The 546,789-nt window shown below is 42.0% G+C and overlaps 8 protein-coding genes, 5 long non-coding RNA genes, 1 pseudogene and 6 gene segments (V, D, J or C); 12 read left to right on the forward strand and 8 right to left on the reverse strand.

Moving 5' to 3' along the window:
* The window catches only part of LOC106606789 (nucleus accumbens-associated protein 1), a 14,929-nt gene extending 14,563 nt beyond the window's left edge, over nt 1-366 (reverse strand). The window contains exon 1 of the mRNA XM_014203146.2: nt 174-366. The gene's annotated coding sequence lies outside the window, so the exon portion shown is untranslated. The remainder of the gene's footprint in view (nt 1-173) is intronic.
* A 16,124-nt stretch (nt 367-16,490) lies between these two features.
* Nucleotides 16,491-440,049, reverse strand: LOC106606764 (uncharacterized). Of its 6 annotated transcripts, XM_045720035.1 has the most exons (25): nt 439,879-440,049; nt 372,329-372,331; nt 41,331-41,385; nt 40,587-40,883; nt 33,546-33,884; nt 33,132-33,431; nt 32,649-32,963; nt 32,199-32,492; nt 31,763-32,062; nt 31,280-31,594; nt 30,830-31,123; nt 30,394-30,693; nt 29,911-30,225; nt 29,461-29,754; nt 29,026-29,325; nt 28,543-28,857; nt 28,093-28,386; nt 27,657-27,956; nt 27,174-27,488; nt 26,688-27,017; nt 26,223-26,549; nt 25,706-26,026; nt 17,559-17,846; nt 17,240-17,391; nt 16,491-16,867 (listed from the first exon to the last, which is right to left on the reverse strand). In XM_045720035.1, exons 1-25 carry the CDS (start codon nt 440,032-440,034, stop codon nt 16,859-16,861), a joined length of 6,528 nt encoding a protein of 2,175 aa, XP_045575991.1. In that variant the 5' UTR covers nt 440,035-440,049; the 3' UTR covers nt 16,491-16,858. The 6 variants fall into 6 exon arrangements, with proteins under 6 accessions (XP_045575991.1, XP_045575995.1, XP_045575994.1 ...); XM_045720039.1 differs by lacking the exons at nt 41,331-41,385; nt 372,329-372,331; nt 439,879-440,049 and adding an exon at nt 77,258-77,502; XM_045720038.1 differs by lacking the exons at nt 41,331-41,385; nt 372,329-372,331; nt 439,879-440,049 and adding an exon at nt 42,453-42,714.
* LOC106606763 (ER lumen protein-retaining receptor 2-like) lies at nt 59,358-67,206 on the forward strand (annotated as a pseudogene).
* LOC106606790 (Ig mu chain C region membrane-bound form-like) lies at nt 144,181-150,574 on the forward strand. The segment is given in 8 exon segments: nt 144,181-144,776; nt 144,898-144,990; nt 146,282-146,581; nt 146,767-147,051; nt 147,180-147,497; nt 147,836-148,153; nt 149,015-149,169; nt 149,500-150,574. Coding segments are annotated over 6 exon segments (1,356 nt in total).
* LOC123743406 (Ig heavy chain V region 914-like) lies at nt 170,757-171,411 on the forward strand. The segment is given in 2 exon segments: nt 170,757-170,844; nt 170,940-171,411. Coding segments are annotated over 2 exon segments (369 nt in total).
* LOC123743409 (Ig heavy chain V region-like) lies at nt 194,147-194,916 on the forward strand. The segment is given in 2 exon segments: nt 194,147-194,246; nt 194,346-194,916. Coding segments are annotated over 2 exon segments (357 nt in total).
* LOC123743408 (Ig heavy chain V region-like) lies at nt 240,179-240,739 on the forward strand. The segment is given in 2 exon segments: nt 240,179-240,326; nt 240,426-240,739. Coding segments are annotated over 2 exon segments (357 nt in total).
* LOC123743411 (uncharacterized) lies at nt 263,305-264,239 on the forward strand. Its single transcript, XR_006770180.1, has 2 exons — nt 263,305-263,720; nt 263,948-264,239. It is a non-coding gene; the product is annotated as an uncharacterized lncRNA (long non-coding RNA).
* On the forward strand, nt 267,599-268,146 carry LOC106592160 (Ig heavy chain V region-like). The segment is given in 2 exon segments: nt 267,599-267,712; nt 267,812-268,146. Coding segments are annotated over 2 exon segments (363 nt in total).
* LOC123743412 (uncharacterized) lies at nt 348,324-349,055 on the reverse strand. The gene is made up of 2 exons (XR_006770181.1): nt 348,918-349,055; nt 348,324-348,807 (listed from the first exon to the last, which is right to left on the reverse strand). It is a non-coding gene; the product is annotated as an uncharacterized lncRNA (long non-coding RNA).
* On the forward strand, nt 359,480-360,079 carry LOC123743407 (Ig heavy chain V region-like). The segment is given in 2 exon segments: nt 359,480-359,599; nt 359,699-360,079. Coding segments are annotated over 2 exon segments (363 nt in total).
* On the reverse strand, nt 400,957-402,467 carry LOC123743413 (uncharacterized). The gene is made up of 3 exons (XR_006770182.1): nt 402,371-402,467; nt 401,639-401,755; nt 400,957-401,526 (listed from the first exon to the last, which is right to left on the reverse strand). It is a non-coding gene; the product is annotated as an uncharacterized lncRNA (long non-coding RNA).
* Nucleotides 402,511-406,273, reverse strand: LOC106606797 (uncharacterized). Its single transcript, XR_001329125.2, has 3 exons — nt 405,639-406,273; nt 403,521-403,597; nt 402,511-403,189 (listed from the first exon to the last, which is right to left on the reverse strand). It is a non-coding gene; the product is annotated as an uncharacterized lncRNA (long non-coding RNA).
* LOC123743410 (uncharacterized) lies at nt 418,254-419,045 on the reverse strand. The gene is made up of 2 exons (XR_006770179.1): nt 418,801-419,045; nt 418,254-418,550 (listed from the first exon to the last, which is right to left on the reverse strand). It is a non-coding gene; the product is annotated as an uncharacterized lncRNA (long non-coding RNA).
* Nucleotides 440,050-460,856: 20,807 nt separating the features above from the next.
* On the forward strand, nt 460,857-468,800 carry LOC106596374 (aldehyde dehydrogenase family 3 member B1). Of its 2 annotated transcripts, none has more exons than XM_045720041.1 (10): nt 460,857-461,202; nt 462,119-462,282; nt 462,816-462,929; nt 463,082-463,202; nt 463,396-463,481; nt 463,644-463,725; nt 463,912-464,304; nt 464,526-464,692; nt 464,883-464,982; nt 465,086-468,800. In XM_045720041.1, exons 2-10 carry the CDS (start codon nt 462,121-462,123, stop codon nt 465,283-465,285), a joined length of 1,425 nt encoding a protein of 474 aa, XP_045575997.1. In that variant the 5' UTR covers nt 460,857-461,202; nt 462,119-462,120; the 3' UTR covers nt 465,286-468,800. The 2 variants fall into 2 exon arrangements, with proteins under 2 accessions (XP_045575997.1, XP_045575998.1); XM_045720042.1 differs by lacking the exon at nt 460,857-461,202 and adding an exon at nt 461,641-461,779.
* Nucleotides 468,801-470,716: 1,916 nt separating this feature from the next.
* On the reverse strand, nt 470,717-475,872 carry LOC106606781 (ATP-dependent Clp protease proteolytic subunit, mitochondrial). Its single transcript, XM_014203140.2, has 7 exons — nt 475,747-475,872; nt 475,110-475,211; nt 474,835-474,906; nt 474,027-474,123; nt 473,260-473,447; nt 472,891-472,996; nt 470,717-471,601 (listed from the first exon to the last, which is right to left on the reverse strand). Exons 1-7 carry the CDS (start codon nt 475,828-475,830, stop codon nt 471,384-471,386), a joined length of 867 nt encoding a protein of 288 aa, XP_014058615.1. The 5' UTR covers nt 475,831-475,872; the 3' UTR covers nt 470,717-471,383.
* A 614-nt stretch (nt 475,873-476,486) lies between these two features.
* On the forward strand, nt 476,487-480,315 carry LOC106606784 (guanine nucleotide-binding protein G(I)/G(S)/G(O) subunit gamma-5). The gene is made up of 3 exons (XM_014203141.2): nt 476,487-476,739; nt 478,072-478,198; nt 478,522-480,315. The coding sequence occupies exons 1-2, from the start codon at nt 476,647-476,649 to the stop codon at nt 478,195-478,197; spliced, it is 219 nt and encodes a 72-aa protein (XP_014058616.1). The 5' UTR covers nt 476,487-476,646; the 3' UTR covers nt 478,198; nt 478,522-480,315.
* A 665-nt stretch (nt 480,316-480,980) lies between these two features.
* On the forward strand, nt 480,981-494,254 carry LOC106592975 (histone-arginine methyltransferase CARM1). Of its 2 annotated transcripts, none has more exons than XM_045720043.1 (16): nt 480,981-481,213; nt 483,658-483,783; nt 484,143-484,249; nt 484,407-484,511; nt 484,678-484,788; nt 486,451-486,628; nt 486,840-486,930; nt 487,133-487,214; nt 488,032-488,117; nt 488,775-488,864; nt 489,239-489,376; nt 491,050-491,139; nt 491,254-491,366; nt 491,811-491,888; nt 492,014-492,082; nt 492,464-494,254. In XM_045720043.1, the coding sequence occupies exons 1-16, from the start codon at nt 481,072-481,074 to the stop codon at nt 492,619-492,621; spliced, it is 1,764 nt and encodes a 587-aa protein (XP_045575999.1). In that variant the 5' UTR covers nt 480,981-481,071; the 3' UTR covers nt 492,622-494,254. The 2 variants fall into 2 exon arrangements, with proteins under 2 accessions (XP_045575999.1, XP_045576000.1); XM_045720044.1 differs by having other exon boundaries at nt 481,026-481,213; nt 483,661-483,783.
* Nucleotides 494,255-494,949: 695 nt separating this feature from the next.
* Nucleotides 494,950-499,167, reverse strand: LOC106601712 (protein YIPF1). The gene is made up of 9 exons (XM_014194058.2): nt 498,876-499,167; nt 498,477-498,542; nt 498,159-498,307; nt 497,947-498,027; nt 497,704-497,791; nt 497,387-497,503; nt 497,036-497,202; nt 496,595-496,777; nt 494,950-496,259 (listed from the first exon to the last, which is right to left on the reverse strand). The coding sequence occupies exons 2-9, from the start codon at nt 498,505-498,507 to the stop codon at nt 496,194-496,196; spliced, it is 882 nt and encodes a 293-aa protein (XP_014049533.2). The 5' UTR covers nt 498,508-498,542; nt 498,876-499,167; the 3' UTR covers nt 494,950-496,193.
* On the forward strand, nt 499,005-501,880 carry timm29 (translocase of inner mitochondrial membrane 29). Of its 2 annotated transcripts, none has more exons than XM_014203137.2 (3): nt 499,005-499,231; nt 499,472-499,655; nt 500,158-501,880. In XM_014203137.2, the coding sequence occupies exons 2-3, from the start codon at nt 499,547-499,549 to the stop codon at nt 500,979-500,981; spliced, it is 933 nt and encodes a 310-aa protein (XP_014058612.1). In that variant the 5' UTR covers nt 499,005-499,231; nt 499,472-499,546; the 3' UTR covers nt 500,982-501,880. The 2 variants fall into 2 exon arrangements, with proteins under 2 accessions (XP_014058612.1, XP_014058613.1); XM_014203138.2 differs by having other exon boundaries at nt 499,214-499,231; nt 499,475-499,655.
* Nucleotides 501,881-546,789: the final 44,909 nt, after the last annotated feature.

Below are 546,789 nucleotides of genomic sequence, written 5' to 3' on the forward strand. Positions count from 1 at the left end.
CACCTTTCTCAAAACAATAGTTTACCCCCACGAAACATTCCGAACCCATCTGATATCTGCCCCAAACCGCGGTGCCAACTAGGGACACCGGTCTAGCCCCGGCGTCATCGCCCACCGCCCCTGCATCCTCGTACGACCCCAACAGACATCCTCATTCTCCAGCAGATACTCACCCCCTAGCTGGGAAACTGATGCAAAGCGTTTCAATGGAGGATTCGATAGCCCTCTCCCCGCACTCTCTTGCTACAGGCAGCCATTCGTTGTGAGCAATGGCGAGACGCCGATAGCAGAGCTATCGAGGGCGGAACAGTGTCCCAGGGGATTGCGGAGCGCCGAGTCACCGATCGCGCAGACCAGAAAGACAAGCATGACGCGCTCATCATTCAATCGCATGATCGTCTCAAGCACAGCCTCAATTTGGGGAGACCTATCCCACGGCGTGATGTGTTTGCGCATTGGCACAGCAGCGTGCAGGAAACCGCCTCTCTCCCTTCTCCCTGTGCTGTGTGTGAGATAGAAATGGGAAAGTAAGCTGTGCGCGTGTGTCTAGACTACATTCATTTAGGTGAACCCAGTGCGTGCAAAGAATAAATAATCATGCCTGCAAATAACGGGGAATCAAATACAAACATATTTTGCTTAGAGAGAGATGGAGCCCTGTGTTCTACCATTGCATGGCTGAGTTGGACCTGCTTTATAGCCTATGTAGGCTATGTCATGGGGAATATATATATTTTTTGGGTGGTTCATCCCCGATAGTTGTATTGGCAGTCAGCCATATTCAGGCTACCTACACTTTAAATAGTCACTGGCTAACTCATTCCTGAAAATGAGTAGTGACTACTCAAACATCTCCAACCGTCAGTAGAACTCAAATCATAAAAGTGGTACTAAATCATATGTCAATAAGATTTCATATAATTTCATGTTTTTGAGTACTGTTAACAAATATTAAGTTACTGAGTAAATAACTGTATTTGTGTTCGGCTAATGTAAAGTTAATGATTATTTAATATTTTAAAGTCAATCAAACATTTATGAAATAAGTTAATCTTACTTGATTGTATTATGTTTTACATCTTTACCTAAATGATAAGAGGTCGTCTGCCCTCTTTTAAGGTCCTAACTACTGAATAGTGTCTATTCCAGATGCGTAGGAGTCAAAATAAGAATACTGTCAAAAAAAATGTCTTGATATTTTAGTAAAAAACACTTGATTTATCTGTGTTGTGCTGATATAGAATTATTACGTTTTTGCAAGTTATGTTTTTTGTTGTTGAATTTAGGATACTTTTACACAATGTTGTATGCATGTTTGAAGAAAGAAAAGTATAGTAATGAAGGTAAATAATTAAGTAGAAGGGACCGTACATGTTTATGTTCAGTACAACAAATAATGTTCAAGTAACTTCAATCGTTATATTTCAGAATACATAATAGAATTTAGTGTTAAAAAGTTAATAGAACACAAAACAGTTAAGTATTTAGAACTTAAAAAGATAACAATATGGTTGGTGATGTCACTTTATTACTTTAAGTCTTGAACACTGTAATACTTTTGGTTACTCGAATGGTTCTAGGCAATGGGTTTCCTCAAAAAAATCCAGCATTTCCCAAACTCGGTCTTCAGGGCCCCAAGGGGTGCACGTTTTGGTTTTTGCTCTAACACTACACAGCTGATGCAACTGAACAAAGCTTGATGATTTGTTGATTATTGGAATCAGTTGTGTAGTGCTAGGGCAAAAACCAAAACATGCACCCCTTGTGGTCCCGAGGACCAAGTTTGGGAAACCCTGGCCTATACTGTTACCTGCCATATCCCCCAACACGATCAATAGAGCACTACAGACCTTATACAATGTAAATGCTTTTACTAATATGGAAGCAATCAGTATGAAGGGTATAATGTAAAAAATTATTCACAGCACCAGATATATCTCAGAGTGAGTTTGCCTCCATTTTCGCATGTAGGCCTATATATTTTCAGGTCTGTATTAACATACAGCTCCAAAACGCATTTATATATGCATTCATACATGTTTGTATGTCTGCATATATAAATGCGTTTTGAGCTGTATATATATATATATATATATATATATATATATATATATAAATCAGTGGGGGAAAAAAGTATTTGATCCCCTGCTGATTTTGTACGTTTGCCCACTTACGAAGAAATTATCAGTCTATCATTTTAATGGTAGGTTTATTTGAACAGTGAGAGACAGAATAACAATGAAAGAAATCCAGAAAAACGCATGTCAAAAATGTTATAAAATGATTTGCATTTTAATGAGGGAAATAAGTATTTGACCCCTCTGCAAAACATGGCTTAGTACTTGGTGGCAAAACCCTTGTTGGCAATCACAGAGGTCAGACGTTTCTTGTAGTTGGCCACCAGGTTTGCACACATCTCAGGAGGGATTTTGTCCCACTCCTCTTTGCAGATCTTCTCCAAGTCATTAAGGTTTCGAGGCTGACGTTTGACAACTCGAACCTTCAGCTCCCTCCACAGATTTTCTATGGGATTAAGGTCTGGAGACTGGCTAGGCCACTCCAGGACCTTAATGTGCTTCTTCTTGAGCCACTCCTTTGTTGCCATGGCCATGTGTTTTGGGTCATTGTCATGCTGGAATACCAATCCATGATCCATTTCAATGCCCTGGCTAAGGGAAGGAGGTTCTCACCCAAGATTTGACAGTACATGGCCCCGTCAAATGATGCTGTGAAGTTGTCCTGTCCCCTTAGCAGAAAAACACCCCCAAAACATAATGTTTCCACCTCCATGTTTGACGGTGGAGATGGTGATCTTGGGGTCATAGGCAGCATTCCTCCTCCTCCAAACACGACGAGGTGAGTTGATGCCAAAGAGCTCCATTTTGGTCTCATCTTACCACAACACTTTCACCAGTTGTTCTCTGAATCATTCAGATGTTCATTGGCAAACTGCAGATGGGCATGTATATGTATTCTTGAGCAGGGGGACCTTGTGGGCGCTGCAGGATTTCAGTCCTTCACGGCGTAGTGTGTTACCAATTGTTTTCTTGGTGACTATGGTCCCAGCTGCCTTGAGATCATTGACAAGATCCTCCCGTGTAGTTCTGGGCTGATTCCTCACCGTTCTCATGATCATTGCAACCCCACGAGGTGAGATCTTGCATGGAGCCCCAGGCCGAGGGATATTGACAGTTCTTTTGTGTTTCTTCCATTTGCGAATAATTGCACCAAATGTTGTCACCTTCTCACCAAGCTGCTTGGCGATGGTCTTGTAGCCCATTCCAGCCTTATGTAGGTCTACAATCTTGTCCCTGACATCCTTGGAGAGCTCTTTGGTCGTGACAATGGTGGAGAGTTTGGAATCTGATTGATTGATTGCTTCTGTGGACAGGTGTCTTTTTTACAGGTAACAAGCTGCGGTTAGGAGCACTCCCTTTAAGAGCGTGCTCCTAATCTCAGCTCGTTACCTGTATAAAAGACACCTGGGAGCCAGAAATCTTTCTGATTGAGAGGGGGTCAAATACTCATTTCCCTCATTAAAATGCAAATCAATTTATAACATTTTTGACATGCGTTTTTCTGGATCTTTTTGTTGTTATTCTGTCTCTCACTGTTCAAATAAACCTACCATTAAAATTATAGACTGATCCTTTCTTTATCAGTGGGCAAACATACAAAATCAGCAGGGGATCAAATACTTTTTCCCCCCACTGTATATATATATATATATATATATATATATATATATATATATTTTATCATTATGTTCATGCATACATATTTTCATACACATATATGAGCATGGAAGCACACCCTGCAGATAAGCCTACAGTCATCATACATAAACTCAGCAAAAAAAGAAACATCCTCTCACTGTCAACTGTGTTTATTTTCAGCAAACTTAACATGTGTAAATATTTGTATGAACATAACAATATTCAACAACTGAGACAAACTGAACAAGTTCCACAGACATGTGACTAACAGAAATGGAATAATGTGTCCCTGAACAAAGGAGGGGGGTCAAAATCCAAAGTAACAGTCAGTATCTGGTGTGGCCACCAGCTGCATTAAGTATTGCAGTGCATCTCCTCCTCATGGACTGCACCAGATTTGCCAGTTCTTGCTGTGAGATGTTACTCCACTATTCCACCAAGGCACCTGCAAGTTCCCAAACATTTCTGGGGTGGAATGGCCCTAGCCTTCACCCTCCGATCCAACAGGTCCCAGATGTGCTCAATGGGATTGAGATCCGGGCTCTTCGCTGGCCATGGCAGAACACTGACATTCCTGTCTTGCAGGAAATCATGCACAGAACGAGCAGTATGGCTGGTGGCATTGTCATGCTGGAGGGTCATGTCAGGATGAGCCTGCAGGAAGGGTACCACATGAGAGAGGAGGATGTCTTCCCTGTAATGCACAGCGTTGAGATTGCCTGCAATGACAACAAGCTCAGTCCGATGATGCTGTGACACACCGCCCCAGACCATGATGGACCCTCCACCTCCAAATCGATCCCGCTCCAGAGTACAGGCCTCGGTGTAATGCTCATTCCTTTGACGATAAATGCGAATCCGACCAACACCCCTGGTGAAACAAAACTGCGATTCATCAGTGAAGAGCACTTTCTGCCAGTCTTGTATGGTCCAGCGACGGTGGGTTTGTGCCCATAGGCGACGATATTGCCGGTGATGTCTGGTGAGAACCTGCCTTACAACAGGCCTACAAGCCCTCAGTCCAGCCTCTCTCAGTCTATTGTGGACAGTCTGAGCACTGATGGAGGGATTGTGTGTTCCTGGTGTAACTTGGTCAGTTGTTGTTGCCATTCTGTACCTGTCCCGCAGGTGTGATGTTCGGATGTACCGATCCTGTGCAGGTGTTGTTACACATGGACTGGCACTGCGAGGACGATCAGCTGTCTCTCCTGTCTCCCTGTAGCGCTGTCTTAGTACGGACAATGCAATTTATTGCCCTGGCCACATCTGCAGTCCTCATGCCTCCTTGCAGCATGCTTAAGGCACGTTCACGCAGATGAGCAGGGACCCTGGGCATCTTTCTTTTGGTGTTTTTCAGAGTCAGTAGAAAGGCCTCTTTAGTGTCCTAAGTTTTCATAACTGTGACCTTAATTGCCTAACATCTGTAAGCTGTTAGTGTCTTAACGACCGTTCCACAAGTGCATGTTCATTAATTGTTTATGGTTCATTGAACCAGCATGGGAAAGTGTTTAACCCTTTACAATGAAGATCTGTGAAGTTATTTGGATTTTTACGAATTATCTTTGAAAGACAGGGTCCTGAAAAAGGGACGTTTCTTTTTTTGCTGAGTTTATTTCATGTGTGAATACACATACAATACACAACACATGAATAACATGGAAGTCTGCATTTAATGCATTTATTAATACATTTCTGAAATGAGTGACTCCATGCAGGAATTTAACCTGTTATGGCTAGGGGGCAGTATTTTCACGGCCGGATAAAAAACGTACCCAATTTAATCTGATTATTACTCCTGCCCAGAAACTAGAATATGCATATAATTATTAGCTTTGGATAGAAAACACTCCAAAGTTTCTAAAACTGTTTGAATGGTGTCTGTGAGTATAACAGAACTCATTTGGCAGGCCAAAACCTGAGAAGATTCTGTACAGGAAGTACCCTGTCTGACCATTTCTTGGCCTTCTTGATTATCTCTATCCAATACAGGGGATCTCTGCTGTTACGTGACACTTCCTACGGCTCCCATGGGCTCTCAGAAGGCGGCAAAAAGCTGAATGATATCGAGGCAGCCCCTGCCTGAAAAACATTAGCGTGTTTGGATAGTGGCCAGTCACAGTACTATGAGACTCAGGCTCGTGCACGAGGGGATCCCATGCTTTTATTTTCTCTCTCTTTTGTACGTAAACACGCTTTCCCGGTCAAAATATTATCGCTTTTTTACGAGAAAAATTGCATAAAAATTGATTTTAAACAGCGGTTGACATGCTTCGAAGTACGGTAATGGAATATTTAGAATTTTTTTGGCACGAAATGCGTCGTGCTCGTGACCCTTATTTACACTTCGGATAGTGTCTTGAACGCACGAACAAAACGCCGCTATTTGGATATAACAATGGATTATTTGGAACCAAAACAACATTTGTTATTGAAGTAGCAGTCCTGGGAGTGCATTCTGACGAAGAACACCAAAGGTAATCAAACTTTTCTAATAGTAAATCGGAGTTTGGTCAGGGCTAAACTTGGTGGGTGTCTAAATAGCTAGCCGTGATGGCTGGGCTATCTACTCAGAATATTGCAAAATGTGCTTTCACCGAAAAGCTATTTTAAAATCGGACACCTCGATTGCACAAAGGAGTTCTGTATCTATAATTCTTAAAATAATTGTTATGTTTTTTTGTGAACGTTTATCGTGAGTAATTTAGTAAATTCACCGGAGGTTTGCGGGGGGTATGCTAGTTCTGAACGTCACATGCTAATGTAAAAAGCTGGTTTTTGATATAAATATGAACTTGATTGAACAAAACATGCATGTATTGTTTAACATAATGTCCTAGGTGTGTCATCTGATGAAGATCATCAAAGGTTAGTGCTGCATTTAGCTGTCGTTTAGTTTTTTGTGACATTATATGCTAGCTTGAAAAATGGGTGTCTGATTATTTCTGGCTGGGTACTCTGCTGACATAATCTAATGTTTTGCTTTCGCTGTAAAGCCTTTTTGAAATCGGACAGTGTGGTTAGATAAAGGAGAGTCTTGTCTTTAAAATGCTGTAAAATAGTCATATGTTTGAAAAATGGAAGTTTTTGTATTTTTGAGGAATTTGTAATTCGCGCCACGCCTATCATTGGATATTACAGCAGGTGTTCCGCTAACGGAATGTCTAGATGTAAGAGGTTAACCTCTTGACGGTCGCCTAGGATAGGGGGCGCCACAGCGCATTTTGAAAAAAATTCGTGCCCATTTTAAACGGCCTACTACTCAAACTCAGAAGCTAGGATATGCATATAATTAATACTTGTGGATAGAAAACACCCTAAAGTTTCTAAAACTGTTTGAATGGTGTCTGTGAGTATAACAGAACTCATATGGCAGTCAAAACCCCGAGACAGATCGAAACAGGAAGTGGAATTCTGAATTGCGAACTCAACTTCATCACGTTGCCTATTAATCACACCGTGAGCTATGGTTCATTGAGCACTTCCTATTGCTTCCACTAGATGTCCCCAGTCTTTACAAAGTGATTTGAGTCTCCTACTGTGAAAACTGACAGAATGACACGCTATGGAACGTGGTCACACGGAGAGGGCCATCACCATTATGACGCCGGCGCCCCTGGTTACCCTCCCCTTTTGAAACGTTTTGAAACACAATGCAATCGTCCTCCTCGAATCTTATTGGAGCTCTGGTTGAAAAAGTCCCTAAAGATTTATGTTATACAACGTTTGACATGTTTGAACGAACCTAAATAAGAAAAAAATGCATTTTGTTGAAAGAGTAGCCCCGCGCATGTCGGACCTTTTGGTGCAGCCTTCAGAACGCGCTAACAACAACAAGCTAATGGAACAAAAAGGATTAACTTTTTCAAACGAAAATACATTTGTTGTGGACCTGGGATTCCTGGAAGTGCCTAAGGATGAAGATAATGCGGGACGGAGGCCGCACAGGGGTTAACGTTTGCTTCAATTATGTGACCGACATATACTGGGTCATGCATGTGACAGACCAATACCTCACAAAGCTTCTTCTCTCTAAGCTGAGACCTTGAAACTGAGATATATTAGGTTCTCAAAACAAGGGCGTACTGACAAATTGCAGATACTGAGAGTGAGGATTTGTTAAATCAATCACTTGCATGAACAAAGAAATTGGTTATTAGAAAAGCACAAACATAGAACACAGAAATTGGTTAATAGAAAAGCACAAACATACATTTTTTTAATCACATTCCCTTCTTGTATCACTCTGTGATAATTATCATTACATTTTAAGGTAAGCATTATATTATAGCTTCTATCAAAAGGTTTCATACTTCTATTAAAGTAAGGGAAATCAATACATAAAACCAGACACTTCATAATTTCAAACCCTTCATTCTGGGTTGTACAATCCTTTTTGTAAAACCATGGCTTATTAAGACCTTCGCTTCATACAGTTACACAAATTCTTCATTACACAATTTAATTTATGGATTCTGACAATAGCATTTCAGCTGGAGCTTTTGTCGCAAGTGGCTGTTAATCTCTATGGGATCAGTGTCCCCGTGTGGGACAGTTGAGCTAACGTAGGCTAATGTGATTAGCATGAAGTTGTAAGTAATAAAAAAAATCCCCTGGACATAGACATATCTGATATTGGCAGAAAGCTTAAAGTCTTGTTAATCTAACTGCACTGTCCAATTTACAGTACCTATTACAGTGACATAATATCATGCTATTGTTTGAGGACAGTGCACAATTTTGAACATGAAAATATATTAATAAACTATTTAGGCACATTTGGGCAGTCTTGATACAACATTTTGAACAGAAATGCAGTGGTTCATTGGATCAGTCTCAAACCTTGCACATACACTGATGCCATCTAGTGAACAAAATTTAAATTGCACCTGGGCTGGAATAATACATCATGGCCTTTCTCTTGCATTTCAAAGAGGATGGTACAAAAAATACAAAAGAACAGTTGGTTTTTTCTTTGTATTATCTTTTACCAGATCTATTGTATTATACTACATTCCTTTCACATTTCCATAAACTTCAAAGTGTTTCCTTTCAAATGGTACCAAGAATATGCATATCCTTGCTTCAGGGTCAGAGCTACAGGCAGTTAGATTTGGGTATGTCATTTTAGGCAGAAATTGAGGTTAAACAACAGGTCTACACCTAAGGTCTACACCTGTTGTTTTCGGCGCACGTGACAAATACTCTTTGATTTCATTTGATTAGGTTTCATATTTTGAATAGTTTATGTCCCAGGGACAGTTAGTACAGACCTGTATGTCAATGCAACAGGTCAAAAAGATTAAGATTACAGAGAGGGGCTCTGAGATTGTTTACTTTAGAAGGTGCCTATTCAGCTTTACGGGACACCTTATCATCTGATGTGTCTGGAGTATAATTCTGTATACACATGGGTTTATCAAGACTTCCTGCCCATAATTCAGTAATCTCGATTAAGATTATGCATTTTTAGGACTGATCTGCAAACTAAGAACATGTTTATTTTCTTTCTTCCAGGACTTTCAAGTTGTTTTTACATGTTTATTAATGATTCTGTATCTCTCCCTTTGAAATTCTTTCTGAGGCAGGTGCCTTGGGAGTTAGTATAATGGTTCCCGAAGTGAGCTGTTGAAGGAGCCCCAAATTAAGTAAGGCTTGGCCATTTTGTTTGTTTTTATCTGTTATGAATGTTTGTTAATGGTGTAAAATACTGATATATTGTTTGGGGTCTTTTTATTTTGGTTTGAGTGGGTTCTTCACAGGTTAGAAATTATGCACCTTATTAACGGGCACACAAATGAAATGTTCTGAAGTATCTATTGTTCGAGTTTTGGTTGCACACATGTAAATTCTCTTGATAAGAAATGTAATTTATAACCCAATGTAAACCTGTTCCCCAAAATGTTTGACATTTTTTAAATATCTTTAAATAATCTTTGAGGTACAGGGAAAGAAACAATCACATAATGGGGTTGAATGACCTCTGACCTCTGTTCTGACTTTCTGGTGAGGCCTGATCACCCCTCACTAAAAAGACTAGAGACATTGGTTGAGATTTAAATGGGCTATGTAAACACTAATAATTAAAAGAAGTTTATAATTTAGCAATAGTCTTATGTGTGATTTGAACCACGAGAAGGACAGAGAGAGAGTGCTGCCCCTGAATGAGGGACACCTGTCTCTAGTCTATTTGACTATTTATTGAATTACCTTATGGGATACAATTAAGTTAAGATGGAGTCATCAAGGGTTGTAATTCTAATTGTATTTGTTATTTTGATTTAACAGGCAGCGTTGTTTTTTTTGTGTGTTTTTTTCATCCACTTTGAACATGTGCCATTGGGAGGACGAACAGAAACACCAGAAGAATGAGTCCCCAGAGGTATCAGGTTGATTGTGGAGGTCTGCACACTGCAAAATGTATATCACTTTAGACTAGAAATGCATTGAAATACTGATCTGTCATTAATAACCTGAACAGATCTGAGCACACAAGATGTGTGGAAGCAATAGGTATTTCACATCTGTGCAGATGAAAGGAAGGAGAAAAGGAGAGGAAGCCACTTTAGTCTATTGGGATGCATTACATCTCCCTCTACTGATCCATACAGAGATAAAGATATCCAATACACAAATCACTAACCAGAGCAATGAAATAAACAATATACTGTGGAGATAGGCAGAGCAGTGCAGAATCTTGGAAGAGGATAGTTATGATGACAATGGTAGAGCTGACAACAAAGTTGATAATGATTTAGTTACTGTACACTTTGAAAAAATAGTTTCAAAAGGGTTCTTTGCAGAGGGATAGGGTTCTATCAAGATGTCACGACGTCCGCCGAAGTCGGTTTCTCTCCTTGTTCGGGCGGCGCTCGGCGGTCGGCGTCGCCGGTCTTCTAGACATCATCGATCCACTTTTCATGCGCAGGGAGACCAGAGGAGGTTCCAGCTCGTGCACCATCTGTGGCCGCAGAGGTCACACTGTCGGTCGGTGTCGGGTTGGTTCCTCTGGGGAAGGCAGCAGGCAGTGTGCTCTGGCATCACCCCAGATGAGCCAGCACCATTCTCACCCAGAGCCCTCTGTTGCATATATGTTTTTGTATGTTACTTTTTCTGAGTTTTCCCCGCATTCCCAGCATAAGGCACTCGTCGATTCAGGCGCGGCTGGGAATTTTATAGACAGATCGTTCGCCCTTAGCTTAAGGATCCCCATTGTTCCCGTGTCTGTGCCCTTCCCCGTTCATGCCTTAGACAGTCGACCATTAGGCTCAGGGTTGATTAGGGAGGCCACCGCTCCTCTGGGTATGGTGACGTAGGGGGGTCACAAGGAGAGAATTAGTCTCTTCCTCATTGACTCTCCTGCATTTCCCATGGTGCTAGGCCTACCCTGGTTAGCTTGTCATGACCCCACTGTTTCTTGGCAATGGAGGGCTCTCACGGGGTGGTCACGAGAGTGCTCGGGGATGTGTTTAGGGGTTTCCGTTGGTGCTACTACGGTGGAAAGTCCAGACCAGGTCTCCACCGTGCGCATTCCCCCAGAATATGCTGATTTGGCTCTCGCCTTCTCCAAAAAGAAGGCGACTCAATTACCACTCCATCGATGGGGCGATTGTGCGATAAATCTCCAGGTAGAGGCTGCACTTCCCAGGAGTCACGTGTATCCCCTCTCACAGGCGGAGACGGCGGCTATGGAAACATATGTCTCCGAATCCCTGCATCAGGGGTACATTAAGTCCTCCACTTCACCCGCCTCCTCGAGTTTCTTTTTTGTGAAGAAGAAAGAGGGAGGTCTGCGCCCGTGTATTGACTATCCAGGCCTGAACCAGATCACTGTGAGGTATAGTTACCCGCTACCGCTCATAGCCACAGCGATTGAGTCAATGCACGGGGCGTGCTTCATCACCAAACTAGATCTCAGGAGCGCTTACAACCTGGTGCGTATCCGGGAGGGAGACAAGTGGAAGACGGCTTTCAGTACCACCTCAGGGTACTATGAGTACCTCGTCATGCCGTACGGGTTGATGAATGCGCCATCAGTCTTCCATGCCGTACGGGTTGATGAATGCGCCATCAGTCTTCCAAGCCTTTGTAGACAAGATTTTCAGGGACCTGCACAGGCAGGGTGTAGTGGTGTATATTGATGACATTCTGATATACTCTGCTACACGCGCCGAGCATGTGTCCTTGGTGCGCAGGGTGCTTGGTTGCCTGTTGGAGCATGACCTGTACGTCAAGGCTGAGAAATGCCTGTTCTTCCAGCAGTCCGTCTCTTTCCTAGGGTACCGCATTTCCACCTCAGGGTTGGAGATGGAGAGTGAACGCATTTCAGCCGTGCGTAATTGGCTGACTCCCACCACGGTAAAGGAGGTGCAGTGGTTCTTAGGGTTTGCCAACTACTAGCGGAGGTTTATCCAGGGTTTTGGTCAGGTAGCGGCTCCCATTACCTCACTACTGAAGGGGGGCCCGGTACGTTTGCAGTGGTCGGCTGAGGCGGACAGGGCTTTTGGTCACCTGAGAGCTCTGTTTACCTCGGCTCCCGTGCTGGTCCATCTGGATCCCTCTTTGGCGTTCATAGGGGAGGTGGACGAAACTATGACGTGGGGGACCGGGAGCTGTTGGCTGTCATCAAGGCCTTGAAGGCATGGAGACATTGACTTGAGGGGGCTAAACACCCTTTTCTCATCTGGACTGACCACCGCAATCTGGAGTACATCCGGGCAGCGAGGAGACTGAACCCTCGTCAGGCAAGGTGGGCCATGTTTTTCACCCATTTTGTTTTCACCCTGTCCTACAGACCAGGCTCCCAGAACGTGAAGTCAGACGCACTGTCCCAGCTGTATGACACAGAGGAGCAGTCCATGGATCATACTCCCATACTTCCGGCCTCCTGCCTGGTAGCGCCGGTGGTGTGGGAGCTGGACGCGGACATTGAGCAGGCGTTATGTACAGAGCCCACTCCCATCCAGTGTCCCACTTGGCGCCTGTACGTCCCGTCTGCTGTCCGTGACCGGGTGATCTATTGGGCCCACACGTCACCCTCCTCTGGTCATCCTGGGATTGGTCGGACAGTGCGCTGTTTGAGAGGGATGTATTGGTGGCCTACCTTGGCTAAGGACGTAAGGGTTTATGTTTCCCCCTGCTCGGTGTGCGCCCAGTGTAAGTCTCCTAGGCACCTGCCCAGAGGGAAGCTACACCCCTTACCTGTTCCACAACGGCCGTGGTCGCACCTGTCAGTGGATTTCCTTACTGATCTCCCCCCTCACAGGGCAACACCGCGATCCTGGTCGTTGTGGATCGGTTCTCTAAGTCCTGCCGTCTCCTCCCTCTGCCCGGTCTCCCTACGGCCCTACAGAATGCGGAGGCCTTGTTTACGCACGTCTTCTGGCACTACGGGGTGCCTGAGGATATAGTGTCTGATCGAGGTCCCCAGTTCACATCGAGGTGTCACCCCGAGAGTAATGGGCAGGTGGCGAGAGTAAACCAGGATGTGGGCAGGTTTCTGTGGTCTTATTGCCAGGACCGGCCGGGGGAGTGGGTGGCGTTCGTGACCTGGGCCGAGATGGCACAGACTCGCTCTGCCACTCCTCCACTAACCTCTCCCCCTTCCAGTGCGCCCTGGGGTACCAGCCGGTTCTTGCGCCTTGGCATCAGGTGCTGGGTTCTGGTCGAGGACGTGTTGGACCCTTCAATGCTGCAGGAGTTCCCCCGTCTCCGTCCGGATCGCCCTGCGCCTCGCCCTACGGGTCGTCCCCGAGTCCGGTGTCGGCGCACTGCTGGAGCCACACGTCAAGGGGGGGTACTGTCACGACTTCCGCCGAAGTCGGTTCCTCTCCTTGTTCGGGCGGCGTTCGGTGGTCAGTGTTGCCGGTCTTCTAGCCATCATCGATCCACTTTTAATTTTTCATTTGTTTTGTCTTGTCTTCTCACACACCTGGTCTCAATTTCCCTCATTACATGTTGTGTATTTTAACCCTCTGTTCCCCCCCATGTCTTTGTGCGGAATTGTTTATTGTAAGTGCATGTGCACGTTTTCTCTGGTGTGCGACGGGTTTTGTACCCATTTGTTTGTGATTCTGGTTACCGGAAACTGCTCCGTTGATTACCAAGTTTTGCTCTCCTGCGCCTGACTTCCCTGCTGCCAGTTACGCACTCCCTTACACAAGAACCGTTTTGATCAGAAGAACTGTTTTTGGAAGACAATTGTTTGAAAAGCAAAGAGTTCTACCTAGAATCTTTAACATTCTAAGAACTGTTTGTGGAACAAAGGGTTCTTTGATGATTATTTGGAAGGCAAGAAGGATTATTTGGAGGACAAGAAGTGTTCTACATAGAAACATATAATATTTCCCAGCTTGCTCTATTGCAGGGAGATGTCAGAATGAGTTGTTTTGATGTGATATCTGTGTTTTTGCATGTACACTGAACAAAAATATAAAAGCAACATGCAACAATTTCAAAGATTTTACTGAGTTACAGTACATATAAGGACATCACTCAATTAAAATAAATGTATTATGCCTCAATCTATGGATTTCACATGACTAAATACAGATATGAATACAGATATGCATCTGTTTGTCACAAATACCTTTCAAAAAAGCTAGTGGATTGGATCAGAAAACCAGCCAGAATCTGGTGCAACCACCATTTAACTCATGCAGTGCGACACGTCTATCGCATAAAGTTGATCAGGCTGTTGATTGTTGCCTGTGGAATGTTGTCCCACTCCCCTTCAATGGCTGTGCGAAGTTGCTGGATATTGGCGGGAACTGGAACATACTGTAGTACACGTTGATCTAGAGCATCCAAAACATACTCAGTGGGTGACATGTCTGAGTGTCCAGGCCATGAAAGAAAGAGTACAGATCCTTGTGACATTTGACTGTGCACTATCATGCTGAAACATGAGATGATGGCACCAGATCAATGGCACGACAATGGGCCTCAGGATCTCATCACAGTATCTCTGTGCATTCAAATTGCCATTGATAAAATGCAATTGTGTTCGTCATCTGTAGCTTATGCCTGCCCGTACCATAACCCCACCGCCTCCATGAAGAACTCCGTTCACAAGGTTGACATCAGCAAACCACTCGCCCACAAGGCACCATACACACTGTCTGCCATCTGCCCGGTATAGTTGAAACCTGGATTCATCCATGAAGAGCATACTTCTCCAGCATGCCAGTGGCCATCGAAGGTGAGAATTTGCCCATTGAAGTCAGTTACGATGCCGAACTGCAGTCAGGTCAAGACCCTGGTGAGGACAACGAGCACGCAAATGAGCTTCCCTGAGATGGTTTGAGCCGAAATTCTTCTATTGTGCAGTTTCATCAGCTGTCCGAATGGCTGGTCACAGGCAATATCCCTGGTGAAGAAGCCGGATGTGTAGTGTCACACCAGCCTTCGCTTTGGCTCCCCCTCCTGTCCAGCTCAGGCTTTCGACGTCGCCGGCCTTCTAGCTGCTGCCAAACCTACTGCTGGCAAACGCCCTTCACTCATCAACCCCGGGCATGTCTCATCATCATTACACACAACTGGTTTCAATCCCCACTCTATCACTGTATATATACTCCCTCTGCCATTTGTCTTTGTCTGTCATTGTAAATGTTACTTGTTTTCCTGAGAGTAATCTCTCCTACTATTTCCTGAGTACTTTATATTTTTCACTTTGGGTTCGCCCTGTGCCTTTTTGTTTATGAAGATATTTTGAGCACAACAGTGTTTGGGTTTCGTCCCACTTTGATCTATGGTGCTTAAATAAATTCAGTAGTTCTAAACCTGCGACTGCTGGCAACAGCTCTGGTGGACATTCCTCCTGTCAGCAGGCCAACTGCATGCTCCCTCAAAACTTGAGACATCTGTGGCCTTGTATTGTGTGACAAAACTGCACGTTTTAGAGTGACCTTTTGTTTTCCACAGCACAAGGTGCACCTGTGTAATGATCATGCTGTTTAATCAGACAGGGAGATGCTGCTGGATGCGCAGCCTGCTGGGCATTGTGCCCTCCTCTCCCCTGTCGCCAGCCCCTTGGCACGTCAGTTGGCAACATGTTGTGACTCTGTCCCGGCAACAGTGTCACAGCTTTGGTCCTCAGCCACGAGCCACGGCGGTCTGAGCCAATCAGAGTACTTACGATGCCAGATTACACGAGAGCCAGCCAATTGGGAGGCTGGGTGAACTCAGTCTCTTCCCTCCCAGATGTGAATTCCTTCAAACCCTCCAGACATACACACACAGACTCTAACAGATATTCTTGCTGACATATGCAGACATTTTGAGAATAACTGTCTCTTCCTCTGTATTCATGGGGACCTTCCCTGAATGCAGCCAGCTAATATTTCCAGTTGATTTCCTACTGGTGAGCATCTGCATACAGACCAGTGACCATTGCCACACATGATTGGCCTTTCACATGGGAAATGTACCAGCCCCACAGTCAGATGCACCACAGTCTTGTGGCGTCCTCTAGTGGGCAACAATGTGGTTACAGTGATGAAACAAGGTGCATGACAGCAAAGGGGGAAATAAGATATTGTATTTAATTGACATAAGCTGTCTCCAATCTGGTTGTGCGTGTGTGTTTGGGGGGTCACCTAAACCAGGGGAGGCTGATCTACAAATAGTATTCCCTGCCAAATAATAGGCTTTGTGTGATTAAGATTCACAGAGATACGCCTCCCCTGGCTAAGATGAATCCCCCCACCAAATACACACGCACAACAAGACTGTGATCAATAAACTACAAATAACACTCAAGAGGGAGGACAAAGTAGGTTGTTTGAAATAATGTTTTATTATCAGCAGATAATTCAGCAATAACTGGTGTCTAAACACTTCATCATAAAGCGTAATGGTATGCTTTATTTAATAGCGGTTAAACATCCCTTTTTATCTCTGCTCAAAAATTCTATAATGCATTAACAAGAGATGAGAGCAAGTAAGCGCACCACCACATTGTCTGTCTTTGTGGGGAATAAAAACAAGAACAATTCCCTGTCATCAAACCTGCTACAGGAAACCGTAAGAAATTCAATCTATGCAATGTTGTAAAGAAACGTGTTGTGATTGTATAAGAAAAGGTTGAAATAAATGGTTTCCTTTCCAGTTGAAGGGTTCTGTCATATGGAAGTGTCCTGAAGTCATCATTTTGTCTGAAAAAAAGAAAAGAAAAATGTAAGTAAGTATAAGTTGTTGTGAAAACCTTGTAATGCTTGTTTTATATTCAAAATGTAACTGTGGCTTAACCAGCAATAAAATGCAAGTAAGTGTGATAATGAGGTTGCAGTGACATACAAAATACAAAAAACAAAAACAGATAGCCTCTAGGTAGACCAATTTGATTTATATTGAACATGAAGATAATCTGAATACCCTCTGTGTGGGATGACATTCGCAGTAAAGACACACTGGGATATAAGAATGCATTCTTATATTTATTGTTTTACGCTAATCGTACAAACATATATTTGCACTTCAAAGCCAGGCAGTGAAAACCTGTGAGGTGGTTATATCCTTCCTCTCACCTTGACCAGAGTGACTGTGATGCTGTAGAGGAGGGAGATGAGGAAGAGGACCAGGAAGATGCAGGCCATGTTCCAGTTCTCCTCTGCAGTGTCCGCCAGAATGGGGTCAGACCTGTTCTCGTCAAAGAAGACACCCTCCACCCCAAGGAGCACTACTCAAAAGGAAAAAAGGAGATTTTCATTGAGAAAGTGTTGCAGAAACAGGCTTGCCTGGAATCCAAACTGTAACGCTCTATTACAATGGTGAAAGAGGCTAGAAAGAGGCTAGCACCAGGAAAATGTTATTGTATCAGAATTGAGTGAACAGACAGACAGACACCTGGTTTGGATATGTTCAGGGCCAGAGTCTGGGTGGTGTGGGTCACCCTGCAGGTGTAAACAGCCCCCGGTGTCCAGTCCTGGTGTGCCAGGCTCAGGTGGCTCCTGATGCCGAACTTTCCTCCTGGTGCCCTGTAGGTGGTGCTAGTGTTGTTGTTCCACAGCTCTGTGACGTTGTCCAGCAGCCAGGTGATGTTGATGTCCGAAGAGCTGAAGCCAAGCACCAGGCAGACGAGCTCACTAGGACCCTGGAGCAGGGTTGCTGTTGGTGCAGAGGGGGTCACTGAGCCTGGAGAGAGAGATAGTGAGAGTCATGGAAGGAGAGACTGGAGTGGATGAGACTGGGGACAGAGGGGGACGTATGACTGATAGTCTGGAAGAGAAACTGGGAGGGGAGAGAGGGGGCTGTATAACTGACAGTCTGGGAGAGAAACTGAGTAGAGCATGGATGCTGGATCAGGACAGGAACTGGGGTAATGGTATTTGATCATGGGAAAACTTGATAGATTGGAGATTTCAATATGTTTTAATTTTTAACTTTTTGATTATGTGTGTATTATTATTGTATTGCCTGATATTCCTGCATTGTTGGAGCTAGAAACATAAACATTTCGCTGCACCTGCGATAACATCAACAAAACTGTGTAGGTGACCAATAAACTTTTATTTGATTTTTATGAGTGATGATGACTGAATGAAGGATGTACAGTTGAAGTCGGAAGTTTACATACACTTAGGTTGGAGTCATTCAAACTCGTTTTTCAACCACTCCACACATTTCTTGTTAATAAACTATAGTTTTGGCAAGTCGGTTCGGACATCTACTTTGTGCATGACACAAGTAATTTTTCCAACAATTGTTAACAGACAGATTATTTCACTTATAACTCACTGTATAACAATTCCAGTGGGTCAGAAGTTTACATACACTAAGTTGACTGTGCCGTTAAACAGCTTGGAAAATTCCAGAAAATGATGTCATGGCCAATCAGCCAAGACCTCAGAAAAACAATTGAAGACCGCCACAAGTCTGGTTCATCCTTGGGAGCAATTTCCAAAGGCCTGAAGGTACCATGTTCAGCTGTACAAACAATAGTACGCAAGTATAAACACCATGGGACCACGCAGCCGTCATACCGCTCAGGAATGAGACGTGTTCTGTCTCCTAGAGATAAACGTACTTTGGTGTCACGATTCCTACCGACGGTGGCGCCCCCTCCTGCTCGGGTGGCGCTCGGCGGTCGTCGTCACCGGCCTATTAGCTACCACCGATTCCCTTTTTGTTTTTCCCTTTTTTTATGTTTTCTCACCTGCCCTGAGTTAGGTAATTAAGAGGGCTATTTAGTTCAGCTGGCCCGCACCCTATTGTGCGGGATTGTTTTTCTGTATGTCAACTGCGTTTGTTGACTGTGCTTGTTCATTGTATTTTTTCCCTGTTGTTGGGAGACCTCTTATTTTGTACGGGTGGTTCTTAATTAAAATTACCACACAGTGTTCGCTGCTTCCTGCGCTTCTTTCCGCCACACCACAGACAAGACATTACAGAATCCCGCACCACCAGAAGGAGCATGGAATCAGCGGGAGCAGCGGGCACTCCACTACCCTCAATGGAGGAACGTGTCCAGCACAATACATCGGTCCTGCATCGCATCGGATCCGCCATGGACCAGATGATGGAGAGGATGGAACGATGGGAGAGGAGTGGTATCCTCTCTCCACCTACACCCCCCCCCGATACAACCATCTCCTCCTCCTACGACGTCTGGCTCTGGCGTCTGGCTCCCGAGGGAGTACGATGGGACGGCGGCTGGGTGCAAGGGGTTTCTTCTCCAGCTAGAGTTGTACCTGGCCACCGTCAGACCTGCTCCTACAGGAGAGGAGAGCGTAAGTGCCCTCGTTTCCTGCCTGACGGGCCGAGCTCTGGAGTGGGCTAATGCGGTCTGGAACGCTCCAGACTCGGCGAGGGACCACTACCCAGAGTTTACCCGCCGCTTTCGGGCTGTTTTCGACCACCCCCGAAGGTAAAGCGGCGGGTGAACGGCTGTTCCACCTCAGGCAGGAGACGAGGAGCGCTCAAGACTTCGCGCTGGAGTTTAGGACCTTGGCTGCTGGAGCGGGGTGGAATGACAGGGCCCTCATAGACCACTACCGGTGTAGTCTCCGGGCGGACGTCCGCAGGGAGCTGGCCTGTAGGGACACCAATCTATCCCTGGACGAACTCATTGACATGTCCATACGGTTGGACAATTTGCTGGCTGCCCGCGGGCGTTCGGAGAGGGTCCTGCCCGTTCCACCCCCGTGCACCCCCGCCCCTACCCCTATGGAGGTAGGGGGGCCGTGCCAAGGGGCACCGGAGGAGGTGGCTCCTCCTGCACCAGCTGTGGTCGGAGAGGACACACGGCCGACCGGTGCTGGAGGAGCCAGTCTGGGAGTCGAGAAGGCAGGCAGAACACTTCTCGGTCACCTCAGGTGAGTCAGCACCAGATTCGCCCAGAACCCCCTGTTGGTCATGTGTTTTTGCCTGTTTCATTTTCTAAATTTTTTCCCTCTTCCCAGCATAGGGCGCTAGTCGATTCAGGCGCAGCTGGGAACTTTATGGACCGTGGACTTGCCATTAAGCTGGGCATTCCACGGGTGCCGATAGATTCCCCCTTCCCCGTGCACTCCTTAGATAGCCGACCATTAGGGTCAGGGCTAGTCAGGGGAGTCTACGGTGCCGCTGGACATGGTAACGCTGGGGAATCATAGGGAAAGCATTAACTTTTTCCTTATTGATTCACCTGCGTTTCCAGTGGTGCTGGGGGTCCCCTGGCTGGCTGGTCACAATCCCCTCATTTCATGGAAACAGGGGTTCTCCAGGGGTGGTCGGAGGAGTGTTCAGGGAAATGTCTAGGAGTTTCCATAGGTGCCACGTCGGTGGAGAGTCCAGACCAGGTGTCCACCGTGCGCATTCCCCCTGAATACGCCGATTTGGCGATCGCTTTTTGTAAAAAGAGAGCGACTAAATTACCACCTCATCGACAGGGGGATTGTGCGATAGATCTCCAGGTTAACGCTGCGCTTCCCAGGAGTCACGTGTACCCCTTGTCACAAGAGGAGACGGCGGCTATGGAGACATACGTCACGGAATCCTTGGGACAGGGGTACATTCGGCCCTCCATCTCACCCGCTTCCTCGAGTTTCTTTTTGTGAAGAAAAAGGAGGGAGGTCTGCGTCCGTGCATTGATTATAGAGGTCTAAACGCGATCACGGTGGGGTTTAGTTACCCACTACCTCTTATCGCTACGGCGGTGGAATCATTTCACGGAGCACAGTTCTTCACAAAATTGGATCTCCGGAGCGCGTATAACCTGGTGCGTATCAAGAAGGGAGACGAGTGGAAAACCGCCTTTAGTACCACATCAGGCCATTATGAGTACCTCGTCATGCCGTATGGGTTGAAAAATGCTCCAGCCGTCTTTCAATCCTTTGTTGACGAGATTCTCAGGGACCTGCACGGGCAGGGCGTGATTGTCTATATCGATGACATTCTGATATATTCCGCCACCCGCTCCGCGCATGTGTCCCTGGTGCGCAGGGTGCTTGGTAGACTGCTGGAGCATGACCTATACGTTAAGGCTGAGAAGTGTGAGTTTTTCAAACGAGCCGTCTCCTTTCTGGGTTATCGCATTTCCACCACGGGGGTGGTGATGGAGTGTGACCGCGTTAAGGCCGTGCGTAATTGGCCGACTCCAACCACGGTGAAGGAGGTGCAGCGGTTCTTGGGCTTTGCCAACTACTACCGGAGGTTTATCCGGGGTTTGGCCAGGTAGCGGCTCCCATTACCTCACTGCTGAAGGGGGGCCGGCGCGTTTGAGATGGTCGACGGAGGCGGACGGAGCCTTCAAGAAGTTGAAGACCCTGTTCACCGACGCGCCCGTGTTGGCGCACCCGGACCCATCTTTAGCTTTCGTGGTAGAGGTGGACGCATCCGAGGCTGGGGTGGGTGCCGTGCTATCACAGCGCTCGGGTGCGCCACGAAACTCCGCCCCTGCGCTTTCTTCTCAAGGAAGCTCAGTTCGGCGGAGCGTAACTACGATGTGGGGGACAGGGAGTTGCTAGCGGTAGTCAAAGCCTTGAGGGTGTGGCGACACTGGCTTGAGGGGGCTAAGCACCCCTTTCTCATCTGGACCGACCACCGAAACCTGGAGTACATCCGGGCAGCGAGGAGACTGAATCCACGTCAGGCAAGGTGGGCCATGTTCTTCGCCCGGTTTAGGTTTACCATCTCATATAGACCGGGTTCCCTTAATACTAAAGCCGACGCGCTGTCCCGTCTGTATGACACGGATGACCGCCCCATCGATCCAACTCCCATCATTCCAGCGTCTAGGCTGGTGGCACCAGTGGTGTGGGAGGTGGACGCGGACATCGAGCGGGCACTGGTGTTGGATCCTGCGCCTGCGCAGGTGCCCGTGGGGCGCATGTATGTGCCGCTCGATGTTCGCGATCGGTTGATTCGGTGGGCGCACACGCTACCTGCGGCGGGTCATCCTGGTGTAGAGAGGACAGGGCGGAGTCTAAGGGGGAAGTATTGGTGGCCCACCTTGGCTAAGGACGTGAGGTCATATGTCTCTTCCTGTTCGGTCTGTGCCCAGAGTAAGGCTCCTAGGCATTTACCGAGAGGGAAGTTACAGCCCCTCCCCGTTCCGCAACGGCCATGGTCGCACCTGTCTATCGACTTCCTGACAGATCTTCCCCCCTCTCAGGGGAACACTGCGATTCTGGTGGTTGTGGATCGGTTTTCTAAGTCCTGCCGTCTCCTCCCCTTGCCCGGTCTCCCTACGGCCCTGCAGACTGCGGAGGCCCTATTTACCCACGTCTTCCGGCACTACGGGGTGCCGGAGGATATTGTCTCTGATCGGGGTTCCCAGTTCACATCCAGGGTCTGGAAGGCGTTTATGGAGCGGCTGGGGGTCTCGGTCAGTTTAACCTCCGGTTATCACCCCGAGAGCAATGGGCAGGCGGAGAGGGTGAACCAGGAGGTGGGCAGGTTCCTGAGGTCGTATTGCCGGGACCGGCCAGGGGAGTGGGCGAGGTATATTCCTTGGGCAGAGTTAGCCCAGAACTCACTTCGCCACTCCTCTACTAACATGTCACCCTTCCAGTGTGTGCTAGGGTACCAGCCGGTCCTGGCCCCATGGCACCAGAGCCAGACCGAGGCTCCTGCGGTGGAGGACTGGGTTCAGCACTCCAAGGAGACCTGGAAAGCAGTACAGGACTCACTGAAGGAGGCCAGTGCTAGGCAGAAAAGGAGTGCTGACCGCCACCGCAGTGAGGCGCCGGTGTTCGCACCGGGTGACAGGGTCTGGCTCTCGACCCGGAACCTGTCTCTCCGCGTGCCCTGCCGGAAGCTGGGGCCGCAGTGTGTGGGGCCCTTCAAAGTCCTGAGGAGGATAAACGAGGTGTGTTATCGGTTGCAACTCCCTTCCTATTACCGTATTAACCCCTCGTTTCATGTGTCTCTCCTCAGGCCGGTGGTGGCTGGTCCCCTACAAGAAGATGAGGTGCCGGAGGTCCCTCCACCCCCCCTGGACATCGGGGGGTCCCCGGCGTACAGCGTAAGGGCCATTCTGGACTCGAGACGCCGGGCGGGGGGCCTGCAGTACCTTGTGGACTGGGAGGGGTACGGTCCGGAGGAGAGGTGCTGGGTGCCGGCGGAGGACGTCTTGGACCCATCCATGTTGAAGGAGTTCCACCGCCTCCGTCCGGATCGCCCTGCGCCTCGTCCTCCGGGTCGGCCTCGAGGCCGGTGTCGGCGCGCTGCAGGGGCCGCGCGTCAGGAGGGGGGTACTGTCACGATTCCTACCGACGGTGGCGCCCCCTCCTGCTCGGGTGGCGCTCGGCGGTCGTCGTCACCGGCCTATTAGCTACCACCGATTCCCTTTTTGTTTTTCCCTTTTTTTAATGTTTTCTCACCTGCCCTGAGTTAGGTAATTAAGAGGGCTATTTAGTTCAGCTGGCCCGCACCCTATTGTGCGGGATTGTTTTTCTGTATGTCAACTGCGTTTGTTGACTGTGCTTGTTCATTGTATTTTTTCCCTGTTGTTGGGAGACCTCTTATTTTGTACGGGTGGTTCTTAATTAAAATTACCACACAGTGTTCGCTGCTTCCTGCGCTTCTTTCCGCCACACCACAGACAAGACATTACATTTGGTGTGAAAAGTGCAAATCAATCCCAGAGCAACAGCAAAGGACCTTGTGAAGATGCTGGAGGAAACAGGTACAAAAGTACCTATATCCACAATAAAACGAGTCCTATATTGACATAACCTGAAAGGCTGCTCAGCAAGAAAGAAGCCACTGCAACAAAACCGCCATAAAAAAGCCAGACTACAGTTTGCAACTGTACATAGGGACAAAGATCATACTTTTTGGAGAAATGTAGTCTGGTCTGGTGAAGCAAAAATAGAACTGTTTGGCCATAATGACCATCGTTATGTTTGGAGGAAAAAGGGGGAGGCTTGCAAGCAGAAGAACACCATCCCAACCGTGAGGCACGGGGGTGGCAGCATCATGTTGTGGGGGTGCTTTGCTGCAGGAGGGACTGGTGCACTTCACAAAAAAGATGGCATCATGAGGTAGGAAAATTAAGTGGATACATTGAAGCAACATCTCAAGACATCAGTCAGGAAGTTAAAGCTTGGTTGCAAATGGGTCTTCCAAATGGACAATGACCCCAAGCGTACTTCCAAAGTTGTGGCAAAATGGCTTAAGAACAACAAAGTCAAGGTATTGGAGTGGCCATCACAAAGCCCTGACCTCAATCCTATAGAAAATGTGTGGGCAGAACTGAAAAAGCATGTGCGAGCAAGGAGGCCTACAAACCTGACTCCGTAACTCCAGCTCTGTCAGGAGGAATGGGCCAAAATTCACCCAACTTATTGTGCAAAGCTTGTAGAAGGCTACCCGGAACATTAGACCCACATTAAACAATTTAAAGGCAATGCTACTGAATTCTAATTGAGTGTATCTAAACTTCTGACCCTCTGGGAATGTGATGAAAGAAATAAAAGCTGAAATAAATCATTCACTCTACTATTATCCTGACATTTCACATTCTTAAAATAAAGTGGCGATCCTAACTGACCTAAGACAGGACCATTTTTACTAGGATTAAATGTCAGGAATTGTGAAAAACTGAGTTTAAATGTATTTGGCTAAGGTGTATGTAAATGTCCAACTTCAGCTGTATTTTGTAGCTACAGTATATCTACTTTTTCGAAATCCTTGTCGTATGTGAATCTGGAATCCGCTCCTTTGCTGCAAGCAACATAGATTATTATTGGTGGTGGTGGTGTTGTATCATTGACACTAGGGTTTGCATTTGCAATGTTTCTGTCCTGTCTAGACTGTACGTTCTGTCCCGTGCGGCACTCGACCGCAAGTGAGTTCGGCCCCAAAACTTCGGAACCTTTGAGTTGAAAACTTGCTGAGAAGAAAGGATATATCGGTACGTCATTTTAACCACTCAAATCAAATAGATTCATTTTTACATGTTTACACTTATGAGTTATAATTAATATCTACTTGTATTGTTTTGCTTGTGAGAACAATTACCAAATTACAGTACTAGCTAGCATAACAATATAGCTTGGCTAGCTGGGTTAGCCAGCTCGATAAACTTAACCAGCGAGCCAATACGATTTTAGTTAGCAAATCCAACAGGATTGATCATTTGACTAATTTAGGAATACACTGAGTAAATGTTATTCTGAGGTGTTTATAAAAATATTAATATAGGAAATGGTCTGATGTCAATTCTAAATGCATCTCAAGAGTGCTCTGCTGACCTAGCCTTCATTTCTGTCATAATTACATTATTTTTGACAAAGTGTTTTGGGCATTGAATAGCCTATCTGTTGACCTACTGCAGGGCATGAAAGAGAGAACTCAAAATAGACATGGGATGCACAAAATGGGCATTGTGCACTACAATTAAAATATATTGGGAGACACACTAACCGCATATCTCTGGTATTGTTCTCATCTATACTCTCCAAGTCTTTAGACAACATTATCAACCATCAACCAACATTATTACTATTTATCAGTACATGTTATTACAATCTAATTCATGCCACTGTTCAAATCAACAGTCCACTCACCAAATACATTCTCTATTGTGCTGGTGATAGGTCTCTCGGACGACTCGTGTCTGACAGCACAGGAGTAATTGGAGTTGTGATCCCACTCGGACCTGGGCACGATGAGTCTACTGTTCATGGAGTAGGTGCTGCTCCCTGCATAAAGGACTGATGGGATACTGGAGTAGCGAGAAAAAGGTAGACGACTGCCAGCCTTCTCCCAATTCACTATTACATCAGAGGGGAAGAACCCAGACACCAAGCAAAGCAGTGTGGCATTATTTGACCCCCATAGATCAGAAACTGATGGTCTCACTATCTTTATAGAGGGTGGCTTGGGATCTGGAGGAACAAAACAAATGAAAAGGAAAGTGATAAGTTAGTTAATTTTAGGCCTATTCAACAAAATGTAACAGAAATATATTGTTTATTAATATGTCAGATAGGCACCGACATAATAGCATGCACAAAGATGTATGTATGTATCAAAATCAGCATTCTGGGTTATGTGTACCAATTGAGTATTCAATTAGCCTACCTCTGCATTTGGTGATATGCTCCACCTGGGCTTGGCTGGAGCAGCGGTGCTTCACCTCACAAGACACAAGTTTGTGTGCATGCCAATCCCTCGCAGACACATTAAACATGATCTGCTCAGTCTGTGTCCCATTGGAATGGTCCTTTGGGGCCCGTGTAACCCCACCTTGAGAAGCCACAAACCCATCCACCTTCCAGCTGACAGAAAAGTCCCCAAGGCTGGGACCCACCAGCAGGCAGGTGACAGGCACCTGTCCATCTGTCCTCAGCTCCTGAAGAGTGGGTCCCTGTAGGTACACCGCTACTTTCTGAGAGGATATTGGAGTCACTGAGAGGAAAGGGAATTGAGTGTGTTAAGCCACGTTCAGATATTGCTCTAAAGAATGCATACATTACTGAATGATGTTCAGGCTATAGGTGTATATCACTGCTCAAGGATAGAATATGTCATAATACCAAAAACTACCTGCACATATATTGATGCTCATTCTGACTTTCTGAAGGTCCTCTTTCTGAAGATACTTGTCGATGACCTCACAGGTGAAGTCCTTCCCCTGGTTCCACTCCTGCTGTGTAACTGTGATATGACTGGTTACTGCCACATGTCCGTCTTCCCTCATCCTTCTCTCATTGTCTGCTGCAGACCTCTGTTTAGACCTAATCTCATAGGCTGCTGCAGACACAGAGAGCCACTTGATCTGAGGGTTGAAGCCCCGCCCAGAACACATGAGTTTCTGGGTCCCTGAGCCTGACATCTCCTCATTAGGGACTAGAAGGAGTTCCATGGACAGTTCACCTGGAAACAACACAAACACTTTTCAATTTTAGACCTATGGAGTGCTAAATTAAGACTATACAACAAACAATGGAAACTTAATTTCATGTTGGTAGGCCTAATTACATAAAAGATTGAAATGGTATCATAAGGTAACGACGAGAGAAGTTGACCCACCAAAAAGTGTTCCTGTGGAGTTAGACACCCAGCTGTTGGAGTAGCCTTGGTTCACTTTACAGGTGAAAGTGTTTTCTTTCTTCCAGTGTGATGTGGGTATAGAGAACCGTCTGGTGAGTGAATGGGGGTCTTTGGAGGCAGGCAGATCTACATACTGTTTCTCAGGGAAATCAACCCCATTGGCCTGAAAGGTGACGTAGAGGTCACTGGAGGAGAGTTGTGTGATGGCACACTCCAGCACAGCACTGTCTCCATCCAGTAAGTCTGGGAGAGACCTCCTGATCAGAACTGTGGGAGTGCTGGTCACTGCAGGTCCTGGAGAACACACACACAGAGGAGAGGGATCAACAGGAGAAAGGAATATTCATCTGACTTAATGACAATATACTATACATTTCTTTTATGTGGTAGACTTGTTGAAAGACATGGCAGCTTTGCTGCTGCAGTATCTCTGAGTATATGAGAAAATAGATACATTCTAACCATTAACATTGCTGGTCCTCTGTGTGGGGTTGAAGCAGCGATGTTCAGCTCTGCATGTTATTGTGTTCAGGGTTTTCCATTGGCTTGAGGGAAGAGTCAGGTTACTGCTGATGCTCTGAGTTGTGCTGCTGGCCTGGTTCACTGGGGTCCTGCTGGTTGGGTCTTTTCCATCCAGAAGCCAGGACACTTTGGCGTCATACGCAGAGTGGACCACACATGTAGCTGTTACCTCAGTCTGTGTCATCACTGTCCTGAACCTGGGGGTCTCCAGGTGGAGCGATGGAGTAGACGAGGGAAAAGCTGAGAGCAAAACAGATGAGTGTGGAGATAAAATCAAATCATAGTTTTTTATACTCCAAGGTAATTAGGTTATGATTTATGACTTTTGAAGCAACACTTTAAACAGGTAAGGGGCTTCTGTAAGTTTACAAACTACCTGTGCATAAACTGGTGCTCTTCCTGACAGTTTTCTGAAGATCTTTGTCTATGACCTCACAGATGAAGTCCTTCCCCTCATTCCACTCCTGCTGTGTTACTGTGATATGACTGGTTACTGCCACATGTCCGTCTTCCCTCATCCTTCTCTCATTGTCTGCTGCAGACCTCTGTTTAGACCCAGACAGCCACTTGATCTGAGGGTTGAAGCCCCGCCCAGAACACATGAGTTTCTGGGTCCCTGAGCCTGACATCTCCTCATTAGGGACTAGAAGGAGTTCCATGGACAGTTCACCTGGAAACAACACAAACACTTTTAAATTTCAGACCTATGGAGTGCTAAATTAAGACTATACAACAAACAATGGAAACTTAATTTCATGTTGGTAGGCCTAATTACATAAAAGATTGAAATGTTATCATAAGGTAACGACGAGAGAAGTTGACCCACCAAAAAGTGTTCCTGTGGAGTTAGACACCCAGCTGTTGGAGTAGCCTTGGTTCACTTTACAGGTGAAAGTGTTTTCTTTCTTCCAGTGTGATGTGGGTATAGAGAACCGTCTGGTGAGTGAATGGGGGTCTTTGGAGGCAGGCAGATCTACATACTGTTTCTCAGGGAAATCAACCCCATTGGCCTGAAAGGTGACGTAGAGGTCACTGGAGGAGAGTTGTGTGATGGCACACTCCAGCACAGCACTGTCTCCATCCAGTAAGTCTGGGAGAGACCTCCTGATCAGAACTGTGGGAGTGCTGGTCACTGCAGGTCCTGGAGAACACACACACAGAGGAGAGAGATCAACAGGAGAAAGGAATATTCATCTGACTTAATGACAATATACTATACATTTCTTTTATGTGGTAGACTTGTTGAAAGACATGGCAGCTTTGCTGCTGCAGTATCTCTGAGTATATGAGAAAATAGATACATTCTAACCATTAACATTGCTGGTCCTCTGTGTGGGGTTGAAGCAGCGATGTTCAGCTCTGCATGTTATTGTGTTCAGGGTTTTCCATTGGCTTGAGGGAAGAGTCAGGTTACTGCTGATGCTCTGAGTTGTGCTGCTGGCCTGGTTCACTGGGGTCCTGCTGGTTGGGTCTTTTCCATCCAGAAGCCAGGACACTTTGGCGTCATACGCAGAGTGGACCACACATGTAGCTGTTACCTCAGTCTGTGTCATCACTGTCCTGAACCTGGGGGTCTCCAGGTGGAGCGATGGAGTAGACGAGGGAAAAGCTGAGAGCAAAACAGATGAGTGTGGAGATAAAATCAAATCATAGTTTTTATACTCCAAGGTAATTAGGTTATGATTTATGACTTTTGAAGCAACACTTTAAACAGGTAAGGGGCTTCTGTAAGTTTACAAACTACCTGTGCATAAACTGGTGCTCTTCCTGACAGTTTTCTGAAGATCTTTGTCTATGACCTCACAGATGAAGTCCTTCCCCTCATTCCACTCCTGCTGTGTTACTGTGATATGACTGGTTACTGCCACATGTCCGTCTTCCCTCATCCTTCTCTCATTGTCTGCTGCAGACCTCTGTTTAGACCCAGACAGCCACTTGATCTGAGGGTTGAAGCCCCGCCCAGAACACATGAGTTTCTGGGTCCCTGAGCCTGACATCTCCTCATTAGGGACTAGAAGGAGTTCCATGGACAGTTCACCTGGAAACAACACAAACACTTTTAAATTTCAGACCTATGGAGTGCTAAATTAAGACTATACAACAAACAATGGAAACTTAATTTCATGTTGGTAGGCCTAATTACATAAAAGATTGAAATGTTATCATAAGGTAACGACGAGAGAAGTTGACCCACCAAAAAGTGTTCCTGTGGAGTTAGACACCCAGCTGTTGGAGTAGCCTTGGTTCACTTTACAGGTGAAAGTGTTTTCTTTCTTCCAGTGTGATGTGGGTATAGAGAACCGTCTGGTGAGTGAATGGGGGTCTTTGGAGGCAGGCAGATCTACATACTGTTTCTCAGGGAAATCAACCCCATTGGCCTGAAAGGTGACGTAGAGGTCACTGGAGGAGAGTTGTGTGATGGCACACTCCAGCACAGCACTGTCTCCATCCAGTAAGTCTGGGAGAGACCTCCTGATCAGAACTGTGGGAGTGCTGGTCACTGCAGGTCCTGGAGAACACACACACAGAGGAGAGAGATCAACAGGAGAAAGGAATATTCATCTGACTTAATGACAATATACTATACATTTCTTTTATGTGGTAGACTTGTTGAAAGACATGGCAGCTTTGCTGCTGCAGTATCTCTGAGTATATGAGAAAATAGATACATTCTAACCATTAACATTGCTGGTCCTCTGTGTGGGGTTGAAGCAGCGATGTTCAGCTCTGCATGTTATTGTGTTCAGGGTTTTCCATTGGCTTGAGGGAAGAGTCAGGTTACTGCTGATGCTCTGAGTTGTGCTGCTGGCCTGGTTCACTGGGGTCCTGCTGGTTGGGTCTTTTCCATCCAGAAGCCAGGACACTTTGGCGTCATACGCAGAGTGGACCACACATGTAGCTGTTACCTCAGTCTGTGTCATCACTGTCCTGAACCTGGGGGTCTCCAGGTGGAGCGATGGAGTAGACGAGGGAAAAGCTGAGAGCAAAACAGATGAGTGTCGAGATAAAATCAAATCATAGTTTTTTATACTCCAAGGTAATTAGGTTATGATTTATGACTTTTGAAGCAACACTTTAAACAGGTAAGGGGCTTCTGTAAGTTTACAAACTACCTGTGCATAAACTGGTGCTCTTCCTGACAGTTTTCTGAAGATCTTTGTCTATGACCTCACAGATGAAGTCCTTCCCCTCATTCCACTCCTGCTGTGTTACTGTGATATGACTGGTTACTGCCACATGTCCGTCTTCCCTCATCCTTCTCTCATTGTCTGCTGCAGACCTCTGTTTAGACCCAGACAGCCACTTGATCTGAGGGTTGAAGCCCCGCCCAGAACACATGAGTTTCTGGGTCCCTGAGCCTGACATCTCCTCATTAGGGACTAGAAGGAGTTCCATGGACAGTTCACCTGGAAACAACACAAACACTTTTCAATTTTAGACCTATGGAGTGCTAAATTAAGACTATACAACAAACAATGGAAACTTAATTTCATGTTGGTAGGCCTAATTACATAAAAGATTGAAATGGTATCATAAGGTAACGACGAGAGAAGTTGACCCACCAAAAAGTGTTCCTGTGGAGTTAGACACCCAGCTGTTGGAGTAGCCTTGGTTCACTTTACAGGTGAAAGTGTTTTCTTTCTTCCAGTGTGATGTGGGTATAGAGAACCGTCTGGTGAGTGAATGGGGGTCTTTGGAGGCAGGCAGATCTACATACTGTTTCTCAGGGAAATCAACCCCATTGGCCTGAAAGGTGACGTAGAGGTCACTGGAGGAGAGTTGTGTGATGGCACACTCCAGCACAGCACTGTCTCCATCCAGTAAGTCTGGGAGAGACCTCCTGATCAGAACTGTGGGAGTGCTGGTCACTGCAGGTCCTGGAGAACACACACACAGAGGAGAGAGATCAACAGGAGAAAGGAATATTCATCTGACTTAATGACAATATACTATACATTTCTTTTATGTGGTAGACTTGTTGAAAGACATGGCAGCTTTGCTGCTGCAGTATCTCTGAGTATATGAGAAAATAGATACATTCTAACCATTAACATTGCTGGTCCTCTGTGTGGGGTTGAAGCAGCGATGTTCAGCTCTGCATGTTATTGTGTTCAGGGTTTTCCATTGGCTTGAGGGAAGAGTCAGGTTACTGCTGATGCTCTGAGTTGTGCTGCTGGCCTGGTTCACTGGGGTCCTGCTGGTTGGGTCTTTTCCATCCAGAAGCCAGGACACTTTGGCGTCATACGCAGAGTGGACCACACATGTAGCTGTTACCTCAGTCTGTGTCATCACTGTCCTGAACCTGGGGGTCTCCAGGTGGAGCGATGGAGTAGACGAGGGAAAAGCTGAGAGCAAAACAGATGAGTGTCGAGATAAAATCAAATCATAGTTTTTTATACTCCAAGGTAATTAGGTTATGATTTATGACTTTTGAAGCAACACTTTAAACAGGTAAGGGGCTTCTGTACGTTTACAAACTACCTGTGCATAAACTGGTGCTCTTCCTGACAGTTTTCTGAAGATCTTTGTCTATGACCTCACAGATGAAGTCCTTCCCCTCATTCCACTCCTGCTGTGTTACTGTGATATGACTGGTTACTGCCACATGTCCGTCTTCCCTCATCCTTCTCTCATTGTCTGCTGCAGACCTCTGTTTAGACCCAGACAGCCACTTGATCTGAGGGTTGAAGCCCCGCCCAGAACACATGAGTTTCTGGGTCCCTGAGCCTGACATCTCCTCATTAGGGACTAGAAGGAGTTCCATGGACAGTTCACCTGGAAACAACACAAACACTTTTAAATTTCAGACCTATGGAGTGCTAAATTAAGACTATACAACAAACAATGGAAACTTAATTTCATGTTGGTAGGCCTAATTACATAAAAGATTGAAATGTTATCATAAGGTAACGACGAGAGAAGTTGACCCACCAAAAAGTGTTCCTGTGGAGTTAGACACCCAGCTGTTGGAGTAGCCTTGGTTCACTTTACAGGTGAAAGTGTTTTCTTTCTTCCAGTGTGATGTGGGTATAGAGAACCGTCTGGTGAGTGAATGGTGGTCTTTGGAGGCAGGCAGATCTACATACTGTTTCTCAGGGAAATCAACCCCATTGGCCTGAAAGGTGACGTAGAGGTCACTGGAGGAGAGTTGTGTGATGGCACACTCCAGCACAGCACTGTCTCCATCCAGTAAGTCTGGGAGAGACCTCCTGATCAGAACTGTGGGAGTGCTGGTCACTGCAGTTCCTGGAGAACACACACACAGAGGAGAGGGATCAACAGGAGAAAGGAATATTCATCTGACTTAATGACAATATACTATACATTTCTTTTATGTGGTAGACTTGTTGAAAGACATGGCAGCTTTGCTGCTGCAGTATCTCTGAGTATATGAGAAAATAGATACATTCTAACCATTAACATTGCTGGTCCTCTGTGTGGGGTTGAAGCAGCGATGTTCAGCTCTGCATGTTATTGTGTTCAGGGTTTTCCATTGGCTTGAGGGAAGAGTCAGGTTACTGCTGATGCTCTGAGTTGTGCTGCTGGCCTGGTTCACTGGGGTCCTGCTGGTTGGGTCTTTTCCATCCAGATGCCAGGACACTTTGGCGTCATACGCAGAGTGGACCACACATGTAGCTGTTACCTCAGTCTGTGTCATCACTGTCCTGAACCTGGGGGTCTCCAGGTGGAGGGATGGAGTCGACGAGGGAAAAGCTGAGAGCAAAACAGATGGAGAAGTCAGATTTAGATTGTTACTATGTCTTTCAATTGTACAGTTTTCTATACCCATCCTCTGACCTAATACACAGTTCTGTCACTGAAACCCACCTGAGCAAATGCTAATTGTCCTGGAGACTGTTGTTCCTGGATGTGGTCCTTGTGCTGCATTGTGGATGGCCTTGCATGTGACCTCTGACCCTTGAGTCCATTGGCTCTGGTCCAGCTCCAGCTGGCTGTTCAGGCTGAAAGTTTTCTCCTCACCTTCTACACTCTGCAGCTTCCGCTGGACTGGATAGGTGGTCACAGTCTTGTCATCCAGCAGCCACTCCACACTGAGCTTGTCAGGGTAGAATTCACTCAGAATGCAGAGGAGTCCCACCTTCGATCCTCCCTCCAGTTCCTCCCAGAGAGGATACAGGGTGATATTTGGAGGAATGACCCGCTGCACTAATACAAAGTGGAAGGAGGAGGAAAATTCAGGGCCACTTTTGACTTTACAATTTTTCCCGATTTGGTGATTAACAAGATGTAAACCAAAGTCAGATTGTAAACTTTTAATCAAATTCTTCATACCTTTTTTTATGCAGTTTAATGTAACCCAGTCTATGAAAACCAGGCCTGAGCTGAGTGTAATGACTTTTAACATAGCCTAGATGGCGCTATGGACCTATTAGGGAGCTGGCTGGCTGGACCTTGAGAACTGGTAATGGTAGTGGTCAGATTTGGAGTTGGAGGGTTGTGAAACGCAGGTGTTAGAGCAGGACATGCCTCAGCGAACAGGGAATGCAGCAGGCAGAAGCGTGGGGTAACACCCTGGTCCCAAAAAAGCATCCCAAAAAACAGAAGTGAAACATGTTGCTGAGCAACCGTGTGTATCAGAAGCCAGGTGTGAGGTCTAGTTCTGCTTAAGGAAATCAGTTGTCTTTTGCATGTTTCCGAGCTATTTACATTAAGAGTTATTTTCTTTACTTCTGTTATGTAACTTCTTTCCACTTGGTGTTATATTTTCATTGTCTTGACAACCCATCAAGCTATTTCTGAATAGTTTGCATGCCAAGTGTAGCAAGGCCCACTGATTCCAGATGTGTTCATGCAGAACCCAGTATGCAAACAGCATCCAGCAAAAATAAGTTGTAGATTACTTACTGTAGATTCACCCACACATCACAACAGCCACACAGTTCTAAAATAACTTTTAAAACACTTCTACTAATGTAACCGCAAATAAGAAATGTGTTTCTTCAATGTTTATAATACATTATAATGCATCATTCTAGCTGCATTTTCTTTCTAATGAATGGAGAAATGCTAAGGGAAGAACAATACACTGCTGTTCACTTCAGTTACACTTTTATTATCTTAATAGTTTAAAAAGGCACAATGAAATATTTACAAATCTAACCTCTACAGTTGAACTATTCAAACAAAATCAACAATAAAGACAAGCAGGAGAACAGTTACATATATTGTATCCATTCATATATTGCAAGTATGAAAAGTTATATCTTCTTCAAGTACTTCAAACTCAGTTTCTTCATTTCACCTGAAATAAGAAGCAAACATTTGTTCACTTAAATTACTTACAATAATTGTGACATCTATTTAGATGCAATTATTATTTGTATTAGCTGACACTTCAAAGAAATGACTTGTGTAATTAACTATACTTATATATAATATAACTATTAGGCCTATATAATAATATAGTTATAATGTAAGTTATAGATAATATATTTAGCTTATTCCCTCTCACTAGTATGCCTCTTGCAGAGAATTGCAACACACAAAATAGGCCTATGTGTACATTCTTATCTTGCTAGAATCTGTTCATGTTGCTACTGAAAGTTCTACCACGTATACATGTTTGTTTGTTTGAATGTGGATCCATCCAGACTATGGAACTTTCAAAACCAAAATGTCTTCCTTTCACATTACTCTTCCCACACTACGGTCATGGCTATAAGGGATACAGCTTTTGTCAAGTTAACTTTATTTTTGCATTTTAGCTAACCCTAACCTCTTTCCTAACCTTAACCTAATTATCCTAACCTGCTACGTTAATTCTCCTAACCTGTTGCGGCAGGTAGACTAGTGATTAGAGCATTGGGTCAGTAACCGAAAGGTTGCTGGTTCGAGTCCCTGAGCTGACAAGGTACAAATCTGTTGTTCTGCCCCTGAGCAAGGCAGTTAACCCACATCTCCCTCAGCTCTGAAGATGTGTTGGTTATGGCAGCCCCCTGCACCTCTCTGATTCAGAGGGGTTGGGTTAAATGTGCAAAACAACTGACTAGGTTACCCTAACCTGCTACAAAAAGTCAAATCTGACAAAAGCTTATCCCATTTAGTAAAAACCCCAGATTCCCAACAAGGTATTACCTTGATGGCAGTTGCTCCAACGCCATACAGCAGAGTTATGAGGAAGAGTATGATGAAGGTGAAGGCTGTTTTCCCCATGCTGTCCCTGTCGGTTTCTATGGTGTTGCTGCATGGACAGTCAGTCAACACGAGACACTCTGCATATGGATATAAGAACAGTGTCAGTAGGCAGTCAAAACGGTTACTCATCACTCTGGTGCCCAGTCTGAAACCCAATCACAAACCCCAACTTCTGGACACTTCTTGATGGCTCCTAAGAAATCTGAAAGTATTTGTTATAGATCTTAGTGCTGCCATAGCTCCAGCCATATTGTTAACAAGAGGGAGTTTTCACCGTATTGCATGTATCCTACCCTTACTGTTCATTGCAGATCTAAAGGGGCTATCAATACGTGTCAAATGGTTGGAATGGGTATACTTTGAACTGTTTTATGGGAAACCATGCATAGTACAGCTGTCTCCGGTATTAGTCATAGATAATACTCTCTCCGGTATCAATCATATATAATACTGTCTCCGGTATTAGTCATAGATAATACTGTCTCCGGTATTAGTCATAGATAATACTCTCTCCGGTATCAATCATATATAATACTGTCTCCGGTATTAGTCATAGATAATACTGTCTCCAGTATTAGTCATAGATAATACTCTCTCCGGTATCAATCATATATAATACTGTCTCCGGTATTAGTCATAGATAATACTGTCTCCGGTATCAGTCATAGATAATACTGTCTCCGGTATCAGTCATAGATAATACTGTCTCCGGTATCAGTCATGCATTTACATTTACATTTTAGCCATTTAGCAGACGCTTTTATCCAGAGCGACTTACAGTAGTGAATGCATACAGTTCATACACTTTTTTTCTCCGTACTCCGTCATAGATAATACTGTCTCCGGTATCAGTCATAGATAATACTGTGATATTTGGTAGGACATGAGAAAAAAATGTAAAGCATGCTTTGTCTATTGGACTTGAGCATTTTTTTTCTGCCTCACCCCCTATGACCTTTCATCAATTACTGAGTTATTACTTAACGAATGCAACACATTGAAAATCTAAAACATGAGGATATCAAACCAGCAGTGAAGGTGACCCTGACTTGCTTTGGTCAAACGGCACACTTGCCGATCAATGGGGACTTCCAACTTCTACTTGGCTTGGCTTGCTTCTTGTGAACGAACCCTAGTCATATCTCATCCATTTCCAAACCCATGGTGGTAGACTTTGAATCAATAGAACAGACATATAGCATTTCTATAGGTGAAACCCAGTGGAGAGAACAGAAGCACACAAAGCCAAACAACAAGAAGACAGGAACACCTGATTAAGTTCAATGCACTACATCTGATTACACCAAAGACATGAGGAGAATATCTGAAAGAGCAGATAACTGGGTGGCTAATGCTAGAGCTACACTTCTGTAGTTCATTCCTGTCATCAGGGGAACATTTTAACAATGTGAGTGTACAACACTTCTCTATTGTGTACAAGACTATAGCTCAGTGTGCAAAATAATCTTTATACTAATACATCATTCAGTGTCCACCATTATTGTATTACAGATATATTGCATGATAATTGTGACCTGATTGCAAATGTAAAGCATCAATACTTTGTTTGACTTGTATTGTCACTTTATCATTAGTTCTAGTAGTGTGAGAGTTGACATTTTCCCCAAACAGAGATACTGAAGCTTTGCACAAAAGTGGGGAGACGGGACAGACATGAGTAGGAACTGCATGACATACAGTACATAAACAGGATTAATGATTTAAAGTTTTTATTTGGATTTTGATTCTGCACTTAAAAGACACACAACATGTTATGTCACAAACACAAACAGCAGAGGTAACACACAGCAACACACATCAACAAAACACAACACAACCTCTACTGGGCCTTGCAGCTCTGAGGCACATTCAAGCTGAGGTTAACTAGGTAGGGTTGGTTTGAGGTTCTGTCAATGGTTCTCATAAGAATTTTTGTGGACTTGATCATGCTTTCGTGGTAAACTACACAGCTATACACCACTTCTTTGTTCTTCCACAAGTCATTGCTAAATGTGAGCTGACTGTAGACAGAGTAGGTCCTTCCTGTTTGAATCTGGCTAGTGGTGTTGAATTGGTACAATGCTGAACTGCTCGTTCTCTCCACCGGCTCATCATCAATAAGCCAAGCCACTAAAACTTCCTTGGGGTAGAAGTCTTTGACGTAGCAAGTCAGGGTCACCGTATTATCACTAGTTTTTTCTGCTGGGGCCAGCAGAAAGACAGATGGACGCTGTGGATCTCCTCCTGGAAGCACGAGAGAACAGTCAGGGCTTCTCTCCATGCAAGTACTTGGCAAACAATTTACATTTTGCTAAATGCTGCCTATATTAATCCAACCAAACAATGTCTTCCCTCACAGGAGTTTCGTCTTGAGAGACCAAAGGGACCCATCATATACAAGCATTTTGTCATTTTGCAGTCAGTCATCATCTGATTTAATCAGATCAAATTGCTATCAGCTCCATTGGGTTCCTTGCAACTCTGACAATTAAAGTCATTTTTCACTAGTCTACACAATCTCCTATCATAATTTTTAATTCCCAGAAGATGGCCAATTGGATATCTGTTTGATAGGTTTTGAAACATCGTAAATATGAAATCCCAATGAAGTAAAAAGAAAAGTGAGAGGGAAACCAAAGCAGTTTGTCTTACCGGTCTCCCTCTTGTAGGGTTTCTTTACCAAGGACCCCAGGTTTTCCAAGTGATCTACAGCGCAGTAAAATACTGTCCCATTGCTCCAGTCCTCATAAGTGATGTCAAGTATGGCAATTCTGTCAGTGACACCCTTCCGGCTGGTTAAGGTCTTTCCATTGTCATTTTCCCATTTGACACTCATGAAGCCAGGAACTAGTTCCTCGACATCGCACACAAGCTCAGCTTTTTTGTTCATAAGCATATCCTCAAGAGACGGCGGGGTGATCTTAATGACTACTGAATGTGCATGGACTGGACCTGCTGAGAAAGGATGTAAGGAATGTTCACCAAGCTGTTTGTGACAACAGCAACTAAAATGTAAACAGTTTGTATGTTTTGGATCAATGTAGGCTATTCTGTTTTCCCTCCAGCTGGCTGGTCACAATCAATAATTTTTCATGCATGAGCTATTTTGATGGAATTTAAGATAAACCTTTAAGTGCTCATTAGAAAAATGTGCTAACTTTTCAATCTGGCCTGGAGCTCTGTCACAAAATCCCTGCTTCTTGAAGCTCTTTTAATAAGATACCAAGAGAAGATAATCTGACGTATTTTACTCACCATCTGATGAAGTGTAGCCCACAGTTCTCCTCACATTTCCAGCTTTGTTCTCAAACACGCAAGTGAATGCTACTTCTTCACTCTTCCACTCACTCTCATTGACCCTGAGATAGCTGGTTGTGCTGTACAGAGTTTTGTCACTCTTCTTCTCACTCTCACAAGAACTCTTGAAATCAGATACAACTTCTTTTTCTATTCCTTGTTCCATCCTCATCCATTTGATTGTGTGTGTACGGGGTGAAAAGTCATTGGCAAAGCAGGCGAAGGAAGCCGTCATATTTTCTGCCATCTCCTCTTTAGAGGGGGTCATTACGTAAAGAGACGGGTGCTGCAGATATTCCGCTAAAAAACAAACATACACACATATATATATATATGCAGAAGCAGAGAGAAAACAACATACATTTGCAGAAGCTGGCATAGGCTACAAATGCGCAGTAAAGATGAATAGAACAGCTAAACAGCTTATGGGAAATTTCACAGTAACAGAGTGATAGTGAGACTCCGATTTTTCACTTCTAAAATGTTTTTCAAACAAAAATCTGAGATTGCAAAGTTAATCAAACCATGCAACTCTATCCACAAGGAGTCATTTTTACAATTTCCACAGAAGATTTTACAAAAACACATTTACTTGGAGAACAGTGTAACAGAATGACGGTTTGTGCTGTTTGTGCTGTCATTCTGTTACCAAACTTTGAATCGGTAGTATTCAAGTAAATATCCTTTCATTTTTAAAAAGTGTATCAAAGTATATAAAGTCTTAGACTGTGGACATAGAATAATTATGCTGGCAGACGAAAGCAAAAAGCTCAACACTGTTTGTAGCATGCCTTCTTGGGGAGATGGCTTAAATAGTCAGCAACTAAAGGGGCAAGCTACAGCCACTCCAACCAACCCTCATCCTAGTGCCATAGCACATTCACCACAACTAGACTGACACCTATTAATGTTTATACAATTGGCCTAAATGGTTAATTCTACAGTGGGTGACAGTGACACAAATGTTGATTGTTACAGTGAACAGCAATTAGCAATGACTACGTTTTAATGCATTTATAGTTTAATTTGCCCCAAGGTGTCAGGGAATTTAGGTGTTATACTTACTGCATGAGCGTTGATAGCAATTGTAATATGTAGGCATCAAAATTATTGTAGCTTAGGCTGTATAGTCCATAATTGCAGCAGTGGAATTTTCCAGCAAAAATATGTGCAAATTGTATGTCTTATTCAGATTTAATAAGCTTATTATCTTCAATATTTAGATTTCTAAAAATGTATCTTTCAACAAAACTAAACATAAAATAACCCGCAAATTACGATTATCACAGAGGCTATGTTTTTTACAAAATTAGTAGATTAATAGGCTACATTGATATAAATACATTAAACTCAACAATATATTATTATTATTATTAGTGACATATGTTATTAAATGGATAAACAAATACATCTTACCTTGTTTCTTCACTGGTACAGTCTTTGAACCAGCTGAATGTTCCACGGCGCATTCAAAGATTTTACTGTCCCAGTCTGCTCTCTTTACACGGAGTTGACTGACTCCCATGTAGCTTCCACTGGTTTGGACGGCAGGGTACTGAACGAAATCAGTCAGGGAATTCCCGCCTTGTTCATTCCATTTGAAGGTGAGGGAGGCAGGCGTGAAGCCAGTGGCAATGCAACCCAGAGTCATCATATCTCCGGTCCCGGAGCCACATTGCGCAAGAGGAAACAAAGTCGGAGCAGTTGATGAGGCTGTAAGATAAATAATGTGTTACAAATACCCCATAAAGCCCAACAGTTTTATAGAATACACCATGAAAAAATAAATACATAAATCAACCAACACTGACCAAATAAAATAGTTAACAGTTCTAAGGACCTATTCTATTTTACATCGTCAGGTAATTTAACATTCATTTAGTAGGCTAGGTTTAATATATGATGATTTATTACCAGACTTAGGGTAGGATATTGTTCACTCCAAATACATGCACATAGGTTACACCGAGTTGAATGTGTTATCAAAAACGTAAAATACAATATCCACTGATAAAAGACAGGTAGTTAGGACTGTAGGCTATATACTTCTTTGATTGATTAAACATAAATATTTTCATTGATTATATATTTGTCCTTATATTTAAGCGATCATTTTCCACTATGAACTATGCCTTGCATCAACCAAAATGAGATTCTTACCTAATGAAACGGTTACTATTGTACCCTGACCCCAGTAGTCAAAAGCAGCGTAGCACTGTGTTCAATTACCTTAACAAGTGGTATAAAAAACATTCTCCCCAGGTTCTATACCCTCTTATTCCCATTCTTAACCAAAGAGCGCAAAAGGAACGCAAGTATTTTGTACCCTTTCTGATATTTACGTTTACTGTAATGTTAGGTTATGATGTGTAACTTTAAGTTTGTTTGGCACACTTTACTTCAAATAGGCTTCATTATAGACATGTATCTTAATTCCATTGCAGATTAAAAGTTACAAACCTTTAATTTAATAACCTAAAACAGAAAAATATAAACGGTTTCAAAATGTATTTGTAAGATTACGACATTTTCATTTCAAAGTCTCACCTGATGAAACTGTAACCATTGTCCCTTTCCCCCAGTAGTCAAAACCGTAGTCACAGTGCAAATAACCAATACAGGCTATGCACAAAAACCTGTGCCAATGTATTTCGATATTTAATATTGTCCATATCATACTTTTTAAAGGTTTGTTTTAAAATCACATCAATGAATTTCCGTTGTTTTTGTCCAGATTATGAATATGCCTTTGTTATAGAGTAGGCCTACTGTTACTGTTTTTGATCCTCAATTCAATTTAGCAAATTGACAAAATGAAGCCTAGAATTGAGTTGTAAAAAAACGACATGTATTTGACTTTTCGAATGATCACTGACACATTTGATGAAATGATAATACTTTTTCTTACCTGATGAAACGGTAACCATTGTGCCTTTCCCCCAGTGGTCAAAAGCATTGTCACAGTGCAATCTTTCAATACGTGCAACGCACAAAAACTACCGCAAGTGAAGACCAAAAATACATATTTCCAGCCTTTAGGAGAGAGGGACTTTTAACTCAAAGTCCAACCTCAATAATAATGCAAAAATAAACAGAATATGTTTTTGTTTTACCTGTGGACACGGTCACCATGGTCCCTTTCCCCCAGTAGTCAAAGTAGTTGTCACAGTGAATGGTCTGACCAATACTTCATACAAAATCAGTCAAAATAACCTTAATAGTCACTAGTTATGTGTCAATAATGAAATAACTTTTTTAGGTCTGAATGTTAAGGCTACTTACCAGAAGTTATCGTGACTTGGGTCCCTTTCCCCCAGTAGTCGAAATAGTAATCACAGTGATAATTGTTTATCTGCCCCTAAACTAAAAACCCAATTCATTTCAAACGTATTGCTTCATTAACTTTATTTTGTGGCATCTTGATGGTTGGCTCCTTCCCTGGGGAGATGCACTTCCCATCAAAACGGAAGTGTTGCATGAAGTTAACTTTGGCTGAAAGTGTGAGCACATTTTTCTTCCTGTCCTTTTTGAGAGTGAGCCCCTGCTTTCTCTATCCGTTGTGAATGTTGATATATGGGAAGCATCTTGAGCATCATCCTGATAGTTATTATTCCTGATAGGGCTATTTCATTCCAGATACTGTGGGTGTGATACCTTGGTGACACACAGGATTGACAATCATAGGTCAAAATCTCTGCTCCTTGTTTCCATACAGTTGTTGGTAGTTGGTCGTGAGTGGTGGCCATCAGTCCCGAATTTGATATGTATAATCTAGGTCAACGCTTAACACAGACATTTGGCCAAAAACATTCATGGCTGACCATCACTTAATTGGTCTTCTCTATAGAAACAATTAGAAGACCACAATCATTCCAGTGCCCAAGAAAACCAAGCTGACATGCCTAAATGACTCACCCCGTTGCACTCACCCCTGTCATCATAAAGTCCTTTGAAAGGCTGGCACACATCAAGGCCAGCATGCCAGACACACTAGACCCACTCCAATTTGCTTAACACTCCAACAGATCCACTCAAGATGCCATCTCCATTGCAATCCATACAGCTCTATCACACCTGGACAAGGGGAACACCTATTTGAGAATGCTGTTCATTAACTATAGTTCAGCATTCAATACCATTGTTCCCTCCAAGCTCGGGCCCTGGGTCTAGACTCCATCCTTTGCAACTGGATAGAGGCAGACCACAGGCTACAACAACTGAGGATTGGCAACAACTCCTCCACTACACTGACTCTCAAAAATACCTCCACTACACTGACTCTTAACACGGGGCCAGGCACGACACCAACTCCATCACCAAGTTTTCAGATGACACCACGGTTGTAGGCCTAATCAACAACAGTGATGAGACAAGGGAAGAGGTAAGAGACCTAGCAGTGCGGTGCCAGGACAACAACCTATCCTTCAATATCAGCAAAAAGAAAGAGGTGATTGTCAACTTCAGGAAGCAGGGAGAAGGATATGCCCAATCCACATCGATGGGACTGCTGTGGAGAGAGTCAGTGACTTCAAGTTCTTCTGCGTCCAAATCACAGAGAACCTGACATGGACACACAACACCATCACTCTGGTCAAGGCGGAGCAACAGCGCCTCTACTTCCAAAGGCTGATGCAGAAATTTGGCATGTCCCCCCGGATACTCTCCAACTTCTACTGCTGCACCATTGAGAGCGTCTTGACCGGCTGCATCACAACCTGGTATGGAAACTGCTCCACTCTCGACCACAAGGACCTTCAACAGGTGGTGAAGACGTCCCTGTCCATCACTGGTGCCGTGCTCCCACCCGTAAAGTACATTAACTTCAAGCGGTGCCTGAGGAAGGCACGTAACTTCATCAAGGACCCCACATACCCAGCCACAGACTGTTCACGCCTTTACTGTTTGGCAGATGGTATCAGAGCATTGAGTCTCGGTGCTCAGAGACAACTTCTACCCACACGCTATCAGACTGCTGAACACCTGAACCAGGACGACCACCTCTACACCAACAGTTTATTTGCATGGACTTTTCACACCTTTGCAGACATGCACTCGCTCACACATCCACTCACATGCACACACAGTCAGTTTTTTCTGCTACCGTACGGCAAGCGTACCAGAGTGCCAAGTCTGGGACCAAAAGGCTCCTGAACAGCTCTACCACAAAGCTACGAGACTGCTGAACAGTTCATTAAACAGCTACCCGCACTTTCTGCTTTTCACCACCTACCTACATGAAGATAATAATTCAATCAATCAATCACCTAACCAAACCTACATGTACGTATTACCCTTAATCAATCACCCCAACTATCTTGTACCCCAGTACACTGAATCGGTACCAGTTCTCATTGTATATAGCTTGTATATAGCCTGTTATTGTTATTTTATTGTGATATAATATTGTGTTAATATTTTCTTTTGATCTATTTGTTAATTTTCATACTTTTTAACTGCATTGCTGGGAAAGGGCTCGTAAGTAAGCATTTCACGGTAAAGTCTACACTTGTTGTATTCAGCACATGTGACAAATATAATTTTATTTTATTTGATATGCACAAACACACAAACCATGACTACTGCTTTTGGACTTATATAATTATTGCAGAAACTTACCTCATAATTCAACACTTTTCTCTCCATTCTCCCCCTCCCCAGCACATGTAAATATCCTACTGTAAATTGTTTGTGCCTTTCTTGAATTTATATTTCTGCTAAATGTGTTATATTTATATTCCATTGAGCTTTTATTTTTTACATATTTACTCCTATTCTTATTGCTGTCGCATTGTTGATAGGTGAACCTGCAAGTAAGCATTTCATTATACTGTGTACCAATTGTATCCTGTGCATATGACAAATAAACTAGGGTCTATTTTTCTGAATTTCTGCCTGACTGACGTGCCCAAAGTAAACTGTCTGTTACTCAGGCTCAGAAGCCAGGATATGCATATCATTGGTAGCATTGGATAGAAAACACTTTGAAGTTTGTAGAAATGTTAAACTAATGTATGAGACTATAACACAATTGATATGGTAGGAGAAAATCCAAAGAAAAAACAACCAGAATTTTTGTTTTTAGTACCCATGCTCTTATCATTTACATTACATTTGAGTCATTTAGCAGACGCTCTTATCCAGAGCGACTTACAGTAGTGAATGCATACATTTCATACATTTTTTTCCGTACTGGTTCCCCGTGGAAAGCTATGGGTCCTATGCAATTCCAGCTCCCAGATTGCAATTCCTATGGCTTCCACTAGATGTCAACAGTCTTTGATCAAGGTTTCAGGCTTGTTTCTTCCAAAACGAGGAAGAATTTAGAGTTTTGGTACAAAGAGTCACAGTGGAAAATCAGCCCGTGGGCGCGCACTTGCTAATTTTACTTTTCTATTGAACATACTTCTTTCCGTATTAAATATTATAGTTTATTTACATTTTAGGGTACCTGAGGATTAAATAGAAACGTAGTTTGATTTGTTTGAACAAAGTTTAGCGATAGATTTTTTTATTCCTTTGTCTGCATGTTGAACGAGTGGATTACTGAAATCGATGGCTCCAATTTAACAGACTTTTTGGGATATAAAGAAGGATTTTATCTAACAAAACGACCATTCATGTTGTAGCTGGGACCCTTGGGATTGCAAACAGAGGAAGATTTTCAAAAAGTAAGTGACTATTTAATCGCTATTTTTGATTTTATGAATCCTGTGCTGGTTGAAAAATATGTTGATGTGGGGCGCCGTCCTCAAACAATCACATGGTATGCTTTCGCTGTAAAGCCTATTGTAAATCGGACAATGCAGTTAGATTAACAAGAATTTAAGCTTTTAACTGATATAAGATACGTTCATAAATGTTTAATATTACGATTATTTATTTGAATTGCGCGCCCTCCAATTTCACCGGATGTTGTCGACAGGTGTCCGCGGGACACCTAGCCTTGGGAAGTAATTAAATCAGGGTTTGGCAACTCTAGTCCTGGAGAGTGCAGTGTGTCCAGACTTTTGTTCCAGCAAAGCTACATTTGATTATTTTGCCTTTATTTAACTAGGCAAGTCAGTTAAGAACAAATTCTTATTTACAAATATGGCCTATCCCGGCCAAACCCTAACCCAGACGACGCTGGGGCAATTGTGCTCTGCCCTATGGCACTCCAAATTACGTCCGGTTGTGATACAGCCTGGAATCAAACCAGGGTCTGTAAGTGACGCTTCAAGCACTGAGATGCAGTGCCTTAGACTGCTGCGCCACTCGGGAGCCCGAATTGAGGTGTGTTAGTGCAGGGCTGGTACAAAATGCAGTATTTAGCTGACAGCATAGAATGAGCTTGCATATAGTTGTGCAGTGACATTCCCCCCTCTGAGGTAATATAAGTCCAATAGCAGGTAGGCCTACTGTTATCTCTGTATGATATCAGATCAAGCTTTCAGAATTAGCCGTTATTCTCACTGAAGTACTAATTCACCCCTGCGCTTAAAGGCTGCAGAAGCTACTATTTATCCCAGGGAAGCATTGTAGTACTCCAGTCCAGTACTAATACTAGTCCAGTCCCGATTTTTATGCTCGTGACTAGATTCAAGACTCGACCAGTGATGACTCAGACTTGGACTCGAACTTGATCAATAATAATTATGATAATTTATTACATTTGAAAAGCACTTTTCATCATAAAATAATAATCTCAAAGTGCATAAAATAAAATAGAAAAATTTAAAAAAAATACATAGTAATATCTAACCATATAATGAAAGCAACAATTAAAGTCGAGGAGGAAGGGTAGGCTAGCTGATAGACATGAGTCTTAAGGCCTGCTTTAAAAGCTCCAACAGTCTGAACAACCCTGAGATTATCTGGAAGGGAGTTCCATAGGTATGGTGTGAGGGAGGAAAAAGCACGGTCACCCATTGTGAGGAGCCTGGTCCTGGGGGCATAAAGAAGTTTGGCATGGCTTGAACATAAGGTGCGTGGAGGTTCATAGGGGGAAAGTAGGTCTGACAGGTAGGCGGGTCCCCGATGCCATTTAGGGGTTTGTAGATGAGGTAGAGAATTTTATAATCAATTCTTTGAGGAACAGGTAACCAATGGAGATAATGGCGCCGGAGGGGATTGCTCACGTTTTACGGGCTCCTAACCAATTGTGCTATTGTGTGTTTTTTCACATTATTTGTAAATGATTTTGTGCGTAATGTTTCTGCCACCAAAAATAACTTCTGGATATCAAAACAGCGATTACTCACCTTGTACTGGACGAATATTTTTTCTTTAACGAGTCTGACGCAAAGGATTTACTTCAGACACCAGACAAGAACCAAATACCCATCATTCACATGAAGAAGAGACAGAGATATAGGTTGTGGTGCCTTATCAGAATCCGACGGCGAGCCAACGTGAAATCATTGGATAATAAACTGGATGAGTTTCGATCAAGACTATCCTACTAACTGGACATTAAAAACTGTAATATCTTATGATTCACCGTGTCATGGCTGAACAACGACATGGATAACATACAGCTGGAGGGGTTTTCCATGCATCGGCAAGATAGAACAGCTGTCTCTGCTAAGACAATGCGTGGCAGTCTGTGTCTATTTGTCAATAACAGCTGGTGCACGAAATCTACTATTACGGAAGTCTCAAGGTTTTGCTCACCTGAGGTAGAGTATCTCATGATAAGCTGTAGACCACACTATTTACCAAGAGCATTCATCTATATTTTTTTGTAGCTGTCTATTTACCACCACAAACCAATGATCGCACTCAATGAGCTGTGTAAGGCCATAAGCAAACAAAAAAAATGCTCATCCAGAGACGGCACTCCTAGTGGCCGGGGACTTTAATGCAGGCAAACTTCCATCCGTTTTACCTCATTTCTGCCAGCATGTTAACATGCCCAACCAGAGGGAAAAAAAACTGCAGACCACCTTTACTCCACACACAGAGATGCATACAAAGCTCTCCCTTGCCCTCCATTTGGCAAATCTGACCATAACTATATCCTCCTGATTCCTGCTTACAAGCAAAAACTAAGTAGTTTTTAGTGACTCACTCAATACAGAAGTGGTCAGATGACGCAGATGCTAAGCTACAGGACTGTTTTGCTAGCACAGACTGGAATATGTTCCGGGTTTCTGGGGCGGCAGGGTAGCCTACTGGTGAGAGCATTGGACTAGTAACCGAAAGGTTGCAAAATCGAATCCCTGAGCTGACAAGGTAAAATCTGTTGTTCTGCCCCTGAACAAGGCAGTTAACCCACTGTTCCTCAGCTGTCATTGAAAATAAGAATTTGTTCTTAACTGACTTGCCTAGTTAAATAAAGGTAAAAAAAAATATTCTGATGGCATTGAGGAGTACACCACATCAGTCACTGGCTTCATCAATAAGTACTTTGATGACATCGTCCCCACAGTGACTGTATGTACATACCCCAACCAGAAGCCATGGATTACAGGCTACATCTGCACTGGGCTAAAGGGTAGAGCTGCTGCTTTCATGGAGCGGCACTCTAACCCAGATGCTTATAAGAAATCCTGCTGCGGCAATACAGGACTGAGATTGAATCCAACTACACCAGCTCGTTGGACGTGGCAGGGCTTGCAAACTATTACAGACTGCAAAGGGAATCAGAGCCGTGAGTTGCCCAGTGACACGAGCCCACCAGACCAGCTAAATTACATCTATGCGCGCTTCGAGGCAAGCAACACTGAAGCATGCATAAGAGCACCAGCTACGCTCTCCGTAGCCAATGTGAGTAAGACCTTTAAACAGGTCAACATTCACAAGGCCGCAGGGCCAGACGGACATATACATTACCAGGACATATACTCCGAGCATGCGCTGGCCAACTGGCAAGTGTCCTCACTGACATTTTCACCTGTCCCTTACCGAGTCTGAAATACCAACATGTGCCTAGGAACATCAAGGTAACCTGCCTAAATGACTACCGACCCGGAGCACTCACGTCTGTAACCATGAAGTGCTTTGAAAGGCTGGTCATGGCTTACTTCAACATCATTATCCCAGAAACACTAGACCCACTCAATTTGCATACCACACCAACAGATCCACAGATGACGCAATCTCTACTGCACTCAACACTGCGCTTTCCCACCTGGACAAAATGTACTTTTAATTCACGCTTTGTTTTACCCACATAATTTTTACCACAAGGACAAGTTATAAGATAAATAACTGCCTTAGTGGTGCATGTGATAACACCTTTGATTGGGATTGATTTCCCTGTTTGAGGATGTTTGAAGGATCTACATTTATAAGTGCCATTGCATTGAGCCAAAAGGCTTCATAACAGCTTCTACCCCCAAGCCATAAGACTCCTGAACAGCTAATCAAATTGCTACCCAGACTATTTGCATTGACCCCCCCCCATTTTTACGCTGCTGCTGCTCTCTGTTTATTATCTATGCATAGTCATTTTACCTCTATGTACGTATCACCTCTATTACCTCAACTAATCTGTGCCCCCACACATTGACTCTGTACCGGTACCCTCTGTAAATTGCCTCGTTACTGTTATTTTATTGTTGCTCTTTAATTATTTCTTATTTTCTTATTTTTTAGTACTTTTCTTTTTTTGTATTGTTTTTATAACTTATTAACACTTATTTTTCTTAAAACTGCATTGTTGGTTATGCGCTTGTAAGTAAGCATTTTACTGTAAAGTCTACGCATGTTGTTTGTGACCACTATGTGACAAATACAATTTTATTTTATTTTGAGATCAGCAAGGATGGGAGTGATGTGTGCAGACTTTTTATCAGTATCCTTGAGGCACTGTTTTGGATGAGCTGTAGTTTATGAATTAAATTTGCAGGCAGGCCCCCCAGTAAATGCATGTATTAGCTTTTCTGCGTCAGTTGTGGTGAGAGAGGGTCTTAGTCGGGAGATGTTCTTCAGGTGAAAGAATTACGTTTTACAGAAGTGACTTATGTGGGAATTGAAGGAGAGAGCAGGGTAGAATTTCACACACAAATTTGTGATGACTGATGTGAGTGGGATGATGTGGCCATCTATGGCAGGGCGGATGCTGCAGGAGTTGGTGGTCTGCTGGGGTATGCTTATCAGCATTGCTTCTGTCTTGCTGCTGTTGAGTTGAAGTAAGTTGTTCTGCATCCAAGATTTGACCTCTTCCAGACAGTTGGACAATATTGACAAAGCAGATGATGTGTCAGGATTTGTTTTCATGTTCACCTGTGTGACATCTACGTAGCAGTGGAAATGGACACTGTGTTGTCTGAAGATCTGGCCAAGTGGGAGCACATAGAGCAGGAAGAGGATAGGTCCCAACACCTACCCTTCTGGGACACCGCAGGTTATGTTGGAGTCCTCTGATCTTGCCTCACAAAGTGTGACGTACTGCTTGCGGTTAGTGAGGTAGGAGGTGAACCAATGGTACCTTGTTGTCTGAAAGTCTCTCTCCTTTGCTTAATTCAACATAGTTACAATAGCTACTGAATTACTGTAGCAAGCTATCCCGACTAATGTGCAATACTCTAAGATAGTTAGCGTTCTGCTTTATGTAATGTAGGTTCTAGGATTGTTGGAATGCAGCTTTTAGCACTACCAAAGGACTCATGACTCAAGCTTGGACTCGAGGACTCTGACTCGATCACTAGTGACTTGACTTGGACTCAAGGTTTAGTGACTAGACTACATCGCTGCAGGGAAGAGAGCTGTTTTGCTTATATACCTAGAACTTCTAAATATTGGTCAAACATGAAATTCATGGAAAATATTGTGTATTGTGTTGACTAATTATGTGGGCTGAGGGAGGGGAAGACATGTTGCCACTTTGTGACAGATGTTTAGACAACATTGTGGTGCCATGTAACTCTTCTAGTTCCAGAGCTGTATGGCATGTAGTAAAAGGGTATCCAAGTCCTCAGGCTGCAGTATCTGCCGGTTGTCATCCTTGCCTTCAGGTACTGCGTTCATTGGTGGGCCATGAATTTACATTCTCTACCTACTGTTTAAGTCGGAAGTTTACATTCACCTTAGCCAAATACATTTAAACTCAGTTTTTCACAATTCTTGACATTTAATCCTCATAAAAATTCCCTGTCTTAGGTCAGTTAGGATCACCACTTTATTTTAAGAATGTGAAATGTCAGAATAATAGCAGAGAGAATGATTTCTTTCAGCTTTTATTTCTTTCATCACATTCCCAGAGGGTCAGAAGTTTACATACGCTCTATTCATATTTGGTAGCATTGCCTTTAAATTGTTTAACTTGGGTCAAATGTTTTGGGTAGCCTTCCACAAGCTTCCCACAATAAGTTGGGTGAATTTTGGCCCATTCCTCCTGACAGAGCTGGTGTAACTGAATCAGGTTTGTAGGCCTTCTTGCCCTCACGTACTTTTTCAGTTCTGCCCACATATTTTCTATAGGCTTGAGGTCAGGGCTTTGTGATGGCCACTCCAATACGTTCACTTTGTTGTCCTTAAGCCATTTTGCCACAACTTTGGAAGTACGTTTGGGTCATTGTCCATTTGGAAGACCCATTTGCGACCAAGCTTTAACTTCCTGACTGATGTCTTGAGATGTTGCTTTAATATATCCACATAATTTTCCTACCTCATGATGCCATCTATTTTGTGAAGTGCACCAGTCTTTCCTGCAGCAAAGCACCCCCACAAAATAATGCTGCCACCCCCGTGCTTCACGGTTGGGATGGTGTTCTTCCCCCCTTTTCTTCCAAACATAATGATGGTCATTATGGCCAAACAGTTCTATTTTTGTTTCATCATACCAGAGGACATTTCTCCAAAAAGTACGATCTTTGTCCCCATGTGCAGTTGCAAACCGTAGTCTGGCTTTTTTATGGAGGTTTTGGAGCAGTGGCTTCTTCCTTGCTGAGCTGCCTTTCAGGTTATGTTGATATAGGACTCATTTTAATATGCATATAGATACTTTTGTACCTGTTTCGTCCAGCATCCTCACATGGTCCTTTGCTGTTGTTCTGGGATTTATTTGCACTTTTTGCACCAAAGTACGTTCATCTCTAGGAGACAGAACGCATCTCTTTCCTGAGCGTTATGATGGCTGCGTGGTCCCATGGTGTTTATACTTGCGTACTATTGTTTGTACAGATGAACATGGTACCTTCAGTAATTTGGAAATTGCTCCCAAGGATGAACCAGACTTGTGGAGGTCTACATTTGTTTTTTTCTGAGGTCTTGGCTGATTTCTTTAGATTTTCTCATGACGTCAAGCAAAGAGGCACTGAGTTTGAAGGTAGGCCTTGAAATACATCAACAGGTACACCTCCGATTGACTCAAATGATGTCAATTACCCTATCAGAAGCTTCTAAAGCCATGACATAATTTTCTGGAATTTTTCAAGCTGTTTAAAGGCACAGTCAACTTAGTGTATGTAAACTTCTGACCCACTGGAATTGTGACACAGTGAATTATAAGTGAAATAATCTGTCTGTAAACAATTGTTGGAAAAATTACTTGTGCAATGCACAAAGTAGATGTCCTAACCGACTTGCCAAAACTATAGTTTGTTAACAAGAAATTTGTGGAGTGGTTGAAAAACGAGTTTTAATGACTCCAACCTAAGTGTATGTAAACTTCCGACTTCAACTGTAAATAATGAGTCAATTGATCAATTAACACAAAAGCAAGAATTTGGTTGGTATTTGTTCTAGGACGATTGTTGAAAAAAATATTTTTGATTCACTTTTACTGTACATTTTGAAAAACAGGCTAAAGACTGAATGCTTGTTGATTTAGAAAGTGACATTTTCACACACTGTTTCATAACATAGTGGTTGTTTCAGAGGGCTCTATCTCCCCTCAGTCCAGAGGAGGTTTCAGTCAGTGTGCCTATGCTATGAGGAAGCACTTGCTCCCTCAGTGTGGTGAATGACATGGCTGGTTTCCTGTCTGTTACCTCTCATTACATCAATAATATCAAATCAAATCAAATCAAATGTAATTATAAAGCCCTTCTTACATCAGCTGATATCTCAAAGCGCTGTACAGAAACCCAGTCTAAAACCCCAAACAGCAAGCAATGCAGGTGTAGAAGCACGGTGGCTAGGTAAAACTCCCTAGAAAGGCCAGAACCTAGGAAGAAACCTAGAGAGGAACCAGGCTATGAGGGGTGGCCAGTCCTCTTCTGGCTGTGCCGGGTGGAGATTATAACAGAACATGGCCAAGATGTCCAAATGTTCATAGATGACCAGCAGGGTCAAATAATAATAATCACAGTGGTTGTCGAGGGTGCAACAGGTCAGCACCTCAGGAGAAAATGTCAGTTGGCTTTTCATAGCTGATCATTCAGAGTATCTCTACCGCTCCTGCTGTCTCTAGAGTTGAAAACAGCAGGTCTGGGACAGGTAACACATCCGGTGAACAGGTCAGTCTTCCATAGCCGCAGGCAGAACAGTTGAAACTGGAGCAGCAGCACGGCCAGTGTGGATACGCTCTACCACAAGACCAAAATGTTCCCACTATGTCTGTTATTTTAGTTTAATCATCATTAATTTGTATATTTATCAACAGTATGTTTCTGTCCATCCATACATCAACTCATATCAACATCAGTTTTATGACGAGCGATATGACACTGTAAACGATAATGGCAAATTTAGGTACCAGTGTTCAACACAATTAAAGACCTAGACCTTTCATTGCTACCTCTTATCATCAAGATCGGCCCGTGTGGCTCAGTTGGTAGAGCAAGGTGTTTGCAATGCCAGGGTTGTGGGTTCGATTCCCACGGGGGACCAGTATGGGGGGGAAAAATTATGAAATGTAAGATAACTTAGCAAATTTTTGGGAAATATTTTCAGACTACATATGTATAGCTCAGCTAAGAAAAGTGCCAACCCTTCGTTATTTTGATACTATCTTTGTAGGTGTCTTGTCACATGATATAACTAAAGAAAACAAAACATTTCACATTAGGTCTAATTAGATTAGATATAAGGTATCAGTGAACTAAATCTGCACTAAATCTATTTGGATTGGGGCAGGTATTGTCATATAAGCAGTCACTTGGCAGAGAGTCTGCTGAGGTTTCAGTAAGTATGTGCTGTCATGACCAGCATGTAGGCTGAGGTTTTTGTATTGGTGTGTATCACTGTGGCTGCCCCCATACACAATGACACACACCATTACAAAAACCTGCGTCAAATACTCCCACAGTAAGGGTAATGTATTTATGTGAAAAATCTTTTCATTTGCAGCAAAATTTGACGTTTGTCGAAATGCCTAAATGTGACAAATAATTCAGCTTAAAAAATGTCAATGTGACCTTTTAAGTCCAGACAATTGAACGTTTGTTCCAATGATGAAAAAAATGATGAAAAAAAGAAAAAACAGGAGACCTGCTAGTTTAAGATTATGAACATAATATTTAAAAAAGAGGATATGAAAAAAGTATGTGATGGTTTCAGTGCTTATCAAAGCTTAAGCGCAAATAGAGTTTCTAAAACATAAAAAACTTTGACAAAAAACTATGATATTCAACATAGCCCATAGTCATTATATCCAGAATTCATATAAGGTGTATTCAGAACATTCCAGTATGATCCGTCACTTAATACAGAGTCAGGAGAGGTAACCACTTGTGCTGAGGTTTTTGTACTGGTGTATATCATTGTGGCTCCCAGTGTACACAGTGATACATGCCAGTACAAAAACTCATGCCACATAATGACACCCTCAATAAAACCATTTGCTATTTTATCTCCAACATTGACACCATAGTTTTCCCCTAATAAACTTACATTAACAATCAACTTAGGCATAAACTGGTTGTCACGCCCTGACCTGAGAGAGCCTTTTTTATGTCTCTATTTAGGTGTGGTCAGGGTGTGATTTGGGTGGGCATTCTATGTCCTTTTTTCTATGCTTTGTATTTCTTTGTTTTTGGCCTGGTATGGCTCTCAATCAGGGACAGCTGTACATCGTTGTCGCTGATTGGGAGTCATACTTAGGCAGCCTGTTTGCCTTTGGGGTTTGTGGGTAGTTAATTTCTGTTTAGTGTTTTGTTATACCTGACAGAACTGTTTGGCTGTCATTTTCTTGTTTTGTTCAAAGTGTCTCGATTAAAATTAAATATGAGCACTCAACACGCTGCGCCTTGGTCTACTTCTTCAGACAGCCGTTACACTGGTTTCCCACTTCATACCAACGTTATGTCCAATTTTCATAGATAAATGTTTCTCATTAATTAACAGATGATAAATATGTTGGTAAAACAGAAGAATTAAAAAAACAACCTATAAAATATCAAGCATGGTGAACCAAAGGTATGAGAAACAGACTACGCTCTTCACCTAGTTTCTCCCCTAATACACACTCTAAACCCAGCATCAGTGTTAGAGAGGGGGTAGGGTTTTGTCATGGGCTGTATCACTGTGGCCGTTATTCTGCACTGTTATACATCCCTGTACAAAACCCACATTCCTGTCTAGACGGGGGAGTTTACAATGTAGTGAGGGCAGTTGTGTGAAACATTAGACATTGATGCATTTTATCTCAATATCAAAAGGAAGCATCTGTTGTGTTCTGTAAAACATTGTTTCCCAACAATTGATTATGAACAGTATGGTGTCAACATCTTTATGGATCATTCATGTAGCCTATCAACTAACCTCAGATGGAGCATTTGACATTGCTTTATATTCCTAACCTACTACTAGCTAGCTATGTAGCTGCTAGCTACAGAACAAACAAGCATCGAATGGCATTTACGTGCTGATCAATATACACTGCTCTAAAAATTAAAGGGAACACTAAAATAACACATCCTAGATCTGAATGAATGAAATAATCTTATTAAATACTTTTTTCTTTACATAGTTGAATGTGCTGACAACAAAATCACACAAAAATAATCAATGGAAATCCAATTTATCAACCCATGGAGGTCTGGATTTGGAGTCACACTCAAAATGAAAGTGGAAAACCACACTACAGGCTGATCCAACTTTGATGTAATGTCCTTAAAACAAGTCAAAATGAGGCTCAGTAGTGTGTGTGTGGCCTCCACATGCCTGTATGACCTCCCTACAATGCCTGGGCATGCTCCTGATGAGGTGGCGGATGGTCTCCTGAGGGATCTCCTCCCAGACCTGGACTAAAGCATCTGCCAACTTCTGGACAGTCTGTGGTGCAACGTGGCGTTGGTGGATGGAGCGAGACATGATGTCCCAGATGTGCTCAATTGGATTCAGGTCTGGGGAACGGCGGGCCAGTCAATAGCATCAATGCATTCCTCTTGCAGGAACTGCTGACACACTCCAGCCACATGAGGTCTAGCATTGTCTTGCATTAGGATGAACCCAGGGCCAACCGCATCAGCATATGGTCTCACAAGGGGTCTGAGGATCTCATCTCGGTACCTAATGGCAGTCAGGCTACCTCTGGCGAGCACATGGAGGGCTGTGCGGCCCCCCAAAGAAATGCCACCCCACACCATGACTGACCCACCGCCAAACCGGTCATGCTGGAGGATGTTGCAGGCAGCAGAACGTTCTCCACGGCGTCTCCAGACTCTGTCACGTCTGTCACATGATCTCAGTGTGAACCTGCTTTCATCTGTGAAGAGCACAGGGCGCCAGTGGTGAATTTGCCAATCTTGGTGTTCTCTGGCAAATGTCAAATGTTCTGCACGGTGTTGGGCTGTAAGCACAACCCCCACCTGTGGACGTCGGGCCCTCATACCACCCTCATGGAGTCTGTTTCTGACCGTTTGAGCAGACACATGCACATTTGTGGCCTGCTGGAGGTCATTTTGCAGGGCTCTGGCAGTGCTCCTCCTGCTCCTCCTTGCACAAAGGCGGAGGTAGCGGTCCTGCTGCTGGGTTGTTTCCCTCCTCCACGTCTCCTGATGTACTGGCCTGTCTCCTGGTAGCGCCTCCATGCTCTGGACACTACGCTGACAAACACAGCAAACCTTCTTTCCACAGCTCGCATTGATGTGCCATCCTGGATGAGCTGCACTACCTGAGCCACTTGTGTGGGTTGTAGACTCCGTCTCATGCTACCACTAGAGTGAAAGCACGGCCAGCATTCAAAAGTGACCAAAACATCAGCCAGGAAGCATAGGAACTGAGAAGTGGTCTGTGCTCACCACCTGCAGAACCACTCCTTTATTGGGGGTGTCTTGCTAATTGCCTATAATTTCCACCTGTTGTCTATTCCATTTGCACAACAGCATGTGAAATTTATTGTCAATCAGTGTTGCTTCCTAAGTTGGCAGTTTGATTTCACAGAAGTGTGATTGACTTGGAGTCACATTGTGTTGTTTAAGTGTTCCCTTTATTTTTTGAGCAGTATATAATCAATCATGAAGCAAAAGTATATGCAGATCATGTTGTGTGCACTGAAGTGTTCGCAAGCTAGTTAGCTTTAATTGGTTGAACGTTAGCTACTTAACCACAGTAGCATGTCAACATGCTAGCTGTCTATTGGATTGCTGTGATTTAACGTTAACTAGCTAGCTAAACTGATTGTTTAATCAAAGCCTTCCTTGAATATCTATATTTTGCCACCTATGTAACTGTTAGCTAGCTAACTGGCTATGCAAAACAACATGTTAGTTATGGTATCTAACTATCTAGCTACTTGTAACATAGCCAAACTAGTTGATGATTAAAAAAGTGATGTAAGTTTGAACACTGTACCTTGTTGTCAGTTGAGGAATTTATAAATAACTATTGTTTAACTTCATTGGGATAGGGGGCAGTATTTTCATGTCCAGATGAAAAGCGTGCCCAAAGTAAACTGCCTGTTTCTCAGGCCAAGAAGCTAGGATATGCATATAATTGGTAGATATAGATAGAAAACACTCTAAAGTTTCTAAAACTGTTAGAATTATGTCTGTGAGCATAACATAACTTATTTGGCAGGCGAAACCCCGAGGACAAACCATCCTGGAAAAAAATTGAGGTCACTGTGTTTTCAATTAGGTTTCTATGGGAAACTATATTTATGAGGAACCTGGTTGCCGTTCCTATGGCTTCCACTAGATATCAACAGTCTTTAGAAATTGATTGATGTTTTTCTTTTGAGAAATGAAGAAGTAGGGCTGTTCATTGTGAGTGTCAAGCCAAGTCGACTCTTCTGTGTAGCGCGGGTGACCAGGAGCTTGCTCCCTGTTGTTTTTATCCGCTATCGAACACAGTATATTCCGTCTTACATTTTTATTGATTATTTACATTTTAGGATATCTAAGGTTGGATTAGGAACGTTGTTTGAAATGTTTGGACCAAGTTTACAGGTAACTTATTAGATACTTTGTAGTCATGTTGGGCAAGTTGGAACCGTTGTATTTCTGAATCAAATGAGCCATATAATGGACATTTTGGGGATATAAAGAAGGAATTTATCAAACAAAAGGACCATTTGTGATGTTTCTGGGACCTTTTGGAGTGCCAACAGAAGAAGATCTTCAAAGGTAAGGCATTTTTTATATCGCTATTTCTGACTTTTGTGTCGCACCTGCCTGGTTGAAATATGTTTTTTTATGTGGTGGTATGGGGGGCGCTGTCCTCAGATAATCGCATGGTTTGCTTTCGACTTAACCTGTTGGGGATAGGGGGCAGTATTTGCACGGCCGGATAAAAAAACGTACCCGATTTAATCTGGTTACTACTCCTGCCCAGTAACTAGAATATGCATATAATTGTTTGATTTGGATAGAAAACACCCTAAAGTTTCTCAAACTGTTTGAATGGTGTCTGTGAGTATAACAGGCCAAAACCTGTTATACTCACAGGCCAAAATCTGAGAAGATTCCAAACAGGAAGCGCCCTCTCTGACCATTTCTTGGCCTTCTATATGCTAGCTTGAAAAATGGGTGTCTGATTATTTCTGGCTGGGTACTCTGCTGACATAATCTAATGTTTTGCTTTCGTTGTAAAGCCTTTTTGAAATCGGACAGTGTGGTTAGATTCCACTGGCTGTTGAGTAGGTGGGACGATTTCGTCCCACATACCCTAGAGAGGTTAACTGTTATGAGTTGGGCCAGGCGGAATCTGTGGAATCCCTTACAGAGTTGACTGCATAAGCAATTGACAACGTCATCACCAAATCTCTCTGGGGCTTCAGAAAAGTTCTCTCTCTGTAGATTTCATCTGGCCCTAGTCCTTATGAGAGACGGTCTAGACTGTGCTACTATTTACTTCACAGCCCCATTAACATGGGATATGCTCATTTTCTCACACTCCTCTTTCCTGAAGGTGATCTACATTGGTTTTACCTGATCTACATGACGTTCAAGGGCACCTACGATAGGAACAACGACAGCTTCCGAATGGAGTTCCTGGTGGTTCCTGTAGGGGGCCTCGCCTGCCTGGTCAACCATGACTTCTCTGTCCTAGCGGTTAGAGACATTTACATTACATATGAAGGAGAAACCCCTAGTTGATGGCTACTTAACCTGTTTAGGATAGGGGGCAGTATTGACACGGCTGGATAAAAAACATACCCGATTTAATCTGGTTACCACTCCTACCCAGTAACTAGAATATGCATATACTTATTACATATGGATAGAAAACACCCTAAATTTTCTAAAACTGTTTGAATGGTGTCTGTGAGTATAACAGAACTCAAATGGCAGGTCAAAACCTGAGAGATTCCTTTACAGGAAGTGGCCTGTCTGACCATTTCTTGAACTTGTTTTCCATCTCTATCATTTACTAAGGATCTCTGCTCTAACGTGACACTTCCCACGTCGTCCATAGGCGCTCAGAGCCCGGGAAAAAACAGAATGTCGTCATTCCAGCCCCAGGCTGAAACACATTATCGCCTTTCTCAAGTGGCCGATCAAGGGACACTGGCTTATGCGCGTGACCCCGACCGCCCCCGCCTTTGGGATTTTTTTCCTCTGTTTGCCGAAAAGGAGATTCCCTGTCGGAATATTATCGCTTTTCTACGAGAAAAATGTCATAAAAATTGATTTTAAACAGCGGTTGACATGCTTCGAAGTACGGTAATGGAATACTTAGAATTTTATTGTCACGAATTGCGCCATGCGCGCGACACTTCTTTACTATTTCGGATAGTGTCTGGAACGCATCGAACAAAACGCCGCTATTCGGATATAACGATGGATTATTTTGGACCAAACCAACATTTGTTATTGAAGTAGCAGTCCTGGGTGTGTATTCTGACGAAGACAACAAAAGGTAATCAAACTTTTATAATAGTAAATATGATTATGGTGAGTGCTAAACTTGCCGGGTGTCTAAATAGCGAGCCCGTGATGCCTGGGCTATGTACTTAGAATATTGCAAAATGTGCTTTCACCAAAAAGCTATTTTAAAATCAGACATATCGAGTGCATAGAGGAGGTCTGTATCTATAATTCTTAAAATAATTGTTATGCTTTTTGTGAACGTTTATCGTGAGTAATTTAGTAAAATGTTAGCGAATTCCCCGGAAGTTTGCGGGGGGTATGCTAGTTCTGAACGTCACATGCTAATGTAAAAAGCTGGTTTTTGATATAAATATGAACTTGATTGAACAAAACATGCATGTATTGTATAACATAATGTCCTAGGGTTGTCATCTGATGAAGATCATCAAAGGTGAGTGCTGCATTTAGCTGTCTTCTGGGTTTTGGTGACATTATATGCTGGCTTGAAAAATGGGTGTCTGATTATTTCTGGCTTGGTACTCTGCTGACATAATCTAATGTTTTGCTTTCGTTGTAAAGCCTTTTTGAAATCGGACAGTGTGGTTAGATTAACGAGAGTCTTCTCTTTAAATGGCTGTAAAATAGTCATATGTTTGAGAAATTGAAGTAATAGGATTTTTAAGGTTTTGAAAATCGCGCCACAGGATAGCAGTGGCTGTTACGTAGGTGGGACGAATTCGTCCCGCCTAGCCTAGAGAGGTTAACCTATTCAGTATGTTCAGTTGTGAGAGAGCTGGCGGATGAAATTAATGGCTAATATACAGTGTTGCATGTTTGTCTTTCTATCAGATCCTGTGGACATTCCCCATCTACATTTACATTTACATTTACGTCATTTAGCAGACGCTCTTATCCAGAGCGACTTACAAATTGGTGGATTCACCTTATGATATCCAGTGGAACAACCACTTACAATAGTACATCTATATCTTTTTTGGGGGGTGGGGGTTAGAAGGATTACTTTATCCTATCCCAGGTATTCCTTAAAGAGGTGGGGTTTCAGGTGTCTACGGAAGGTGGTGATTGACTAAGCTGTCCTGGCATCGTGAGGGAGCTTGTTCCACCATTGGGGTGCCAGAGCAGCGAACAGTTTTGACTGGGCTGAGCGGGAACTGTGCTTCCGCAGAGGTAGGGGGGCCAGCAGGCCAGAGGTGGATGAACGCAGTGCCCTTGTTTGGGTGTAGGGCCTGATCGGAGCCTGAAGGTACGGAGGTGCCGTTCCCTCTCACAGCTCCGTAGGCAAGCACCATGGTCTTGTAGCAGATGCGAGCTTCAACTGGAAGCCAGTGGAGTGTGCGAAGGAGCGGGGTGACGTGAGAGAACTTGGGAAGGTTGAACACCAGACGGGCTGCGGCGTTCTGGATGAGTTGTAGGGGTTTAATGGCACAGGCAGGGAGCCCCGCCAACAGGGAGTTGCAGTAATCCAGACGGGAGATGACAAGTGCCTGGATTAGGACCTGCACCGCTTCCTGTGTAAGGCAGGGTCGTACTCTGCGAATGTTGTATAGCATGAACCTACAGGATCGGGTCACCGCCTTGATGTTAGCGGAGAACAACAGGGTGTTGTCCAGGGTCACGCCGAGGCTCTTAGCACTCTGGGAGGAGGACACAATGGAGTTGTCCACCGTGATGGTGAGATCATGGAAAGGGCAGTCCTACCCCGGGAGGAAGAGCAGCTCCGTCTTGCCGAGGCTCAGCTTGAGGTGGTGATCCGTCATCCACACTGATATGTCTGCCAGACATGCAGAGATGCGATTTGCCACCTGGTTATCAGAAGGGGGAAAGGAGAAGATGAATTGTGTGTCGTCTGCGTAGCAATGATAGGAGAGACCATGTGAGGATATGACAGAGCCAAGTGACTTGGTGTATAGCGAGAATAGGAGAGGGCCTAGAACTGAGCCCTGGGGGACACCAGTGGTGAGAGCACATGGTGCGGAGACGGATTCTCGCCACGCCACCTGGTAGGAGCGACCTGTCAGGTAGGACACAATCCAAGAGTGAGCCGCGCCGGAGATACCCAACTTGGAGAGGGTGGAGAGGAGGATCTGATGGTTCACAGTATCAAAGGCAGCAGATAGGTCTAGAAGGATGAGAGCAGAGGAGAGAGAGTTAGCTTTAGCAGTGCGGAGAGCCTCCGTGACACAGAGAAGAGCAGTCTCAGTTGAATGACCAGCCTTGAAACCTGACTGATTTGGATCAAGAAGGTCATTCTGAGAGAGATAGCAGGAGAGCTGGCCAAGGACGGCACGTTCAAGAGTTTTGGAGAGAAAAGAAAGAAGGGATACTGGTCTGTAGTTGTTGACATCGGAGGGATCGAGTGTAGGTTTTTTGAGAAGGGGTGCAACTCTCGCTCTCTTGAAGACGGAAGGGACGTAGCCAGCGGTCAAGGATGAGTTGATGAGCGAGGTGAGGTAAGGGAGAAGGTCTCCGGAAATGGTCTGGAGAAGAGAGGAGGGGATAGGGTCAAGCGGGCAGGTTGTTGGGCGGCCGGCCGTCACAAGACGCAAGATTTCATCTGGAGAGAGAGGGGAGAAAGAGGTCAAAGCATAGGGTAGGGCAATGTGAGCAGGACCAGCGGTGTCGTTTGACTTAACAAACGAGGATCGGATGTTGTCGACCTTCTTTTCAAAATGGTTGACGAAGTCATCCGCAGAGAGGGAGGAGGGGGGAGGGGGAGGAGGATTCAGGAGGGAGGAGAAGGTGGCAAAGAGCTTCCTAGGGTTAGAAGCAGATGCTTGGAGGTTAGAGTGGTAGAAAGTGGCTTTAGCAGCAGAAACAGAGGAGGAAAATGTAGAGAGGAGGGAGTGAAAAGATGCCAGGTCCGCAGGGAGGCTAGTTTTCCTCCATTTCCGCTCGGCTCCCCGGAGCCCTGTTCTGTGAGCTCGCAATGAGTCGTCAAGCTACGGAGCAGGAGGGGAGGACTGAGCCGGTTGGGAGGATAATGGACATAGAGAGTCAAAGGATGCAGAAAGGGAGGAGAGTAGGGTTGAGGAGGCAGAATCAGGAGATTGGTTGGAGAAGGATTGAGCAGAGGGAAGAGATGATAGGATGGAAGAGGAGAGAGTAGCAGGAGAGAGAGAGCAAAGGTTGCGACGGCGCAATACCATCTGAGTAGGGGCAGAGTGAGTAGTGTTGGAGGAGAGCGAGAGGGAAAAGGATACAAGGTAGTGATCGGAGACTTGGACGGGAGTTGCAGTGAGATTAGTAGAAGAACAGCATCTGGTGAAGATGATGTCAAGCGTATTGCCTGCCTTGTGAGTAGGGGGGGGACGGTGAGAGGGTGAGGTCAAAAGAGGAGAGGAGTGGAAAGAAGGAGGCAGAGAGAAATGAGTCAAAGGTAGACATAGGGAGGTTAAAGTCACCCAGAACTGTGAGGGGTGAGCCATCCTCAGGGAAGGAACTTATCAAGGCGTCAAGCTCATTATGAACTCTCCAAGGGAACCTGGAGGGCGATAAATGGTAAGGATGTTAACCTCTCTGGGCTAGGCGGGACGAATTCGTCCCACCTACGCAACAGCCAGTCTAATCCAGTGGCGCGATTTTCAAATACCTTAAAAATCCTATTACTTCAATTTCTCAAACATATGACTATTTTACAGCTATTTAAAGACAAGACTCTCGTTAATCTAACCACACTGTCCGATTTCAAAAAGGCTTTACAACGAAAGCAAAACATTAGATTATGTCAGCAGAGTACCAAGCCAGAAATAATCAGACACCCATTTTTCAAGCTAGCATATAATGTCACAAAAACCCAGAAGACAGCTAAATGCAGCACTCACCTTTGATGATCTTCATCAGATGACAACCCTAGGACATTATGTTATACAATACATGCATGTTTTGTTCAATCAAGTTCATATTTATATCAAAAACCAGCTTTTTACATTAGCATGTGACGTTCAGAACTAGCATACCCCCCGCAAACTTCCGGCGAATTCACTAACAATTTACTAAATTACTCACGATAAACGTTCACAAAAAGCATAACAATTATTTTAAGAATTATAGATACAGAACTCCTCTATGCACTCGATATGTCCAATTTTAAAATAGCTTTTTGGTGAAAGCACATTTTGCAATATTCTAAGTACATAGCCCAGCCATCACGGGCTAGCTATTTAGACACCCAGCAAGTTTAGCACTCACCAATATCAGATTTACTATTACAAAAGTTTGATTACCTTTTGTTGTCTTCGTCAGAATGCACTCCCAGGACTGCTACTTCAATAAAAAAATTTGGTTTGGTCCAAAATAATCCATCGTTATATCCGAATAGCGGCGTTTTGTTTGTGCGTTCCAGAAACTATCCGAAATGGTAAATCAGGGTCGTGCGCATGGCGCAATTCGTGACAAAAAAATGTAAATATTCCATTACCGTACTTCGAAGCATGTCAACCGCTGTTTAAATTCCATTTTTATGCCATTTTTCTCGTAAAAAAGCGATAATATTCCGACCGGGAATGTCCATTTAGCTAAACAGAGGAAAGAAAACAAAGCTTTCGGTCGACGCGGGCACGAGCCTGAGTCTCACAGTACTGTAACCAGCCACTACCCAAACGCGCTACTTTTTTTCAGCCAGAGCCTGCAAAGCCACGATTCAGCATTTTGCCGCCTTCTGAGAGCCTATGGCAGCCGTCGGAAGTGTCACGGTACAGCTAAGATCCTCACTCTTCAATAAACAGAGACAAGAAGAACGACACCTTGTCAGACAGGCCACTTCCTGCATGAAATCTTCTCAGGTTTTTGCCTGCCATATGAGTTCTGTTACACTCACAGACACCATTCAAACAGTTTTAGAAACTTTAGGGTGTTTTCTATCCAAAGCCAATAATTATATGCATATTCTAGTTACCGGGCAGGAGTAGTAACCAGATTAAATCAGGTATGTTTTTTATCCAGCCGTGTCAATACTGCCCCCTAGCCCTAACAGGTTAAACTTGAATGGGCTAGTGATTGTGACAGCATGGAATTCAAAGGAGGAGATAGACAGATGGGTCAGGGGAGAAAGAGAGAATGTCCACTTGGGAGAGATGAGGATTCCAGTGCCACCACCCCGCTGACCAGATCCTCTCGGGGTGTGCGAGAACACGTGGTCAGACGAGGAGAGAGCAGTAGGAGTAGCAGTGTTTTCTGTGGTAATCCATGTTTCCGTCAGCGCCAAGAAGTCGAGGGACTGGAGGGTAGCATAGGCTGAGATGAACTCTGCCTTGTTGGCCGCAGACCGGCAGTTCCAGAGGCTGCCGGAGACCTGGAACTCCACGTGGGTCGTGCATGCTGGGACCACCAGGTTAGAGTGGCAGCGGCCACGCGATGTGAAGCGTTTGTATGGACTGTGCAAAGAGGAGAGAACAGGGATAGACCGACACATAGTTGATAGGCTACAGGAGAGGCTACGCTAATGCAGGGGAGATTGGCATGAAAATTAACTAAACAACTGGGGAAGCGAGAGAGCAGGGCCTCCCTCACTAACAATTCACTGAAACGCTAAAATATAACTTTTCTAGCTACCACTAGAAATTAAAATTGATGTAAACTACAGTGGTTCAATGTTTCAGGAATAGGCTCAAACTTAGTTTATTCCGCTAGATAACTTGGTACAGTATTCTTCCGTGAAAACCCACCTAGTGCACCGTGTCCTATGACGCCGTAGCTAACTAGCTAACTAGCATGCGAGCATCCTATAACACACGGTTAGCACCAATACTTGGTAACAACAACAAGCTACCAATTCGTGTCCGTGTCTAGTTCATAACGCAGAAGTAATTAAACGTTGGCTAGCTAACACAAAGTCAGTCCTGCTAGCTACACAAGTGGACTACACATCTCGAATGTTCAGAAAGTTAAGCTTACGTTGCAAAAATATTATTGAGTAAAAATGATACAGCTAGCTGGTGGGGTTATCTAGCTAGCAGTGGGCACGTTGTTGACTATGTTAGAGAATGTAGCTGGCTAGCTAACCTCGATAGTTACTCTGTACTACGCCTTTATATTGATACAAAGACAACTATGTAGCTAGCTAACATTACACTAGTCAAATCGTTCCGTTGTAATGTATATAGTTTCTAGAGTACTGCTAATTGGTAAAGTTGGCTAGCTAGCTGTGGTGTTATGGTGTTGACGCCGTTTCGAAAACGGCGCGAACGAACGAATACAGCTGGCTAGCTAACCTTGTTAGTTCCTCAGAGCTACACCTTTATCCTTGATACAAAGACAGCAGAGACAACTATGTAGCTAGCTAACAATACACTAATCAAATCGTTCCAATGTAATGTAATATTACCCGCGGAGCGAGGTGTCGCACGACTACTCACTCCAGCATCCGGAAGTACTACCTGGAGTTGGTGGCCATCCTGCCCCAGCTCTTCATGATCAGTAAGACGGGAGAGGCGGAGACCATCACCACCCACTACCTGTTCTTCCTGGGTCTCTACCGGGCCCTGTACCTCTTCAACTGGATCTGGCGCTTTTATTTTGAGGGTTTCTTTGACATGATCGCCATTGTGGCCGGCGTGGTGCAGACCATCCTCTACTGCGATGTCTTCTACCTTTATGTCACCAAAGGTGAGTGTCCACCTCTATTTTCTGTTCTGCCATCTGTGTATTCGCTATTTGACCTTCTGGTATTTTATGTATGCGTAAGTAAGCATTGTTGGAGTAATTGATGGTTGAGTTTGTAGGACTACATCATATCCTAAATGAGTTATAATTGATCTAGATACAGTTTGAATGTTGTAGTGCACAGGAGTCAGCACATTGCAAGGGAAATACATTTAAAAAAAAATTGGGCCCTTTGACATGTATCTTTATAATTCTCAGTGCTGAAAGGAAAGAAGCTGAGCCTATCAGCATGAGAGGTTCAGATGGAGACCCCATGTTCTCCCAGCAGACTCAGGGTGCGTGGAGATGACATCACGGGAACCCCGCTGAGCAAGCACAAGATGCCTGAGAGACAGAGCCACTCAAGGGGAAAAACACTAGTCTTCTTCATGAGTTACTTTGAACTGGTAAACAACAAGCAGCTTCAGAACTGAATGAGAGGTCATCCCAGGTCTTCACGCAGTCTTCAGATATCTGTGTTTAGCATCTTGCCTTACCTTTTCTCATTGCTGTTCAAAATAGAAAGAAAACATGTTTTTTTTCAACATGTGAGGTGTGCTCTTAATGATGGCTCAACATGCCTTGTAGCGATTAGGGTTGACTCAATGCAAAGTACCATTCCAAACTTCTTAATGAAATGTAGTCTTTATGATTAAAATTGAAACGATGTGTCTAGGAGTGTTATGTAATGATGATTTTATGTCTTGCTATTTTTTCATACATTGTTTTTTACATGACTGTACCCCCTTGGCCAATTTGTTTATTCACAAATACATTTACATATGTTTTGTAGGTGCTCTTTCTTTTGGATATCTGTAAAGGAGTGCGTAACTGGCTGCAGGGAAGTCAGGTGCAGGAGAGCAGAAATGAGTAGCAAACAGAGCCCTTTATTGATGCGAACAAAACACGGCACTCAGAAAACTAAACACGGGTTACAATAACCCGGCGCAAACCAGCCTGGAGTACACATACATTTACACATAACAATTCCACACACAGACATGGGGGGAAACAGAGGGTTATATGCAAGATGAGTAATGAGGGAATGCAAACCAGGTGTGCGGGAAAGCATGACAAAATAAATGGAAAATTAAAGGTGGATTGGCAATGGCTAGAAGACCGGTGAAGTCAACTGCCGAACGCCGCCCGAACAAGGAGAGGGACTGACCTCGGCGGAAGTCGTGACACTATCCCAGTTTGCACTCTTCTCTTGAAAAATATATCCTGCAAAGCCCACTTCATGGTTCTTGTGTTCATAGATCAGTTTGCCCATTTTATTTCTCCATTTGCCCTTTTATCATTTTTGCTAAAATTTGCTTCTCAACGCAGTTTGACCTAACATTGCCAAAATGCTTTATTTTCTGAAAAGCATCTTGGTGTTCTCCATTATGTACATACTTGCCATTCTAAGATGAAGTTCCCATCTTAATATGCTAAATATCACCTTTCCCATCACATAAATGTCCTTCCCGATAGGGCTATTTGGTTTATCTTTTCAATGTAGTCATAGACTAAGTGTCACTGATATAGAGAGGAGTAGGCAGTTGCAGGTTTAGAACTACTGAATTTATTTAAGCACCATAGATCAAAGTGGGACGAAACCCAAATTCTGTTGTGCTCAAAATATATATTCATTAACAAAAAGTCACAGGGCGATCCCAAAGTGCAAAATATAAAGTACTCAGGAAATGGTAGGAGAGATTCCTCTCAGAAAACAAGTAACATTTACAATGACAGACAAAGACAAATGACAGAGGGAGTATATATACAGTGATAGAGTGGGGATTGGAACCAGGTGTGTAATGATGACAAGACAAGTCTGGGGTTGATGAGTGAAGGCAGTAGGTTCGGTAGCAGCTAGAATGCCGGCAACGCCGAACGCCTGAGCTGGACAGGAGAAGGCTACTCTGGACGGTTCTGACCTAGAATATGTGGACAACTACAAATACCTAGGTGTCTGGTTAGACTGTAAACTCTCCTTCCAGACACACATTAAGCATCTCCAATCCAAAATTAAATCTAGAATCAGCTTCCTATTTCGCAACAAAGACTCCTTCACTCATGCTGCCAAACATACCCTCGTAAAATTGACCATCCTACTGATCCTTGACTTCAGCGATGTCATTTACAAAATAGCCCCCAACACTCTACTCAGCAAACTGGATGTAGTCTATCACAGTGCCATCCGTTTTGTCACCAAAGCCCCATATACTACCCACCATTGCGACCTGTGTGCTCTCGTTGGCTGGCCCTCACTACATACTTGTCGCCAAACCCACTGGCTCCAGGTCATCTATAAGTCTTTGCTAGGTAAAGCCCCGCCTTATCTCAGCTCATTGGTCACCATAGCATCTCCCACCCGTAGCACTCGCTCCAGCAGGTATATTTCACTGGTAACCCCCAAAGCCAACACTTCCTTTGGCTGCCTTTCCTTCCAGTTCTCTGCTGCCAATGACTGGAACGAATTGCAAAAATCACTGAAGCTGGAGATTTATATCTCCCACTCTAACTTTAAGCATCAGCTGTCAGAGCAGCTTACCGATCACTGTACCTGTACACAGCCAATCTGTAAATAGCACACCCAACTACCTCATCCCCATATTATTACTTACCCTCTTGCTCATTTGCACCACAGTATCTCTACTTGCACATCATCATCTGCACATATATTCCTCCAGTATTAATGCTAAATTGTAATTATTTTGCCTCTATGGCCTATTTATTGCCTACCTCCCTACTCTTCTACATTTGCACACACTGTACATAGATTTTTCATTTTTTTTCTATTGTGTTATTTACTGTACGTTTGTCTATGTGTAATTCTGTGTTGTTGTTTTTGTCACACTGCTTTGCTTTATCTTGGCCAGGTTGCAGTTGTAAATGAGAACTTGTTCTCAACTGACCTACCTGGTTAAATTGTGACACTAAGGTTAATTTGGTATTGATTGAATACTGTATTCACCTTGCATGTTCAGTTTTCTGTTGTTTAGCTGTTTAAATAAAGATGCAGTCATTTGTCACAGAGGGAAAAGACCCATTGAAATATAAATGATATTCTAGAACAGTGTTCAGGAGGAATGCATTTGAGATATGGTGTTTGGTGTAGATGCATTTGAGTTAAATGTTGAGTTTTGACCCATTTTCCCAGCTATGTAAACCCCCATTGCCTTTTCATTTGAGTCATTCCTATAGCTTCCTTTTGTTTTACGTTGCATGATACCTGTGATACCACCTCACTTCAAATAAACTTTTTATGAAAAAACACAATTTTACCTTGTTACTGTGAAAAAACACCACCTATGTACAGATAGCTAGAAAAAGCTCAGCCAAAACACCGTAAGTACTTAAAATGACTTGTAATCTATTGGTATATTATTAGAATCCCCATTAGCTGTTGTGAAAGCAGCAGCTACTCTTCCAGGGGTCCACATTAAACATGACATAATACAAAACATTTAACAATAACAGCTCAAGGCGTGAACTACCAATCTGTGGTGAAGTGTCAATCGTTACAATCATTACTTTTGTAAATGTATTAAAATGTCTTACAATACTGAGACACTGGCTTTCAAGAACAAATCAATTTAGTGCAGTTGAAGTGATTTACTTCTAACATTCCACCAAAGTAACATCTCACCACTAATCTTCAGAGAAAAGGTACATTAAATTGAATACAAACATAAAAACACAGAATTTGAATTTTAGATTGATAACAATCATCAGTCACTATCATCTCTGTTAGTGCATACTTTACATTCTGTATATCTGGAGTGTTTTTGGTTCACACAAACGGACATGACCATAGTCACAGAAACTAGCTCCCACTGTTCAAATGGACCACAGATTTTAAACTTAATCAAAAGACTTCCCTGTTAATCAAAATACTTCCCTGAAAAGGCATGGTCCCCCACTGTGAGGAGCCTGGTCCTGCAGGCATGAAGGAGTATAAGCATGGCTTGAATGTAAGGTGCGTGGAGGTTCATAGGGGGAGAGTAGGTCTGACAGGTAGGCGGGTCCCCGATGCCATTTTGGGGTTTGTAGAGGAGCAGGAGAAACAGGTAGCCAATGGAGATCAACAAGGATGGGAGTGATGTGGGCAGATTTTTTAGTTTGTGTCAGTATCCTTGCGGCACTTTTTTGGATGAGCTGTAGTTTATGAATTGAATTTGCAGGCAGGCCCCCCAGTAAATGCATCTATTAGCTTTTCTGCGTCAGATGTGGTGAGAGAGGGTCTTAGTCGGGAAATGTTCTTCAGGTGAAAGAATTACGTTTTACAGTAGTGACTTATGTGGGAATTGAAAGGGAGAGAGCAGGGTAGAATTTCACACCCAAATTTGTGATGACTGATGTGAGTGGGATGATGTGGCCATCTATGGCAGGGCGGATGCTGCAGGAGTTGGTGGTCTGCTGGGGTATGCTTATCAGCATTGCTTCTGTCTTGCTGCTGTTGAGTTGGAGGAAGTTGTTCTGTATCCAAGATTTGACCTCTTCCAGACAGTTGGACAATATTGATAAAGCAGATGATGTGTCAGGATTTGTTTTCAAGTTCACCTGTGTGACGTCTGCATAGCAGTGGAATTGGACACTGTGTTGTCTGTAGATCTGATCAAGTGGCAGCATGTAGAGCAGGAAGAGGATAGGTTCTATCACCGACCCAAGTGGGACACCGCCGGTTAAGGTGGACTCCTCTGAACTTGCCTCACAAAGTGTGACGTACTAATTGCGGATAGTGAGGTAGGAGGTGAACCAATGGTATATTTGTTGTCAGAAATTCTCTCTCCTTTGCTTAATTCAACATAGTTACAGTACAGTAGCTACTGAATTAGCTCGCCATCCTGACTAACTTGCAATACCGATTTCCGAAACGTAGGTTCAAAGATTGTTGGAATGCAGCTTTTAGCACTACCAAGGGAGTTGTTACTCGACTTTGGACTCAAGGACTCTGACTCGAACTCAAGACACTCGACTTGGACTCAAGGATTCTGACTCGAACTCAAGAGACTCGACTTGGACTCAAGGACTCTGACTCGAACTCAAGAGACTCGACTTGGACTCAATGTTTAGTGACTTGACTACATCACTGCAGGGAAGAGACCTGTTTTGCTTATACCTAGCCCTTCTAAATGTCGGTCAAACATGAAATGGCAAATATTGTGTTGTGTGTTGGCTAATAATGTGGGTTGAGGGAGGGGAGGACATGTTAGCACTTTGTGACAGTTGTTTTGACAACACTGCAGTGCCACATAACTGTTCTAGTTCCAGAGCCGTATGGCATGTAGTAAAATGATATCCAACTCCTTAGGCTGCAGTATGTGCCGGTTGTCATCCTTCCTTTCAGGGACTGAGTTCAGTGGTGTGCCAGGCGTGTGGACTCTCTAGCTACATAATGGCATCAATTCTCTCAAAAACAAGAATTTGGTTGTTATTTGAATGGCAGGTGGCAGTTAAGATAATTGGATCAGTAAACAAAAGGTCACTGGTTCAAATCCACAAGAAGACTAAGTGAAAATCTGTCAATGTGCCCATGAGCAAGGCACTTAACAATAATTGCTTTGGATAACGGTGCCTACTAAAAACATTTTTATAGAAATATATTTAAGATGAACTGTGACAGTACAATTGAAGAACAACCCTGTGAGGCTAAAGTCTGAATGCTTGCTGACTTAGATAGTGACATTTGGACACGCTGTTTCATAACATAGTGGTTGTTTCAGAGGGCTCTATCTACCCTCCGTCCGGAAGAGGTTTCAGTCAGTGTGCCTATGTTATGAGGAAGCACCTGTTCCCTCAGTGTGGTGAATGGCATGGCTGGTTTCCTGTCTGTTACTGCTCATTACATAAATAATATCCGGTGTGGATACGTTCTACCACAAGGCCAAAATGTTCCCACTTTGTCTGTTATTTTAGTTTAATCATCATTCATTTGTATGTTAATCTATGCTTCTGTCCATCCATACATCAACATCAGTTTATGACAAATGATATGACAATGTAAACGATTATTGCAAATTTAGTTACTTGTTCAACAAATCATTAAAGACCTGCCACTCATCAGACCAGAGGACATTTCTCCAAAAAGTATGATCTTTGTCCCCATGTGCAGTTCCAAACCATAGTCAGCCTTTTTATGGAGGTTTTGGAGCAGTGGCTTCTTCCTTGCTGAGCGGCCTTTCAGGTTATGTCGATATAGGACTCATTTTACTGTGGATATAGATACTTTTGGACCTGTTTCCTCCAGCATCTTCAAAAGGTCCTTTGATGTTGTTCTGGGATTGATTTGCACTTTTCACACCAAAGTACGTTCATCTCTAGGAGACAGAAAGCGTCTCCTTCCTGAGCGGTATGACGGCTGATTGGTCCCATGGTGTTTATACTTGCGTACTATTGTTTGTACAGATTAACATGGTACCTTCAGGCGTTTGGAAATTGCTCCCAAGGATGAACCAGACTTGTGGAGTTCTTCAATTTCTTTTCTCAGGTCTTGGCTGATTTCTTTTGATTTTCCTATGTTGTCAAGCAAGGAGGCACTGAGTTTGAAGGTAGGCCTTGAAATACATCAACAGGTACAACTCCAATTGACTCAAATGATGTCAATTAGCCTATCAAGCTGTTTAAAGGCACAGTCAACTTAGTGTATGTAAACTTCTGACCCACTGGAATTGTGATACGGTGAGTTATAAGTGAAATAATCTGTCTGTAAACAATTGTTGGAAAAATGTATTGTGTCATGCACAAAGTAGATGTCCTAACCAACTTGCCAAAACTATACTTTGTTAACAAGAAATTTATTTATTGGTTGAAAAACGAGTTTTAATGACTCCAACCTAAGTGTATGTAAACTTCCAACTTCAACTGTAACTCAAGAAAACAACAAGTATTTTTTCAATGTATATCTTTGGTATAAGGTCTGTGTAATGCACAGTTGGATATCAGTATTTGATATTTGTAATCAGTGCACTAAATCTGCACTAAATATTTTTGCATTGGGCCAGGTTTTGTCTTGTAAGCAGTCCGATGAGCAGTCACCTGGCACAGAGTCTGCTGAGGTTTCAGTAAGTATGTGCTGCCATGACCAGCATGTAGGCTGAGGTTTTTGTATTGGTGTATATCACTGTGGCTGCCCCCATACACAGTGACACACACCATTACAAAAACCCACGTCAAATGCTCCCACAGTAAAGGTAATGTATTTATGTGAAACATGTTTTTCATTTGCAGTCAAAATTTGACGTTTGCCGAAACATCTATATGTGACAAATAATTCTACTTTAAAATGTCAATATGTTACTTTTTTTAATCCAGCCAATTCAATGTTTTTCCAAATATGATGAAAGAATCTAGTTCAAAGTTATGAACATAATTTTTAAAGAAAAGCGAGAATGTTTACGTGCAGACAGAATTCAATGGTTGTTCCAAATATGACATAAAAAGGAAAAGCATGAGACCAGCTAGTTTAAGATTATGGATTGTTTAATCTTAAGATTAAATATTCAACATAGCCCATAGTCATTATATCCAGAATTCATATAAGGTGTATTCAGAACATTCCAGTATGATCCGTCACTTAATACAGAGTCAGGAGAGGTAACCACTTGTACTGAGGTTTTTGTACTGGTGTATATCATTGTGGCCCCCAGTGTACACAGTGATACATGCCAGTACAACAACTCATGCCACATAATGTCACCCTCAATAAAACCATTTGTTATTTTATCTCCAACATTGACACCATAGTTTTCCCCAATAAACTTTCATTGACAATCAACTTTAAAAAATCTAGCATAATAGAATTGGAAATCATGTTTATGCATAAACTGGTTTTCCACTTCATACCAACTTTATGTCCAATTCTCATAGATAAATGTTTCTCCTTAATTAACAGATGATAAATATGTTGATGAAACAGTATAATTAAAGAACTACTATGAATATATCAAGCATGGTGAACCAAACGTATGAGAAACTCACACTACGCTCTTCACCTAGTTTCGCCCCTAATATACACTCTAAGCTCAGCATCAGTGTTAGAGAGGGGGAAGAGTTTTTGTCATGGGCTGTATCACTGTGGCCGTTATTCTGCACTGTGATACATCCCCGTACAAAACCCCCTCTCCTGTCTAGACTGGGAATTTACACTGTAGTGAGGGAAGCTGTGTGAAACATCAGACATCGTTGCCTTTTCTCTCAATATCAAAAGGAAGCATCTGTTGTGTTCTGTACAATATTGTTTCCCAACAATTCATTATGAACAATATGGTTTAACGTCTTTATGGAGGAAACATAAAAGTGTCTCATCAATCATTGATATAGCCTACCAACTAACCTCAGATGGATCACTTGACATTGCTATACCTGTATATCAGTAGTTGGCAATATAGAATGTTTCTAAATGAACTTACAGTAGAAGGAATACTCTTTGGACTAAGGCAGTGTTTGATATGACTATAATAGGAGACTTGGTATTTGATACCTCCTGTAAATAAAGCTATATGTCTGGACAACTTGATAACCATGATTGTTACATCTGAAATGTCAGGATAGACCACCTTTAAAGAGTGCTACTGTATATTTATATGGACAGGCATGTCAGAAAAACAAACATGATTGTCATACAACAATTTGGCTAAAAACAGCACAGTAGGAATCAGTATGAAATCAGAAACATAGGACACAATAGCAGAATAGCAACCAATACTGGAATGGAGAAAATGAAGATGAGAATATGACCATTCAAATTCATAGCAGTGAAATGCTCTCCCATATGGGTCCAGAGTGCAGTCAGTGTGCAGACAGTACAATTCTGTCAACCCTCATGTCCATGGAGGGGTTTTTGTATTGATGTTGATCACTGTGGCCATTCCCATACACAGTGACTCACACCATTACAAAAACCCATGTCACACACAGCCACAGAATCCTCCGTTAAACTCACTGAAACCTCCAATGTCTCCATGTGGACAATGATTTTTCCAATCCTACATCATTTACAACAACCATTTAAGCTCAATTCAAGCAAATGTTTTGATCACATGATTTACAGCGTACAGAAAATAGTTGTTCCCCAGTGTATACCTGTTTTAAAGTTTTTAATGTTGAGATTTCTTTGTCTGAAGTAGGCCTAAAGAGTATGGACATTTGTTTGAGTTGATAATGTGTATAAATGTACCAGCACGTTTAGGTTAGCTGCCTATAGACAATTAGAATATATATGTCTGTGTTCCTTAGCTGTCAGCACTCTCACACTCTGTGCTTGGTAGAGGTGGTAGGTTTTTGTCATGGACTGTATCATTGTGACCCGCTATATGGCACAGTGGTTTAACCCTGTACAAAAACCTCCCCACCACTCTGTGCAGGGCCAAAGATGGAATAAACATGTGTGTCACGGTTGTCGTAAGGAGAAGTGGACCAAAGTGCAGCGTGTGTGTCGTTCAACATTTTATTTTCACTGTGAAACTTTGCAATACATACACAAATAAACTGAACGAACAAAAACAACAAACCGTGATGCAGAGTAGAAACATACACTAACTCAGAAATAATCTCCCACAAACCCAGATGTAAAAAAAACCCTACTTAAGTATGATCTCCAATTTGAGACAACGAGGACCAGCAGCCTCTAATTGGAGATCATCCCAAACAAAACCCAACATAGAAATAGAAAACTAGAACCTGACAACATAGAAATAGAAAACATAGAATAGAACAAAGAACTACAAATCTTGAATGCCCACCCAAATCACACCCTGGCCTAACCAAAATAGAGAAACAAAATGTCTCTCTCAGGTCAGGGCGTGACAATGTGCAACTTTTCAAAACAACCATAAGATGATTTATTGATTTTAATCTGATGAACATTATGTCAAATGATGTTTTACTACTTATAACTATTTTATTAGTTTGGGCTTTCAGCTTTTGCTCTGTCAGGCATTTTGACCATAACAAGGAAGAACCTCGCTGGGACAGTTTTATAGACAGTGATTAAATTCATTTTTAGTTCTTATATAAAATGTAAAAATACTGCTCTTTTTTATTTAAAACAAATACATTCTGTTGTCAGAATCCAATAGTTGGAGTAGCTATTTAAATGTTTTATCTTGTAATTGCATATGATATAGTAGGTAGCCATTCCACTACAGTGGTTTTTGTTAAGGCGTGCAACACTGTGCCTCCGTAGTTATCACGATGACACACAGCCATACAAAAACCTCCCCGCACACCAGAGACCAATACATCTATCAGGTACCTGTCATATCTCCCTGGAGTCATCACAAATCTCTCTGATACAATAAATTATCTTATTTTTACCTTGGAAATTTGTCTTTAGCCAGTAGAGTTGATCTTGTCAGATTTTATAATCCAAATGTATATGAAGAAATGCCAATCCGTTCTCACCGTCCATTGTGGATAAAGGATAGAGTGCACAGATGAGCATATATAATTATAAAACTTAAAGAGTGAGTTGTGCATCATCTCTTTAGGTTGTAAAATAAATGTTCTTTGCACTACAGGAATATGAATGAGAATTTGTAAGAATGTGGAGTGTTACATGTTATTGTACAGTATTGAGACGTCATACTGTAGAACAGTGTTATTCTAAGAAGGGGCAGTGACCCCTAGGTGGGTGACAGAGGTATTGCGTGTGCATATGTGGCGTAGTTTTTACTGGGTGGTTTTGGAGTAGCTGCCCCAGCAATTTCAGTCACATTGACTCTCGAGCACAATAATAAACAGCAGAGTGTTCTGATCTCAGACTCTTGGCCTCTATGAACTGGGTACTTGTGGAGACGTCCTCAGTCAGGGTGAACTGGCCTTTCAGGGAGTCTGGTGCATCTGTTGAACCAGACTTATTTCTCCTAATCCACTCCAGAGCTTTGCCTGGTTTCTGCCTTATCCAGTTCATGTAGTAGCTTGTCATGTCAAACCCAAAGATTTTACTGGACAATTTAACAGTTTCACCTGAGAAGGTGACTGATCCATCTCATCACAGCAAATTCCTGCAAACATTACGGCGGTCATTCAAAAAATTATTAATTCAACAAATGTAACTTTCTTGGTGAAAATGTACTGGATTCATTCTCACCCAATATTCATACTAGTGTAAAAAATACCAAACCCACAGGTATTCATAATCTGGTTTCTGAAATGTCACATAACTCTAGTAACTATTGTATGAGTTGAATGATGAGTTGGCAACATGCTGCTTTATATACAGAGGGGGAAGGGAAGTAAGTTTGCATAGCTCGCCCTCTGGAGGTTGGCCACAGCTGGCACTGGGCTATTAACCTTATCTCCTGTAGGTTCTACACCTATCACTGAAATTGTTTTACCATTTATTACACAATGCATAGGATAGACTTTTTCCATCTTATCCATCATTTCATTCCATATTCAAAAAGTCTATTATTATGGTAAAAAATACTTCCTTCATGGTGTGACTTCAGATTACCACTAGATGATAGTGTTTAGCTGGTTTACAAGAGCTGCTGTCCTCAAGCTCCCTGTAGTTGTTAGCAGAAGAAGCCTCATGCGCTGAATACAAGTGTTGCTGTGAATAGCAGCTCTGATGCCTGGCAGCCTGTTAGTCTCCAGTAGCATTTACACACATAGTAAGTGACCTGTATTGAAGTCAGTGGTTCCCAACATTTTTTTAAACGTGGTACACCTTGATGGGATATATAATTCTGTGGCACACCTAAAACTTCCCTATTGATTTATTTAGTAGTAATAACCTCTCTCATCTGATCCATACTGCAAATCATTTATTTTCTGTGACAAATGTTTTCTATCGATGAAATAGGGTTTGTTTGAAATATTTTTCAGTTTCTTACTCATGATGGTGAATTTGTGTGTACCCCTTTAAAATCCTTAATCGATTGACCTGTGTGTCAATGTAATTAACATAATACATCAATCTAAATCTGTCAGTTTAAGATAGAGGGAAGAACTACACTGTTTGTATTCTGCCATATTCCCAGTCACCTTGCCATGGTTTAATGCAGTAGTTTGCACTTTCAGTTTTGTGTGAATGTTACCATCTATCCACGGTTGTAGAATAATAGTGAAGACATCAAAACTATGCAATAACACATGGAATCATGTAGTAACCAAAAATGTGTTAATCAAAATATATTTTAGATTCTTCAAAGTAGCCACCCTTTGCCTTGATGACAGCTTTGCACACTCTTGGCATTCAGTCAACCAGCTTCATGAGGAATGCTTTTCCAACAGTCTTGAAGGAGTTCCTACATATGCTGAGCACTTGTTGGCTGCATTTCCTTCACTCAGCGTTCATCCCAAACCATCTCAATTGGGTTGAGGTCAGGTGATTGTGGAGGCGAGGTCATCTGATGCAGCACTCCATCACTCTCCTCCTTGGTCAAATAGCCCTTACACATCCTGGAGGTGTGTTTTGGGTCATTGTCCTGTTGAAAAACAAATGATTGTCCCACTAAGTTTAAACCAGATGGGATGGCGTATCACTGCAGAATGCTGTGGTAGCCATGATAGTTAACCCTTGTGTGGTGTTCATATTTTTGTTATTCATCCAATGTTCGCAGGTCTGATGGACCCACAACATTATTCGGTTTTTAAAACAATATAGCCACAACAATTTACATACAAATACTTAATTCTTAATACTTAGATGTTGACTTATATCAATTACCAGCAATACAGACAGCATACATGGTTAATATTTGCCATTTACCTATGCTAGATAACATTTAGCAATAAAAGTGCTATTCGTTCTACATTTTTTACATACAATGTTTTATAGAAATTATAAATTAGCCCCATTGAACATAAATTAAAGCCGGTCTACACACCACATGAGGGACATATTTTGTGTGTGTTGCAAATGCATTTCTTGTATTTGATGCATGTGTACTGTGTCTTCCTGTCCTTCTTGGGTCCACACACATCACAGCGCTTCTTCTTGTTGCTACGAGCTGCAATCTAGAATGATGAAAACACTTAGTTCAGGAATTTTACCAACATTGCACTCATTCACTCACTCACTCACTCACTCACTCACTCACTCACTCACTCACTCACTCACTCACTCACTCACTCACTCACTCACTCACTCACTCACTCACTCACTCACTCACTCACTCACTCACTCACTCACTCACTCACTCACTCACTCACTCACTCACTCACTCACTCACATATATAGTTACAGCAGGCCAAGGTAAGAGAGTCAGACACACACATGCAACATCACTCACACTTACTTCCGGTATTGGAGTTGTTGGTTCTGTGGGTTGGGCAGATGGGGAACCAGCATCCCCCTCCTGAATCCTCCTCACGGGGGTCCTTGGGATATGTTGCCTCCTCTGGATTTGAGGTCTTACCAATGCCTTGCCCAGCTCTTCGAGAAAGAGCTGTCACTTCTGGAGCTTCCCTCTGTTCCAATCTGGGTTCAACACCATCCAAATGACAATTGCGTTGTACGCCGAGATGTCCAAGATGTTGAATATCTCAAGTGGCCAGTGTAGGGTTCTGCTTTTGCAGCTGCAGCCAGTCACCAGCTTGTCTAAATTGTCCACCCCTCCTTTTGTGGCATTGTAATCCATTATGATTTCTAGTTTTTGATGTTCCTGGCCACAGATTCTCCAATTACTATGCAGCGTACTCATAAGTACCACATTTTTGCCTTTCTTTGGCACGTAGAACACTAGGGGCGTGTCGGCCGTTAACACAAACTTAGAGGATTTGATAGGTCTGTTCCGTATATTCAACAGTTGAGGTAGTGTTCCTATCATTGTCAGCTTCCTCTTGAGGAGCTCCTGTCCCAGCTTGTGCGAAATAAAAAAGTTATCACGTGATGTTGTGGTCAGAGTCCCTGTGTCACATCCAGAACAACTCACATCCCTTGGTTCTTCTCAGGGGCTCCTGCATCTGACTTCCCCTTATACACTTGCAAGTTCCACACATATGATGAAGCAGCATCACAGGCAGCCCAGATATTGATTCCACATTTTGGGGTTTAAACAGTATGTAGGGGCAGCAGCCACTAAATGGCATAAGCTGCTCATTAACAGTACTGTTGGGCCCAGGGTTGTAAAACAGGGGACCTAATTGTTCCACTCTGACCTGATTGCAGCTAGCTTGTCTTTCTGCTGCCGAGCTGGTCTGGTGTCTCGGTTTTTGAAGTGGGTAATCCTGAAAATAATGTGGAAGTTTTCCAGAGACATTGTTACACGGAAAACTTCTCTGCCAGTGTATTCTGTGGATTCCCCATTGGATATGAAAACGCCAGCAGGGATAAGAACACCAAAGTATGCATTTAAAGGAGTCCAAAAACACATCTTCCCTGCAAATTAGTGCAGTCCAGAATAATTTTCTGGGTGGTGTCTGGGATGAACAGTTCAAAAATAATACCTTTTGTCCTGCACATGAGTAACCACCATCCGCGTCTGCCCTGGTTGCATCCTTATCAAATTGGCAGCCATGCGGGGTGGCTCATTCCTTGGGCAAGAAGACCATTCAATTTCACAATTTTTTGACATCCATATTTCTCCTCCTGCAGGCTGCTGATGAGCTGGTTGCTGACAGGCTGGTCCTGGGGCTGGCTGAGGGTCAATCTCATCCTCTTCTTCCAACTCACTATCAGACTCCGAATTGACAGAGACATGATCCTCATATTTGGAAAGTGGAAGATGCTCCTTCCACACTAGCTTCTCTCCACACTAGCTTCTCTCTCCTTTTTGCCATACTGATTGATTGTGGTAAGGAGCCACACATGCAAAGCTATTTATTTGTTGTTTCCCTCCCCCAATTTGCACCTGGCTGGGGTAGAGTGTGGGAAAATACTGAATTGTTTACAATGTATCGAAATAATGTATTGAAATAACATTGTGAAGGTTCCCGCAAGATATTGTGTAGTTTCACACACTACAAAGGGTAAAGAGTACAAGAAAAGCGGGGGACAGGCAGACAGGCAGGGAGACAGGCAGTTTCTTGGTGCTGTGTTGAAAAAGCAGGTCCAGGGAGGAGGAAGACAGAGTGAAGGCACACAGCAAATATTTTTGTTACATTTTTACTTGTTTTCACCTACACACACACACTTTTCCACGCTTTTATAAACCTCGGGTGCAGTGGACCCAAACACCACATATGTAATATACTGTAAATGTGTGTAGGGGGGTTGAACAGGGTGCATTAAATGAAAATGTGTTATTTTACATGCTCGCACATCTGAGCTATCTTTTTTGCAAGTGCATGGTAACAGTTGAATAAAATGAGAAAAAAGAAGAAACCCGCACACTGCTCTTGATAGTATCACTGCTCTTTAATAAGCTTTACGTATCGGCCTCACAGCCTTCGTCAGAGCTTTTGTGAGTTAAAAAAAAGCACCCTTATGTAGACCTAGCCCCACCCACATCCGGAACGGTACTGTATACAGCGGTGTTTGTCAGACGAGTAGACATCCCGAAAATCGCATAGCGTCCCAATGGATTGGCTACAAGATGAGACTCTCATAAACAGCATTAACACAATGGTGTTTTCCATTTGTTCTACGACGCCCACAAGTCTCACAAAGGTAACCTGGTACCGGTAAAAAAATTCATGGAATATGGAACTATTGTTGTGCCAACAAAAACAAAAGGGGTTAAATGTAAAAAAATATATACTGCTCAAAAAAATAAAGGGAACACTTAAACAACACATCCTAGATCTGAATGAAAGAAATAATCTTATTAAATATTTTTTTTCTTTACATAGTTGAATGTGCTGACAACAAAATCACACAAAAATAATCAATGGAAATCCAATTTATCAACCCATGGAGGTCTGGATTTGGAGTCACACTCAAAATTAAAGTGGAAAACCACACTACAGGCTGATCCAACTTTGATGTAATGTCCTTAAAACAAGTCAAAATGAGGCTCAGGAGTGTGTGTGGCCTCCACGTGCCTGTATGACCTCCCTACAACGCCTGGGCATGCTCCTGATGAGGTGGCGGATGGTCTCCTGAGGGATCTCCTCCCAGACCTGGACTAAAGCATCCGCCAACTCCTGGACAGTCTGTGGTGCAACGTGGCGTTGGTGGATGGAGCGAGACATGATGTCCCAGATGTGCTCAATTGGATTCAGGTCTGGGGAACGGGCAGGCCAGTCCATAGCATCAATGCCTTGCTCTTGCAGGAACTGCTGACACACTCCAGCCACATGAGGTCTAGCATTGTCTTGCATTAGGAGGAACCCAGGGCCAACCGCACCAGCATATGGTCTCACAAGGGGTCTGAGGATCTCATCTCGGTACCTAATGGCAGTCAGGCTACCTCTGGCGAGCACATGGAGGGCTGTGCGGCCCCCCAAAGAAATGCCACCCCACACCATGACTGACCCACCGCCAAACCGGTCATGCTGGAGGATGTTGCAGGCAGCAGAACGTTCTCCACGGCGTCTCCAGACTCTGTCACGTCTGTCACATGCTCAGTGTGAACCTGCTTTCATCTGTGAAGAGCACAGGGCGCCAGTGGCGAATTTGCCAATCTTGGTGTTCTCTGGCAAATGCCAAACGTCCTGCACAGTGTTGGGCTGTAAGCACAACCCCCACCTGTGGACGTCGGGCCCTCATACCACCCTCATGGAGTCTGTTTCTGACCGTTTGAGCAGACACATGCACATTTGTGCCCTGCTGGAGGTCATTTTGCAGGGCTCTGGCAGTGCTTCTCCTGCTCCTCCTTGCACAAAGGCAGAGGTAGCGGTCCTGCTGCTGGGTTGTTGCCCTCCTACGGCCTCCTCCACGTCTCCTGATTTACTGGCCTGTCTCCTGGTAGCGCCTCCATGCTCTGGACACTACGCTGACAGACACAGAAAACCTTCTTGCCATAGCTCGCATTGATGTGCCATCCTGGATGAGCTGCACTACCTGAGCCACTTGTGTGGGTTGTAGACTCCGTCTCATGCTACCACTAGAGTGAAAGCACCGCCAGCATTCAAAAGTGACCAAAACATCAGCCAGGAAGCATAGGAACTGAGAAGTGGTCTGTGGTCCCCGCCTGCAGAACCACTCCTTTATTGGGGGTGTCTTGCTAATTGCCTATAATTTCCACCTGTTGTCTATTCCATTTGCACAACAGCATGTGAAATTTATTGTCAATCAGTGTTGCTTCCTAAGTGGACAGTTTGATTTCACAGAAGTGTGATTGACTTGGAGTTACATTGTGTTGTTTAAGTGTTCCCTTTATTTTTTTGAGCAGTGTATATATCTAAAACATTATGAGCTTTCTTATACACTATATATACAAAAGTATATGGACACCCTTCAAATAAGTGGTTTTCGCTATTTCACCAACACCAGGTGTCACGACATGGCCCTCCCTCTCCTCACCATAAGTCTTATGACTTTACGACAGGTCATAAATACCTGGTAGAAACTGCCATGCAGTATTGAGGGAGAGAGTCTACCAGCACAAAGAGCTTCTCTTTGTTCAAAACTCCTAATTCCCAAAATGGGAGAACTAAACAATATTTATATTTTTGAGAATGTGGGAATGGTCTGTGGACACTTAAGGGACAGTCATGTCAAGTGTGTTTCATTTGGTGACATCGTGAAGGACAGGAAACACACATAACTATGTCTCTTAAAGTGTACATTTCCCAGCTGTCTGGTTAACATATAAATATTGTGAAACGTATGTGATTAAACATGAAACTATTTGTGAAAAGATGTATTGTGAAGTTAAATGAGAGTATGGATTATCTTATAAAGATGAACTAGTCATTGGCCACACCCCCGTGAGCCCAGACATCACATTAGGCGTTATAGAACCACCCCCTTTTTCCACAGAGTATAAAACCCATTTCCTACAAAATATACATTGAATCAGAGAACGCCGGGACAGAGTCCCCACGTTGGTTTGGCTACAATTCTATAGACCATTAGACCATTCAGCTGTAGTTTTGGCTACACGGCTGGAAATGGTTAAAGTTCGACAGCCATAGGCAATGACCCTAAGCTTCCCATCTTGCTTTTGATAAAGAACTGCTCCCAAGCCTTGGTGTGACGCATCAGTGTGTACAACAAATGGCTGAGTGAAATCAGGGAAACCTAAGACTGGTGTGTGAAGCAAACACTCAATCAGCTGTTCAAGTGCCTGTTGATGCTGGTCAGTCCACAGGATTGGCTTGTTTGAGGGCACCACATGACTTACTTTCTTTGTTTTTGTTTTCCGTGGGTGGTCAGGTAATTTCTCTGAATCTGCTTTTAGGAGGTCATACAGGCAGCTGGCCCTCCTAGAAAAGTCTTTGATGTACTGTCTGTAGTAAGTGAGTAAACCAAGCATTTTTCTGAGCTGGCCCACAGTCTCTGGTCTGATTTCTTTCAATGCTCTTACTGCTTCAAATTCGGCTGGGTCAACTCGGCTGCCCTCTGCAGACACTATTCTTCCCAAATAACGGACCTGGGGTTTAACCTGTTATGGCTAGGGGGCAGTATTTTCACGGCTGGATAAAAAACGTACCCGATTTAATCTGATTATTACTCCTGCCCAGAAACTAGAATATGCATATAATTATTAGCTTTGGATAGAAAACACTCCAAAGTTTCTAAAACTGTTTGAATGGTGTCTGTGAGTATAACAGAACTCATTTGGCAGGCCAAAACCTGAGAGATTCCTTTACAGGAAGTGGCCTGTCTGACCATTTATTGGCTTTCTTTGACATCTCTTTCCAAAACAAAGGATCTCTGCAGTAACGTGACACTTCCCACGGCTCCCATAGGCTCTCAGAGCCCGGGAAAAAGCTGAATGTCGTCATTCCAGCCCCAGGCTGAAACACATTATCGCCTTTGTCAAGTGGCCGATCAGGGGACAGTGGGCTTAGGCGCGTGCACTGGTCGCCCCCGTCTTTCTTTTTTTCCCTCTATTTACCGAAACGCAGATTCCCGGTCGGAATATTATCGCTTTTTTACGAGATAAATTGCATAAAAATTGATTTTAAACAGCGGTTGACATGCTTCGAAATTTTTTTGTCACGAAATGCACCATGCTCGTAACCCTGATATACCATTTCGGATAGTGTCTAGAACGCACGAACAAAACGCCGCTGTTTGGATATCTAATAAGCTCTATCCATATCTAATAATCCGCTCTATCCATATCTAATAAGTATATGCATATTCTAGTTACTGGGTAGGAGTAGTAACCAGATTAATAAATCGGGTACGTTTTTTATCCAGCGGTGTAAATACTGCCCCCTAGCCCTAAGAGGTGAAAGGAAATATCAGTCCTTAGATCAACATTGGACTCTCTCCTAACACAGGACGCTGAAAAGAAAATGAGATTTGTCAAGCAAAAGCTATATAAACATGGCGATAAGCCAGGAAAGTACTTGGCGTACCTAGCTAAAAAGAGAGCTGACTCACAGTCAATTGCGGCTATTACTGATTCTGATGGCAATCATTTATATGAAAATAAATTGATAAATGACTCATTTAAGAAATTATATGCAAATCTATATGCCTCAGAACTGGGTTAGGGGAAAACTCAGTTGGTAGAGCATGGTGTTTGCAACGCCAGGGTTGTGGGTTCGATTCCCACGGGGGGCCAAGTACAAAAAAATAAATAAATAAATAAATAAAATAAATAAATAAATTGTATGAAATGAAAATGAAATGTATGCATTCACTACTGTAAGTCGCTCTGGATAAGAGCGTCTGCTAAATGACTAAAATGTAAATGTAACTGCCAAATGACGCACCCAAGTTAATGGAGAACTTATTTTCTAAGATTGAGCTCCCTACTATCTCCGAAGAACAGAGTTCTCTCCTTAACCTGTTATGGCTAGGGGGCAGTATTTTCACGGCTGGATAAAAAACGTACCCGATTTAACCTCTATGGGCTAGGTTGGACGCAAGCGTCCCACCCGTGGTGCACTCCATCAACAGCAGGTGCATTTCAAGAGCGGCAAATTTGAATCCAAATAAATGTCAAAATTCAAATTTTTCAAACATACAACTATTTTACACCCTTTGAAAGATAAACATCTCCTTAATCTAACCACGTTTTCCGATTTCAAAAAGGTTTTACGGCGAAAGCATAAATTTAGAGTATGTTAGGACAGTACATTTACAAGAGTTGTGTGTAATGTTGTGCCAATTCAAAGACAGGCGTCACCAAAACCATAAAATCAGCTAAAATTATGCACTAACCTTTTACAATCTCCAACAGATGACACTCCTAGGACATTATGTTAGACAATGCATGCATTTTTAGTTCTATCAAGTTCATATTTATATCCAAAAACAGCGTTTTACTGTGGCGTTGATGTTCAGGAAATCGTTTCCCTCCAATAACCGGCATTCAAGTCAGCACCACAAATTAAATAATTAAAATTAGAAAACATTGGTAAAATATTATATTGTCATTTAAAGAATTATAGATTTACATCTCTTGAACGCAATCAACTTGCCAGATTTAAAAATAACCTTACTGGGAAATCACACATTGCAATAATCTGAGCACTGCGCCCAGAAAAATACGCGTTGCGATACAGACTAGCCGCCATGTTGGGGAGATCTAAAATCGAAAATACTATGTAAATAATCCATTACCTTTGATTCTCTTCATCAGATGTCACTTCCAGGTATCACAGGTCCATAACGAATGTAGTTTTGTTCAAAAAAGCTCATCATTTATGTCCAAAAATCTCCGTCTTGTTAGCACATGATCTAAGCCCGCCGGACTTCACTTCATGAACGAGGGGAAAAAATATATTTACGTTCGTTCAAACATGTCAAACGTTGTATAGCATAAATCATTAGGGCCTTTTTTAACCAGAACATGAATAATATTCAAGGTGGACAAATGCATTCTCTTTTATAACGTATTGGAACGAGGGTACCCAACATGAACTCGCGCGCCAGGTGTCCAATGGGCCATCATCGTTCCATGGCTCTTGTTCGGTCAGATCTCCCTCCAGAAGACTCAAAACACTTTGTAAAGGCTGGTGACATCTAGTGGAAGCAATAGGAAGTGCCAAAATATTCCTCAGCCCCTGTGTTTTTCAATGGCATAGGTTTAAAGGTAATACAACACATCAGGTATCCACTTCCTGTCAGAATCTGTCTCAGGGTTTTGCCTGCCAAATGAGTTCTGTTATACTCACAGACACCATTCAAACAGTTTTAGAAACTTTAGGGTGTTTTCTATCCATATATAATAAGTATATGCATATTCTAGTTACTGGGTAGGATTAGTAACCAGATTAAATCGGGTACATTTTTTTATCCAGCCGTGCAATACTGCCCCCTAGCCCTAACAGGTTAATCTGGTTACCACTCCTACCCAGTAACTAGAATATGCATATACTTATTACATATGGATAGAAAACACCCTAAAGTTTCTAAATCTGTTTGAATGGTGTCTGTGAGTATAACAGAACTCATATGGCAGGCCAAAATCTGAGAAGGTTTCATTCAGGAAGTGGCCTGTCTGACAAGGTGTCGTTCTTCTTGTCTCTGTTTATTGAAGAGTGAGGATCTTAGCTGTCCCGTGACACTTCCTACGGCTGCCATAGGGTCTCATAAGGCGGTAAAAAGCTGAATCGTGGCTTTGCAGGCTCTGGCTGAAAAAAAGTAGCGCGTTTGGGTAGTGGCTGGTTACAGTACTGTGAGACTCAGGCTCGTGCCCGCGTCGACCGAAAGCTTTGTTTACTTTCCTCTGTTTAGCTAAATGGACATTCCCGGTCGGAATATTATCGCTTTTTTTACGAGAAAAATGGCATAAAAATCGATTTTAAACAGCGGTTGACATGCTTCGAAGTACGGTAATGGAATATTTAGAAATCTTTTGTCACGAATTGCGCCATGCGCGCGACCCTTATTTACCCTTTCAGATAGTGTCTGGAACGCACGAACAAAACGCCGCAATTTGGATATAACGATGGATTATTTTGGACCAAACCAACATTTGTTATTGAAGTAGCAGTCCTGGGAGTGCATTCTGACGAAGACAACAAAAGGTAATCAAACTTTTCTAATAGTAAATCTGATTTTGGTGAAGGCTAAACCTGCCGGGTGTCTAAATAGCTAGGTCGTGATGCCTGGGCTATGTACTTAGAATATTGCAAAATGTGCTTTCACCAAAAAGCTATTTTAAAATCGGACATATCGAGTGCATAGAGGAGTTCTGTATCTATAATTCTTAAAATAATTGTTATGCTTTTTGTGAACGTTTATCGTGAGTAATTTAGTAAAATGTTAGCAAATTTCTCCGGAAGTTTGCGGGGGGTATGCTAGTTCTGAACGTCACATGCTAATGTAAAAAGCTGTTTTTTGATATAAATATGAACTTGATTGAACAAAACATGCATGTATTGTATAACATAATGTCCTAGGTGTGTCATCTGATGAAGATCATCAAAGGTTAGTGCTGCATTTAGCTGTCTTCTGGGTTTTTGTGACATTATATGCTAGCTTGAAAAATGGGTGTCTGATTATTTCTGGCTTGGTACTCTGCTGACATAATCTAATGTTTTGCTTTCGTTCTAAAGCCTTTTTTAAATCGGACAGTGTGGTTAGATAAAGGAGAGTCTTGTCTTTAAAATGCTGTGAAATAGTCATATGTTTGAAAAATTGAAGTTTTTGTATTTTTGCGGAATTTGTAATTCGCGCCACGCCTATCATTGGATATTGGAGCAGGTGTTCCGCTAGCGGAACGTCTAGATGTAAGAGGTTAATGCCCCTATTACTGAGAAAGAGATAATGTTCGCAATTAAGAATCTGCAAAATGGTAAGGCCCCAGGACCAGACGGGTTTTGTAGTGAGTTCTATAAGGAGTTCCATGGCCTGATCCTTGAGCCATTGCGTGATATGTTTAACCACTCATTTTCAAATGACCAGCTCCCCCAAACGCTGCGAGAAGCCAACATATCACTTATTCTCAAAAAGAGAAAATGTCCGGAGTCTTGTTCCTCGTACAGACCAATTTCCATTCTGAATGTGGATAGAAAATTGCTTTCTAAAATTCGAGCCACAAGATTAGAGGACTCACTGCCACTAATTGTGAAAGGAGACCAAACTGGCTTCATTAAGGGCCGTAGGTCATGTAACAATGTCAGACGGCTTCTTAATGTAATTCAAGTCTACCAACAAAGTGCTATGGATGGTCTTGTGCTCTCCCTAGATGCTGAGAAAGCATTTGATCGTGTGGAGTGGTCTTACCTATTCTTAGCTCTAAATAAATTTGGTCTGGGGGACAACTTTATAAAATGGGTGAACGTTTTATATGAAGATCCTCAGGCTGCTGTCCTTACTAATGGACTAAGGTCAAATAGCTTCTCTACACACAGAGGTACCAGACAGGGCTGTCCTTTGTCCCCCCTCCTATTTGCACTCGTTATGGAACCACTGGCCGAGGCCATCAGGGTAACGCCTGCTATACAGGGGCTGCTCATTGGTGATGTTCACCATAAAATAAGCTTGTATGCTGATGATGTCCTGATATTCATTTCTAATCCCGAGACTTCAATCACATCTCTTATTAATATTATTTAATTATTCAGTGAATTCTCAGGCTACAAGATTAACCTAACTAAATCAGAGGCTATGCCACTTGGTAACCTTCACTCTGTACCTAATACTTCTCCCCCCTTCCCTTTTAAATGGTCTCCCTCAGGTTTTACGTATCTGGGTATATTTGTAACTCCTAAATTCCAACAAATGTACAAAGCCAATTTTGTTCCCTTGTTCGACACAATAAGACAGGATCTGGAGCGCTGGAACTCTCTTCCGATTTCATGGTTGGGTAGAATATCCCTCTAGAATATGAACATTTTACCTAGGCTACTTTACCCAATCCAAATGATCCCAGTATTACTATCCAATAAGGTAATAAAGGATGTAAATGGATGGCTAAGTTCCTTTATATGGAGTAAACGCAAGCCAAGACTTAAGATGGCAATATTGCAGCTGCCAAGTTCTATGGGCGGCTTGGATCTGCCCAATATCAGGTTATATCAGTGGTGTGCCCACCTATGTTATATTTCTGACTGGATCACAAATGATGACTCCTCTATTTGGTTAGACATTGAGACTTCTCTTTCAAAATACCCCTTACAGGATCTTTTATTTTTCACAAGTTTCAAGTCTGTAAAAGATCACTGTAATAACCCCATTACACTTAACACACTCAAAGTATGGAGGTCAGTTCAACGTTTTCTGGGAAGGTCCAAACTAACCTCTGCTCTTACCCCAATTCTTAACAACCCAGATTTTGGCCCAGGATTGCTGGATGCTGGCTTTAACTCCTGGCTTAATAAGGGCATACGCAGACTAAATGACTTATTTGCGGATAAGATTTTATTGTCATTTGAGCAGATGGTCGAGAAATATCAACTCCCAAAGCAGGACTTTTTCCGTTTCCTACAAGTAAGACATTATATTCTGAAGAGCACCACCTTAATTGGCGACCCTGATATGTCTGTCATTGAAAGAATGCTTTTTTCCCCACAAAGGAAAATGTCTGTAAGTCTGTTCTATGATGCTTTAAGGCCCTTTTCTGCTGTCGACACACAGAGGGTGAAACAAGTTTGGGAGAAAGAACTGTCTGTTACTATTGGTGAAGAGATGTGGTAGGACATTTGGAAATATGCAAAAACAATATCTATATGTAATCGTACTAGAGCAATTCAATTAAGAATAATACACAGATTGCATATATCCCCAAATCGTAGATATGCATTTAGCCCCTCTTCCTCTTCTCCTCAATGTCTTAAATGTAAAACTGATACAGGCACCCTAACACATTGTTTATGGTCATGTACCAAAATACAAAGATATTGGTCTGGTGTTCTGCAAGAAATTGAAAAGATCCTAGGGGTTGATCTAGAATTGGACCCAGTTTCTCTACTGTTAGGTCTCCCTAGTAGGCATGTAACTTCTGTGGGTAAGAGGAGGCTTTACAACATCCTTACCTTCGCAGCGAGGAAAAACATACTTTTACAGTGGATTAGTGATAAGGTTCCCTCTATTAAAGATTGGCATAAGATACTATTTGAATGGGTGCCGCTGGAATATGACATGTACATTGCATTCTAAGACAGATCAGTTCTACAAAGTATGGGAACCTTACCTAAATTACCTAGAAACTGAGCTTTTTTTTATTTTTATTTATTTATTTATTTATTTTTTATTTCTGTTTATGTTTGTTTAAAATGTATGTATTGAGAGACGCAATGAGGGGGATGGGGTGAGAGAAGCGCTGAGCGGGGAGAGGAAAATGGTGTGTGTGTGTGTACGTGCGTGCATACATACGGATATGTGTAAGTGAGTGCTGTTTTTTTTGCCTTGTCTTTGTTGTTGTATCTCTTAATATGGGTGAAAATGGTGAAACTCCAATAAAAATACTGTTACAAAAAAGAGATCCCTCCAGCAACTCTGTGTCTTTAAAAAGGCAGAGTCTGCAACCTGAAGACACAGCTGTGTATTACTGTGTTCGCTACCCTCCACAGTGATACAAACCAGCACCAGACCTGAACAAATACCCAGATACCCATGTGAGAATGATGCAAGCACAACATAATATAAATGTATCTCCACACCAACATATCAACATATTTAAGATTAACACTCAGTCTCAAAAACAGTTAAATTATAACTTGATAAATAAACATTACATAAATCGTTAATACATACATCATTAAAAGCTTTAAATAAACGTAAACCCAAATAAAAATGCAGAACTTTTGTTCCCGATCGTCAACGCATCATACTAAAGCCATTATATCTAGTCAACACATCTCATGAGTAAAATCTGAACTACACAGAGCAGAATAAAGGACAGAGAGTAGAGCGAATCAAGGAATAGAGCAGATTTCTCCCACTCAGTCTGTATTTAAACCTCTAGAGGGCGGTCTATGCAAAGTCTCCCTCCCCTTCATCCCTTTATAATCACACACTCATCCCTGGCCTTCTCATTATAGGCAGCTTGGACTGACATTACAAGTCCTGTACTAACAAATACTGAACAATGGAGCTTCTGACTGTCTGGAGTTTAGTTGTCATGGTGATGTCCATACACAGTAAGTAAAGCATACCAGGACTGAAGAATGTATGAGTATCATGGTTAAACTCAACATGTATGTAAATACCAGATCATCAACTGAGTGTCAACATTTTTGTTTTGCAGGTGTTTGCTGTAATGAGATGGATCAGTCTCCTTCTCAGGTGAAAAGACCTGGAGACACGTTTAAATTGTCATGTAAAATCTCTGGGTTTGATATGACAAGCTACTACATTCACTGGATAAGGCAGAAACCAGGCAAAGCTCTGGAGTGGATTGGGAGAATGAACACTGGTTCAGGAACAGATGTTACCTATGCAGACTCCCTGAAAGGCCAGTTCATTCTGACTGAGGACGTGTCCACAAGCACCCAGTTCTTAGAGGCCAAGAGTCTGAGATCAGAGGACTCTGCTGTTTATTATTGTGCTCGAGAGACACACTGACTGAAGCTGGTGAAGCAGCTGTACAAAAACCTCCCTAACAACATGGCTAACTGGTGTACTACTTCCTCTCTTTGTGTCACACCATAATAATACTGAGTATCATTACTGTAAAGAATACAGCAATATCACAAAGCACTACACAATAAAAGACTCCAGCCTCTATCATTCAAACTATACAAAAATACGATCTCTTGCCCAGTGTTTCTTCAAGTTTGAAATGCGCTATTTTCATCAACAGGTGTTCAGGGTCAGACACTGACTGAGTCTGGACCAGTAGTTAAAAATACAGAAGAACCACACAAACTGACCTGTACAGACTCTGATTTAGACATGAATAGCTACTGGATGGCTTGGACCAGACAGGCTCCTGGGAAAGGACTGGAGTGGGTTGCAACTATTATCCATGACAGCAGAAGCACTTTCTACCCCCAGTCTGTTCAGGGTCGGTTCACCATATCCAGATGAACAGCTTGAAGAGTCTGCTGTTTATTATTGTGCCAGAGACACAGTGACACAGGAGACTGCAGCGCTGTACAAAAACTGATCAAGCACTTCTCTCACTGGCAGAGTCAAATGGGACGTGAGACAGACAATAAACTGAGGATCCAGCATAAATTCCAAGTTCATTTCAAAGCATATCATTCTTCATCAATGTTAAGGCAGCTTAATCCACTCCTCTGGCCATTTTGATCAGTAAACATCATCTTCATTACATTCACTTGTATATCATCCTAATCCAATTAAGAGTTTGAATTGCTGATAGGTATTAATTCACTTCCTCATTGAGTATAATGAAATATAAAAGAGGAATTTTGATAGCAGACTTTTACTGTTAACTAAAAGCAGTAATAGCCCATGTATATACTGTATCTTTGGGGACACCAATAGTTAGATTCTCACCATCTGTGGCTTTTGTGTAGTTCTCCAAATCATTATAATAATAATTATGATAACATACTGTAAACAATGAGCAGAACAGATTCATTCATAATAATTATGAATGGTTTAACCTTTAACCGAGAGAGCCATGAGACGCCGCACAATTGGCCCAGCGTCCTCCGTGTTAGGGGAGGGTTTGGCTGGCTGGAATGTCCTTGTCCCATCGCGCTCTTGCAACTTCTTCTGGCGGGCCGGGCTGTACAGTGTTTCCTCCGACACATTGGTGAGGCTGGCTTCCGGGTTAAGCGAGCAGTGTGCCAAAAAGCAGTGCTTCGTGGCAGGGTCGTGTTTCAGAGGACGCATGACTCTCGACCTTCGCCTCTCCCGAGGCCGTATGCGAGTTGCAGCGATGGGACAACACTGTAAATAACAACTATTAAAAGGTTAAACCATTCATAATGATGCTGACTAAATAACAACTATTAATAAAGGTTAAACAATTCACACTAATGCTGACCAAATTACAATTATTTTGAGTGAGTTGAAATGAAAAGGTTATAAACCTTACTATAAGAAAGGCTCATACTGTACATGTTTGTTACAATTATAAAGCATTGTACCTGCAAGATTTAGGTAACATTTTGTAATTCTAAAGAATAATTTAATGTTATGATATATACTACTTTACAAAACAGTTAACTGATGGTTAAAATATGTTTTAATATTTGAAGAAATACTAGATATTTATTTGATCACCTATCCACAACCATCTGAATGTGTTGCTATCCTCATAGAGCAGGTGTGTGGTACTGGTGGGAGGTTTTTGTTATGGTGTGTATCACTGTGACTATACGGGGGCCACAGTGATATTACATCGTACAAAACCCTTTGCTCCTGTATGGACACATCAACATTGAACAGGTCAAATTAACACCCTCCACAACAATGGTGGTAACATAATGAAACCTCACCATAAACATGATTTTGGCAATAGCCATGTTAGTAGATTTTATACTGCAACACTTAAATCCATACATTTGCAAACAACTGTTACAAACTGACAATGGCACAAACATGGAAGATGAATCCAACAACTCATAGATTAATATTATAACGTAAGAATCTGTTGTAATGCTATACTATAGTGTCTACCATGGTTTATGTTTCTTACACCTCACTGAGAACAGACAGAGTCATATTGTCACGTCCTGACCAGTAAAGGGGTTATTTGTTATTATAGTTTGGTCAGGACGTGGCAGGGGGTATTTGTTTTATATGGTTTTGAGTGTGTGTTTATGTAGAGGGGCGTTTTATTTATGTTTTCGGGGTTTTTGGTTTAGTTCTATGATGTACAGTTCTATGTCTGTTTCTAGGGTGTTTATTTCTATGTTTAGCATTTGGGATTGGGGCCTTCAATTGGAGGCAGCTGGTTATCGTTGCCTCTGATTGAAGGTCCTATAATTAGGAGTTTGTTTGTTTTGGGGGATTGTGGGAGATTGTTCTTTGTACTGCTGTGTGAGCCGACAAGGCTGTTTGTCGACCGGTCATTGTTTTCTTGTTTTGTTTCATGTTAAATAAAATGAGCATTCACATACCCGCTGCGCTTTGATCCATCCATTACGGCGATCGTGACACATATTGAATCCCTACAGAGATGTGAAGGAGGTGTTTTTGTACTGGGGTACATCTAACATTTTTACATTTGTATTTTTTCTTCAGAAATGATTACTTATGGGTTACCTTCATGTGTGTTCAAAATATTACTCTTCTCAGATTATTAAATTTTTTAATTTTATATGTGTATAAAAAAAAATTGGGCGGGGGCAAAACTGAATATATTCCTTGTATAGCTGGAATGACATTTTCATATCCTATATGTTTTACTGTGATATGTGACTGTCTCACCTAGCTATCTTAAGATGAATGCACTTACTGTAAGTCGCTCAAGATAAGAGCATCTGCTAAACGAGTAAGATATCAAATGCTTTACATACAGATCTCATATTACTGTATTGAATTATAAAAAAAGATATACATTTAAATATATTAGTGTCAGAAATGTATCATTTGTATAGTTCTTTATTAAAAATGTAGTTATGAATTACTTATTTCTCTGAGAGTGAGGCGGATATATTGCATTTTGCAAAAAACATGATTATTAGTCTACTTAATGAAACCATCAAGTGATAGACTTTAAACAAATACATGTACAGTATGTCATGATTAAATAGTGAAAAAACACAATCTCTTTCATAATTTCTTTAAACAAGAAATGCTAATTGACCAACATTTCTGAAAATGGAAATATAGCGTTTGGAATGAAACTCTTCAAATGTACTTTTAGATACCAGATGAAAGTCATTAAAGTAAACAAAAATCATTAAATGGACCAAGGATAGATCCTTGAAGAACATCCTAAACTAAACTAATGTTCTGTTTTTTTAATTTAACCTTTATGATTAAGACAAGGCAAGTCAGTTAAGAACAAATTCTTATTTACAATGACAGCCTACCGGGGAACAGTGCCTTGTTCAGGGACAGAAAGACAGATTTTATCCTTGTCAGCTTGGGGATTCAATCCAGCAACCTTTCGGTTACTGGTCCAACGCTCTAACCGCTAGGCTACCTGCCGCCCCTGTTCAGTGATGACTATAACAATGGAAGTGATAAACATTATAATAATAAACTAAACTGTAAAGAAATGTAAAACCAAAGTTGACAAAATGGTGTATTTAATTTTGACCGTTCATAACCCATTTTATAACACTGACATCCTTTTATACCAGCTCTATATGCAAAGGACCTAACACATCACCCCTCTCTGTATAAAAAGTGGTCTGTCTGTCTCAGAGTCAGTTGGAGTAGAGAAGAACAGCTCCCACCAGTTCAGCTTCAGCACAAACCATGTTCCCTGCATCTCTGCTGCTGCTCCTGCTGGCAGCTGCCTCCCATGAGTCTCTCAAGATTTGGGGAAAGGAATGGGTTGATGCTCGATAAAATATATTGAGAAAATATTATTTTAACAATAGCCTTTACAGTCACACTGAGCTATCCCATGTAGCATAATGAGTAATTATGTTTTTATCCCATAGATGAGTACTGTGGTGGTCTTGAACTCAGCCAGCCAAGTGTAATGGTTATAAAGCCTGGAGAGTCTCCAAGCATCACCTGTAAGGTCTCTGGGTATTCTGTTAGTGATAGCAGCATAAGCTTTGCCACAGGTTGGGTTCGAAAGCCTGCAGGGAAAGCAATGGAGTGGATTTCCCATATTTGGTATGATGGAGATATATTAAAAAATTATGCACTAAAAAACAAGTTCACCATTTCAAGAGATGCCTCCAGTAACTCTGTGTCTTTACAAGGGCAGAGTCTGCAACCTGAAGACACAGCTGTGTATTACTGTGTTCGCAACCCTCCACAGTGATACAAACCAGCACCAGACCTGAACAAATACCCAGATACCCATGTGAGAATGATGCAAGCACAACATAATATAAATGTATCTACACACCAATATATCAACATATTTAAGATTAATGCTGTCTCAAAAACGGTTAAATTATAATTTGGTAAATTAACCTTACAAAAAAAACATTAAAATGTAAATCTAAATAATAATGCTGAACTTTTGTTCCCGTGTTGCTGATGTTCAACATCATACATAAGCCATTACAGTCAACATGTCTCATAAGTAAAATCTGAACTACAGAGAGCAGAATAAAGGACAGAGAGGACAGAGAATCAAGGAATAGAGCAGAAGATTTCTCCCGCTCAGTCTATTTAAACCTCTAGAGGGCGGTCTATGCAAAGTCTCCCTCCCCTTCATCCTTTTATAATCCCACACTCAATTCTGGCCTTCTCATTATAGGCAGATTGGACTGACATTACAACATTACAAGTCCTGTACTAACTAATACTGAACAATGACTGTCTGTAGTCTAGTTCTCATGGTGATGTCCATACACATTAAGTAAAGCATTACATGACTGAAGAATGTATGAGTATCATGGTTAAACTCAAAATGTATGTAAATACCAGATCTGCAACTGAGTGTCAACATTTTTGTTTTTCAGGTGCTTGCTGTGATGAGATGGATCAGTCACCTTTTCAGGTGAAAAGATCTAGAGACACTTTTAAATTGTCATGTCAAATCTATGGGTTTGATATGACAGGCTACTACATAAACTGGATAAGGCAGAAACCAGGCAGAAGTCCGGAATGGATTGGGAGAATTAACTCTTGTTCAACAGATGCTCCTGACTACTCAGGCCAGTTCATTCTGACTGAGGACGTCTTCACAAGCACACAGTACATAGAGCTCAAGAATCTGAGATCAGAGGACTCTGCTGTTTATTATTGTGCTCGACAGACACACTGACTGAAGCTGGTGAAGCAGCTGTACAAAACCCCCCCAACAAAACAGTTGGCTGGTGTACTACTTGCTCTCTTTGTGTCACACTAGAATAATACTAAGTATCATTACTGTAAGTAATACAACAACAATATCACAAAGCACTACAAAATAAAATACTTTAGCCTCTAACAATCAAACTACACAAAAATATGATCTCTGTCCGTTCTGGTCAGTCTTACTTATTGTCACATGAACAAGTATTTAACAAAGTATTCAGAACATATGAATCTGTTCCCCATCTCTGAATTCTCTATTTAACCTCTAAGGTACTAAGCTAAAATATGGAATTGTTTTAAGATTGTCATACCTTGGTTCATTTAGCTATTTGATTTAGATTTTTAGTACCCCTTCAGGTTAAAAAATATATATATTTCCAAAACGATTTTGATAAAATATTTAAATGTGGCCTTTCCCACTATAGCCAGTGGAAATGCATTGAATAAGACCTTCGTGAATGTAAAATATATTGTTGTTTTTGGGCACATATTTAAAACCTTATTTTTGTTGGCACAAATCTACCTCCATACTTCCATTAATTTGTATGGATTACCTTCATACGAGTCCCGTGACACTTGTGTTCGAGCCTCTCCCTTTTCCACAGTGAGGTCAGGTCATACAGTGTTGGAAAAAAGTACTTGATCCCCTGCTGATTTTGTACGTTTGCCCACTGACAAAGAAATTATCAGTCTATAATTTTAATGGTAGGTTTATTTGAACAGTGAGAGACATCACAAAGTAGAAACAAATTCAACAGGATTGTTCTTTAAGTACCCAAGGACCATTCCAACTGTTTGGATTACAGAAATATTGTTTCATTACTCAACCTTTTGATGTCACAGTACTAGAAAATCTCTCCCTGTTGTAACGAAGAGATTTTTCACTTCCCTTTCATTGTGTGGGAGAGAGAGAGTTCCTGCCGGTATTTATGACCGTGATAAAACTGTGGTGGGAGAGAGAGAGAGGGGGTGGGGAATCTGGTGCCTATGATCCTCACCCAAAAGGGCAAGTCATGACAATACCATTTGAAAGTTTGTGGAAATGTGAAATTAATGTAGGAGAATATAACACACTAGACCTGGTTAAAGATAATACAAACAAAAAAACATGCATTCTTTTTTTTTGTTCCATCATCTTTGAAATCCAAGAGAAAAGCCATACATTCAGATAGGAGTCTAGGTGTAATTTAGATTTGGGCCACCACATGGCAGCCGTGTGTGTGGAAAGTTTCAGACTGATCCAGTAAAGAATTACATTACTACACAATATTTTTATCAAGTCTGCCAGTAGTTTGCCCAAATGTGCCAAATTGGTCAATTTATACATTTTCAAGTAGATAACTATAGAGAACATACAAAAACACTATGGTAAAAAAAAATGTACGTTTACACACTCCCAGGAATGTCATACAATGGATAATTAGCTTCCCTATAGAAAATACACTAACCTTCACACATCTAGATGGCCACGCGGGGTGGGTTTGGGGCCAGAGACAGCAGTGGTTCACACTGTAAAACCCATTTCCTACATTTGAATATAAAAATGGATTTTATCAAACAAACTATGCTACATTTTATCTCTGGGACCCTCAGGATGACAAATCAGAGCAAGATTTCTGAATGTAAGTACATTATTTACCTTCAGATGTGAATGTATCAAACCAGTTACTGTGATAAAACTGTTTTGTTGTTGTCCACTCTCCTCAGACAATAGCATGGTATTTTTTACAGTAATCGGACACTGCAGTTAGATTAACAAGAATTTAATATTTCTGCCCATATATGTCCCGGAAAATTGGTTGTTGTTAACAACGTCATTCTAGTCACTTTAGCGCATGTTAGCAACAACCGTCCCGGTATAGGGACACCGATCCCTTAGAGGTTTAAGGATTTAACCTGAAAAATCAACAAGGGAAATCAACAAGGGATCAAAGCTTTCACCTGGATTCACCTGGTCAGTCTATGTCATGGAAAGAGCAGTTGATTACATTTACATTTTAGTAATTTAGCAGACGCTCTTATCCAGAGCGACTTACAGTAGTGAATGCATAGATTTCATACATTTTTTTCCCGTACTGGCCCCCCGTGGGAATTGATTATAATGTTTTGTACACTCAGTGTATAATTTCATGATTGTGAGAAGAACATGAGGTGTTTACTATAAATCACTGTAAATCCACCGTGATCAGAATTCACATACTAAAAGAGCACTTGGGAAAAATCCCCAATTCTAAGAATACTTAAACCAGATGGCAAACATTTATCATCTACAAATTACAATACAGCCCCTTTTGAGTAGTGAAGTAATACATGACATTATTTAAAGTCTGTCATCTTCCCACCCAGTGAGGAGGAACTCTTCCATCACTACTTATCTCACTGCAAAGTGGATGAAATGCACACTGACTAGATTGAGGAAGAGACACATCATGCTAAGAGTTCATCATGACATTTACTGTTGTGTTTCTACTGATGACAATAGGCCTGACATGTGGAAACTTTAAGATTGTTAGAATAAAACCTTAATATTGTTATTATATGAAGTTTTGAGTTCAGCTATTACCTCTAATGTTACTTTCTTTCAACAGGTGTTCAGAGTCAGACATTGACTGAGTCGGGACCAGTGGTTTAAAATCCTGGAGAATCCCACCAACTGACATGTACAGCCTCTGGTTTAGACATAAATGGCTACTACATGGCTTGGATCAGACAGGCTCCTGGGAAAGGAATGGATGGCAGCACTTACTACCCCCAATCTGTCCAGGGTCGGTTCACCATCTCCAGAAAAAATAGCAAGCAGCAGGTGAATCTCCAGATGAACGGTCTGAAGACTGAAGATAGTGACATAGGATGCTGCAGGGCTGTACAAAAACTGGTCAACACTGATCTCTAAACTGTAAAATGAGTCTATTGTCCACTCAGTCACCATCAACTCCATGTCACGAACTTCAAAATGATCGGACCAAGGCGCAGCGTGCATTGAGTTCCACATCTTTTTAATAAACAGTGAAAATAGACACAAAACAACTAAACTTACAAAGACTGTGACGACGTAGTGCCCAAACACACTAACACAAACAATATCCCACAAAACACAAGTGGGAAAAAGGCTACCTAAATATGATCCCCAATTAGAGGCAACAATTACCAGCTGCCTCTAATTGGGAACCATACAACTCACCAACATAGACATAGAATGACTAGAACACCCCCATAGTTAAGCTCTGACCTCAACACCATAGAGAACCAAGGGCTCCCTATGGTCAGGGCGTGACACTCCATGACATCCACAACACACACACTGGTTGGCACATACACTACCGTTCAAATGTTTGGGGTCACTTAGAAATGTCCTTGTTTTTGAAAGAAAAACACATTATTTCCATTAAAATAACATCAAATTGATCAGAAATACAGTGTAGACATTGTTAATGTTGTAAATGATTATTGTAGCTCGAAACTGCTGATTTTTAATGGAATATCTACATAAGTGTACTGAGGCCCATTATAAGCAACCATCCCTCCTGTGTTCCAATAGCACGTAGTGTTAGCTAATCCAAGTTTATCATTTTAAAAGGCTAATTGATCATTAGAAAACCCTTTTGCAATTATGTTAGCACAGCTGAAAACTGTTGTGCTGATTATAGAAGCAATAAAATTGGCCTTCTTTAGACTAGTTGAGTATCTGGAACATTAGCATTTGTGGGTTCAATTACAGGCTCAAAATGGCCAGAAACAAAGAACTTTCTTCTAAAAACTCTTCAGTCTATTATTGTTCTGAGAAATTAAGGCTATTGCATTTGAGAAATTGCCCAGAAATTGAAGATCTGGTACAATGCTGTTTACTACTCCCTTCACAGAACAGCTCAAACTGGCTTTAACTAGAATAGAAAGAGGAGTGGGAGGCCCTGGTGGACAACTGAGCAAGAGGACAAGTACATTAGAGTGTCTCGTTTGAGAAACAGACACCTCACAAGTCCTCAAATGGCATCTTCATTAAATAGTACCTGCAAAACACCAGTCTCAAAACACCAGTCTCAAGAGTGAAGAGTTCTTCTGTCCTGTGTCTATTCTTTTGGCCATCTTAATCTTTTATTTTTATTGGCCAGTCTGAGATATGGCTTTTTCTTTGCAACTCTGCCTAGAAGGCCAGCACCCCGGAGTCGTCTCTTCACTGTTGATGTTGAGACTGCGTTTTGTGGGTACTATATAATAAAGCTACCAGTTGAGGACTTGTGAGGCATCTGTTTCTCAAACTAGACACTCTAATGTACTTATCCTCTTGTCCAGTGTAGGAGAGAGGAGAGGAGCTGTGATACCTAGCTGGAGGGGCACAGTCATCTAAACTCTCTGTCTGTTCTTCAGCTGTTTAGGGACAGTCACTCACCTCTTCTGAGCCAGTGGTGAAGAAACCTAGAGAGTCAGTAACATTGTCCTGTGCTGTCTCTGGCCTTTCTGTAAGCTATCTGCATTGGATCCATCAGAAACGATGAGTGGAGGTCGTTTGACCGCTGACCCATTACGGGTGCAGGCAATGAGGCAGTGATCGCTGAGATCTTGGTTGAAAACAGCAGAGGTGTATTTAGAGGGCACGTTGGTTAGGATGATATCTATGAGGGTGCCAGTGTTTGCGGCTTTGGGGTTGTACCTGGTGGGTTCATTAAGAATTGGTCGTCTGTGACGTCCAGAATAGAGAGAAAAAGGAGCAGGTTTCTGGGGGCGATAAAATAGCTTCAAGGTATAATGTACAGACAAAGGTATGGTGGGATGTGAGTACAGAGGAGGTAAACCTAGGCATTTAGTGATTATGAGATATCCGCATCCACCTCCCAGACCACCGGTGCCACCAGGCAGGAGGCTGGAAGTATGGGGGTGGGCTCGGCGGACGGTTCCTCAGGGTCATGGAGACGAGACAGTGCATCGGCCTTAGTGTTCCGGGAACCTGGGATGTACGAGATTGTGAACTGAAATCTCATAAAGAACATCGCCCACCTGGCTTGACGAGGGTTCAATCTCCTCGCCGCCCGGATGTACTCCAGGTTACGGTGGTCGGTCCAGATGAGAAAAGGGTGACGTACCCCCTCAAGCCAATGTCTCCACACTTTCAGGGCTTTTACCACAGCCAGCAACTCCCTGTCCCCCCACGTCATAGTTACACTCCGCTGGGCTTAACTTCTTAGAGAAGAAAGCGCAGGGGCGAAGCTTCGGTGGCGCGCCCGAGCGTTGTGATAGCACAGCTCCCACCCCAGCCTCGGACGCATCCACCTCTACTATGAATGGCAAAGAGGGATCCGGATGCGCCAACACCGGCGCATCGGTGAACAGAGCCTTCAGCCGACTAAAGGCCCTGTCCGCCTCCGCCGACCACCGCAGCCGCAGCGGGCCCCCCTTCATCAGTGAGGTAATGGGAGCCGCCACCTGCCCAAAACCCCGGATAAATCTCCGGTAGTAGTTGGCAAAACCCAAGAATCGCTGCACCTCCCTCACCGTGGTGGGAGTCGGCCAATTACGCACGGCCGAAATGCGGTCACATTCCATCTCCACCCCGGACGTGGAAATGCGATATCCCAGGAAAGAGATGGCTGGTTTGGAAAACTCACATTTCTCCACCTTGACGTATAGGTCATGCTCCACCAGTCGTCCAAGCACTTTACGAACCAGAGACACATGCTCGGCTCGTGTGGCGGAGTAAATCAGAATATCATCGATGTATACCACCACACCCTGACCGAGCAGGTCCCGGAGAACATCGTTCACAAAGGATTGAAAGACGGCGGAAGCATTCTTTAATCTCTTACATCTAGACATTCCGCTAGCGGAACACCTGCTCCAATATCCAATGATAGGCGTGGCGCGAATTACAAATTCCTCAAAAATACAAAAACTTCAATTTTTCAAACATATGACTATTTTACAGCATTTTAAAGACAAGACTCTCCTTTATCTAACCACACTGTCCGATTTGAAAAAGGCTTTACAGTGAAAGCAAAACATTAGATTATGTCAGCAGAGTACCCAGCCAGAAATAATCAGACACCAATTTTTCAAGCTAGCATATAATGTCACAAAAAACAAAACCACAGCTAAATGCAGCACTAACCTTTGATGATCTTCATCACATGACACGCCTAGGACATTATGTTATACAATACATGCATGTTTTGTTCAATCAAGTTCATATTTATATCAAAAAACAGCTTTTTACATTAGCATGTGACGTTCAGAACTAGCATTCACACCGAACACTTCCGGTGAATTTACTAAATTACTCACGATAAACGTTCACAAAAAACATAACAATTATTTTAAGAATTATAGATACAGAACTCCTATATGCACTCGCTATGTCCGATTTTAAAATAGCTTTTCGGTGAAAGCACATTTTGCAATATTCTAAGTAGATAGCCCGGCATCACAGGGCTAGCCATTTAGACACCCACCAAGTTTAGCCCTCACCAAAGTCAGATTTACTATAAGAAAAATGTTATTACCTTTGCTGTTCTTTGTCAGAATGCACTCCCAGGACTTCTACTTCAATAACAAATGTTGGTTTGGTTCAAAATAATCCATAGTTATATCCAAATAGCGGCGTTTTGTTCGTGCGTTCAAGACACTATCCAAGGGTGACGAAGGGTTACGCGCCCTACAAAAAATTTCTAAATATTCCATTACCGTACTTCGAAGCATCTCAACCGCTGTTTAAAATCAATTTTTATGCCATTTTTCTTGTAAAAAAACGATAATATTCCGACCGGGAAATCGTGTTTTAGTACAAAGAGAGAGAAAATAAAAACATGGTGTCCCCTCGTGCACGAGCCTCAGTCTCATAGTACTCTGACCGGCCACTATCCAAACGCGCTAATGTTTTTCAGCCAGGGCCTGCAAAGCAACCATTCAGCTTTTTGCCGCCTTCTGAGAGCCCATGGGAGCCGTAGGAAGTGTCACGTAACAGCAGAGATCCCCTGTTTTGGATACAGATGATCAAGGAGGCCAAGAAATGGTCAGACAGGGTACTTCCTGTTTGGAATCTTCTCAGGTTTTGGCCTGCCAAATGAGTTCTGTTATACTCACAGACACCATTCAAACAGTTTTAGAAACTTTGGAGTGTTTTCTATAATTATATGCATATTCTAGTTTCTGGGCAGGAGTAATAATCAGATTAAATCGGGTACGTTTTTTATCCGGCCGTGAAAATACTGCCCCCTATCTATAACAGGTTAACCCATACGGCATGACGAGGTACTCATAATGGCCAGATGTGGTACTAAATGCTGTTTTCCACTCGTCTCCCGCTCGGACACGCACCAGATTGTATGCACTCCTGAGATCTAACCTCGGGAAGAAGTGCGCCCCGTGAAATGACTCTATCGCAGAAGCAATGAGAGGTAGCGGGTAACTGAAACCCACCGTGATGGCATTTAGACCTCTATAGTCAATGCACGGGTGCAGACCCCCCTCCTTCTTCTTCAGAAAGAAGAAGCTCGAGGAGACGGGTGAGATAGATGGCTGGATGTATCCCTGCCTCAAGGACTCAGTGACGTATGTTTCCATAGCCACCGTCTCCTCCTGAGACAAGGGATACACGTGACTACGGGGAAGTGCAGCGCCTACCTGGAGATCTATCGCACAGTCTCCTCGTCGATGAGGTGGTAATTGGGTTGCCTTCGTTTTACTGAAGGCGATAGCCAAATCGGCATACTCTGAGGGAATGTGCACGGTAGAGACTTGGTCTGGACTCTCCACCGTAGTTGCACCGACGGAAACCCCTATGCATTTGCCCAAGCACTCCCTTGACCACCCCTTAACCTCTTGGGGCTAGGTGGGACGCTAGCGTGCCACCCGTGGTGCACTCCATCAACAGCAGGTGCATTTCAAGAGCGGCAAATTTGAATCCAAATAAATGTCAAAATTCAAATTTTTCAAAAATACAACTATGTTACACCATTTGAAAGATAAACATCTCCTTAATCTAACCACGTTTTACGATTTCAAAAAGGTTTTACGGCGAAAGCATAAATTTAGAGTATGTTAGGACAGTACATTTACAAGAGTTGTGTGTAATGTTTTGTCAAGTCAAAGACAGGGTCACCAAAACCATAAAACCAGCTAAAATGATACACTAACCTTTTACAATCTCCATCAGATGACACTCCTAGGACATTATGTTAGACAATGCATGCATTTTTAGTTCTATCAAGTTCATATTTATATACAAAAACAGCGTTTTACTATGGCATTGATGTTGAGGAAATCGTTTCCCTCCAATAACCGGCAGTCAAGTCAGCGTCACAAATTAAATAATTAAAATTAGAAAACATTGGTAAAATATTATATTGTCATTTAAAGAATTATAGATTTACATCTTTTGAACGCAATCAACTTGCCAGATTTAAAAATAACCTTACTGGGAAATCACACTTTGCAATAATCTGAGCACTGTGCCCAGAAAAATACGCGTTGCGATACAGACTAGACGTCATGTTGGGGAGATCTAAAATCGAAAATACTATGTAAATAATCCATTACCTTTGATTCTCTTCATCAGATGTCACTTCCAGGTATCACAGGTCCATAACGAATGTAGTTTTGTTCAAAAAAGCTCATCATTTATGTCCAAAAATCTCCGTCTCGTTAGCACATGATGTAAGCCAGCCGGACTTCTCGTCATGAACGAGGGGAAAAATATATTTCCGTTCGTTCAAACATGTCAAACGTTGTATAGCATAAATCATTAGGGCCTTTTTTAACCAGAACATGAATAATATTCAAGGTGGACGAATGCATAGCCTTTTATAACGTATTGGAACGAGGGTACCCAACATGAAGTAGCGCGCCAGGTGTCTAATGGGACATCACCGTTCCATGGCTCTTGTTCGGTCAGATCTCCCTCCAGAAGACTCAAAACACTTTGTAAAGGCTGGTGACATCTAGTGGAAGCAATAGGAAGTGCCAAAATATTCCTAAACCCCTGTGTTTTTCAATGGGATAGGTTTAAACTCAATACAACACATCAGGTATCCACTTCCTGTCAGAAAATGTCTCAGGGTTTTGCCTGCCAAATGAGTTCTGTTATACTCACAGACACCATTCAAACAGTTTTGGAAACTTTAGAGTGTTTTCTATCCATATATAATAAGTATATGCATATTCTAGTTACTGGGTAGGATTAGTAACCAGATTAAATCGGGTACATTTTTTTTATCCAGACGTGCAAATGCTGCCCCCTAGACCCAACAGGTTAAGAGCCCTCTGTCCCCATGAAATCTTAGGGCTGTGAGTGGCTAGCCAGGGGATCCCTAGTACCACCGGAAACACCGGGGAATCAATGAGGAAGAGACTGATACTCTCCTCATGACCCCCCTGCATTTTCATTACCAGCGGCACGGTCGCCTCCCTGACCAGACTGGACCCTAGCGGTCGACTATCTAGGGCGTGCACGGTGAAGGGTTGGCCCAACTGAACCAAGGGAATCCCTAACTTAGTTACGACCCCACGGTCCATAAAACTCCCGGCCGCGCCTGAATCGACTAGTGCCTTAAGCCGGGAGTGAGGGGAAAAAGCGGGAAAGGATACTAATACATACATGTGACTGACAGAGGGATCTGGGTGAGGCTGGTGCTGACTCACCTTAGGTGTCAAAGAAGTGCTCTGCCTGCCATCTAGACTCCAGGGTGAGTTCCTCCAGCACGGGTCCACAGTGTGTCCTCTGTGACCACAGGCGGTACAGGAGAGCCCCCCCCCCTCCGACCTTCCTAGCGGCAGCCCCCCCTATCTCCATAGGTGTAGGAGCAGGAGGGCTAGGAGGTGGAATGAGCAGGGCCGGTTCGGACGCCCGCGGGCCGCCAGCAGATTGTCCAAACGGATCGACAAGTCGATCAGCTGGTCCAGAGAGCCAGCAGTGTCCCTACATGCTAACTCCCGGCGGACGTCCTCCCTTAAACTACACCTGTAGTGATCTATAAGGGCCCTCTCATTCAACCCCGCCCCAGCAGCCAGGGTCCGAAACTCCAGAGCAAAGTCCTGCACGCTCCTCGTCTCCTGTCTCAGGTGGAATAGCCGCTCCCCCGCCGCTCTCCCCTCCGGGGGATGATCGAACACTGCCCAGAAGCGACGGGTGAACTCCGGGTAGCTGTCCCTGGCTGAGTCCGGACTGTCCCTGACGGCGTTGGCCCATACCAGGGCTCTACCCGTGAGACACGAGACAAGGACCCTGACACTCTCCTCCTCCGAGGGAGGAGGACGGACGGTCGCTAGGTACAACTCCAGCTGGAGTAAGAACCCCTTACATCCAGCGGCCATGCCATCATACTCCCTGGGAGGGGAGAGTTTAACCCCGCTGACACTGGCTACTGGAGATGCTGGTTGAGGTGTCGGCTGTTGGACCGGCTGGTTAGTGGGGCCGGAAGCGCTTCGGTCCCAACTCTCTAGGCGTGCCAGCACCTGGTCCATAGCAGTACCCAGACGGTGGAGGAGAGTGGAGTGTTGATCGATCCGCTCCTCTATGGACGGGGCTGGTGTTGACGTTCCTGCTGACTCCATGTGGTGCGGGATTCTGTCACAATGGGTGGCTTGTGGATTCCGAAGAGTCAGGCGCAGGAGACAGAAAGATTCCGTTAATGAATTTAATAAAAATATCCACACGGAAAATATGCAAGGTATGGAGTGCAAGGTGTGCAAAAGTAACGCACCACCCTTAAAAGAACGTAACCAGGGACGCAGCCCAAAAGGAATAACTCCAAAATATACAGAACCACATGAAACACACTCTGACAAACGACCAATCCCGCACAAACAACAAACCTAACTAACTAGCCTAAATACCCCTCCCCACTAACAACTAACACAAAACAGGTGCGCAACTAACCTAGGCCTAACTTACAGAACGTGAAACATAAATCGATGGCAGCTAGTAGGCCGGCGACGACGACCGCCGAGCGCCGCCCGGGCGAGGAGGGGCGCCACCTTCCGTAGGTGTCGTGACAGTTTGGAGCTTGCACTGTACTTGTACACGTGACATTAAAGCTTGAAACTTAATTCTGTTTGCTGAAAATCTACATTTGGTTTCATACAAATACACCAAATAAATGGTTTTAGCTGCTAGAGACTGATAATGAATTTGACTGAATGACTGCATAAATTATTCAAACTGTTTGCGGTTGCCATTGACAACTGACTTTGAAGGACAATAACATTTTCAGTTAGATTTTCATAAGGATATTTATACAGTTATTTTAACAGGTTCTCAGGTATATTTTAGGCTTATCAAGTAGTTTTGTATATCTGGGTTATAATTTAGAGTATAATGTGTCTACTCTCTCCTAGTGTTGATGGGGCCATGGGATTGATGTTAACAGAGACTGGAGCTCAGAATTGTCTCACTGACTCTCACAGTAAAAGAAGTGCTTGATCTGTTTTTTTTACAGCCCTGCAGCCTCCTGTGTCACTGTGTCTGTGGCACAATAATAAACAGCAAAGTCTTCAGTGTTCAGACATTTCATCTGGAGATAAACCTGCTGCTTGCTGTTGTCTCTGGAGATAGTGATCCAACCCTGGACTGACTGGGAGTAGTAGATGCTACTACCACTTGGACCATAAATGTAAGCTATCTATTCCAACCCTTTACCAGAAGTGTGTCTGATCCAGTTAAAGTTAACCTGTTTGGGATAGGGGGCAGTATTTTCACGGCCAGATAAAAAACGTACCCGATTTAATCTGGTTATTACTCCTGCCCAGAAACTAGAATATGCATATAATTAGTAGATTTGGATAGAAAACACTCTAAAGTTTCTAAAACTGTTTGAATGGTGTCTGTGAGTATAACAAAACTCATATGGCAGGCCAAAACCTGAGAAGATTCTATATGGGAAGTGCCCTGTCTGACCATTTCTTGTCCTTCTATAGCCTCTCTATCGAAAATACAGGATCTCTGCTGTAACGTGACATTTTCTAAGGCTTCCATTGGCTCTAGGAAGGCGCCAGAACGTGGAATGATAGCTCTGCAGTCTCTGGGCGAAAAACAGCAGGGGTTTTGATGAGTGGTCCTTCTGAGGACAATGACACTGAGGCGCTCGTGCACGTGACGACTCCATTTTTTTCTTTCAGTGTTTGAACGGATACAACGTCTCCCGGTTGGAATATTATTGCTATTTTACGAGAAAAATCGCATAAAAATTGATTTTAAACAGCGTTTGACATGCTTCGAAGTACGGTAATGGAATATTTTGAAATGTTTTGTCACGAAACGCACCGGCGCGTCACCCTTCGGATAGTGACTTGAACGCACGAACAAAACGGAGCTATTTGGATATAACTATGGATTATTTCGAACCAAAACAACATTGGTTGTTGAAGTAGAAGTTCTGGGAGTGCATTCTGACGAAGAACAGCAAAGGTAATCCAATTTTTCTTATAGTAAATCTGAGTTTGGTGAGTGCCAAACTTGGTGGGTGTCAAAATAGCTAGCCGTGATGGCCGGGCTATGTACTCAGAATATTGCAAAATGTGCTTTCACCGAAAAGCTATTTTAAAATCGGACACCGCGATTGCATAAAGGAGTTCTGTATCTATAATTCTTAAAATAATTGTTATGTTTTTTGTCAACGTTTATCGTGAGTAATTTAGTAAATTCACCGGAAGTTTTCGGTGGGTATGCTAGTTCTGAACGTCACATGCTAATGTAAAAAGCTGTTTTTTTATATAAAAATGAACTTGATTGAACAAAACATACATGTATTGTAAAACATAATGTGCTAGGAGTGTCATCTGATGAAGATCATCAAAGGTTAGTGCTGCATTTAGCTGTGGTTTTGGTTTTTGTGACATGTATGCTAGCTTGAAAAATGGGTGTGTGATTATTTCTGGCTGGGTACTCTCCTGACATAATCTAATGTTTTGCTTTCGCTGTAAAGCCTTTTTGAAATCGGACAATGTGGTTAGATAAAGGAGAGTCTTATCTTTCAAATGGTGTAAAATAGTCATATGTTTGAGAAATTGAAATTATAGCATTTTTAAGGTTTTTCGTATTTCGCGCCAGGCGCTACCATTGCATATTGGTGAGCGGAACGCCTGACCATAAGAGGTTTTAAAGCTAGTTGAGATTCTCAAATATGTACAGGTCAGTTTGTGGGATTCTCCAGGCATTTTAGCCACTGGTTCAGACTCAGTCAGTTTGGCCCTGAAAACCTGTGTAAATTCAAAATGACAAACAACATTTGACAAACTATCAAATAAAAAAATGACTTTGCAGTTCGAACACATCCAGCTGTATTAATCTGTAGGGCATAATTCTGTAGTTATTGAGTGTTAACTGTCACAATGAAATCTATTTTAAAAAGCCTATTGTCAAAGAGTGATTCACATATGCACTTTGAATGAACACCACCATAAGTATTAAACTACAGACAGTCCTCATCGTTCAGTATAGTTAGCGCCGGGCTCGCTGTAATGTCAGTCCAGGCTACCTATAATGAGAAGGCCAGAGCTGACTGTCTGATTATAAAGGGATGAAGGGGAGGAAGACATTGCATAGACTGTCCTCTAGACTACAGACTGAGAGGGAGATATCTTCTGCTCTATACCTTAGTACTTATTCTCGCCTCACTGTCCTTCAATCTTCTCTCGGTTATTTTCAGATTTTTCATATTGGATATTCAGACTAGATATGTTTTGTCTTTTATACAATGTTGAACTGCACAGAAACAAGAATATGTCCCTATGTGGGACAATACAATTAGTATTGAATTGGACATCTTTTTCTGCTTATCTCCTTTTGGGAATCTATTGTGGACTTCCCTAAGGATATTGGTCCATTACTGTATTTAGTTTGAGTGTATACTGTATGTGTTGCTGATAACATTAATACTGAAATAGATGCTCAAAATGTAATAGCTAATATGAACTCTGATTTGCAAACAGTTGACTTTGGGTTCATGTAAACAATGTGTTTTTCACTGTTATAATGTGAGTGGATTCTTTTATCAGGACAATATTGATATCAGTGTTTTTTCCCACTACTGTTAAGGAGTTCTGCTCTCTCATAAAGTGTTTGTGTGTTTAAAGAACATACACGCCTTTTTGCCTCTCACACTGAGATCACTGTTAATCAGTTTTTGTACAGTGCTGTGGGCCACCTGTGTCACTGTGTCTATGGCACAATAATAAACAGCAGCATCTTCAGTCTTCAGGTATTTCACCTCTAAGTACAGCTGGTGTTTGGAGCTGTATTTGGTGATGGTGAACTGGCCCTAGAGGGAGTGGGCAAATATGGTGCCAGTGCCCCCGTCAATGTGCCCAATACAGTCCAATCCTTTCCCTGGTTTGTGTCGGATCCAGTGTATCCAGTAGCTACCCATGGAGATTCCAGACAAAGTACAGGACAGTGTTACTGACTCTCCAGGTCTGTTCACCACTGGCTTAGAAGAGGTGAGTGACTGCCCCTGAACAGCTGAAACACAGACAGAGAGTTTAGATGACTGTGACCCACCAGCCAAGTAGAACAGCTCCTCTCCTCTCTCTTACAATGGACAGAAATAACTACACTTACTGTAACTCACCTGACTTTTGGAAGCAAAGAAGGAGACTGGGACTGGTTGTTGTGACGGAGGGAAAGGGTCTGCTGAATTCAGTTATTATAGCAGACTATGGTAATAGAAGGAGACCTTGGTTCTTGGTACACATAACATATTTGCGTCTCCATGGGGTTAAATGGCACTTCCCATAGAATTATTGGTTGTAATACAACATCTTTGTAGTCATGAAATGTCTTAGACTTGGTGAAGACTCATGGGGCCGGTTTCACAGACAGGGCTTAGATTAAGGCAGGAGTAGGCCTTAATGTGTACTCGTTAAACTAGGACATTTAAGTAGCTTTCATGAACGTGGCTTAAATTTGGCTTAGTTAGTTGGAGACTATGGAGTCCTGGAGTAAGGTAAGTAAGCCTAAATGAGGTTTAGGTTAAGTATGGGCACATGCTGTTGGTCTAATGGTGCTCATAAAAACTGAATAGATTGAATAGAAATTGAATAGAAAACACCATTACTGGTGTGAACCTTGAGACAAAACAATGGCAGTGGCAAAAACAATTTGTTCAAAAAACTTTAGTGAGTATGAAAAAACGCTACTAAAACAAATGTTGTCAAACCATCCAGTTATTGAAAGTAAAAACCATACTACTGCTACTGAGCAAAATAAAAATAGTTGGTTGGGCTGCAATTTGCAGTGAATTCAATGCAAATGAAAATGTAACCACAAGCAGAGTACAACAACTTTAGGTGAGATATCTTCATTATTATCAGTATTTCACATTTCTCACATTCATATTTTTGTGCCATCACTTATATTGATTGATATCTGCCTTTATAGACTATGTGGAAGAACCTTAAACTGGCTTTAAAAAGAGAGAATGCAGAGATCAGAAGAGAGCGATTTACTACTGGTGGTGGACCACCAAAAAAAGACAGACTGATGAATTCAGTGACTTGCTGTCTGGAATAATAGAGCACCAGCAACCTCTGGATGGTTTACCAGATGATGATCATTTGGACAGTTCAGATGAAGAACTGAGCACAAATGGTACATGTATCAAAGAAAGTAAATTGGTTACTTCCTTTGACACAGACAGTGGAATATATTTAGCAATCTTTATTCTTCTTTCATTCGAAGGACCATATGAGTTGATGTGTGATTCTAACGGTGTTCTTTTTCCAGAGGAAAGGAATCTGAACAGGTTGGAAGAGCCAATGCACAGTGAGTGTGTACCCTCCACATTTGCTATAGCATCCCTAAGAGAAGATGCTGCCCCCACCTTTCAGCAGAGAACAAAAAAGATGACCATGCATGAAAAGCTAGCCAGAGAATTTCATGAGCATAAAATGAAAGATCTGAAGGAAGAAAATGAGAATTCAACAGGTTGAATTGGATATGAAGTTGGAAGAGAGAGGTATGATCCAAAAAATATACAGTAATGAGACAATTGTGATTACCAGCCACGGTGAACAATATGACATGTAAAAAAAAAAATGTAATGACCGAGAGTATTTATTTTAATCACCACAAACTACATTTTATACCAGCCTTGGCTTAGTCACTCATTTAATTTTGCTGCATACCATTTGAATTTTGTAACATTATCAAAGCAAAAATAAGCCATAATGAATACATTCCATATTTAAATGCATCTCATCTTGTAACGAGGTGAGTGACTGGTTGCCGGGAAGTCAGGCGCAGGAGAGCAGAGATGGGTGATAACAGGAGAACTTTAATATACATTCTGGCCCAAAGGCACAGGCGAGGCAGCACAAGGCACAACCACGGTAACATGAACCTGTAACGGCTGTCTTTGGAAGAAGAGGACCAAGGCGCAGCGTGGTGAGTGCTCATCATTTCATATATATTCTGAGAACACAATATACAAAGAGAAAACGACAGCCAAACAGTTCTGTCAGGTCTACAAAACACTAAACAGAAATTAACCACCCACAAAACCCAAAGGAAAACAGGCTACCTAAGTATGGCTCCCAATCAGCGACAACTATGTACAGCCGTCCCTGATTGAGAGCCATACCATGCCAAAACAAAGTAATACAAACACATAGAAAAAAGGACATAGAATGCCCAAAACCCAAAACACACAGAAAAACACCCCTTGCCACACCCTGACCAAACTACAATAACAAATAACCCCTTTTACTGGTCAGGACATGACAGTACCCCTCCCCAAAGGTGCGGAACACGAATGCACCTTAAACAAAAACTCACAAAAGAATAACCCAAAACTAAAGGGAGGGAAGGGAGGGTGGCAACACCCCCCCCTTCCCAATCCTCCCCCATAGGGAGGTGGCTCAGGAGCGGGACGCAGACCCCACTCCACCACTGGCTCACCCCACTTAACCTGTTGGGGATAGGGGGCAGTATTTGCACGGCCGGATAAAAAACGTACCCGATTTAATCTGGTTACTACTCCTGCCCAGTAACTAGAATATGCATATAATTGTTTGATTTGGATAGAAAACACCCTAAAGTTTCTAAAACTGTTTGAATGGTGTCTGTGAGTATAACAGAACTCATATGGCAGGCCAAAACCTGAGAAGATTCCAAACAGGAAGCGCCCTCTCTGACCATTTCTTGGCCTTCTTTGTCATCTCTATCCAAAACAAAGGATCTCTGCTGTAATGTGACATTTTCTAAGGCTCCCATAGGCTCTCAGAAGGCGCCAGAACGTTGAATGATGACTCTGCAGTTACTGGCTGAAAAACAGTAGGGCTTTTGGTAAGTGGTCGATCTGAGAACAATGAGATGGGTGTGCGCGTGCACGAGAGGAGTCCATTTTACTTTCTCAGTCTTTGAACGAAAACAACGACTCCCGGTCGGAATATTATCGCTATTTTACGAGAAAAATCGTATAAAAATTGATTTTAAACAGCGTTTGACATGCTTCGAAGTACCGTAATGGAATATTTACAAAAAAATTGTCACGAAACGCGCCGGGCGCGTCACCCTTCGTTACCCTTCAGATAGGGTGTTGAATGCACGAACAAAACGCCGCTATTTGGATATAACTATGGATTATTTGGAACCTGTCACAACACCTACGGAAGGTGGCGCCCCTCCTCGCCCGGGGGGTGCTCGGCGGTCGTCGTCGCCGGCCTACTAGCTGCCATCGATTTATGTTTCACGTTCTGTTAGTTAGGCCTAGGTTAGTTGCGCACCTGTTTTGTGTTAGTTGTTAGTGGGGAGGGGTATTTAGGCTAGTTAGTTAGGTTTGTTGTTTGTGCGGGATTGTTCGTTTGTCAGGGTGTGTTTCATGTGGTTCTGTATATTTTGGAGTTACGCTATTCCTTTTGGGTTGCGTCCCTGGTTACGTTCTTTTAAGGGTGGTGCGTTACTTTTGCACACCTTGCACTCCATACCTTGCATATTTTCCGTGTGGATATTTTTATTAAATTCATTAACCTCTTAAATCTAGACGTTCCGCTAGCGGAACACCTGCTCCAATATCCAATGATGGGCGTGGCGCGAAATACAAATTCCTCTAAAATCCGAAAACTTTCATTTTTCAAACATATGACTATTTTACAGCATTTTAAAGACAAGACTCTCGTTAATCTAACCACACTGTCCGATTTCAAAAAGGCTTTACAGCGAAAGCAAAACATTAGATTATGTCAGCAGAGTACCCAGCCAGAAATAATCAGACACCCATTTTTCAAGCTAGCATATAATGTCACAAAAACCCAGAAGACAGCTAAATGCAGCACTAACCTTTGATGATCTTCATCAGATGACACACCTAGGACATTATGTTATACAATACATGCATGTTTTGTTCAATCAAGTTCATATTTATATCAAAAAACAGCTTTTTACATTAGCATGTGACGTTCAGAACTAGCATACCCCCCGCAAACTTCCGGGGAATTTACTAACAATTTACTAAATTACTCACGATAAACGTTCACAAAAAGCATAACAATTATTTTAAGAATTATAGATACAGAACTCCTCTATGCACTCGATATGTCCGATTTTAAAATAGCTTTTTGGTGAAAGCACATTTTGCAATATTCTAAGTACATAGCCCAGCCATCACGGGCTAGTTATTTAGACACCCGGCAAGTTTAGCCTTCACCAAAATCAGATTTACTATTACAAAAGTTTGATTACCTTTTGTTGTCTTCGTCAGAATGCACTCCCAGGACTGCTACTTCAATAACAAATGTTGGTTTGGTCCAAAATAATCCATCGTTATATCCGAATAGCGGCGTTTTGTTCGTGCGTTCAAGACACTATCCGAAATGGTAAATCAGGGTCGTGCGCATGACGCATTTCGTGACAAAAGATTTCTAAATATTCCATTACCGTACTTCGAAGCATGTCAACCGCTGTTTAAAATCAATTTTTATGCAATTTATCCCGTAAAAAAAGCGATAATATTCCGACCGGGAATCTCCTTTTCGGTAAACAAAGGAAAAATCACAAAGACGGGGGCGGCCAGCGCACGCGCCTAAGCCCACAGTCCCTTGATCGGCCACTTGAGAAAGGCGATAATGTGTTTCAGCCTGGGGCTGGAATGACGACATTCAGGTTTTTCCCGGGCTCTGAGAGCCTATGGAAGACGTAGGAAGTGTCACGTTAGAGCAGAGATCCTTTGTAATAGATAGAGATGGCAAAGAAGTTCAAGAAATGGTCAGACAGGGTACTTCCTGTACAGAATCTTCTCACGTTTTGGCCTGCCAAATGAGTTCTGTTATACTCACAGACACCATTCAAACAGTTATAGAAACTTTGGAGTGTTTTCTATCCAAAGCTAATAATTATATGCATATTCTAGTTTCTGGGCAGGACTAATAATCAGATTAAATCGGGTACGTTTTTTATCCGGCCGTGAAAATACTGCCCCCTAGCCATAACAGGTTAACGGAATCTTTCTGTCTCCTGCGCCTGACTCTTCGGAATCCACAAGCCACCCATTGTGACAGAATCCCGCACCACATGGAGTCAGCAGGAACATCAACACCAGCCCCGTCCATAGAGGAGCGGATCGATCAACACTCCACCCTCCTCCACCGTCTGGGTACTGCTATGGACCAGGTGCTGGCACGCCTAGAGAGTTGGGACCGAAGCGCTTCCGGCCCCACTAACCAGCCGGTCCAACAGCCGACACCTCAACCAGCATCTCCAGTAGCCAGTGTCAGCGGGGTTAAACTCTCCCCTCCCATTGAGTATGATGGCATGGCCGCTGGATGTAAGGGGTTCTTACTCCAGCTGGAGTTGTACCTAGCGACCGTCCGTCCTCCTCCCTCGGAGGAGGAGAGTGTCAGCGTCCTCGTCTCGTGTCTCACGGGTAGAGCCCTGGTATGGGCCAACGCCGTCTGGGACAGTCCGGACTCAGCCAGGGACAGCTACCCGGAGTTCACCCGTCGCTTCCGGGCAGTGTTCGATCATCCCCCGGAGGGGAGAGCGGCGGGGGAGCGGCTGTTCCACCTGAGACAGGAGACGAGGAGCCCGCAGGACTTTGCTCTGGAGTTTCACACCCTGGCTGCTGGGGCGGGGTGGAATGAGAGGGCCCTTATAGATCACTACAGGTGTAGTTTAACCTGTTATGGATAGGGGGCAGTATTTTCACGGCCGGATAAAAAACGTACCCGATTTAATCTGATTATTACTCCTGCCCAGAAACTAGAATATGCATATAATTATTAGCTTTGGATAGAAAACACTCCAAAGTTTCTATAACTGTTTGAATGGTGTCTGTGAGTATAACAGAACTCATTTGTCAGGCCAAAACATGAGAAGATTCTGTTCAGGAAGTACCCTGTCTGACCATTTCTTGCCCTTCTTGATTATCTCTATCCATTACAAAGGATCTCTGCTGTTACGTGACACTTCCTACGGCTCCCATGGGATCTCAGAGCCCGGGAAAAAGCTGAATGACGTAATTACGAGCCCTGGCTGAAACACAAGTGGTCTAAGTCGTCTGTCAGCGGACAAAGGGCTTCATGCCCGTGCACGAGACGACACCATGTTTTTATTCTATCGTCTCTGAACGGATTCAACGACTCCCGGTCAGAATATTATCGCTTTTTTACGAGAAAATTAGCATGATGATTTTAAACAGCGGTTGACATGCTTCGAAGTACGGTAATGAAATATTTAGAAATCTTTTGTCACGAAATGCGCCATGCGCGTGACCCTTATTTACCATTCGGATAGTGTCTTGAACGCACGAACAAAACGCCGCTGTTGGAACATAACTATGGATTATTTTGGACCAAACCAACATTTGTTATTGAAGTAGAAGTCCTGGGAGTGCATTCTGACGAAGAACATCAAAGGTAATCAAACTTTTCTAATAGTAAATCGGAGTTTGGTGAAGGCTAAACTTGCTGGGTGTCTAAATAGCTTTCCCTGTGATGCCGGGCTATCTACTGAGAATATTGTAAAATGTGCTTTCACCGAAAAGCTATTTTAAAATCGGACATATCGAGTGCATAGAGGAGTTCTGTATCTATAATTCTTAAAATAATTGTTATGCTTTTTGTGAACGTTTATCGTGAGTAATTTAGTAAATTCACCGGAGGTTTGCGGGGGGTATGCTAGTTCTGAACGTCACATGCTAATGTAAAAAAGCTGTTTTTTGATATAAATATGAACTTGATTGAACAAAACATGCATGCATTGTATAACATAATGTCCTAGGATTGTCATCTGATGAAGATCATCAAAGGTTAGTGCTGCATTTAGCTGTGGTTTTGTTTTTTGTGACATTATATGCTAGCTTGAAAAATGGGTGTCTGATTATTTCTGGCTGGGTACTCTGCTGACATAATCTAATGTTTTGCTTTCGCTGTAAAGCCTTTTTGAAATCGGACAGTGTGGTTAGATTAACGAGAGTCTTGTCTTTAAAATGCTGTAAAATAGTCATATGTTTGAAAAATGAAAGTTTTCGGATTTTAGAGGAATTTGTATTTCGCGCCACGCCCATCATTGGATATTGGAGCAGGTGTTCCGCTAGCGGAACATCTAGATGTAAGTTAACGAGAGTCTTGTCTTTAAAATGGTGTAAAATAGTCATATGTTTGAGAAATTGAAGTAATAGCATTTCTAAGGTATTTGAATAACGCGCTACGGGATTCAACTGGCTGTTGAGTAGGTGGGACGATTTCGTCCCGCCGACCCTAGAGAGGTTAACCTTTAACCGAGAGAGCCATGAGATGGCGCACAATTGGCCCAGCGACCTCCGTGTTAGGGGAGGGTTAAACCGGCTGGGATATCCTTGTCCCATCGCGCTCTAGCAACTTCTTGTGGCGGGCCGGGCTGTACAGTGTTTCCTCCAACACATTGGTGAGGCTGGCTTCTGGGTTAACCTGTTATGGCTAGGGGGGCAGTATTTTCACGGCCGGATAAAAAACGTACCCGATTTAATCTGATTATTACTCCTGCCCAGAAACTAGAATATGCATATAATTATTAGCTTTGTATCGAAAACACTCCAAAGTTTCTAAAACTGTTTGAATGGTGTCTGTGAGTATAACAGAACTCTTTTGTCAGGCCAAAACCTGAGAAGATTCTGTACAGGAAGTACCCTGTCTGACCATTTCTTGCCCTTCTTGATTATCTCTATCCATTACAGGGGATCTCTGCTGTTACCTGACACTTCCTACGGCTCCCATGGGCTCTCAGAAGGCGGCAACAAGCTGAATCGTGGCTTTGCAGGCTCTGGCTGAAAAAAAGTAGCGCGTTTGGATAGTGGCCAGTCACAGCACTATGAAACTCAGGCTCGTGCACGAGGGGATCCCATGCTTTTATTTTCTCTCTCTTTGTACGTATACACGCTTTCCCGGTCGGAATATTATCGCTTTTTTACGAGAAAAATTGCATAAAAATTGATTTTAAACAGCGGTTGACATGATTCGAAGTACGGTAATGGAATATTTAGAATTTTTTTGTCACGAAATGCGCCATGCTCGTGACCCTTATTTACACTTCGGATAGTGTCTTGAACGCACGAACAAAACACCGCTATTTGGATATAACAATGGATTATTTTGGACCAAACCAACATCTGTTATTGAAGTAGCAGTCCTGGGATTGCATTCTGACGAAGAACACCAAAGGTAATCAAACTTTTCTAATAGCAAATCGGAGTTTGGTCAGGGCTAAACTTGGTGGGTGTCTAAATAGCTAGCCGTGATGGCTGGGCTATCTACTCAGAATATTGCAAAATGTGCTTTCACCGAAAAGCTATTTTAAAATCGGACACCTCGATTGCACAAAGGAGTTCTGTATCTATAATTCTTAAAATAATTGTTATGTTTTTTGTGAACGTTTATCGTGAGTAATTTAGTAAATTCACCGGAGGTTTGTGGGGGTATGCTAGTTCTGAACGTCACATGCTAATGTAAAAAGCTGGTTTTCGATATAAATATGAACTTGATTGAACAAAACATGCATAATGTCCGCAAATAGTTGTTATTTACAGTGTTGACCCATCGCTGCAACTGGCGTACGGCCTCGGGAGAGGCGAAGGTCGAGAGCCATGCATCCTCTGAAACACGACCCCGCCAAGAAGCAGTGCTTTTTGACACACTGCTCGCTTAACCACTTACATCTAGACATTCCGCTAGCGGAACACCTGCTCCAATATCCAATGATAGGCGTGGCGCGAATTACAAATTCATCAAAAATACAAAAACTTCCATTTTTCAAACATATGACTATTTCACAGCATTTTAAAGACAAGACTCTCCTTTATCTAACCACACTGTCCGATTTGAAAAAGGCTTTACAGTGAAAGCAAAACATTAGATTATGTCAGCAGAGTACCCAGCCAGAAATAATCAGACACCCATTTTTCAAGCTAGCATATAATGTCACATAAACCCAAACCACAGCTAAATGCAGCACTAACCTTTGATGATCTTCATCAGATGACAATTCTAGGACATTATGTTATACAATACATGCATGTTTTGTTCAATCAAGTTCATATTTATATCAAAAACCAGCTTTTTACATTAGCATGTGACGTTCAGAACTAGCATACCCCCTGCAAACTTCCGGTGAATTTACTAAATTACTCACGATAAACGTTCACAAAAACCATAACAATTATTTTAAGAATTATAGATACAGAACTCCTATATGCAGTCGCTATGTCCGATTTTAAAATAGCTTTTCGGTGAAAGCACATTTTGCAATATTCTGAGTAGATAGCCCGGCATCACAGGGCTAGCTATTTAGACACCCAGCAAGTTTAGCACTCACCAAAGTCAGATTTACTATTAGAAAAATGTTATTACTTTTGCTGTTCTTCGTCAGAATGCACTCCCAGGACTTCTACTTCAATAACAAATGTTGGTTTGGTCCAAAATAATCCAACGTTATATCCAAATAGCGGCGTTTTGTTCATGCGTTCAAGACACTATCCGAAGTGTAAATAAGGGTCACGAGCATGGCGCAATTCGTGACAAAAAAATTCTAAATATTCCATTACCGTACTTCGAAGCATGTCAACCGCTGTTTAAAATCAATTTTTATGCCATTTTTCTCGTAAAAAAGCGATAATATTCCGACCGGGAATCTGCGTTTAGGTAAACAAAGGAAAGAAAACAAAGCATTCGGTCGACGTGGGCACGCGCCTGAGTCTCACAGTACTGTAACCAGCCACTACCCAAATGCGCTACTTTTTTCTGCCAGAGCCTGCAAAGCCACGATTCAGCTTTTTGCCACCTTCTGAGAGCCTATGGGAGCCGTAGGAAGTGTCACGTAACAGCAGAGATCCTTTGTTTTGGATAGAGATGACAAAGAAGGCCAAGAAATGGTCAGACAGGGTACTTCCTGTACAGAATCTTCTCAGGTTTTGACCTGCCATTTGAGTTCTGTTATACTCACAGACACCATACAAACAGTTTTAGAAACTTTGGAGTGTTTTCTATCCAAAGCCAATAATTATATGCATATTCTAGTTACTGGGCAGGAGTAGTAACCAGATTAAATCGGGTACGTTTTTTATCCAGCCGTGTCAATACTGCCCCCTAGCCCTAACAGGTTAATAAAGGTATCACTAGTCACTTTAATTACTGCCACTTTAATAATATTTACATATCCTACATTACTCATCTCATATGTATATACTGTATTTTATACCATCTATTGCATCTTGCCTATGCCGCACGGCCATCGCTCATCCATATATTTATATGTACATATTCTTGTTCCATCCCTTTACATTTGTGTGAATAAGGTAGTTGTTGTGAATTTGCTAGATTACTTGTTAGACAGTACTGCACTGTCGGAACTAGAAGTACAAGCATTTCGCTACACTCGCATTAACATCTGTTAACCATGTGTATGTGACCAATAAAATGTGATTTGATTTGATCCACATTTTCACAATAATGCCTTACAATCTGGAGGGAGGCCTTTTGTATCCCCCCAATGGTCCAAATGTGGAATCAGTACCCATGTCGATAGTGAAGAAGGTGGATTTTTGTTGCATTTATAGCCACAGTGATTAATTGTACAGCACAAGTGTCTAAGAAGCCCAAGAAGCTGGATATTATCATATCTGCAGCCGATAAGTTTTTGGGTCTCCAAGACTTCACGGCCGAAGCACTATAACGGCTATTGTTGCTAGGAAATGTCCCACCCTCCCAGGAGGCTTCTGAGCCTCCTGTTTGTATGATATCTTTTGTCTTTTTTACCCAAATGTTTTTCTTTTTGGGATCCTTATTATCCAACCGCTCAGTAGGTGGCGGAATGCACATCTAATTGTTGCGAACACCATTCGACCATGGAAGAAGAAGAAGATCTCTCTAAGGATTCACATGTGAGGCCATGTACTAAACAAATGAAGATTAAGACTGACGGCTGGTTTATACTACGTATATTGACAGTTGGACACTCTCTCGTTGGCCTAACGTTATATCCTAATTATACTTTGGTGCAGGTTATGTTCTTCACATTACCGTCGCTGGTGAACACATACTAGATCAAATACAATCTCAGTTTATTTGTTACATGCACAGGATACAGAAGGTTTAGGGAAATGGTTACTTGCGTAGTGGAGTCTTTTGTTTAGACATGTAGCTAGCTAGCTAGTTAGCTAAACACTCAACCATAATCCCAATTCATAACGTTACTACCCTGCATGAATCTGCAGGTAGCTGCCCAACCAGGTTCAATGTTAGCAAGCTAGCTAACATTAGGCTATAACTAGCAATGCAAATGGCTCTGAGATACAAATAATATTACTGCACAGATCATACACGTAACGTTAGCTAGCGAGCCAGGCAGCTAACCTAGCTAGCTAACTAACAGTACGCTTTAACTTGAAATGAAAACAACTTTCTGACAAAATAAGAAACGTATAATATCTGAAAATGTAGTTAGCTAGATCCATTTTACCCGTATACATGGATGGACGCTTCTCCCTGTCTGTCAAGGATGCCATGGTTGCCCTTAGTTGGAAGATGTAAGACAGGTGTTTTATACAACAGACTTCTGTGTGTTCTCTTTTTGACTCCCTATGCATATTTGCAGTCAAACGCCAGAATTTTCTCCATCTCCTTAGCTATCATACTCTAATTCCACCGGGAATTCCACTGATTTCAAAACTCGGTCCTCCACACACCTTTGCAGTTCTACTATGTGATATCTTTAAATAAAAAAGCTGCATTAGAAAGGGTTGCCAACACAGCTCATGTTACATGGCAGACCAAGCCGAACTCATCTCTCGGCATGTCTGGCCCATCCGTTATCTCAGCCAATCATGGCTAGCGGGAAAGTTCCTGCATTTTTCTGTGGCTAAACCAACTATGCTAGTAATTTAACAAATGTATTCATATTTACAGATGGCATATTTACAGATGGCATACAATTTTGTTATTAAGGCACATGAAAGTGTACATGTTCCAGAAGGTATTTCTGTCAAAAAAAATGTTCAAATGCCTCTCCTGTGAAGAAGTGACGCGATATACCCTAGCTTCCTGAAACAAGTTACATTTTATATTATAGTGATACGCTGAAAAACCAGTTCAGTGTCACCAGAGACAGATCCAGCAGTACAATAACTTTAACAGGACGGAGTCTGCAGACTGAAGACACAGCTGTGTGTTATTGTGCTCAACAACCACAGTGATACAAACCAGGACAGGAGGACCTGTACTAAAACTGAATATGCATGTCAATCAAGCACAAGTGCAAGATATGGCCATTCGTTATTCAAAATAATAATATCAATAATATCAATCAATGAACTGCTCTATAAAATAAAACGTCTTATTGATACTTTGGCACAATAACTGTCTACGTTACTATTACATGTACACCTTGAGTCTTCACCAAAACTTTTCTCAACAGTGCCAGGAGACATAGAATTTAGACCACTAATGCTAAGGGACCATGAAGAGATAAATGTGTGTCTGTTCACATAGACCCAAGGTCTCCTCCCATTTCATTGGAGTCTGACATAACTGTCCTCCATGGACCCTCTACCTCAGTCACGACAACCACTCCCAGTCTGTGCACCTGAGTTAACTGGAGTTATTTCTGTCCAGTGTAGGAGACAGGAGAGGAGCTATTGCTACTTGGCTGGAGGGTCACAGTCATCTAAACTCTCTTCAGGGGCAGTCACTCATGTCTTCTGAGCAAGTGGTGAACAGATCTGGAGAGTCAGTGACACTGTCCTGTCTCTGGACTTTCTCTAAACTATCTGCGTTTGATACGTTAGAAATGGACTAGAGTGGAATAGGCACATTAACAGTGGCACTGGGACCATATTTGCCCAGTCCATCCAGGGCCAGTTCACCATCACCAAAGACAATTCCAAAAACCAGCTGTACTTAGAGGTGAAAAGCCTGAAGACAGACGAATCTGCAGTGTATTATTGTACCAGAGACACAGTGACACAGGAGGCTGAGGCACCGTACAAAAACTGATCAACACTGATCACAGTATGAGAGGCAATGAGGCACTTCTGTTCTTTAAACAAACACACTGCTCAACAGTAGTGAAAACACACTGTCCACTGATATCAATGTTATCCACAGAAAACATCCACACACATTATAAACAGTGAAAAGCACACTATTTACATTAACACAGAAGTACATTTTATGCAATTCAAATTCCATATTAGCTATTATGTTTTGAGCATCTTTATTGGACAGAATTATATTAATGTGATCATCATACAGAAATACATTCCAACTAAATCCAGTAATGAACCAATTATAGATCCCTGGGGAACTCCACAATAGATTCCCAAGAGGGGATGAGCAGTAAGAGATACATATAATTCAATGCTAATTGTATTGTCCCACATAGGGAAAGATTCTTGTTTCTTAGCTCTTCAGCATTGTATAAAAAGACAAAACACACATCTAGTGTGAACATCGCGTTTGAAAAATCTGAAAAACAGAGAGAAGAATGAAAGATTGAGGGGTGGGAGGGAACCAAGGAGTAGAGCAGAAAATATCTCTATCCCAGTCTCCATTTATATCTCTAGAGGGCGGTCTATGCAACGTCTCTCCCCCCTTCATCTCTTTATAATCAGACACTCAGCTCTGGAATTTTCATTATAGCCAGCTTGACCTGACATTACAACAAGTCCTGCACTAACCTGACTATCACTGAAAAATTAGGACTGTCTGGAGTTTAGTAGTCATATACAGTAAGTTAAACATTACAATGAGCCCTGCACTAACTAATACTGAACAATGAGGACTGTCTGGAGTTTATTAGTCATGGTGATGTCCATATACAGTAAGTAAAACATTACAGTGAGCCCTGCACTAACTAATACTGAACAATGAGGACTGTCTGGAGTTTATTAGTCATGGTGATGTCCATATACAGTAAGTAAAACATTACAGTGAGCCCTGCACTAACTAATACTGAACAATGGAACTAATGAACCTCTGGAGTTTAGTTGTCATGGTGATGTCCATACACAGTAAGTAAAACACTACATGGTGACTGAAGAATGTCTGAGTATCATGGTTAAACTCAATATTAGTGTAAATGCCACATCTTCAACTGAAAATTAAAATGTTTTTGTTTTGCAGGTGTTTGTTGTTCAAATCTCAAGATTAGCACAGTAACCAAGTTTTGTTAATTGAAACATGTTCAATCCAATGCACCAAGGCTGATTTTGTGAATCTGCACTTTTTTCAGTTTCAGTTAAAGGTTAAATACAAATAAATAAAAACAAATGTTGTGATATCAGGTTGGATCAGTCTTCCCAGGTGAAAAGACCTGGAGACACTGTTAAATTATTATGTAAAGCATCTGATTTTACAATTACAGACTATTATATGCACTGGATGAGGCAGAAATCAGGAAAAAGACTGGAGTGGATTGGTATAATTAACTCTGGTTCAAACTCTGCTACCTACTCAGACTCCCTGAAAGGCTGGTTAATCCTGAGTGAGATCGTCTCCATAAACACACAGTTCTTAGAGGCTAAGATTCTGAAAGCAGAGGACTCTGATGTTTATTATTGTGCTGGACAGACACAGTGACTGGAGCTGGTGAAGCAGCTGTACAAAACCCTCATCTCCAGTCTCTGTTAGCATCAATCCCATGGCCCCACCAACACTATAGGATGGAGTAGACACATCATACTGTAAATTATAACCCAACTATTTTTATAAAATCACTTGAAAAGCATAAAATAAACCTGACAACCTGTCAAGATTACTGTATGAATATCCTCATGAAAACTTTATAGCCATTCATTGTCATTTGACAATGGCAAATAAGCCCAAAACAGTTTTAATAATATATGCAGTCAATCTGTCAAATTAATAATCAGGCAGCTAAAACCATTCATTTGTCTTTCAATTTGGGGAACTTATTTGCGTGAAACCAGATGTTGTCACGTCCTGACCAGCAGAGGGCGTAATTGTGTTAGTTTTGGTCAGGATGTGGCAGGGTTTTGTGTGTTAAGTGTTGTGTTGGTGATTGGACTCCCAATTGAAGGCAGGTGTGTTGAGTTGCCTTTGATTGGGAGTCCTATATAGGAGTGTGTGTTTTTCTTTGGGGTTGTGGGTAGTTGTTTTTGCACTGCGTGTTGTGTGCCTGCAAAACTGTTCCTGTCATCGTGAGTAGAGTTTATTATTTTTCCCTGTGGATGCTTTACTTGTGTTTATTAAAAAACTATGAGTATCCACATTCCCGCTGCGCCTTGGTCCATTCCTGAAGACAGTTGTTACAGAACTACCCACCACAAAAGGACCAAGCAGCGGAAGAGGAGGGAGCCACAGGAGAACAGCGTGGATGGATGGACTTGGCAGGAGGAGCGAAGATTCTGGGAGGACAAGTTAAGGGAGTTAAGGGAACCCGAGAGGCAGCCCCAATAATTTTTTTGGGGGGGGCACAAGGGCTGTTTGGCGGGGCGAGATTGGAGCCCCAGGCCAGCTCCCCGTACCCTTGTAGGGCAGAGACAGACTGGACAGGTCCCATGCTTTGGGGTTGGGGCTGTGGTGAGGCCTGGGATTTTCAGGCCGGTAGGCACAGTACCAGCGCCCCGCATGTGCCAGGGTGAAGTAAGCATCGAGCCTGAAGGGGTGATGCCAACCCTGCGCTTAAGACCGCCAGTGCGCCTCTACTGTCCGGTGTTTCCCGCTACACGCACTAGCATGGTGGTGCGTGTCTCCAGGCTGGCACGTCCAGTACCAGCCCCACGCATCAGGCGTCTAGTGCGTCAGCCCAGCCTCGCCAGTCAAGAGTCGCCAGAGCTGCCCGCCAGTCAAGAGTCGCCAGAGCTGCCCGCCAGTCAAGAGTCGCCAGAGCTGCCCGCCAGTCAAGAGTCGCCAGAGCTGCCCACCAGTCAAGAGCCGCCAGAGCTGCCCGCCAGTCAAGAGTCGCCAGAGCCGCCCGCCAGTCAAGAGTCGCCAGAGCCGCCCGCCAGTCAAGAGTCGCCAGAGCCGCCCGCCAGTCAAGAGTCGCCAGAGCCGCCCGCCAGTCAAGAGTCGCCAGAGCCGCCCGCCAGTCAAGAGTCGCCAGAGCCGCCCGCCAGTCATGAGTCGCCAGAGCCGCCCGCCAGTCATGAGTCGCCAGAGCCGCCCGCCAGTCATGAGTCGCCAGAGCCGCCCGCCAGTCATGAGTCGCCAGAGCCGCCCGCCAGTCATGAGTCGCCAGAGCCGCCCGACTGCCCGGAGCTGCCAGAGCCGCCCGACTGCCCGGAGCTGCCAGAGCGGCCCGACTGCCCGGAGCTGCCAGAGCGGCCCGCCTGCCCGGATCTGCCAGGGTGCCCACCTGTCCTCCGGGTCTGCCAGAGTGGCCCAACTGCCCGGGTCTGCCAGAGTGACCCGACTGCCCGGATCTGCCAGAGCGGCCCGACTGCCCGGAGCTGCCAGAGCGGCCCGCCTGCCCGGATCTGCCAGGGTGCCTACCTGTCCTCCGGGTCTGCCAGAGTGGCCCAACTGCCCGGGTCTGCCAGAGTGACCCGACTGCCCGGATCTGCCAGAGCCGCCCGCCAGTCAAGAGTCGCCAGAGCCGCCCGCCAGTCATGAGTCGCCAGAGCCGCCCGCCAGTCATGAGTCGCCAGAGCCGCCCGCCAGTCATGAGTCGCCAGAGCCGCCCGACTGCCCGGAGCTGCCAGAGCCGCCCGACTGCCCGGAGCTGCCAGAGCGGCCCGACTGCCCGGAGCTGCCAGAGCGGCCCGCCTGCCCGGATCTGCCAGGGTGCCCACCTGTCCTCCGGGTCTGCCAGAGTGGCCCAACTGCCCGGGTCTGCCAGAGTGACCCGACTGCCCGGATCTGCCAGAGTGGCCCGCCTGCCCGGATCTGCCAGGGTGCCCCGTCTGTCCTCCGGCCCAGCCCGAGTGGCCCGCCTGTCCTCCGGCCCAGCCCGAGTGGCCCGCCTGTCCTCCGGCCCAGCCCGAGTGGCCCACCTGTCCTCCGGGCCAGCCCGAGTGGCCCGCCTGTCCTCCGGCCCAACCCGAGTGGCCCGCCTGTCCTCCGGTCCAGCCAGAGTGGTCCGTCTGCCAGGGTCAGACCGAGTGGCCCGTCTGCCCAGCGCAGCTATCGACGCCACCGAAGTGGGCGACGCCGAAGGTGGAGCGAGGTCCACGTCCCGCACCTGAGCCACCTCCAGGATAGGTGGGTTGGGGAGGGAGGGTGTAGCACAGTGCCTTTCTTGCAAGCTCCAAACCCATCAAAGAAGTAATCATTTATCAATGTAGCACAAAACACAACATGGGTTAGAACAAAAACACACAAGAAATAAAAATAAGAAATATGAAGAACACGGGAAAGAAGAGAAGCTACCGTATATACAGTCAGTTCCAAGACCATATTTACAATGTGCAGGGATGCTCTAGCCATTCTGTTAGCTCCAGCTATTTAGCAATCTTATGGCTTGGGGATAGAAGCTGTTCAGGAGCCTGTTAGTGTCAGACTTGATGCATCGTTACTGCTTGCCAAGCGGAAGCAGAGAGAACAATATACGGCTTCGGTGGCTGGAGCTTTCAACAATTTATTTCCGGGCCTTATTTTCACAGAGGTTCTGGACGGCATGGGGTTCGGCCCCAGTGATGTACTGGGCTGTCCGCACCACCCCATGTAGCACCATGCGATCTAGGGTGGTGCTGTTGCCATACCAAGAAGTTATGCAGATCATTCATGTTAAAGAGTAATGGAACAAGTATGGAACAAGTTTATTGTATAAATCCCAATAGATTGTCATCCTGTGCTGGGTGGTGGTGGGATATCAGAAACAGCAAGCATAGCGAGTAACAGCTAGTTACAGCAGGACGGCAGCAAGAGATACCATCGCATGGGAGTGTTGACATCTGACATATAGGAAGCATGTGTATAATTGGTAAACTTAAATAGACCTCATGTAATTAGAGTGTGAATCCAATTGGTGCAATATCTGCTGAAGCAAAAAGCTGATGCCACCACACTCTGGTTTCCCTTCTGAAATGGTTCCGCTTTATTTCTTTTTCAAGACAACTTATGTACATTCGCCTGTATATGATCCTAATCCAATTCAGAGTTTTAATTACTGGTAGGTGTAAATGAATGTCCTCATTGAGTATACTGAAATATACAATGAAGAAAAATAAAAACCGCAACATGTAGAGTATTAGTCCAATGTTCATTGAGCTGAAATAAATGATCCCAGAAATTCTCCATATGCGCAAACGGCTTATTTATCTCAAATTTTGTGCCCAAATTTGTTTACATCCCTGTTAGTGAGCATTTCTCCTTTGCCAAGATAATCCATTTACCTGACAGGTTCGGCATATCAAGAAGCTGATTAAACAGTATGGTCATTACACAGGTGCACCTTGTGCTGGAGACAATGAAAGGCCACTCTAAAATGTGCAGTTTTGTCACACAACACAATGACACAGATGTCTCAAGTTTGAGGGAGTGTATAATTGGCATGCAGACTGCAGGAATGCCCATCAGAGCTGTTGCCAGATAATTTAATGTTAATTTCTCTACCATAAACCCGCATCCCATGTCAATTTAGAGAACTTGGCAGTACGTCCAACCGGCCTCACAACCGCAGACTACATGTATGGCGTCGTGTGGGTGAGCGGTTTGTTGATGTCAACGTTGTGAACAGAGTGCCCCATGGTGGCGGTGGGTTATGATATGGGCAGGCATAATCTACGGACAACGAACACAATTGCATTTTATCGATGAAAATGTTAATACACAGAGATACCGTGACGAGTTCATAAGGCCCATTGTCGTGCCATTCATCCGCCTCAAGTTTCAGCATGATAATGCACAGCCCCATGTCTCAAAGATCTGTACACAAGTCCTGGAAGCAGAAAATGTCCCATTTCTTCCATGGCCTGAATACTCGTCAGACATGTCACCCAATGAACATGTTTTGGATGTTCTGGATTGACATGTACGACTGTGTGTTCCAGTTCCAGCCTCCTCTAATTCATGTATTTAATTTGACTGATTTAATTATATGAAATATATCTCAGTAAAATATTTGAAATTGTTGCATGTTGTGTTAATATTTTTGTTCAGTAGATGAGACTGATAGCAGACTTTCGTTAGCTAAAAAGAGTAATGGGCCAAGTATATACTGTAATATACTGTAAACAACCAGTAGAACAGAACCATTCAAAATGCAGGTCAATGCATCCTATTACAGATAATTGTTTTATTATGATAAATGATTGTTCTACTCAACATGTCACTGTGAAACTAGTGATTTATTCACTGTACTTCCCCTTTAATCCTAAATCTTTGACTTCTATGCAAATACATTTCCCTCTCTGTATATAAAAAGGAGTCTGTCTCTCTTTCACTCAGTTGGAGTAAATAAGTATTGTTCCCATCATTTCAGCTTCCTCACAAACCTTGTTCCCTGCATCTCTGCTGCTGCTACTGGCAGCTGCCTCCTGTGAGTTCCTTCAAGGGATTAGGAGTTTGAAAACAAAACATAATATTCCATGTTTAGAAAATTATTACAATAACATAATCAAACTGTATATTTTGATTTGCCTCCCCAGGTGTGTGTGGCATTGTTGACCCGGAACTCACCCAGCCAAGCTCAATGGTTGTAAAACCTGGAGAATCTTTGAGCATCACCTGTAAGGTCTCTGGGTATTCTATCAGTGATGACAGCTATACCACAGACTGGATTGGACATCCTGTAGATAAAGCTATGGAATGATTCGTGACTCCGATAGAAACTGCAAGGATTCTTTAAAAAGCAGGTTCAGCATCTCCAAAGATGATTCCAACAAAATAGTCATTGTAGAAGAGCAGAGAAGTCTAACTGAAGACACAGCACTGTATTACTGTGTCAGATATAATGACACACAGTGGTGTGAAGCAAAGCATGACCTGTACAAAAACAACAAAGATGTCTGTCTCATGAAACCATCGTTCCCTAAGGATGACCCAGGTCATATTGTCACAGTCAAAATGGACACATTCTGGGAATTTGAGATAAACTGTCTGAAAAGCTTTATACATAATGAATATTATTAATAAATGTTTCTGCAATCATATTTTAAGCACGAATATTAGACATGTACATGTAAATTCACAGTTGTTTAATGCTCATAATAAGTTTAATAGCATATTTTTCAATTAAAAGATAAAAATGTTCTTTGTTATTTTAGTGATAGAAATTATGAGCATCCAAATGCACCAAAGGGCTGGAGCACCTAGTATTAAACAGAAAGGTTAAACCATTCATAATGATGCTGACTAAATAACAACTATTAAAGGTTAAACCATTCATAATGATGCTGACTAAATAACAACTATTAAAGGTTAAAGCATTCATAATGATGTTGACTAAATACCAACTATTAAAGGTTAAACCATTCATAATGATGTTGACTAAATAACAACTATTAAAGGTTAAACCATTCATAATGATGTTGACTAAATAACAACTATTAAAGGTTAAACCATTCATAATGATGTTGACTAAATAACAACTATTAAAGGTTAAACCATTCATAATGATGTTGACTAAATAACAACTATTAAAGGTTAAACCATTCATAATGATGTTGACTAAATAACAACTATTAAAGGTTAAACCATTCATAATGATGTTGACTAAATACCAACTATTAAAGGTTAAACCATTCATAATGATGTTGACTAAATAACAACTATTAAAGGTTAAACCATTCATAATGATGTTGACTAAATACCAACTATTAAAGGTTAAACCATTCATAATGATGTTGACTAAATAACAACTATTAAAGGTTAAACCATTAATAATGATGCTGACTAAATAACAACTATTAAAGGTTAAACCATTCATAATGATGTTGACTAAATAACAACTATTAAAGGTTAAACCATTCATAATAATGCTGACTAAATAACAACTATTAAAGGTTAAACCATTCATAATGATGTTGACTAAATAACAACTATTAAAGGTTAAACCATTCATAATGATGTTGACTAAATACCAACTATTAAAGGTTAAACCATTCATAATGATGTTGACTAAATAACAACTATTAAAGGTTAAACCATTCATAATGATGTTGACTAAATAACAACTATTAAAGGTTAAACCATTCATAATGATGCTGACTAAATAACAACTATTAATAAAGGTTAAACCATTCATACTAATGCTGAATAAATAACAATTATTTTGAGTGAGTTGAAATGAGAACATAAAACGTATTATAAGAAAGGTTCATACATGTTTGTAACATTTATAAAGCATTGTACCTGTAGGATTTTGGTAAAATGTTCTAATTCTAAAGAATAAATAAATGATGTAATAATGTATACTACTTTACAAAACAGTTAACTGATGGTAAAATGTGTATGATCACCTATCCACAACCATCTGAATGTGTTGCTATCCTCATAGAGCAGGTGTGTGGTACTGGTGGGAGGTTTTTGTTATGGTGTGTATCACTGTGACTATATGGGGGTCACAGTGATATTACGGCGTACAAAAACCCCGTTGCTCCTGTATGGACACATCAACACTGAACAGGTGAAATAATCACACAACAGGACAATGGTACCAATGTAAACCTAATGAAACCTCCTCATAAACATGATTTTGGCCATGTTATTGGGTTTTATACTGTGACATAAATCCATACATTTGCAAACAACTGTTACAAACTGACTATGCATACACCTTTTGTCACAGACAATAATCACAAACATTGAAGAGTAATCCACCAACTCAGAGAATATAATACTGTAAGAATCTGTAGTAATGCTACATTCCATAGTTTTAGCCATTGTTGTATGTTTTTTATAACTGAGAACAGACAGAGTCATATGGAATCCCTATTGTCGTGACGTTGTATTAGTTAATGTGACGACTGTTGCTCATCGAATGATTAACGGTGTATAATTGTGTGATTTAAATTAATCAAGCAATGAATCAAGCAATTATTAACTCATTAATCTGGGGCACCATGGGAAAATTCATTTTATTGAGTTTCTATTTCCCAAATTAACTCAAAGAATATCAGAATATCGATTTTACAACAGTCGCTTAATTAATCAATTTTCTCTTGTCTCATTTCTGAACGTCGCATAATCCGGGAATCTGCACGAACCCGGGCTTCACCAATGAGTTTACCACACCAATCTTAGTTGATTATTTATTTACTAGCAAGCTAAAATGATGATAAAAGATACACATAAACAAACCACAGTCTAGGCTATTGATTAGGACTTAGTATAACAGGCCAACACACTATGGCGCGTGTTACCCAAAATGGGGATTTAAAAGAGAGAGAAACAAAGAAAGTACACGAGAGAAATAAACATTTGGGTGCATTTGTCAGCTATGCTTATTTAAACCTAGCCTTGCCCCGAACTGCCGCTCTTATGGGTCAGAATATAATGATGTAATTACGTGTTGGAGGTCTCAGATGGGGCGTCCCGCGTGGCTCGTTTAGGTTTCTCAAGGATGCACTGCTCCGACGCAACTCTTTGGTTGTCCTCACGATGTCAGTGTCCCTTTTGGCTTAGTGGTCTGATTCCTCGTCCTTGCTTTGAAAGGGGGCTTCTGAGGACAGACAGCTCTGTAGCTCAGAGCTTACAGCGTAGGAATGTGACAGCGTAGATACCACGATTCGATGAAGAGTGGAGGCTAGGTGGTTCGGCTTGAATTCACCCGCTTAGACACAGCTACTCATCCGTAGCTTGGGTAGAAAAGTATTTCTTTGTCTTCAAACTTTGTGTTGCGTTTTGGGGTTCGTTGACCATTCAGACCTTGGCTGCAGCCTAGGGTCACTTTAGTCTACAGTTCATTCTTCAGTCACATGTTTTATACCCTCGGGTCAGAAGTGGGCGTAACCGCCTTTAGGGCTGTTCTCTGGGCTTACCAAGTTAAGGGACAAGACCTAGATTTTTCTCAAATCCAATTTTACACACTAACTTCACATCTCATCTTTACCAAAACATTCTCTTTGATTTGGATATTTTCCACACAACGTACAATGTATAAACATCAGGCATATACTGGGAAAACTCTTAAAGGTACAATGTTTTCATAATAACGTCATCTGTTAACCTTTAATAATAAAACAAAAATTACATACATTTTCATATTCCATCTCTCGTCATGACCACCATTGTGGCTGACGGAAACCATTGTTCCAAAGTCCCTTTATTGCATGTTTAATGTTCTGAGGCCAGTTCTCCATAGTGAGGACACAGGAATTTCTCTGTGTCCTAGGATTTATCATGGGTGTGAGGGGTCATAAAACCCCCACATCCTCATACCCCTAGATCTCTCCTCCTCTGTTGGGGGTTGAGAGAGACCCTGTAGGATTGTGGTCTCCTGTAACCTGACCTGATCAGGACAGTCATGACACTATGGATATGTGAAGGAGGCATTTTGTGCTGGGGTATTTCACTGTGATATGGGGTGGGGGCACAGTGAAATGAGGCTGTACAAAAACCTTGGAGAAAAAACCTGCATTATATCTGCCTGAAGATTGGGCCAATAGGGAGAAACCATCCAATATTCTTAAAATTATCATCTGATATTGATATCACCCCATTTTAAATAGTTTTACATTTTCAAAAAGTATGTTTGATGGTGATGTCATGACATGGACAAGAGCATCAGTTTTTAAAAGGTATAGAAAACTGAACTCACAACATCTGTCCTTAAGGAATCAGGTGTATGATAGCATTACGATATTGCATTATATTTTAATCTGTTGGATTCAGAATCATGACTTTAAAGCTGCCTATTGAAGTGCAGGGTTTTTGTACAGGCAGTGAATGGAGACAGCATTGCGATGCTTTGACTACTGGGGTAAAGGGACACAAGTCACTGTCTCAACAGGTAAGCAAACTTAAATGTGCAGAACTCACTACCCTCTGGAGAGCCTTAAGGTTGTGGGCAGAGCAGTTTCCGTACCAGGCGGTGATACAGCCCAACAGGATGCTCTCGATTGTGCATCTGTAAAAGTTTGTGAGTGTTTTTGGTGACAAGCCAAATTTCTTCAGCCTCCTGAGGTTGAAGAGGCGCTGTTGTGGAGTGGTCCATTTCAGTTTGTCCGTGATGTGTACGACGAGGAACTTAAACAAACGTTCCACCTTCTCCACTACTGTCCGGTCGATGTAGATAGGGGGTGCTCCCTCTGCTGTTTGCTGAAGTCCACGATCATCTCCTTTGGTTTGTTGACGTTGAGTGTGAGGTTATTTTCCTGACACCACACCTTGGCCCCAGTACATCACTGGGGCCAAGCTTCCTGTCATCCAGGACCTCTATACCAGGCAGTGTCAGAGGAAGACCCTAAAAATTGTCAAAGACTCCAGCCACCCCAGTCATAGACTGTTCTCTCTGCTACCGCACGGCAAGCAGTACAGGAGCGCCAAGTCTAGGTCCAAGAGGCTTCTCAACAACTTCTTCTCCCAAGCCATAAGTCTCCAAAACATCTAATCAAATTGCTTCCCAGAATATTTGCAATGCCCCCCTCTTTTATACCGCTGCTACTCTCTGTTATTATCATCTATGCATAGTCTCTTTAATAACTCTACCTACATGTACATATTACCTAAACTAACCGGTGACCCAGTACATTGACTCTGTACCGGTGCCCCCCTGTATAAAGTCTCGCTATTGTTATTTTACTGCATTTTTAACTGCATTGTTGGTTAGGGGCTCGTAAGTAAGCATTTCACTGTAATGTCTACGTATTCGGCACGTGTTACTATTAAAATTGGATTTGATTTTGATTTGATTTGAGTATTAGTTACATTATCATATCATAAATCAAAACTTCAGATGCAGAAAAAGAATGCTGGGTAATATGCAAAAAATAAATAATGAATTCGTTTTTGAAAGTATACTTGAAATATATTTTGTGTACATGTTAAGTGTACTTTCAAAAAAGTACATTTAAGTATATATTCTTGACTTATGAAAAAGTACACTCTCGGGAAGCATGTTCCATGGCTGTGCACGTTCCCTTATCATTGTCAACTTTCTCTACTCTCTTCTGAATAGGAATTCCAGAAGTACTTCCATACTTATTATTGGTACTGAAACTATACTTACTGTGTACTTGATCACTAACAAACAGAGTTTCAAGAAAAAAACTTAAACAATGCTTCAACAAAAAAGCAACTCCAAGTGTATTTGAATGAATATACTAAATTACAGTGAGTGTGTTTGACTAGTGATAGTGAATGAAAAAATGATGAATTTAAGTACACTTTTAATAAGTGTGTTAAAGTGTAATGATTGTATATTTATAGTATAATTAAGATATACAGTACCAGTCAAAAGTTTGGACACACCTACTCATTCAAGGGTTTTTCTTAATTTGTACTATTTTCCACATTGTAGAATAATAGTGAAGCCATTAAACTATAAAATAACACATACGGAATCAAGTAGCAGCCAAAAAAGTGCTAGACAAATCAAATTATATTTTATATTTTAGATTCTTCAAAGTAGCCACCCTTTGCCTTGATGACAGCTTTGGAATTCTCTCAATCAGCTTAACAAGGTAGTCACCTGGAATGCATTTCAATGAACAAGTCTTTCTCTCTTTGTTAATGCCTTTGAGTCAGTCAGTTGTGTTGTGACATGGTAGGGGTGGTATACAGAAGATAGCTCTATTTGGTAAAAGACCAAGTCCATATTATGGCAAGAACAGCTCAAATAAGCAAAGATAAATGACTGTCCATCATTATTTTAAGACATGAGGGTCAGTCAATACGGAAAATGTCAAGAACTTTGAAAGTTTCTTCAAGTACAGTCGCAAAAACCATCAAGCGGTATGATGAAACTGGGTCTCATGAGGATCGCCACAGGAAAAGAAGACACAGAGTTACCTCTGCTGCAGAGGATAAGTTCATTAGAGTTAACTGCACCTCAGATTTCAGCCCAAATAAATGCTTCACAGAAAAACAGACACATCAACATCAACTGTTCAGAGGACACTGCATGAATAATTTCTGAAAAGAAACCACTACTGAAGGACACCAATAAGAAACTTGCTTGGGCCAAGAAACATGAGCAAAGGACATTAGACCGGTGGAAATCTGTCCTTTGGTCTGATGACTCCAAATTTGCAATTTATGTTCCAACTGCTAGATGCAGAGTAGGTGAACAGATGATCTCCACATGTGTGGTTCCCATTGTGAAGCATGGAGGAGGAGGTGTGATGGTGTGGGGGTGCTTTGCGGGTGACCCTGTCAGTGATTTATTTAGAATTCAAGGCACCCTTAACAAGCATGGCTACCACAATATTACGCAGCGATACGCCATCTCATCTGGTTTGTGCTTAGTCAGACTATCATTTGTTTTTCAACAGGACAATGACCCAACACACCTCCAGGCTGTGTAAGGGCTATTTTACCAAGAAGGAGAGTGTTGGAGTGCTGCATCAGATGACCTGGCCTCCACAATCACCCGATCTCAACCCAATTGAGATGGTTTGTGATGAGTTGGACCGCAGAGTGAAGTAAAAGCAGCCAACAAGTGCTCAGCATATGTGGGAACTCCTTCAAGACTGTTGGAAAAGCATTCCAGGTGAAGCTGGTTAATACAATTCCAAGAGTGTGCATAGCTGTCATCAAGGCAAAGTTAGTTTTTTTGGTTACTACATTACTCCATATGCATTATTTCATAGTTGTTGATGTCTTCACTATTATTGTACAACATAGAAAATAGTACAAATAAAGAAAAACCCTTGAATGAGTAGGTGTGTCCCAACATTTTTACTGGTACTGTACAAGAATGTAGAATATCCAGTATATTTAAGTATACTTTAGTATACTTGTAATATAGTAAAATATTTAATAAATTCTCGCTTTGGTAGGTATAACGGAATACCGTCACTACTAAAATGTATTAAAATGTTATTCACAAATATATAGTGTGGGATTGATTCAGTGTTTTTTTCAGAACTTTGCCACTGGGCACAGATGTCAGTTCAATGTCTAGTTTTGATTTACATTTGGATGAGTTGTCAATTTATCATGAAATCAACAATAACTGTCATCATGTCATTGGTGAATTTATTGAACAGATAGAGAAAGAGGATAACAGTGATGAAAGGTTGTGTCAAAGGGCAGTAGGTCGGATTCAAAACTTTTCAGAAAAGATGAGGCAAACTACACCTCCTCCTGGGCCTCTGTAGTATGTACTCAATAATCTAGCAATATATTGGAACAAAGTATTTTACGTAAAGAGATAATTATAATATCCATTGAGTTAACATATTAGTGATCTATTGTCTTCATTCTCTTTTCTCTATTAGGGGTGTATAGTCAGAGTCTGGAGGACATTCCCTCCAGTCCAGTCCTGAAAAAGCCTGCAGAACCTCTCAGCCTCTCCTGTTAGGGATCTGGCTTTACCTTTAGTAGCTACAACATGGCCTGGATACATCAACCTGCAGGAAGAGCACTTGAATATATAGGCATTACATGGAGTGATGCTAGTGGAACTGCATATGCAAAAAGTGTTGAAGGACGGATAGAAGTCACCAGAGACAATTCTAACAGCATGGTGTATCTGAAGCTATCTGGTCTGAGAGCAGATGACTCTGCTGTGTATTACTGTGCAAGAGAGACACAGTGGTGTGAGTGAGTGGAGAAGCTGTACAAAATCCCCTCAGAGAATCGAACTGGCAGCAGAGTCAACAGAGGGCAGTGTAGCATCCGTACAGCAGAAAAACATCTACTGAAGCATAATATTCTCTTGAGAACCAAAACTACATAACTGCTTGTACATTAACAAAAGGTTCACATTTCCCTTAGGAGAGAGAAAGTAAATAGGAATCGGATACAGGCCTTCATAGCTGTGTTCATTCCTGTATAACAAGGTGACTGTCCTTGATAGATTAATCCCTTATCTGACATTTACAGTTAATTAACCCCAAAGGTGAAGAATTTCTATATATATTTAGAAAATCATTCTTGAAGATTTCCTGCCGTTTTACCAACCTCCGTGACATGAGCAGGAAAAACTCTAGGCCCTGGTTATGACATGAGGACAGAGTTTGTCCGTGTCACTTGACATTTCATGTTATCAACGAAAATCCCTGGCCCTACCAATGAGTCACAGTTTGACCCCTGAGCTCAGAGTTATTAGCCCCTTCCCATGAGATCATGATGTAAATTCAGATCCCTCAGAGTTCATATATACTTATATTCGCTGAGCTTGTGTGGCCTATCACTTTACAGCTGAGCCGTTGTTGCTCCTAGATGTTTACACTTAACAGTACTTACAATTGACCCGTGGGCAGCTCTAGCAGGGCAGAAATTTGAGGAACTGACTTGTTGGAAAGGAGGCATCCTAGGGCTGTCATGCCCTAGCTGACTCGAGAGGTTTCCTTGTCCCGGTTGGCTCGGCAGGTTCCCATCCCACGTCATGCTTCAGCCAGCTCGTCGGGCTCCTATGCCTCAGCTGGCCCATGAGTTTTCTTGTTTTGATGGTGACGTCGGACTTGGATTCCGCTTCCAGTTACAGCCTCCTCTAATTCATTTACTTCATTTGACTGATTTACTTATATGAAATGTATCTCAGTAATATCTTTGACATTTTTGCATGTTGTGTTAATATTTTTGTTCAGTAGATGAGACTGATAGCAGACTTTTGCTGTTAACTAAAAAGAGTAATGGGCCAAGTATATACTGTAATATACTGTAAACAACCAGCAGAACAGAACCATTCATAATGCAGGTCATTGCATCCTATTACAGATAATTGTTTTATTATGATAAATTATTGTTCTACTCAACATGTCACTGTGAAACTAGTGATTTATTCACTGTACTTCCCCTTTAATCCTAAATCTTTGACTTCTATGCAAATACATTTCCCTCTCTGTATATAAAAGATTCTGTCTCTCTTTCACTTAGTTGGAGGAAATAAGTTTTGTTCCCATCAGTTAAGCTTTCTCACAAACTATGTTCCCTGCATCTCTGCTGCTGCTGCTGCTGGCAGCTGCCTCCTGTGAGTTCCTTCAAGGGATTAGGAATTTGAATAAATATTACAATAACATAATCAAACTGTATATTTTTGATTTGCCTCCAGAGGTGTGTGTGGTATTGTTGACCCGGAACTCACCCAGCCAATCTCAATGGTTGTAAAACCTGGAGAATCTTTGAGCATCACCTGTAAGGTCTCTGGGTATTCTATCAGTGATGACAGCTATACCACAGACTGGATTGGACATCCTGTAGATAAAGCTATGGAATGGATCGGTGACTCAGATGGAAACTGCAAGGATTCTTTGAAAAGCAGGTTCAGCATCTCCAAAGATGATTCCTACAACACAGTGACTTTAGAAGGACAGAGAAGGCTAATTGAAGACACAGCAGTGTATGACTGTGTCAGATATAATGGCACACAGTGTGGTACTGTACAAAAACAACAAAGATTTCTGTCACATGAAACCATCGTTCCCTCAGGATGACCCAGGTCATATTGTCATAGTCAAAATGGACACCACCTGAGAATTTGAGTTAAACTGTCTGAAAAGCTTTTTACTGTACATAATTAATATAATTAATAAATGTTTCTGCAATCATATTTTAAGCATGAATATCAGACATGTACATGTAAATTCACAGTTCTTTAATGTTTATAATAAGTTTAAAAGCAGATTTTTAAATTAAGTTAAAGTTTTTCTTTGTTATTTTAGTGATAGAAATGATGAACGTCCAATTGCAACGAAGGTGCTGGAGCACCTGGTATTAAACAAAAAGGTTAAATCATTCATAATGCTACTGACTAAATAACAGCTATTAAAGGTTAAACCATTCGTAATGATGCTGACTAAATAACAACTACTAAAGGTTAAACCATTAATAATGATGCTGACTAAATAATAACTATTAAATGTTAAACCATTCATAATAATGCTGACTAAATAACAACTATTAAAGGTTAAACCATTAATAATGATGCTGACTAAATAATAACTATTAAAGGTTAAACCATTCATAATGATGCTGACTAAATAACAACTATTAAAGGTTAAACCATTCATAATGATGCTGACTAAATAACAGCTACTAAAGGTTAAACAATTCATGATGCTGACTAAATATAATTTATTAATAAAGGTCAAACCATTCATAATGATGCTGACTGAAAGCAGCTATTAAAGGTTAAACCATTCATAGTGATACTGACTAAAAAACAACTATTAAAGGTTAAACCATTCATAATGATGCTGACAAAATAAAAACTATTAAAGGTTAAACCATTCATAATGATGCTGACTAAATAACAACTATTAAAGGTTAAACCATTCATAATGATGTTGACTAAATACCAACTATTAAAGGTTAAACCATTCATAATGATGTTGACTAAATAACAACTATTAAAGGTTAAACCATTCATAATGATGTTGACTAAATAACAACTATTAAATGTTAAACCATTCATAATGATGTTGACTAAATACCAACTATTAAAGGTTAAACCATTCATAATGATGTTGACTAAATAACAACTATTAAAGGTTAAACCATTCATAATGATGCTGACTAAATAACAACTATTAAAGGTTAAACCATTCATAATGATTCTGACAAAATAACAATTATTAAAGATTAAACCATTCATTCTAATGCTGACTAAATAACACTTTTTTGAGTGAGTTGAAATGAAAACATGATAAACCTTATTAGAAAGGCTTATTATAAGAACGTCTCATACATGTTTAATATTTATAAAGCATTGTACCTGCAGGATGTAGGTAAAATATTCTAATTCTAAAGAATAAATAAATAAATGGTGTATTAATATATGCTACTTCACAAAACAGTTAACTGATAGTTAAAATATTTTTAAATATTTAAAGAGATAATAGATATGTGTATTACTACCTATCCACATACCATCTGAATGTGTTGCTATCCTGTGTGGTACTGGTGGGAGGTTTTTGTTATGGTGTGTATCACTGTGACTATACAGTTATATTTGGGGTTCTTTGAGAGCCACAGTGATATTACGCCATACAAAGACCCCTTTGCTCCTGTATGGTCACATCAACACTGAACAGGTCAAATAATCACCCCCCAGGACATTGGTACCAATATAAACCAAATGAAATATCACCATAAACATGATTTTGGCCATAGCCATGATATTTGGTTTTATACTGCAACATAAATCAAAAAATGTGGAAACAACTGTTACAAACTGACAATGGATAAACCTTTAGTCAGAAACAATAATACCAAACAATTAAGATTAATCCACCAAATCATAGATGAATATGATACTGTAAGAATCTTTAGTATTGTTATATTATATTGTATTATGCATGGTTTTATGTTTCTTATACCTCACTGAGAGCAGACAGAGTCAAATGGAATCCCTATGGAGATGTGAAGGAGGTGTTTTTGTGCTGGAGTATATCACTGTGATATGGGGTTTGGGGACACAGTGAAATGAGGCTGTACAAAAACCTCGGAGACAAAACCTGCATTATATTTGCCTGGGGATTGGGACAATATGGAGAAACCATACAGTATTCTTCAAATGACCGTCTGATGTTGATATAACCCCATTGTACTTTTTTTTACATTTTCAAAAAGTATGTTTTGATGGAGTGATGTCATGACATGGACCTGAGCATCAGATTTTAAAAGGTATAGAAAACTGAATTCACAACATATGTCCTCAAGAAATCAAGTGTTTGATCATATTGTGATATTGCACTTATTTTCATGTTTGTTGGATTCAGTATCAGGACTAAAGCAACCTATTTAGGTGCAGTGTTTTTGTACAGGCATTGGATGGAGACATAGCACTGTGATGCTTTTGACTACTGGGGTAAAGGGACACAAGTCACCGTCTCAACAGGTAAGCAAAGCAAAATGTATTATTTCCATCAAATGTTTAATTTTCCCATTCTATTTTGTGTGTAGGAATAACATTTTGTCAAATGCATTTTTCAGATGCAAAATGTCATTGAATAGACCTGTTCATAGTCCGCTAAAGAAATGTTTTGCCTCAATTTTCTTATTTCCTTGAAAGTCAAATAGTTCCTCAATTTCTAGGTTCTGCTGTTGTAGAATAAAGCAGACGTTTGTTTCCTAAAGTCTAAGAGAAAATGATCCATCTTGTTGACCAAGAGTGTAGTATGTCGTATAATGTAGTATCTATTTAGACCTTTTTCTTTACAAACCAAATTACTTTGGTTCAGTGATGAAGTTATTATGATGAGTTGAAACAGATTGTTGTGAAGAGGGTGGTTTTTGTATTGCTTGGCATATGCCTCTGTAACATTGTGTATGGATACTTTGACTATTGGGGGAAAGGGACACTGGTCACAGTATCATCAGGTAAGCCATTGTATGTATGTTTCTTTCATGCAATCGAGTTGTTGTAGTTTGTAGATAAATCATTGTTTTATGGAGAAAAGTAGACATTATTACTTGGATAATGTTGTTAGTGTAGCACACCTAGGTAAGGCAGTATATTGTTTGTTCATCTGTCCACATACATCTTTCACTTTTTGCGATTCATGTTTAATTAGTTGATTATGTAGGCTTTGCTTTAGGTCAGAAATTACCATGTGAAAATGAAAATGTAGGCTATTCATATGGGAGTCTAACACATAAACGGATTATAGGTATAATAATAAGAGTTAATCTAGCCTATAAATTGGCATCACCTTAATCCATATAAATCATTTATTTAAAAGGTTTGATTAGAGAAACAGTATGTTATATTTTACAGTTTTGTTTTTACTGGTAAATGTGTCTGCAATTTAATGTGTTAATGTGTATTTAATTGTGCCTTACTGGCATAATCCTTTTCTAAAGTGTTTATTCTATTCTACTGAGCCAGTTACTTTGTTCATATTCTTATATTGTATTATTTCTTATTGTTGTTGCATTGTTGAGAAGGAACCTGCAAGTAAGCATTTTGTTAGATGGTGTATAGCATTTGTATCCTGTACACTAATAAAACTAGAAACGTAGTGGTAGTTATACCTCAAAGAATACAAGACAACCAACGACATGGAACTAAATGGTGCCTTATAGTAGTTCTCAGGTTATAATTGTGTAATGACCATGGTAATTTCTAGTAGTTACCTGGTCATTTTTGTACATTCAAATAAAGTGTTACCTTTCTTTCTTTCTTGCAGCAACCACAGCCCCCTCTTCCCTATTCCCTCTTATGAACTGTGGAACCCCTTCTAACGACATCTACAGCATCGGTTGTGTCGCTACCGGCTTTTCGCCTTCCTCAATCACCTTCAAATGGACAGACGCCAGCGAGAGTCCGCTGACAGACTTTGTCCAGTACCCTTCGGTTCAGAGCGGGGGAGCCTACATCGGAGTCAGTCAGGTCCGCGTGTCTAAGAATGACTGGGAAAAGTCAAAGTCTTTCAGGTGTTCTGTGGAACATCCTGGAGGTGGAAAGACAGCAGTCATCAAAAAAACAGGTAAGATGTGGTCATTATACTGTTTTTTTCTTTAGATTGCATTTTAATGTTTGTGGTGTAAACTATTTCTGTTTAGAAAACCTGAATATAAGGTTTTTACCGTGGATGTCTTTGAAAATATCAGTATTATTTCAATAAGCGGTTAAACTAACGTGCATAATTTTTTTTTACCTCCCGCTACTCAGTCCCAAAGTCTCCAACAGTGTCTTTGCTGTCGGCGCCCATTGGCACCACCCAGTACCTGATGTGTATGATTGAAGATTTCACCTCCAACACAGTCACTGTCACCTGGAAGAAGAATGACATGGAGGTGGAGGGCCAGACCCCTACTCTAGTCAAACAGCCGTCAGGCCTCTACTCAGGCAGCAGTCTGCTGAAGGTCATCAACACTAACTGGAACAACAAGGTCAAGTACAGCTGTGTGGTGCAGCACCAGGAACAAACCATCAACAAGACGATCTCCAAAACAGGTCTATATATAGGAGTAGACTGTACTACAATTGATGTCATGCTCACATACAGGATCTCTATTATTTAGTGTAGTTCCTCATCAGTAACATGTCATACTTTCTTTCCCATTGCTTCTCTCCCTTTTCAGAACCACTGACGGTGACTCTGAACCCACCGCGTGTGAGAGAGGTGTTCTTGGACAACCAAGCAGTGCTGGAATGTGTCATCACTGGTACAGACCAGGACACAGTGTCTGGTACCACTATCACTTGGCAGGTCAATGGAGAGGACAAGATGGATGGCATCGATCTGAAAAATATTGAATCAAAGGGCAACCTGAACAGCAGGGTCAGTACTCTGACCATAGGCCAGACGGAGTGGACCAATGTGAACAAAGTCCAGTGTTCTGCCATGAAGAGTGGTGAAGACACACCGGTCATTCAGGACCTCAGCTTCACCAAAGGAAGTAGGTCACTGAAACGTCTCAATGTGGTTGTGATTAGTGGTCACATACTCCAGGTTCTGGAGAGGGAGGCACAGGATGTGCAGACTTTTGCTCCAGCCCAGCGCTAACACACCTGAGTCAGCAAATCAACTAATCATTAACTAATCATCTCCTTTGCTTAGTTGAATCAGGTGTGTTAGTGCTGGACTAGAACAGAAACCTGCACACCCCTGTGTTGCTCCAGAACCAGGGTTAAGGACCACTAGGTTCATTTTAAACTGATATTCACATACTGGTGTTCACATGTACCTCCATGTACATGAGTGTAACATTTCTCCTTAAAATCAATCCTCTTGCAGGTGTAGCCCCTTCAGTGTCTGTCCACCTTCTACCGGAGGAAGACACCAAGAAGGAGGGGGAAGTGACTCTGGTGTGCCTGGTGGTCTGCCCGTCTCTCTGTGATGTTTACATCATGTGGCAGGTGGACAGCGGTCAGTACCAGGAGGGGGTCACCAGCCCTCCTCAGAAAACCCAGAAAGCCAACTACTTCGTCACCAGCGTCTTCACCACCACCAAGGATAAGTGGGAGAGAAACTTGGTTTTCACATGCGCCGTCAAGCATGCCGGCTCGGACAACAACACCGCACTTAAGGAGAGGAGAGTGTCCAAGTCCATGGGTAACTCATGTGAAGACAAGTGATTTTAACCTGTGTGTGTTGTGTCGTTGTGTCTTCTTATTGACTCATCTGTGGGTGAGAATAGCCAATTACTAGGTTTTTGCTCTGCTGTCCTCAAATATGTAATTCATTGTTGTCCTTGTTGAGTTAAATTTAACATGTTAGTGTTGTCATTGTTTTGTTGACTGTAAACATATTGTCTAATGTGATATTGTCCAGTCTACTGTTTTGTAAAATGTCAGTCCTATTGCACAGTCTTGTGTTGCCATTGTTGTCCTTTGTCATTGTTCAATGTGTCTTCCTAATGTGGAGACTGGCTAATAAACAATACCGCATATGAGATCACATGGTTTGGTGTTCGTATATCAATTACTTCAAGTCTTAGAAAAATATACTGGTCTATTCTACATAAAAAACAGAATGAAGATCATTGTTTTGTCATGAAAAGACACAACAGTACTGAAGAGCCTACATAGTAGTACAATGCTTCCAGTAAGGTGGTCATGGATGTACTATTTTGTGTTTAGGTGTAGTTTTAAATAATGTGACTGGGTGTGCATTTTAATATTAGGCCAAGATATGAGTCTGCACAGATCAGTGTTATGTGTTCTCTGTGGGTTGATGTGTGTGTCTGTGTGTGTACATATCATTTGAACTCAAGTAGCTGTATTTGTTAGAAAATGATAAAGACCAACACAATACAGGTTTACAATACACAGGCAAACATGAACACACAGACACAAATGAACACACATAAACACACACACACACACACACAAACACACACACAAATACACACACACACATGCAGACACAAGTGTATGTCCCTTTCTCACCACCTGTCTCTCTCCCTGTTCTCAGCGAACATCCTACTGACTGAGCCTGAGGCGGGCTTCGCTCTGAGCTGCACAGACAACGATGAGGATGAGTTCAGCAGCCTGTGGTCCACCACCTCCTCCTTCATCATCCTCTTTCTTCTCTCTCTCACCTACAGCACAGTACTCAGCCTGGTCAAGGTACTGACACCACTTATTTCATGTGATTGTAGACTTCTGATGAAGGCCATTGGCAGCTGAAACGTCACGATTTTAAGTAAAACAAATGATGTATCAAGTGTTTAATTGAACACGAGCATTTCACTACACCCCCATTAACATCTGCTAAATATGTGTGACCAATAACATTTGATTTGATTTGATTGTGAGCGAGAGTTGTTCCTTTCCCTTCCAAATATGATTATATACACGGAGGAGAGGTGAGAAACTCTTTGTGGGCCAAAGGTAACCTACTTTGTTCCACTTTGCTGTTTATTGTAATAACCTGCATCTGTCTCTGCCTCTTTTCAGATGAAGCAGTGAAGAACACATGATGGACTGCAGAGATAGATGTGTCTAGATTAGAAAGATAATGGTCTGTGATGGTTATAGCATAGTGTTCTTCAGTAATAATGTTATGTATATATCCAATACATTATTGATTATGATTGATTAGTATTGTTGTTCTCAATATTATTCAAGCATTGTGGTGATATGTTATTTTTAATTCATTGATTTATATTGTACAGTATCTTAAAATATAAGTGTATACTGTGATGTCTGTGTGTCCTTTTTCACTTTAAGTTGTTGTCTTTTTACTGAGACATCCACTGGATGCTAACACTGGGCCAACGACACGTCCTATATACAAATACATTACTGATTGGAGTGTTTCTGCTTGGCAGAGTTATCTATGGAGCCAATTTACAGCTGTAGTTCCTCCCAGGACAGATTAAAACAACGTTAGGATATCTGTAATACTCAACTAAGACTTCAACATTCTGTTATCAGTTGATCTGTGGTGGTTTCTTGGTTCTCTAACTTGTCTAATAATAGTATAATGCAAAAGCAGCTTCCTCTCTCTCTATCCCCTTGATACCACACCTGTGGCAATGAAACTGTCCAGCAACTGCCAGGGCCACAAATACACTTCCTTGAAAAATGTACAACAGCAATGTACGCACGCTTGCACACAGAAATATACTGTATATATAGTGAGCTACAAAAGTATTGGAACAGAGACACGTTTGGTGGATTTGGCTCTGGACTCCAGCATTTTAGATTTGAAATGATTCAATGACAATGAGGTTAAAATGCAGACTATCAACTTTAATACGAGGGAATTTTCATCTATATCTGTTGACCCATTTAGAAATTACAGCACTTTCTGTACATTGTCCCCCAATTTTACAAATCTGCTTATTATACAGTACAGTATATTAAAGTAGTCAAATCTGCTTATTATAGTTTAGTATTTGGTCCCAAATTCCGAGCACATAATAATTACATTAAGCTTGTGACTCTACAAATTTGTTCAATGCATTTGCTGTTTGTTTTGGTTGTGTTTCAGATAGTTTTTGTGCCCAATAAAATAAATGGTAAATAATGTACTGTGTCATTTTGGAGTCACTTTTATTGAAAATAAGAACAGAATACATTTATAAACACGCCTACATTAATGTGGATGCTATCATGATTACGGACAGTCCTGAATGAATCGTGAAAAATTATGAATGAAAGTTGCAGACACACAAATACCGTACCCCCCAAATAATTAGAACCCCCCGTTATTGTAATGGTGAAAGGTTAGCATGTCGTAGCATGTCTTGGGGATATTTGGGCTACTACACACACAATGTATTTTTCCACAATTTCCAATAGGTTGGAATTATCTTCTATGTCATAAAAGTCATGAATTCAATTCAAACATCGGACTGTCAGATGGTGAAGCATGATTCATCACTCCAGAGAACACGTTTCCACTACTCCAGAGTCCAATGTCGGTGAGCTTTACAAGCCTATGGTTATCTTAGGCTTGTGTGTGGCTGCTCGGCCATGGAAACCCATTTCTTGAAGATCCTGATTAACAGTTTTTGTGCTAACATTGCTTCCAGAGGCAGTTTGGAACTCAGTAGTGAGTGTTGCAACCGAGGACAGATCCTTTTTTCACACGCTCTGCGCTTTTGCACTCGGCTGCCCGTTCTGTGAGCTTGTGTGGCCTACCACTTCGGGGCTGAGCCATTGTTACAAGATGTTTCCACTTCACAATAATAGCACTTACAGTTGACCGGGGCAGCTCTAGCTGGGCAGAAATGTTACTCTCCAGAAAGGTGGCATCCTATGACGGTGCACAGTGAAAGTCACTGAGCTCTTCACTAAGGCTATTCTGCTGCCAATGTTTGTCTATGGAGATTGCATAGACAAAGTTGACATCAAGGCAAGTTTTTATTTTTTCACCTTTATTTAACCAGGTAGGCAAGTTGAGAACAAGTTCTCATTTACAATTGCGACCTGGCCAAGATAAAGCAAAGCAGTGTGACACAGACAACAACACAGAGTTACACATGGAGTAAACAAACAAGCCAATAACACAATAAACAAGTCAATGATACAGTAGAAAAAAGAAAGTCTATATACAGTGTGCAAAAGGCATGAGGAGGTAGGCAATAAATAGGCCATAGGAGCAAATAATTACAATTTAGCAGATTAACACTGGAGTGATAAATGAGCATATGTAGATGTGCATGTAGAGATACTGGTGTGCAAAAATAGCAGAAAAGTAAATAAAATAAAAACAGTAAGGGGATGAGGTAGGTAGATAGGGTGGGCAATGTACAGATGGGCTATGTACAGCTGCAGCGATCGGTTAGCTGCTCAGATAGCTGATGTTTAAAGTTGGTGAGGGAAATAAAAGTCTCCAACTTCAGCGATTTTTGCAATTCGTTCCAGTCACTGGCAGCAGAGAACTGGAATGAAAGGCGGCCAAATGAGGTGTTGGCTTTGGGGATGATCAGTGAGATATACCTGCTGGAACGTGTGCTACGGGTGAGTGTTGTTATCGTGACCAGTGAACTGAGATAAGGTGGAGCTTTAGCAAGCATAGTCTTATAGATGACCTGGAGCCAGTAGGTCTGGCGACGAATATGTAGCGAGGGCCAGCCGACTAGAGCATACAGGTCGCAGAGGTGGGTGGTATAAGGTGATTTGGTAACAAAACGGATGGCACTGTGATAGACTGCATCCAGTTTGCTGAGTAAAGTATTGGAAGCTATTTTGTAGATGACATCGCCAAAGTCGAGGATCGGTAGGACAGTCAGTTTTACTAGGGTAAGTTCGGCGGCGTGAGTGAAGGAGGCTTTGTTGCGATATAGAAAGACTATTCTAGATTTGATTTTGGATTGGAGATGTTTAATATGAGTCTGGAAGGAGAGTTTACAGTCTAGCCAGACACCTAGGTATTTGTAGTGGTCCACATATTCTAGGTCGGAACCATCCAGGGTGCTGATGCTAGTCGGGCGGCCGGGTGCGGGCAGCGAACGGTTGAAAAGCATTCATTTGGTTTTACTAGTGTTTAAGAGCAGTTGGAGGCCACGGAAGGAGTGTTGTATGGCATTGAAGCTCGTTTGGAGGTTAGTTAGCACAGTGTCCAATGAAGGGCCAGAAGTATACAGAATGGTGTCGTCTGCGTAGAGGTGGATCAGGGAATCGCCCGCAGCAAGAGCGACATCATTGATATATACAGAGAAAAAAGTCGGCCCGAGAATTGAACCCTGTGGTACCCCCATAGAGACTGCCAGAGGTCCGGACAACATGCCCTCCGATTTGACACACTGAACTCTGTCTGCAAAGTAGTTGGTGAACCAGGTGAGGCAGTCGTTAGAAAAACCAAGGCTATTGAGTCTGCCGATAAGAATACGGTGATTGACAGAGTCGAAAGCCTTGGCCAGGTCGATGAAGACGGCTGCACAGTACTGTCTTTTATCGATGGTGGTTATGATATCATTTAGTACCTTGAGCGTGGCTGAGGTGCACCCGTGACCGGCTCAGAAACCGGATTGCACAGCGGAGAAGGTACGGTGGGATACGAAATGGTCAGTGATCTGTTTATTAACTTGGCTTTCGAAGACTTTGGATAGGCAGGGCAGGATGGAAGTAGGTCTGTAACAGTTTGGGTCTAGGGTGTCACCCCCTTTGAAGAGGGAGATGACCGCGGCAGCTTTCCAATCTTTAGGGATCTCGGACGGTACGAAAGAGAGGTTGAACAGACTGGTAATAGGGGTTGCAACAATGGCAGCGGATAGTTTTAGAAAGAGAGGGTCCAGATTGTCTAACCCAGCTGATTTGTACGGGTCCAGGTTTTGCAGCTCTTTCAGAACATCTGCTATCTGGATTTGGGTGAAGGAGAAGCTGGGAAGGCTTGGGCGAGTAGCTGCAGGGGGGGGGGCGGAGCTGTTGGCCGGGGTTGGAGTAGCCAGGAGGAAGGCTTATTGACATTTTCGATTATCATGGATTTACCATGTTACCTAGCCTCAGTGTAGTGGGCAGCTGGGAGGAGGTGCTCTTGTTCTCCATGGACTTTCCAGTCTCCCAAAACTTTTTGGAGTTGGAGTTACAGGATGCAAATTTCTGCTTGAAAAAGCTAGCCTTTGCTTTCCTGACTGACAGCGTGTATTGGTTCCTGACTTCCCTGAACAGTTGCATATCACGGGGACTATTCGATGCTATTGCAGTCCGCCACAGGATGTTTTTGTGCTGGTCAAGGGCAGTCAGGTCTGGAGTGAACCAAGGGCTATATCTGTTCTTAGTTCTGCATTTTTTGAACGGGGCATGCTTATCTAAGATGGTGAGGAAATAACTTTTAAAGAATGACCAGGCATCCCCGACTGACGGGATGAGGTCAATATCCTTCCAGGATACCCGGGCCAGGTCAATTAGAAAGGCCTGCTCGCAGAAGTGTTTTAGGGAGTGTTTGACAGTGAAGAGGGGTGGTCGTTTGACCGCGGACCCATAGCGGATACAGGCAATGAGGCAGTGATCGCTGGGATCCTGATTGAAAACAGCGGAGGTGTATTTGGAGGGCAAGTTGGTCAGAATAACGTCTATGCGGGTGCCCATGTTTACGGATTTGGGGTTGTGCCTGGTGGGTTCCTTGATAATTTGTGTGAGATTGAGGGCATCTAGCTTAAATTGTAGGACTGCCGGGGTGTTAAGCATATCCCAGTTTAGGTCACCTAACAGAACAAACTCTGAGGCTAGATGGATCAATTCACAAATGGTGTCCAGGGCACAGCTGGGAGTGGAGGGGGGTCGATAGCAGGCGGCAACAGTGAGAGACTTATTTCTGGAGAGATTCATTTTTAAAATTAGAAGTTCGAACTGTTTGGGTATAGACCTGGAAAGTATGACAGAACTTTGCAGGCTATCTCTGCAGTAGATTGCAACTCCTCCCCCGTTGGCAGTTCTATCTTGACGAAAAATGTTGTAGTTGGGTATGGAAATCTCAGAATTTTTGGTGGCCTTCCTAAGCCAGAATTCAGACACGGCAAGGACATCAGGGTTGGCGGAGTGTGCTAAAGCAGTGAGTAAAACAAACTTAGGGAGGAGGCTTCTGATGTTGAAACCAAGGCTTTTTCGATCACCGAAGTCAACAAATGAGGGTGTCTGGGGACATGCAGGGCCTGGGTTTACCTCCACATCACCTGAGGAACAGAGGAGGAGTAGGATGAGGGTACGGCTAAAGGCTATCAAAACTGGTCGCCTAGAGCGTTGGGGACAAATAATAAAAGGAGTGGATTTCTGGGCGTGGTAGAAAAGATTCAGGGCATAATGTGCAGACAGGTATGGTGGGGTGCGGGTACAGCGGAGGTAAGCCCAGGCACTGAGTGATGATAAGAGAGGTTGTATCTCTGGACATGCTGGTTATAATGGGTGAGGTCATCGCATGTGTGGGAGGTGGGACAAAGGAGGTAACAGAGTTATGATGAGTGGAACTAGGGGCTCCATTGTAAACTAAAACAATAACTAACCTAAGCAACAGTATACAAGGCATATTGACATTTGAGAGAGACATACAGCGAGGCATAAAGTAATCACAGGTGTTGATTGGGAGAGCTAGCTAGACAACAACGGGTGAGACAACAGCTGATCAGCTAAAACAACAACAACAGGTAAAATGGCGATGACTGGGCAGAGAGGGTCGGTTAACTACACACACAGCCTGAGTTCGTGGCTGGGGCTGACAGATAAACAAATAAAAAACAGAATGGAGTACCGTGATTAATGGACAGTTCAGCAGGCATCAGCTATGTAGCCAAGTGATCATAGGGTCCAGGGGGGCAGCGGTAGATGGAACATGGAGGCCGCGGAGTAGACACTACTACGCTAGCACGCGGGTGACACGGCGCTTAAAGTTAGTAGCCCGGGGCTAGTAGAAGCGTCTGCTCCAACGTTGGAGGCACAGTGGATGGAGTATTCGTCGGCAGACCAGTCGTGGTGGTGTGGCGGGGCGCCGTGTCGACAAAGGATCCAAGCCAGATGGCGAAAAAGGTATTGTAGATGTAGTAATTTAGTTTGCTAGCCGGGGGATGCGCTTGGCTCACGGCTACCTGGTGCTAGCTTCAGGGCATGGGGCGTTAGCCACTATAGCCACTCGGTAGCAGCGGTGATCCGGTGCCAAGGTCCAGAGCTTACGGCAAGGATCCGGTGGAGTAGTGGGTTCTAGCCGTGTTTGGGTGGGGTTGGGGTGAACAACTGAGTAGGCCGGGAGGTGGGCCTCAGGGATAGCTTCGGTACTGGGTAACTCGGTGGGTGCTAGCTAGCTGTGAAGATCAGGAGTAATGGTCCAGGGATTACGGCAGGAATCCGGCGTTGTAGTGGAGAGACAGTCCGATACTGGTAGGCTGGCGAGTATTATACAAGATAAAAAAAAGGGCTGGTATCTGTGCAGAAGGTAAAAGGCCGCTAGCAGTGGCTAACAATGACTAAATAGCTTGTAGCTAAATTAGCTGGTTAGCTTCTGATGGCTAGGTGGCTCTTGCTATAAGGTCTAAACATTTAAAATAATAGCTGTTCTGTATCACATTGTGTGATGCAGGTCACCGGAAGGTATAATTGAGTTAAAACGGAAAGAGATTGAAAATAAAAATAAAAATATATACAAAAAATCACGAAAAATACAAAAGTACACGAGAGGATGAACAAAACACGTCTGCACTGCTACGCCATCTTGGGAATGAAAAAAGGGTGGCTATTTGAAGTATCTCAAATATAAAGTATATTTTGATTTGTTTAATACTTTTTTGGTTAATACATTATTCCACATTTGTTATTTCATTGTTTTGATGTCTTCACTATTATTCTACAATTTTGAAAATATATATAGAATATCACTGAAAACAATTTCAGCGAGCTATGCAAACTTACTTCCCTTCCCCCACTGTATATAAAGCAGTATCTTGCCAACTCATCATTCAACTCATACAATAGTTACTAGAGTTATGTGACATTTCAGAAACCAGAATGATTTTGAACAGCTGTGGGATTGTTATTTTCACACTAGCATGCATATTGGGTGAGAATGAAGCCAGTACATTTTAATCAGAAAAGTTACATCTGTTGAATTAATAATATATACAATGGCCTCCATAATGTTTGCAGGAGTTTGGTGTGATGAGATGTATCAGTCACCTTCTCAGGTGAAAAGACCTGAAGACACTGTTTAATTGTCCAGTAAAATCTCTGGGTTTGATATTACAAGCTGTTAAATGAATTGGATGAGCCAGAAACCAGGCAAAGCTCTGGAGTGGATTGGGAGAGTTAACTCTGGTTCAACAGATGCTCCAGACTACTCAGAATCCCTGAAAGGCCAGTTCATCCTGACTGAGGACGTCTCTACAAGTACCCAGTTCATAGAGGCCAAGAGTCTGAGATCAGAACACTCTGCTGTTTATTATTGTGCTTGAGAGGCAATGTGACTGAAATTGCCTGGGGCAGTTGCACCAAAACCACCCAGTCAAAACTACGCCACATATGGACACGCGATACCTCTGTCACCCACCTAGGGGTCACTGCCCCTTCTTAGAGTACCACTGTTCTACAGCATGATGTCCCAATACTGTACCATAATATGTAACACACTCCACATTCTTACAAATTCTCATTCATATTCCTGTAGTGCAAAGAACATTTATTTTACAACCTAAAGAGATGCTGCATAACTCGCTCTAAGTTGTATTTTATTTGTATTATTAATCATGCTCATCTGTGCACACTATCCTTCAGACACAATGGACGGTGAGAACGAACTGGCATTTCTTCATATACATTTGGATTATAATATCTCACAAGATCAACTCTATTGGCTGAGGACAAACTAAGATAATTCATTGAATCAGAGAGATTTGTGATGACTACATGTAAATATGACAGGTACCTGATAGATGTATTGGTCTGGTGTGTGGATAGGTTTTTGTATGGGTGTGTGTCATCATGATAACTACAAGGGCACAGTGTTACACGTCATAACAAAAACCACTGTGGAGGAAAATGGCTACCTACTTCATATCATTTAAACAACTACTATAATTATTGGATTCTGACAACAGAAAGAATTTGTTTTAAACAAAAATATTTTTTACTTTAAATAAGAACAAAAAAGGAACTTAATTACTGTGTATAAAACTGTCCTCAGCAAGGTTCTTTAATCATTGTAATGGTCAAAATTCCTGACAGAGCAAAAGTTGAAATAATAAGTAGTAAAACATCATTGTACATACTGTTCATCAGATCAAAAGCAAAATATCATGTTATGGTTGTTGTGAAAAGTTGCACATGTTTATTCCATCTTTGGCCCTGCACAGAGTGGTGGGGAGGTTTTTGTACAGGGTTAAACCACTGTGCCATATAGCAGGTCACAATGATACAGTCCATGACAAAAACCTACCACCTCTACCAAGCACAGAGTGTGAGAGTGCTGACAGCTAAGGAACACAGACATACACATTCTGATTGTCTATAGGCGGCTAACATAAATGTGCTGGTACATTTGTTGGGGCTGTGCTTCTGGACCTAAGGAAGGCTTTTGATACTGTTAACCATGAGATTCTAATCCCAAAATTGGTGGATGAAATCATACCTTGAAGGCAGAACTCAGTGTGTCAGAGTGAGCAATGAGCTGTCGCCCACTCTTAGCTATGATGTGGGCGTGCCCCAAGGGTCAATACTGGGGCCCCTCCTGTTCAGCCTGTACATTAATGATCTGCCTTCTGTCTGTACTGGGTCTGAAGTTCCAATGTATGCAGATGATACAGTGATATATGTGCATGCAAAGAGCAAACAACAAGCTGCACAAGAACTCACTACTGTAATGGTCCAGGTTACAAAGTGGCTCAGTGACTCGTGTTTGCATCTCAATGTGAAAAAAACTGTCTGCATGTTATTCACAAAGAAGGCAACAGATGCTACTGAGCCAGAGGTCTATGTGTCAGGGGAGAAGCTCCAGGTGGTATCTGATTTTAAGTACCTTGGCATCATACTTGATTCCAACCTCTCTTTTAAAAAGCAGGTGAAAAAGGTAATTCAAATAACCAAATTCAACCTAGCTAATTTCCGATTTATTCGAAATTGTTTGACTACAGAGGTAGCAAAACTGTACTTCAAATCTATGATACTCCCCCACTTAACATACTGCTTGACTAGTTGGGCCCAAGCTTGCTGTACAACATTAAAACCCATTCAGTCTGTCTACAAACAGGCTCTCAAAGTGCTTGATAGGAAGCCCAATAGCCATCATTACTGTTACATCCTCAGAAAGCATGAGCTGCTGAGTTGGGAAAATCTTGTGCAATACACCGACGCATGTCTTGTATTCAAGATCCTAAATGGCCTGGCTCCCCCTCCACTCAGTATTTTTGTTAAACAGAAAACCTAACATATGGCAGCAGATCCACAAGGTCTGCCATGAGAGGTGACTGTATAATTCCCTTAAGGAAAAGCACCTTTAATAAATCCGCTTTCTCTGTGAGAGCTTCCCATGTCTGGAATACACTGCCATCAGACACACATAACTGCACCACCTATCACACATTCACAAAAACATGAAGACATGGCTAAAGGTCAATCAGATTTGTGAACATAATCTCTAGCTGTGTATTGCCGCTTTCCATGTTGTCTGTGTCTGTAGCTTGTGAGGTGTGGAAACACTTTGTTGCTTTTATGGATTTTGTCTTGTTGCTTTTTGTCCTATGTTACTCTGTCTGTATGCTACGTCTTGCTTGTCCTATGTTGCTCTGCGTGTGCTCACTGCTCATTGATTGTATGTATTGTAACTGTTTTTAATAACCTGCCCAGAGACTGCGGTTGAAAATTAGCCGGCTGGCTAAAACCGGCACTTTTACTGAAACGTTGATTAATGTGTACTGTCCCTGTAAAAATAAATAAACTGAAACTCAAATTTATACACATTATCAACTCAAACAAATGTCCATACTCTTCAGGCCTACTTCAGACAAAGAAATCTCAACTTTCAAAACTTTAATACTGACATACACTGGGGAACAACTATTTTCTGTACACTGTAAATCATGTGATCTAAAAATTTGCTTGAATTGAACTTCAATGCTTGTTGTAAATGACAGGATTGGAAAATACATTGTCCACATGGAGACATTGTAGGTTTCAGTGAGTTTTACTGAGAGGATTCTGTGGCTGTGTGTGACATGGGTTTTTGTAATGGTGTGAGTCTCTGTGTATGGGAATGGCCACAGTGATCAACATCAATACAAAAACCCCTCCATGGACATGAGGGTTGACAGAATTGTACTGTCTGCACACTGACTGCACTCTGGACCCATATGGGAGAGCATTTCACTGCTATGAATTTGAATGGTCATATTCTCATCTTCATTTCCTCTTCATTTTCTCTTCATTGGTTGCTATTCTGCTATTGTGTTCTATGTTTCTGTTAAGTAGAACCAATGAATGTTGAACGTGTCGAGACGTTAACTAAACTTAAGCCCCAGTGTATCCTGTCTCAGGACTTATTATGGACAGAGCACTCCATCTAAAGTGGACTGTTACTTTTCAAACAGTTTCAAACAGTTAAGACATGCAAAAATACAGAAAGGATGAAAATGCAGATGTTTTCAGCTCCAGTTGTGGTCTGTAGCATCACCAAGGACCATTCTCCGATGACGTAGACCCTCTGAGAAAATTGAACCAGGAGAACTTTATCTCATTAGAATTGGACTTTCTAGGCCTGATATATTGAAACTGTAACGTCATTTTTAAAGGTAAAATCTACAAGTAGCCAAATAGTGACAGATTCTGATCAAATTGACTGAACATATCAATATAAACTGATTATTTAATCGTACATACTTAGAGTATGGAATAAACATATTTGTAGTTACTTTTGTCATAATTTGTATGCTTTAAGTTGCACAGAAACACCATATTTTCCATGATTTTGGTCAAACTGATGAAAAGTAACTATTAATGCATCCATTCCATAATCTAAGGGTTTATGTTTGATAATCCACTCAGTTCCAAACCGGCCCTGCTCTCCTTTTCTCAGTTCTGTATGTTTCTCTCACACACCCCACCCCTCTCTCTTCCCCTCTGTGACCCTCACAGCTGTGTGGCACCACGCTTGGTGAACTCCAGTCTGTCACCTGGGTGTTTCAGGGTCCCAGTTTAGCATCTCTCATGATTCAGATAGACAGTTAAGTATCTCAGGGACTGCACTTTCATGATCTTACTCTCACTACCTTGTTTCAGCTGAGGAGAAACTGTATTTTGTAGAAGCCAGCTGATGGCTGGTAACCATGCAATGATTCAACCACATGAACACGATTTGCATTTGGTTTGAATAAATGGTGAGATGGATCAAAGAATCAAATATTTTAATCACGGTTTCATTTATATGATAGACCTTGTTAAGAGTTGTTTTAATTATATTATTTAATATTTTCAGTCATTCACTGCTACTCATCACACACAATGTTATTGACAGACCATATTCATGTTTGTGTTGGTAATAAATATAACAAACTTTTCAAGAATTGCATTGAACAATGAGTCCTTAACTAAAGTAATAAATTGCTCTATGAGGTTTCTCATGGCTGTTCTGGGGACCTACCGCGAAATACTTACTATGTCTTCATTATAATTCTGTATAGGGGAGAGAGTTTAAGAATGTGTTTTAAAAGGCATGTCTATCAAAATGAGTGTTGGGTATATTAGTTCAAAGCATGACTTCCACCCAGGATACACCTGCACTCTGATAAAGCCATTTTTCGGATATAATAATCTTGATTAATCCCCAAAAATACCAATGTACAGTATCATTGTAAAAGTGCAGTGACATATATTTTTTATTAAACACACAACAGTGATGTACTGCAGATGTTGGAGAAAATGACAAATTATGATTAGAAAAAGTAGTTGTGGCAAGGGTGTGTACGGGAGGCGAAGTCAGGTGCCGGAGAGCAGAGTGTAGTGAACAGGCGCACTTTAATTCCGTTCCACAAAATACAGCACATAAAAACAATAATGTGCCAAAAACACAGAACAAGGCAAAAGTAAAGCGCCCGACAATAATCCACATCACAAACAAACAATTACACAAAAAGACATGGAGGGGAAACAAAGGACTAAATACATGCAGTAATTATGGAATGAAAACCAGGTGTGTAATGGAACAAGACAAAACCAATGGAATATGAGAAATGGAGCGGCGATGGCTAGAAAGCCGGTGACGTCGATCGCCGAACGCCGCCCGAACAAGGAGAGGAGCTGACTTCAGGGGAAGTTGTGACAGTGCCACCCCTTGACGCGTGGCTCCAGCGGCACGCCGACACCGGCCTCGGGGACGACCCGGAGGGCGAGGCGCAGGGCGATCCGGCCGGCGACGGTGAAACTCCCGCAGCAGTTCGGGGTCCAATACATCCGCAACCGGAACTCAACACCTCTCCTCTCCTCCTCTCAACACCTCTCCTCTGACTCCCACTCCACGAGGTACTAAAGGCCTCCTGCCCGACACCTCGAATCCAGGATGGAACAAACAGAGTACGCCGGGGCCCCCTCGATGTCCAGAGGGGGCGGAGGGACCTCCCACACCTCAGATTCCTGGAGCGGACCAGCCACCACCGACCTGAGGAGAGACACATGGAACGAAGGGTTAATACGGTAATCAGAGGGAAGCTGTAATCTGTAACACACCTCGTTTACCCTCCTCAGGACTTTGAATAGCCCCACAAACCACGGACCCAGCTTCTGGCAGGGCAGGCGGAGGGGCAGGTTTCGGGTCGAGAGCCAGACCCGGTCCCCCGGTGCAAACACCGGGGTCTCACTGCGGTGACGGTCCGCGCTGTTCTTCTGGCGAAGCACAGCTCGCTGGAGGTGAACATGGGTGGCCTCCCATGTCTCCTCCGCGCACCTGAACCAGTCGTCAACCAAAGGAGCCTCGGTCTGACCCTGATGCCATTGCGCCAGAACCGGCTGGTACCCCAATACGCACTGAAAGAGGGAGAGGTTAGTGGAGGAGTGGCAAAGCGAGTTCTGTGCTATCTCGGCCCAGGGCACGAACGCCACCCACTCCCCCGGCCGGTCCTGGCAATAGGACCGCAGAAACCTGCCCACATCCTGGTTAACTCTCTCTATCTGCCCGTTACTCTCGGGGTGAAAACCCGAGTGCATCTGCCTTCGTATTCTGGGAACCTGGTCTGTAAGACAGGGTAAACACAAAACGGGTAAAGAACATGGCCCACCTTGCCTGATGAGGATTCAGTCTCCTCGCTGCCCGGATGTACTCCAGGTTGCGGTGGTCAGTCCAGATGAGAAAAGGGTGTTTAGCCCCCTTAAGCCAATGTCTCCACACCTTCAATGCTTTAACCACAGCCAACAGCTCCCGGTCCCCCACTTCATAGTTAGGCTCCGCTGGGCTGAGCTTCTTCGAGAAAGCACAGGGGCGGAGTTTTGGTGGCGTACCCGAGCACTGTGAGAGCACGGCTCCTATCCCAGCCTCGGACGTGTCCACCTCCACTATGAACGCCAAAGAGGGATCCGGATGGGCCAGCACGAGAGCCGAAGTAAACCGAGCTCTTAGCTGCCCAAAAGCCCTGTCCGCCTCAGCCGACCACTGCAACCGTACGGGACCCCCCTTCAGCAGTGAGGTAATGGGAGCAGTCACCTGGCCAAAACCCCAGATAAATCTCCGGTAGTAATTGGCAAAGCCTAAAAATTGCTGCACCTCCTTAACCGTGGTGGGAGTCGGCCAATTACGCACGGCTGCAATGCGGTCACTCTCCATCTCCACCCCTGATGTGGAAATGCGATACCCTAGGAAGGAGACAACCTGCTGAAAGAACTGGCATTTCTCGGCCTTGACGTACAGGTCATGCTCCAACAGTCGTCCAAGTACCTTGCGTACCAAGGGCACATGCTCGGCGCGTGTAGCGGAGTATATCAGAATGTCATCGATATACACCACTACACCCTGCCCGAGCAGGTCCCTGAAAATCTCGTCTACAAAGGATTGGAAAACTGATGGAGCATTCATCAACCCGTACGGCATGGCGAGGTACTCATAATGCCCTGAGGTGGTACTAAACGCTGTCATCCACTCGTCCCCTTCCCGGATACGCACCAGGTTATACGCACTCCTGAGATCCAGTTTCGTGAAGAAGCGCGCCCCATGCATTGATTCAATCGCCGTGGCAATAAGAGGTAGCGGGTAACTGTACCTCACTGTGATTTGATTTAGACCTCTATAATCAATGCACCGGCGTAGACCTCCATCCTTCTTCTTAACAAAAAAGAAACTCAAGGAGGCAGGTGAAGTGGATGACCGAATGTACCCCTGACGCAGGGATTCAGAGACATATGTCTCCATAGCCACTGTCTCTGCTTGCGACAGGGCATACACGTGACTCCTGGGAAGCGCAGCGTCTACCAGGAGATTTATCGCACAATCCCCCAGCCGATGAGGTGGTAATTGAGTCACCTTCTTTATACAGAAGGCGAGAGACAAATCAGCATATTCTAGGGGGATGCGCACGGTGGAGACCTGGTCTGGACTTTCCACCATAGTAGCACCAACAGACACCCCTAAACAGCTCCCCGAGCACTCCCGCGACCACCCCGTGAGAGCCCTCTGTGGCCAAGAAACAGTGGGGTCATGACAAACTAACCAGGGTAGGCCTAGCACCACAGGAAATGCAGGATAGTCAATAAGGAAGAGACTAATTCTCTTCTTGTGCCCCTCCTGCGTCACCATACCCAGAGGAGCGGTGGCCTCCCTAATCAACCCTGACCCTAATGGTTGAATATCTAGAGCGTGAACCGGGAAAGGTCTAACTACAGGAATAATAGGGATCCCTAAACTAAGGGCTAATGCTCTGTCGATAAAATTCCCAGCTGCGCCTGAATCGACGAGTGCCTTATGCTGAGAATGCGGGGAAAAATCATGGAAACAAACAGGTACAAACAGGTGGTCAACAGAGGACTCTGGATGAGTGTGGTGCAGACTCACCTGGGGTGACGCCAGAGTGCCCTGCCTGTTGCCTCTACTCCCAGAGGAACCGACACGGCACCGACCAGCAGTGTGCCCTCTGCGGCCACAGATGGTGCACGTGATGGCTGCTCCTCCAGTCTCCCTACACGCAGCCCTTCCCAACTCCATGGGCACCGGAGCGGGGGTGCTGGAAGATGGCACCGACAGAGCCCCCTCTGGACGTCTGCGGGTGACCAGCAGGTTATCCAACCCGGATGGACAAATCCACCAGTTGGTCGAAGGAGATGGTGGCATCCCTGCAGGCCAGCTCACGTCGGATGTCCTCGCGTAGGCTGCACCGATAGTGGTCGATGAGGGCCCTGTCGTTCCAGCCTGTTCCGGCAGCCAAGGTCCGGAATTCCAGGGCGAATTCCATGGCACTCCTCCTCCCCTGCCTCAAATGAAAGAGCCGTTCCCCCGCTACTCTACCTTCGGGTGGATGGTCGAAGACGGCCCGGAAGCGACGGTTGAACTCCCCGAAGTGGTCCAACGCCGCCTCTTCTTCTCCCCACACGGCGTTTGCCCACTCCAGAGCTCTCCCCAAGAGGCAAGAGACGAGGGCAGACACTTTCTCCCTTTCCGAGGGAGCTGGGTGCACAGTAGCCAGGTAGAGGTCCAGTTGTAGCAGGAATCCCTGGCACTGTGCTGCCGTCCCATCATCTTCCCTGGGAAGGGAGAGAAGCATCCCACTGGGACTGGGTCCGGACGGGACGGGCAGTCTGCAGCCCGGAGTCTCCAGCGATGCAGCGCAGCCCAGAGTCTTCTGAACGGGAGCTACGCCCAGAGCCAGAGCCACCTCCGTAGTGGGAGGATTGGGAAGGTGGGGTGTAGCACAGGGACCGTCGTTGACGGTGGCCACCCTCCCTTCCCTCCCTTGAAGTTTGGGGTTGTTTTTGTGGGGTTTTTGTTTTTGAGGTGCATTCGGGAACTGCACCTTTGGGGGGGTACTGTCACGTCCTGACCAGTAAAAGGGGTTATTTGTCATTGTAGTTTGGTCAGAGCTTGGCAGGGGGTGTTTGTTTTGTGTGTTTCGGTGTTTTTGTGTTTAGGTTCTATGTTATCTATTTCTATGTTTATATCTAGTTTTCTATTTCTATGTTGGGTTTTTGGCAATGACCTCCAATTAGAGGCAGCTGGTTGTTGTTGTCGCTAATTGGAGGCCATATTTAGTTGTGTTTGTTTCACTTGTGTTTTGTGGGTGGTTATTTCCTGTATAGTCTGTGCACCTTATGGGACTGTTTCGGTCGTTTGTTTCTTTTGTTAAAGTGTTATTTCTAATAAATTAAGAAGATGAGCACTTTACCCGCTGCGCCTTGGTCCAATCCTTACGACGCCTATGACAAGTGGGGTTAAAATAAGCCTAGTTGTCTGCCTATCAGACCTCAGAAGATTTGTTTCACTTTGAAATGAAAACTCCCCTGTAGAGAGAATGGTCATGTTCCCCTGCTCAGAAGTTGCATGCATCAAACAATTGTTGCGTGCCACGTCATTGACTGTGTCATCGACTGACAGATTTCCATAGAGATCCTATTAAATTACTAATTCCTCATTCAATGTAAACTGCTATAACATAGAATGTGGTTAGCTGATAGATAAAATACCTATCTAGACGCTGTAAGATTTGACAGGCTTCAGCAACGCTTGGGCTATCGCTTCAGGCCGAACAAAGTAAGTTACCTGTGACTGTATTCAGCACATAACACGGCCTCTTGTGCCTTATTGCTTAATTACATCATCTATACAAATGTATGCAGAAACAAAACAAAGTACAGGCTATGTGAGGTGTTGAATCTCATTAAGCTGTGTTCATTCATGATAGAAAGTATAAATGTAAAACAGACTCTTTTTTTACTGATTTTGCTAAACTGGGAACAGGTCCTATGAATATTACTGTACAGTTTTTTTCACCTATGCCTTTTACGTATGTACTTTTCAAAACATTTTCAATTCTCTCCTTGACGAATGGATGTCTACACAGTATATGCCATTTAAAATAATCCACAATGAAATTAGTTAATGAAGATGACAAATATTTAAATAATCATCATGTTCCCCACAGTTCCTCCTGTCCTTGAGTCAGTTATGTGTGTGGTGAGTAGGCCCTGGAGGTTTTTCTGACTAAGTAAAAAAATTAAATTATATTTTCACCAGGTCAGGTCAGGTGATGAAGGACAACTCCTGGCCCTACTGATGAGCCATAAATTGACTTCTGACCTCAGAGTCATCTGTCCCTCCCCAATAACATCATGATGTAAATCTAGATCCCTCCGAGTTCATATATACTTATGTTCTGCTGCTGACTTGGTTGTCTTGTGTGGAACAGCTGAGTTCATGTCTCCTACCTCAGTATGATGGGAAAACTCTACCTTCTGCTGCTCTCTCTCTGTCTGCACTATGAGTTCTGCAGCCACCTACTCCTTTATCAACTACTTTTACTATGAGGAATGACTGAAAATTGACAATATTTTGTTATAACTTCCATTACTTTAATATCTCTTTCCTTCCATCAGGTTTAAATGTCCAGAGTCTGGAGTCATTCCCTCCGGTCCAGTCCTGAGAAAGCCTTTCCAGTAAGGGATCTAGCTTTACATTTAGTAGCCATGGCATGCACTGGATAAGACAACCTGCAGGAAAAGCACTGGACTAGATGGGATTGATCTATTATGATGCCAGCAAAACAATCTATTCAAAAGATATTGAAGGACGGATAAAAGTCACCAGAGAGAATTCTAACAGCATGGTGTATCTGAAGCTGTCTGGTCTGATAGCAGAGGACTCTGCTGTCTATTACTGTGCAAGACAGACACAGCGGTGTGAGTGAGTGGAGGATCTGTACAAAAAACCCTCAGAAAGTCTAACTGACAGCAGAATCAACAGAGGGCAGTAGAGCATCAATACAACAGTGTAACATCTACTGTAGTAGTATACTCCCCTGAGAGCAAAAATAAGCAGTTTATAAACAGAACTACATGTACAGGTGCATATTTCCCCGAGGTGAGGAGTGTCAGAAAGTATAGCGGAATCACATACTGTAAATGGCATATTAGACATTCATCTATCGAGGACAGTGACTGTCTTTGATTGACGATTATCCTTGATATGTTAAACATAACATCTAAGACAAGGTATATCTATCAATATTTATGAAGAAATTCTCCAAGGTTTCCCAAAGTTCTTCCAGTTCTTTGGTCAATTTCTATGTCTTATGAGACGGATCAAGAATTGTTTCAGACTAAGTGTCATGTGATAGGTAAATCTCCTGCCCATTTTATGATGAATTATTGATTGACCCCTTACCTAAGTGTCATCAACCCCTCCCCCATGACATCATGATGTAAAATCCTGATCACTCAGAGTTCATATATAAACTCAGCAAAAAAAGAAACTTCCCTTTATCAGGACCCTGTCTTTCAAAGATAATTCATAAAAACCCAAATAACTTCACAGATCTTCATTGTAAAGGGTTTAAACACTGTTTCCCATGCTTGTTCAATGAACCATAAACAATTAATGAACATGCACCTGTGGAACGGTCGTTAAGACACAAACAGCTTACAGACAGTAGGCAATTAAGGTCACAGTTATGAAAACTTAGGACACTGAAGAGGCCTTTCTGCTGACTTTGAAAAACACCAAAACAAAGATGCCCAGGGTCCCTGCTCATCTGCGTGAACGTGCCTTAGACATGCTGAAAAGAGGCATGAGGACTACAGATCTGGACAGGGCAATAAATTGCAATGTCCGTACTATGTCTAATGTCTAAGACAGAGCTACAGGGAGACAGGACGGACAGCTGATCGTCCTCGCAGTGCCAGTCCATGTGTAACAACACCTGCCCAGGATCGGTACACCCGAACATCACACCTGCGGGACAGGTGTCAGGACGGCAACAACAACTGCCCAAGTTACACCAAGAACACACAATCCCTCCATCAGTGCTCAGACTGTCCTCAATTGGCTGGACTGAGGGCTTGTAGGCCTGTTGTAAGGCAGGTCCACACCAGACATAACCGGCAACAACATCGCCCTATGGGCACAAACCCATCGTCGCTGGACCAGACAGGACTGGCAAAAAGTGCTCTTCACTGACGAGTCGCAGTTTTGTCTCACCAGAGGTGATGGTCGGATTCGCGTTTATCGTCGAAGGAATGAGCGTTACACCGATGCCTATACTCTGGAGCGGGACCGATTTGGAGGTGGAGGATTCGTCATGGTCTGGGGCGGTGTGTCACAGCATCATCGGACTGAGCTTGTTGTCATTGAAGGCAATCTCAATGCTGTGAGTTACAGGGAAGACAACCTCCGCCCTCATGTGGTACCCTTCCTGCAGGCTCATCCTGACATGACCCTCCAGCATGACAATTCTACCAGCCATACTGCTCGTTCTGTGTGTGATTCCCTGCAAGACAGGAATGTCAATGTTCTGCCATGGCCAGCGAAGAGCCCGGATCTCAATCCCATTGAGCACGTCTGGGACCTGTTGGATCAGAGGGTGAGGGCTAGGGCCATTCCCCCAGAAATGTCTGGGAACTTGCAGGTGCCTTGGTGGAAGAGTGGGGTAACATCTCACAGCAAGAACTGGCAAATCTGGTGCAGTCCATGAGGAGGAGATGCACTGCAGTCCTTAATGCAGCTGGTGGCCACACCAAATACTGACTGTTACTTTTGATTTTGACCCCCCCCCTTTGTTCAGGGACACATTATTCCATTTCTGTTAGTCCCATGTCTGTGGAACTTGTTCAGTTTATGTCTCAGTTGTGGAATCGTGTTATGTTCATACAAATATTTACACATGTTAAGTTTGCTGAAAATAAACGCAGTTGACATTGAGAGGACGTTTCTTTTATGTTGAGTATAGATGTACTATAGTGTCAATCAATAGACATAACATAGGTCTACTGTAGGATAAGAACAGATATACTTTAGGTATAATGCAATACCCTCACTATTAAAAATGTATTACCATTTTAATTGGGATTGACTCAGTGGTTGTTTCAGAAGTATTCCCTTCATCATACTAAGGTTGATACTTTGCTATGTTTTCATTTACAATGCCCTTTTACAAAAAATCCCACTGTACCTAACATCATTACTTAACTTTAGACATAGGAGTTACCACAACTCGTCTCAGGGATGGCTAACTCTGGAAATTCCTTTGGTCTCTACTGAGTTAAGTAAATCAGCTTTTAGTTTCTTGCACCTTATTTGTGGAACAATCTTCAAAATGTTCTTCAATTTGATGTTGTGTTTCCTCTAGGGCAATTCAGAAAGCTGATTGAGGACCTTTTTAATGATGAATACATTTGTTTTTCTTTATGCTTGCATTTTGTATGTATATTTTGAATTGTGTATTTTCTGTAATTTATGTAATTCAGGGCTCATCTGCAAAATACACATTGGTCTCAGTATAACTCCCTGATAAAATAAAGGTTAAATTAAAACATTTTAAAACTGTCCTGGCAACTCTTTATCAGAGTTAGTGTTGCAAATGGAAGATGTTTCCTCAACCAATCTACCATTATAGGAAAACAAACAAATAAGACATCAATAAATAATGGTGTTGGTGAGTCATTGTAAATAATAATTTGTTCTTAACTGACTTGCTTAGGACCATGCCTCAGGACTACCTGGCATGATGACTCCTTGCTGTCCCCAGTCCACCTGGCCGTGCTGCTGCTCCAGCTTCAACTGTTCTGCCTGCGGCTATGGAACCCTGACCTGTTCACCGGACGTGCTTGTTGCACCCTCGACAACTACTATGATTATTATTATTTGACCATGCTGGTCATTTATGAACATTTTAACATCTTGACCATGTTCTGTTATAATATCCACCCGGCACAGCCAGAAGAGGACTGGCCACCCCTCATAGCCTGGTTCCTCTCTAGGTTTCTTCCTAGGTTTTTTGCCTTTCTAGGGAGTTTTTCCTAGGGAGTTTTTCCTAGCCGCCGTGCTTCTTTCACATGCATTGCTTGCTGTTTGGGGTTTTAGGCTGGGTTTCTGTACAGCACTTTGAGATATCAGCTGATGTACGAAGGGCTATATTAAAGAATTTGATTTAGATTTTTTCTTTTTTTTTAGTTAAATAAAAGTTAAATAGAACTTTAAAAAATCATAACAGAACATCTGAAGATGGCCTAAAGCCTCCTTTGATTGGTCCTCCCAGTGAGGAGGAGCTAATGCAAAACTCACTTGTCCTCCATCTTCATTAATGTCTCTGTTGAAGGTTGTTTCTGCTGAGGACTGTCTCAACTACCTTTAGAGAACTACACAGATCACCATGTTTCCTACCACAGGAGTTCTCTTACTGACAGTATATCTAACAGGTGAGGATATGCAACCTAATTATACGTTTATGAAAGAAATAAATTGACACCTTAGCTTTTAGCTTCAACAATATCTGTACTCTCTATTTCCACAGGTGTTCATGGTCAGACACTGACTGAGTCTGGACCAGTGGTTAAAAAGCCTGGAGAATCACACAAACTGACCTGTACAGCCTCTGGGTTCACTTTCAGAAGCTATGAGATGGCGTGGATCAGACAGGCTCCTGGGAAAGGACTGGAGTGGATTTCTTTTATTAGCACAGCTAGTAGATCAATCTTTTACGCCCAGTCAGTCCAGGGTAGATTCACCATCTCCAGAGATGACTCCAGCAGTAAGCTGTACCTACAGATGAACAGCCTGAAGAGTGAGGACACAGCAGTGTATTACTGTGCTAGAGAGTCACAGTGGTTAAATTAATGGGAGAATCCGTACAAAAACCATCTGGCCGTGATAAGGAAATGAGACCCAAATATTGTAGATGTTCACATACAGTATCATCACACAGAGACCCAGAGATAACACACCTGTTAGATATGTTGTTATAGTGTTGTTGATAAACCAAGAGATATCCCATTATCTTCATTTTACTGATGTCTCAATACTTCATTTAATTGATGGAGGATCTGCAATGTTTTGAAGTATCATGTAATGTTTCAGTTCATAAGAATCATTCTTCTAGACATTTTATTTTAGAATAAAAACATGAATGTAGCTGTTGCCTAATATGTTTTTTTTTTACAATTTGTCATTCATCCTTATCTACTTTTCTTGCCGGTGTATGCCAAATAGTTTTATGAACACGTGGATGAACTAAATTATTTAGTTTCACGTGGTAAAATCACAAACATAATCTAAAGATGGTCGGTGAGTTTTCACATCGTAAAGGTTGTGTCCAGTAATAGTGGTGGTGGTCCTGAAGTGTCTCTTATATACCCTCTTATATACTGTATCTCCCACCATCTCTCCATGTCAATGCAAACCCTCCCTCTGATTATTTCCCTACTTAAACAGTGTCTGTCTGTCCTTAGATGCCCTCTGTGTACTGGAGAGAAGAGAAAAGCAGCTCCCACTAGTTCAGCTTCAAAACAAGCCATGTTCCCTGCATCTCTGCTGCTGCTGGCAGCTGTATCCTGTGAGTTTCTCTGTTCATACAAATTGATATTTATTACAACTCTGAACTGATCATTTCTCATTTCTGATGAAAACTGACAATGCTGTGTATTGATGTGCTCCTCATTACAGGTGTCTACTGGGATATTGAACTCATCCATTCTGGTCCAGTGGTTATAAAACCAGGGGAGTCTTTCAGCATCTCCTGCATATTTTCTGGGATTTCTATATATTCTTACTGTCTTCACTGGATACGACAAGCTGAAGGCAAAGCTCTGGAGCATGTTGGTTATATATGTATTAGTAGTACTTCCACTGTAGACTCATTGAAGATAACTTCTAGTCATGACAGCTCTAGCAGTACAGTGTTTGATTGTATAATAAACGCCCCACACGGCATTTGCCCACTCCAGAGCGCTCCCCGAGAGGCCGTCCCATCATACTCCCTGGGAGGGAGAGACGCATCCCACTGGGACTGGATCCAGGAGGGACGGGTAGAGGTAACCCCGGTTGTGCTGGTCTAGGCGCTGGAGAGACTTCCTGTCTCTCCTAGCGGTCATTGGTCTGGACAACGCGATCCATCGTGGCACCGAGATGTTGCAGCATTGCCGAGTGTTCCCGGACGCGCTCCTCGACTCCTCGTCTGACCGGGGTACGTGCTCCTGTTGACTGCATTGTGGGTGTGGAATTCTGTCAGGTGTGTGCGTACTGGTAGCGAAGTCAGGTGCAGGAGAGCAGAGAGTTGTGAACAGGCGCACACTTTATTGAGGCAGGAGAAGCCAACAGACGGACACAACTGCGTCAAAACCTCCAGCCCATAGGCAAAAGTGCAAAATGCGCAAAACAGTCAGAATAATTTATGTTTAACAATAAACATCTTTGTGAACAACACGGTATAAGCAAACCAGTCTGGCGCGTCAAACAATTAACACGTAACACAAACAATTCCACACAAAGACATGAGGGGGAACAGAGGAATAAATACATGAGTGTGATTGGTGAATGAAAACCAGGTGTGCAGGGAACAAGACAAAACAAATGGATCAATGAAAAACGGAGTGGCGATGGCTAGAAAGCCGGTGACGTCGACCGCTGAACGCCGCCCGAACAAGGAGAAGAGCCGACCTCGGCGGAAGTCGTGACAAAATTAAACAGAACAGAGATGCTTCACCACATTAAATTTGTAAATGAATACAAGCCCATCACTTGTGGTGCTGGAAATGTATATCTGAGTTGTTTACCAATTATACTCCTGATACGAATTGATGATATTCTAATTGATGTCTTTCAAACATTCAATGAACTCAATCATGATCAATTACTTTAAATCATTCACATGATAAAGGTGGCCAGTACCGAACAAGAAGATCTAAGCTCTTTTGTATCAAAAAGAAACATAATTAAGTATTATGATATAAATACAGATATATGCAACAATATAAAGACTGGGGACTATTCACACTATTGGGTTGTGATACAAAAAATATTAGCAGAGTGTAAAGCTCATTGTATCACAGTCCTGCCTAACATTATCCTCCAGTATAAGTATTTTTACATGGAGAACACACTAGAGTATTGCACAGTTATTACATATTGTTTCCCTACTGATATTTCCATGAATTATATATATATATATCCTCTCCTTATGCAAATTTCACTTAGCCCCTCTTCCCTTGTTTCCTTCTCCTTCCTCCTTATATAAAAACCTCTGTATCTGAGAGTCCTAGTACGTCCTTCTGAGTCCTGGAGAGTAGAGAAGAGCAGCTCCCACCTGTTCAACTTCAATACAAACCATGTTCCCTGCATCTCTACTGCTGATGCTGGCAGCTGCCTCCTGTGAGTTCCTGACTGTAGTCTGATCAGTATAACTTGTGTTGCTGTGATACTGATGTGACTCCTTGATTGATCTGACCTGTCATTCCTCTTCCTCCTCAGGTGTCCACTGTCAGGTCGTACTCACACATGCTGAACAGTCAGTCCAGGGGACCCCTGGGGGGATCCCTCAAACTCACATGTGCCTGAGGTGGTGTCATGACTTCCGCCGAAGTTGGTGCCTCTCCTTGTTCGGGCGGCGTTCGGCGGTCGACGTCACCAGCTTTCTAGCTACCACCGATCTACGTTTCATTGTCCATTTGTTATGTCTTGATTGTACACACCTGGTTTCCATTACATTATTATTTATTCCCTATTTAACCCTCTGGTTCCCACATGGTTTTGTGCATATTTGTTCGTTGTTAAGTGTTCGCTATTTCTGTTAGCTGGAGTATTTTCCCTGTGTGGAATTATTTTGTGGTTGATTCGAGTAAAGTACGTTTTTTTTACTCAGTTCTGTGTCCTGCGCCTGACTCTGTCCTACCCGCTGCACATTGACACTTGACAGAAACACGCACCTGAAATATGGAGTCAGCAGGCACACCCAGTCCTCCATTACCGGCGGAGGAGCGAGTCCAGCAGCACGCGACAATGCTCCAAAATCTTGGCACAGCCATGGATCGCGTGCTGCACACCATGGTGCGATGGGAGAGAGAGGGTTTTCCCACACCCCCATTCACTTCACCCCAACCCACACCGCTGTCCACCCCTCCGTCACCTGGACCCAGTGGGATTCGGCTCTCATGGGCTGTCATAATTGTCGTCTGGAAAGGACCAAAACGCAGCGGGTTGTATACTCATCTTCTTTTAATAGGAGAAAGAAGGAAAACCAAACAAACACGTATACAAAAATCACAAAAATGATGAACGACTAAATACAGTCTTGTCAGGCATAGACAGCTAAACAAGCACAACCTCCCACAAATCACAAACACACCCTAATATATAGGACTCTCAATCAAAGGCAACTCTCAATCATCCACCTCTGGCCTGCTCGCCTCCCTACCTCTGAGGAAGCACAGTTCCCGCTCAGCCCAGTCAAAACTGTTCGCTGCTCTGGCACCCCAATGGTGGAACAAGCTCCCTCACGACGCCAGGACAGCGGAGTCAATCACCACCTTCCGGAGACACCTGAAACCCCACCTCTTTAAGGAATACCTAGGATAGGATAAAGTAATCCTTCTAACCCCCCCCCCTTAAAAGATTTAGATGCACTATTGTAAAGTGGTTGTTCCACTGGATATCATAAGGTGAATCCACCAATTTGTAAGTCGCTCTGGATAAGAGCGTCTGCTAAATTACTTAAATGTAAATGTAAATGTAGACAACCTCTGCCTCCAATTGAGAGTCCACACCCCAATTAACTAAACATAGAAACAGACTAACTAGAAAGAACATAGAAATAGACTAACATAGAGCAGTGACCCAAAAAAACGGAAATAATAAATCAAACACCCTACTTCATAAACCATCACCCCGAAACACATAAACAAAATACCCTCTGCCACGTCCTGACCAAACTACAATAGCAAATTATCTTATTACTGGTCAGGACGTGACATGGGCATATGATGGGACAGCTGCCGGGTGTCAGGGTTTCCTGCTCCAGTTGGAGCTCTACCTGGCGACCGTCCACCCGGCTCCCTCGGGACACGAGAGCGTGTCCGCTCTCATCTCCTGTTTGTCGGGGAGAGCACTTGAGTGGGCCAACGCTGTGTGGGGGAGAGAAGGCGCGGTGTTGGTCCACTATGAGGATTTCACCCGCCGCTTCCGGGCGCACTTCGATCATCCACCTTAGGGGAGAGCGGCAGGGGAACGTTTGTTCCATCTTAGACAGGGGATGAGCACAGGACATTGAACTGGACTTCAGGACCCTGGCAGCCAGCGCGAGATGGAATGAAAGGGCCCTGATTGACCATTACCGGTGCAGTCTACGTGAGGACATTTGTCGGGAGCTGGCATGCAGGGACACCACCCTTACCCTCGACCAGCTGGTGGATTTATCCATCCGGCTGGATAACCTGTTGGCCACCCGCGGACGTCCAGATCGGGGCCCGTCCATTCCATCCCCCAGCACCTCCGACCCTACACCTATGGAGCTCGGAGGTGCTGATCTGAGGGTGACCAGAGGGGGGGCCGTTTCCTGCACCACATGTGGCCGCAGAGGGCACACTGCTGGTCGGTGCTGGGGAGGTTCCCCAGGGAGTCGAGGCAGCAGGCAGGGCACTGGTGGATCATCCCAGGTGAATAGGCACCCGACTCACCCAGAGCTCCCTGTTGCGCACGTGTGTGTGTATAGAATTTCCTGAGTTTTCCCTGCATAAGGCGCTAGTAGATTCAGGTGCAGCTGGGAACTTTATTGACCGTTCATTTGCACTTAGATTAGGGATCCCTATTGTTCCTATTTATGTGCCCTTCCCTGTACATGCCTTAGATCGTCGTCCTTTAGGGTCAGGGCTGATTAGGGAGGCCACAGTTCCACTATGTATGATAACGGAGGAGGGTCATGAGGAGAGAATTACTCTCTTCCTGATTGATTCTCCTGCGTTTCCAGTGGTGTTGGGCCTTCCCTGGTTGGCCTATCATGACCCCACTATTTCGTGGCAACAGAGGGCTCTCAAGGGATGGTCACGTCAGTGCTCAAGGAGGTGTGTAGGTGTTTCCATAGGTGCAACTACGGTGGAGAGTCCAAGCCAGGTCTCCACCGTGCACATCCCCCCTGAATATGCCGATTTGGCTCTTGCGCCTGACTCAACTACCACCCCATCGACGGGGGGATTGTGCGATAAATCTCCTGGTAGACGCAGCACTTCCCAGGAGTCACGTGTATCCTTTGTCACAGGAGGAGACGGTGGCTATGGAATCATATGTCTCTGAATCTCTGGGGCAGGGATACATTGGGTCTTCCACTTCACCTGCCTCCTTGAGTTTATTTTTGTGAAGAAGAAGGATGGAGGTTTACACCCGTGTATTGACTATCGAGGTATAAATCAGATCACTGTGAAGAACAGTTACCCGCTTGTTAAAGGATTTTTATATCTTGATGATAATAATCAATTCGCCTTGACTAATGTCCACGGTTTGTAAGACAATGGGTTAAATAATTAGGCAAGGACTCAGCTTTCTGCAAAAGGTTTCTGTAGCTTTATTCATGAGAACGTTCTCCCGTCAGGATAACAAAACAGTCATTTTATAGTTCTTGCTTACTTACGCACATGCATTTACACACAAACTGTTGGTGACCTGCATCTCCCATTGACTTCACACACTGTTTATCACTATCTAGCTCAGCCTGTTCCTTTCCCTCAAGGTTAGGAACCCTTTGAAGTTTTACTCCCTTTACCATCTGTCCCCTGCTCTCTATACTAATTGCATACCCAATTTCTTTCCCTCTCCAGTGGTTCCTGGACTTTCTGGAACTAATCAGACCAATCGATCACTACATTGATCATTACATTGATTATTCATTAACCATGCTGTATGACTAATAATTCATCATGGTTTATTGATTCATTTACCTTTATTAGATCATTCTTTTATCACCGCTGCCTCTCATAACCAGTGTGACAGAGTCACTGCACGGGGCGCGCTTCTTCACAAAATTGGATCTCAGGAGCGCTTACAACCTGGTGCGTATCCCGGCGGGGGATGAGTGGAAGACGGCATTTAGTACCACCTCGGGGCACTATGAATACCTCGTCATGCCGTACGGGTTGATGAATGCGCCATCAGTCTTCCAATCCTTTGTAGACAAGATTTTCAGGGACCTGCACGGGCAGAGTGTAGTGGTGTATATCGACGACATACTGATATACTCCGCTACACACGCCGAGCATGTGTCCCTGGTGCGCAGGGTGATTGGTCGACTGTTGGAGCATGACCTGTAGGTCAAGGCTGAGAAATGTCTGTTCTTCCAACAGTGCGTCTCCTTCCTAGGGTATCGCCTTTCCACGCCGTGCGTAATTGGCCTACTCCAACCACGGTAAAGGAGGTGCAGCGGTTCTTAGGGTTTGCCAACTACTACGGGAGGTTTATCCAGGGATTTGGTCAGGTAGCGGCTCCCATTACCTCATTGCTGAAAGGGGGACCGGTTCCTCCTGCTCGGTGTGCGCCCAGTGCAAGGCACCTAGACACCTGCCCAAAGGGAAATTACAACCCCTACCCGTTCCACAACAGCCGTGGTCACACCTATTGGTGGATTTCGTGACGGATCTTCCTCCGTCACAGGGAAACACCACGATCCTGGTTGTTGTGGATCGGTTTTCTAAGTCCTGCCGTCTCCTTCCTTTGCCTGGTCTCCCTACGGCTCTACAGACTGCGGAGGCACTGTTCACCTACGTCTTCCGGCACTATGGGGTGCCTGAGGATATAGTTTCTGATCGGGGTCCCCAGTTCACGTCTAGGGTCTGGAGGGCATTTATGGAATGCCTGGGGGTCTCGGTCAGCCTCAGTACCTCGTGGAGTGGGAGGGGTACGGTCCGGAGGAGAGATGCTGGGTGCCGTTGGAGGACATCCTGGACCCTTCCTTACTGCAGGAATTTCACCATCACCACCCGGATCGTCCTGCGCCTCGTCCTCCGGGTCGACCCCGAAGCCGGTTTCGGGGTGCTGCTGGAGCCACACATCAAGGGGGGGGGTACTGTCACGACTTCTGCCGAAGTCTGTGCCTCTCCTTGTTCGGGCGGCGTTCGGCGGTCGACGTCACCAGCTTTCTAGCCGCCACCGATCTACGTTTCATTGTCCATTTGTTTTGTCTTGATTGTACACACCTGGTTTCCATTACATTATTATTTATTTCCTATTTAACCCTCTGTTTCCCACATGGTTTTGTGCGTGTTTGTTAGTTGTTAAGTGTTCGCTATTTCTGTTAGCTGGAGTATTTTCCCTGCGTGGAATTATTTTGTGGTTGATTCGAGTAAAGTACGTTTTTTTACTCAGTTCTGTGTCCTGCGCCTGACTCCGTCCTACCCATTGCACATTGACACTTGACAGGTGGATTCACTCTAAGCAGCACTAATATGTACTGGATCCGCCAGGCACCTGGAAATGTACTTGAATTGATAATTTACTATTATTCTGACAGTAGTAAGAGCAATGCCCAGGTAGTACAGAGCTGATTCACTGCATCAAAAGACAGCTCTAATTTCTATCTGCACATGAGCCAGTTGAAGACAGAGGACTCTGCAGTGTATTACTGTGCTAGAGGTTCACTATGGTTAACCTCTCTGGGGTATGCGGGACGCACCCGCGGGACACACTATTCAACAGCCAGTGAAATAGCAGGGAGGAAAATTCAAAACAACAAAAATCTCATTATTCAAATTTCTCAAACATACAACTATTATATCCCATTTTAAAGATACACTTCTCGTTAATGCAACCACATTGTCCAATTCCAAAAAGGCTTCACGGCGAAAGCATAACATTAGATTATGTTAGGACAGCGCCGAGACAAGAAAAACCACACAGCCATTTTCCAAGCAAGCAGAGGCACCACAAAAAACAGAAATACAGCTAAAATTAATCACTAACCTTTGATGAGCTTCATCAGATGGCTCTCATAGGACTTCATGTTACACAATACATGTATGTTTTGTTCGATAAAGTTCATATTTATAGCCAAAAACCCCATTTTACATTGGCGTGTAATGTTCAGAAATGTTTTGCCTCCCAAAACTTCCGGTGAATGAGCACATCAATTTACAGAAATACTCATCATAAACGTTGATAAAATATTCAACAGTTATTCAAAGAATTATAGATACACTTCTCCTTAATGCAACCGCTGTGTCAGATTTCAAAAAAGCTTTACGGCGAATGCAAATTTTGCAATAATCTGAGGACAGTGCTCAGACACCAACAACAAGCAATACAGATACCCGCCATTTTGGAGTCAACTAAAATCTGAAATAGCATTATAAATATGAACTTACCTTTGATGATCTTCATCAGAATGCACTCCCAGGAATCCCAGTTCCACAATAAATGTTTTTTTTGTTTGATAAAGTCCATAATTTATGTCCAAATACCTCCTTTTTGTTCGCGCGTTTAGTCCACTACTCCAAATGCAGGAAGCGCATGCAAAATGTCACGACGAAAAGTCAAAAAAAGTAATATTTACGTTCATAGAAACAGGTCAAACGATGTATAGCATCAATCTTTAGGATGTTTTTATCGTAAATCTTCAGTAATATTCCAACCAGACAATTCCATGGTCTTCAAAAAAAGAAAAGAAACACAGCTAACTCTCACGTGTGCGCACGCCTCTGAGCCCATGTCATTTTCTCAGTCGTCTACTTCCAGGAGCTCTTATTCTCTCCCCAGTCACAGTAGAAGCATGAAACAACGTTCTAAAGACTGTTGACATCTAGTGGAAGCCTTAGGAAGTGCAAAATGAACCCTAAGTCACTGTATACTGTATAGGCAATCACTTGAAAAACTACAAACCTCAGATTTCGACACTTCCTGGATGGATTTTTTTCAGGTTTTTGCAGCCATATGAGTTCTGTTATACTCACAGATATCATTCAAACAGTTTTAGAAACTTCAGAGTGTTTTCTATCCAAATCTACTAATAATATGCATATCCTACCTTCTGAGCCTGAGTAGCAGGCAGTATATTATGGGCCCGCCTTTCATCCGGACGTCAAAATACTGCCCCCTACCCTAGAGAAGTTAAACTAATGACAATAGCCATACAAAAACCATCTTGTAGAGAAAGGAAGGACTTGCACAAACACATGACAAGGGGATAAATGAGGAACAATTCTAATGATGTATCAAATAATAACACAATGACACACCTGTTAAATACATGGTTCTAGTGTTGTTGATGCACCAACAGGGGGCACTCTCTCTCCATATGATTAAAATAAAGACCAGTACTGATGAAGGCGCTAATAATACATTTTATTGCAAGAAAGAAGTATAATTTGGATGTTGATTCAAAATGCTTTAGTTTGTTAAAACGAAAGTAGTGTCTTAAATATGTTTCATCCACCACAAGTATTAACTAATGCTGTAAATCTAGTGTTTCATATTTACCCCCCCCATTCAAAAAGATAACCGAGAGGGCCTCTGAGTTTTCAGAGTGTAAAGGTTGTGTCCAGTAATAGTGGTGATGGTTCTGCAGTGTTTCTAACCCTATTATAGATCCCCTCCCCCTTTACATCAATGCAAACCTGGTTCTCTCCCTACTTAAACCATATCTGTCTGTCCTAGTACATCCCACTAAGTCCTGGAAAGTAGAGAAGAGCAGCTCCCACCAGTTCAGCTTCAACACAAACAATGTTCCCTGCATGTCTGCTGCTGCTGGCAGCTGCCTCCTGTGAGTCTCTAGGGATTTTTGGAGGAAAGACAAAACAAAGGAAATTGCCTGTAGTATAAAACTGTCTTCAACACAACTACTAGAATTTATATAGTGTAAGTGTAACATGTTGCTATTTTGTGTATTTGACGTTGATCATTATTTTATTTCCCCAGAGTTATTTTTAACTCACTCAGCCAGCCTCTATGACTGTCCAGCCAGGTCAACCACTGACCATCTCCTGTAAGGTCTCATATTCAGTTACCAGTGTTACTACAGTCTGGATTCGACATCCTGCTGGGAAAACATTGTAGTGTATTTGGTATATCAATAATGCTGGAGACACAGCTTATAAAGATTCACTGAAAAACAGCATCACATTGTTTTCAAAAGGAGTCTGCAGACTGAAGACACAGCTGTGTATTATTGTGCTCCCCTCCACAGGGATACAAATCAGCACCAGACCTGTACAAAAACCCACCTTCTGGGTAGATGATGTGAAGGGACTCATAAACACAGAGATGTAGTTTACTTCTCAGTTGCAGTTGAATATTCCAGAACTTATACATGGGAAATGTGTAAACAGATGTATGTTCTGTGTCCCTCCATTATGAGCAAAATGTTGACAAGCACGCACTGTATGAAACCCGTACTTATCACTGGTGACATACAATATCATCTATTAAGGACCATGCTGGAAATGAATATCTGACTTCTGATGTAATTAAATAACTGGAGACCACTATCACTTCTGTCTTGTGATGCAAAATTATTGGCAATAGGTTTTGATAGTATCAATATTCATCCCACTGGACACAAACTGTCTGAATCAACGTTGTTTCCACGTCACTTTGTTTAAAATAATATGATTTTTTCCATCTGTTGACATTAAAACAAGGTGGAAAACTGATTGGATTTGCAAGAAGCCATCAATGTAAAGGAATTTCTGGAATGTGTATTTCTTCCAACTTTTAACCAAAATCCAAAAACATCGTTTTTTTTGTGTGTTCGAATTCACGTTAGATGACAACTGAATCAAATGTAAATCAAAACGAGTCATTAAACTGTTGTCTGTGCCCAGTGGTTAACTAATACTCACTAGTAACAATCTAGCTTAGTACAATAGAAATTGAATATAAAAATCTGGCATAGTTATCAAAGAAAAGTTTTGATATAGTTATAAAAGAAAGGTTTACTGCTATTCCCATTCCTCCCACACCTGCCTCTTCTCCCTATGCAGATTGTACCACACTCCTCTCTTCCTCTCTTCCTCCCCACCTCTCCCTTATATAAACAGTCTCTGTGTGTGTCCCTCTGTGTCCTCGAGAGTAGAGAGGAGCAGCTCCCATCAGTTCAGCTTCAAAATTAACCATGTTCCCTGCATGTCTGCTGCTGCTGCATTATGTGAGTCTCTCTGGATTTGGGGGGAACTTGACACATATTTGGATTGGCAGAAATATAAACAATTCTAATGTATCTTTAAGGTTGTTTGTGAACAATGTTAATATATTTGTGTATTTTATCCATACAGGTATTTACTGTGATATCACACTAACACAGCCTGGTTCAATTGTTGTAAGGCCAGGATAATCCTTTTGTAAGGTTCTGTATTTATTTTCTTAGTCAACCTTGTGTTCTTGAACATAGCCCTGGTTTTTTGGTGTTCTTGAACGTAGCCCTGTTTCTTTGTGTTCTTGAACGTAGCCCTGTTTTTTGGTGTTCTTGAACGTAGCCCTGTTTCTTTGTGTTCTTGAACGTAGCCCTTTTTCTTTGTGTTCTTGAACGTAGCCCTGTTTCTTTGTGTTCTTGAACGTAGCCCTGTCTATCATTTTTGTTCATTGATTTCACCTGTGTTAGTTACTCACCTGGTCTCATCAGCTCATTATTTAGTTCAGTTCATTCTGTTTGTGCTTTTCTGAGGTATTGTTCGTTTTGACTCTACTAAGCCTTTTCCTAGCTCGTTTGTGAAAACCAGTTATAGCTTTCAGTCCTAGTTTTGATTTACTTGCCTGTTTGCCTTCCTTTGTATGACCATTGCCTGCCTGTGACCATGATTCCTGTCTTCTGCGAAGGTGAAATAAACACCTGCTGCGCTCTGTAATCTACACCTTTTTCTCCCTGAGTATTCATTACACCTGTATCATCTCCTGTAAGACCTCTGGTTATACTCTTGCTAGCTATAGTACTAGCTGGATTCAACAGCATGAGGGCAATGGCATGGAGTGGATTGGTTATGGGGTTTGCGGAACTGGCAGTGGACGACCAGCATAATAGACCCACTTAAGAGCAAAATCGGCTACACAGTTGACACTTCCAGTAGCACAGCGTTTCTACAAGGGAAGAACTTTCAGGCTGAAGACACAGCCGTGCATTACTGTGCTCGCAATTCCCACAATGATACAAACCATGGCCAGATCTGTACAAACCCATTATCTGGGGACACATGGAACATGAAGAGCAAAGATGTGACCTTTAGTTCCAATTTCACACTCTAGGAGGCACTTATGGATTTCCCCTATATTGAAAAGCTTTCCACAATGTTATTCAATAAAGATATTCTTCAAGGGTTGATTCAGAGAACATGGTTTCTCTCTGGTACATTTCAGCAACAGATGGTACAGAAACATTGATCCAACTTTCATAATTAACTAATCAACAAATTGACATTGCATCCCTTCCAGATATTGTTGTTGTAAGAGAGAGTGTTTCCAACTTACCCAGTAAAATAAAGATAAATATACATACAATATATCATCAAAGGTGAACTGTGGGTGTATAGCAAAGCCTCGTGTGATTGGTCCTCCCAGTAAGGAGGAGCTCATGCAAATACTCTAGTCCTCCATCTTTATTAATGTCTCTGTTGAAGGTTGTTTCTGCTGAGGACTGTCTCAACTACCTTTAGAGAACTACACATATCACCATGTTTCCTACCACAGGACTCCTCTTACTGACAGTATATCTAACAGGTGAGGATATGCAGCCTAATTATAAGCTTATCACGGAAATATATTGACACATTAGCTTTTAGCTTCAAAACCCTCTTCAACATTCTATGTATTTCAACAGGTGTTCATGGTCAGACACTGACTGAGTCTGGACCAGTGGTTAAAAAACCTGGAGAATCCCACAAACTGACCTGCACAGCCTCTGGGTTCACATTCAGTAGCTATGGAATGAACTGGATCAGACAGGCTCCTGGGAAAGGACTGGAGTGGATTGCTTATAGCCATAGTGGACTACTGTTTACTACTCCCAGTCAGTCCAGGGTAGATTCACCATCTCCAGAGATGACTCCAGCAGTAAGCTGTACCTACAGATGAACAGCCTGAAGAGTGAGGACACAGCAGTGTATTACTGTGGCCGGTACACACAGTGAGAGATAGTGGTGAGAGAGCTGTACAAAAACCACTTCCCCATTTAACACAGACAACCAAATGTATTTATGATGAATGGTTTAATAGCACAAGCTCAGCCATACTTTAAACACATACATACATACATACATACATACATACATACATACATACATACATACATACATACATACATACATACATACAGTGAGGGAAAAAAGTATTTGATCACCTGCTGATTTTGTACGTTTGCCCACTGACAAAGAAATGCCAGTCTATAATTTTTATGGTAGGTTTATTTGAACAGTGAGAGACAGAATAACAACAAACAAATCCAGAAAAACTTATGTCAAAAATTATATAAATTGATTTGCATTTCAATGAAGGAAATAAGTATTTGACCCCTCTGCAAAACATGACTTAGTACTTGGTGGCAAAACCCTTGTTGGCAATCACAGAGGTCATGCTGGTCATTGACCATGCTGGTCATTTATGAACATTTGAACATCTTGGCCATGTGCTGTTATAATCTCCACCCGGCACAGCCAGAAGAGGAATGGCCACCCCTCATAGCCTGGTTCCTCTTTAGGTTTCTTCCTAGGTTTTGGCCTTTCTAGGGAGTTTTTCCTAGCCACCGTGCTTCTACACCTGCATTGCTTGCTGTTTGGAGTTTTAGGCTGGGTTTCTGTACAGCACTTTGAGATATCAGCTGATGTATGAAGGGCGATATAAATACATTTGATTTGATGATTTGATCAAACTTTTCTTGTAGTTGCCCACCAGGTTTGCACACATCTCAGGAGGGATTTTGTCCCACTCTTCTTTGCAGATCTTCTCCAAGTCATTAAGGTTTCGAGGCTGACGTTTGGCAACTCGAACCTTCAGCTCCCCTCCACAGATTTTCTATGGGATTAAGGTCTGGAGACTGGCTAGGCCACTCCAGGACCTTAATGTGCTTCTTCTTGAGCCACTCCTTTGTTGCCTTGGCCGTTTGTTTTGGGTCATTGTCATGCTGGAATACCCATCCACGACCCATTTTCAATGCCCTGGCTGAGGGAAGGAGGGTCATAGGCAGCATTCCTCCTCCTCCAAACACGGCGAGTTGAGTTGATGCCGAAGAGCTCCATTTTGGTCTCATCTGACCACAACACTTTCACCCAGTTGTTCTCTGAATCATTCAGATGTTCATTGGCAAACTTCAGACGGGCATGTATATGTGTTTTTTTGAGCAGGGCGACCTTGCGGGCGCTGCAGGATTTCAGTCCTTCACGGCGTAGTGTGTTACCAATTGTTTTCTTGGTGACTATGGTCCCAGCTGCCTTGATCGTTGACAATATCCTCCCGTGTAGTTCTGGGCTGATTCCTCACCGTTCTCATGATCATTGCAACTCCACGAGGTGAGATCTTGCATGGAGCCCCAGGCCGAGGGAGATTGACAGTTCTTTTGTGTTTCTTCCATTTGCGAATAATCGCACCAACTGTTGTCACCTTCTCACCAAGCTGCTTGGCGATGGTCTTGTAGCCCATTCCAGCCTTGTGTAGGTCTACAATCTTGTCCCTGACATCCTTGGAGAGCTCTTTGGTCTTGGCCATGGTGGAGAGTTTAGAATCTGATTGATTGATTGCTTCTGTGGACAGGTGTCTTTTATACAGGTAACAAGCTGAGATTTGGAGCACTCCCTTTAAGAGTGTGCTCCTAATCTCAGCTCGTTACCTGTATAAAAGACACCTGGGAGCCAGAAATCTTTCTGATTGAGAGGGGGGTCAAATATTTATTTCCCTCATTAAAATGCAAATCAATTTAGAACATTTTTGACATGCGTTTTTCTGGATTATTCTATTCTAAACCCACCATTAAAATGATAGACTGATCATTTCTTTGTCAGTGGGCAAACGTCAGCAGGGGATCAAATACTTTTTTCCCTCACTGTACATACATACATCCATCCATACATACATCCATCCATCCATCCATCCATCCATCCATCCATCCATCCATCCATCCATCCATACATACATACATACATACATACATACATACATACATACATACATACATACATACATACATACATACATACATACATACAGTATATCATTTATAAATATAATGATTAGGTGGGCACTTATATTTGTCCTAATGTATTGGAAATGTGTTTTTTTGTTGATATTCCACTCCCGCTGAGACCCTCAGAGAGTGGGGACACGGACAGAATTACCAATAATAAGCACCCATGTCATTTGAGTCCCATAAAGAATGTTTAACCATTCTAAGGAGTTACTAGATATAATATCAGTTTCATCCCCTATAAGTCTAGTGTTAAAAACTGACATATTATCACATAATATCCCCCCATTTTGCATTGATATTCCCAGTCCTTTTATACCTGACTGTCTTCATTATGCAAATGTCATCTAACTCTCTCCCCTCCTTTCCGTCATATAAACAGGCTCTATATGTGTGTCATAATACGTCCCTATAAAACCTCTTTGTATCTGAGAGTCCTAGTGCGTCCCTCTGTGTCCTGGAGAGTAGAGTAGAGCAGCTCCCACCAGTTCAGCTTCAACACAAACCATGTTCCCTGCATCTCTGCTGCAGCTTTCTCCTGTGAGTCTCTCTGGATTTTGGGGAAAGATAGAACAATAAGCGATGGCTTTGGTTTTGTTAAAACTTGAATATGTTTTTATTTGTAGTGAGTTACATTTTAAATGCTTTGTCCACAGGTATTTACTATGAAGAACTCACTCAGCCAGCCTCTATGACTGTCCAGCCAGGTCAACCACTGACCATCTCCTGTAAGGTCTCACATATGGAATAAACATATAGTTATTTGTGTCATAATTATTATGCTTTAAGTCACACAGAAACAGCATATTTTCCAACATTTTGGTCAAACTGTATAAGAAGTAAGTATTAATGCATCCATTCTATAGTCTAAGGATTTATGTTTGATAATCCATTCTGTTCCACACAGGCCCTGCTCTCCTTTTCTCAGTAGTGTCTGTTTCTCTCACACACCATCCCTCTCTCTTCCCCTCTGTGACCCTCACAGCTGTGTGTCACCACGCTTTGTTGAGCTCCAGTCTGTCACCTGGGTGTTTCAGGGTCCCAGTTTAGCATCTCTGATGATTCAGATAGACAGTTAACGCAGTTAGGTAGCCCAGGGACTGTAGGGACGGTCCCTAAACACTTTCATGATCTAATTCTCACTACCTTGTTTCAGCTGAGGAGAAACTGACTTTTGCATAAGCAAGCTGAACAATGCGGTTTCTCACAGCTGCCCTGGGAAATTCCCCCTAAATACTTTAGTATGTCTTGGGGAGAATGTGTTTAAGAATGGGTTTTTATTTGTCGTGTCTATCAAAATGAGCATTGGGCACAGTAGTTCAAAGCTACCCAAGCATGACTGCCCCAGGATGCACCTGCACTCTGATAAAGGCGTTTCCTTAATAAAGCATCTTGATTAACCCTAAAAAGGACCAATATATCATTGTGAAAGTGCAGTAACATGTTTAAAAACAACACACAACAGTGATGTATTGCAGATGTGGGAGAAAATGAAAAATGATTAATTGAAAAAGTCATTGAGTGAAGTTTAGCCATCTAAGTGAAGTAGTTTGGTGAAAGTTGTTGACCATGTGACATTGAAACAATTGGAATACATTCTAGGGTACATTACTTGTTGTTCATTATTGTTTTTTGATGTTGTTTTATGTGTTGTTGTAATATGATTTGATATCAACTATTTCATGACTCTTCTTAATACATGAAACATAATGTTCGAATTTGAGACGTGAAGAAGACAAAAACATTTAATTTATTGTTTAAACAATACAGAAAATGTTTCCTGATTGACAGTGATCACTGATGTCTGGCTTTGTCTTAGAATGTATTTATTGCCGTGAAACCCCGCCACCCAACCATGATTGTCATGCAAATTCTGTCTCCCAAGTTTGTGTAATATGATTTTTCCTCCAATAGGTGAATTGTCTTCCATCCTGAAAAGATGACAGGCAAACTACACCTCCTCCTGGTCTTGCTGGGCCTCTGCAGTGTGTACTCAATAATCTAGCAATTTATTGGAACAAAGTATTTTACATATAGAGATAATTATAATATCCATTGAGTTATATCTCTCTGGTCACCCCCAAAGCCAATTCTTCCTTTGGCCGTCTCTCCTTCCAGTTCTCTGCTGCCAATGACTGGAACGAACTACAAAAATCACTGAAACTGGAAACACTTATCTCCCTCACTAGCTTTAAGCACCAGCTGTCAGAGCAGCTCACAGATCACTGCACCTGTACATAGCCCATCTATAATTTAGCCCAAACTACTACCTCTTCCCCTACTGTATTTATTTATTTATTTATTTATTTTGCTCCTTTGCACCCCATTATTTCTATTTCTACTTTGCACTTTCTTCCACTACAAATCTACCATTCCAGTGTTTTACTTGCTATATTGTATTTACTTTGACACCATGGCCTTTTTTGCCTTTACCTTATCTCACCTCATTTGCTCACATTGTATATATACTTATTTTTCTACTGTATTATTGATTTTATGTTTGTTTTACTCCATGTGTAACTCTGTGTTGTTGTATGTGTCGAACTGCTTTGCTTTATCTTGGCCAGGTCGCAATTGTAAATGGCAACTTGTTCTCAACTTGCCTACCTGGTTAAATAAAGGTGAAATAAAACAAATAAAAATAAAAATATATTTGTGATTTATTGTCTTCATTCTCTTTTCTCTATTAGGGGTGCATGGTCAGAGCATCAGTACAGCAGAGTCAACAGAGGGCAGTAGAGCATCAGTACAGCAGAGTCAACAGAGGGCAGTAGAGCATCAGTACAGCAGACTACAAACTGCACACATTCCACTGAGAACCAAATCAACCAGTAAACCATAAATTGAACTGCCATTAACATGAGCATTGTCCTATAGGCAAGAGTAGAGAGTTAGAAACATTGATGAAAGTGTCACTCCACAATACATACTGGTACATTAATTGACAATACAAAATGCAGAACCACATTGTGGACCACTCAGAGTTTTGAGTCATTGTAGGTAATCATATGTAAACAGTACAGTATGTAATTTGATATTCGCTATAATACATTATAAAACGGGTTGTTTGGATCTTGGATGCTGATTGGATAAGCAGCGTTCCAGGCCGTGCTGTATTGGCCGTTACAGACATACCAATGCCTGCTGACAGTTCCATCTGAAAATGATCACTGCACCTCCATAAGAATATCATGCTGTCTGAATCATCTCTTGTATTTATCTCAACTCGCACAATATTTCCCCTTGCCTCCAACCTAGCATTTAGTTTGGTATAGCAGGGGTTAAAATAAGCCTAGCTGTCTGCCTGTCAGACCTCAGAAGATTTGTTTCACTTTTAAAATGCAAATTCCCCTGTAGAGAGAATTTTCACGTTCCCCTGCTAAGATGTTGCATGCATCAACCAATGGTTGCGTGCCACGTCATCGACTGTGTCATCGACTGACAGATTTCCATAGAGATCCTATTAAATGACTAATTCCTAATTCTATATAGATTTCTATAACATACAATGTGGTTAGCGGATAGGTAAAATACCTATCCACGCATTGTAAGATTTGACAAGCATCAGCAACGCCTGGGCTATCGCTTTGGTTCGAACAACGCCAAATACCTGTCACTGTATTGAGCACATAGCACGCCCTCTTGTGCCTTATTGCTTAATTACATCATATATACACATGTATGCATAAACAAAAAAAAGTACAGGGTATGTGAGGTGTTGAATCTCATTAAGCAGTGTTCATTCATGACAGAAAGTATAAATGTAAAATGGCCTCTTTGTTTTATTATTGATTTTGCTTAACTGCCCCATTGGAAACAGGTCCTGTGAACAGTATTGTACTGTGTTTGTCACCCATGCCCTTTATATATTGGCTTTTCAATACATATTAATTATTTCCTTGACAAATGGATGTCTATACAGCATATGCCATACGAGTCCACAATTAAATTAAATCCTGACAAAATCATCATGTTCCCCACAGTTACTCCAGTCATTGAGTCAGTTATGTGTGTGATGAGTAGGGCCTGGAGGTTTTTCTGACTAAGTGAACTGACCAACTTTTTTCTGGTCAGGTCATGTGATAAAGGACAACCCATGGCCCTAATGATGAGCCATAAATTGACATCTGACCTCAGAGTCATCAGTCCCTCCCCCATGACATCATGATGTAAATACAGATCCCTCAGAGTTCATATATACTTATGTTCTGCTCCTGACTTGTTGTCTTGTGTGGAGCAGCTGAGTTCATATTTTCACCCTTTGTATGACGGGAAAACTCTACCTTCTGCTGCTCTCTCTCTGTCTGACCTGTGAGTTCTGCTTGGTTTTACTCCTTATCATCTGTTCTTAATGACTGAACTTTGACGTTAGTTTGTTATAACCTAAATTTCTTTACCCGCCTCTTCTACTGTATCTTTATCTTTCCATCAGCTTTAAATGGTCAGAGTATGGAGTCCATTCCCTCTAGTCCAGTCCTGAAAAAGCCTGGAGATACTCTCAGCCTCTCCTGTAAGGGATCTGGCTTTACATTTAGTAGCCATGGCATGCACTGGATAAGACAACCTGCAGGAAAAGCATTGGACTGGATGGGATTAATCTACTATGATGCCAGCAAAACGATCTATTCAAAAAATATTGAAGGAAGTATAGAAGTCACCAGAGATAATTCTAACAGCATGGTTTATCTGAAGCTATTTGGTCTGAGAGCAGAGGACTCTGCTGTGTATTACTGTGCAAGACAGGCACATTGGTGTGAGTGAGTGGAGGATCTGTACAAAAACCCCTCAGAGAATCTAACTGGCAGCAGAGTCAACAGAAGGCAGTAGAGTATCAGTACAACAGAGTAACATCTACTGAAGTATAATATTCCCCTGAGAGTTAAAACAACAGAACTACTTGTACATCAACACAAGGCACATACACTACATGACCAAAAGTATGTGGACACCTGCTCATCGAATATCTCATTCCGAAATCATGGGCATTAATGTGGAGTCGGTCCCCCCTTTGCTGCTATACTCTTCTGGGAAGTCTTTCCACTAGATGTTGGAACATTGCTGCAGAGACATGCTTCCATTCAGCTACAATAGCATTAGTGTTGTTGGGCCCTGATGTTGGGCGATTAGGCCTGGCTCGCAGTCGGCGTTCCAATTCATCCCAAAGGTGGGGCTGCGGTCAGGGCTATGTGCAGGCCAGTCAATTTCTTCCACACTGATCTCGAACAAACCATTTCTGTATTGACCTCGCTTTGTGCATGGGGGCATTGTCATGCTGAAACAGGAAAGGGCCTTCCCCAAACTTTTGCCACATAGTTGGCAGCACAGAATTGTCTAGAATGCCATTGTATGTTGTAGAGTTAAGATTTCCCTTCAATGGAACTAAGGGGCCTAGCCCGAAACATGAAAAACAGCCCCAGACCATTATTCTTCCTCCACCAAACTTTACAGTTGGCATTCTCCTGGCCTCCGCTAAGAGCAGAATCGTCCGTCGGACTGCCAGATGGTGAAGCGTGATTCATCAATCCAGAGAACATCTTTCCACTGCTCCAGAGTTCAATGGCGCTCCAGATGGCGCTTGGCATTGCACATGTTGATCTTAAGCTCCAGACGAACAGTTATTGCGCTGACATTGCTTCCAGAGGCAGTTTGTAACTAGGTAGTAACCAAGGAAAGACGATTTTTACGCGCTAAGTGTTTCAGCAATCGATGGTCCCATTCTCTGAGCTTGTGAGTCCTACCACTTTACGGCTGAGCCGTTGTAGCTCCTAGATGTTTCCACTTAACTGTACATTAACAGCCCTTACAGTTGACAGTAGGCAGCTCTATGATGGCAGAAAATTGAGGAACTGACTTGTTGGAAAGGAGGCATCCTATGACAGGACCACGTTGAAAGTCACTGAGCTCTTCAGTAAGGCCATTCTACTGCCATTGTTTGTCTATGGAGTCTGCTCCTCTGTGTTGTTCCCTATAGTAGCATTGTTTGTCGTGACGTGTTAATGTCCAGACGCTGTCCCTGTTCCGTTGCATGTCCGTCTATATTAAATAGATATATATAAATACAGTCCTTTTGGAAAGTATTCAGACCCCTTGACTTTTTCCACATTTTGTTACATTATAGCCTTACTCTAAAATTTACTAAATAGTTTTTTTTCTCAAACATACAATACCCCACAATGACAGAGCAAAAACAGGTTTATAGAAATTTTTACAAATGTATTACAATAAAATAAATGGAAATATCACATTTACATAAGTATTCAGACCCTTTACTCAATACTTTGTTGAAACACCTTTGGCTGTGATTCAGGCCAAAGAGTTCAATCTTGTTTCTCATGGTCTGAGAGTCTTTAGGCGCCTTTTGGCAAACTCCAAGCCGGCTGTCATGTGCCTTTTACTAAGAAGTGGCTTCCGTCTGGCCACCATAAATGCCTGATTGGTGGAGTGCTGTGGAGATGTTTGTGTTTCTGGAAGTTTCTCCCATCTCCACAGAGGAACTCTAGAGCTCTATCAGAGTGACCATCAAGTTCTTGATAACCTCCTGCCCAAGGCCTTTCTCCCCGATTGCTCAGTTTGGCCGGGCGGCCAGCTCAAGGAAGAGTCTTGGAGGTTCAAAACTTCCATTTAAGAATGATGGAGGCCACTGTGTTCTTGGGGACCTTCAATGCTGCAGAAATGTTTTGGTACCCTTCTCCAGATCTGTGCCTCGACACAATCCTGTCAGGGTGCACTACGGACAATTCCTTTGACCTCATGGCTTGGTTTTTGCTCTGACATGCGCTGTTTACTGTGGGACCTTATATAGACAGATGTTTGACTTTCCAAATCATATCCAATCAATTTAATTTCCCATAGGTGGACTCCAATAAAGTTGTAGAAACATCTCAAGGATGATCAATTTAAACAGGATACACCGGAGCTCAATTTTGAGTCTCATAGCAAAGGGTCTGAAATAAGGTATTTCTTTTTTTTTTTTTTTTTACATCTGTAAAAATGTCAAAAAACTGTTTTTGCTTTTTCATTATGTGTAGATTGCTGAGGAAATGTTTCTTCTTAATCCATTTTAGAATAAGGCTATAACGTAACAACATGTGGAAACAGTCAAGGGGTCTGAATACTTTCCGAAGGCACTGTATATACAACAACAAAAAACTGGAGACCATTAACATGGTTGTGACTAGATAGCATAGCATTGACTGGAAGTTACTTTTCGTAGCAGGTTAGGAGAGCACTTTAGCTAAACCTTAACCTTTTCCTAACCTAATTCTCCTAACATGCTGTGTAAATTATCCAAACCTGCATTGAAAAAGTCACTTCCGTTCTTAGTTGTATACCACCTAAACCTATTGACACTCCTGGAGTTATGATACAAACAATATTGTCAATGTAAAGCTAATTTTATCACAGTCATGTCTAACATTGTCTTCCAGTATAAGTATGTATTTTGACATGGACAACGGAGTATTTATAGCTTGCACAGTTGCAATATTCCCAGTATTTGAATCTACTGTATCTGCCCCTACCTATGCAAATTTCACCTATCCCCTCTTCCTTTCCCTCCCTCTTTTTCCTCCTTATATAAATTATCTGTATCTAAGAGTCCTGGAGAGTAGAGAAGAGTAGCTCCCACCAGTTCAGCTTCAACACAAACAATGTTCCCTGCGTCTCTGCTGCTGCTGCTAGCAGCTGTCTCCTGTGAGTTCCTGACTGTAGTCTGATCAGTATAACCTGTGTTGCTGTGATACTGATGTGAATCCTTGATTGATCTGACCGGTCTTTCCTCTCCCTCCTCAGGTGTCCACTGTCAGGTCGTACTCACACAGGCTGAACAGTCAGTCCAGGGGACCAGTGGAGGATCCCTTAAACTCACATGTGCCTGTAGTGGATTTACTCTAAGCAGCTACAGAATGCACTGGATCCGCCAGGCACCTGGACAGGGTTTACAATGGATTCTTCACTATTATTCTAGCAGTGACAATGGTTATACCCTGGTTCTGCAAGGACGATTTACAGCATCGAAGGATAGCACTAATTTCTATCTGCACATGACTCAGCTGAAGCCAGAGGACTCTGCAGTGTATTACTGTGCTAGAGACTCACAATGGTAAAAGTAATGGGAGTAGCCGTACAAAAACCATCTGGTTGAGAAAAGACGTGCACAAACACACGTATGGTATGACCAATAAACCATGACAAGGGGATGCATGAGGCACAATTCTAATGATGTTTTTAAAGTGGAACTGACAGTGTTTTAGAAACATTCAATCTTATTAAAATATGTTCATATACAACACCAGGAAGAATATGACACCTTTTTTTCTGACAAGCAAGCACTTAGATATGGTCATTTTCACGTTTTCATAAATTCATAGAATGTTTGGGAACATTTGGCATTTTGGTCAGGCATTTGTGAAAATTCTATATTAATATAGAGTGGGAATGCAACCTTACATTTGGACAATTAATAGACACTGCAGTAAATAAAACTGAATAAAAACATCTGTCCTGTCCAGGACCGGAGTGCTCCATAGCCAATCAAAGCTACAGTAGGCCTATATGCAAATTAGCAATTTGCCACATGGGCCTGCCATCATTCACTTTGAACTGGACTGTGTGTTTACAGGCTGTAGCAACAGCGTGACTTTAGATCATTAGAACACATTTGCCAAAAGCCACAAAATACACCTGAAAGGATTTCTGCATTTGGGAACTTCACAGTCCTATTGATCAAACAACCATGAAAAGGTAAGCTCTCTCTCCCTCAGATGCCTATGCACATCATCAACAACAAAATCAACAACTAATGTTAGCCAGAGCCAGATGAGCTAAAATCTAATGAGGGAACATTAGATAAACCCTCTCAAACCTTTTCAGCTTGTTGGCTGTCAAAATTGCACTGAAAAACGATGGGGAATAGTAGCCTGCTTGTCCTTCTGTAGCTTGCCTGCCAATGCATGCTTGTCCCAACCCACATTTTGACAACTGAATGGGGAACTTACCTGCCTACCTGCTCATTTGATCGATGCCAAATACATTTAATTGGCAACTAAGAGATATGCTAACTGTGGATAACAGTAGTTCAAGTTCAGCATAGCTAGCTAAGCTAGCAAAGTGAATAACATTTCTTTCCAGGTAACCAAATGACACCTGCAGCTCAAGCTGTAGCCACCGAAAAACAATATTCCCTGAGGAGAAATAGTTGTTAAATCATCCACTCCTTCAATGACATGACATCCTCCAGAAGCAAACTAGATAATGTTAGGCTCTATGTTTTAGCTTGCTAAATAAATAGCTAAATACGCTAGCCTAGAGGTGTCAAACTAAATCAGCGCACGGGACATATTGAAAAAAATTATAATTCGCAGGCCAGATATAGCCTATTTGTTTTTACAAAAACACGTGCAACTGCGACCCAAACTGGTCATTGTTTTAATTGAAAACAAATTGCTTTTTATACTGTACATATGATGATGTATGTAGCATTTTAACATTAAAACAAAAGAGATAAATAATATTTGTCCAGTCATTGCTGCTATGCTTGCAGATGTACATAATATTCTGTGACCCAAATCAAAAAGTATTTAATAACTCCAAATAACAAAAATGTAGCTATAGGTTGTTTAACACTTAAACATAAAACATGTTTAAAAAAATGTGCACTGCATGGATCCCCGGTGCAGTTTAATGCAGCATTGCTGTATGGTGCAGTCAAAATGTATTGTAGTTGAGTAGCATGCGTATTGTTCAAATGTTGCTGTAATAGGTCTACGTTTCTCCTTTGCATGGATTTTTTTGCAGGTTTAGTTTTTTCGTTATTCTTTGTCAAGCTTTTTAAAACTGACTGCAACATTTTAGTAGCCTAGCTAATACTTTGGCATGTGTCTGTATACTTTCCCTCTGAGTTACCTGGATACTCGAAAGCAGCGCAATTGAAGTAGAATTCACTGATGCAAGCGCATCAGGCTGTAATAGATGACTCAACTATTACCTCATTCATACTCGCTTGTGTATCCTATTTGGCCCGCAGGCCTTGTGTGACACATGCGCTGGCCTATTAGCCATGTTATGACTGACTTGCGATCCCTGCCTTGCTAGTTTGATTGTATTGACATTCCTTACTTACAGTCATCAGTTTTTTTTCAAAATATTGAGTCATTGAAACTGAAACAGTGTATCCCGAATGGGTGGAGGCAGCAAACAATGCACCAGGCCAGCTGTAATTTACAACATGACAGGTTAATAACATGAATCATGCATTGAACTGCATCCATCTATTCTGCCAACAATGTTTTATTGAACTTTATACATTTTTTATTCAAACATAACCTATTTTAAAACCTCTTAGAAAGTTGGTTTTGAACCATAAACTGTGAATTTTATATTTTTGACTGATTTTATGAATGTCTGTTTCATATCTGCAAAGTAGTTAAAACGCATGAGAACATGAGAACCCCTGTCACGTAAGTTGTTATTTCTATGGTAGAGTGGTCAGGGCATGACAGGGGGTGTTTATCTGTTTTTGTATGTCTATGTTCAGTTCTAGTTTTTGTATTTCTATGTTGGTTGTTGTTTGGCATGACCTCCAATTAGAGGCAGCTGGTTGTCGTTGTCTCTAATTGGAGGCCATATTTAAGTTGATGTTTGTCCCACCTGTCCTTGTGGGTGATTATATTTTGAGTAGTGTGTTTTTCCCTCTCTGCGTCACGGTTTGTTGTTTTCTGGTTAGTTTAAGTATTTTTGTATTGCATCACGTTTCACGAATATAATAAATATGTGGAACACAAACGCTGCATCTTGGTCCGCACCTTATTTTTATTTTTTTTGGGGGGGGCACACGTGGAGTGTTGCTAAGTCAGGTTGGAGACCTGAGCCAACTCCCCATGCTTACTGTGGGGAGCGAGTGATCAAGCAAGAACCATATTATGCTGAGATATGCACTGTGTTGCCAGTGCATATCTACAGCCCGGTGCGCTTGGTGCAAGCTCCTCACAGGTGCCGTGCTAGAGTTGGCATTCAGCCAAGATGGGTTGAACTAGCCATAAGCTCCAGACCTCCAGTGCGCCTGCCCAGCCCAGTACGTCCTGTTCCTGCTCCCCGCACTCGCCCTGAGGTGCGTGTTACTAGTCTGGCACCTCCAAAGCCAGCCCCACGCATCAGGCCTCCAGTGCGCCTGCCCAGCCCAGTACGTCCTGTTCCTGCTCCCCACACTCGCCCTGAGGTGCGTGTTACTAGTCTGGCGCTTCCAAAGCCAGCCTCACGCATCAGGCCTCCGGTGCACCTTCCAGTCCAGTACGTCCTGTTCCTGCTCCCCGCACTCGCCCTGAGGTGCGTGTTACTAGTCTGGCGCCTCCAAAGTCAGCCCCACGCATCAGGCCTCCGGTGCACCTTCCAGTCCAGTACGTCCTGTTCCTGCTCCCCGCACTCGCCCTGAGGTGCGTGTTACTAGTCTGGCGCCTCCAAAGTCAGCCCCACGCATCAGGCCTCCAGTGCGCCTTCCAGTCCAGGACGTCCTGTTCCTGCTCCCCGCACTCGCCTTCCAGTGCGCCTCCATAACCCAGTACAGCCAGTGCCTGCTGTGAGCACTCGGCCATTAGTGCGTCTTCCCAGTCTGGTGAGAGCAATTCCTGCTCCACGCACTCTCCCTCCAGTGCGCATCCATAACCCGGTACAGCCAGTGCCTGCTGTGAGCACTCGGCCCTCAGCGCTTGTCTGCAGCCCAGAGCCTTCAGCGGTGGTCTGCAACCCAGAGCCTTCAGCGGTGGTCTGCAACCCAGAGTCTTCAGCGGCGGCTTTTAGCCCAGAGTCTTCAGCGGCGGTTGGCGGTCCGATGATCCATGGTCTGGTTCCTCCGGACATACAGAAGCAGGGGAATCAGCGGGCGGTGGGGGTACTACGCCCGGAACCAGAGCCACCGCCATAAGACATTATTCACCCACCCTACCCTCCCTTTGTGTTTTTGATTTTAATTTTTTTTGGGGGGGTTTATTGTTGATGTTTGGTAGGTGCGGTCGGAGTCCGCAACTTTGGGGGGGTACTGTCACGTCCTGACCATAGTAAGTTGTTATTTTCTATGGTAGAGTGGTCAGTGCGTGACAGGGGGTGTTTATCTGTTTTTGTATGTCTATGTTCAGTTCTAGTTTTTGAATTTCTATGTTGGTCATTGTTTACCAACAACGCAAGAAAATATCTATGTCATTTGTGTCCCATAACTGAGGCCTTTTCTAACCATCTCCCAGAAGTGTAATTTCAAAACTGTCAAATTATCACATTATAATTTGGTAAAACTTCAGAAAAATGTGTTCCATTATTATAATTTAGTTGTTGTATTTTACCCTCTTTTTCTCCCAATTTCAGTCTTGTCTCATTGCTGCAACTCCCCAACGGGATCGGGAGAGGCGAAGGTCGAGTCATGCATCCTCTGAAGCATGACCAGGCAAACCTCACTCCTTAAGCGTGCAAAATAAAAAACACAAAGCAACAATCGCCACTACATTATTATAACCTCATAACCTGTCACAGTGGAGAACAGTTTAATAAAGGTGATCATCAGAATACACATTATTACTGCTGTTTCAGTGTCTCCCTGTCAGGTCTCCCTATACAGTACCAGGACCAGAACTGTACAAAAACCCATCCTCTTGCGAGAAACTTTATAGAATATAAAGAATGAAAGTCAATGGGAAAATAAATGTTTTATCCATAAAATACCCAAGGAGAGTGTCTAGCCATCTCCTTTGTTACTAAATTAGAGGACAGATAGTCAATATGTCAAATGCACGTAAAATAATAGGACAACTTATGCTAAATTGTGACACAAAATATTGACTAGTCTTGCCACTAGGTTCTGGAACAAAACATGCGGTAGCATACCACAATTACTGAAATGATAACATTATGACAAGCAAAAGGCATACCGTAGGCGTTCATCTCCCTGGCCAAAAGATGGTGCCATGCCAACACAGTTCATCCCCGCCACAACTGGAACTCATTATTTACACATACAACATGTATTATTTGTATATTTATTTATTTGGATCCGAATTAGCTTTTGCAGAGGCAGCAGCTATTCTTCCTGGGGTCCACAGAAAAACACTATACATAACAAGTAACAAAACACTGATAGACATGGACAGTCACACAAATGTAAAATACAATGATGTACAAACAAGAAAATAAATACATGTATGTACGGATGGATGTGCAAAATATCATGAACACATTATGCATATATAATGCTTCCAGTGATGCATCAGACACCTCTCCTTGTAGGACAGACAGTACGCAAATAAACCCCCTCCCTCTGCTATATCAATGACCTATTCTGACAGAACCTTCATCACTGCAACCACCCTGTCTGGTAGTACCCAGACAGACACTGTCTGCCATACAACAGAGAAACATCCTGGCCTTACTGCCATATAAGTGGGGAGATTTTATTCTTTATTTTACTTTAAGATACAGGACACCAAACATTTGAGAGATTGGGGAGAAACATCACATACCTCTGAATCCAGTCAATGCAGTTGTTTTGCTATTGTGACATGCTGTAGTTTTTGATGAATGCCCCTCATCGCTCTTTTTTCTACACTCCCATCTCTTTCAGATCTACACAGCATTAGTTTGACCTCCTCCCCTGTTCTACTCAAACCTCCTGGAGATTCAGTGAAACTATCTTGCCAAGTCTCTGGCTATGCCCTGACAGACTAAGGTACAGGTTGGATACGACAGCAGCCAGGGAAAACATTGGAGTGGATTGGGATAATCTGAGGTGGTGGATCCATCAACTCTGGAGCCTCTTTTAAGAGCAGATTCACCATCTCCAGAGACAGTAGTAATGTACTGTACAGTATTTACATTTTTTACATTTTTTTACATTTTTAGTCATTTAGCAGATGCTCTTATCCAGAGCTCTCTTATCCTTATCCAGAGCGACTTACAGTAAGTAGTGAGTGTATACACCATCTATCTATGTTGTGTATTTCCATTTACACAACATAGAACATAACCAAAACCCCGGAATACTCTAAACAAACACCCCTCTACATAAACACATATAACAACAAACCCTGAACCACATAAAACAAACACCCCCCTGCCACGTCCTGACCAAACTACAATAACAAATAACCCCTTTACTGGTCAGGACGTGACAGGTGCCTCTAGGGCAATTTTGAAAGCTGACTGAGCACCTTTTAACATTTATTTTTTTGTCATTTAGCAGACGCTCTTATCCAGAGCGACTTACAGTAGTGAAGGCATACATTTCATACATTTGTTTTTTTCCCGTACTGAAATTAAATGATGAATGTGTTTGTTTTTCTTTACGCTTGCATTTTGTATGTATATTTTGAATTGTGTAATTTAGGTAATTCTTGGCTCATCTGTAAAAGACAACTTGGTCTCAGTTTGACGCCCTGATAAAATAAAGCTTCATTTTTATGTTATTTAAAAAAAAAATGTCCTGACAACTCTTGATCAGAGTTATTACAGCAGTATCTGTATCTTGCAAATAAGACATGAGTAAATAATGGTGTGGGTGATTCATTGTAAAAAATAATTTGTTCTTAACTGACCTGCATAGTTCAATAAAGGTTAAATAAAAATACAAAAAAGAATACAAATCTTATCAAAACAGAACATCTCAAGATGGCCTACCAGTTGATCAGTGGGTATTTATCAAAGCTTCCTTTGATTGGTGTGGCGGATGAATCAGAATTAGTTGGGTTACATAGATAATTAAGATGTTTTATTAGCATAATATGCTTATGCGAGATACTTGTCATTAGGATGGCTTGCCTTTTGGACTCTGGTGTTGACAGTTGTACTTTTCCCTTAGCTAGGGCTCAGTCACTTGGGGCCCAGAGAGGGGAGAAGTCAGAATGAAACATTGTCTTCATATGTGAATGTGTCTTTACCTATTCTTAAACCATGTGAAGAGATGGCGTGATTAATGGGGAACCAATTACTTGTCTCCACAATGTCTGTGCGGAAGTCACTCCCTCCTTTTCTATGTTGTGAGGAGGTGTATGGCAGTGTCTGGGACCATTGTATGTCCTCTCTCTAGATCTTGTACTTATCCTGGGATTGTGTATGACCTAGAGGCTCACTCCCCTCAGTGAGCTTGTCCAGGAGTGGAGTACAGAGGGGGTTTACTTGAGATGTGAGTATCTAGAGTTGTCAATTGATTTATGCCATTGGATGAGCTAATGGTTCTGTTCTATACTGTACCAGGGAGAGACGGTTCCAGTTTGGGGTAGGAGGACCAGATACTGGTCTATACAATGAACACTGTTGATACAGCAGTTGCTGTCTACTATGTTTTATAGATATCTTTCATACAGAACTTAACCTTTGTGAACTGTTCCTAAGATCTGTTGTTCGTCATGTACGTTGAGAGGGGTGGGTCTTGGGTATAAAAGATCTTTGTACTTTTGTGTAATCACTTTTTCAATGGCATCATTGAAGGTCAAGTGCTTTTGCAAAAGCATCTTAATTATTAAAGATGTAGTTTTAAGTATAACTGATATGTGTGTGAAGTTTGTAACTCTCCTCATTTGGTAATGCAGAAATTAGCCACCACATTGGTCCTCCCAGTGAGGAGGAGCTCATGCAAAACTCTCCAGTCCTCCATCTTTATTAATGTCTCTGTTGAAGGCTTTTTCTGCTGAGGACTGTCTCAACTACCTTTAGAGAACTAAACAGATCACCATGTTTCCTACCACAGTAATACTCTTACTGACAGTCTATTTAACAGGTGTGGATGTGCATCCTCATTATACGTTTATGAAGGAAATAAATTGACACGTTAGCTTTTATATTCAACAATGTCTATGCTTTCTATTTCCACAGGTGTTCATGGTCAGACACTGACTGAGTCTGGACCAGTGGTTAAAAAGCCTGGAGAATCCCACAAACTAACCTGTACAGCATCTGGGTTCACATTCAGAAGCTATGAGATTGCTTGGATCAGACAGGCTCTGTCACGCCCTGACCATAGAGAGCCCTTGTTTCTCTATGGTGTAGTAGGTCAGGGCGTGACTAGGGGGTATTCTAGTTTATAATTTCTATGTTGTGTTCCAGTTTATATTTTCTATGTTGGTATTTTGTATGGTTCCCAATTAGAGGCAGCTGGTGATCATTGTCTCTAATTGGGGATCATATTTAAGTAGCTATTTTTCCCACCTGTGTTTGTGGGATATTGTGTTTTGTGTATTGTGCATGTAGCACCACATAGTCACGTTTTGTTGTTTGTTTATTGATTCATTGTTTTTGCCTAAGTTTCACTTTGAAATAAATATGTGGAACTTAACAACCGCTGCGCCTTGGTCCCGTTCTTACGACAGACTCCTGGAGTGGATTGTTTTTATTAGCACGTCTACAGTAGTAGTCCAATCTCTTCCTCCCAATCAGTCCAGGGTAGATTCACCAGATTCTCCAGAGATGACTCCAGCAGTAAGCTGTACCTACAGATGAACAACCTGAAGAGTGAGGACACGGCAGTGTATTACTGTGCTAGAGAGTCATAGTGGTTAAACTAATGTTGGAAGCCATACAAAAACCATCTGGAATAGAAAGGATGTACTTGCACAATTGTATGCACAAACATTAGCTGGCCGTGATAGATGTTCACATACAGTATCATCACACAGTGACACAGCGATAACACACCTGTTAGATGTGTTGTTGATACACCAAAAGATATTCCATTATCTTAATTTTACTGATGTCTCAATACTTTAGTTAATTGAGGAGGATCTGCAATGTTTTGAAGTATCATGTAATATTTCAGTTCATATGAATCATTCATCTAGAGGTGTTCTTTTAGAAAAAATATATTAATGTAGCTGCTCCTTAAATTTTTTGTTGAACATTTATCATTCATCATTACCTACTTTTTTGTTGCCTATGTATGTATGCCAAAGAGTTTTATGAACACGTGGATTAACCAAATTATTTAGTTTCACGTGGTAAAATCACAAACATAATCTAAAGAGGGTCTGTGAGTTTTCACATTGTAAAGGTTGTGTCCATTAATATACTGTCACGTCCTGACCAATATAAGTTGTTATTTCTATGGTAGAGTGGTCAGGGCGTGACAGGGGGTGTTTTTGTGTTTGTTCTATGTTTTCTATTTCTATGTTGGAATTCTAGTTTGTCTATTTCTAGGTTGGGGTTTATTGGGTTGACCTTCAATTGGAGGCAGCTGTTCCTCGTTGCCTCTAATTGGAGGTCATATTTAGTAGGGGTGTTTTTTTTTTCCTGTGGTTTGTGGGTAGTTGTTTTCTGTTTAGTGTATGTTCACCTGATGGAACTGTTGTCAGTCGTTTTGATTTAAGTGTTTCATTGCAGTAAAGATATGAGCACTTCACACGCCGCGCCTTGGTCCCCTTTGTACGACCCGCGTTACATATACCCTTTTATATACTGTATCTCCCACCATCTCTCCATGTCAATGCAAACTCTCCCTCTGATTATTTCCCTACTTAAACCTGTTAGGGCTAGGGGGCAGTATTGACACGGCTGGATAAAAAACATACCCGATTTAATCTGGTTACCACTCCTACCCAGTAACTAGAATATGCATATACTTATTACATATGGATAGAAAACACCCTAAATTTTCTAAAACTGTTTGAATGGTGTCTGTGAGTATAACAGAACTCAAATGGCAGGTCAAAACCTGAGAGATTCCTTTACAGGAAGTGGCCTGTCTGACCATTTCTTGAACTTCTTTTCCATCTCTATCATTTACTAAGGATCTCTGCTCTAACGTGACACTTCCCACGTCGTCCATAGGCGCTCAGAGCCCGGGAAAAAACAGAATGTCGTCATTCCAGCCCCAGGCTGAAACACATTATCGCCTTTCTCAAGTGGCCGATCAAGGGACACTGGCTTATGCGCGTGACCCCGACCGCCCCCGCCTTTGGGATTTTTTTCCTCTGTTTGCCGAAAAGGAGATTCCCTGTCGGAATATTATCGCTTTTCTACGAGAAAAATGTCGTAAAAATTGATTTTAAACAGCGGTTGACATGCTTCGAAGTACGGTAATGGAATACTTAGAATTTTATTGTCACGAATTGCGCCATGCGCGTGACACTTCTTTACTATTTCGGATAGTGTCTGGAACGCATCGAACAAAACGGCGCTATTCGGATATAACGATGGATTATTTTGGACCAAACCAACATTTGTTATTGAAGTAGCAGTCCTGGGTGTGTATTCTGACGAAGACAACAAAAGGTAATGAAACTTTTATAATAGTAAATATGATTATGGTGAGTGCTAAACTTGCCGGGTGTCTAAATAGCGAGCCCGTGATGCCTGGGCTATGTACTTAGAATATTGCAAAATGTGCTTTCACCAAAAGCTATTTTAAAATCGGACATATCGAGTGCATAGAGGAGGTCTGTATCTATAATTCTTAAAATAATTGTTATGCTTTTTGTGAACGTTTATCGTGAGTAATTTAGTAAAATGTTAGCGAATTCCCCGGAAGTTTGCTAGTTCTGAACGTCACATGCTAATGTAAAAGCTGGTTTTTGATATAAATATGAACTTGATTGAACAAAACATGCATGTATTGTATAACATAATGTCCTAGGGTTGTCATCTGATGAAGATCATCAAAGGTGAGTGCTGCATTTAGCTGTCTTCTGGGTTTTGGTGACATTATATGCTGGCTTGAAAAATGGGTGTCTGATTATTTCTGGCTTGGTACTCTGCTGACATAATCTAATGTTTTGCTTTCGTTGTAAAGCCTTTTTGAAATCGGACAGTGTGGTTAGATTAACGAGAGTCTTGTCTTTAAATGGCTGTAAAATAGTCATATGTTTGAGAAATTGAAGTAATAGGATTTTTAAGATTTTGAAAATCGCGCCACAGGATGGCAGTGGCTGTTACGTAGGTGGGACGAATTCGTCCCGCCTAGCCTAGAGAGGTTAAAGACAAGACTCTCGTTAACCTCTTGGGGCTATGTGGGACGCTAGCGTGCCACCCGTGGTGCACCCTATCAACAGCAGGTGCATTTCAAGAGCGGCAAATTTGAAACCAAATAAATGTCAAAATTCAAATTTTTCAAACTAATGTTTTGCTTTCGTTGTAAAGCCTTTTTGAAATCGGACAGTGTGGTTAGATTAACGAGAGTCTTGTCTTTAAATAGCTGTAAAATAGTCATATGTTTGAGAAATTGAAGTAATAGGATTTTTAAGGTTTTGAAAATCGCGCCACAGGCTTCAAGTGGCTGTTACGTAGGTGGGACGAATTCGTCCCGCCTAGCCCATAGAGGTTAATCTAAACACACTGTCCGATTTCAAAAAGGCTTTACAATGAAAGCAAAACATTAGATTATGTCAGCAGAGTACCCAGCCAGAAATAATCAGACACCCATTTTTCAAGCTAGCATATAATGTCACAAAAACCCAGAAGACAGCTAAATGCAGCACTAACCTTTGATGATCTTCATCAGATGACACACCTAGGACATTATGTTATACAATACATGCATGTTTTGTTCAATCAAGTTCATATTTATATCAAAAACCAGCTTTTTACATTAGCATGTGACGTTCAGAACTAGCATACCCCCCGCAAACCTCCGGTGAATTTACTAAATTACTCACGATAAACGTTCACAAAAAACATAACAATTATTTTAAGAATTATAAATACAGAACTCCTTTGTGCAATCGAAGTGTCCGATTTTAAAATAGCTTTTCGGTGAAAGCACATTTTGCAATATTCTGAGTACATAGCCCAGCCATCACGGCTAGCTATTTAGACACCCACCAAGTTTAGCCCTGACCAAACTCCGATTTACTATTACAAAAGTTTGATTACCTTTGATGTTCTTCGTCAGAATGCACTCCCAGGACTGCTACTTCAATAACAAATGTTGGTTTGGTCCAAAATAATCAATCGTTATATCCAAATAGCGATGTTTTGTTCGTGCGTTCAAGACACTATCCGAAGTGTAAATAAGTGTCACGAGCATGGCGCAATTCGTGACAAAAAAATTCTAAATATTCCATTACCGTACTTCGAAGCATGTCAACCGCTGTTTAAAATCCATTTTTATGCAATTTTTCTCGTAAAAAAGCGATAATATTCCGACCGAGAATCTGCGTTTAGGTAAACAGACGAAAGAAAACAAGGCATGGGGTTGACGCGGGCACGCGCCTGAGTCTCACAGTACTGTAACCAGCCACTACCCAAACGCGCTACTTTTTTTCAGCCAGAGCCAGCAAAGACACGATTCAGCTTTTTGCCGCCTTCTGAGAGCCCATAGGAGCCGTAGGAAGTGTCACGTAACAGCAGAGATCCTCTGTAATGGATAGAGATAATCAAGAAGGGCAAGAAATTGTCAGACAGGCCACTTCCTGCATGGAATCTTCTCAGGTTTTGGCCTGCCATATGAGTTCTGTTATACTCACAGACACCATTCAAACAGTTTTAGAAACTTTAGGGTGTTTTCTATCCAAAGCCAATAATTATATGCATATTCTAGTTACTGGGCAGGAGTAGTAACCAGATTAAATCGGGTACGTTTTTTATCCAGCCGTGTCAATACTGCCCCCTAGCCCTAACAGGTTAATCTAACCACACTGTCCGATTTCAAAAAGGCTTTACAACGAAAGCAAAACATTAGATTATGTCAGCAGAGTACCCAGCCAGAAATAATCAGACACCCATTTTTCAAGCTAGCATATAATGTCACAAAAACCCAGAAGACAGCTAAATGCAGCACTAACCTTTGATGATCTTCATCAGATGACACACCTAGGACATTATGTTATACAATACATGCATGTTTTGTTCAATCAAGTTCATATTTATATCAAAAAACAGCTTTTTACATTAGCATGTGACGTTCAGAACTAGCATACCCCCCGCAAACTTCTGGTGAATTTACAAAAAATGTACTAAATTACTCACGATAAACGTTCACAAAAAACATAACAATTATTTTAAGAATTATAGATACAGAACTCCTCTATGCACTCGATATGTCCGATTTTAAAATAGCTTTTCGGTGAAAGCACATTTTGCAATATTCTCAGTAGATAGCCCGGCATCACAGGGCTAGCTATTTAGACACCCAGCAAGTTTAGCACTCACCAAAGTCAGATTTACTATAAGAAAACTGTTATTACCTTTGGTGTTCTTCGTCAGAATGCACTCCCAGGACTTCTACTTCAATAACAAATGTTGGTTTGGTCCCAAATAATCCATAGTTATATCCAAACAGCAGCGTTTTGTTCGTGCGTTCAAGACACTATCCGAAAGGGTAAAGAGGGGTCACGAGCACGGCGCAATTCGTGACAAAAAATGTCTAAATATTCCATTACCGTACTTCGAAGCATGTCAACCGCTGTTTAAAATAAATTTTTATGCAATTTTTCTCGTAAAAAAGCGATAATATTCCGACCGGGAATCTGCGTTTAGGTAAAAAGACTAAAGAAAATAAAGCATGGGGTCGACTCGTGCACGCGCCTAAGCCCATTGTCCTCTGATCGGCCACTTGCCAAAAGCGCAAATGTGTTTCAGCCAGAGGCTGCCTCGATATCATTCAGCTTTTTCCCGCCTTCTGAGAGCCTATGGGAGCCGTAGGAAGTGTCACGTTACAGCAAAGATCCTCAGTCTTCAATAAAAAGAGCCAAGATGAACAATAACTTGTCAGACAGGCCACTTCCTGTTCAGAATCTTCTCAGGTTTTTGCCTGCCATATGAGTTCTGTTATACTCACAGACACCATTCAAACAGTTTTAGAAACTTTAGGGTGTTTTCTATCCAAAGCCAATAATTATATGCATATTCTCATTTCTGGGTAAGAGTAGTAACCAGTTTAAATCGGGTACGTTTTTTATCCGGCCGTGTAAATACTGCCCCCTACCCCCAACAGGTTAACAATCTAAGCCATATGTGTGATGCACTTCAAGAACTATCTGAATTGTCACCCGAGCTCCAAAAGAGAGACTGCACAATTATTACTGCACACAGGGCAGTCACCAGGGTGAGCGAGGGTGTTCAGTGCAATGGCAGAGGAGCCAGGTGACACACACAACTCAGCCAGAGGGATTCAGGATAACTCTTTCCAAGGCATCAAACTGTATGGTAGAAGACCCAGCGACAGAGTCCTTAATCAGAGGGAGTTTTTCGAGAGCTTGGCGAGGAACATGGAGACTAGAATGTTCTCTCAAGGAGGACGGGTAGTGGACAATACAGGATACAGCCAGTTCATCGAGGAGCTGAAGGTGCTTGACGGAGGACGCAGGAGCACTGTAGGGAGAAACAGATAGATATACTGTATATATATATATATTATATACAGTATATCTATCTATCTATCTATCTATCTATCTATCTATCTATCTATCTATCTATCTATCTTTGTTTATCCCAGCCCCCGTCCCGCTGGAGGCCTTTGCCTTTTGGTAGGCCGTCATTGTAAGTAAGAATTTGTTATTAATGGAATTGCCTAGTTAAATAAAGGTAAAATAAATAAAAAAATGAGTAAAAAAATGAGCTTCTGCTGCTCTCTCTCTGTCTGGTTTTACTCCTTATCAACTGTTCTGATGCTGAGCAAAGACTGAAGACAATTTTCCATTGTAACCTCTATCTCCATTGCTCCTTCATGTTTTTTCTCAATATTCCAACTCTCTCCTTTCTCCTCTCCCTCTGATTCCTCTCTCTTTCTCTCCATCAGGTTTAAATGGTCAGAGTATGGAGTCCATTCCCTCCAGTCCACTCCAGAAAAAGCCTCAACCTCTCCGGCAGAGGAACTGGGTATACCTTTATAAGCTATGATATGAACTGGATACAAGAAACCACTGGAATGGATGGGCTGGATCAATACCAATACCGGAGCAGCAGGCTATACCAAAACCCTAGAAGGGTGGATTGAACTGACCAATGACAGCTCAGTGAGCATGACACATCTGAATCTGTCTGGTCTGAAGGCAGAGGACTCTGCTGTGTAATACTGTGCACGCTGGGTACAGTGATGTGAATGTGTGGTGGAGCTGTACAAAAACCCCTCAGACATAGAGATAGGCTGTGAAACATGTACAAACTGTTGTACTCCCCTGACACACTTCACTAACCCTTCTCTTCAAACAACTGGGGTAAACAATGTATGCTTTAATATGAGATGTCCTTATATCAGAAACACTGTCTATGCTTCATGAATAGGGCCTTGAGTTTTTCTTGAAATGATTTTGAGATAGCCTAGAAAAATACGACAATAAACATGCACAGGTGTGTAGGAGTAATATTTTACAATGTCCAAGATGTTGCTAACGCACCTGATCTCACACACCTAAATTAAATAAGCTGACGATAAGGACAGAGACACCTTTTCCTATACGCAGACTATGTGGTTGTTAGGGGGCCCCCGACCATTTTTTATTTTTTTTTACATTTGGTATCTGGTTTAGGGCCCCCAAAAGGCTAGAGGCAACACTGCATAACGGCTTTGACTGTCAATGTCCGATGAGGTTTGTGCAAAAGCCTGTGCACCCAGAAAATTACATTACATATTGAACTTGATCACAACACTTAAAAAACAACCTCTAATTAATAACAAAGCAACATTTGACAATATACACAAAGTGGGTCATTCTCGCTTTGTTCTTTTAAGGCCAAAGGTAATCAAGGAGAGGTGTCGAGGAGAAGCAATGTGGACGAAAATGCATTTGTATGAAATGAGACTCCCTCCACTTGCACATCATCAGGCAAATTACCCCAAATATATGTGTAAAGTGATAAAACTAATTTAGCTAGTTGTGCAAGATATTTTGTAGATAAAGTAGATAAAGTAGCATATCGTTTTTTAAATGTTTGCATGCTTTTGTCCTTCTAGAAAGCAACAACTGCTTCAAAGGGGGTGTGGCAGATATCAAAGCTCTTCCGCGAAGATCAAAGGTTAGTGCTTCATTGAGCTGTGTTTTGGGTTTTATTGACATATATGCTTGCTTGGAAAATGGCTGTGGTTATTTTGGTCTATGTACTCTCCTAACATAATCTAATGTTTTTCTTTCACTGTAAAGCCTTTTTGAAATCGGACAATGTGGTTAGATTAACGAGAGTCTTATCTTTAAAATGGTGTAGAATAGTTGATTGTTTGAGAAAATTGAATTGTGGTATTTTAGTTGTTTTTGTATTTCGCGCCATGCGATTCCATTGGCTGTTGGCTGGGGGTTCCGCTGTCTGTCCACAACATGGGTAACTTTGACAGGGTAAAAACATTATTGGCTTAGACATAATGTTTGCTCCAACCTTCTACATAATATAATATATAATCACAAGTTCCAACCTCACACACTCCAAACTGTGGACCCGCTTATTAAGACTTATTAAGAGCTTCACTATGCCCACCAATACAGTATACCGCTCCCTCCCTTCACCTCTCTATGTCAATGCAAACCCAGTCCCTAGTTGTTTCCCAACTTAAACAGTGTCCGTCTGTCCTTAGAGGCCCCCTGAGTCCTGGAGAGTAGAGAAGAGCATCTCCCACCAGTTCAGCTTCAACACAAACCATGTTCCCTGCATCTCTGCTATTACTGCTGGTAGCTGCCTCCTGTGAATCTCTCTGTTAATACAAATGGAGATTTATTACAACTCTGGATTGATCATTTCTAATTTCAGATGAAAACTGACAATGCTGTGTATTGATGTGTTTCTCCTTCCAGGTGTCTACTGGGATATTGAACTCATCCAGCCTGATCCAGTGGTTATAAAACCAGGAGAGTCTTTCAGCATCTCCTGCAAATTATCTGGGTTTTCTATATATTCTAACTGTCCTCACTGATATGACAAGCTGAAGGCAAAGTTTTGGAGCATGTTCGTTATACATGCAGTAGTAGTTCTTCTAGTGTAGATTCACTAAAGAGCAAGATCACTTCTAGCTATGACAGCTCAAGCAGTACAGCGTTTCTACAAGGGAACAACTTCCAGACTGAAGACACAGCTGTGTATTATTGTCCTCGTTGAACACAGTGATACAAACCACCAACAGAGCAGTAAAAAAAAAAATTCTCCAGTGATTCATTTTATAATAGCATTCATTAAATCACATAGAACAGAGATGTTTCCTCAATATAAAATGTGTAAATGAATACAAGCCCTACTTATCACTGGCTCTACTGGAAATTAGTATTTGAATTGTTTACCAATTATACTCCTTCCAGAATGATGACTCCAGACCTTGATGGTATTCTAATTGATGTCTATTAAAACATTCAATGAACTAATTCATGATCCACTACATGTTTTAATCATTCATAAATGGTGGCCTCACCAATAGAGAACGAGAAGGTCTAAGCTCTGTATTGATAAGGGAATTTATATGTTTAAAGTAATGACTAAAGAATTCCACCCTGAAACAGATTATGACTCTGAAAAAGCTAACAGGAAAGAGGGCCCTTCCAAGGCCTCTCTAATCTAGGAACTGCGAGAAACTGCCAAGGCTGGTAGAAAAGTGATAAAACTGTCTGTGTATGTAGGTGGGGGTGGGAAGTATAAAATGACTATATTTGCATTTTTGACTTCAGAATGTTCTCTGAATAAAGCCTACGAACCTTTTGCAGAAGCCGAGTCTTTGCCTAATTATTATTAAACCCAGGGTCTTACAAACCTCGGGGGATTGGTCAAAGCTTAAATAATTGTTTAGATATAATCATTGGGATTGAAAATTCTCGAAACATGTTTTATCAAAAAGATTCAAATAACAAAAATATGTTATAAATTAAAATATATACAACTAAAAAACTGGAGACCAAAATGGTTGTGACTAGATAGAGTACAGCTATGACTGGAAGTCACTTTCGTAGCAGGTTAGGACAGCATTTTAGCTAACCCTAAACCTAAACCTTTTCCTAACCTTAACCTAATTCTCCAACCCTGCTGTGTTAATTCTAACCTGCTGTGTAAGTTCTCGTAACCTGCTTCGTATGTTCTCCTAACCTGCTGCGTAAGTTCTCCTATCCTGCTGCGTAAGTTCTCCTAACCTGCTGCGTAAGTTCTCCTAACCTGCTGCGTAAGTTCTCCTAACCTGCTGCGTAAATTCTCCTAACCTGTGATGTAAAAGTCACTTCCGGTCATAGCTGTGTACCATCTACTCAAAACTCATTGACACTTCTGGGTTATGGTACCAAAAACATTGGCAGAACGTAAAACTCATTGTATCACAGTCCTGCTCAACATTATCTGCCAGTATAAGTCTGTCTTTTTACATGGACAACAGAGTGTTTATAGCTTCCACAGTTATTAAATACATTCGTTTGTACTAATATCCCCATTAATGTTACATATCCATCCTCTCCTTATGCAAAATTCACCTAGCCCCCCTTCCTGTCTCTCCTTATATAAAACCTCTCTGTATCTGAGAGTCCTAGTGCGTCCCTCTGAGTCCTGGAGAATTGAGAAGAGCAGCTCCCACCAGTTCAGCTTCAACACAAACCATGTTCCCTGCATCTCTGCTGCTCCTGCTGCTGGCAGCTGCCTCCTGTGAGTTCCTGCCTATAGTCTGATCAGCATAACTTGTGTTGATGTGATACTGATGTGACTCCTTGACTGATCTGACATTCCTCTCCCTCCTCAGGTGTCCACTGTCAGGTCGTACTCACACAGGCTGAACAGTCAGTCCAGGGGACTCCAGCAGGGTCCCTCAAACTCACATGTGCCTGTAGTGGATTTACTCTAAGCAGTACTAGAATGCACTGGATCCGCCAAGCACCTGGAAAAGGACTTGAATGGATCATTTACTATTATTCTGACACTTACAAGAGCAATGCCCCGGTAGTACAGGGCCGATTCACTGCATCGAAGGACAGCACTAATTTCTATCTGCACATGAGCCAGTTGAAGCCAGAGGACTCTGCAGTGTATTACTGTGCTAGAGACTCACTATGGTTTAACTAATGAGAATAGCTGTACAAAAACCATCTGGTAGAGAAAGGAAGGACGTGCACAAACACAGAGATACACGTATGGTATGACCAGTAGACCATGACAAGGAGATACATGAGGAACAATTCTAATGATGTATCAAATAATAACACAATGATACACCTGTTAAATACATGGTGCTAGTGTTGTTGATGCACCAACAGGGGCACTCTCTCTCCATATGAATAAAATAAAGACCAGTACTGATGAAGGCTCTGATAATAAATATTACAAGAAAAATGTATGATATGGACGTTGATTAAAAATGCTTTAGTTTGTCAAAACAAAAGTAGCGTCTTAAATATGTTTAATTCACCACAAGTATTAACTAATGCTGTAAATGTATTGTTTCATATTTACCCCACCCACCCATTCAAAAAGATAACCGAAAGAGGGTCTCTGAGTTTTCAGATTGCAAAGGTTGTGTCCAGTAATAGTGGTGATGGTCCTGCAGTGTCTCTAACCCTCTTATACATCCCCTCCCCCTTTACGTCAACGCAAACCTGGTTCTCTCCCTACTTAAACCGTATCTGTCTGTCTGTCCTAGTAAATCCCTCTGTGTCCTGGAGAGTAGAGAAGAGCAGCTCCTACCAGTTCAGCTTCAACACAAACCATGTTCCCTGCATCTCTGCTGCTGCCGCTGGCAGCTGCCTCCTGTGTCTCTCCATCGATAGTATAAACTAAAAGGAAAATTAACTGCTTCAATATGCACTCAGTCATTTCCATGTTCACAGTGATACTAATTAATGGTTTTCTTGTTGTTTTCTCCAAATAGGTGTTCATTCTGATGTTCTAATTCAGCCAGGTTCTATGGTTGTTAAGCCAGGAGTGCCAATCACCCTCTCCTGTAGGATCTCCATAACAAGCGATTGTATTCACTGGATTCGACAGCCTGAAGGAAAAGCATTAGAATGGATGGGATACAAAAAGCGGTATTGGGGACACTGAAACCAAAGACTTACTAAAGAGAAAAAACAGTTTCTCAGTGGACGCCTCCAGTGTTTCTGAAGTGGAGCTAAATGAAAACAGGCAAGATTAGATAAAGGATTATTTTTCTGTAACTCAAATAGGGAGCGCCAACTAAAGCTGTTGACCCGCCACATCTCTCAAGGCAACAGGAGCACTGGGCAGCCACTCTTAAATAGCACCTGGGCCAGCACAGGTTAAACACCTTCCCACTAATGAGATGGAAACCAGCACAGGTATAACACATACTGACTAACGAGGTGACACCAATTGATGCACCCTAAGTGCAAACGTGCTAAAAGTAAACCTCAAAACATACAGTGGCAAGAAAAAATGTGAACCCTTAGGAATTACCTGTTTTTTTACATAAATTGGTCAATAAATTTGATAGGATCTTCATCTAAATCACCACAATAGACAAACACAGTATGCTTAAACTAATAACACACAAACAATTATACATTTTCCTGTCTTTATCGAACACACTGTGTAAACATTCAGTCTTTAGCTGACACTCTAGGATTCTTCTTAATCTCATTGAGCATTATGCGCTGTGCTCTTGCAGTCATCTTTGCAGGACCTCCATTCCTAGGGAGAGTAGCAACAGTGCTGAACTTTCTCCATTTATAGACAATTTGTATTACCGTGGACTGATGGACATCAAGGCATTTGGAGATACTTTTGTAACCCTTTCCAGCTTTTTGTAAGTCAACAAATCTTATAGCTTAGGTCTTCTGAGATCTCTTTTGATCGTGGTATGGTTCACATCAGGCAATGCTTCTAGTGAATAGCAAACACATTTTGTGAGTGTTTTTTATAGGACCGGGCAGCTCTAACCAACATCTCCAGTCTCTTCTCATTGATCGAACTCCAGGTTATCTGGATCCTGACTCCAATTAGCTTTTGGAGAAGTCATTAGCATAGGGGTTCACATACTTTTCCCAACCTACAATAATCTTACTGACAGTGTTTCTAACAGGTAGGATATTAACAATGTTTATCAAAGAAAAAGTCAATCAAGTTTTATTTACTTCAGCATGATCTCTGCTTTCTTTTTACACAGGTGTTCATGGTCAGACACTGACTGAGTCTGGACCAGTGGTTAAAAAGCCTGGAGAATCCAACAAACTGAGTTGTTCCACCTCTGGGTTCACATTCATTAGATACCATATGGCTTGGATGAATCTTGGACTTGAGTTTGTTGCCTTTATACACAGTGGTGGTTCGAGTCCATTGTATTGCCAGTCAGTCCATGGTAGATTCACCCAGAGATGACTCCAGCAGTAAGCTGTACCTACAGATGAACAGCCTGAAGAGTGAGGACACAGCAGTGTGTTACTGTTCCCGGTACACACAGTGAGAGAGAGTGGTGAGAGAGCTGTACAAAAAAACACTTCCCCATTCAACACAAGCAGCATCAATATCCTCAGATTAATGTTGTAGAATGACAATGTTCACAAGCACAACCATGGAAATACATTTTAACAATGATTATAATTGTAATACATTTTTTCAACATATTAGGATTACCAGCAATGCCATAAACTATCCATGTAATTTGTGTTCCATAATTTAGGCCTTTTCTAACCCCCACTATTTTCCAATAATATTGGCAGTTATTTATTCCTGTTTCAATATCTTATGGAAATTTCACTTGTCGCTAGACTCATCTCACTCTCTCCACCTTTCTATAAAGTCTCAAACTCTTTGTATAGCTATTGGACAGCTTCGATCTGACAACCTGCAGGGAAAGCACTGGAGTGGATTGGGCAAATATATACTGGAAACACAGTCTACAAGGATTCACTGAAGAACAAACTCTAGACTCCTCTAACAAGACAGTGACTATAAAAGGACAGAACCTGCAGACTGAAGACACAGCTGTGTATGTTTGTGCCAGAGACTCACAGTGATACAAACCAGGGCCAGACATGTACAAAAACTCACTCAACCCTTAACAGTTGGAGTTATATGTATCTATCAGAAGGGGACGATATCTTTATTTTTATTTCACCTTTATTTAACCAGGTAGGCTAGTTGAGAACAAGTTGTCATTTGCAACTGCGACCTGGCCAAGATAAAGCAAAGCAGTTCGACACATACAACAACACAGAGTTACACATGGAATAAACAAACATACAATCTATAATAAAGTACAAAAATCTACATACAGCATGTGCAAATGAGGTAGGATAAGAGAGGTAAGGCAATAAATAGGCCGTGGTGGCGAAGTAATTACAATATAGCAATTAAACACTGGACTGGTAGAATGTGCAGAAGATGAACGTGCAAGTAGAGATACTGGGGTGCAAAGGAGCAAGATAAAAAAATAAATACAGTATGGGGATGAGGTAGATTGGATGGGCTATTTACAGATGAGCTATGTACAGGTGCAGTGATCTGTGAGCTGCTCTGACAGCTGGTGCTTAACACAGTGTCCAAAGAAGGGCCAGAGGTATACAGAATGGTGTCGTCTGCGTAGAGGTGGATCAAAGAATCACCAGCAGCAAGAGCGACATCATTGATGTATACAGAGAAGAGAGTCGGCCCGATAATTTAACCCTGTGGCACCCCCATAGAGACTGCCCGAGGTCCGGACAACAGGCCCTCCGATTTGACATACTGAACTCTATCAGAGAAGTAGTTGGTGAACCAAGCGAAGCAATCATTTGAGAAACCAAATCTGCTGAGTCTGCCAATAAGAATGTTGTGATTGACAGAGTCGAAAGCCTTAGCCAGGTCGATGAATATGGCTGCACAGTAATGTCTCTTATCGATGGCGGTTATGATATCATTTAGGACCTTGAGCGTGGCTGAGGTGCACCCATGACCAGCTCTGAAACCAGATTGCATAGCGGAGAAGTTACGGTGGGATTCAAAATGGTCGGTAATCTGTTTATTAACTTGGCTTTCGAAGACCTTAGAAAGGCAGGGTAGAATAGATATAGGTCTGTAGCTGTTTGGGTCTAGAGTGTCTCCCCCTTTGAAGAGGGGGATGCCCGCAGCAGCTTTCCAATCTTTGGGAATCTCAGACGATACGAAAGAGAGGTTGAACAGGCTAGTAATAGGGGTTGCAACAATTTTGGCAGATAATTTTAGAAAGAGAGGGTCCAGATTGTCTAGCCCGGCTGATTTGTAGGGGTCCAGATTTTGCAGCTCTTTCAGAACATCAGCTATATGGATTTGGCTGAAGGAGAAGTGGGGGAGGTTTTGGCGAGTTGCTGTGGGTAGCGCAGGGCTGTTGACCGGGGTAGGGGTAGCCAGGTGGAGAGCATGGCCAGCCATAGAAAAATGCTAATTGAAATTCTCAATTATAGTGGATTTATCGGTGGTAACAGTGTTTCCTAGCCTCAGTGCTGTGGGCAGCTGGGAGGAGGTGCTCTTATTCTCCATAGACTTTACAGTGTCCCAGAACCTTTTTGAGTTTGTGCTACAGGATGCAAATTTCTGTTTGAAAAAGCTAGCCTTGGCTTTCCAAACTGCCTGTGTATATTTGTTCCTAACTTCCCTGAAAAGTTGCATATCACGGGGGCTGTTTGATGCTAATGCAGAACGCCACAGGATGTTTTTGTGCTGGTTAAGGGCAGTCAGGTCTGGAGAGAACCAAGGGCTATATCTGTTCTTGGTTCTACATTTTTTGAATGGGGCATGCTTATTTAAGATGGTGAGGAAGGCACTTTTAAAGAATAACCAGGCATCCTCTACTGACGGGATGAGGTCAATATCCTTCCAGGATACCCCGGCCAGGTCGTTTAGAAAAACCTGCTCGCTGAAGTGTTTTAGGGAGCGTTTGACAGTGATGAGGGGTGGTCGTTTGACCGCAGACCCATTATGGTTGCAGGCAATGAAGCAGTGATCGCTGAGATCTTGGTTGAAAACCGCAGAGGTGTATTTGGAGGGCAAGTTGGTTAGAATGATATCTATGAGGGTGCCTGTGTTTACAGATTTGGGGTTGTACCTGGTGGGTTCATTGATTATTTGTGAGTGATTGAGGGCATACATTTTAGATTGTAGGATGGCCAGAGTGTTAAGCATGTCACAGTTAGGTCACCTAGCAGCACGAGCTCTGAGGATAGATGGGGGTCAATTAATTCACATGTGGTGTCCAGCGCACAGCTTGGGGCAGAGGGTGGTCTATAGTAAGCAGCAACGTTCAGAGACTTGTTTCTGGAAAGATGGATTTTTAAAAGTAGAAGCTCGAATTGTTTGTACAGACCTGGAGAGTAAGCCAGAACTCTGCAGGCTATCTCTGCAGTAGATTGCAACACCGCCCCCTTTGGCAGTTCTATCTTGTCAGAAAATGTTATAGTTAGGAATGGAAATTTCAGGGTTTTTGGTGGTTTTCCTAAGCCAGGATTCAGACACGGTTAAGACATCCGGGTTGGCAGTGTCATAAGCAGTGAATAAAGCAAACTTAGGGAGTAGGCTTCTAATGTTAACATGCATGAAACCAAGGCTTTTACGGTTATAGAAGTCAACAAATGAGAGCACCTGGGGAGTAGGAGTGGAGCTAGGCACTGCAGGTCCTGGATTAACCTCTACACCACCAGAGGAACAGAGGACAAGTAGGATAAGGGTACGGCTAAAGGCTATAAGAACTGGCCGTCTAGTATGTTCGGAACAGAGTGAAAGGAGCAGGTTTTTGGGCACGATAGCATAGATTCAAGGCGTACTGTACAGACAAAGGTATGGTAGGAAGAGAGTGCAGTGCATTGGAGGGAAACCTAGGCATTGAGTAATGATGAGAGAGATATAGTCTCTAGAGACGTTTAAACCAAGTGATGTCATCGAATATGTGGGAGGTGGAACAACATGGTTGGTTAAGGCATATTGAGCAGGGCTAGAGGCACTACAGTGAAATAAGACAGTAATCACTAACCAGGACAGTAATGGACAAGGCATATTGATATTAGGGAGAGGCATGCGTAGCCAAGTGATCGTATGGGTGGTGAGTGGTTGGGCTGGCTGAGGACAGGGCGATTCAGACAATTAGCAGACCGGGGCTAGCAAGCTAGCAGTTAGCAGGCCGGGGCTAGCAAGCTAGCAGAAGGGCCTTGGAGGGACGTTGCGATGGAGGAAAGTCTGTTTTTGCCTCCCCGTGCGGTGACGTCGATAGACCAGTCGTGGATTAGTAGGGTGCCAAGTAGCAGAGGGGCCCCAAGTCCAATTGGCAAAATGGGTATTATTGGTCCAAGAAACTGGCCGATGGATCAGCTAACAGTCCAATGTGCTCTAGATAGATAGCAGGCCGCGGTTAGCAGAGTGGCCCTTCAGGGGACATCGCGCCTGAGGGGCCTGTTAGAATCCTTGGGCAGATTATGTCGGTATTCCAGTCGTGAAGGATTGGCGGGGTTTGGTGCCCCGTACCGGCAGTAGAAGGGGTCCGGATATTGTAGCCCAGGAGTGGGCTTCAGGAGTAGCCCAGGAGCCCTAACCGGGAGATGGGCCTAGCATGGGCTAGCTCCAGGCTAATTGGTGCTTGCTCCGGGACGGAAACGTTAGCCAGGAGTAGTCAACCCGGGTTGCGGTTAACTAGCTGCGATGGTCCAGATGAAAAGGTTCAGAGTTTGTGGTAGGAATCCGGGGATATGGAGAGAAAAATAGTCAGCTCTGGTTTGAAACGCATTGTACGAACTGGCGAGAGCTTTCTGAGCTAAAGGTTAGCTGATGACCGCTAGCACTGGTTAGCTGACTGATAGCTGGAAGCTAGTTAGCTGGCTAGCTTCAGTTGAGGGATTCCAATTCCAAGGTAAATAGAAATACTTAAGAAAAAAAACAGATCCACACCACATCGGGTGAGGCGGGTTGCAGGAGAGTATTTTGAAGTTGAGGTTTAGTAAAAATTATAAAAAAGAATGCGAAGAAAAAGATATGAAAAGATATATACATGGGACAATACAGGACAAAGACAAAGACGTCTGACTGCTACGCCATCTTGGATATCATATATTAACCTTCTTTCTGTGAGAAAATAAAGTCAAATACCCCATGGAATGTTATTTTAGTTTATACTACATGGGTATCTTTGACAGGATAAAAAAATTATTGGCTTAGACATAATAGATATGTTTGCTCATTATACAATGGGTGGTTCCTATCCTGAATGCTGATTGGTTAAAACCACATTCCAACTGGTGTCTATTCCACAAGCTACCACCGGCTAAACCTATGACGTTAAAATGCCTTTTTCCTCTATTCCATCTGACCTGTTTCAATATTCAAATTCGATCTCCAGCTCTCCCAGTCAAAATCATGAATCAGCTGGCACCATTTTAATGGATATATACAAAGAAATGTCAATTGAAAGTAAAACAAAATGAAGTGCAGCTAGTTTGCAGTCTTTTCAGCTTCAGTTTGTAACGTCTGCTTCCAACTCACACTCTCAAGCACGTACTCAAACTCGTAGATCCCCTGAACGCAGCTCACTTTCCAGCCCACTTTCCAGCTCACACTCTCAAACACATAGATCCCCTGAACGCAGCTCACTCTCCAGATCCCAATCACCTGAATTCTGATCACCTGTTCACACACCTGTATGTCATTATCACACACTATTTAGTTTATTTCTTTGCACCCCATCATTGTGAGGTATTGTTTGTTTTGTGACACACATTCAGTCAGAGTGCTGTTTTTCCCTGTAATTTAATCCTGTGTATGATCGTTTTTGCCTGCCTCACTAATGATGCCTTTTGCCTATTCCTTTTGGATTTCCCTTTATCAACCTATTGCTTGATCTCCCTGACGACGTTACCAGCCTTTTCCCTGCCTGTACTGTTGCCTTGTTGGAACCCCTGTGTATGACCTTCTGCTTGCCCCTGGACCCAGCTACCTGCCTCCTCCTGTGGTCCTTTTCAAATAAACATCTGTTGCGCCCTGAGCTTGAAACCAGCTCTCTGTCTTCCATCGTGTTCATTGCAAGTTTGAAGTGTTGTGTTAGATGTGTTGTTGGCTAGCTCCTCTGAACAACAGTGTCCTGACGAGAGAACACATTTTCTATGCCAGGTAAAATTGCTCATAATTTGCTCATTGTTGAGGATGTAGGCAAATGTCTCTAGAAACAGCTTAAATAAATGCAGCTACTGTTGTAATTCTGGCTGTGACTGTAAATTAGCCGTAGTTGGCTAGCTAGCAAGCAAGGGATAAGAACGTTGCCAACCAACATTTGAGCAAATGACTGGGTCATGTCCATCGATACAGAACAAAAAGATTGAACGACTGGGTTGCGTCTCTGGCAACCGAACCGATAGAATGAATGAACAGCCGGCTTGGGTAGCAACCTTAAATTTGCGTCGGGACTGTATCTTGTGGAAGGATGAAATAGTATGAATAAATTAATCAATAAAAAATGTTATGGAAATATGTCCATTATTTGAATATGTTGGTAACACGTTGTATGAAAGTGATTGTGCCCTCAAAGCCAATGTTTGAAGGATATATTGGCATGGTTTGCTGGCACTCAACTTCATCTCGGGCCTAAAAACACCCATGCCAATATATCCTCCAAACACTGTCTTCTCTGGCATTATCACTTAAATATATAGTTACAACCTCGCAAGTTCCAAACTGTGGACCCTCTAATTAAGACAATACTATAAGAGCTTCACTATGCCCACCTCTACAGTATAACCACTCCCTCACTCCATCTCTGTACATCAAAGCACGCTCTTGTTCTTTCACTACTTAAACAGTGTGTCTGTCCTCCTCCTATATAAAAACCTCTCTGTATCTGAGAGTCCTAGTACATCCCTCTGAGTCCTGGAGAGTAGAGAAGAGCAGCTCCTACCAGTTCAGCTTCAACACAAACCATGTTCCCTGAATCTCTGCTGCTGCTGCTGGCAGCTGCCTCCTGTGAGTTTCTCTGGACATTTATTACAACACTGAAATTACAATTTCTAAATTTGGACGAAAACTGACAATGATGTGTTTTGATGCGTGTTTCTCCTTACAGGTGACTACTGTGATATTGAACTCATCCAGTCTGGTCCAGTGTTTATAAAACCAGGAGAGTCTTTCAGCATCTCCTGCAAATTCTCTGGGTTTTCTATATATTCTTACTGTCCTCACTGGATACGACAAGCTGAAGGCAAACCTTTGAAGCATGTTGGTTATACATGCAGTATTAGTACTTCCACTGTAGATTCACTGAACAGCAAGATCAGTTCTAGTAATAACAGCTCCAGCAGTACAGTGCTTCTACAAGGGTAAAACTTCCAGACTGAAGACACAGCTGTGTATTATTGTCCTCGGTGAACACAGTGATACAAACCACCAACAGAGCTGTACAAAAACCCTTCCTCCAGTGGCCTCTCGAATGGCGCCGTGGTCTAAGGCACTGCATCACAGTGCTAGCTGTGCCACTAGAGATTCTGGGTTCGAGTCCAGGCTCGTCGCAGCTGGCCGCGACCGGGAGATGCATGGGGCGGTGCACAATTGGCCCAGCGTCGTACGGGTTAACCTGTTGGGTCTAGGGGGCAGCATTTGCACGTCTGGATAAAAAAAATGTACCCGATTTAATCTGGTTACTAATCCTACCCAGTAACTAGAATATGCATATACTTATTATATATGGATAGAAAACACTCTAAAGTTTCCAAAACTGTTTGAATGGTGTCTGTGAGTATAACAGAACTCATTTGGCAGGCAAAACCCTGAGACATTTTCTGACAGGAAGTGGATACCTGATGTGTTGTATTGACTTTAAACCTCTCCCATTGAAAAACACAGGGGTTTAGGAATATTTTGGCACTTCCTATTGCTTCCACTAGATGTCACCAGCCTTTACAAAGTGTTTTGAGTCTTCTGGAGGGAGATCTGACCGAACAAGAGCCATGGAACGGTGATGTCCCATTAGACACCTGGCGCGCTACTTCATGTTGGGTACCCTCGTTCCAATACGTTATAAAAGGCTATGCATTCGTCCACCTTGAATATTATTCATGTTCTGGTTAAAAAAGGCCCTAATGATTTATGCTATACAACGTTTGACATGTTTGAACGAACGGAAATATATTTTTTCCCCTCGTTCATGACGAGAAGTCCGGCTGGCTTACATCATGTGCTAACGAGACGGAGATTTTTGGACATAAATGATGAGCTTTTTTGAACAAAACTACATTCGTTATGGACCTGTGATACCTGGAAGTGACATCTGATGAAGAGAATCAAAGGTAATGGATTATTTACATAGTATTTTCGATTTTAGATCTCCCCAACATGACGTCTAGTCTGTATCGCAACGCGTATTTTTCTGGGCACAGTGCTCAGATTATTGCAAAGTGTGATTTCCCAGTAAGGTTATTTTTAAATCTGGCAAGTTGATTGCGTTCAAAAGATGTAAATCTATAATTCTTTAAATGACAATATAATATTTTACCAATGTTTTCTAATTTTAATTATTTAATTTGTGACGCTGACTTGACTGCCGGTTATTGGAGGGAAACGATTTCCTCAACATCAATGCCATAGTAAAACGCTGTTTTTGTATATAAATATGAACTTGATAGAACTAAAAATGCATGCATTGTCTAACATAATGTCCTAGGAGTGTCATCTGATGGAGATTGTAAAAGGTTAGTGTATCATTTTAGCTGGTTTTATGGTTTTGGTGACCCTGTCTTTGACTTGACAAAACATTACACACAACTCTTGTAAATGTACTGTCCTAACATACTCTAAATTTATGCTTTCGCCGTAAAACCTTTTTGAAATCGTAAAACGTGGTTAGATTAAGGAGATGTTTATCTTTCAAATGGTGTAACATAGTTGTATTTTTGAAAAATTTGAATTTTGACATTTATTTGGATTCAAATTTGCCGCTCTTGAAATGCACCTGCTGTTGATGGAGTGCACCACAGGTGGCACGCTAGCGTCCCACCTAGCCCCAAGAGGTTAAGGGAGGGTTTGGCTAGCAGGGATGTCCTTTTCCCATCAAGCACTAGCGACTCCTGTGGTGGGCCAGGCGCAGTGCATGCTGACACGGTTGCCAGGTGCATGGTGTTTCCTCTGACACATTGGTGTGGCTGGCTTCTGAGTTAAGTGGGCATTGTGTCAAGAAGCAGTGCGGCTTGGTTGGTTTGTGTTTCGGAGGACGTACGGCTCTCGACCTTTGCCTCTCCTGAGTCCATATGGGAGTTGCAGTGATGTGACAAGATTTTAATTACCAATTGGACACAACAAAATAGGGGGGTAAACAACAAAAAAAAATCTTCCTCCAGGGATTCATTCTAAAATAGGATTCATTAAATCACATAGAACAGAGATGTTTCCTCAATATAACATGTGTAAATGAATACAAGCCCTACTTATCACTGGCTCTGCTGGAAATTAGTATTTGAAGCTTGGCCCCAGTGATGTACTAGGCCATACGCTCTACCCTCTTCAGTGCCTTGCGGTCGGAGGCCAAGCCGTTGCCATACCAGGCAGTGATGCAACCAGTCAGGATGCTCTCGATGGTGCAGCTGTATAACTTTTTGAGGATCTGAGGACCCATGCCAAATCTTTTCAGTCTCCTGAGGGGGAAAAGGCTTTATCGTGCACTCTTCACGACTGTCTTGGTGTGTTTGGACTATGATAGTTTGTTGGTGATGTAGACACCAAGGAACTTGAAGCTCTCAACCTTCTCCACTACAGCCCTGTCCTCCTTTTCTTGTAGTCCACAGTCATCTCCTTTGACTTGATCACGTTGAGGTAGAGGTTGTTATCTTGGCACCACACAGTCAGGTCTCTGACCTCCCTATAGGCTGTCTCATCGTTGTCGGTGATCAGGCCTACCACTGTTGTGTCGTCAGCAAACTTAATGATGGTGTTGGAGTCGTGCCTGGCCAAGCATTCATGGTTGAACAGGGAGTACAGGAGGAGAATGAGCAAGCACCCTTGAGGGGCCCACTTGTTGAGGATCAGCGTGGCTGATGTGTAGTTACCTACCCTTACTACCTCAGGGTGGCCCGTCAGGAAGTCCAGGATCCAGTTACAGAGAGAGGTGTTTAGTCCCAGGGTCCTTAGCTTAGTGATGAGCTTTGAGTGCACTATGGTGTTGAACACTGAGCTATGGTCAATGAATAGCATTCTCAAGTAGGTGTTCAGATTTGTTGTACTTTTGTTTTAAAGTAGATTTATTTAAGACTACTAAGAAACACTCTGTTTGACCCTGATTCAACCCACTGCAGTAAGAATGTTTTAAAAGCAACATGTTCACAAGCAGGCACTTTAAGGAGCCCTTATCACTGGTGTCATACAACATCATCATAAACTGATAAAAAAAACACCTTATGGAGGAGCGGGGACTGTGAAGCAACACAAACATAGGCACAGACACATGCATACACACACACACACACACGATAACATACGCACTATACCACACGTACACATGGATTTTGTACTGTATATATGTGGTAGTGGTGGAGTAGGGGCCTGAGGGCACACAGTCCCGTGAATGTATTGTTTTTAAAATTGTATAAACTGCCTTTATTTTGCTGGACCCCAGGAAGAGTAGCTGCTGCCTTTGAATCCATAATAAATACAAAGAAAAAGAAAAAAACACAAATCTATTGAGAACCATTTTGGAAATGAATATCTGACCGGAGACCCGGTGTGTTGTATTGCTAAAAATGTTGGCAAAAGGTTTTGCTCACAGTATCAAAAGAGCCTTTCCTATTATGCACCAGTATCAGTCCAGCTCTTTACAAGGACAATATAGTGTAGTATTACAATCTGGAATAGTTATCAAAGAAAAGGTTTAGTGTTATTCCCATTCTTTCCATACTGTACCTGCCACTTTTCCCTATGCAAATTGTACCATGCTCTTTGTCTCTTTCTCTCCACCTCCATCTTATATTAACAGTTTCTGTGTGTGTCTCTAAGTCCTGGAGTGTAGAGAGGAGCAGCTCCCATCAGTTCAGCTTCAAAACCAACCATGTTCCCTGCATCTCTGCTGCTGCTGCATCCTGTGAGTCTCTGGATTTGGGGGTCAAATCCCCCCCGTAGAATGATGCATTCAGTTTTCACTAGATGTGTCACGTCCTGACCAGTATAAGGGGTTATTTGTTATTGTAGTTTGGTCAGGACGTGGCAGGGGTGTGTTTGTTTAGAGTGTTTCGGGGTTTGTTGGGTTATGTTCTTGTTAGTTTATTTCTATGTTAGTTTTAGTATGTCTATTTCTATGTGGTGTTTGTTGGGTTGACCTTCAATTGGAAGCAGCTGCTCCTAGTTGCTTCTAATTGAAGGTCCTATTTAAGAGGGGTGTTTATTATATGGGAATTTGTGTGTAGTTGTTTCTTGTTTAGCTGTGTGCCTCACAAGACTGTTATCGTCGTTGTTTTTGTATACGTGTGTTTTGTTTCGGTTTTTCCTTCTTTCTGCCAAATTAAAAGAAGATGAGTATACACATTCCCGCTGCATTTTGGTCTAATCCTTACGACGTCCGTGACAAGATGAGTATCTTTGACAGGATATCAAAGAATTTGCTTAGACATGATTAATTAATTAATAATTATACATAATTGCTCAGAGTTGGTGAGTAACTGATTACATATCAACTACAGTCAATAATGTAGCTCCAATCTTCTCCATCATATAACCACAAGTTACTGTGGACCCTCTCATTAAGACAATATGATGAGCTTCAGTACCCCTTGCCTCTTCATCTCTCTATGTCAATGCAAACCCTCCCTCTGGTTTTTTTCCCTACTTAACCTTTGGGATAGGGGACAGTATTTTCACGGCCGGATGAAAAAAACGTACCCAATTTAATCTGTTTACTACTCCTGCCCAGTAACTAGAATATGCATATAATTAGTAGATTTGGATAGAAAACACTCTAAAGTTTCTAAAACGGTTTGAATGGTGTCTGTGAGTATAACAGAACTCATATGGCAGTCAAAACCCTGAGACAAATCCTAACAGGAAGTGGAAATCTGAAGTGTGGAATCACTTTCAAGCCTTTGCCATTGAAACACACAGGGACTTATTAATCATTTAGCACTTCCTAAGGCTTCCACTAGATGTCAACAGTCTTTACAAAGTGGTTTGAGTCTTCTATGGTAGAAACTGACCGAAAGAGAGGCTTGGAAAGTTGGTCACAGGGGGAGGGCCATTACTACTATGACGCGGACGCCCATGGGTACTCTCTCATTCCGAAACGTTTAGTAAGACAATGCAATCGTCCGCCTTGAATATTATTCAAGCTCTGGTTGAAAAAGGCCCTTAACCTCTCTGGGCCAGCGTCCCACCTACTCAACAGCCAGTGTAATCCCGTGGCGCGATATTCAAATACCTTAGAAATGCTATTACTTCAATTTCTCAAACATATGACTATTTTACACCATTTTACACCATTTTAAAGACAAGACTCTCGTTAATCTAACCACACTGTCCGATTTCAAAAAGGCTTTACAACGAAAGCAAAACATTAGATTATGTCAGCAGAGTACCCAGCCAGAAATAATCAGACACCCATTTTTCAAGCTAGCATATAATGTCACATAAACCCAAACCACAGCTAAATGCAGCACTAACCTTTGATGATGTTCATCAGATGACAATGCTAGGACATTATGTTATACAATACATGCACACTTCCGGTGAATTTACTAAATTACTCACGATAAACGTTCACAAAAAAACATAATTATTTAAAGAATTATAGATACAGAACTCCTGCACTCGCACTCGCTATGTCCGATTTTAAAATAGCTTTTCGGTGAAAGCACATTTTGCAATATTCTAAGTAGATAGCCCGGCCATCACGGCTAGCTATTTTGACACCCACCAATTGTGGTACTCACCAAACTCCGATTTACTATTAGAAAAGTTTGATTACCTTTGCTGTTCTTCGTCAGAATGCACTCCTAGGACTTCTACTTCAATAACAAATGTTGGTTTGGTTCAAAATAATCCATAGTTATATCCAAATAGCGGCGTTTTGTTTGTGCGTTCAAGACACTATCCGAAGGGTAAACAAGGGTGACGCGCCCGACGCGTTTCATGACAAAAAAAATCCAAATATTCCATTACCGTACTTCGAAGCATGTCAACCACTGTTTAAAGTCAATTTTGATGCTATTTTTCTCGTAAAAAAGCGATAATATTCCGACCGGGAGTCGTTGTTTTCGTTCAAAGAGAGAGAAAGTACACATGGTGTCGGCTCGGGCACACGCCTCCAGTCTCATTGTCCTCAGATCGACCACTTACAAAATGCGCTAATGTTTTTCAGCCAGGGCCTGCAAAGCCACCATTCATCTTTCTGGCGCCTTCTGAGAGCCTATAGGAGCGTTAGAAAATGTCACGTCATGCCAGAGATCCCCTGTTTTGGTTAGAGATGATCAAGAAGGCCATGAAATGGTCAGAGAGAGCGCTTCCTGTTTGGAATCTTCTCAGGTTTTGGCCTGCCAAATGAGTTCTGTTATACTCACAGACACCATTCAAACAGTTTTAGAAACTTTAGGGTGTTTTCAATCCAAATCAAACAATTATATGCATATTCTAGTTACTGGGCAGGAGTAGTAACCAGATTAAATCATGTACGTTTTTTATAAGGACATGCAAATACTGACCCGTATCCCCAACAGGTTAAGATTTATGTTATACAACGTTTAAACGAATGTAAATATATTTTTTTTGCACATTCGTGACGACAAGTCCAGCGCGCCTCGTACACTATGAGTAGCCTTCGGAACGCGCTAACAAGAAGGAGCTATAGGGACATAAAATATTAACTTTTTCGAACAAAACTGCATTTGTTGTGGACCTGGGATTCCTGGAAGTGCCTTCTGATGAAGATAATCAAAGGTAAGGGAATATTTACAATAGTTTTTTTGATTTTAGATGGTTCCAAGATGGTGCTAACATGTATCGCCTAGCCTATTTTTCTGAGCATACCTGCTCGTTTATTGCAAAGTGTGATTTCCCAGTAAAGTTATTTTTAAATCTGGCAATGCGGTTGCATTCACGAGATGTTAATCTATAATTCTTTGAATGACAATATTAAACTTTAACAATGTTTTCGAATAGTAATTTTGTAAATTGTAGCGCTGTTCACTGGAAGCATTTGAGGGAAAATATTTTCTGAACGTCACGCGCCGATGTAAAATGCTGTTTTTATATATAAATATGAACTTTATCTAACAAAAAAATGCATGTATTGTGTAACATGATGTCCTAGGAGTGTCATCTGATGAAGATTGTCAAAGGTTAGTGCTGCATTTAGCTGTGTTTTGGGTATTTGTGATGCATGCTAGTTGCTTTGAAAATGGCAGTGTGATTTTTTTTGGCAGGGTACTCTCCTAACATAATCTAATGTTTTGCTTTTGCTGTAAAGCCTTTTTGAAATCGGACAACGTGGTTCGAGTCAGGAGAGGTGAATCTATAAAATGGTGTAAAATAGTCATATGTTTGAGAAATTGAAGTTATAGCATTTATGAGGTATTTGTATTTTTCGCGACGCGATTCCACTGGCTGTTGACTAGGTCCAGAGAGGTTAATTTGAATGTCCCATGTGACACCAAGTTAACCATGAATGTACCCATCCAGACAACAACTGTGGTCATGTTTTAAGGCACTGAGCAGAGAACTGGCTGGTATTTTATCTTTTCTCTTTCAGTCCTCTTTGGATCAACAACATGCACCTACTGTATTTTATGAAAAATCTCTACTTTAGTACCCATCCCCAAATCAACAAACCCATCTCTGCTAAATGACTATAGGCCTGTAGCATTAACGTTCCTGGCAATTAAGTCTAGTATTATTAATGTGTACTGACTCTCCTTTCCGAACCTATCCTCTTCCCCTTAGGCGTCTTCCTGGACTCGCTCGGTGGCCGGAACTGGGGCTGCGGCCAGAACCTGGGGATCGGTAGCTTTTGGGGGCATGATAACTATTAGAATGTGATGACAATCCTTAATATGGCACGCTTGTGTCAGAAAGAAAATTACCAAAATATAGACAGAGGAGAAAATGGCCAGGCCACAGTGGGTCACCGCCAGAGCAGCCGTGTTGTTCCTGTAAACATGACCACTGCACTGCCGCACCCCCTTCAGGTCCCTCTTCGCCATCCTCTTCCTCACCTGAGAGGTGAAAAACAAGAACAGAGAAAGGGAAATAAAGGGTTTTGTACTTTTCTTTTTTCAATGTTACTAAAATGTCATCTTAACTGGTCACATTTTACTGATGCTAGACCAACAATAACTGCAGAAAGTGCATTGTATAACTCTCGAATTACACAATGGCGGTTGGGTGCCCTAAAAAGTGTCATCCCTGATTGGACTAAAACTCTTCAACCTATAACAAAGTGCCTAGGTAGATTGGAGCCATCATTGTACACACACAGCTCACCATGAAAACCATCTTATTTCTGAGTACTTTGTTATGACATGATCCAATCAATGTCAGACATTCTTCCTGATAAGCGCAGAGCAGGGCCAGGAGCCCTAGGAAGAGGCAGTTGCAGATCATGGTGTTAAACACAGAGCATCAGAAGTAGTCTGTTGCTCTATATCCTCCATGATCACTGTAGAACAGCATTGTTGAGTTAGTAATGTTTGTATGCATGGAAATGTGTACAGCATATGCATATTGTCCGGATCCTAGGTCGATGTCTCAATATTGACTCCTGTTTACTCTGTCACTGAAAGACGGACAATATGCAAAAGACGGACAATAAACTGTATATCAATGACCATCTCTGAGGGGCAGCCACACACACACACACACACACACACACACACAACCTTCATCACTGCAACCACCCTGTTTATTAGTACCCAGACAGACACTGTCTGCCGTTCAACAGAGAAACATGTTTCATACATCTCTCCTCTTCCTGGCCTTCCTGCCATGTAAGTGGGGTGATTTGTATATTTTCAAACAGCGTACAAAACAAGATTGGACAGTAAATCCAGTAAATAAGGTTGATTTTGCCCATGTGTTCATTTCTGTATAAAGATGTAGATGGTTGGAAAAAGTAATTTATTCTCTTTTGTCAGGTTAAGTTCCTGTCTGTTGCTCTCTTCTCCCTGCTCAACTCAAAGCTCCTGGAGATTCAGTGAAACTATCTTGCCAAGTCTCTTGCTATGTCCTGACAGACTAAGATACAGGTTGGATACGACAGCAGCCAGGGAAAACACTGGAGTGGATTGGGATAATCTGAGGTGGTGGATCCATCAACTCTGGAGCCTCTTAAGAGCAGATTCACCATCTCCAGAGACAGTAGTAATGTACTGTACTTAGACATCACCAGTCTGCAGGCTGAGGACACAGCTGTGTATTATTGTGCTCGGTGGTCACAGTGATACAGACCAGCACCAGACCTGTACAATAACTCACCAACCAATAAACGGTTGGAGTTATACGCACCCACCAGGAGTGGGTGATCTTAGCTTTTACATTAAATAAATCCTACTATGATCTGATGACTGTATGAACTAGATTTAGTATCAGTCAGAAGTCAAAACATAGGACTACTGTAGGATAATAACGAATATAAATATAATGGAATACACTCACTATTAAACATTTATTAAAATGTTATTCAACAAATAAATATTGTGGTATTCATTGAGGTTATGGTTGATCTTTGGCCTTACTTTGATAACATGATGACAAGCAAGTACCAAGATTATTCTATTGTCATGAGTAATAATTAGTACATTAATTCTCAAACTGTCCTGACAACTCAGGTTTGTGTTGTAATGAGAAATGTATTCTCCATCAATCACAAACAGCAATTTTATCATAGCAACACATCTCAAGATGGCCTACCTGGTGATCTGTGGGTATTTATCAAAGCCTCTTGCGATTGGTCCTCTCAGTGAGGAGGAGCTCATGCAAAACTCTCCAGTCCTCCATCTTTATTAACGTCTGTGTTGAAGGCTGTTTCTGCTGAGGACTGTCTCAACTAACTTTAGAGAATTACACAGCTCACCATGTTTCCTACCACAGGAATACTCTTACTGACATTCTATGTAACAGGTGAGACTATGTAGCCTAATGATATGTTTATCAATGACATTCCCTTTTAGGCTCCAACTTCAACACCCTCTTCAACATTTTTTATTTCCACAGGTATTCAGGGTCAGACATTGACTGATTCTGGACCAGTTGTAAAGAAAACTGAAGAATCCCACAAACTGACCTGTACAGGAGCTGGGTTCACTTTCAGTAGCTACTGGATGGCTTGGATCAGACAGGCCCCTGGGAAAGGACTGGAGTGGATTGGTATTATACATGGTACTACTACTTACTACTCCCAGTCAGTCCAGGGTAGATTCACCCTCTCCAGAGATGACTCCAGCAGTAAGCTGTACCTACAGATGAACAGCCTGAAGAGTGAAGACACAGCAGTGTATTACTGTGCTAGATCACAGTGAGTCACAGTGGTAAAACTAATGGGAGCAGCCGTACAAAAACCATTTCCCCATTCAGCACAGACAATCTTATTTCATTTTTAGGAATGTTTTAATAGCAAAATGTTCAGAACCACTGCCATACATTTGTTTTCACAAGAATAACTTGATACTTGTAGTGTATACTTAAAAACAATAAGAAACCAATGTTTAACTATTCTAGAGTTTCATCTGCCATAAGTCTAGTGTTAGACATATTATAACATATTTTACCACCATTTGCAGTGAGATTCGCAGTACTTTTATACTTGATTATCTTCATTATGCAAATATAATCTTACCCCTCTTCCTCTCTGTTATATAAACAGGCTCTATGTCTGTCTGTCCTACACTCTTAGAAAAAAGGTTCCAAAAGGGTTCTTCAGCTGTCCCCATAGGAGAACCCTTTTTGGTTCCAGGGAAAACCCATTTTGGGTTCCATTTAGAACCTTCTGTGAAAATAATCCTACATTAATAACAAAAGTGTTCTACTTGGAACCAAAAAGGGTTCTTCAAAGGGCTATCCTATGTGTACAGCTAAAGAACCCTTTTAGGTTCTAGATAGCAACTTTTTTTTCTAAGAGTGTAGTACGTCTCTCTCCTGGAGAGTAGAGAAGAGCAGCTCCCACCAGTTCAGCTTCAACACAAACCATGTTACCTGCATCTCTGCTGCTGTTGCTGCTAGCAGCTGTTTCCTGTGAGTCTGGTTTTGTGCAAAAAACACTAAACTTTTCTGTTATTGTGAGATGTTATTAATATAGAACATTATTGCTTTTCACAGGTGTGAACAGCATTGAACTCACTCAGCCATCCTCTATGATTGTCCAGAAAGGTCAACCATTGATCATCTCTTGTAAGCTCACATACTTAGTTACTGGCACTTGGACAGCTTGGATTCGACAACCTGTAGGGAAAGCATTGGAATGAAATATACTTGAGGCACATACCCCAAAGACTCCCTGAAGAACAAGTTCAGCCTCAGAGTAGACTCCTCCAGCAATACTGTAACTTTAACAGGGCAGAGTCTGCAGGCTGAAGACACAACTGTGTATCATTGTGCTCGCTATCCACAGTGATACAAACCAGCACCAGACCTGTACAAAAACTCACTCCTCCTTGTACAGTTTAAGTTATATATATCCACCAAGAGGGGGCAATCTGAATCTATCTACAACTCATTCATCCCATGCTCAGATGACTTAACAATACTACATACATTTTGCTCATGAGATAACATATGATAAGGAAGCAATATTTAAGCAATAAGGCAATGTGGTATATGGCCAATATACCACGGCTAAAGGCTGTTGTTATGCGTGACGCAACTCGGAGTGGTATATTGGTCATATACCACAAACCCCCGAGGTGCCTTATTGCTATTATAAACTAGTTACTAACGTAATTAGAACAACAAAAATACATGTTTTACCCGTGGTATACGGGCTTTCAGCCAATCAGCATTCAGGCCTCGAACCACAGTTTATAAAAAACAATAAAACATGAAACACCAACCTCAGAAACTGTCACTGTGGAAAAAAGTGTAATAAATGTTATTGTCAACTTACACAACTCCTGTCAAAGTTTAGGAAATAAATCATTATTTTCTGAATATTTGTCTCATACTACTGTTTCACTGTCTCCCTGTCAGGTCTCCCTATATACCCCTCTCTTCCTCCATCTCTCTACGTCAACGCAAACCCACCCTCTGGTTCTTTCCCTACTTAAACAGTGTCTGTCTGTCTGTCTGTCTGTCTGTCTGTCTGTCTGTCTGTCTGTCTGTCTGTCTGTCTGTCTGTCTGTCTGTCTGTCTGTCTGTCTGTCTGTCTGTCTGTCTGTCTGTCTGTCTGTCTGTCTGTCTGTCTGTCTGTCTGTCTGTCTGTCTGTCTGTCTGTCTGTCTGTCTGTCTGTCTTTAGAGGCGCTCCGAGCCCTGGAGAGTAGAGTAGAGCAGCTCCCGCCAGTTCAGCTTCAACATAAACCATGTTCCCTGCATCTCTGCTGCTGCTGGCAGCTGCCTCCTGTGCGTCTTTTGGGATTTTTACAAGTTTATGGACTATGACATTTTTTTCAAGTTCTGGTGAATAAATTGACCCATTAGGTTTTCGATTCTATTTCAATTAATCAATCAATCAAATCATACTTATTTATAAAGCCCTTTTTACATCAGCCGATGTCACAAAGTGCTATTCAGAAACCCAGCCTAAAACCCCAAACAGCAAGCAATACAGATGTAGAAGCACTGTGGCTAGGAACAACTTCCTATAAAGGCAGGAACCTAGGAAGAAACCTAGAGAGGAACATGGCTCTGAGGGGTGGCCAGTCCTCTTCTGTCTGTGCCAGGTGGAAATTATAACAGTACATGGCCAAGATGTTCAAACTTTCATAGATGACCAGCAGGGTCAAATAATAATAATCACAGTGGTTGTCGAGGGTGCAACAAGTCAGCACCTCAGGAGTAAATGTCAGCTGGCTTTTCATAGCCGATCAGTTTCGACAAAATCTGTGATTTCTTTCAACAGGTGTTCATGGTCAGACACTGACTGAGACTGGACCAGTAGTTAAAAAGCCTGGAGAATCCCACAAACTGACCTGTACAGCCTCTGGGTTCACATTCAGTAGCTATGAGATGAGCTGGATCAGACAGGCTTCTGGGAAAGAACTGGAGTGGATTGATTATAGTTATAGTACTACTACATATTACTCCCAGTCAGTCCAGGGTAGATTCACCATCTCCAGAGACGACTCCAGCAGTAAGCTGTACCTACAGATCAGTGGAGGTCAGTGCCGTTTATGATGAGGGAGAAAACCTTTTTTTTTATCATGAGCATGGCCTTATATCTATTAAAGCATGTTGGATGACTGTCATTCATATTCCATTCATCCAGTTCAATGTAACGTCGATAGGTTTAGGCTACTACATGACACTCAAATATTCCCTACAACCTAGCCTATGAATGAAAGTTTACAACTTAGGTGTACACAGGTTGAGAGCAATATTTGAGATGGCACATAGTGACACATGGACAGACAGTGACACATTCAATACAGCCTTGCACACTCTTGCCTGCATCTAGTTTATCTAGGGTGTAATCATTATTCCAACAGTTGCAAATAAGTTTCTAATGGACAAATTCAGGTAGTTTCGTTTGCTTCCGTTTAAGAATTTTTTTCGACCGAATGAAATAAATAATTGATTAAAACATACTTTTTTGCAATGCTCTACACCAGACTCAGCAGCACTCTGTAGGGTAGCACCATGGTGCAGCCGGAGGACAGCTAGCTTCTGTCCTCCCCTGGGTACATTGACTTCAATACAAAAGCCTAGGAGGCTCATGGTTCTCGCCCCCTTCCATAGACTTACACAGTAATTATGACAACTTCCAGAGGATGTCCTCCAACCTATCAGAGCTCTTGCAATATGAACTGACATGTTGTCCACCCAGTCAAAGGATCAGAGAATTGATCTAGTACTGAAAGCATAAGCTACAGCTAGCTAGAACTGCAGTACATAAAATGTGGTGAGTAGGTGACTCAAAGAGAGAGAAAGACAATGGTTGTTAATGAATGAATTTCTTAAAAAAGAAGATGAAATTAGAGAGAGAAAGAGATTGTCATTTTTTCACTTACTTAGCTAGCAAATGCAGCTAGATAATTTAGCCTCCTCTCAAACAGGGTAAAGCTATGTTAGCTAGCTGGCTATGACTATCCAACACAACACTGGAACTCTTCCAAGTCAAGGTAATGTTTTAGTTGTACTAATTTATTGCCACTGGGGCCCGCCGGTGTACCTGCTAAACTGCTTTCTGACTGTACACTGTAACGCATGATTATAGTGGGTATACTAAATCATTAGTTGTATTAGCTATGCTGACTATGCAGTGACATCGATGTAGGCTGTGTGTAGCAGTTAGCAGTCATGATATGAATGTTTGACTTGGAAAGGTTTTTTCGCCTGGTCAAAGACCTGATGTGTTGTGCACTTAAGTCCACAAGCGAAGGGAAAAGGTGAGAGGAGGAGAGCACGTAGTTAGTTGACCTTAAAGCGTCAGCCAAGCACCCAAGCTAATGTTGGCTAGCTTGCTAGCTACTTTCAGTCACAAATGAGACCACTCTGACCATTTTACTTGCCCTAGCAGAGCTGGTTAGGCTGTTTTCATGTTATCCAGAGTGCTGGTGACTGTAACTGCTGCTGGCAACATTTTAATTACGTTTTTTTGCTGACGTTTACTGACACCGACCATATTCAACGGGTTCGTTATTCTGCACTCTGGTACAAAGTGGGATCGGAGTAGCCAGAGCGAATTTACGAAAGCACCCAAATGTCCATTGAGAACGCACAATGACAGGAATTATCAAGTCAATAATCTTTGGGTAGTTAGTTAAATAGCCTATAGTTAATATACTGGTAAGTTTGATGTATAAGTTGCCAACTAACGTTAGGTAGCTTGCGAGGAACATACCGGTACATATTGCTGTAATGATATGCTATGTGGTTCATAAGGACAGCGTAGCTAACAATTTGTCATCCAACATAACGTGTAAGGTAACTTATTTGAAAGTCATTACTTTATTACATTGCTCAACATTTTCTTAACATTTGTCATAATTAGTTAAAGCTTTGAATTTGTATCCGCTCTCGTCATACTTTGGCTGCGTATTTTCCACCATTTTCTTCAAATCTGAAAACGATGTGAAGCCACGGCCATTTCCTGAAGAATTGCATTATGGGTCCTAAAGTATGTAAATCGTGTCCTCTGCGTGTATACCTCATATTTTGGTGGATTTAGTACGACATCCGGGAACTTTTGGCATATTAACCTGTTAGGGCTAGGGGGCAGTATTTACACGGCCGGATAAAAAACGTACCCGATTTAATCTGGTTATTACTACTGCCCAGAAACTAGAATATGCATATCATTATTGTCTTTGGATAGAAAACACCCTAACGTTTCTAAAACTGTTTGAATGGTGTCTGTGAGTATAACAGAACTCATATGGCAGGCAAAAACCTGAGAAGATTCTGTACAGGAAGTGCCCTCTCTGACCATTCCTTGGGCTTCTTGACTCTCTTTATTGAAAACTTAGGATCTTTGCTGTAACGTGACACTTCCTACGGCTCCCATAGGCTCTCAGAACCCGGGAAAAAGCTGAATGATGTCTTTGCAGCCCCTGGCTGAAAAACATTAGCGCCTTTGGTAAGTGGTCTATCAGAGGACAATGAGACTGAGGCGCGTGCACGAGGCGACCCCATGTTTTTATTTTCTCTGTCTTTGAACTAAAACACGGTTTCCCGGTTGGAATATTATCGCTTTTTTTTACGAGAAAAATTGCATAAAAATTGATTTGAAACACTGGTTGACATGCTTCGAAGTACGGTAATGGAATATTTAGAAATGTTTTGTCACGAAACGCGTCGGGCGCGTCACCCTTATTGTGTCTTGAACGCGCGTCTTGAACGCACGAACAAAACAGAGGATATTTGAACATAACTATGGATTATTTTGAACCAAACCAACATTTGTTATTGAAGTAGAAGTCCTGGGAGTGCATTCTGACGAAGAACAGCAAAGGTAATAACATTTTTCTTATAGTAAATCTGACTTTGGTGAGGGCTAAACTTGGTGGGTGTCTAAATAGCTAGCCCTGTGATGCCGGGCTATCTACTCAGAATATTGCAAAATGTGCTTTCACCGAAAAGCTATTTTAAAATCGGACATAGCGAGTGCATAAAGGAGTTCTGTATCTATAATTCTTAAAATAATTGTTATGTTTTTTGTGAACGTTTATCGTGAGTAATTTAGTAAATTCACCGGAAGTTTGCGGGGGGTATGCTAGTTCTGAACGTCACATGCTAATGTAAAAGCTGGTTTTTGATATAAATATGAACTTGATTGAACAAAACATGCATGTATTGTATAACATAATGTCCTAGGATTGTCATCTGATTAAGATCAAAGGTTAGTGCTGCATTTAGCTGTGGTTTGGGTTTATGTGACATTATATGCTAGCTTGAAAAATGGGTGTCTGATTATTTCTGGCTGGGTACTCTGCTGACATAATCTAATGTTTTGCTTTCGCTGTAAAGCCTTTTTGAAATCGAACAGTGTGGTTAGATTAACGAGAGTCTTGTCTTTAAAATGGTGTAAAATAGTCATATGTTTGAGAAATTGAAGTAATAGCATTTCTAAGGTATTTGAAAATCGCGCCACGGGATTACACTGGCTGTTGCGTAGGTGGGACGATTTCGTCCCACCTAGCCCAGAGAGGTTAAAGCTCTATCAGAGTGACCATCGAGTTCTTGGTAAGCTCCTGCCCAAGGCCTTTCTCCCCCGATTGCTCAGTTTGGCCGGGCGGCCAGCTCAAGGAAGAGTCTTGGGGGTTCAAAACTTCTTCCATTTAAGAATGATGGAGGCCACTGTGTTCTTGGGGACCTTCAATGCTGCAGAAATGTTTTGGTACCCTTCTCCAGATCTGTGCCTCGACACAATCCTGTCTTGGTGCACTACGGACAATTCCTTTGACCTTATGGCTTGGTTTTTGCTCTGACATGCGCTGTTTACTGTGGGACCTTATATAGACAGATGTTTGACTTTCCAAATCATATCCAATCAATTTAATTTCCCATAGGTGGACTCCAATAAAGTTGTAGAAACATCTCAAGGATGATCAATTTAAACAGGATACACCGGAGCTCAATTTCGAATCTCATAGCAAAGGGTCTGAATACTTATGTAAATAAGGTATTTCTGTTTTTTTAATTTTTTTTTACATCTGTAAAAATGTCAAAAAACTGTTTTTACTTTTTCATTATGTGTAGATTGCTGAGGAAATGTTTCTACTTAATCCATTTTAGAATAAGGCTATAACGTAACAAAATGTGGAAACAGTCAAGGGGTCTGAAAACTTTCCGAAGGCACTGTATATACAACAAAAAAACTGGAGACCATTAACATGGTTGTGACTAGATAGCATAGCATTGACTGGAAGTTACTTTTCGTAGCAGGTTAGGAGAGCATTTTAGCTAAACCTTAACCTTTTCCTAACCTAATTCTCCTAACATGCTGTGTAAATTATTCAAACCTGCAATGAAAAAGTCACTTCCGTTCTTAGTTGTATACCACCTAAACCTATTGACACTCCTGGAGTTATGATACAAACAATATTGTCAATGTAAAGCTAATTTTATCACAGTCATGTCTAACATTGTCTTCCAGTATAAGTATGTATTTTGACATGGACAACGGAGTATTTATAGCTTGCACAGTTGCAATATTCCCAGTATTTGAATCTACTGTATCTGCCCCTATCTGCCTCTGCCCCTATGCACATTTCACCTATCCCCTCTTCCTTTCCCTCCCTCTTTTTCCTCCTTATATAAACTCTCTGTATCTGAGAGTCCTGGAGAGTAGAGAAGTGCAGCTCCCACCAGTTCAGCTTTAACACAAACAATGTTCCCTGCGTCTCTGCTGCTGCTTCTGGCAGCTGTCTCCTGTGAGTTCCTGACTGTAGTCTGATCAGTATAACCTGTGTTGCTGTGATACTGATGTGACTCCTTGATTGATCTGACCTGTCATTCCTCTCCCTCCTCAGGTGTCCACTGTCAGGTCGTACTCACACAGGCTGAACAGTCAGTCCAGGGGACCAGTGGAGGATCCCTTAAACTCACATGTGCCTGTAGTGGATTTACTCTAAGCAGCTACAGAATGCACTGGATCCGCCAGGCACCTGGACAGGGTTTACAATGGATTCTTCACTATTATACTAGCAGTGACAACGGTTATGCCCTGGTTCTGCAAGGACGATTTACAGCATCGAAGGATAGCGCTAATTTCTATCTGCACATGACTCAGCTGAAGCCAGAGGACTCTGCAGTGTATTACTGTGCTAGACACTCACAATGGTAAAAGTAATGGGAGAAGCCGTACAAAAACCATCTGGTGGAGAAAGGACGTGCACAAACACACGTATGGTATGACCAATAAACCATGACAAGGGGATACATGAGGCACAATTCTAATGATGTTTTTAAAGTGGAACTGACAGTGTTTTAGAAACATTCAATCTTATTAAAATATGTTCATATACAACACCAGGAAGAATATGACACCTTTTTTTCTGCCAAGCAAGCACTTAGATATGGTCATTTTCACGTTTTCATAAATTCATAGAATGTTTGGGAACATTTGGCATTTTGGTAAGGCATTTGTGAAAATTCTATATCAATATAGAGTGGGAATGCAACCTTACATTTGGACAATTAATAGACACTGCAGTAAATAAAACGGAATAAAAACATCTGTCCTGTCCAGGACCGGAGTGACCCATAGCCAATCAAAGCTACAGTAGGCCTATATGCAAATTAGCAATTTGCCACATGGGCCTGCCATCATTCACTTTGAATTGGACTGTGTTTTTACAGGCTGTAGCAACAGCATGACTTTAGATCATTAGAACACATTCGCCAAAAGCCACAAAATACACCTGAAAGGATTTCTGCATTTGGGAACTTCACAGTCCTATTGATCAAACAACCATGAAAAGGTAAGCTCTCTCTCCCTCAGATGCCTATGCACATCATCAACAACAAAATCAACAACTAATGTTAGCCCGAGCCAGATGAGCTAAAATCTAATGAGGGAACATTAGATAAACCCTCTCAAACCTTTTCAGCTTGTTGCCTGTCAAAATTGCTCTGAAAAACGATGGGGAATAGTAGCCTACTCGTCCTTCTGTAGCTTGCCTGCCAATGCATGCTTGTCCCAACCCACATTTTGACAACTGAATGGGGAACTTACCTGCCTACCTGCCCATTTGATCGATGCCAAATACATTTAATTGACAACTAAGAGATATGCTAACTGTGGATAACAATAGTTCAAGTTCAGCATAGCTAGCTAGCTAGCAAAGTGAATAACATTTCTTTCTAGGTAACCAAATGACACCTGCAGCTCAAGCTGTAGCCACCGAAAAACGATATTCCCTGAGGAGAAATAGTTGTTCACTCCTCCAATGACATGACATCCTCCAGAAGCTAACTAGATAATGTTAGGCTCTATGTTTTTAGCTTGCTAAATAAATAGCTAGATACGCTAGCCTAGAGGTGTCAAACTAAATCAGTGCACGGGACATATTGAAAAAAACATTCGTCCGCAGGCCAGAAAAAGCCTATTTGTTTTTACAAAAACACGTGCAACTGCGACCAAAACGGGTCATTGTTTTAATTGAAAACAAATTGCTTTTTATACTGTACATATGATGATGTATATAGCATTTTAACATTAAAACAAAAGAGATAAATAATATTTGTCCAGTCATTGCTGCTATGCTTGCAGATGTACATAATATTCTGTGACCCAAATCAAAAAGTATTTAATAGCTCCAAATAACAAAAACATGTTTAAAAATGTGGACTGCATGGATCACCGGTGCAGTTTAATGCAGCATTGCTGTATGGTGCACTCAAAATGTATTGTAGTTGAGTAGCATGCGTATTGTTCAAATGTGTCATGATCGTCGTAAAGATGGGACCAAGGCGCAGCGGGAATGTGAATGCTCATCTTCTTTTATTAATGAAGAAAACCAAAACAAACACTTAAAACAATGACGAGAACCAGTCCTGTGAGGCACACAGCTACACACACGGAACAACTTCCCACAAAAACCCATGGAAAAACACAACTACTAAATAGGACCTTCAATTAGAGGCAACGAGGAACAGCTGCCTCCAATTGAAGGTCAACCCAATAAACTAAACATAGAAATAGAAAAACTAGAACGAACATAGAAATATACTAACATAGAACATTAACAAACAAAAAAAACGAAACACATAAAATAAACACCCCCTGCCACGTCCTGACCAAACTACAATAACAAATAACCCCTTTACTGGTCAGGACGTGACAAAATGTTGCTGTAATAGGTCTACGTTTCTCCTTTGCATGGTGTTTTTTGCAGGTTTTGTTTTTTTGTTATTCATTGTCAAGCTTTAAAAACTGACTGCAACATTTTAGTAGCCTAGCTAATACTTTGGTATGTGTCTGTATACTTTCCCTCTGAGATACCCGGATACTCGAAAGCAGCGCAATTGAAGTAGAATTCACTGATGCAAGCGCATCAGGCTGTAATAGATGACTCAACTATTACCTCATTCATACTCGCTTGTGTATCCTATTTGGCCCGCAGGCCTTGTGTGACACATGCGCTGGCCTATTAGCCATGTTATGACTGACTTGCGATCCCTGCCTTGCTAGTTTGATTGTATTGACATTCCTTACTTACAGTCATCCGTTTTTTTTCTAAATATTGAGTCATTGAAACTGAAACAGTACATCCCGAATGGGTGGAGGCAGCAAACAATGCACCAGGCCAGCTGTAATTTACAACATGACAGGTTAATAACATTAATCATGCATTGAACTGCATCCATCCATTCTGCCAATAATGTCTTACTGTACATTATAAATTTTTTGTCAAATATAACCTATTTTTTAAAACCTCTTATGAAGTTGGTTTTGAACCATAAACTGTGAATTTTATATTTTTGACTGATATTATGACTGTCTGTTTCATATCTGCAAAGTAGTTAAAACACATGAGAACATGAGAACCACCAGCCTGACGAGTGATGATACAGCAGTGTATTACTGTGCCCGAAACACACAGTGAGAGAGAGTGGTGAGAGAGCTATACAAAAACCACTTCCCCATTCAGACCCTCCGATGAGTGTTTTAGAAGGTCAATGTTCACAAGCACAACCATGGAAATACATTTTACAATGATCATCATTGTTATTTATTTTTTCAACATATTAGGATTACCAACAACGCAAGAAAATATCCATGTCATTTGTGTCCCATAACTGAGGCCTTTTCTAACCATCTCCCAGAAGTGTAATGTCAAAACTGTCAAATTATCACATCATTATAATTTGCTAAAACTTCAGAAAAATGTGTTCAGACATAAGGAAGTGGATGGCTGCAAACGTTCTACTTTTAAACTTGGACAAAACAGAGATGCTTGTTCTAGGTCCCAAGAAACAAAGAGATCTTCTGTTGAATCTGACAATTAATCTTGATGGTTGTACAGTCATCTCAAATAAAACTGTGAAGAACCTCGGCATTACTCTGGACCCTGATCTCTCTTTTGAAGAACATATCAAGACTGTTTTAAGGACAGCTTTTTTCCATCTACGTAACATAAAAATCTGAAACTTTCTGTCCAAAAATGATGCAGAAAATTAATCCATGCTTTTGTTACTTCTAGGTTGGACTACTGCAATGCTCTACTTTCCGGCTACCCGGATAAAGCACTAAATAAACTTCAGTTAGTGCTAAATGTGGCTGCTAGAATCCTGACTAGAACCAAAAAATGTGATCATATTACTCCAGTGCTAGCCTCCCTACACTGGCTTCCAATTAAGGCAAGGGCTGATATCAAGGTTTTACTGCTAACCTACAAAGCATTACATGGGCTTCCTCCTACCTATCTTTCCGATTTGGTCCTGCCGTACATACCTACACGTACGCTACGGTCACAAGACGCAGGCCTCCAAATTGTCCCAAGAATTTCTAAGCAAACAGCTGGAGGCAGGGCTTTCTCCTATAGAGCTCAATTTTTATGGAATGGTCTGCCTACCCATGTGAGAGACGCAGACTCGGTCTCAACCTTTAAGTCTTTACTGAAGACTCATCTCTTCATAGGTCCTATGATTGAGTGTAGTCTGGCCCAGGAGTGTAAAGGTGAACGGAAAGGCTCTGGAGCAAAGAACCGCCCTTGCTGTCTCTGCCTGGCCGGTTCCCCTCTCTGCACTGGGATTCTCTGCCTCTAACCCTATTACAGGGGCTGAGTCACTGGCTTACTGGTGTTCTTCCATGCCATCTCTAGGAGGGGTGTGTCACTTGAGTGGGTTGAGTCACTGACGTGGTCTTCCTGTCTGGGTTGGCGCCCCCCCTTGGGTTGTGCTGTGGAGATCTTTGTGGGCTATACTCAGCCTTGTCTCAGGATGGTAAGTTGGTGGTTGTAGATATCCCTCTAGTGGTGTGGGGGCTGTGCTTTGGCAAAGTGGGTGGGGTTATATCCTGCCTGTTTGGCCCTGTCCGGGGGTATCATCGGATGGGGCCACAGTGTCTCCTGACCCCTCCTGTCTCAGCCTCCAGTATTTATGCTGCAGTAGTTTATGTGTCGGGGGCTAGGGTCAGTCTGTTATATCTGGAGTATTGCTCCTGTCTTATCCGGTGTCCTGTGTGAATTTAAGTATGCTCTCTCTAATTCTCTCTCTCTTTCTCTCTTTCTTTCTCTCTCTCGGAGGACCTGAGCCATGGGACCATGCCTCAGGACTACCTGGCATGATGACTCCTTGCTGTCCCCAGTCCACCTGGCCGTGCTGCTGCTCCAGTTTCAACTGTTCTGCCTGCGGCTATGGAACCCTGACCTGTTCACAGGACGTGCTACCTGTCCCAGACCTGTTGTTTTCAACTCTCTAGAGACAGCAGGAGCGGTAGAGATACTCTCAATGATCGGCTATGAAAAACCAACTGACATTTACTCTTGAGGTGGTGACTTGTTGCACCCTCGACAACTACTGTGATTATTATTATTTGACCATGCTGGTCATTTATGAACCTTTGAACATCTTGGCCATGTTCTGTTATAATCTCCACCCGGCACAGCCAGAAGAGGACTGGCCACCCCTCATAGCCTGGAAGGCAAAGCTTTGGAGTATGTTGGTTATACATGCACTAGTAGTACTTCTACTGTAGACTCTAAAGAGCAAGATCAGTTCTAGTTATGACAGCTCCAGCAGTACAGTGTTTCTACAAGGGAACAACTTCGACTGAAGACACAGCTGTGTATTATTGTCCTCGGTGAACACAGTGATACAAACCACCACCAGAGCTGTATAAAAACCCTTCCTCAGTGATTCATTGTATAATAGGACTCATTAAATTAAATAGAACAGATGTTTCTCAATATCAAATGTGTAAATTCATTTAAGCCCTATTTATCCCTGGCGGTGCTGGAACTAAATATTTGAAATGTTTGCCAATTATACTCCTTCCAGACTGATGACTCCAGACCTTGATGGTATTCTAATTGATGTCTACTAAACATTCAATTAACTCATGCATGATCCATTATACGTTTTAATCATTCATAAAAAGGTGATACGGAACAATACGGAACAATAAGGTCTTTTGTATTATGAAAAAGACACAAAGAACAAATCTGTTTTAAATAAAAAATATCCGACAAAAAAACTGGAGACCAATAACATGGTTGTGACAAGATTGAGTACAGCTATGCCCAGAAGTGACTTTTCACAGCAGGTTAGGAGAACATTTTAGCCAACATTTACCCTATTGCTAACCTTAACCTAATTATCTTATCCTTCTGACTAAGTTCTTCTAACCTGCTATGTAAGTTCTCCTTACCTGCTACTTCATTTCTCCTAACCTGCTACTAAAATGTGTATTCCGATTATAGCTTTATTCCACATAGTCAACATCCATTAACACTTCTGGGCTATGTTATCAAAACATTGGCAAAGAGTAAAACACATTGTATCATTATCCACCAGTAATAATAACACAATGATACACCTGTTAAATACATGGTGCTAGTGTTGTTGATGCACCAACAGGGGGCACTCTCTCTCCATATGAATAAAATAAAGACCAGTACTGATGAAGGCTCTGCTAATTCATTTAATTACAGGAAAACAATTATAATGTGGTTGTTGATTAAATATACTTTACAGTTTGTCAAAACGAAAGTAAAGTGTATTAAATATGTTTCATCCACCTCAAGTATTAACTAATAGTTTTTGTTTTATATATTTTTTTGTTGTTGATTTTTTTTACCCCTTTTTCTCCCCAATTTTCGTGGTATCCAATTGGTAGTAGTTACAGTCTTGTCTCATCGCTGCAACTCCCGTACGGACTCGGGAGAGGTGAAGGTCGAGAGCCATGCGTCCTCCGAAACACAACACAACCAAGCCGCACTGCTTCTTTACACAATGCACATCCAACCCGGAAGCCAACCGCACCAATGTGTCGGAGGAAACACCGTACCCCTGGCAACCTGGTCAGTGTGCACTGCGCCCAGCCCGCCACAGGAGTCGCTAGTGCGTGATGAGACAAGGATATCCCTGCCGGCCAAACCCTCCCTAACCCGGACGACGCTGGGCCAATTGTGCGCAAACCCAGAATCTCTGGTGGCACAGCTAGCACTGCCTTAGACCACTGTGCCACCCGGGAAGCCCATTAACTAATACTTTAACGTAGTGTTTCATATCCCCCTTTACATTAAACAAGATAACCGATAGAGGGTCTCTGAGTTTTCAGATGGCAAAGGTTGTGTCCAGTTATAGATATAATACGTCAATGCAGTTTTGTGTATTTAATGTTGTTCATTATTTCTTTTAACAGGTGTACAGAGTTATGAACTCACTCAGCCAGCCTCTATGACTGTCCAGCCAGGTCAACCACTGACCATCTCCTGTAAGGTCTCATATTCAGTTACTAGCTTTTATACAGCTTGGATTTGACAACCTGCAGGGAAAACACTGGAGTGGATTGGAAATGTATATTCTGGAGACACAGAATACAATGATCCACTGAAGAACAAGTTCAGCCTCTCAGTAGAATCTAGCAGTAATACTGTTTTTTTTAAAAAGGGAACCACTTCCAGACTGAAGACACAGCTGTGTATTATTGTGCCTACCCTCACAGTGATATAAACCAGCACCAGAGCTGTATAAAAACCATCCTCTTGGGAGACACTGTATAGAATATGGAAGCTGAAGAGCAGATGTAATGCTCCTCTTTTCCACTAATGTTATTGAAAAATGTATTATTTGTCCATAAAATAGTCAGTAGGAATGTCTAGCCCATCTCCTTTGTTAATAAATCAGAGGAGTTACAGTCAATACACCAAATGCACCTGAAATAACAGGGCAACTTATGTTAAATGGTGATCCAAAAATTTTGACTAGCCTTGCCACTAGGTTCTGGAACAATACATGGGGTAATATTCTACAATTACTGAACTTATACAACATTATGACAAACCAGGGGCGAAAATCTGATATCAACTTTGGAGGGGACAATTACATTAAATTTTCTCAAGAGCAATTCCTGAGGGGGACACCAAAAGTAGTGCTGTAACACATAGCCTACGTTTAATATGGTAAATGTACATTGAGGAACCAAAGAAATAAGGTGTTTGCCGTACTCCTAACTACCGGTACCCAAAACTACACAACTAATCACAACAGCAATACCATTGCCTTTAACAAATCTTAGTTCAGTCACCAGTTTAAGTTGAGAGTGGGGGTCTCCATGGCATTTTCCAATTATGTTCCTATTTTACAAGTAAAAAAAATTGAGAACCTTTCATAATGTTGCCAAACAAAGACTCAACAAACTTACCTGAGACTCCCTGTCTCTGCCAGTCTGTCCCTGCATATCTGTCCCCAACTCTGCTGTCTGTGTGCCATCTGTTGCCTGCTCTGCCTAATGACATCATTTTGAAACATGCCATTAGCATTTCACTTCTTTCTTATGAACATTTTATCAACTAGTCTGAGATATTAGGCTACTAAGGTTCTTACTTTGCGTTTTGGTGTACTGAAAAATACTCTGATGTCCGTCTTTTTTCTGCCATTTTTCTGCCATTTTTCTACCTGGTTGGCTACACACACACAGTATGTAGATTATTTACAGTAGGAGATGGGCTTCTATCATCTTATCTTCTATCATTCTATATGGGCTTCGATCTAAAAGGTAGCTAGCAAATGTGAAACGGATTGCAGTGACAAGAGTTGACAGCTGTATGAGTTCACCATTTACACAACATATGCTGCAACCTTTTGTAATTTTAATCGTTTGTTTCATATTGGCTGGCTTCTAACAATAGCTGAATTTGCAAAGCTAGCGAGCACCAATTCAGTGGTGTTTGCTATAATCTTTGCTACCCAGGTTAAATAAAGGTGAAATAAAATATATAAATAAAAGTTCCCTTGCGACAATTTAGCTTTTGCAACGAGAGCATTAAATATATTTAAAACAATGGTACAATGGTACACATTAAAACAATGGAGAGTGTAGTTCTGTTCAGTTTATCGCTAACCTTATCACAGGGACTTTGAAGCACTAACTTACATGCATGCTGATCTTGGAATAAATTGACGATAGCAAAGATTCCATCTTTGACGACGCTACATAAATGGAATAGGTACTAGCTAGCTTAATAGTTAATATTTGCGCGCTAGCTCTGCATATTCAGCTAGTGTGTGTGCGCGATTGACTGGATTAACCTCACGTCAGTTACATGCATTGAGTGCCTTTCAGACAGTAGATACGACCTCTAGGTTACCTAGCAAGCTAAGGAACTGGCAGTGGATCAAACCATTGTGAGGCAAAGGGTGGGGGGGGGGTCGCAATCTTTTGAAACTTAAAAACGCGCTATTAAGTGTCTATAATCAGCACAATTGCTTTCATTGCGTATTATTAATATTATTTAAATTACATAGTTATGTTTCAGTGATATATTGGGGGGGACAAATCATATTTTTCCCAGGTTGGGGGGGGTCGTGTGTCCCCCGTCCCCCCCGGGATTTCCACCCCTGTGACAAACTATAGGACACAGCCGTTCATCTTCCCTGGCCAAAATATGGTGCCATGACTGGAAGTCATAATTTACAGATACAAAATGCAGGTATGTATGTGCATGTATGTATGTATGTATGTATGTATGTATTGTAATGTATTGTATTGTATTGTATTGTACATGCATATATTATGAGTACATTATGCATATAGAATGCATCCAGCGATGTATCAAACAATTGTCTTTGTAGGACATTGTAGGTGGGGGGGATTTTAGTCTCATTGAATACAGGACACCAAATATTGTCAGTTGTTTTACCATTGTGTTAGTCATTTGTTTTACCATTGGAATAGTCAGTTGTTTTACCACTGTGTTAATCATTTGTTTTACCATTGTGCTAGTCAGTTTTTTTACCATTGTGTTAATCATTTGTTTTACCACTGTGTTAGTCAGTTGTTTTACCATTGTGTTAATCATTTGTTTTACCACTGCGTTAGTCATGTGTTTTACCTTGTTTTTCCCCATGTGTATATAGAGTTTATTTTCAATTAAAGATAGATCTTGCCAATTCTCTGGCTATGCCCTGACAGACTATGGTACAGTTTGGATACGACATCAGCCAGGGAAAACACTGGAGTGGATTGGGATCATCTGGGGTGGTGGATCCATCAACTGTGGAGCCTCTTTTAAGAGCAGATTCACCTTCTACAGAGACAGTAGTAATGTACTGTACTTAGACATCACCAGTCTGCAGGCTGAGGACACAGCTGTGTATTATTGTTCTCGCTACCCACCGTGATACAAACCAGCACCAGATATGTACAAAAAACTCACCTACCCAATAAACGGTTGGAGTTATATGTACCCACCAGGAGTGGGTAATCTTTGCCTTTACATGAAATACTTCCTACTACGATCTGATAACTGTATGAACTAGATGTAGTATCAGTCACTAGTCATAACATAGGACTACTGTAGGGTATGAACAGGTATAACTCAATACCCTCTCTATTAAACATGTATTACAATTTTAATTGGGATTGATTCAGTGGTTGTTTCAGAAGTATTCCCTTTATCTTACTAAGATTGAAACTTTGCTATGTTTTCATTTATAAAGCCCGTTTACAAAAATTCCCACTGTACCTAACATCATTACTTAACTTTAGACATAGGAGTTATCTCACCCAGTCTCAGGATTGACTAACTCTGGAAATTCCTTTGGTCTCTACTGATTAAGGTAAATCAGTTTTTAGTTTTTTTTCACCTTATTTGTTGAACAATCTTCAAAATAATAATTTATGTGATGTTCTGGTGCCTCTAGGGCAATTCAGAAAGCTGATTGAGGACCTTTATATTGATCAATTTGTTTGATTTTCTTTCTGCTTGCATGTTGTATTTATATTTTGATGTGTGTAATTTATGTAATTTATGTCATTCAGGGCTTGTCTGTAAAAGACACCTTGGTCTCAGAACGACTCCCTCCTGATAAAATAAAGCTTAAATAAAATACATTAAAATGGGTACAGTTATTATCATACTGTCCTGACAACTCTTTATCAGAGTTTGTGCTGCAAATGGGAAATGTCTCCTCCATCAATCTACCTGATGAAATAGATTGATTTAAAATAGGAAAGCAAAGCAGTATCTTATAACAGAACATCTCAAGATGGCCTACCAGGTGATCAGTGGGTAGTTATCAAAGCTTTCTTTGATTGGTCCTCCCTGTGAGGTGGAGCTCATGCAACACTCTCCAGTCCTCCATGTTTATTAATGTCTCTGTTGAAGGAGGATTCTGCTGAGGACTGTCTCAACTACCTCTCGAGAACTAAGCAGCTCAACATGTTTCCTACCACAGGAATACTCTTACTGACAGTCTATCTAACAGGTGAGGATATGCAGCCTAATTATATGTTTATGAAGGAAATAAATTGACACATTAGCTTTCATTTTCAACAATATCTATACTCTCTATTTCCACAGGTGTTCATGGCCAGACACTGACTGAGACTGGACCAGTGGTTAAAAAGCCTGGAGAATCCCACAAACAGACCTGTACAGCCTCTGGGTTCACATTCAGTAGCTATGAGATGAACTGGATCAGACAGGCTCCTGGGAAAGGACTGGAGTAGGTTGCTTTTATTAGCACAGCTAGTACTCCCATCTCTTACTCACAGTCAGTCCAGGGTAGATTCACCATCTCCAGAGATGACTCAAGCAGTAAGCTGTACCTACAGATGAACAGTCTGAAGAATGAGGACACAGCAGTGTATTACTGTGCTAGAGAGTCACAGTGGTTAAACTAATGTTAGTGTCATGACTTCTGCCAAAGTCTATTCCCCTCCTTGCTCGGGTGGTGCTCGGCGGTCGACGTCACCGGTCTTCTAACCACCATCGATCAGTTTTTCATGTTCTATTAGTTTTGTCTTGTCTTCCTACACACCTGTTTCCAATCCAATTAATCATGTTGTGTATTTAACCCTCTGTTTCCCCTCATTTCCTTGTCGGTGATTGTTTTTGATGTTATGTTAAGTGGGTTTGTGTATCGGTGTGCGACGGGTAATTTTACCCATTTATTTTTTGCTTTGGTTTTGGAGTTGGTTTTGTTATTAAATACTCCATATTAACCAACTTGGTTTCTCCTGTGCCTGACTTCCTTGCCACCTACATACAAGAACATGACAGTTAGAAGCTGTACAAAAACCATCTGAAATAGAAAGGATGTACTTGCACAAGTGTATGCACAAACATTAGCTGGCCGTGATAGATGTTCACATACAGTATCATCACACAGTGACACAGAGATAACACACCTGTTAGATATGTTGTAATAGTGTTGTTGAAACACCAAGAGATATCCCATTATCTTCATTTTACTGATGTCTCAATACTTCAGTTGATGGAGGAACTGCAATGTTTTGAAGTATCATGTAATGTTTCAGTTCATAAGGATCATTCTTCTATAAGTTTTATGTTAGAATAAAAACATTAATGTTGCTGCTGCTTAATTTTTTTTAACCATTTGTCATTCATCCTTATCTACTTTTTGTTGCCGATGTATGTATGCCGAATAGTTTTATGAACATGTGGATTAATTCAATTATTTAGTTTCACGGTGTACAATCACAAACATAATCTAAAGAGGGTCTGTGAGTTTTCACATTGTAAAGGTTGTGTCCAGTAATAGTGGTGGTGGTCCTGAAGTGTCTCTTATATACCCTCTTATATACTGTATCTCCCACCATCTCTCCATGTCAATGCAAACCCTCCCTCGGATTGTTTCCCTACTTAAACAGTGTCTGTCTGTCCTTAGATGCCCTCTGTGTACTGGAGAGAAGAGAAAAGCACCTCCCACTAGTTCAGCTTCAAAACAAACCATGTTCCCTGCATCTCTGCTGCTGCTACTGGCAGCTGTATCCTGTGAGTTTCTCTGTTCATACAAATTGATATTTATTACAACTCTGAACTGATCATTTCTCATTTCTGATGAAAACTGACAGTGCTGTGTATTGATGTGTGTTTCTCCTTACAGTTGTCTGCTGTGATATAGAACTAATCCATTCTGGTCCAGTGGTTATAAAACGAGGAGAGTCTTTCAGCATCTTCTGCAAATTCTCTGGGTTTTCTATATATTCTTAATGTCCTCACTGGATACGACAAGCTGAAGGCAAAGCTCTGGAACATGGTGGTTATATATGTATTAGTAGTACTTCTACTGTAGACTCACTGAAGATAACTTCTAGTTATGACAGCTCTAGCAGTACAGTGTTGGATTGTATAATAAACGCCCCATACGGCGTTTGCCCACTCCAGAGCTCTCCCCGAGAGGCATGAGGCGAGGGCGGACACCCTTTTCCTTCCCGATGGAGCTGGATGAACGGTGGCCAGGTATAGGTCCAGCTGTAATAGGAACCCCTGGCACCGTGCTGCCGTTCCATCATACTCCCTGGGAAGGGAGAGACGCATCCCACTGGGACTGATCCAGGAGGGACGGGTAGAGGTAACCCCGGTTGTGCTGGTCGAGGCGTTGGAGAGACTTCCTGTCTCTCCTAGCGGTCATTGGTCTGGACAACGCAATCCATCGTGGCACCGAGATGTTGCAGCATTGCCGAGTGTTCCCGGACGCGCTCCTCGACTCATCGTCTGACCGGGGTACGTGCTCCTGTTGACTGCATTGGGAGTGTGGAATTCTGTCAGGTGTGTGCTTACTGGTAGCGAAGTCAGGTGCAGGAGAGCAGAGAGTTGTGAACAGGCGCACACTTTATTGAGGCAGGAGAAGCCAACAGACGGACACAACTGCGTCAAAACCTCCAGCGCATAGGCAAAAGTGCAAAACGCGCAAAACAGTCACAATAATTTATGTTTAACAATAAACATCTTTGTGAACAATACGGTATAAGCAAACCAGTCTGGCGCGTCAAACAATTAACACGTAACACAAACAATTCCACACAAAGACATGAGGGGGAACAGAGGAATAAATACATGCAGTGTGATTGGGGAATGAAAACCAGGTGTACAGGGAACAAGACAAAACAAATGGATCAATGAAAAACGGAGCGGCGATGGCTAGAAAGCCGGTGATGTCGACCGCCCGAACGCCGCCTGAACAAGGAGAGGAGCCGACCTCGGCGGAAGTCGTGACAAAATTAAATAGAACAGAGATGCTTCACCACATCAAATTTGTAACTGAATACAAGCCCATCACTGGTGGTGCTGGAAATGTATATCTGAGTTGTTTACCAATTATAGTCCTGATATGACTTGATTGTTTTCTAATTGATGTCTATCAAACATTCAATGAACTCATTCATGATCCATTACTTTAATGTTTAAGAGGAAACATTTAAATGTCTTGGAATGGTCTAGTCAAAGCACAGACCTCAATCCAATTGAGAATCTGTGGTATGACTTAAAGATTGCTGTACACCAGTGGAACCCATCCAACTTGAAGGAGCTGGAGCAGTTTTGCCTTGAAGAATGGGCAAAAATCCCAGTGGCTAGATGTGCCAAGCTTATAGAGACATACCCCAAGAGACTTGCAGCTGTAATTGCTGCAAAAGGTGGCTCTACAAAGTATTGACTTTGGGGGGGTAAATAGTTATGCACGCTCAAGTTTTCTATTTTTTTGTCTTATTTCTTGTTTGTTTCATAATAATAAATATTTTGCATCTTCAAAGTGGTAGGCATGTTGTGTAAATCAAATGATACAAACCCCCCAAAAAGCAATTTTAATTCCAGGTTGTAAGGCAACAAAATAGGAAAAATGCCAAGGAGGGGTGAATACTTTCGCAAGCCACTGTAGATGTCGTTCAATTGGTATCATACATTTTTGTCTTCTTCTAATGCCTCTTAAGGGGAAAGTAATCTAAAAGTAACTGAATGTAATCAGGTTATATTACTGAGTTTAGGTAATCCAAAAGTTACATGACTGATTACAATTTTGGACAGGTAACTAGTAACTAAAGGATTACATTTAGAAAGTACCCAATCCTATGACGACTGTATGTACTACCTAGATGGAGTAGGCCCTGTTATGTTCACCAGCAAGAAAACCAAAAATGTCACTCAAAGAAAAGGGGGAACTAAGAAATAGTCACTGACAAACAACCAAAATGAAACAGGTGTGGTTGAGGAGGGGTTCTGAAAACCACTCATGGGGGTGTCCACTGAAAGTTGACTAGCATCAACAACTGGAACTTAAAAGACACCCACCACGAGCGGCCACTAAATTTCCCCAAGAAGAGGCACACAAAAGAGAAACCCACTCCAAACTCAGACAGGAAGCAAACCAAAAAAAACCTACTCAGAGAAAGGAATGATTTTTCTAGAAATCAAATAGGGAGAGCCAACTAAAGGTATTGATCCTCCACATCTCTGGGCCAGCCACTCATAAATAGCACCTGGGCCAGCACAGTGAAACACCTTCCCACTAGGGAAATGGAAACCAACAGAGGTATAACACATACTGACTAACAAGGTGACACCAATCGGTGCACCCTACATTGTAACGTGCTAACATGCTAAAAGTCCAATCTCAAAACATAAATGGAGAAACCACAACCTGTAACAGGCCCAACCTATCTATCATTACATATCACAGGATAAAAACACATACAGATATAATAGAATACCATCTATATCATAAAGCTAATAAAACATCTATTCACCAAAATGTATAATAAGGGATTCAGATGGTTTCATTCTGACATACTTTGATGACACATGAACAGGTTGTACAAATACTCTACTGTCATAAGTAATAAGTCATTTTAAGTTGTTCCCGGGTCAATGTTGTTATATTCCATAACAGCGCATCTCAAGATGACCTCATACCAGTTGAACTGTAGGAATTTATCATAATCTCTTGTAATTGGTCCTCCCAGTGAGGACGGACTCATGCACAACTCTCCAGTCCTTCATCTTTATTAATGTCTCTGTTGAAGGCTTTTTCTGCTGAGGACTGTCTGAACTGCCTTTAGAGAACTACACAGATCACCATGTTTCCTACCACAGGAATGTTCTTACTGACAGTCTATCTTCAGTCTGGTTTTAGACCCCATCATAGCACTGAGACTGCACTTGTGAAGGTGGTAAATGACCTTTTAATGACGTCAGACCGAGGCTCTGCATCTGTCCTCGTGCTCCTAGATCTTAGTGCCGCTTTTGATACCATCGATCACCACATTCTTTTGGAGAGATTGGAAACCCAAATTGGTCTACATGGACAAGTTCTGGCCTGGTTTAGATCTTATCTGTCGGAAAGATATCAGTTTGTCTCTGTGAATGGTTTGTCCTCTGACAAATCAATTGTAAATTTCGGTGTTCCTCAAGGTTCCGTTTTAGGACCACTATTGTTTTCACTATATATTTTACCTCTTGGGGATGTCATTCGAAAACATAATGTTAAATTTCACTGCTATGCAGACGACACACAGCTGTACATTTCAATGAAACATGGTGAAGCCCCAAAATTGCCCTCGCTAGAAGCCTGTGTTTCAGACATAAAGAAGTGGATGGCTGCAAACTTTCTACTTTTAAACTCGGACAAAACAGAGATGCTTGTTCTAGGTCCCAAGAAACAAAGAGATCTTCTGTTGAATCTGACAATTAATCTGGATGGTTGTACAGTCGTCTCAAATAAAACTGTGAAGGACCTCGGCGTTACTCTGGACCCTGATCTCTCTTTTGAAGAACATATCAAGACTGTTTCAAGGACAGCTTTTTTCCATCTACGTAACATTGCAAAAATCAGAAATTTTCTGTCCAAAAATGACGCAGAAAAATTAATCCATGCTTTTGTTACTTCTAGGCTGGACTACTGCAATGCTCTACTTTCCGGCTACCCGGATAAAGCACTAAATAAACTTCAGTTAGTGCTAAATACGGCTGCTAGAATCCTGACTAGAACCAAAAAATTTGATCATATTACTCCAGTGTTAGCCTCCCTACACTGGCTTCCTGTTAAGGCAAGGGCTGATTTCAAGGTTTTACTGCTAACCTACAAAGCATTACATGGGCTTGCTCCTACCTATCTTTCCGATTTGGTCCTGCCGTACATACCTACACGTACGCTACGGTCACAAGACGCAGGCCTCCTAATTGTCCCTAGAATTTCTAAGCAAACGGCTGGAGGTAGGGCTTTCTCCTATAGAGCTCCATTTTTATGGAATGGTCTGCCTACCAATGTGAGAGACGCAGACTCAGTCTCAACCTTTAAGTCTTTACTGAAGACTTATCTCTTCAGTAGGTCCTATGATTAAGTATAGTCTGGCCCAGGAGTGTGAAGGTGAACGGAAAGGCTGGAGCAACGAACCGCCCTTGCTGTCTCTGCCTTGCCGGTTCCCCTCTTTCCACTGGGATTCTCTGCCTCTAACCCTTTTACAGAGGCTGAGTCACTGGCCTACTGGTGTTCTTCCATGCCGTCCATGGGAGGGGTGCGTCACTTGAGTGGGTTGAGTCACTGACGTGGTCTTCCTGTCTGGGTTGGCGCCCCCCTTGGGTTGTGCCATGGCGGAGATCGTTGTGGGCTATACTCGGCCTTGTCTTAGGACGGTAAGTTGGTGGTTGGAGACATCCCTCTAGTGGTGTGGGGGCTGTGCTTTGGCAAAGTGGGTGGGGTTATATCCTGCCTGTTTGGCCCTGTCCGGGGTATCATCGGATGGGGCCACAGTGTCTTCTGATCCCTCCTGTCTCAGCCTCCAGTATTTATGCTGCAGTAGTTTATGTGTCGGGGGCTAGGGTCAGTCTGTTACATCTGGAGTATTTCTCTTGTCTTATCCGGTGTCCTGTGTGTATTTAAATATGCTCTCTCTAATTCTCTCTTTCTCTCTTTCTGTCTTTCTCTCGGAGGACCTGAGCCCTAGGACCATGCCTCAGGACTACCTGGTATGATGACTCCTTGCTGTCCCCAGTCCACCTGGCCGTGCTGCTGCTCCAGTTTCAACTGTTCTGCCTGCGGCTATGGAACCCTGACCTGTTCACCGGACGTGCTTGTTGCACCCTCGACAACTACTATGATTATTATTATTTGACCATGCTGGTCATTTATGAACATTTTAACATTTTAACATTTTGACCATGTTCTGTTTTAATATCCACCCTGCACAGCCAGAAGAGGACTGGCCACCCCTCATAGCCTGGTTCCTCTCTAGGTTTCTTCCTAGGTTTTTGGCCTTTCTAGGGAGTTTTTCCTAGGGAGTTTTTCCTAGCCACCGTGCTTCTTTCACATGCTTTGCTTGCTGTTTGGGGTTTTAGGCTGGGTTTCTGTACAGCACTTTGAGAATATCAGCTGATGTACGAAGGGCTATATAAAAATAAATTTGATTTGATTTGATATCTAACAGGTGAGGATACAGTATGTTTATTTATACTGTTTATCAAATAAACAAGTTGACAACAGGTTTTAGTTTCAACTTCAACATCATCTCTGCTTTCTATTTCCACAGGTGTTCATGGTCAGACACTGACTGAGTCTGGACCAGTAGTTAAAACACCTGGAGAATCCCACAAACTGACCTGTATAGCCTCTGGGTTCACTTTCAGTAGCTATTATATGAACTGGATCAGACAGGCTCCTGGGAAAGGACTGAAGTGGATTGCTTATAGTTAGTAGTACTAATACATATTACTCACAGTCAGTCCAGGGTAGATTTACCATCTCCAGAGATGACTCCAGCAGTAAGCTATACCTACAGATGAACAGCCTGAAGAGTGAGGACACAGCAGTGTATTACTGTGCTAGAGAGTCACAGTGGTAAAACTAATGGGAGAAGCTGTACAAAAACCACTTCCCCATTCAGCACAGACAATCTTATTTATTTCTGATGAATGCTTTAATAGCTAAATGTTCACAAGCACTGACATTCATTTGTTTTTACAACAATAACTTGATACATACAGTGTTATAGTAGGATTAGCAATAATAAGAAAACAAAGTTGAACCATTCTAGAGTTTCAGCTCCCATAATTGTAGTGATAGAAACTGGCAGATTATCACATCACTTCCTCCCATTTTGAACTGATATTCCCATTCCTTTATACCTGTTAATCTTAATTATGCAAATGTAATCTAAGTCTCTCTCTCCCTCTCTTCAAATCCCCTATATATACCCACTGTATGTGTGTGTCCTAGTATGTCCCTCTGAGTCCTGGAGAGTAGAGAGAAGCAGCTCCCACCAGTTCAGCTTCAACACAAACCATGTTCCCTGCATCTCTGCTGCTTCTGGCAGCTGCCTCCTGTGAGTATCTCTGGATTTGGGGGGCAGACAAAACAATTAGCAATGGCTTTAGCTTTGTTAAAACTTTTAAATTATTCTATTTATAGTGAGTTTCATTGTAAATACTTTGTAAATGGTATTGAACTCATCCATTCTGGTCCAGTGGTTATAAAACCAGGAGAGTCTTTCAGCATCTCCTGCCAATTCTCTGGGTTTTCTATGTATTCTTACTGTCCTCACTGGATACGACAAGCTGAAGGCAAAGCTTTGGAGCATGTTGGTTATACATGCACTAGTAGTACTTCCACTGTAGACTCACTAAAGAGCAAGATCACTTCTAGTTATGACAACTCTAGCAGTACAGTGTTTCTACAAGGGAACCACTTCCAGACTGAAGACACAGCTGTTTATTACTGTGTTCATATTTTTTTATTACTGTTCATATTTTTTCCCTACTGATATTTCCATTAATTTGATATGTCCTCTCCTTATGTAAATTTTACCTAGCCCCTCTTCCTCCTCCTTTATATAAAAACCTCTGTATCTGAGAATTCTAGTACGTCCCTCTGAGTCCTGGAGAGTAGAGAAGAGCAGCTCCTACCAGTTCAGCTTCAACACAAACCATGTTCCCTGCATCCCTACAGCTGCTGCTGCTAGCAACTGTCTCGTGTGAGTTCCTGACTATAGTCTGATCAGTATAACCTGTGTTGATGTGATACTGATGTGTAAAATGTAAATGTAAAAATGTGACTCCTTGATTGATCTGACCTGTCATTCCTCTCCCTCCTCAGGTGTCCACTGTCAGGTCGTACTCACACAGGCTGAACAGTCAGTCCAGGGACCCCTGCAGGATCCCTCAAACTCACATGTGCCTGTAGTGGATTCACTTTGAACGATTGGGGAATGAGCTGGATCCGTCAAGCACGTGGAAAATGACTTGAATGGATGATTTATTATTATTCAGACAGTATTAAAACCTCTTGAGGACCCCTTCGAGATAAAATCCCGTTAACGGGATTGGTTGGAAAACAATCAGTGAGATAGCACGGCGCGAAATTCAAAACACAAAAATCTCAAAATTTAAATTAAAGTATTATACGGCATTTTAAAGATAATCTTCTCGTTAATACAACCACATTGTCCGATTTCAAAAAGGCTTTACGGTGAAAGCAAAACATTCGAGTATTTTAGGATAGCACCTTAGAAAAAAAAATAATAATGCCATTTTCCAAGCACGTATAGCGTCACAAAACCAGATATACAGCTAAAATTAAGCACTAACCTTTGACAATCTTCATCAGATGACACTACTAGGACATCATGTTAGACAATACATGCATTTTTTGTTCGATCAAGTTCATATTTATATCCAAAAACCCCATTTTACATTGGCGCATGACGTTCAGAAAATGTTTTCTCCCCATAACTTCCAGTGAATGGACACATCAATTTACAGAAATACTCATCATAAATGTTGACAAAATTTATAACAATAATTTAAAGAATTATAGATAATCTACTCCTTTATGCAACCGCTTTGTCAGATTTCAAAATAACTTTACGGAGAAAGCACATTGTTCAATATTCTGAGTACAGAACTTAGCCTTCAATGCTAAGCTATACAGTTAGCCTACAACCACGGCATCGACAAATCTCTAAAATATGTTCGCAATATTTTCTTACCTTTGCTGATCTTCGGCGGATTGCACTCGGAAGGACTCCCACTTCCACAAGAAATGTTAATTTGTTCTGCAAAGTCCATCATTTATGTCCAAATATCTCCGTTTTGTTGGCCCATCCAGAACACGCCATGAGGCGTGGGCGCAAATCCATAGACGAAAAGTTCAAAAGTTCCATTACCGTTTGTAGAAACATGTCAAACGATGTTTACCATCAATCTTTAGGGTATTTTTTTACGTAAAATTGCGATAATTTTCCAACCGGACAATAGGTATTCATCCCAGAAGAAAAAGAACGAACAGCGAGCTCGCGTGCATGCGCATCACGAGACACCTGTCCTCAGACTGGCCACTGATTGACTGAGCCACAATTTTCCGCCCGGTAACAGGAGACCGATGAAACCAGTTTCTAAAGATTATTGACAGCCAATGGAAGCCTTAGGAGGTGCAACGTAAACCCTATGTCACTGTAGTTTCTCAAGGGATTCAAAAGAAGAACTACATTTTTCATTTCTCCCAATTCCTGGTTAAATTTCTCAGATTTTTGCCTGCCATATGAGTTCTGTTATACTCACAGACACCATTCAAACAGTTTTAGAAACTTCAGAGTGTTTTCTATCCAAATGTAATGGTCGTCGTATGTAATGGACCAAGGCGCAGCGGGTTGAGTGCTCATCTTAACTTTATTTGAACACATACGAAACAAAACAAGAAAACGATTGAACGAACAGTATTGCAGGCTACACACACAGCTATGCAACAACAACTTCCCACAAAGGGACAGGTGAAAACAGGGCTACCTAGCTATGAGTCCCAATCAGAAACAACGATTTACAGCTGTTCTTGATTGAGAGCCATACCAGGCCAACAAATAAATACACAACATAGAAATCATAGAAATACAAAAGAAGAACATTACCCAAAAACCCTGGAACACATGAATCAAACACCCCTCTGACATAAATACATATCCCATTAAACCCCGAACCACATAAAACAGATACCCCCTGCCACGTCCTGACTAAACTACAATAACCAATAACCCCTTATACTGGTCAGGACGTGACACCAAATCTACTAATAATATGCATATTCTATTTTCTGGGCCAGAGTAGTAACCTGTTTAAATTGGGTACGTTTTTCATCCTGCCGTGAAAATACTGCCCCCTAGCCCTAAGAGGTTTTAAGAGCAATGCCCAGGCAGTACAGGGCAGATTCACAGCATCGAAGGACAGCAGTAATTTTTAACTACACATGAGCCAGTTGAAGCCAGAGGACTCTGCAGTGTATTACTATGCTAGAGACTCACTATGGTTAAACTAATGAGAATAGCTGTACAAAAACCATCTGGTTGAGAAAGGAAGGACGTGCACAAACACACAGACACACGTATGGTTTGACCAGTAGACCATGACAAGGGGATACATGAGGAACAATTCCAATGACATATTAAATAATAACACAATGATACACCTGTTAAATACATGGTGCTAGTGCTGTTGATACACCAACAGGGGCACTCTCTCTCCATATGATTAAAATAAAGACCAGTACTGATGAAGGCTCTGCTAATTCATTTCATTACAGGAAAACAATTATAATGTGGTTGTTGATTAAATATACTTTACAGTTTGTCAAAATGAAAGTAAAGTGTCTTAAATATGTTTCATCCACCTCAAGTATTAACTAATACTTTAACGTAGTGTTTCATATCCCCCTTTACATTAAACAAGATAATCCGATAGAGGGTCTCTGAGTGTTCAGATGGCAAAGGTTGTGTCCAGTTACAGATACAATAGGTCAATGCAATTTTGTGTATTTAATGTTGTTCATTATTTTCTTTCAACAGGTGTACAGAGTTATGAACTCACTCAGCCAGCCTCTATGACTGTCCAGTCTGGTCAAACACTGACCATCTCCTGTAAGGTCTCTTATTTAGTTACTAGCTTTTATACAACTTGGATTTGACATCCTGCAGGGAAAACACTGGAGTGGATTGGAAATGTATATTCTGGAGACACAGAATACAAGGATTCACTGAAGAACAAGTTCAGCCTCTCAGTAGACTCTAGCAGTAATACTGTGTTTTTAAAAGGGCAGAACCTTCAGACTGAAGACACAGCTGTGTATTATTGTGCCTACCCTCACAGTGATATAACCCACCACCAGAGATGTACAAAAACCATCCTCTTGGGAGACACTGTATAGAATATGGAAGCTGAAGAGCAGATGTAATGCTCCTCTTTTCCACTAATTGTATTGAAAAATAAATGTTTTATCCATAAAATACTCAGTAAGAATGTCTAGCCCATCTCCTTTGTTAATAAATCAGAGGAGTTACAGTCAATATATCAAATGCACCTGAAATAACAGGGGACAACTTACACTATATTGTGATACAAAATATTGACCAGCTTTGCCACTTGGTTCTGGAACAATACATGGGGTAGCATACCATAATTACTGAAATATTACAACATTATGACAAGCTATAGAACACAGCCGTTCATCTTCCCTGGTCAAAAGATGGTGCCATGGCAACACAGTTCATCACTGCCACGACTGGAAGTCATTATTTACAGATACAAAATGCATGTATGTATGTATGTATGTATTGTAATGTATTGTATTGTATTGAACGTGCATATATTAAGTACATTATGCATATAGAATGCATCCAGTGATGTATCAAACAATTGTCTTTGTAGGACAGACAGTATGCAAAATCAACCCCCTTCCAATGCTATATAAATGACCTGTTCTGACACAACCTTCCTCACTGCAACCACCCTGTCTGCTAGTACCCAGACAGACACTGCCAGAGATCCAACAGAGAAACATGTTTCTTACATCCCTACTCCTCCTGGCAGTCCTGCCATGTAAGTCGGGGGTATTTTAGTCTCTTTGAATACAGGACACCAAACATCGTCAGTTGTTTTACCACTGTGTTAGTCAGTTGTTTTACCACTGTGTTAGTCAGTTGTTTTACCATTGTGTTAGTCAGTTGTTTTGCCATTGTATTAGTCAGTTGTTTTGCTATTGTGACTTACTGTAGTTAATGTGACATATCTCTGTTTCTCTACACTCCCATTCCCATCTCCTTCAGATATACACAGCATTAGTTTGACCTCCTCCCCTGCTCAACTCAAAGCTCCTGGAGATTCAGTGAAACTCTCTTGCCAAATCTCTGGCTATGCCCTGACAGACTATGGTACAGTTTGGATACGACATCAGCCAGGGAAAACACTGGAGTGGATTGGGATCATCTGGAGTGATGCATCCATCAACTCTGGAGCCTCTTTTAAGAGCAGATTCACCATCTCCAGAGACAGTAGTAATGTACTGTACTTAGACATCACCAGTCTGCAGTCTGAGGACACAGCTGTGTATTATTGTGCTCGGAGGTCACGGTGATACAAACCAACACAAGACCTGTACAATAACTCACCCACCCAATAAACGGTTGGAGTTATGTGTACCCACCAGGAGTGGGCGATCTTAGCCTTTACATGAAATAAATCCTACTACGATCTGATGACTATATGAACTAGATGTAGTATCAGTCACTAGTCATAACATAGGACTACTGTAGGGTATGAACAGTAGGTATAACTCAATACCCTCTCTATTAAACATGTATTACAATTTAAATTGGGATTGATTCAGTGGTTGTTTCAGAAGTATTCCCTTTATCTTACCAAGATTGAAACTTTGCTATGTTTTCATTTATAAAGCCCTTTTACAAAAAATCCCACTGTACCTAACATCATTACTTAACTTTAGACATAGGAGTTATCTCACCCAGTCTCAGGAATGGCTAACTGGAAATTCCTTTGGTCTCTGATTAAGGTAAATCAGCTTTTAGTTTTTTGCACCATATTTGTTGAACAATCTTCAAAATATGAATTTATGTGATGTTCTGGTGCCTCTAGGGCAATTCAGAAAGCTGATTGAGGACCTTTATATTGATCAATTTGTTTGATTTTCTTTCTGCTTGCATGTTGTATTTATATTTTGATGTGTGCATTTTCTGTAATTTATGTCATTCAGGGCTTGTCTGTAAAAGACACCTTGGACTCAGAATGACTCCCTCCTGATAAAATAAAGCTTAAATAAAATATATTAAAATGGGTACAGTTAGTATCATACTGTCCTGACAACTCTATATCAGAGTTTGTGCTGCAAATGGGAAATGTCTCCTCCATCAATCTACCTGATAAAATAGATTGATTTAAAATAGGAAAGCAAAGCAGTATCTTATAACAGAACATCTCAAGATGGCCTACCAGGTGGTCAGTGGGTCGTTATCAAAGCTTCCTTTGATTGGTCCTCCCTGTGAGGTGGAGCTCTTGCAAAACTCTCCAGTCCTCCATGTTTATTAATGTCTCTGTTGAAGGAGGATTCTGCTGAGGACTGTCTCAACTACCTCTCAAGAACTAAGCAGCTCAACATGTTTCCTACCACAGGAATACTCTTACTGACAGTCTATCTAACAGGTGAGGATATGCAGCCTAATTATATGTTTTTGAAGGAAATACATTGACACATTAGCTTTCATTTTCAACAATATCTATACTCTCTATTTCCACAGGTGTTCATGGCCAGACACTTACTGAGACTGGACCAGTGGTTAAAAAGCCTGGAGAATCCCACAAACAGACCTGTACAGCCTCTGGGTTCACATTCAGTAGCTATGAGATGAACTGGATCAGACAGGCTCCTGGGAAAGGACTGGAATGGGTTGCTTTTATTAGCACAGCTAGTACTCCCATCTCTTACTCACAGTCAGTCCAGGGTAGATTCACCATCTCCAGAGATGACTTCCTACACACCTGTTTCCAATCCAATTAATCATGTTGTGTATTTAACCCTCTGTTTCCCCTCATTTCCTTGTCGGTGATTGTTTTTGATGTTATGTTAAGTGGGTTTGTGTATCGGTGTGCGACGGGTAATTTTACCCATTTATTTTTTGCTTTGGTTTTGGAGTTGGTTTTGTTATTAAATACTCCATATTAACCAACTTGGTTTCTCCTGTGCCTGACTTCCTTGCCACCTACATACAAGAACATGACAGTTAGAAGCTGTACAAAAACCATCTGAAATAGAAAGGATGTACTTGCACAAGTGTATGCACAAACATTAGCTGGCCGTGATAGATGTTCACATACAGTATCATCACACAGTTACACAGAGATAACACACCTGTTAGATATGTTGTAATAGTGTTGTTGAAACACCAAGAGATATCCCATTATCTTCATTTTACTGATGTCTCAATACTTTAGTTAATTGATGGAGGAACTGCAATGTTTTGAAGTATCATGTAATGTTTCAGTTCATAAGGATCATTCTTCTATAAGTTTTTTTTAATAATAAAAACATGAATGTAGCTGCTGCTTAATTTTTTTAACCATTTGTCATTCATCCTTATCTACTTTTTGTTGCCGATGTATGTATGCCAAATAGTTTTATGAACATGTGGATTAACTCGATTATTTAGGTGTATGTGGTACAATCACAAACATAATCTAAAGAGGGTCTCTGAGTTTTCACATTGTAAAGGTTGTGTCCAGTAATAGTGGTGGTGGTCCTGAAGTGTCTCTTATATACCCTCTTATATACTGTATCTCCCACCATCTCTCCATGTCAATGCAAACCCTCCCTCTGATTATTTCCCTACTTAAACAGTGTCTGTCTGTCGTTAGAAGCCCTCTGTACAGGAGAGAAGAGAAAAGCAGCTCCCACTAGTTTAGCTTCAAAACAAGCCATGTTCCCTGCATCTCTGCTGCTGCTGGCAGCTGCCTCCTGTGAGTTTCTCTGTTCATACAAATTGATATTTATTACAACTCTGAACTGATAATTTCACATTTCTGATGAAAACTGACAATGCTGTGTATTGATGTGTGTTTCTCCTTCCAGGTGTCTGCTGTGATATTGAACTCATCCATTCTGGTCCAGTGGTTTTAAAACCAGGAGAGTCTTTCAATATCTTCTGCAAATTCTCTGGGTTTTCTATATATTCTTACTGTCCTCGCTGAATACGACAAGCTGAAGGCCAAGCTTTGGCGCATGTTGGTTATACATGTATTAGTAGTACTTCTACTGTAGACTCACTGAAGATCACTTCTAGTTATGACAGCTCTAGCAGTACAGCGTTTGATTGTATAATAGGACTCCATAAATTAAATAGAACAGAGATGCTTCACCACATCAAATTTGTAACTGAATACAAGCCCATCACTGGTGGTGCTGGAAATGTATGTCTGAGTTGTTTACCAATTATAGTCCTGATATGACTTGATGATATTCTAATTGATGTCTATCAAACATTCAATGAACTCATTCATGATCCATTACTTTAATGTTTAAATCACTCACATTATAAAGGTGGCCAGTACCGAACAAGAAGATCTAAGCTCTATAGTATCGAAAAGACACGTAATTAAGTATTATGATATAAATACAGATATATGCAACAATATAAAGACTGGGGACTATTCACACTATTGGGTTGTGATACAAAAAATATTAGCAGAGTGTAAAGCTCATTGTATCACGGTCCTGCCTAACATTATCCTCCAGTATAAGTATTTTTACATGGAGAACACACTAGAGTATTGCACAGTTATTACATATTTTTTCCCTACTGATATTTCCATTAATTATACATATATCCTTTCCTTATGCAAATTTAACTTAGCCCCTCCCCTTCTCTCCCTCTACCTCCTTATACATAAACCTCTCTGTATCTGAGAGTCCTAGTACGTCCCTCTGAGTCCTGCAGAGTAGAGAAGAGCAGCTTCCACCTGTTCAACTTCAATACAAACTATGTTCCCTGCATCTCTACTGCTGATGCTGGCAGCTGCCTCCTGTGAGTTCCTGACTGTAGTCTGATCAGTATAACTTGTGTTGCTGTGATACTGATGTGACTCCTTGATTGATCTGACCTGTCATTTCTCTCCCTCCTCAGGTGTCCACTGTCAGGTCGTACTCACACAGGCTGAACAGTCAGTCCAGGGGACCCCTGGGGGATCCCTCAAACTCACATGTGCCTGTAGTGGAATCACTCTAAGCAACACTAATATGCACTGGATCCGCCAGGCACCTGGAAAAGGACTTGAATGGATCATTTACTATTATTCTGACACTTACAAGAGCAATGCCCCTGTAGTACAGGGCAGATTCACTGCATCGAAGGACAGCTCTAATTTCTATCTCCACATGAGCCAGTTGAAGTCAGAGGACTCTGCAGTGTATTACTGTGCTAGAGGTTCACTATGGTTAAACTAATGAGAATAGCTGTACAAAAACCATCTGGTTGAGAAAGGAAGGACGTGCACAAACACACAGACACACGTATGGTTTGACCAGTAGACCATGACAAGGGGATACATGAGGAACAATTCCAATGATGTATCAAATAATAACACAATGATACACCTGTTAAATACATGGTGCTAGTGTTGTTGATGCACCAACAGGGGGCACTCTCTCTCCATATGATTAAAATAAAGACCAGCACTGATGAAGGCTCTGCTATATAAATATATTACAAGAAAAACGTATAAAATGGATGTTGATTCATAATGCTTCAGTTTTTCAAAACGAAAGTAGCGTCTTAAATATGTCTCATCCACCACAAGTATTAACTAATGCTGTAAATGTATTGTTTCATATTTACCCCCCCATTCAAAAAGATAACCTAAAGAGGGCCTCTGAGTTTTCAGAGTGTAAAGGTTGTGTCCAGTAATAGTGGTGATGGTCCTGGAGTGTCTCTAACCCTCTTATACATCCCCTCCCCATTTACGTCAATGTAAACATAGTTCTCTCCCTACTGAATATGTCTGTCTGTCTCTGTCCTCGTAAGTCCCTCTGTGTTCTGGAGAGTAGAGAAGAGCAGCTCCTACCAGTTCAGCTTCAACACAAACAATGTTCCCTGCAAGTCTGCTGCTGCTGGCAGCTGCCTCCTGTGAGTCTCTCTGGGTTTGGAGGAAGAACAAAGCAAATAAAATTGCCTGTAGTATAACACTGGCTTCAACACAACTACTAGAATTTATATAGTGTAACTTGTTTCTATTTTGTGTATTTAATATTGTTAATTATTTTATTTCCCAAGTGTACAGAGTTATGAACTCTCTCAGCCAGCATCTATGACTGTCCAGCCTGGTCAACCACTGACCATATCCTGTAAGGTCTCTTATTATGTTACTAGCTTGCATACAGCTTGGATCCGACAGCCTGCAGGGAAAACACTGGAGTGGATTGGAAATGTATATTCTGGAGACACAAAATACAATGATCCACTGAAGAACAAGTTCAGCGTCTCAGTAGACTCTAGCAGTAATACTGTGTTTTTAAAAGGGAACTTCCAGACTGAAGACACAGCTGTGTATTACTGTGCCTACCCTCACAGTGATACAAACCAGCACCAGAGCTGTATAAAAACCAACCTCTTGGGATATGCTGTACAGAAAATGGAAGCTGAAGAGCAGACGTAATTGTCATCAGTTCCACTCAAGTCATGGACAAAATATATGTTTTATCCATAAAATACTCAATGAGAAAGTTTAGCCTATCTCCGTTTTATTTAACTAGGCAAGTTAGTTAAGAACAAATTCTTATTTTCAATGACGGCCTAGGAACAGTGGGTTAACTGCCTTGTTCAGGGGCAGAAGGACAGATTTTTACCTTGTCATCGTGCAACCTTTCAGTTACTAGTCCAACGCTCTAACCACGAGGCTACCTGCCATCTTTTGTTAATAAATTAGAGGTGAACTGGTCAATATACCAAATGCCCCTAAAATAACGTTGGACAACTTATGCTAAATTGTGATACAAAATATTGACTAGCCTTACCACTAGGTTCTGTAACAATACATGGGGTAATATACCACAATTACTGAAATGATGCAACATTATGACAAGCTATAGGACACAGCCATTCATCTTCCTTGGCCAAAATATGGTGCCATGACTCCACAATTCATCACTGTCACAACTGGAATTAATTATTTACACATACAAAAGGTAAGTATACACTGTATGTACAGTATGTATGTACAGTGCCTTCGGAAAGTATTCAGACCACTTGACTTTTTCACACATTTTGTTACGTTACAGCCTTATTCTAAAATGTATTAAATAAATTGAAATCTTCAGCAATCCACACACAATACCCCATAATGATGAAGCAAAAAACTTTTTTTTTTAATTTTTGCTAATTTATAAAAAATAAAAATCATAAATAACTTACATAAGCATTCAGACTCTTTGCTATGAGACGCAAAATTGAGCTCAGGTGCATCCTGTTTCCATTGATCGTCCTTGAGATGTTTCTAAGACTTGATTGGAGTCCACCTGTGGTAAATTCAATTGATTTGACATGATTTGGAAAGGCACACAACCATCTATATAAAGGTCCCACAGTTGACAGTGCATATCAGAGCAAAAACTAAGCAGTGAAGTCAAAGGAATTGTCCGTAGAGCTCCGAGACAGGATTGTGTCGAAGCACAGATCTGGGGAATGGTACCAAGAAATGTCTGCAGCATTGACGGTCCCCAAGAACACAGTGGCCTCCATCATTCTTAAATGGAAGAAGTTTGGAACCACCTTGACTCTTCCTTGAGCTGGTCGCCCGGCCAAACTGAGCAATCAGGGGAGAAGGTCCTTTGTCAGGGAGATGACCAAGAACCCGATGGTCACTCTGACAGAGCTCTAGAGTTCCTCTGTAGAGATAGGAGGAACTTCCAGAAGGGCAACCATCTCTGCAGCACTCCACCAATCAGGCCTTTATGGTAGAGTGGCCAGACGGAAGCCACTCCTCAGTAAAAGGCACATGGCAGCCCTCTTGGAGTTTGCCAAAAGGCACCTAAAGTCTCTCAGACAATGAGAAACAAGATTTTCTGGTCTGATGAAACCAAGATTGAACTCTTTGGCCTGAATGCCAAGCGTCACGTCTGGAGGAAACCTGGCACCATCCCTTTGGTGAAGCATGGTGTTGACAGCATCATGCTGTGGGGATGTTTTTCAGTGACAGGGACTGGGAGACTAGTCAGGAGGGGATGATGAACAGAGCAAAGTACAGAGAGATCCTTGATGAAAACCTGCTCCAGAGCTCTCAGCACCTCAGACTGGGGTGAAGGTTCAACTTCCAAAAGGAAAATTACCCTAAGCTCACAGCCAAGACAACTCAGGAGTGGCTTCGGGACAAGTCTCTGAATGTCCTTGAGTGGCCCAGCCAGAGAGCCTGGACTTGAACCCGATCTAACATCTCTGGATAGATCTGAAAATAGATGTACAGCAACGCTCCCCGACTAACCTGGCAGAGCTTCAGAATCTGCAGAGAAGAATGGGAGAAACTCCCCAAATCCAGGTGTGCCAAGCTTGTAGCATCATACCCAAGAAGACTCAAGGCTGTAATTGTTGCCAAAGGTGCTTCAACAAAGTACTGAGTGAAGGGTCTGTATACTTTTGTAAATGTGATATTTGCAAACATTTCTAAAAACTGGATGCTTTCTATATTGGAGATCAAGTTTATAAATAGCTTGGCTGTGCAGATGAGACAGTGGATTGTGCAGTCAGATGGAACAGAGTAATAGGCATTTTAACGTCATAGATTTAGCCGGTGATAACTTGTGGAATAGACACCGGCTGGAATGCAGTTTTAACCAATCAGCTTTCAGGATTAGACCCACCCATTGTATAATTGAAAACAATCACAGCATGGTACTTAATTGTTACTCAAAAATGATTTAATGTTGAAATAAAAATGGCTGCATTGGACTTTTAACAAATTATTCAGGCCATAAGAAAAGTAGTGGTGTGTTGGTAAAATCACTGGGGAATCCAGATGAAAAAAAATGCCATATTACAACCTATGTGTTGTGATAATTGCATGATATATAGGCCTAAAGGCAGAAACAATAGAAGACATCGTGGCAGAATAAATTCAACCACACCTTTGTTTCATCACAAAACCAGAGAGCAACATCTGTCCTGTGGAGTCCACAAAGCATATTGCATGTAACAAATAGTTACATGACCAAAAGCATGGTCAAGCAAGTTAATAATGTTTCAATCATTTTCAGACCACTAATCAACTATTGATTTAGAATCACAGAGTTAACGTAAGTCACAAAGAAAACAGGAGCTGCCTCCACTTTTCCAGCACCATTTCAACTTCAGCATGTCAACATCAAATTACTTATGCTTTATCTAATACAGTGACAACTAAAAGATAACAAAAACAATTTAGTTCAAGCAGCATCAGCTAAATATGATGTGGCTGTCCATGTTTCTGATTTACGTGTGTGTGTGCATGCGTGGGTGTGTGTTCGTGCAAGTAGAAAAAACATGTTGACTCGCCAAAGCCATCCTCCTCTCTTTCATGTTGATGAAACGGTCTATCAATCTGTCATACAACACACACTTTTATTTTTGGTTGTCTTAAGCTACCTAGCTAAAACGCTTGCTCGCTAGCCTAACTTCCTTTCATGGGCAACGTTAGCTAGTAAACATTAGCCTCCTACAGTACATCTAGCTACATATTGAACTTCAATCCGCTCAGGCCAGGGCCACAATGTATGAATTAATGGTTAGTTCAGAATTGCCGTAATAATCATTGGCTAGTAGGGAGAATTAAGTAAAAACACAAGTTCAAAAGTTTCACAGTTTCACAGTTTCAAATACAAAAATATAAGGAGACTCACATGATGCAGCTACAAGCAGCAGCAGCAGAGATGCAGGGAACATGGTTTGTATTCAAGCTGAGTTGGTCGATGCTGGATTCTTAACCTCTCTAGGGTAGGGGGCAGTATTTTCACGGCCGGATAAAAAACATACCCGATTTAAACTGGTTACTACTCTTTTCCAGAAACAAGAATATGCATATAATTTGTAGATTTGTATAGAAAACACTCTAAAGTTTATAAAACTGTTTGAATGGTGTCTGTGAGTATAACAGAACTCATATGGCAGGCCAAAACCTGAGAAGATTCCATACAGGAATTGCCCTCTCTGACCATTTCTTGTGCTTCTGTGGCATCTCTGTCGAAAATACAGGATCTCTGCTGTAACGTGACAATTTCTAAGGCTCCCATTGGCTCTCTGAAGGCGCCAGAAAATGGAATGAGATCTCTGCTGTCTCTGGGCTAGGTACAGGAGCGCTGTTTGTGAGTGGTCAGGCTGGTGGCTCAGAGACAGGAGATGCGGGGCCGAGAAGTGGCCATGTTTTTCTTTCAGCCTTTGAACGAAAACAACTTCGCCCGGTTGGAATATTATCGCTATTTTACGAGAAAAATAGCATAATAATTGATTTTAAACAGCGTTTGACATGCTTCGAAGTACGGTAATGGAATATTTTGAAATGTTTTGTCACGACATGCGTCCGCGCGTCACCATTCGGATAGGGACCTGAACACACGGACAAAACAGAGGATATTTGAACATAACTATGGATTATTTTGAACCAAAACAACATTTGTGGTTGAAGTAGAAGTCCTGGGAGTGCATTCTGACGAAGAACAGCAAAGGTAATCCAATTTTTCTTATAGTAATTCTGAGTTTAGTGAACGCCAAACTTGGTGGGTGTCAAATTAGCTAGCCGTGATGGCGAGCTATCTACTCAGAATATTGCAAAATGTGCTTTTGCCGAAAAGCTTTTTTAAAATCTGACACCGCGATTGCATAAAGGAGTTCTGTATCTATAATTCTTTAAATAATTGTTATGTATTTTGTAAACGATTATCAAGAGTAATTTAGTAAATTCACTGAAAGTTTTCGGTGTGTTTGCTAGTTCTGAACGTCACATGCTAATGTAAAAAGCTGGTTTTTGATATAAATATGAACTTGATTGAACAAAACATGCATGTATTGTATAACATAATGTCCTAGGAGTGTCATCTGATGAAGATCATCAAAGGTTAGTGCTGCATTTAGCTGTGGTTTTGGTTTTTGTGACATTATATGCTAGCTTGAAAAATGGGTGTGTGATTATTTCTGGCTGGGTACTCTCCTGACATAATCTAATGTTTTGCTTTCGTTGTAAAGCCTTTTTGAAATCGGACAACGTGGTTAGATTAACGAGAGTCTTGTCTTTAACCTGTTGGGGATAGGGGGCAGTATTTGCACGGCCAGATAAAAAACGTACCCGATTTAATCTGGTTACTACTCCTGCCCAGTAACTAGAATATGCATGTAATTGTTTGATTTGGATAGAAAAAACCCTAAAGTTTCTAAAACTGTTTGAATGGTGTCTGTGAGTATAACAGAACTCATTTGGCAGGCCAAAACCTGAGAAGATTCAAACAGGAAGCGCTCTCTCTGACAATTTCATTGCCTTCTTGATCATCTCTAACCAAAACAGGGGATCTCTGGCATGACGTGACCTTTTCTAACGCTCCCATAGGCTCTCAGAAGGGGCCAGAACGATGAATGGTGGCTTTGCAGGCCATGGCTGAAAAACATTAGCGCATTTTGTAAGTGGTCGATCTGAGGACAATGAGACTGGAGGCGCGTGCACGAGCCGACACCATGTTTACTTTCTCTCTCTTTGAACGAAAACAACTACTCCCGGTCGGAATATTATCGCTTTTTTACGAGTAAAATAGCATAGAAATTGATTTTAAACAGCGTTTGTCATGCTTCGAAGTACGGTAATGGAATATTTAGAATGTTTTTGTCACGAAACGCGTCAGGTGCGTCACCCTTCTTTATCCATCGGATAGTGTCTTGAACGCACAAACAAAACGCCGCTATTTGGATATAACTATGGATTATTTGGAACCAAACCAACATTTGTTATTGAAGTAGAAGTCCTGGGAGTGCATTCTGACGAAGACAGCAAAGGTAATCAAACTTTTCTAATAGTAAATCGGAGTTTGGTGAGTACCACACTTGGTGGGTGTCAAAATAGCTAGCCTGTGATGGCCGGGCTATCTACTCAGAATATTGCAAAATGTGCTTTCACCGAAAAGCTATTTTAACCTCTCTGGGCTAGGCGGGACGAATTCGTACCACCTACGCAACAGCCAGTTGAATCCCGTGGCGCGATTTTCAAAAACCTAAGAATTGCTATTACTTAAATTTCTCAAACATATGACTATTTTACAGCATTTTAAAGACAAGACTCTTGTTAATCTAACCACACTGTCCGATTTCAAAAAGGCTTTACAACGAAAGCAAAACATTAGATTATGTCAGCAGAGTACCCAGCCAGAAATAATCAGACACCCATTTTTCAAACTAGCATATAATGTCACAAAAACCCAGAAGATAGCTAAATGCAGCAGTAACCTTCTGGATGTGGGGATGGAATGAAATGATGGCAAAGAAAATTAAATCATATTTATAATAGAAGCAATTCTAATCAGCAGCCTTAACAAGTATTACTGATGTATACTATTTAGAATCGAATTAATTGCTTTGTTGTTTTTTACATGTGTGCACGGTAGTGTTTAACACAACCAGCCAAACTCATTGAGTGTAAAGCCTGGAGAAACTTTGACTATCAGTTGTGCGATCTCTGGGTATTCTCTTACAGACAACAGCTATGCGGTAGCCTGGATCCGACAGCCTTTAGGGAAACCAATGGAATGTATTTTTTATATTTGGGGTGGTGGTACTTTTTACCTTAACAATGCACTAAAAAACAAGTTCAGCTTTAGAAGAGACATGTCCAGCAGTACTTCAATTATAACAGGACAGAACCTGCAGATTGAAGACACAGCTGTGTATTATTGTGCTCGACAACCACAGTGATACAAACCAACACAGGACCTGTACAAAAAACTCTAGTCCCATGAGTAAAAAACATGCTCAGAATGGCTTGTGTACATTTTGTATATGCAATAACTGATATGATATGCTGCTGTATGATCTATGTTCATTTGTACTGCAATTCATCAAATACACTCAAACATGCACCATCAAACATCTAAAACAATTATGTAATTATTATATAAAAGGAAAATTATATTTAGTTAACTTATTTCTATATAATAGTTTAAAGATTATCAACCATCTGTTCTGGTGCTGCTCGAACATAACAACGAACAAAAAAACTAACACAAATGTCGGGATTAATTCACCTTGTTACAATGTACATTCAAATGTTATCCATTCTCTTGAATAGTAATGTTTTTAATGCATATAACCCAAAATTGTCAATTCGATCCTCGGGACCACCCTTAAGTAAAATGTATGCACACATGACTGTCACTTTGGATAAAAGCCTCTGTTAAATGGTAAATATTATATTATGGCATATACATTATATGTTCCTGTTCCCTACTGCCATGTAAGGAGGAGTCAATGCAAAACTCTGACCTCATCCATCACTACTTATCTCACTGCAGAGTGGAGGAGAGGAACATATTGTACTAATAGTTCATCATGACATTTACTAATGTGTTTCTACTGATGACAATAGGCTTGACAGGTGAACAGTTTTAGACTATTTTTATGTGTAACAGAATGTTTGCTGAGGTTTTGAGTCAAGGTATTATCTCTAATAGTACTTTTTTTTCTCCACAGGTGTTCAGGGTCAGACATTGACTGAGTTTGGACCAGTGGTTAAAATGCCTGGAGAATCCCACAAACTGATGTGTTCATATTCTGGGTTTGGTGGAAATACTAATGCAGCTTGGATCAGATAGGCTCCTGGAAAGGATCTGCAGTGGTTTCCTATATTATCAGTGGTAGTACTACTATCTACTACTCCCAGTCAGTTCAGGGTCGGTTCACCATCTCCAGAGACAATAGCAAGCAGCAGGTGTATCTCCAGATGAACAGCCTGAAGACTCGGCTGTTTATTATTGTGCCAGTGACACATGAGGCTGCAGTGCTGTACATAAACTGATCAGGCACATCTCTCACTGTGAGAGTCTTTGATTCTGATCTCTAGTCACTGTTAATAGGGATCGATGGGGCGCTAGCGTATGACAACATCCGGTGAAATTCAAATTCAAATTACAAAAATAGTGATATTAAACATTCATGAAAATACAAGTGTTGTACACCATTCTTTAGCTTAGAATCTTCGTAATCTAACAGCGTTGTCAGATTTCAAAAAAGGCTTTACGGCAAAAGCATAGCATTTGATTATCTGAGGACAGCGCCCCGCATACTTCCTCAATTAACATAATTTCATAACCAGCACAGGTGTCACAAAACTCAAAAATAGCAATAAAATAAATCACTTACCTTTGAAGATCTTCCTTTGTTGGCAATCCAAATGGTCCCAGCTACACAATGAATGGTTGTTTTGTTTGATAAAGTTGCTCTTTATATCCCAAAACCTCTGTTTGGTTGGCGTGTTTTGTTCAGTAATCCACCCATTCCTTTTGGTCAACATACAGGCGAATGAAACCGAAAAGTTTACCGATTAAACTTTGTCCAAACAAGTCAAACAACGTTTCTAATCAATCCTTAGGTACCCTAATATGTAAATAAATGGTACAATTTAAGATGGAATGTATTATGTTCAATACCGGAGATAAATAAGGAAGAGCGCACCCTCAGTCATGCGCGCCAAAAGACTACAGCCAGAATGAGGGACACCTGGATTTCCTTTAAACTACTTGTTCATTTTTCAAAATAAAAGCCTGAAACCTTGTCTAAATACTGTTGACATCCAGTGGAAGCCATAGGTACTGCAATCTGGTAGCTATTCTTTACATTGTTCAATAGGAAAGGATACGAATGGACAGTGAGCTGAATTTTCTTTTTTTCTGGATTGATTTACCTCGGGTTTTTGCTTGCCATATCAGTTCTGTTATACTCACATACATTATTTTAACAGTTTTAGAAACTTCAGAGTGTTTTCTATCCAATACTACCAATTATTGGCATATTATTAGCCTCTGGGCCTGAGTAACAGGCATTTTACTTTGAGCATGCCAGACTCTCCAAACTTCCAAACACTGCCCCCTAGTTTAACTTCTATGGGCTACGTGGTACGCTAACTGCTGAATCAAATCTAACAGATTGTGGAGATGACGTAGGAATTATTAACACAGTGTCCAAAGAAGGGCCAGAAGTATACAGAATGGTGTCATCTGCGTAGAGGTGGATCAGAGAATCACCAGCAGCAAGAGTGACATCATTGATGTATACAGAGAAAAGAGTTGGCCCGAGGATTGAACCTGTGGCACCCGCATAGAGACTGCCAGAGGTCCGGACAACAAGCCCTCCGAATTGACACACTGAACTCTGTTTTAGAAGTAGTTGGTGAACCAGGCGAGGCAGCCATTTGAGAAACCAAGGCTGTTGAGTCTGCCGAAAGGATTGTGGTGATTGACAGAGTCGATAGCCTTGGCCAGGTTGATGAATACAGCTGCACAGTATTCTCTCTTATCGATGGCGGTTATGATATCGTTTAGGACCTTGAGTGTGGCTGAGGTGCACCCGTGACCAGCTTGGAAACCAGATTGCATAGCGGAGGTACTGTGGGATTCGAAATGGTTGATGATCTGTTTGTTAACTTGGCTTTCGAAGACCTTAGAAAGGCAGGGCAGGATAGATATAGGTCTGTAGCAGTTTGGGTCTAGAGTGTCTCCCCCTTTGAAGAGGGGGATGACCGCGGCAGCTTTCCAATCTTTGGGGATCTCAGACGATACGAAAGAGAGGTTGAACAAGCTAGTAATTGGGGTTGCAACAATTTCAGCAGATAATTTTAGGAAGAGATATGTACAACTTAATTATTCACCAAAACATTTCTTAACAGTGATATTGTCACGTTGGTTGAAAGGAGAGGACCAAGGTGCAGTGTGGTGAGCGTACATATTATTTTTATTAGGAAAGACGCCAACAAAATAATACACACTACCCACCAAACCGTGAAGCTAAAGGCTATGTGCCATAAACAAAGTCAACTTCCCACAACACGAGGTGGGAAAAGGGCTACCTAAATATGGTTCCCAATCAGAGACAACGATAGACAGCTGTCCCTGATTGAGAACCATACCCGGCCAAAACATAGAAAATAAGGAACATAGAAACAGGAACATAGAATGCCCACCCTAGTCACACCCTGGCCTACCCAAAATAGATAATAAAAAACCTCTCTATGGCCAGCACGTGACAGTACCCCCCCCAAAAGGTGAACCTATGGGGGGGTCTGGGTGGGATTTTCTCCGTGGTGGTGGTTCCAGTGAGGGACGCAGACCCCGCTCCACCTCTGGCACGGCCCACTTAGGTGGCACATCTGGTGAGGGACGCAGACCCCGCTCCACCTCTGGCACGGCCCACTTAGGTGGCACATCTGGTGAGGGACGCAGACCCCGCTCCACCTCTGGCACGGCACACTTAGGTGGCGCCTCTGGAGCGGGGACCCTCGCCGCCGCCCCAGGACTGGGCACCGACTCTGGTGGCTCCGGACTGGAGGGCGTCTCTGTTGGCTCCGGACTGTAGGCCGTCTCTGTCGGCTCCGGACTGTAAACTGTCGCCGGAAGCTCTGGACGGTGAATGCGCACTGGAGGCCTGATGTGTGGGGCTGGCTTTGGAGGCGCCAGACTAGTAACACGCACCACAGGGCTAGTGCGAGGAGCAGGACAGGACGTACTGGACTGGGCAGGCGCACTGGAGGATTGATGCGTGGGACTGGCTTTGGAGGCGCCAGACTAGTAACACGCACCACAGGGCTAGTGCGAGGAGCAGGAATAGGATTCACCAGGCTGGGGAGACCTACTGGAGGCCTGGTCCATGGAGGAGGTACAGGATAGACCGGGCTGTGTGGGAGCACTGTAGATCTGGTGCGTAGGCTTGACACCACTCTTCCAGGCTCAATGCCCACTTTCGCCCGTGACGGGCGGAGCTCAGGCATAGGAAAAACTGAGCCCTCCCAGCGCCCCGGAGACACAATACGCAGAGCCGGCGCAGGATACCCTGGGCCGAAACGTCGCACTGGAGACCAGACGCGCTTGCTGGCACAATCCGCCCTGGCTGGATGCCCACTCTCGCATGGCACTTGCGGGGGGCTGGCATATAGCGCTCTGCACTATGAGCGCGTACTGGAGACACCGTGCGCTTCACCGCACAACACAGTGCCTGACCAGTACCACGCTGCTTCCGGTAAGCACGGGGAGTTGGCACAGGTCTATCGTCTGACTCCGCCAATCTCCCCGTGTGCCCCCCCAAAAACTTTTTTTTCGGGCTGCCTCTCTGGCTTCCTTGCCAGCCGTGTTCCCGGAAAACGTTGGCTCCCCTCTCCCTTGCAGCCAGGATCTCCTCCCATGTGTAGGATCCCTTGCCGTCCAGGATATCCTCCCATGTCCAGGAGTCCTTTTTCCCATGCTGCTTGGTCCGTTGGTGGTGGGAAGTTCTGCCACGTCGGTTGAAAGGAGAGGACCAAGGTGCAGCGTGGTGAGCATACATATTATTTTTATTAGAAAAGACGCTGAACAAAACAATAAACACTACCCAACAAACCGTGAAGCTAAAGGCTATGTGCCATATACAAAGTCAACTTCCCACAACACAAGGAGGGAAAAGGGCTACCTAAGTATGGTCCCCAATCAGAGACAATGATAGACAGCTGTCCCTGATTGAGAACCAGGGACTCAATCAAAACATAGAAAATAAAGAACATAGAAAAAGAACATAGAAACCCCACCCTAGTCACACCCTGGCCTACCCAAAATAGAGAATAAAAAACCTCTCTATGGCCAGGGCATGACAGATATGTAGTATTTAAACCAAGGGGAGAGACATTTAACACCACAAAGATGCTAATGTGCGTCTGTTCATGTATACCAAAGGTCTCCTCCCATTTCAGTAGCCTGATATAACTGCACTCCACAGACCATCTATCTCAGTCACAAAAAGCAGTCCCAGTCTATGTGCCTCCTTTTACAACCATCCCACAATGAGAGTTCTAGAATGTGTGTTCCTCCTGGCTCTCATCTCAGGTGAGTCACACTGGACATAAATGACTCCAGTTAACTTCTTTGGGATAGGGGGCACATTTACAAGGCCAGATAAAAAACGTACCCGATTTAATCTGGTTACTACTCCTGCCCAGAAACTAGAATATGCATATAATTAGTAGATTTGGATAGAAAACACTCTAAAGTTTCTAAAACTGTTTGAATGGTGTCTGTCAGTATAATAGAACTCATATGGCAGGCCAAAACCTGAGAAGATTCCATACAGGAAGTGCCCTGTCTGACAATTTCTTGTCCTTCTGTTGCATCTCTATCAAAAATACAGCATCTGAGCTGTGACGTGACATTTTCTAAGGCTTCCATTGGCTCTCTAAAGCCACCAGAAAGTGGAATGGGGTGTCCGCTGTCTCTGGGCAAAGAACAGCAGCAGAATTTGTAAGTTGTCAGCCTTGGGACAGTGAGACTGGTGATCACGAGACTACTCCATTTTTTTTCTTTCAGCCTTTGAATGAATACAACGTTGCCCGGTTGGAATATCATCGCTATTTTACAAGAAAAATTGCATAAAAATTGATTTTAAACAGCGTTTGACATGCTTCTAAGTACGGTAATGGAATATTTTGAATTTTTTTGTCACGAAATGCGCTCGCGCGTCACCCTTCGGATAGTGACCGGAACGCACAAACAAAACGGTGGTATTTAGATAAAACTATTTGTTAGTTAGTTCATTTGTTCTGCAAAGTCCATCATTTATGTCCAAATACGTCCGTTTTGTTGACCCAACCAGAACACTTTACAATGCCATGTGGCGTGGACGCAAATCCATAGACGAAATGTTGAAAAGTTCCATTACCGTTTGTAGAAACATGTCAAACAATGTTTACAATCAATCCTTTAGGGTATTTTTTAATGTAAAATTGCGATAATTTTACAACCGGGCAATAGGTATTCATCCCAGAAGAAAAATTACAAACAACGAAGTCACGTGCATGCGCGTCACGAGACACCTGTCCTCAGACTGGCCAGTGATTGACTGAGCCACAATGTTCTGCCCGGTAACAGGTGACGGATGAAACCAGTTCCTGAAGATTGTTGAAAGCCAATGGAAGCCTTAGGAGGTGCAACGTAAATCCTATGTCACTGTAGTTTTTCAAGGGATTCAAAAGTAAAAGTACATTTCTAATTTCTCCCACTTCCTGATTCAATTTTTCTCAGGTTTTTGCCTGCCATCTGAGTTCTGTTATACTCACAGACATCATTCAAACAGTTTTAGAAACTTCAGAGTGTTTTCAATCCAAATCTACTAATAATATGCAAATATTTGACTCTGGGCCCAAGTATTAGGCAGTTTACTCTGGGCACGCTTTTCATCCGAAATCGAAAATACTGCCCCCTATACCCTAAAAAGTTAATACATTGACTGTTTTATACATATTGATAGGTAAAGACCTATTAGAGTTTATTTTGGGAATTGTAACTCTATAAACAACTTCTCTTGTGGTGCCCCAAATTCCTAATGAGTTAAGTGTTACATTATTAATTTATTCGGGTAACAATTAAACATAGTTAGTTGATTCAATATATCACAGTCATCACATTAATGAAAGTCACGTCACGACACTACTGAATGTGAACCCAGAGGCTGTTCATGTCAGTTTGTGAGATTATTCTTTTTTTTTTAAACATTCATGAAAATATAAGTGTCATAAATGATTCTTTAGCTTAGAATCTTGGTAATTGAACCGCTTTGTCCGATTTACAATAGGCTTTACGGCAAAAACATAGCATTTGATTGTCTGAGGACAGCGCCTCACCTACTTCCTGCATTAACCTGTCTGGCCTAGGGGGCAGTATATTCACGGCCGGATAAAAAACATACCCGATTTAAACTGGTTACTACTCTTGCCCAGAAATGAGAATATGCATATTATTAGTAGATTTGGATAGAAAACACTCTACATTTCTAAAACGGTTTGTATGGTGTCTGTGAGTATAATAGAACTCATATGGCAGGCAAAAACCTGAGAAGATTCCAAGTAGGAAGTGGCATGTCTGCGATTTTGTAGTTCTCCTTTTGCTTGTCTATCAAAACTACAGTATCCGTGGGGTTATGTTGCGCTTTGTAAGGCTTCCATTGGCTCTCTAAAGACGCCAGAAAGTGGATTGGGGCATCTCCTGTCTCTGGGCAAAGTATAGTAACTCAGTTTGTCAGTGGTCTGCCTGAGGACAAAGTGAATGGAAATAAGCAGTCACGAGACCTCGCCATTTTTTCTTTTCCTCTTTGTATGAATACAGTATTGTCCGGTTGGAATATTATCGCTATTTTACGAGAAAAATAGCATAAAAATTGATTTTAAACAGCATTTGACATGCTTCTAAGTACGGTAATGGAACATTTTGAATTTTTTTGTCTCGAAATGCACTCGCGCGTTACCCTTTGGATGGTGACCTGAAAGCACGAACAAAACGGGGGTATTTGCACATACCTATGGATTATTTGGAACAAAAATAACATTTGTTGTGGAAGTAGCAGTCCTGGGAGTGCATTCTGATGAAGAACAGCAAAGGTAATACCATTTTTCTAATAGTTATTCTGAGTTTAGTGAGCCCCGAAGTTGGCGGGTGTCTGAATAGCTAGCCTGTGATGGCTGAGCTATGTACTCAGAATATTGCAAAATGTGATTTCGCCAAAAAGCTATTTTAAAATCGGACATAGCGATTGCATAAAGGAGTTCTGTATCTATAATTCTTAAAATAATTGTTATGTATTTTGTCAACGTTTATCATGAGTAATTTAGTAAATTCACCGGAAGTTTTCGGTGGGAATGCTAGTTCTGAACGTCACATGCTAATGTAAAAAGCTGTTTTTTGATATAAATATGAACTTGATTGAACAAAACATGAATGTATTGTATAACATAATGTCCTAGGAGTGTCATCTAATGAAGATCATCAAAGTTTAGTGCTGCATTTAGCTGTGTTTTGGTTTTTGTGACATATATGCTTGCTTTGAAAATGGCTGTGTGGTTATTTGTGTCTATGTACTTTCCTAACATAATCTAATGTTTTGCTTTCGCTGTAAAGCCTTTTTGAAATCGGACAATGTGGTTAGATTAACGAGAGTCTTATCTTTCAAATGGTGTAAAATAGTCGTATGTTTGAAATTTTGAAATTATTGCATTTTTGAGGTATTTGTATTTCGCGCCACACGATTCCACTGGCTGTTGAATAGAGTGGGACGCTAACGTCCCACCTAGCCCATAGAAGTTAAGGTCAAACAACTTTTTTGTTAACTGTTTAGATTAAATGTAGCGCTCTCAAACTTCCCATCATTCTGATTACGGTAGTCATTTTGTCACCCTCATCATGGCAAAGACACGGAGAAATGCATATGTTGCAGCTTTCAAGTTGAAGGCGATTGATCTGGCTGTTGGAAAAGGAAATAGAGCTGCTGCATGGGAGCTTGGTCTTAATAATGAGTCGATGATAAGACGTTGGAAACAGCAGCGTGAGGAATTGACTCAGTGCAAAAAGACAACTGAAGCTTTCAGAGGGAAGAAAAGCAGATGGACCGAACTAGAAAAGGAGCTCGAAGACTGGGTCAACACACAGAGAGCAGATGGCCGAGGTGTTTCAACTGTGCAGATCCGACTGAAAGCCAAAACAATCGCCACCGCAATGAAGTTTGAGGATTTTAGAGGTGGACCATTGTGGTGTCTCAGATTTATGAGACGAAACGGCCTGTCAATCAGGGTACAGATGAGTCTGTGTCAGCAGCTCCCTCCCGACTAAAAAGTTTCAAACTTCCGCAAATTTACTGATACAAAGATAGCGGAGCATTCCATTGGCCCGCACGACATCATAAATATGGATGAGGTTCTTCTGACGTTTGACCTGCCTCTCACTCGGACTGTCAACAAGAAAGGTGAATCATCCGTCACGCTGAAAACAACTAGGCATGAAAAAACGCACTTCACCTGTGTTCTGAGCTGCATCGGGAGAAAAGCATCCACCGATGGTGATTTTTTAAACGCACGACGATGCCAAAAGAAAAATTCCCAAGAGGAATTGTTGTGAAAGTCAACAAGAAAGGATGGATGGAAAGCCTAATGCATGAATGGCATACAGAGTGTTACGGCAAGCGACCGGGAGGATTCTTTCACAGGAACAAGGCATTGCTCATTTTGGACAGCATGAGGGCCCACATAACAGATTTGGTGAAAGGAGCCATCAAGAGGACAAACTCAATTCCAGCTGTGATTCCTGGGGGCACAACAAAGTATTTGCAGCCACTCGACATCAGTGTAAATCGCACATTTAAGGTGGCGCTCCGTGTTCAGTGGGAGGCTTGGATGACAAGGGGGAGAAATCATTCACTAAAACGGGCCGCATGCGAAGAGCAACTTATGGTCAAGTCTGCCAGTGGGTCCTGACAGCGTGGAGCACTGTCAAAAAATCCACTATCATCAATGGGTTTCGAAAGGCTGAACTGCTGCGTGTTGAAGAGGGCTCAGCGGGGGATTTGCCTCCGGATGAATGTGACTAGAGCGACAATGAAAACGATCCAATATCGGATGAAGCAATTCTGAGGCTATTCAACTCCGACACCGAAGGAGATGACTTCAGTGGTTTCAGTGCACAGGAGGAGGAAGATAGTGACCAATGACTTTCTTGGTAGGCTACTGTTTACTGCTTATTTTGTGTTACAAGCCGTGTTTCGTTAAAGCCTATTTATTTTTGTTACAAGCCGTGTTTCATTAAAGCCTATTTATTTTTGTTACAAGCCGTGTTTCGTTAAAGCCTATTTATTTTTGTTACAAGCCGTGTTTCGTTAAAGCCTGTGTAAAGTTAATTTGTTTCAATGTACCGGTAGGCACCTGCGGCTTATAGACATGTGTGGCTTATTTATGTTCAAAATAATATATATTTTTTAATTCAATGGGTACGGCTTATATTCAGGTGCGCTCAATAGTCCGGAAATTACGGTACTCTCATTTTATTGCTGGCTAAGCCACAGCTACACTTGGTGTTCTCACATCCTGCACAGCATTTTGAATGTAAAACAAGCATGCCAAGATTTTCACATCAACTTAATCTTACTTCCTTTTTAATTTATTTTTTCAGACAAACTTATGACTTCAGGACACTTCCATATGACAGAACCCTAGGAGTTCAACTGGAAAGGAAACCATTTATTTCAACCTTTTCCTATACAATCACAACACGTTTCTTTAGAACATTGCATAAATTGAATTTCTTATGGTTTCCTGTAGCAGGTTTGATGACAGGGAAGTGTTATTGTTTTTATTCTCCACAAAGACAGACAATGTGGAGGCGCGCTTACTTGCTCTCAACTCTTGTTAATGCATTATAGAATGTTTGAGCAGAGATAAAATGGATATTTAACCACTACTAAATAAAGCATACAATAGCAGTTATTGCTGAATTATCTTCTGATAATAAAAAATGTGTCACGTCCTGGCCAGTATAGGGTTAATTGTTTTTGTAGTTTGGTCAGGACGTGGCAGAGGGTATTTGTTTTATGTGGTTCGGGGTGGTGTGTTTGTGTAAAGGGTGTTTGATTTAGTATTTCCGGGTTTTTGGTTGATGGTCTATGTGTTTGTATTCTATGGTTAGTCTGGTGTGTGTGTTTCTATGTTTGGTTAATTGGGGTTGGGACTCTCAGTTGAAGGCAGGTGTTGTCTATCTGCCTTTGATTGAGAGTCCCATATATTAGGGTGTGTTTGTGTGTGTGATTTGTGGGTGATTATTCTGTGTATAGCCTTGTGCCTTACCAGACTGTTTTTGTCGATTGTTCGTTCTTTGTTATTTTGTATGTTCATTTTTGAAGATAATTAAAAATCAAGATGAGCATACACATACCTGCTGCGTTTTGGTCCGCCATTTCCAACGACAAGTGTGACAAAATGATTTCAAACTACCTACTTTGTCCTTCTCCCTCTTGTGTGTTATTTGTAGTTTATCGTTTTTAAATCATGTTAAAATATATACCTTTAGTAAGAATATAAATATGGTTGCATATGTAATTTGACATAAATACATATAGAGAACAACATTAAAGAGCATATAAGTAGGACCATGCTTTTTGGTTGTTGTTTTTCTGGCATTTTCTATTGATATTTCCAGCATGATGAGCTAGGTTTGCTGCTGCTAGAAAATCCTAGGAAATGTTATTTAATTGACACAAGCTTTCTCCAATCAATCACAGTCTTGTTGTGCGTGTGTATTTGGTGGGGGGATTCATCTTAGCCAGGGGAGGCGTATCTCTGTGAATCTTAATCACTCAAAGACTATTATTTGGCAAGGAATACTATTTGTAGATCAGCCTCCACTGGTTTAGGCGATACTGCCACCAAACCACACGCACAACCAGACATGAATTGATTGATTGATTGGAGACAGCTTGTGTCAATTAAATAAAATGTATTAGGATTTTCTACCTGCAGCAAACCCACCCCTTTGCTGTCATGCACCTCGTTTCATCACTGTAACATCATTGTGGCCCACTAGAGGACGCCACAAGACTGTGGTGCATCTGACTGTGGGCTGGTACATTTCCCATGTGAAAGGCCAATCATGTGTGGCAGTGGTCACTGGTCTTTACGCAGATGCCCACAGTTCGGAAAACAACTGAAAATATTAGCTGGCTGCATTTAGGGAAGGTCCCCACGAATACAGAAGAAGAGACAGTTGCATTATTCTCACGTGTGCATATGTCTGCAAGAAAAAAATGAAAGAGTGTGAGCGTGAATATCTGTGAGAGTGTGTGTGTGCTGCTGTGTCTATGACATCTGAATGTGTGTGTATATGTATATCTGGAGGGTTCGAAGGAATTCACATGTGAGAGGGAAGAGACTGAGTTCACCCAGCTTCCCATTTGGCTGGCTCTTGTGTAATCTGGCATCGTCAGTGCTCTGACTGGCTCAGACTGCTGTGGCTGAGGACCAACGCTGTGACACTGTTGCCGGGACGGAGTCATAGCATGTTGCCAACCGACGTGACGAGGGGCTGATGACAGGGGAGAGGAGGGCGCAATACCCAGCAGGCTGTCCATCTAGCAGCGTCTCCCTGTCTGACCACCTCTCTTTCCATCTGACCCTCTCCTCAGTCTCCATCACCAACAATGGAGAAATAACCAGTGAACATCCTCACTCAGTAGGGCACAGACAAATGACAGCCGTTTAGCCGGATAGTCACCCTCTTATCATCAGCATATCATTGGTCACCACCGTGATCACCAACATAACGACTACCACCTAACTAAATCAACATCAACACTGTTGTCAGCTCCACCATCATCATCATAACTATCCTGTACCCAGATGCTGCGCTGCTCTGCCTGTCTCCACAGTGTATTGTTTATTTCAATGCGCTGGTTAGTGGTTTGTGTATTGGATGTCTTTATCTCTGTATGGATCAGTAGAGGGAGATGTAATCACTGCCAGGATGTGTCCCAATTGACTGAAGTTGCTTCCGCTCCTTTTCTCCTTCCTTCCTCTCCACAGATGTGAAATACACAGAGGTGAACCTTCAGAAATAAGTTTCCACCATATTGTTTCCACATATCCCGTGTGCTCAGATTTGTACAGGTTAAAGGAAGGACACAAGGAGAGGAATCCAATCTAGGATATTGGGCTGCACACCCGTCTCAACATGCCTTGTTGATGGGTGGTGATTCCCTGGATTAAAGGCTGGTAGCACTTCAGTTTACAGTGCTGAAATAACAGGGTAACGTCAATAGGAAACTACAGGTAAATAAGACTGCAATGACCAGGTAAGAAAACTGTAAAAACCTGTTAATACTTAGTATGTTACTGCTAAATACAGATATCAAGTGATTTGAATTCACCTGGTTGTTATTTAGAAGCAATTATTTGTTAATGAAGAACTGTCAACAATAGAGGCTAATAAGCAGAAGTTTTTAGAAAGTATTTAAAGGCCCAGTGCAGTCAAAAGCATGATTTTGCTGTGTTTTATATATATTTCCACACTTTGAGGTTGGAGTAGTACTGTGAAATTGTGAACATGATGATAATGCACTTTTAGTGTAAGAGCTGTTTGAAAAGGTTTCCTGAAATTTCAACCTGTTTTGGTGGGGGTTTTCTTGGCAGTTGATGTAGTCTTGGTCCTCCTCCAGAGACTCTATGGTTAGGATGGGCGGGATGGGACCAAAAATCTCCTCCTGGATTAGCCTGTTGGGGCTAAGGGGCAGTATTGAGAAATTTAGAAAAAAATATGTGCCCATTTTTAACTGCCTCCTACACCAACTCAGAAGCTAGGATATGCATATTATTAACACATTCGGATAGAAAACACTCTGAATTTTCTAAAACAGTTTGAATGGTGTCTGTAAGTATAACAAAACTCATATTGCAGGCAAAAACCTGTGAAAAATAGATAAAAAAAAATGTGAATATTGTGACTGTACTATTTAGTGTCATTGTTTTATAGATACCATAGTGAGAAAGGATTCATTTCGCAACTCCTACGGCTTCCACTAGATGTCAACGATCTTTATAAAGTTGTTTGAAGCGTCTATGATAAACAGAGAGCAAATTAGAATGCAAGGAAGTTGACATGTCGTCACTTCATTTTTTTGCGCCTGCGCATAAATCTGAGAAGCGTGAGTTTGTCATAATTGTTTATCTAGACATAGGATAGGTTGTGTGAAAATATTACTGATGTTTAACGTTAAAAATGGACCAAAAGATTAATGCTAAACAACGTTTGACATGTTTGAACGAAAGTAAATAGATTATTTACTAGGTTTTTTTTGCTTTTCGGCGTGATTTTACACCCCCCCACCACGTTTTGTGGGAGCATAATGAACGCTAACTACTTGGTGTTATTTGGACATAAATTATGAACTTTGTCAAAAGAAACCACATTTGTTCTGGACCTGGGATTCCTGGCAGTGCCTTCTGATGGAAATAATTAAAGGTAAGGGGATATTTACAATGTTATTATCGATATTAGATGATGCTAACTGTATAGCATAGCTTATTGTTCTTAGCATAGCACCCCGTTTATTGCAAAATGTGATTTCCCAGTAAAGTTATTTTGAGATCTGGCCATTCGGTAGCAATTACGAGATGATAATATATTATTCTTTGAATGACAATATTATAATTTATCAATGTTTTTGAATTGTAATTTTGTTATGTTCACCGGAAGCATTTCAGAGAAGAAAAAAATCTGAATTTCACGCTACTGTAAAATGCTGTTTTTTGATATAAATATGAACTTGATGGAACAAAAAATGCATGCATTGTATAACATAATGTCCTAGGAGTGTCATCTGATGGAGATTGTCAAAGGTTGGTGCATAATTTTAGCTGGTTTCTGCTTTTGGTGACGCCTGACCTTGAATTGAAAATGGACGTTTGTACTTTTGTGGCTATGTACTGTCCTAACATAATCTAACTTTATGCTTTTGCCGTAAAGCCTCTTTGAAAATCGAACAATGTGGTTAGATTAAGGAGATGTTTATCTTTTAAATAGTGTAAAATAGTTGATTGTTTGAGAAATTGAAATTATTAGATTTTTGATGTTTTGAATTTCCAGCCTTGTTAGCAATCCCGACTCGGGGTTCATTGCTAACCTGTAGCCCCAACAGGTTAAAACATCAGACTCCCGCACGTCCACCAACACTGTGGGAGCTAGAAACACCATAGAAACCTCAGACTCCTGCACGTCCACCAACACTGGGAACTAGAAACACCATAGAAACATCAGGCTCCTGCACGTCCACCAACACTGGGAACTAGAAACATCATAGAAACATCAGACTCTTGCACGTCCACCAACACTGGGAGCTAGAAACACCATAGAAACCTCAGACTCCTGCACGTCCACCAACACTGGGAACTAGAAACACCATAGAAACATCAGACTCCTGCACGTCCACCAACACTGGGAACTAGAAACACCATAGAAACTTCAGACTCCTGCACGTCCACCAACACTGGGAACTAGAAACACCATAGAAACCTCAGACTCCTGCACATCCACCAACACTGGGATCTACAAATTACTTAAAAAATTCTCAAACAAACAAAGACTATGGAATGGATGTATTAATAGTTACTGTTCAAACAGTTATTATGCTTTAACATTTACATTTAAGTCATTTAGCAGACGCTCTTATCCAGAGCGACTTACAAATTGGTGCATTCACCTTATAATATCCAGTGGAACAACCACTTTACAATAGTGCATCTAAATCTTTTAAGGGGGGGTTAGAAGGATTACTTTATCCTATCCCAGGTATTCCTTAAAGAGGTGGGGTTTCAGGTGTCTCCGGAAGGTGGTGATTGACTCCGCTGTCCTGGCGTCGTGAGGGAGCTTGTTCCGCCAGAGCAGCGAACAGTTTTGACTGGGCTGAGCGGGAACTGTGCTTCCTCAGAGGTAGGGAGGCGAGCAGGCCAGAGGTGGATGAACGCAGTGCCCTTGTTTGGGTGTAGGGCCTGATCAGAGCCTGAAGGTACGGAGGTGCCGTTCCCCTCACAGCTCCGTAGGCAAGCACCATGGTCTTGTAGCGGATGCGAGCTTCAACGGGAAGCCAGTGGAGAGAGCGGAGGAGCGGGGTGACGTGAGAGAACTTGGGAAGGTCGAACACCAGACGGGCTGTGGCGTTCTGGATGAGTTGTAGGGGTTTAACCTGTTAGGGCTAGGGGGCAGTATTGACACGGCTGGATAAAAAACATACCCGATTTAATCTGGTTACCACTCCTACCCAGTAACTAGAATATGCATATACTTATTACATATGGATAGAAAACACCCTAAATTTTCTAAAACTGTTTGAATGGTGTCTGAGAGTATAACAGAACTCAAATGGCAGGTCAAAACCTGAGAGATTCCTTTACAAGAAGTGGCCTGTCTGACCATTTCTTGAACTTCTTTTCCATCTCTATCTTTTACTAAGGATCTCTGCTCTAACGTGACACTTCCTACGTCGTCCATAGGCGCTCAGAGCCCGGGAAAAACCTGAATGTCGTCATCCCAGCCCCAGGCTGAAACACATTATCGCCTTTCTCAAGTGGCCGATCAAGGGACTCTGGGCTTAGGCGCGTGACCCGACCGCCCCCGCCTTTGTGATTTTTTCCTCTGTTTGCCGAAAAGGAGATTCCCTGTCGGAATATTATCGCTTTTCTACGAGAAAAATGTCGTAAAAATTGATTTTAAACAGCGGTTGACATGCTTCGAAGTACGGTAATGGAATATTTAGAATTTTTTTGTCACGAATTGCGCCATGCGCACGACCCTTCTTTACCATTTCGGATAGTGTCTGGAACGCATACGAACAAAACGGGCGCTATTCGGATATAACGATGGATTATTTTGGACCAAACCAACATTTGTTATTGAAGTAGCAGTCCTGGGAGTGCATTCTGACGAAGACAACAAAAGGTAATCAAACTTTTATAATAGTAAATATGATTATGGTGAGTGCTAAACTTGCCGGGTGTCTAAATAGCTAGCCCGTGATGCCTGGGCTATGTACTTAGAATATTGCAAAATGTGCTTTCACCAAAAAGCTATTTTAAAATCGGACATATCGAGTGCATAGAGGAGGTCTGTATCTATAATTCTTAAAATAATTGTTATGCTTTTTGTGAACGTTTATCGTGAGTAATTTAGTAAAATGTTAGCGAATTCCCCGGAAGTTTGCGGGGGGTATGCTAGTTCTGAACGTCACATGCTAATGTAAAAAGCTGGTTTTGATATAAATATGAACTTGATTGAACAAAACATGCATGTATTGTATAACATAATGTCCTAGGGTTGTCATCTGATGAAGATCATCAAAGGTGAGTGCTGCATTTAGCTGTCTTCTAGGTTTTTGTGACATTATATGCTAGCTTGAAAAATGGGTGTCTGATTATTTCTGGCTTGGTACTCTGCTGACATAATCTAATGTTTTGCTTTCATTGTAAAGCCTTTTTGAAATCGGACAGTGTGGTTAGATTAACGAGAGTCTTGTCTTTAAATAGCTGTAAAATAGTCATATGTTTGAGAAATTGAAGTAATAGGATTTTTAAGGTTTTGAAAATCGCGCCACAGGCTTCAAGTGGCTGTTACGTAGGTGGGACGAATTTGTCCCGCCTAGCCCAGAGGGGATAAAGGAGAGTCTTGTCTTTAAAATGCTGTGAAATAGTCATATGTTTGAAAAATTGAAGTTTTTGTATTTTTGAGGAATTTGTAATTCGCGCCACGCCTATCATTGGATATTGGAGCAGGTGTTCCGCTAGCGGAACGTCTAGATGTAAGAGGTTAAAGCTAAATATACAGTAGGTGTGTTGACTGTGAGAAAGGCACTGGATTATAAAATGTATTGTGTACTAAATGAACAAATGAACTAGGCAGTGGCATGGTATATATAGCCATAGATGCACAGTGACATATTCATCATTGCAGTCATGTTCGTGGCTTATTGGGGAGGTGACTTTCAATTAGTTATTTTTGGCAACCCATCCGGTGAAAGTGAATGTCATTCCAGTTAATCTGTTCTGTTATATTACATCAGATCTGACTAACCCAGTGCACTTCTTGTTATGAATTGTATCTGATGGTGTTTGTATTATTAGGTAAAAATACAAATTATATCCCACTTGAAACACTGACAAGTAAAGAGCATAAAAAAATATATATCTGATTGGGTGGGCCTGGCTTCAGTCACACCCAGGCCCACCCGTGCCTACGCCGCTGTACTACACTGATACAAACCAGGATCAGACCTGTAAAAAAAAACACCCTCTGGGTAGATGATGTTAAGGTAGTCAGAAGCCCAGAGATGTAGTTCACTTCTCAGTTGCAATTTAATGTTCCTGAATGTATACATGGGAAATGTGTAAACAAATGTATCTTCTGTGTCCTTGCATTATGAGCAAAATGTACAGAAGCATGCACTGTATGAAACCCATACCATCACTGTTGACATACAATATCATCTATTGAAGGACCATGATGGAAATTAATATCTGACTGTGTTCCCTGCATCTCTCTGGATTTGTGAGGGAACTCGACACATATTTGGATGGGCAGAAATAGAAACAACCTATCTTTGAGTTTTTTCGTGAATTTTATCCATACCTATATTTACTGTGATGTCACACTAACCCAGCCTGGTCCTATCCCACTGGGCACAGACATCAATTCAATGTCTGTTCCACATTGGTTCATCGTAATTTCATTGAAATGACGTGGAAACAATGTTGATTCAACCAGTGTGCACACAGTGGGAGTAGATTGGTTATGGGCAGTAAAACAAATCAATTCAAAAACTGTAACAAGAGCAAGGTATTGTGTTTCATTTGAAAACAGCATCCAGCAGTGGGAGCACCGGCATCATAGACTCGCTTAAGAACAGAATCAGCTACGCAATAGACACTTCCATTAGAACAGTTTTTCTACAAGGGAATTCCCTTACGGAGAAATTGCAGTGAGAGTGCAGTATGACAGCAGTACACCGTAGTATAACTGCAGTTAGAGTGCACTATAACTGCAGTATGCTGCAAATACTGTGTCCAAAATATCACAGTTTTCTTTACTGCACTCATTTTGCAGTGTAACTGCAGTTACAGTGCAGCAGAACTGAAGTACAGTGCAGTTAATCTGCAATTACTGCATCCAAAATATCACAGCCGACTGCAGTTACTGTAGTTTTACTGCAGTTTCAAACGTGCAATAGTTTTTATATGGGAAGAATTTTCAGACTGAAGACTGTGTATTACTGTGCTCGCAATTCCCACAATGATACAAACCAGGACCAGAGCTGTACAAAACCCATTATCTGGGGACACACTGTATGGAACATGGATGCTGAAGATGAGAGATCTGACCTTCAGTTCCAATTTCACACTCTAGAGGGCAGGCTAAGTTAAGGATTTCAAATCAAATCAAATTTTATTGGCTACATACACATGTTTAGCAGATGTTATTGCGGGTGTAGCGAAATGCTTATTCTGTATTGAAACGACTTACACAATGTTATTCGATAAAGATATTCTTCAAAGGTTGATTCAGAGAACATGGTTTCTCTCTGGTACATTTCAGTAACAGATGGTACAGAAACATTCATCCACTTTCATAACTAACTATTCAACAGTTTGACATTGCGTATCTTCCACATGTTTGTGTTGTAAATGAGAGTGTGTCCCATTAAAATAAAGATTAAGACAAACAGAAAGTATTTCATAGCAGAGCATCTCAATATTTGCCTGGCTACCCATCCACATAACTCCAGACAAACGCCACGCCTACTAATGTTTCTTCTCCACAGTGATTTCTCGAATGTGAAAACATTCAAACCGTTCCTATTGGTCCAAAAAAACGTTGGGATGGGCCAGAGCCTACATGATACTCTGATTGGTTAGTTTTGATTCAATGATCCAATCGCTCATGAATTTGTGTTGTACAACACCCCTCATTTTGACGTCACACAAATTACTTCTAGGATGGCATATTCAGACTGAATGTATGTAGTGATTGATTGAGCAGCGGAATTAAATTCAGTCTGAGTCGTCAGGCAATCTCAATATGGCTGACCAGGTGAGCTGAGAATATTTATCAAACATTGATGCTCTTTCATCAGTTTGACATTGCATCTCTTCCACATGTCGTTGTTGTAAATGAGAGTGTTTTTCAACTTACCCAGTAAAATAAAGATACATACAAACAATATCAAAGGTGAACGGTGGGTCTATATCAAAGCCTCTTGTGATTGGTCCTCTCAGTAAGGAGGAGCTCATGCAAAACTCTCCAGTCCTCTATCTTTATTAATGTCTCTGTTGAAGGTTGTTTCTGCTGAGGACTGTCTCAACTACCTTTAGAGAACTACACAAATCACCATGTTTCCTACCACAGTGTCACGGCTGTTTGAATGAGCGGACCAAGACGCAGCGCTTTCTTAGTTCCACATGTTTTATTTCAATCAGTGAAACTGAATACAACAATTAACAATTTAAATAAATACAAAATAACAAACCGTGACGCTGGAGGAACATAAACCTCACGAAGAACAATCCCCCACAAACACCTGTGGGACAAACCTAAACTTAAATAGGACCTCCAATTAGAGACAACGACAACCTGCTTTCTCTAATTGGAGGTCATGCCAAATAACACCAACATAGAAATACAAACCTAGAACCAAAACATAGACATACAAAAACCAGACAAACACCCCCTGTCACGCTCTGACCTAATCTAACATAGAAAATAACACTCACTATGGTCAGGACGTGACACACGGAATACTCTTACCGACAGTTGATCTAACAGGTGAGGATTTGCAGGCTTATTATATGTTTATCAAGGAAATAAATCAACACATTAGCTTTTAGCTTCAACATCAACACCCTCTTCAACATTCTTTGTATTTCGAACAGGTGTTCAGGGTCAGACACTGACTGAGTCTGGACCAGTGGATAACTTCATAAGCTAGGGGGCAGTACCCTGAATTTTGGAGAGTCTGGCATGCCCAAAATAAACTGCCTGTTACTCAGGCCCACGAGTTAGGATATGCATATAATTGGTAGATATGAATAGAAAACACTCTGAAGTTTCTAAAACTGTTAATATAATGTCTAGAACAATAATAATAGAATAATGAATGGAATATCTCCCAGATTGCAGTTCCTATGGCTTCCACTCGATATCAACAGTCTTTAGACATGGTTTCAGGCTTGTTTTTTGAAAAACGATGAAGAATAACAAGTTTTGGGAAGTGGTCTATTGACACGGCCAGTACTGTTTTGAGCACGTGACCTTGTGCGCGCTCTTCGTTATTTTTCCTTTCTATTGAATACGCTGTTGTCCGGGTGAAATATTATCGATTATAAAGATATTTGACAACCTGAGGATTAATTAGAAACATCGTTTGACTTGTTTCGACGAACTTTACCGGTACTATTAGGATGTATTCATCTTCATGTTTTAAACGCCTTGGAGCGGGTGGATTACTGAACAAAACGCGCCAACAAAACGTTTTGGGGATATAAAGAGGGACTTTATCGAACAAAACAACCATTTATTGTGTAGCTGGGACCCTATAGATTGCCAACAGAGGAAGATCTTCAAAGGTAAGTGATTTATTTTATCGCTATTTTTGAGTTTTGTGACACCTGTGCAGGTTATGAATTTATGTTAAAAGGGGGCAGTGTTGAGAATTTAAAAAAAATATGTGCCCATTTTTAACTGCCTCCTACACCAACTCAGAAGCTAGGATATGCATATTATTAACAACACTCTGAATTTTCTAAAACTGTTTGAATGGTGTCTGTATGTATAACAGAACTCATATGGCAGTCAAAACCCTGAGACAAATTCTGACAGGAAGTGGATACCTGATGTGTTGAATTACTTTTAAGCCTATGCCATTGAAACACACAGGGATGTATTAATCATTGAGCACTTCCTACGCCATCCACTAGATGTCACCAGTCTTTACAAAGTGGTTTGAATCTTCTACTGTGAAAACTGACCGAACAAGAGGCTTGGAACGTTGGTCATAAGCGGATGGCCAATACTACTCTGGCGCACGAGTGCATGTTTGGGTACTCTCGTTCCAATACGTTTTAAAAGAGAATGCAATCGTCCGCCTTGAATATTATTGAAGTTCTGATTTAAAAAGACCCTAATGATTTATGCTATACAACGTTTGACATGTTTGAATGAACGTAAATATTTTTTTCCCCCTCTTTGGTGAAGAGAAGTCCGGCGGGCGTCGTTCATGTTTTTGAGTAGCCTACAGGACGCGCTAACAACACGGAGCTTTTTGGACATAAATTATGAGCTTTTTCGAACAAAACTACATTTGTTATGGACCTGGGATTCCTGGAAGTGCCTTCTGATGAAGATAATCAAAGGTAAGGGATTATTTACATAGTATTTTTGATTTTAGATGACTCCAAGATGGCGCCTAGTCTGTATCGCAAAGCCTATTTTTCTGGGCGCAGTACTCAGATTATTGCAAAGTGTGATTTCCCAGTAAAGTTATTTTTAAATCTGGCAATGCGGTTGCGTTCACGAGATGTTAATCTATAATTCTTTGAATGACAATATAATATTTTACCAATGTTTTCGAATAGTAATTATTTAATATGTTGTGCTGATTGACTGGCGGTATTGGAGGGAAAATATTTCCTCAACATCAACGCCATAGTAAAGCGCTGTTTTTGGATATAAATATGAACTTGATAGAACAAAAAATGCATGTATTGTCTAACATAATGTCCTAGGAGTGTCATCTGATGAAGATTGTCAAAGGTTAGTGCATAATTTTAGCTGGTTTTCTTTTTTTGGTGACGCGTGTCTTTGCATTGACAAAACATTACACACAGCTATTTTCAATGTACTGTCTTAACATAATCTAACTTTATGCTTTCACCGTAAAGCCTTTTTGAAATCGGACAACGTGGTTAGATTAAGGAGATGTTGAATTATGACACTTAATTGTTTTCAAATTTGGCGCCCTTGATATTTCACCTTCTGTTGATAGGGTGTACCAGGGGTGGGACGCTTATTTTTTTCCCCCACTGATATTTCCATGAACTATATATATCCTAACCTTATGCAAATTTCACCTAGCCCTTCTTCCTTTCTATCCCTCTACCTCCCCCTATATAAAAACCTTACTGTATCTGAGAGCCCTAGTACGTCCCTCTGAGTCCTGGAGAGTAGAGAAGAGCAGCGCCCACCAGTTCAGCTTCAACACAAACTATGTTCCCTGCATCTCTACTGCTGATGCTGGCAGCTGCCTCTTGTGAGTTCCTGACTGTAGTCTGATCAGTATAACCTGTTGGGTCTAGGGGGCAGCATTTGCACGTCTGGATAAAAAAAATGTACCCGATTTAATCTGGTTACTAATCCTACCCAGTAACTAGAATATGCATATACTTATTATATATGGATAGAAAACACTCTAAAGTTTCCAAAACTGTTTGAATGGTGTCTGTGAGTATAACAGAACTCATTTGGCAGGCAAAACCCTGAGACATTTTCTGACAGGAAGTGGATACCTGATGTGTTGTATTGACTTTAAACCTATCCCATTGAAAAACACAGGGGTTTAGGAATATTTTGGCACTTCCTATTGCTTCCACTAGATGTCACCAGCCTTTACAAAGTGTTTTGAGTCTTCTGGAGGGAGATCTGACCGAACAAGAGCCATGGAACGGTGATGTCCCATTAGACACCTGGCGCGCTACTTCATGTTGGGTACCCTCGTTCCAATACGTTATAAAAGACTATGCATTCGTCCACCTTGAATATTATTCATGTTCTGGTTAAAAAAGGCCCTAATGATTTATGCTATACAACGTTTGACATGTTTGAACGAACGGAAATATATTTTTTCCCCTCGTTCATGACGAGAAGTCCGGCTGGCTTACATCATGTGCTAACGAGACGGAGATTTTTGGACATAAATGATGAGCTTTTTTGAACAAAACTACATTCGTTATGGACCTGTGATACCTGGAAGTGACATCTGATGAAGAGAATCAAAGGTAATGGATTATTTACATAGTATTTTCGATTTTAGATCTCCCCAACATGACGTCTAGTCTGTATCGCAATGCGTATTTTTCTGGGCACAGTGCTCAGATTATTGCAAAGTGTGATTTCCCAGTAAGGTTATTTTTAAATCTGGCAAGTTGATTGCGTTCAAAAGATGTAAATCTATAATTCTTTAAATGACAATATAATATTTTACCAATGTTTTCTAATTTTAATTATTTAATTTGTGACGCTGACTTGACTGCCGGTTATTGGAGGGAAACGATTTCCTCAACATCAATGCCATAGTAAAACGCTGTTTTTGGATATAAATATCAACTTGATAGAACTAAAAATGCATGCATTGTCTAACATAATGTCCTAGGAGTGTCATCTGATGGAGATTGTAAAAGGTTAGTGTATCATTTTAGCTGGTTTTATGGTTTTGGTGACCCTGTCTTTGACTTGACAAAACATTACACACAACTCTTGTAAATGTACTGTCCTAACATACTCTAAATTTATGCTTTCGCCGTAAAACCTTTTTGAAATCGTAAAACGTGGTTAGATTAAGGAGATGTTTATCTTTCAAATGGTGTAACATAGTTGTATTTTTGAAAAATTTGAATTTTGACATTTATTTGGATTCAAATTTGCCGCTCTTGAAATGCACCTGCTGTTGATGGAGTGCACCACGGGTGGCACGCTAGCGTCCCACCTAGCCCCAAGAGGATAACTTGTGTTGCTGTGATACTGATGTGACTCCTTGATTGATCTGACCTGTCATTCCTCTCCCTCCTCAGGTGTCCACTTTCAGGTCGTACTCACCCAGGCTGAACAGTCAGTCCAGGGGACCCCTGCAGGATCCCTCAAACTCACATGTGCCTGTAGTGGAATCACTCTAAGCAGCATTTATATGAACTGGATCCGCCAAGCACCTGGAAAAGGACTTGAATGGATAATGTTCTATTACTCTGATAGTAGCAAGAGCAATGCCCCTGTAGTACAGGGCAGATTCACAGCATCAAAGGACAGCACTAATTTCTATCTGCACATGAGCCAGTTGAATCCAGAGGACTCTGCAGTGTATTACTGTGCTAGAGACTCACTATGGTTAAACTAATGAGAATAGCTGTACAAAAACCATCTGGTAGAGAAAGGAAGGACCTGCGCAAACACACGGACACATATATGGAATGACCAGTAGACCATGACAAGGGACACATGAGGAACAATTCTAATGATGTATCAAATAATAACACAATGATACACCTGTTAAATACATGGTGCTAGTGTTGCTGATGCACAAACAGGGGGCACTCTCGCTCTCCGTATGATTAAAATAAAGACCAGTACTGATGAACGCTCTGCTTAAGTGTCTTAAATATGTTTCATCCAACACAAGTTGTAATACGTTAATGTACTGTGTCATATCCCCCCTTTACATTAAAAATGTAACAAATAGAGGGTCTCTGAGTTTTCAGATGGCAAAGGTTGTGTCCAGTTATAGATATAATACAACAATGCAACACCCCCCATCTCACCATTTATTCAAATTCAAATTGTGTTCATGTGGTTGATGCAAAAAAGCTTTTTGTCCTCAGCTGAAACAAGATAGTGAGAATTAGATCATGAAAGTGTATAGGGACAGTCCCTACAGTCCCTGAGATACTTAACTGCTTTAAAACCTCTCTGGGACATCTGGGACGCTAGCGCCACACCCGCGGTACACACTATCAACAGCCAGTGAAATAGCAGGGCGGCAAATTCAAAACAACAAAAATCTCATAATTCAAATTTCTCAAACATACAAGTATTATACACCATTTTAAAGATAATATTCTCCTTAACTTCTCTGAGCTCTCAGCCTCCAGTATTTATGCTGCAGTAGTTTATGTGTCGGGGGGCTAGGGTCAGTCTGTTACATCTGGAGTATTTCTCTTGTCTTATCCGGTGTCCTGTGTGAATTTAAATATGCTCTCTCTAATTCTCTCTTTCTCTCTTTCTTTCTTTCTCTCGGAGGACCTGAGCCCTAGGACCATGCCTCAGGACTACCTGGCATGCTGACACCTTGCTGTCCCCAGTCCACCTGGCCGTGCTGCTGCTCCAGTTTCAACTGTTCTGCCTGCGGCTATGGAACCCTGACCTGTTCACCGGACGTGCTTGTTGCACCCTCGACAACTACTATGATTATTATTATTTGACCATGCTGGTCATTTATGAACATTTTAACATCTTGACCATGTTCTGTTATAATATCCACCCGGCACAGCCAGAAGAGGACTGGCCACCCCTCATAGCCTGGTTCCTCTCTAGGTTTCTTCCTAGGTTTTTGGCCTTTCTAGGGAGTTTTTCCTAGGGAGTTTTTCCTAGCCACCGTGCTTCTTTCACATGCATTGCTTGCTGTTTGGGGTTTTAGGCTGGGTTTCTGTACAGCACTTTGAGATATCAACTGATGTACGAAGGGCTATATAAATAAATGTGATTTGATTTGAGCTAGGTGGGACGTGACTGTCCCACCTTTAACCTGTTAGAGCTAGGGGGCAGTATTGACACGGCCGGATAAAAAACGTACCTGATTTAATCTGGTTATTACTACTGCCCAGAAACTAGAATATGCATATAATTGTTTGATTTGGATAGAAAACACCCTAAAGTTTCTAAAACTGTTTGAATGGTGTCTGTGAGTATAACAGAACTCATATGGCAGGCCAAAACCTGAGAAGATTCTGTACAGGAAGTGCCCTCTCTGACCATTTCTTGGCCTTCTACACCCTCTTTATTGAAAACAGAGGATCTCTGCTGTAACGTGACACTTTCTAAGGCTCCCATAGGCTCTCAGAAGGCGCCAGAACGTTGAATGATGACTTTGCAGCCCCTGGCTGAAAACAGTAGCGCATTTGGATAGTGGTCGATCTGAGAACAATGAGACAGGCCGCGTGCACGTGAAGAGTCCATTTTACATTTTCAGTCTTTGAACGAAAAAGACGTCTCCCGGTCGGAATATTATCGCTATTTTATGAGAAAAATCGCATAAAAATTGATTTTAAACAGCGTTTGACATGCTTCGAAGTACGGTAATGGAATATTTTGAATTTTTTTGTCACGATACACGTCCGCGCGTCACCGTTCGGATAGTGTCTTGAACGCAAGAACAAAACAGAGGATATTTGAACATAACTATGGATTATTTTGAACCAAAACAACATTTGTGGATGAAGTAGAAGTCCTGGGAGTGCATTCTGACGAAGAACAGGAAAGGTAATCCAATTTTTCTTATAGTAATTCTGAGTTTAGTGAACGCCAAACTTGGTGGGTGTCAAATTAGCTAGCCCGTGATGGCGAGCTATCTACTCAGAATATTGCAAAATGTGCTTTTGCCGAAAAGCTATTTTAAACCTGTCTATAAAAAATTATGGATTCATTGTGAATGGTGTAGGCTTTATTACATGAGTTCATTAGACTTTTTAAAATGTAGATGTTCCAAAGGTGTGCATCAGTGGCTTGTGTGGAAGCCAGGAGATGCTAAATGTATTTATATCAATTAACAATCATTTACTGTGAGACCGACAGTTATTTGCTTGACAATCACCGGCTGACAACATTTTGTGACCATCACAGCCCTAGGTCTGTGGAATGCTGTCTCACTCCTCTTCAATGGCTGTACGAAGCGACTGTAACTGGAACACACTGTCGTACACGTCGACCAAGTGCATTCCAAATGTGCTCAATGGGTGACATGTCTGGTAAGTATGCAGGGCAAGGAAGAACTGGGTCATTTTCAGCTTCCAGGACGTGTACAGATCCTTGCGACATGGAGCTGTGCATTATTATGCTGAAACAGGAGGTGATGGCGGCAGATGAATGGCACGACAATGGGCCTTAGGATCTCGTCACAGTATCTCCATCAATAAAATGCAATTATGTTTGTTGTCCGTAGATTATGCCTGCCCATACAATAACCACACTGCCACCATGGGGCATTTTGTTCACAACGTTGACATCAACAAACCGCTCACCCACACGACGCCACACTCTTGTTCTGCGGTTGTGAGGCCATTTGGACGTACTGCCAAATCCTCTAAATCAACATGGGATATGGCTTATGGTAGAGGAATTAACATGACATTTTCTGGCAACAGCTCTGGTGGGTATTCCTGCAGTCAGCATGCCAATTGATATGCATTTCACTAAATAACTGCATATACATTATTAAAGATCCTGTTTTGGGTTATTTACCATTGTCAGCTGACGTTGAATGGCTTTAAAGTTTTAAGTTAAAGTTTCAATAGGCTATTCATTCAGTTATCTTACAAAAGATGACAGGAATAGTTTATGCCTTTCAAGTAATTATTTTTGGAATTTATAGTATGATGTGTCTACTCTATTCTAGTGTTGGTGGGGCCATGGGATTGATGTTGACAGAGACTGGAGCCCAGAATTGTCTTGTTTGATCAGTTTTTGTACAGTGCTGCAGCCTCCTGTGTCACTGTGTCTCTGGCACAGTAATAAACAGCAGAGTCTTCAGTCTTCAGACTGTTCATCTGGAGATACACCTGCTGCTTGCTGTTGTCTCTGGAGATGGTGAACCGTCCCTGAATAGACTGGGAGTAGTAGATATAACGGCTTGAATCACTAATTGTAGCAACCCATTCTAGCCCCTTCCCTGAAGCCTGCCTGATCCAAGCATTCCAATAGTAGCAACCAAACCCAGAATATGTGCAAGTCAGCTTGTGAGATTCTTCAAATGTTTTAACCACTGATTCAGACTCAGTCAGCGTCTGACTCTGAACAGCTGTGAAAATTAAATATCAAAAATACCTTCATTCACATAATCAGGACTTGTTGCAATGTCAGTCCAAACTGCCTATAAACACATTACCAGAGCTGAGTGTCTGATTATAAAGGGATGAAGGGGAGGGAGACTTTGCGTAGACCGCCTCCTAGAGGCTGAAATAGAGACTGAGAGGGAGAAATCTTCTGTCCTATTCCTTGATTTTCTCTCCTCTGTCCTTTATTCTGCTCTCTGTAGTTCAGATTTTACTTATGAGACATGTTGACTGTAATATTTTTATTATAATGTGTTAATGATCAGCAACACAGGAACAAAAGTTCAGAATTTTATTTGGGTTTACATTTCTATAAAGCTTTTAATAATTTATGTCCAAATAACTCCATGTTGTTAGCGCATTCAGTAAGCTACTCAAAATGTAGGATGCGCGAGGAAAGTGTCACGACGAAAAGTCAAAAAAAAGAAATCAATTTACGTTCGTTCAAACATGTCAAACGTTGTATAGCGTCAATCTTTAGGGCCATTTTAACTTGTTAACTTCTTTGGGATAGGGGCAGTATTTTCACGGCCGGATAAAAAACATACCCGATTTAATCTGGTTACTACTCCTGCCCAGAAACTAGAATATGCATATAATTAGTAGATTTAAATAGAAAACACAATATAGTTTCTAAAACTGTTTGAATGGTGTCTGTGAGTATAACAGAACTCATATGGCAGGCCAAAACCTGAGAAGATTCCATGCAGGAAGTGCCCTGTCTGACCATTTGTTGTCCTTCTGTTACATCTCTATCGAAATTACAGCATCTGTGCTGTAACGTGACACTTTCTAAGGCTTCCATTGGCTCTCTAAAGCCGCCAGAAAGTGGAATGGGGTGTCTGCTGTCTCTGGGCAAATTATAGGAGCAGAGTTTGTAAGTGGTCAGCCTGGGGACAGTGAGAATGGAGATGCGCAGTCACGAGAACTCGCCATGTTTTTCTTTCAGTCTTTGAATGAATACAACGTTGCCCGGTTGGAATATTATCGCTATTTTATGAGAAAAATAGCATAAAAATTTATTTTAAACAGCGTTTGACATGCTTCGAAGTACGGTAATGGAATATTTTGAAATTCTTTGTCACGAAATGCGCTTGCGCGTTACCCTTCGGATAGTGACCTGAACGCACAAACAAAACGGAGGTATTTGGATATAACTATGGATTATTTGGAACCAAAACAACATTTGTTGTTGAAGTATAAGTCCTGGGAGTGCATTCTGACGAAGAACAGCAAAGGTAATCCAATTTTTCTAATATTAATTCTGAGTTTAGGTGACTCCGAAGATGGCGATTGTCAAAATAGCTAGCCGTGATGGCCGAGCTATGTACTCAGAATATTGCAAAATGTGCTTTCGCCGAAAAGCTATTTTAAAATTGGACGTAGCGATTGCATAAAGGAGTTCTGTATCTATAATTCTTAAAATAATTGTTATGTATTTTGTCAATGTTTATCATGAGTAATTTGGTAAATTCACTGGAAGTTTTTGGTGGGTATGATGGTTCTGAACATCACATGCTAATGTAAAAAGCAGTTTTTTGATATAAATATGAACTTGATTGAACAAAACATGCATGTATTGTATAACATAATGTCCTAGGAGTGTCATCTGATGAAGATCATCAAAGGTTACTGCTGCATTTAGCTGTGGTTTGGGTTTATGTGACATATATGCTTGCTTTGAAAATGGCTGTGTGATTATTTGTGGCTATGTACTCTCCTAACATAATCTAATGTTTTGCTTTTGCTGTAAAGCCTTTTTGAAATCGGACAATGTGGTTAGATTAACGAGAGTCTTATCTTTAAAATGGTGTAAAATAGTTGATTGTTTTTAAAATTGAATTTTGGTATTTTGGTTGGTTTTGTATTTTGCGCCGTGCGATGCCATTGGCTGTTGGCTAGGGGTTCCGCAGGCGGAACGGGGTTCCGCTAGCGGAACGTCTGTCCTCAAAAGGTTAATAACCTTGGGCACCGTGGAAGAGATAGTTTATATAAAGCGGCTATCTCCAAATCCACTCTTAATCATCTAATTGGACTGTATTATACATATGTTCAAAATCTTGCCAAAATGACCTGTAGGGCGTTCCTAATGTGCGGTGTTTTGATTAGGATGCTATCCTAAGTTGATAACTACATGATAAGTCTACAGCTGCAAGGTACCAGTTTTGGGCAGTCTATAGGGATGACCTATGGACTTCTGGGGAGAAACTGGTGAGTACAGTAGCTGTAGGGTCAAAGGCCTCAGGGTAAATCTTCCATTTTTCCCAGGCAGGCGTTTTGCTCGTACCCTTAAGTGATCCTAGCATAAATCCTAATTGGATGTTCCGTTGTATATGTGCGTTTATGCTTACACAAGTGCACATGTCAAGGGAAGAAAACCAAGTATACTGGCAGACTACAACTTGTTCAGAATGAGCTTGATGTAATCAGGTAATTTTCAGGTCAATGCCTGGAGGTCAGTTAGAATTGTTGTCGAGGGAGTCTGTAGTATTTTTACTACTTCTCACTGTATCTTCCACTATTGTAGTCGTGATAGGCATGAATAAGTATATTTCATAGGTATGTTATCCACGGAGGAGCTAACCTCACGACGGAAGTACACTATAAGCACTGGACCAGTCGTACGCGGTGTGATCATGGTTCATGACTTCTAATAACTTTCCTGTGTTTTTTCATCAGAAATTATTACTTATGGGTACCTTCATGTGTGTGTAAAATATTATTGTTCTCAAATGTTTAACTGATTGACTTTAGATGTGTATGAATTTATTTTAGCAGAACGTTATACACCCATTGTTAGGATGGAATGAAATGTTCGTATCCTATATACAGTACCAGTCAACAGTTCGGACACGCCTACTCATTCAAGGTTTTTTCTACATTTTTTGCTTTTTTCTACATTGTAGAATAGTTACCATAAAAGTGTTAAACCAATCAAAATATATTTTAAATTTGAGATCCTTCAAATTATCCACACTTTGCCTTGATAAGAGATTTGCATTATCATAACCAGTATCATGAGGTCAAACATTTTCATCTGGATCTTTGCGACTAGATAACCGCAATCCCGGGTGACTACTCCTAGCTAGCGTTTCCATCCCGGAGCAAGCACCAATTAGCCTGAAGCTAGCCCGGCTAGGGCTCCTGGGCCACGACCGAAGCCCACTCCTGGGCTACAATACCCGGATCCCTTCTACTGCTGGTACGGGGCACGGAACCTCACCGATCCTCTATGACTGGAATACCGACATAATCTGCCCGAAGATTCTAACAGGCCCCTCAGGTGCGAAGTCCGCTGAAGGCCCATTCTGCTAACCGGCCTGCTAGCTACCTAGAGCTACTTGGAACCCTACTAATTCCACGACTGGTCTATCAACGTCACCGCACGAAGAGGCAAAAACGGACTTACCTCCATCGCAACGTCCCCCAAAGGCCTTGCTATCCCCGGTCTGCTAACTACTACCTTGCTTGCCCCGGTCTGCTTGCTAGCCTCTGTCTGCTAACTGCTAGCTTGTTGGCCCCAGCCTACTATCTGCTAGCTTGTTAGCACCAGCCTGCTAACCTGTTATGGCTAGGGGGCAGTATTTTCACGGCTGGATAAAAAACGTACCCGATTTAATCTGGTTACTACTCCTGCCCAGTAACTAGAATATGCATATAAATATTGGCTTTGGATAGAAAACACTCCAAAGTTTCTAAAACTGTTTGAATGGTGTCTGTGAGTATAACAGAACTCAAATGGCAGGTCAAAACCTGAGAGATTCCTTTACAGGAAGTGGCCTGTCTGACCATTTCTTGAACTTCTTTGCCATCTCTATCTTTTACAAAGGATCTCTGCTCTAACGTGACACTTCCTACGTCTTCCATGGGCGCTCAGAGCCCGGGAAAAACCTGAATGTCGTCATCCCAGCCCCAGGCTGAAACACATTATCGCCTTTCTCAAGTGGCCGATCAAGGGACTGTGGGCTTAGGCGCGTGCCCTGGCCGCCCCCGTCTTTGTGATTTTTCCTCTGTTTGCCGAAAAGGAGATTCCCGGTCGGAATATTATTGCTTTTTTACGAGATAAATTGCATAAAAATTGATTTTAAACAGCGGTTGACATGCTTCGAAGTACAGTAATGGAATATTTAGAATTTTTTTGTCACGAATTGCGCCACGCGCGCGACCCTGATTTACCATTTCGGATAGTGTCTGGGACGCACGAACAAAACGCCGCTATTCGGATATAACGATGGATTATTTTGGACCAAACCAACATTTGTTATTGAAGTAGCAGTCCTGGGAGTGCATTCTGACGAAGACAACAAAAGGTAATCAAACTTTTATAATAGTAAATCTGATTTTGGTGAAGGCTAAACTTGCCGGGTGTCTAAATAGCTAGCCCGTGATGGCTGGGCTGTGTACTTAGAATATTGCAAAATATGCCTTCACCAAAAAGCTATTTTAAAATCGGACATATCGAGTGCATAGAGGAGTTCTGTATCTATAATTCTTAACCTGTTAGGGCTAGGGGGCAGTATTGACACGGCTGGATAAAAAACGTACCCGATTTAATCTGGTTACTACTCCTGCCCAGTAACTAGAATATGCATATAATTATTGGCTTTGGATAGAAAACACTCCAAAGTTTCTAAAACTGTTTGTATGGTGTCTGTGAGTATAACAGAACTCAAATGGCAGGTCAAAACCTGAGAAGATTCTGTACAGGAAGTACCCTGTCTGACCATTTCTTGGCCTTCTTTGTCATCTCTATCCAAAACAAAGGATCTCTGCTGTTACGTGACACTTCCTACGGCTCCCATAGGCTCTCAGAAGGTGGCAAAAAGCTGAATCGTGGCTTTGCAGGCTCTGGCTGAAAAAAGTAGCGCATTTGGGTAGTGGCTGGTTACAGTACTGTGAGACTCAGGCGCATGCCCACGTCGACCGAATGCTTTGTTTTCTTTCCTTTGTTTACCTAAACGCAGATTCCCGGTCGGAATATTATCGCTTTTTTACGAGAAAAATGGCATAAAAATTGATTTTAAACAGCGGTTGACATGCTTCGAAGTACGGTAATGGAATATTTAGAATTTTTTTGTCACGAATTGCGCCATGCTCGTGACCCTTATTTACACTTCGGATAGTGTCTTGAACGCATGAACAAAACGCCACTATTTGGATATAACGTTGGATTATTTTGGACCAAACCAACTTTTGTTATTGAAGTAGAAGTCCTGGGAGTGCATTCTGACGAAGAACAGCAAAAGTAATAACATTTTTCTAATAGTAAATCTGACTTTGGTGAGTGCTAAACTTGTTGGGTGTCTAAATAGCTAGCCCTGTGATGCCGGGCTATCTACTCAGAATATTGCAAAATGTGCTTTCACCGAAAAGCTATTTTAAAATCGGACATAGCGACTGCATATAGGAGTTCTGTATCTATAATTCTTAAAATAATTGTTATGTTTTTTGTGAACGTTTATCGTGAGTAATTTAGTAAATTCACCGGAAGTGTTCGGTGGGAATGCTAGTCACATGCTAGTCACATGCTAATGTAAAAATCTGGTTTTTGATATAAATATGAACTTGATTGAACAAAACATGCATGTATTGTATAACATAATGTCCTAGGTGTGTCATCTGATGAAGATCATCAAAGGTTAGTGCTGCATTTAGCTGTGGTTTGGGTTTATGTGACATTATATGCTAGCTTGAAAAATGGGTGTCTGATTATTTCTGGCTGGGTACTCTGCTGACATAATCTAATGTTTTGCTTTCGTTGTAAAGCCTTTTTGAAATCGGACAGTGTGGTTAGATAAAGGAGAGTCTTGTCTTTAAAATGCTGTGAAATAGTCATATGTTTGAAAAATGGAAGTTTTTGTATTTTTGATGAATTTGTAATTCGCGCCACGCCTATCATTGGATATTGGATTAGGTGTTCCGCTAGCGGAATGTCTAGATGTAAGTGGTTAAGCGAGCAGTGTGTCAAAAAGCACTGCTTCTTGGCGGGGTCGTGTTTCAGAGGATGCATGGCTCTCGACCTTCGCCTCTCCCGAGGCCGTACGCCAGTTGCAGCGATGGGTCAACACTGTAAATAACAACTATTTGCGGACATTATGCATGTTTTGTTCAATCAAGTTCATATTTATATCGAAAACCAGCTTTTTACATTAGCATGTGACGTTCAGAACTAGCATACCCCCACAAACCTCCGGTGAATTTACTAAATTACTCACGATAAACGTTCACAAAAAACATAACAATTATTTTAAGAATTATAGATACAGAACTCCTTTGTGCAATCGAGGTGTCCGATTTTAAAATAGCTTTTCGGTGAAAGCACATTTTGCAATATTCTGAGTAGATAGCCCAGCCATCACGGCTAGCTATTTAGACACCCACCAAGTTTAGCCCTGACCAAACTCCGATTTGCTATTAGAAAAGTTTGATTAAATTTGGTGTTCTTCGTCAGAATGCAATCCCAGGACTGCTACTTCAATAACAGATGTTGGTTTGGTCCAAAATAATCCATTGTTATATCCAAATAGCGGTGTTTTGTTCGTGCGTTCAAGACACTATCCGAAGTGTAAATAAGGGTCACGAGCATGGCGCATTTCGTGACAAAAAAATTCTAAATATTCCATTACCGTACTTCGAATCATGTCAACCGCTGTTTAAAATCAATTTTTATGCCATTTTTCTCGTAAAAAAGCGATAATATTCCGACCGGGAAAGCGTGTATACGTACAAAGAGAGAGAAAATAAAAGCATGGGATCACCTCGTGCACGAGCCTGAGTTTCATAGTGCTGTGACTGGCCACTATCCAAACGCGCTACTTTTTTTCAGCCAGAGCCTGCAAAGCCACGATTCAGCTTGTTGCCGCCTTCTGAGAGCCCATGGGAGCCGTAGGAAGTGTCAGGTAACAGCAGAGATCCCCTGTAATGGATAGAGATAATCAAGAAGGGCAAGAAATGGTCAGACAGGGTACTTCCTGTACAGAATCTTCTCAGGTTTTGGCCTGACAAAAGAGTTCTGTTATACTCACAGACACCATTCAAACAGTTTTAGAAACTTTGGAGTGTTTTCGATACAAAGCTAATAATTATATGCATATTCTAGTTTCTGGGCAGGAGTAATAATCAGATTAAATCGGGTACGTTTTTTATCCGGCCGTGAAAATACTGCCCCCTAGCCATAACAGGTTAACCCGGAAGCCAGCCTCACCAATGTGTTGGAGGAAACACTGTACAGCCCGGCCCGCCACAAGAAGTTGCTAGAGCGCGATGGGACAAGGATATCCCAGCCGGTTTAACCCTCCCCTAACACGGAGGTCGCTGGGCCAATTGTGCGCCATCTCATGGCTCTCTCGGTTAAAGGTTAACCTCTCTAGGGTCGGCGGGACGAAATCGTCCCACCTACTCAACAGCCAGTTGAATCCCGTAGCGCGTTATTCAAATACCTTAGAAATGCTATTACTTCAATTTCTCAAACATATGACTATTTTACACCATTTTAAAGACAAGACTCTCGTTAATCTAACCACACTGTCCGATTTCAAAAAGGCTTTACAACGAAAGCAAAACATTAGATTATGTCAGCAGAGTACCCAGCCAGAAATAATCAGACACCCATTTTTCAAGCTAGCATATAATGTCACATAAACCCAAACCACAGCTAAATGCAGCACTAACCTTTGATGATCTTCATCAGATGACAACCCTAGGACATTATGTTATACAATACATGCATGTTTTGTTCAATCAAGTTCATATTTATATCAAAAACCAGCTTTTTACATTAGCATGTGACGTTCAGAACTAGCATACCCCCTGCAAACTTCCGGTGAATTTACTAAATTACTCACGATAAACGTTCACAAAAACCATAACAATTATTTTAAGAATTATAGATACAGAACTCCTCTATGCACTCGCTATGTCCGATTTTAAAATAGCTTTTCGGTGAAAGCACATTTTGCAATATTCTCAGTAGATAGCCCGGCATCACAGGGCTAGCTATTTAGTCACCCACCAAGTTTAGCACTCACCAAAATCAGATTTACTATAAGAAAAATGTTATTACCTTTGCTGTCTTCGTCAGAATGCACTCCCAGGACTTCTACTTCAATAACAAATGTTGGTTTGGTTCAAAATAATCCATAGTTATGTCCAAATATCCTCTTCTTTGTTCGTGTGTTCAAGACACTATCCGAATGGTAAAGAAGGGTGACGCGCACGACGCATTTCGTGACAAAAAAATTCTAAATATTCCATTACCGTACTTCGAAGCATGTCAACCGCCGTTTAAAATCCATTTTTATGCCATTTTTTCTCGTAAAAAAGCGATAATATTCCGACCGGGAAAGCATGTTTACGTTCAAAGACGAAAGAAAATAAAACATGGGGTCGACTCGTGCACGCGCCTCAGCCCATTGTCCTCTGATAGAGCACTTGCCAAAAGCGCTAATGTTTTTCAGCCAGTGGCTGGAATTACATCATTCAGCTTTTTCCCGCCTTCTGAGAGCCTATGGGAGCCGTAGGAAGTGTCACGTTACAGCAAAGATCCTCAGTCTTCAATAAACAGAGTCAAGAAGCTCAAGGAATGGTCAGACAGGCCACTTCTTCTCAGGTTTTTGCCTGCCATATGAGTTCTGTTATACTCACAGACACCATTCAAACAGTTTTAGAAACTTTAGGGTGTTTCCTATCCAAAGCCAATAATTATATGCATATTCTAGTTTCTGGGCAGTAGTAATAACCAGATTAAATCGGGTACGTTTTTTATCCGGCCGTGTAAATACTGCCCCCTACCCCCAACAGGTTAAACCATTCATAATTATTATGAATGAATCTGTTCTGCTCATTGTTTACAGTATGTTATCATAATTATTATTATAATGCTTTGGAGAACTACACAAAAGTCACAGATGGTGAGAATCGAACTATTGGTGTCCCCAAAGATACAGTATATAATGGCCTATTACTCTTTTTAGTTAACAGTAAAAGTCTGCTATCAAAATTCCTCTTGTATATTTCATTATACTCAATGAGGACATGAATTAATACCTACCAGCAATTCAAACTCTTAATTGGATTAGGATGATATACAGGTGAATGTAATGAAGATGATGTTTACTGATCAAAATAGCCAGAGGAGTGGATTAAGCTGCCTTAACCTTGATGAAGAATGATATGCTTTGAAATGAACTTGGAATTTATGCTGGATTCTCTGTTTATTGTCTGTCTCACGTCCCATTTGACTCTGCCAGTGAGAGAAGTGCTTGATCAGTTGTTGTACAGCGCTGCAGCCTCCTGTGTCACTGTGTCTCTGGCACAATAATAAACAGCAGAGTCTTCAGTCTTCAGACTGTGTCATGCTAATGTCTCTGGAGATGATGAACCGACCCTGAACAGACTGGGGATAGAAAGTGCTTCCGCTGTCATGGGTAATAGTTGCAACCCACTCCAATCCTTTCCCAGGAGCCTGTCTGGTCCAAGCCATCCAGTAGCTATTCATGTCTAAATCAGAGGCTGTACAGGTCAGTTTGTGTGGTTCTTCTGTATTTTTAACTACTGGTCCACACTCAGTCAGTGTCTGACCCTGAACACCTGTTGATGAAAAGAGAGCATTTCAAACTTGAAGAAAGACTGGGCAAGATATCGGATTTTTGTGTAGTTTGAATGTTAGAGGCTGGAGTCTTTTATTGTGTAGTGCTTTGTGATATTGCTGTATTCTTTACAGTAATGCTACTCAGTATTATTATGTTGTGACACAAAGAGAGGAAGTAGTACACCAGTTAGCCATGTTGTTAGAGGGGTTTTTTGTACAGCTGCTTCACCAGCTTCAGTCAGTGTGTCTGTCGAGCACAATAATAAACAGCAGAGTCCTCTGAACTCAGACTCTTGGCCTCTAAGAACTGGGTGCTTGTGGACACGTCCTCAGTCAGAATGAACTGGCCTTTCAGGGATTCTGAGTAGTCTGGAGCATCTGTTGAACCAGAGTCAATACCCCCAATCCACTCCAGAGCTTTGCCTGGTTTCTGCCTTATCCAGTGAATGTAGTAGCTTGTCATATCAAACCCAGAGATTTTACATGACAATTTAAACGTGTCTCCAGGTCTTTTCACCTGAGAAGGAGACTGATCCATCTCATCACAGCAAACACCTGCAAAACAATAATGTTGACACTCAGTTGAAGATCTGATATTTACATACATGTTGAGTTTAACCATGATACTCATACATTCTTCAGTCATGTAATGCTTTACTTACTGTGTATGGACATCACCATGACAACTAAACTCCAGACAGTCAGAAACTCCATTGTTCAGTATTTGTTAGTACAGGACTTGTAATGTCGGTCCAAGCTGCCTGTAATGAGAAGGCCAGAGATCAGTGTGTGATTATAATGGGATGAAGGGGAGGGAGACTTTGCATAGACCGCCCTCTAGAGGTTTAAATACAGACTGAGTGGGAGAAATCTTCTGCTCTATTCCTTGATTCTCTCTACTCTCTGTCCTTTATTCTGCTCTCTGTAGTTCAGATTTTACTCATGAGATGTATTGACTAGATATAATGGCTTTAGTATGATGTGTTGAAGATCGGGAACAAAATTTCTGCATTTTTATTTGGGTTTACGTTTATTTAAACCTTTTACATCTAGACGTTCCGCTAGCGGAACACCTGCTCCAATATCCAATGATAGGCGTGGCGCGAATTACAAATTCATCAAAAATACAAAAACTTCAATTTTTCAAACATATGACTATTTCACAGCATTTTAAAGACAAGACTCTCCTTTATCTAACCACACTGTCCGATTTCAAAAAGGCTTTACAGCGAAAGCAAAACATTAGATTATGTCAGCAGAGTACCAAGCCAGAAATAATCAGACACCCATTTTTCAAGCTAGCATATAATGTCACAAAAACCCAGAGGACAGCTAAATGCAGCACTAACCTTTGATGATCTTCATCAGATGACACACCTAGGACATTATGTTATACAATACATGCATGTTTTGTTCAATCAAGTTCATATTTATATCAAAAAACAGCTTTTTACATTAGCATGTGACGTTCAGAACTAGCATACCCCCCGCAAACTTCCGGGGAATTTGCTAACAATTTACTAAATTACTCACAATAAACGTTCACAAAAAGCATAACAATTATTTTAAGAATTATAGATACAGAACTCCTCTATGCACTCGATATGTCCGATTTTAAAATAGCTATTTGGTGAAAGCACATTTTGCAATATTCTAAGTACATAGCCCAGCCATCACGGGCTAGCTATTTAGACACCCGGCAAGTTTAGCACTCACCAATATCAGATTTACTATTATAAAAGTTTGATTACCTTTTGTTGTCTTCGTCAGAATGCACTCCCAGGACTGCTACTTCAATAACAAATGTTGGTTTGGTCCAAAATAATCCATCGTTATATCCGAATAGCGGCGTTTTGTTCGTGCGTCCCAGACACTATCCGAATGGTAAAGAAGGGTCGCGCGCATTGCGCAATTCGTGACAAAAAAAAATCTAAATATTCCATTACCGTACTTCGAAGCATGTCAACCACTGTTTATCGTAAAAAAGCGATAATATTCCGACCGGGAATGTCCATTTAGCTAAACAGAGGAAAGAAAACAAAGCTTTCGGTCGACGCGGGCACGAGCCTGAGTCTCACAGTACTGTAACCAGCCACTACCCAAACGCGCTACTTTTTTCAGCCAGAGCCTGCAAAGCCACGATTCAGCATTTTGCCGCCTTCTGAGAGCCTATGGCAGCCGTAGGAAGTGTCACGGGACAGCTAAGATCCTCACTCTTCAATAAACAGAGACAAGAAGAACGACACCTTGTCAGACAGGCCACTTCCTGCATGAAATCTTCTCAGGTTTTTGCCTGCCATATGAGTTCTGTTATACTCACAGACACCATTCAAACAGTTTTAGAAACTTTAGGGTGTTTTCTATCCAAAGCCAATAATTATATGCATATTCTAGTTACTGGGCAGGAGTAGTAACCAGGTTAAATCGGGTACGTTTTTTATCCAGCCGTGAAAATACTGCCCCCTAGCCATAACAGGTTAAACGACATTCCAGACAGTGTCTATTCCACAAGTTACCACCGGCTAAATCTATTACGTTAAAATGCCTATTTACTCTGTTCCATCTGACTGCACAATCCACTGTCAATTTATAAAGTTAATCTCCACCTCTCCAAAAAGCATCTAGACATTATCTCACATTTCTTTTAGACTAAAATTTTGTTTTCAACAGCTGAGATTTGTATAAACCTGCTGTCTGTCTCTCCGACTTTTGCAACATTGTTTCAATATTCAAATTCAATCTCCAGCTTTCCCACAGTAATGAACGTGTCGGGAGTCGGGATGAGACAGATAGGCAGGCAGCGTTTCTCAGCCAGTTGAAATCATGAATCAGCTGGTATCACTTTTATGGATATATACAAAGACAAAGACATTGAAAAAAGATAAAATGAAATGAAGTGCAGCTATTTTGCAGTTTTTCCAGCTTTAGATTGAAGTGATTGTAACTGTGTTTTTGGCTAGCTCACAGCCGGATAAAAAACGTACCCGATTTAATCTGATTATTACTCCTGCCCAGAAACTAGAATATGCATATAATTATTAGCTTTGGATAGAAAACACTCCAAAGTTTCTAAAACTGTTTGAATGGTGTCTGTGAGTATAACAGAACTCATTTGGCAGGCCAAAACCTGAGAAGATTCCATGCAGGAAGTGCTCTGTCTGACAATTTCTTGCCCTTCTTGATTATCTCTATCCATTACAGGGGATCTCTGCTGTTACGTGACACTTCCTACGGCTCCCATGGGCTCTCAGAAGGCGGCAAAAACCTGAATCGTGGCTTTGCAGGCTCTGGCTGAAAAAAAGTAGCGCGTTTGGATAGTGGCTGGTCACAGTACTGTGAGACTCAGGCGCGTGCCCGAGTCGACCCCATGCTTTGTTTTCTTTCGTCTGTTTACCTAAACGCAGATTCCCGGTCGGAATATTATCGCTTTTTTTACGAGAAAAATGGCATAAAAATTGATTTTAAACAGCGGTTGACATGCTTCGAAGTACGGTAATGGAATATTTAGAAATCTTTTGTCACGAAATGCGCCATGCTCGTGACCCTTATTTACACTTCGGATAGTGTCTTGAACGCACGAACAAAACGCCGCTATTTGGATATAACGATGGATTATTTTGGACCAAACCAACATTTGTTATTGAAGTAGCAGTCCTGGGAGTGCATTCTGACGAAGAACACCAAAGGTAATCAAACTTTTGTAATAGTAAATCGGAGTTTGGTCAGGGCTAAACTTGGTGGGTGTCTAAATAGCTAGCCGTGATGGCTGGGCTATCTACTCAGAATATTGCAAAATGTGCTTTCACCGAAAGGCTATTTTAAAATCGGACACCTCGATTGCACAAAGGAGTTCTGTATCTATAATTATTAAAATAATTGTTATGTTTTTTGTGAACGTTTATCGTGAGTAATTTAGTAAATTCACCGGAGGTTTGCGGGGGGTATGCTAGTTCTGAACGTCACATGCTAATGTAAAAAGCTGGTTTTTGATATAAATATGAACTTGATTGAACAAAACATGCATGTATTGTATAACATAATGTCGTAGGTGTGTCATCTGATGAAGATCATCAAAGGTTAGTGCTGCATTTAGCTGTGGTTTTGTTTTTTGTGACATTATATGCTAGCTTGAAAAATGGGTGTCTGATTATTTCTGGCTGGGTACTCTGCTGACATAATCTAATGTTTTGCTTTCGCTGTAAAGCCTTTTTGAAATCGGACAGTGTGGTTAGTTAAAGGAGAGTCTTGTCTTTAAAATGCTGTGAAATAGTCATATGTTTGAAAAATTGAAGTTGTTGTATTTTTGAGGAATTTGTAATTCGCGCCACGCCTATCATTGGATATTGGAGCAGGTGTTCCGCTAGCGGAAAGTCTAGATGTAAAACGTTAACCTGTCTCCTCCCCTTCATCTACACTGATTTGAAGTGGATTAAACAAGTGACATAAGAGATCATAGCTTTCACCTGAATTCACCTGGTCAGTCTATGTAATGTTTTGTACACTCAGTGTATATTATGTCTAAGCCCATTCTTTGATACCCTTTCAAAAATAACCATGTAGTATAAACTAAATAAATTATTCCATGAGGGATTTGACTTGATAAGAAGGTTAATATCACCATTCCTGATTGATATATGTAACTCCAACTCTTTAAGGGATGGGTGAGTTTTTGTACAGGCCTGGTGCTGTTTTTTTATCACTGAGTCTCAGATACAATAACCTCTCTTGGGTAGGGGGCAGTATTTTCACGTCCGGATGAAAAGCATGCCCAAAGTAAACTGCCTGTTACTCAGGCCCAGAAGCTAGGATATGCATATAATTTGGATAGAAAACACTCTAAAATTTCTAGAACTGTTAAAATTATGTCTGTGAGTATAACAGAACTGATATGGCAGGCGAAATCCTGAGGACAAACCATCCCAAAAAAAACGAATTCAGCCTACCACTGTTTTCTATGGCAAAATCCTCCCAGATTGCAGTTCCTAGGGCTTCCACTAGATGTCAACAGTCTTTAGAAGGAGTTTCATGCTGGTTTTTGGAAAAATGAACCAGAAATTTTAGTTTTTCAAGGTGGCTCCCATTTTGACTGTAGTGTTTCCAAGCATGTTGAAGAGAGCGCATTCTTTTGGTATTTTTCTCTGGTAAAGACAATAACGATTCTCCGTCTTGAATTTGATCATTTATTTACGTATTAAGGTACCTGAGGTTGGAATATAAATGCTATTTGACTTGTTTGGAAAAGTTTATTAGTAACGTTTGGGATTCATTTTGTATGCATTTTGATGGAGGGAAACTGCGTGGATTATTGACTGAAGTGCGCCAGCTAAAGTGAGTTTTTATGGATATAAAGAAGGACATTATCGAACAAAAGGACCATTTGTGATGTATCTGGGACCTTTTGGAGTTCCAACAGAAGAAGATCATCAAAGGTAAGTCATTTATTATATCGCTATTTCTGACTTTCGTGGCGCACCTGCCTGGTTGAAATATGTTTTTCATGCTTTTGTATTCAGGGCGCTGTTCTCAGATAATCGCATGGTGTGCTTTCGCCGTAAAGCCTTTTTGAAATCTGACATAGCGGCTGGATTAACAAGAAGTTAAGCTTTATTTTGATGTATTACACTTGTGATTTTATGAAAGTTAAATATTTATAATTCTGTAGTATGAATTTTGCGCTTTGCAATTTCACCGGATGTTGGCCAGGTAGGACGCTACCGTCCCACCTGCCCATAAGAAGTTAAACAGCTTGGACAATTCCAGAAAATGATGTCATCATGGCTTTAGAAGCTTCTGATAGGCTAATTGACATCATTTGAGTCAATTGGAGGTGTACCTGTGGATGTATTTCAAGGCCTACCTTCAAACTCAGTGCCTCTTTGCTTGACATCATGGGGAAAAAAAGAAATCAGCCAAGACCTCAGAAAAAAATGTGTAGACCTCCACAAGTCTGGTTCATCCTTGGGAGCAATTTTCAAATGCCTGAAGGTACCACGTTCATCTGTACAAACAATAGTACGCAAGTATTAACCCCATTGGACCACGCAGCCGTCATACCGCTCAGCAAGGGGATGCAATCTGTCTCCTAGAGATGAATGTACTTTGGTGCGAAAAGTGCAAATAAATCCCAGAACAAGAGCAAAGGACCTTGTGAAGATGCTGGAGGAAACAGGTACAAAAGTATCTACAGTAAAACAAGTCCTATATCGACATAACCTGAAAGGCCGCTTAGCAAGGAAGAAGCCACTGCTCCAAAACCGCCATAAAAAAAGCCAGACTACGGTTTGCAACTGCACATGGGGACAATGATCTTACTTTTTGTGGAATGTCCTCTGGTCTGATGGAACAAAAATAGAACTGTTTGGCCATAATGCCCATCATTTTGTTTGTGAAGCATGGGGGTAGCAGCATTTGTATGCCAAATAGTTTTATGAACACGTGGATGAACTAAATTATTTAGTTAGTTGTATGTGGTACAATCACAAACATAATCTAAAGAGGGTCTGTGAGTTTTCACATTGTAAAGGTTGTGTCCAGTAATAGTGGTGGTGGTCCTGAAGTGTCTCTTATATACCCTCTTATATACTGTATCTCCCACCATCTCTCCATGTCAATGCAAACTCTCCCTTGGATTATTTCCCTAGTTAAACAGTGTCTGTCTGTCCTTAGATGCCCTCTGTGTACTGGAGAGAAGAGAAAAGCAGCTCCCACTAGTTCAGCTTTAAAACAAGCCATGTTCCCTGCATCTCTGCTGCTGCTGGCAGCTGTATCCTGTGAGTTTCTCTGTTCATACAAATTGATATTTATTACAACTCTGAACTGATAATTTCACATTTCTTATGAAAACTGACAATGCTGTGTATTGATGTGTGTTTCTCCTTACAAGTGTCTGCTGTGATATTGAACTCATCCATTCTGGTCCAGTGGTTATAAAACGAGGAGAGTCTTTCAGCATCTTCTGCAAATTCTCTGGGGTTTCTATATATTCTTACTGTCCTCGCTGGATACGACAAGCTGAAGGCAAAGCTTTGGCGCATGTTGGTTATACATGTATTAGTAGTACTTCTACTGTAGACTCACTGAAGATCACTTCTAGTTATGACAGCTCTAGCAGTACAGTGTTTGATTGTATAATAGGACTCCTTAAATTAAATAGAACAGAGATGCTTCACCACATCAAATTTGTAAACGAATACAAGCCCATCACTGGTGGTGCTGGAAATGTATATCTGAGTTGTTTACCAATTATACTCCTGACATGACTTGATGGTATTCTAATTGATGTCTATCAAACATTCAATGAACTCATTCATGATCCATTACTTTAATGTTTAAATCACTCACATGATAAAGGTGGCCAGTACCGAACAAGAAGATCTAAGCTCTGTACTATCAAAAAGATACAAAGTATTATGATATAAATACAGATATATGCAACAATATAAAGACTGGGGACAATTCACACTATTGGGTTGTGATACAAAACATATTGACAGAGTGTAAAGCTCATTGTATCACAGTCCTGCCTAACATTATCCTCCAGTATAAGTCTATTTTTTTTACATGGAGAACACACCAGAGTATTTATAGCTTTTACAGTTATTACATATTGTTTCCCTACTGATATTTCCATTAATAATATATATCCTCTCCTTATGCAAATTTCACCTAGCCCCTCTCTTCCCTTCTCTCCCTCCTCCTCATATAAAAACCTCTCTGTATCTGAGAGTCCTAGTACGTCCCTCTGAGTCCTGGAGAGTAGAGAAGAGCAGCTTCCCCCTGTTCAACTTCAACACAAACCATGTTCCCTGCATCTCTGCTGCTGATGCTGGCAGCTGCCTCCTGTGAGTTCCTGACTGTAATCTGATCAGTATAACTTGTGTTGCTGTGACACTGATGTGACTCCTTGATTGATCTGACCTGTCATTCCTCTCCCTCCTCAGGTGTCCACTGTCAGGTCGTACTCACACAGGCTGAACAGTCAGTCCAGGGGACCCTCAAAGGATTCCTCAAACTTACATGTGCCTGCAGTGGATTCACTCTAAGCAGCAGTTATATGCACTGGATCCGCCAGGCACCTGGCAAAGGACTTGAATGGATAATTTACTATTATTCTGACACTGACAAGAGCAATGCCCAGGTAGTACAGGGCAGATTCACTGCATCGAAGGACAGCTCTAATTTCTATCTCCACATGAGCCAGTTGAAGTCAGAGGACTCTGCAGTGTATTACTGTGCTAGAGATTCACTATGGTTAAACTAATGAGAATAGCAGTACAAAAACCATCTGATTGATAAAGGAAGAACGTGCAGAAACACACAGACACAGGTATAGTATGACCAGTAGACCATGACAAGGGGATACATGAGGAACAATTCCAATGATGTATCAAATAATAACACAATGATACACCTGTTAAAAACATTGTTTATCATTAGCTAGTGTTGTTGATGCACCAATAGGGGGCACTCTCTCTCCATATGATTAAAATAAAGACCAGTACTGATGAAGGCTCAGTTAGTAAATGTTATTACAAGAAAATAGTATAATGTGGATGTTAATTCAAAATACTTTACAGTTTGTCAAAATGAAAGTAGTGTCTTAAATATGTTTCATCCACCACAAGTATTAACTAATGCTGTAAATTAAGTGTTTCATATTTACCCCACCCTCCCATTAAAAAAGATAACCGAAAGAGGGTCTCTGATTTTTCAGAGTGTATAGGTTGTGTCCAGTAATGGTGTTGATGGTCCTGGAGTGTATTTTACCCTCTTATACATACCCTCCCCCTATATGTCAATGTGAACCTAGTTCTCTCTCTACTTAGAAACCATATCTGTCTGTCTGTCCTAGTGCGTCCCTCTGAGTCCTGGAGAGTAGAGAAGAGCAGCTCCCACCAGATCAGCTTCAACACAAACAATGTTCCTTGCATCTCTGCTGCTACTGCTAGAAGCTGTCTCTCTGGGTTTAGAGGAAAAACAAAGCAAAGAAAATTGCCTGTAGTATAAAATTGGCTTCAACACTACTAGAATTGATATAGTGTAAGTGTAATATGTTGCTATCGTGTGTATTTAACATTGATCATTCATTTCTTTCCCCAGGTGTACAGAGTTATTAACTCACTCAGCCAGCCTCTATGACTGTCCAGCTAGGTCAACCACTGACCATCTCCTGTAAGGTCTCATATTCTGTATATGACACTTGAACAGCTTGGATCCAACAACCTGCAGGGAAAGCATTGGTGGATTGGAAATGTGTATTCTGGAGACACAAAATACAAGGATTCACAGAAGAACAATTTTAGCCTCTCAGTAGAATCTAGCAGTAACACTTTGTTTTTAAAAGGGCAGAACCTTCTGTTAGGTTCTAATTGTCAGAGTAAGAACTCAACGGACACTATGAAAGCTTAAACCAAGTTTATTCTTCCAAAAGGATTGAACAGCTGAATCGACAAAGACATGGTTACGGTAGTGGTGGTATATGTACCCCACTTTGGGTGGAGTCTCCTCCTCCTCGCTATACATTGCATCTTTATTGCTAGGCAGGAAACTAAGTGATAAGGGCAATAACCTTTTCCTTCTCCCTTAATGTGACATGACCTGACCTCGACCCCCTTCATCACTAACCTATGGCTCTCTCCCCTTATCAATGCCTGCCACATGTGATCGTTTTCCATACACTCAGTACATTCCAAGCTTAATTGTACCCACCATATGTATACCTTCCTCCTACAGATAACCATTAACCTCTGGTGTAGCCCCTCGGCAATGGCACCCCTCAGGTCTCTATTGTAACTAATGATTAATAGCATTACAACTTCAGAAATCCAAACCCATCAATTCAGACTGAAGACACAGCTATTTGGCCACAGTGATACAAACCACCACCAGAAATGTACAAAAACACCCATCATCAGGGATTCATTGTATAATAGGGAGTCATTAAATTAACCTGTTAGGGCTAGAGGGCAGTATTGACACGGCCGGATAAAAAACGTACCCGATTTAATCTGGTTACTACTCCTGCCCAGTAACTAGAATATGCATATAATTATTGGCTTTGGATAGAAAACACCCTGAAGTTTCTAAAACTTTGAATGGTGTCTGTGAGTATAACAGAACTCATTTGGCAGGCCAAAACCTGAGAAGATTCCATGCAGGACGTGGCCTGTCTGACAAGTTGTGTTTCATCTTGGCTCTTTTTATTGAAGACTGAGGATCTTTGCTATAACGTGACACTTCCTACGGCTCCCATAGGCTCTCAGCGCCCGGGAAAAAGCTGAACGATATCGAGGCAGCCTCTGGCTGAAACACTTTATCGCATTTGGCAAGTGGCCGATCAGAGTACTATGGGCTTAGGCGCGTGCCCGAGTCGACCCCATGCTTTATTTTCTTTCGTCTGTTTAACTAAACGCAGATTCCCGGTTGGAATATTATCGCTTTTTTATGAGAAAAATTGCATAAAAATTGATTTTAAAAGAAAAGGGTAAAGCTAATATTTGCAATTTACCACAACCTGGAGTGCTGGAGTCATTAATGAAATATTGTGTGTCATTCATGTATTGTAGCCACTAGATGATATAGCTTAAAGCCATTAACAAACCATACAACCCAATTTGAAGAAGAAGACAATGCTCTGATCATTGGCTGATCGCTCCCAACCTATAGGAATCCCCACCCAGTTGAATACATTAAAACAGTGGAATCCCTTAATGGCAATGTCCAAGTAGAGATCCCTATACATCTCTGTGATATATGGTCAGTTTTCACTGATCACATGATCTGGTCAGGAATAACTCTGGGCCCAAGTTTGAGTATAAAGGTTTTCCTGCTTAGGTCACGTAGTCCGGAAAAACTCATAACCCCACTAATCAATCTGAACTGTGGGGAATCTTGGGTGTTGATTTTCTGAATAACGATATATCTTCCATGAATTAAATGGAAGATTAGATAATCTATCAACGAAAATCACATTGTTCATCATGAATGAACAAAGCTTGATATGATTCCTGTCTTCTTTCTACACCTTTCCCCAAATGAATGTGTACATCAGACTGGTGGGAGGAGCTATAAGAGGACGGGCTCATTGTAATGTCTGGAATGGAATCAATGGAACAGAGTCAAACGTGGTTTCCACGTGGTCAAATCAAGCTTTATTTATACAGCACATTTCAGACATGGAATGCAACACAATATCCTTCACAGGAAAAACATTATAAAAAGAATAACAATAAAAACTGAAGGACTAAAAAGCACCCTAAAGAAAAGCAAAGCTTAAAAAGGTGTTTTTTAAGATCTCTTTAAAAAATGTCCACAGTTTTGGCCCCCTTCAGGTTTTCTGGCAGGCTATTCCAGAGGCAGTGGGCATTGTAAATAAAGCCTGCCTCTTCATGCCTCTTGGTCCTAGGCTTTGGGATAGTTAAAAGGCCAGTGCCAGAAGATCTGAGGGACCAGCTGGGTACATAATTTAAAAGCATATCTGTAATGTATTGGGGTGCACAATCGTGGATTGATTTAAAAACCAATATAAGAATCTTAAAATTCATGCTAAAACTCACAGGCAGCCAGTGCAGAGACCTTAAAACCGATGTTTGATGTTTTTGACACCGTTCCATTTAGATAGATTCCATTCCATCCATTACAATGAGCCTGTCCTCCGATAGCTTGTCCCTCCAGCCTCCTCTGGTGTACATTGTTTTAATGTAGTTGTGTTGACAATATGCTGGTTGTTTAGGCTCTCATGGGCATATTGTGGTTGAGACTTTCATTGGATGTTACTCTGCTGAACTGATGCTCTCTGTTGACTCTGCTGCCAGTTAGATTCTCTGAGGGGTTTTTGTACAGATCCTCTACTCACTCACACCAATGTGTCTGTCTTGCACAGTAATACACAGCAGAGTCCTCTGCTCTCAGACCAGACAGCATCAAAGTCATCATCCTGTTGCTAGTATCTTTAGTGGTTTCCATACATCCTTCAAACTTTTTAGCATGGTAACCTAGGCCTATTCCAGAATAACCCATCCTCTCCAGGGATTTACCTGCTGGTTGTCGTATCCAGTGTGTGTGGTAGCTGGTAACGGTATATCCAGATATCTTACAGGACAGACTGAGAGTTTCGCCAGGATTTTTCTGGACTGGACTGGAGGGAATGGACTCCAGAATCTGACCACTGCAACCTGATGGAGAGAGATAAATAAAGAAGAATAATGTGTGAGAGAATAGGAAGGAAGCAGAACATTTAAGAAAAGCAGAAGAGAGTTTCCCAGAAACTTTTTCCATGTTCAGTCATTCCGCTAAGAACCATTGATAAGAAGTAAAACCAAGCAGAGCTCACAGGGCAGACAGAGAGAGAGCAGCAGAATGGAGAGTTTTCCAATCATCCTGAGGGTGGAAATATGAACTCAGCTACTCCACACAATCCATTTGTCAAGGAAATAATTAATATGTATTGAAAAGTCAATACATAAAGGGCGACAAACACAGTACAATACTATTCACAGGACCTTTTTCCAATGGGGCAGTTAAGCAAAATCATTAATGGAAAAAGAGGCCATTTTACATTTATGCTTGAATTAACACAGCTTAATGAGATTCAACACCTCACATAGCCTGTCATTTGTTTTGTTTCTGCATACATGTGTATAGATGATGTAACTAAGTAGAACCAATGAATGTTGAACATGTTAAATAAACTTAAGGCCCAGGTCTTATTATGGACAGAGCACTCCATCTGAAGTGGACTGTTACTTTTCAAACAGCTAATATGCTTTAAGACATGCAAATATGCAGAAAGGACAAAAATGCAGATGTTTTCAGCTACAATTGTGGTCTGTAGCACCACCAAGGACCATGCTGAACAAGGAGAACTTTACCTCGTAAGAATCTGACTTTCTGGGCCTGAGATATTGAACACTTAAAGTTATTTTAAAGAGGTAAAATGTACAAGTAGCCAAATCGTCACAGATTCTGACCAAATTGACTGAACATATCAATATAAACAAACAATTTAAATACTTAGAGTATGGAATAAACATATTTATAGTTACTTTTGTCATATTTATTATGCTTTAAGTCACACAGAAACAGCATATTTTCCATCATTTTGGTCAAACTGTATGAAAAGTAACTATTAATGCATCCGTTGCATAGTCTAAGGGCTTATGTTTGATAATCCACTCTGTTCCACACCGGCCTTGCTCTCCTTTTCACAATGTTGTCTGTTTCTCTCACACACCGCACCCCTCTCTCTTCCCCTCTGTGACTCTTACAGCTGTGTGGCACTACGCTTGGTGAACTCCAGTCTGTCACCTGGGTGTTTCAGGGTCCCAGTTTAGCATCTCTGATGATTCAGATAGACAGTTAAAGCAGTTAAGTAGCCCAGGGAATGCAGGGTGTGTTTCAAAACACTTTCATGATCTAATTCTCACTACCTTGTTTCAACTGAGGAGAAACTGCCTTTTGCATAAGCCAGCTGGTGGCTGGTAACCATACAATGTTTCAACCACGTGAACACTATTTGCATTTGGTTTGAATAAATGGGGAGATGGTTCAAAGAATGAGACAATTGAATCACTACTTCATTTATATTATAAGCCGTTGTCAACAGTTATTAATACAACTTTATAATTTCAGTCATTTACTGCTACTCATCACACACAATGTTATTGACAGACCATATTCACGGTTTGTGTTTGTAATACATATAACACACTTTTCAAGAATTGCATTGAACAATGAGCCCTTAGCTAAAATAACAAATGTCCATATTTATTTATTTATTTTAATTTCACCTAAATTTGACCAGGTAGGGCAGTTGAGAACAAGTTCTCATTTACAACTGCGACCTGGCCAAGATAAAGCAAGGCAGTGCGACAAAACAACAACATGTGAATTCTCATATCTGTTCTGGGCACCTCCCTCTAAATACTTTAGTATACCTTGATAGTAATTATTTATAGTGGAGAGAGTTAAAAATGTGTTTTCATCAGGTGTGTCAATCAAAATGAGTGCTGGGCGCAGTAGTTCAAAGCTACCCAAGCATGACTTCTTCCCAGGTTGCACCTGCACTCCGATAAAGCCATTTCCCTGATATAGCATCTTAATTAATCCTAAAATGGACCGATGTATCTTTGTGAAAGTGCAGTAACACATAAAAAAACAAGAACAGTGATGTATTGGAGATGTGGGAGAAAATGTCAAATTATGACTTGAAAAAGTAATTGAGTGATGTTTAGCCATGTATTGGTTTAGTGACAGTTGCTGATCATTTAAACAACGGGAATACATTTCAGGTTGCAATACTTCAGAATGTGAATTGTTCATTATTATTATTAGTTTGTTATTTTGTTTCATGTGTTTCAGTTATTTTCTGACTTTATTGAACAGACAGAGAGAGAGGATAACAGTGATGAAAGGTTGTGTCAAAGGGCAATAGGTTGGATTCAAAACCTTTCAGAAAACGTATGAGACAACATACTTACATTTCTTACAGGGGCCACTTATATTAATGTGTTTATGATATTGTTTTGGGAAGTATAAAATGTAATATGATTTAATATAAATAATTTCATGACTCTTCTTAATACATGAAACATAATGTTGGTATGAGAGACGTGAAAAAATACTTTACTGTCAATCAACAAAAATGTTTGTTGATTGACAGTGATCGATGATGTCTGACTTTGTCTTGGAATTGATTGTCTTGAAACCTCTTTTATAGGCATGTGACATGCTACCCCCCAACCATGGTTGCCATGCAAGTTCTGTCTCCCAAGTCTGTGTACTTTTATGATGTTTCCTACCACGGGTTAATTGGATTCCATCCTGAAAAGATGACGTAAACTACACCTCCTCCTGGTTTTGCTGGGCCTCTGTAGTATGTACTCAATAATCTAGCAATTTATTGGAACAAAGTATTTTACGTATAGAGATAATTCTAATATTAATTGAGTTAACATATTAGTGATCTATTGTCTTAAACAGCCATCACTAACATTGAGTGGCTGCTGCCAACATACTGACTCAATCTCTAGCTACTTTAATAATACAAAATTGGATGTAATAAATGTATGACTAGTCACTTTAAACAATGACACTTTATTTAACGTTTACTTACCCTACATTACTCATCTCATATGTATATACTGTACTCTATACCATCTACTGCATCTTGCCTATGCCGTTCGGCCATCGCTCATCCATATATTTATATGTACATATTCTTATTCATTCCTTTACACTTGTGTGTATAAGGTAGTTGTGAAATTGTTAGATTACTTTTTAGAAATTACTGCACAGTCGGAACTAGAAGCACAAGCATTTCGCTCCACTCGCATTAACACCTGCTAACCATGTGTATGTGACCAATAACATTTGATTTGATTTATAAAACGGGATGTTTGGATCCTGGATGCTGATTGGACGAGCAGCATTCAAAACTGTGCTGTATTGGCCGTCACAGACATGCATCAAACAATGGTTGCGTGCCACGTCATCGACTGACAGATTTCCATCGAGATCCTAGTAAATTACTAATTCCTAATTGTATGTAGATTGTTATAACATACAATGTGGTTAGCTGATGTAAGATTTGGCAGGCGTCACCAACGAATGGGCTATCGCTTTCGGGCCGAACAACGCCATTTACCTGTGACTGTATTCAATACATAGAACAGCGTATTGTGCCTTATTGTTTAAATAAATGTGAATCCAGAGAGAAACACATTCTAGACAACCTTTATTCAACACATAGAGGCGTGTACAAATCTCTCCCTCACCCTTCATTTGGAAAATCTGACCATAACTCTATTCTCCTGATTCCTGCTTACAAGCAAAAATTAAAGCAGGAAGCACCAGTGACTCGTTCTATAAAAAAGTGGTCAAATGAAGCAGATTCTTCCAATAGCATTGAGGAGTAGAGCACATCAGTCACAGGCTTTATCAATAAGTGCATCGAGGACGTCGTCCCCACAGTGACTGTATGTACATACCCCAACCAGAAGCCATGGATTACAGGCAACATTTGCACTGAGCTAAAGGGCAGAGCTGCTGCTTTCAAGCTGCGGGACTGTAACCCAGAAGCTTATAAGAAATCCTGCTATGCCCGCCGACGAACCATCAAACAGAAAAAGCACCCATACAGGACTAAGGTCGAGTCATACTACACCGGCTCCAACACTCGTCGGATGTGGCAGGGCTTGCAAACTATTACAGACTACAATGGGAAGCACAACCGAGAGCTGAACAGTGACACGAGCCTACCAGATGAGCTAAATAACTTCTATGCTCACTTCGAGGTAGGTAACACTGAAGCAGGCATGAGAGCTTCAGCTGGTCCGGATGACTGTGTGATCACGCTCTCCGCAACCGATGTGAGTAAGACCTTCAAACAGGTCAAGATTCACAAGGCCACTGGGCCAGACGGATTACCAGGACGTGTACTCCGAGAATGCGCTGACCAACTGGAAAGTGTCTTCACTGACATTTTCAACATCTCCCTGTCTGAGTCTGTAATAACAACATGTTTCAAGCAGACCACCATAGTCCCTGTGCCCATGAACACTAAGGTAACCTGCCCAAATGACTACTGACCCATGAAATACTTTGAAAGGCTGGTCATGGCCCACATCAACACCATTATCCCAGAATCCCTAGACCCACTCAAATTTGCATATCGCACCAACAGATCCACAGATGATGCAATCTCTATTGCACTCCACACTGCCCTTTCCAACCTTGACAAAAGGAATACCTACAGTGGCTTGTGAAAGTATTCACTCCCTTTGGCATTTTTCCTATTTTGTTGCCTTTTTTGGGGGTTTTGGGTATCATTTGATTTACACAGCATGCCTACCACTTTCAACATGCAAAATATATTTTATTGTGAAACAAACTATAAATCATAAAAAACACAGAAAACTTGAGCGTGCATAACTATTCATGCTCCCCCCCCCAGGAAAAACTGCTCCAGCTCCTTCAAGGTGGATGGGTTCCACTTGTGTACAGCAATCTTTAAATCACTCGAGTGTTGCTTTAGCAGTATGCTTAGGGTCATTGTTCTGCTGGAAGATGAACCTCCATCCCATTCTCAAATCTCTGGAAGACTGAAACAGGTTTCCCTCAAGAATTTCCCTGTATTTAGCGCCATCTCATCTTTCCTTCAATTCTGACCAGTTTCCCAGTCCCTGCAGATAAAAAACATCCCCACAGCATGATGCTGCCACCACCATGCTTCATTGTGGGGATGTGGTTCTCGGGGTGATGAGAGGTGTTGGATTTGCGCCAGACATTTTCCTTGATGGCCAAAAAGCTACATTTTAGTCTCATCTGAACAGACTACCTTCTTCCATATGTATCGGGAGTCTCACACATGCCTTTTGGCGCACACCAAACGTGTTTGCTTATTTTTTTCTATAAGCAATGGCTTTTTTCTGGCCACTCTTCTGTAAAGCCCAGCTCTGTGGAGTGTTTGGCTTAAAGTGGTCCTATGGACAGATACTCCAATCTCCGCTGTGGAGCTTTGCAGCTCCTTCAGGGATATCTTTGGTTTCTTTGTTGCCTCTCTGATTAATGCCCTCCTTGCCTGGTCTGTGAGTTTTGGTGGACGGCCCTCTCTTGGCAGGTTTGTTGTGGTGCCATATTCTTTCAATTTTATAATAATGGATTTAATGGTACTCCATGGGATGTTCAAAGTTTCAGATATTTTTTAGAACCCAACCCTGATCTGTACTTCTCCACAGCTTTATCCCTGACCTGTTTGGAGAGCTCCTTGGTCTTCATGGTGCCACATGCTTTTTGGTGCCCCTTGCTTAGTGGTGTTGCAGACCCTGGGGCCTTTCGGTCATGTGACAGATCATGTCACACTTAGATTGCACACAGGTGGACCTTATTTAACTAATTATATGTCTTCTGAAGGTAATTGGTTGCAACAGATCTTATTTAGGGGCTACATAGCAAAGGGGGTGATGCACTTTTCTTTTTCCTTTTTTTCATTTCACTTCACAAATTGCCTATTTTCTGTATATCCATTACATGAAATCCAAATAAAAATCTATTTAAATTACTGTTTGTAATGCAACAAAATATGAAAAATGCCAAGGTGGATGAATGCTTTTGTAAGGCGCTGTATGTGAGAATGCTATTCATTGACTACAGCTCAGCGTTGAACACCATAGTGTCCTCAAAGCTCGTCACTAAGCTAAGGACGGTGGGACTAAACACCTCCCTCTGCAAAGGGATCCTACACTTCCTGAAGGGCCACCCCCAGGTGGTAAGGGTAGGTAACAACACATCCGCCACACTGATTCTCAACACAAGGGTGCGTGCTCAGTCCCCTCCTGTACTCCCTGTTCACTCATGACTGCACGGCCAGGCACGACTCCAACACCATCATTAAGTTTACTGATGACACAACAGTGGTAAGCTTGATCACCGACCACGATGACACAGCCTATATGAAGGAGGTCAGAGACCTGACCATGTGGTACAAGAATAACAACAACAAAACAAAGGAGATAATTGTGGACTACATGTAAGGGGTGCGTACTGGTGGCAGAGAAGTAAGACGCAGGAGAGTAAAAATGGTGTTTCCAACGGCGCAGTTTAACTTCTCTTGGGTAGGGGGCAGTATTTTCACTGCCGGATGAAAAACGTACCCAAATTAAACTGCCCTGTAGTTTTTTTTAAAATGAATTCCCTTTCCAAACTACAGTGACTTAGGGGTCATTTTGCACTTCCTAAGGCTTCCACTAGATGTCAACAGTCTTTAGAAAGTTGTTTGAGGATTCTATGGTGAATTTTGAGGGAATAACAGCCGTTTCAAGCAGTGGACTGTCTGAGGTCATGTAGTTAGTTCATGCGCATTCACGCATGGATAGCATTTGTTATTTTTCTTCTGTAATGAATATGCTATTGTCCAGTTGGAATATTATTGATTATTTATGTTAAAAACACCCTAAGGATTGATTGTAAACATCGTGTGACATGTTTCTACAAACGGTAATGGAACTTTTGAGCTTTTCGTCTATTGATTTGCGCTCCTGCATCGTGCCTTTGGAATAGTGTTCTGGACGCGCCAACAAAACGGAGGTATTTGGACATAAATTATGGACTTTATTGAACAAATGAACATTTCTTGTGGAAGTGGGAGTCCTGCGAGTGCAGTCCACCGAAGATCAGCAAAGGTAAGGAAAGTGCCGCTTTTGATACCATCGATCACCACATTCTTTTGGAGAGATTGGAAACCCAAATTGGTCTACATGGACAAGATCTGGCCTGGTTTAGATCTTATCTGTCGGAAAGATATCAGTTTGTCTCTGTGAATGGTTTGTCCTCTGACAAATCAATTGTAAATTTCGGTGTTCCTCAAGGTTCCGTTTTAGGACCACTATTGTTTTCACTACATATTTTACCTCTTGGGGATGTCATTCGAAAACATAATGTTAAATTTCACTGCTATGCGGACGACACACAGCTGTACATTTCAATGAAACATGGTGAAGCCCCAAAATTGCCCTCGCTAGAAGCCTGTGTTTCAGACATAAAGAAGTGGATGGCTGCAAACTTTCTACTTTTAAACTCGGACAAAACAGAGATGCTTGTTCTAGGTCTCAAGAAACAAAGAGATCTTCTGTTGAATCTGACAATTAATCTGGATGGTTGTACAGTCGTCTCAAATAAAACTGTGAAGGACCTCGGCGTTACTCTGGACCCTGATCTTTCTTTTGAAGAACATATCAAGACTGTTTTAAAGACAGCTTTTTTCCATCTACGTAACATTGCAAAAATCAGAAACTTTCTGTCCAAAAATGACGCAGAAAAATTAATCCATGCTTTTGTTACTTCTAGGCTGGACTACTGCAATGCTCTACTTTCCGGCTACCCGGATAAAGCACTAAATAAACTTCAGTTAGTGCTAAATACGGCTGCTAGAATCCTGACTAGAACCAAAAAATTTGATCATATTACTCCAGTGCTAGCCTCCCTACACTGGCTTCCTGTTAAGGCAAGGGCTGATTTCAAGGTTTTACTGCTAACCTACAAAGCATTACATGGGCTTGCTCCTACCTATCTTTCCGATTTGGTCCTGCCGTACATACCTACACGTACGCTACGGTCACAAGACGCAGGCCTCCTAATTGTCCCTAGAATTTCTAAGCAAACGGCTGGAGGTAGGGCTTTCTCCTATAGAGCTCCATTTTTATGGAATGGTCTGCCTACCAATGTGAGAGACGCAGACTCAGTCTCAACCTTTAAGTCTTTACTGAAGTCTTATCTCTTCAGTAGGTCCTATGATTAAGTATAGTCTGGCCCAGGAGTGTGAAGGTGAACGGAAAGGCTGGAGCAACGAACCGCCCTTGCTGTCTCTGCCTTGCCGGTTCCCCTCTTTCCACTGGGATTCTCTGCCTCTAACCCTTTTACAGGGGCTGAGTCACTGGCTTACTGGTGTTCTTCCATGCCGTCCATGGGAGGGGTGCGTCACTTGAGTGGGTTGAGTCACTGACGTGGTCTTCCTGTCTGGGTTGGCGCCCCCTTGGGTTGTGCCATGGCGGAGATCGTTGTGGGCTATACTCGGCCTTGTCTTAGGACGGTAAGTTGGTGGTTGGAGACATCCCTCTAGTGGTGTGGGGGCTGTGCTTTGGCAAAGTGGGTGGGGTTATATCCTGCCTGTTTGGCCCTGTCCGGGGGTATCATCAGATGGGGCCACAGTGTCTTCTGATCCCTCCTGTCTCAGCCTCCAGTATTTATGCTGCAGTAGTTTATGTGTCGGGGGCTAGGGTCAGTCTGTTACATCTGGAGTATTTCTCTTGTCTTATCCGGTGTCCTGTGTGAATTTAAATATGCTCTCTCTAATTCTCTCTTTCTCTCTTTCTGTCTTTCTCTCGGAGGACCTGAGCCCTAGGACCATGCCTCAGGACTACCTGGTATGATGACTCCTTGCTGTCCCCAGTCCACCTGGCCGTGCTGCTGCTCCAGTTTCAACTGTTCTGCCTGCGGCTATGGAACCCTGACCTGTTCACCGGACATGCTTGTTGCACCCTCGACAACTACTATGATTATTATTATTTGACCATGCTGGTCATTTATGAACCTTTTAACATTTTAACATCTTGACCATGTTCTGTTATAATATCCACCCTGCACAGCCAGAAGAGGACTGGCCACCCCTCATAGCCTGGTTCCTCTCTAGGTTTCTTCCTAGGTTTTTGGCCTTTCTAGGGAGTTTTTCCTAGGGAGTTTTTCCTAGCCACCGTGCTTCTTTCACATGCTTTGCTTGCTGTTTGGGGTTTTAGGCTGGGTTTCTGTACAGCACTTTGAGATATCGGCTGATGTACGAAGGGCTATATAAAAATACATTTGATTTGATTTTGATTTGATTTTGAAAGATTTATAACACTAATTTAGAGTTTTGTTGATGCCAGAACTTGGCGGGTAACTGTATAGCTTGCATTGATGGCTGAACTCTGTACTCAGAATATTGAACAATGTGCTTTCTCCGTAAAGTTATTTTGAAATCTGACACAGCGGTTACATTAATTAACCTCTTGACGGTCTCGTCCCGTAAGCGGGACGGACATCCAGCGAAAAAATCCTATCGCCATTAGCATAACGAAATGTTTTTTTTTTTTTTCAAATATAGGACTATGTCATATCGTTTTATAGATACACCTCTCCTGAATCGAACCACGTTGTCCGATTTCAAAAAGGCTTTACAGCAAAAGCAAAACATTAGATTATGTTAGAGGAGTATATCGTAAAAGTAGCCACATAGCCATTTTCCGACCAACCACATGCATCACAAATAACCAAAAAACAGCTAAATGCAGCACTAACCTTTTACAAACTTCATCAGATGACACTCCTAGGACATCATGTTACACAATACATGCATTCTTTTGTTCGATAAAGTTCATATTTATATATAAAAACAGCATTTTACATCGGCGCGTAACGTTGACTAACTATTTTCCCTCAAATGCATCCGGTGAAACAGTGCTACAATTTACTAAATTACTATTCGAAAACATTTTTTAAATGTAATATTGTCATTCTAAGATTTATAGATGAATATCTCTTGAAAGCACCTGTAATGCCAGATTTAAAAATAACTTTACTGGGTAATCACACTTTGCGATAAAAGGGGATGCGATACTCAGAACAATTGGCTAGTAATACAGGTCAGCGCCATCTTGGATCAATCGCATATCAAATCTAGTCTTGTATACTATTGTCAATAATCCCTTACCTTTGGTTGTCTTCATCAGAAAGCACTTCCAGGAATCCCAGGTCCACAACAAATGTATTTTCGTTCGAAAAAATGACTCCTTTATGTTCCAATAACTTGTTCTTGTTAGCGCGTCTGAAGGCCGCTGAACTTCCGTCGGCCGCGGGACAGCTCTTTCGAGAAAATGCATTTTTTTTTCATTTAGGTTCGTTCAAACATGTCAAACGTTGTATAACATAAATCTTTAGGGCCTTTTTCAACCAGAGCTTCAATAAGATTCAAGGGGGATGATTGCATTGTCTTTCAAAACGTTTCGAAAGGGGAGGGTAGCCAGGGGCGCCGGCGTCATAATAGTGATGGCCCTCCTCATGTGACCAATTTCAACAGCGTCTCATTCATTCAGTTTTCACAGCAGGAGACTCAAACCACTTTGTAAAGACTGAGGACATCTAGTGGAAGCAATAGGAAGTGCTCAATGAACCATTGCTCACTGTGTGAATTACAGGCAAAGTGGTGAAGTTGAGTCCACAATTCAGAATTCCACATCCTGTTACGATCGGTCTCGGGGTTTTGACTGCCATATGAGTTCTGTTATACTCATGGACACCATTCAAACAGTTTTAGAAACTTTAGGGTGTTTTCTATCCACAAGTATTCATTATATGCATATCCTAGCTTCTGAGTTTGAGTAGGAGGCCGTTTAAAATGGGCACGAATTGTTTTCAAAAATCGCTGTAGCGCCCCCTATCCTAGGCGACCGTCAAGAGGTTTTAAGAAGTAGTATATCTATAATTCGTTAAATAATTGTTATATATTTGGTCAATGTTTATGATGAGTATTTCTGTAAATTAATGTGCACATTCACCGGAAGTTTTGAGAGGCAAACATTTTCTGAACATCACGCGTCAATGTAAAATGCTGTTTTTGGATATAAATATGAACTTGATCGAACAAAACATACATGTATTGTGTAACATGATGTCCTATGAGTGTCATCTGATGAAGATCGTCAAAGGTTAGTGCTTAATTTTAGCTGAATTTCTGGTTTTTGTGACGCCTCTCCATGCTAGGAAAATGGCTGTGTGGCTTTTCTTGTTTAGGTGGTGTCCTCACATAATCTAATGTTTTGCTTTCACTGTAAAGCCTTTTTGAAATCGGACAATGTGGTTGCATTAAGGAGAAGTGTATCTTTAAAATGGTGTAAAATAGTTGTATGATTGATAAATTTGAGTTATGAGATTTTGGTCGTTTTGAATTCGCCGCCCTATTATTTCACTGGCTGTTGGGAGTGTGTCCCGCAAGTGGGACGGTCACGTCCCACATACCCAAGAGAGGTAACCTGTTGGGGTTAGGGGGCAGTATTTTCACGGCGGATAAAAAATGTAACCCGATTTAAACTGGTTACTACTCTTGCCCAGAAACGAGAATATGCATATAATTAGTAGATGTGGATAGAAAACACTCTAAAGTTTCTAAAACTGTTTGAATGGTGTCTGTGAGTATAACAGAACTCATATGGCAGGCCAAAACCTGAGAAGATTCCATGCAGGAAGTGCCCTGTCTGACAATTTGTTGTCCTTCTGTTGCATCTCTATCAAAAATACAGCATCTGTGCTGTAATGTGACACTTTCTAAGGCTTCCATTGGCTCTCTAAAGCCACCAGAAAGTGGAATGGGGTGTCTGCTATCTCTGGGCAAAGTACAAAAGCAGAGTTTAAAGTGGTCAGCCTGGGGACAGTGAGACTGAGATGCGCGGTCACGAGACTTCTCCATTTTTTCTCTTTCAGCCTTTGAATGAATACAATGTTGCCCGGTTGGAATATTATCGCTATTTTACGAGAAAAATAGAATAAAAAATGATTTTAAACAGCGTTTGACATGCTTCTAAGTACGGTAATGAAATATTTTGACATTTTCTGTCCCGAAATTCGCTCGCGCGTTACCCTTCCGATAGTGACCTGAACACACGAACAAAAGGGAGGTATTTGGATATAACTATGGATTATTTGGAACCAAAACAACATTTGTTGTTGAAGTAGAAGTCCTGGGAGTGCATTCTGACAAAGAACAGCAAAGCTAATCCAATTTTTCAAATAGTAATTCTGAGTTTAGTGAGCCCCAAACTTGGTGGGTGTCAAATTAGCTAGCCGTGATGGCCGAGCTATGTACTCAGAATATTGCAAAATGTGCTTTCGCCGAAAAGCTATTTTAAAATCTGACATAGCGTTTGCATAAAGGAGTTCTGTATCTATAATTCTTAAAATAATTGTTATGTATTTTGTCAACGTTTATCATGAGTAATTTAGTCAATTCACCGGAAGTTTTCGGTGGGTATGCTAGTTCTGAACATCACATGTTTTTTTGGGGGGGCACACGGGGTGGTCGGCGGAGCCGGGGAGTGAGCCAGTGACAACCTGGGAGGAGATAGAGAGGTGGTCGGTCGACCCAAGGAGATTACCAGAGCCCGCTTGGGAGTCAATGGAACAGTGCGAGGAGGGAAACCGTAGAATGGAGTTGGCTAGGAATATGCGGCAACGCAGGCGTTTGGAGGAGCGTGTCACCAGTCCGGTGCAACTTGTGCTGGTCCCACGCATCAGGCCTCCAGTGCTCCTCCCCAGTCCGGTACGTCCTGTGTTCCCTCCTCGCACTGAAGTGTGTGTCCCCAGTCCGGTGCATCCTGTGCCAGCTCCCCGCACTCGCCGTGCGAGGTGTGTCATCGTTCCGGTACAATTTGTGCCGGCTCTACGCACCAGGTCTCCAGTACGTCTCCACAGCCCAGTACATCCTATGCCAGCTCCTCACACTCGCCCTGAAGTGCATGTCACCAGTCCGGTGCCACCTGTACCGGCTCCACGCACTAGGCCTCCAGTGCGCATTCACAGTCCGGAGGTTCCGGCGACGGTTCACAGTCCAGAGCTTCCAGCGACGGTTCACAGTCCAGAGCCTCCGGCGAATGTTCACAGCTCAGAGCTTCTGGCGATGGTTCACAGTCCAGAGCTTCCGGCGATGGGTCACAGTCCAAAGCCTCCGGCGACGGTTCACAGTCCGGAGCCTCTTGCAACGGCCCACAGTCCGGAGCCTCCTGTGACGGTCCACAGTCCGGAGCCTCCGGTGACAGTCCACAGTCCAAAGCCTCCTACGAGGGTCCACAGGCCAGCCCTCCTCTGCGCCGATGCCCAGTCCAGGAACGGTGTCCAGTCCAGCTCCAAGGCCGGAGCCTTCCTCTGCGCCGGTGCCCAGTCCAGGCACAGCGTCCAGTTCCGCTCCATGGTGGGAGCCTTCCTTTGCACCGGTGCCCAGTCCAGGCACGGCGTCCAGTCCCGCTCCAAGGCCTGAGCTTTCCTCTGTGCTGGTGCCCAGTCCAGGCACGGCGTCCATCCCAGCTCCATGGCCGGAGTCCTCCTTTGCGCCCATGCCCAGTCCATGCACGGTGTCCAGTCCAGCTCCAAGGCCGGAGCCTTCCTCTGCGCCGGTGCCCAGTCCAGGCACGGCGTCCAGTCCCGCTCCATGGCGGGAGCCTTCCTCTGCGCCGTTGCCCAGTCCAGGCACGGCGTCCAGTCCCGCTCCATGGCTGGAGCTCTCCTTTGCGCCGATGCCCAGGCCAGGCACAGCGTTCAGCCCAGTGCCATGGCCGGATCCGGGGTCTGGGCAGGGGCTATGACCTGCACCGGAGCTGCCACCGACACTAATCACCCCCCCACCCTCCCCAGTTGGTTTCAGGTTTTGCGGCCGGAGTCCGCACCTTTGGGGGGGGTACTGTCACGCCCTGACCATAGAGAGCCCTTGGTTCTCTATGCTATGGTAGGTCAGGGCGTGACTGGGGGGTGCTCTAGTGTGTGTATTTCTTTGTTGGCCTGGTATGGTTCCCAATCAGAGGCAGCTGTTTAGCGTTGTCTTTGATTGGGGATCATTTTTAGGCAGCCATTTCCCCACTGTGTTTTGTGGGATCTTGTTTTGTTTTTGTGTAGTTGCCTGTGAGCACTCCAGAACGTCACGTTTCGTTTTGTACTTAATTTGTTGATTTTTTTTTAGAGTTTCATGTGGAACCCAGATCACGCTGCGCTTTGGTCCGAGTATGCTTCCAACGACGAACGTGACAGTGACAGTGCGGAAAGTCTGGCTTTTCCATTGAGATTCAGGGTTTTTGTTGAGGTCTGGTGCTTGTTTGTTTCATTGTGGGTAGTATGTTCTCCTAGTACAGTAATACACGGCTCTGTCTTCAATCTGAAGGTTTGCCCTTCTACTGGCACAGTGCGAGTGGAGGCTTCTCTTGAGATGCTAAATTTGTTCTTTAGTTTGTTACTCAAATACGTTTTGCCATATCCACATGTATCAACAATCCATACAAGAGCTTTTCCTGCAGGCTGTCGAATCCAAGCTGTGCAGTAGTTGTCTGTGAAAGAATACCCAGAGACCTTATAGGAGATGGTCAGAGACTGTCCAGTCTGCAAAGACATAGAATCTGGCTGTGTGAGCTCAACCTGACAGAAGACACCTGAAAAAAAATGTTTAACCTCTCTAGGGTAGGTGGGACGAAATCGTCCCACCTACTCAACAGCCAGTGGAATCCCGTGGCTCGTTATTCAAATATCTTAGAAATACTATTACTTCAATTTCTCAAACATATGACTATTTTACACCATTTTAAAGACAAGACTCTCGTTGATCTAACCACACTGTCCGATTTCAAAAAGGCTTTACAACGAAAGCAAAACATTAGATTATGTCAGCAGAGTACCCAGCCAGAAATAATCAGACACCCAATTTTCAAGCTAGCATATAATGTCACATAAACCCAAACCACAGCTAAATGCAGCACTAACCTTTGATGATCTTCATCAGATGACAATCTTAGGACATTATGTTATACAATACATGCATGTTTTGTTCAATCAAGTTCATATTTATATCAAAACCCAGCTTTTTACATTAGCATGTGACGTTCAGAACTAGCATACCCACCGCAAACTTCCGGTGAATTTACTAAATTACTCACGATAAACGTTCACAAAAAACAAAACAATTATTTTAAGAATTATAGATACAGAACTCCTTTATGCAATCGCTATGTCCGATTTTAAAATAGCTTTTCGGTGAAAGCACATTTTGCAATATTCTGAGTAGATAGCCCAGCCATCACGGGCTAGCTATTTAGACACCCACCAAGTTTAGCCCTCACCAAAGTCAGATTTACTATAAGAAAAATGTGATTACCTTTGCTGTTCTTCGTCAGAATGCACTCCCAGGACTTCTACTTCAATAACAAATGTTGGTTTGGTTCAAAATAATCCATAGTTATGTTCAAATATCCTCTGTTTTGTTCGTGCGTTCAAGACACTATCTGAAGGGTGACGAAGGGTGACGCGCCCGACGCGTTTCGTGACAAAAAAATTCTAAATATTCCATTACCGTACTTCGAAGCATGTCAACCGCTGTTTAAAATTAATTTTTATGCTATTTTTCTCGTAGAAAAGCGATAATATTCCGACCGGGAAACCCTGTTTACGTTCAAAGACAGAGAAAATAAAAACATGGTGTCGCCTCGTGCACGCACCTCAGTCTCATTGTTCTCTGATCGACCATTATCCAAATGCGCTAGTGTTTTTCAGCCAGGGGCTGCAAAGACATCATTCAGCTTTTTGCCGCCTTCTGAGAGCCTATGGGAGCTGTAGGAAGTGTCACGTTACAGCAGAGATCCTCAGTTTTCAATAAAGAGAATGTAGAAGCCCAAGAAATGGTCAGACAGGCCACTTCCTGTAAGGAATCTTCTCAGGTTTTTGCCTGCCATATGAGTTCTGTTATACTCACAGACACCATTCAAACAGTTTTAGAAACGTTAGGGTGTTTTCTATCCAAAGCCAATAATTATATGCATATTCTAGTTTCTGGGCAGTAGTAATAACCAGATTAAATCGGGTACGTTTTTTATCCGGCCGTGCAAATACTGCCCCCTACCCCCAACAGGTTAACTTAATTAAATCAGTTCACAGTTCTGCATGCTGTGTGGCATGGAGCTCTTGAAACATTTTCACACTCACTGACTGTTTATGAACAGCACCATAAGAGCCAATGTCCAAACAGTCCCCATTTCCATTGCTCAGTGATAGTTTGTATATTTCTCTCGGTCTAGTGCTTCAGTCCCTCTCCTCCACTCGGTAGTGAGATGAGCAGTGATGGAAGAGGTCAAAGTTTTGCATTGACTCCTCCTCACATGATGGGAAGATCACACAGAGATTACATAGAGAATTCAGAGATGGGGAACAGGTTCATATGTTCTGAATGCTTTGTTAAATACTTGTTCATGTGACAGCAAGAAAGATCAACCAGACTGGACAAGAGATCATATTTTTGTGTAATCTGAATGTAAGAGGCTAGTCTTTTATAGTGTAGTGCTTTGTGATATTGTTGTATTATTTACAGTAATTATTTACAGTAATGGGGGGGGTGTACAGCTGTTTCACCAGCTCTAGTCAATGTATCTCTCAAGCACAATAATGAACAGCAGAGTCCTCTGATCGCAGAATCTTGGCCCCTAAGAACTGTGTGCTTGTGGAGATGTCCTCAGTCAAGGTGAACTGGCCTTTCATGGAGTCTGAGTAGACTGGAACATCTGTTGAACCAGAGATAACTCTCCCAATCCACTCCAGAGTTCTGACTGGTTTCTGCCTTATCCAGTGTCATATCAAACCCAGAGATTTTACAGGACAATTTAACAGTGTCTCTAGGTATTTTCACCTGAGAAGGTGACTAATCCATCTCATTCAGCAAACACTTGCAAATCAAAAATGTTGACACTCAGTTGAAGATCTGGTAGTTACATACATTTTGAGTTTAACCATGATACTCAGACATTCTTCAGTCACCATGTAATGCTTTACTTACTATGTATGGACATCACCATGACAACTAAACTCCAGACAGTCATTAACTCCATTGTTCAGTATTAGTTAATAAAGGACTTGTTGTAATGTCAGTCCAAGTTGCCTATAATGAGAAGACCATGGCTGAGTGTCTGATTACAAAGGGATGAAGGGGAGGGAGACTTTGCATAGACCGCCCTCTAGAGGCTTAAATATCCTGACAGGGAGTGATCTTGTGCTCTATTCCTTTATTCTCTCTCCTCCCTGTCCTTTATTCTGCAGTTCAGAGTTTACTTATGAGACGTGTTGACTATAATGGCTTTAGTATGATGTGTTGAAGATCAGCAAAATGGGAACAAAAGTTCTGCATTTTTATTTGGGTTTACATTTCTTGAAAGCTTTTAATGATTCATGGTTTTAACGATTTTGTAGGGTTAACTTATCAAATAATAATTTAACCGTTTTTGAGACTGAGCATTAATCAAAAAAATTGTTGATATCTTGGAGTGGAGATGCATTTATATTATGTTGTGCTTGCACCATTCTCCCATGGGTATCTGGGTATTTGTTCAGGTCTGGTGCTGGTTTGTATCACTGTGGAGGGTAGCGAACACAGTAATACACAGCTGTGTCTTCAGGTTGCAGACTCTGCCCTTGTAAAGACACAGAGTTGCTGGAAGCATCTCTTGAAATGCTGAACTTATTTTTCAGTGCATCATTTTTGTAGATATCGCCATCATCCCATATATGGGAAATCCACTCCATTGATTTCCCTGCAGGCTTTCGAACCCAACCTGTGGCAAAGCTTATGCTGCTATCACTAACAGAATACCCAGAGACCTTACAGGTGAAGCTTGGAGACTCTCCAGGCTTTACAACCATTACACTTGGCTGGCTGAGTTCAAGACCACCACCGCGCACATCTATGGGAAAACAATTTAATTAGTCAATATGTTACATAGTATAGCTCAGTATGACTGTAAAGGCTATTGTTAAAATAATATTTACTCAATATAATTTATCGAGCATGAACCCATTTCTTCCCCCAAATCTTGATAGACTCACAGGAGGCAGCTGCCAGCAGGAGCAGGAACGGAGAAGCAGGGAACATGTTTTGTGTTGAAGCTGAACTGGTGGGAGCTGTTATTCTCTAGTCCAACTCACTCTGAGACAGACAGACCACTTTTTATACAGAGAGGGGTGATGTTTCAGGCTCCTTTGCATATAGATTTGGTATTAAAGGATGTGAGTGTTATAAACTGGGTTGACTTGCATTATGAACGGTCAAAATGAAATACAACATTTTGTCAACTTTGGTTTTACATTTCTTTACAGTTTAATATATTAATATTATTTTTGTATTATTATAATTTTTTATAAAAAAAATGTATATATATACTTTGTTTATTGAATTTTCAACACCAGCATTTACAAAATAATAGCACTTATAAGTTATTAAGTAATTTAAAACAACACATCAAAGACAACAATATATAAAAACAAAGAGTGAGACAAACATAAATAAAAACAATTTAAAAACTAAGATAAGAAAGAATATATCATTTGAAACAGTTGTTACGGGTCAACTAGCATAGATAATACAGTCCTTAACATCCGAGATGTCGTGTATACACGTACCAGGCCTCTTACATCACCAGTATATAAATATACAGTGAGGGGAAAAAAGTATTTGATCCCCTGCTGATTTTGTACGTTTGCCCACTGACAAAGAAATGATCAGTCTATAATTTTTATGGTAGGTTTATTTGAACAGTGAGAGACAGAAAGACAACAAAAAAGTCCAGAAAAACGCATGTCAAAAATGTTATAAATTGATTTGCATTTTAATGAGGGAAATAAGTATTTGACCCCCTCTCAATCAGAAAGATTTCTGGCTACCAGGTGTCCTTTATACAGGTAACGAGCTGAGATTAGGAGCACACTCTTAATAAAGGGAGCCACCAAGTACTAAGTCATGTTTTGCAGAGGGGTCAAATAGTTATTTAGTGTGTATTTTCAGTTTGGGTTCTCGTGCGGGATTGTTTATTGTCCACACAGGACAGTTGTGTGTGTGGCCTGTGTCAGCTTTATTGCCGGGCTGCTTTTTTCCTCGTGTTTATTTTGGGAATGTGTTTTCCCTGGCGGACTTTATTGAGCGCCCTGTGCCTTTTGGCTGTTGTGTTTTTCCCCGTTGCATTAACCTGTTAGGGCTAGGGGGCAGTATTTACACGGCCGGATAAAAAACGTACCCGATTTAATCTGGTTATTACTACTGCCCAGAAACTAGAATATGCATATCATTATTGGCTATGGATAGAAAACACCCTAAAGTTTCTAAAACTGTTTGAATGGTGTCTGTGAGTATAACAGAGCTCATATGGCAGGCAAAAACCTGAGAAGATTCCTTACAGGAAGTGGCCTGTCTGACAATTTCTTGGGCTTCTTGGCTCTCTTTATTGAAAACTGAGGATCTTTGCTGTAACGTGACACTTCCTACGGCTCCCATAGGCTCTCAGAAACCGGGAAAAAGCTGAATGGTGGCTTTGCAGGCCCTGGCTGAAAAACATTAGCGCGTTTGGATAGTGGTCGATCTGAGAATAATGATACTGGTGGCGCGTGCCCGAGTCGACCCCATGTTTTTATTTTCTCTCTCTTTGAACGAAAACAAACCACTCCCGGTCGGAATATTATCGCTTTTTTATGAGAAAAAAATAGCATAAAAATTGATTTTAAACAGCGGGTGACATGCTTTGAAATACGGTAATGGAATATTTAGAAATGTTTTGTCACGAAACGCGTCGGGCGCGTCACCCTTCTTTACCCTTTCGGATAGTGTCTTGAACGCACAAACAAAACGCCGCTATTTGGATATAACTATGGATTATTTTGAACCAAACCAACATTTGTTATTGAAGTAGAAGTCCTGGGAGTGCATTCTGACGAAGAACAGCAAAGGTAATACAATTTTTCTTATAGTAAATCTGACTTTGGTGAGGGCTAAACTTGGTGGGTGTCTAAATAGCTAGCCCGTGATGGCTGGGCTATCTACTCAGAATATTGCAAAATATGCTTTCACCGAAAAGCTATTTTAAAATCGGACATAGCGAGTGCATAAAGGAGTTCTGTATCTGTAATTCTTTAAAAAATGGTTATGTTTTTTGTGAACGTTTATTGTGAGTAATTTAGTAAATTCACCGGAAGTTTGCGGTGGGTATGCTAGTTCTGAACGTCACATGCTAATGTAAAAAGCTGGTTTTTGATATAAATATGAACTTGATTGAACAAAACATGCATGTATTGTATAACATAATGTCCTAGAATTGTCATCTGATGAAGATCATCAAAGGTTAGTGCTGCATTTAGCTGTGGTTTGGGTTTATGTGACATTATATGCTAGCTTGAAAAATGTGTGTCTGATTATTTCTGGCTGGGTACTCTGCTGACATAATCTAATGTTTTGCTTTCGTTGTAAAGCCTTTTTGAAATCGGACAGTGTGGTTAGATTAACGAGAGTCTTGTCTTTAAACCAAATTTTGTATTGCTGATTCAACTTGTTAGCAAGGGTTCGTGAAGATAACCAAGAATTTACCGCTTTCAGATGAGACTAAACAAGGTGACGATTAAATATTGACTGCTATTGATGTAAAAGATTACCAGGTCTTTAAGAGTTTATTCGGAAGATAACAGCTCTATAAACATTCTTTCATTGTGCCCCGACTTTCTAGTTAATTATCTACCTGATTAGCTTAATCAGGTAATATTAATTACAGAGAAATTATTTTATAGAATAGCATGTCATTTTACTTAATCCGGCATAGCCAAAGACACGACAGCTGCTACTCGCGTACAGACTCGGGAGAGGCGAAGATCGAGAGCCATTTGTCCTCTGAAACACGACAACGCCAAGCCACACTGCTTCTTGACACACTGCTCGCTTAACCCGGAAGCCATCACACCAATGTGTCTAAGGAAACACTGTACAGCTGGCAACCAAAGTTAGGGTGCGATGGGACAAGGACATCCTAACCGGCCAAAACCTCCCCTAACCCGTTCGACACCGTCTCATGTGTCTCACGGTTAAAGGTTGAACCATTCATAATGATTATGAATGGTTCTTTTCTGCTCGTTGTTTGCAATTTGTTACTATAATTATTATGAGTGATGCTTTGGAGAACTGCACAAAAGGCACAGATGGTGAGAATTGAACTATTGGTATCCCCCAAAGATACAGCATATACTTGGACAATTCATATTTTTAGTTAAAAGTAAAAGTCTGTTATCACAATTCTTCGTCTATATTTAATTATGCTCAATGAGGACATTCATTAATACCTACCAGGAATCCAAACTCTTAATTGTATTAGGCTTTTATACAGGTGAATGTAATGAAGATTATATATACTGATCAAAATGGCCAGAGGAGTGGATTAAGCTGCATTGACCTTGATGAGTGTAACGTCTGCTTCCAACTCACACCCTCAAACACGTAGATCCCCTGAACGCAGCTCACTTTCCAGCTCACACTCTAAAACACCTAGATCCCCTGAACGCAGCTCACGCTCCAGATCCCAATCACCTGAATTCTAATCACCAGTCACACACCTGTATGTCATTATCACACACTATTTAATTCAGTTCTTTGCACTCCATCACTGTGAGGTATTGTTTGTTTTGTGACACATGTCTAGCTGAGTTTCCCGTGATTGACTCCTCCCGTGTATGATAGTTTTTCCCTGCCTCACTAACGGCGCCTTTTGCCTATTCTCTGCCTGTACTTTAGCTATTGGATTTCCTGTTATCTACCTATTGCCTGATCTTCCAGACTACGTTACTAGCCTTTTCCCTGCCTGTACTGTTGCCCTTTTGGACACCCTGTGGATGACCTTCTGCCTGCCCCTGGACCCAGCTACCTGCCTCCTCTTGTGGTCCTTTGCAATAAACACCTGCTGCGCCCTGCACTTGAAACCAGCTCTCTGTCTTCCATCGTGTTCATTACAATGAGGAATGATATGCTTTGAATCAACTTGGAATTTATGCTGGATCCTCAGTTTGTCTGTCTCACGTCCCATTTGACTCTGCCAGAGAGAGAAGTGCTTGATCAGTTGTTGTACAGCCCTGCGGCCTCCTGTCTCTCTGGCACAATATTAAACAGCGGTCTTCAGACTGTTCATCTAGAGATACAATAGCATGAAACAGGTGTATCTGGAGATGGTGAACCGGCCCTGAACTGACTTGGAGTAGTAGATTTCAGCACTATTAAATCTTATAATGGCAACCCACTCCAGTCCTTTTCCAGGAGCCTGTCTGATCCAAGCCATCTAGTAGCTACTGAATGTCTAAATCAAAGGCTGTACAGGTCCGTTTGATTGGTTCTTCAGGCTTTTTAACTACAGGTCCAGACCCAGTCAACATCTGACTCTGAACACCTGTTGATAAAAATAGAGTATTTTAAATTTGAAGAAAAGCTTTTAAGTACACATAACCATCTTTTGAAAGTAAAAACAAAGTTACAGATCTATAATCAGTAGCAGTTCATGTGAGACAACTAGAAGGCTTGACCAGACAGGGCAGGAGTTGGAATGTTAGAGGCTGGAGTCTTTTATTTTGTAGTGCTTTGTGATATTGTTGTTGTATTCTTTACAGTAATGAAACTCAGTATTATTCTAGTGTGACACAAAGAGAGGAAGTAGTACACCAGCTGGCCATGTTGTTAGAGGTTTTTGTACAGCTTCTTCACCAGCTTCAGTCAGTGTGTCTATCGAGCACAATAATAAACAGCAGAGTCCTCTGATATCAGACTCTTGGCCTCTAAGAACTGGGTGCTTGTGGAGACGTCCTCAGTCAGAGTGAACTGGCCTTTCAGGGAGTCTGCATAGATAACATCTGTTCCTGAACCAGTGTACATTCTCCCAATCCACTCAAGTCCTTTCCCTGGTTTCTGCCTTATCCAGTGAATGTTATTGCTAGTCATTGAATAACCAGAGATTATACAGGACACTTTAACAGAATGTCCAGGTATTTTCACCTGAGAAGGTGACTGATCCAGTCTGATATCACAACAAACACCTGCAATATAAAAACATGTCAACACTCTTGAAGATGTGGTATTTACACACATTTTGAGTTTAACTATGATACTCAGACATCCTTCAGTCACAATGTATTGTTTTACTTACTGTGTATGGACATTACCATGACAACTAAACTCCAGACAGTCATCAGTTCCATTGTTCAGTGATAGTCAGGTTAGTGCAGGGCTTGCTGTAATTTCAGTCCACGTTGCCTATGATGAGAAGGCCAGAGCTGAGCATCTGATTATAAAGGGGTGAAAGGAAGGACGTCTTTGCATAGACCGCCCACTAGAGGTTTAAATAGAGACTGAGACGGAGATGTTCTTTGACAGTTGATAATGTCAGCATTGTTTCTCAGAACAGCACAGGATAACAGCATCCATTAGGATCCCCGAAGATCTATATTTGTTCTATTACTGTTTAACATTAATGACCTTCATGGTACATGTATTCAATATTGTATGAATTGTTTGATGAAATTTGACATCTGGTTTCATTTAAATAAGATCACCATATTGAAAAACATGACCAAATAGTCCAAAATGTTTTTAGCTTCTAGAGATTGATAATTCATTTTACTAAGTGACTGCATTTATTATTGATAATGTTAGTTATTTCCTATTGTCAACTGACTGAATGGCTTTAAAGTTTTCAGTTAAAGTTTCAATAGGATATTCATACATTTATCTTACAAAGATGACATCATGTTTTACGCGTTTTGAGTAATTATGTTTAAAATTTAGAGAATTATTCTTTCCTATAGTGTTTATGGGGCCATAGGATTGATGTAGACAGAGACTGGAGCACAGAATTGTCTCACAGACTCTCACAGTAAGGGAAGTGTTGATCAGTTTTTATACAGTGCTGCAGACTCCTGTATCACTGGGTCTCTGGCACAATAATACACAGCAGAGTCTTCAGTCTTCAGATTGTTCATCTGGAGATACACCTGTTGCTTGCTGTTGTCTCTGGAAAAGGTGAACCTATCCTGAACAGACTGGGAGTAGTAGATGTAACTGCTGGAATCACGAATGGTAGCAACCTTTCCCAGGAGCCTGTCTGATTCAAGCATTCCAATAGCTGCTTCTAAACCCAGCATATGTGCAAGTCAGTAAAACAACTGACAAGCACAATGGAAAAACAACTGACTAATACAATGGGAAAACAACTGACTAGCACAATAGAAAATCAACTAACACAATAGTAAACAACTGACAAACACAATGGCAAAAGAACTGACTAACATAAAGGCAAAATAACTGACTAACACAGTAGTAAAACAACTGACAAACACAATAGCAAAACAACTGACTAACACAATGGGAAAACAACTGACTAACACAACAGCAAAACAACTGACAAACACAATGGGAAAACAAATGACTAACACAATGTTGTCATGACGTGGCCCTCTTTGGGTATAGCGAGTAGCTTCCCCCTCTCTCTCTCCCCTACACCCAGGTTCTGTTATCTCAGGACGTAAATTCCTAGAGGAGACTCTCTCCTCCTGGCAATGCAGAAAGAGACACATAGACAGAACAAAGGAACTTCTTCTACATTACAGAACTTGAGAACGGAACAATATCCATGTTTTGGAGAATGTGTAAACGGTCGGTGGAGAAGCCAGCTACGACCCGGTCCGTTTTGTGTCATGTTTGTGACCTCATGAAAGACAATACAGCCATATTACCATAACTCTGTTTATACAGGAGCCTCCGTTATGAGGTTTGCATCTAATTATTGTATAAAATGAATGAGTAAAGATTAAACTATTTGTGAAATTATGTAATGTGATTTTAAACTGTTAAAAGTAAAAGTAAACTGCCTGTTACTCAGGCCCAGAAGCTAGGATATGCATATGGTAGTATTGGATAGAAAACCCTCTAAAGTTTCTAAAACTGTTAAAATAATGTCTGTGAGTATAACAGAACTGATTTGGCAGGCGAAACCCCGAGGCGAAACCACAAGCACAATCCATCCAATGCTTTTCTATGGGAAACCTGATTTATTACGGCCCAGATTGCAGTTCCTGTGGCTTCCACTAGATGTCAACAGTCTTTAGAAATTGTAAATATTGTAGAGTAATTAGATCAAGGGAGGTTTGAGTTTACATTCAGACTTAGATCACCCCCATATATATATATATAACTTTAACTGTTCAGGGAGCAGTGAGTTTTAGTACAGGTCTGGTGCTGGTTTGTATCATTGTGGAGGCGAGCACAATAATAGATAGCTTCAGTATGCAGACTCTGTCCTTTTAAAACAACATGTTACTGGAAGTGTTGCTGGTGGTGCTGAACTTGTTTTTCAGTTCATAATTATAAGCTATGCTTCCACCACTTTCGTTATATCCAATCCACTCCAGTGTTTTCCCTGCAGGTTGTCGGATCCAAGCTGTATAAAAGCTAGTAACAGAATATGAGACCTTACAGGAGATGGTCAGTGGTTGACCTGGCTGAACAGTCATAGAGGCTGGCTGAGTGAGTTCATAACTCTGTACACCTGTTGAAAGGAAATAATGAACAATATTAAAAATCCAAGTAACATGATTTTTGCATGACATTAAAGTCTCATCCAATTTTCCTTATTGTGCCTGTCCCAATATAGACACTCACAGACAACAGCTGCCAGCAGCAGAGATGCAGGGAACATGGTTTGTGGGGACAGGCACAATGGTGGGAGCTGCTCTTCTCTACTCTCCAGGACTCAGAGGGATGTATTATGACACACATATATAGAGCCTGTGTATATAAGGAAGAGGGAGAGACAGGGTTAAGATTACATTTGAATAATGACAATCAGGTATAAAGGACTGGGAATATCAGTGCAAAATGGGGGGAAATGATGTGATAATCTGTCCGTTTTTAACACTACAGTTATGGGAGATGAAACTGGAATGGATAAACATTGTTTTCTTGTTATTGCTAATGGTACTGTATATTATATTTATCAAGTTATTATTTTAAAAACACATGTACAGGGGTGCTTGTGAACATTTTGCTATTAAATCATTAATTAAAAAAAAAATGAGGTTGACTGTGTTGAATGGGGAAGTGCTTTTTGTATGGCTTCTCCCATTAGTTTAACCACTGTGACTCTCTAGCACAGTAATACACTGCTGTGTCCTCACTCTTCAGGCTGTTCATCTGTAGGTACAGCTTACTGCTGGAGTCATCTCTGGAGATGGTGAATCTACCCTGGACTGACTGGGAGTAAGAGATTGGACTACTAGATGTGCCTATATAAGCAACCAACTCCAGTCCTTTCCCAGGAGCCTGTCTGATCCAAGCCATGTAGTAGATACTGAATGTGAACCCAGAGGCTGTACAGGTCAGTTTGTGGGATTCTCCAGGCTTTTTAACTACTGGTCCAGACTCAGTCAGTGTCTGACCATGAACAGCTGTTGAAAGAAATCACAGATGTTGTTAAAACAGTATCTAAACTCAATTAGTAAATGTATTCACCATAAATCATTTTAAAAAAGAGACTCACAGGAAGCAGCTAACAAAAGCAGCAGCAGAGATGCAGGGAACATGGTTTGTGTTGAAGCTGAACTGGTGGGAGCTGCTCTTCTCAACTCTCCAGGACTCAGAGGGACGTACTAGGACTCTCAGATACAGAGAGGTTTTTATATAAGGAGGAGGTAGAAGGAGTTAAAGGAAGAGGGGCTATTTGAAATTTGCATAAGGAGAGGATATATTTTTATTTGATTTGTTTATTTATTTAACCTTTATTTAACTAGGCAAGTCAGTTAAGAACAAATTCTTATTTACAATGACGGCCTACCAAAAGGCAAAAGGCCTGCGGGGACGGGGGCCTGGGATTTAAAAAATAAAAAAATGTATACAATATAAATATAGGACAAAACACACATCACAACAAGAGAGACACAACGCTACATAAAGCGAGACCTAAGACAACAACACATGACAACACAGCATGGTGGTAACACAACATGATAACAACATGGTAGCAACATAACATGGTAGCAGCACAAAAACATGGTACAAACATTATTGGGCACAGTCAACAGTACAAAGGTCAAGAAGGTAGAGACAACAATACATCATACAAAGCAGCCACAACTGTCTGTAATGATTATCTTTAGGAGAAGTAGAGGAGTCAGGCGCAGGACACAGGGATCAATGTAAACGAACGTGTTTACTTGAAAAATCAATAAATCTTCTCCTCGGAAAATACATATTGCTGAGAAACACCTCCGACCACACAAAACAGCAAACAATCACCGACAAGACAAACAGGAAATGCAGAGGTTTAAATAATGAACATAATTAGGGAATATCAAAAACAGGTGTACACAATAAAGACAAAACCAAACGAACAGTGAAACATCGATCGGTGGCAACTAGTAAGCCGGTGACGTCGACCGCCGAACGCCGCCCGAACAAGGAGAGGGGCCGACTTCGGCGGGAGTCGTGACACCATGATTGAGTCTTTGAATGAAGAGATTGAGATAAAACTGTCCAGTTTGAGTGTTTGTTGCAGCTTGTTCCAGTCGCTAGCTGCAGCAAACTGAAAAGAGGAGTGACGCAGGGATATGTGTGTTTTGGGGACCTTTAACAGATATATGGTCCCACAGTTGATAGTGCATGTCAGAGCAAAAACCAAGCCGTGAGGTCGAAGTAATTGTCCATAGAGCTCCGAGATAGGATTGTGTCAAGGCACAGATCTGGGGAAGGGTACCAACAAATGTCTGCATCATTGCAGGTCCCCTAGAACACAGTGGAAGAAGTTTGGAACCACCAAGATTCTTCATAGAGCTTGCCACCTGGCCAAACTTAGCAATCGGAGGAGAAGGGCCTTGGTCAGGAAGGTGACCAAGAATCCGATGGTCCCTCTGATAGAGCTCTACAAACCTCTACAAGGTTCTCCCATCTCTGTTTTCCTGGCACCAAACCTAAGCATACAGCCAAGACAACGCAGGATTGGCTTCGGGACGAGTCTCTGAGTGTCCTTGAGTAGCCCAGCCAGAGCCCGGACTTGAACCTGATTGAATATCTCTGAAGTGACCTGAAGATAGTTGTGCAGCAACACTCCCCATCCAACCTGACAGAGCTTGAGAGGATCTGCAGTGAAGAATGGGAGAAACTCAAGCTTGTAGCGTCATACCCAAGAAGACTCGAGTCTGTAATCGCTGTCAAAGGTGCTTCAACAAATTACTGAGTAAAGTGTCTAATAATTATGTAAACCTTATATTTCCATTTTTTATTTTTAAGAAATTAGCAGAAAAGTCTAAAAACCTGGTTTTGCTTTGTAATTATGGGGTATTGTATGTAGATTGATGAGGGAAAATAATATTTTATCAATTTTAGAATAAGGCCGTAACCTAACAAAATGTAGAAAACGTCAAAGGGTCAGAATACTTTCCGAAGGCATTGTACATATTTACATTTTGGATCAGTAAGGAATGACTTCCAGTCGTGGCAGTGATGACCTGTGTTGTCATGGCAACATCTTTTGGCCCGGGAAGATGAACAGCTTGTCATACATAATGTTGAAACATTTCAGACATTCTCATTGAGTATTTTATGGATAAAACATTTATTTTTCAATAAAATGATTGGAACTGAGGAGCGTTATATCTAATCTTCAGCTTCCATATTCTATATTGTATCCCAGAGAATGGGTTTTTATACAGCTATGGTGCTGGTTTGTATCACTGTGAGGGTAGGCACAATAATACATAGCTGTGTCTTCAGTCTGAAGGTTCTGCCCTTTTAAAAACACAGTATAACTGCTAGTCTACTGAGAGGCTGAACTTGTTCTTCAGTGAATCCTTGTATTCTGTGTCTCCAGAATATACATTTCCAATCCACTCCAGTGTTTTCCCTGCAGGTTGTCAGATCCAAGCTATCCAAGTGTTAGTAACATAATAAGAGACCTTACAGTAGATGTTCAGTGGTTGACCTGGCAGGACAGTCATAGATGCTGGCTGAGAGAGCTCATAACTCTGTACACCTGGGAAAGGAAATAACTATTAACAAGAAGTTCATATTTAAGCCGATGTTAATGTTAGGGCTAGGGGGCAGTATTGACACGGCTGGATAAAAAAACATACCCGATTTAATCTGGTTACCACTCCTACCCAGTAACTAGAATATGAATATACTTATTACATATGGATAGAAAACACCCTACATTTTCTAAAACTGTTTGAATGGTGTCTGTGAGTATAACAGAACTCATTTGGCAGGCAAAACCCTGAGACATTTTCTGACAGGAAGTGGATACCTGATGTGTTGTATTACCTTTAAACCTATCCCATTGAAAAACACAGGGGCTGAGGAATATTTTGGCACTTCCTATTGCTTCCACTAGATGTCACCAGCCTTTACAAAGTGTTTTGAGTCTTCTGGAGGGAGATCTGACCGAACAAGAGCCATGGAACGATGATGGCCCATTAGACACCTGGCGCGCGAGTTCATGTTGGGTACCCTCGTTCCAATACGTTATAAAAGAGTATGCATTCGTCCACCTTGAATATTATTCATGTTCTGGTTAAAAAAGGCCCTAATGATTTATGCTATACAACGTTTGACATGTTTGAACGAACGTAAATATATTTTTTCCCCTCGTTCATGACGAGAAGTCCGGCTGGCTTAGATCATGTGCTAACAAGACGGAGATTTTTGGACATAAATGATGAGCTTTTTTGAACAAAACTACATTCGTTATGGACCTGTGATACCTGGAAGTGACATCTGATGAAGAGAATCAAAGGTAATGGATTATTTACATAGTATTTTCGATTTTAGATCTCCCCAACATGACGTCTAGTCTGTATCGCAACGCGTATTTTTCTGGGCGCAGTGCTCAGATTATTGCAAAGTGTGATTTCCCAGTAAGGTTATTTTTAAATCTGGCAAGTTGATTGCGTTCAAGAGATGTAAATCTATAATTCTTTAAATGACAATATAATATTTTACCAATGTTTTCTAATTTTAATTATTTAATTTGTGACGCTGACTTGACTGCCGGTTATTGGAGGGAAACGATTTCCTCAACATCAATGCCATAGTAAAACGCTGTTTTTGGATATAAATATGAACTTGATAGAACTAAAAATGCATGCATTGTCTAACATAATGTCCTAGGAGTGTCATCTGATGGAGATTGTAAAAGGTTAGTGCATCATTTTAGCTGGTTTTATGGTTTTGGTGACCCTGTCTTTGAATTGACAAAACATTACACACAACTCTTGTAAATGTACTGTCCTAACATACTCTAAATTTATGCTTTCGCCGTAAAACCTTTTTGAAATCGTAAAACGTGGTTAGATTAAGGAGATGTTTATCTTTCAAAGGGTGTAAAATAGTTGTATGTTTGAAAAATTTGAATTTTGACATTTATTTGGATTCAAATTTGCCGCTCTTGAAATGCACCTGCTGTTGATGGAGTGCACCACGGGTGGCACGCTAGCGTCCCACCTAGCCCATAGAGGTTAACACGTGTTTTTTTATGAATGTTTATTATGAGTATTTCTGTATTTTGAATTTGGTGCTCTGCAATTTCACCGGATGTTGTCGGGGTGGGTTGCTAGCGGGACGCCTGACCCTAATTAAAGGCACAGTCAACTTATTGTATGTAAACTTCTGACCCACTGGAATTGTGATACAGTGAATTATAAGTGAAATAACCTGTCTGTAAACAATTGTTGGAAAAATTACTTGTGTCATGCACAAAGTAGATTTCCTAACCGACTTGCCAAAACTATAGTTTGTTTACAAGAAATTTGTGGAGTGGTTGAAAAACGAGTTGTAATGACTCCAACCTAAGTGTATGTAAACTTCTGACTTCAACTGTAACATTTCAAGAGTGGGCTCTGCTAAGCTATGATACATTTTATAAGCACCACCAACACAGTGAATGGGAAAATGTATTAAAATAGCTGTTATTTAGTCAGCACCATTATGAATGGTTTAACTTCTTTGGCTCACTGGTTTTTGGTCGGAATTTTGGATGACTGATGTGCCCAAAGTAAACTGCCTGTTACTCAGGCCCAGAAGCTAGGATAGGCATATACTTGGTAGCATTGTTTCTAAAACTGTTAAAATAATGTCTGTGAGTATAGCGGAACTGATATGGCAGGCGAAAACCCGAGGAAAATCCATCCAGGAAGTGGGATTTATTTTTATGTGAGTGGTTTTAAATTGAAAGCCTATCAACCATATAAGGGGTTAGCACCCAGATTGCAGTTCCTATGGCTTCCACTAGATGTCAACAGTCTTTAGACATAGTTTCAGGCTTGTTTTCTGAAAAATGAAGAAGAATGAGACCTCTCTGTCAGGGGACTGGGAAATCATGCAGTACTGCATGACCGTGTGCGCGCTCTTCGTTCATTTTTCTTTTTATTGAATACGCTATTGTTCGGTTGAAATATTATCGATTATTTAGATAATTGACAACCTGAGGATTAGTTATAAACATCGTTTGACATGTTTCGATGAACTTTACCAGTACTATTAGGATGCATTCGTCTGCACGCCTTTGAGCCAGTGGATTACTGAACAAAACGCGCCAACAAAACAGAGTTTTGGGATATAAAGAGGGACTTTATCGAACAAAATGACCATTTGTTGTGTAGCTGGGACCCTTGTGATTGCAACCAGATGAAGATCTTCAAAGGTAAGTGATTAATTTTATCACTATTTCTGACTTTCGTGACTCCTCTGCATTGTTGGAAAATGTTTTAAATGCTTTTGTAAGCGGGTCGCTGTCCTCAGATAATCGCATGGTAGGCTTTCGCCGTAAAGACTTTTTGAAATCTGTCAAAGCGGCTGGATTAACAAGAAGTTAATATTTTAATGACTCCAACCAAAGTGTATGTAAACTTCCGACTTCAACTGTATCTGATATTGGCAGAAAGCTTAAATTATTTTTTATCTAACTGCACTGGCCAATTTACAGTACCTGTTACAGTGAAAGAATACCATGCTATTGTTTGAGGAGAGTGCACAGTTTTGAACATTAGTCGCATTTGGGCTGTCTTGATACAACATATTGAACAGAAATGCAATGGTTCATTGGATCAGTCTAAACATTTGCACATACACTGATGCCATCTAGTGGCCAAAATCTAAATTGCACGTAGGCTGGAATAATACATTATGGCCTTTCTCTTGTATTTCAAAGATGATGGTACAAAAAATACAAAAGAATGTTTTTTTTTTTCTTTGTATTATCTTTTACCAGATCTATTGTGTTATATTCTCCTACATTCCTTTCACATTTCTACAAACTTCAATGTGTTTCCTTTCAAATGGCTCTATGTGTGTGTCATAGTATGTCCCTCTGAGTCCTGGAGAGTAGAGAGGACCAGCTCCCACCAGTTAAGCTTCAATACAAACCATGTTCCCGGCGTCTCTGCTGCTGCTTCTGGCAGCTGCCCCTGTGAGTTCCTGATTGCAGTCTGGTCAGCATAACTTGTGTTGCTGTGATACTGATGTGACTCCTTGATTGATCTGACCTGTCATTACTCTCCCTCCTCAGGAGTCCACAGTCCTGCCTAACATTATAATCCAATAGAAGTCTGGCTTTTTACATGGACAACACGTAGTATTTACAGTTTGCACAGTTATAAAATACATTTGTTTCTACTGATATTCCCATTAATTTCTCTGAAATCTAATTTCAGATGAAAACTGCCAAAGCTGTGTATTGATGTGTGTTTCTCCATATAGGTGTCTACTGTGATACTGAACTCATCCAGTCTGATCCAGTGGTTATAAAACCAGGAGAGTCTTTCAGCATCTCCTGCAAATTCTCTGAGTTTTCTATATATTCTTACTGTCTTCACTGGATACGACAAGCTGAAGGAAAAGGTTTGGAGCATGTTGGTTATACATGCACTAGTAGTACTTCCACTGTAGATTCACTGAACAGCAAGATCAGTTCTAGTTATGAAAACTGTACAGTGTTTCCACAAGGGAACAACTTCCAGACTGAAGAAACAGCAGTAATACAAACCATGGCCAGAGCTGTACAAACACCCATCCTCCAGGGAGTCATTGTAACTTATGATAGGGACGTACTCAATTAAATAGAACAGAGATGCTTCTCCTCATCAAATATGTAAACAAATACAAGCCCATCAGAGGCTGTGCTGGAAATGTATATCTGAGTTGTTTGCCAATTATACTCTTGAGATGACTTGATGGTATTCTAATTGATGTCTATCAAACAATCAATGAACTCATTCATGAAGATCAAAGCTCTGTACAAAGAAATATGATATAAAAAGATATATGAAACAATAATATATATTATTTATATCATAATACTTTGTATCTTTTTGATAGTACAGAGCTTAGATCTTCTTGTTCGGTATTGGCCACCTTTATCATATGAATGATTAAAACTTTAATGAGTGGAGACAATTAACACTAATGGGTTGTGAAACAAAAATATTGGCAGAGTGTAAAGCTCATTGTATCACAGTCCTGCCTAACATTATACTCCAGTTTAAGTCTGGCTTTTTACAAGGATAACATATTAGAGCTTTAAATAGCTTGCACAGTTATTACATATTTTTTCCCCCCACTGATATTTTCATTAACTATAAATATCCTCACCTTACGCAAATTTCACCTAGCCCTTCTTCCTTTCTATCCCTCTACCTCCCACTATATGAAAACCTTTCTGTATCTGAGAGTCCCAGTGCGTTCCTCTGAGTCCTGGGGAGTAGAGAAGAGCAGCTCCCACCTGTTCAGCTTCAACACAAACCATGTTCCCTGCATCTCTACTGCTGATGCTGGCAGCTGCCTCCTGTGAGTTCCTGACTGTAGTCTGATCAGTATAACTTGTGTTGCTGTGATACTGATGTGACTCCTTGATTGATCTGACCTGTCATTCCTCTCCCTCCTCAGGTGTCCACTGTCAGGTCGTACTCACACAGGCTGAACAGACAGTCCAGGGGACCCCTGGGGGATCCCTCAAACTCACATGTGCCTGTAGTGGAATCACTCTAAGCAGCAGTTATATGCACTGGATCCGCCAAGCACCTGGAAAAGGACTTGAATGGATAATTTACTATTATTCTGACACTTACAAGAGCAATGCCCCTGTAGTACAGGGCCGATTCACTGCATCAAAGGACAGCACTAATTTCTATCTCCACATGAGCCAGTTGAAGTCAGAGGACTCTGCAGTGTATTACTGTGCTAGAGATTCACTATGGTTAAACTAATGAGAATAGCTGTACAAAAACCATCTGGTTGAGAAAGGAAGGACGTGCGCAAACACAAAGACACACGTATGGTATGACCAGTAGACCATGACAAGGGGACACATGAGGAACAATTCTAATGATGTATCAAATAATAACACAATGATACACCTGTTAACCTGTTATGGCTAGGGGGCAGTATTTTCACGGCTGGATAAAAAACGTACCCGATTTAATCTGGTTACTACTCCTGCCCAGTAACTAGAATATGCATATAATTATTGGCTTTGGATAGAAAACACTCCAAAGTTTCTAAAACTGTTTGAATGGTGTCTGTGAGTATAACAGAACTCAAATGGCAGGTCAAAACCTGAGAGATTCCTTTACAGGAAGTGGCCTGTCTGACCATTTCTTGAACTTCTTTGCCATCTCATTCAATTACAAAGGATCTCTGCTCTAACGTGACACTTCCTACGTCTTCCATAGGCTCTCAGAGCCCGGGAAAAAACATAATGTCGTCATCCCAGCCCCAGGCTGAAACACATTATCGCCTTTCTCAAGTGGCCGATCAAGGGACTGTGGGCTTAGAAGCGTGCCCTGGCCGCCCCCGTCTTTGTGATTTTTCCTCTGTTTGCCGAAAAGGAGATTCCCGGTCGGAATATTATCGCTTTTTTACGAGATAAATTGCATAAAAATTGATTTTAAACAGCGGTTGACATGCTTCGAAGTACGGTAATGGAATATTTAGAATTTTTTTGTCACGAATTGCGCCATGCGCTCGACCCTGATATACCATTTCGGATAGTTTCTGGAACGCACGAAGAAAACGCCGCTATTCGGATATAACGATGGATTATTTGGGACCAAACCAACATTTGTTATTGAAGTAGCAGTCCTGGGAGTGCATTCTGACGAAGACAACAAAGGTAATAACATTCTTGTAATAGTAAATCTGATTTTGGTGAAGGCTAAACTTGCCGGGTGTCTAAATAGCTAGCCCGTGATGGCTGGGCTATGTACTTAGAATATTGCAAAATGTGCTTTCACCAAAAAGCTATTTTAAAATCGGATATATCGAGTGCATAGAGGAGTTCTGTATCTATAATTCTTAAAATAATTGTTATGCTTTTTGTGAACGTTTATCGTGAGTAATTTAGTAAATTGTTAGTAAATACCCCGGAAGTTTGCGGGGGGTATGCTAGTTCTGAACGTCACATGCTAATGTAAAAAGCTGGTTTTTGATATAAATATGAACTTGATTGAACAAAACATGCATGTATTGTATAACATAATGTCCTAGGTGTGTCATCTGATGAAGATCATCAAAGTTTAGTGCTGCATTTAGCTGTCTTCTGGGTTTTTGTGACATTATATGCTCGCTTGAAAAATGGGTGTCTGATTATTTCTGGCTGGGTACTCTGCTGACATAATCTAATGTTTTGCTTTCGCTGTAAAGCCTTTTTGAAATCGGACAGTGTGGTTAGATAAAGGAGAGTCTTGTCTTTAAAATGCTGTGAAATAGTCATATGTTTGAAAAATTGAAGTTTTTGTATTTTTGTGGAATTTGTAATTCGCGCCACGCCTATCATTGGATATTGAAGCAGGTGTTCCGCTAGCGGAACGTCTAGATGTAAGAGGTTAAAAACATGGTGCTAGTGTTGTTGATGCACCAACAGGGGGCACTCTCTCTCCATATGATTAAAATAAAGACCAATACTGATGAACGCTCTGCTTAAGTGTCTTAAATATGTTTCATCCAACACAAGTAGTAATACTTTAATGTATTGTTTCATATCCCCCCTTTACATAAAACATATAACAAATAGAGGGTCTCTGAGTTTTCAGATGGCAAAGGTTGTGTCCAGTTATAGATATAATACAACAATGCAACGCCCCCCCCCCTCCCCCTCCCCCACCCAGGTGGTGGTGCAACCGGTCAGGATGTTCTCGATGGTGCAGCTATTGAACTTCTTGATTATCTGGGGACCCATGCCAAATCCTTTCAGTCTGCTGAGCGGGACAAGATGTTGTCTTGCCCGCTTTATGACCGTCTTGGTGTGTTTGGACCATGATAGTTCGTTGGTGATGTGGATATCAAGGAACTTGAAACTCTTGACCCACTACACTACAGCCCAGGTGATGTTAAGGACTCATTGTTCAATGTAGAGGTCGACCGATTATGATTTTTCAACGCCGATACCGATATCGATTATTGGAGGTCCCAAAAAAGCCGATGCCGATTAATCGGCCGATTCATTTTTTATTTTTTTTTGTAATGATGACAATTACAACAATACTGAATGAACACTTATTTTCACTTAACTGATGGGAACAATACTTATTTCCTCCAACTGAGTGAAAGAGAGACTCTTTTTATATACAGAGAGGGAAATTGATTTGAATCAAAGTCTGAGATTTAGGATTAATGCAGAAGTACATAAATTACTAGTACAACAGTGACATGTTGAGTAGAACATATTATTTATCATAATAATACAATTATCTGTTATGGAATGCATTGTGCAGCATTATGTAATTATTATCACGCGATCAAATCGTTTAATTGTAATTAACTAGGAGATCGGGGCACCAAGGAAAATATTCAGATTACAAAGTTATAATTTTCCTAATATAACTTTCCTATATTATAACATTATATATTATATTCTATTATAGTATAGGCCGATTATCTTCTGGTTTAAATGGTGTATTTTACCTCGCGTCCAGTCTCATTCCAAACGTCGTAAATTGTTGTATCTGCATGAACCCAGCCTTTACTAAGAGTCATCCATACATCAATTGTCTTAAAATCATTTATTTACTAAACTAAGTAATTCACAGAAAGTATACAAACAGTAATTATCATCACAAAGAATTGGTAGAGTAATGTGGCCTAGTGGGCTAAAACAGGCATGGCTGGTCTGTTAGACAATGGGTCATAAACGGTCAGCTGAGGAGACACACAGAGTTCATTAATATTAATCTTACATCTAGACGTTCCGCTAGCGGAACACCTGCTCCAACATCCAATGATGGGCGTGGCGCGAAATACAAACTCCTCAAAAATACAAAAACTTCAATTTTTCAAACATATGACTATTTCACAGCATTTTAAAGATAAGACTCTCCTTTATCTAACCACACTGTCCGATTTCAAAAAGGCTTTACAACGAAAGCAAAACATTAGATTATGTCAGCAGAGTACCAAGCCAGAAATAATCAGACACCCATTTTTCAAGCTAGCATATAATGTCACAAAAACCCAGAAGACAGCTAAATGCAGCACAAAACTTTTATGATCTTCCTCAGATGACAACCCTAGGACATTATGTTATACAATACATGCATGTTTTGTTCAATCAAGTTCATATTTATATCAAAAAACAGCTTTTTACATTAGCATGTGACGTTCAGAACTAGCATACCCCCCGCAAACTTCCGGGGAATTTGCTAACAATTTACTAAATTACTCACGATAAACGTTCACAACAAGCATAACAATTATTTTAAGAATTATAGATACAGAACTCCTCTATGCACTCGATATGTCCGATTTTAAAACAGCTTTTTGGTGAAGGCACATTTTGCAATATTCTAAGTACACAGCCCAGCCATCACGGGCTAGCTATTTAGACACCCGGCAAGTTTAGCCTTCACCAAAATCAGATTTACTATTATAAAAGTTTGATTACCTTTTGTTGTCTTCGTCAGAATGCACTCCCAGGACTGCTACTTCAATAACAAATGTTGGTTTGGTCCAAAATAATCCATCGTTATATCCGAATAGCGGCATTTTGTTCGTGCGTCCCAGACACTATCCGAAATGGTAAATCAGGGTCGCGCACGTTGCGCAATTCGTGACAAAAAATTCTAAATATTCCATTACCGTACTTCGAAGCATGTCAACCGCTGTTTAAAATCAATTTTTATGCAATTTATCTCGTAAAAAAGCGATAATATTCCGACCGGGAATCTCCTTTTCGGCAAACAGAGGAAAAATCACAAAGACGGGGGCGGCCAGGGCACGCGCCTAAGCCCACAGTCCCTTGATCGGCCACTTGAGAAAGGCGATAATGTGTTTCAGCCTGGGGCTGGGATGACGACATTCAGGTTTTTCCCGGGATCTGAGCGCCCATGGAAGACGTAGGAAGTGTCACGTTAGAGCAGAGATCCTTTGTAAAAGATAGAGATGGCAAAGAAGTTCAAGAAATGGTCAGACAGGCCACTTCCTGTAAAGGAATCTCTCAGGTTTTGACCTGCCATTTGAGTTCTGTTATACTCACAGACACCATTCAAACAGTTTTAGAAACTTTGGAGTGTTTTCTATCCAAAGCCAATATTTATATGCATATTCTAGTTACTGGGCAGGAGTAGTAACCAGATTAAATCGGGTACGTTTTTTATCCAGCCGTGAAAATACTGCCCCCTAGCCATAACAGGTTAGCAGGCTGGTGCTAACAAGCTAGCAGATAGTAGGCTGGGGCCAACAAGCTAGCAGTTAGCAGACAGAGGCTAGCAAGCAGACCGGGGCAAGCAAGGTAGTAGTTAGCAGACCGGGGATAGCAAGGCCTTTGGGGGACGTTGCGATGGAAGTAAGTCCGTTTTTGCCTCTTCGTGCGGTGACGTTGATAGACCAGTCGTGGAATTAGTAGGGTTCCAAGTAGCTCTAGGTAGCTAGCAGGCCGGTTAGCAGAATGGGCCTTCAGCGGACTTCGCACCTGAGGGGCCTGTTAGAATCTTCGGGCAGATTATGTCGGTATTCCAGTCATAGAGGATCGGTGAGGTTCCGTGCCCCGTACCGGCAGTAGAAGGGATCCGGGTATTGTAGCCCAGGAGTGGGCTTCGGTCGTGGCCCAGGAGCCCTAGCCGGGCTAGCTTCAGGCTAATTGGTGCTTGCTCCGGGATGGAAACGCTAGCTAGGAGTAGTCACCCGGGATTGCGGTTAGCTAGTTGCAAAGATCCAGATGAAAATGTTTGACCTCATGATACTGGTTATGATAATGCAAATCTCTCATCAAGGCAAAGTGTGGATAATTTGAAGGATCTCAAATTTAAAATATATTTTGATTGGTTTAACACTTTTATGGTAACTATTCTACAATGTAGAAAAAAGCAAAAAATGTAGAAAAAACCTTGAATGAGTAGGCGTGTCCGAACTGTTGACTGGTACTGTATATAGGATACGAACATTTCATTCCATCCTAACAATGGGTGTATAACGTTCTGCTAAAATAAATTCATACACATCTAAAGTCAATCAGTTAAACATTTGAGAACAATAATATTTTACACACACATGAAGGTACCCATAAGTAATAATTTCTGATGAAAAAACACAGGAAAGTTATTAGAAGTCATGAACCATGATCACACCGCGTACGACTGGTCCAGTGCTTATAGTGTACTTCCGTCGTGAGGTTAGCTCCTCCGTGGATAACATACCTATGAAATATACTTATTCATGCCTATCACGACTACAATAGTGGAAGATACAGTGAGAAGTAGTAAAAATACTACAGACTCCCTCGACACCAATTCTAACTAACCTCCAGGCATTGACCTGAAAATTACCTGATTACATCAAGCTCATTCTGAACAAGTTGTAGTCTGCCAGTATACTTGGTTTTCTTCCCTTGACATGTGCACTTGTGTAAGCATAAACGCACATATACAACGGAACATCCAATTAGGATTTATGCTAGGATCACTTAAGGGTCCGAGCAAAACGCCAGCCTGGGAAAAATGGAAGATTTACCCTGAGGCCTTTGACCCTACAGCTACTGTACTCACCAGTTTCTCCCCAGAAGTCCATAGGTCATCCCTATAGACTGCCCAAAACTGGTACCTTGCAGCTGTAGACTTATCATGTAGTTATCAACTTAGGATAGCATCCTAATCAAAACACCGCACATTAGGAACGCCCTACAGGTCATTTTGGCAAGATTTTGAACATATGTATAATACAGTCCAATTAGATGATTAAGAGTGGATTTGGAGATAGCCGCTTTATATAAACTAACTCTTCCATGGTGCCCAAGGTTATTAACCTGTTGAGGACAGACGTTCCGCTAGCGGAACCCCGTTCCGCCTGCGGAACCCCTAGCCAACAGCCAATGGCATCGCACGGCGCAAAATACAAAACCAACCAAAATACCAAAATTCAATTTTAAAAACAATCAACTATTTTACACCATTTTAAAGATAAGACTCTCGTTAATCTAGCCACAAATAATCACACAGCCATTTTCAAAGCAAGCATATATGTCACATAAACCCAAACCACAGCTAAATGCAGCAGTAACCTTTGATGATCTTCATCAGATGACACTCCTAGGACATTATGTTATACAATACATGCATGTTTTGTTCAATCAAGTTCATATTTATATCAAAAAACAGCTTTTTACATTAGCATGTGATGTTCAGAACCATCATACCCACCGAAAACTTCCGGTGAATTTACTAAATTACTCATGATAAACGTTGACAAAATACATAACAATTATTTTAAGAATTATAGATACAGAACTCCTTTATGCAATCGCTATGTCCAATTTTAAAATAGCTTTTCGGCGAAAGCACATTTTGCAATATTCTGAGTACATAGCTCGGCCATCACGGCTAGCTATTTTGACATCCGCCATCTTCGGAGTCACCTAAACTCAGAATTAATATTAGAAAAATTGGATTACCTTTGCTGTTCTTCGTCAGAATGCACTCCCAGGACTTATACTTCAACAACAAATGTTGTTTTGGTTCCAAATAATCCATAGTTATATCCAAATACCTCCGTTTTGTTTGTGCGTTCAGGTCACTATCCGAAGGGTAACGCGCAAGCGCATTTCGTGACAAAGAATTTCAAAATATTCCATTACCGTACTTCGAAGCATGTCAAACGCTGTTTAAAATAAATTTTTATGCTATTTTTCTCATAAAATAGCGATAATATTCCAACCGGGCAACGTTGTATTCATTCAAAGACTGAAAGAAAAACATGGCGAGTTCTCGTGACTGCGCATCTCCATTCTCACTGTCCCCAGGCTGACCACTTACAAACTCTGCTCCTATAATTTGCCCAGAGACAGCAGACACCCCATTCCACTTTCTGGCGGCTTTAGAGAGCCAATGGAAGCCTTAGAAAGTGTCACGTTACAGCACAGATGCTGTAATTTCGATAGAGATGTAACAGAAGGACAACAAATGGTCAGACAGGGCACTTCCTGCATGGAATCTTCTCAGGTTTTGGCCTGCCATATGAGTTCTGTTATACTCACAGACACCATTCAAACAGTTTTAGAAACTATATTGTGTTTTCTATTTAAATCTACTAATTATATGCATATTCTAGTTTCTGGGCAGGAGTAGTAACCAGATTAAATCGGGTATGTTTTTTATCCGGCCGTGAAAATACTGCCCCTATCCCAAAGAAGTTAACAAGTTAAAATGGCCCTAAAGATTGACGCTATACAACGTTTGACATGTTTGAACGAACGTAAATTGATTTCTTTTTTTTTGACTTTTCGTCGTGACACTTTCCTCGCGCATCCTACATTTTGAGTAGCTTACTGAATGCGCTAACAACATGGAGTTATTTGGACATAAATTATTAAAAGCTTTATAGAAATGTAAACCCAAATAAAATTCTGAACTTTTGTTCCTGTGTTGCTGATCATTAACACATTATAATAAAAATATTACAGTCAACATGTCTCATAAGTAAAATCTGAACTACAGAGAGCAGAATAAAGGACAGAGGAGAGAAAATCAAGGAATAGGACAGAAGATTTCTCCCTCTCAGTCTCTATTTCAGCCTCTAGGAGGCGGTCTACGCAAAGTCTCCCTCCCCTTCATCCCTTTATAATCAGACACTCAGCTCTGGTAATGTGTTTATAGGCAGTTTGGACTGACATTGCAACAAGTCCTGATTATGTGAATGAAGGTATTTTTGATATTTAATTTTCACAGCTGTTCAGAGTCAGACGCTGACTGAGTCTGAATCAGTGGTTAAAACATTTGAAGAATCTCACAAGCTGACTTGCACATATTCTGGGTTTGGTTGCTACTATTGGAATGCTTGGATCAGGCAGGCTTCAGGGAAGGGGCTAGAATGGGTTGCTACAATTAGTGATTCAAGCCGTTATATCTACTACTCCCAGTCTATTCAGGGACGGTTCACCATCTCCAGAGACAACAGCAAGCAGCAGGTGTATCTCCAGATGAACAGTCTGAAGACTGAAGACTCTGCTGTTTATTACTGTGCCAGAGACACAGTGACACAGGAGGCTGCAGCACTGTACAAAAACTGATCAAACAAGACAATTCTGGGCTCCAGTCTCTGTCAACATCAATCCCATGGCCCCACCAACACTAGAATAGAGTAGACACATCATACTATAAATTCCAAAAATAATTACTTGAAAGGCATAAACTATTCCTGTCATCTTTTGTAAGATAACTGAATGAATAGCCTATTGAAACTTTAACTTAAAACTTTAAAGCCATTCAACGTCAGCTGACAATGGTAAATAACCCCAAACAGGATCTTTAATAATGTATATGCAGTTATTTAGTGAAATGCATATCAATCTCTTGCAGTTAAAACCATTTATTTTGTAAGGTCTTTAAATTTGGTGATCTTATTTGCATGAAACCAGATGTCACATTTTCATCAAACAGTTAATGCAACATTGAATACATGTACCATGAAGGTCATTCATATTTAACAGTAATGGAACAATAATATATCCCTGAGGGACACCAATAGATGTTGTTATCTTGTGCTGTTCTGAGAAACAATGTTGAAAATATGAACTCTCAAAGATCTCTCCCTCTCAGCCTTTATGTAAGCCTATGAAGGGCGGTCTATGTCTATGCAAAGTCTCCCTCCCATTCTTCCCTTTATAATCAGACACTCAACTCTGGCCTTCTCATTATATGAAGCTTGGACTGACTTTATAGCATGACCTGCACTAACTATTATAGTTGAACAATGGAACTGAGGACTCCCTTTGTTTACAGTGCTATCACAAAGTATTCACACCCCTTAGATATTTCCACAGAGACGGCCCACTGTCCGGAACCAAGAGAGACGGCCCACTCTCAGAGTCGTCCTACGGCCCGGAGCTCCCAGAGTCGTCCTACGGCCCGGAGCTCCCAGAGTCGTCCTACGGCCCGGAGCTCCCAGAGTCGTCCTACGGCCCGGAGCGCCCAGAGTCGTCCTACGGCCCAGAGCTCCCAGAGTCGCCCTACAGTCCGAAGCTCCCAGAGTCCAGTCCAGGGTCTAGAGTGAATGGCCTCAGGCAGAGGTATTCAGTGGGGGTGGATTGGTCAGGTAGGGGACTAAGGCCTGAGCCTGAGCCACCTCCACTGTAGGAGGGTTGGGGAGGTGACAGCAGCCACCCTCCCTTCCCTCCCTTTAGTAAGGGGTTTATTTTTGTCGTTTTTTTTTAAGGTGCAACCGGGGTATGCACCTTTTGGGGGGGGTACTGTCACGTCCTGACCAGTAAAGGGGTTATTTGTTCTTATTAGTTTGGTCAGGACGTGGCAGGGGGTATTTGTTTTATGTAGTTCAGGGTGTGTTTGTGTATGTGTTCATGTAGAGGGGGTATTTGGTTTAAATGGTTCGGGGTGGTTGTGTATGCAGAGGGGTATTTGATTTATGTATTCCGGGGTTTTTGGGTTATCGTTCTATGTTAGTTTATTTCTATGTTCTGTCTAGGCGTTTGCATTTATATGTTTTGGTAATGGGATTGGGGCCTTCAATTGGAGGCAGCTGTCTATCTTTGCCTCTGATTGAAGGTCCTATATTTAGGAATGTGTTTGTTTTGGAAATTGTGGGAGATTGTTTCTTGTTTAGCTGTGTGCCTGACGAGACTGTCCAGTTCGTTTGTTTTTTGTATACGTTTGTGTTTTCCTTCTTCACCTAATTAAAAGAAGATGAGTATACATTTTCCCACTGCGTTTTGGTCTACACCCGTGACAGTTTCAGATAACATTTGGTCCCAGTCTACATAGTGTTAAAGTTACTCTACAGGTAGTGTCACATTTTCAGAGTTAATTTGATTGAAAATGGTGTAAATTCCACTGAATTGAGTTTAATTTACACTGCAATGACTGCATAATTTTATACTCCGATGTAATTCCGACACTAGAGCTCATTGACTCCTCACAATGTTGAAAATACTCATCCTCGGTTAAAATAAGTCAACACTGTAATTTCTACACCACATTTTTTACTGTGTGAAATGTTCCATATGCACAAAAGGCTTCTTTATCTCAAATGTTGTGCACAAATTTCTTTACATCCCTGTTAGTGTGCATTTCTCCTTTGCCAAGATTATCCATCTATCTGACAGGTTTGGCATATCAAGAAGCTGATTAAACCGTATGATCATTACACAGGTGCACCTTGTGCTGGGGACAGTGAAAAGCCACACTAAAATGTGCAGTTTTGAAACACAAGACAATGACACAGATGTCTCAAGTTTTGAGTGAGCGTGCAATTGGCATGCTGACTGCAGGAATACCCACCAGAGCTGTTGCCAGAAAATGTCATGTTAATTCCTCTACCATAAGCCATATCCCATGTTGATTTAGAGGATTTGGCAGTACGTCCAAATGGCCTCACAACCGCAGAACAAGAGTGTGGCGTCGTGTGGGTGAGCGGTTTGTTGATGTCAACGTTGTGAACAAAATGCCCCATGGTGGCAGTGTGGTTATTGTATGGGCAGGCATAATCTACGGACAACAAACATAATTGCATTTTATTGATGGAGATACTGTGACGAGATCCTAAGGCCCATTGTCGTGCCATTCATCTGCCGCCATCACCTCCTGTTTCAGCATAATAATGCACAGCTCCATGTCGCAAGGATCTGTACACGTCCTGGAAGCTGAAAATGACCCAGTTCTTCCTTGCCCTGCATACTTACCAGACATGTCACCCATTGAGCACATTTGGAATGCACTTGGTCGACGTGTACGACAGTGTGTTCCAGTTACAGTCGCTTCGTACAGCCATTGAAGAGGAGTGGGACAGCATTCCACAGACCTAGGGCTGTGATGGTCACAAAATGTTGTCAGCCGGTGATTGTCAAGCAAATAACTGTCGGTCTCACAGTAAATTATTGTTAATTGATATAAATACATTTAGCATCTCCTGGCTTCCACACAAGCCACTGATGCAGACCTTTGGAACATCTACATTTTAAAAAGTCTAATGAACTCATGTAATAAAGCCTACACCCTTCACAATGAATCCATTATTTTTTATAGACAGGTTTAAAATAGCTTTTCGGCAAAAGCACATTTTGCAATATTCTGAGTAGATAGCTCACCATCACGGGCTAGCTAATTTGACACCCACCAAGTTTGGCGTTCACTAAACTCAGAATTACTATAAGAAAAATTGGATTACCTTTCCTGTTCTTCGTCAGAATGCACTCCCAGGACTTCTACTTCATCCACAAATGTTGTTTTGGTTCAAAATAATCCATAGTTATGTTCAAATATCCTCTGTTTTGTTCTTGCGTTCAAGACACTATCCGAACGGTGACGCGCGGACGTGTATCGTGACAAAAAAATTCAAAATATTCCATTACCGTACTTCGAAGCATGTCAAACGCTGTTTAAAATCAATTTTTATGCGATTTTTCTCATAAAATAGCGATAATATTCCGACCGGGAGACGTCTTTTTTGTTCAAAGACTGAAAATGTAAAATGGACTCTTCACGTGCACGCGCGGCCTGTCTCATTGTTCTCAGATCGACCACTATCCAAATGCGCTACTGTTTTCAGCCAGGGGCTGCAAAGTCATCATTCAACGTTCTGGCGCCTTCTGAGAGCCTATGGGAGCCTTAGAAAGTGTCACGTTACAGCAGAGATCCTCTGTTTTCAATAAAGAGGGTGTAGAAGGCCAAGAAATGGTCAGAGAGGGCACTTCCTGTACAGAATCTTCTCAGGTTTTGGCCTGCCATATGAGTTCTGTTATACTCACAGACACCATTCAAACAGTTTTAGAAACTTTAGGGTGTTTTCTATCCAAATCAAACAATTATATGCATATTCTAGTTTCTGGGCAGTAGTAATAACCAGATTAAATCAGGTACGTTTTTTATCCGGCCGTGTCAATACTGCCCCCTAGCTCTAACAGGTTAAAGGTGGGACAGTCACGTCCCACCTAGCTCAAATCAAATCAAATTTATTTATATAGCCCTTCGTACATCAGCTGATATCTCAAAGTGCTGTACAGAAACCCAGCCTAAAACCCCAAACAGCAAGCAATGCATGTGAAAGAAGCACGGTGGCTAGGAAAAACTCCCTAGGAAAAACTCCCTAGAAAGGCCAAAAACCTAAGAAGAAACCTAGAGAGGAACCAGGCTATGAGGGGTGGCCAGTCCTCTTCTGGCTGTGCAGGGTGGACATTATAACAGAACATGGTCAAGATGTTAAAATGTTCATAAATGACCAGCATGGTCAAATAATAATAATCATAGTAGTTGTCGAGGGTGCAACAAGCACGTCCGGTGAACAGGTCAGGGTTCCATAGCCGCAGGCAGAACAGTTGAAACTGGAGCAGCAGCACGGCCAGGTGGACTGGGGACAGCAAGGTGTCAGCATGCCAGGTAGTCCTGAGGCATGGTCCTAGGGCTCAGGTCCTCCGAGAGAAAGAAAGAAAGAGAGAAAGAGAGAATTAGAGAGAGCATATTTAAATTCACACAGGACACCGGATAAGACAAGAGAAATACTCCAGATGTAACAGACTGACCCTAGCCCCCGACACATAAACTACTGCAGCATAAATACTGGAGGCTGAGAGCTCAGAGAAGTTAAGGAGAATATTATCTTTAAAATGGTGTATAATACTTGTATGTTTGAGAAATTTGAATTATGAGATTTTTGTTGTTTTGAATTTGCCGCCCTGCTATTTCACTGGCTGTTGATAGTGTGTACCGCGGGTGTGGCGCTAGCGTCCCAGATGTCCCAGAGAGGTTTTAAAGCAGTTAAGTATCTCAGGGACTGTAGGGACTGTCCCTATACACTTTCATGATCTAATTCTCACTATCTTGTTTCAGCTGAGGACAAAAAGCTTTTTTGCATCAACCACATGAACACAATTTGAATTTGAATAAATGGTGAGATGGGGGGGTGTTGCATTGTTGTATTATATCTATAACTGGACACAACCTTTGCCATCTGAAAACTCAGAGACCCTCTATTTGTTACATTTTTAATGTAAAGGGGGGATATGAAACAGTACATTAACGTATTACAACTTGTGTTGGATGAAACATATTTAAGACACTTAAGCAGAGCGTTCATCAGTACTGGTCTTTATTTTAATCATACGGAGAGCGAGAGTGCCCCCTGTTTGTGCATCAGCAACACTAGCACCATGTATTTAACAGGTGTATCATTGTGTTATTATTTGATACATCATTAGAATTGTTCCTCATGTGTCCCTTGTCATGGTCTACTGGTCATTCCATATATGTGTCCGTGTGTTTGCGCAGGTCCTTCCTTTCTCTACCAGATGGTTTTTGTACAGCTATTCTCATTAGTTTAACCATAGTGAGTCTCTAGCACAGTAATACACTGCAGAGTCCTCTGGATTCAACTGGCTCATGTGCAGATAGAAATTAGTGCTGTCCTTTGATGCTGTGAATCTGCCCTGTACTACAGGGGCATTGCTCTTGCTACTATCAGAGTAATAGAACATTATCCATTCAAGTCCTTTTCCAGGTGCTTGGCGGATCCAGTTCATATAACTGCTGCTTAGAGTGATTCCACTACAGGCACATGTGAGTTTGAGGGATCCTGCAGGGGTCCCCTGGACTGACTGTTCAGCCTGGGTGAGTACGACCTGACAGTGGACACCTGAGGAGGGAGAGGAATGACAGGTCAGATCAATCAAGGAGTCACATCAGTATCACAGCAACACAAGTTATACTGATCAGACTACAGTCAGGAACTCACAAGAGGCAGCTGCCAGCATCAGCAGTAGAGATGCAGGGAACATAGTTTGTGTTGAAGCTGAACTGGTGGGCGCTGCTCTTCTCTACTCTCCAGGACTCAGAGGGACGTACTAGGGCTCTCAGATACAGTAAGATTTTTATATAGGGGGAGGTAGAGGGATAGAAAGGAAGAAGGGCTAGGTGAAATTTGCATAAGGTTAGGATATATATAGTTCATGGAAATATCAGTGGGGGAAAAAAATAAGCGTCCCACCCCTGGTACACCCTATCAACAGCAGGTGAAATATCAAGGGCGCCAAATTTGAAAACAATTAAGTGTCATAATTCAACATCTCCTTAATCTAACCACGTTGTCCGATTTCAAAAAGGCTTTACGGTGAAAGCATAAAGTTAGATTATGTTAAGACAGTACATTGAAAATAGCTGTGTGTAATGTTTTGTCAATGCAGACACGCGTCACCAAAAAAAGAAAACCAGCTAAAATTATGCACTAACCTTTGACAATCTTCATCAGATGACACTCCTAGGACATTATGTTAGACAATACATGCATTTTTTGTTCTATCAAGTTCATATTTATATCCAAAAACAGCGCTTTACTATGGCGTTGATGTTGAGGAAATATTTTCCCTCCAATACCGCCAGTCAATCAGCACAACAAATTAAATAATTACTATTCGAAAACATTGGTAAAATATTATATTGTCATTCAAAGAATTATAGATTAACATCTCGTGAACGCAACCGCATTGCCAGATTTAAAAATAACTTTACTGGGAAATCACACTTTGCAATAATCTGAGTACTGCGCCCAGAAAAATAGGCTTTGCGATACAGACTAGGCGCCATCTTGGAGTCATCTAAAATCAAAAATACTATGTAAATAATCCCTTACCTTTGATTATCTTCATCAGAAGGCACTTCCAGGAATCCCAGGTCCATAACAAATGTAGTTTTGTTCGAAAAAGCTCATAATTTATGTCCAAAAAGCTCCGTGTTGTTAGCGCGTCCTGTAGGCTACTCAAAAACATGAACGACGCCCGCCGGACTTCTCTTCACCAAAGAGGGGGAAAAAAATATTTACGTTCATTCAAACATGTCAAACGTTGTATAGCATAAATCATTAGGGTCTTTTTAAATCAGAACTTCAATAATATTCAAGGCGGACGATTGCATTCTCTTTTAAAACGTATTGGAACGAGAGTACCCAAACATGCACTCGTGCGCCAGAGTAGTATTGGCCATCCGCTTATGACCAACGTTCCAAGCCTCTTGTTCGGTCAGTTTTCACAGTAGAAGATTCAAACCACTTTGTAAAGACTGGTGACATCTAGTGGATGGCGTAGGAAGTGCTCAATGATTAATACATCCCTGTGTGTTTCAATGGCATAGGCTTAAAAGTAATTCAACACATCAGGTATCCACTTCCTGTCAGAATTTGTCTCAGGGTTTTGACTGCCATATGAGTTCTGTTATACATACAGACACCATTCAAACAGTTTTAGAAAATTCAGAGTGTTGTTAACCTGTTAGGGCTAGGGGGCAGCATTGACACGGCTGGATAAAAAACATACCCGATTTAATCTGGTTACCACTCCTACTCAGTAACTAGAATATGCATATACTTATTACATATGGATAGAAAACACCCTAAATTTTCTAAAACTGTTTGAATGGTGTCTGTGAGTATAACAGAACTCAAATGGCAGGTCAAAACCTGAGAGATTCCTTTACAGGAAGTGGCCTGTCTGACCATTTCTGGAACTTCTTTGCCATCTCTATCATTTACTAAGGATCTCTGCTCTAACGTGACACTTCCCACGTCGTCCATAGGCTCTCATAGCCCGGGAAAAAGAGAATGTCGTCATTCCAGCCCCAGGCTGAAACACATTATCGCCTTTCTCAAGTGGCCCATCAAGAGACACTAGCTTATGCGCGTGACCCCGACCGCCCCCGCCTTTGGGATTTTTTCCTCTGTTTGCCGAAAAGGAGATTCCCTGTCGGAATTGTATCGCTTTTCTACGAGAAAAATGACGTAAAAATTGATTTTAAACAGCGGTTGACATGCTTCGACGTACGGCAATGGAATACTTTGAATTTTATTGTCGGGAATTGCGCCAAGCCGCGACACTTCTTTACTATTTCGGATAGTGTCTGGAACGCACGAACAAAACGCCGCTTATCCGGATATAACGATGGATTATTTTGGACCAAACCAACATTTGTTATTGAAGTAGACGTCCTGGGTGTGCATTCTGACGAAGACAACAAAAGGTAATGACATTTTTATAATAGTAAATATGATTATGGTGAGTGCTAAACTTGCCGGGTGTCTAAATAGCGAGCCCGTGATGCCTGGGCTATGTACTTAGAATATTGCAAAATGTGCTTTCACCAAAAAGCTATTTTAAAATCGGACATATCGAGTGCATAGAGGAGGTCTGTATCTATAATTCTTAAAATAATTGTTATGCTTTTTGTGAACGTTTATCGTGAGTAATTTAGTAAAATGTTAGCGAATTCCCCGTAAGTTTGCGGGGGGTATGCTAGTTCTGAACGTCACATGCTAATGTAAAAAGCTGGTTTTTGATATAAATATGAACTTGATTGAACAAAACATGCATGTATTGTATAACATAATGTCCTAGGGTTGTCATCTGATGAAGATCATCAAAGGTGAGTGCTGCATTTAGCTGTCTTCTGGGTTTTGGTGACATTATATGCTGGCTTGAAAAATGGGTGTCTGATTATTTCTGGCTTGGTACTCTGCTGACATAATCTAATGTTTTGCTTTCGTTGTAAAGCCTTTTTGAAATCGGACAGTGTGGTTAGATTAACGAGAGTCTTATCTTTAAATGGCTGTAAAATAGTCATATGTTTGAGAAATTGAAGTAATAGGATTTTGAAGATTTTGAAAATCGCGCCACAGGCTGGCAGTGGATGTTACGTAGGTGGGACGAATTCGTCCCGCCGGTCCCATAGAGGTTAATAATATGCATATCCTAGCTTCTGAGTTGGTGTAGGAGGCAGTTAAAAATGGGCACATATTTTTTTCAAAATTCTCAACACTGCCCCCTTTTAACATAAATTCATAACCTGCACAGGTGTCACAAAACTCAAAAATAGCGATAAAATAAATCACTTACCTTTGAAGATCTTCCTCTGTTGGCAATCTATAGGGTCCCAGCTACACAATAAATGGTTGTTTTGTTCGATAAAGTCCCTCTTTATATCCCCAAAACGTTTTGTTGGCGCGTTTTGTTCAGTAATCCACCCGCTCCAAGGCGTTTAAAACATGAAGATGAATACATCCTAATAGTACCGGTAAAGTTCGTCGAAACAAGTCAAACGATGTTTCTAATTAATCCTCAGGTTGTCAAATATCTTTATAATCGATAATATTTCACCCGGACAACAGCGTATTCAATAGAAAGGAAAAATAACGAAGAGCGCGCACAAGGTCACGTGCTCAAAACAGTACTGGCCGTGTCAATAGACCACTTCCCAAAACTTGTTATTCTTCATCGTTTTTCAAAAAACAAGCCTGAAACCATGTCTAAAGACTGTTGGTATCGAGTGGAAGCCATAGGAACTGCAATCTGGGAGCTATTCCATTCATTATTCTATTATTATTGTTCTAGACATTATATTAACAGTTTTAGAAACTTCAGAGTGTTTTCTATTCATATCTACCAATTATATGCATATCCTAACTCGTGGGCCTGAGTAACAGGCAGTTTATTTTGGGCATGCCAGACTCTCCAAAATTCAGGGTACTGCCCCCTAGCTTATGAAGTTATCCACTGGTCCAGACTCAGTCAGTGTCTGACCCTGAACACCTGTTCGAAATACAAAGAATGTTGAAGAGGGTGTTGATGTTGAAGCTAAAAGCTAATGTGTTGATTTATTTCCTTGATAAACATATAATAAGCCTGCAAATCCTCACCTGTTAGATCAACTGTCGGTAAGAGTATTCCTGTGTGTCACGTCCTGACCATAGTGAGTGTTATTTTCTATGGTAGATTAGGTCAGAGCGTGACAGGGGGTGTTTGTCTGGTTTTTGTATGTCTATGTTTTGGTTCTAGGTTTGTATTTCTATGTTGGTGTTATTTGGCATGACCTCCAATTAGAGAAAGCAGGTTGTCGTTGTCTCTAATTGGAGGTCCTATTTAAGTTTAGGTTTGTCCCACAGGTGTTTGTGGGGGATTGTTCTTCGTGAGGTTTATGTTCCTCCAGCGTCACGGTTTGTTATTTTGTATTTATTTAAATTGTTAATTGTTGTATTCAGTTTCACTGATTGAAATAAAACATGTGGAACTAAGAAAGCGCTGCGTCTTGGTCCGCTCATTCAAACAGCCGTGACACTGTGGTAGGAAACATGGTGATTTGTGTAGTTCTCTAAAGGTAGTTGAGACAGTCCTCAGCAGAAACAACCTTCAACAGAGACATTAATAAAGATGGAGGACTGGAGAGTTTTGCATGAGCTCCTCCTTACTGAGAGGACCAATCACAAGAGGCTTTGATATAGACCCACCGTTCACCTTTGATATTGTTTGTATGTATCTTTATTTTACTGGGTAAGTTGAAAAACACTCTCATTTACAACAACGACATGTGGAAGAGATGCAATGTCAAACTGATGAAAGAGCATCAATGTTTGATAAATATTCTCAGCTCACCTGGTCAGCCATATTGAGATTGCCTGACGACTCAGACTGAATTTAATTCCGCTGCTCTATCAATCACTACATACATTCAGTCTGAATATGCCATCCTAGAAGTAATTTGTGTGACGTCAAAATGAGGGGTGTTGTACAACACAAATTCATGAGCGATTGGATCATTGGATCAAAACTAACCAATCAGAGTATCATGTAGGCTCTGGCCCATCCCAACGTTTTTTTGGACCAATAGGAACGGTTTGAATGTTTTCACATTCGAGAAATCACTGTGGAGAAGAAACATTAGTAGGCGTGGCGTTTGTCTGGAGTTATGTGGATGGGTAGCCAGGCAAATATTGAGATGCTCTGCTATGAAATACTTTCTGTTTGTCTTAATCTTTATTTTAATGGGACACACTCTCATTTACAACACAAACATGTGGAAGATACGCAATGTCAAACTGTTGAATAGTTAGTTATGAAAGTGGATGAATGTTTCTGTACCATCTGTTTCTGAAATGTACCAGAGAGAAACCATGTTCTCTGAATCAACCTTTGAAGAATATCTTTATCGAATAACATTGTGTAAGTCGTTTCAATACAGAATAAGCATTTCGCTACACCCGCAATAACATCTGCTAAACATGTGTATGTAGCCAATAAAATTTGATTTGATTTGAAATCCTTAACTTAGCCTGCCCTCTAGAGTGTGAAATTGGAACTGAAGGTCAGATCTCTCATCTTCAGCATCCATGTTCCATACAGTGTGTCCCCAGATAATGGGTTTTGTACAGCTCTGGTCCTGGTTTGTATCATTGTGGGAATTGCGAGCACAGTAATACACAGTCTTCAGTCTGAAAATTCTTCCCATATAAAAACTATTGCACGTTTGAAACTGCAGTAAAACTACAGTAACTGCAGTCGGCTGTGATATTTTGGATGCAGTAATTGCAGATTAACTGCACTGTACTTCAGTTCTGCTGCACTGTAACTGCAGTTACACTGCAAAATGAGTGCAGTAAAGAAAACGGTGATATTTTGGACACAGTATTTGCAGCATACTGCAGTTATAGTGCACTCTAACTGCAGTTATACTACGGTGTACTGCTGTCATATTGCACTCTCACTGCAATTTCTCCGTAAGGGAATTCCCTTGTAGAAAAACTGTTCTAATGGAAGTGTCTATTGCGTAGCTGATTCTGTTCTTAAGCGAGTCTATGATGCCGGTGCTCCCACTGCTGGATGCTGTTTTCAAATGAAACACAATACCTTGCTCTTGTTACAGCTTTTTGAATTGATTTGTTTTACTGCCCATAACCAATCTACTCCCACTGTGTGCACACTGGTTGAATCAACATTGTTTCCACGTCATTTCAATGAAATTACGATGAACCAATGTGGAACAGACATTGAATTGATGTCTGTGCCCAGTGGGATAGGACCAGGCTGGGTTAGTGTGACATCACAGTAAATATAGGTATGGATAAAATTCACAAAAAAACTCAAAGATAGGTTGTTTCTATTTCTGCCCATCCAAATATGTGTCGAGTTCCCTCACAAATCCAGAGAGATGCAGGGAACACAGTCAGATATTAATTTCCATCATGGTCCTTCAATAGATGATATTGTATGTCAACAGTGATGGTATGGGTTTCATACAGTGCATGCTTCTGTACATTTTGCTCATAATGCAAGGACACAGAAGATACATTTGTTTACACATTTCCCATGTATACATTCAGGAACATTAAATTGCAACTGAGAAGTGAACTACATCTCTGGGCTTCTGACTACCTTAACATCATCTACCCAGAGGGTGTTTTTTTTTACAGGTCTGATCCTGGTTTGTATCAGTGTAGTACAGGGGCGTAGGCACGGGTGGGCCTGGGTGTGACTGAAGCCAGGCCCACCCAATCAGATATATATTTTTTTATGCTGTTTACTTGTCAGTGTTTCAAGTGGGATATAATTTGTATTTTTACCTAATAATACAAACACCATCAGATACAATTCATAACAAGAAGTGCACTGGGTTAGTCAGATCTGATGTAATATAACAGAACAGATTAACTGGAATGACATTCACTTTCACCGGATGGGTTGCCAAAAGTAACTAATTGAAAGTCACCTCCCCAATAAGCCACGAACATGACTGCAATGATGAATATGTCACTGTGCATCTATGGCTATATATACCATGCCACTGCCTAGTTCATTTGTTCATTTAGTACACAATACATTTTATAATCCAGTGCATTTCTCACAGTCAACACACCTACTGTATATTTAGCTTTAACCTCTTACATCTAGACGTTCCGCTAGCGGAACACCTGCTCCAATATCCAATGATAGGCGTGGCGCGAATTACAAATTCCTCAAAAATACAAAAACTTCAATTTTTCAAACATATGACTATTTCACAGCATTTTAAAGACAAGACTCTCCTTTATCCCCTCTGGGCTAGGCGGGACAAATTCGTCCCACCTACGTAACAGCCACTTGAAGCCTGTGGCGCGATTTTCAAAACCTTAAAAATCCTATTACTTCAATTTCTCAAACATATGACTATTTTACAGCTATTTAAAGACAAGACTCTCGTTAATCTAACCACACTGTCCGATTTCAAAAAGGCTTTACAACGAAAGCAAAACATTAGATTATGTCAGCAGAGTACCAAGCCAGAAATAATCAGACACCCATTTTTCAAGCCAGCATATAATGTCACCAAAACCCAGAAGACAGCTAAATGCAGCACTCACCTTTGATGATCTTCATCAGATGACAACCCTAGGACATTATGTTATACAATACATGCATGTTTTGTTCAATCAAGTTCATATTTATATCAAAAACCAGCTTTTTACATTAGCATGTGACGTTCAGAACTAGCATACCCCCCGCAAACTTCCGGGGAATTCGCTAACATTTTACTAAATTACTCACGATAAACGTTCACAAAAAGCACAACAATTGAATCCTACAGACGAAGAACCGTATATGTGACATTTTTCAAAAAAACGAGATATACATGAAAAATCATTATTGGACACTCTTTTTCTATAGTGAACCGGTTTCACAAGCTTTCCACGCGCTAATTAACAATCATTTTTCATTTAAAGATAGGCTCTCGTGGAATAACCGTTTATGTGCACCACTCAGAATGGACGGACAAGCGCACAACTTTTCTGTTGCTGATGAAAATCGCCGAAATGTGGGAAAGAAACGTAAAACAAAACTAAAAGAATGGAAAGACAGGCAAAGGAAGATCTTACGGGATGCGGGAAAACCCTATACAAATCGTAAGGGTCAAGAAAAAACTGGGAAAAGCTGTCCAAAAGAGGTATGTGGAAGAACCGTATATCAAACAATCAAGCTAGCTAGCTATAGAGTACAGTAACTAACATGCATGTTCTGGGTTGTCTAATTTGTAACTATAGAGAAAATATATTAGCTAAAGTTCGTTGGCTACTAACTTATACATTATCGTTTCAAATGTTATTGCTAGATTATAGAAGAAACATAGCTAGGTACTTTTTGTCCATCCACCGGATGATTCGACATGGCTACAGTAGCTAGCTAGTTATATGTAACGTTACACTGTATCCCGCAGGGAAGAGCGTGTTCCACGACGTGCAGAAAGGATTGTGGAAAGTTGACTGATGAGCGCAAGCTACATCTGTTCAACAGTTTCTACACTGTCCCATACGAGAAACAACAAGCACAACCAGCAAAACCATTCAAGATGATGAGGATGCAATGTGAAGACTTCAGTCACCTCCCAGATTCTGTCCTCAAGCGACCAGCTGGACTACAGATCACTTCAGTGAGGTGGTTAAAAGTCACAGGTATTGCACAGAGAATAGTTTACTAACATCCCATCAACATGCAACATGTTGTTCTAATAATAAAATATCCTAATGATTCCCTTTTTTTATTCATTACAATATACATCTCTGTCACCACATTTAGCATCAACTCTAAGCAGTTAATACTTATTTACTGCTGTCACCTCAGTACAGGACATTTCTTGCCTTTAGCATGGGTTTAACGCAATTCAAAACTTAATTGCAGATCATAGTGTTAAACGCAAAGAGAATGGTTTTCTGAACGTTTTGTAATATTGACCTTAGGGACCTGCATAATGGACATGCATATTGGCACATCACATTGATCCATATTTGATATGTACAAGTTGTACTTCTTTTGATTGAATTAATTTAATTGTATTCTATTTTTGTAGTTATTCTATGGTATGTTCACATTGAGGACTTCATTTTAAATGAGACTAAGATTTCATGACTCAACTTAAGAAAAGTCATCGGTGCTAAAGTTGATAGACCACCTTTAAATGAACCTCCATTAAATGAATTAACTACATATTGCATTTAAGTTATTTACATGAAGGGCATTTGTACTTGAAATTACTTAAAACATCATATCAGGTATTAAAAAAGGACATCTTACAAGTGTCATGGAAAATGTCACATATACTGTTCTTCCACAAACTGAAATCATCACTGGAGATATACTGTTCTTCCACATTCTAAAAATTAAAACGGCAATAAAAAAAGTCTTTTTGAAATAACAAAAAATATCAATTGTTGTTGGAAGATATGAGTATGGTGAATTATTTGTCAACCATAAAACACCTAATGTGGTACACACAATGAATAATATAAAAATAACTGACTATCTTAAAATGGAAAAATTGTCACATATATGGTTCTTCGTCTGTAGGATTCAATTATTTTAAGAATTATAGATACAGACCTCCTCTATGCACTCGATATGTCCGATTTTAAAATAGCTTTTTGGTGAAAGCACATTTTGCAATATTCTAAGTACATAGCCCAGGCATCACGGGCTCGCTATTTAGACACCCGGCAAGTTTAGCACTCACCATAATCATATTTACTATTATAAAAGTTTGATTACCTTTTGTTGTCTTCGTCAGAATGCACACCCAGGACTGCTACTTCAATAACAAATGTTGGTTTGGTCCAAAATAATCCATCGTTATATCCGAATAGCGGCGTTTTGTTCGTGCGTTCCAGACACTATCCGAAATAGTAAAGAAGTGTCGCGCGCATGGCGCAATTCGTGACAATAAAATTCTAAATATTCCATTACCGTACTTCGAAGCATGTCAACCGCTGTTTAAAATCAATTTTTACGACATTTTTCTCGTAGAAAAGCGATAATATTCCGACAGAGGAATATTTCGGCAAACAGAGGAAAAAATCCCAAAGGCGGGGGCGGTCGGGTCACGCGCCTAAGCCCAGTGTCCCTTGATCGGCCACTTGAGAAAGGCGATAATGTGTTTCAGCCTGGGGCTGGAATGACGACATTCTGTTTTTTCCCGGGCTCTGAGCGCCTATGGACGACGTGGGAAGTGTCACGTTAGAGCAGAGATCCTTAGTAAATGATAGAGATGGAAAAGAAGTTCAAGAAATGGTCAGACAGGCCACTTCCTGTAAAGGAATCTCTCAGGTTTTGACCTGCCATTTGAGTTCTGTTATACTCACAGACACCATTCAAACAGTTTTAGAAAATTTAGGGTGTTTTCTATCCATATGTAATAAGTATATGCATATTCTAGTTACTGGGTAGGAGTGGTAACCAGATTAAATCGGGTATGTTTTTTATCCAGCCGTGTCAATGCTGCCCCCTAGCCCTAACAGGTTAAACCCGTACAACTCATCCAGAACGCCGCAGCCCGTCTGGTGTTCGACCTTCCCAAGTTCTCTCACGTCACCCCGCTCCTCCGCTCTCTCCACTGGCTTCCAGTTGAAGCTCGCATCCGCTACAAGACCATGGTGCTTGCCTACGGAGCTGTGAGGGGAACGGCACCTCCGTACCTTCAGGCTCTGATCAGGCCCTACACCCAAACAAGGGCAATGCGTTCATCCACCTCTGGCCTGCTCGCCTCCCTACCTCTGAGGAAGCACAGTTCCCGCTCAGCCCAGTCAAAACTGTTCGCTGCTCTGGCACCCCAATGGTGGAACAAGCTCCCTCACTACGCCAGGACAGCGGAGTCAATCACCACCTTCCGGAGACACCTGAAACCCCACCTCTTTAAGGAATACCTGGGATAGGATAAAGTAATCCTTCTAATCCCCCCTTAAAAGATTTAGATGCACTATTGTAAAGTGGTTGTTCCACTGGATATTATAAGGTGAATGCACCAATTTGTAAGTCGCTCTGGATAAGAGCGTCTGCTAAATGACTTAAATGTAAATGTTAAAGCATAATAACTGTTTGAACAGTAACTATTAATACATCCATTCCATAGTCTTTGTTTGTTTGAGAATTTTTTAAGTAATTTGTAGATCCCAGTGTTGGTGGATGTGCAGGAGTCTGAGGTTTCTATGGTGTTTCTAGTTCCCAGTGTTGGTGGACGTGCAGGAGTCTGATGTTTCTATGGTGTTTCTAGTTCCCAGTGTTGGTGGACGTGCAGGAGTCTGATGTTTCTATGGTGTTTCTAGTTCCCAGTGTTGGTGGACGTGCAGGAGTCTGATGTTTCTAAGGTGTTTCTAGTTCCCAGTGTTGGTGGACGTGCAGGAGTCTGAGGTTTCTATGGTGTTTCTAGCTCCCAGTGTTGGTGGACGTGCAAGAGTCTGATGTTTCTATGATGTTTCTAGTTCCCAGTGTTGGTGGACGTGCAGGAGCCTGATGTTTCTATGGTGTTTCTAGTTCCCAGTGTTGGTGGACGTGCAGGAGTCTGAGGTTTCTATGGTGTTTCTAGCTCCCACAGTGTTGGTGGACGTGCGGGAGTCTGATGTTTTAACCTGTTGGGGCTACAGGTTAGCAATGAACCCCGAGTCGGGATTGCTAACAAGGCTGGAAATTCAAAACATCAAAAATCGAATAATTTCAATTTCTCAAACAATCAACTATTTTACACAATTTAAAAGATAAACATCTCCTTAATCTAACCACATTGTTCGATTTTCAAAGAGGCTTTACGGCAAAAGCATAAAGTTAGATTATGTTAGGACAGTACATAGCCACAAAAGTACAAACGTCCATTTTCAATTCAAGGTCAGGCGTCACCAAAAGCAGAAACCAGCTAAAATTATGCACCAACCTTTGACAATCTCCATCAGATGACACTCCTAGGACATTATGTTATACAATACATGCATTTTTTGTTCCATCAAGTTCATATTTATATCCAAAAACAGCATTTTACAGTAGCGTGAAATTCAGATTTTTTTCTTCTCTGAAATGCTTCCGGTGAACATAACAAAATTACTATTCGAAAACATTGGTAAATTATAATATTGTCATTCAAAGAATAATATATTATCATCTCGTAATTGCTACCAAATGGCCAGATCTCAAAATAACTTTACTGGGAAATCACATTTTGCAATAAACGGGGTGCTATGCTAAGAACAATAAGCGATGCTATACAGTTAGCATCATCTAATATCGATAATAACATTGTAAATATCCCCTTACCTTTGATTATCTCCATCAGAAGGCACTGCCAGGAATCCCAGGTCCAGAACAAATGTGGTTTCTTTTGACAAAGTTCATAATTTATGTCCAAATAACACCAAGTAGTTAGCGTTCATTATGCTCCCACAAAACGTGGGGGGGGGGGGTGTAAAATCACGCCGAAAAGCTAAAAAAACCTAGTAAATAATCTATTTACTTTCGTTCAAACATGTCAAACGTTGTTTAGCATTAATCTTTTGGTCCATTTTTAACGTTAAACATCAGTAATATTTTCACACAACCTATCCTATGTCTAGATAAACAATTATGACAAACTCACGCTTCTCAGATTTATGCGCAGGCGCAAAAAAATGAAGTGACGACATGTCAACTTCCTTGCATTCTAATTTGCTCTCTGTTTATCATAGACGCTTCAAACAACTTTATAAAGATCGTTGACATCTAGTGGAAGCCGTAGGAGTTGCGAAATGAATCCTTTCTCACTATGGTATCTATAAAACAATGACACTAAATAGTACAGTCACATTTTTTGTATCTATTTTTCACAGGTTTTTGCCTGCAATATGAGTTTTGTTATACTTACAGACACCATTCAAACTGTTTTAGAAAATTCAGAGTGTTTTCTATCCGAATGTGTTAATAATATGCATATCCTAGCTTCTGAGTTGGTGTAGGAGGCAGTTAAAAATGGGCACATATTTTTTTCAAAATTTCTCAATACTGCCCCTTAGCCCCAACAGGCTAATCCAGGAGGAGATTTTTGGTCCCATCCCGCCCATCCTAACCATAGAGTCTCTGGAGGAGGACCAAGACTACATCAACTGCCAAGAAAACCCCCACCAAAACAGGTTGAAATTTCAGGAAACCTTTTCAAACAGCTCTTACACTAAAAGTGCATTATCATCATGTTCACAATTTCACAGTACTACTCCAACCTCAAAGTGTGGAAATATATATAAAACACAGCAAAATCATGCTTTTGACTGCACTGGGCCTTTAAATACTTTCTAAAAACTTCTGCTTATTAGCCTCTATTGTTGACAGTTCTTCATTAACAAATAATTGCTTCTAAATAACAACCAGGTGAATTCAAATCACTTGATATCTGTATTTAGCAGTAACATACTAAGTATTAACAGGTTTTTACAGTTTTCTTACCTGGTCATTGCAGTCTTATTTACCTGTAGTTTCCTATTGACGTTACCCTGTTATTTCAGCACTGTAAACTGAAGTGCTACCAGCCTTTAATCCAGGGAATCACCACCCATCAACAAGGCATGTTGAGACGGGTGTGCAGCCCAATATCCTAGATTGGATTCCTCTCCTTGTCTCCTTCCCTTAACCTGTACAAATCTGAGCACACGGGATATGTGGAAACAATATGGTGGAAACTTATTTCTGAAGGTTCACCTCTGTGTATTTCACATCTGTGGAGAGGAAGGAAGGAGAAAAGGAGCGGAAGCAACTTCAGTCAATTGGGACCCATCCTGGCAGTGATTACATCTCCCTCTACTGATCCATACAGAGATAAAGACATCCAACACACAAACCACTAACCAGCGCATTGAAATAAACAATACACTGTGGAGACAGGCAGAGCAGCGCAGCATCTGGGTACAGGATAGTTATGATGATGATGGTGGAGCTGACAACAGTGTTGATGTTGATTTAGTTAGGTGGTAGTCGTTATGTTGGTGATCACGGTGGTGACCAATGATATGCTGATGATAAGAGGGTGACTATCCGGCTAAACGGCTGTCATTTGTCTGTGCCCTACTGAGTGAGGATGTTCACTGGTTATTTCTCCATTGTTGGTGATGGAGACTGAGGAGAGGGTCAGATGGAAAGAGAGGTGGTCAGACAGGGAGACGCTGCTAGATGGACAGCCTGCTGGGTATTGCGCCCTCCTCTCCCCTGTCATCAGCCCCTCGGCACGTCGGTTGGCAACATGCTATGACTCCGTCCCGGCAACAGTGTCACAGCGTTGGTCCTCAGCCACAGCAGTCTGAGCCAGTCAGAGCACTGACGATGCCAGATTACACAAGAGCCAGCCAAATGGGAAGCTGGGTGAACTCAGTCTCTTCCCTCTCACATGTGAATTCCTTCGAACCCTCCAGATATACATATACACACACATTCAGATGTCATAGACACAGCAGCACACACACACTCTCACAGATATTCACGCTCACACTCTTTCATTTTTTTCTTGCAGACATATGCACACATTGTGAGAATAATGCAACTGTCTCTTCTTCTGTATTCGTGGGGACCTTCCCTAAATGCAGCCAGCTAATATTTTCAGTTGTTTTCCGAACTGTGGGCATCTGCGTAAAGACCAGTGACCACTGCCACACATGATTGGCCTTTCACATGGGAAATGTACCAGCCCACAGTCAGATGCACCACAGACTTGTGGCGTCCTCTAGTGGGCCACAATGATGTTACAGTGATGAAACGAGGTGCATGACAGCAAAGGGGTGGGTTTGCTGCAGGTAGAAAATCCTAATAAATGTTATTTAATTGACACAAGCTGTCTCCAATCAATCAATCAATTAATGTCTGGTTGTGCGTGTGGTTTGGTGGCAGTATCGCCTAAACCAGTGGAGGCTGATCTACAAATAGTATTCCTTGCCAAATAATTGGCTTTGAGTGATTAAGATTCACAGAGATACGCCTCCCCTGGCTAAGATGAATCCCCCCACCAAATACACACGCACAACAAGACTGTGATTGATTGGAGAAAGCTTGTGTCAATTAAATAACATTTCCTAGGATTTTCTAGCAGCAGCAAACCTAGCTCATCATGCTGGAAATATCAGTAGAAAAACATCAACCAAAAAGCATGGTCCTACTTATATGCCCTTTAATGTTGTTCTCTATATGTATTTATGTCAAATCACATATGCAACCATATTTATATTCTTACTAAAGGTATATATTTGAACATGATTTAAAAACGATAAACTACAAATAACACACAAGAGGGAGAAGGACAAAGTAGGTAGTTTGAAATCATTTTTTATTATCAGAAGATAATTCAGCAATAACTGCTATGGTATGCTTTATTTAGAAGTGGTTAAATATCAATTTTTATCTCTGCTCAAAAATTCTATAATGCATTAACAAGAGATTAAAGCAAGTAAGCGCGCCTCCACATTTTCTGTCTTTGTGGAGAATAAAAACAATAACACTTCCCTGTCATCAAACCTGCTACAGGAAACCGTAAGAAATTCAATCTATGCAATGTTGTAAAGAAACGTGTTGTGATTGTATAGGAAAAGGTTGAAATAAATGGTTTCCTTTCCAGTTGAACTCCTAGGGTTCTGTCATATGGAAGTGTCCTGAAGTCATCATTTTGTCTGAAAAAATTTATTAAAAAGGAAGTAAGTTTAGAGATAGGATTGTGTCAAGGCACAGATCTGGGGAAGGTTACCAACAAATGTCTGCATCATTGTAGGTCCCCTAGAACACAGTGGAAGAAGTTTGGAAGCACCAAGATTCTTTATAGAGCTTGCCACCCGGCCAAACTGAGCAATCGGAGGAGAAGGGCCTTGGTCAGGAAGGTGACCAAGAACCCGATGGACCCTCTGATAGAGCTCTACAAACCTCTACAAGGTTCTCCCATCTCTGTTTTCCTGGCACCAAACCTAAGCATACAGCCAAGACAATGCAGGATTGGCTTCGGGACGAGTCTCTGAGTGTCCTTGAGTAGCCCAGCCAGAGCCCGGACTTGAACATGATTGAATATCTCTGAAGTGACCTGAAAATAGTTGTGCAGCAACACTCCCCATCCAACCTGACAGAGCTTGAGAGGATCTGCAGTGAAGAATGGGAGAAACTCAAGCTTGTAGCGTCATACCCAAGAAGACTCGAGTCTGTAATCGCTGTCAAAGGTCTGGGGACATTTTGCTGCAGACATTTTTTGGTACCATTCCCCAGATCTGTGCTTCGACACAATCCTGTCTCGGAGCTCTACGGACAATTCCTTTGACTTCACTGCTTAGTTTTTGCTCTGATATGCACTGTCAACTGTGGGACCTTTATATAGATGGGTGTGTGCCTTTCCAAGTCATGTCAAATCAATTGAATTTACCACAGGTGGACTCCAATCAAGTCTTAGAAACATCTCAAGGACGATCAATGGAAACAGGATGCACCTGAGCTCAATTTTGCGTCTCATAGCAAAGAGTCTGAATGCTTATGTAAGTAATTTCTGATTTTTATTTTTAATAATTTTTTATAAAAAGCTGGTTTTTGGTATAAATATTAACTTGATTGAACAAAACATGCATGTATTGTATAATGTATTGTATTGTATAACATAATGTCCTAGGAGTGTCATCTGATGAAGATCATCAAAGGTTAGTGCTGCATTTAGCTGTGGTTTGGGTTTATGTGACATTATATGCTAGCTTGAAAAATGGGTGTCTGATTATTTCTGGCTGGGTACTCTGCTGACATAATCTAATGTTTTGCTTTCGTTGTAAAGCCTTTTTGAAATCGGACAGTGTGGTTAGATTAACGAGAGTCTTGTCTTTAAAATGGTGTAAAATAGTAATATGTTTGAGAAATTGAAGTAATAGCATTTCTAAGGTATTTGAATATCGCGCCACAGGATTCCACTGGCTGTTGAGTAGGTGGGACGATTTCCTCCCACATACCCTAGAGAGGTCAATCATATGGAGAGAGAGTTCCCCCTGTTGGTGCATCAACAACACTAGCACTATCATTGTGTTATTATTTGATACATCATTGGAATCTTTCCTCATGTATCCCCTTGTCATGGTCTACTGGTCATACCATACGTGTGTCTGTGTGTTTGTGCACGTCCTTCCTTTCTCAACCAGATGGTTTTTGTACAGCTATTCTCATTAGTTTAACCATAGTGAATCTCTAGCACAGTAATACACTGCAGAGTCCTCTGACTTCAACTGGCTCATGTGCAGATAGAAATTAGAGCTGTCCTTCGATGCTGTGAATCTGCCCTGTACTACCTGGGCATTGCTCTTGTTACTGTCAGAATAATAGTAAATTATCCATTCAAGTCCTTTTCCAGGTGCCTGACGGAACCAGTGCATATAACTGCTGCTTAGAGTGATTCCACTACAGGCACATGTGAGTTTGAGGGATCCCCCAGGGGTCCCCTGGACTGACTGTTCAGCCTGTGTGAGTACGACCTGACAGTGGACACCTGAGGGAGAGGAATGACAGGTCAGATCAATCAAGGAGTCACATCAGTATCACAGCAACACAGGTTATACTGATCAGACTACAGTCAGGAACTCACAGGAGGCAGCTGCCAGCATCAACAGTAGAGATGCAGGGAACATGGTTTGTGTTGAAGTTGAACAGGTGGAAGCTGCTCTTCTCTACTCTGCAGGACTCAGAGGGACGTACTAGGACTCTCAGATACAGAGGTTTTTATATAAGGAGGAGGGAGAAGGAAAGAAGGGAAGAGGGGCTAAGTGAAATTTGCATAAGGAGAGGATATATATATAATTAATGGAAATATCAGTAGGGAAACAATATGTAATAACTGTGCAATACTCTAGTGTGTTCTCCATGTAAAAATACTTATACTGGAGGATAATGTTAGGCAGGACTGTGATACAATGAGCTTTACACTCTGCTAATATTTTTTGTATCACAACCCAATAATGTGAATAGTCCCCAGTCTTTATATTGTTGCATATATCTGTATTTATATCATAATACTTAATTATGTGTCTTTTTGATACAAAAGAGCTTAGATCTTCTTGTTCGGTACTGGCCACCTTTATCATGTGAATGATTTACACATTAAAGTAATGGATCATGAATGAGTTCATTGAATGTTTGATAGACATCAATTAGAATACCTTCAAGTCATATCAGGAGTATAATTGGTAAACAACTCAGATATACATTTCCAGCACCACCAGTGATGGGCTTGTATTCGTTTACAAATTTGATGTGGTGAAGCATCTCTGTTCTATTTAATTTAAGGAGTCCTATTATACAATCAAACGCTGTACTGATAGAGCTGTCATAACTAGAAGTGATCTTCACGAAGTCTACAGTAGAAGTACTACTAATACATGTATAACCAACATGCACCAAAGCTTTACCTTCAGCTTGTCGTATCCAGCGAGGACAGTAAGAATATCTAGAAAACCCAGAGAATTTGCAGGAGATGCTGAAAGCCTTTTATAATCACTGGATCAGACTGGATGAGTTTAATATTCCAGTAGACACCTGTAATGAGAAACACACATCAATACACAGCACTGTCAGTTTTCATCAGAAATTAGAAATGATCAAACCAGAGTTGTAATAAATATAAATTTGTATGAACAGAAAAACTCACAGGATACAGCTGCCAGCAGCAGCAGAGATGCAGGGAACATGGTTTGTATTGAAGCTGAACTAGTGGGAGCTGCTTTTCTCTACTCTCCAGTACACAGAGGGCATCTAAGGACAGATACACACGGTTTAACCTCTCTAGGGTGTCAAGTCCTGACCAGTAATAGTGGTTATTTGTTATTGTAGTTTGGTCAGGACGTGGCAGAGGGTATTTGTTTTATGTGGTTCGGGGTGGTGGTTTGTTTAGTAGGCAATTTGATTTATGTATTCTGGGGGTTTTGGGGCACTGTTCTATGTTAGTGTATTTCTATGTTCTGTCCAGTCTTTTGTATTTCTATGTTTTGTTAATTGGGGTTGGACTCTCAATTGGAGGCAGGTGTTTTCTAGTTGCCTCTGATTGAGAGTCCTATATATAGGTATGTGTTTGAGTACTTTGTGGGAGATTGTTCTGTGTATAGCCTTGTGCCTTACCATCCTGTGATTAGTCGTTGTGTTTTCTTTGTGTACGTGTTTGTTTTGGTTCTCCTTCTTGTCCGTTTATAATAAAGAAGATAAGTGCACATTTCCCCGCTGTATTTTGGTCTATATCCGACGACAACCGTTACATAGGGTAGGTGGGACTAAATCGTCCCCCACTATTCAACAGCCAGTGACACATCAGAGCGCCAAATTTAAAACCACAAAATGTCATAATTCAAAGTTCTCAAACATAGGACTATTTTATATCATTTTAAAGATAAGACTCTCGTTAATCTAACTACATTGTCCGATTTCAAAAAGGCTTTACAGCGAAAGCAAAACATTAGATTATGTTAGGAGAGTACATAGCCAGAAATAACCACATAGACATTTTTCAAGCAAGCATATATGTCACAAAAAACCAAAAACACAGCTAAATGCAGCACTAACCTTTGATGATCTTCATCAGATGACACTCCTAGGACATTATGTTATACAATACATGCATGTTTTGTTCAATCAAGTTCATATTTATATCAAAACCCAGCTTTTTACATTAGCATGTGATGTTCAGAACTAGCAACTAGCATACACACCGCAAACTTCCGGTGAATTTACTTAATTACTCACGATTAACGTTGACAAAATACATAACAATTATTTTAAGAATTATAGATACAGAACTCCTTAATGCAATCGCGGTGTCAGATTTTAAAATAGCTTTTCGGCGAAAGCACATTTTGTAATATTCTGAGTAGATAGCCCGGCCATCACGGCTAGCTAATTTGACACCCACCAAGTTTGGCCCTCACCAAACTCAGATTTACTATAAGAAAAATTGGATTACCTTTGCTGTTCTTCGTCAGAATGCACTCCCAGGACTTCTACTTCAACAACATATATTGTTTTGGTTCGAAATAATCCATAGTTATATTGAAATAGCTCCGTTTTGTTCCTGCGTTCATGTCAGTATCCGAAGGGTGATGCGCGGACGCATTTCGTGACAAAGAATTTCAAAATATTCCATTACCGTACTTCGAAGCATGAAAAACGCTGTTTAAAATCAATTTTTATGCGATTTTTCTCGTAAAATAGCGATAATATTACAACCGGGTGACGTTGTATTCATTCAAAGACTGAAAGAACAAAATGGAGAATTCACATGAACGCGCACCTCCAGTGTCACTGTCCCCAGGCAGGCCAGTAACAAACTCTGCTGCTGTTCTTTGCCCAGAGACTGCAGACATCTCATTACACTTTCTGGCACCTTCTGAGAGCCAATGGAAGCCTTAGAAAATGTCACGTTACAGCACAGATGCTGTATTTTCGATAGAGAGGCTACAGAAGGACAATAAATTGTCAGACAGGGCACTTCCTGTATGGAATCTTCTCAGGTTTTGGCCTGCCATATGAGTTCTGTTATACTCACAGACACCATTCAAACAGTTTTAGAAACTTTGGAGTGTTTTCTATCCAAAGCTAATAATTATATGCATTTTCTAGTTTCTGGGCAGGAGTAATAATCAGATTAAATCGGGTACGTTTTTTATCCGGCCGTCAAAATACTGCCCCCTAGCCATAACAGGTTAATAAACATGGAGGACTGGAGAGTTTTGCAAGAGCTCCACCTCACAGGGAGGACCAATCAAAGGAAGCTTTGATAACTACCCACTGATCACCTGGTAGGCCATCTTGAGATGTTCTGTTATAAGATACTAAAAGCTGATTTACCTTAATCAGAGACCAAAGGAATTTCCAGAGTTAGCCATTCCTGAGACTGGGTGAGATAACTCCTATGTCTGAAGTTAAGTAATGATGTTAGGTACAGTGGGATTTTTTGTAAAAGGGCTTTATAAATGAAAACATAGCTAAGTTTCAATCTTAGTAAGATAAAGGGAATACTTCTGAAACAACCACTGAATCAATCCCAATTTAAATTGTAATACATGTTTAATGGAGAGGGTATTGAGTTATACCTATATCTGTTCATACCCTACAGTAGTCCTATGTTATGACTAGTGACTGATACTACATCTAGTTCATATAGTCATCAGATCATAGTAGGATTTATTTCATGTAAAGGCTAAGATCGCCCACTCCTGGTGGGTACACATAACTCCAACCGTTTATTGGGTTGGTGAGTTATTGTACAGGTCTTGTGCTGGTTTGTATCACCGTGACCTCTGAGCACAATAATACACAGCTGTGTCCTCAGACTGCAGACTGGTGATGTCTAAGTACAGTACATTACTACTGTCTCTGGAGATGGTGAATCTGCTCTTAAAAGAGGCTCCAGAGTTGATGGATGCATCACCCCAGACGATCACAATCCACTCCAGTGTTTTCCCTGGCTGATGTCGTATCCAAGCTGTGCCATAGTCCGTCAGGGCATAGCCAGAGACATGGCAAGATCTATCTTTAATTGAAAATAATAAACTCTATATACACATGGGGGAAAACAAGGTAAAACAACTGACTAACGCAGTGGTAAAACAACTGACTAGCACAATGGTAAAACAACTGACTAGCACAATGGTAAAACAAATGATTAACACAATGGTAAAAAAAACTGACTAGCACAATGGTAAAACAACTGACTAACACAATGGTAAAACAAATGATTAACACAATGGTAAAAAAACTGACTAGCACAATGGTAAAACAAATTACTAACACAATGGTAAAACAACTGACTAGCACAATGGTAAAACAACTGACTAGCACAATGGTAAAACAAATGATTAACACAATGGTAAAAAAAACTGACTAGCACAATGGTAAAACAACTGACTAACACAATGGTAAAACAAATTATTAACACAATGGTAAAAAAAACTGACTAGCACAATGGTAAAACAAATTACTAACACAATGGTAAAACAACTGACTAGCACAATGGTAAAACAAATGATTAACACAATGGTAAAACAATTGACTAGCCCAATGGTAAAACAAATGATTAACACAATGGTAAAACAACTGACTAACACAATGGTAAAACAACTGACTAGCACAATGGTAAAACAAATGATTAACACAATGGTAAAAAAACTGACTAGCACAATGGTAAAACAAATTACTAACACAATGGTAAAACAACTGACTAACACAGTGGTAAAACAACTGACTAACACAGTGGTAAAACAACTGACAATATTTGGTGTCCTGTATTCAAAGAGACTAAAATCCCCCCCACCTACAATGTTCTACAAAGACAATTATTTGATACATCGCTGGATGCATTCTATATGCATAATGTACTCATAATATATGCACATACAATACAATACAATACAATACAATACATACATACATACATACATACATACATACATACATACATACATACATACATACATACATACATACATACATACATACATACATACATGCATTTTGTATCTGTAAATTATGACTTCCAGTCATGGCACCATATTTTGGCCAGGGAGGATGAACGGCTGTGTTCAGTAATTGTAGTATGTTACCCCATGTATTGTTCCAGAACCTAGTGGCAAGGCTAGTCAATATTTTTGTATCACCATTTAACATAAGTTGCCCTGTTATTTCAGGTGCATTTGGTATATTGACTGTAACTCCTCTGATGTATTAACAAAGGAGATGGGCTAGACATTCCTACTGACTATTTTATGGACAAATAATTAATTTTTCAATAAAATTAGTGGAAAAGAGGAGCATTACATCTGCTCTTCAGCTTCCATATTCTATACAGTGTCTCCCAAGAGGATGGTTTTCATACATCTCTGGTGGTGGGTTATATCACTGTGAGGGTAGGCACAATAATACACAGCTGTGTCTTCAGTCTGGAAGTTCCCTTTTAAAAACACAGTGTCCTCTTGAGGATACCCTAGGATAGGGGGCGCCACAGCGCATTTTGAAAAAAAAATTGTTCCCATTTTCAACGGCCTACTAATCAAACTCAGAAGCTAGGGCATGCATATACTTATTATATATGGATAGAAAACACCCTAAAGTTTCTAAAACTGTTTGAATGGTGTCTGTGAGTATAACAGAACTCAAATGGCAGTCAAAACCCCGAGACCGATTGAAACAGGAAGTGGAATTCAGAGTTGTGGACTCGACTTCTCATCTTTCCCTATAAATCACACCGTTAACCATGGTTCAGTGAGCACTTCCTATTGCTTCCACTAGATGTCGCCAGTCTTTTCACAGTGGTTTGAGCCTTATACAGTCGAAACTCAGTGAATGAGAGTCATTGGAAATTGGTCACAGGGGATGGGCCATCACCATTATGACGCCGGCGGCCATGTCTACCCCCACCTTTGGAAACGGTTTTAAAGGCAATGAAATCATCCCCCTCGAATCTTATTGGCTCTCTTGGTGTTACAGGCCCTGAAGATTAATGTTTTACAACGTTTGACATGTTTGAACGAACCTACAGGCGGGAGAATCTCATTTTATCCGGAACTTCAGCCCTGCGCTTGGAGAGAGCCCTAGGACGCGCTACCAACAGCAGGCTAATGGAATGTGAAGTATGGACTTTTTCGACCGAAAATACATCTGTTGTGGACCTGGGATGCTTTCTGATGAAGACAACTAAAGGTAGGCGATTATTGACAATATTATACAAGATGAGATGTAACATGCGATTGTTCCAAGATGGCGCCGAGCTCTGTATATTAGCTCATTTTCTGAGTATCGCATCTCCTTTTATCGCAAAGTGTGATTACCCAGTAAAGTTAATTTAAAATCTGGTATGACAGGTGTTCTCAAGAGATATTCATCTATAAATGTTAGATTGACAATATAAATTTAAAAAATCGTTATCGGATAGTAATTTAGGGAATTGTAGCATTGTTTACCAGGACGCATTTGAGGGGAAATTATTTAGTCAACGTCAGACGCCGATGTAAAATGCTGTTTTTATATATAAATATGACCTTTATTGAACAAAAGAATGCATGCATTGTATAACATGATGTCCTAGGTGTGTCATCTGATGAAGTTTGTAAAAGGTTAGTGCTGCATTTAGCTGTTTTTTGATTATATGTGATGCAAGTGGTTGGTCGGAAAATGGCTATGAAGCTGCTTTTTACGATGGACTCATCTAACATAATCTAATGATTTGCTTTTCCTGTAAAACCTTTTTGAAATCGGACGACGTGGGTCGATTCAGGAGAGGTGTATCTATAAAAAATTATGATTTTTTTTTAATGCTAATTGGCGATATGATTTTTCGCTGGATTTTGATCCCGCTGACGGGATGAGACGCTGGAGAGGATAACTGCTAGAGTCTACTGAGAGGCTGAACTTGTTCTTCAGTGAATCCTTGTATTGTGTGTCTGCAGAATATACATTTCCAATCCACTCCAGTGTTTTCCCTGCAGGATGTCAAATCCAAGCTGTCTGAGTGTCAGTAACATAATAAGAGACCTTACAGGAGATGGTCAGTGGTTGACCAGGCTGGACAGTCAGAGAAGCATTATGAATTAACATCCATTTTATACGTTTTTCTTGTAATATATTTATATAGCAGAGCCTTCATCAGTACTAGTCTTTATTTTATTCATATGGAGAGAGAGTGCCCCCTGTTGGTGCATCAACAACACTAGCACCATGTATTTAACAGGTGTATCATTGTGTTTAAATTACTGGTGGATAATGTTAGGCAGGGCCGTGATACAATGTGTTTAACTCTTTGCCAATGTTTTGATAACATAACCCACAAGTGTTAATGGATGTTGACTATGTGGAATAAAGCTATAACCGGAAAATAATTTTTAGTAGCAGGTTAGGAGAAATTAAGCAGCAGGTAAGGAGAACTTACATAGCAGGTTAGAACTTACTCAGAAGGTTAAGATAATCAGGTTAAGGTTAGCAATAGGGTGAGTGTTAAGTGTTAGCTAAATAAGTGTTAGCTAAAATGTTCTCCTAACCTGCTGTGAAAAGTCACTTCTGGGCATAGCTGTACTCCATCTTGTCACAACCATGTTATTGGTCTCCAGTTCTTTTGTTGGATATATTTTATTTAAAACATATTTGTTCTTTGTGTCTTTTTCATAATACAAAAGACCTTATTGTTCCGTATTGTTCCGTATGACCTTTTTATGAATGATTAAAACGTATAATGGATCATGCATGAGTTAATTCATGTTTAGTAGACATCAATTAGAATACCATCAAGGTCTGGAGTCATCAGTCTGGAAGGAGTATAATTGGCAAACATTTCAAATATTTAGTTACAGTGATAAATAGGGTTTAAATGAATTTACACATTTGATATTGAGAAACATCTGTTCTATTTCATTTAATGATGTAAAGGTCTGGGCGTCGTGGGTGCAGAGTCAGGCGCAGGAAGCAGAAAAGTTCAATGCAGTGCTCTTTATTACGCACAAAAAAGACTAACCGCCCAAAATGCCGGGCGCACAAAAATACAACGTCCCAAAGATACACATCCACCACACAGCATAACGTGGAAAGAACAATTAAGCCCGCACACAGAACCGGCGGGCATACGGGCTTAAATAGCCCAGCTAACAAGCCTAATCAAACACAGGTGCAACTAATTAGGCAACACCAATCGAAAAGGAAAAAGGGATTGGTGGCAGCTAGTAGGCCAGTGACGACGACCGCCGAGTGCCAACCGAAGAAGGGAGAGGAGCCACCCTCGGTAGGAGTCGTGACAAATGAGTCCTATTATATACTGCTCAAAAAAATAAAGGGAACACTTAAATAACACATCCTAGATCTGAATGAATGAAATAATCTTATTAAATACTTTTTTCTTTACATAGTTGAATGTGCTGACAACAAAATCACACAAAAATAATCAATGGAAATCCAATTTATCAACCCATGGAGGTCTGGATTTGGAGTCACACTCAAAATTAAAGTGGAAAACCACACTACAGGCTGATCCAACTTTGATGTAATGTCCTTAAAACAAGTCAAAATGAGGCTCAGTAGTGTGTGTGGCCTCCACGTGCCTCTATGACCTCGCTACAACGCCTGGGCATGCTCCTGCTGAGGTGGCGGATGGTCTCCTGAGGGATCTCCTCCCAGACCTGGACTAAAGCATCCGCCAACTCTTGGACAGTCTGTGGTGCAACGTGGCGTTGGTGGATGGAGCGAGACATGATGTCCCAGATGTGCTCAATTGGATTCAGGTCTGGGGAATGGGCGGGCCAGTCCATAGCATCAATGCCTTCCTCTTGCAGGAACTGCTGACACACTCCAGCCACATGAGGTCTATCATTGTCTTGCATTAGGAGGAACCCAGGGCCAACCGCACCAGCACATGGTCTCACAAGGGGTCTGAGGATCTCATCTCAGTACCTAATGGCAGTCAGGCTGCCTCTGGCGAGCACATGGAGGGCTGTGCGGCGCCCCAAAGAAATGCCACCCCACACCATGACTGACCCACCGCCAAACCGGTCATGCTGGAGGATGTTGCAGGCAGCAGAACGTTCTCCACGGCGTTTTCAGACTCTGTCACGTCTGTCACATGTGCTCAGTGTGAACCTGCTTTCATCTGTGAAGAGCACAGGGCGCCAGTGGCGAATTTGCCAATCTTGGTGTTCTCTGGCAAATGCCAAACGTCCTGCACGGTGTTGGGCTGTAAGCACAACCCCCACCTGTGGACGTCGGGCCCTCATACCACCCTCATGGAGTCTGTTTCTGACCGTTTGAGCAGACACATGCACATTTGTGGCCTGCTGGAGGTCATTTTGCAGGGCTCTGGCAGTGCTCCTCGTGCTCCTCCTTGCACAAAGGCGGAGGTAGCGGTCCTGCTGCTGGGTTGTTGCCCTCCTACGGCCTCCTCCACGTCTCCTGATGTACTGGCCTGTCTTCTGGTAGCGCCTCCATGCTCTGGACACTACGCTGACAGACACAGCAAACCTTCTTGCCACAGCTCGCATCGATGTGCCATCCTGGATGAGCTGCACTACCTGAGCCACTTGTGTGGGTTGTAGACTCCGTCTCATTCTACCACTAGAGTGACAGCACCGCCAGCATTCAAAAGCGACCAGAACATCAGCCAGGAAGCATAGGAACTGAGAAGTGGTCTGTGGTCCCCACCTGCAGAACCACTCCTTTATTGGGGGTGTCTTGCTAATTGCCTATAATTTCCACCTGTTGTCTATTCCATTTGCACAACAGTATGTGAAATGTATTGTCAATCAGTGTTGCTTCCTAAGTGGACAGTTTGATTTCACAGAAGTGTGATTGACTTGGAGTTACATTGTGTTGTTTAAGTGTTCCCTTTATTTTTTTGAGCAGTGTCCAATGAATCACTGGAGAAAGTTTTTTTTTTATAGCTCTGGTTGTGGTTTGTATCACTGTGTTCGCCAAGCACAATAATACACAGCTGTGTCTTCAGTCTGGAAGTTGTTCCCTTGTAGAAACACTGTACTGCTGGTGCTGACATAACTAGAAGTGATCTTGCTCTTTAGTGAGTCTGCAGTAGAAGTACTACTAGTGCATGTATGACCAACATGCTCCAAAGCTTTGCCTTCAGCTTGTCGTATCTATGCAGGACAATAAGACGATATAGAAAACCCTGAGAATTTACAGGAGATGCTGAAAGACTCTCCTGGTTTTATAACCATTGGATCAGACTGGATGAGTTCAATATCCCAGTAGACACCTGTAATGAGGAACACACATCAATACACAGCATTGTCAGTTTTCATCTGAAATTCGAAATGATCAATCCAGAGTTGTAACAAATCTCCATTTGTATTAACAGAGAGACTCACAGGAGGCAGCTGCCAGCAGCAGCGGAGATGCAGGGAACATGGTTTGTGTTGAAGCTGAACTGATACGCGCTGCTCTTACTCTCCAGGACTCAGAGGGCATCTAAGGACGGACAGACACTGTTCAAGTTGGGAAAGAACAAGAGGGTGCGTTGAGAGATGGATGGAGGGAAGAGTTATACTGTAGAGGTTGGCATAATGAAGCTCTTAATAAGAAGGTCCACAGTTTGGAACTTGTGATTATTTATCATATTATGGAGAAGGTTGGAGCAATATATTGAGCAAACTGTCTAAATCAATCATTTTTAAGTCAAATATACCAATGTAGTATAAACTAAATTAATCATTCCATGGGGTGATTTGACTTTATATTATTACAGTAAGAAGGTTAATATCACCCCCTACTGATTGATACGTATTACTCCAACTGTTTAAGGGATAAGTGAGTATTGTACAGTACATGTCTGGCCCTGGTTTGTATCACTGAGTCTCTGGCACAATAATACACAGCTGTGTCTTCAGCCTCCATGTTGAACGAGTGGATTACTCAAATCAATGGCGGCAACTAAACATACTTTTTCGGATAAAAAGGATTTTATCTAACAAAACGACACAACATGTTGTAGCTGGGACCCTTTGGATTGCAAATCAGAGGAAGATTTTCAAAAAGTAACTGATTATTTAATTGCTCTTTGTGAATTTATGAAACCTGTGCTGGTTGAAAAATATTTCCACCTTTTCACTACTGTCCGTCAATGTGGATGGGGTGGTGCTCCCTCTGCTGTTTCCTGTAGTCCACGATCATCTCCTTTGTTTTGTTGACGTTGAGTAAGAGGTTCTTTTCCTGGCACCACACTCCGAGGGCCCTTACCTCCTCCCTGTAGGCTGTCTCGTCGTTGTTGGTAATCAGGCAACATCTCCACCATCTCCACTACTACCACTGTAGTGTCGTCTGCAAACTTGGTGATTGAGTTGGAAGCGTGGATGGCCACGCAGTCATGGGTGAACAGGGAGTACAGGAGAGGGCTGAGAACGCACCCTTCTGGGGCCCCAGTGTTGAGGATCAGCGGGGTGGAGATGTTGTTTCTTACCTTCACCACCTGAGGGCGGCGCATCAGAAAGTCCAGAGAAGTAATATTTGCATAATAAAAAGAGGCAGGTATAAATTAACTGCTAAAATAATGGAACATGGTCCTCCCGAGTGGTGCAGCGGTCTAAGGCACTGCATCGCAGTGCTTGAGGCATCACTACAGACCCGGGTTTGATCTCGGGAATCCCATAGGGCGGCACACAATTGGTCCGGGTTAGGGGAGGGTTTGGCCGGGGAGGGCTTTACTTGGCTCATCGCACTCTAGAGACTCCTTGTGGCGTGTGGGGTGCCTGCAGGCTGACTTCGGTCGTCAGTTGAATGGTGTTTCCTCCGACACATTGGGGCTTCCGGGTTAACTGGGCGGGTGTTAAGGAGTGAGGTTTGCCTGGTCATGCTTCAGAGGATGCATGACTCGACCTTCGCCTCTCCCAATCCCGTTGGGGAGTTGCAGCGATGAGACAAGACTGAAATTGGAAGAAAAAGAGGGTAAAATACAACAACTAAATTATAATAATGGAACACATTTTTCTGAAGTTTTAGCAAATTATAATGATGTGATAATTTGACAGTTTTGAAATTACACTTCTGGGAGATGGTTAGAAAAGGCCTCAGTTATGGGATACAAATTACATAGATATTTTCTTGCGTTGTTGGTAATCCTAATATGTTGAAAAAATAAATAACAATGATGATCATTGTAAAATGTATTTCCATGGTTGTGCTTGTGAACATTGACCTTCTAAAACATTCATCGGAGGGTCTGAATGGGGAAGTGTTTTTGTATAGCTCTCTCACCACTCTCTCTCACTGTGTGTTTCGGGCACAGTAATACACTGCTGTGTCATCACTCGTCAGGCTGGGGGTTGTCACGGCTGTGATAAGGAGCAGACCAAGATGCAGCGTTTGTGTTCCACATATTTATTATATTCGTGAAACGTGACGCAATACAAAAATACTTAAACTAACCAGAAAACAACAAACCATGACACAGAGAGGGAAAACACACTACTCAAAATATAATCACCCACAAGGACAGGTGTGACAAACATCAACTTAAATATGGCCTCCAATTAGAGACAACGACAACCAGCTGCCTCTAATTGGAGGTCATGCCAAACAACGACCAACATAGAAATACAAAAACTAGAACTGAACATAGACATACAAAAACAGATAAACACCCCCTGTCATGCCCTGACCACTCTACCATAGAAAATAACTACTTACGTGACAGGGGTTCTCATGTTCTCATGCGTTTTAACTACTTTGCATATATGAAACAGACAGTCATAAAATCAGTCAAAAATATCAAATTCACAGTTCATGGTTCAAATCCAACTTTCTAAGAGGTTTTAAAAAATAGGTTATATTTGACAAAAAATGTATAATGTTCAGTAAAACATTGTTGGCAGAATAGATGGATGCAGTTCAATGCATGATTGATGTTATTAACCTGTCATGTTGTAAATTACAGCTGGCCTGGTGCATTGTTTGCTGTCTCCACCCATTCGGGATACACTGTTTCAGTTTCAATGACTCAATATTTTGAAAAAAAACTGGTGACTGTAAGTAAGGAATGTCAATACAATCAAACTAGCAAGGCAGGGATCGCAAGTCAGTCATAACATGGCTAATAGGCTATCGCATGTGTCACACAAGGCCTGCGGGCCAAATAGGATACACAAGCGAGTATGAATGAGGTAATAGTTGAGTCATCTATTACAGCCTGATGCACTTGCATCAGTGAATTCTACTTCAATTGCGCTGCTTTCGAGTATCCAGGTAACTCAGAGGGAAAGTATACAGACACATGCCAAAGTATTAGCTAGGATACTAAAATGTTGCAGTCAGTTTTTAAAGCTTGACAATGAATAAAGAAAAAACAAAACCTGCAAAGAAATCCATGCAAAGGAGAAACGTAGACCTATTACAGCAACATTTGAACAATACGCATGCTACTCAACTACAATACATTTTGAGTGCACCATACAGCAATGCTGCATTAAACTGCACCGGGGATCCATGCAGTGCACATTTTTTTAAACATGTTTTATGTTTAAGTGTTAAACAACCTATAGCTACATTTTTGTTATTTGGAGTTTGGAATACTTTTTGATTTGGGTCACAGAATATTATGTACACCTGCAAGCATAGCAGCAATGACTGGACAAATATTATTTATCTCTTTTGTTTTAAAGTTAAAATGCTACATACATCATCATATGTACAGTATAAAAAGCAATTTGTTTTCAATTAAAACAATGACCAGTTTGGGTCGCAGTTGCACGTGTTTTTGTAAAAACAAATAGGCTATATCTGGCCTGCGAATTATAATTTTTTTCAATATGTCCGTTGCGCTGATTTAGTTTGACACCTCTAGGCTAGCGTATCTAGCTATTTATTTAGCAAGCTAAAAACATAGAGCCTAACATTATCTAGTTTGCTTCTGGAGGATTTCATGTCATTGGAGGAATGGATGATTTAACAACTATTTCTCCTCAGGGAATATTGTTTTTCGGTGGCTACAGCTTGAGCTGCAGGTGTCATTTGGTTACCTGGAAAGAAATGTTATTCACGCTGAACTTGAACTACTGTTATCCACAGTTAGCATATCTCTTAGTTGTCAATCGAATGTATTTCGCATCGATCAAAAGGGCAGGTAGCTTCCCCATTCAGTTGTCAAAATGTGGGTTGGGACAAGCATGCATTGGCAGGCAAGCTACAGAAGGACAAGCAGGCTACTATTCCCCATCGTTTTTCAGTGCAATTTTGACGGCCAACAAGCTGAAAAGGTTTGAGAGGGTTTATATAATGTTCCCTCATTAGATTTTAGCTCATCTGGCTCTGGCTAACATTAGTTGTTGATTTTGTTGTTGATGATGTGCATAGGCATCTGAGGGAGAGAGAGCTTACCTTTTCATGGTTGTTTGATCAATAGGACTGTGAAGTTCCCAAATGCAGAAATCCTTTCAGGTGTATTTTGTGGCTTTTGGCGAATGTGTTCTAATGATCTAAAGTCACGCTGTTGCTACAGCCTGTAAACACACAGTTCAGTTCAAAGTGAATGATGGCAGGCCCATGTGGCAAATTGCTAATTTGCATATAGGCCTACTGTAGCTTTGATTGGCTATGGAGCACTCCGGTCCTGGACAGGACAGATGTTTTTATTCAGTTTTATTTACTGCAGTGTCTATTAATTGTCCAAATGTAAGGTTGCATTCCCACTCTATATTAATATAGAATTTTCACATATGCCTTACCAAAATGCCAAATGTTCCCAAACATTCTATGAATTTATGAAAACGTGAAAATGACCATATCTAAGTGCTTGCTTGTCAGAAAAAAAGGTGTCATATTCTTCCTGGTGTTGTATATGAACATATTTTAATAAGATTGAATGTTTCTAAAACACTGTCAGTTCCACTTTAAAAACATCATTAGAATTGTGCCTCATGCATCCCCTTGTCATGGTTTATTGGTCATACCATACGTGTGTTTGTGCACGTCCTTTCTCCACCAGATGGTTTTTGTACGGCTACTCCCATTACTTTTACCATTGTGAGTCTCTAGCATAGTAATACACTGCAGAGTCCTCTGGCTTCAGCTGAGTCATGTGCAGATAGAAATTAGTGCTATCCTTCGATGCTATAAATCGTCCTTGCAGAACCAGGGTATAACCATTGTCACTGCTAGAATAATAGTGAAGAATCCATTGTAAACCCTGTCCAGGTGCCGGGTGGATCCAGTGCATTCTGTAGCTGCTTAGAGTGATTCCACTACAGGCACATGTGAGTTTAAGGGATCCTCCACTGGTCCCCTGGACTGACTGTTCAGCCTGTGTGAGTACGACCTGACAGTGGACACCTGAGGAGGGAGAGGAAAGACCGGTCAGATCAATCAAGGAGTCACATCAGTATCACAGCAACACAGGTTATACTGATTAGACTACAGTCAGGAACTCACAGGAGACAGCTGCTAGCAGCAGCAGTAGAGACGCAGGGAACATTGTTTGTGTTGAAGCTGAACTGGTGGGAGCTGCTCTTCTCTACTCTCCAGGACTCTCAGATACAGAGAGTTTATATAAGGAGGAAAAAGAGGGAGGGAAAGGATGAGGGGAAAGGTGAAATTTGCATAGGTAGGGGCAGATACAGTTGCAATACTGGGAATATTGCAACTGTGCAAGCTATAAATACTCCGTTGTCCATGTCAAAATACATACTTATACTGGAAGACAATGTTAGACATGACTGTGATAAAATTAGCTTTACATTGACAATATTGTTTGTATCATAACTACAGGAGTGTCAATAGGTTTAGGTGGTATACAACTAAGAACGGAAGTGACTTTTTCAGTGCAGGTTTGGATAATTTACACACCATGTTAGGAGAATTAGGTTAGGAAAAGGTTAAGGTTTAGCTAAAGTGCTCTCCTAACCTGCTACGAAAAGTAACTTCCAGTCATAGCTATGCTATCTCGTCACGACAATGTTAATGGTCTCCAGTTTTTTTGTTGTACATGCAGTGCCTTCGGAAAGTATTCAGACCCCTTGACTGTTTCTACATTTTGCTACGTTACAGCCTTATTCTAAAATTGATTAAGTAGAAACATTTCCTCAGCAATCTACACACAATACCACATAATGAAAAAGCAAAAACAGTTTTTTGACATTTTTACAGATGTAAAAAAAAAAACAGAAATACCTTATTTGCATAAGTATTCAGACCCTTTGCTATGAGATTCGAAATTGAGCTCCGGTGTATCCTGTTTAAATTGATCATCCTTGAGATGTTTCTACAACTTTATTGGAGTCCACCTGTGGGAAATTAAATTGATTGGATATGATTTGGAAAGTCAAACATCTGTTTATATAAGGTCCCACAGTAAACAGTGCATGTCAGAGCAAAAACCAAACCATGAGGTCAAAGGAATTGTCAGTAGTGCACCAAGACAGGATTGTGTCGAGGCACAGATCTGGAAAAGGGTACCAAAACGTTTCTGTAGCATTGAAGGTCCCCAAGAGCACAGTGGCCTCCATCATTCTTAAATGGAAGAAGTTTTGAACCACCAAGACTCTTCCTAGAGCTGGCCGCCCGGCCAAACTGAGCAATCGGGGGAGAAAGGCCTTGGTAAGGAGGTTACCAAGAACTCGATGGTCACTCTGACAGAGCTCTAGAGTTCCTCTGTGGAGATGGGAGAAACTTCCAGAAACACAAACATATCCACAGCACTCCACCAATCAGGCATTTATGGTGGTCCTCTCCTTTCACCTTCAATGTGGATAACACCCCCACTGACCTGCAACTTGCGCTTAACGATCTTCAGTCTGATGCAGTGATTGGAGAACTATTCAAAACAATGTCACTGAAGAGGTTCTAAGCGTCTTTCGATGAACAAAACTTTCCAAAGATTAGGAGTCATGCTCAGAAGATGTTTGTACTGTTTGGGTCAACCTATGTATGTGAACAGACATTTTCAGTGATGAAATATTACAAGTCAAGGCACAGATTATCTCTTACTGACTCTCACCTCTCAGCAATCCTGCGCATAGAGAGGTCAGAAGCTATACCTGACTTCACTGCTCTAGTCAAAGCCCATCAGAGACTTGAGACTCCTCCTACTGATTGAGTAGTTTAAAACTTTTTGAGGCTAGCGTCCCACCCACCGTGCACACTATTCAACAGCCAGTGAAAAATCAGAGCGCCAAATTCGAAAAAACAACAAAATGTCTATTTTACACCATTTGAAAGATAAACATCTCCTTAATCCAACCACGTTGTCCGATTTCAAAAAGGCTTTATGGCGAAAGCATAAAGTTAGATTATGTTAGGACAGTACATAGACAAAAAATTACACACAGCCATTTTCAATGCAAGGACAGGCGTCACCAAAAGCAGAAAATCAGCTAAAATTATGCACTAACCTTTGACAATCTTCATCAGATGACACTCCTAGGACATTGTTAGACAATACATGCATTTGTTGTTCTATCAAGTTCAAATTTATATCCAAAAACCCAATTTTACATTGGCGGGTGACGTTCAGAAAATGTATTGATAAAATATTAACTTGTTATGGATAGGGGGCAGTATTTTCACGGCCGGATAAAAAACGTACCCAATTTAATCTGGTTATTACTCCTGCCCAGAAACTAGAATATGCATATAATTAGTAGCTTTGGATAGAAAACACTCCAAAGTTTCTAAAACTGTTTGAATGGTGTCTGTGAGTATAACAGAACTCAAATGGCAGGCCAAAACCTGAGAGGATTCTGTACAGGAAGTACCCTGTCTGACCATTTCTTGGCCTTCTTTGTCATCTCTATCCGAAACAAAGGATCTCTGCTGTAACGTGACATTTTCTAAGGCTCCCATAGGCTCTCAGAAGGCGCCAGAACGTTGAACGATGACTTTGCAGCCCATGGCTGAAAAACAGTAGCGCATTTGGTAAGTGGTCGATCTGAGAACAATGAGACGGGTGCGCATGTGCAAGTGAAGAGTCCATTTTAGATTATCAGTCTTTGAACGAAAACAACGACTCCGGTCGGAATATTATCGCTATTTTACGAGAAAAATCGCATAAAATTGATTTTAAACAGCTTTTGACAAGCTTCGAAGTACGGTAATGGAATATTTTGAATTTTTTTGTCACGATACGCATCCGCGCGTCACCCTTCGTTACCCTTCGGATAGTGTCTTGAACGCACGAACAAAACGCCGCTATTTGGATATAACTATGGATTATTTGGAACCAAACCAACATTTGTTGTTGAAGTAGAAGTCCTGGGAGTGCATTCTGACGAAGAACAGCAAAGGTAATCCAATTTTTCTTATAGTAAATCTGAGTTTGGTGAGTACCAAACTTGGTGGGTGTCAAAATAGCTAGCCTGTGATGGCGAGCTATCTACTCAGAATATTGCAAAATGTGCTTTCACCGAAAAGCTATTTTAAAATCGGACACCGCGATTGCATAAAGGAGTTCTGTATCTATAATTCTTAAAATAATTATTATGTTTTTTGTAAACGTTTATCGTGAGTAATTTAGTAAATTCACCGGAAGTGTTCAGTGGGAATGCTAGTTCTGAACGTCACATGCTAATGTAAAAAGCTGGTTTTTGATATAAATATGAACTTGATTGAACAAAACATGCATGTATTGTATAACATAATGTCCTAGGAGTGTCATCTGATGAAGATCATCAAAGGTTAGTGCTGCATTTAGCTGTGGTTTTGGTTTTTGTGACATTATATGCTAGCTTGAAAAATGGGTGTCTGATTATTTCTGGCTTGGTACTCTCCTGACATAATCTAATGTTTTGCTTTCGTTGTAAAGCCTTTTTGAAATCGGACAGTGTGGTTAGATAAAGGAGAGTCTTGTCTTTAAAATGGTTTAAAATAGTCATATGTTTGAAAAATGGAAGTTTTCGGGTTTTCGAGGAGTTTGTATTTCGCGCAACGCCCAATCATTGGATATTGGAGCGGTGTTCCGCTAGCGGAACGTCTAGATGTAAGAGGTTAAACTGTTATTCATAGAATTATAGGTTAACATCTCCTGAATGCAACCGCATTGACAGATTTCAAAATAACTTTACTGGGAAAGCACACTTTGCAATAATCTGAGTACTGCGCTCAGAAAAATATATCAGGCAATTACAGATACCCGCCATTTTGGAGTCATCTAAATGCATAAATAGCATTAGAAATATTCACTTACCTTTAATAATCTTCATCAGAAGGCACTTCCAGGAATCCCAGGTCCACAATAACTGTTGTTTTGTTCGATAAAGTTCATAACTTATGACGAAATAACTCCATGTTGTTTGCGCGTTAAGTAAGCTACTCAAAATGTAGGACGCGCGAGGAAAATGTCACGACGAAAAGTTTAAAAAAAAGTTATATTTACGTTCATTCAAACATGTCAAACGTTGTATAGCATCAATCTTTAGGGCCATTTTAACATGAAACTTCAGTAATATTCCAGCCGGACGATTCCATTGTCTTGAAAAACGTTTTGGAACACAGCTAACTCTCACGTGAAAGCGCGCCAATGAACTGATGTCCTTCCCTGGGTCAACAACTTCCATCTTCCTTTGTTGGCTCTCTGTTCACCATAGACGCCTCAAACAACTTTCTAAAGACTGTTGACGTCTAGTGGAAGCCTTAGGAAGTGTAAAATGAACCCTAACTACAGGCACCAGGTTTTCATTTCCTGGTTGTATTTTTCTCAGGTTTTTGCCTGCCATATGAGTTCTGTTATACTCACAGACACCATTCAAACCGTTTTAGAAACGTCAGAGTGTTTTCTATCCAACTCTACTAATAATATGCATATTCTAGTTTCTGGGCCAGAGTAGTAACCTGTTTAATTTGGGTATGTTTTTCATCTGGCCGTGAAAATACTGCCTCCTAGCCCAGACAGGTTAAATGTAATGTTGAGCTCTCTATCTTTCTTGTGTTTTTGTGCATAGCCGTTAACAAGAGTTCTGTTCATGGTGCTGAATTCACAGTGTACTTCTCCCTCTGTGTAATTCATTGCATGTTTAATAATGGAAATACCTACCAAAAGGAGAACATGGATGTGGTTAATTTCTGTGCATGTTAAAAAAGTAAAATAAGTAGCATATCTGGGAATGATTTACAGTAGATAAATCTGTCAACACAATCATACACATGATGTATAATCCAGTAATATGATTCTGGCCCGCGATGGCAAAAATATATTCTAATGTGGCCCTCCATGGAAAATAATTTGCCAGGCCTGAGTTACACCATGCTGCTAGAATTATCTCTGGTGACTTCTATCTGTCCTTCAACACTTTTTGCATATGCAGTTCCACTACTAGTCCATATAATTCATATCCATTCAAGTGATCTTCCTGCAGGTTGTTGTATCCTGCCCATATGGTAGCTACTAAAGGTAAAGCCAGATCCCTTACAGGAGAGGCTGAGAGGTTCTCCAGGCTTTTTCAGGACTGGACTGGAGGGAATGTCCTCCAGACTCTGACTATACACCCCTAATAGAGAAAAGAGAATGAAGACAATAGATCACTAATATGTTAACTCAATGGATGTTATAATTATCTCTTTACGTAAAATACTTTGTTCCAATAAGTTGCTAGATTATTGAGTACATACTACAGAGGCCCAGCAAGACCAGGAGGAGGTATAGTTTGCCTGTCATCTTTTCAGGATGGAATCCAATTAACCCATGGTAGGAAACATCATATAAGGTCACAGACTTGAGGGACAGAATTTGCATGACATCCATAGTTGGGTGGTAGCATGTCACATGCATATAAAATAGGTTTCAAGGCAATCAATTCCAAGACAAAGCCAGACATCAGTGATCACTGTCAATCAGCAAACATTTTCTGTATTGTTTAAACAGTAAAGTAAATGTTTTTTTGTCACGTCTCTCATTCAAACAGTGTTTCATGTATTAAGAGTCATGAAATAGTTGATATTAAATCATATTACATTTTGATATTTCTCACAACAATATCACAAACACATTCATATAAATGGGCCCAGTAAGAAATTGTGGAATGTTGTCTCATACGTTTTAGGCATATTTTTGAATCTGGCCTTTTGCCCTTTGTGTCACAACTGTCTTCAAAAATGGACCAAGGCGCAGCGGGAATGTGGATACTCATATTTTAATTTTAAAAAAGAGTAAAGCATCCACCGGAAAAACAATAAGCAAGACAGCAACAGTTTTACAGGCTATACAAACGCAGTGCAAAAACAACTACCCACAACCCCAAAGAAAAACACACACTCCTATATAGGACTCCCAATCAAAGGCAACTCAACACACCTGCCTTCAGTTGGGAGTCCAATCACCCACACAACATTTAACAAACACAAACCCTCTGCCACATCCTGACCAAGACTAACACAATCACGCCCTCTGCTGGTCAGGACGTGACAGTACCACCCCCTCAAGGTGCAGACCCCGGAATGCACCTAAAAAAAGAAAACACAAAAAAATCCCCAATACCCCAACAAAACCAATAAACAATAACCCCTAAACAATAAGGGAGGGAAGGGAGGGAAGGGAGGGTGGCTGCCGTCACCGACGGCACTGTGCTACACCCTCCCTCCCCAACCCACCTATCCTGGAGGTGGCTCAGGTGCAGGACGTGGACCTCGCTCCACCTTCGGCGTCGCCCACTTCGGTGGCGCCGATAGCTGTGCCGGGCAGACGGGCCACTCGGGCTGACCCTGGCAGACGGACCACTCTGGCTGGGCCGGAGGACAGGCGGGCCACTCTGGCTGGGCCGGAGGACAGGCGGGCCACTCGGGCTGGGCCGGAGGACAGGCGGGCCACTCGGGCTGGACCGGAGGACAGGCGGGCCACTCGGGCTGGGCCGGAGGACAGGCGGGCCACTCGGGCTGGACCGGAGGACAGGCGGGCCACTCGGGCCACTCGGGCTGGGCCGGGCCGGAGGACAGGCGGGCCACTCGGGCTGGGCCGGAGGACAGGCGGGCAACTCGGGCTGGGCCGGAGGACAGGCGGGCCACTCGGGCTGGGCCGGAGGGCAGGCGGGCCACTCGGGCTGGGCCGGAGGGCAGTCGGGCCACTCGGGCAGCTCCGGGCAGTCGGGCCACTCTGGCAGCTCTGGGCAGTCGGGCCACTCTGGCAGCTCCGGGCAGTCGGGCCACTCTGGCAGCTCCGGGCAGTCGGGCCACTCTGGCAGCTCCGGGCAGTCGGGCCACTCTGGCAGCTCCGGGCAGTCGGGCCACTCTGGCAGCTCCGGGCAGTCGGGCCACTCTGGCAGCTCCGGGCATTCGGGCCACTCTGGCAGCTCCGGGCAGTCGGGCCACTCTGGCAGCTCCTGACTAGCGGGCGGCAGCTCCGGCGACTCTTGACTGGCGGGCAGCTCCGGCGACTCTTGACTGGTGGGCAGCTCTGGCGACTCTTGACTGGCGTGCAGCTCTGGCGACTCTTGACTGGCGGGCAGCTCTGGCGACTCTTGACTGGCGGGCAGCTCTGGCCACTCTTGACTGGCGGGCAGCTCTGGTGACTCTTGACTGGCGGGCAGCTCTGGCGACTCTTGACTGGCGGGCAGCTCTGGCAACTCTTGACTGGCGGGCAGCTCTGGCGACTCTTGACTGGCGGGCAGCTCTGGTGACTCTTGACTGGCGAGGCTGGGCTGACGCACTAGACGCCTGATGCGTGGGGCTGGTACTGGACGTGCCAGCCTGGAGACACGCACCTCCATGCTAGTGCGTATGGCGGGAAACACCGGACCGTAGAGGCGCACTGGCGGTCTTGAGCGCAGGGTTGGCATCACCCCTTCCGGCTCGATGCCTACTTCGCCCTGGCACATGCGGGGCGCTGGTACTGTGCCTACCGGCCTGAAAATCCCAGGCCTCACCACAGCCCCAACCCCAAAGCACGGGACCTGTCCAGTCTGCCCTTCAAGGGTACGGGGAGCTGGCCTGGGGCTCCAATCTCGCCCCGCCAAACAGCCCTTGTGCCCCCCCCAATTTTTTTTATTGGGGCTGCCTCTCGGGTTCCCTTAGCTCCCTTAACTTGTCCTCCCAGAATCTTCGCTCATCCTGCCAAGTCCATCCATCCACGCTGTTCTCCTGTGGCTTCCTCCTCTTCCGCTGCTTGGTCCTTTTGTGGTGGGTAGTTCTGTCACAACTGTCTTCAAAAATGGACCAAGGTGCAGCGGGAATGTGGATACTCATATTTTAATTAAAAAAACAGTAAAGCATCCACCGGAAAAACAATAAGCAAGACAGCAACAGTTTTACAGGCTATACAAACGCAGTGCAAAAACAACTACCCACAACCCCAAAGAAAAACACACACTCCTATATAGGACTCCCAATCAAAGGCAACTCAACACACCTGCCTTCAATTGGGAGTCCAATCACCCACAACATTTAACAAACACAAACCCCCTGCCACATCCTGACCAAGACTAACACAATCACGCACTCTGCTGGTCAGGACGTGACACTTTGACACAACCTCCATCTTTCATTACAGTCATCCTCTCTCTCTATCTGTTCAATAAAGTCAGAAAATACCTTACAAATATAGATTTTTTAAACTACACATAAAACAAGATAACTAAAAAAGAAGAATGAATAATTCCCATCCTGAAGTACCCTGAAATGTATTCCCATTGCTTCAATGTCATATGGTCAGCAATTATCACCAAACTACTTCACTTAGATGGCTAAACTTCACTCAATAACTTTTTCAATTCACAATTTGTCTTTTTAACCCAGATCTGCAATACATCACTGTTGTGTGTTGTTTTTAAACATGTTACTGCACTTTCACAATGAGATATTGGTCCTTTTTAGGGTTAATCAAGGTACAATATCAGGGAAATGGCTTCATCAGAGTGCAGGTGAGTCCTGGGGTAGAAGTCATGCTTGGGTAGCTTTGAACTACTGCTCCCAACACAAATTTTGATAGACACACCTGATAAAAACACATTCTTAAACTCTCTCCCCTATAAACAATTATAATGAAGACATAGTAAAGTATTTAGGGGGAGTTTCCCAGAACAGCTATGAGAAACCACATAGAGCAATTTGTTATTTTAGTTAAGGACTCATTGTTCAATGTAATTCTTGAAAAGTGTGTTATATGTATTACCAACACAAACCATGAATATGGTCTGTCAATAACATTGTGTGTGATGAGTAGCAGTGAATGAACGAAAATATTGAATAATATAATTAATACAACTGTTGACATATCAATAATATAAATTAAATAGTGACAAAATGGTCTGGTTACTTTATCCATCTCACCATGTAATCAAATTCAAATTGTGTTCATGTGGTTGATGCAAAAATATTTTTATCCTCAGCTGAAACAAGGTAGTGAGAATTAGATCATGAAAGGGTATAGGAACAGTCCCTGCAGTCCCCAGGCTACTTAACTGCTTTAACTGTCTATCTGAATCATCAGAGATGCTAAACTGGGACCCTGAAACACCCAGGTGACAGACTGATGTTCACCAAGCGTGGTGCCCCACAGCTGTGAGGGTCACAGAGGGGAAGAGAGAGGGGTGGGGTGTGTGAGAGAAACAGACACAACTGAGAAAAGCAGAGCAGGGCCGGTGTGCAATGGAATGGATTATCAAACATAAACCCTTAGACTATGGAATGGATGCATTAATAGTTACTTCTCATACAGTTTGACCAAATTATGGCAAATATGCTGTTTCTGTGTAACCTGATATCTTTATTGAATAAAATTGTGGAAAGCTTTTCAATAGAGGGCAAATCCTTAAAGAAGGGATGATTAGTTAATCTGCACTCTCCATACATGAAGACAGAATACACCAATCAAATGAAGAGGGGAGCTTGATACTAATACTTTGAGCAGATTTGATGGATGGAGTATAAATGCTAAGAAATTGTAGTAATACAGTAATTGTGTATAAAGTATATGTGTTTTAATTGATTTACAAGTTTGTATTGTAGTGTCATGTTTAGTGTTTGGATACCTTTATATTCATATGAGTGTGATGTAGTTTTTGTACAGGTCCTGTGCTGGTTTGTATCACTGTGAGTAGCGAGCACAATAATACACAGCTGTGTCTTCAGTCTGCAGACTCTGTCCTTTTAAAAACACTGTGTTGCTGGAAGTGTCTCTGGAGATACTGAACTTGTTTTTCAGCTTATCACTGTAATATATGTTACCACTGCTGCATATATAGCCGACCCACTCCAGTGCTTTTCCTGCATGCTGTCGTACCCAACCTGTACAGTAGCTGCTACTGGTTAAAGAATACCCAGAGACTTTACAGGAGAGGGTCAGAGGCTGTCCAGGCTGCAGGATCATAGAGCCTGGCTGTGTGAGTTCAGTCTGACAGAACACACCTGTAAAACAAAACAAACAAAACCAAACATTTTGTTAATTACATTTCCAAAAGTATATTACTCTCTATTACACCAATGTTGATGTATCAGTCCCCCAAAACTCACAGGATACAGCTGCCAGCAGCAACAGCAGAGATGCAGGGAACATGGTTTGTGTTGAAGCTGAACTGATGGTAACTGCACTTCTGAACTGAGTGAAAGAGTGAGAGATGTTCCTCTTTATACACAAGAGAGTAGAGTTGCTTTGCATAGAGTGAAATAGTTATAAATGGAGGAAATAAACAACTTGAGTCATTGAGACATGTTAATAGCAGAATGAGTATCAGAATGTAATGACTTGCTGATGATATTTTCAGTGAAGTAATGATGGTTAACTGTAGATAGCTAGTATGAACTCGGAATTTCCTTGAATTGGCACCTCTTATAGAGCAAATAAGATACAACACATCATGTAGAGTGAAATGTACAGAGGAATGATTTGAGAATTACTTTTGTGTATTTTCACAGTTTATTTACTATGTAGGCGTCTATGAATGGTACACTAGTATTTCTGGTCGGGGAAATACAATATTATAAAGTTTGTTTTCTACTCATGGCTGTTGGGATTTTTGTACAAGTTTTAGGCTTGTTTGTATCACTGTGGTAACGCGAACAGTAATAGACAGCTGTGTCTTCAGTCTGCAGACTCTCTCCTATTAAAGCCACTGTGCCTCTCAAAATGTCTCTGGTCAAGTTGAACTTGTGTTTCAGAGAATCTTTGTAAGCCGTGCCTGCATCGTGACACAGTAGATATTCCCAACCCACTCTGGTATAATGCCTTCAGATTGCCGGATCCATGATACTCCAGAGGATGGTGCTATCAGTCAGAGAATACCCAGAGACATTACAGGTGATTACCAAAGACTGTCCAGAATGTATAACCATTTAACTTGGCTGGGTGAGCTCCAGACCACAGTGCACACCTGTTAAGAAACATCATCATATCATATTGAACAATCTCAAATGTACAGCTATTTTAAAGCTATGTAAGCATTAATTACATAAAATATTCTTTAACGATGTTATAAGTCTCTTAAACAGCCAAATCCTGAGAGACAGGAGACCGCTGCCAACAGCAGCAGCAGAGAATAAGTGAACAAGGTTTGTGTTGGAGTTGAAATTGTATGAGTTGCCCTTCTTTACTCTCCAGGACTCACAGAGAAAGAGATATGATTCACAAAGGGAGACTGTTTTATATAAGGCATGGGGAGTGAGATGAAATAATAATAAAGTTAGAAAGCTATGAGTAATTTACATAAGAAGGCAGATACAGTATGTCAGGGATGAGAATGTCAGAAAACCCTCTGTGAACAATATTTTACACTTATCAACAAAAAATGGTGTATTCATCAGTGTTAAATTAACTATGGGAGTGTTTAATTTATGACAATGGAGTGTGCCATATAGAGTCAAATAGTCAAATAGAAATCAACACTGCAACTTTAAAACTGAAATGATCTACACCCAACTTCCTGTGTATTCGTTGAATATTGGATTTCACAGGCTGTGCTTTTGAACATTTAGCTCTTAAAGATGTCATCCTATCACACTCTGTTGTTCTTACAGTAGGCTGGATGTTAGCATGATGTTTTTGTACAGGTCTTCCATTGAGCTGTTGCACTGTGCCTCCAGTTTTTGCACAATAATACACAGCTGTGTCCTCAGCCTGCAGACTGGTGATGTCTAAGTACAGTACATTACTACTGTCTCTGGAGATGGTGAATCTGCTCTTAAAAGAGGCTCCAGAGTTGATGGATCCACCACCCCAGATGATCCCAATCCACTCCAGTGTTTTCCCTGGCTGATGTCGTATCCAAACTGTACCATAGTCTGTCAGGGCATAGCCAGAGATTTGGCAAGAGAGTTTCACTGAATCTCCAGGAGCTTTGAGTTGAGCAGGGGAGGAGGTCAAACTAATGCTGTGTATATCTGAAGGAGATGGGAATGGGAGTGTAGAAAACAGAGATATGTCACAATAACTACAGTAAGTCACAATAGCAAAACAACTGACTAATACAATGGCAAAACAACTGACTAACACAGTGGTAAAACAACTGACTAACACAGTGGTAAAACAACTGACTAACACAATGGTAAAACAAATAACTCACACAATGGTAAAACAACTGACAATGTTTGGTGTCCTGTATTCAAAGAGACTAAAATCCCCCCCACTTACATGGCAGGACTGCCAGGAGGAGTAGGGATGTAAGAAACATGTTTCTCTGTTGGATCTCTGGCAGTGTCTGTCTGGGTACTAGCAGACAGGGTGGTTGCAGTGAGGAAGGTTGTGTCAGAACAGGTCATTTATATAGCATTGGAAGTGGGTAGATTTTGCATACTGTCTGTCCTACAAAGACAATTGTTTGATACATCACTGGATGCATTCTATATGCATAATGTACTCAATATATGCACGTTCAATACAATACAATACATACATACATACATACATGCATTTTGTATCTGTAAATAATGACTTCCAGTTGTGGCAGTGATGAACTGTGTTTCCATGGCACCATCTTTTGACCAGGGAAGATGAACGGCTGTGTTCTATAGCTTGTCATAATGTTGTAATATTTCAGTAATTATGGTATGCTACCCCATGTATTGTTCCAGAACCAAGTGGCAAAGCTGGTCAATATTTTGTATCACAATTTAGCGTAAGTTGTCCCCTGTTATTTCAGGTGCATTTTATATATTGACTGTAACTCCTCTGATTTATTAACAAAGGAGATGGGCTAGACATTCTTACTGAGTATTTTATGGATAAAACATTTATTTTTCAATACAATTAGTGGAAAAGAGGAGCATTACATCTGCTCTTCAGCTTCCATATTCTATAGTGTCTCCCAAGAGGATGGTTTTTGGACATCTCTGGTGGTGGTTTATATCACTGTGAGGGTAGGCACAATAATACACAGCTGTGTCTTCAGTCTGAAGGTTCTGCCCTTTTAAAAACACAGTATTACTGCTAGAGTCTACTGAGAGGCTGAACTTGTTCTTCAGTGAATCCTCGTATTCTGTGTCTCCAGAATATACATTTCCAATCCACTCCAGTGTTTTCCCTGCAGGATGTCAAATCCAAGTTGTATAAAAGCTAGTAACTGAATATGAGACCTTACAGTAGATGGTCAGTGGTTGACCAGGCTGGACAGTCATAGAGGCTGGCTGAGTGAGTTCATAACTCTGTACACCTGTTGAAAGAAAATAATGAACAACATTAAATACACAAAATTGCATTGACGTATTGTATCTGTAACTGGACACAACCTTTGCCATCTGAACACTCAGAGACCCTCTATCGGTTATCTTGTTTAATGTAAAGGGGGATATAAAACACTACGTGATATATTAGTTAATACTTGAGGTGGATGAAACATATTTAAGACACTTTACTTTCATTTTGACAAACTGTAAAGTATATTTAATCAACAACCACATTATAATTGTTTTCCTGTAATGAAATGAATTAGCAGAGCCTTCATCAGTACTGGTCTTTATTTTAATCATATGGAGAGAGAGTGCCCCCTGTTGGTGTATCAACAGCACTAGCACCATGTTTTTAACAGGTGTATTATTGTGTTATTATTTAATATGTCATTAGAACTGTTCCTCATGTATGCCCTTGTCATGGTCTACTGGTCATACCATACGTGTGTCTGTGTGTTTGTGCACGTCCTTCCTTTCTCTACCAGATGGTTTTTGTACAGCTATTCTCATTAGTTTAACCATAGTGAGTCTCTAGCATAGTAATACACTGCAGAGTCCTCTGGCTTCAACTGGCTCATGTGTAGTTAAAAATTACTGCTGTCCTTCGATGCTGTGAATCTGCCCTGTACTGCCTGGGCATTGCTCTTAAAACCTCTTAGGGCTAGGGGGCAGTATTTTCACGGCAGGATGAAAAACGTACCCAATTTAAACAGGTTACTACTCTGGCCCAGAAAATAGAATATGCATATTATTAGTAGATTTGGTGTCACGTCCTGACCAGTATAAGGGGTTATTGGTTATTGTAGTTTAGTCAGGACGTGGCAGGGGGTATCTGTTTTATGTGGTTCGGGGTTTAATGGGATATGTATTTATGTCAGAGGGGTGTTTGATTCATGTGTTCCGGGGTTTTTGGGTAATGTTCTTGTTTTGTATTTCTATGGTTTCTATGTTGTGTATTTCTTTGTTGGCCTGGTATGGCTCTCAATCAGGAACAGCTGTACATCGTTGTTTCTGATTGGGAGTCATACTTAGGTAGCCCTGTTTTCACCTGTTCCTTTGTGGGAAGTTGTTGTTGCATAGCTGTGTGTGTAGCCTGCAATACTGTTCATTCGATCGTTTTCTTGTTTTGTTTCGTATGTGTTCAAATAAATTTAAGATGAGCACTCAACCCGCTGCGCCTTGGTCCATTACATACGACAACCATTACATTTGGATAGAAAACACTCTGAAGTTTGTAAAACTGTTTGAATGGTGTCTGTGAGTATAACAGTACTCATATGGCAGGCAAAAACCTGAGAAGAATTTAACCAGGAATTGGGAGAAATTAGAAATGTAGTTCTTCTTTTGAATCCCTTGAGAAACTACAGTGACATAGGGTTTACGTTGCACCTCCTAAGGCTTCCATTGGCTGTCAACAATCTTTAGAAACTGGTTTCATCGGTCTCCTGTTACCGGGCAGAAAATTGTGGCTCAGTCAATCAGTGGCCAGTCTGAGGACAGGTGTCTCGTGATGCGCATGCACACGAGCTCGCTATTCATTATTTTTCTTCTGGGATGAATACCTATTGTCCGGTTGGAAAATTATCGCGATTTTACATTAAAAAATACCCTAAAGATTGATGGTAAACATCGTTTGACATGTTTCTACAAAGGGTAATTGAACTTTTGAACTTTTCGTCTATGGATTTGCTCCCACGCCTCATGGCATGTAATAGTGTTCTGGATGGGCCAACAAAACGGAGGTATTTGGACATAAATGATGGACTTTGCAGAACAAATTAACATTTCTTGTGGAAATGGAAGTCCTTCCGAGTGCATTCCCCCGAAGATCAGCAAAGGTAAGAAAATATTTCGAACATATTTTTGAGATTTGTCGATGCCGTGGTTGTAGGCTGACTGTATAGCTTAGCATTGAAGGCTAAGTTCTGTATTCAGAATATTGAACAATGTGCTTTCTCCGTAAAGTTATTTTGAAATCTAACAAAGCGGTTGCATAAAGGAGTAGATTATCTATAATTCTTTAAATAATTGTTATAAATTTTGTCAACATTTATGATGAGTATTTCTGTAAATTGATGTGTCCATTCACTGGAAACATTTTCTGAACGTCACGCGCCAATGTAAAATGGGTTTTTTGGATATAAATATGAACTTGATCGAACAGAAAATGCATGTATTGTCTAACATGATGTCCTAGGAGTGTCATCTGATGAAGATTGTCAAAGGTTAGTGCTTAATTTTAGCTTTATATCTGGTTTTGTGACGCTATCCGTGCTTGGAAAATGGCCGTTTTTTTTTTTGCTAAGGTGCTATCCTAAAATACTCTAATGTTTTGCTTTCACCGTAAAGCCTTTTTGAAATCAGACAATGTGGTTGTATTAACGAGAAGATTATCTTTAAAATGTCGTATAATACTTGAATTTAAATTTAGAGATTTTTGTGTTTCGAATTTCGCACCGCGCTATCTCACTGGTTGTTGTCCAACCAATCCCGTTAACGGGATTTTATCTCGAAGGGGTCCTCAAGAGGTTTTAATACTGTCTGAATAATAATAAATCATCCATTCAAGTCATTTTCCACGTGCTTGACGGATCCAGCTCATTCCCCAATCGTTCAAAGTGAATCCACTACAGGCACATGTGAGTTTGAGGGATCCTGCAGGGCTCCCCTGGACTGACTGTTCAGCCTGTGTGAGTACGACCTGACAGTGGACACCTGAGGAGGGAGAGGAATGACAGGTCAGATCAATCAAGGAGTCACATCAGTATCACATCAACACAGATTATACTGATCAGACTATAGTCAGGAACTCACAGGAGACAGTTGCTAGCAGCAGCAGCAGTAGGGATGCAGGGAACATGGTTTATGTTGAAGCTGAACTGGTAGGAGCTGCTCTTCTCTACTCTCCAAGACTCAGAGGGACGTACTAGAATTCTCAGATACAGAGGTTTTTATATAAAGGAGGCGGAAGAGGGGCTAGGTAAAATTTACATAAGGAGAGGACACATCAAATTAATGGAAATATCAGTAGGGAAAAAATATGAACAGTAATAAAAGAAATATGAACACAGTAATAAACAGCTGTGTCTGCTAGAGGTGTCATAACTAGAAGTGATCTTGCTCTTTAGTGAGTCTACAGTGGAAGTACTACTAGTGCATGTATAACCAACATGCTCCAAAGCTTTGCCTTCAGCTTGTCGTATCCAGTGAGGACAGTAAGAATACATAGAAAATCCAGAGAATTGGCAGGAGATGCTGAAAGACTCTCATGGTTTTATAACCACTGGACCAGAATGGATGAGTTCAATACCATTTACAAAGTATTTACAATGAAACTCACTACAAATAGAATAATTTAAAAGTTTTAACAAAGCTAAAGCCATTGCTAATTGTTTTGTCTGCCCCCCAAATCCAGAGATACTCACAGGAGGCAGCTGCCAGAAGCAGCAGAGATGCAGGGAACATGGTTTGTGTTGAAGCTGAACTGGTGGGAGCTGCTTCTCTCTACTCTCCAGGACTCAGAGGGACATACTAGGACACACACATACAGTGGGTATATATAGGGGATTTGAAGAGAGGGAGAGAGAGACTTAGATTACATTTGCATAATTAAGATTAACAGGTATAAAGGAATGGGAATATCAGTTCAAAATGGGAGGAAGTGATGTGATAATCTGCCAGTTTCTGTCACTACAATTATGGGAGATGAAACTCTAGAATGGTTCAACTTTGTTTTCTTATTATTGATGATCCTACTATAACACTGTATGTATCAAGTTATTATTGTAAAAACAAATGAATGTCAGTGCTTCTGAACATTTAGCTATTAAAGCATTCATCAGAAATAAATAAGATTGTCTGTGCTGAATGGGGAAGTGGTTTTTGTACAGCTTCTCCCATTAGTTTAACCACTGTGACTCTCTAGCACAGTAATACACTGCTGTGTCCTCACTCTTCAGGCTGTTCATCTGTAGGTATAGCTTACTGCTGGAGTCATCTCTGGAGATGGTAAATCTACCCTGGACTGACTGTGAGTAATATGTATTAGTACTATAACTATAAGCAATCCACTCCAGTCCTTTCCCAGGAGCCTGTCTGATCCAGCTCATCTCATAGCTACTGAATGTGAACCCAGAGGCTGTACAGGTCAGTTTGTGGGATTCTCCAGGCTTTTTAACTACTGGTCCAGACTCAGTCAGTGTCTGACCATGAACACCTGTGGAAATAGAAAGCAGAGATGATGTTGAAGTTGAAACTAAAACCTGTTGTCAACTTGTTTATTTGATAAACAGTATAAATAAACATACTGTATCCTCACCTGTTAGATAGACTGTCAGTAAGAACATTCCTGTGGTAGGAAACATGGTGATCTGTGTAGTTCTCTAAAGGCAGTTCAGACAGTCCTCAGCAGAAAAAGCCTTCAACAGAGACATTAATAAAGATGAAGGACTGGAGAGTTTTGCATGAGTCCCTCCTCACTGGGAGGACCAATGACAAGAGATTACGATAAATTCCTACAGTTCAACTGGTATGAGGTCATCTTGAGATGCGCTGTTATGGAATATAACAACATTGACCCGGGAACAACTTAAAATGACTTATTACTTATGACAGTAGAGTATTTGTACAACCTGTTCATGTGTCATCAAAGTATGTCAGAATGAAACCATCTGAATCCCTTATTATACATTTTGGTGAATAGATGTTTTATTAGCTTTATGATATAGATGGTATTCTATTATATCTGTATGTGTTTTTATCCTGTGATATGTAATGATAGATAGGTTGGGCCTGTTACAGGTTGTGGTTTCTCCATTTATGTTTTGAGATTGGACTTTTAGCATGTTAGCATGTAAGGGTGCACCGATTGGTGTCACCTTGTTAGTCAGTATGTGTTATACCTCTGTTGGTTTCCATTTCCCTAGTGGGAAGGTGTTTCACTGTGCTGGCCCAGGTGCTATTTATGAGTGGCTGGCCCAGAGATGTGGAGGATCAATACCTTTAGTTGGCTCTCCCTATTTGATTTCTAGAAAAAATCATTCCTTTGTCTGATTAGGGTTTTTTTGGTTTGCTTCCTGTCTGAGTTTGGAGTGGGTTTCTCTTTTGTGTGCCTCTTCTTGGGCAAATTTAGTGGCCGCTCATGGTAGGTGTCTTTTAAGTTCCAGTTGCTGATGCTAGTCAACTTTCAGTGGACACCCCCATGAGTGTTTTTCAGAACCCCTCCTCAACCACACCTGTTTCATTTTGGTTGTTTGTCAATTACTATTTCTTAATTCCCCCTTTTCTTTGAGTGACATTTTTGGTTTTCTTGCTGGTGAACATAACAGGGCCTACTCCATCTAGGTAGTACATACAGTCGTCATAGGATTGGGTACTTTCTAAATGTAATCCTTTAGTTACTAGTTACCTGTCCAAAATTGTAATCAGTCATGTAACTTTTGGATTACCTAAACTCAGTAATATAACCTGATTACATTCAGTTACTTTTAGATTACTTTCCCCTGTTAGGGCTAGGGGGCAGCATTGACACGGCTGGATAAAAAACATACCCGATTTAATCTGGTTACCACTCCTACTCAGTAACTAGAATATGCATATACTTATTACATATGGATAGAAAACACCCTAAATTTTCTAAAACTGTTTGAATGGTGTCTGTGAGTATAACAGAACTCAAATGGCAGGTCAAAACCTGAGAGATTCCTTTACAGGAAGTGGCCTGTCTGACCATTTCTGGAACTTCTTTGCCATCTCTATCATTTACTAAGGATCTCTGCTCTAACGTGACACTTCCCACGTCGTCCATAGGCGCTCAGAGCCCGGGAAAAAACAGAATGTCGTCATCCCAGCCCCAGGCTGAAACACATTATCGCCTTTCTCAAGTGGCCCATCAAGAGACACTAGCTTATGCGCGTGACCCCGACCGCCCCCGCCTTTGGGATTTTTTTCCTCTGTTTGCCGAAAAGGAGATTCCCTGTCGGAATATTATCGCTTTTCTACGAGAAAAATGACGTAAAAATTGATTTTAAACAGCGGTTGACATGCTTCGACGTACGGCAATGGAATACTTTGAATTTTATTGTCAGGAATTGCGCCAAGCGCGTGACACTTCTTTACTATTTCGGATAGTGTCTGGAACGCATACGAACAAAACGCCGCTATTCGGATATAACGATGGATTATTTTGGACCAAACCAACATTTGTTATTGAAGTAGCTGTCCTGGGTGTGCATTCTGACGAAGACAACAAAAGGTAATGACATTTTTATAATAGTAAATATGATTATGGTGAGTGCTAAACTTGCCGGGTGTCTAAATAGCGAGCCCGTGATGCCTGGGCTATGTACTTAGAATATTGCAAAATGTGCTTTCACCAAAAAGCTATTTTAAAATCGGACATATCGAGTGCATAGAGGAGGTCTGTATCTATAATTCTTAAAATAATTGTTATGCTTTTTGTGAACGTTTATCGTGAGTAATTTAGTAAAATGTTAGCGAATTCCCCGGAAGTTTGCGGGGGGTATGCTAGTTCTGAACGTCACATGCTAATGTAAAAAGCTGGTTTTTGATATAAATATGAACTTGATTGAACAAAACATGCATGTATTGTATAACATAATGTCCTAGGGTTGTCATCTGATGAAGATCATCAAAGGTGAGTGCTGCATTTAGCTGTCTTCTGGGTTTTGGTGACATTATATGCTGGCTTGAAAAATGGGTGTCTGATTATTTCTGGCTTGGTACTCTGCTGACATAATCTAATGTTTTGCTTTCGTTGTAAAGCCTTTTTGAAATCGGACAGTGTGGTTAGATTAACGAGAGTCTTATCTTTAAATGGCTGTAAAATAGTCCATTCCAATTTCAAAAAGGCTTTACAGCGAAAGCAAAACATTAGATTATGTCAGGAGAGTACCCTGCCAAAAATAATCACACAGCCATTTTCAAAGCATGCATATATGTCACAAAAACCAAAACCACAGCTAAATACAGCACTAACCTTTGATGATCTTCATCAGATGACACTCCTAGGACATTATGTAATACAATACATGCCTAGATTAATTTCATGTCAGAGGAAAAGGTGAGGGTGTTCAATACCAATAGGTATCAAAGTATAGCTGCTTAACAGGGAGCCTTTCATCAGCCGCCTGTATTGCTGGCCATGCCTGCTTTTTGGAAAGTCTGAGCCTTGGGCAAAAGTGGGGTACTGTGACCTGAAGAACAGAGATCATATAAATGCCCACATCAGATTCAAGCTTCTGGGAAAAAGCAGCATCGATCATGTAATGGACGAAGGCCTGTGTATTCAAACGACGCAACACAACGAGAAATTAAGAAGATCCCGGGATGTACTCAAGCGGCTTATCGTCACCACTGCATTTTTGGTCATGCAAGAATTAGCTTTCAGAGGACATGGCGAGAAGGAAAGTTCCGCTAACAAGGGCAACTACAAGGAGCTTGCAGAGGTAAGAGCACATTATGATGCGTTACTTGCTGAACATATGTAGTCTGATTGGCCATTTGATTAATTGTTCAGCCGTCTTATGACTTGTGGGTAGAAGCTGTTAAAACCTCTTTTGGATCAGTGTCCCGCTAGCGGGACACCTACGATAACATCCAAAGAAATTGCAGAGCGCGAAGTTCAAAATACAAAAATTGTAATATTAAACATTCATGAAAATACAAGTGTCATACATAATTTAAAAGCTTATCTTCTTGTTAATCCAACCACATTGTCAGATTTCAAAAAGGCTTTACGGCGAAAGCATACCCCTCAATTATCTGAGGACAGCACCACACACCAAAATACATTTTCAACCAGCACAGGCATCACAAAATCACAAATAGCGATTAAATAAATCACTTACCTTTTGAAGATCTTCCTCTGTTTGCAATTGAAAGGGTCCCAGCTACACAATGAATGGTCGTTTTGTTCGATAAAGTCCTTCTTTATATCCAAAAAAGTCTGTTTAGCTGGCATCAATGATCTCAGTAATCCACTCTTTCAACATGAAAACAAACTAATCCAAAAAGTTACCAGTAAAGTTTGTCCAAACAAGTCAAACGATGTTTCTAATGAATCCTCAGGTACTCTAATATATAAATAAACAATAATATTTAAGATGGAGAACAGTATGTTGAATAGGGAAGATAAATAACGAAGTGCGCGCACCTAATTCACACGCCAACAAGACCACTTTTCTCATGAGAGACTCCTTGGAGTTCTTCAAAATACTTGTTCATTTTTCTAAAAACAAGCCTGAAACCCTTTATAAAGACTGTTGACATCTAGTGGAAGCCATAGGAACTGCAATCTGGGTCCTATCTATTTGTATATCCCATAGGCAACCATTGAAATAACCTGTGACCTAAAAGAAAATAGAATCCAGAGGATTTTCCTCTGGTTTTTGCCTAGCATTTCAGTTCTGTTATACTCACAGACATTATTTTAATCGTTTTAGAAACGTCAGAGTGTTTTCTATCCAATGCTACCAAGTATATGCATATCCTAGCTTCTTTGGGCACGTCAGTCATCCGAATTGCCGAAACAAAAACCAGTCTCCAAAACAGGTTTAAGAAGCACTCCGGTACCGCTTGCCGTGCGGTAGCAGAGAGAACAGTCTATGACTTGGGTGACTGGATGCTTTCATAATTTTTGGGGCTTTCCTCTGACGCCTAGTATATAAATCCTGAATGGCGGGAAGCTTGGCCCCAGTGATGTACTGGGTCTTACGCCTACCCTCTGTAATGGCTTACGGTCAGATGCCGAGCAGTCGCCGTACCAGGCGGTGATGCAACCGGTCAGGATGCTCTCAATGGGGCAGCTGTAGAACATTTTGAGGATCTGGGGACCCATGGCTGATTTTTGTCACTCTTCTAAGGGGAAAAGGTGTTGTCGTGCCCTCTTCACGACTTTCTTGGTGTGTTTGGGCCATGATAGTTTGTTGGTGATGTGGACGCCAAGGAACTTGAAACTCTTGACCCGCTCCACTACAGCCAGTCGATGTTAATGAGGGCCTGTTTGGCCAACCATTTTTCTGTAGTCCACGATCAGCTCCTTTGTCTTGCTCACATTGAGGCAGAGGTTGTTATCCTGGCACCACACTGCCAGGTCTCTGACCTCCTCTCGATAGGCTGTCTCATCGTTGTCAGTGATCAGGCCTACCACTGTTATGTCGTCAGCAAACTTAATGATGGTTTTGGAGTCGTGCTTGGCCACGTAGTCGTGGGTGAACAGGGAGTACAGGAGGGAACTAAGCACGCACCCCTGAGGGGCACCAGTGTTGAGGATCAGCGTGGTGGATGTCTTGTTGCCTACCCTTACCACCTGGGGGCGGCCCATCAGGAAGTCCAGGATTGAGTTGCAGAGGGCTGTTGTTTAGTCCCAGGGTCCTTAGTTTAGTGATGAGCTTTGAGGGCACTATGGTGTTGAACGCTGAGCTGTAGCCAATGAACAGCATTCTCACATAAGTGTTCCTTTTGTCGAGGTGGGAAAGGGCAGTGTGGAGTGCGAGCCATGACCAGCCTTTCAAAGCACTTTATGGCTACCGACATCCCCTCCTTTTCCCTGATTAAGAGGTGATGACCGTTCCACTACCATTGTCAACTCTCTCCTGACATGAACTGAAGCCATGTCTCATGTGCTCGCTCGTCCACTGGCACATTGAATGTTTCCTCTCCAAGTACTGTGAGTACCCCTATCAATTATCTCTCATTATTGTATATAGAGTCAATCACATATACACAAGCAATCACATTATTACACATCAATGATTTTACTCCTTGCTTGGACTAACTATTTATTAGCTCTTTTGTCTAACTGTGTAGTATGTTGTGTTATTGTTTTTGTCTTCCCAGTCAAATCCTGTCCTGCACTGGTCAAGCCTCTGAACACCTCAACTCATGCCTCATACCCACATTCAATCACTGCTGTGATCCCTTTCCAACACTGCGTAAGTAGCCTTGTCATTCCCGTTCCCCAAAATAGTGTACTATAAATGTCTTTGTTAAATGCTTTAGCTTAAAATAAATAGTCTTTGACGATTTTTAAAACACACTTTGTCGTCTCCATGCGCTACGAGCCTATACTGTGGGTCTCCCATCCTACTCAACTCAAGTCACCAGCCTCTACTGATCCACATACATACATACATACATACATACATACATACATACATACATACATACATACATACATACATACATACATACATACATACATACATACATACTGTACATGCAGTACATACATACATACATACTGTACATGCAGTACATACATGCATTTTGTATGTGTAAATAATGACTTCCAGTTGTGGCAGTGATGAACTGTGTTGTCATGGTACAATATTTTGGACAGGGAAGATGAATGGCTGTGTTCTAAAGCTTGTCATAATGTTGTATTATTTCAGTAATTGTGGTATGTTACCCCATGTATTGTTACAGAACCTAGTGGTAAGGGTAGTCAATATTTTGTAACACAATTTAGCATAAGTTGTCCACTGTTATTTTAGGTGCGTTTGATATATTGACAATTTCTCCTTTGATTTATTAATAGTAGTTCAGTTGATGGTTTACTGGTTGCTTTGGTTTTCTGGGGAATGTGTGCTGTTTGTAGTCTGCTGTACTGATGCTCTACTGCCCTCTGTTGACTCTGCTGTACTGATGCTCTACTGCCCTCTGTTGACTCTGCTGTACTGATGCTCTACAATGTGAAAACTCACAGACCCTCTTTAGATTATGTTTGTGATTTTACCACGTGAAACTAAATAATTTGGTTAATCCACGTGTTCATAAAACTCTTTGGCATACATACATAGGCAACAAAAAAGTAGGTAATGATGAATGATAAATGTTCAACAAAAAATTTAAGGAGCAGCTACATTAATATATTTTTTCTAAAAGAACACCTCTAGATTAATGAATCTTATGAACTACAATATTACATGATACTTCAAAACATTGCAGATCCTCCTCAATTAACTAAAGTATTGAGACATCAGTAAAATTAAGATAATGGGATATCTTTTGGTGTATCAACAACACATCTAACAGGTGTGTTATCTCTGTGTCACTGTGTGATGATACTGTATGTGAACATCTATCACGGCCAGCTAATGTTTGTGCATACACTTGTGCAAGTACATCCTTTCTATTCCAGATGGTTTTTGTATGGCTTCTAACATTAGTTTAACCACTATGACTCTCTAGCACAGTAATACACTGCTGTGTCCTCACTCTTCAGACTGGTCATCTGTAGGTACAGCTTACTGCTGGAGTCATCTCTGGAGAATCTGGTGAATCTTCCCTGGACTGATTGGGAGGAAGAGATTGGACTACTACTGTAGACGTGCTAATAAAAACAATCCACTCCAGTCCAGGAGTCTGTACCGGCTGTCGTAAGAACGGGACCACATATTTATTTCAAAGTGAAACTTAGGCAAAAACAATAAATCAATAAACGAACAACAAAACGTGACTACGTGGTGCTACATGCACAATACACAAAACACAATATCCCACAAACACAGGTGGGAAAAATAGCTACTTAAATATGATCCCCAATTAGAGACAATGAATACCAGCTGCCTCTAATTGGGAACCATACAAAATACCAACTAGAATACCCCCTAGTCATGCCCTGACCTACTACACCATAGAGAAACAAGGGCTCTCTATGGTCAGGGCGTGACAGAGCCTGTCTGATCCAAGCAATCTCATAGCTTCTGAATGTGAACCCAGAGGCTGTACAGGTTAGTTTGTGGGATTCTCCAGGCTTTTTAACCACTGGTCCAGACTCAGTCAGTGTCTGACCATGAACACCTGTGGAAATAGAAAGCATAGACATTGTTGAATATAAAAGCTAACATGTCAATTTATTTCCTTCATAAACGTATAATGAGGATGCACATCCACACCTGTTAAATAGACTGTCAGTAAGAGTATTACTGTGGTAGGAAACATGGTGATCTGTTTAGTTCTCTAAAGGTAGTTGAGACAGTCCTCAACAGAAAAAGCCTTCAACAGAGACATTAATAAAGATGGAGGACTGGAGAGTTTTTCATGAGCTCCTCCTCACTGGGAGGACCAATGTGGTGGCTAATTTCTGCATTACCAAATGAGGAGAGTTACAAACTTCACACACAAGTCAGTTATACTTAAAACTACATCTTTAATAATTAAGATGCTTTTGCAAAAGCACTTGACCTTCAATGATGCCATTGAAAAAGTGATTACACAAAAGTACAAAGATCTTTTATACCCAAGACCCACCCCTCTCAACGTACATGACGAACAACAGATCTTAGGAACAGTTCACAAAGGTTAAGTTCTGTATGAAAGATATCTATAAAACATAGTAGACAGCAACTGCTGTATCAACAGTGTTCATTGTATAGACCAGTATCTGGTCCTCCTACCCCAAACTGGAACCGTCTCTCCCTGGTTCAGTATAGAACAGAACCATTAGCTCATCCAATGGCATAAATCAATTGACAACTCTAGATACTCCCATCTCAAGTAAACCCCCTCTTGACTCCACTCCTGGACAAGCTCACTGAGGGGAGTGAGCCTCTAGGTCATACACAATCCCAGGATAAGTACAAGATCTAGAGAGAGGACATACAATGGTCCCAGACACTGCCATACACCTCCTCACAACATAGAAAAGGAGGGAGTGACTTCCGCACAGACATTGTGGAGACAAGTAATTGGTTCCCCATTAATCACGCCATCTCTTCAGATGGTTTAAGAATAGGTAAAGACACATTCACATATGAAGACAATGTTTCATTCTGACTTCTCCCCTCTCTGGGCCCCAAGTGACTGAGCCCTAGCTAAGGGAAAAGTACAACTGTCAACACCAGAGTCCAAAAGTCAAGCCATCCTAATGACAAGTATCTCACATAAGCATATTATGCTAATAAAACATCTTAATTATCTATGTTACCCAACTAATTCTGATTCATCCGCCACACCAATCAAAGGAAGCTTTGATAAATACCCACTGATCAACTGGTAGGCCATCTTGAGATGTTCTGTTTTGATAAGATTTGTTTTCTTTTTTGTATTTTTATTTAACCTTTATTGAACTATGCAGGTCAGTTAAGAACAAATTATTTTTTACAATGAATCACCCACACCATTATTTACTCATGTCTTATTTGCAAGATACAGATACTGCTGTAATAACTCTGATCAAGAGTTGTCAGGAGATTTTTTTTTAAATAACATAAAAATGAAGCTTTATTTTATCAGGGCGTCAAACTGAGACCAAGTTGTCTTTTACAGATGAGCCAAGAATTACCTAAATTACACAATTCAAAATATACATACAAAATGCAAGCGTAAAGAAAAACAAACACATTCATAATTTAAAAAGTGCTCAGTCAGCTTTCAAAATTGCCCTAGAGGCACCTGTCACGTCCTGACCAGTAAAGGGGTTATTTGTTATTGTAGTTTGGTCAGGACGTGGCAGGGGGGTGTTTGTTTTATGTGGTTCGGGGTTTGTTGTTATATGTGTTTATGTAGAGGGGTGTTTGTTTAGAGTATTCCGGGGTTTTGGTTATGTTCTATGTTGTGTAAATGGAAATACACAACATAGATAGATGGTGTATACACTCACTACTTACTGTAAGTCACTCTGGATAAGGATAAGAGAGCTCTGGATAAGAGCATCTGCTAAATGACTAAAAATGTTAAAAAAAATGTAAAAAATTGAAATACTGTACAGTACATTACTACTGTCTCTGGAGATGGTGAATCTGCTCTTAATAGAGGCTCCAGAGTTGATGGATGCATCACTCCAGATGATCCCAAACTACTCCAGTGTTTTCCCTGGCTGCTGTCGTATCCAAGCTGTCCCATATTCTGTCAGGGCATAGCCAGAGACTTGGCAAGATAGTTTCACTGAATCTCCAGGAGGTTTGAGTTGAACAGGGGAGGAGGTCAAACTAATGCTGTGTAGATCGGAAAGAGATGGGAGTGTAGAAAAAAGAGCGATGAGGGGCATTCATCAAAAACTACAGCATGTCACAATAGCAAAACAACTGCATTGACTGGATTCAGAGGTATGTGATGTTTCTCCCCAATCTCTCAAATGTTTGGTGTCCTGTATCTTAAAGTAAAATAAAGAATACAATCTCCCCACTTATATGGCAGTAAGGCCAGGATGTTTCTCTGTTGTATGGCAGACAGTGTCTGTCTGGGTACTACCAGACAGGGTGGTTGCAGTGATGAAGGTTCTGTCAGAATAGGTCATTGATATAGCAGAGGGAGGGGGTTTATTTGCGTACTGTCTGTCCTACAAGGAGAGGTGTCTGATGCATCACTGGAAGCATTATATATGCATAATGTGTTCATGATATATTGCACATCCATCCATCCGTACATACATGTATTTATTTTCTTGTTTGTACATCATTGTATTTTACATTTGTGTGACTGTCCATGTCTATCAGTGTTTTGTTACTTATGTATAGTGTTTTTCTGTGGACCCCATGAAGACTAGCTGCTGCCTCTGCAAAAGCTAATGGGGATCCAAATAAATAAATATACAAATAATACATGTTGTATGTGTAAATAATGAGTTCCAGTTGTGGCGGGGATGAACTGTGTTGGCATGGCACCATCTTTTGGCCAGGGAGATGAACGCCTACGGTATGCCTTTTGCTTGTCATAATGTTATCATTTCAGTAATTGTGGTATGCTACCGCATGTTTTGTTCCAGAACCTAGTGGCAAGGCTAGTCAATATTTTGTGTTACAATTTAGCATAAGTTGTCCTGTTATTTTAGTTGCATTTGACATATTGACTATCTGTCCTCTGATTTATTAACAAAGGAGATCTAAACTGTTTTCCACTGTGACAGTTTATGAGGTTATAATAATGTAGTGGCAATTGATGCTTAATGTTTTTTTTCTTTTTTGCATGCTTAACCTGTGTTATTTCATGAACAACCTGTATGTTGTAAATATTTTAGAGTCATTAGATCAAGGGAGGTTTGAGTTTTACATTCAGATGCAGATCAACCCCTTCTGGTAGATATAAATAGCTTTAACTGTACAATGGAGAGTGAGTTTTAGTACAGGTCTGGTGCTGGTTTGTATCACTGTGGAGGCGAGCACAGTAATACACAGCTGTGTCTTCAGTCTGCAGACTCTGTCCTTTTAAAAACAACGTGTTGCTGGAAGTCTCTCTGGTGATGCTGAACTTGTTCTTCAGACTATCTTTATAATACATGCTTCCACCACTATGGATATATCCAATCCACTCCAGTGTTTTCCCTGCAGGTTGTCGAATCCAAGCTGTATGTAAGCTAGTAACTGAATATGAGACCTTACAGGAGATGGTCAGTGGTTGACCTGGCTGGACAGTCATAGAGGCTGGCTGAGTGAGTTCATAACTCTGTACACCTGTTGAAAGGAAAGAATGAACAATATTAAAACTCCAAATAACATGTTTTTGCACCTGTTGAAAGGAAAGAATGAACAGTATTAAAACTCCAAATAACATGATTTTTGCATTACAGTCTCATCCAGTTTTCCTTATTGTGCCTTTCCCCATATAGACACTCACAGACAACAGCTGCCAGCAGCAGCAGCAGAGATGCAGGGAACATGGTAAGTGTTGAAGCTGAACTGATGGGAGCTGTTCTTCTCCAGGACTCAGAGAGACAGAGACTGTTTATATAAACCCTAACAATAAGGTGGAGGTAGATAGAGAGAGGAAGAGAGGCACAGTACTATTTGCATATGGTGAGGAGGGAAATTGGAAAGATTTGAGAATATCAGTGAACATTTTTTAAATTTGTGACATCTTTTAATACTGTACTGTCTTTATAAAATACACTCCTGTATATTGGCAGATAAAGTTATTTGACACAATATTACCAATATTTGTCCAATACAACCCAGCAGAGTTATTGGAATATGAAAGTAGTTATGTTCATAGAATGCTTGATATAAATAATATGGTAATAAGTGTATTTGTATGTAAATTAGAGGGTTTTAATTGACATACTTCTCTGTGTTACAAAACAAAGCACAGCAGGTAGAGATATAATCAATAACACATATATGTAAAATATTTGTTAAAAACAGCTTCTCATACAGTTTATCCCCAGGGGATGGGTTTTTGTACAGGTCTGTTGCTGCTTTGATTCACTGTGGCCACCGAGCATAATACAGATGTGTATTCAGTCTGAAGGTTCTTTCCAAAAGAGATCTTGGTGGAACCCTGCTTGATGATCTCTGAGTTTGGCTTCCACCACTGGTTTTGCTCTTTCCAGGCTTTCCCTGTTAAAAACCTTTTTGCAGAATCCATGCTCAACTAATATTATTGTGATTTTACAGAATCATAGCTCTATTCTTTCAATTGGAATATCACAACTAATTATGAAAAAGTCTTACATTATCTACAGATAGGAATGTTGTCAAATGTCATTTTGTTATTAAATAAAATGCATTTTCACAATTCAGAGGATGTCACTGGGTTTCATCCTGTTAAGTCAGTCTTGGCCAACCCTCTTCCCGGAGAGCTACTGGCTGTGCAGGCTTTTGCTAATCTAATTTGGACAGTCAAGGTCCTTATGGGCAGCTGATTTGATTAATTGTGTTAGATTAGTGCTAGAGAAAAATCCTTGTCATTGTAAAATGACTATTACACACAATGACTTGTGTATGTTTAATGTCTTTTCTGATCTTTCTCAAAAGAAGACAGGTCACGACGTAAGGAAAAACTCAGAAAGAGACCTTATTCATGAAGCATAGACATTGTTTCTGAGGTGGGGACCTCTCATACTAAAGTATAAGCTTGTCTTTCCCGCTGTTTGTAGAGAAGGGTTAGTGAAGAGTGTGTACATGTTCCACAGCCTAGTTTTGTTCGAATACTCATACTAACTTCACTAACAGTACCATTTGTGACGTGAATTGAGTATATAGTATGCTTATTGGTCATAGTATGGATATAGTTAGTATGCCCAAAGTTCCCGGATGTCATACTAAATTCGCCAAAATATGAGGTATACACGCAGAGGACACTATTTACGTACTTTAGGACCCCTAATGCAATTCTTCAGGAAATGGCCGTGGCTTCACATCGTTTTCAGATTTGATGAAAATGGTGGAAAATATGCAGCCAAAGTACAATGAGAGCGGATACAAATTCAGAGCTTTAACTAATTATGACAAATGTTAAGAAAATGTTGAGCAATGTAATAAAGTAATGACTTTCAAATAAGTTACAGTACCTTACACATTATGTTGGATGACAAATTGTTAGCTACGCTGTCCTTATGAACCACATAGCATATCATTACATCAATATGTAACGGTATGTTGCTAGCAAGCTACCTAACGTTAGTTGGCTACTTATGCATCAAACTTGCCAGTATATTAACTATAGACTATCTAACTAACTACCCATTGTTTATTGACTTGATTATTGCTCTTCATTCTTAGCTTAGCTAAATTGTATCGTCGTTGTGCGTTCTCAATGGACATTCGGGTGCTTCGTAAATTCGCTCCGACTACTCCGATTTCAGAGCACTCTCCTCTGAGTGTACCAGAGTGCAGAATAACTAACCCGTTGAATATGGTCGGTGTGAGTAAAAGTCAGTAAAAAAAGTAATTCAATTGTTGCCAGCAGCAGTTACAGTCACCAACACTCTGGATAACTTGAGAACTGCCTATCCAGCTCTGCTAGGGCAAGTAAAATGGTCAGAGTGGTCTCCTTTGTGACTGAAAGTAGCTAGCAAGCTAGCCAACATTAGCTTGGGTGCTTGACTGATGTTAAGGTAAACTATCTACGCGCTTTCCTCCTCTCACCTTTTCCCTTCGCTTGTGGACTTAAGTGCACAACACATCAGGTCTTTGACCAGGCGAAAAAACCTTTCCAAGTCAAACTTTCATATCATGACTGCTAACTGCTACACACAGCCTACATGACATAAGACTGACCAGGTGAATCCAGGTCAAAGCTATGATCCCTTATTGATGTCAGCTGTTAAATCCACTTCAATCAGTGAAGATGAAGGGGAGGAGACAGGTTAAAGAAGGATTTTTGAGCCTTGAGACATGGGGTGTGTATGTGTGTCATTCAGAGGGTGAATGGGCAAGACAAAATATTTGTGCCTTTGAACAGGGTACAGTAGTAGGTGCCAGGCTCACCAGTTTGTATCAAAAACTGAAACGCTGCTGAGTTTTTCAGACTGAGTTTCCCATGTGTATCAAGAATGGTCCACCACCCGAAGGACATCCAGTCAACTTCACACAACTGTGGGAAGCATTGGCGACAACATGGGCCAGCATCTCTATGGAATGCTGTAGCCACCTTGTAGAGTCCACGGCCCGACGAAATGAGGCCGTTCTGAGGGAAAAAGGGCCCCCAGAACAATATTAGGAAGGTGTTCTTCATGTTTTGTACCCTAAGTATAAATTATGTAATTGGGCAATAAGGCACAATAAAGTCATAGGTAAATGGCATTGTTCAGCCCGAAGCTATACCCCATGCGTTGGTGACCCCTGCAAAATCTTACAACGCCTGGATAGGTCTCAGTGCTCTACAGACAATTCCTTTGACCTCATGGGTTGGTTTTTGCTCTGACATGCGCTGTCATCTGTGGGACCTTATATAGACAGGTGTGTGCCATTCCAAAGCATGTCCAATCAATTTAATTTACCACAGGTGGACTCCAATCAAGTTGTAGAAAGAGCTCATCTTTAAGGGTGGCAGGTAGCCTAGTGGTTAGAGTGTTGGGCCAGTAACCGAAAGGTTGCTAGATTGAATCCCCAAGCTGACAAGGTACAAATCTGTTGTTCAGCCCCTGAACAAGGCAGTTAGTCTAAGAACATTGAGTTGTCATTGTAAATAATAATTCGTTCTTAACTGACTTGCCTAGTTATATAAAGGTTCTTACGGCTAGGCATCCTGCCAGCAGGACACCTGTCGACAACTTCCGGTGAAATTGGAGGGTGCGCAATTCAAATAAATAATCATAAATTATGGATATTGAACATACAAGTGTCTTATATCGGTTAAAAGCTTAAATTCTTGTTAATCTAACTGCATTGTCCGATTTACAATAGGCTTTACGGCGAAAGCATGCCATGTGATTGAGGACGGCGCCCCACATCAAAATATTTTTCAAAAGGACAGGTTTCATAAATTCACAAATAGCGATTAAATATTCATTTACTTTTTGAAAATCTTCCTCTGATTTGCAATCCAAGGGGTCCCAGCTTCAACATGTTGTGCCATTTTGTTAGATAAAATCCTTCTTTATATCCAAAAAGTCAGTTTAGTTGGCGCCATCGATTTGAGTAATTCACTCGTTCAACATGCAGAGAAAGGAATGGTCTCTGAGCTTGGCACTCACTCTTTCCAGGATCACCAGATCAAAACCTTTTTGCAGAATGAATGCTCTGCAAATATTTCTGTGTGATTTTACAGAATCATAGCACTATTCTTTCTATTCGAATAACATAAAAATGAAAGTATTACATTATCTACAGATACCATTTTACTATATGGAATGTTGTAAAATGTTGCTTTGTTATTAAATAAAATGCATTTTCACAATTAAATGTTACATAGTTAAATAAAGGTTAAATAAAATAAATAAACACTGTTAAGTCACTGTTAAGTGTTAAGTCAAGGTTGGCCAACCCTCTTCTTTTGGACAGTCAAGATCCTTATTGGCAGCTGATTTGATTAATTGAGTCATTAGGGCTAGAGCAAAATCCTTGCTATTGTAAAAGATGACTCCTACACATAATTACTTGTGCATGTTTACTGTATTTTCTGCTCTTGATCAACAGAAGACAGGACACAACATAAGGAAAAACTCAGAGAGCCTATTCATGAAGCATAGACAGTGTTTCTGAGGTGGGTACCTCTCATTTTAAAGTATATCATTGTCTATACTGCTGTTTGAAGAGAAGGATTAGTGAAGTGTGTCAGGGGAGTACAACAGTGTGTTCATGTTCTACATCCTGTCTCTATCTGTCTGAGGGGTTTTTGTACCACCACACTCACATCACTGTACCCAGGGTGCACAGTAATACACAGCAGAGTCCTCTGCCTTCAGACCAGACAGTTTCAGATGAGTCATGCTCACTGAGCTGTCTTTGGTCAGTTCAATCCGTCCCTCCAGGGTTTTGGCATAGCCGGCTGCTCCAATATTGGTGTTGATCCAGCCCATCCATTCCAATGGTTTCACTGTAGGATGGCAAATACAGTTCATACCATATGATGGAAAGGCATTCCTAGTTCCTCTGCCAGAGAGGTTGAGAGTTTCTCCAGGCTTGTTCTAGAGTGGACTGGAGGGAATGGACTCCACACTCTGACAATGTAGAAGTGATGGAGAGAAAGAGGAAACAGGGGGAGAGGAGAGAGGGTGGAATATTGAGGGAAAACATTAAGGATATAGAGGTTACAATGGATTGTATGTCTTTTTTGCTCAGCATCGGACCAGTTGATAAGGAGTAAAACCAAGCAGAACTCACAAGGCAGACAAAGAGAGCCCAGCAGAAGATAGAGTTTGCCCATCATGCTGAGGGTGGAGATGAACTCAGCTGCTCCACACAAGACAACAACTCAGTAGCAGAACATTAGTATATATGAACTCTAAGGGATGTGGATTTACATCATGATGTCATGGATGAGGAACCTGTTGTGCCCACCAATCACCAGGTTAATAGCTGCTCACTGACAAGTTTAATCTAGCTTGAAGTTCCATGAAAACGTATTTGGGGTCTCTCCCTTTCCAACACCTCTCCAGGTGTTCATATTGTTCAGTTGATGGTGTAGTGTACTGGTTGTTGTGGGTCTCAGGGGAAGGTGTGCAGTTTGTGCGTTAAGGGGGGATGGAACACACCGATCCTCTATTACCCTCTGTTGGCTCTACTTCTCTGAGGAGTTTTTGTACAGATCCTCCACTCACACCGCTGTGTCTCTTGTACAGTAATACACAGCAGAGTCCTCTTCTCTCAGATCAGACAGCTTCAAGTGTGTCATATTGTTCAAATTATCTTTGGTGATTTCTATCCGTCGTTCAACATTTTTTCCATACGCAGTTCCACTAGCATCACCCCATATAGCGCCAATCCATTCTAGAGCTTTTCCTGCTGGTTGTCTTATCCAGCGCATGCCATGGCTACTAAATGTATACCCAGATTCTATACAAGAGATACTGACCATTTCTCCAGGCTTTTTCAGGACTAGGCCAGAGGGAATAGTCTCCAGACTCTGGCCAATTAAACCTGATGGAGAGAAAGAGAAAGAAATTGAGGTTATAACAAAATGTTGTCAATGTTCAGTCATGCCTCATTGTAAAAGTAATTGATGAGGAGTAAAACCAAGCATAACTCAAAGGGCAGACAGAGAGAGAGCAGCAGAAGGTAGAGTTTTCAGGTCATACTGAGGGTGGAGATAAGAACTCAGCTGCTCCACACAAGACAACAAGTCAGCAGCAGAACACAAGTATATACAGTTGAAGTCGGAAGTTTACATACACCTCAGCCAAATACATTTAAACTCAGTTTCACAATACCTGACATTTAATCCTAGTAAAAATTCCCTGTCTTAGGTCAGTTAGGATCACCACTTTATTTTAAGAATGTGAAATGTCAGAATAACAGCAGAGTGATTTCTTTCAGCTTTTATTTATTTCGTCACATTTCCAGTGGGTCAGAAGTGTACATACACAATTAGTATTTGGTAGCATTGCCTTTAAAATGGGTCAACTTGGGTCAAAAATTTCAGGTAGCCTTCCACAAGCTTCCCACAATAAGTTGGGTGAATTTTGGCCCATTCCTTCTGACAGAGCTGGTGTAACTGAGTCAGGTTTGTAGGCCTCCTTGCTCGCACACGCTTTTTCAGTTCTGCCTTCAAATGTTCTATAGGATGAGGTCAGGGCTTTGATGGCCACTCTAATACCTTGACTTTGTTGTCCTTAAGCCATTCTCCACAACTGTGGAAGTATGCTTGGGGTCATTGTCCATTCGGAAGACCCATTTGAGGCCAAGCTTTAACTTCCTGACTGACGTCTTGAGATGTTGCTTCAATATATCCACATAATTTTTCTTCCTTATGATGCCATCTATTTTGTGAAGTGCACCAGTCCCTCCTGCAGCAAAGCACCCCCACAACATGGTGCTGCCACCCCCGTGCTTCACGGTTGGGATGTTGTTGTTCGGCTTGCAAGCCTCCCCTTTTTCCTCCAAACATAACGATGGTCATTATGGCCAAATAGTTCTATTTTTGTTTCATCAGACAAGAGGACATTTCTCCAAAAAGCACGATCTTTGTCCCCATGTGCAGCTGCAAACCGTAGTCTGGCTTTTTTAATGGCGGTTTTGAAGGAGTGGCTTCTTCCTTGCTGAGCGGCCTTTCGAGTTATGTCTATAGGACTCGTTTTACTGTGGATATAGATACTTTTGTACCTGTTTCCTCCAGCATCTTCACAAGGTCCTTCGCTGTTGTTCTGGGATTGATTTGCACTTTTCGCACCAAAGTACGTTCATCTCTAGGAGACAGAACACGTCTCCTTCCTGATAGGTATGACGGCTGCGTGGTCCTGTGGTGTTTATACTTGTGTACTATTGTTTGTACAGATGAACGTAGTACCTTCAGCCATTTGGAAATTGCTCCCAAGGATGAACCAGACTTGTGGAGGTCTCCAATTTCTTTCTGAGGTCTTGGCTGATTTCTTTTGATTTTCCCATGATGTCAAGCAAAGAGGCACTGAGTTTGAAGGTATGCCTTGAAATACATCCACAGGTACACCTCCAATTGACTCAAATTATGTCAAATTATGTCAATTAGCCTATCAGAAGCTTCTAAAGCCATGACCTAATTTTCTGGAATTTTCCAAGCTGTTTAAAGGCACAGTCAACTTAGTGTACGTAAATTTCTGACCCACTGGAATTGTTATACAGTGAATTATAAGTGAAATAATCTGTCTGTAAACAATTGTTAGAAAAATGACATGTCATGCTGTCACGACTTCCGCCGAAGTCGGTCCCTCTCCTTGTTCGGGCGGTGTTCGGCGGTCGACGTCACTGACCTTCTAGCCATCACTGATCCATTTTTCAGTTTCCATTGGTTTTGTCTTGTCTTCCTTCACACCTGGTTCCAATCCCATCAATTACATGTTGTGTATTTAACCCTCTGTTTCCCCTCATGTCCTTGTCGGAGATTGTTTGATTATATGTATTGTGCAAGTCATGTGTCGGTGTGCGACGGGTTTTGTACACACTTTTATTATTTTTTTGTATATTTTGGTTTTGTTGGAGTTGTATGAATACTTATTAAAACGACTCCGTTTATACCAAGTTCGTTCTCTTGCGACTGACTTCCCTGCCACCTACACCCACCCATTACACATGCACAAAGTAGATCAGTCTTAACTGACTTGCCAAACTGACATGCTGTTAGAATTATCTCTGGTGACTTCTAGCCGTCTTTCAACACTTTTTGCATATGCAGTTCCACTAGCATCACTCCATGTAATGCCTATATATTCAAGTGCTCTTTCTGCAGATTGATGTATCCAGGCCATGTTGTAGCTACTAAAGGAAAAGCCAGATCCCTTACAGGAGAGGCTGAGAGGTTCTCCAGGCTTTTTCAGGACTGGACTGGAGGGAATGTCCTCCAGACTCTGACTATTCACCCCTAATAGAGAAAAGAGAATGAAGACAATAGATCAGAAATATATTAACTCAATGGATATTATAATTATCTCTATATGTAAAATACTTTGTTCCAATAAATTGCTAGATTATTGAGTACACACTACAGAGGCCCAGCAAGTCCAGGAGGAGGTGTAGTTTGCCTAATCTTTTCAGGATGGAAGACAATTCACCGATAGTAGGAAACATCACAGAAGTACACAGACTGGGGAGACAGAATTTGCATGACAACCATGGATGGGTGGTAGCGTCACATGCATATGAAAGGGGTTTCAAGGCAATCAATTCTTAGACACAGTCAGACATCATCAATCACTGTCAATCAGGAAAAATGTTCTGTGTTTTTTAAAAAGTAAAGTATTTTTTTCACATCTCTCATATGAACATTATGTTTAATGTATTGAGAAGAATCCTGAAATAATTTATATGAAATCATATTACACTTGTATATTTCCCACCATAATATAACAAACACATTAATATAAATGGCCCCTGTAAGAAATGTAAATATGTTGTCTCATACGTTTTCTGAACTTTTGAATCCGACCTATTGCCCTTTGACATAACCTTTCATCACTGTCATCCTCTTTCTCTGTCTGTTCAATAGTCAGAAAATACCTTACAAATGGGTTTTTTAAACAACACGTTTAAATAAATAACAATAATAATTAATAATTCACATCCTGAAGTATTGTACCCTAAAATGCAACCATCAACAAACCAATAGATGGCTAATCTTCACTCAATTACTTTTTGAAATTATCATTTTTCATTTTCTCCCACATCTGCAGTAGATCACTGTTGTTTTATATGTTACTGCACTTTTACAATGATACTGTACATTGGTACTTTTTTAAGGTTAATCAAGATATTATAACAGAAAAATGGCTTCATCAGAGTGCAGGTGCATCCTGGGTGGAAGTCATGCTTGGGTAGCTTTGAACTACTGCACCAACACTCATTTTGATAGACACACCTGATAAAAACACATTCTTAAACTCTCTCCCCTATAAACAATTATAATGAAGACATAGTAAAGTATTTAGGGGGAGGTGCCCAAATGTTTTATTTTAGTTAAGGACTCATTGTTCAATGCAATTCTTGAGAACTGTGTTATATTTATTACCAACACAAAGCATGAATATGGTCTGTCAATAACATTGTGTGTGATGAGTAGCAGTGAATGACGAACTATTAAATAATATAATTAATACAACTGTTAACAAGGTATATCATGTAAATGAAACAGTGATTCAATTGTCAGAGTCTTTGATAATTCTCACCATGTTATCAAACCAAATGGAAATCGTGTTCATGTGGTTGAAACATTGTATGCTTACCAATACCAGCTGGCTGATGGGAAAGTCAGTTTCTCCTCAGCTGAAACAAGATAGTGAGAATTAGATCATGAAAGTGTATAGGGACAGTCCCTGGGCTACTTAACTGCTTTAACTGTCTATCTGAATCATCAGAGATGCTAAACTGGGACCCTGAAACACCCAGGTGACAGACTGGAGTTCACCAAGCATGGTGACACACAGCTGTGAGGGTCACAGGGGGGAAGAGAGAAGGGTGGGGTGTGTGAGAGAAACAGACACAACTGAGAAAAGGAGAACAGGGCCAGTGTGGAACGGAATGGATAATGAAATATGAACCCTTAGACTATGGAATGGATGCATTACTACGTATTAACTTCTTATAGAGTTTGACCAACATGATGGAAAATAGATTGATTCTGTGTGACTTAAAGCATAATAATTATGACAAAAGTAACTGAAAATATGTTTATTCCATACTCTAAGTATGTACGATTAAATAGTCTGTTTATATTGATATGTTCAGTAAATTTGGTCAGAATTTGTGACTATCCTACTTGGCTGCTTGTACATTTTACCCCTTAAAAATGACATTAAAGTAACCTGTTCAAAATGATCTGTTCATTTATCTGTTTTGACACTACACTTATAGGAGATGTGGTAGATATGTAGCAACCCCTTAGAATGGTTAAACATTCTCTACGGGACACAAATGACATGGGTGCTTGCTTACTATTGGTTTTCCTGGCTGTGACCCCACTTTCTGAGGGTCTCAGGAGGAGTGGGATATGCAAAAAAATACATTTACAATTTACAATACACACTTGTACATGTGTGAAATAGGACAAATATAAGCACCCACCTAATCATTATCATTATTAATCCTATACAGTCCGTACAGTATCTACATTATATGTGTTTTTTTAAGGTATGGCTGATCTTGTGCTATTAAACCATTCATCAGTAATACATTAGGTTGTCTGTGCTCCATGGGGAAGTGTTTTTTATACAGCTCTCCCACCACTCTCACTCACTGTGTGTACCGGGCACAGTAATACACAGCTGTGTCCTCACTCTTCAGGCTGTTCATCTGTAGGTACAGCTTACTGCTGGAGTCATCTCTGGAGATGGTGAATCAACTCTGAAATGACTGGGAGTAATAAGTAGTACCACCATGAATATGACCAATCCACTCAAACTCTTTCCCTTTAGCTTGTCTGATCCAGCCCATCTCATAGCTACTGAATGTGAACCCAGAGGCTGTACAGGTCAGTTGGTGGGATTCTCCAGGCTTTTTAACCACTGGTCCAGACTCAGTCAGTGTCTGACCATAAACACCTGTGGAAATAGAAAGCAGAGATGTTGTTGAAGTTGAAACTAAAACCTGTTGTCAACTTGTTTATTTAATAAACAGTATAAATAAACATACTGTATCCTCACCTGTTAGACTGTCAGTAAGAATATTACTGTGGTAGGAAACATGGTGATCTGTTTAGTTCTCTAAAGGTAGTTGAGACAGTCCTCAGCAGAATTCTCCTTCAACAGAGACTTAAATAAAGATGAAGGACTGGAGCGTTTTGCATGAGCTTCTCCTCACTGGGAGGACCAATCACAAGAGGCTTTGATATATATCCATATATCACCTGGTAGGCCATATTGGTCCCGTGTGGCTCAGTTGGTAGAGCATAGTGTTTGCTACACCAGGGTTGTGGGTTCGATTCCCACGGGGGACCAGTACGGAAGAAAAAAAATGGATGCAATGTAAGTCGCTCTGGATAAGAGCGTCTGCTAAATGACTAAAATGTAAAAATATTGAGATGTTCTGCTATGATACACAATCCTGCTGTTCTGAGGAAAAGTTGTAAAGACAGTTGAGAATTACTTTACTAATTATTCCTCACGACAATAGATTAATATTGCTACAAGATGTTATCATGTTATTATAGTATGATAATGGGCATTGCACTGGGCAAAAACAGGTTGAATCAATGTTGTTTCTACGTCATTTCAACCTCCAAAATACCCCAAAAATACCAGTACCAACTTAACCCAAACCATCTCAATTGGGTTGAGGTCGGGTGATTGTGGAGGCCAGGTCATCTGATGCAGCACTCCATCACTCTCCTTCTTGGTAAAATAGCCCTTACACCGCCTGGAGGTGTGTTGGTTCATTGTCCTGTTGAAAAAAATTATAGCCCCACTAAGCCTAAACCAGATGGGATGGCGTATCGCTGCAGAATGCTGTGGTGGCCATGTTGGTTAAGTGTGCCTTGAATTCCTAATAAATCACTGACAGTTTCACCAGCAAAGCACCCCCACACTATCACACCTCCTCCTCCATGCTTCACTGTGGGAACCACACATGCAGAGATCATCCGTTCACCTACTCTACATTTCACAAAGACAAGGCAGTTGGAGTCATCAGACCAAAGGACAGATTTCCACCAGTCTAATGTCTATTGCTCATGTTTCTTGGCCCAAGAAAGTATATTTTTCTTATTGGTGTCCTTTAGTAGTTTTTTTTTCTTTCAGCAATTTGACCATGAAGGGTAGACAGGTAGCCTAGTGGTTAGAGCGTTGGGCCAGTATCCGGAAGGTTGCTAGATCGAATTCCCGAGCTGAGGTAAAAAAGGTAAAGGTAAAAATCTGTCGTTCTGCCCCTGAACAAGGCAGTTAAACCACTGTTCCTAGGCCGTCATTGTAAATAAGAGTTTGTTCTTTCCTAGTTAAATAAAGGTTAAATAAAAATATACAAATATAAATGAAGGCCTGATTCATGATTTTGAGATGTGTCTGTTACTTGAACTCTGTGAAGCATTTATTTGGGCTGCAATCTGAGGTGCAGTCTAATGAACTTGTTTATTTTTATTTATTTCACCTTTATTTAACCAGGTAGGCCAGTTGAGAACAAGTTCTCATTTACAACTGCGACCTGGCAAAGATAAAGCAAAGCAGTGCAACAAAAACAACAACCCAGAGTTACACATAAACAAACGTAGTCAATAACACAAAATCCTTTGCAGCAGAGAATAAGTTCCTCACGAAAGTCAGTTCATCATAGTGCTTGATGGTTTCTGCGACTGCACTTGAAGAAAATGTTAAAGTTCTTGAAATTTTCTGCAATGACTGATCTTCATGTCTTAAAGTAATGATGGACTTTCGTTTCTCTTTGCTTATTTGAGCTGTTCTTGCCATAATATGGAATTGGTCTTTACCAAATAGGGCTAACTTCTGTATACCACCCCTACCTTGTCACAACACAACTGATTGGCTCAAACGCATTAAGAAGGAAAGAAACACCTGTTAACCTCTCTGGGCTAGGCGGGACGAATTCGTCCCACAAACGCAACAGCCAGTCTAATCCAGTGGCGCGATTTTCAAATACCTTAAAAATCCTATTACTTCAATTTCTCAAACATATGACTATTTTACAGCTATTTAAAGACAAGACTCTCGTTAATCTAACCACACTGTCCGATTTCAAAAAGGCTTTACAACGAAAGCAAAACATTAGATTATGTCAGCAGAGTACCCAGCCAGAAATAATCAGACACCCATTTTTCAAGCTAGCATATAATGTCACAAAAACCCAGAAGACAGCTAAATGCAGCACTAACCTTTGATGATCTTCATCAGATGACAACCCTAGGACATTATGTTATACAATACATGCATGTTTTGTTCAATCAAGTTCATATTTATATCAAAAAACAGCTTTTTACATTAGCATGTGACGTTCAGAACTAGCATACCCCCCGCAAACTTCCGGGGAATTTACTAACAATTTACTAAATTACTCACGATAAACGTTCTAGATACAGAACTCCTCTATGCACTCGATATGTCCAATTTTAAAATAGCTTTTTGGTGAAAGCACATTTTGCAATATTCTAAGTACATAGCCCAGCCATCACGGGCTAGCTATTTAGACACCCGGCAAGTTTAGCCTTCACCAAAATCAGATTTACTATAACAAAAATGTTATTACCTTTGTTGTCTTCGTCAGAATGCACTCCCAGGACTTCTACTTCAATAACAAATGTTGGTTTGGTCCCAAATAATCCATCGTTATATCCAAATAGCGGCGTTTTGTTCATGCGTTCCAGAAACTATCCGAAATGGTAAATCAGGGTTGCGCGCAAGGCGCAATTCGTGACAAAAAAATTCTAAATATTCCATTACCCTCCTTCAAAGCATGTCAACCGCTGTTTAAAATAAATTTTTATGCAATTTATCTCGTAAAAAAGCGATAATATTCTGACCGGGAATCTCCTTTTCGGTAAACAGAGGAAAAAACACAAAGACGGGGGCGGCCAGTGCACGCGCCTAAGCCCACAGTCCCTTGATCGGCCACTTGAGAAAGGCGATAATGTGTTTCAGCCTGGGGCTGGAATGACGACATTCAGGTTTTTTCCGGGCTCTGAGAGCCTATTGGAGCCGTGGGAAGTGTCACGTTACCGCAGAGATCCTTTGTAATGGAATGAGATGTCAAAGAAAGACATTAAATGGTCAGACAGGCCACTTCCTGTAAAGGAATCTCTCAGGTTTTGACCTGCCATTTGAGTTCTGTTATACTCACAGACACCATTCAAACAGTTTTAGAAACTTTGGAGTGTTTTCTATCCAAAGCCAATAATTATATGCATATTCTAGTTACTGGGCAGGAGTAGTAACCAGATTAAATCGGGTACGTTTTTTATCCAGCCGTGTCAATACTGCCCCCTACCCTCAACAGGTTAATTGAAAGCATTCCAGGTGACTACCTCATGAAGCTGGTTGAGAGAATGCCAAGAAAACTGTCATCAAGGCAAAGGGTGGCTACTTTGAAGAATCTAAAATCTAACATATATTTGGATTTGTCTAACACTTTTTTTGGTTAATACATGATTCCATATGTGTTATGCCATAGTTTTGATGGCTTCAATATTGTTCTACAATGTAGAAAATAGTACAAATAAAGAAAAACCCTTGAGTAGGTGTGTCCAAACTTTTGACTGGTACTGTATCTCTTAATTATTCTATAAATACACAATCATTACACTTTAACATACTTATTAAAAGTCTACTTTAAATTCATAGTTTTTTTCAGACACTATCCCTACACTTAAACACACTCATTGTAATTTAGTATATTCATTCAAATACACTTGGAGATACTTTTATGTTGAAGCATTGTTTTTTAGTTTTTTTGATGAAACGCTCGTTGTTAGTGATCAAGTACACTGTAAGTATAGTTTCAGTGCCAATAATGAGTTTGGCAGCCTTTTAACATTGGCTGAAAAAATTCCTTGGTCAATCAAGATAACCTTCACATGGCTAATTACAGTAGCTAATGTTGTCAGTGAGTAGAAGTCTATTTGTAAAAGTTTGCATGAAACACATTGTAAATACACTTTATTTGTAAAGAAAATACAGGAATTCTAATTCAAATAACCTTTTAGCATACTTCTGATTCATGAGAAATATACATAAAATGTATTTCAGGTGTATTCAAAGTATATTTGTTTTGCTCTTTATTTAATATACTAAGAAGTTACTTAAAACCTGTTGGGGCTAGGGGGCAGTATTTGCACGGCCGGATAAAAAACGTACCCGATTTAAACTGGTTACTACTCTTGCCCAGAAACGAGAATATGCATATAATTAGTCGATTTGGATAGAAAACACTCTAAAGTTTCTAAAACTGTTTGAATGGTGTCTGTGAGTATAACAGAACTCATATGGCAGGCCAAAACCTGAGAAGATTCCATACAGGAAGTGCCCTGCCTGACAATTTGTTGTCCTTCTGTTGCATCTCTATCAAAAATACAGCATCTGTGCTGTAACGTGACACTTTTTAAGGCTCCCATTAGCTCTCTAAAGCCGCCAGAAAGTGGAATGGGGTGTCTGCTGTCTCTGGGCAAAGTACAACAGCTCTGTTTGTGAGTGGTCAGCCTGGGGACAGTGAGACTGAGATGCGCATTCACGAGAATTCTAAATTTTTTGAATGAATACAACGTTGCCCGGTTGGAATATTATCTCTATTTTACGAGAAAAACTGCATAAAAATTGATTTTAAACAGCGTTTGACATGCTTCTAAGTACGGTAATGGAATATTTTGAATTTGTTTGTCACGAAATGCGCTCGTGCATCACCCTTCGGATAGTGACCTGAACGCACGAACAAAACAGAGCTATTTGTATATAACTATGGATTATTTGGAACCAAAACAACATTTGTTGTTGAAGTAGAAGTCCTGGGAGTGCATTCTGACGAAGAACAGCAAAGGTAATCCAATTTTTCTAATAGTAATTCTGAGTTTAGGTTGTCCCAAACTTGGTGGGTGTCAAATTAGCTAGCCTGTGATGGCTGAGCTATGTACTCAGAATATTGCAAAATGTGCTTTCGCCGAAAAGCTATTTTAAAATCTGACACCGCGATTGCATAAAGGAGTTCTGTATCTATAATTCTTAAAATAAGTGTTATGTATTTTGTGAACGTTTATCATGAGTAATTTAGTAAATTCACCGGAAGTTTTTGGTGGGTATGCTAGTTCTGAACATCACATGCTAATGTAAAAAGCTGTTTTTTGATATAAATAAGAACTTGATTGAACAAAACATGCATGTATTGTAGAACATAATGTCCTAGGAGTGTCATCTGATGAAGATCATCAAAGGTTAGTGCTGCATTTAGCTGTGGTTTTGGTTTTTGTGACATATGCTTGCTTTGAAAATGGCTGTGTGATTATTTTTGGCAGGGTACTCTCCTGACATAATCTAATGTTTTGCTTTCGCTGTAAAGCCTTTTTGAAATCGGACAATGTGGTTAGATTAATGAGAGTCTTGTCTTTAAAATTGTGTAAAATTGTCATATGTTTGAGAAATTGAAGTTATAGCATTTTTAAGGTATTTGTATTTCGCGCCACGCGATTCCACTGGCTGTTGACTAGGGTGGGACGCAAGCGTCCCACCTAGCCCAGGGAAGTTAAGTACAAAAAAAGTGAACCAATTTAGATCACTTTAAATGTATTTAATAGTCTTAAATGCTAATAAATGCATTAAATGTAACATATATGACCAAAAGTATGTGGACACATTCTGGGAAGGCTTTCCACTAGATGTTGGAACATTGCTGCAGGGACTTGCTTCCATTCAGCAACAAGAGCATTAGTGGGGTTGAGGTCAGGGCTCTGTGCTGGCCAGTCAAGTTCTTCCACACCAATTGTCACGCGGAATGACGCTGGAGAGACGAAGCAGGTACGGAGAGTAACATTTAATAAATGACGGACATATAACGAGACATGCACAGCGTCAGCAAACAGAAACTAAGACAAGAAACAATCATTGCAGCAGCAGGGAACAGAGCAAGTGACCAGCCAAATATAGGGGAGGAAATGAACATGTGATAAGTGAGTCCAGGTGAGTCCAATAACGCTGATGCGAGTGACGAGGGAAGGCAGGTGTGCGTGATGGATGGCAGGAGTGCGTGATGCAGGGTAATCTGGCGCCCTCAAGCGCCAGGGGAAGGTTAGAGCGGGAGCAGACGTGACAGTACCCCTCCCTCTTGGGACGCCACCCGGCCGAGATATGGGAGCTGGGCAAGCTGGTTGGGGCGTGAAAGCCCGACGAACCGGCAGGAGCGTGAGAGCCTGGCGATCAGGCTGAGGCAAGACACCTGTCGATCCCGCAGCAGAAGGGAAGCCCGATGATCCCGTGGAGTGTGACGTGGGATGGGAAGCCGCCGAGCCAGGAAAACCTCTCGAGCCAGCCAGGGCGTGAAAGCCCGACGAGCTGGCTAGGCATCCCCGGTTCCATCGGTGGCGACCCAGAACCGCTGCCACCATTCCAACCGGAACGCCAGTACTCCCCGATGCTTCGTAAGATGGCTGCTGCATTCTGTCATGCGGAATGAAGCTGGAGAGACGAAGCAGGTACAGGGAGTAAACATTTAATAAACAACTGACATAGACGAGACAGGAACAGCGTCAGAAACAAATACAAAGACAAATACAATCAATGCAGCAGCGGGGAACAGAGCTGGGGAACTGACAAATATAGGGGAGGAAATAAACAGGAGATAAGTGAGTCCAGGTGAGTCTGATAATGCTGATGCGAGTGGCGAGGGAGGGCAGGTGTGAGTGATGGATGGCAGGAGCATGTGATGCATGGTAATCTGGCGCCCTCAAGCGCCAGGGGAAGGGAAGAGCGGGAGCAGACATGACACCGATCTAGACAAACCATTTCTGTATGGACCTCGCTTTGTGCACGGGGGCATTGTCATGCTGAAACAGAAAAGGGCCTTTCCCTTTTCCACAAAGGTGGAAGCACAGAATTGTCTAGAATGTCATTGTATGCTGTTGCATTAAGCGTTCCCTTCACTGGAACTAAGGCGCCTTGCTCGAAACATGGAAAACATCTCCAGACCCTTATTAATCCTCCACCAAACTTTACAGTTGGCACTATGCATTCGGGCAGACAGCATTCTCCTGGCATCCGCCAAACTCAGATTAATTAGTTGGACTGCTAGATGGTGAAGCGTGATTCATCACTCCAGAGAACGCGTTTCCTCTGCTCCAGAGTCCAATGACTGCGAGCTTTACACCACTCCAACTGACGCTTGGCATTGCACATAGTGATCTTAGGCTTGTGTGCGGCTGCTTGGCCATGGAAACCCATTTCATGAAGTTCCCAATTAACAATTCTTGTGCTGACGTTCCTTCCAGAGACAGTTTGGAATTCGGTAGTGAGTGTTGCAACCGAGGACTGACGTTTTTTTACACTCACCGGTCCCATTCTGTGAGCTTGTGTGGCCTACCACTTCATGCCTGAACCGGTGTTGCTCCTAGATGTTTCCACTTCACAAGAACAGCTCTTACAGTTGACAGGGGCAGCTCTAGCAGTGCAGAAATTTGACGAACTGACTTCTTGGAAAGGTGGCATCCAATGACGGTGCCAAGTTGAAAGTCACTAAGCTCTTCAGTAAGGCCATTGTACTGTCAATGTTTGTCTATGGAGATTGCATGGCGGTGTGCTCGTTTTATACACTTGTCAGCAACGGGTGTGGCTGAAACAGGCGAATCCCATAATTTGTATGCATTTAGAATTGATGCAATTTAGATAATTTTAAATATACCTAATTGTATTTATCACGGACATACATGAATATATTCAAATATATTTATAAAGTATGATTTAAGTATTTATTCCACTTGGGTTTATCTGTTCTTATCCTACTGTGGACCTATGTTATGACTAGTGACTGATACTACATCTAGTTCATATAGTCATCAGATCATAGTAGGATTTATTTCATGTAAAGGCTAAGATCACCCACCCCTGGTGGGTACATATAACTCCAACCGTTTATTGGGTGGGTGAGTTATTGTACAGGTCTGGTGCTGGTTTGTATCACCGTGACCATGAGCACAATAATACACAGCTGTGTCCTCAGCCTGCAGACTGGTGATGTCTAAGTGCAGTACATTACTACTGTCCCTGGAGATGGTGAATCTGCTCTTAAAAGAGGCTCCAGAGTTGATGGATGCATCACTCCAGATGATCCCAATCCACTCCAGTGTTTTCCCTGGCTGATGTCGTATCCAAGCTGTACCATAGTCTGTCAGGGCATAGCCAGAGACTTGGCAAGATAGTTTCACTGAATCTCCAGGAGGTTTGAGTTGAGCAGGGGAGGAGGTCAAACTAATGCTGTGTATATCTGAATGAGAGAGAGAGAGAGAGAGAGAGAGAGAGAGAGAACTTACCTGATAAAAGAGAATACATTACTTTTTCTAGTCTTTTTATGTTTTTTTATTTAAACTCTACAAACTCATGGGCAAAAACAACCTTATTTACTAGATTTACTCTACAATCTTGTTTTGTACCCTGTATTTGAAGATATTAAAATTACCTCACTTACGTGGCAGGAAGGCCAGGAGAGATGTAAGAAACATGTTTCTATGTTGAATGGGAGACAGTGTGGTTGCAGTGATGAAGGTTGTGTCTGTGTGTGTCTGTGTGTGTGGCTGCCCCTCAGAGCTGGTCAGATGGGCTTATTTGCATATTAGACAACAGTCAATATTCTAGGATCCAGAAAATATGCTGTACATATGCTGTACAGCTTTCCATGCATACACATGACTACCTCTACAATGCTTGCAGTTGGAAACTACTGTAAATGATCCACATCAGATATTACCTATGCTACAGTGATCATGGAGGATTACTATAGATTTCATGGTCAGATGTTCTAGGTCAGATAGTTAGTTAGCTCAATGTGTCATTCACCACAGAGATTTGGAACAGATTTTGTGCCAGCGGAGAGAGTCTCATTTCATACAAGCACATTTCTGTCCATGTTCCTTCTCCTCGCCGCCGCTCCTCGATTCCCTTTGGCCTTAAAATAAAAAACAAGAATGACCCACTTTGTGTACGTTGTCAAATGTTGCTTTGTTATTAAATAAAATGCATTATTACAATTCACAGGTTGTTGTTTAAACATTGTGAACAAGTTCAATATGTAATGTAACATGCTGGGTGTGCAGGCTTTTACACAAACACATCTGACAACACAGTCAAGGCCCTTATGCAATGTCGCCTCTAGTCTTCTTGGGACCCTAAGCCAAATATGGTGGTCACCCCACCTTGCCATGACTTATGACATGTTTATATGATATCTGTATGATAGTGACTAACAAAATCAATGGGGTCCCCTTGGGGATCAGGTACCCTGTGCGCATGCCCTGTGCACACGATCAGTAATTTGGTTCTGATAGCTGGTTAGATTACCTTACCTAGCAATCAAAACAATTATAACTGTCATGGGCTTATTGAGTTACTGACATAACAAGTGGAAAACTGCTGATGCCCTACCAAATTATTTAAATTGGTATGGCGCCCCCTAGTGGTCGCACAGTCTGTGTATAGGAAAATACGTCTCTGTCCTTATCGTCAGCTTACTTAATTCAGTTGTGTTAGAAAAGGTGTTTTACCAAAATCCTGGTCATTGTGAAATATGACTCCTACACACGATGACCCGTGCATGTTTATTGTCGCATTTTTCTAACCTTCCTCAAAAGAATATCAAGAAAAACTCAAGGCCCTATTCATGAAGCATAGACAGTGTTTCTGATATAAGGACATCTCATATTAACGCATATGGTTGTTTACCCCAGCTGTTTGAAGAGGAGGGTTAGTGAAGTGTGTCAGGGGAGTACAACAGTGTGCACATGTTTCACAGCCTATCTCTATGTCTGAGGAGTTTTTGTATAGCTCCACAACACATTCACATCACTGTGCCCAGCGTGCACAGTAATACACAGCAGAGTCCTCTGCCTTCAGACCAGACAGTTTCAGATGAGTCATGCTCACTGAGCTGTCTTTGGTCAGTTCAATCCGTCCCTCCAGGGTTTTGGCATAGCCTGCTGCTCCAGTATTGGTGTTGATCCAGCCCATCCATTCCAATGGTTTCCCTGTAGGTTGGCGAATCCAGTTCATACCATAGCTTGTAAAGGTATACCCAGTTCCTCTGCACGAGAGGTTGAGAGTTTCTCCTGGCTTTTTCTGGAGTGGACTGGAGGGAATGGATTCCATTGTTTGACCATTTAAACCTGAAGGAGAGAAAGGAAACAGGGGGAGAGGAGAAAGGAGAGAGAGTGGAATATTGAGTGAAAACAATGGAAAATTGTCTTCAGTCTTTCCTCAGAATAAGAACAGTTGATAAGGAGTAAAACCAAGCAGAACTCACAGGGCAGACAGAGAGAAAGCAGCAGAAGGTAGAGTTTTCCTGTCATACTGAGGGTGGAGATATGAACTCAGCTGCTCCACACAAGACAACAAGTCAGCAGCAGAACATAAGTATATATGAACTCTGAGGGATCTGGATTTACATCATGATGTCATGGGGGAGGGGCTGATAACTCTGAGGTCAGGGGTCAAGCTATGATTCATTGGTAGGGCCAGGAGTTTTCGTTGATAACATGACATCTCAAATCACACAGACAAACTCTGTCCCCATGCCATAATCACGGCCTAGAGTTTTTCCTGATCTGGTCAAGGTGTTTGGGAAAACTGCAGGGAATCTAGGAGAATGGTTTTCTGAGTATTTATAGAAATCATTCACCATTGTGGTTAATTTACTGTAAATGTCAGATTAGGGATCAATCTATCAAGGACAGTCACCTTGTTTAACAGGAATGAACACAGCTACAGTATGTAGGCCTTTATCTGATTCCTCTTTATTTTATGTCTCTCTTCTCAGGGAAATATGTACCTTGTGTTGGTGTACAAGTAGTTCTGTTGTTTTGGCTCTTAGGGGAATATTATGCTTCAGTAGATGTTACTCTGTTGTACTGATGCTCTACTGCCCTCTGTTGACTCTGTTGTACTGATGCTCTACTGCTCTCTGTTGACTCTGCTGTACTGATGCTCTTCTGCCCTCTGTTGACTCTGCTGTACTGATGCTCTACTGCCCTCTGTTGACTCTGCTGTACTGATGCTCTACTGCTCTCTGTTGACTCTGCTGTACTGATGCTCTACTGCTCTCTGTTGACTCTGCTGTACTGATGCTCTACTGCCCTCTGACTCTGCTGTACTGATGCTCTACTGCCCTCTGACTCTGCTGTACTGATGCTCTACTGCCCTCTGACTCTGCTGTACTGATGCTCTACTGCCCTCTGACTCTGTTGTACTGATGCTCTACTGCCCTCTGACTCTGCTGTACTGATGCTCTACTGCCCTCTGTTGACTCAGCTGTACTGATGCTCTACTGCCCTCTGTTGACTCTGCTGTACTAAAGGTAAAGCCAGATCCCTTACAGGAGAGGCTGAGAGGTTCTGCAGGCTTTTTCAGTACTGGACTGGAGGGAATGTCCTCCAGACTCTGACCATACACCCTTAATATAGAAACGAGAATGAAGACAATAGATCACTAATATGTTAACTCAATGAATATGAGAATTATCTCTAAATGTAAAATACTTTGTTCCAATAAATTGCTAGTTTATTGAGTACATACTACAGAGGCCCAGCAAGACCAGGAGGAGGTGTAGTTTGCCTGTCATCCTTTCAGGATGGAAGACAATTCACACATGGTAGGAAACATCACAGAAGGACTTGGGAGACTAAACTTACATGACAATCATGGTTGGGTGATAGCCTGTCACATGCATATAAAAGTGTTTTCAAGGCAATCAATTCTAAGACAAAGCCTGACATCATCGATCACTGTCAATCAGCAAACATTTTCTGTAATGTTTATACAGTAAAGTAAGTTGCTGCTCCAGCCACAGCTGTTTTTTCACGCCTCTCATTCAAACGTTTCTTCATGTATTAAGAAGAGTCATTAAATAATTGATATTAAATCATATTACATTTTGATATTTCTCACAACACTACCACAAACACATTCATACAAGTGGCCCCTGTAAGAAATTGCGGTATGTTGTCTTATATGTTTTAGGCATAGTTTTGAATCTGTCCGACTGCCCTTTGACACAACCACTATCTTTCATTACTGTCATCCTCTCTCTCTATCTGTTCAATAAAGTCAGAAAATACCTTAAATGTTTTTTTTAAACAACACACAAAACAAGTTAATAAAAAAAGAATGAACAATTCACATCCTGAAGTACTGTACCCTGAAATGTGTTCCCGTTGTTTCAATGTCCAAAGGTCAGCAACTGTCACCAAACCATTACATGGCTAAACGTCACTCAATGACTTTTTCAAATCATAATTTGACATTTTCTCCCACATCTGCAAAGCATCACTGTTGTGTGTTGTTTTTAAACATGTTACTGCACTTTCACAATGATATATTGGTCCTTTTTAGGGTTAATCAAGATGCTATATCAGGGAAATGCCTTTACCAGAGTGCAGGTGCATACTGGGGCAGAAGTCATGCTTGGGTAGCTTTGAACTACTGTGCCCAATTCTCATTTTGATAGATACGCCTGATAAAACACATTCTTAAACTCTCTCCCCTATCAACAAGTTCAGTAAGCAAGACATACTAAAGTATTTAGGGGGAGGTGCCAGGAACAGCTATAAGAAACCACAAAGAGCAATTTGTTATTTTAGTTAATAACTCATTGTTTTATGCAATTCTTGAAAGGTTTGTTATATATATTACCAACACAAACCATGATTATGTGTGATGAGTGGCAGTGAATGACTGACAATATTAAAATATGTAATTACTACTGCTAATTACTACTATAGACAAGGTCTATAATATAAATTAAATAGTGATTCAATTGTCTGATTCTTTGATCATTCTCACCATTTAGTCAAATCAAATTAAAATTGTGTTCATGTGGTTGAAACATTGTATGCTTACCAATACCAGCTGGCTGATGGGAAAGTCAGTTTATCCTCAGCTGAAACAAGGTAGCGAGAATTAGATCATGAAAGTGTATATGAACAGTCCCTGTAGTCCCTGGGCTACTTAACTGCTTTAACTGTCTATCTGAATCATCAGAGATGCTAAACTGGGACCCTGAAACACCCAGGTGACAGACTGGAGTTCACCAAGCGTGGTGCCACACAGCTGTGAGGGTCACAGAGGGGAAGAAAGAGGGGTGGGGTGTGTGAGAGAAACAAACACAACTGAGAAAAGGAGAGCAGGGCCGGTGTGTGTGTGTGTGTTTACTTCAAGATATCTACTACTGAACAAAAATATAAACTCAACATGTAAAGTGTTGGTCCCGTGTTTCATGAGCTGAAATAAAAGATCCCAAAAATGTTCAATACACACAACAAGCTTATTTCTCAAAAATGTTTGTTTGCATCCCTGTTAGTGAGCATTTCTCCTTTGCCAAGATAATCCATCCACCTGACAGGTGTGGCATACCAAGAAGCTAATTGAATAGCATCACCATTACTCAGGTGGACCTTGTGCTGGGGACAGTAAAAGACCACTCTAAAATGGGCAGTTTTGTCACACAACACAATATATCACGGATCTCAAGTTGAGGGAGTGTGCAATTGGCATGCAGTGCAGGAATGTCCAACATAACTGTTGCAAGATATGTTAACTTCTCTACCATACGACACCTCCAACGTAATTTTTTAGAATTTATCAGAACATCCAACCGGCCTGACAACCGCAGACTACGTGTAACCACGCCAGCCCAGGAGCTCCACATCCGGCTTCTTCGCCTGCGGGATCGTCTGAGGAGGGGTAGAGGGGGTGCTGAGGAGTATAACTGTTTGTAATAAAGCCCTTTTGTGGGGAAAAACTCATTCTGATTGGCTGGGCCTGGCTCCCAAGTGGGTGGGCCTATGGCCTGCCCAGTCGCGTGAAATCCATAGACTATTACCTTTATTTAACTAGGCAAGTCAGTTAAAGACACATTTTTATTTTCAATGACAGCCTAGGAACAGTGGGTTAACTGCCTTGTTCAGGGGCAGAACAACAGATTTGTACTTTGTCAGCTCGGGGATTTGAACTTGCAACCTTTCGGTTACTAGCCCAACGCTCTAACCACTAGGCTACCCTACCGCCCCGATTAGTGCCTAATGAATTCATTTCAATTAAATTTCCTTCTAGGAACTGTAACTCAGTAAAATCTTTGAAATTGTTACATGTTACATTTATATATTTATACACATCTCCTATTCATACAATTAAATAATGCTGCTTGCAAGAAGACGCTCTATACATAAATATATGCAATGCATTATATTCAGTAGGCTAGTCTATGGCAACTAAGACAGTGCCCACTTGAACTTGAATTTGATTCCTGTTGAACTTGAAATAGAAAAGGCATGCAGTGCAAGTCGCCCAAGCCTAATAGTAGGTATTACAGAGGAAAGACAAGTCAAGCTTTGTGCTGGGGGCTAATACTAGGCTATGATTAGGCTACAGAATATTATTATGGGCAGAAACTGCAAGCATAATTTCACTGCACTATAGGCCTATACCAGGGATATTCAAATATTACCCAATGAGGTCTGGATTAGCCTACTGCTGTTTTTTGTTCTACCTGATAATTAATTTCTCCCACGTGGTGTCCCAGGTCTTAATCATTCCCTGATTAGAGGGGATAGAATGAGAAACAAAGCAGCGGAACTGGCTTCAGGTCCAGGTTTTAATTTGAAGGGCCTTTAGTCTATGGATACCCATGTTTCTCTTCAGCCCCCAGACAGGTTTACAGGCGTGTTTTTCAAGTTCTACCAAAAGTCTATTCTGCTTTCCAGATAAACTAGCTGCGTTGGTAGGAAAACCACTGGCACCCGGAAATGCGCCACTTTCTTCGGGTTCCCATAACAAGTCAAAGCCACCGGCAAGGTGGAATGTGATTTATCTGAGTTCAGAGGCAGGTCTAAGAGTAGCTCGACAGGGCAACATACGACCATTTTGTCTACATTTGGGCAGAATCAGGTGCGTTTTAACTTTAATTTCCTCAAATTCCGATTAACTATTTGTTAGGTTTCAGGGTTGTTTTTTTTATTCATCAGCAGCATATATTTACGGGACAATTCAGGTAGCACTTCATAACTTAATCCATCCTGAAAAGAGTGCAGTATCCTAACAAATATGGTTTCCGACAAACTGTTTTAATGTGTAACAATTTGATAGTCTCTAGTTTAAAAAGTTAAAGTTGCATCATCCATGCCTGTCACTATTGACATCCCGCCCACGCTTTCACATAATTATGGAAGTTTTTCCGCGTTCATTCAAATTACCCGTAACACACACAGCTGTGAGCAACCAACCGTGAATAACTTGCACCACGGCCTAATTTTCACCTTTTTATAGCCCATATAACGGGCCGTTTATTTTGTCGTCTTACCTTCTTAGCCTGCCTTTTTGCCTTTTCTACACCTGACCTGAGCCAGGTTCTAACGATGAAACCGTGCCCTGGGTGTAGGCCTATTCATTACGCCTATTTTGCAACGAAAACGAGAATTTCTATTGGACACATTCCTCTAGGTCACTCCCGTTCCGTTCTTAAATGGTAAAAGGTTTCTGTTAAAATACTTAATGAATACACCCCTGGATTCATCATGTGTTCTCAATGCGCAACAAACGCATCTTGATTGAAAATATAAAACAATGCTCAAGGCTACTTTATGTGGACATTTTTAAAAGACCACTGAAGTTTCGTCAGACAATGGCCAAGATTTCACAAACCAGCAGCCAATGATGTCTGGAATTTACAACTCTATATTACTATTGGCCAAGTGAATGTGCAATAGCCAGGCTCTTCTCTCATCACTGGTTATTTTGGTTGTATTTTACCAGGTGACATTATCCGCTAACTCACTTTGTGTGTGTCTGTCTGTTGGGTGGACAGAGATGGCCAGCCAGAGCGAGGTGATTGACAGGTTGAGGGCTACATTCCGGTCAGGCGTGACCTTTCCAGAGCAGTTCCGTATGACCCAGCTCCAGAACCTTCTCTCCCTGGTAGAAGAAAACGAGCAGCTGATACAAGATGCTCTCCACAAGGACCTCCATAAGGTACTAGCATACACTCAGACACGCGTAGACTGCTATACACTCGGACACGGCGTAGACCGCTATACACTCGGACACGGCGTAGACCGCTATACACTCGGACACGGCGTAGACCGCTATACACTCGGACACGGCGTAGACCGCTATACACTCGGACACGGCGTAGACCGCTATACACTCGGACACGGCGTAGACCGCTATACACTCGGACACGGCGTGAACCGCTATACACTCGGACACGGCGTAGACCGCTATACACTCGGACACGGCGTAGACCGCTATACACTCGGACACGGCGTAGACCGCTATACACTCGGACACGGCGTAGACCGCTATACACTCGGACACGGCGTAGACCGCTATACACTCGGACACGGCGTAGACTGCTATACACTCTGTATGTCCTCTGCCTCCCTCTCTCCACCTCTCATTATTTCCTCTCTGTCACCGCTCTCTTTCGCCTCGTCCTCTTTCCTTGTCCCTTTTTCTTCACCTTAGATCTCTTGTTGTCCTGTTCCCTCTCTCTCCCCCCTCAGCCCAAGTTTGAGTCGGTCCTGTCAGAGATTCAGATAACCCTGAATGACCTGTACTTCGCCATGGAAAACCTCAGGACCTGGATGCAGCCGGAATACAACATTGGCAAGAATCTGGTACGGATTCCATCAACATTCACTGTCAACTGTTTGACTCTACCACCTTTTACTGTGTCTCAACATGTAAACACACACAATTGGAATATTTTTTTACTGACTTATGTAATAATTGTCCAACCATCTACTTTCCCCTCTACATCCTGTTTTAGGCCACTAGGATGGATGACTGTTTCATACGCAGGGAACCCTTGGGGGTAGTTTTAATCATCGGGGCGTGGAACTACCCTCTCCATCTTATTCTCTTACCTTTGGTTGCTGCAATTGCTGCAGGTACACATCTATCATGCCTTTGTATACCTAGAGGCTTTGTTAATAGTAATGGATTGGATTTATAGCATTTTTACAGTAGCTCAAAGCATTTTACATCCACCACCAATGTTGCCTTATCAGTAGCATTTCATTATTGATTAGGTTTGATTTTGTGACGATGACATAATATTTATTCCATGATGTCGTGAACCAGGAAACTGTGCCATTCTGAAGCCGTCAGAGATCTGTCAGGCCACCGAGCAACTCCTGGCAGAACTCATCCCCAAATACCTGTCTCAGGTAGTACACACACACACCTATATGTGCTTTCATTTCCCCCTGCTTCTGTTACCTGTTGTGGATCATCAATGGAATGCAGGACAACATTGCCATACTTGCTCTATACCTGCCCACTTATTGTTTGTTTTTAATGTTTTGAGTTTTGCCATCTGACTATTGTAGGACTGCTATGCAGTATTATGTGGTGGAGCAGAGGACACCAAGTCATTGCTGAAGAATAAATTTGACCACATCTTCTACACAGGTGAAGCCGAACAGAGAGGACTCCTTAGACCAATAATATGTATTAGCTCAGTATGTTTTGTGTTTTAAAATGTTGTCCTTATGCCCCTTTTATCTCACCTTTGCCATATCACCTCTATCGCACACTCTTGCATACCCTTTCCTTCTCCTCTTCCTTTCCCTTCACCCTTCCCCATCTCCTCCCCAGGTTCCCAGGTGGTGGCCCGCTCCATCCTGCTAGCGGCGGCGCCTCACCTGACTCCCGTCACCCTGGAGCTGGGTGGCAAGAGCCCCTGTTTCATCTACGGCCATATCGACATCCAGAAGGCCGCCAAGCGCCTGTGCTGGTCCAAGTTCTTCAACACTGGCCAGAGCTGTGTGGCACCCGACTACGTCCTCTGCACAGCCCAGACCCGGGACGCCCTGCTGCCCGCTCTCCAGGAGACCTTGCGGACCTTCTATGGGCCGGACCCCGGAGCGAGCCTGGACATGGGGCGTATAGTCACCCCACGCCACTGGAGACGCCTGATGGACATGCTGGAGAAGTCCAAGGGGAAGGTGGTGATCGGAGGGGAGAGCCGCGAGGAGGACAGGTATATTGGTGAGTTTGGGGGGGTACATGAAAGGACGATGAGATGAGGGCAGTGGTGTTGAGTTTGGTTTGTACACTGCTGCCACCTTGTGGGTGTGAATGCAAGTTGAAAGATTATGTTGAAATAGGTTAAGGTGGTAGCCTTGCTGTTAAAGTGGCTTTAATTTCAAATATGAGTAACTAATCAGGCATATAGAAGCAAATTCTTGCTGATCAAGTGGTGTTTCTAGCTCCCACAGTGTTGGTGGACGTGCAGGAGTCTGATGCTCTAATGCAGGAGGAGATCTTTGGCCCCATCCTGCCCATCCTAACCATAGAGTCTCTGGAGGAGGGCATAGACTACATCAACCGCCAAGAGAAACCCCTGGCCCTCTACGTCTTCTCTGACGAGACCTCGGTAAGACCATGACCTACATTACAGCACATAGATGTTTCTTCTCATATCTATTTTCTTATGTTATAGTCATGGTGGCGTCCTCCACAGAGCTATAGTTTAAAGTTGTATATGTAGTTCTATGGCTGCCTCTGCCTTCACTGTGGCTCCACTCTTATGGAATAAATGCACATTCCTCCCCTCTCGCTGTCAGGTGGTGACCACAGTGTTGAACAACACCAGTAGTGGTGGTTTCTGCGGCAATGATGGTATAGTACACATGGCCTTGCCAGGCCTGCCCTTTGGAGGAGTAGGTAAGTGTGTGTCTGACAACGTAAATGAAGTAGTCATTATCAGAAGAAAAGCACTAGACATGGATCTGATCATGGTGCCCTGTCATCTTCCTCTACCCTCCAGGTGCCAGTGGGATGGGTAGCTACCACGGCCGCTGGGGCTTTGAGACATTCAGCCACAGACGGGGCTGTATGAACCGGAGCTGGTTGCTGGAGAGGGTCAACATCCTGCGCTACCCGCCCTACAGCGACTACAACCTGGGCTGGTTGCGCTGGGCCACCACCTTCAAGAAGAACAGCTGGGGAGGCTGCTCAGTCATGTGAGAGTGGCACCCGGTGCGTGCCTGACTGTACTTCCAAAGCTGATGGGCTTTTCTTAAAGGTCCAATGCAGACGTTTTTATCTCAATGTCAAATCCTTTTTGGGTAACAATTAAGTACCTTACTGTGATTGTTTTCAATTAAAATGGCCAACAAGTAATATCTTCTTAGCAAAGAGCAATTTCTCAAGCAAGAATTTTGCTAGGACTGCCTGGGAGTGGTCTGGGTGGGGAGAGGAAAACTAGCTGTTGTTGGCAGAAAGGTTTGGATCTCTTATTGGTCTATTAACTAATTTACCACCTGGAGTTGTCACCAGGCATTCCAAGAGTCCCTTCCCACCTAAACGGGCTGAAATTTCAGGCAGTCTTTTTAAACTGCTCTTACACTAAAAGGGTATTATCATTTTTCACAGTATTATTCCAACATCATATTGTGGGAATGTATAAAACACAGAAATCTATTTTTTTGACTGCACTGGGCCTTTAAAGTATCTGTCCAGTGTTCCAGATTTTTATTAAATAATTTACCTAAAATTCTAAAAATATGTAATTAAGGATGTTAAAAACCAACTTTTCTCTGTGCCCTGCTTGGCCTGATTGGAAACAGTGGTTGGGTGTATACTGGTAATAAAAAAATTATAAAAAAACTGACATGCCAGCTCAGCCAATGAGATGCACAAACACTTGGATATTCAAATTAGCTACCAACTCCATGTGGGGCAGTGCTGTACGCACTGCCTAGCACGCTTGCCTTCTTTTTTTGGGGGGCCTTGGCTGTGTATACGTTGCCTGCCCTGTCTGCTAAGAATCCGGATCACGTTTTGCACGTTATTTTACGCACAATACGTAACTGCTGCTCACACTCCCCTTCCTTTACGTTTCTCTCTTTACTCACCCTCTTCTGAACTATGATGGTGCCTATCTCGGCCTTATGTTTCTGAACAGCTGAAATAAAATAAAAACTGCTGCAATTTAATCGAACATTCCCCAAAATATTTATTCAAGGCTATACAACCTTCTCGGTTGTAACAGATATTTTAGTTGCACAAGCAGGACTCATTAAACAACCAGTGTTTTTTGTGATGTAGGCCCACCCATACTCAACTAGTGGACCGGATTGGTCGGGCTTCGATCCCTGGTATCATATAAACACACACGACATGAAAGAATGCATAGAATTGCAGAACATTTGCTTTAAAACAGGAAAAATAATCTGTGCCCCATGCAAAATGTGTAGAATTGCAGGAAATTAGCTATAAACCTGCAACATTTTCAAGATGGGTGTGAACAGATTGGGGTCGCATGGGTTGTGAGGTGGGGGTTAGTTAACCACATCTATAAATTAACATTATCCATCCGGACCACCTCGGAAATGTGTGACTGGACCCCCATGAAATAGTACTTGAGTACCCCTGATTAGGCTAATCTTTATAGTTACTGCCATATTGTAGTAGTATTGTGGGAGAATACAGGATAAGTACAGTAGTAAAGTTCCTGAAAAAATAATGCACCTCCCCACCTTTGTTTTGCATTGGAACTCTGTGTTTTCCACACACATGCCCTACTAACTGCTATTTCGCTTTTCAATTATCATGCAATTACAGCATGAGTAGGCTGTAAGTCGCTCTGGATAAGAGCGTCTGCTAAATGACGTAAATGTAAAAATACCTAGTGGTTCCACCTCTAGGCAGCCCAAGCATGTGAATCCGGACCGGTAACCTGAGTCTGACAATGGGCGAGTTCGTTCTGTGGCGCCCGTGCGCGATTATCTCTTATATCGTTTGTCAACTACTGCCTACTATACTGAACAAAAATATAAACGCAACAATTTAAACGATTTTACTGATTTACAGTTCATATAAAGAAATCCCACCCACTTGGGAGCCAGGCCCAGCCCATCAGAATGAGTTTTTCCACACAAAAGGGCTTTATTATTGACAAATACTCTGCAGTTTATCGGCTGTCCGGTCCTGGGCTGGTTACACGTGCGGTTGTGAGGCCGGTTGGATGTATTGCCAAATTCTCTAAAATGATGTTGGAGGCGGCTTATGGTAAAGAAATTAACATTACATTTCCTGGCAACAGCTCTGGTGGACGTTCCTGCAGTCAGCATGTCAATTGCACGTTCCCTCAACTTGAGACATCTGTGGCAATGTGTTGTGATTACAACTGCACATTTAGAGTGACCTTTTATTGTCCCCAGCACAAGGTACACCTGTGTAATGATCATGCTGTTTAATCAGCTTCTTGATATGCCACACCTGTCAGATGGATTATCTTGGCAAAGGATAAATGTTCACTAACAGGGATGTAAACAAATTTTTGCACAATTTGAGAGCAATAAGCTTTTTGTGCGAATGGAAATATTTGGGGATCATACATTTCATCTCATGAAACATGGGACCAACACTATACATGTTGCGTTTTATATTTTTGTTAATTATATTGGATTATAATTTTCATAGTTATGCTGCCATATTTTAGCAAGAGTTGCTGAAAAAAGAACTAGCCAATGTTTGCAATGATGAGAAAATAATTGCCATTTTGACTGCCTGTATATCTTACGTGATGTACTGTTACAACATACCACAAAGTTTGTACGAACATGTCGATCATGTTTTCTGTGTACAACATGATAGCTGCATGTTAGCCTAACACCCCTCCTGAAAAAAGAACATGAAATTGCACTTGCGGCAATGGAATGCATAGTTTGAACATGCCCACCATATCTTTAGTGTACAACACAACGTTTCCCCCTCCATGTCAAGGAGGAAGTAGGGGCAGCAGAGCATGTTAGCTTACTGCTTCTAAACAGCCAGCAGGCCAACTTACAAACCCCAGATTTTGAAATGGAAGTGACTGAGATAGTTGTTGTTGTATAGGCTTACTCCTTTTTGCTAACACAACCTGTGGATTGCTTGGCTTGTGCGCTGCATTAACTGTTTGTCACAAGTCAGTTTCAGTGAGCCTGTTTGGTTTGGCTGTACTTGGATAGGGCCATTGAGTCAGCAGAAAAGAGGTCCTACCTGTGGTTCTGGTTTAACCAGGTTATTCAAGGGAGGGACACAGGCTGCATCTCAATGGTCTTGATTGGCTTCCTTCCCTTATCTCCTCTCCTTTACCATGAACTGGAAAACTGAAGAAAGGTGAAAGTAATGTGGTAGATACCAATGGCTTTCACCTGTCCTGTTCTTTCAAATATTTGCAGCTGAAGGGAAGGAGAGCCACTATTGCAATCCACCCAGGGTGTGGTTTCAGTTCTGTATGTTCACTGCTGCATCACAATGGTCTAAACCTGCTTCTTCCAGGATCTGGAGAGCTTAAAGGGTTTTTAGCATTGTTGCACAAGACCCCCATTGTTTACCATGGGGTTAGTATAGTTCTTCACAGAACGGTCTTATGTAACAATTTTACTGGGTTTTGTTAGATGCTATGTGACATGTTAGGTGGTGGATGGATGTTTTTTGATTTTATAAGTTTTGTTAAGAACATTAACTAATAAAACCTTCCTTTACATTAATATTTGTTGGCTAATACTTTAAGCGCCAATTGTACTGTTATTGCCCCATTTCTCCCTCATCCCAGCATGTTGCTTTTCTATGCAAGTCATTGCATCATTAGTGCTTCACTCAATTACTTTTTGAATGTAAGGTGACTGACAAACTTTTCAATATCATTGAGACAAAATCCCACTCTTTAAACATTTTCAATTTCCATCATGACTTGATTAAAACTCAAACTCTTACAAGACAGGCTTTATCTCCAAAATCCCCCAAGTCACATCCTAGAATCTGAACTGACAGTGAGGCACTCTAGGCTTACACAAGTTGCATGTACAGTTGAAGTCGGAAGTTTACATACACTTAGGTTGGAGTCATTAAAACTAGTTTTCAACCACTCCACAAATTTCTTAAACTATAGTTTTGGCAAGTCAGTTAGGACATCTAATTTGTGCATGACAAGTCATTTTTCCAAAAAGTTGTTTACAGATTATTTCACTTATTCACTATCACAATTCCAGTGGGTCAGAAGTTTACATACACTAAGTTGACTGGGCCTTTAAACAGCTTGGAAAATTCAAGAAAATGATGTCATGGCTTTAGAAGCTTCTGATAGGCTAATTGACAATTTGAGTCAATTGGAGGTGTACCTGTGGATGTATTTCAAGGCCTACCTTCAAACTCAGTGCCTCTTTGTTTGACAGCATGGAAAAATCAAACAATTGTAGACTTCCACAAGTCTGGTTCATCCTTGGGAGCAATTTCCAAATGGCTGAAGGTACCACGTTCATCTGTACAAACAATAGTACGCAAGTATAAACACCATGGGACCACGCAGCCGTCATAGCGCTCAGGAAGGAGACGCGTTCTGTTTCCTAGAGATGAACGTACTTTGGTGCGAAAAGTGCAAATCAATCCCAGAACAACAGCAAAGGACCTTGTGAAGATGCTGGAGGAAACCGGTACAAAAGTATCTATATCCACAGTAAAACAAGTCCTTTATCAACATAACCTGAAAGGCTGCTCAGCAAGGAAGAACCCACTGCTCCAAAACTGCCATAAAAAAAGCCAGACTAAGGTTTGCAACTGCACATGGGGACAAAGATTGTACTATTTGGAGAAATGTCCTCTGGCCTGATGAAACAAAAATAGAACTATTTGGCCATTATGACCATAGTTATGTTTGGGGGAAGCTTGCAAGCCGAAGAACACCATCCCAACCGTGAAGCACGGGGGTGGCAGTATCATGTGTGGGTGCTTTGCTGCAGGAGGGATTTGTGCGCTTCACAAAATTGATGGCATCATGAGGTAGGAAAAGTATGTGGATATATTGAAGCAACATCTCAAGACATCAGTCAGGAAGTTAAAGCTTAGTCACAAATGTGTCTTCCAAATGGACAATGACCCAAGCATACTTCCAAAGTTGTGGCAAAATGGCTTAAGGACAACAAAGTCAAGGTATTGGAGTGGCCATCACAAAGCCCTGACATCAATCCTATAGAAAATTTGTGGGCAGAACAAACAAACAAAAAAAGCGGGTGCGAGCAAGAAGGCCTACAATCCTGACTCAGTTACACCAGCTCTGTCAGAAGGAATGGGCCAAAATTCACCCAACTTATTGTGGAAAGCTTGTGGAAGGCTACCCAAAATGTTTGACCCAAGTTAAACAATTTAAAGGCAATGCTACCACATACTAATTGAGTGCATGTACACTTTTGACCCACTGGGAATCTGATGAAAGAAATAAAAGCTGAAAGAAATCACTATTATTCTGACATTTCACATTCTTAAAATAAAGTGGTGATCCTAACGGACCTAAAACAGGGAATTTTTACTAGGATTAAATGCCAGGAATTGTGAAAAACTGTTTAAATGTATTTGGCTAAGGTGTATGTAAACTTCCGACTTCGGTATATTGCAAAAGAAAACAGCTCAGTTGATCTCATCACTGAGACAATCAAAACACTTTACTTGTTACAGACTCGAATCACGCGTTGATACAATTATAATCCGTTTTTACATCGGAGCCTGTATTCATAAAGCATTAAGAGTAGGAGTGCTGATCTAGAATCAGTTTTGCCTTGTCTGTCATAATGAATAAGATTGCATGGACAGGAGGAACTGATCCTAGATCAACACTCCTACTTAGATGCTTTTTAGTACAGGCCCAGGTTGGGTGTGTGACTCAAATAAAAAATGTCTTATTCCAGTTCATGAAAATCAACGTCACAATTGTGTCATGGCTTGTACAAATGGGGGCTATATTGTTTCCTTCACTCCTTCCTCCTCTCCCAGAGGTTTCTCCAGCACAGAGGTATACAATGCAGGTCCTCTGTTCCAAACCGGCCCCTATCCACCCAGAGCACTTCTGTAGATCAAAGGATTGGACAGGTATAAGCAATATAGTAATAGCTCCACTTTGCCCTCTGGTAGGCTACGCTGTAACATCTCCCATATTAGTATCCACTCCGATACATTTGGATTTACAGGACATCAGCATATTGCTTGCACCTGTCCAATCCATTCCGATCTACAGAAGTGCCTATAGGTGGGTAGAAGATGGCTTGTGATTGGGTGTGGGACTGCTTCCTGGTAGTCTGAGGTCAGGGTTCGGGTTTGTATGAGGAGGGGAGGTTGGTCCCAGGGGGGCTCTGCTCGGTGGCGGAGGCTGGCGAGGGGCAGATGGCGGTAGGGGACTCCTTCTGGACCAGCTCTGGGTCGTCCTGGCCCGCCTGGGGAGGATGCACCAACACTCGGTCGATGATCCCAAAGTCCTGTGCCTCAATGGGGCTCATGTAACGATCTCTCTCCATCACACCCTCTGGGAGAAAGAAAACAGAAGGGAATAATTGTATGGTTACGAGTTTTGGTGAAAATGTGCGACACATTGGTGGTGGCTGAGGTGAGTTCACTCTTACAAAGTGCTTTGAGTGAGGAAGGACTCAATCATCAAATCACTTAACCTTGAAATAGTGCTTGAATTTAGTTAGGAGTCACTAATTCATATGGGACTCAGAGGCTATGGTACATTTTCCATCAGACAATATTACTTATGACATTTTAAAGTATTTTTTATTGGAATATTAATGTTGCATATTGGGATGTGTTTGGAAATACTTAAGTACTGGCACGTATTAGAAAACACAAGACAAGTAAAATTTCATGCATTTGAACCCAGGTCTGTGTGGTCCTACGGGTATTTGAAATAAGACTAAACGATTGAATCAAACCGTCCCGCCCCCCTGGACGCCTTTTCCCCAGAGCTAAACAACCGAATCATGTTCTGCGCATGTTGTGTTAGTCTCTGCCTCATCTTTATGAGCAGCTGAAATAAAAACCCTGCAGCGACTTAAGCGAACACGCCCCCCGCAAAAAAAAATATATTGTTGGCTAATTTAGGATGTAGGCTATAACTTTGTCTGTTGTAACTAAGGATATTGAAATGGTACAAACATAAGCACATTGACTCTGTACCGGTACCCCCTGTATATAGCCTCGCTATTGTTATTTCACTGCTGCTGTTTATTTGTTAATTTTATTTTGAAAAATGTACTTTTTTCTTACTTAACTTCTTAAAGCATTGTTGGTTAAGAAAAGAAATACCTGTTGTATTTGGCGCATGGGACAAACAAAATTTGATTTGGAAGCAGGATGCACATTGCATTATGGGGCAAAACAACGTTAGCTTCTTAATGATCATGAAATTAGCCAGAGTTGCCTGTTCCACCTCTGTGCAGCTGAAAGTTCTGCACATGTAGACAGTAACCAGAGTTTGTAAAGTAGAGAATCCCACACATTCCTAGAAGGTTCGGTTGTTAAGCTATCGAAAAGAGGCGTCCAGAGAATTCGGCCACTCCGTTGATATAAGTATTTGAAATTTGTTTTGGCTATTTATAGGAAGTCATAAGAAAATACTTTCAAATACTTCAAATAGAAGTAGCTGATTTGGCCACATTATTTGAAAATACACAAAAGTATATTAATAACGAATAAATAATGACGCATGCATTTGAACCTAGGTCTGTCTTCATTGTTTGAACTTTTGTATGCTTACTCAAGGCTTTTCCCTCTGAGCCAGACTCTACTGAACTGGATGCCTTAGCTACTTACCTATATGTGTCAACAGCTGGCCAGTGTGTTTAGCGTAGAGTTGATTGATCTGTCTCTTTAGCTTCATGATCTCCTCAGCCTGAATGGCGATGTCTGTAGCCTGACCCTAATAACACACAGGAGAGAGAAGACAGATGTTATGTAAAGGCAACTGACAACTGAGGTGTCCAAATACTTAACTCATATTTACATGCCCAATAGCCTATGGACAATCACAGGTCTGGCTTTTGATTGTAACACAAGCTCAACCAACCAACATCTGTACCAGGTTCTCTAACCCCCCCTTATCCCCTTACCTGCCAGACTTCAACCTGCCCCCCCAGATATTCCTGCTGCCTCCCTAGTCCCATTACCCCTTTCCATCCTTACCCTGGCTCCTCCGGAGGGCTGGTGCACCATGATGCGGGCGTTGGGCAGGGAGTGCCTCATGCCGGCCGTGCCCGAAGCCAGGAGAAGACTGCCCATGCTGGCCGCCTGGCCCACACACCACGTGGAGATTGGGTTGAGGATGTACTGCATGGTGTCGTAGATGGCTAGGCCTGCCGTCACAACACCGCCTGGGGGGGGGGGAAAGAGGATAGGAGAGGAACAGCATGGTGAACCAGGATTAATGGTTTGTTGGATTTAGTTAATCGATGTTCCTCTTCTCCCAGAATTGTATCTCTCCGTAAAGTTGGAATCCATAGCGGTGAAACTGCCATGTCCATTTGCAATATTACAACAAAGACGTTACTTCAAACAAACACTTTTTTCCATCTGACATCATTGCACGCACGATAGAACCAAGTATGTACGTTTTTTTTTTTTACCACAATGCTGGATGCTCATTTCCTCAAAACAATAACAAATGCGCCTGGGGCTGTTGCGCCTATCATGGATCTCTGCTTTAACATTAACCTAATGAAGTTCATTTGAAGTCAAGGTAAAAAATAGTTTCTGACTGCACCCTTTATCTCCTATTACTGTCATCGGATCCATCTGACACTTGTGTTCTCTCGGTCTCTTTCCCCTCCAAGAAACGTGCTTTTTAATCAAGTAACCATCCCTATCTCGCCAACCATCCCCTGCCACCACCATCTGTTCCTCCACCATTTTTGTGGGAAGTCCCCCTCTATTCTCCTCCCCTATTCTCTTACCAGGACTGTTGATGTACATGTGGATGGGTTTGTTGTTGCTCTCTGACTGCAGAAAGAGTAGTTGAGCAATAACCAGACTGGCCACAGAGTCATCAATCTGACAAAAGGCAAGGGGAGAGGAGAGAGATTAACAAATGAATCTTAACTGCAACAGCAGACTCAGAAATCCAGATGTTTTAATCAGTGTGGGCTTACTTCGATTATGACCATGCGCCGATAAGCAGAGTAAGTTGCATACATTTTACTACCTTTTATTTAACTAGGCAAGTCTTAAGAACAAATTCTTATTTACAATGACGGCCTAGGAACAGTGGGTTAACTGCCTTGTTCAGGGGCAGAACAACAGATTTTTACCTTGTCAGCTCGGGGATTCAATCCAGCAACCTTTACTGCCATAATCAGTTTCATATTGAATTATTAGTGTGCATGTAAACATACCCAAATGTCTCCTTGTGTAGGTTTTGAATCCCAAACTATTACACACACAGACTTAACAGCCCTATCACACACGCCCTATTACACACAAATAGACTTACCGGCCCTATTACAGACAGTCACACACAGATTATCTGTGTAATGGGGCCGGTAAGCCTATCTGTGTGTCACTGTCTGTGTAATAGGGCCGGTAAGCCTATTTGTGTGTCACTGTATGTGTAATGGGGCCGGTAAGCCTGTGACACACTGCAAGACTTACTGGCCCCATTACACCGACAGTGACACACAGCTAGAATTACCGGCCACATTAGACAGTGACACACAACTAGACTTACCGGCCCCATTACACACAGTAATACACAGTGAGACTTACCGGCCCCATTACACAGATGATCCTCTCCCTCAGAAGACGAGAGTAGATGTCATACGCCCGTTCTCCTCGACCCTGAGAAAGAAGAAAAAGACAAGGAAAAAGAATGAGTGAAAGAAAGAGGAAGACCTTTGAACATTGGAAAGCAGCTAGACTAGCTAGGACCAGAAACTGGCAAGTGAAAACCACTAACTAAACCGTTCCAAACCAAGAGTGAATCAAGTTGCATAGAAATGTTGCAGTCCTAAATAGAACTCCGTTGGGGTTCCAATTCTTACCGTCTGCTCCACAACGATAGGTATGAGAGGACTCCTCCATTGAGCACTGTGGTGAATGATCCTGTGTGACTTTAAAGCTGTCACTCCACATTGTAACACCCTCTAAGAGAAGGGGATAGAGAGAAAGAGTTAACATTTGTCTCTAAGATCTTAACCTAAGTGTTGGGCAGGTTATTTCAATAATTATATGGAAAAGTTACATTCAGAGATAGCATGGTATTTTTTTCCCCACTCTGGCCCCTTGAAGTGTGTTCAAGACAAAGCTTTCAAATGTATTATGATCTTACGTCAACTCTGAATATTACACACACTAGAAAATGCTAGTTACTCATGATTTCACATTAACAGTTAGGGAAATGTTGAGAGTGGTTTTCCTTAAAAAAAATTTTTTTATTAAACTTAGCGAGATGGGAATGAGTTAGGTTAGCTACACAATTTGTCAAGTTACACAAGTGTGGCTAGCCAGCTAGCTCACTGGCTATTTAATCGTCCCAGGTGCATGATGCATACTATTCATCTGAGTCGAGAATGCACCGCTGAGACAGCGAATAAACATTTGCTCATTGTAATCTATATAATTTACAACACAAACGATGCATTTCCAAAATATGTTTCACTCTTTATCTCCAATACTTACTCGTATAAGCATTGTGATGTCTTGTAATGTGCAATCCCCTCTGTTTGACCCCAATTTAACCGGAAACAATTCTAATTTGAGCATCGACCTGTTCCTGAAGTCGCTGAGCAATATTCCTCTGTCATGTGACGAGTTTGTGTTTACAGCCTCGAATATGTGGGCGCTAGATGGCAATGGTGCACAATAAAAATCGACTCACATAATACTACACTATTGCTTATCGTTGCCTTGATACTTTTCAGATACAAACTATTTTTTAAATACAAAAGCCTACTTGTTATATAAATAATTATACTATTGAATAATAATGTGATGAATAAAGCTTAACATTAAATGTCATTAAAAGACAGAAATGTGTGTTGAAGAGCCAAAACTCGTGACATTGTAGATGGGGGTCTCTATAAATAAACATTTTAAAAAAGGAGCACATGACGTGACTGTATTTCGCTAATGATATCCTCGTGGTTCTGGGGTTGTTTAGAAAAAGTATCTTTATACAATAGAGAGCCAAGACCATTCTAATAAAATACGTTTCCTTTGATTTACTTCACCATAGCCTACTGTAGGTCTAGAAACCAGTGTTATATTGGCGACACAATATAAAACCCAAAGGAATATTTAATTTCCCGAAAATAGCCAATTCATTTGTTTAACTGACTGATCTATTATTATTATGTTGTTGTTGTTTTTCTTGAATGTACACATAAGTGCCTCTCTTTACTGATAACCATCTTTAATTAGGGGCCATTCTGAAAGCAGTGGGGAGAACGTAGCGCAAAAAAGGCGGTGCGTTTTTTCAGAGGGGGGAGCACTTGAGTAGCAGTGGCCTCATCAGAAAATCTCGTTCTTTCAAGTGATAGCCGGACACTTTCACTTGGCCGTTGGGCAGACCTCGCAGACATGTCGAATAACAGCGCAAACAGCAGCAACTTGGTTATCGCTCAGAAGGTGGTAAAACAACTTCGGCTAGAGGCGAGTGTTCGCAGGATCAAGGTAAAGAAATTACATTCAGAAAGACTGATCAAAAACTGTTCTGCATTGGGTGTGACTGGCTGACTTGTCAACATGGCCCTTTGGTAACTATTGAAAAGCTATATATTATGTAAAGTTTTACTATTTTATAGGAAGCATCGCGTTATTTTGTTACTTCCAGGCCATTTGTTACAAAATGCTGTTCCATTGGAACCATGCCATCTGTTTGCAGAATTGTAACTAACTGCAGCGCTGTCCAGTAGACTAAAGGAGTAGCCTGTAAATTGACGTGCTCAATCGAGCGCCGCCTTTCACCTGTCATGTTACCGAAAGAAAAACGTAAGATTATAATGCGGTTCTAGTTTTTCTGTATGCATATGTGTTATGGCAAGTCTAGGCTACTCCTCAGCTCTTCACTTAGTTTAACGCCGTTTTGAATTGATGTATTTATGATATATTTAGAAGTTAACGATTTGCTGTTAATTGTGCTCTAAGTTAATCATGTGAAATATTAAGATTTCCTGCTGTAGGCTGTGTTGTCCGGAGAAAGCAAACAGCTCGTAGGCTAGTTTCCGCGAATGGTGCAGCACAGTGGTGGCCTTTGTTGATTGTGGCTGTGACAGTAGTGCGATTGTTGGCCAAATTACTCCTTTTAGAGGAGAAAGCCAGATTAGTCCGCAGACCTTAAACCACCCTAGAGCACTCAAGCATGCTGTGCTTTGAAGGGCATATGAGAATGCATGAAAAAATATAGGCTGTCTTTTATCTATAGCCTATGAAATACGTTTATACCATATTATCAACTAACTAGATAAATAATAAACTCAATGCATAGCCCATTTGTGACTTGGTCCTAAAGTGCCATCTTGTGTTAATGGGGACAATGGTATTACAATGTTATGACAACTGTTATAGACTTCACCCATGAAACAGCCCTCTAGTAAAGTACCAGATCATTATGATATTCCTAGGTAGGGACTTTAGGAAAATAGCCGATCATTGCTCAGTTTCTCTCGCAGTGTGAGCTTGGAGCATATTACTGTAGGTTCATTAAACTGAGTATCAGTAGGAGTGTTGTGGCAGAGTGAAAGTGTTGGCCCCTCTATTTATTGATGAGTGGACCAGGTCTCTCTTGAAAAGCTGCGTTAAAGCAAGTAGAAGTTTAGTAGAGCAGGATGGAGCTCAATTTACTTGGAACTTCTTTATAGAAAACGCTGTCACTGTCAATGATGACTCATTCTCATGAATGCCCATGACACTGATATGTCATCTTTACAACAGTCTTATGTAGCCTTTATGACACAGAATTAAAGTATAATGGAACTGACAGTGTTTCTCTGTTTCCACTCTCAGGTGTCCCAGGCAGCAGCGGACCTGAAGACCTTCTGCCTGCAGAACGCCCATAAAGACCCTCTCCTCATGGGGGTGCCCTCCAGCGACAACCCCTTCAGACCCCCCAAGTCCTGCGCCCTCTTCTGAGGTGAGATGACAGTCTGATGTGGTAGAGTAGGCTTCAACTAACTCGCTCTCTATCTCTCTCTTCTCTCTCTTCTGTCTCTTTCTCTCACACACAGACGTGCATGGAAACACACACACACACACTCTCTCTCTCTGTCGCTTTCTGTCCAGCTTTCTTTCTCTACCTTCCTCTCTACCTGTTCCTCACTCTCCTTTTCTCTTTGTTTGCTGACCTTTGACCCTTCTGGCTTTGATTTTTACAAAGAGAACGTAACCAATAGCAGCCATATCTCATCTAACTGCTGTGCCAGTGATCTGATCGGACTCTATGCTTTCTCACTGCAGGCGATGGTGATGATGGAGGCTCGTAAAACACGTCTGAACATTCCCCAAGGATGCCTTTCTTCTCCAAGCCCCTTGGTGTCTCCTACACCCTTCCCCACCACGTCCAGTCACTGAAGACCTCAAGGCCAGAACACAATCACAAGCATTAACCCTATACTGAGTGAGTTTTTACATGTGTTCTGTTCTGGATTTCTACAGCTCAATAAGGATAACATTTGCAGTCTTTGTGTGTTGAGATCATTAGAATGAAAGCACTCCTCAAAGTATAAATATGGCAGTCTCAACCCCAACTCTCCCTGTAGTCTCTACCTTTTGTTACTTTTCTTTTACTCAAAGTGAAATTGAACTGTATTAGGTTTTACACATTGTTGTTGGTGAGTCTTTTAAAGTGGTTGACCCAGTGCCATTACATGAGTATATACTACCGTATCATTGTTGTGAAGCTATGTTCAACACACTACAAGATATTACACACGAGTTTTATCTCAGAGCTTGTTTTTCAAAATGGTGCTCAGTTGGTTGCAAACACAATGTAAGGTTCCACACAAACTCGCCTTAACACTTTCACTGTGATTTTTGTCAGGTGAAATTGACAAGCATTTCGATAAGTGTAATTTATGATTCTCTGCTAAAAGTGTGGTGACTCCATGAGCGTCTCAAGAGATTTGAGTCTTTTGACAGAAATGTTGCACGCATTCTCATGTGTTACACTCGACTACACTGTTAAGATCCTCAGTTGACAGTTAAACCACTGTGATGCAAAATTTAATTCAAAAGAAAATGGTGTTACTATGTCTTGAAAAGAGTGACTCAGAGAGGATGTTAGAGGTTTCTTATGGGTGTTGGCATATAGAGATCTCAAACTCAGGTCATGCAAAATATCTGTTTCAATGCTGGTTTTGTGGTGTTGCTCAGTCAACATCAGAATAATGATATGAAGGATCATAACAAGAATATTAGGATTACTGTACTGACACTATAGATAAGTATAGTTGCTGTGTATCATCATTATAAATAAGCCTGATCTCAGGACACTCAGTGGAAAGAGACTGCTACTCCATTGGTGCATCTAAGTTAAAGTAAGGACACATTCTAAATGGCTTAAAGCCATTTTTAGGGTTCCCCACCCCTTTTACCCTTTACTCTTTGCGTACTGCTTCAAACTAATGTGCCTTAGTATGTGCCAAACTTCTGGTAATTTAAATGCCCCGATTTACACACGAGACCTGTTGAGGCCTAAATCTGCATTTACTTTCCCACTTGATTAATCAGAAACACTTAAAGAGGACCTGAAGGAGTTGAAAAACAACACCAGAGAATGAGTAATGTTTAGGAACCATACTGTGTTCTTATTACAACATGAAGTGTTGCTAAAAACTGGAGAATAGCCCTTCAACATGTTCCAATACTCAGAAACATGTCCTCTGACATGACCACTGATAGGCGAAAGGACTAGGCCTACATAGATTTTCAAAGTACTATTAGTCTTGCCTACCAAGTCCTTTCAAATCAGTGGCCATGCAGGAAAAGAGATGGAGGAGAGGGTCTGACTTTATAATGAAGTGAAAGAGATAACTTTTGAGAACTACAGTGTCCATAATGCATGGGGAAAGCAGAGCACCTCATTTTACAAATATTAGTCACTGAAATGCTCTGGTGGAAGGATTCATACATGTGGAAAACACTGTCATTCTCTTGTGTCGTAACGTTTTTTTTTTGTGTGTATTTGTCTTAGAATGGTACCGTGACATGTATTGACTGAATCATTTAATAAATGTATTATTTCACCTTCAACATCTCCTTGAGTCTCATGTTTTATCAAGGAGTTTGTTAAGAGTGGCCCCCTTAAGCTGACTGGCCAGAACACACAAGAGAATCAGTGGTAGGCAACTCCTGTCCTGCAGGGACTTGAGTGTCTGCTGCTTTTCTTTTTCGCCTGGCACTTAATTAATCCACTGATGCCATACCTGGTTTATAAATCAGATGCTGATTTGGAGAGAACAAAAGCCAGCAGACATAAACTCAGGCCCCCGTGGGCCAGACTTGCTCATCCGTCACATAGAATGCTGCTCAAGCAATACCAGTGCATATTTGCCAATAGTCTGCCAGATAAACTGTATTTAGCCACTGCCCAAAGTTGTAGGTTTTGGTACTTGCTGCATGACATGTTACACAGCAGAACCAATATTATTCATCCAGATTTAACAGACCAGGATACGAAACGCAGCCTGGCTGACAGTCTGACATTTTTATTTAATTCAAACGATTATTCAATATCCCCTATTTCTCTCTTTGTCCAACTAACTATACTGTCTATGCTGAAACAGTGTACAGCAGTGACAATAGAAGTCAGTGCAAATGTAACAGTGTAGGTTCCGTCCCTCTCTTCGCTCCAACCTGACTAACTAGCCTACTGTATTTGCACTAAGCAGTTTGCCTCTCGGCCACAGAGTGGCGGTAAAGCTGCGTGTATCCCGTTTCCTGTCGTGACTGCACGTCCAACGCTGGATGTGAGCGCCACAGTGAGCTGTCTCTTCCCACAGATCGAAGATGGCGGTGTCGGTGTTTCCCGGCGTGCGGCTCCTCTCTATCGGAGACGCAAACGGAGAAATACAGCGTCACTCCGAGCAGCAGCCCCTACGACTGGAAGTTAAAGCCACACAGGACGCGGCCCTGATCAACCTCTCCAACAGTGAGTGGACTTGAGACAGCCCTTCCATACCCCGGTTCGGCCTGGGCTCCTGGTTAACTTACGTTACCCTGGCTAACTAGCCAGAGCTAAATGCTAAAAAGCTATCTAGCTAACCGATGCGAGTGCCTGGTCTTGCACGTGTGTGCGGGTGGGGTTTCCGCTTCAAAACCGACTGGTTCCACCTATAGAATCTAACGTAATTGAGACTGTTCTTTTCACTTATCGCTATTAGCTAGTTAGCTAACACAACTTCGTTAGCTAACGTTTCTTCTCCAGCACCACGACAGCGCACACTGTTGGTAGCTTAGCTAACTATAGGTGGTTAGCTTTAGCAAGCTTACTGCGCTCATTTCGTGGCTTGTGGACCACGTTTTTTATTACCTATCTATTTGTCTTGGAATATTCTTTAAAGTATTTATTTAATGCGAAGTAGTCTGTTTTAGCTCACACGAGACGTTTCCTGGACAGCAAGCTAAGTGTGACCAAGCACATTAGATACCGATCTACCCTTGTTTACTAATATCAACTTGCTAACAATTTAGCGCCAGATTGCCTTTCAATGATGCACTATCCTGCCCCGCAGCTGAGCACGCTAGCCAGTTCGCTACACATTGACGCAGATAGCCAAAGCTAATTGACATGTTAACATGCTCTTTCATTTTTCCCCCAATAAGCTATAAGCCATACTACGCAATGGTTTGCCCTTAATGCCACATAGTTCTAACAGTTAAAACCAACTGCGTCATATGAGCATTGCCCTCTTTATTATCTAGTTAGGTAGTTATGATAAAGCAAGATAGCATTTGACCCTTTGAGATGGGTATCTTAAAAGTGTGTTTTGTTCTGGAACGTCGTCGTCTTTGCGCACAGATCAGTGCAAACAAGCAAGCTAACCCCGGTGGCTCCAGTGTGCTACTTTATGGTTATCTAATCTACTGTAGATGCCTAGCTGAGTGAATAAATATCGATACACGAAATCGTTTAAAAAACAGGCTAAATATGAGTCCTTGTGTTTCGTTGAGCTAAACAAGGCTCGTATTAGTTATTCATCTTTGTTCTCCCCTGAACAATAGCCAGCTAGTCCCCCACCTCCCTTCTCCCCTATCGTTCTCTTGTGTGCTTGCGCTGAGCGCTTGCAGCTTTTGTTACACTGTGAGGCACAGATGGGATGTCCCTAGTTTTGATACAGTCAAGCTTGGGCTGTGGGGAAAGTGGAAATGTGTGTGTGTGTGGCAGGGTGTTTTTCAAGGTGTCCTATCAAAGTTGTATGATGTTTTTTATTTATTTTATTTCACCTTTATTTATGTGTGTGATTGCCTGGTCCGGTCCATAGGCCCAACAATCGTTTCCTCTTCCAACATTCCCATGATGACGGAAGATAAACGTTTCCACACCAGGCAGGAATGAACTCCCGATTGAATTGCTACATAGACCAGCACGACTGAGTCTAAAGTAATCTGACCAATTTTATGTTTTCCACTTGGAGAAATAACCTCAGTGTCTTGCCACACAATCATTTTATTTCTGCTTTATTATAGACACAAAAGCACCTCAATCAAAAACAGCACACTAGTAATGTCTGTCTATCCTGCTGGAATGGGTGTATTTACATCTTGTCCATGAGGGGCAATGCCTTGGCCCAGCAAAAATATCAGTTTTGTTCTTCACTTTGACAAGTGTCTATTATGACCTGACATTACCCTGTTAGAACATTGACATGGCTATCATCTGGTTGTTACATATCTGTAACATGTCTATAGTGAGAGTCCTTGTCCCCCATCTGTCATTGTCATTTCCCACAATGTTCAGCTGTAAGCCTTGTAGACAGGCCACGTCTAGTGGAGAGAGACTGTTGTAGCCTACATATTTTAAAGCATGCACTCTATCTCTCAGCCCTTGCATCGAACACACACTTGTTAAGCAACACACACACTCCCGCTCTCATATTTATCGCAGGTTAATCTAGTGTCAGTAGCTAGTTTGGTCTGTTAATAAAACATGCTGCATCTGGCTAATCTAAGTAACAGCGCTAGTCTTAATCCCATCACAACTGCTGGATTAAACCACTGATTATCTCACTGCCATGCGGGCACAGCACTAGACCTACCTTGCCCATATATTGCTTTCAAATATCCAGTCTTTAAAACTATGTGATCTTAATCATCCAGGCGTGTGTGTGAAATAGCTTCAACAGAAGAAATTACTCACTTTCCCTGGCTAAAGGAGGTTAAAAATAGCTCTTTGCTTGCTGCTATGGTTGAGATGCTTTAATGCTAATTGAGTCAATAAAGCGCTGTGTGTGATCGGGCCAGTGCTGTTAGCATGTTGTTCTTCATGTTGTGTGACCTACAGTAAGCCACGTACTCCTGTGCCACGCTTATTCCATGAATGACCTCTTGTAGGCGTGTTGCCGGCCCCTAACTAATGTATGACTCCCCCCACAGCAGAGGAGACATGCGTGTTCAAGTGTTCGGTCTCCCGGGACACAGAGTGCAGTCGCGTGGGGAAACAGTCATTCATCATCACGCTGGGCTGCAACAGCGTCCTGCTACAGTTCACCTCACCTGCAGGTAGCTAACCCCCGGCAACCACCGCCGCTCTTTCTCAGAGAATGCTGTCATTGTCTGTCTGTGTCTGTTTTTTCCGTCTGTCTTTGACTGCCTGCCAGTAGGCTATATCTGTCTCTGTCATTGACCCTCTGTCTCCTATGTGTCTGTGTCTTTGACTCCCTGTCCTAGTGCACATGTTCCTGTCCTCATAAAGAGATTCTTATTGTTTCTCATACTTGTCTTGCCTCTGTCATTCTTGTGAACTATTATATTTGGTTATTACTGTTCATTGGATTTCTCCCCATTATGACTGGCTTAAGACCGTTTATAACTTATGTCTGATTTGTCCTGCTTATAACCTATTATGACTATCTCCTCAGAGTTCTCATCGTTCTATAACCTCCTGAAGAACTGCCGCGGCCACAGTGGAGAGCAGTCGGTCTTCAGCGACAGGACAGAGGAATCATCCGCAGTACAGTACTTCCAGGTGCACACGCAGAATCTGCCATGCATTGCAATAATTAATTTATTCCAACCTTTATTAGCTCAGTGACTGTATTAAAACACCTCATGAAAAATAAGCTGTTCTGTCACTTTATTTTCCTCTCTCTCCCTTGTTCTCTCTCTCTCCTTCGCTCCTCCAGTTCTATGGCTACCTCTCCCAGCAGCAGAACATGATGCAGGACTACGTCAGGACAGGAACCTATCAGAGGGCCATCCTCCAGAACCACACTGACTTCAAGGACAAGGTCCTGATGCACTGTCCTGGGACTTAAATATAGCTTGTTCTGAATTGAGTCCTGCTGTATTTGAAACTAAACTGTTGTTTAATTGGTTTGGGCAGTAGACACTGCTGGATTTCATTGATGTCTTTATCTGGGAAGAATTAGAATCCATTCCCCTTTCTCTCTCTAGGTGGTGTTGGATGTGGGCTGTGGTTCAGGGATTCTGTCGTTCTTTGCTGCTCAGGCTGGGGCCAGGAAGGTCTACGCTGTGGAGGCCAGCACCATGGCCCAGCACGCAGAGGTAACAGACACACTAAACTATGTCGAAATTAAGTGACCTATATATTTTCAATTAACTGCACTTTTTCTGTCCCGCAAATTGATTTTGACAAACTAATCTGTGCAGGCCTCTGTTGAATTTCAAAAGCCCTGATGCTGAAAAGTTTGCCAACCCTGCTCTAACCCTATCCTCTTCTTGGCATGCTATGTAGCCATAAGTCTGGCAGATGTATCAGTCTCACTCTAATACACACACACTAATCCTCTGGTATCCCCTCCACTAGGTCCTGGTGAACACTAACCCTCTGGTGTTCCCTCCACTAGGTCCTGGTGAACACTAACCCTCTGGTGTCCCCTCCACTAGATCCTGGTGAACACTAACCCTCTGGTGTCCCCTCCACTAGGTCCTGGTGAACTCTAACCCTCTGGTGTCCCCTCCACTAGGTCTGGGTGAACTCTAACCCTCTGGTGTCCCCTTCACTAGGTCCTGGTGAACACTAACCCTCTGGTGTTCCCTCCACTAGGTCCGGGTGAACTCTAACCCTCTGGTGTCCCCTCCACTAGGTCCTGGTGAACACTAACCCTCTGGTGTCCACTCCACTAAGTCCGGGTGAACTCTAACCCTCTGGTGTCCCCTCCACTAGGTCCTGGTGAACACTAACCCTCTGGTGTCCCCTCCACTAGGTCCTGGTGAACACTAACCCTCTGGTGTTCCCTCCACTAGGTCCTGGTGAACACTAACCCTCTGGTGTCCCCTCCACTAGGTCCTGGTGAACACTAACCCTCTGGTGTCCCCTCCACTAGGTCCTGGTGAACACTAACCCTCTGGTGTCCCCTCCACTAGGTCCTGGTGAACACTAACCCTCTGGTGTCCCCTCCACTAGGTCCTGGTGAACACTAACCCTCTGGTGTCCCCTCAACTAAGTCCGGGTGAACTCTAACCCTCTGGTGTCCCCTCCACTCGGTCCTGGTGAACACTAACCCTCTGGTGTTCCCTCCACTCGGTCCTGGTGAACACTAACCCTCTGGTGTTCCCTCCAGTAGGTCCTGGTGAACTCTAATCCTCTGGTGTCCCCTCTACTAGGTCCTGGTGAACTCTAACCCTCTGGTGTCCACTCCACTAAGTCCGGGTGAACTCTAACCCTCTGGTGTCCCCTCAACTAAGTCCGGGTGAACACTAACCCTCTGGTGTTCCCTCCAGTAGGTCCTGGTGAACTCTAATCCTCTGGTGTCCCCTCCACTAGGTCCTGGTGAACTCTAATCCTCTGGTGTCCCTTCCACTAGGTCCTGGTGAACACTAACCCTCTGGTGTTCCCTCCAGTAGGTCCTGGTGAACTCTAATCCTCTGGTGTCCCCTCTACTAGGTCCTGGTGAACTCTAATCCTCTGGTGTCCCCTCTACTAGGTCCTGGTGAACTCTAATCCTCTGGTGTCCCCTCTACTAGGTCCTGGTGAACTCTAATCCTCTGGTGTCCCCTCCACTAGGTCCTGGTGAACACTAATCCTCTGGTGTCCCCTCTACTAGGTCCTGGTGAACTCTAATCCTCTGGTGTCCCCTCCACTAGGTCCTGGTGAACTCTAATCCTCTGGTGTCCCCTCCACTAGGTCCTGGTGAACACTAACCCTCTGGTGTCCCCTCTACTAGGTCCTGGTGAACTCTAATCCTCTGGTGTCCCCTCCACTAGGTCCTGGTGAACACAAACCGTCTGGGGGACCGTGTGGTGGTGATCCCTGGTAAAGTAGAGGAGGTTACGCTACCTGAGCAGGTGGACATCATCATCTCAGAGCCCATGGGCTACATGCTCTTCAACGAGAGGATGCTAGAGAGCTACCTCCACGCCAAGAAGTTCCTCAAGCCTAGCGGTGAGACAGAGGGAAGGTTGGAGGGAGAGCATAGAAAGGGGTAGAGTGGGAGGGAAGGAGAAAGGGAGAACATGTCTAAAGGTCTGATGATTATTTTGAATCCCAAGCAGTAAATAATATTAAAGTTTACATTTTAAAACTGAGAGACAGATTCATCATGACTAGCCACTGGTAATTGTACCATCATTAACTGACTTCATGTGTGTCGCAGGTAAAATGTTCCCCACCATCGGTGACGTGCACCTGGCCCCCTTCACAGACGAACAGCTCTACATGGAGCAGTTCACAAAGGCCAACTTCTGGTGAGTAGGAGGGGAGGGGAGGGAGGGGAGAAACAGGGAGAGTAGGAGGAAGGATGGGGTTGGAGGGACGGAGGGGGAAATGGCAAGAGAAGAAGCTCGGAGTGGAAGCAGTGAATGTACGGAGATATCAGTCACTTTTCATTGGGCTGCTGTAGTTGATGGGATTGAGTTGATAATGATTCTCTCTCACTCCCTCATTCAGGTACCAGCCTTCCTTCCATGGTGTGGACCTCTCAGCCCTGCGAGGCGCAGCGGTGGATGAGTACTTTCGCCAGCCCATTGTGGTACGTAGAATTCTCAATTGTATGTCAGCCTCTTGAACACCTATCTTCTGATATTGCCTGCACCTCCCACCATGTCGAATAAAGCGATACCCCCCCCCTGATTGGGGTGTGGGGGTGTTAACTAGCAAATGTATATGGGAGGGGTGTTTAAGGCCTGAAATAGTCAGGGGTTATGTGGGGACGAGCTGTTTGTGGAAAATTGGGTTGCATAGTATGGACTGGCCTGTGTGTTTGTTTATGTCTAAGGGTGGTACATGAGGTGTGTGTGTGTGTGTTTATGGGCAAACACTGATGCAGGATAGAAGATTGACTGTATGGGAGTGTGTGTTTGTGGTAGAAGATACCACCGTCACACTGTGTACATTATGACGGCTGGGATAAATAAGTTGGATGCGGTCTGAGTTTAGGATCCCAATGTTTTCGCCCAGTTCAGCTCCCCCAGTCTAACACCACAGAACCAACAGTGAGGTTTCAACAGTACTATCACTGCTCATAAGGGGTATTCATTGAATTAATCTCAACCCTTTTGTCACACACAGCGACATACCACACACACATCATTTTCTAGCGGTAGTCATCTGGGTAGGCCTCCTCCGTGTCTGTTACTCTGCTGGGAGAGCCAGGCCCGGCCGGAGTGCCTGGTTCTGGGTACAGCCTCTGTTCTAGATCATTAAATTAAGGCATAGACTGTCTCCGTACCCACTCTAGCCAATGCTGCCGTAAAACATTTCTACCTCACTGGGACTTACCTGGATACTCTTGCTTCCCTCTTCCCCGTCTCTCTCATTCCTCCTTTTTCTCTTCCTCCCCCTCTCAGGACACATTTGATATCCGTATCTTGATGGCCAAGTCTGTCAAATACACAGTGAACTTCCTGGAGGCCAAAGAGGAAGATTTGTACAGGTCTGTGTGCACCGTCTGTCTGTCTGTTATTCCCTCATATATGTATTATTGAATTGTTATTCATAGATTGAGTTGAGAATTGAGATGCGTAGATACATGTTACTCAATGTGGGGATGTCCTACTTCTCTAATATGGGGCTACTTCCGATTTTGAATTTCCTACATCAGCAAAAATACTACATAGTTCCTTCTAGTGTGTAAAAATAACCTTAAAGCAGCAATCAGCAGTAGAAACGATAACAAAGCGAATTCCCCACCCTTCTTTATGTAAAAAGCGGAGGGATGGGGCTGGAGAAATGTAACCACTCTCAAATTCATAGACTGAGCTATGGATGCAAGGACTGACCATCCATGATATCAAAATTATAGTTTTAACCATGTTTTGATGATATATATTGTTTACATTTACTTTGTCTACAAACAATGAAGTAAAACAAACGTATATTTTGGGTTCTGATGGGGTACGACAGTTGAACTAAGCTCATGAGGATTTTATAAGTTATATTCTTCATGACTCAATGGGTATATATCATTCATTTATTAGTCCAAAAAAATGGATGTAGCAACAGCTGATTGCCCCTTTAACGAGACTAACACTTATCCCACTCTTTTCTCTCTTTCCCTCTCTCTTCCCTTCTCTCTCGCTCTCTCTTTCAGGATAGAGATTCCCTTTAAGTTCCATATGATGCACTCAGGGCTGGTGCACGGCCTGGCCTTCTGGTTCGACGTAGCGTTCATGGGATCAATGTAAGTCGGCCTGAGCTGCCTTAACCAGGGCTGAAGTGTGTGTGGGGTCAGGAGTAAAATTTGATCACTTGATCCAGGACTCTTGACCCATATGGATGCTGACTGTAGCTACACCGTCAATTTCCTTTTTCTTTCATCACTTGTTTTTTTTCTTCTTTTTTTCTCACAGACATTGTAATAAACACAAAGACAGAAAGCGGGTGCAACTTAAAAGCAATACAATATTGTACAATACATTCACTATAGAAACATTTCACAATAAGTTGTAAATGGCTGTTCCTACTGAATATCTGACCATGCTTGTACTGTAGTAGGATGACGCTGATTGAACCTTAAAGTATCCTGACCTCTAACCCCCCTCCCTCTCTCTGCAGGGTGACAGTGTGGCTCTCTACAGCCCCCACAGAGCCCCTGACCCACTGGTACCAGGTCCGTTGTCTGCTCCAGTCACCCCTCTTCACCAAGGCAGGAGACACACTCTCCGGCACAGCACTGCTCATCGCCAACAAGAGGTGAGGGACTGTAGAGGGATCTACTGGGGGTCTGTTGGGGATGGGAGGGTTTGGTGTTAGTGTGTTGTCATTCACCTCTAGGCCCAGGCTTGTGTTATATTATGACACTTCCAAAAGTGTTGGGACAGCGACAATTATTTGTAAAAAATTGCCTCATACAATGACTATGGGGATAAAGTACAGACTGTCAGCTTTAATTTGAGGGTATTTTCATCCATATCGGGTCAACCATTTAGAAATTGTTTCCAATTATTTTGTGTCTAATTGAAATTAATGGTAAATAATGAATTGTCATTTGCAATGCAAATAATGAATTGTCATTTGCAATGCAAATAGTCTAGGTAGCCATTTGATTAGCTGTTCAGGAGTCTTATGGCTTGGGGTTAGAAGCTGTTTAGAAGCCTCTTGGACCTTGACTTGGCACTCCGATACCGCTTGCCGTGCAGTAGCAGAGAGAACAGTCTGACTTGGGTGGCTGGAGTCTTTGACAATTTTTAGGGCCTTCCTCTGACACCGCCTGGTATAGAGATCCAGGATGGCAGGAAGCTTGGCACCAGTGATGTACTGGGCCGTACGCACTACCCTCTGTAGTGCCTTGCGGTCAGAGGCCAAGCAGTTGCCATACCAGGCAGTGATGCAACCCATCAGGATGCTCTCGATGGTGCAGCTGGCAGCTTGTAGAACCTTTTGAGGATCTGAGGACCCATGACAAATCTTTTCAGCCTCCTGAAGGGGAATAGGTTTTGTCATGCCCTCTTCACGACTGCTTTGGTGTGCTTGGACCATGTTAGTTTATGGTGATGTAGATGCCAAGGAACTTGAAGCTCTCAACCTGCTCCACTACAGCCCCGTCGATGAGAATGGGGGCGTGCTCAGTCCTCTTTTTCCTGTAGTCCACAATCATCTCCTTTGTCTTGATCACATTGAGGGAGAGGTTGTTGTCCTTGCACCGCACGGTCAGGTCTCTGACCTCCTTATAGGCTGTCTCAACGTTGTCGGTGATCAGGCCTTCCGCTGTTGTCATCGGCAAACTTAATGATGGTGTTGGAGTCGTGCATGGCCGTGCAGTCATGAGGGGACTGAGCACGCACCCCTGAGGGGCCCCCATGTTGAGGATCAGCGTGGCGGATGTGTTGTTACCTGCCCTTACCACCTGGGGGCGGCCCGTAAAGAAGTCCAGGATCCAGTTGCAGAGAGTGGTGTTTAGTCCCAGGGTCCTGAGCTTAGTGATGAGCTTTGAGGGTACTTTGGTGTTGAACGCTGAGCTGTAGTCAATGAATAGCATTCTCACATAGGTGTTCCTTTTGTCCAGGTGGGAATGGGCAGTGTGGAGTGCAATAGAGATTGCATCATCTGTGGATCTTTTGGTGCAGTATGCCAAAGGTGCTTCAACAAAGTACTTACTAAAGGATTTGAATACTTATGTCATATTTCAGTTTTTTAAAATACTGTACAAGTTCTACAAACTCTATGTAACAAAATGTGGAAAACGTCAAGGGGTCTGAATACCTTCCGAAAGCACTGTATAACATTCTCACATAGGTGAGAATGTGTATATGTGTGTTACAGATGTGTGCTTGCTGAATCTGTGCTTTTCTGTCTGTCTGTTAATCTATCCACCTCCCTTCTCACCTCCTCCCATACCAATCCCCGGCTCTCTTCCCTCCTCACAGACAAAGCTACGACATCAGTATTGTCGCCCAGGTGGACCAGACAGGCTCCAAGTCCAGCAACCTCCTGGACTTGAAGAACCCTTTTTTCAGGTGAGTTGGTCTGTTCCGCTGCCCTCGGCCTGTGCCATTCAGGATAACGAGGGGGGGGAAGGGGAGCTCCCTCTCATGGCGTGTATGTTGTTGTGTATGTGTGTGTTTTTGTAGGTACACAGGCAGCACCCCCACCCCCCCTCCTGGGTCGCACTACACCTCCCCCTCTGAGACCATGTGGAACACTGGGGGGGCCTACAGCATGAGCCAGGGCATGGCTGTGTCAGGTAAATACACACACATAGAGGACATCGATAGAGGACACACACACAGAGGACATACCCACACACACTGCACGGGGCAGAATGCACACACACACACACACTGCATGAGGCAGAACAATGCTGTGTCAGGTAAACACACAGACAATACACACACAATCTGACCCATGATAGCATCATCAGGCGAAAGGCATCCATACAACATCATGACCAAATGTCTTACTAAACTGTAGGGATATTACTGAATAGATCAGGCTAACAGAGCAGCTGATAGGCGGGGGATGCATGCTCTCTCTGAGGGGAAAACGGTGTGTGAGAGAGAAAGGATGCTTATGCTTCTCCTGTGCTTTTCTCCCATTTCGCTCCCTTTCTCTCCCCATCTCTCTCGTTCTCTCTCCTCCCCATCTCACTCTCTTCCCCGTCTCATCCTTTCATCTCTCTCTCTCTCAGGGATGCCTACAGCCTATGACCTCAGTACGGTCATGGGCAGCGGCTCGACGGTGTCCCACAACAACCTCATCCCCCTCGGTAGGATACTACGGACTGATGGACTGACTGACTGACAGACAAGCACAGACAGTGTGACTGTGTGTTTGCACGTTTGTGTGTGCGTTAATACACAGTCTCACTATTTCCTCTGTTCCCGCCCTCAGTGAACACAGGGATAGTGAATCACACCCACTCCAGGATGGGCTCCATCATGAGCACCGGAATCGTCCAGGGTACGTCTCTTTATACACTATACAAGGGTTTCCCAAACTCTGTCCTGGAGCCCCCCGGGTGCACGTTTTTGCCCTTGCACTACACAGCTGATTTAAAGAATGAACTCATCATCAAGCTTTGATTATTTGAATCAGCCGTGTAGTGCTAGGGCAAAAACCAAAACGTGCACCCGGGGCGCTCCAGGACAGAGTTTGGGAAACCCTGCACTAAACTACATCAAGTCAAGTTTCCTAAACGCCTTTCATTTGTGTAAATGGAGGGGATGGATTCTGAAGTATGTGACATAGTTGGCCCACAACCAATCAAGGGAAGGTGATAACACTCTTTCCCTCTCTCTCCCATTTTCTCCCCCTCACTCTTTCCCCCCCCCATCTCTCCAGGAGCTTCTACTGGCCAATCAGGTCCTAGCAGCAGCAGCAGCTCTAACCAGCAGCAGCAGCATTATCCCGTCACCAACCAGTTCACCATGGGGGGACCCGCCATCTCCATGGCCTCTCCCATGGCCATCCCCAGCAACACCATGCATTATGGGAGTTAAGACCTCATCACCCTTCACCTCCGAACCCCTGCATGACCTCTACTAGCCCCTCCCCCCGACCAACCACAGCCAGAACCAGAATACCAAAACCAGTGCTGTCGTGTTGTCCCTTCAGCACCTTTCTTTCTCCTTTACTGTCCATCTCTCTATCACTGGAGTTATTCTCTCATATCCGTCCCTCCCCGCCGCTCTCTCCGTTTTGAGAGCTGTTCCCCGTCTCCCTCCCTCCCTCTCGTCATCGTGCAGCAGCTGCTATGATATCACCAGTCCAGCCAGAGGGTGGCAGCACCTCTACGTTCAACTGACAGACTGATCAGCACAAAGAATTGGCAGTTTTTCTGAATGGAGAGCTGAACTGAACTTTGTTTGACTGGACCTTTTTATGCTTTACAGACACATGTACACCTACACACACACATTGAACACAGAGACTTTTGTTGCAAAGAATAACTAATTGCACGACTGTACAGCAGGTATCATCTCCTTTATCCGGGTTCCCTCCCTCCCTCTCCTCCCTTTTGGACATTCCACCTCCCCTCGTACCAGTGTGATGCCCCACCCTTCCCCCTCCTCCACCAAACACACACCCAACCCCATCCACTACAGCCAGTCGCTATCCCCCCTCCCCTTATCGCTGGATTGGATGTCCCCCACTACAGATCTGCACTGAAAGGACGGGGCTTTCCTGTACAGTAGAACACTATGAACACCCCTCACTGACGCCATTTTGTTTTCATATCGAGGCACTTCTCCACCTGCCTGTAGAGCCTCTCTCCTTAAACGGCCCCATTCCAGAGAGATAGTTAGCTCCCCCCAAGGTGTTCGTCTTTAGCCCAATAGACCTAGGCTATCTCAAGACACCTTATTCCATATACAGTGCTCTACTTTTGACTAGAGCCACATGAAGTGCACTGTATAGGGACTAGGGTGTCATTTGAGACGTAGCCTAGATGTCAGTGTGTAGGAGAACCCTGTAGAACGTGATCTTGACGAACACCAACTCTGGAACTCTGTTAGAACCTCACCTCCGATTGACTTGAGGTGTGTTGTCCAAAGCCAATGAGCTTCGAGGACACAGCAGCAGACCTGGCCCCCCACTCCCCTTCATAGCCAATCAGGATTGCAGTGAGCCGATGGTATTGGTGGAAGCAGGATGAACCCACAGAAAGACAGACTGGACCAAGGACACTGATGTCGGCCGTTAGAGCAGCTGTATCCTAGTTTACATCCTTCCCCGGATTCCTTTCCTTCATTTTGAGACTGCCGTTCAGACTGAGGTGGGGGAGTTTGGGATAGAGGGAATCACCTTTTTCCCCTCGTCACTACCTATGATATCCAGACTCTAACATATCTAAACCTCTCCTCCCTCCTTTCCCGGGCAAGTCGATTGCCCAACCTTCAGACAAAGACTTAATGGACATGTATGCATTGCTTCCAGTCACAATTTGTGGACTGAGTTTAATTACATTTATTTGATTTAGCAAGTTTTATGAAGAGAAAATGTCTTGCTAGTTTGTAGGGTTAACTTTTCAGTTGTCTTTATTTGTTTTATTTCTTTCACAGAAAAGCAACAAACAAAAAACAAGTATAAAAGGAGTAAATTAAATGTTGGTGGTGAAGTCCCCAAAAAAACCTTTGGATCAGGTCTTACAATTAACTTGAGATATTACAGTTAGAATTTTAACACCAATGTTGTGATAGTTGCAGCTTAGCATTCAAACACTTCCCTGGGACCTCAATTGATGGAAAGTGCATCAGGAAGACTATTGTGCCGTCTCCTGTTCATTGTTTTTATTGCTCGAGGTAAGAAATTGCCACAGATCTAGGATCAGATTTTATAACGTCACCTTGAGGATAAGTCAAATCTTGTGCCTTACTATGAGCCCACGTGGTCAGCAGACATTGACGTACCCAATGAATATAGCTGTATGTCCTCCAAGCGCACACACAAAGCAACTACCTCTGGAGTGCTCGGCTGTCCCATAAATGTCAGGGATCATTGCTGGGCTAGCACCTGAGGCTTCAGGACAAACAAGAATCCATGTTTTCTACGTACAGTAAGCAGAGCACTGACAACTTGAGGGCTGGAATCAATGCTGTATACCTGGGATCTCTCGACTTCCTCATGAAATCAAGATGGTGGATATTTTGCAGCCTTCATCTCCATCCCCTAGTTGTGCAGGCCTTTGTCCCAGCCCGGTACCTACCAACTAATTAAACTAATCTTAATTGAATCAAATGTGGTGGTGCTGGAACAAAAGCCTGCCAGGACCGGAGTTCAAGACCCCTGCCCTCGGGCTGTAGTCAACACCAAGACGACGAAGCAAATTCAGACTGGAATGACGGTTTATTCACACAAACCCAGAAGTCATAACAAAGAGGAAATAAAGGCAACACAGGAAAGAATAAATAATTAAATACACTGAAACCCTTTCCTTAATTTAAAAGTCCATCTACAAAGACAAAAAGTTGTGTGGATGCATTAGTCAGCACAGTGTTCCAGGACAACCCTTTTCACCCACAGAGGGCTGGCGTGGGTGTAGTAGGCCTTGGTTCCAGCCAAGCTGTAACATACCTGTTGATCTAACTCGTCAAAAGGTTTAATTGTAGACTGATCGGTAGAATCAGGTGTTTTTGCTTGGCTGGAACAAAAGCATGCACAAGGTTGTCCACCCCTGTATTAGTACATTAGTTAAACATTCATACAGCATTTCCCTTCAATAGGTGCATCTCAAGATCAGACTGCAGCTGAGGAGTTCAAGTCTATAAAGAATTCCTTTCCTTGCCCTGCACTGACATGACAGAACTGAGCTGGTTAGAGCAGATCTCATACGCTTCCTCCTTTCCTATGTTTTTTAGTGCAGATAAAAGTCTGACTATTGAGGTGCACCCAACTTCTCCATGATAAATATTGATTTATTGCAATATACAAGTGCGGAATCATTGCAGCATAAGCAAGACCTTTCCCCCCCCCAATACAATCATCAATCCATAATTTGTTTATTCTCATAGGCCTCTATCCTTGTCCCTTCTCTTTGTGATAACATATGTAGTCAATTGCACAGCACTTAATGGGCTGCTGGTCCAGTTAAGTCCATAATGTACTAGAGTAGGGCTCACACACCCAGAACCTCCAACACAACTTTATAGGTACCTTTCTGACCACTCGTCGGTCCTCTGTGTATCCTTATTATTGGTTAGAGCATCAGAGTATGCAGGGCCTACTTTGCTACATCTCCTTCTCTGATCTGAAAGGACTGGATAATGTGTGACCCACTATGAGCTGAAAACTCAAAACAACGTCCACACAGGTGTTGTAAACTGATTTCATCCAACGTTTCCCTCGACTCATATCGTCCTACTCACACAACAACAATGTAGTTAGCAATCTCGCCATTGACTATCATCTGTTTGGCAGTTAGCCAGCTAGCTACTCTTCCAATGCTCAGAGTAGGTAACAAAAGCCTAAACCTTTAATCTAGTCCTTTCAGATTCCCCAGTGGTCTCAAACATTGACTATGAGAAGAGGTCCATAAGTGTTGGGACACCTCCCTCCCTCTGGTTCCTCTTGGTCAGTGGGTCTTGTTGGGTGCGAGTGTAGGAACTGGTGTGTGAGTCGCTGTCTGGAAGAAATACATCTGAAAGATAGCATAGAGGGACAGGTATAAAGGGTTAGAAACTTAACATGATTTAACAAAGAACTGAGGTTTATAGCTAGCCATAGACTATGAAGTAGGGTTTTGGAGATGAGACATGAAACATTTCCCGAGCATTCCCATTTAGATTATGATTAGGGCTGGTTCAAACATTTTTAAAGTCCATCGCTTTCCTGGATAAGTGAAATGAGGACTCTACTTTCTATATTCATGTCAGACCATGATTAATGCCATTATTCTTCAAAGTATTTGAACAGGGCCTAGGAGGATGAGGCTCAGTAACTTTTACCCATAGCACTCTTATAGTGGGCTCTTACCTTGCAGCCAATTGATAGCAGCGCATGGAGAACGACGATTGTTGCCACAGTGGCAAAAGCAGTCACCTTGGTGTCATCGCGGACGACGGGCCAGAAGGTGAGCACCAGGACCGACCCAGAGATCACCATGGCGACCATGATGAGGAGCCATCGGAGCCATTCGAATGGTAAGATCCACAACACCTGAGAGGGAGGTGATTGGTTTGTTACTTGAGAACAAAATGTTCTGCATTAATTGGTTCGGATTGGTTCCCAATCAGAAATATACTATGAAGAACAGGGTCATATTCACTAGGCACAAAAACTGAAGAAAACTATGAAACCGTAAAGTAGGTACCATCTGAACTTCATTTTCCATTGCAAAACATTTAGCTAGGGGGATGAATGTTTTGCTAGCTGAATACGACCCAGACATTCACTAGTGTGTGTCTGCTGACTCACTGAGGTGGGGATGTAGATGAAGAGGGAGTAGCCGTAGACACACACCGTCTCCAGGAAGGAGTAACCACTCTGCTGCCTCTCCTCCCTCTGCCTCCAGGTCAGGAAACCCCATACACCCAGGGGCACCAGCCAGGCATACAGGAAGATCACTACTGCAGCTATCGTCACTGAGGGAGTGAGAAAAAGCAAGCAACAGCAACACTGCTATTGCATGTAATATAACATGGTCTTGAAAAAGGCCTCTGTGCTGAAACGTAAAGATAAGTCAACAATCCCCTTTTTGTATGTCTATAGCAAATCTCACATGAAACCATTGACAAGGAGCCAAGCTATAACCCCCAGGTACCATACCTCTGTGGAACTGGGGTCTGTAGTGGTAATGGGTGCTCCCCAGAGAGTTCAGGAAGGTGGACAGGTTTCCACTGATGGCCAGAGAGAACACCAGCGTCACACAGATCCAAAAGGGACCTGGACATACGGGGGACCAGGAGGTAAGGTTAGTCTGGGTAGAGGTGGTTCACATTACAACCTAAGATATGCAGAGTTTGGCAAACTGTCTTCCAGTTTTACGGCAATAAAAGTTGACACTCTAAGGTCCATTCTAATTCAGATCTAACTATCTAGGAACAATTGTATCTAAGCTATAGTGGTGATTTGTGTCCCATTACCGTATAAATCCGGACTCGACTGGAGGGTATTTTTGATGAAGTTCCGCCCTGGTAAAGGCATCACCGACCCCTTGACCCTGTCCAGCACCTGCATCCCATGACAGGAAGTCAGTCAACCAATGGACATTGTACAGCAGCTAACAACACTACATTTACAGTTTCTCTATGGCTGGTGTTAAACAGCAACATATAGGCCAGCGTCATGAGTGCAGATTATACAGTGTTATTTCAAGCATATTGTACCTGCATTGTATCCACATTGAAGAATGACTGGTAGTACTCAAAGGTCCAGAAGCCGCTAGTTTGTTTCTCCCCTCTTAGGAGCTGTAAACAGTAATGCCAATCAGTTATCCCCATATTGCGTGGTTTTTGGCTGTTTGTGCAAACGTCATTACAAAGGAAAAATTACAGATTATCAATGTAGCGATATGATTGGACTCATTCATCGTCCTGACCTCTGAACTCTCCTCCTGTCCCTCATCATCGGACATGTCCAGTTTGATGTCCCCAGTGGCACCGGCCGGGGCCGTACTGCTGAAGCCAGACATACTGAGGGTGGAGGCCCCAGGGTCTGCTAACAGCAGGTCAGTGGCCTCCTCAAACTCTAGAGGAGAAGAAGACAGAGGAGGTTAGAGTGAGGGAATGAGGGAGGGACAGAGAGGGGAGGTGCGGGACAGTGGCAGTGAGAGATGTAGAGACAGGGAGAGAGGGGAAGAGGAGTTGAAAGAGGATAAACAGAGAGAGGAGGATGGGAGCCACTCCATGAGCCTCACCTTGGAACTTAAGATCATCTGGACTCGCCATGGTAACTCTGGAAAGATGACCACCTCATGCAAGACCTGGAAGGAGACGAGAAAATGTACTCTTAACTGTTGTCTGACATATGGCAACAGTGTGTTCTTCTCCCGGATAGGGTAGCCAGTTAGCTTTTACATATGGACAAGATGTTCTCTTTGTTGGCTGCCTTCTATAGTATACGTAACAGCATCATGTGTAGGCATGCGACATCGAATATGCAGGTGCAATTTTTTAATCTGACAAATGACAGATTGTGTTTCTGTTTGGCAGGCTAGCAGTCTGTGTGTCATGTTTATGCCTATAGTTTACTGTAACTCTAGCTAGCTAGCTTCAGATTTATAGTCATACATTGGCCGTCGTGATCCGAGACTTACCTGTTTGTCGCAGGAGGTTCTGATGCAATGCGAGCCAGTCAGCTATGTTAGCAGTGCTGACACGACCACCTCGCTAGCCTGACAGCTGTCGAGCTAGCACTGTTTTCTCGCTTTATATCTCAATATCAACTCACCTATAGTTAAATATAACAACAACAAAAAATGTGTACTGCGTTGGATGTCTGAATAAACTAGCTAGCTAATGGTGTTAATTTCAACTATGGTGCACTAAATTCACATTATCATTCGCCTGTTCCACGTCACCTTATGTACATAACGGATACTGTGTTGGCTCAAGACGGATCATCATGTTCACGTGACCAGGTACAGACGGAAGATAATGCGGTGCGCCAAATGTGAGTGTTTTCTTTGTAATATGGGTGTTATCCCGAATGTAAAAAAAAACATTTGTACTTACATGATATTTATTAGTTTATAATGATATTACAGGGATTTTATGACATTCTTTTTAAGCAGAACTGGATATTGGATATTTGTTTTTTTACGGGAAAAATAATAATAATACAACTTTTCACTGACATGCCATTTTGTCTCAATAAATTCATTTTTTTCACATTGGAAATTAATGTATCAAGAAGCCCGCTGTGTTTTTCCGGTCCGAGCCAGTCCGAATGTGAACTTCCGGAACGATCGGCTTCTGTCTGACGAACATGGCTGCCTCGTGGGTGCTCAGGAGATGGTGCTCCACCTCTGTAGCAGAAGCAGGAGCAGCACCCGTCAATGGCACCCGATGGGAGAGGTTGAAAAATAGCAAATTGGGTAAGAAATCGATCTATCTCTCGGTTGCCGTGTTAGCCCACCACGCCTTTACGAACCTGAACGAACTCATGATCTTTCTTGCTTAACTGTCTTGCCAAAGTCATCCATGAGGTTATCAGATTATGTGACATTAGCTTCAAACAAACTGTATCACGTTCTGGCTTTTACACTAGTTAGATTTGAAAATGTACTTCATACACCTCTATGTAAAGGCATTGTTAGCTTTTGATCCTTCACAGTTGCCCCTGCTTGCAATCACAGGGTGGAGGAAGGCACGTGACTGAGATAATTGCTGTGACCTCTCTCTGAGACAATCCCTGTCAGCTTGGAGATGCAATACAATACAGTGTTGGCACACAAAACATTATAATTGTGTGCATGCCTATCTACCATGTCTAGGGATATTGTTTCAGTCTGTTTTGCCTTTGTTTTAGTAAACCATCTATCTTATCTCGTGTGAATACTGTCTGTATTTTTCTCACAATTCTCTCCCCTCCATCAGGTGTGTGGTTTAGCGGCATGTCCAGAGACTACAAGGAGGCGTGTCGTGAGATTGTGGTGGGCGCGAGGGAGAGGCCAATCAAAGCTTCCATCTACTTGAGCCTTCTGGGTGGAGCCGGCACCTGCATCTACACAAACCCCGACGACGCCTCCTTCGAGACCACCGTCCTGGATAGAGCCAATCAGCTCGGGCTCCTGACGCCGTGGATACGCAGTGGAACATCGGATGGGCACGTGCAGAAGCTGGCGAAGCTTCGTAACGAGGGAAGGTTACGTCACCTCAGCCTGGGAATGTTCTCACTCACCTACTTCGCCGATTACAATCCGGATGCCAGTCTTTACGAGGCCCAGTGCTCCAACCTCTCTGTCCCCTGGAGGGAGCTCCACACGCGGGTACTGGACGTTGGCTTCGCGGGTCGCTGGTGGATCCTGGACCATAAGATGAAGGACTATGATGTGAACGACGAAGAGTTCAAGCACCTGCCGCCTGCTATGGCCACCACAGTGCCCCCTGGTGTCCAGGGGGTGGAGAATAACGAGAGGCTGCACAAAGAGTCATGGATGCCTCTGAAGACGGAGGAGAATGAGGAGAAGGAAAAGGCATCGGCAGCCGTAGAGGAGGAGGGAGGCATTGTAGAACAGATAAAGATGGGCAGTTTAGATCTTGTAGAAACAATAAAAATAAAGACAGGCATTGTAGCTCAACCACAGGAGCTACCTGACCCAGAACCACAGGAGCTACCTGACCCAGAACCACAGGGGCTACCTGACCCAGAACCACAGGAGCTGACACTGACAGAGACTGAGACGGAGACACAGGAGTAGCAGACACAAGCTCAAGCAAAGACCTAATGTGTCATGGACCAATGGACTCACACTAGCAGGACAATGACTGGTGGACACATAATGAGATGGCTGAACAAGAATCTCTAAAGGGACATATTTATTTAATGTTGACAAGATGGTATGAGAGCTGTGTATAAGAGTACCTTCTGCACTGTGTAACGTGTTATATAGCGCCCAAGCCTATTAACACTCTGGACTATAGCTACACATGACGTGATGATAAAGGGTCTCCTTTATAAAATAAATTACTGTTAACAGTTTACTAATGATTCTTATTTGGTAAATAGTGCTCTATACTGAGATATGATAATTGATTCCATGGTAAGAAACCTGTTTAAAGAGATTCTCTAAACAGCCGCTACAAACTTCCAACTAACTTGATATTCTCTGGCACTTTTGAATTCGTTTTAGCCAGTAGTTCTGAAAGTAGAGCTCACGAGCTAAAAGTGGTCCCTGGAAATTGCGTACTACGTCACATATGTGCACCATGTCATTGCCTTCGCTCTGCTGTGTGTGCATCTTGTTAGCTGTCACTCAAATGGTGAGGGGCTGAAGCTCATTAGCTAGAACTAGAATTGTTAGGGGGCTGCCCATGTGGGGGAAAATTTAGGAAAATGGCAAAGCACAGCTTCCAGAAAAACAGTTGCTTTCAAACTAGAGATTTCGTGGTTAATTGAGGTGAAACAGTAATTCTGCTCATAGATTATGCATGTATGAACTACACATTGACACATCCAGGCCAAAGCGGTAGGTTTAAAAAATACTTAGAAGTCGCCAAAGATCCGGAGCACATCTTTAACAATACAATAAGCCTCCTCTAAATGGTCTGGATTTATCGTTTATGAATTACTGTCAAATTAAAGTACTATTGTAATGAATTTGACTTTTGTGATGATCATTTACTCTGAATACCTCCCCATGATTTGATCTTAGACAAAGCAGAGGCACTATCCAGGGAAGAATATACCAAGATATTCAATTTAAGTAGAACGGGTAGCCATGTTTGCTTCCTCCAGTCCAGACTGTTTTTCAATACTTTCCTCCTCAGGACTATTGTCACAGTAGCATTAATTCTCAATGTCCATAAGAAGTGAGTGTTTGTCTCCCTGACGTAAGTCAATCAGTGTTTTTGCCGCCGCCTCTTCCTGGGATTATAGAAGCTGTGTATTGCTGTGCTGCCCTTCAGGCAGATAGAATGGGCATCCTTTCTTCCTAACGTTTGAGAGTAATTATTCCGTTAATTGTATTGCCTTTGACCAACCTCCCTTATCATTGTGGAGCTTAACTCATTTTGTGGAAAAATCCTCTCCAGATTAATCTCTCTCATACCCTTCTATCTCTCTCTTTCACTCCATCACTCTTCTCTCTCTGTTCATGTCTGTTATTGATCCTGCTGTTGTCTTGACACTGATCCTGCTTTGGCTCCAGTTACTGATCACCATCTGATCTTTAGGACAGGTTCATTCATCCTGATCAGGGGCCATTCACACAAGTACAGGGAGCTATTGAGGTCAGAATACAAGTCAAGGTGGACTAATAGTCTCTCACACAAACAACTAGACTCTCAAACATGCTCAAACAGAACTAGACTCTCAAACATGCTCAAACAGAACTAGACTCTCAAACATGATCAAACAGAACTAGACTCTCAAACATGCTCAAACAGAACACGACTCTCAAACATGCTCAAACAGAACTAGCTTCTCAAACATACTCAAACATGTCTAGACATATACACATAGTCTACATCTCACTCAGCCCATGCCAGATGTGCATGATATCTCTGAACAGCTCAGCAACATTATTGTATCTGGATGATGGCATCTTGCAAATACTCAGAAAAGCATACACACTAACAATGGCAGCAATTATCAGTAAGAGTTTCAAAAGGTGACTGAGGGCCTCTGACTGACTGCCCTGAGGCTGGCCCCCCTTTGGATCTCCACCCCTGAGGTTCAGATTCTTCGTAACCCAACCCCAGGATGGAACCAATGACTAACCTGAAACGGCCCTTATTTTTTATTTATTTAACTAGGCAAGTCAGTTAAGAACAAATTCTTATTTACAATGACGGCCTACCTCGGCCAAACCCAGATGACGCTGTGCCAATTTTGCGCCGCCCTATGGGACTCGCAATCACATCCAGATGTGATCCAACCTGGATTCAAACCAGGGACTGCAGTGACACCTCTAGCATTGAGATGCAGTGCCTTATACCGCTGCGCCACTCCGGAGCCCAAAGGGGTCAAAAGGTGAAACAATTGTCTTTTACAAACCACTGGTGATGACGGTCAGATGTCACCAATGAGAGACAAGTGTTCTGGATCAAAACTGCCTTAGTTGAAGGATTAATATTTTATGGTTCAAAACCCCTTGTCGAACCTAATGCTCATGAATAATACAAATTACTCAAACCAAACAGTCTTGTTTTGGGATGGATGCAGGTACTCATACACTGTTTATGTGTGTCAAGTCCACAGAACTAGAATGAGATTCTATTTCTATGGTCAAGTCAGTATAGGCAGTGATAATACCAGTCTACAATCTCTAAGACATAAACGGGTAAGAACATGAAATGTACTAAAACTGTTTTAATCAGCATGGAATTCCTGTCATCCATCACCACTCTATTTTACATCCTTCTACCCAGCCGTCTCTCAATCCCCTTTCCCCTCCTCTCATCCTTCCCCTATGCCCCCTTTCAACCATGAGTCCCAACCCCATCCCCCTCTCCTCCATTGACTGCTGATGGTCATTCTCTCTACCAGAGGGGTCAGTGTGGTCATTGTCAGTTTGTGGTCTATCAGCAGATGACCACTGCTGGTCAGTCAGGCTGCTCTCATAGACTGGACATAACATAGTAAAGGAAAATCTGGGGCACTCAAATTAGTATGATATGTTACGTTTGGTATGGTTACGTAAGACAAAAGGTAAAATGGCAAAAATGTATGCTCGCTAGCTTAACTTCCTTTCATGGGCAATGTTAGCTAGTTAACATTAACCTTCTACATCTAGCTACATATTGAACTTCCATCCTCTCAGACAAGGTATGAATTAATGGTTGGATCAGAATCGCCATTATAATCATTGGCCAGTACGGAGAATTAAGTAAATCCACAAGTCCAAATCCCTATTTCCATCCATGGCTAATTTAGGAAAGGGACCATTTAGCTAGCTAGCCTCCAGAGGACAACACAACGAGATGTAACAATTTGCGTTGTTTTCTGTCAATGACGTATGCTCTAGACGCGATTTGATAGGAGTGAAGCCAAATCCAAACTGGCTTCCCTTGACACTTTTGTTTTGATGCTCCAGGACCATTCACAGTTGAGCTCACTCAGTTTAGCTCAAAGCTGATAGGCTATTATTTTATCCTTTTTTTAATCAAGGGAAGCCAAATGCTCGCTCCCTTCCCTTGCATTCAATGCTATGGGCGGCAACAATGTCATACTCTTTTGGACCAGACAGCATCCGATAGATGGCCTACACATACAGAGACGCGCTGTTTCGCCTGCTCGGATACTTTCTCCGGTGAGATACATTCAGCCTCTTGCGAATTGAAGGAAATGTATGAAACACAGAAAGATTCATTTGTGTATGTAGAATTCTTTTGATACATTTCTGGGGAAAGCCTGGTTTCCATTGAAATCAAAGAATACTGCATCTACTTACTACTTTTGAGCTACTTTTAAACTACTTAGCATATTACCTAACCTTAACACTAACCCCAAGCCACCTCGCTAACATTTGCCAAAACAATGGTAATTCATAACATATTGTACAAATTGCAATTCATAACATATCATACAAATTGTAATTTGTAACATATACAACACATGCAACATAACTTCACAGATCTCCATTGTAAAGGGTTTAAACACTGTTTCCCATGCTTGTTCAATGAACCATAAACAATTAATGAACATGCACCTGTGGAATGGTCGTTAAGACACTAACAGCTTACAGACGGTAGGCAAAAAATGTAGGACACTAAAGAGGCCTTTCTACTGACTCTGAAAAACACCAAAAGAAAGATGCCCAGGGTCCCTGCTCATCTGCGTGAACGTGCCTTAGGCATGCTGCAAGGAGGCATGAGGACGTGGCCAGGGCAATGAATTGCAATGTCCGTACTGTGAGACGCCTAAAACAGTGCTACAGGGAGACAGGACGGACAGCTGATCGTCCTCGCAGTGGCAGACCACGTGTAACAACACCTGCACAGGATCGGTATATTCGAACATCACACCTGCGGGACAGATACAGGATGGCAACAACAACTGCCCGAGTTACACCGGGAACGCACAATCCCTCCATCAGTGCTCAGACTGTCCGCAATAGGCTGAGAGAGGCTGGACTGAGGGCATGTAGGCCTGTTGTAAGGCAGGTCCTCACCAGACATCACCGGCAACAACGTCGCCTATGGGCACAAACCCACCGTCGCTGGACAACACAGGACTGACAAAAAGTGCTCTTCACTAACGAGTCGCGGTTTTGTCTCTCCAGGGGTGATGGTCGGATTCATCGTAGAAGGAATGAGTGTTACACCGAGGCCTGTACTCTGGAGCGGGATCAATTTGGAGGTGGAGGGTCCGTCATGGTCTGAGGCGGCGTGTCACAGCATCATCGGACTGAGCTTGTTGTCATTGAAGGCAATCTCAAACCTGGGCGATACAGGGAAGACATCCTCCTCCCTCATGTGATACCCTTCCTGCAGGCTTATCTTGACATGACCCTCCAGCATGACAATGCCACCAGCCATACTGCTCGTTCTGTGTGTGATTTCCTGCAAGACAGGAATGTCAGTGTTCTGCCATGGCCAGCGAAGAGCCCGGATCACAATCCCATTGAGCACGTCTGGGACCTGTTGGATCAGAGGGTGAGGACTAAGGCCATTCCCCCCCAGAAATGTCCGGGAACTTGCAGGTGCCTTGGTAGAAGAGTGGGGTAACATCTCACAGCAAGAACTGGCAAATCTGATGCAGTCCATGAGGAGGAGATGCACTGCAGTACTTAATGCAGCTGGTGGCCACACCAGAAACTGACTATTACTTTTGATTTTGACCCCCCCCCCCCTCTTTGTTCAGGGACACATTATTCCATTTCTGTTAGACACATGTCTGTGGAATTTGTTCAGTTTATGTCTCAGTTGTTGAATCTTGTTATGTGCATACAAATATTTACACATGTTAAGTTTGCTGAAAATAAACGCAGTTGACAGTGAGAGGATGTTAATTCAAATCAAATCAAAGTTTATTTGTCATGTGCGCTGAATACAACAGGTGAAATGCTTACAGTGAAATGCTTACTTACAGGCTGTAACCAATAGTGCAAAAAATGTATTAGGTGAACAATCGGTAGGTAAAGAAATAAAACAACAGTAAGAGCCTATATACAGTAGTGAGGCTATAAAAGTAGTGAGGCTACATACAGACAAAGGTTAGTCAGGCTGATTGAGGTAGTATGTACATGTAGATATGATTAAAGTGACTATGCATATATGATGAACAGAGAGTAGCAGTAGCGTAAAAGAGTGGTTGGCGGGTGGTGGGTGGGACACAATGCAGATTGCCCGGTCAGCCACTGTGTGGGGGCACTGGTTGGTTGGCCCAATTGAGGTAATAGGTACATGAATGTATAGTTAAAGTGACTATGCATATATGATAAACAGAGAGTAGCAGCAGCGTAAAAAGAGGGTTTGGGGGGGGGCACACAATGCAAATTGTCCGGGTAGCCATTTGATTACCTGTTCAGGAGTCTTACGGCTTGGGGGTAAAAACTGTTGAGAAGCCTTTTTGTCCTAGACTTGGCACTCCGATACCGCTTGCCATGTGGTAGTAGAGAGAACAATCTATGGCTGGGGTGGCTGGGGTCTTTGACAATTTTTAGGACCTTCCTCTGGTGGAGAGGTCCTGGATGGCAGGCAGCTTAGCCCCAGTGATGTACTGGGCCGTACGCACTACCCTCTGTGGTGCCTTGCGGTCAGAGGCCGAGCAGTTGTCGAACCAGGCAGTGATGCAACCAGTCAGGATGCTCTCGATGTTGCAGCTGTAGAACCTTTTGAGGATCTCAAGACCCATGTCAAATCTTTTTAGTTTCCTGAGGGGGAATAGGCTTTGTCGTGCCCTCTTCACAAATGTCTTGGTGTGTTTGGACCATTCTAGTTTGTTGTTGATGTGGACACCAAGGAACTTGAAGCTCTCAACCTGCTCCACTACAGCCTCGTCGATGAGAATGGGGGCGTGCTCGGTCCTCCTTTTCCTGTAGTCCACAATAATCTCCTTTGTCTTGGTTACGTTGAGGGATATGTTGTTATTCTGGCACCACCCAGACAGGTCTCTGACTTCCTCCCTATAGGCTGTCTCGTCATTGTCGGTGATCAGGCTTACCACTGTTGTGTCGTCTGCAAACTTAATGATGGTGTTGGAGTCGTGCCTGGCCATGCAGTCGTGGGTGAACAGGGAGTACAGGAGGGGACTGAGCACGCACCCCTGGGGAGCTCCAGTGTTGAGCATCAGTGTGGCAGATGTGTTGCTACCTACCCTCACCACCTGGGGGCGGCCCGTCAGGAAGTCCAGGATCCAGTTGCAGAGGGAGGTGTTTAATCCCAGGATCCTTAGCTTAGTGATGAGCTTTGAGGGTACTATGGTGTTGAACGTTGAGCTGTAGTCAATGAATAGCATTCTCACATAAGTGTTCCTTTTGTCCAGGTGGGAAAGGGCAGTGTGGAGTGCAAAAGAGATTGCATCGTCTGTGGATCTGTTTGGGCGGTATGCAAATTGGAGTGGGTCTAGGATTTCTGGGATAATGGTGTTGATGTGAGCCATTACCAACCTTTCAAAGCACTTCATGGCTACAGACGTGAGTGCTACGGGTCTGTAGTCATTTAGGCAGGTTGCCTTTGTGTTCTTTGGCACAGGGACTATGGTGGTCTGCTTGAAACATGTTGGTATTACAGACTTAATCAGGGACATGTTGAAAACGTCAGTGAAGACACCTGCCAGTTGGTCAGCACATGCCCGGAGTACACGTCCTGGTAATCCGTCTGGCCCCGCAGCCTTGTGTATGTTGACCTGTTTAAAGGTCTTATTCACGTCGGCTACGCATGCTTGCCTCAGTGTTGCTTGCCTCGAAGCGACCATAGAAGTTGCTGAGTTTATAATTGTGTTAACCCCTCTACCCCCCCCCTTCCCCTTCGGAGGACAAATATCTTTGTTTTGTTTACAGATTTTTTGCTACATATACATACATGTTACATACACATTTTACATACATGGTACTTTTATTTAAAGCAATCACATAACAATAATACATTACCAAACATAAACTCTTTAATCCCAACCCCCAGCCCATCCCACCTATCACCATAGACCACCCTCATTTGGTTTCCATGTGCCATATATTTTTCAATTGTGCTGTGATGTTTTACAAATTGTTTGAACCTTTGTACTCGTATTTTATCCACAGGTTGTGAGCTTAAGATGAAAATCTTTCCTATGAGTATTATTAAATGATTTATTGACTATGGCTCTCCAAATCGCACAACACTGCTATTTGTAAGGTTCATTTTAATTGGATGTTGTGATTTTTTTTAACCATTCCTGAACCTGTGACCAGAAACAAGCTACATAGAGGCAATACCAGAATACATTAACTATTGATTCTGTCTCTTCACAGCAAAATCTACAGAGCTGAGATTGTTGTATGCCCCATATATATAGCAATCTATTGGTGGCAAGAATTTTATATAATAATTTAAATTGAAAAACTCTAAGTGTTGAATCAAGTGTAGTTTTTTGTACCAGTTCATAAACCCTATGCCATGGAATTGGTACAAAAGTTCCTCCTATTTATGTTGCACCCTGTATGGCGCAGCTGTCAACATTTTTGTCCTCAGATGAAACTGGTATATTATTTTATTTATGCCAGTTCCTTTCAGCCAATTTGTATCTTTAATATATGGCAGGCAAACAAGTTCCCTACCTTCTCCCTTTTCCACAAGCCTCCTCCAGTTTTGTGGTAGTGCTGCAATCAATTGGTTGTAAGTTTGGATTGAATATATGGGAATATGGGAACTCCTCCGTTTCTAGTCATGGAGGATGAAACTGAAATTGTAACCAGCTTTGTATGGCTTGTTTAAGAAAGGGCAATACTTTAAACAAAATTTCATTTTCAATTAGTCGGAAATGAGAAGTTGTAATCTGTATAAAGGCAAAAAGGTAATTTTTGAACAAAGGATGAGCCTTTCTTAATAATCTACTGGAAAACCATTTTGGGTTTGTCATATTCATTTTAATTCATAACATATCATATGAATTGTAATTTGTAACATATCATACAAAATGGATGATGGACATTCACAAATGAAGACATACCATACCTGTCACGTTGGCATAAATGATTTGGGAGACAGGCGCAGGAATGCGTAATAGTTTTTTTTATTAAGCCCAAATTATGGCGTGCCGTGTAAAGGCACGGGGACAAAGACCAAACAAACACGTGACAAAAACACAGGGTAGAAACCCAAACAAAAGAGCGGGGAGAACCTCGAATAAATAACACACGCGCACAATAATTAACACACGGGACAAGACCCGTAATCATCTGCGCAATCCGCAATGGCACGAAAGCCAAACACACAGCACAGGTACTCACACGCACCAATGGACATTGTAACAATAATCGACAGCCCAATGGAAACCAAAGGACACACTTATACAAGTACTAATCAGTGGGAATAGGGGACAGGTGTGCGTAATGAAAGTTCTGGAGGGATCCGTGACAATACCAAACACATTTCATTTACTATGTTACGTCTACCCCTCAGTCCAAGTTGCAGGTCAGTAGGATTAGGACAGGACCAGACATACAGGATATTCAGCCTCATATTCTATACATGGATCGGGAGAGGAAGACCATGATGTCATAGACTAAAGCGATGTTCCTCTGCTGGTCTTTTGGTTTGCCAGATTGTTATCTTATACAGATTTAGTGAACTCTCAAGTGTTTGTTTCAATGTAAGTGGTCCACAAAGAAGGAATAGCAATATCATGTCCCGTCCCGTATGGCCCAAGGTTGAGAGACACTGAAACAAGGAAAAGCTCTTATCCAGTTCCACTCACCAGTACAGGACTAGTCTCTGGAGAATGTTGGCATTATTGTCCCATATCTTTTTCACATAAATTCTATAGCTGATTGCAATTTGCATGACTGGCTTCTGCATGAAGAGGGAGGAAGAGAGAGGGAGGGGGTTGTCTGGCCAACATGTTGGCCTCAATGACCACAGCAGCACCAGCCCCATACACACTAACTAATCAATATGTATCTAAGGAAGGAGAGCAGATGATGAAGAGAGTGGTAGAGAGCAGGAGGAGGAGTAGAGGAACAATGATATTGGAGAAGAGGTTTATCAATAACGCGGGGGAATTGTTCTGTTTTTAGGTTTATCCTACAACAGCAAGCTTATTTTTTATTTGTGTTCGGCTTTGGTTAGTTTTATTTCATGCAAATTACATTCATAAAATTTGAACCAATGCATTCATCCAAACTCTATGGAAGATACAAATCACAAGTAACAGTATTTCTGTTTCACTTGCCATTTTTTTGCACATGGCTAAATATAGATTTGTTTTAGTTTCTTTGTGAAAGTAGTACGACTACAAAAGGAAACATCATAGCTCCAAATATCTCCCAATAAATAATGACATGCCTGTGAGTCTATAGTCTTTCAGTTTACAAAAGACTTGGAATAGAGCAGCATTTACATGATAGTATTATACAAAGGAGGTTAATAAATACAGTGTGTGCGTGTGTGCAAGATAGTGGAATGACAGGGATTAAGGGTGGCATGTGTATAAATATAAATGGAGTGTGAACATTTTTGAAGGTGGGAAAGAGAGTATGCAAGCACATACAAGAGGGAGAGAGAGACAGGGTGGAGGAGGGGCAGAGAGGGGGAGAGGGGGAATAGGGAGAAGCAGAGCGTGCACAATATTCATTCAAACTGACACAGGCTGCATGTCCTGGTTTGCACTTCTCTCTCTCTCTCTCTCTCTCTCTCTCTCTCTCTCTCTCTCTCTCTCTCTCTCTCTCTCTCTCTCTCTCACACACACACACAGGCACGGAAACACCAGACAGTCTGCAGTTAAGTTTACAGCAGCAGGAAGAAGACATTGGAGAGGTGAAGAAGGAGAGAAAGAAAGAGAGTGATAGACTGGGGAGGGGAAGGAAGAAAATACAAAACAGGGAGAGGCACTGGGGGGGTGAAGGAGACAGATGAGTGAGAATAGATAAAGAGAAAGAGAGGGCAGAGTTTGCAAATGGGGAGAATGGAGGATGTAAAGGAGAGGGGGGAAAGGAAGGGATAGACAGAGATAGAGGAATGCGGGGCGAGGGAGAGAGAAACGGGGCTTGGCGTACGGAGGGGGCAGAGAGGAGGAGAGAGAGACAGAGTGTCTGGCTGCATGTGTCTGGGCTGGACACAGGAGGAGAGAGGGTAAGTGCATTCTACCTGCAATTTATCTCAAATCAATACAGTTAATTATTATTTTTATATCCTGCTTGTAATGTTGTATATAAAGTATATCTCCATGTTGTAAGGAAGGACATAGCACTTTCATAGATCTGGATATAACATCTGAGTGCATTGTCATCCTATGGAAGAGTTTCTTACAACCATACATAAATATGATGTGACAAATGTGTCAAGGACTGTTTGTGTGCTTGGACATTAATGCATGATGCAGCTACTGGGGGCTATTTAATGGAGGCTTGCATGGCTAGTGTTTTAATTTGCATCTATGTAGTCATGCATGCATGGAGAACATTTTCACAATAGTACGAGTTCCAGCGAGTGCATTTATTTGTGGTGAGTGATTTCCATTCACACCTCAGAGTGTTATATGATAGTATGATAGTAGTGACAGTGCATGTTGTCGTCTTACCCATGTCGGTTTGATAGTACTAATTGAATCCATGCCACTGAATGTGTGTCTGTTTTAGAGCGTTAGGCATAATACATTAACGTGTGTGCCTTTGTGAGGGTTATTGATGAAGATGTCAGAGGTAATGGGAATGGTGATGGACCTTCCCCCTCGTCTGGGTGACTGAGTCTGTGTCTACCTGCCCCAGACTGGATCAATACTTTAATGCAATTGCCATTCACTTCAATTGGGACTGGTGCACACACACACACACACACACACACACACACACACACACACACACACACACACACACACACACACACACACACACACACACACACACACACACACACACACACACACACACACACACACACTGACAAAACGTAAACACTGTCTTAGTGACTGTGTTGAAAATGACTATGCTAGTATGTAACACACAGAACCTTCATGTGAAACACAGACACACAACCACACACAGTTCACAGTAATGGCGGTGGCTCCCTTGAACTCATTCACCATAGGGTCATGGGTTCAAGTCCCAGGTGGGAGGGGAAGTGGGGACGGGGGTTGGTCATGACCCTATCCTTCCTCTCAGACCCTCCCCCACTCTTCCTCACTTCACACTCCAGCCACCACAATGCTGAGACCTAGACCATCATCAAGGGCTGTAATCTGTCTTCTCATTCACACATACACACACACACATCACACACACACACACACACACACACACACACACACACACACACACACACACACACACACATTCACTGACCCTGACATGTGTGGACTCGTGTGTACGTAAGTGCATGTGTGTTTGCGTGTGAGGGTGTGTGAGGGTCAATGCTAAATGTTTATTTTGGTTGTTGTTAGCAGAGAGTTGTGCTAACAGTGGAGTGTTAAGTGTCCCCAATCCATCACTGTCTGTGTGGGTACAATTAGCATGCTCTCCCTGTCTGCAATTTGTGTGGTTTGGTTTTCCTATCCTTGTGGGGACCAGAAGTCTGAGACCAGAAGCCCTCACAAGGATAGTTAAACAAGTACAATTCAGACATTTGGCCAGTCCCACAAGAAAAATGCTTTTTTAGGCTTAAGGGTTAGGTTTAGGGTTAAGATTAGGGCTAGAAATAGGGTTAGGGGTTAGGTTTAGAGTTAGGGATTAGGGAAAATAGGATTTTGAATGGGAATCAATTGTTTGGTCCCCACAACGATAGTAAAATGTGTGTTAGATAAATGGCTAAAACATTTTACGTCAAGCCCTGTATATATGTAGCCTACCAATATATGCATGTGTGTTTGTTTATGTGTGCAAATATATAAATAGCCTACATGTTTTGGATATGTGTATATGTTTATGTCTGTGGGTAATTATACATGTATAATGTGGGTTTTAATAAATGTATAGGATACAGCTGTGTGTGTAAGTGGGGGTGTGCATGGGTGTTAGTATCTATTTAGATGTTTGCTGGCGGTATGTCCATGTGATCTTGTTATGTGAGCAGCCACCCCAGCCCCATGCAGGAGGAGTGCGGGAGCAGACAGACAAACACACGCATGACCGAACTAGACAGACACACACAACCTCTCTTTCATAGGAAATGAGACCAGGTGACCTCTGACCATTCAGCCTGTCTGGAAACGCCAAGCCTGGAATCGATCAACACCCCCCTGCCCAGACAGCCTCCCTCCCGCTTTTTCCCTCCCTCCCTCCCTTCCTCCACCTCTACTCTTTCTAACCATTCCTCCTCTCCCCCCCCCCCACTTTCTCTCTACCCGGTGACCCCCCTCACCCTTAACTCGCTCTCCCCTCCCCCACAATCAGATGATCAACCCCACAGTGGCTATGCTATACCTCACACAGCAGCACAGCAACCTCCAAACACCGAATCTGACCAAACACTGAACAAGACCTACCGCCCCCTCTCTCTTCTTCTCCTCCTCTTGCTGGGTCTGAACCTCTGACCAAACACTGCACAGGACCCTGCTATATACCCAAAACATAAGGTAAGAGGAGGCAAGTCTAGTGTTTATTTTTTTTAACCTTTCTCTAACTAGGCAAGTCAGTTAAGAACAAATTCTTATTTACAATGACAGCCTATACCGGCCAAACTCGGACATTTGTGCGCCACCCTATGGGACTCCCAATCACGGGTCGGTTGTGATACAGCCTGGATTCGAACCAGGGTGTCTGTAGTGACGCCTCAAGCACTGAGATGCAGTGCCTTAGACCGCTGCGCCACTCGGGAGTGTGTGTGTGAAATAGATGGCAATTTATGAGTTGTCATCTATACATGTCATTCTATATGCAAGTTAGATTTGGGATTTCCCACTGTACTTTGTTCAGTGAAATGTATTTTATAAAGCCATTTTTATATCCGCAGTTGTCACAAAGTGCTATACAGATACCCATCCTAAATCCCCAAAGAGCAAGCAATGTTTTTGATCACTGCTTATGTGTACAGGTGTTTGTAATCCGGATTGTGTTTTGATTGTGTGTTATGATATGTGTTATGTTACATTCTATATTGGGGTCTTATGTGTACAGTTGTATGTAATCCGGATTGTGTGTTATGATGTGTGTTATGTTACATTCTATATTGGGGTCTTATGTGTACAGGTGTATGTAATCCGGATTGTGTGTTATGATGTGTGTTATGTTACATTCTATATTGGGGTCTTTTTTAACCCATTTATTTTTTCCATATTTACTAAGAAGCACCAGGTTACTAGTTTGCACCTATTACACACAGTAAAACAGGTTGTGACACAGTAGGCTGTAGGCAGGTCTGTTAGTCAATCTGTCTCTAGCATTCAAGTCCCAGTGAACATTCAACGCTGTCGGTGAGTTTGTGACTTAGAGAAACCATCGAGTGTTGAGTGTACCCTGTCTCTTGAGTTCACATCTTTGCACACACACTCGCACTAAAACACACACATGCACGCACATACACACACCTCATCTGGATTAGAGTACATACTGTAGCCCTTACCAAGATGGCTGCCAACGAGGTCCTTCAGTGAGCAGTGATGTTGCTATGAAAAGGCCTTATCTCTTCACCCGCTATGATGTCATAAGGAAAACGCCCTATCTCTTCACCCACTATGATGTCATAAGGAAAAGACGCTATCTCTTCACCAACTCTCACAGAGCAGGGTTCCGGTTCACATTCACCGCTGTCGGTGGGTTTCAATGCTTTGACTCACCCGATGATGAATGACAACTGTGGCGAAGACTGACCTAATTTTCCCCTGATGAAACATCCTTCATGTCTGCTGTCTGGATCTATCTGTCTGTCTGCCTGTCTGAAGGGATTAGTTATTACCTGTATAAAAATTGTGATTTTGTCAAAGCGGTGAGATTTATTTTTCAATAAACACCATAAAATGTATAACCTGAGAATTCTCATTTTGTATTTTATGAAATGTCATGATTTCACAGTATTTGCACACAAAAAAAGGCTGGGTAAGGACATCAATGCAACACCTGTTTTTTCATGTGATTACTTTTTTGTGTGATGGTTACTCATAATTCATCCATGTAGTTTAAGTGAAGAGTCATTTTTGCAGTAAAGCCCTGTAAAACAGATAGAGATAAAGAGAAATTGAGATAAGAAGTTGACATAAAAAGGGTAGATAAAGAAAGGGAGAGTCTCCCTCAAATGAGATAAGAAGGAGAGAGGAGAAAGAGGGAGATTAGAGATGACAGAGAGAAGAGGAGACATGTTTCTTCCTCCAGGCAGCTCCAGTATATATACACTATATACACACTCACTCAAACACACCACACTGTCTCTCTTACAAAGACCCCACACATTCACATACACTACATACGCACACAAACACATAACAAACATAAGCATACCGATGCCACACAAACATACAGTACACACACACACACACACACACACACACACACACACACACACACACACACACACACACACACACACACACACACACACACACACACACACACACACACACACACACACACACACACACACACACACACACACACACACACACACACACACACGCACACTCACATGCTGCTGCTACTCTGTTCTTTTCCTTATTCTTATTATTATCTATCCTGATGCCTAGTCACTTTACCCTGCCTTCATGTACATATCTACCTCAAATACCTTGTTCCTCTGCACAGTGATATGGTACTGGTACTCCTTGAATATAGCTTCATTCTTTGTATTTTATTTCTCTTATGCTACTATTTTTATATAATTGGATTGATTGATTGTCTATATGGCCTCCAGACAGCTCCAGTATGACTGCATGGCCTCCAGGCAGCTCCAGTATGACTGCATGGCCTCCAGGCAGCTCCAGTATGACTGCATGGCACCCAGACAGCTCCAGTATGACTGTATAGCCTCCAGGCAGCTCCAGAATGACTGCATGGCATCCAGGCAGCTCCAGTATGACTATATGGCCTCCAGGCAGCTCCAGCATGACTGCATGGCCTCCAGGCAGCTCCAGTATGACTGCATGGCCTCCAGGCAGCTCCAGTATGATTGTATAGCCTCCAGGCAGCTCCAGAATGACTACATGGCCTCCAGGCAGCTACAGTATAACTGCATGGCCTCCAGGCAACTCCAGTATGACATGCTGAGCACTTGTTGGCTGCTTTTCCTTCACTCTGCGGTCCAAATCATCCCAAACCATCTCAACTGGGTTGAGGTTGGATGATTGTGGAGGCCAGGTCATGTGATGCAGCACTCCATTACTCTCATTCTTGGTCAAATAGCCCTTACACAGTCTGGAGGTGTGTTGGGTCATTGTCCTGTTGAAAAACAAATTATAGTCTCACTAAGCGCATGCCAGATGTGATGGCGTAGCGCTGCAGAATGCTGTGGTAGCCATGCTGGTTAAGTGTGCCTTGAATTCTAAATAAATCAATCACTGACAGTGTCTCCAGCAAAGCACCCCACACCATCACCATCACCTCCATGCTTCACGGTGGGAACCACACATGCGGAGATCATCCCTTCACCTACTCTGCATCTCACAAAGACACGGCAGTTGGAACCAAAAATCTCAAATTTGGACTCAACAGACCATAGGACAGATTTCCACCAGTCCAATGTCCATTGCTCGTGTTTCTTGACCCAAGCAAGTCTCTTCTTCTTATTGGTGTCCTCTAGTAGTATTTTTTTCCCCAGCAATTTGACCATAAAAGCCTGATTCACGGAGTCTCCTCTTAACAGTTGATGTTGAGATGTGTCTATTACTTGAAGCATTTATTTGGGCTGCAATTTCTGAGGCTGATAACTCTAATGAACTTCTCCTCTAGAGCAGAGGTAACTCTGGGTCTTCCTTTCCTTTGGCGGTCCTCATGAGAGCCAGTTTCATCATAGCGCTTGGTGGTTTTTGAAACCGGTTTTCTATGTGTCACTGAACTGCCTCATCGCGCACACCTGGTTCATTTCCACTGATTAGATTGCTATAAGTGTGCCCTTTGGTTCACCATCGGGTTGTCGATTATTTTTCCCATGTCCGTTGGTCGTGCCTGTGCTTTTTTGTTTTGGCTTTTGTGCCGCTTCCTGCGCCTGTCGCCCGATCCTTCACACAACGTGACTCTTCTTGTCAAAAAGTAATGATGGACTTTCGTTTCTCTTTGCTTATTTGAGCTGTTCTTGCCACAATATGGACTTGGTCTTTTACCAAATAGGGCTATCTTCTGTATAACACCTCTACGTTGTGACAACACAACTAATTGGGTCAAACGAATTAAGAAAGAAAGAAATTCGACAAAATAACTTTTAACAAGGCACACCTGTCAATTGAAATGCATTCCAGGTGACTACCTCATGATGCTGGTTGAGAGACTGCCAAGAGGGTGCAAATCAAAATCAAATCTTATTAGTCACATGCGCCGATACAACAGGTGTAGACCTTACAGTGAAATGCTTACTTACGAGCCCCTAACAAACAATGCAGTTTAAAAAAAGAATACAGAAAAGAATAAGAGCTAAAAGTAACAAGTAATTAAAGAGCAGCAGTAAAATAACAATAGCGAGACTATATACAGGGGGGTACCAATAAAGAGTCAATGAATAGACTGACGAGTTTCAGAAGAAAGATCTCTGTTTCTGGTCATTTTGAGCCTGTAATTGAACCCTCTGAAGCTCCAGATACTCAACTAGTCTAAAGAAGGCCAGTTTTATTGATTCTTTAATCAAAACAACAGTTTTCAGCTGTGTTAACATAATTGCAAAAGGGTTTTCTAATGATCAATTAGCCTTTTAAAATGATAAACTTGGATTAGCTAACACAACGTGCCATTGGAACACAGGAGTGATGGTTGCTGATAATGGGCCTCTGTAAGCCTATGCTATAATAGTCATTTAAAACATTAACAATGTCTACACTGTATTTCTGATCAATTTGATGTTATTTTAATGGACAAAAAATGTGATTTTCTTTCAAAAACAAGGACATTTCTAAGTGACCCCAAACTTTTGAACGGTAGTGTATATTGTACACAATAAAGAAAATCAATTACCGGTCAACAGCTGAATATTGCTCCCAGTGTTGATCAAAGCTCAAAACGCTTATATTCTTGATCTGAGTTCTAATCGCGCCTGCCTCTTTGCAAACAAGTGGAGTAATGAACAGTGATTTGTTCGCTATGTTTGCCTGCATTCCCCGGATTTGCCTCCTGGATTTTCCTTTATAACAGCGCATTTACCACTCTCTCAAACGGCCAGCTCCGCCCTCTCGCAGCACAGGCCAAGGTCCTGAGACGTAAAACAAACTACCCTAGCTCACAGCCAGCTCAAGTAGGTGAATAGAGACACTGCTGATGCGAAATGCCGGACAAAAGGCAACTTTAAAAACCGTCTCCCGACTCCTGCCGTGTCTACAGACATCCCCCAAACAAACAAAAACCGACTCTCGGAGAATGACTGAACAAATAGTCGCTTATAGATATGTCAGTCAGTCAGGTGGCTAGCTGCCGGGAGAGACTTCAATTACAGTAACATTGAAGGACTCTGGCTAGTATTACTTAGCCAGCTAGAAGAATGAAGTATGAAGCTAACGTTAAACGGAGTCTACCTCAGCAGGAGCAAAAAATACGCTACTAGGTTCTCATAATAACCTTGCTTTACAAAGAGTAGGATACTGAGACAGACAATGATGTGGTGCTGAGTGGTGAGGCTGAGCCAGGCTGCAATGCATGCAGGAGGAAGCACAGGAGACACAGAGAGAGGAAGGAAGCAGTAAGAGAGGTTGGTACAGTGGTTCCCAAACTAACAGTGGTTCCTAAACTAAACCCTGCTTACGGCCCTGAGTAGGATGTCCAATGTAGTGCACTAGTACAGGTAAATGGCTGTCATCTCTGAGGCAGCACCTGTCAAAAGCTATAGCACAAAACCCTGAGCTGTGGCGGTAAGTGGTGGGGGTGACAGTACTTCAGGTCCCAGGGTAGGTTGATGCAACTGTGGTAATGTCACCTAAAATAGCTGTCATCTGCTTCGGTTACTCCATAGAAGCCTCTCCAAGCCAATGAAACAACAGAGGCAAACATCCCCACCAATCAGAGACACACTTGAGGGGGCTTTGGGTTCTATATGAGCTTCTCCTTCAAACCATAAGCAAAATAATGAGGGGCTGCACCTGAGGAGGCTTCAATGAATAAAGTAACCTGGTCCAGGGCGTATCTCAATAGAATAGTCTGAAGTGGCTTCCTCTCCTTGTCCCCTCTCCTTAATCTGAACTGATCTAAAAGGAGAAGACATCTGAAAACATTATGGTTTAAGCCCACACAACGGACCTTCTCCTTATAAGGTCAATGCATACAAAAGGAGAGAGAGCAACTTCGGACTATTGACAAACATAGCAGTTCCTGCAAAGCTGACTGCCTCCATATGCAGTCTAGTCCTCTTTGACCACCATGACCTATGACCCCTGGTCATTATCTGAAGCATCTTCTGCCACGGGGGCTCAGGAGCAATTAGTGGAGCTGCAGTGATCATACATAACACTATAACTGACTTGGATTGGATCAGTACAGCCCTAAGAGAGAGACAGAGAGAAATGTTATGCCAAGAATTGGATTGAGAGAACGAGAGAGAGACAGAGAGAGAGACGGAGAGAGAGAAATGTCATGCTAAGGATTGGATTGAGAGAAAGAGGCCCCAGACTCCACTGATAAGCAGACATGCTAGCTAATGAGAAAACAGCAGGTCTGTGCCTGTGTGTGTGTCTCTTTACAGTCCCTGCTGTTCAATAAGGTGTATTTTTATCTGTTTTTTAAATCTGATTCTACTGCTTGCATCAGTTACTTGATGTGGAATAGAGTTCCATGTAGCCATGGCTCTATGTAGTACTGTGCACCTCCCATAGTCTGTTCTTGACTTGGGGATTGTGAAGAAACCTCTGGTGGCATGTCTTATGAGGTATGCCTGGATGTCAGCGCTGTGTGCTAGTAGTTTAAACAAACACTCGTTTGCATTCAGCATGTCAACACTTCTTACAAAAACAAGTAGTGATGAAGTCAATCTCTCCTCCACTTCGAGCCATGAGAGACTTACATGCATGTTATTAATGTTAGCTCTCCGTATACATTTAAGAGCCAGCCTGTCAGGATGGTGGGTGTAGCTGGTGTATAAAGTCAGGCGCAGGAGAGCAGAGATGAGTGAAACAACGCACTTTACTCGACAGCACAAAGTAAACAATTTACAAAGTGCAAAAAGAACGGTTGCCACAAAGCATGGGGGATAAACACCACCGGGTACAAACCAGCCGGAACATACCAACCTGAACAAATAACAATCACACACAAAGACATTGGGGAAACAGAGGGTTAAATACATGACCAGTAATTGGGAAATGAAAACCAGGTGTGTGGGAAAACGAGACAAAACAAATGGAAAATGACAAATGGATTGGCGATGGCTAGAAGATCGTTGACCGCCGAACACCACCCGAACAAGGAGAGGCATGAACTTCGGCCGAAGTCGTGATACAGCCGTGCTGCCGTTCTGAGCCAATTTTCCTTAGTCCCTCTTTGTGGCACCTGACTACACAACTGGACAGTAGTCCAGGTGTGACAAAACTAGGGCCTGTAGGACCTGCCTTGTTGACAGTGTTGTTAAGAAGGCAGAGCAGCGCTTTATTATGGACAGACTTCTCCCCATCTTAGCTACTCTTACATTAACATGTTTTGACCATGACAGTTTACAGTCCAGGGTTACTCCAAGCAGTTGTAACCTCAACTTGCTCAATTTCCACGTTATTCATTACAAGATCGAGGTTAGTTGAGGTTTAGGGTTTAATGAATAATTTGACCCAAATACAATGCTTTTAGTTTTTGAAATATTTAGGACTAACTTATTTCTTGCCAACCATTCTGAAACTGACTGCAGATCTTTGTTAAGTGTTGCAGTAATTTCACTCTATCTAGTAGCTGACGTGTAAAATGTTGAGTCATCCACATACATAGACACACTGCCATGTAAAGATTGAAAAAAGTAAGGGACCTACACAGCTGCCCTGGGGAATTCCTGATTCTACCTGGATTATGCTGGAGAGGCTTCCATTAAAGAACACCCTCTGTGTTCTGTTAGACAGGTAACTCTTTATCCACAATATACTGTAGTGGGGGTGTAAAGCCATAACACAAGTTTTTCCAGCAGCAGACTATGATCGATAATGTCAAAAGCCACACTGAATTCTAACAAAACAGCTTCCACAATCTTTTTATCATCAATTTCTCTCCGCTAATCATCAGTCATTTGTGTAAGTGCCGTGCATGTTGAATGTCCTTCCCTATAAGCGTGCCGAAAGTCTGTTGTCAATTTGTTTACTGTAAAATAGCATTGCATCTGGTCAAATCATTTTTTCACAAAGTTGACTAAGGGTTGGTAACATGCTGATTGGTCGGCTATTTGAGCCAGTAAAGGGGGCTTTACTATTCATGGGTAGCGGAATGACTTTTGTTTCCCTTGAGGCCTGAGGGCACACACGTTCTTGTAGGCTTAGATTGAAGATATGGCAAATAGGAGTGGCAATATCGTCTGCTATTATCCTCAGTAATTTTCCATCCAAGTTGTCAGACCCAGGTGGCTTGTCATTGTTGATAAGGTAGTTGGCAATATCAGTGGGTTTTGTGATGAATGAGCCATCTGATTCTATGAATGATGGAGCTGAGTTTGCCTTTTCGGCAGAATTTTTATTTATTAAGGTGCTCCAAAGTTTTTACTATCATTATGGTTAGTGACAGAGACAGGGACTGGCTGGTTGGAAACTTGCTTTTTCATTAGCTTTAAGGCGTGGGTCTGTGGAGTCTAGGGCCTCTCTCTTTTCCCCTCTCTCTCTCTTCCTTTTTCTCTCTCCCATGCACAGGCCTACTCCTGTCCCTCTGCAGTCAGTCGAGTGTAAATCACAGTGAACACACGCTCATAAACCAGTGATATGAGGCCACACCTCACCCTTCTCCTCTACACCAACCCACAGCCTTTCTTCCTCTCTTTCTCTAATAACGCCTTCAATCTCTCTACCATCTCCTTTCTCTCTCTCTCCCTCGCTCTCTCACAACTCCTCATATCCTCTTCACCTTATCCTGTCTCAGTTTGTTATACTTTTTCCACACCTCACTCTCACATCTCCCTCACTCACAGCCTCTGTCACTCTTCTGCCTCACTCCATCTCTTCCACACAACTTTCTCTCTCCTTCTCAGCCGCTCCCACTCTATCTCTCTATGTCTCCCTCTATACCTCTGTCTCTTTTGCTCCCTCCCCATTCTCCCTATCGCTCTCTGCTCTCTCTCTCTCTCTCTCTCTCTCTGTCTCTGTCTCTGTCTCTCTCTTTCTCACAACAATCAGCCTTCCCTTCCTTCCTCTCTCTCTCTTTCCTGCAGTTTTATGATCTTCAGCTGGGAGGTCAGTCACAGTACCAAGAGCACAAGTAGAGGGCAAACACGTCAAAGCAAGGATCAGCTGCTTTGGCTACTTCTAGATTTCCTAATCTTTTAAAGGCTTTCTTTGTTAATAGAATAATAACGGAATGCTTGAGAATTCTGTAAATATGTGTGCATGTTTTTTTATGTAGGCCTACAGTATGTGTGTGCTCTCCACTAAGAGTAGGAGAGGACAACCCCACAGTCAACATCCATGTAAACACTCCTAAACAACACACACCATCAAAGCTGCCACCATCTCCCCTAAGCTAAAACACAAGCCATTCATATCCAACTGAGATGATGGTTGATGGCCTGGGACTATGCCTGTTGTTCCAGTGGTCCCCTGAGGAACCAGTTCAATGGCTTCTGATTTGGAATCGGAAGGTTTGTCAATTCAATCTACTGATCTCCAACTGCCTCCCAACATTGAGGAGGTGAAACTCTTGTGACCTGTTGTCACAAACACACAAAGTACACAGATACAGTGTACTCACAAGAGACAGTAATACGGCATTCCAAATTCAGTCTAAGAGTGTTCACTATGGCAACAAAAAATAAAATACACAAAAAAGGCAAAACAATGACAGCAGAAATGGGAAAGAGAGAGTGTGTATATCTGAGTGTGAGAAAAAGACAATGTGTGTGTGCAGTATAGACAGGTGCGCATGTGTGAGAGAAAGAGAAACACAGGTCTGCAAGAGAGAGGAGTAGACAGGTGAGAGAGAGAGAGAGAGAGAGAGAGAGAGAGAGAGAGAGACAGAGAGAGAGAGTGAGTGAGGGAGAAAGAGAGCGAGAGAGTGAGAGAGAGAGGGAGGGAGGGAGAAACTGAGATTATGTACAGTGCTTTGGTCATCCCCAGTCTGCACACGCACAGGGGACCTGCATCACAGAGCCAGGAGAGCAAAGTCATAGCTCATCTCACCGCCGGTGTGCTGGGGGGGTTGTCTGGGAGGAAAACAATACATACTGTATGGATGCTGTGAGTGCCACAGTCTGAGACTGGGATGTGACTCTCATACCAAATGTACGTTTTTAGCCTACAGTTAAATGGTCTATTATGAAAACACCCTCTGTTATTCTGAGTGAAGAGACATCGATTCAAAGTCCACCACACCTCTGTTGTTGATACATGCTAGGCCACCACCACATATACAGTGCCTTCTGAAAGTATTCATTACCATTCACTTATTCCACATTTTGTTGTGTTAGCGCATGAATTCACCCATCTACACACAATACCCATTAAAGACAAGGTGAAAACATGTTTTTATAAATTTTTGAAAATGTATCGAAAAGGAAATACAGAAATGTCTAATTTCCCCAAGTATTCACATGCCCGAGTCAATACTTAGTAGAAGCACCTTTGGCAGATATGGTATGTCTATATCAGCTTTGAGTTGTCTTAGATATGTCTATATCAGCTTTGAACATCTGGATTTGGGCATTTTTTCCCATTCTTCCTTGCATATTTTCTCAAGCTCCATTAAGTTAGATGGGGAGCAGCGGTGAACAGCAATCTTCAAGTTTTTCTACAGATTTTCAATGAGATTCAAGACTGGGCTTTGGCTGGGCCACTTAAGGGCTTTCACATTCATGTTCTGAAGCCTTTCCAGCATTACTTTGGCTGTATACTTGGGGTCATTCGCCTGTTGGGACATAAATCTTCGGCCCAGTCTAAGGTCATTTGCACTCTGAAGCATTTGCCTGTATTTGGCTCCATTCATTGTTCCCTTTATCCTCCTTTTATCCTGACCAGTATCCCAGTCCCTGCTGCTGAAAAGCATCCCAAAGCATAATGCTGCCACCACCATGTTTCATGGTAGGGATGGTTGTAGATGGATGATGAGCTGTGCCTGGTTTTCTCCAAACATAGTGCTTTGCATTCAGGCCAAATAGTAAAAATGTTGTCTCATCAGACCACAGAATATTTTGAGTCATTCACGTGCCTTTTTGCAAGCTCCAGGTATGCCGTCATGTGCCTATTTCTCAGGAGTGGCTTCTGTCTGGCTACTCTCCCATAACGCCCAGATTGATTGCTGTAGAGACTGTTCTGGCAGGTTCTCCCATATCAGCCGGGGACCTCTGTAGTTCTGTCAGAGTGGTCATTGGGTTCTTGATCACCTCCCTGACCAAGGTCCTTCTTGCACAATTGCTCGGTGTGGTTGGAGGGCCAGCTCTAGGCAGAGTCTGGGTAGTTCCATTTTTCCATTTCCCAATGACTGTCATGGCTGTCGTACGAAGGAGACCAAGTCGCAACGTGTGTATCATTCCACATTTTATTAAAACTGTGAAACTATGCAAGACATACAAATAAACTACTAAACAAAATAACAAACCGTGACGAAGAGGTGAAACATACACTACCTCAAAATAATCTCCCACAAAACCTAGTGGGAAAAACAACAACTTAAATATGATCTCCAATTAGAGACAATGATGACCAGCTGCCTCTAATTGGAGATCATCCCCCCCAAAAAACTACGTAGAAATACAGAAACTAGAACCCCACATAGAAATACATAAACTAGACAAAAATCCCTAACATAGAAAAAAGAAACTAGAACCAACATAGACATAAATAAACTAGACAAAAACCCCTGTCACGCCCTGACCTACTCAACCATAGAAAATAAAAGCTTTCTATGGTCAGGACGTGACAATGACAGAGACCACTGTGGTCTTGGAAACTTTCAACACTCTAGAAATTGTTTTATACACTTCCCCAGATATATGCCTCATCACAAATCTATTTCGTAGCTCTACGGATAGTTCCCTGGACTTGGTATAGTTTCTTCTCTGACATGCACTGTCAACTGTGGGACCTTATATAGGTGTTAATTTCTAAATCTTGTCCAAACAATTGAATTGGCCACAGGTGGACTCCAATCAAGTTGTAGTGACATCTCAAGGATGATCAAAGGAAATTTAAGCTCCATTTGGAGTTTTATTCCAAAATGGGGGTGAATACTTATGTAAACGAGATATTTCTGTATTTTATTTTCAATATATTTGCAAAAATTTCAAAAAACATGTTTTCGCTTTGTCATTATGGGGTATTGTGTGTAGATGGGTTAGAAAAAAATCACAACACAACAACATGTGGAATAAGTCAAGGGGTGTTAATAGGCCCTGTATTTAATTACATGGCTATAAACAGTTTTGTTTTTGTTTCCATTCATTCATATCATCATGGTGCATGAACATAAGTGAAGGCTCTCTCTAGTCTGTGACAAGAGGTCTGGACCTTTATGGCACACATGAAGTAGTTCGCTGGGCTGGCTAGATGCAGTGGCTGTTCCAGTCTCTGGACTGTTCCTCTAAACATTAGACAGATGCTTTAATCAAGAATTGACAGGCCAGGCCTGTATAGAGATTTTAAAGTATAGAGGCTATAGAATAGCATACATTTGATTGTTAAAATATTCGGTTCAACTCACTTGTTGCAACCAATGTATATATAAATCATCGGCTGCGACCCGCAACATGCAGTCGAGCAACGAGCACAGAGACAAAAGGACGATGTTCACTTCAGAAGTCTCTATGATTGGTTGTTCGTGTTACCATTGGAAACAGTGAGAAGGAGGAAGTAATTTTCCAAATTTTCCTTAACCTTTTCCCTCACCTCGACATGGTAATGTTATGATTTTTTACGGACATGAGAATTTCACATCAAAGTATTCGGTGCAAACAGCTGACAAGAACAGACACATAATGAAGATATCCTAATATAAAGTATTCATGGTGTGTTTGACAAAGGTGAACTACCTGATATAGTCTTACATGGCTAGGTGTGTTAAATTACACATCAAGTAGATTGGGGTTACACTAGCATGAGGCTCAATAGGCGTACCTTTATATTGTGGTCTATAGGGGCCATTTACAATGCAAAACATTTACAGTATGCTGTCTATGAAGGACTCATAAATTGTCAGAAAGAGTTAGAGAGAGAGAGATAGTCATTTGTTTTCCAGAGAAAGTCATTCATTTGCTCCACCATTTCATGAAATGTTTCGAACAACTTTGGGCAGAAGTGTCTGGGAATGAGATTAGGAATAACCAAATATCTGACATCATGTTTTGTTTACAGGCACTGCACATTCTGATCTGACTCTGATTGGTCGACCATGAGTGGCAGCAGGGAGGACCCTCCTCCTCAGACACAGGGTTCTGGAGGAGACAGAAAGGTAAGCTAGGCTAACATGAGTAGGATGATGCTGATAGGCTAACATGAGTAGGATAATGCTGATAGGCTAACATGAGTATGATGATGCTGATAGGCTAACATGAGTAGGATGATGCTGATAGGCTAACATGAGTAGGATGATGCTGATAGGCTAACATAAGTATGAAGATGCTGATAGGCTAACATAAGTATGAAGATGCTGATAGGCTAACATGAGTATGATGATGCTGACAGGCTAACATAAGTATGAAGATGCTGATAGGCTAACATGAGTATGATAATGCTGATAGGCTAACATGAGTATGAAGATGCTGATAGGCTAACATGAGTAGGATGATGCTGATAAGATCAGTTTTGGTGAATTGATACTGGCTATAGTCTGTGTGAAATGAGTTATTAGTTACTGAGTAATTACATGTAATTACCAAAGAGAGAGACAGTCTCAGCAGTTTGTTGCTTCACTCCCCTGGGACTCTGTCTGGTGACTAACACACCATTAATAGTGTATAGACCAATCAGCACACCTTTGTTAACAGTGTCATCATAAGTGCACTTTTCTACCCACCAAATCCAGCTCCTACATTTGTGTACTACACCCCCTCAGATGCATTTACACCAGCTCACCCTATTACACAGCGGCCTCCAGTCTTGGTGTCTGAATACCTTTTTTAGATGGGTCCCCAAATCCCAACTTTAACCCTTAGTGGATGAATGAATAATATTGACCCTGTGATTATGGAACTTTCATGTACTCTAACCCAGCATGGACTCAGCTGTTTGCCCACGGTAGTGCCTCTTTTAATGGGTAAAATGAGTCAGCCTCCATCTGTCATTATAATGGAAATAAGACTGTGTGTAGAGCGAAGAGGCTCTTGTCCAACAGGTGTTTCATACAAGCACAGCCCCCCCAAACAGTTAGGAGCACTAATGAAAAATCTTTCATAGAATATTCAGTCCTCTGTAATATCACAAATGGGCAAAAGGCGTCTATCCCTCCTTCTCTCTTATCCTTCTCTCCATCCCTTTCTTCTCCAACAGAATCACACCCTTCTCTTCTTCCCCATCCAGCCTTTCTCCTCCTCCATCCATCTCTCAGGTTGACGTGCAGAGGGGGGAGCCTGTAGTCGATGTTGAGGTTCAGACAGCAGGTGAAAGAATGCTGAGGGTGAGGCAGGTGAGACCTAATGACCTAATACTGTTCACAGTATTGAAGAAGTGCTATGAGACTCTCAAATGTCAAATCAGTCAAATGCAGGCCTATGTGATCAAGAAAATGCCATTGAGTATAGGTGGTGTCTCCTCTCAACCTAGGTCCGTGGCTCAACGTGCACTCTAAGGCCACCGTTGTATGACAAGAGTATGAACAGGCCCTGTTGTATATGCAGGATCACAGTGAAGAGGAGGAGGAGGAGGGAGGAGAGGAACTGTGGGATCTAGAAGCAGACACAGAGCTTGTGGTAAGGAACTGTAACTAAGGGTCTGGTGAGACAACCTGGATCAAAAAGAGACACAGCCATAAACCCACTCAGACACAGATGGACAGGCAATGGCTAAACTTAACTTGAGATCTGTGCACATGACATGATTTTTCATGCAAAGCACCCATTGACATTAACATCACATTGCAATCATGTGATCAATTTACCAGGAAGAGTTGAAGAAGATAATGGGGGAGTGGAGTATAGAACCTTGCAAGTTTGACAACCAATCCAATGTGCTCTCATGGCCTCTGTCTCCTATTGGCTCGTCTCCTTTGGAGACCCTCCTCATTGAGATGATTGACATGTATCTTGACACCCTCCTTGATACCTTGGAGGATGGGTTAGGGCAGAGGAGTAGAGAACACAGGTTGTTACCTTGGAGGATGGGTTAGGGCAGAGCAGTAGAGAACATAGGTTGTTACCTTGGAGGATGGGTTAGGGCAGAGGAGTAGAGAACACAGGTTGTTACCTTGGAGGATGGGTTAGGGCAGAGCAGTAGAGAACACAGGTTGTTACCTTGGAGGATGGGTTAGGGCAGAGCAGTAGAGAACACAGGTTGTTACCTTGGAGGATGGGTTAGGGCAGAGCAGTAGAGAACACAGGTTGTTACCTTGGAGGATGGGTTAGGGCAGAGCAGTAGAGAACACAGGTTGTTACCTTGGAGGATGGGTTAGGGCAGAGCAGTAGAGAACACAGGTTGTTACCTTGGAGGATGGGTTAGGGCAGAGCAGTAGAGAACACAGGTTGTTACCTTGGAGGATGGGTTAGGGCAGAGCAGTAGAGAACACAGGTTGTTACCTTGGAGGATGGGTTAGGGCAGAGCAGTAGAGAACACAGGTTGTTACCTTGGAGGATGGGTTAGGGCAGAGCAGTAGAGAACACAGGTTGTTACCTTGGAGGATGGGTTAGGGCAGAGCAGTAGAGAACACAGGTTGTTACCTTGGAGGATGGGTTAGGGCAGAGGAATAGAGAACACAGGTTGTTACCTTGGAGGATGGGTTAGGGCAGAGCAGTAGAGAACACAGGTTGTTACCTTGGAGGATGGGTTAGGGCAGAGCAGTAGAGAACACAGGTTGTTACCTTGGAGGATGGGTTAGGGCAGAGCAGTAGAGAACACAGGTTGTTACCTTGGAGGATGGGTTAGGGCAGAGCAGTAGAGAACACAGGTTGTTACCTTGGAGGATGGGTTAGGGCAGAGCAGTAGAGAACACAGGTTGTTACCTTGGAGGATGGGTTAGGGCAGAGCAGTAGAGAACACAGGTTGTTACCTTGGAGGATGGGTTAGGGCAGAGCAGCAGAGAACACAGGTTGTTACCTTGGAGGATGGGTTAGGGCAGAGGAATAGAGAACACAGGTTGTTACCTTGGAGGATGGGTTAGGGCAGAGCAGTAGAAAACACAGGTTGTTACCTTGGAGGATGGGTTAGGGCAGAGGAGTAGAGAACACAGGTTGTTACCTTGGAGGATGGGTTAGGGCAGAGCAGTAGAGAACACAGGTTGTTACCTTGGAGGATGGGTTAGGGCAGAGCAGTAGAGAACACAGGTTGTTACCTTGGAGGATGGGTTAGGGCAGAGCAGTAGAGAACACAGGTTGTTACCTTGGAGGATGGGTTAGGGCAGAGCAGTAGAGAACACATATTCATAAGAGCGGACAAGGTGAAGAGGGTAGAATGAATAGATAGATACTGTATGTAGATCATCACAAATATGTATGGGCATTGTCATATACTGGCATTTTAAGTTGAGTCTTTCTGAGACAAATGAAAATAATGTAATTAAATTCATATCAGAACTACACACATTACCTCTGAATGGTTGAATCTTGTCGTTTCTTTGTTGCATATTTTATTTTTTTACAAATAAATCAATAAAAACAAATCACATGATGTGAATTGAATGGCCATAATTCAATATAATCCATATAACTGAATTAATATGTTTTTAATATTGTGAATGGTGCACATTGACATTTTTCATTCATTCTTTGTAAACCCTTGAATCTTTTATTGTCTTTTAGACCCTGCGGTCCATGTTGGTGACAGTAAAATGGGACAAATGAATCAATAAGGAGGTAATCCCACCTCATGTAGCCACAGGCCACAGCAACCCTGTCATTCAAGACACAAGTCACTGGTGAGGAGCAAGGTTATCACCCGCCTCCATCTACTACCTCAACCAATGACAATGCATCGCAGGGTGTTGAGTCAACCCCCTCCGACACACCCAGCCAACCAGAGCTCAGTCATTCATGTACAAGAGTGCATATTGTTAACTAATTAAATACTGTGTAGATGACAGAGTGGGACTCGGAACACACACACACACACACACACACACACACACACACACACACACACACACACACACACACACACACACACACACACACACACACACACACAAACCTAACTCTCTGACTCCCGCGCCAGAATTAGACACACACTTGGCACCAGCATCTCTCTGCTCCACCCAACTCCAACCCAAACCTGAGTTGTTACTGCATCTCCAAACCCGACGGTCAGTTCTTTATGATCAATCATATTAAACCGTGGTCTTCTCTTAATGAGATTTATAGGCGTGGCTTTCACAACATGATCTGCCCTCTCAGTCGGCTGTGATTGATCACTGTGTGTGGGTCCCCTTCGTCTCCACAGACTGAGAGTGAATTAGCTATTGATCCCAGCCTGGGCTCACTGTGTGTTATAGGACGGACACTGACTAGAAGTGTGGTTTGTGGGGTGTGAAGACACTCCTACTGCTTAAAGTCATGGAATGATAGTTTCCTCTTAGTGTTAATGAGGAGATGATGAATTATATAATGGAGAAAATATTGGAAGCCACTGTATGTTGGTTGACTGGGGATCAGGGATGGATGCTCTTCCAAATGCTACTACAGTATACAGTGGTGGTGATATGGATGTGTGTGTTCATCCAGATCCTCAGGGCTTGGTCCTGAGCAGACAGAGAGTACAGAGTGGCAGCAGTCCAGGCCAAGCGGGCAGGAGACATGGAGCTAGCCAGACGTTAATATTGGACAGCAAAGGTACCACACACACCACTCATTCACTCTCACCTGACTAAGGTGGGTTACACACCACATGCCCAAACACGACACCCAGCCAAGATGCCACCAGCGTGCTACCAACCAGCTACTTGGCAAACACTGCCCTGCACAGTGGAGCCAAACCGAGATGGGCATCTTCAGTGCCGTCCTTCCCTGTGCCCACCAACCAACCAGGGATCTGGGTCACAGCCGTACAGTATATTCTGCCCGGTCATCGAGGGCAGACGTCCCTCATAACTCTCCTCAGGATAATGTGTGTGTGTGTGTGTATATGCCATTTAGCAGAAGCTTTGTGTGTGTGTGTGTGTGTGTGTGTGTGTGTGTGTGTGTGTGTGTGTGTGTGTGTGTGTGTGTGTGTGTGTGTGTGTGTGTGTGTGTGTGTGTGTGTGTGTGTGTGTATGTGTGTGTGAGTACACAACAGTCAGTCTGATATATGGCTCAGCAGCATGCAATATAATAGAGTCAATAATGAGGGTCATAAGTCAAGTTAATGGTTTGTTTGCTTGCTTGTGTGTGTTTGTGTGTTTCTCTCTCTCTCTTCTACCCTCTCTCTTCCTTCCTCTTCCTCCTCCTCCCCTCTCTCCCTCTCTCTCTCTCTCTCTCTCTCTCTCTCTCTTCACCCCTCTCATTCATTCTCTCTCTCCATCCATCTCACCCCACTCCCTTTCTTCTTCTCTCAGAAATTAGAGGTGATGGTTTAAGAGGCATCTGAGAGAGGAGTGAGTGGACATCAGTTCCATACCGCCCCCTCCTGGTGAGTGCTTATCATTACACCACAATGGGAACTGGCAGTAGTGCTGGATCTCAGACTGCTACTCCATCGATTACTGCTCTCTCCCCATTAACACCAATGTCATTATTTTAGTGCATAATACCCCCATATGTAGTTCATATATTCCATTGAAGCTTTAAAGGTAGCTAGTACAGACAGTGGTCTGGTCATTAATAACAGCTTTTTGAGAGAACTTCAAACAAAAAAGGTCAGTCTCCCTCTCCTTTCATTTTTCTTCCCCCGTCATTCTTTATCTGATGGCTTGAGCTCTATAATGGGAGTAGGCTAATGAAGAGGGCTAATGAGGGAGAGAGGAAGTCACTTACTAATTCTCTCTCTCCTGAGGCGGACAGTTTGTTTCCATCTCCTCCTCCCCCAGGCGAACCACTCAAACAACAGACAGAGACAGACGCCATCCTCAGTCACATGACTTGTCCTGCCAGTAAGAAGGAGCCTCCTAGCAGCATGATCCTGGTATTTATCCTCTCCTCTCTAGCCGCTTCAAGTCATTCTCTCTGTTTTTACCTCCACCACTGTGTTGTCATTGTAGGTGTCAAGAACAGAAGACAAGGTACAAGTCCACTCCCAGCCCCTCCCAGTGCCTCCTGGGGCCTCAGACCAGTCCAGCCAGCTGATAGAGGTCCTCACACAGCAACAACAGGTTACTATAACACTTCCTTTATTACACACTGAATTACACTGGTTATCACAGTACTCTAACTGACTCTGTGCCTCTCCTCCCTCCATCAGAAGTGTCTGTGCCAGCAGTTCACCCACATGGGGGAGGTCACTGAGACAACTAGGTCAGTGCTGGCCCTTTTCATTACCTCTTGTGCACTGATAAATAATATAACAGATAGCAGACAGGTGGACATGTGCTGCCTTAGGACAGATCAGACACGCAGAATGACACTGTTGATGTGAGAATGTGTATTGTTGAGACAGGTTGGAAGTGCTGGCAGAGGAGTGTAGGAGACACCTGGAGGTAGTGAAACAGGCACAGAGTAGAGGACACCTGTTACCCCCATACACAGAGGAACGCACCTTCAACACCTACAGGTACACTACCAACACACACCTCACGCACACCTCACGCCCACCTCACGCACACCTCACGCACACCTCACGCAACACACCCAGTCACAAATGACACATAGAGGAACTCACCTTCTACACGTACAGGGGCTTGTAACAAGTGCATTGAGAGACCAGTGCTGTGGCCCTCTAGTGGTGGTGTTGACATATAGCCATTCAGTCCAGTCCTGGGGTTTGTTTCTGCTAGTGCAACGTGAGGTAAGTACAGCCAGACAACCCTATGGCTTTTTCCAGTTCCAGGCATTGAATAAGAATGATTTCCCTGAAACGTTTGTGTGTGCGTGTGAGTGTCCACGGCCAACAGATGGCTGCATTGACTGTCCCTGACAGAGACTGAGGCATAGAGACACTGGCCCAGTCTTTTCATCAATCCTCTTATTGATTAACTGATTTGCTGATCCATGCCAATGCCCACAGGCTGATAGATACACTGGGCCGAGCAGCAAACACACACCCTACATTCCCCCTCTCCTTGTGTTTCTATCCAGTAGGAACATCCCCTCGCTAACAGGTAGTGACATGGTGTTGACCATAGTGAAGGGCATCAAACTCCTGGTCCCTACAGGTATGAATAACTTAATCATACTGTAGGATTATATCCCCCGTTCTCTCAGGAGGAAGCGCAGAGGGACCAAACCCGCTCTGTGAGAAGCACTACCTGTCCAGGTACCTGCTATATATCACTCCTCAAACACTACCTGTCCAGGTACCTGCTCTTTAACACTCCTCAAACACTACCTGTCTAGGTACCTGCTCTATAACACTCATCAAACACTACCTATCCAGGTACCTGCTCTATAACACTCCTCAAACACTACCTGTCCAGGTACCTGCTCTATAACACTCCTCAAACACTACCTGTCCAGGTACCTGCTCTATAACACTCTTTAAACACCACCTGTCTAGGTACCTGCTATATAACACTCCTCAAACACTACCTGTCCAGGTACCTGCTATATATCACTCCTCAAACACCACCTGTCCAGGTACCTGCTCTTAAACACTCCTCAAACACTACCTGTCTAGGTACCTGCTATAAAACACTCCTCAAACACTACCTGTCCAGGTACCTGCTATATATCACTCCTCAAACACTACCTGTCCAGGTACCTGCTCTTTAACACTCCTCAAACACTACCTGTCTAGGTACCTGCTCTATAACACTCATCAAACACTACCTATCCAGGTACCTGCTCTATAACACTCCTCAAACACTACCTGTCCAGGTACCTGCTCTATAACACTCCTCAAACACTACCTGTCCAGGTACCTGCTCTATAACACTCTTTAAACACCACCTGTCTAGGTACCTGCTCTATAACACTCCTCAAACACTACCTGTCCAGGTACCTGCTCTATAACACTCTTCAAACACTACCTGTCCAGATACCTGCTCTATAACACTCCTCAAACACTACCTGTCTAGGTACCTGCTCTATAACACTCCTCAAACACCACCTGTCTAGGTACCTGCTATATATCACTCCTCAAACACTACCTGTCTAGGTACCTGCTCTATAACACTCCTCAAACACTACCTGTGCAGGTACCTGCTCTATAACACACCTCAAACACTACCTGTCCAGGTACCTGCTCTATAACACTCCTCAAACACTACCTGTCTAGGTACCTGCTAAATAACACTCCTCAAACACCACCTGTCTAGGTACCTGCTATATAACACTCCTCAAACACTACCTGTCCAGGTACCTGCTATATATCACTCCTCAAACACTACCTGTCCAGGTACCTGCTCTATAACACTCCTCAAACACCACCTGTCTAGGTACCTGCTATATAACACTCCTCAAACACTACCTGTCCAGGTACCTGCTATATAACACTCCTCAAACACTACCTGTTCAGGTACCTGCTATATAACACTCCTCAAACACCACCTGTCTAGGTACCTGCTCTATAACACTCCTCAAACACTACCTGTCCAGGTACCTGCTATATAACACTCCTCAAACACTACCTGTCCAGGTATCTGCTCTATAACACTCCTCAAACACTACCTGTCTAGGTACCTGCTCTACAACACTCCTCAAACACTACCTGTCCAGGTACCTGCTCTATATCACTCCTCAAACATTACCTGTCCAGGTACCTGCTATATATCACTCCTCAAACACTACCTGTCCAGGTACCTGCTAAATAACACTCCTCAAACACTACCTGTCCAGGTACCTGCTCTATATCACTCCTCAAACACTACCTGTCCAGGTACCTGATCTATATTACTCCTCAAACACTCCAACACACCCTTACGCGCATCGTTGTCCCAATGATGCTAGTCTCCATAAGACAGTTCTGTTTGAGGTTTTTGAATCCTTACTCTTCTATCCATCTGTCATTACTCCTTCCTCACTCATTCTCTCTCTATATCTCTATTTATTCTTATTTTATCCTATATTTTTCTCTATCCCCATCTGTCATTACCTCTTAATTTTGTTGTTTTGCCCCCCCCCCCGGATGGCCGACCGGTCCTATCTTTCTGGCCGACTGCTCCTATCTGACCGGCTGGCCGACTGGTCCTATCTAGCTATTCTTTGTGTTTTGAGGGTGGACTGACTGTATTATTTGGCATTAATAGACTGGTTTTACACTCAACAATTTTCTATCCAAGCTGGGAGAGAGCGTGAGGATGGCTCATGTCATGCAGGTTCGTGTAGCCTATACAAGACAGTTATAAATGATAAAAAAAGATATATATATTGGTAGCTGATTAGTATGCTGTTACATCGAAAATGTATTTTACAATCTGCAACATTTGAATTTCACTAAGAACACATTGAAAATACCTTCCTAAACCCCCCACCCCCACCCCTTTGCCCACAGAACAGCCTCAATTCGTCGGTGCGGGGACTCTACAAGGTGGCGAAATAAGTTCCACAGGGATGCTGGCCCATGTTGACTCCAATGCTTCCCACAGTTGTGTCACGTTGGCTGGATGTCCTTTGGGTGGTGGACCATTCTTGATACACACAGGAAACTGTTGAGCATGAAAAACCCAGCAGCGTGTCAGTTCTTGACACAAACTGGTGCACCTGGCACCAACTACCATAACCTGTTCAAAGGCACTTGCATCTTTTATCTTGCCCATTCACCCTCAGAATGGCATACATACACAATCCATGTCTCAATTGTCTCAAGGCTTAAACATCCTTCTTTAATCTGTTTCCTCCCCTTCATGCACACTGATTGAAGTGGATTTAACAAGTGACATCAATAAGGGATCATAGCTTTCACCTAGATGCACCTGGTCAGTCTATGTCATGTTTTGTCCACTCAGGGTATATCTGTGTGTCGTCCCCCCTCATCCATTCCTCACCTGTCCTATATCCATTGCAGAGGCTGCCTCCTACCAGTGTCTGCAGGGCAGAGCGTCTCAACTGCTATCTACTCAGCCCTCTTCGGCCACCGGGCATGACCCGGCACGGGCATCACATCCACTGCTGGTTCCTCCTGCCTCTGCCTCTCTGCCTAGACCAGCACCCAGAGACCACCACCACCTCACAGCCCGGTCCAACGCAGCCAGGCCGCTGGGGAAATAAGAATAGAGGACAACATCGTCAAAACAACAATAATAAAAACAGGCCACTAGAGAGACAGACAGAGAAGAAGTCAGTAAAGGACAGGATAATGTTCATATGTTACAACGCAAAAAAACACAGTGAAACAGGTCGAATACCATCTGAACTTATACAATATCTAATGCTTGTTTTGGTTTTTTCATTGCAACATATTTTGTTATGGTGTGTGCTCTAATGAACACAACCCGGTTTCAGTAAAGAACATGTTCAAATGAATAGAGGACAGCATCAACAGGGTTGAGTTCAGGTGGATGACAATGTACACGTTTAGTGTTTGTATGTGTGTGAATGAACAGACAAGGAAGGAGCATCCTAGAATGGATGCCTGGCACACACACACAGCCTCTTGATTGAGTGGATACAACACAATGGAGTTAGTGTGATGCACGCAATGGACACCACAAAACAAAGCCAGTTAGCTAGCTAGTCGGCCTATACCTTTATTACTGAAGGAGCAGGGAATTGGATGGAAGGGTGCCACCACAGCCACACTCAGCAAGTTAATGAGAACTGTACAGTGGTAAGCTAGATTGTTTTTCCATTCTTCCATTCTTCCACACTGCTGTTGAGTGAAACTGCAGGCTCTAGTTTTATCTTGTCTTGATTATTGTCCAGACATATGGTCAAGTGCTGCAAAGAAATACCGAGTTAAGCTGCAGCTGGCCCAGAACAGAGTGGCTGGTTTTGCTCTTCATTTTAATCAGAGGGCTGACATGCTGACCACATCGCTCGTGTTACGTGCACGAGAGTTGCAAAATAAATTTACACACCTGTTATTCAATAATTTCATCCAAACTGTTCGCTCGCGTCAACGAGCCCCTACCTGGTCAGGCGCTATTTTAATAGAACTTGGTTCTACTTTGACACTTCACACGCTGCAAGTCCCACCTCTCCTATCTCCTCATTGGATTTTAGTAGCATATACCCACGTGGGTGATTGAAAGCTGAGGTCCACACTCCAGTCCAGTTGATGGTGGAAATGCACCTTAAAGTTAGTTGCCAACTGCCATATAAAGTCCACAGAAGAAGAAGAAGAAGAATATGACTGAAGGAGGATATATTACTAGAAACTAACTAGGTTTACCCTTTTATCTGTGGATTAATTGTCGGAGTAGAGAACACACAATATTGTGACAAAAAATGGGTCAAAATTATACAAAGATCCAGAAAAAAAGGATATTGTGCATTTAAGGTAAAATAACAACCCAATGATTATATCCCAGGACAAATTAGCTAGCAACAATAAGCTAGCAAGCTAAATGGCCATGTATGTTTCATGTGCTTCGACCTGTTCATAGATTAATACAGTTGGTTCAGCGTTTGTTTTGATATTTCAACCTGCGTGTACTGATTGCATCTGTGGATGAACAAAATCAACATGTGTGCCCGGTCTATTCAGCATGTGATCTTAATAATATGCATGCCAGTCTCTCTTGGCTGAGAGTTGAGGTAAGACTGATTGTGTCACTTCTTGTTTTTTAAGAAACATTCATGTGTAGGAAATTCCAAATTGTTTGCGTAGTCAATTTACACACAGCACTGACACACACACTTACCCCACCAGACATACCACCAGGGGTCTTTTCACAGTCCCCAGGTTCAGAACAAATTCAAGGAAAAGTACAGTACTATACAGAGCCATGAGTGCATGGAACTCCCTTCTACCTTATCTAGCACAATTGAACAGAAAACCTGGAGAAAAAAAACTAATAAAGCAACACCTCGCGGCACAACGCCTCTCCCCCGTGTGACTTACTTGTTGTGTGTATGTACTGACATGTGTAACTGATAGATGCACACACACACTACATGTTAATGTTTTTAAATGTATGTAAATTGTAAAGTATGTTTTTGTCTGGAATGTCTTTTTCATTATGTGTCAGACCTCAGTAAGACTAGCTATCACCGATGGCGATCCTAATAAATCAAAAACAAACAAAAAATACATTAAAAACCTAAAACTTATCCATGATCCAGGCTGTAACACAACCGGCCGTGATTGGGAGTCCCATAGGACGGCGCACAGTTGGCCCAGAGTCGTCCAGATTTGGCCGGTGTAGGCTGTCATTGTAAATAAGAATTTGTTCTCAACTGACTTGCCTAGTTAAATATAGGTTAAATAAAAAATAAATAATAATAATAATTACATCAGACACAAGAAACTAGCTGAGTTAGCCCTTGCCAGAAGATATCGACCCTGCCGCTACGCTTGTTTACACTGAGCTGCACTGAGGTTTGAATGCAATCATGGTTACATTAAGACACCGTGGAGCCAGCACGAGATATGGGTCGGAAAACGTGCCTCAATGCAGGGATGGGATATGCCACTGTACTCCAAATTTTACCTTTATCCACACTGCTCCATCTAGAAGATTGAAGTACTGCTAATTTACCTGGAAAACTGATGCTAGCTAACAGTTATCCACAGCAGCCATTTTAGTATGGCACATTGTGTAGAACAACAAAGGAGCTGATTGGCTGACACTGCCATTCCAAAATGACTGCGGTGGCTACATACAACAGTATAACAACATGCTCCACCTGGCTAACATTATGATTAGCTAACATTGATAACAATTTACCACAATTCATTAATATGGACCTGAGGGAATAGCTCAGCCTAGCTAAATCGATGCCAAACGTGTTGCTAGCCATGTGCTATTTTTGGAGCAGTAACTGAGCTATTCCCTTGGAAATCTAGCTAACTAAATCTAGCTAACATTAGCTAACGTTGGTGATGATATGAATCTGAAATAAGAACCTTAAGTGCTTTTTGAGGAGTTTTTCAATGGATAACAGACAGAAAGTTCAATGTAATAGCCTGCAAATTTTTCCCTTGGAAAGCAGCACTTGCATGTGTGTTGTGTCTTTGTGTTCAAAATCAAATCAAATGTTATTTGTCACATGCGCCGAATACAACAGGAGCAGACCTTACCGTGAAATGCTTACTTAAAAGCCCTTAACCAACAATGTTGTGTGTCATCTTGAATGTATTCCAGCTGGTCACTATTTAGGAATGGGTGATGGTGGTTTAGATTGTCTCCCTAGCCTCTTGGGAACGTTTTACAATTTGTGAGCTTGTTTTATCAATCATGAGCACGTTTTAGTAATTTGTGAGCATGTTTTACATTTCATGAGCTTGTTTTATAAATCATGAGCATGTTTTATATCAATTCATGCACACGTTTTAGTAATTAATGTGCATTTTTTATAATTCGTGAGCTCGTTTTATAAATCATGACAGGTTTTATATCAATGGGGTGTGCTCGGTCCTCCTTTTCCTGTAGTCCACAATCATCTCCTTTGTCTTGATCACGTTGAGGGAGAGGTTGTTGTCCTTGTTCCACACGGTCAGGTCTCTGACTTCCTCCCAATAGGCTGTCTTGTCGTTGATCACTGTCGTGTCAACGGCAAACTTAATGATGGTGTTGGAGTCGTGCCTGGTCGTGCAGTCATGAGTGAGCAGGGAGTACAGGAGGGGACTGAGCCCCTGAGGGGCCCCCGTGTTGAGGATCAGCGTAACGGATGTGTTGTTACCAACCCTTACCACCTTGGGGCGGCCCGTCAGGAAGTCCAGGACCCAGTTGCAGAGGGAGGTGTTTAGTCCCAGGGTCCCTAGCTTAGTGATGAGCTTTGAGGGCACTATGGTGATGAACGCTGAGCTGTAGTCAATGAATAGCATTCTCACATAGGTTTTCCTTTTGTCCAGGTGTGAAAGGGCAGTGTGGACTGAAATAGAGATTGCATCATCTGTGGATCTGTTTGGGCAGTATGCAAATTGGAGTGGGTCTGGGGTTTCTGGGATAATGGTGTTGATGTGAGCCATGACCAGCCTTTCAAAGCACTTCATGGCTACAGATGTGAGTGCTACGGGTCGGTAGTCATTTAGGCAGCTTACCTTAGTGTTCTTGGGCACAGGGACTAAGGTGGTCTGCTTGAAACATGTTGGTATGACAGACTCAGACAGGGAGAGGTTGAAAATGTCAGAGAAGACACTTTCCAGTTGGTCAGCACATTCTCGGAGTACACGTCCTGGTAATCCGTCTGGCCCTGCGGCCTTGTGAATGTTGACCTGCTTAAAGGTTTTACTCACATCGGCTGCGGAGAGCGTGATCACACAGTCATCCGGAACAGCGGATGCTCTCTTGCATGTTTCACTGTTACCTGCCTCGAAGCGAGCATAGAAGTTATTTAGCTCATCTGGTAGGCTCGTGTCACTGGGCAGCTCTTGGCTGTGCTTCCCTTTGTAGTCTGTAATAGTTTATAGCCCGAGTCACTGGTGCTTCCTACTTTCATTTTAGCTTGTAAGCAGGAATCAGGAGGAAAGAATTATGGTCAGATTTGCCAAATGGAGGGCGAGGGAGAACTTTGTACACGTCTCTGTGTGTGGAGTAAAGGTGGTCTAGAGTTTTTTTCCCTCTGGTTGCACATTGAAGATGCTGATAGAAATTACGTAAAACTAATTTAAGTTTCCCTGCATTAAAGTCCCCGCCCACTAGGAGTGCCGCCTCTGGATGAGCGTTTTCCTGTTTTCTTATGGCGGTAAACAGCTCATTGAGTGCGGTTTTAGTGCCAGCCTCGGTCTGTGGTGGTATGTAGACAGCTACGAAAAATACAGATGAAAACTCTCTGTGTAGATAGTGTGGTCTACAGGTTATCATGAGATATTCCACTCAAGGCGAGCAAAACCTTGAGACTTCCTTAGATATCGTGCACCAGCTGTTGTTTAGAAATATACATAGGCCGCCGCCCCGTGTCTTACCAGAGGCTGCTGTTCTATCCTGCCGATAGAGTGTATAACCTGCCAGCTGTATATTAATAATGTCATTGTTCAGCCGCGACTCGTGAAACAAGATATTACATATTTTAAATGTCCCGTTGATAGGATATACATACTTTCAGTTCGTCCTATTTATTTTCCAGCGATTGAACGTTGGCTAAGAGTACGGATGGCAAAGGCAGATTAGCCACTCGTCGCCTGATCCTCAGAACGCACCCCAATCTCTTTCCGCAAAATCTCAGTTTCTTTCTCCAACGAATGACGGGCATGAGGGCTTGTTCGGGTATTTGGAGTATATCCTTCCAGTCTGACAACATTAAAAAAAAGTATTTGTCCAATTCAAGGTGAGTAATCGCTGTTCTGATGTCCAGAAGCTCTTTTCAGTCATAAGAGACGGGAGCAGCAACATTATGTACAAAATAAGTTACAAACAATGCAAACAAACTAACAAAATAGCACTGTTGGTTAAGAGCCAATAAAACGGCTGCCATCCTCTCCGGCGCCATCTCATCTCATCTGGTCACCCCTAAAGCCAACTCCTCCTTTGGTCGTCTCTCCTTCCAGTTCTCTGCTGCCAATGACTGGAACGAACTACAAAAATCTCTGAAACTGGAAACACTTATCTCCCTCACTAGCTTTAAGCACCAGCTGTCAGAGCAGCTCACAGATCACTGCACCTGTACATAGCCCATCTATAATTTAGCCCAAACTACTACCTCTTCCCCTACTGTATTTATTTATTTAATTTACTTAATTCATTTTATTTATTTTGCTCCTTTGCACCATATTATTTATATTTTAACTTTGAACTTCCTTCAAACTACAAATCTACCATTCCAGTGTTTTTCTTGCTATACTTTATTTACTTTGCCACCATGGCATTTTTTTGCCTTTACCTCCCTTATCTCACATCATTTGCTCACATTGTATATAGTCTTATTTTTTTATTTTTTTTATTTTATTATTTATTTATTTTTTATTTTTATTTTTTCTACTGCATCATTGATTGTATGTTGTTTTACTCCATGTGTAACTCTGTGTTTTTGTATGTTGTTGAACTGTTTTGCTTTATCTTGGCCAGGTCGCAATTGTAAATGAGAACTTGTTCTCAACTTGCCTACCTGGTTAAATAAAGGTTAAATAAATAAATAAATAAATAAAAAATCTCAGCTAGGGTTATAATTTTCGCAATAGGCTACAAACACACACATTCACTATAATGTCCCATGGACAGGCTCTTAAAAAGGACAGATGACAACTGAATTCACAACAGTGTGACATGCCACGATATGTATACTGAACAAAAATAATAACGCAACACACAACAATTTAATTGATTTAACTGAGTTACAGTTCATATGAGGAAGTCAGTCAAGTGAAATAAATGCATTAGGCCCTAATCTATGGATTTCACATGACTTGGAATACAGATGTGCATCTGTTGGTCACAGATACCTTATTTTTGTGCATTCAAATTTCCAGCGATAAAATGCAATTGTGTTCGTAGTCCATAGTTTATGCCTTCCCATACCATAACCACACTGCCATCATGGGGCACTCTGTTCACAATGTTGACATCAGCAAACCGCCCACCCCCACAACGCCATACAAGTGGTCTGCGGTTGTGAGGTCGGTTGGACGTACTGCCAAATTCTCTAAAACAACGTTGGAGGCAGCTTATGGTAGAGAAATTAAAATGTAATTATCTGGCAACATCTCTGGTGTACACAATTGGATGCTCCCTCAGAACTTGAGACATCTGTGGCATTGTGTTGTGTGACAAAACTTCACATTTTAAAGTGGCCATTTATTGTCCCCAGCACAAGGTGCACCTGTTGGTTTGATTATCCTGTTTGGTAAGCTTCTTGATATGCCATGCCTATCAGGTGGATGGATTATCTTAGCAAAGGAGAAATGCTCACTAACAGGGATGTAAGCAAATTTGTGCACAAAGCTTGAGACAAATAAGCTTTTTGTGCATTTCTGGGATCTTTTATTTCAGCTCATGAATCATGGGTCCAACACTTTACATGTTGCATTTATATTTTTGTTCAGTGTAGGTTATGGTTAAACAACTGTAGCCCATAAGTATGGGGATTTGGTTAAAAATAAATATTAAAATGATGGCGATGTTGATAATTATAATGATAAAAATAATTATAGTGATATTGATGATGACTGCAATAATGTTGGTGGTGATGATTTTGAGTCTGTGTGTCATTGTGTCTGTCTGTTCAGTTGGTAGTAATGTTGATGAATAGCGATTACCCCTAGGAACCCCAAAATCAACACCACTCACCCTCCTGCTGACAGATGGCCAATCATCTAAAGCACCGTGAGATACCTTTATGTGTATGAACAGGAATGTTCTGTGTATTTGTGTGTGTGTCCATCGCCCGTCCACCTGTTTGTCTGTGTATACCGGTATGTTTGAATCTGTATTTGTATATGACCACATGCTAGCTGGCCATTGCTGTATAGCCCAGTGGGATGGCTTTATATACTATGCACCCAGGGGTCATTAGAGTGTGGAGAGGTGTGCTGTGATCACACACTGGCTCACACTCTACATGGAAAGACAGAGAGCCATTCACTTTGTGTCCATGACAGCAAGATAAACAGAGAGAATGAATGAGAGAGGGAGAGTGAAAGAGAGAGAGATGGAAAAAGTAACAGAAAAGGGGGAAATAATAATGGAAGAGACTCAAAAAGAGAAGGCGAGAGCAAGAAAGGGAGAGGAATATAGCGACTAACAATAAAGGGAAGAACGTTATAATGAGTTTATAATAAATAAGTACTGTGAAGAAAGTGGACAGAGCAGTCAGAAGAATGAGAAGAGAATATCAGTTAGGATATTGTAGTCTTATCTGAGCAAGAGGAAGTCCTTAAACACTACTCTGAGTGAATTAGGCTCAATGTAATATAGCTAACTGTATTCATTCCATCATCTGCACACTGTTGGTTCTTGGCAGTTTGTCATACTTTAGGGACCCCAAGAGGATTACAGTTGTAATTGCGCTCACTTTCCAAATCCAATCTCATTCAAATGCGGTAGCAGGCTGGTTACCAAATTTCTTGGAGCCAGGGAACCATGAAATACACTGAACAAATGTGTCTTGCCACAATTTACTCCTTAGCCACGAAGGAACTAGCCATGACCTGCTGTTTGATATGCAGATCCAAAGCACACTCTCTGCACGCCCACCACACAACCTGCGTGTGTGTGTGTGTGTGTGTGTGTGTGTGTGTGTGTGTGTGTGAGAAAAAATGTGTGCGTGCGTGTCTGTGCATTTGACCAAACTCACCCCTGACAGCGTACAACAATCCACCTCAATGGCACCAGGGCAACCGAGAAAGCAATTTACACTGGAGTCCAGTAAACGCCAAATTAAAACACTTCTGTGAAAATAGTTATATCCGCATGCATTGCTGCTCACCGAGGCGTGAGTCTGTTCTTCGGTGCTTCGCTTCAGAGCAGCAGTCCTCAGCAGTCCTCACTCCTCATGGTGTCGTCACGATCGTGGCCAGAGCCTCGGGGTGAAGCTCTATTCAGGTTTAGGATGAATCTCAACAGGCTAAAGTGGCTGCCTTTCCTCATCTCCTCCCTTTCATTTACACTGAATCTATGGACAGGATTGGTGAAAGCTTCTGTATATAATGGATGTCCACCAGGTATTTTCTCGCACCTGTCATGCACTTTCACCACAGTGCCGAGAAATAAGACGAGGAGAGGAAGCCGCTATAGACAATTGAGATGCACAGAGTAGCTAAAGAGAAGTTCAGCAGAAGGAAAGGAGTTGAGGAGAGAAGGCCACTTGAGACTATTGAGATGTACCCTTGACTCTAGAGGGGGAGAAGGCCTTTCTTATGGGACTGGAGAGTTGCCTCAGTGATGATGGAACACAACAAGTCAGTGCCAGTAAGGCCGACTGATTTCCTGCTATCAACACTAGGCTGCTATTCATCACAGTTATCACACTGCTAAAGTATTGCAGTTGGTGAGGTTTCATTTTATCTAATCAAATCCTGTAGCCTACAGACTTACTTACATATTAGCTAGATTGTATCTGGTTTTCCTTGTTTCATCTTTTGCTCAGGTACACCAACTTAATACCAGCTGATCTTACAGCCTACACTCCTTGAAAAAAGGGTTCCAAAAGGGTTCTTTGGCTGTCTCCATAGGATAAACCTTTTTAGTTCCAGGTAGAACCTTTTTTGGTTCCGGCTGGAATCTTTTTGGGTTCCATGTCGAACCCTCTGTGAAAAGGCTTCTATATGGAACCCAAAAAGGTTCTAACTGGAACCAAAAGGGTTGTACCTGGAATCGAAAGGGGTTCTCCAATGAGTTTTCCTATGGGGACAGCCGACGAACCCTTTCAGGTTCTAAATTGCACCTGTGCAATCATAAAGTCTGGGATATTATAATATAGCAATATATGTCCCATACTCTAATACACTACTGTAGGATATAGTGAGACTCCATTTCACAGAGAGGCCCATGGTTTAATGGCTGTTCTGGTAAGGGAAGAGATCAGACAGGACTATGATAGGTGGCAGCTGCAGACAGTCACATCAAGCTGTTCACAAGGTGATACCCTCTGTGCATGTGTGTGGGAGAGAAAGAGAGAGAGAGCGAGAGAGAGAAAAGGAGAGAGAGATGTGGAGAGAGAGCAGGAGGGAGTAAGAGAGAGACGGGGAGAGATGTGGAGAGAGAGCCGGAGGGAGTAAGAGAGACGGGGAGAGAGAGAAAGATGTGGAGAGAGAACAGGAGGGAGTAAGAGAGAGACGGGGAGAGATGTGGAGAGAGAGCCGGAGGGAGTAAGAGAGACGGGGAGAGAGAGATGTGGAGAGAGATGTGAAGAGAGAACAGGAGGGAGTAAGAGAGAGACGGGGAGAGATGTGGAGAGAGAGCCAGAGGGAGTAAGAGAGAGAGAGCAGGAGGGAGTAAGAGAGAGACGGGAGAGAGAGCAGGA

Source organism: Salmo salar, chromosome ssa06 (genome assembly GCF_905237065.1).
Source record: "Salmo salar chromosome ssa06, Ssal_v3.1, whole genome shotgun sequence".
Lineage (NCBI taxonomy): Eukaryota > Metazoa > Chordata > Actinopteri > Salmoniformes > Salmonidae > Salmo > Salmo salar.

Bases quoted from the DNA above. Each gene is read 5' to 3' on its own strand.
- LOC106606764 (XM_045720035.1), bottom strand. From the start codon at position 440,034: ATGGGCTGGATCAACACCAATATTGGAGCAGCCGGCTATGCCAAAACC. The intron at 32,493-32,648 runs GTGGGTCAACTT...TGTTGTTTCCAG, and splicing joins CTCCACAGGAACACTTTTTG to GTGAACTGTCCATGGAACTC. The intron at 17,847-25,705 runs GTGAGTGGACTG...CTCTCTCTCCAG, and splicing joins CACAATAGAGAATGTATTTG to GCTCAGTGACCCCCTCTGCA.
- LOC106596374 (XM_045720041.1), top strand. From the start codon at position 462,121: ATGGCCAGCCAGAGCGAGGTGATTGACAGGTTGAGGGCTACATTCCGG. The intron at 463,482-463,643 runs GTAGTACACACA...TGACTATTGTAG, and splicing joins TCCCCAAATACCTGTCTCAG to GACTGCTATGCAGTATTATG. The intron at 464,693-464,882 runs GTAAGACCATGA...TCTCGCTGTCAG, and splicing joins TCTTCTCTGACGAGACCTCG to GTGGTGACCACAGTGTTGAA.
- LOC106606781 (XM_014203140.2), bottom strand. From the start codon at position 475,830: ATGCTCAAATTAGAATTGTTTCCGGTTAAATTGGGGTCAAACAGAGGG. The intron at 474,124-474,834 runs GTAAGTCTCACT...GCCTTTTGTCAG, and splicing joins TCATCTGTGTAATGGGGCCG to ATTGATGACTCTGTGGCCAG. The intron at 471,602-472,890 runs GTAAGTAGCTAA...TCTTTCTCCCAG, and splicing joins CCAGCTGTTGACACATATAG to AGGGTGTGATGGAGAGAGAT.
- LOC106606784 (XM_014203141.2), top strand. From the start codon at position 476,647: ATGTCGAATAACAGCGCAAACAGCAGCAACTTGGTTATCGCTCAGAAG. The intron at 476,740-478,071 runs GTAAAGAAATTA...TTCCACTCTCAG, and splicing joins CGAGTGTTCGCAGGATCAAG to GTGTCCCAGGCAGCAGCGGA.
- LOC106592975 (XM_045720043.1), top strand. From the start codon at position 481,072: ATGGCGGTGTCGGTGTTTCCCGGCGTGCGGCTCCTCTCTATCGGAGAC. The intron at 488,118-488,774 runs GTCTGTGTGCAC...TCTCTCTTTCAG, and splicing joins AAAGAGGAAGATTTGTACAG to GATAGAGATTCCCTTTAAGT. The intron at 492,083-492,463 runs GTACGTCTCTTT...CCATCTCTCCAG, and splicing joins GAGCACCGGAATCGTCCAGG to GAGCTTCTACTGGCCAATCA.
- LOC106601712 (XM_014194058.2), bottom strand. From the start codon at position 498,507: ATGGCGAGTCCAGATGATCTTAAGTTCCAAG. The intron at 498,028-498,158 runs GTCAGGACGATG...TACTGTTTACAG, and splicing joins GACAGGAGGAGAGTTCAGAG to CTCCTAAGAGGGGAGAAACA. The intron at 497,792-497,946 runs GTACAATATGCT...CATGGGATGCAG, and splicing joins TCAATGTGGATACAATGCAG to GTGCTGGACAGGGTCAAGGG.
- timm29 (XM_014203137.2), top strand. From the start codon at position 499,547: ATGGCTGCCTCGTGGGTGCTCAGGAGATGGTGCTCCACCTCTGTAGCA. The intron at 499,656-500,157 runs GTAAGAAATCGA...CCCCTCCATCAG, and splicing joins GTTGAAAAATAGCAAATTGG to GTGTGTGGTTTAGCGGCATG.